This window comes from Typopeltis vanoorti, chromosome 3, assembly GCF_054136105.1.
Source record: "Typopeltis vanoorti isolate ZY-2024b chromosome 3, IOZ_Tvanoo_1.0, whole genome shotgun sequence".
Classification (NCBI taxonomy): domain Eukaryota; kingdom Metazoa; phylum Arthropoda; class Arachnida; order Uropygi; family Thelyphonidae; genus Typopeltis; species Typopeltis vanoorti.
Window position 1 is genome coordinate 32688157 of NC_143551.1, and position 576716 is coordinate 33264872.

The window sequence follows — 576716 nt, forward strand, 5'->3', positions numbered from 1 at the left end:
CCGCTTCACAAACGAGATTGAAATCCTAAACATATACTTTTCCCATTATAGGAAGATGATGTGACCTCGGAATAGCATGCTTACGGACCGAACGAAACAAATCTAAATAGGTGCTTACTGGTTTTGCTAAACTAACTTAAAATAGTGATGATAGCATTAACAAACCATCTTTCATCACCAGAATTTAATAATATTAATATTGAATCCGAACGTATACAAGAAGTTACTATCTCACGAAAGACAGCAATAAAGTCTGAGAGATCGGGTCATCATAATGTGTAGGTGATATGTTCGTAACTAAACCGTCTTGTACGGGAATTGGTCTTTTTTAATTTTAAAGAAAGCCAGTAGAGTACAAACTGTTTCCTGTTAGTAAATAATACTTAACCCCCCCCCCCCCAACTGTGACTACCTCTAGAATTTCAGACTCGCTCAATAATTTCACAAATGTGCGGGGAAAATAAAGATTTCCTGTATTGTATTATATTATATTATATATTATATTATATGCTAATGATTTAATTAGATAACTTAGAGATACAAGAGGATTGAGTATACGTAATTTTTGTTTAGCGCTCTACATTTCCCCTATGACTTCACTTTTTATAAAATAATAGAAATGGTGCCTTGTTAGATTAATGAAATATAAATTTTTTTTCCCTATATATTAAAAATTTGAAAATAGAAAATATGGTTACTTAAATTTGCTTAATTTTTTTATAGAAAATAAGAAGTTTTCTTCTAAAATATTCTACTTCAGACAGCACAACTGTCAATTCTCAGAGCATTCTAGAATACTTAACGCCATGTCGTTAGTTATGCACTGAATTTCTAAAAGATGAAAGGACTTTGTGTGTATATTGAAAGTGCATTGAAAGGTGTACATACAGAGATCAACATTTTTTTCGTGGGGTGGTATTGATATTAAATGTTAAATTGAAACTTTGAATTTAAACCTATTCGTATTGCCACAGCAACTAAGCTATTATAATGTGTTAACTCTATCTCTAGCCATAACAGCCACTAGAGGGCGACATCACATTATACGAAAGCCCAATGTCACTCTCCAGTGCATGACTTGTTCATTTCTCATATTTAATTTGGTTTAACTTTCAATTTTACTTCAACAGTTACATGGAAGTAAAGTGGGGAAAAACAGAAGAACACGATTGCCATTCAGTGTGTTATGGATCAAGCACTCTTCAACTTTGTTATTGTAACAATAACTTTAATTAAAGAAGTATGTTAAAGAACACAAACATTAGTTCTAGAAGCGTACTAGATCAATAATACACTGGCAATTAACTTTTTTCCCCGCAGTCACTCCATCGCGATTTTTATTGTGTTTTGTGAAAGTTGAGAAGAATAAGTTTATGCTTGCACGACTTGTCGTCTGTTTTAATCTCTCTGTACGTGAACTTTCTGCATGTTTTATTTTTCAGTGCGTTGCACAAAATAGCAATTTGTAGCCTAGTTTGGCCCTTGGAAGTATATTCTGACAACCTCAGCAATTTCGCTGACTTCATAAACCACAAGTAAGCTGATGAAGAGTGTTTTGGTATACTTGAGTACTGACTTTCTCAATGAGAAATAAAAAACTGCCAGTTATCCCATTTCGTGATAATGGAATCGAATTTAGCGTCGGATTTCTACACTGCTTTAGTGTCAACTATATATTGTCACGATTTATTGTGGTCTTGTTTGGCACCAACCAAATATCCAACAAAACACGATCTTCCTGATTTAACCAAGTCTATATTTTATTTTTTTTCCCCCGGACCATTGCCACATGTGAGGCTACACTTGAGCATCACTCATCCTGATTGTTCCTTTGGATATTTAATGCACCCATCGAATGCAAGATGCCAGTGTTAAATAACACTCGCTAAGTCAAATATTGGGAGGGACATCACCCCTACCAAACGCGTCCCTCGGGTGGCGGATGAGGGTAGCCCAAGCGGGCAGCTCCGAATAATGAATAAGGAGCAGAAATAATTTCCTGCTTCAAGAACTACAAAATGTAAAGTGTGATGTCCTCGCTATCTGTGAAACCAGAAGAAGCTCTGAATTAACAGCAAAATGGAACAATGGCAACCAAATTTTCCTGGGAGCCTCAGACAACACTACAAGGGCTGGAGGAGTTGGCTTCATCATAAATGAAAAGCTAACTAAAAATATTATTTCTTGTACAATCCATTCTGAACGACTAGGAACACTAATATTAAAAATTAGGGAATCCGTAACAATAAAAATAATAATAGCCTAAGCACCCACCTCAACAGCTGACAAAGAAGAAATAGAAAATTTCTATGAACACCTACGAGAAACATTACAGAAAAAAAAAAACACACACAATAGTGTGTGGAGATTTCAACGCAAAGATTGGTACAGGATTTATTGAAGAAAAATACATTGGACCGTGGGGGAAAGGGGAAAGAAATGAACGAGGTGAACTCCCAGCAGAATTTGTAGAAGCAGAAAGGCTGTACATTATGAATAGTTTCTTTAAAAAGAGAACTGGTGAAAGATGGACTTGGCAATCTCCAAATGGAGAGACAAGAAATGAAATTGATTTCATCCTAACAGATTGCAAAAGAATAATAAAAAATGTCGAAGACAGTGGTCTGAACGAAGCGACATTCGTTCAGACCACTGTCCAATAAGAGCCACCCTCAAAATACATAAAAAAAAATGAAGAACGCATACGAGCAGAGGCCACCCATAAAAAACGCTCAAAACAGATAAACCCAGAAGAACTTAGAAACAAGGTAGAAGAAACCGACTGGAAATTAAAAAATGACATCAACGAAGATTTAACAAACTTTAACAACCAATTAATGAAATGCAAGGAAAGAACCGCGTATGAACTTCCTCCTAAGACCAGGGAACGCCTATCAGCAAGAACAATAGAACTATTGAAGAAAATAAGAATTCTGAAAGATACAGGAAAAGATCGTCTAGAATATAAAATTATTTGTAAACAACTGAGGCAGAATATCAAAGACGACTATAACATATAAAGAACAACAAAATTGGCAGAAGCAGTTAGGCTCCGCAGTAGCCTAAACAAAAGTAGAAAAAGAAATAAATCTAAAGCAACCCCTGCCGTCAGCCTTCATAGACAATCAAGGAAACAGATACACAAACAGAGGTGAAATGGAAAAAATAGTAAAATCGTTTTATGAGAACCTTTACTCATCTAAATAAGTAATCACAGTCCTAGTACCAGACGAAAATTTGGAAAATTTAGAAATACCATCTGTCCTACCTGAAGAAGTGAAAATGGCTATCCACCATATAAAAAATGATCGAGCACCAGGAATTGACGGTATAAAATCTGATGAATTAAAAATGGGTGGAAAAATACTCTTTAAAGCTCTAGCAGAAAGGTTTACCCGATATATACAATTACCCAAAGTACCCACTGAATGGAAAACATCAAAGACCATAATTCCGCATAAAAAAGGTAATAAAGAAGAAATCAGTAACTACAGACCTATCTGTCTATTAGCACACACATATGAAATATTCGCCAGAATCATCCTAAACCGAATATAAACCTCCATCAACGAAAATAGCTGTAAAGAACAGGCCGGTTTCAAAAAAGGCTTTTCAACAATATATCACATTCGAACTATTACTCAGCTAACACAAAGATGCAGAGAATACCAGATTCCACTTTGTCTTCTTTTTATAGATTTTAAAAAGGCATTTGACACTGGTGAGCATAACGTAGTATTCCAAGCTTTAATATAACAAGGCGTAGAAAAAGCATACATTCAACTCATAAAAGATATCTACAAAGAAAGCACAACAAATATCATCCTTTTCAATCACCCGATTAAAATTAACTTAAGTAGAGGAGTATGTCAAGGTGATGTCTTATCACCTAATCTCTTCACGTCTACTCTGGACATCATCATCCGAAAACCTGATATAAAAGGTGGAATAAACATTGATGGTGAAATGTTAAATATTCTATTATTTCCGACGATTTGGTATTAATATCTCACTCACCCAAACTCTTAGAATTAATGCTGAATAACATAAGCCAAAACTGCCAAAAATTGGATTGGAAATACAGCAAGATGGATGAAAAACAAATACTGTAAAGATCATACAATCACTCCAGAATCTCACACCATTGAAAAAAGTTGAAGAATACATCTACCTCGGCCAGTCCATAAAATGATTAATATGATAGATCAAATGAAATAGCAAGGAGAAAAAGAGCTGCTTGGATAGCCTTCAACAAAATAAAATCATCAATTACCAACCAAAACATAGATATAAACATAAGAACCCATCTTTTCAAAAGTCACATCTTACCAACGTTAACTTATGGCAGTGAAACATGGAACGCAACTTTAAAAGAAGAACAAAGCGTAATAACAACTCAACGTGCAATAGAAAGAAGAAGAATATGCAATATAAACAAAATAGACCACGTAAGACAGACAGAAATTAGGAAGAAGTCTGGACTCAAAGATATAACAAAAACAATCTACAACAGCAAAAGAAGATGGGCAGGACATCTCGCCAGAATGAGAGCCAACAGATGGACAGTCAGAGTTACAAAACTGGTATCCGAGAGATACCAAAAGGAAACCTGAAAGACCAGCCTTAAGGTGGGAAGACCCAATGATTAAGAAAATTGGAAGAAAATGGAGAAGAAAGGCCCAAGACAGGAATAGCTGGACTCTTTACGACCTGCAGTCATGGAGAAATCCTGACTGAAATCACAGATCCATCAAGGTCAAGGTAAGTCAAATATTGATATCATAAAAGCGACCGCAATGTTGTCCATTTACAAACTTCTATAATTAGCTCATCTTTAGCTATGCCGATCCCTGATAATGGGAGGGCATGGCACTGGCAGACTTTATATTGTTGATCTCTGTGTACATAGAGATCAACAATGGCTAGAGATAGCGTTTACACATTATAATATCTTAGCTGCTGTGGCAATACGAGTAGGCTTAAATTCAAAGTTTAAATTTAACATTTAATACCCAAGTATTAAATGAATATTTAATTAACAAGTTTAATATATAAGTTTAATATTTATTTAATTTGGTATATTGATTTAATATCCAAATCCAAAATTTAACATTTTTATTCAATAACGTAATGTAAAATCATCACAATATAAAATATATTATGATAACACAACATTTTGTGAATCCCACCCAGGATGATTACGTATTGCTTCACTTTACAACAAACATGGAACTTTATCAAGCCAGTTCTGGTCTCCAGCAAACAGGGTTGTGTTTGTTGGAGGACATCTACCACCTGAACACATTCGTATCCTCACCAAACGAATATCAGTGTCTTGTATCCCAACAACACGGCAGAACTCACGGTAGACTTTTCTTATACAGGACTGTGCTAAGAGATGGCTGGCCACACTTCCGAACGTTCTTAATTATGTTCTTAATTTGATAAGCAAGCCTAGTTGACTTCCATCATGATCAATTGTAGCAATAAAGAAATTAATTTCTCCTACATTATTAATAATGCAAATCAGCAGCGTAATCCAGATCAGATCTTCTAAGATTACTAGACCACTTTAATCCATAATCCTTTCATTCGAGAGTCTTGTTCATGACAAAATCAATTACAAGACTAAATAGAAAAGGTGGGGACAGGACACACCTCTGTTTTACTCCAGTTGTTATTTTAATAAAGCCATTCACTCTGCGCTTTATTAAACTTAACACAATCCTCACACTGTTATCAGTCATAATGCTAATAAATTTCTTAGCCATTCCATACGCTCTTACATTGGTCCATAAATTTTGCCTATCAGCCGAGGAAAAAGCCTTTTTTGAAGTCAAGAAAACACTTTTTGAAATTCTATGCATTTCTTATGATCTGATAATGCAGAGGACATTGTCTGCAACAGACAATAAAGTGATCTCCTTTAATTCTCATGGAATCTCCTTTCTTAGAAATGGGCATTATTATACTTCTAGTGAACTCCCTAGGAACTTTACTCCTTTGATAGAAAATGTTCAGGATTTCATGCTTCTTGAAGCTGTCCCACATCACGATCTTGTAGCCTACCTCTTTTATAACAGCTAAGCAACTCATCCTAGTAAAGTCTAGATAAATGCTAAATTCTAGGCAAATGATACACGCTATTTTCTAATTGGTAGATAAATTCTTTATAAATGCTAATTTCTCACTGTTATAAGAGTCCAAGAATTGCATTTTTGAAGTTTCAATCACAGTATGCTCTTAATAAAATAGTGTTCGGATCCTGTCTCTGCATCTCTGTAAGCCCTAGTGTTTCATACAGAGAACTTGCACATTTATTATGAATTAGAACCTAATCAATCATATTCTTCTGTTTGCAAGTATATATTATTGTTAACATATCTTGAAGACATGTCTATTTATTTTATTTATTTCAAAATGAAAAAATTAGGAAATTATTTAATTTGTACAATACTAAACAAAATTAGTAACTCCCATTAAATAAAGTAACACAGCCAATAAATGATGGATCCATAAACGGAAAGAAGAATCGTATAGAAGGAATGTAGGACAACAGATAGGATGAAGCTGTATACCAAACTTTAAAAGTAGAGGAAGACCAGGAAAATATGGTTTTAAAAACGATTCGCTACAAGCATTTTAAAAACGATTCGCTACAAGCATTTAAGCTTAATGCTCAACAACTATATGGTTTTAAAAACGATTCGCTACAAAATAAAAATAAATTCTAAAATATTAGAATTTAAGCTTAATGCTCAACAAGTAAATGACTTATGACTAACATTAATTTAATATTAATGTCAATTTTTTTATAGTATTAGCGATACTTTCCTTATGAAGTTAATTATACAAATAAAATTATGGTGTATTATTATCTTGCAAAAATATTTATCAAAAAATTTAAAAATTTGAATTAAAGCATTTTTTCTCAAATAATAATCCTAAATTTTCAGAAATATTTCATAGTAATTCTCTTCATAAAGTTGTGATTCACTGACCTATGAGTGCAATTAGCCCAGCATGCTTCCACTCCTTAGTATGGACAATGTAGTCCATAGCCTAAATCGGTTCTGAATTAAATCGGTAAAGGAATGAATAGGTGGGTTCACAATAGATCGACGATATTGCCTTTTTGGAAAGATAAATATGAAAAATACAATAAAACGAATAAATACATAAAATGAAATGCATAGATTTGCATTAAAATATTAGAATTAATATTTTGGTGAATAGTAAGAAAATATGGCAAGACTTTTTATCTGTATTTAAAGCAGAAAATACATGAATAGCACACGAGCTAATAAACTTTATTTGTGCTCGTGTTAACTTTTGTATTATAGTAGCTATTTGCATCCTGTTTGTTCATTTGTTGCTATAGACTTTTTAATATTAAAATAGACAGCTTGTTTTAATATATTTCTTAAAATATATCACATCGTTTCACATTTATGACAGAATCATCTCCCAGGATCGTTTCACATTTATAACAAATGTGAAACGATTCTGAGAAATTGCAGAAAAGTAAAATGTTTCAACAGATGAAAAAGAATTTTCAATGAAAGAAAAAATCGAAGTGTATGCGTAAATCTGTATGGTTGTATGAATACTTAAACAAGTATATAGAAAACTAATAACATTTCATTTTATAATAATATTTAGTTAAATTTAAAAAAATGCTATACAAATAACGACGTAGTAAGTGACAGCTTTTATTTATATAAATATAGATTAGATATAAATTTATATTAGTAAATTTGAATACAGTTACTAACCCAGAGGTCCGTGGATCGAAACCACGCTCTGTTATGGTAGACGTTTTCAAGAATTTCGAAGCGCATTCCAGTTGCTTCTTTAACTCCATCCACCCATCTAATTCTTGGTCTTCTCCTGCTTCCATCAACTTTAGCAAGCATCATCATCTTCTCCAGACTGTTATTTGCTCGCATAATATGTCCGAATTATGACAAGTTTTCTTATTACTTCTACGCTAAGGGATTATTTTATTGACTTCTGTATAAATGCTAATAAATTACAGCTGTGGACATAACGGTTTTATTCAGTTAAATGTGTTAGTAATAAAAATGTACATATCTGCCGGATGTATTCCTTAATGCTTATCATTTTTAAGGAACAGTGCTTATTCTTACTATGCTTCGATTTTCAAATGTTAGTTGCTGTTAATTCCTCTCGAATTATTTTTATCATGAAGAGAAAGTGGAGAAAAACAAACACCTGTCAATGGACTTATGAAATAGGAAAACTCAACCACCCCAATTTGGAACCAACCCAGTTTCTTCCAAAAATTGAGTTTGTGCCAAACAAGACGACACTCCTCTGTGTTGTTTCGGCAAAACGAGTGCAAATGACCCCACCATAAATGGTTTTCTATTTTCCCGAAAAATGAATCGCATTTTTTGCAACCTTAATTCTATCTATTTTTGCATTGCAAAAATCAATTTTTTGGCAACGGAAAAATGACGTATACCAATATCTTTCATTAGATTATTTTTATGCTTTACGAAGACAAACGATAGTGGTGGATAATAGAGCTCATCTAGACTGATTACTATAGTTAAGGATTTGTTCTGTAAAAGACGTCTTCATTGAAGATAGAATAACGAAAAAACAGCGTAATTGATTATTCAGAAACTGGACTTTAAATTAATCTCCACATTTATTCCCCGTTAACTATTCTAGTTTTCTGCCAGAATTAAATAAAGTGAGATATTATTCGCAAATTAAAAATACTGCGCAAAATTATCTTATCCCAACCGTTTTCTTTATAGTATAATAATTTAACAATCTGTTTTTATTTTATTTTATTTATTTATTATTTTTTTGCAATCCAACCTACGCACAAAACGAGTGTTTAGTAATGTCCATAATGAACTGGCTTCACTTTTCTAGTTTCACTGGCCAAAGGAAAGATATTGCGCCTTTCAATTATTTTACTTCTTAATTCAAATGAGATTAGAGAAACATTAAGAAATATAAAGAAAATAACCAAAGAAAATCGCATCTCACTATAACAAAGCAATTTATCGGATGCCTGCTTAAGAATATCAAGGAAAATGAATATGTTAGAACACACGAAAGCCTCTACCACTTATGGGGTTTCTTCCAGCTGTGTTTAATACCAGAATAACCTATGTTCTAACGTCTCTACAGTCTTTCACACTCATCTAGTATTCCTATAATTATATATATGTAGTTCAATTTAAAAAAATGAGATGGTGGAAGATGATAAACTCATCCTTAAGTCTATCATCTCGTCTAACCTACTACAGTTTTTTTTGAATAATATACAATAATCAGCAGTCCGCTTTTTACACCGCCTGTCTGGAGATCCACCGATTTCTATTCCGTCACTATGAGTCAACAGCGGAACTCATGCCAAACACAAACTGCCATTGGATACAAGTCATGGAAAGGCTTTCAAGAAAGTCATTTTATCCGTCTTATTTCCAGGACATTTGATCTGGTCTTATCAATCTGCCATCTTGTGATCTACTTACTTTCAGACTCTCCTTAAGTTGGTCGCGAAATTTCCCTCACGCTCCCTATGTATCAAGCCGGATGAGTTCTCCTTTCTGATTTTCCCCACCCATTCAAGAGTATTGCACGGATTACTGTTTTGTAGGGTTCACTTTTCTCCCTATACATAAATGGCGGAAATGATGTTAGTGAGAAACACGAAATCCAATCACAAAGAGGAATATTTTATTCCTCTTTTTCATTTGATCATACTGATCTCCTTGCATATTCTAGTAGGGTGAGGATCACCATGTTAACTTCAATGCTACCAAAACAAACACCTATTTATTTCTAGCAAGCAAAATCTTCTTTAAATTCTTATTGGCTTTAATAATAACCAGACATCTAAACAAGAGACGGTTTTACTTCATGCGACTATTCAATTTTTACCCATTCATAACAAAAACACACCGCATCGATGGCCTCTTCAGCCTTCAAGAAAATCTCATTCTCTTTCCTCTCAAGATATTATCATTAAATGCTAACATTATATAAATTACAAATCTTTACAACCTTGAATAGCGTTCTTACATCTCTCTCTCTCTCTCTCTCTCTCTCTCTCTCTCACACACACACACACACACACACACACACACACACACACACACCATTTAGGTCAGTGCCACAGAAGTTCTCTTTCCTCGTTATTATGCCTTCTATGCATATCTTCAGGTCTGCTGAATTGTTAACCCCCCCCCCATCCACTATTCCTCCATTTTTCGTTCCGTTAAGCCTGTAAAAATCCAAGCAATTGCTGGTTAGCATATATTTAAAATTCAGTTTTAAATCTAAACGAACTTCTCACCCTCCTCTTCCATTTTATGTAACTGTATCTTCTGGAACAGCCTTTCTCAAGCTGTTTTTCTACAATGTCCACATCCTTCAGCTCTAAGCTAAACATGTCAAGTTCCTTCTTTCATGCATGTAGAACAAACAAATACAAACCATATCATTTTGGAAACTTCCTATCCTGCAGATGGCACTCGTTATATTGTTTTACCAGTATACTGTTGAAATTGGATTGAATTCACACTTCAATTAATTTAATAAATATACAGAGATAAATTCTTTATCAAAATTTTGTTATATTTTTCTATATAACTCTTCTGTATAAATAATACTTTTTTATCATTTCTTTTTATTCTTTTTTATAATTTTTATTGGGTACAAAAAATTAACTGTAGTTTCAGGTGTAATTATTATAGGATTGCTTTGACATAACTTTCTTTGATCTTTAACGCTTATTTATTTATTTACTCAACTGCCATAAGTATCACAAGGTGATAAAAGTATCAATGTTGTTATAATAACAATTTATATAGCATCGTCATCATGTCTGTCAAGGATTTAGGCCTAGAGGGGCCTGTTTCGAAGTCATAGTTGAATCTCTTAAGAGGACGTCCTGGTTTTCTTTTTCCTAATGGTTTGTAATTTAAGGCTTGATTTGGTAATCTTTCTGTTTTCATTCTTTCAATGTGTTTCATATATTTGTGTTAATGTTTTTTTATTACTGATTCCTAGTTTAATTCTTTCATCATTTCTTCATTTCTTTTGTGATCAAACAGAGCATACTTCTCAGTTTTCCTCACAAACTTCATTTCAACTGTTATTAATCTTTGTCTTTTTGTTTTATTGTCCAGATTTCGCTTCCATACATAAAACAAAAAGACAAAGATTAATAACAGTTGAAATGAAGTTTGTGAGGAAAACTGAGAAGTATGCTCAGTTTTCCTCACAAAAGAAATGAAGAAATTATGAAAGAATTAAACTAGGAATCAGTAATAAAAAAACATTAACGTAAATATACGAAACACATTGAAAGAAAGAAAACAGAAAGATTACCAAATCAAGCCTTAAATTACAAACCATTAGGAAAAAGAAAACCAGGACATCCTCTTAAGACGGTAGGGCTAATGTATTGCATACTTTTAGTCTAGTTTGTTTCTGAACTAGGTTTGGTTTAAATATAGATTTAATTACACCTGTTATTTCTTAAATATTTTGCAATTTTTAGGTTTAAATCTTTTTCATTTTCATATGTGATCATACATCCTAGGTAGGTAAATGAATTTGCCCGTTCTAAAATCTTATTGCGACAAAAGGAGATATTTGAAATCTCATATTAATAGCAGTGATAATAGAGAACAGTATAAAATAATACTAAGATTATTAAAAAAAGAAATCACACATGCTAGAAACTTATGGATATTGGATGAATGCAAAAATATAGAAGAGGACTTAAATAAAAATAATTCTAAAAGTGTTTTTCAAATTATCAATAAGTTAACCAAACCTTTTACTACAATTAATAGGACCATAGAAGATGAAAACGGAACTACTATCACAGATAACCAGAAAATAGTTGATAGAGGGACCAAGCTTTTTCAAAAGGAGCCTCAACTGACTGACGATATTTGGACGGAATTTTGCCAGGAGGCTCGGAGGAAGGAGATTACCAGGTATAAATGGTAATCACCGAAAATTGATGATGTCACAATGGAACTGATACGCGAAGGAGGTGACATCATCATAAACATCTTGCTAAATTTATTCCAGGACGTATGGAACACAGAGACTTGGCCTTCTGATTGGCGGACTTCTGTCTTTGTACCTATTCCTAAAAAGGGAAACAGCAATAAATGTAGTAACTATAGAACAATAAGCCTTGTTAGTCATCCAAGTAAAATCCTGTTAAAAATACTATTGTCAAGAATCGAAAAGAAAATAGAAAGCAAACTATCGGATGAACAAGAAAGTTTCCGGAAGTCCAGAAGTACAATTGGCCATATTTTTACAATACACATACTAGGCGAAAAATACATAGAACACAACAAAATAATCTGTCCCAACTTTTTAGATCTTTAAAAATCTTTTGACTTAATATGGCACGAAACATTACGGAAAATTTTAGAACATTATGGTATTGACAACAAAATCATTGGCATAATTAAATCTCTTTATTCTTCATATGATATGAGAATTGAAATTAAAAATTACAGCAGTGAACCGTTCCGGGCAAAACGGGAGTAAGACAGGGATGCATCTTTTCCCCCTCTTCTTTTTAACTGTTTTCTAGAATATGTCATAGATGAAGCTCTTCATGAATATGACAGTGGAATAGCAGTTAGCGGACTAAGAATAAATAACTTACGTTTTGCAGACGATAACGATCTTCTGGCAGAAAGTGAAGAAGAATTACAAGAGATAACCAGCCGCGTTTTCGGAACATTAAAAAAATATGGATTATACATAAACCTATAAAGAACAAAAAGAATGATAACCTCAAAATCAGGCATTGAATTCTTAAAGATACAAATTGGCAATACACAAATTGAGAATGGAAACAAGTTCACTTATCTAGGAAGCACATTGAGTCAAGATGATCTTTCAAAAACCGATATTAAATACCGAATTGCTAAGGCAGCTGTGACCCTACAGAAGTTAAAACCATTGTGGGGAGATAACAGAATAGCAATCACAACCAGACTAAGACTAATTGACAACTTGGTGAATTCTATCCTCTTGTATGGTTGTGAGGCCTGGACTTTTTTGAGGTAAGATGAGAGGAGAATCCTGTCTTTTGAAATGAAAACTTACAGAAGACTTTTGAGAATTCCCTATACCGCTCACGAAACCAATGAAAATGTCCGAAAACTGATTGATTCAATAGACGGGAGAAAAAGGGAAAATATTCTGACAGTCATCAGAAGAAGACAGATGAAGTGGTTCGGACATGTGGAGAGGGCTAATGGCATTCCAAAGCAAGCACTAGAAGGAATCATTCCGGGATCAAGCCCACCTCGATTAAAATGGACTGATAACATCAAAAAAGTGGACAATTTCCTCCGTTTCTCAACTAATATCAAGAACAAGAGACCGAGATGATTGGAGGAGGCCAACAAAGAATATCGTCTACCAGCCATGAGTGATCCAACGGTCCATTTACGACTACGGGAGAAGAAGAAGAAAATCTTGTTATTTATTACTGTTTTAGTTCTTACTGGATCTTGTCCCTTTTAAAGGCCATCGTTTTTGATTCTTCTGTTGATATTATCATTCCATAATCTTTGGCAATATCATTTAAAATAAAATATCTTTCTTTAAGTTATCTTCAGAATTTGTAATTATTATTTGGTCCTCCGCAAAAAGGAAAGTGTTCAAGTTCAGTAGGAGAAAGTTTAATACATTGATGAAAATTTTTATTCCAATTTATTATTATTTCATTTAGGTTAAATATTAAAAAGGGTTGCTGAGAGGGGACATCCCTGTCTGACTCTTTAGTTGATCTCTCTCTCTCGTATATGATAGCACATGATTTAATCTTATTTGTATTTGTTTATTTTCATATATACTTATGATAGCTTTTAGAATATTATTTGGTATTTGTCTTTCTTTTAATATGCTAAATAAAATGCTTCTTTTAACTTTGTCAAATGCTATTTCGAAGTCAATAAATGCAATATGGGTTTCTAAATTGTATTCTCTTCTTTTCTCTATTATTACTTTTAGGCAAAACCTGGGTGTATACATGATCGTTCTTTTCTAAATCCATTCTGTACTTCTAAAATAAAGTTTTCAGAATATTTCATTAGTTTGCTATTTAAGATTCTGCTATATATTTTGTAACAGGAATTTAGTATACTTATACCTTTATAGTTTTTAGGCTCATCTCTATTACCTTTTTTAAAAATATGGATCACAATTGCTTTTTTCCATTATGTTGGGAGGGGTTACTAGTTGAATAGATTTTATTTTAAAATAATAGGAGTCTTTCTTTGAACCCTGTTCTTGCATATTTATATAATTCTGAACCTAATTTGTCTTCTCCAGGTGATTTTCCGTTTCTTGTTTCTTTCAGGCTGATTTCTAATTCCTCTTTAGTTATTTCCTTTTCCTTTTCAATTTGAATGTTTGCCAGTTATCTTTTTAAAAAATATGTATGTATCCACAATTCCGTATAGAAATTTAGAAATTCTTCTAATTTCAATTCGGTGTTTAGATTTATGTTTTCTTTAGTATCTGCACTTAAGTGTTTCAAAATCTTATGTATGTTGGGTCTTCTTTTATATAAATTCTTCTAAATTAGAAACAAATTTGTTCCATGATTCTCTATGTCTTTTTCTAAATTCTCTTTTAGTCATGGCTCTTATTCTTTTATATTCTATTTCATCTTCTAATCTTTTAGTCAGTAAAAGATTCAGTTTTTTTTTCCCTTCTTTTAATGAATTTTTTGGTCTTTCCTAAACTTTCATTTGTGCTGTATTTAGTATTGTTTTTATATTAAGCCATTCTATTTCTATTTTTTCATTATATATAATATATATAACTTTATAATAAATTTAAATCAAGCTATAAAATTATTGTAGTCACATTATATAAGTAATAATTAATAAAATAATTGTATTAAGAATTGTTATACTAAACAGAGCGTGGTTTCGATTTGTTATCTTTGAGATTATGTGGGAAATAACGATTCCACAGCGCCACCTCTGAAATTAACTTCATTACAATAATAATAGAAGTGGAGTTGATCTATGAACAGTTCTATCCCATCCCAATGGCTTTAACAGGCCTTTTAAGGCCCACAACCTTCCAAGCATGCTTGGATTTCCTAGCCGAAATACAAGGATAGAATGGTCACTCCTATGCCTCAAGGTATTCTTGGCTGTATCCCTGTGTGTTCAAGGGGCCGGTTTGCCTGTTTGCGGGATGAAAAACACCAGATAAACTGGCGGAAAAAACCCTGCTATCCACGCCCAAGACCGGCTAACTTGGCTATGACTGAGGAAGATCCTTCAGCTCCTCACGTCTCCGACGGGAATCGAACCTAGGACACTCCTTCCCCAGGCATATGATTGCAAAGCGCAAAGCCACTAGGCTAACCGCGCGGACTCTATGAACAGTTAGTATCACCAATTTCAACATAGATGAAATTGATGAATTTTTCTAGAGCACAAGTAACTGAAACGTTTCACAGTTTGGTTCAGTTTAAAATCGTAGGAATATTCACTCATTCATTAGTATGTCTTAACAAAAAGCACGCAGAAATTTTGTAATCATTCTGTGCGTGCTCTATCGCATGCCAATGATTTCCTTTCTTTGTAAAAGATTCATTGAAACCTGTGAAGGTGAAATGTGTTAGGCCTATAACCCGTAGGTCTGTGTGTCGGAACTATGTTGTGCTAATTCAATTGGTTTTTCAATTTTTTTAAAAAAGGTTTTAAAACTTAAAACCACCAATCAGATATCGATGATGTCATGAATTAGTCGACGCATTCTATATGGGAGATTTCTTTGCAATATCCGTCTGTGGATCGAAGCTACGCTCTGCAGTGTCATTATGATTATTGTATGTTTGTTTCTCTATTACTAGTGCTTTTTATGCTTGGAGTAATAATTCTTTCAGGACTGTTATATTTCGATTAGATCACTAAAATAACATCTATTGTGGGTTCTATATTTACTATGAAAAACAATAAATCTTAGGAAACTCATAAAATCCTTTCAAAAAAATAATAACACTTTTGTTTTCTTACTACATGTAGCGTTTTGAGAAACAGAACGGCATAGTTAAGATGTTCTGGGCCTATAATACAAAGACCCGTGGATCGAAACCATTCTCTGCTAGAGTATCAAGATTTTTGTGTTTTTTTCGCTGTTACTGCAAAGTAAAAGCAGCAAACATCACCGACATGTTTTCATATGAATACTTGTACAGCGTTAGGCAATTTTTCTAAAATTATTTTATTAGAAAAATTGAAAACATATCTAATCTAAATAATCTAAATATCTAATTGTAAGATATTTGCAAACTACCATTGACCATTGACGTTACTGACAGGATGGGTGAAGCACTAGTGCTTTTCATATTCCCCTTTATCTGTAATGAGAGATGCTTGGGAGTGGGAGATTTGTGAGCAATTAAGCTCGCCCTCTGAGGGCAGTAGTGTTAGCTATGATCGGTTGAGAGAAGAATAGCCTTCGGTCTTTTGTGTTTGTAGTAATCAGTCTCATTGTAATTGACAGCTTGCACGATTAGTGGGTTTGAATGTGAACTTGACTTTACGAAGAATTTTTCTGCAAGATCACGAAGAATTTTTCTGCAAGATCACGAAGAAGGGAGGAGATGTATGGAGTGCCGGTTTCTCGGTGAATTTGTGAATTTCTGATGAACCACGGTGCATCCAGGATCATCCTAAGGCATTTGTTTTGGATTCTCTATAATTTTGAAATGTTTGATCTTGAAGTGTGACTCCATGCTGGTGAGGCGTAGGTGATGACTGGACGTATTACCATCCGGTAAAGAAGCAATTTATTATGTAGGTTCAATTTGCTCTTGCGGTTGATCAATGGGTTATTTGCAAAATAGTTCTGAGCAGAAAACTTTATACTTTCATGATATAATATTTTTAATGGTATATTATGTAATTTTAAATACTTGAAGATTAAATTAATAAAATTGAACTAAATTTTATAGTGTAAATTTTCTTAAGAATTACTAAAGATTTTTTTTAAATATTGAAAATTATTTTGAAAGAAAGCTTGTTATTGAGACTTTGATGAGTAGCTTCCCGATTGTAATAATACAATCCCCAATAAAAATGAAACTCACTTCACAGAAAGAATGCGGTAACTGCAATGCTATACTGAGTCCAAAACTGAGGAGAGATAAATATGTTTCCTAAGATTAACACGAAAGCACAAGAATAATTCTGCCCCTTCCCCGTTCTCTACAACTTAATTGCTCTCATAAACAAAACGCAGTGGGAGTTCTACAAATTCTATATACCGCTATGAGAGTCAAGACTAACCTTATGTAACAATCGAAGACTACTCTTCCACGTGATATACGCAAACAGAAAGTATTATTTCTATAGATTCAACAAACAGATGTCAACAATGAATGATTGCCATCGAATGAAAAAAGTAAAGGCGTCTGCAATTGATGCTATTCGAGATATCACTGAAATAATTTTTGGAGCTTTCGCACGAGTTTTATTACATAAAGAGAGATGAAATGATTGGGGAAGAGGAGGGAAAGCTCTTATACAAAATATTATTTTCAGTTATGATCCAATTTCCTTAACTTGTGCAAGAACGGAAGTCGCTGATTTTTAGGAAAACGAAATAAAAAAAAATAATAATTAGAATCGCTGAGATTTAATACCTACTTATAATACACTGTATCTTTTGAAAGAAAGTTTTTGCTACTGTGGTTCAAGTAAAGTGAAAAAACTACAGTTTCTTCCTTGTTTGCTTGGGAAGCAAAGTTGATGTCGTGTTTCTTAAAGAAATCTGCAAAGACTTTCATTCAGTGAAAAGAATGAACGACTTCTTAATTCCTAATCCGGAAGTACTCTTTGCGTTCACTGCTTCGGATTACATTGAATAAAACTCCGCACAGTTTCCATATTCACGTGCGACCAAGGAAGGATTTGGTAACGGCATTCGCAACGAACGCATGCTCAGAAGGATCAATTCACGCTGGCAAAAAAAAAAAAAAAAAAGAACCCAAACGGATTTCTTTTCCTAATCTTGTCTGTAAGAAACTTCGGTAGCTTTCTGTGAAGCAGAACGTATTACTTCCTAACAGATCCAACTTCTTAAATAATCTAAGCTCAAAGAGATTAGAAAGGGAGGGTGGGGGTGTTCGCATTTTTAGAAACAAATGAAACTTATCCTAAGTTAATACTCCCTACAGTATCTGTGCGAAACTCAAAGCAGTCATGATCTGCGTGGAGTTCTTTCAGAGTCTAACAAATGCATTTTTATTTTCGATTTCTTTATACATATCCTTGTTGTCGACGACTACTGATCTCGTAAAACATATATTCCAAAAAAAAAAAAGTGGTATTAAAAAAGTAGAAAGTTGCCGGAAGTATTAAGAAGTGGCTATTTGGATGACGCAATTGTTTATATTTGTTAAAAATATGTCTGCTCGAACAATGAAAAAATCGGTAAGAAGCAATTGAAACAATATCAACAATATTATCGCTTTTAATTTGCGAACAATTCGTTCGCAATTAAAAGCGTTATACTTCTCTCCCACTCATAAAATATTCTTTTCTTTTCTCTCCTTTATTTAAGTAGATAAACCAGGAAATGAATAGCTAATCGAAATCGGAAAGTGCTTCATTGATTCCTTCGCAATGATATTAATGATGGTGACTCCGCAATACAAGGCCTAAGAGTCATTACGTGATTTTGGTTTAGCGAATACTGTGAAAATGTGTAGCAACTTGGTTGCTACACATTTTATTGATAATTTTCGAAACATTTTCTAAGAATTTATCCCGTAATATAACTAAAATGCTAAACTTTATTGAATGTGTATCCTATTATTTTTATGGCTATTTTGCCTGCTTTTAACACAAGAGGAATAATAATAATAATACTATTTTTTTGAATTCACATAAACAAGTTTATGATCATACGGAGTATTTACATGCAGTCAGTCACAAAAGTCAACATACAACCTTTAAAAATATTATGACCGTTGTGGGAAACCTCACATATTTAGTAACCTTATATTTTATGAATACAACAATATTGTAACATAATAAATGACAGAAACAAAATAAATTCACAAGCATATGCAAATAAATTCGAAATTCACCTCACAAAAATCTGCATACAACCCATGTACACGATATATACAATTAGAACATTATTGTTACACTATCTGTCCAGTACAAAGATTCAGTACAATATGTCGAGAACATCCATTCTTGATAAACATATATAATAATACGTTTATTATATTATTATCGTACAGAGTGTGTATATATATACCGTTAAAACTGGATTATTACATTTACTGTTCAGTACGAGATAATCAGAACATTATTTTTTCATAAATATAATTTTTTTTTTTCATTACTGCCCTGTACTTTTTTCCTGTTTGTTCTGGTGATTTCGGTCGATGCTCCGACCAAGTTCATCTGAGTAATATATTAGATGACAGTGGTTTGGATTCGGTATCTACGATCAGCTGGGTATCGATTTAACTCTTTACATGTGTGTGTGTGTAAAGATAAGCCGAAATTTGAAACGTTTTTTGTCTCTTCATTGTTCTGAAACGTCCTACAATGTGTTTGCCTTCATGAGACACATTGTTGTCTCATGTCTCGAGTCATCAGAATTGAAGGAGAACCGGCTTACCAGCCCGGAACTCGGAGGGGGGGCGGCAGGGGAAAGACTCCCCAAGTATATATATATATATATATATATATATATATATATATATATATATATATATATATATATATATATGTGTGTGTGTGTGTGTGTGTGTATGCATATATATATATATATATATATACACAGACAAATATGTAAATATATTTTTCTCCCCAGTTTATCTGGGGTTTTTATGTATATACATATGTATCATATTTGTGTGCATGTACATATATATATATATACACACACACACACACACATTAATTCTACACTTCGATATATATATATATATATATATATATATATATATATACAGGGTGTTCGGGATAAATTTGACAGTTTCGTAAGGAAAAAGAAAATCTTCTTTGTATCTATTAAATTTAATGAATTGACAAAAAAACATTAGAGGCAGAGTTAATTACAATACTATCAACAAGATTTACTCAAAATAACCACCATTAGCATCGATCACAGCTTCAATTCTGCTTCGGAACCTCGAACAAGCTGATGCTACAGTCTCCCTGGGAAGGGCCGCAAAAACTGTTTTAATTTTATCCATTAACTGGGCTTTTGTATCACTGGAAGTGCGATTGGTGTCTTTTTCAACTGCGCCCCATACAAAATAATCCATGGGGTTAAGGTCTGGGGAGTTTGGAGGCCAAACATTTGGACTGGTGAAGTCGTAGAAATTTTCAGACAACCATTTTTGACTTTTCCCAGAGGTGTGGCAAGGGGCCGAATCCTGCTGCCATACATACGGCCTACCATTGGCTACCCTTGTTATCCAGGGCTTGACTACAGTTAGCAACTCCACGAACAAAGCCCGAATTCCAATGCCAGGGTTCTTCAACACCTGTTCCTGCAGATTTGCGAGGAATTCTGCTGTACGAACGCAATCAGATCGTCTGCTAGGGATCTTTCTTCTTGCTACATCCTCGTAGTCACCATTGCAAGTCTCTAGTTCATGCCTGATTGTTTTTACTGTATTCAGGGAGCATTGGGCAGCAGTCGTAATATCCTTATTTTGATGGTGGGCACGAATCATCATGATACAAGTTATTCTCTTCCATGATTCAGGTGGGTTCCAGCTATCCATCCTTTCTGACATCTTGTATATGAATGAAGAAGGGTGCAAACTTTTAAATGAAGAGAAGTGTGTGTTAATACATGTAACTTACGGAAAAATATAATTAATTATAAATATGTCAAATTTATCCCGAACACCCTGTATATATATATATATATATATATATATATATATATATATATATATATATTTATATATATATATAAATTATTATATATATATATATATATATATATATAAATTATTATATAATTTATATATATATATATATATATATATATATATATATATATATATATATATATATATATATATATATATATCCATCTCACTATAACAACGTCAGTAGTACTACTCTTGCATCGAGTAGAACATAAAAATATTCTATTCTACTGTATTGAAATTATGCAATTGTATTGTATCAATCCTTATAGTCCTTATAAGGACTGGCTTAAAGGGGCGAAGCAAGAATGCTTTTCATCTTCCCCGTTATCTGTAGAGATAAGGTGTTATTGAGCTATGAAAGCTCTGATCATGGCAAGAGGGTAACAGCAATAGCCGAGCCTCAGTTAGAACTTCATTGGCTACAGCATTGCCATCCATTACCCTCCAAGGGTATTAATCACCGCATCTCACGGTCAAATTCCGTATTGTATCAATTCTTAAAGTTCTTAAAAGAACTGGGCGATGGACTGAGTCCTTGACTCTTTATCCCGTCATCTGAATGAAGAAAATCTGTGTGGATGGGGTGTTATCGAGCTAAAAAGCTCTAGTCATGGCTGGGTAACGGCAATAGCCGAGCCTCAGTTAAAACTTCACGGGCTACAGCATTGCCATTTGTTACCCTGGAAGTCCTAAAAAGGACTATATGGAAAATATCGTATTGTATCAATGTCCTTATATAGTCCTTATAAGGACTGGCTTAAAGGGGTGAAGCAAGAATGCTTTTCATCTTCCCCGTTATCTGTAGAGGACAGTGTAGGGATAAGGTGCTATTGAGCTATTAAATTAAAGCTCTGATCATGGCAGGAGGGTAACAGCAATAGCCGAGCCTCAGTTAGAACTTCATTGGCTACAGCATTGCCATCCATTACCTTCCAAGGGTATTGGATTGAATGAATCAATCACCGCATCTCACAGTCAATTGATTCAGTGTATCAATGTGATACAATACAATTGGATAAACTATAGTGATATCAACTAATAAAAGGTGTATTATAATAATTAAAATTATATTAAAAGTTTTATAAAAATTTTCTTTATTTTTTATTAATATATAATTAATATTTATATTTTGTATAGAAATGTAAAATTTATATCTTTGTAATTTTACAAGTTCTAAAAAGTTTTCATTTCGCATACAATATATGGTATTACAACAATTCTAGAGAGAGTGACAAGAAAAATAATGTAATAAAAGAGAAAAACAGAAAATGACAATCTAGCGATCATGTAGTTATTCGAATATCCACTTGAACGAGGGGGGGGGGAATACTAGTTAGCATTTATAGAGAATAGTAGCTAAAATTAATAATCGTATATATTTATAATCTAGTGAAACGCTTTGAACAATACAATAAAAGAGTGCTTTGTAGTTTTATCTGAAATTCCAAGCCTTTGCTGTTTATCTAATGGAATGCACATTCATGTCCATTTACTGATAGGAGTCTGTGCTCATATATTGCAGTGCCACTGCTGCATTGGGTAGCACCGGAACATATGGAAGATATTCTCTGTGTTCCATTGTAGATCATATTGTTTTATCTTTTATGAGAGGATGTAGAACACATTCTGTTGTGGATATCTAACAGTGCTCTGAGTATTTTCACCGCTGGAGAAAATTCAGAACGTCTTTTCAAATGGCTTCCGCTGCTTTCCAAAAATACGATGATTTTAAGTCACGTACGGCCGGTCGTAAATAAATAATGACATACTTGGATTCCGTCTGTGTAGCCTACTTTCATCTCGTTTGTAAATATACTTCTTTCCTGTACATCGCAGATTTCTGCTTAACTACTAGTGTTGCTAAGCAACTGCAAGCTCAGACTGGCACTTGGCGCACTGATATTTGCTATACGCGAATATCAGTGCGACTCGATGCGATAATTCTTCAACTCTTCGTTCACTCATCGACATTTAGAATTAACTGGAAACTCTTTATTGCCCTTTAACTAACTTTTAATTCGATTTTAGACCATTTCCGTTTTCAGTACTTCTGGCGCGACCACTTCAAACGCATTCCGGTGGCGGAGCTCGGTGTCTACGGTTGTCCAACCCCAAGTGAAACTACTCACACACTTTACGCATTCCAACACGAGAGAGAATGACAAGAAGTAAAAGAATAAGAAAATTTACTGGCATGCGATATCTTTGCACGAAGGTGGTCTTCTGTCGCATTCATTAAATCAACAGTCACGTTCTTCAAGTCGTCCGCTATTCTCCCTTCTCTTCTTTTACTTGTAGTGACCTAAATACTTGCGGAAGCAGTTCAGAAAATCGATTTGTTTATCACTTTCCGAACTGTTAGTAAAGTAATAAATAAAGTAGTAAAGGAACTTCTCTTTGAACGAGTTCCTCAAGTTAGTTTGCTACTTATATTTATTTATATATATTTATATTTATTTATTGAAAATGAGGAAAGTTTACTTGAAATTCTTTTATTTGAAACGCTAATTAGTGTATTGCTTAAATTTATTCCTATTTAATTATTTATTTAAAAATTAAAATAATCTTATTTAGTATTAAATAGAAAAATATTTATAACGAGTTCCTTAAGTTAGTTTTCTACTTATATTTATATTTACTTCTTGGTTTCGAATCTAGTCAGCAACTAGAAGAAATTGTTCTAAGCCTTTTTTCCACTGGTTCCCTAGTTAGTCGATCTCTGACACGGGCAAGCGGGTTTTTTTCTCCCGGAAACACGGGTTTTTCGTCCCGTAAACTCGGGTTTTTCGTCCCCTAAACTCAAGAAAATCGACCGTAGTACCCACATTATTTCAGACATTAAATACGAGTGTTAGGGACCACGAGATGGCGGCATTTGTTGAGCCATCTTTTTCGCTGCGTGCCGATTAATTAGTGATAGCCTTGGGCCAGCTATATCTGATTGGCTACCAGTGGAGATTGAACTGCCCACTCAATCTCCAAAAGTTAGATAGGGTTAAACGGCATCGCCTACTCTCTCTATATATATATATATATATATATATATATATATAGGGAGTTTTATTCCCTGATATATTATATATATCAGGGAATAAAAATGCGTTAGCTGATTTTTTTTTCATTTAATTTAATTTATTATAAATGATTGTCCTTATAGTACTTATAAGGACTTGCTTAAAGGGGGCGAAGCAAGAATACTTTTCATCTTCTCCGTTATCCGTATAGGACAGTGTAGGGATAACGTGCTATTGAGCTATTATTAAAGCTCTGATCATGGCAATTGCCAAGCCTAAGAACTTCTTTGGCTGCTGCATTGCCATCCATTACCCTCCAAGGGTAACAATCTCGAATCAATCAGTAAATAATTTTAAATGAGGAAAGTTCACTTGAAATTCTTTTATTTAAAACACTAATTGGTGTATTGCTTATATTTATTCTTATTTAATTATTTATTTAAAAATTAAAATATTTATCAGAATAATTTTATTTAGTATTAAACAAAAAAAATTATGATAAATAATAATAATAAAATATATATAAAATATGTTTTTATTGTTTATTTAATAAACTTTCTATATTGTGTATTTGACTGATGACATTTGACTGATGCAATCGAACTGCATTATTTTCCTTTTATACGAACCGATAATAATACATACATACATACATCTCCAAGGCCCACCTTTCCTAATTGGATTGTGGGGGCAACAGCTGCAAGAGGAACTTCCAATGGTCACGATCCTCTGCCACCAAGCTCAGGTGTTCTGGTGGGATTCCCAAACGTGTCCACAAAAGGTTTTGGATATAATCTATCCAGCGAGTCCTTGGCCTTCCACGTGGCCTCTTACCCTCTGGCTTGGCAAAGAGGGCCTGCTGAGGGAGCCTCTCTTGTGGCATTCTGACCAGGTGCCCGTACCAACGTAACTGTGATCTCTCAACACGGAGAAGCAGCGGTTGAGTATTGAGGATTTCCCGAATTGCAGAGCTTCTGATTCTGTCGAGTCTTGTCAGCCCCGCAACCCCTCGACGGAACCTCATTTCAGCCTAATTTCACTGATAATAATTAACATTTAAATATTTTTCCCAATATTGAGATAAAATCTTCCTAAAATAAGGTATAAAAATAATTTGAAATTTGGCAAAATATAAAATAGTACTTTAAACTTTTTATATTAAGCAAAGTTTGTTTATTCTTCGAGAACACCTCTTACGAAATTATATATATATCCTACAATTAAGGTCTTGTGAAATATATAACATAATATAATATAATATTGAAGTGAGGAATCGACCTTGAGATGCAGTGATTAATACCCTTGGAGGATAATGGATGGCAATGCTGTAGCCAATGAAGTTCTAACTGAGGCTTGGCTATTGCTGTTACCCTCTTGCCATGATCAGAGCTTTAATAGCCAATAACACCTTATCCCTACACTGTCCTCTACAGATAACGGGGAATACGAAAAGCATTCTTGCTTCGCCCATCTAGTTAGTACTTTTTTATAAGGTTTTGGAATTTTCTCAAAATTTGGAACGAATTGTCTACTTTTGGATATCGAGTGATTTTTGATGTGATCGGACGTATTATTTTAGGCTGTACCTGACTGAATTTTATTTAAGGTTTTTCGGGAAAATCACATTGCACTGGAGCTAACATAGTTTGAAGCCTACTAGCTCCCCCTCTGCATGAAAAATGCACGAGATCTGATGGTCCTGTAGGCCCCACCCGAAAAGAGAACCAGTGGTGGATTAATGGTACTTTAGGGAAGTAGGTTTACGCTCTGTGGCCAAGTGAGTTCTTGACACTCCTTTTCCCATTTATTAGGGTGCTATAAATTGCTATTACTTCGCGCGTTTTCCAACGCTTGGTATTGCTGGCAGTCTTTTGCTGCTGCGGGATTTTCTTTGCGGGTAGACCACCGGGGACAATGGGATATCTATGCAAACTCAACGACCCACGATCTTAAGTAGGGGCATCTCTCACCTCCGCAGTGAGAGATGCCCTCAAAGCACATAGAAGTCAACTTTGGGAAGAAAGATTGACTTCTATCTCTTCTGACAATCACTCCATTTGGAATCTAACCAGAAAGATCTTAAACAAAAACAAATCTCTTCCTTCCTCTCCAAACGGATCTAGGCTTCATCCACACTGATGCAGATAAAGCCGAAGCAATAGCAAAAAAATTAGATAATACTTCAATCACATCTACAAATCCATAGACATGTCAGAAGTTCATTAAAATCTTTTGTAACATGCTCCAATCAAATTGCACCCACATCACCAGCAGAAATATATGGTATAATCATGAAACTAAAAAACAAAAAGGCTCCTGGACCTGACAGCATCACCAACAAGATGATAACACTACTACCATGTTTAGCTATTGTACATCTGACTGACATTAGAAATTTCATCCTCCGTTTTAAACATTTACCTTACCGCTGGAAGATGGCGGATATAATTCCAATCCATAAAACCGGAAAACACCCGCACCTGCCTCAAAGTTACAGACCAATCAGCCTCATCTCGAATCTGAGTAAAATTGCAGAGAAAGTTATTCTTATCAGGTTTCAATCCTCCGTACACAAGTTAAACATCCTTCCTAATGAGCAGTTTAGGTTCCGTCAATTCCATAGTACCACACATTACATACATAGACCAATCGAATATATCTCCACGGGATTCAGTTGGCATCAATGCATTGGAGATGTTTTCCTTGACATATCCAGTTCATTTGATAAAATTTGGCATTAAGGACTACTACATAAACTGATATCAATTGGAATACTCTTGGAAATGGTTCACTTAATTAATTAATTAATTGAAAACACCTTTTAGACAGGTGTTTTCAAGTTACTATCGGCGGTGCGCTATCAACGCAGAAACGCATCTTGGCTAGAGTCCCTACTAGGATCACTACTGGCACCGATTCTGTATTCCATATACATGTACGATATCCCGCACAATCCATTATCATCTATCAAAGCCCTTTACGCGGATGATACATCGATATTAGCTAGATCTCTACAGCCGCATCTTGCCATCAAGAAACTGCAAGAAAACCTATTACTGATTGAAAGGTGGTTCGCCACATGGAGACTGCAAGTGAATCCCCAGAAGAGCATAGCCACGCTATTCTCCAGAAGACCGATGCTTCCTATTCAACACAAAAATCCCGTGGTAAACAGAGATCAAATACCTCGGTGTACTGCTGGACACAAAGCTGACTTTCAACTGCCATATCAAGACTTTCTGTGTAAAGATATCAAATGCCATTGCCCAGCTTTATCCTCTAATCAACAGGAACAGTAAGCTGAACACCAGAATCAAATTACTTATCTACAAACTGATGGTTCGTCCTAAACTCACTTACGTTTCTCAAGCTTGGAGCCATACCGCTGATACTAATATTCTCAAGTCACAACGTGTGCAAAATAAATGTCTACGAATGATTCTAAACGCACCATGGTTCGTAAGAAACGTGGTGCGTTTAGAAACGTCGGTGGACGCCCTTACCTGGAATATGAGCGGCTCTGCTCGGTGGTAGGGCGAGCCTGTCACTGAGTGGGCCAACACTGATTTGGACGATCTTTCGGCCACTATGGAATGGTCTCTGGATCGTTCTAATTTTTAAACAGGGCTTTACTTAAAAATCGCCGGGATAAAAATAGCCCAATGTAGCCCATGCATGTCGTACGAGGCAACTAAAATGGGTACCCAGGGTGGGTAATGGATGGCAATGCTGTAACCAATGAAGTTTTAACTGAGGCTCGGCTATTTCTGTTGCCTCCCCCTGCCATGATCAGAGCTTATAGCCCTATATTACCCCATCCATAAATTTCTTCTACAGAAAATGGGGAATATGAAAAGCATTCTTGCTTCGTCCATCTAGCAAAAAAAAAAAAAAAAATTATTGTCGTTTGTCTTTTGAGAGAATTCACTCGATTTGGCTTAATTTCATTTCTTTTTTATTTTTGAAAATGAACGATTTATTACGTAATAGATTTAATGCAATGCATTCTACCATACAATAAACAAGTAGTTTGTATTTTTATCCTGACAAATGTAAAGAGCCTGTTTCTACGTTTATCAACAATACTCATATTTCAGATTCAGCTATCAGATTGCAGTTTTCAGGGATTAATAGGAGCTGAATTATTACCTACTTCTTTTGGGGTTTTAATTCAAATTATGCAATCAGGGTTTGCCTATCAAGGGTTGTAAGGCTCAGCTATTTAACGCCATGACGTATACGTTATTGAATTTATCTAATAATTTCAAGAAGTAGGATATTCGTTTCCTTTCAACAGGTGATACTCGCTGATTTTCATAGTAATTTTAGTTTATATATTTTGAGAGAAAAAAAAAAGTAATTGTTTTAGCACATAGTTGAAATGCTAAAAATAGTTACTATGGTTTGAAATATCTACGTGTATATCATGGAAGAACTAAAACTGTTTTGTTTCAAAATACATATCGAACAAATAGAGTAATAGGCATCGTTGTACCTTAGTTTTTACATTTTGAAATAATTTTTTGACCAATAACTATGTTATAAATTTATATTTTTGAACTATCAGTCTTATAATAGAATATTTTTAATTTGACTTTTTCTTTCCCTTTTTCTGCACTAGCTGACTGATCATCATGGCTATGTCATCATATGCAGTACGACTGGGCAGACGAACTAGCGGAAACTACCAGAGTGCAAATAACATCCACAACATGAAATTACTTAGTCAGAACTACACAGCATTTAAACCTCATACAGGAGCAGCTTTGATAATTGCAGGACTTATTCTGGTGGTCATAGGCATCGAAGTACAACAGGAAACAGCCATGTGCGTGGGCTTTGTGTGTGTCGCTACAGGTTCCTTCATTTGCCTTGTTAAATTATGCTCATATCTTTGTTCAACACAAGGGGCCATATCAGACTCCGAGAAGAAAACCCCTACGAAAACAATTTCGTCAAACCACACCACCCTCTCTGACCTCAACGGAGTAGAATTCACGCCTTTAATGGTGCAAGAAACCCAAGTGCCAGAAAGAGATTTGCAAATAAGTAGAAATAGCTATCTCATTAATTCCAGGTGCTGGAGTCTGTATACAATCCCAGAGACTGAAGCACTGACGAATGATTCGGAGAGATACTGAACTTTAAATCATTTAAAGAACTCTCTCAGAACATATGAAATTATGCAAGAAACTACTCAGCTCAAACTTGTGGAGTCATTAAAGTTTGGTCAAACTGGACCTAATTAAATATCAGACAAACACTTAGTGTATTACAATCGATATATGTAAATGTCGTAGTTTCATATCCTTGGAAAAAATACCTTTACTATTTTGAATAATCCTCATATTTTTCAGGCAAATATATCACAGAGTTAATATTTCAAAGATGTTCTACGGATCGGCTTTGATCATTAGTCTTGTACGCAAGCGGAACAAGTTTTTCAATAGAATTAAAGGCCTAAAATTGCTTCGACTTTATACACACTTGTCAAAACATTCTTCTTAAATCATGAAGAATGAAGAACAAATTTCAATTTTATGCAATATTTTATGCAAAGTGCTTCATCGCATATTTACTGCCGAAAAGCACAAGTACAAACAAACAAACAAAAAATGGAGAAAGAAATCCGCACGCTGCAATGGAAATCATGCTCATTTTAGACATCTCGTGAATTGAAAGCATGTTGATTTCAGTAGAAATCTGTCTACGTTTCGACTCGTGATGGTTTCACGTGGAAATCACCAAAAACCTGAAATCGTGTAGGTTTCACGTGGAAATCATAAAGAAATGTGAAAATGATCGTGTCGTTTTCACGTGGAAATCATTAGGAAACCCGAAGTCATGTTGATTTCATGTGAGTCACTAGAAAACATGGAATTGTGTTCATTTCAGGTGGAAATCACGAGGAAACGTGGAATCGTATTGATTTCAAGTGGAAGTCACGAGGAAACCTGGAATCGTGTTGATTTCACTTTGACGTCATTGTTAACTTTGTGATATCATCTACTGCCACGCACAACAATACAGCAAGCGTGTTGTTTGTACCTCTATCCCAACAAAGCAACGAGCATGTTGTTTCTGCATTTATCACAACAATACTGAACGCGTTTCTACTTTTATCACAATGCAATAAGCATATTTCTAATTTTATTGCAACAATGCAAAGAAGCGTGTTGTTTCTACTTTTAACTTAATTATTCCACTGTTTATGAACTGCCTGTTATTATTGTCTTTTTACTACTGGTTTGAGATTAAAGATTTCATTTTAATTAAAATGATTTTTGAGTGCTGTTTTTGAAGATATTTATATTTAACATTTTTTATCTTAAAAATGCATTAATTCTCTATATTCGTTTACTACTTAAAGGGGTTATGACAATAAAGTGAGTAGTTTTTATTTATTTTTATTTTTTGTAGACATTAGGTCGTATAGGTGAAGTACCAATTAATGGGCTATTAATTTCTACATAATTATTAACAAAATTGCAAATTGTGACTATTAGAAGAATTAAAAAAATACACATATTTGTTTTCTTCCAAAGTAGCTATAATTTCTTTGACAGATCTCAACTGACTACTTTACTGTTGGCCTCTCATCTTTCCATATACTACTTCAAATGTCTTAAAAATTTTTAGAACAACCAAGGACGGTTGTTGAAACAATTCGCAATATCATTTTATCTCCAATAATTCACTCGTCATTTTAATATATATGAAAACAATTCGCAATATCATTTTATCTCCAATAATTCACTCGTCATTTTAATATATATGAAAACTAAACAGAAAATAAAAAAACTACTTTTTTTTTTTTTCATTTAATCTGAGCTAACTTTTTCCATCTAAATTGGTCACCATTAAATGGCAACATCTATAAACTCGCAATATTAGAATTGTAGAACAAATTTTATTTGTTTACACTGTACTTTTAGGTTGCAAGTAAAGTCAAAAATGTCTTTGGTATTTTGTATCTTTGGATGAATAAGGCAGGATAAAGGAAAACGTTGTTGACCATTGGCATTCTTCTTAAATTATGAGGATTTCATTTCTGGGAAGCGAAAATTTTAAGGGTTAAACTACGATGGCACAGCTAAATGCGCAATTATAACTATAAGGCCAAGACCCACTTCTAACTGAGAGCCCTGGCATGAAACTAATTATAACTCCCATGGGCTATTATCATCAGATTCCTGATTTCCTTTAAAAAAAACTCCGCCCACTTGGAAACAGTTAATTCCTTTAGAATATATGATGGTTGTCCTTCGTCTTATAACATTGATATAGAAGATACCCCAATTTTAGTAATTTATGCAATCTATTATTCGGCCATCGTGATAAAGTCACGAGAAATAATTTTAAAAATACTAACATCTGATAATCACACATTTGTTTGGCTTACATATTGCTCAAATATTCAGTTAACTAGTAAGGAAAAAAGAAAGAGGAAATGCAGATACTTTTCACTAAAAGAAGTACCGGGAAAATCACTCTTTATGGTTTGATATATTAGTCAGAGGACAGGGCTTGACGTTTCTGGAAAACTTTCCTCAGGGAACGGAGTCACTTTAGTTTTTATGCATGCTCATCATCTCAACAGCATTTAATTTGCACGTATATATAACTCAAGCTGAGTAACAGTAGCCTTGATTTGGTTCCACAAATATACGACACGCTACATACATCCATTGTGAAGAGCGTGATATTAATTACTACTTAATAAACTGAACATTGAACATGAGCACGCCATAAATCTCTTGTATAAGTTAGTCAAGTGTCCCACAGTAGCTCAGTTCAGATTCCGCCCATAAACTCACAATTCTTTCCTGACATTCGAGAGTCTGCATATCAACAATCCATAAATTTCTTTCCATTTAATTTGCAAACAAAATACCAGCAGACGTTTCAAATAGATTAAATTATTTATGACTGTGTACCCAGTGGGGCGTATATAATAAGAGATTTTTATCATGGGCGCTTATATTGTGCATATAAATTGGCTCATTATGAAGAGATGTCTGTGACTGTGTTCAGTGTAATTTAACCTCATTATCTTTGTCTTTCAGAATGAGAAAAGGGGAGGCAGCCATTTTTATCGGATTCCATGCAGCCACAAAATAGGAAAAACATGTGATATGAGTTCATATAGATACTTCCAGATCTTTGCGATAATAATAATAATAATAATAATAATAATAATAATAATAATAATAATAATAATAATAAACCAATGGTGAGTTTTATTAATAATTATAGATTTGAAGTGTGCGGTTTCTACAGATATTAATTTTTTTCGCGAGAGACTTGAAGTACCCTTTATATCTTAGATGAACCAAAGACTATCTTGCAGTTATTTCGGTACTTTAGCAGACCTTTTTCTGTCGATAGAAAATGTATTCCCGGGTATGGATTACGTTTACAAAAATTCTCGTCGTAAGCGAACTCATCCATTTATTTAAGTGCATCCACTGAATCTTTATGGTGTTTGGGGGAGTTATAAATCTATGATAGAGTTCCATCGACGCACATACATGCACTCTTGGGCACGTGTGGAGGCACAGATAAGTTTAACTGGGGAATGATACACGTCATTTGGGAAAGCTATTTTCGGTAAAAGACAGAAATCACTGTCTGAGTTAAAGAAACTTTGCCGATTTTTCCACGACATTTCGCACACTGAAGATCTAGATACCATAGACAAGAGCACGTCTTCCCCCCCCCCCCCACCTTTTTGTAACTGTTCGCCTTATTCGGCCGAAATTCTGCACATTTCTTCCAAACAGCAGTGAATAGAAGAAATGCTTCATTTCGTAAGCCTTTGTTAGCATAATAAAAAAAAGTTAATACAAGAAAAATAGCATGGATTATTTCAGACAAAGGATTTTTAATTTGCAGGAGTAAAATACGATAAAGGATAATGCGATAAAATAAACCAGTTTATGATGAAAAGGTGCAGTAGATTAAATTATATTTACTTGAAAATTAAAAAAAAAAGTATGCTTGGAACTTCGTACAACCAATGCCCGATGTGTATATAAAACCCAATGTATAATGTCTCTATATATAATATAATTTTTTATCTATTATAATTCACTTGAAAATTAAGGAAATTAGTTTACATAGTATTTTAAAAATATGCTAATACACCATTATAAAAAAAAATATATATATATATAACAAATATTTGCTTTCAGCAACACACATCATGTTTATGAAAATTACAGACCAATCAGCCTTCTTTCATGCATAGGTAAGATAGCCGAACGTGCTATTCTCACACGGGTTCAAGAGGCAACAGATATCAACCATATAATTCAAGATGAACAATTCGGCTTTAGGAAATATCACTCCACAACGCTACAAATTTACAGAGTTATCGAACATATAACCCAAGGGTATGAATGGCACCAACACACTGGCGCAGTTTTTCTAGACATCACTCAGGCATTTGATAGAGTATGGCATCATGGACTAATTTTTAAACTACACGAAGTTGGTATTCCATTGCCACTAGTGCTACTTATCAAATCATATCTACACAACAGAAAATTTAAAATAAAACTCAACGGTATCAGATCCATAGAGAGGAGAATCACGGCCGGAGTACCTCAAGGCTCTCTACTATCTCCCCTACTCTTCTCCATATACATGGCAGATCTCCCCAAACTGTCTCCAGCTATCACCGCTCTGTATGCCGACGATACAATCATTATAGCCAGATCCCTCCGTCCACACCTGGCCACAATCAAGCTGCAGAGAGCAGTCAATGAATTGGAGGATTGGTACACCAAGTGGCGTATCGCAATTAATCCAAACAAAAGCTCTGCAGTACTTTTCACCAGACGTAAGGCAGAACCGAATACAAGCATACAAATGTTTGGTAAAATCATCCCTTGGCGCAATTCTACCAAATATCTGGGAATTCATCTTGATAGACGTCTAAACTTCAAGTCACATATGGATAGTGTTACCACTAAGGCAAGTCAGACTATAGCACAGCTATATCCACTTTTGAACAGGAACAGCTTCCTAAGCATAAGCAACAAAATCTTACTTTTCAAATCGGTAATCAGACCGCAACTAACTTATGCCTCTCCAACCTGTGGTCACACGACTAAAAGCAACATCAACAGACTTCAGATAATACAGAATAAATGCCTAAGAATGGCATTTAATGCCCCATGGTTCATCAGAAACATCCAGTTACATCAAGAAGCCAATCTTCCAGATATTAAGACCTACATGACAAGCATTGCAGAGAAATTCTTCACAATCACGGATAATCACCCAAATCAGCTAGTTCGACAGGCAGCGGACTACAAGCCCTCAGATCGTTTCAAACATAAAAAACCGAAATCCTCCATCGCAAGAGAAAGCTGATACAGCCTCAATGCTCACAATGAGCGGGTAAATTACCCACAATAATCTCATCACCCACAATCTAAAATCCAGATGAAGGGATAAAGAGTCAAGGACTCAGTCCATCAACCAATTAAGTTCAAGTTCAAGTTCAACGTCATGTTTATGGGTAGGAATTGGTCGGAATCGACCGTGAGATGCGGTGATTAATACCCTTGGAGGGTAATGGATGGCAATGCTGTAGCCAATGAAGTTCTAACTGAGGCTCGGCTATTGTTAATATGAGTAGGCTCTCTTAAGGTTTTTGCCTTAAGGGAGCAATTTGAGTCTCCGAGGAAAATATTCTCCGGCACGGCCCGCTGAGGGGCTTTGTCGGTGAATGCTTTTCTTCGGAATTTGAGCGGTTCTGCTCGGGTGGCAGTAGTAGGTGGAAGGCCATCATTGAGTGGAGCCACCACTGAGATGGACGGTCTTTAGCCCACGATTGAGTGGTCTAGGGATCGTCCGAATTTTTAGAGACGGCTTTACCTTTTGATAAGGCTCGGCCATTGCTGTTCCCCTCCTGCCATGATCAGAGCTTTATAATTAAATAGCTCAATAACACTTTATCCTTACACTGTCCTCTACAGACAACCAGGAATATGAAAAGCAATCTTGCTTCGTCCCTTTAAGCCAGTCCTTTTAAGGACCTATAAGGTCATGTTTAAGAATGGTGATTCTGCTTTTGGCTTTTGATGAGAACGGACGTGTTATTTTAGACTCAGCCTGATCACATTGCATACAAGGTTTCTCAGTAATGTCACATTGCACTGGCGCTAACACAATTTGATTCCTACTGTTCCCCCCTCTACACGAAACATGCTAGAGGTCAAATGGCCGGCAGGCCCCACCCGCAATGAGGACCAGTGGTGGATTTAAGGTTTTATAGGTAGGTAGGTTTCTAAACTGTGGCCAAGGTACCCACTCAATTCTGACAGCCCTTAATAATGAATAAAAGAAAATTCCATCCCAACTCTCTCATGATCACTGCATGGCAATTTCTGCTTGCAGGAAATCGCCACTTTGACATGGAAAACATCAAAGAACAGACCCAGATACTTAATAAGGAGCAGTCCCTAGAGGTACTGAAACTCATAATAGGATTATAAAACAATACATTCACTCTAATGATCAGGATGGAGAGGAGGAGAATGAGATTTCACAAGATGAACCCATTGCTGCTCCGTCACCAAAATCCCCCTGTCAGAACAACTCTCAGGGAGAGCCCTCTAACAAAAGAAAAAGAACTACAGAGGACCAGATGGATGAAAACATGCTAACATCAGATGTCCCGAGGAATACCGAAAAGGTTCCACCTGTTATACTAAGGGACAAGGACAAATGGACCACTGTCACATCAGCCCTTAGGGAACATAAAATCTCATATTCCTGGGCTAAAAATCAAGATGAAGGAGTCACAATCCAGCCAGCCTCAGTCACTGACTACAGACAGTTGACAAGATTAATGGATAACAAAAGTCTTCCATATCACACTTTTGCTTTACCCAGTGAAAAAAATTTCAAAGTGGTACTTCGCGGGGTAACCGAAGGTGTCACTTGTGAAGAAATCACTGCTGACCTTATGAGTCGGAGCCTAACACCAGTGAAAGTGAGCAGGATGCTCAGGGCAGATAAACGGCCAATGCCACTGGTACTCGTAGAAATGGATAAGGCACAGAAAGAGACATATGAACTGACAACGATCTGTGGCCTCAGAATTTCTACTGAACCACTAAGCGAAAAGTCGTCAGCTGGGCAGTGCCATAGGTGCCAAAGGTTTGGCCATGCCCAAAAACTTTGCAAGGAAAATTACAGGTGTTTAAAATGCGGCGAGGGCCACCAGATCGCATGTGTACAAATCCAAGATCCACACCAGCTATATGCGCCAACTGTGGAGGACCTCACCCCGCCAACTACAAGGGATGCATTACACACCCAAATAACCGAGGGTCAGCAAAAACTACCCTTCCAACACATTTCAGCGATGCTCAAGACAGCCGTGCAAGTCGCACCCCGGTCCAAATTATTTCCAGCTTGACAACTCAGGAAAGGAAACAAATGCGCAAAACTTATGCAGAGGCATCACTAACAAAGGCTGCTCCATCTCATGATCAAATAAGCTCAAATTTAACATCAGTACTAACTGCCTCACTATCTACCATGTTACAAGAATTCAGTATGACAATTCCTTCGCCATCCTCCACGAAAAGATTCCTACAAGGTACCCACTCAATTCTGACAGCCCTCAATAATGAATAAAAGAAAATTCCATCCCAACTCTCTCATGATCACTGCATGGAACGCCAATGGACTGAATAACAAAATCCTAGAACTACAAGAGTTCAATCGTAGACACAATCCTGACATAATACTTGTAAATTAAACTCATCTCAGGCCAGCTAATAACCCCAAATTACGAAACTATATTATGTACAAAACAGATAGACTCACCAGCAGCGGAGGAGGAACAGCCATATACATTAAAACTACCTAAGCCACAATGTTCTGACCAATCCACAAACCAAGACCCTAGAGATAATAGGCATTGAAGTTCATAGCAACAACGTTGGCAGTATCAAATCTATGATGTATATAATTCACCCAGCATTCCATTACTGGTATCTGACTTGGACACCATTCTCGGCTTCACAGACTCCATCATCATGGCTGGTGACTTTAACGCCAAACATACAGCCTGGCATAGCTCCATAATCAACGACAAAGGTCGAACTCTAAACCGTTACTCAACACAACATTCTATTGATGTAACCGGACCCACGGAGCCCACCCATCACAGCTCAGCTGGAAGTTCAGATGTACTTGACATAATCATCCTCAAAAACATCAGATACCAATATCAGCTGGAAACAATAAATGAACTTTCGTCCGATCACAACCCTATTCTGCTTCAACTCGGTACACAAGAACAATTCTCCCCCCCCCACTCTTTCATATCTTGGGACAAACTCTCCAGAATCCTAACTAATCACATTGGCCCAGTCCCTATTCATTCACTAAAGAGGAGATAGAATTGGCTGCAAACAACCTTACCAGTCAAATCAAAAATGCAATAAAGTCAATTATCCAAACTACAGTCTTTCACACAAGAGGTCGGATCCCCGAGGAAATTATGAATTTAGTCAGACTGAAAAACAAAACAAAAGAGGTATCATAACGCAAGAGCCCCTCAAGATAAAACAAATTTGAATAAATTAAACAGACAAGTCCGAGAAGCCCTCCCAAAACATCGAAACCAAGAATGGGAATCTAAGCTAACGAAATTAAACCCAGAAGATAACTCCATTTTGAAGTTCCTGAGAACCTTCCGCACTAAAAGGCAACTTTTACCCCCAATTCAGACCACGAAGGGAATAGCCTATAGTGACAAGGAAAAGGCAGAGGCCGTGGCGGACAGCTTGGAAACTCAATGCAACCCCTCTTATGAAAATTTGAACATCAATCTCATCTACAAGATTCACCGCCGAGTCAGGCTGGCCATAACACAACAAAAAGATGACCGAGAACCTCTCTCACCCACTTCTCCAACAGAAGTTATAAATATCATAACCCACCTGAACAACAATAAAGCTCCAGATTCAGATGAAATTACAAACAAAGTAATCAAACTACTCCCCAGGAAAGTCATTGTACGTCTAGTCAACATAATTAATGCCATCCTGAGACTCACGTATTTCCCCTTAACATGGAAGATAGCAGATGTCACGCCAATCAAAAAGATTGGAAAAAACACCCAACTCCCTGAAAGATATAGACCTATCAATCTTCTGTCTTACCTTGGAAAGATCGCAGAAAAAGTAATCCTTACAAGACTTCAATCACAAACGGATAAACTAGGTATAATACCAAATGAGCAATTTGGATTTAGAAAAAAAACACTCCACCGTTCAGCAGATCCACAGGCTGATCGAATTCATCTCCGAAGGCTTCAACCGGAACCGTCACACAGCTGCAGCCTTTTTAGAAGTTGCAAAGGCTTTTAATAAGGTGTGGCATCAGGGTCTTCTCTACAAGCTCATCACATTCAATATGCCTACTAATCTAGTTAAAATAGTTCACTCATACCTCAGAGACAGATATATGCAAGTCAAAAAAAAAATGAAACTGTGTCAACCAGACGCAAGGTTCTGGCGGGAGTGCCGCAGGGCTCACTCTTGGCTCCCTTGCTGTTTTCTATCTATGTTGCTGATATCCATCAAAACCCAAGCTCAACAATCGCTGCATTATATGCTGATGACACTGCATTATTAGCAAGATCTCTCAGCCCCAAACTAGCTGCCAAGAGACTCCAAAACAGTATTCACACATTAGAGAAATGGTTGATGGACTGGAGAATCCAATCCAATCCACAGAAGAGCTCAGCCATGCTATTCTCTAAAAAAAAGCCTCAAATTAAGGAAGATATACATTTACTAGGTGTTAAAATTCCATGGCAGAATACATTCAAATATCTCGGAGTAATTCTCGATAAAAAACTACAATTCACCAATCATATAGAACACATAAGTTCAAAGACATCCAAAGTAATAGCGCAGCTCTACCCCATGATTAACAGAAAAATTAAATTCGATACTCAGAACAAACTGCTCATATACAAAATGGTAATACGCCCAGTCATCACTTACGCATCTCCTGCATGGAGTCATACCTCGAACACAAATATTCAAAAGCTGGAGAGAATACAAAACAAATGTCTGAGAATGAGTTTGGATGCCACGTGGTTTATCAGAAACTCCCAGATTCACAGGGAAGTCAACATTCCCTACATCACATCTCTCCTTCACGACCTAGCTGAAAAGTTCTTCATCAAGACATTTAATCATCCGAACCCACTGATTAAGCAAGCTTCAGACTACAATGAAGCAGATTTCTGCAAATACAAGAGACCCAAATCAATTCTATGCTCAGCTGAACACAGTTAATCTCACTGCCTTTTCAGGGCGAGCTTAAAGCTCAATAATTCTCCACCCAAAGAACTTTCCTTTTCAGATGGAGGGGAATATGAAAAGTATTTATGCTTCACCCATCAAGTCACTATCGTTCTGCGTTCTGCATCATGTTTAAAAAAAAAAATTACACAAACAAGGAAACGGATACAAATCCTCTACTATATTTAGACGTAGCTGATACAGAACCACCCATTGATGGGTGGTTCTGTATCAGCCGGGGTTCTGTATCTATATATATATTACTGAAATTTCTTAATTCAGAAAAGAATAATAAACGTTCTGGAGAAGATGACTTATCAGCAGAACACATAAAAATCAGATTTACCGTTTTATAAGGTTATGTTGGATATGTTCAATAATATTTTAACTGCAAAAAATATTCCAATGCCCTGTTTATGCGATTAGAAAACCAAGAATTTATTCCGCTGCACTGGATTATTTATTTATTTTTATTTTTTGTATTTAACATGTCCTTGAACATATCCAATATACCCTTATGAAACTGTGACTCGTTACTACTGGAAATTTCCACTAATCCAAATGGGAATTCTTGGGAGTTTTCAGAATAAATTTGGATTCCTTGAAGTTTAATATTCAGAATTGATTTTATTGTTGCTTTTGGTATTGCTGGTTTGCTTTTGAAGTTATCAGAATTAACTTTTGAACCCTTTGCACTTAATATCTAGATTACGATGTTTCCTATGTTCCACGAAGGCAAAAAAAATTGCTACCCAGTTGTAGGACATGGTAGTGGTTTTCAAATTCTAAAGCTTCTCACTGGAATAAAAGTTTATTAGTTTGAAAGGGATCGATGCCAGGGTGACCATCCAGCAAAAAGATTTTGTACCAACTTATGCAGGAAAAAGGTACTATATATGAAAAAAGAGTACTAGATTTTTAGGAAACATTTTGTGTAAAATTATTTAATATGCTATTTACATATATACAGGGGTTACCACTCACAACAAAAGCATTGGAAGTATTTATTCATTCTTTTAACAGATTTTGCTGAATTAATTAACTCTTCAAAAATAGTAAAATCTGATGCTGATGAATGTTTCAATTTTTCTTTTGTCAAAAGGAGTCCATTCATCAAAGGAGTTTGTAGTTGATTTCTTATTCTATTTTTATTTATTGTCACTGCTGAAACTATTCCATCAATTGTTGCTGATGAACGAGGGAGGCACAGTACAGCTTTAACTAATGTTATTAAATTAGGAAACATTTTTTCTCCTACCGTATTTTTCATTTCAAAAACTTTATTCCAAAAAACCATGAATTCTTGACCTTTTTGCAATGCTTCTACAGTCTTCAATAGTTGCCATTCTCTATCGAGGTCTTCATAACTATTTTCTTCAATAACATGAGGAAAATTTACAGCAAGTGGCATTATACTGTCGAAACAGTCTGATTTGCATATTTCAGGATTCAGCATCGCGAAACGTTTTAATACAGGTTCTTTGAAATTTATTCGTTTGAAAAACTTGGCTACAGAACTCAACATAGAAGGACAAACATTTCACATTAGTGTCCTATGTCTCTTTCTGAAGTGTCTTATGTCTCTTTCTGGAAAGAGACATAAGAAGAACTTCACTCTTATCTAAACTCGTTAGAAGGGATTCCACTCTCGCCCCTAGATATACATTTTCTATTTCTAAAAACTGACCATTGTCAGTTGGAATTATCTTTTCAATTGGTGTATTTGTAACATATTGAAATTTCATGAAATATTTCCTGATCATTTTCATTTTTATCTCCTACTGATGAAATTAGAAGATGAAGACGGTATTCAGTGCCTTGGTAATCTAAATTTAGATTTACTACTGTTAGTAGGATGAATGCTAAGAAGGGAAAATATGCCTTAATTAAGGGATTTTGTAGTGCAGTTAAAACTGATTTGACTTGCTCAATTCCATCTTCTATCTTCCATCTGCTTCAAGATAAAGTATGAAACCAAAGCATTCCATTGTTTTACTATTCTTTGCACAAAATCGAGCATTGAGAGCCAACGAGTTTTACCCAACCTCAGCACATTATGTGGTTTTAAGTTTAATAGTTCCTGAATTTGCTTAAATTCTGTTAATCTTTTCGGTATCTTTTGTATGAAATTGTAAATATTTGCACATAGTTCTTCTAATGAATTTGGTAGGTTCTTACATGCTTCATCTGCACATAAATTAAAGCTGTGACATATGCATCTGGCGACATATAAACGATCATTTAATGATTTAAGGCGAGCCTGAATGCCAGAATGTTGTCCCGTCATAACTGAAGCATTATCAGCAGCAAAGCCTAATAAGTTTGCAAGAGACACCTTCAGCTTGTTTAATAATTCTATTGGAGTTTCAAAGAAAGCTGAACTTGTTTCGTCACTAACATCAATGATATTTAAAAACGAATCCTCTACTAATTTTGTGGAATCATCTGAGTAACGAACCACAACTGCTAGAGACTTATTTACTGTAATGTCAGTTGACTCATCAATAATTAAAGAAAAATAAGTATTTTGAAGTTTTTTTTGAGATTTCATTGAGTGAATCTACAGCCAACACAGTTACATTTAGTGCATCTACACTGTATTTTCTTATTTATTTCACTCTCAGGGGCAATTGCTTTCAATAGAGTTGGAAGAGTATCCATAAGCCTCAAAGGCAGATTGAATTCTGCAACATATGCACATAATCTTAATTCTACCTCTTTAATTTGTTTTTCCGACTGGTATTTGGATCTGGATTTAAACAGTGACATTAATACCTGGTGTGCTTCTTTTAGATTCTACATTTTGCTTGTATTTTGGAGTGTTTGCATGACGAATCATTAGGCTTTTGCTACCATTAATGCTTTTATCACAAATTTACACCAAGCAGTTTGTCCTTTTACTTTTACCTGAACTGATCCATGATTAAGAATGGGATCCTCCAACCAGTCTTCCTTGAATATTTGCTTATATGATTTTTTGATCTTTTTAGAAGAACCTTGTAAACCTGAATCTGACTTTGAATCATAACTAGCATCACTTTTTCTCAATTACCTGTGTCAGAAGTGGCTTCTTGTGAGTGGGAAGGGCCGGCATTGAGATCTTCACTTTCAATTGCTCGTTTATGTACTTTCCTAACTGATGCACTGCACTTTTTTCTCTGAGATTTAGAATCAAATTTAAATTGAGAACGTTTTTCTTGTCATTTGTCCATGTTTAAAGGGAAAATCTAAATAATAATATTTTTGATGAAGAACTGAACAACTTTTTTTAATAAATTTAATAAAAACACTGGACTTCAAAACCCACACTACTGAACAGACACCTACGAGTACCTCAAATCAAACTGCGACTGCAAGCAATGAATTGAAATTCGTACAACTTCGATTGTATCTCATTAGTGAAGTTTGAAATTTTTTAAACATCTGACATTTAAATATCCTGACAATTCCATTCATTGAAAACATTCACCGGCACGTTCGTTGCGCACTTCGCCACTCCAGCAGCTGTGAAAATATATGTCCTACTTCTCCTAAGGAAGTACATTCTGTTATCAGGAAACTTAATAACAAAAAGGCCCAGGACCTGATGAGGTTTAGAACAAAGTAATAAAAGCGCCACCTCATAAAGCTGTCATGCATGCAGGCCATCATTAATGCAATGCTAAGGTTCAGCTACTTCCTCACTCGTTGGAAACTGGCAGATATAATCCTCGTTCACAAACCTGGGAAAGCACCTCAGCTCCCTCAAAACTACAGACCCATCACCCTCCTATCATGCCTGGGAAAAATTGTCGGAAAAATAATCCTTAAACGTCTGCAAGAGGCGACAAAAGAAACCAACCTTTTTACTAAAAAGCAATTCAGATTTCGTACAGGTCAAAGCACAATTCAACAGGTCCACAGATTAATAGAATGCATTACAATTGGGTTTAACTGGAAGTAACATACAGGAGCAATCTTTCTTGATGTGGAAAAAAGCTTTTGATAAGGTTTGGCACAAAGGCCTCATTTACAAATAACTGCTAATTTTCCATTATATCTCACCAAGCTCATTGATTCCTACCTATAAAACTGGAAATTCCAAATTAAACTGCGTGGGCTCCGAACCTCCACGAGAATAATCACAGCAGGTAAACCACAAGGCTCCCTGCTATCCCTTTTCAACAAGTATATTGCGGATATCCCAAGCACAGTATCAACCACAATGGTTTTCTATGCGGACGACATGGCAATTATGACTAGATCACTCAGGCCGCACATAGCAACGCAGCAATTGCAAAACGCAGCAACAAACCTTGAAAAATGTTTCAGGAAATGGAGAATAGACATCAGAATTGATGACAAAAGCTCTGCTATACTTTTTACAGGAGAAACATCGCATCACGGGGCAATTTAAATGTTTAATGTTGCTATCCGATGGCAAACCAAAGTCAAATACCTAGGGATACAACTAGGCAGTCACCTCAACTTTAATCCCCCACATTTTATATGCCTGAAATAAAACCAATTTAGCAATTATCCAGCTCTATCCTCTCATCAACCGGAGAAGCCAAGTTAGCACCGAGAACAAGCTGCGCATATAGAAAACAATCATCAGACCCATTTTAACTTATGGATCACCTGCTTGGGATCGCACTTCCTCCAGTAACATAAAAAAATGCACGTTCTACAAAACAAATGACTACGCATGATCTTTGATGTCCCCTGGTTTGTCAGAAATGTTCTCCTCCATCGAGATGCAGCCATACCAAATATCTCTACGTTACTTCATGATATCGCCTCCAAATACAGGCAGCTCTTCATCCAAACCAACTCGTTCAAGAGTTATCGAAGTACATCGAAAACGACAGATAGAAACACAAGCTCCGGAAGGCAACTCTGCTCGTCGGTACATGCGCTCTTACACAACCCTCGATAAACTCTCCTCTACATAATCAACTTCTAATTGATGAAGGGATAAAAATCCACGGGAATGTCATCCATCTTGTCATAACAGTTAACAGTGTGTGTGTGTGTGTGAGAGCTAGGTTTTAAACGTGGAGCAAACGTTTTACATAATGGGATCCAAATTACCCTGTGCATCAATAAAAGGTGGTTAATCATATTAAAATATTTAATTTTCCCACTTGTTTTCGTTGTTGTAATGATCTTATAACGCGCGAGAAGTGTTTGAATAGCGAATATTTTCATTGGTTACTGCCAGTCAGATTGCGTGAGTATGGGATTGGGGGGATGGAAGAGAAGGTTAGCGAACAGTGAGAGAGGAAGGGAAAAAAAAAAGAAAAATCGTGCTTGTGTTGCTGAATGTGATATGTGGGGAGGTGGGAGAAGAGAAAAATATTAAACTCATATGTCTAACTGATGAGTTAGACTGTACTTTTATACTTTTTTAAAGTGCTAGATCTGCTGGTAAACGTACTAGCACACTAAAAATGTATAAAAGTATAGTAATCCCTTGATTAATTTGTCCCCGATTAGCGCGTTTTCGATTAGTGTGTCGTTTTTTTCGATACCCAAATTCGATTAGTGCGCCTATATACATCTTAAAAATAAATGTTACAGATTTTAAAAATTTTCTATCTATACATTTTTATGGCTAACTATTTTAAAAAATCACTCACCAGAATGAAATAATTTACTTACCAATTTGAAACATTTTACAAAGTTATTTTTAATGGCATATTACACTGTTTCCATGTACACTATGTTCCAAATTTACCGCCAAAGTTTTATTTGTCGCCTTCTTTGCATAGCATTTTGCTGATCATATCTGGTGCAATTGTTTACCTTACTTTTTTATTTTAAATTATTTTCCTAACCTTTAATCATGAGTAAAAGAATTAGTGAGCAAAAAATAGAAGTGTGAAAATGATTTGAAAAGTGATCTGATTGGAAGAAAAACTTGAAATAATAAAGAAAATTGAACAAGGCGAGTCCAGAGGAAAGATAGGACAAGAACACAAAAATGGGTGAATCAACTGCTCAATACAAAGAGAAAGGTAAGGCCGCTTCAAATTCATCATGCATGCACTCGAAATCAAAGTATTATAATTGTTGAATTAGAGAGACTTCTTTTTACATGGATCGAAGATTGTAACCAAAAACGGATCCCGCTAAACACTGGACTTATTAAATCAAAAGCATTGTCTCTTTGCAACCTGGAAAGAAAGGGCTATCAATGATGGAAGAGAAGAATTCCACGTTAATGATGGCTGATTTGAACGTTTCCAAAAGAGAAATAGCCTACATAATGTTCTAATCACAGGCGAAGCTACAAGTGCAGATAAGGAGATATCCAGAGATTTTGAAGACAATTGTGTAATAAGGAGCCCCTTGTGATCAACAAATATTTAATGTCGATGAAACCGGTCTTTTTTTGGAAGCGAATGCCTTCGAAGACTTTTCTAGCCAAATCAGAGAAATCTCAGCCTGGTTATAAAGTCGCCAAGTCGAATGAAATTACTGCTAGCAATCTGCGCGCCGTTTGGAAGCGCATTCTTCCACATTGTGCAAATGATTTTAGAGGCTTTTCAAATGAATCTAAGTTAATTAAATCTCATTCTGAGAAGTTGAGTGATTCCGGCCTGCTAAATTTAGATGCACAGCCGGGAAGATCCTGAAGAATAAGAAGAAAATTTAATCACTGCAAGCCCAAAGAGGTTTCACAGAAACAATTTGAAAATAGTTTTCGAACAATCGAAGTTTTTAAACAGCAATTCTTAGAAACTGACCCTGGTGAAGAGAGAACCAGTAAAATTTGCAGAAGAAGCAATAGGGACATATCGTCAGTTGTATGAAAAAAAGAAACAAAATGCCCGCCAAACTACGTTAGCTCAATTCTCTGTTAAGAAGCAGAATAATAAATTTATATTCTGAATATGTTTTATTGTCTTTCAGCTTCATGGTTTTCCTTTAACTAGGCACTGAGACATACCCTAATTCTTTTATAAAAATAATTAAGGGTCAAAAAACAAATCTGAGGAACGAATTATACATTTTCCCATAGGTTATTATACTCGATTAGTGAGTTTTCGATTAATCCGCCTATTATAATGAACGCATTAGGCGCACTAATCGAGGGATTGCGTACTAGATGTGGTCACCCTGGTCGATGCATTGACAATAAGGAGGATTACAGGAAAATGTAAAGTTAACAGAGAGATGTAACGAATTCATTACAACGAAGTGCTGTATTCCTTAAACTTAAAAGGACTGGCTTAAAGGGGCGAAGCAAGATTGCTTTTCATCTTCCCGGTTATCTGTAGAGGACAGTGTAGGGATAAGGTGTTATTGAGCTTTTAATGCTCTGATCATGGCAGGAGGGTAACAGCAATAGCCAAGCCTCAGATAGAACTTCATTGGTTACAGCATTGCCATCCATTACCCTCCAAGGGTATTAATCACCGCATCTCACGGTCGATTCCCCAGTACTGTAGTCCTTATAAGGACTGGCTTAAAGGGGCGAAGCAAGAATGCTTTTCATCTTCCCCGTTATCTGTAGAGGAGTATGTAGGGATAAGGTGTTATTGAGCTATTAACGCTCTGATCATGACAGGAGGGTAACAACAATAGCCGAGTCTCAGTTACAACTTCATTAGCTATAGCATTGCCATCCATTACCCTCCAAAGGTCTAACCAGTACTGTAGTGCCTTTTCTTCAAACCTAATAATAAAATATGATATTAAGTTAAAAAAGGTGTATTAATACTAAATAAATATCTTAAATAAAGTTATATTTAATCTTTTTTAAATCAAATATATCATTACATTTTAAAATATAGTTCATATAAATATATGAACATTGTTGAAAGTTTTATTTAATGTGCACGTGAATTCAAAATATGAAAAACTGTCATCTTAGATACTGAAGAATATATCAACAAAATGTTACAATTACTACAAATAGATAGTTATTCAATTCTTCAAAATGAACCAACTCGTGCACTTTATAATTGTACTAATAATCACCTGAAAACCACTACGAAATTTCCTAGAAACTAAAGATTGTTCTTCGTTCACTTTATCTTCTCATCCCTCGATTATATGGTTGCCTAAAATACAGAAAGACCAGCGTGGAAGGCATTGATTCTCCCACATAAAAGCTTTCAAAACATTTGGCCAAAAATCCTCCTTCCTCGAGAATTCTGAACATTTTGTTTCGTTTGTAAAGACATACATCTTAAAAAAGATGAAATTATGGCAAATTTCGATGTTATTTCCTCTTTACTAATATGTGTACAGAAGAGGCCTTAATTCTTTTAAAAAGATTATTTTTATTATTTAAAGAGAGATTATCAAAAGAAAACGTTATCGCGCCTGACCCATTGCGTAAATTCTGGTTACTTTCTTTTTTAAAAATACCATTACAGCAGCTTGACTATGCACAATCCATTATCTTCTATATTAGAAAATTCATATTTAGTAGCATTTGGGGAAAAACGATCAATTGCTTTTTACTAAAGTCAAGATTATGAAAAAGATATATTGATGAAAAAAAAAATCAGCTAACGCCTTCTCATTCCCGTATACGGGAAGTAGGCGAGGCCGTTTAGCCCTATCTAACTTTTGGAGACTGAGTAGGCAGTTCAATCTCCACTGGTACCCAATCAGAGATAGATGGCCCAAGGCTATCACTAATTAAGCGGTACGCAGTGAAGAGAGACGGCTCAAATGTGCCACCATCTCGTGGTCCCTAACCCTAACAATATATTTAATGTCTGAAATGATGTGGGTTCTACGGTCGATTTTCTTGAGTTTGCGGGACGAAAAACCCGAGTTTCCGGGAGGAAAAACCCGCTAGCCCGTGCCAGAGATCGACTAACTCGGAAATCGGTCGAAAAAAGGCTTAGAAAAATTTCCTCTAGTCGCTGACTAGACTCGAAACCAAGTCTTCCTTCGTGCGGCCAAGCGCCGTGGTATGCAAACGCCACATCCACTGAGCTACACAGGCTCCTTGATGATGTTTTCTTAATTTGCAGCCATGGACCAGATTCCTTAAAGTTCAGGAACCATCTTAGCAATCAATAATGAATTAGGGAGTTAGCTTAACAGTTCTCTCCCATTCCTGGATATTAAACTTATTAGTGTGTCAAAAAAATTGAAGAGTTCAGTTTACAGCAAATGACAAAGAAGAAGAAGTGATCACCAAAGAACTACATTTCCTTCTCATAACCTTACAGAAAATCGGTTATCGTAAACAGGCTATTAATAAGCTACTTTACAATCCAAGTGCTCACCGTATTGAAATATAGTAATAATATGAAAGGTCCTAGATCCCTGCTATATATCAGCTCCCTTTCAACAAAGTTAGCTAAAATTCTCAAAGATTTTAAAATACACACTCCTTTTATTTCTCTATCCGAACTCCTTTTCTTACTTGGTGCACCTAAACTGAAACATGAGAGACTAAAGTATCCCGGAGGTCATCGCCTTTGGTGTAACTGCAGTATGCCCCAGTTTGGTCAGACGCAGAAATCCATTGAGTTGCGTATGGGAGAACATGTGAGCGACATCAATGTCAGCGCACTATCTCATCACGTTGTTCATTCTGCTCACCCTAACGATGACGATTCAATCACTCATACAGTGATCTGGAACAAATCAGAAAACATTTTCAGCTGCTGTGATGAACTGGAGAGAAGAATTGTGGAATCAACAGAAATTGTCCTCAGTTCTGTCGACATTAATACTAACTTGAGGTATAACCTCTCTGATTGCCACTCCTCAGCTGTCCAACTTTGGCGTACGCGAGATCATTCCTGCGTGAACGTGCTCAACACTACCATGACATCCAGATTGCCTTCAAATATCAGCAACTTTAATTTATAGATGTTGTTTCTCTTGTAATGTATTTTTATTTATTTATTTTTTGCATTTCTCTTTTCATGTTATGAACCCGATGAAGTCTTCTAAGAATTCGAAACTAGTTGTTCGCTCAAATAATAAATATTATTTATTTATTATTATTATTTATGATTTGGCTATTAGTCATTAAATTTCCGATGGGATTCTCTTAAAGGATGCACTCCCCAAACCGTACTGAATTAGAAAGCCACCACCTCTATTCCGGTGTTCAGAAGTAAAGCGGTTCACTTGATGGTATACACCTGAATGAACTTGATATTAACGGGTCAGGTAGTTTTCTGACCAGCGGGCGAATAATTCTATTGCTACTTATCCTGACAGGAAATGCCTAGAGAGGTTTGGGTCACAATATAGCAGTTAAGGACATTCTTTAGTACACGTTGATCAGTGAAGACGTTGACTAGGTGAACGTAGTCAATAGACGTTGAAAATCTGAAAAATGCACATATCAGAATATGTGCATTTTTCAGATCTGATGTTTTTTTTGTTTTTTTTTTAAAAAATCAGCTAGCGTCTTTTATTCCAGTATAGGGAGTAACGGTGAGGCAGTTTTAGCCATATCTAACTTTTGGAGACTGAGTGGGCAGTTCAATCTCCACTAGCAGCCAATCACAGATAGCTGGCAAAAGGCTAGCACTAATTTAAGCAGCCCGCAGTGAAAGACGGCTCAACAAGCGCCGCCATCTCGTGATCCCTAACCCTAACACCATACAGGGTGTACACAAATGATTACCCTGATTTCAACTGGCTATAATATTTTAACAATGAAACTAACTGAATAAAGTTTGTTGAGGTAAATTTGGGCACTCATAAAGTTTCCCTACTCGTATCTTTAGTATACTGCTTTTGCCACCAGGAGCGCTGTTGCTGATATTTTTTAAAATTGCTTCAGTACAGAAAAAGCCCAATGTGTTCTGTGGATAGCAGAAACAAAGTCTCCAGTTACAGTGCAGCGAATGTTTAGGGCACAGTATGGAAAGAACCCACCTGATGTCATGCTCATTAAGTCATGGAAGACAAAGTTTTTAGAAACAGGTTCAGTTCATAAGGGTACAAGCAATGGCAGGCCATCGGTTTCCGAACTGTTGAGGCAGTTCAAACTGCCTTCACCCGGTCACCGTAGAAGTCAATCAGAAGAGCTTCACTAGAACTTCAAATGCCAAGGAGTACATTCCACAAAGTGGTACGCAAAGCTTTGCAATTGTTTGCGTACAAAGTCCAAATTGTCTAGGAGATAAAGCCAGATGATCGTCCAAGGCGTGAAGAATTTGCTAACCTCATTTTGAAAAACATCGATGAGGATAATGATTTTTGCAGCTTGTTTGTTTCTCTGATGAGGCAACATTTCACATGAGTGGAGTATTCAACAGACACAATGTAAGGATCTGGGGGATCTGAAAACCCATATGCCATAAGAGAACACATTCGAGCTAGTCCAAAACTCAATGTGTGGTTTGGACTAATGCAAGATCGAGTAATTGGCCCTTTCTTCTTTCTTGAAAAAGAAATTAATGAAAATGTGTACTTAGACATGCTCAATAATTATGCCATTCCCCAGCTACAGGAGATGCAACCAAATGTTATCTTTCAACAGGACGGATCCCCCTCCCCCTCATTGGTCTCGTGATGTTCACAATCGTCTTAATACAGAATTCCAGAATCGCTGGATTGGCAGAGAGATGGTCCAATCCCATGGTTCCCCGAGGTCACCGGACATTAATCCCCTAGACTTTTTTTTTCTTTGGCTGTATGTTAAGGATCTTGTTTATGCATCACCAGTTCCAGATCTTGTGACCTTGCGACAGCGCATCAGAAATGCAGTCGAAGGAGTCACACAACAAATGTTGGACAATGTGTGGCGTATTATTGATTTCCCGCTTAGATATTTTACGTGTTACCGGCAATGCACATGTTGAAGTTGTTCATTGACTTTTTTTTTCTATATGTTATGCATTGAAGTCCAACTTTGTGTTCCATTTCAAGTATCCACTGAAGAGTTATAATATATTATAATCATGGTAAACAACTGTGGACACCCTGTATTTTAATGTTTAAAATAGTGTGGGTTTTATGGTCGATTTTCTTGAGTTTACGGGACGAAAAACCCGCTTGCCCGTGCCAGAGATAGACTAACTCCACGTGAAGAAGTAGAGGGGAAGCCCTCTCCCTCGAACCAGGCCGATTTTTACATTAACTGAGTAACATAATGTTAAATCTAAAGACTTCTATGAATTGTGAAGACAAGAAAGTTGTGCAAAAAAAATAAACAAATAAACTCCTAACTAAATGCAAGCAAAAAGACAATAGCAATGCGAGTAGGTATATAAAAAATACCAAAATCTGCTGATAATACCATATAACGTTTAAGATCTTTGATCACGATAAATAATAAATATTTGCCATAGCCTGGACTAAATGTAACAAGTACGGTTCATAGCAAATTCTGGACCTAATTAAGGTCGTTTTGGTGGAATCTGTAATTTAGTACGAGGAATGTAAAACTACGTGCTACTAAATAATATTACACATACCTATTGATTACGTTGCCAAAAAATAAACAAAATTGTTATTTTTGTTAACAAAATCTCTGACAAAAACGAACCAATACAATTTTCTTAACGTGTTCTGTGACTTTTTATGCATTTTTCTGTAATGTGTAAAAAAAAAATAAAAATTTCAAGGAAACTAAGTATTTTAAACGCAACTTCATAAAAACACTCTAGAGAGGGACCAAATACTTAATAATAATTAGGAAACTTTCAGAGAAACATGTTTTAGAAAAACATGAGTTTGAAGTACTATTACATTATTATTACATGACACCTCCAGGGAATTTAAGACTCATCGAGGGAGGGCAAGTACTCTACAACTCTCTGTCTCCACCACTCAAATCCACCAACTACAACTACTTTCATCATCTACACCAACGCCATCTACCGCCGACCACCACCACTACTATTTTCACAGACAATCACAAACATCTATGCCCAAGGCGGGATTCGAGACCTCAGCCTTTAGCCTGGAGAGAGCGGATACGCTAACCACTCGACCAACCAGGCCGACAAACATACAAACCGTTCAAACATACATACATATTATTCTATTTGTATAAACATACGAAGAGAATAATAAGCATTACTGAGTATTTCACGTACATGATATTACCAAAATCATTTGTCTAAAAAGACAAACGTGTCAGTTTATAATAACTAATGAATCAAAAAACATCCATCTAAATTGCAAGACAATATTTATCTCTTGTTATGAAAAGATGTACCAAAAAATCGAAAAATCACCAATAAATAAATAAATCACCAGTAATGATTGCATACTTCAAAATATCCCATAACTCACCCAAATAGAAGAATTCAGTCGTATATTATACATCGGTGATTAATCTTTTTGGTCTTTTCTGTATTTTGATACTTCACTGAACATGTGATACCAATTAAAAATAACTACCAAAGCATCCAGATAACTCGTCTAAAGAAAAATATTATTCTGCAAAGAGTTGAATGTTTTCCAAGAGATCAGTACTATTGGTAAGTCTATTTACTTATTTTAAAAGATTAAAATAAAAATTAAAAACCATACATGTCAAGGGTATTTTTTCTTGTGATTCTTACGACATCCTCGCACTGCATTCCGTTTACTGCGGCAATTTGTGCAACCACGAGTGATCATTCCCGGATGAGAAAATCTTCTTTCATCAGCCAACTGTTTTGGGACAAAATAAGGAGCATCTATTTCCAGAAGGATCCTTTTAATGGAAAATTTTCTTATCACATTGCCGCCTTCAGTTGCTGATGGAAATGTCACCACTGCAGTAAAACCCATGTAGAGAGAAGGAAACGCCATAATTCTGCTTCCTCCCAAGTTCCAGTGAAACAATGTCGGTCGATGCGATGATTCTTTTGGACGATTGGAGTCTTGGGTGGAAAATACAAAACACATTAACGTGATGAGATCTGTAGGAAATGGAGTGTCGACAACACAATGTAGTATTAAGAGGGGAGTCTTCGAAGAGCGAATTTGTTAAGATTTGTGTGCTGTAGGTTTCGATCCTTAATTTTAATTCAGAATTTATTATGATAAGACAACAAGTATAGCTCAGCACATTTTAACTTCAATTAAAATAAGGTTAATTTGAAAGAAAAACGGTTATAGTGCTATAGAAGTCTACTCTGAAGCCAATATGCATAAATATGTATGGGGAAAAACTTAACGAAAATTTGTATAAATTACATTAATTCATGAGCAACTTGGAACCCAATTTTTTCTGTCCTTCCATTGATAATTTTTATATCTAAAAGTAATTTATTATAATAAAACCGGTGTTTTGAATTATTTAAGAAACAATTTAGACCATGAGAACAAAGTTAAAAATGCGATGTTGTTTTATTTGTTGCCTTTTTATTCTTACCATATAACATTTTTCCTCGTTCATTAATGCAACAAATGTTAAAAATAAATATCAAAAACCCCATTACTTGAACCAACTTCTCTGTGTTGGATAGAGTTCCTACTTTACAACAATCCTAGATATTTTCTACCAAATTTATTTATATCACTAAGCCCTTTGTTTTTCACTATTAGTGAAAGAGATTTATCTAAGTGCATCTTTGGCCGTTTTGTTTCTTCAATAATATTGTTGGAAATGATATTGACGGTCCAATGACCTGTATCCAATTTTCTTTTTTTTTGAATGAGTTTCTCCATTTCTTTCTTGGATCCGTTTGGAAACGCCGGTAATATCTTGACAAGCTATCTTCTTAACTCCTTTCGACAATCCTGTAAAAGATAACTGATGTGTAGCGAATGAGACGTGAAACTGAACTTATTCCAGATATTTTTAGTGCTTAATACTAGTAGCCAATCAGAACGTCTGGTGTAGGAGAAATAATCTGCAACCAATGAGACAGTGGTTTCAAGGCTTACTCATAGAACGGCGACTCATCCTATACTTGGTTCAAGACAGGAATGGACTGTAGACCGATGATTTTAACTTTAGGAATGGAAATTATGTTCGATTGCATGTGTATACTTTCATTTTAATATGATTTTATTTTAGTCTATCGAAATTTTAAAGGTAGTCTATCCCATTTGATTTAAATATAAACTTCTATTCAATGAAAGTATAAACATGTACCTAAATCCCGTTCATGATTCAAAGTAGTTTTTTTTTTAGTATACCGAAGAAAGTAATATAAAATTAAAAAATACACGACACTTTGCGTTTTGCATAACGAAGAACCATTATGAAAGATTTTCAAATGAAAATCTTTCATTTGAAAATCTAACTAAACAGACTAAGAAGTACACTAAATTAATTCTAATTACCTATGTACAGCAAGTTTAAATTTAACTAAATTATCTGCTCCTACAATACTTTCAGGAAGTGTATCTCAATTTTTGACTATAATTTCACTAAAATATTTTTTTAAATCTAACCTATTACAATTCTTAATTAGGTTATGTTCAGTAATACTCGATTACTGGCGAGAGAGAGACAGACGTAGAAATCTCCATTGGAATTTCCACTATGTCCAAAGAAGCCTTCATTATTAAATAATGACGATTTAATATCTCCTAGCTTGCTTGATATAACGAGTGCATAAAGTCCATCACTATGACGCCATGTTAGATTTCATAGTATATGAAGTAGTATTTCCTGTCCTAAAGGTGGAATGCCATTTACACATCTTTCTCTCTCATTCATTTTCTTAGTCCTTCTAACCCAAAGCTTCAATATTTTCCCTAAATCTTATTTTAGCAGTATTATTGCAAACGACTTAAACGCAGCTAAACAAATACAATTTTTTCAAGCACGTTCACGTCCTTCCTTGTTTGCGTAATCAATTTGGTTATCCATATTGGATTGTTTCGATATCATACCACATTCTCCACAAAAAAATAATCACTATCTTTGAGTCGCTTTAGTGAGTACTGGCGTCCATTATATTCTCTGCTTGTGTAGAATGCCGTACATGAGACAAAACCAGTTTCAAAAATAGTTGCGAAATGCATCTGGGAAAAAAAATCGAACAGAATATACAATCCTTAACCCTTTCTGACCTGATTTTTTTTTTCCAAGTGAAAGAAAGTTTTCTTTCTATTTATTTTATCTTTAGGTCTAAAAAAGCAAGAGTATCAAGTATTTTGATGGAAAATACATTTCAGGATAGGAATTCTGACCGACTGATTTCATATGGAATCATTATATTCTGGTAGCAAATATTAAACTTCTGAGCTTATACTCTATAATCCAATATATGCATATTATTCTACTAAGTCATAAAAACCGATATTGGTAAGATTTATACGTATAATACCTGTTATTATATTAAAGAAATGGAACTACGACGTACGATACCAATCGGAATCATTCGCTACGTAATATGGGCTACGAAAGCTAAGACAGTTAGTAATTCCAATTGGAATTACTAGGGAAGAAAGGGTTAATTGGAGTTTCCTATTATTAGACACATTAATGACTAACTTGATGAACTGGAAAAGTAATCAACGTGTTTCCCGAATATGTTTAATAAAAATGGTAGATAATTTAAAATAAGTTTAAAATTGAACTTAAGCTTATTATCCATCTACCATTTTTCTATCTCCCTGAACCGCTCCCTCGCACAAACTGTTACGGCTTTCATAACAAGCCCTTATACACTTAAAGCGTTTATTGAAATGTATAAATTAATTTCCTTAGTTTTATTTTCATGTGAAACTGAGCTCTTATCATTTTTTTCTGTATTGTTATCGTTGGGAGATAATTAATGCACGCTTCTGTTTAATAATAATAATAATACCATATTTCAAGATAAGTTTCTTTGTCATCTGAACCAATGCTGAACAGTATGCACTCCTTGATTCCAATCTATATCACGTCCTTAATCACTCTTCCTGGTTTTATGGAGTGAAAGCCAATCAATTAAGTCTTATACGAGGTCAATATATTTGGCGTATTATTTGGCTTGGCAAACTTTGTCCCACCACTCTTAGCATATACAGATTTCTTTTATCAAGAAATCTCTAATAAATGTTAATTACTATGCCACTTTATTGGTTATTATTAGAAGTGCTGTCGGTAAGCTTGTCCTCAATAACTGAATTTTACACTTTTCACATATGCATACAGTCTCCTTAGATCCCGATACTGGGAAAATAAAATGGATAAATTTATCGGATATGGATAAATATAACCTCCATACAAAAGAAGATTGTGATCGCTATCTTTCAGTGGCCTTGGTACTTGAAGGTTAATTGCATCAAAGTTTCGGTCTGAGTACTAGGGTTCAGTATTTCCTCCTCTTGTCGCATATAAGGCATAATTTGCATAATTTATTAACTACACTTCTAGGATTTGTATAAGGGTAGTAATTGCCGTTTAAAGTTATTTGCACGTCTTACATATTTCTATTGACTCAAAATTCATATTTGGCCAGGTTATAAAATGGCCGTGGTAGCAAGTACTTGAATTAATTTCATTAACTATTATCCCTCGTCAAGTACACTGTTCTCTAGTGTATTAATATACGTTACCAATTCTCCATAATTTCTATCTCGATCACAGAGTATGAGAGCATGCTGTTTACACCTACACCCGACCCACAGTCGCTTAGTTTATCGTTTTCATAAGACAATGATGCGTTTGAACCCCTTCTTAATGAGATTAGCTTAACTGTGTATTTGACCCTGTGTTTCGTGGTGCCGATATGGATTATTATATGTACCTTTCAGGAATGGAATGTTTCTTATCCTTAATTACTGATCGTGGTTACTTGAAGTTATGTCCGAAGGCTATGAGACCAATATAATAGCTGTTAATTGCATGTATTCATCTGTTTTGCGGAAGAATGGTATCAGGGAGGATAAAACATACCAGGGATCCTGGTAAACATAGCTTGGTCTTACTCCACCACTACCACCACTCCTCTTTCAACAAAACATTTCAAGATTATCTCACAGAATACCCCGCGTTGTCCTACAGCCGATGTTCAAACATTGTCATGACGTTTCGTAGCATTTCTTCTGTTATTTTCAGCTGTTCTTTTTTCTTTTTTTAGATTTCACATTTCTTTGATCTTTATACATATGCAAACAGCTTCCCTATATAACATGTTAAATTAAGATTTACACATTAAATATTCATTGTTGCAGAAACACTTCTCTCATTGTCTATCTTTGCAACTTTCTACTTTATCCCTCCGTCACGACATCAACTATACAGACAAACTTTCCTCGGACAGATTGCACTTACCAGAGATTCTTACCACTTACCAGGCAGCTTCGCCACTTGCCAGAGATTCTGGGTTGGTTTGAGAACCAGTGATTGAGCATCTCATCAAAGAATCGTAAGCCATTAATCTTCGGAAGTTCTTTCCGATTAACCTGTGCCTTCTGATATATTGCGTTATTTGGTTGAAAAAGGGAAACCCTAGTTAGCCACTATGCTCAAGTAAAACATTACATTTAGACCGTACTCCAACAGTATCAGTGGACTAAAAACACATCGCAAGAAATCTTTTTCCATACCATCAGAAGCTTACAATGTTGCCACCTCACGTAACGTGATGATCCGTTGATTGATGGTTTTTGCTGACACCTTCTGTACTTGCCAGCCAAATAAGAAATGATACTTTTCCACAAGGACAGAACTTTCCGAGGAGAAATACTAGGTAGTAACTGAACAAATGATTAGTTGAACTTGCCCACCCTACTTATTGGAAGTCTGAAGTGGAAATGCCATGTGTAGCGATCAGAGCAAGTTTTTCTGTTTCTGTCTCTAACTTTCGTCTCCATTCATGTACGAGTGATACCTGCTCAAATAAAACATACCCGATTACCCGAAACCACCTGTATTTCGAGGGTACATCACCGGTATCCCGTTGGCCGACAGGTAGTACACGGGTTTGAACCTGTTAATAAGGCGACTTCCTAGAAATTTGAAACATATTCTCTCCCTGCCAAGTAATCAGTCAGATCTTGCCTAGACAGCGGAATATCGCGTACAGACATCACTTCGAACTTTTGGGAATCCCACAACTTGCAGATACATCATCTACAGTCTACAATATCCAAATTACGTAATTCGTTTCACTCCTCGTAAAGTTCCGTACTTGTGGAAAAGCATCATCTCTATTCGGCTGGAAGTCCAGAAGGTGTCAACAAAAACCATCAATCAACGGATCATTACTTTAATACTTCTAATATATCGACAACCTTACATTGCCATCATCAGGGATCAGATAATAATGATATGTGTAGGCAGGCACTAACACTGAACTAAATTTAGGCCTAGAGTCCTAAATTTCGTTCTCTTAACCCAATTTACCCCACGACAGGGAGAAATGTCGGAAGCATTAATTAAAAGTATTTATTCAGTATGAGTTGTAATTTCACTCAAAAAATAATAGTTAAAGCCGTTACTGAAATAAATCGCAATACACCTATTAACTCTGTCTGTTTACCTCATTACTTGATAACAATTATGTTGTAAACCGATCTTAACAGAATCATGTATCATAAAGGTTACCCTTCTTTTTCATTAGAGTTTATAGACTATCAAATGTCATGATGGGATTAGAAAACGTTCATGACAAAGGTGAGAATCTAGAAGCGAAATAATCGGAAGAGTTCCACTCACATACCATCATGAGCAGGGTCACTATCAGCACGATCAAGCAGCGGTGGCGACATTGTGAATATGAGCTAATTTGTCTGAAAACGTAATTATCACTTGGTTTGGTCCCACATGCTATCCACCGCCGACGTACAGAACTATTTACTGCTAATGAGTAAGGGTCTGGGGACACTGTGTGTCCAGTATGGCCTTTGAAAGGTTTCACTTGAACCATATGTAAGAAAGAGATAGACACAAAGCATACACTTTTCTTGGAACACCGAATACGACAGCATTCACTTCCGACTGCATATATGCAGGACAGCGGTGTTTCACTGAACAATAAAGTAGAAGTAGAGTTTATATTTCACCTGGCTAGGGAAGGGATTTTCTGCCCAGTTCAAAGGGTGTCAAACTGAACCACCACATTTAAGATCACTGGGAAAGAAAACAGTGCACAAACACGACCATCGCTGAAGGCTTAAGGCAGCGATTTCTTAAATAAACAAGGTGGTGGTGGTGATGGCAGTGATAGTATGTCAGAAAGTTCGCCAGAGTCCCGTCTGTGGAAACAAGCCACACCGAGCAAAGACAGAGTAGTAGATATGCATAGATAAACAGTAGATATTAGTAACGAATGTTAGTTCATGTTTGGGTTTTCATGAACGTATGTTGAATACACAGGTTTTCCAGTAGGATACTCAGGTTGCCAAGGAGAAGGAAGGGGGTAAAAAAAAAAAACACCATCTAGTCTTCTCTGGTGATGATGTTAAGCTCTAACTAACTTCCTAGGATATCCAAGAGAGATCGTGGGAAGAATAAGTTACAAAAAGAGAAAAGCGAACAATTGATATGCTTGTATATCATTATCCCGGAACAATTAACATTATTCATTTTATGAATATTGTTAATTCATAAGAAGAGGGCGCTGTATAGGCATACGAACGGGCACATGGTGATATCGCTGCTCATCCCGTTTTTTATAGTTTTAAAGTGGTCCCAACTCCTGTTTCTAATTTGAAAGTGTTCCCAATTAACTCTACTTATCACGCCGAAGACAGTGATATAAAATCCACCGAAATCAGCTAAGACTAAACTAAATTTTGAAGTGTTTAAAAGTGAACATAGAGGACGGCGGTCAACAACGAGCGAAGAACAAAGGACGTCGCCATCTTTACGATCACGGCACAGTTGCTGAAGGGAAGAAAGGTGAGTCATGAAGTGTATCAAATGCCTGGAGGATTTATCGTCCGACGGAAATAATATAACCTGTGCGAAATGTTGTAGGATTCGACACTTAAAATGTGCTGGATTTTCAGAAACAACCTGGCAACGTAAATCCAATGCAACACGCGAAGAATGGATATGCCTACTCTGCAGAAAGAACAAAGAAACGCACCTAAGGCAGCCACTACGACCACTACGACACACTACGACGCAGCCGATTATACCGGAGGCAAAATCAGACGACGAACTGAACAGACAATAAACGCAGATGAGTCCTATAATTTCAACTATATAAATATGTTAACAGAAAACGGTCTAGAGACTATAAAAGCCAGCTCAGTAGATCTTGTGCAAGAACTCTTTTACAAACAGAACGAACAAATAAAAAATCAAACGAATATGAAGACTTGGTCAAACATAATAATTTAGCGGTGATAGAAGTGTTGCAAACGGTAAATGACATTAAAAGCAGCATTAAGGGAACTAAAGGACAGGCAACACAATTTGATGAAAGAGACATCAGTCAAGAAGTTCATTCTCTAAAACTACAATACGAACGTTTAAATCAACAAAAACATAAAGAAGATCTTGTCATAAACGGTCTCTCTGAAACTGCAACTACAGAAAACCTCAGAGACATGGTTTTAAAATTAGGTCATGCAATTGATATCCCTGTACAGCTTAACGACATCCAGACCGTAAATCGGATTCCTAGGAAGAGCAAAAAACAAAGCTTTCCACGACCTGTACCAGTCATAGTTCGTCTTACGAGCAAGTCCACAAGAGACAATCTCATAAAAGCCAGCACACAGAAAAAACCAGTTGCCAACGACTTGAGCGCATTGCAAGACAACACACCAATCTTCTTATCCGAATATTTAACACCTTTCAACCAGAATCTGTTGTACCAAGCAAGAAAAGCAAAAACAGAAAAAAATTGCCACGTTTTGTGGATCAGAGATGCCAAGATATTCTTGAGGAAGTCACAATCTTCAAAAGCGATACAAATTAAAAGCCCAGAAGACTTAGAAAGGCTTCCACTGTGAAAAAAAGCCTCCTAAATAGTTCGAAAAGAAGCCCACAATAAAAAACGAATGTGAAGCATCAAGACAGATGCAATAACAACAGAATATATCGGCAATTTCACTTTGATCGCATCTTTCATTTGACCTCCCAAACATCAGCCTACTGCCAACGCAGCAATCAACAGAGAAAAATAAATAAATAAATAAAAAATAAAAATTATTTATTATATTGAAGTGCTATAGTTACAGCGCTTAAATACATTAAGAGCAAAAATTGTAAAATATATATAATTTATTGTTATCCTATAAATGTTGTTAAAATATATATATTATTATTATTTAATTAATTAATCCTTTGATGTAAAGGTTTCTTAGAATAACAATAACATAATAATAAAATGTATAGGAATTAAAGAGTAAAAAAAATATCATAAAAATTATGTATATTATTTCTGGGAAAACTCCCATGTTACTCCTCTTTATAAACTATTATGATTACAGCTATTTTGCCTGCTTCAGTTTAGGAGTACCCCTGTTTAAATGTCATTGGCTATTTACTCATGGATTCTTAGGGCATTATGAGTGTAGATGTACTAAAGTATATGTAGCCTAAGGAATAGAAAATTGCACATACCTTTTTCTGGGTGTAGTGGCTTTTCCTCAGTCTGCGATGTCGAAAACTGCAGAGTGCGTGTGTGTGTGTGGGGGGGTAGGCAGTTTGGTAGAATAAGTTAGAAAAACCCGGGTTTTTTTCGTAACATATAGAAACATGTACTTTTATATAGGGTGGGGAAAAAGTGAAAGGGTTAAATTTTTTTTTTTAAAATAGGGAGGGGGAAGGGGAAAGGTGGTTGACGGGGTGTGGACCGTTTCGACTATTCGTGGTCGTCATCTGAACACATCGGGAAAGTGGAAGCTATGTCAGGTCGGGTGAGTGCTTCTGCTTTAGAGGTGTTTGTGTTGTCTCCTATTGGTCGGGGTTGTGACCTCAATTTTATGTTGTGAAGCTTCCAAACCTCGGAGATTATGTAGGGCCTGTGGACGTTGATAGAGTTCGCGTCACACTTTATAGCTATTGTTTCCGATATTCTGAGCATTGTTTCATTGTCTTGTCTGTCTATTATGATGGCCTTGTCTATCTGCGGGGTGTGTTTTTGTTCAAGGGCATGAACAGCTATTTCCGTTTTTCCTGTGTTTTGTATACGATTTTTCTTTTTGATGTTGCGTTTTTTAGTGTTTAAATGTTCTGGAATAGGGATGTTACAGTCACGGAAGTGTTCTTGTAGTCTTGCCCATAAAGACCTGATGGTGGAACCTGTGTAGGTGATGTCACAGTCTTTTTGGCAGGGAAATTTATAGACTACATTGTGCTGTTCAAATATTTCTTTTTGTGTGTGAGGTTTGGTGGATTTTAGGAGGTTTGCTAGTTTTTGGCTTGTGGTGAATACCAGCTTGTAGTCAGTATGTTTGAAGATGTATTTATAGGCTTTGTATGTGTTTTGGGTAGTTTGATAATTTTTTGTGTAGGGAAGTTCATTTTGGTACTTGGGTTGTTTTGGCGGTTTTTCGCCGTCTTGTTTGCGTAGTTATCTGATTAACTACGCAAACAAGACGGCGAAAAACCGCCAAAACAACCCAAGTACCAAAATGAACTTCCCTACACAAAAAATTATCAAACTACCCAAAACACATACAAAGCCTATAAATACATCTTCAAACATACTGACTACAAGCTGGTATTCACCACAAGCCAAAAACTAGCAAACCTCCTAAAATCCACCAAACCTCACACACAAAAAGAAATATTTGAACAGCACAATGTAGTCTATAAATTTCCCTGCCAAAAAGACTGTGACATCACCTACACAGGTTCCACCATCAGGTCTTTATGGGCAAGACTACAAGAACACTTCCGTGACTGTAACATCCCTATTCCAGAACATTTAAACACTAAAAAACGCAACATCAAAAAGAAAAATCGTATACAAAACACAGGAAAAACGGAAATAGCTGTTCATGCCCTTGAACAAAAACACACCCCGCAGATAGACAAGGCCATCATAATAGACAGACAAGACAATGAAACAATGCTCAGAATATCGGAAACAATAGCTATAAAGTGTGACGCGAACTCTATCAACGTACACAGGCCCTACATAATCTCCGAGGTTTGGAAGCTTCACAACATAAAATTGAGGTCACAACCCCGACCAATAGGAGACAACACAAACACCTCTAAAGCAGAAGCACTCACCCGACCTGACATAGCTTCCACTTTCCCGATGTGTTCAGATGACGACCACGAATAGTCGAAACGGTCCACACCCCGTCAACCACCTTTCCCCTTCCCCCTCCCTATTTTAAAAAAAAATTAACCCTTTCACTTTTTCCCCACCCTATATAAAAGTACATGTTTCTATATGTTACGAAAAAAACCCGGGTTTTTCTAACTTATTCTACCAAACTGCCTACCCCCCCCCACACACACACTCTGCAGTTTTCGACATCGCAGACTGAGGAAAAGCCACTACACCCAGAAAAAGGTATGTGCAATTTTCTATTCCTTAGGCTACATATACTTTAGTACATCTACAGTCATAATGCCCTAAGAATCCATGAGTAAATAGCCAATGACATTTAAACAGGGGTACTCCTAAACTGAAGCAGGCAATATAGCTGTAATCATAATAATAAATATCATAAAAATACATTAAAAGCACAATTGTAAAATATATATAATTTATTGCTATCGTATAAATACTGTTAAAAATGTAATCTTATTTAATCACAAAATATGAATTACCATCTATAGTAACTATTATTAACACATTATAAAAAAAAGGAAAATTTGTATGAAATTCATTGTTAAAAAAAAAACTAGAATACATATTTACAAAACAGCATGTTTTTAATATGTATGTAATCTTTAGAATTTAAAATTTTGTAATTTCTATAATTTTATAATCTAATTATTATATGTATGCAAAACATAATAAACTGTTTAAAAATTATTATTATTATTATTATTATTATTATTATTATTATTATCCTCAGATAAACTTACATATAAGCTTCGAGGATGAAAGCAGAGAAATTAGTTCTCATCCAAGATGTATCATATGTAACCAAATTCATGCAATGTACGTATCACATGAAAACCAAAGTATGTAATGTATGTATTATATGTAAACCAATGTACGTAATGTAAATATCGCATGTAAACAAATGTAAGCAATGTATCATCATCATCATCATACGTATCAAGGATTTAGGCCTAGTATGGCCTGTTCCGACCTTAGAAGTCATCGTTGAATCGTTTAAGAGGACGTCCTGGTTTTCTTTTTCCTAATGGCTTGTACTTTAATAGGCTTGTTTTGGTAATCTTTCTGTTTTCATTCTTTGAACGTGTTCCATCCATCTATGTTTATATTTTTTAATTTTTTCAATTACTGGTTCTTGGTTTAATTCTTTCATAATATCTTCGTTTCTTTTGTGATCAAATAGGGTATACTTTGCAGTTTTTCTCATAAACTTCATTTCTGCTGTTGTTAATCTTTGTTTGTCTTTTTGTTTTATTGTCCAGATTTCGCTTCCATACATTAAGACCGGGAGGGCTAATGTATTGTATACTTTTAGCCTGGTTTGTTTTTGAACTAGGTTTGGTTTAAATATAGAGTTAATTACTCCTGTTATTTTTAAATATTTTGCAATTTTTATGTTTATATCTTTTTCATTTCATAAGTGATCATACATCCTAGGTAGTTAAATGAATTCACCTGTTCTAAGATCTTGTTATCTAATACTATTTTAGTTCTTGCTGGATCTTGTCCTTTAAAGGCCATAGTTTTTGATTTTTCCGTTGATATTATCATACCATAATCTTTGGATATCTCATTTAGATTTAAAATAGCTTTCTGTAAGTTATCTTCAGAATTTGTAATTATTATTTGGTCGTCTACAAAGAGGAGAGTGTTTAAGTTAACTGTAGGTGAAAGTTTAATTCCTTAATGTAAATTTTTACTCCATTTTATTATTATTTCATTTAAGTAGATATTAAAAAGTGTTGCTGAGAGGGGACATCCCTGTCGGACCCCTTGGTTTATCTCCCTTGTATATGATAGCTCTTGATTTAATCTTATTTGTATTTGATTATTTTCATATATACTTGTGACAGCTTTTAGGATATTATTTGGTATTTGTCTTTCTTTTAATATGTTAAATAATATGTTTCTTTTAACTTTGTCAAATGCTTTTTTCAAAGTCAATAAATGTAATATGTGTTTGTAAATTATATTCTCTTCTTTTCTCTATTATTAATTTTAGGCAGAAGGCTGGGTCTATACATGATCGTCCTTTTCTAAATCCATTCTGTACCTCTAGAATAAAGTTTTCGGAATATTTCATTAGTTTGTTATTTAAGATTCTGCTATATATTTTGTAACATGAATTTAGTATACTGATACCTCTATAGTTTTTAGGGTCATCTCTATTACGTTTCTTAAAGATAGGAATCACAATTGCTTTTTTCCATTCTATTGGGGGGATATCAGTTGAGTAAATTTTATTTAAAAATAAATAGGCAATGTATCATATGTAATCAAATGTATGTAATAACTGTAACAAAAGTTTGCAATATAGAGTGATTATATCCATTGATATTGTACGTATAGAGTGTAAAATTGCAAAGAAACATCTGTAATAAGCATCATTATGAATATTATAATAATATATTGTAAACAGTTATTATTATTATTATTATTATTATTATTATTATTATTATTATTATTATTATTATTATTATTATTTAAACAAACTTTATGTACGAGAAAGTATTTGTTATGCATAATTGTGTTCATATAATGTACGTAATTTATCTGAGAAATAATAAAATATTAAAAAAAAATTAACAGACCTCCATAGAGTTACGAGACTCATCGTGGAAGGTCCACTGTTACAGTTTATCATACTGTGTCTTAAATATATTCACTGTCTCTGCGCTCAACACTCTCTCCCTCTATGTAAAAAACTCCTCCTCCTCACACCCTTGCTGACAACCACTTTATACTGCTTCCAGGGGATGGCCTGTCGTTCTTCCTCTAGATATTCTAGGAAAAATCGCATCCACGTTAATCTGGTAATTACCCTTTACCAACTTATACATCTTGATCTTATCTCCCCTATTCCTTCTATCCACTAGGCTCTGTAATTTGCATTCTCTCAATCTGTCCTCATATTCCACATTAGATTCTCTTGAACATCTCGTCATCCTTTTGAAAACCAGGCGACCAAATCTCTGCACAGTAATCCATATGCAGCCTGATTAAAGTCTTGTACAATGGAATCAAAACATCCTTAATTTTCTAGTGGTCACTGTTCACCACATCATTCCCATAATCTGCTGTGTCGTCCTCACAAAATGTTCAAGAAATTTCAAGTCTCTAATTTCAAATTTTAATTTCAAATTTCTAATTTTAAAGACTTGAAATTTGAAATTTCAAGTCTTTATCTCCTCCAAAATACCCTACCAAGGTAATACTCTGCATCCCATCTTCGCTTCCCAGATGTTAAAACCTTACACTTTGTAGCATTAAACTGCATATCCACAAACTCGCCCACTCAAATAGTTTATTTAGGTCCTCTTGCAAAACTATAATACAAATATACAACTATAGTCAAAGTCCCTTTAGATTTCCAAAATTCGAAATAATTCATTGTTATATCTAGTTTGTTAAATATAAGTTGAATTGTATTAATTTTAAATAAGTCAAATTCATTGGTTTACAACATTTACCTGTTGGCCAGTAAACACATTTCAAGAATTCCGTTCTTCCTATATGTTTTCAATCCAATAAATGAGCAAAATTTACTAATGTCTTCAGCAATTTCTCCAACCAGGCATATATCATCTGCATGTTCTAATATTTCTGTTCTGTTTCTGTTATCTTTTTACAATTTCTGGAATGCATTTTTTTAATGATAAATTAAAAAGGATGGGCGAAAGGACATCTTGCTTCAATCCTATCTTAATATCAAAAGATTAAGATCTAATTCCATTAGATAATACCATGCTTCGGCTTTCAGTGGTGCACATTTTGATTAGACATATTATCTTATGGAGTATTCTTACAAATAAAATGACCTGCAGATCGTATTCCAATTTTTCCAGTACATATCAAGGTTCGAAAATGTGGTCAGCTATCGATCTATTTCTTTGGAATCCTACTTGATATTCACCAATAATTTCTTCAGCATAAGGTAAAATATTCTTTTTAGTATAGTATTAAATAAACGTTTGTTGCTTGCCGACACGAACGATATTCCCTTGTAATTTTCACATTCATTTTTGATTTCCTGTTTGCTATTTCTTCTCTAGTGGATAGTATTTGTCCATTGCTATTGTTGGCTACTGTTGTTTTCATATGTGAGCCTCTCTTTTGGTTTTTAGTTTCATGGAAAATTTTCCTAGGATTATTTATTAAAACGTATTTCTGGATTTCTTTAATCTGTTTACGAAGAATTTTCTTGTTTATTGTCTCATTATTTTGTTGTCTTCCTTCCTTCGTTGTATCTCAGAGCGAAGTTAATATCAGCTGGGTTATTAAGCCGAATGCTTCTTCTTCGTTTTTCATTTTCTTCAATGTCGATTCAATAAAAAACCCAATGGTTCTTCATTGAACAATTTTTACACTGTATTTTACTTTGAATTAGAATTGTGAATTAAAAACGAAATTGAAATTTTCGTTTTTAATTCACACATGGGGCCAAATTAATCTTTCTCCATTAAAGGCCTGCCAAACCCGATCAGACGCCTTAGAAATATCACGAGCATTAGCTATTGACTATGTCATCGACCCTTCCGAGGGTGGTCTGAAAAGTTCACGGTCTAACAATGAAAAAACTGCTTTATAATTTCAAAATTATTTTTATTTTTCAACATAATCTCCCATAAGATTAACACATTTATTCCAGCGATACTCCAGCGCCATTATCCTGTCCCTGTAGTGGTTCTCAGTAAGATCTGCAAAATACCCCTCTACAGCTGCAATCACCTCTTGATTCGAAGAAAAACGCTGACCAGAGAGGAAGAGTTTTAGTTTTGAGAAGAGACAGAAGTCAGAGGGAGCTAAATCTGAGGAATAGGGTGGATGTTCCAACAATTCATGGTGCAGATCCCTTAATTTTCCCATTGCCAAAACACCTTTGTGGGCAGGTGCATTGTCCTGATGAAAGATGATTTTTTTCTTCTGCAAACCGGATCTTTTCTCACGATTTTTTTTCGTCTAGTCTGGTAATAATATTCCCAGGTTATTGTTTTACCCTTTTCAAGATAATTAATAAATAAAATGCCTTTAGCATCCCATGGCGTTTTCATGGCGAATCCAAGTCTCATCCATAGTAATAATTCAATGCACAAAATCAGTTTTATTCTTGTTAAAATGCTCCAAGCACTGTTCAGAGATTTTCATGCGAGTGCGTTTTTGATCTGCTGTGAGCAAGCGTGGCACCCATCTTGCGCAAAGCTTTTTTATTTGCAATTCTTCAATAAAAATATATCCTAAACGTTCGTTTGAATTCATTTCAAGGGATACAGACAACATTTGCTTCATACAGCTATATTAAACAAACCACTTGATAGAATGACTTGCAATTTCACATGGATAATTATGACAGATGTTTTAACTTATAAAAAAAAATCGTGCCGATAGTGTTTCCATCTATGGTCGACGCCGTTTTCGACAGTTAAGAAACTTATTTTAAAGTTTATTTTATATAAAATTATTTTGAAGAGTCCGCGCGGTTAGCCTAGTGGCTATGCGCTCCGCAACCATATGCCTGGGGAAGGAGTGTCCTAGGTTCGATTCCCGTCGGTGACGTGAGGAGTCGAAGGATCTTCCTCAGCCATAGCCAAGTTAGCCAGTCTTGGGCGTGGACAGCAGGATTTTTTCCCCAGTTTATTCTGTGGTTTTTCATCCCGCAAAGCAGGCAAACTGGCCTCGAGAACTCAACACTACAGGCCATAGGGTACACCGGGGTACAAGGCTGACCACCTTATCCTATAAACGGAGTAAGGTCCGATGATCAATGGACCCTCGACACCGCAAGGTAAAAGAGGGTATAAGGAAGAAGATGATGATGATGATTCATATAATAAAATGTATTATTTAAATAAATCAACATACGGGCCATATGCCATGTAAGTATGGTCAATCTTTTATTGGTCGCCAAAAATGCACGTTTGGGCCGCCTGCGGGCTGCCGGTTGCCGATCCCTACCCTGAAGGATCACTGAAACCAACTTTGGAATAACAAAATAATACATCACTTAAACACAGTGGATCAGTCATTGTGGAAAATGATGAGATCACCTCGTTCGAAATGTAACACGCTTCCTCCAATCCAAGGTGAATATAGAGTCGCCTACAGTGATGAGGAAAAAGCAGAAGCATTTGCAGACAGCTTAGAAAAACAATGCAGCCCCAATTATACCAATGTAGAATTAAACTTCATAAGAAAAATCCACACCCAAGTGCGTAAAATAACTCAAAACTCCTCACTCCAATCCAACAACAAATCCGTGTCATCAACAGAAATATATGAGATTATAAGAAAACTAAACAGCAAAAAGGCTCCGGGTCCGGATAGTATAACGAACAAGGCGCTCAAACTACTCCCACGTAAAGGAGTTATGCATCTGGTAGCCATCGCTAATGCCATCCTTCGGCTAAATTATTTCCCAGAGCGATGGAAGCTTGCGGATGTCTTCCTAATTCCAAAACCTTGAAAAAATACACAATTTCCACAGAACTATCCGCCTATCAGCCTTCTGTCATGTGTAGGCAAGATAGCCGAACGCGCTATACTAATACGGATTCAAGAGGCAACAGATAACAACCACGTCATACAAGAAGAACAATTCGGATTCAGAAAACAGCATTCTACAACTCTCCAAATTTACAGAGTTGTTGAATATATCACCCAAGGGTATGAATGGCATCAACATTCTGGCGCAGTCTTCATGTACATAACACAAGCATTTGATAGAATTTGGCATTATGGTCTAATTTTTAAGCTAGTAGGAATCCCATTACCACTAGTTCTATTTATCAAGTGATATCTGAATAACAGAACATTTAAATTAAAACTCAATGGAATCAGATCCACAGAAAGGAGAGTTGTCCCTCAAGGCTCTTTGCTATCTTCACTACTCTTCTCCATAAACATGGCAGATCTCCACAAGTTGTCCCCATCCATCACCGTCATCAATTATCATAGCCAGATCCCTCCGTCCACATCTGGCCACAAACAAGCTGCAAAGAACAGTCAACGAATTAGAGAATTGGTACACCAAATGTTGCATCGCAATCAACCAAGGATTGCGATGCGCCATTCTACCACACCTCTACCAAATATGTTCATCTTGATAAACGCCTAAATTTCAAGAGACACATAAATAGTATCTTCACTAAAACAAGTCAGACAATAGCATAGCTATATCTACTTGTGAATAGGAACAGTTTCCTAAACATAAAGCAACAAAATTCTCCTCTACAAATCTGTGATAAGACCTCAACTAACTTACGCCTCACCAACTTGGGGACACACAATTAAAAGAAGCATGAACAGATTACCGACGATCCAGAACAAATGCCTAAGAATGGTATTTAATGCCCCTTGGCTCATCAAGAACCTCCAATTACACCAAGAAGCTAACCTTCCAGATAGCAAGACCTACATGATACGTATTGCAGAAAAATTCTTCACAATCACAGACCATCACAGACAATCACTCAAATCAGCTAATTCGACAGGCAGCGGACTACAAACCCTCAGATCGTTTCACAAATAAAAAAATCGAAATCCTTCATCGCAAGAGAAAGCTAATACAGCTTACAATGCCCACAATGAGCCGGTAAATTACCCACAATAATCTCATCACCCACAATCTAAAATCCAGATGAAGGGATAAAGAGTCAAAGACTCGGTCCATCTACCAAAGAAGTTCCAAGTTCCAACACATTTCTAGTCTCAACTAGATTGAGTCTGTTGCAACACTAAAGTGTTCTCTAGTTTTGAGTGATTTGGAATTATCACTTGAGTTGAATTTCTATGAATTTTTATAATCTGATGCTAAGGAATGCCATTGGAATTTTCACCAAAACCGAAGGATAAATCCTGTCATATATATTCTGTCTTAGATACAACTAATCCTTAATCCTTTGGCTCCAGTCTTTCTCTACATAGACTTTACCGATCAATCAATACCACATCATCTGCAACAAACGAACACCATGGTATTTCGTCTTGTATATTACTAACCAACTTACTGGGTCTTTGCTGATCCTGATGTAGACCCACTTTCGCATGACTCCCATTGCCTTCCCAATCTCCATGAGTATTTATCACACTTGTTATAACTCTCTCCTATATATATTCAAACCTTTCTGGTTTGAATATATTTGCAGAGAATTCCATTTTAGTCAATACGTAACCTATCACTTTCTATTATTAAAGTTATTAGAACAGGGGAAAAAAAATCATATGCAAACAATTCATCTTCGTGTATTTCCGTCAGCTGCGTTGTAATGTATATTGCCTCAAATGTTCGTCTCCTGAGAATTAAACTGGTTTTCTGAGCTGTCCTTTTTTCTCATCCTTGCCAATAAGCACCAGGAGAGGTTTCTCTTCATATGATATATTTAACTTACGTTTGTGTGCTATTACAGTATCCTGGAGAACCATTTAACGCCCATATCTACCATTAATATTCATAATTATATAGAGATTCTTTTCGACTTCAAGGAATTCCTCTTCTATGTATTTACCAAATTATATTCCTCTTGTATGTATTTATCTTTCCCTTAAATAATTGCAAAAAAAACTAGTCCATATCACCACTTTTAGTAAGCACTTCATAATTTTCATTTAAAATCCTTCATTCAAAAGTTTATTGGGAATATCTTCTTCACTTCCCTTTATCGGTATTTCTTTATTTCTATTCTCAATGCACTTACATTCTCCGCATCCTTACACTTCCCTTCCATTATTTTAAGAATCCTAATGTGTCCGTTCTCCCTCTTCATTGTGTCCAATGTCACATTTTGTTTCAAAAATCTCTCTTTTTTAACTAAACCAACTTGACATCAGACAAACCTTCAAGTTATGAGGCTTTGAAATTATCTCATTAATCCTCGTTATTATTTATTGTTCCTTAACAAATTATTTCTTAAATAATAAGCGATATTTAATAACTTAACTACTTCAAATTAAAAACAAAACTATTTTTATACATTTTATAAACTCTCAGCATTTCATAAAATTAATGATTTCTTAAATTTCATGATTAATAAAATTATAAGATCTATAAAATGTAATTCTTTTTATTGTCATTGTTATTATCAATATAAAATGTAAAATGTATCAATAATAATAATTATTATTATTACTGTGAATATTATTAATAAATAAAGCTTCTATGGAGTCTAAGGACTCATAGTCGAAAGCTACTACATAACGATACATAACGAAAGAAAAGACAGATGGATAGTATGAGCGATAGGAAAAAATGCCTCTGCTCTTTTATATCATCATTCTTGTGCAGCTGATCAATCAAAAGACTCCTTGAAATTAAAGCGCAAAGATGACGATATCCAACAATCTGCCCTAGGGTTGCTCTCCAGTCATCCCTGCAACTGACCTTAAGACCACAGTGATCTAAGATGATGGAACCATTGAAAAAGTCTGTCATAATAAAAATAGATAGAATTTTATCTCTCCCTGGTGAATATTGCATAGTGTAAGCGATGTACACTACCTAGCCAAAAATTTGTAATCTCCTAAAATGCTTCTTTCTGGATGCAAAAATCGTCTGGCTGTACGATAAAATTTCCATAGTACAATATTGTGTATTGTACAGAATTTGTATGTCTACTGCTGGTGTTCAAATCCATTTTTCCAAACGTTCCAAACATAAATGGTATTTTAACTCATTAATTGCAAAAATTAAATTCCTCTTCCCTTTGCAGTGGGCAAGTGAATAATAAATATATAACTTGATAAATATATCAACACGAGAAATGTTGAATCCAAAACGCAAACATATTTGAATTTAATTTCGGTGTATTTTTGGCATATAGATAAACTACTCAGAACCGTCATTTTAATGTTGCTTTCTTCAATATCTTTAATTTTTTTTCCTATGTCTCTGTTTTAATATGAATTAATTTATGATTAAGTATATAATTTGTTTCAATTTTTTTTTTGTATTGCTATTATTTAAAATAAGTACAAACTTGACTCATCGCGCAACCATAGAAATCAAAATAATTAACTTAACAAGACGTATTAATAACAGATCACTTCAAATTAATACCAAGAAAAAAATAAGTGAAATTTTAATTCCAAAAACAACAAAGGTTTCCCATAACAACTAACACCATTTGAAAATTGTGTTGGTTTTGTGCGAAGAATCCAAGATTCTTTCATGAAAGAGAAAAAAGATTAGGTTTCATTTACCCTGTTCATTTTAAGAGAACTTATTGTTCGCCTTCTGTTATTTTTTCAATGATTAACTGTTAGAAAGTGAACAATTGACAGAACAATTAAACGAGCATCAGTTAAATGTAACAAGTAAATCTCACGAAAATCTTAATACAAAGCAGCAATTGAAGAAAGAAATATAAACACGAGAGTTTTCGCTTTTTTTTTACACAGTAAATTGTAAATTGTGCGATTACAGTATTTTTTTAAATTATTTTTCCCTTGTCTGATTGTGTACTTTTCATACTGTTTGGGAAAGCAAATCCATGGGTGACATCGTTCGGTTGCCATGGTAAATCCTATAAGTAGTCAATTTCAGTATCTCTCAATATCGTCTGTTATAATAGTGTTGTTGTCAGGCACTGTATAAGGACTTGGTGGTTTTCCAGAACTCTGAGTGGTTGCTGAAGAGTAATCTGGGGTCCCAGGGTTTGTCGCGGAATGCACTAAGAGAGTGGTAAACTCGCTGGTATCAATAGCAGGGACTGCACTTGTGGTGGGTACCGAGGCACTGCTTGTAGTAATACTTTCTGTCGGCTTTTCAACTTCCGTAGGTGTTTTAGCCAGGAAACTCGAAGCTTGTGAACTGAAAACATTAACCAGGATTAATAATGATCCTATACCTAGAAATCCAAATCCAACGGGCTGAATGGCATTCACATTAGGGGTTGCAAAACCTATCGATACCAGAATGATGCCGGTAGCAATGAGAACCACACCCAGATAACATTTTGGTCTCTGCAATTTACATACGTCGAGAATCTTTTCTTTGACTAAATTGGGTTTTGATACTTTTGTCGAAGCTCCATTCACAGGTGGAGGTTGAGTAGCAGCGACTTTTTTACGCGCAAACGCCCGACCTCGAGCCAATGAAGTTATACTATTACTTGGACCACGGGCGCCAACACTTCGGAAATTCTTATTGGGTTTTCGGCGACCTTGACGTACGGCAAATGCAGCCAGGGCCATGACTTGTAGTAGTTAGCTAGAAAAATAAAAAGAAGAGAGAGAAAGAAAGGGAAAAAATTAGTATCATTGTACGCATTCTGCTGTTTGAGCTTTTTATTTAGTAAAACTGAAAAAAAAGTTGACAGAAAATGTTTAAAAATACTCTAGATAAAATCGAAACCAATATATTCTCCAAGACAAAAATCCTTTTGGGATTCAAAATGTTTTTGACACCATCTGAAGATGACGCTCCTGTATTATGAATTATTGGAACTTTGCCAGTTGTTGAAGTTAGGTAGATTTGCTTTCCATTGTAACCTATCCAACTACCAATCAATAAGAAGTGTGTAGCGAAAGGGACCCGGCAAATCGACTTAAATTCACCAAAGCTGGCTCTGATCCAATCCCATTCAAGGACATTTTTAATCGCAAGCTACCACCACAATTATGTGTGCATAAAATGCTAGCAACTTCACAGAATTTTATTGTTAATCCTTCGCATTACAGTTTCCTTTTCTTGGGAAAAAGGGAATGCATGAAATAGATAGACCGCATAATTATTTAGAACGCTCACAATTACAGATATGACTTCGCCAGACTTCTTTACCCATTCTCATGAATTGAAGGCTTAGTTCGAGAATTGTATGGACTTAACAAAACAGCTAAAAGAGAGAGAGAGACGAAATTGACTAGAATTTCACGCTGCCTAGCAACCAACACAGTAATACAATAGTAATGAAGATCTGCGCAATAGCGCCATCTGCAATACTTTTCACAAAGCGTAAGAAATATTCTTAGAAGTTAATTATACCTTTAGTACAGCTTGTAATGCAAGTTACATATTTTGTTTGGGATATGCAAGGAAGTTTAGGCACACTATACAAAAGGCAATTTACTTGCTAATGAATACTCTGCGTGGTTTTGGTCTTAGATCATTACACGCATATTTATCTAAAAATAACTACCGATAATCGCCAAATGTCTTTTTTGTTTGTTTGTATTGATGTTTGATGATAACAAAGGGTGTCAGTTTTCATATATTTGAATAATTTTGCCATAATTATAGAAACATAATTAATATAAAAATATTAAACACGAGTTCACTCATTATAATAAACTAATGTTTAACTGTTAAAAGTAACGCACAAATAACTCAAACTGTTATAATTAATGCAGATTTTGGATCCCCCATACACAATTGAAGAAATCTCCATTTAATGTATCTAACAGATAAGCTTAGGTGTTGATGGTTATTTATGACTTATTTTTCACGGTATTAACAACACCACAAACACTTTTATCAACAAAGATGTTTTATTAACGCTTATATTTCGCTGATTTTCAACTCAGCATCATCAGAGCACAACACACATGTAAACGCGACAGTGAGTGTGTGAAACAATATAATTGCAAAAGACAAAAGATCTAAAGTCCTATTTTTGGCGCCCTCTAACGAAAAAAAAAAACGCAGTTATCCAGAAGTTTTTCTTAGGATAACCGTCTCCCAAATTTTTGGCAAATTAATGCAACCATATTTGTTAAGGTTGGGAGAATTCTTCAAAGCCATTGCTGACTCAAAAAATAATCTTTCAGATCTATAACGACTCCTAAATAGCACATTCGTTTTCCTCCATCTAATCCTGTGTGAAGGAGTGTCCAAAGCGTGGTCTGCCAGTCCCATAGTAATAGTAGCGAATGTATCTTTCATGTTCTTCCAGACGGATGTTCACTGATCTTCCTGTTTGCCCATAATAGGCCAAGTCACAGTCACACGGAACTTCATACACTCCTGGGTGTGCTAAAGGGTGAAGTTTATCCTTAGGCGAACGGATCAGAGTTGCCAGCTTGACATAAGGTTTGAAAGTGGTGCGAAGGCCATGTTTCAACAATACTTTGGCTATCTTTTCCGATGTACCTCTGATATAGGGAATAGAAATGGTCATGTTGTATTCTTGTGTATTAGGGGAGGGCAGAGTAATGGGCCTATGTAGTATTTTATCTATTTTGTAGGGATTGTAGCCGTTGGCTAAGAACGTATGGCGCAGGTACTGGAGTTCAGTGGTCAGAGCTGTATCGTTAGAACAAATGGCTCTGGCTATGTGTGTAAGTGTTTTTAAAATGCCGTACTGTTGGACTGGATGATGATGTGATTGTTTATGTAGGTATCTTTTACATGTGTTTATGTAGGTATAGTTTACATGTGTGTTGTGCTCTGATGATGCTGAGTTGAAAATCAGCGAAATATAAGCGTTAATAAAACATCTTTGTTGATAAAACTCCATTTAATGTTTCAGTAAGATTGGGGAATAAATTCAAAAACAAATGCATATGAAGAGTTTTACTGGCAACTTACAGGTCGTACAGTTAGTATTATACTGGAATGGTGTACCGTATGCTGTGAATTGCCAAAAATCGAAATGATTTTGAAAAACCAAAATATCTGTGAGTAATATCTTTTCTTCCAACATGAATTTCAAACATCTAAAGGCACTCTGGTCGTCAGCCCAACTCTTACAATGCACAAGAGAAACCCAGTTTAATTTTGAGTGCGAGTTCAGTAATTTTTATTTTATTATAAATTTGCCAAATACATAGGGCATAAAATCCTAATGATGGCTTTTATGCCGTATGTATTTGGCATAAAAATTACGAGGCATTCTGAACAAACAACTGAAAAAAAGCATAAAGTTTAAACCAATGAAACACTTCGATCAAAAAACTATGAAAAAAAATGCAATTAAAAGCAAACGACGTGCGAAACACCTGACACGATGTCTATCAATGGATTATTTTCTATCCATATGTTATCTGTTACTAATTTTCCATTTTTAAACAGAATATTAGGTCTTATCTTATGAAGTGATGTGGAAATTTTAATAATATGGAATTTAAAAACAGTGTAGGTGATGATACTCCGGTGTTATTTTGTAATATCCCTCCAGAATGCCATAACATTATCAAAGGGGGAGCAACGACACTGTTGTCCAATATAAAAAATAATTCAATGACATTGCACAAAAACCTATCCAATGATCTAAATTAGGGAATGTCACGATTGTTGGAAAAAATGTTTGACAGAGAAGGAATGGAACGTATATAGTAAAATTAAAGTTAAAATTTTGACTAATATTCCTGTATAATCTCATAGATTATGTAGAAAGATCAATCAATTTATCTTATTGTTAGTAACTGATTATTTCTCTTATACTGAATATTGACGGCAGTTATAGTAGATCAGATTTAACATGTGGTGATAAAATATCCTCTTTCTCTGTGTGAAAAGCGTTAATAAAATAAAGAAATCAAAGATCTTGAAGAATTCAAAAATTACCAGATGAGAGAGAACATCATGAAATCTTCTGGAGTTATGGAAATTTCAATCTGCATCTGATTAGACGAGTGGCTATCCAGCAGATCAACCACCGTCTGCACTTCCTACAGTCCCCCCAAGAAAGGTAGTTTATTGTTGTCCTTTTCTGTGGTAAAATCGTTAGATGTTATTATTATGAAGTGGCGAAAATGTTTCTAGATTCTGCATATGGAGGTTTCATCAACGTAGTGTTACATATGGTGAATTAAGCGGAGGGTCTAAGGCAAATTCTTCATAGTGTTTCATGAGTAGTAGGGGAGAGAAACATAACCAGAATGCAAGGTAAAAGTGAATAAGGATGCACTATCAGAGGGAAAATAAATCCGAATTAGTTCTGAGTTTTCATTTTAGGAGCAATATTACATAGAAACGGAGATTATCTTTAGTTGATTGATGAATTTCATCACTCCGTGTGAAGCAGCTGACAGGCTTACTGGAGCGGTCAACGCGAATGGGCGATGGACACATTTCAAAGCACCTGGTAAAAAAAGTGCCCTTGTGTAAAGTTTTTAAAATTTGCAATTATCAGCTGATCCATAGGTTGAATCAGAGATGTAGTCTTGGGACGAAGAAAAATCACCTTGATAAAATCTAATTTCTCTTGTAGCTCTACAGAGCCAGCGCTAGGGTCTTTGCCGCCCGCATGCAATGTCTATCTAAGCGCCCCTGTAACGATCCGGGTTTGTGTGGTTCTTTTACGATAATAAAAATTTAAATTATTTGAAATTTCTTAAATAAATTTTGACAGAACAGCCACACGTTGGTTCGCTAAATGTAACGAACCGGGGGTGTTGACTAGGCAGGATAATCGTTAAAAACCCGAATATTCAAAAAATTCTTAAAAGTTAAAGGAAATTTTGATAAAGCTACCTCACTCTAATCGTTGAATATAATGATACAGGGATTATAGCCTTCTCACCGACCCGAATGGCTAACAAAATTAAAATGATTTTTAATTAAAGTTAAAATTTATTTGAACTAAAGTTTTAAAAATTCTTGCATTTTAGTAAAAGTTAGTTATTAAAAAATGTTTAACTTGTGAAATTTTTTTAATAATTTTTATAAGTGGAATTATCTTGAGAAAATAAGAAAATAATTCAGAAATAATTCGAACATTTAATATAAGTATTAAAAAAATAACATCTTTACAGAATAACAGAAAATAAATTAAATTACATAAATATACTTGACATTTTTTAAATTAAAATTTTAGGGTTTTTGATTTCATATTCACAAAATTAGAAATAATGGTGTTAACGTCTAATTCCGCACATTTTCAATAGCTATTAACGCCGAACTAAGAAGCCTTTTTTGTGACATACTTGTTTTTAAGTAGGTTTTAAATTAAAACCTACTTTTAATCAATTTCAACTTGGAAAAGGAACGTACACCGCTCGTATTCTTAAAGCAATTGAAAAATTAGGGAAAGATAAATTATTGGACAAAATAAAATTAAGAATATCGAAAGGTTTTGAATATTTAAATTATCCTTCCGAAAAATATCCCGAAAAGCACATAACTCGTCATATAGTTCTATTGCATTTACGTCTTTATTGTCGCCGTCCTTCAAGAGAATCGCTAAATCGTCATAATTTTTTTGTAAATCTTCGTTATTAATTTGTAGCAATCTATACAAGAAACTGAAATTATCATAATATGTTTTTAGTTGTTCAAAACGTTCTATTAACGAACACATTGCAACGTCTAGAAGTGTAAAAAACACATTCACTGTAAATTTATCTTCTGGCGATTGTGGCGTTTCGTCATGATGCTTGTAGTCGAATTGCCGTGTCTTCTTTCGTCGTTGGACTTCCGTATCAGTTTTAAATTCTTGTTCTCCGTCCACCTCTTCACTCAGTTCTTTTGAACTGAGTGAAGAGGTGGACGGAGTTCTAAAAACGGAGTTCTAAAAACGGAGTGAAGTCCGTTTTTAGAACTTCTTTAAAGTATCTGATCGATACTGTTGTAAGAATATTTTTAAGTTTTCTAAAGCAAGTGTAATGTTCATATTTTTGTCTTGAAGCATTTTACTCACAGGGTTTATTCTGTTAAGTAAATCATGCCCAGTTATAAAAGAGCAAATAAATTTGTAGTCCTTTATTTTAGCACATAATGTTTGTGCTTCATGCTGAGTTTCTTTATTAAAATCTTCATTATTTAAAATTTCACAAAGTGCATCGTACATTTCTCGTAACTGATATCGTAGAGGGCGGATTGCATTAATTTTACTTTCCCATCGCGTATCTGATGGCTGTTTCAATGTAAATTTTTTTACGAACTTTAAAAGGATTGCCCAACGTTTGTAAGAGAATGAAAAGAAATTGTATATTTCTTGAATAATTTCAAAGAAACTAATTGTATCTGCATTCAATTCGGCTGCATCGTTAATGATTAAATTTAGAGTATGAGTAGCACATGGCACGTAAAAAGCTCGAGGATGTTTTGTTCAAAAGCAAATTTTGGAGCCCATATTTTTTCCCTTTCATATTTTCTCCATTATCATACCCTTGACCTCGCATGTCTTCAATGGGAATGTTCCATTTTTCCAGTTGTTCTATTATTGTTGCGCATACACCACGTCCTGTGGAATCTGATATATCTACAAAACCTAAAAAGTTTTAACTGATCTTGACAATTCCATTGTCACAGGAAACAAAGCGAATAATAATGGTCATTTGTTCTGTCTTACTTGCATCAAGTGTGCAGTCTAAAATGGAATAATATTTAGATTTTCGAATTGATAATAAAATTGTATCCCTGATTGCGTTACTCAAAGTTTCCAATATTTCATTTTGACTGTCTTTACTCAAATAGTGTACTCTATTGTTTCGTTGTAGGGCCCTATAGTTTCGTTGAAATTAGTTTATAATTTCAATCAAGCGTTCTAAAACACTCGTCCAATGTTTCTTTTCCATTGAGTCTCTCAATCAATAGTAGTGTTTTGTTTTTTAAATTTTTATCAACTTCCTTCAATTTTAAGAAATTTTTCATGTGAGTTAAACTAGTCTGATGTATATGCAATGTTGTACTTACATTTCTCAAATCGTTATAGCCTTCTACAAGACTACTTGATTCGGTAGGTGCGAAAGGTTTGCAACAAAAGCAGAAAACAGAATTTAGAGTTTCGGAATAAATGAGCCATGTTCTTGGCACGAGGTCACCGTTTTCCATTTTTCAATTATAATACGTGTCGCCAAATTAAAGACCATATGTATCTCTGGGATATATTATATTTTTCTTTTGAACAGGCCCCATTTCAATGAAAACAACTCCTAATTTTTCATCAATATTTCCCAATTCACCTGGATCTTCTAAATTTACAGAGACTAACGTGTTAGTTTCGTGGTCAACTACAACTAAATCTTCTCCTAACTATTTTTCACTTAAATCATGCATCTTGTTATCTTGTTCAATAGTTGCAATAGTACTTTCATGAAAACTGGATGATGTACACGGTTCTTCAACTCTGATTTCTGATGTATCGAGTTGGTTATAATCTGCATCAGAATATTTTAATATTTTTACAAATTTATTAAGAGCCCCAGTTTGTTTCTTAACATCTGCTTCTTTCGCAACATGACGCTTACGATTTTGTGCACCGAATAACTTTTTTTTAAATTTTTGATTCCATTTCTATTTTATACCCACAAGAAATTACTACACAACACGACACAGAGAGGAAATAATAGTCCGCACTGCGCTACTGTCAGTAGCCTACCGAGATGCGTACCATATGACTGGTTAATTAGCAACAAATGTTTTGTACGAAAATTCGTTTCTGCACATAAAAACCGTTCACCATTTCACTTTCGATAGACTGCAGTAGACGCATCATTCTTTAGGCAAGCATTTAGCCTGCTCTCGCTGCAAAATTGCAGCCGGCTGATCAAAGAGGAGGCAATATACAATTTTTTTTAATTTTTATTCGGTGTATCCGGCCAATATTTATTTTAATATTGATCATTCTATGATTTTTTTGTTTTCATAATAAAAATTTTGTTTCTTAAAAATGAACTTATGAACGGTGCAAATAAACAATTTTATTCTATTGATCTACTACCCGGAAAATTTAAATAATATTTTTTGAGAAACGAGTTAAAAGAACAGTCTAAACATAAAATTTGAAAAATCAAATCTCGCTTATAATTAAGTTTATTTTTATTGTGTAGAATTACGAATTATATAGAAGTTATATTGAAATTTCCCATGCAAAATATGAGTCAGCTAGTTAATAAATATTTTCGTTTATATCATATATCAAAATTTGTAGGATCGTTTAAGAAAGAGATGGTTAAAAAAATGGTCCGAAAATGATTTAAAAATGAAAAGGTATAATTGCGCAATATTAAAATAAAAAATACAGTTTTTTAATTCATTTATTAATTTATTTTGTAATTACCAAACATATTTACACATGTTACATATATACGAGTACATTAAAACAAAAAAGTATATGACTAACTCATAAGTCTTAACCATATTTATATTTATATATATTTTACCAATAATTACAAAAAAAAAAAAAAAAACTTCCGCCAAATCGTATGCCTGCTAAGCGTGCAAAACTTTTTATGTTTCTGTCGCCCACTTGGCTATCGCCCAGTTGACCATCGCCCATTGTGACTCTCCCAGGTTGACGGTCGCCCAGTTGTTGAGTACTGTTTATTTTTTTATTTTTTTTTATATTTTTTTTTCATAATTCCAATACACAAAAGATTGTAAACCTATAGTGCCTTACTTCCACAGGTGGTTAAGGGTACTTTTTATTTTTATACGTTTATATTTTTATTTATTAAAGTTTTATTTATTTTACATAATCCGGAAATTCTGTTCTGGAGTGGCATGGACCTTTTTCAAGTTACTTTAGGCCTCCAATACGGTGCACGAAAATTAAATCAGAAATTCCTTATTATACCGGTGTCAATTAAACCTTGAAAGGATCTTTTTTGGAAACTGCATAACTACTCTATAATATCCCACTGGCCCTTTGGCTCTATAATTTAGCATCATCCATTGTTATTTATTCCACGTTAATAGCTGGATGTTATAATTTTATATCAATTTTATAAGAAAAACACTTCTAAAAATGTGTTATTGATATTCATACTTTCATACAAAAAAGTATGCTATGCTGTCTCTGGGAGAGTCTGAGGCGCCTTCCCAGAGGAAGTGACAGATGAAAGTTACTTTGTGCCATGTGGTAGCCACTAATCTCTCTTCATCATAAATCTCTTAATCGGCGTCATCTAAATAACAACAATCACAATCTTGATAATGACGTCTGAGCTACTTGAAGAAACTTTTAAACTAGGTGAAGTGATTTTTTGAGATTTTCCAAAGTATGATACAAATTATGTACAAAAGCTTCATTTTTAAAAACCATCAGGGAGATTAGCTAATAAAACTGTCCATCGAAGAATGAATTCAAAATTCAACAGTACAGAAATCACTCTGACTGTTTAGTTTAAAGGCTAAGAGAATTCTTTCTCTTAACCATTAAACCACCTATTTCGAACTGGTTCAAGAAAGAAACGAATCGCTTGAATACAACATCCAACATCACGTCTTCATTGCGGGCTTCATCGTATCAGATATATTGAAACTCGAGAAACGTTCAACTATGCAGGGACGCCTAATGTACGGCCTGTGGGAACTAACATTCCCCAAGAACCACTTTGATTCTATCCTCGAAGAATAAAATGGCAACCTAACATAGAAGATTATTATAAGACTTAAAACAAGCTCCATCGTGTATTAACTTCTGCAAACTTCTTAAAAGTTGGATTTTTTCCCTCGACTTCTTGACTAAAAGTTAATGTAAAAAGCGTAGAAATTCTTATCAAAAATAAAACAGATCTTCATAAATCGATTGCATCTTTAAGAGACTTATTGTACCTAACTTAAACCGTGCCATGGCCCATTCTTTATTTAGACGCATTCGCTAGTGAACGGTATTTATTAGCTTCGCTGTCTGTGAGTCGATCCGGGCATTTGAAACAATCCTGACAATGGATGAAAATGGAATTTGATTAAAGTTCGTATTTAAGACGTGGAGAAAAAATTCTCCAGAGCATTAGTTTATTAAAATCTAAAAATAATAAGTACTGTTTTGCACGAAGACCAAAATATATTTTTCATGATAAATTTACGGAGCAGTTGATCACACAATGGCCTTATCCTCAAGTTATCGCTCTCAAGGGATGTTAATCATGTCCGGTGAATGTAAACTCCTAATAATTTTGTTTATTTAATAGCAGCCATTAAACAACATATCGAATATGCTAGAATCGTTACCGGTTGAAATTATGTTTACATATTAAACTTACAATGGAAAATTAGCGTTGGTACTTTAGCTGAGTTAAATGTAGCGTTCTAGAATATGATTAACTCCTATAAACACAAAGCTCCTTTAAATATTTATATGAAAGTCAATGGGAAGGTATTTCGCGTGATAACTGTTAGTCAAAACCATGGTCCTTAAAACGTAATAGTTTGGCAACACCAAAGTAGTTTAAAAAGGTCTGCCTTTTATAAAAAGGAATCCACGAAGTTCACAATTACTCCAACTATAACGCGGAGGAAGAATCTTCATCGTTTCATCTCTCTGTTAGAGTGCTTCATCAGGTGCAACATATAGAGAGGAAAAGATTCACAGAAGTACAGATACAAATATTACAAATACAGTAACTATCACGATTACTAGAAAATGTTGTCTTTGGATCACTCAACAAACGGCATTGCTGAACTCAAATACAGTTTCTCGGAATGAGCGTAATTTAGGTCGATTACGCCGGTATAAGAGGTGTTCCACTTCGATTGTCATTGGTAATTCACCTTCAGTTGAAAAAAAATCCATTATAAAAATTGTCTGCCCCTTTAAAGGGATTTGAATCCGTCTCTTTCCATCTAAAGGGCATCTTCGATACAACAAATTACGGAAGCTCCACCAAAAGTGGTAAACATCTGACTATACTGAATGAATTAAGGATTGTAATTGAGCTAGTAGCGTGAATGCAGTTTTGTGATTTTGAAATTCCTTACAATTTTTGATAATTTGGTTGTGATGGAGTCATCTACAAGAAAGAAAGAGAGAGAGAGAGAGAGAGAGAGAGAGAGAGAGAGATGCATCCTTTCATCTCATTATTATCAGTTTGGTCGTCGCATGCTTGTGGATGAAATATAGAAATACCGAAATCGTTCTTTTATCTTATCCATCCTTCTTCAGTCTTCAAGCAAGGAATCAGAATCCTTGGGTTAATTCTTCTTATCATATATCAAACGATGGCTCAGTTTCGTAAAATTTTAATGATCCCTAGCTTTTGCGAACAATAATGGTGGTTTTTGACCACATGTTAATATCAACTAATATTTACATTTGCCCACGTAAATTTGATGTAAGTTAATTTTCGGTATGTAGTACTTTTGAGGCTGTCCAAAGACCAAGACACCATAACGTCTGGATAACAATTGTTTTCAAATGTGCTCTAAATTTGATTTTTGCAGATTGATTGAGCAGATAATTCGGATGCAAAACTTCTGGTAGTATTTAGATCAAAATTCCATGTTATAAAGCATCATCACCAATATGTCTTTTGCTGCCTGCGCGCGCGCGCGCGTGTGTGTGTGTGTGTTCAGTCCTTGGGACATTGTGATTAACCCTCATTAATCAACACCCTAACACTTTCTGAACACACATACTCATGAGCCAAAACACGTTCACCTACTCAGTAGCATGCTGGACCTTATTTGACTGAGATAACCTTTGCACCGTCTTGTCATTGACTCCACTTAGACCACGGAATGTCCTGAGTTTTCTGGACCTACAAGACATAATAACGTGCCGAAATTCAGCGACCAAGCACTCCACTGAAGTCGGCAGGTGGGTCTGTGTTCCACATGATCCCACGAATGTTCGATGGGATTGAAATCAGAAGAATAAAACAGCAAGGAAACACACGGAATGTTTGGCTATGTTCTTCGAACCGTGAGAGTCTTGGGACACAAGGAGTTGGCTTGTTGGAAGAGTTCAGATCCACCGAGCCATAATGTCATCATGCATATGATCCAAAACAATACGTAGGTAAGAATTAGTGGTCAAGGTGTGTCCAGTGGGTTGACAGGACCAATGATGTCCACAAGGACAATTCTCATACCAGGATACTGCAACCATCGGCTTGTTTCCGCTGTCTGATTTGTCGGAAACAGGTTGGGTGGTCATCATATTTAGGCTCATGAGCAGTGGTTAAATTCTGCCAGGGCTCTCCGGGGTCCGCCCAGAAGATTTTTGTTCACTGGACCCAGAACATTTTTCTGTTTTGTGACTTTTCTCCCTTTACGGTAATTAAGCTTAACGACAGACAGCAATGGGAGGTTATTAAGACGTGCATATGATTGGTGAGGTATTAACAAAAGATCGCACGCCCGAAAGATAAAAGCATAGCCGACAATTGAGTTGAAATGCTAACTCTCTTCAACCGAATTCCATATGTGAAACTTCAACCGAATTCCATTTGTTGAAACCATAAAAACATTCACTGTATATATATTTCTTAGTTTTAACACGTTTGGTTGAATTTTATTGCTGCTTTAGGGCAGGCGAGCTCACAGACATCTAATTAACAACAATAGTTTTTAGTTAGATATTGTGTTTGTCAGTGCAGCACAGTATTTTGCTTGAGTCTATACAGCATAGTTTCTGTATGAGGGGACATATGATTCATTAATTAGTGTCGTTTTTATCCCAGTTGTTTCTGATTGCCTTATTTGTTCAGAAATATATTATACAGAGTGGTGGTACTTTATTCACTGACATAATATAAGTACTCGTTTTTCTTGCCTCTGCAGTATAGTGGCTCTTGGGGTGAGCGTGTTGTTTACCGTGGGATCAAGTTACTATCTCCCCGACGTGAACGTGTTTAAGCTTTTTTCATGTGCGAAGTTTACGCGAAACTTTTTAATTTCTTTTTTCGAAAAGTAAAATCAGGGGTGCGAGTTATATGCGAGGGCGAGTTATATTCGAGTAAATACGGTATTTCAACTATGGATAAGTACATTGGTACCATCTTTAAACGGAAAAATAGTTCGGATGACAGTGATAATACAAAAACAGTTTGTGTGTAGTTTCTGAAGAGAAAGAGGTCTGTAACGAATCCACAGAAACGCAGAATTCCCATCAATTGCAATGCGATAATATTAATACGCTGAACGAAAGGAAAGATTTGCTGACTTGCTGGAACCTCCACCAGTGGATCACATTCAAAGATAAATACAATTGATTATTTTGTAGGAACATTTTTCTGTTTTGCGACTTTTCTTCCTCCACGATAATTATGCCTACATTATTTGTGTTATTATTTCACAGTTGTTTACAGTTTTGAATGTGTATATAAACTCAATATCAACAATCTCCTGATTACGAATGCGTGATGAAAGGAACGGGAGGTTTGGAGCTTCCCTGGATAGCATTCAAAGGTAAAATAACTTCATTCTTTTCTGTTATACTAAAATTATAATCTGCATACATTGTGAGTCGGTATAGTTAGCGCTCGCGTAAATTTGGTGATTTTTATCTGTTTTATTGTTTTTTGTTTCCTTAGAAAATTGATATTTTATAGTGCACATACCGGTCATTGAATTAAAAGCCTTTGTTTATTATCATGTTGAACTCCTTTAGTCCGAATTACAACAAATATGGGATTTGGCATAGATTCCATAAGGTAATGGATTGCATCTACGTATACAACATATCAGGAGTTCACCAGACAGGGCTTTTAACTGGTTCAGATTTGACAGAAAAGAATTTTGCTCCCGGATCTGTTTTCATAACATCCATTGTGGTGGCTAGGGAAGAAGGTGAAAAATCGCTATCATGCTTGCTGAACCACTGCTAAACAATTAGTGCGCGATGGACAGTAAGCATGGTTGTCCATGAAAGACCTGTCACCTGCTGGATAAAAAGTCAACATTGCAGGATGGACTTGATTGGTAACAATGTTCAGATATTCCTTGGATGACACCTGACCTTCAAGCAATATTATGAACCCAGTTTCGTGCCAACAGATCATTCCCACACCATGACACCACCTCCCAGAACCTTGAGTTGTGATTACAAGGCAAGCTGAGTTCATTGCTTCATGGGGTTTCCGCCAAACTCTCTGCCTACCGTCGGTACAGATCAAGGTGTACCGTGACTCGTTGGATCACATGACTTTTTTACAGTCTTCCAGTCACAGTGTTCGTCTACAGTAACGACATTACTGTAGATGAACTTTTCGGTTCTTCACAGAAATCAGTGATTTTCGTATAGGTATGCGACTGCCAATACCGATCCTCTTCAATTCCCTGGTCATAGTTCAGAGAGATATAGGTCGGGAAGCCTTCATTAAATACTTCGGTCAGTTGCTGTAACTCAGGAAGTTCTGTTTGTCCGTGCAAGGCATCTCAGATGATACCGATCTCGTTCATTCCTGACAGAGTGTCTTAGGACACGTAACTGTGACAGAGTGTCACAGTTGCACCTCTTAGACAAGCAATATGGGTTATTTTTACACTGATTAGACACCCAGGATATCTTATCTTTTGAGAAACTAGTCAGCTGTAAGTGTTTCCAAAATCGTAGCTCCAGCCAGACAGACCGTTATCGAATTCCGAATGATGCTTTGTTTTTCTCATTGATGACAGTGGGAAAAACAAAGTAAAAACTTATATTTGCTTCGAACAAGTGGTGATGCAAGTGACCAAGTATTTTGCATATACGCTGCATAAATTTACATACATCTGCATAATGGTTTCCAATTTGGTGGCGAGTTTGTGCATATTAGCGTAGATTTTTCTGTTTTTATAGTATTTAGTGTTCTAAACGTATTTTTATTTGGCTATTGCAATACTAAATGCAGTTTAAAATGACACCAAAAAGCACAAGGAACGAAACGCAAACAAAAAGAGAGCGATGTCAAAAAAAAAGAAGGCTTGCCTTCTCTTTGTTTGTCGCTAAAGAAGATGTTGAACATGATTTAACCTCCAAAATCGTGAAGTTAAAGCAGATTATTAGACAAATGAGGCGGAAATGATTTACAAAAAGTCGAGCGGCGCTTACAGGAATGTAAGAAGGATAAGAAAATTAAGAATCAATATGAAAAACAACAAAGCACGAAATCAGATAATTTAGTGCTCAAACAAAATCAGGTAAGTAACATTGATTGTAAAAAGAAGAATATTATTTGGCTTGGCGACTCTATCATAAAACATGCCATTGATGACTGGAGCAAAAATTGAAAACATAACGCAGTCAATTAAAAAACAGAAAAGGAAAGAAAAAGTGATCGTAATTCTAGCAGGTAGAAACGACTTACCTAGCGATAAATTGTATGTGAGAGAATACAAAAGGATAGTTGGAAGAAATGAGAGTGAAGTGTTTGAAAGTGAAAATTTTAAGTATATTACCACAATATGATTGAAATGAATTAAGAAGAGAGGGCGATGATGGTAAATGATTCGATGCGTATGCTGTATAGAGGAATGGATGCGAGTTTTGGATGTGTGAGTGAGTTTGAGGGAAGATAGATTTAGATTTGTTTGAAATTAGATTTAGATTTAGATTGAAGATAGATTTGTATAAAAGGGATTTGTATACAATTTGTATAAATTGTATAATTGGCATATGCCTACATTTGAATGAGTTTGGTATCAAGAGTCTTGAAAAATTATGAGAACTAACACAGAGTATCAAGGCAACCGAATTATAATGGGAGGAATGGTGAGAATCTGTGTGTAAGAACGATATATTACGAACTGTTGCGAGACAACTTCCTCAAGCAACATGTTAGAGGAAGTCGAGATTAAAAAGTGATAGATTTGATTATAGTGTCAAGGGAGGTTTCAGTTAGGTGTTCCCCCGATTGGTGACAGTGATCATACGGTATTCACTTGGGAAGAGGCTATATTTATCAATGTTCATTCAGAAAAGGTTACATGATGAATTACAAAGCAGGAACTTACGCCCAACTGAGGAGTATACTAACTCAGCGCAATAGAATTGGTTGCTGGATGGGAAGAATATAAACTGTACATGAGAAGCATTTAAAATATACGTAAATGATGCAACATTGGAAGGTGTCCCTGGAGATCAAAGAATAACTGGAGTAGGAGAAAAATGGTCGTGTCATCTTATTAAGCAAAGGATTGGTAAGAAAAGAATGATGTGGGAGGAATACCGTATGCATACGGATGATGTTAGTTATGGAAGTTATAAGGGACAAGCAAGAAGAGTCTCAGCTGTTGTACGGAAAGCAAAGTCTGAGACAACCCCAAAGAATATTCTCGTTATAAAGAAAATAAAAGAAAGAATGAATATAAATGAATAAATCTACTGACTACAGATGTGAGGGTAACAGATGTAGACGAGATTGTTCATGTAATGAGTGCCCACTTTGTTAAAAGCTATCAACCTGGTGTATGAATCATTCCGCTCACTGCTACCTCTTCGCTGGATGAAGAATCTCATGTGTTGTAGCAAGAAGAGCTACTAGAGCTGTTTATAAAACTGAATAAGAATTCGATAATGGGGGCTGATGAAATATCAGCATGGATGCTAAGAGTGTTCAACTGAACTAGCTGTTCCTTTGACCATGTTAGATAAAATTTGAGTCTCAGAATGAATGCTACTATCCTTCCAGAATGTATGGTAATACATTCTGGAAGGATAGTTTTGGAAAAGTTGATTAGGGATTTTGGAAAAGTTGATTAGGGATCGCATTCAGAAAGGGATTAACAGAGAATCTCTGTTTTGCTATGAACTGCGTGGCTTGGACAAGGGAAGGTCATGTTTGAGCAACTTTTTCACATTCTATAATAATGTTACCATTGAACTATAGAAGGAGAATGGATACACCATAATACTTTTGGATTTTGCTAAGGCTTTTAATATTAGCCATCGCACACTAATATTAAAATATTAGTGTGCGGTGGCTGACTGACAGATATCAAAAAGTGGTATATGAGTAATATGGGTCTGCAAGATTTAAGGAACTGACAGATGATACACTGCTGTTTGCTGATGACACAAGAATAGGCAGGGTAATCAAGAATGCGGCTGATATGCAGTACTTGCAGAATTATTTAAAAGGCTATAATTGTGGGCATGAGAAAATGACTAAGAAATGTCATATAAATTGGTGGAATTTTGCTAGAATAAACTGATCGGGGTAGGGATCTTCGAGTTTTATTAGACAGGAAGTTGAAGTGCAGAGGACATAAAGCAAAGATTGCAAATACAACTCAAAAGATAATTGCAATGCTGAAAAGAACTTTGACATGCAAAGATGAGGATGTCATTTTGCCTCTTTACAAGGCCTTGATACGACCTCACTTGGAGTACTGCGAGCAGGTCTGGTCTTCTGGATTCGGCTGTGATTCTGATACAGTGGAAAGAGTGCAAAGGAGAGTATTAAAATGATATCAGAATTGTTAAATACTGATTATGAAGACAGATTGAGAATTTGTTGACTGTAGACATTAGCGAACAGGAGAAAGAGGGGTGATGTAATTGAGACTTACAAACTTCTGAAAGGGTCATACAGAATTTCATTAATTATTTTTTTCATTTTATGAAGGGTGGGAAAAAGACAAGAGGGCATCCCTGGAAGTTGAGAATGAATGCCGTCAAGAAGGGAATGACATTTAGATTTTTCTCTCATAGATTGTTGCGTGATTGGAATTGATTGCCATTGGAAGTGGTGAGTGCAAGACGTGTGAATGAATTCGGACAAGTATGACAGTTGGGGCGGCCAATATATGGCCTCCCTCGATGAGTGCCTGACTCCCTGGAAGTAGTTGGACCTTTTTCTCTGAGGCTTGTATTAAATTTATTAAATCTACTTCAATGCATTTAATAGATCCAATGTATACAATTTTGTAAAGAAAAAATTGACAAAGAAATACGGAAATTCAAACTTGTTTTTACTTTACTATACTATGTTTTTTCTGCTTGATGCATTTAGAAATGCCAATTTCTAATACCACTTGAGAACTTAGAGCGTGCAATTGTTAGTTAGATATTGGATATAAAGACACTCTACGTCTTTCATCAGACTTCAGAAATGTGAGATAATTACAGAATGCTTTACACATATTAATGATATAAAGAAATACAACACAAATAATAAAGACTTAAGTAATATTTTTATTTCCAGTTTTTTTTATATATAAAATAATATGCAAATTTAAATAACGTTTAAAGTTTAAAATTTATTTTAATTTTTTTAAGAATAAAAGTTTATTTTTCATATTTTTATAGAAACACCAAAAATTTTGTATTTAATGAATTATATAAGTAATCAGAATGAAAAAAAGACGTCCAATCCAATACCTTGGAGAGCAATGGATGGCAATGCTGTAGCCAATGAAGTTCTAACTGAGGCTCGGCTATTGCTGTTACCCTCCTGCCATGATCAGAGCTTTAATAGCTCAATAACACCTTATCCCTACACTGTCCTCTACAGATAACGAGGAAGATAAAAAGCATTCTTGCTTCGCCCCTTTAAGCCAGTCCTTATTATAAGGACTATAAGGAAGTGATGTAGAATTGGAATGGATCAGATGCGGTGATTGATTCATTCAATCCAATACCCTTGGAGAGTAATGGATGGCAATGCTGTAGCCAATGAAGTTCTAACTGAGGCTCGGCTATTGCTGTTACCTTCCTGCCATGATCAGAGCTTTAATAGCTCAATAACACCTTATCCCTACACTGTCCTCTACAGATAACGGGGAAGATGAAAAGCGTTCTTGCTTCGCCCCTTTAAGCCAGTCCTTATAAGGATATAAGGAAGTGATGTGGAGGAGTAATATCATTGGAGGGCAATGCTGTAGCCAATGAAGTTCTAACTGAGGCTCGGCTATTGCTGTTACCTTCCTGCCATGATCAGAGCTTTAATAGCTCAATAACACCTTATCTCCACACTGTCCTCTACAGATAACGAGGAAGATAAAAAGCATTCTTGCCTTGCCCCTTTAAGCCAGTCCTTATCCTTATAAGGAAGTGATGTGATTAAATGAAAATCATATTCATGTATAATGTCTCAATCGTGATTCATAGTCGATTGTTTATTTTGTGAGAATTTCTTACGGTGTAAATTTTTTAAGAGGAAAAATCACTGGCTCTAATTATAGTGGTTGTTGTCTAGAATGGCGTCTAAAGTAACTAATGTTCTAGACGCAAATTTATGCCCATTTAAGTGTGTGTAATCAATTCGACTACTGTATAGTATTCCATAAAAAGTAGACTGTATGATGGCATTTGTATATCCACTATATTATATTAGTGCCAACTATTACACTGTATATAGATGAATTTCTTAGTCTGTCTTTACAAAACTTCCCTATTTATTGGAGGCTTGAAGTCGTTATAGCAGGATTACCGAATCATCTAATAATATAGGCTGGTGGCCCTTTATGTGTGTGCGCGCGCACTTATTAAGTATAAGCTTAATTAACCGCCTTCTCCTGTAATTTTAGTACATTTGCAGTGTAAAATTAAATTTACGAAATAATATTCTATTTACATGAGGAAATATAATCGTGCATGCTTCAGTAAAGTTAAAATTTTGAGAACTTTTACTAGAATGCACTTCAAAAGAGAAATGCAGTTTACCTTTTGCTAGAAGAATGTCAGGTGGTGTTGTTGGATTCCGACCTTAGCAACGGTACTTAAATGGTGTCACGACGACTGCCGGACACTCAGCTCTCCCGATTACGCTTGAGGAGGCCTCACAGTCGCCCAAGTTGCTCGGACGGAGTGGAAGGTCGACGAACTCTGTGGTCATCTCAGATGGCTGACGAGTCCCAACTTTCCAGTTTTACACCCTCCCGACATTCTGTTCCCTGTTGAACCACCGTAGCAACATCGCCAAGCTTCAAACACGGCAACGTGGTCATCATCCCGAGTTTCGCTCGCTTTATGGCACCGCCGATGACAACGCGAGCCCAGATTGTTGCCATTAGCGGTAACCTTGGCTTTCAGCGCTGAACTCCCGGCAAAACCCCCTTTAGTTGCCAGGCACTAACATGATCGGTGACGTCACGTGTGTATATGTGTGTGAGTAAAACAGAGAGAGAAAGAAAGCGAGAGATGTCACGGAAGGGCACGCCCCCACTGGAATAATCGAACAAAATGAAGCGACGAATTTCTTGGCGGAGCATTGATCGTAACGGCAGCGGAAAGGCACAACAACACACTGTAATAGACTAAGCATTAGGGTGAGGTTCAAGGCACGCAGGTACCGCCAACTTCTGCACGTTCTACGCTTCAAAAATAGTCAGACTTCCTCTGAGCAACAATAAACCCACACTTTCATTGTGGTTGTATTTCTTTCTTTATTTTTCCTTCTGGTGGTCTTTTTTTTTTCCTTTAATTTATCCTTTTTCTTTAATTAGTAGGCATATTGTTCACTGAAAATAATTCACTTCTATTCCATCCCATCCAGGATATGTTGAGAAGCGTTGTTAATATAGATTTTTACACTCATTAGGAACTTTCTTTGGAATACGTCTTAATCGATATTCGCCATGGAATTCACTCCGCAAAATCACAGACGTTTTCTGTTAGAGGATCATTCAAATAAGGATCAGCAAACTTCATCTGACTGCTTCGATGAATCTTGCAACTGAATGGATTTCACATCAGACGACTGAGCGCGCCACCAAAATAGAAAATCATTCTCATATGCCTAACAGAGAAATTACATATCTTAATGAATGTAGTGATTATTGGCTTGCCTTGGCGGAGTGGTTAGGTGGGAGATTTTTTAATCGCTCAGGTGTGAGACCACGTCCCTGCTTATTGGAGGCCTGAAGTGGCTTGAAAGTGTTCCATGTTTGGTCTATAGAGCAGCGTTTCCTGATTATGTAAAAATACATTTTGAAAAATACAATATATATATATATATATATATATATTGGGGAAAAAATCCTTAGAGAACACCAAGTAGTTTCAAGGAATCATGCCTCATTCCATTGACCTGCCAGCACATTGTTCCTAGTACCTATGCTTCTTATCCTCGTGTTACTTTCTCTACCTTCCATGTTTCAAATATAGCTAGATTCATCAGAAAGGATTTTTGTTTGATAATTTCTGCATATCCTGGTCCTTACACGAAGAGCATCTGGATTCAGTGAAAACAGGAGATTTTTTCCTCAATGTTCAAAATCATTTCGGGTTACACTTTGTTTCTGGCTTAAGATGGTGACCAGTAGCGCCATCTGCTGTTATCGCTCCAACCAACAAGAGCATAATACAGTTCGATACGTTGTTGTTATGCTAGTATTGTATTGAGACGTTATTTCACAGTGCGAGAAATATCCGTTCGATATTGTTTGTGTCCATTTTTCTAATAGCCTCTGACATCAACATATGTTTGTAAAAGCATTTCATTGGCTAGTCATTTTACGAGTATTTAATCCAGGCAACAGTATAATTCCACTCAACTGTCGAGTGTATTGTCAAATTTGGAAGTTTGTCAAAATATGAAATGCTGAAAACTGATAATCCTGCTATTCTGCAGAGTCATCTCCATTTACTAGAAAAATAAGAAATCAAGACTTGTAATGCACTGCTGAGCTGGCCAGGTTCTAGTGTGAGTTATAGCTAAAGCAAAAAAAGAAAAAAAAAAGATGCCTGATGGATTATGAATTTTAATTCCAGGGCACGGGAAAAACAATCATCAATCTCTTAGACACAGAAGCAGACAGATGACCTTGCGGAAACAGAATACGTATTGACCCACTCTTGATAAATCTTTCACACCATTGTTCATGATCAACCAGTAATGTTTACCCAATACTTATTTTTCTAGCATCAGTATTTAAACTATGCTCAGATCAGTTAAAGCGAGTTATATCCATTTATTACTATTAACTGTTATTCTTAGTTTGCGCTACAATTTATTATAAATTGTAATAACCATTCGGCTCATGAAACAAGCTATAACATCCAGTGTTTGGGTGGGGGAGGGGAGAGGGTCATATATGGTGTTCACTAAGTATGTGTGATATAAAGTACTAATCATTGCTACTTATAAATAGGTAATTAGGGAGACAAAGAGCAATATCTGTGCTATTTGTATTTGAAATAAATGAGATCTTGTACTGATTTGTGTTTTCAATATGTTATTTTCAAACTAAAGAAACTTCCTTAATATAAAAGTATGAAAAATTAAATAAGTATGAAATTTTGGTTATTTTCATAAAAGTGTTTAATTTGTTTTTAGAAAAAAATAGTTTTTATTTAAAACACTAGTCCGGAGCGGAAGGACGATTAGATCCTTGGAGGGTAATGGATGGCAATGCTGTAGCCAATGAAGTTCTAACTGAGGCTCGGCTATTGCTCTTATCCTACTGCCATGATCAGAGCTTTAATTTAATAGCTCAATAACACCTCATCCCTACACTGTCCTCTACAGATAACGGGGAAGATGAAAAGCATTCTTGCTTCGCCCCTTTAAGCCAGTCCTTATAAGGACTATAAGAAGTTTTAGGCTGACGGTCATGTGAAAAATTGATCGTGAATATAGTCCTTTTTAGGACTTCCAGGGTAACGAATGGCAATGCTGTGGCCAATGAAGTTTTAACTGAGGCTCGGCTATCGCCGTTACCCAGCCATGACTAGAACATTTAGCTCAATTACATCCCATCCACACAGATTTTCTTCATTCCGATGACGGGATAAAGAGTCAAGGACTCTTTATCCCGTCATCTGAATGAAGTCCATCTCCCAGTTCTTTTAAGAACTATATAAGAAGTTTTAGGGAAGAGAATCGACCGTGAGATGCAGTGATTAATACCCTTGGAGGGTGATGGATGGCAATGCTGTAGCCAATGAAGTTTTAACTGAGGCTCGGCTATTGCTGTTACCCTCCTGCCATGATCAGAGCTTTATTTTTTTATTTATAAGAAGTTTTTCATTCCAGTGGTCGGATCCCTGAGGAAATTATGGACCTGATCAGGCTGAAAAACAGAGCCAGAAAGAGGTACCATAACACAAAAGCCGCACAAGATAAAACAACTCTGAATAATTTAAATAGACAAGTCCGGGAAGCTCTACAAAAACATGGAAATCAAGATTGGGAAACCGAACTGAACAATCTGAATCCAGAGGATAACTCCCGCTGGAAATTTTAGAGAACCGTCCGCAATAAAAGGCAACTCATACCCCTAATTCAGACCAAGAAAGGAGCAGCTCACACTGACCAAGAAAAAGCAGAAGCTTTGGTTGACAATTTGGAAACTGAGTGTAACCCCTCTTAAGAGAATTTAAACATCAGTCTAATCTACAAGATTCACCGCAGAGTCAGGCAGGTTATAACAGAACAAAAAGAGAAGGCAGAACTCATCACACCCACTTCTCCAGCAGAAGTTATAAATATCATAACCCACTCGAGTAACAATAAGGTTTCAGGTTCAGACGGAATCACAAACAGAACAATCAAATTACTCCTCAGAAAAGCTATTGTTCACCTGGTCAATATTATCAATGCAATAATCAGATTCAAATATTTTCCCTTAGCATGGAAAACGGCTGACATCACATCAATCAAAAAGATATTGAAAAAACCTTCAACTAACTCCCCGAAAGCTACAGACCTATTAGCCTACTGCCTAGCCTAGGTAAGATTGCAGAAAAAGTCATCCTTACAAGGCTTCAATCAGCAACAGATAAACTAGGTATTAGCCCTAATGAGCAGTTCGGATTCAAAAAAAAAAAAAAAAAAAAACCATAGCACCACACATCGGATACACCGACTGGTTGAGTTTATCATCACAGGTTTCAACTGGAACCTCCACACTGCTGCGGTCTTTATAGACGCTGCGAAAGCTTTTGACAAGGTGTGGCACCAGGGTCTTCTCTACAAACTCATCACATTTTACATGCCAACTAATCTAATAAAAATGATAGATAATTACTTTAAAGACAGATTCATGCAAATAAAAATAAATGAAACCGTATCAACCAGACGCAAGATCCTTGCAGGTGTGCCGCAGGGTTCTCTTCTGACTCACCTGCTTTTTTCTATCTACATAGCTGATATTCCACAAAATCCAAGTTCAACAATCTCAGCATTATATGCGGATGATACTGCTTTATTATCTAGATCTCTCAGTGCCAAACTAGCTACCAAAAGACTCCAAAACAGTATTCACACCTTGGAGAAATGGTTGATGGACTGGAGAATCCAAACAAACCCACTGAAGAGTTCAGCCATCCTGTTCACCAAAAAGAGGTTTCAGATCAAGGAAGACATACACCTGCTATGTGTCAAGATCCCATGGCAGAATGAAGTCAAATACCTCGGTGTCATACTGGACAAAAAACTCCAATTCACCAATCATATAAAACACATAAGCTCAAAGACATCCAAAGCAATCCCCCAGCTCTACTCCATGATCAACAGAAGAAGTAAACTTTATATCTGGAACAAACTACTCATATACAAGATGGTGATACGCGCAGTCATCACTTACGCATCTACTACATGGAACCACACCTCGAACACAAATATTCAAAAACTTCAGAGAATGCAGAACAAATGTCTGAGAATGATTCTGGACGCCCCATGGTTCATAAGAAACTCCCAGATTCACAGAGAAGTCAACATTCCCTACATCATATCCCTCCTTTATGATCTAGCAGCAACGTTCTTCACCAAGACAAACAATCATCCAAACCCGCTGATCAAGCAAGCTTCAGACTACAAAGAAACAGAATTCTACAAATACAAAAGACCCAAGTCAATTCTATGCTCAGCTGAACACAACTAATCTCACTGCCCTTCCTGGGCGAGCTTAACGCTCAATAACTCTTCACTCAAAGAACTCACCCCCCCCCTCAGACAAAGGGGAATATCAAAAGCATTTATGCTTCACCCATCAAGTCAGCAACGTTCTACGTATAAGAAGTTTTTTGAATTTATTAATCCATCTTTTCTTTTTATATCTTTTTATATAAATACGATTTTTTAGTCATTTAATTACATTATTTTGGCTTGATAAATACAACTTTTGTGGTCATTTAATGACGTTATTCCTTCTGGAATTGATTCCCGGAAAAATCAACAATTATTCAATAACCAGTTCCTGGTATTGGCTTAACCAACTACGTAAACTGCAGCCACTCTTAACCCATTATTGCAGTTATCTCTATTTTGTGCTGAGGTGTGTCTCGAGTGACTTGGTTACTATTCCATCAGCGCAAGATCGATACGGTTCTGTTCAGCTATAAACCTGCACACGTTTCTTTACTTTTGACCAGTCTCTTCATACGAAGCTGCGTCTACTGATTCAGAATATCAATAAGAGCACATCATTCTTTTGCCTATGATCGTTTTTGTCCATCCATTGTTTCTAAATATCTCAAAAATGTTTTTAAAATAGCGAGCCATAAAAATAAAATTTATTCATCAATCTTATACAAAGCTGGTCGTAGAAAATGGATTTAAAGTTTTTTTTTTACTTGTGCTTGTCACTAATCATTCATATTTTGCACAATCCACCCAAAAAATGTATCAAAATATTAATACGGAAATTTGTTCTTGCAAAAATAGCGTACTTCGAGGTTAAAAGGAAGCAAACACATTCTAACGCAAAAGTAACAAAACATGTCAAAGAATTTTGAATTCAGTTTTTACAAAGTAATCAACTAGAAAAGAATACTGTAATTTAAAGTCCTTAAAAGGACTGACTAGATGGGAGAAGCAAGAATGCTTTTCATATTCCCCCGTTATCTGAAGAGGTCAGTGTAAGGATAGTGTATTAGTGAGCTATATATAAAGCTCTGATCATGGCAGGAGGGTAACAGCAATAGCCGAGCTTCAATTAGAACTTCATTGGCAACAGCATTGCCATCCATTACCCACCCTGGATACCTATTTTAGTCGCCTCGTACGACATGCATGAGCAACATCGGGACTATTCTTATCCCGGTCACCATACGGGAATTACCGAACACTGTAATTGACAATTATGTCTTTAGGGGTGAAGCAAGATGCTTTTCATATTCCACGATATCTGTTGTGGTTACAGTGAAGGTAAAATTTATGAGCAGTTTGCTCGCCCTGAATGGGCATGGAGATTATGCATCACTAAAGGAGGCTAATATAGCTTTTGGTCTTCTATATTTGAATATGTCCGTTGGATTGTATGCTGCAACTTGCTGAACCAAATCGTTGGGGTGTGTGAACGTCTTTAGAAAAAACCTGGTTGCTAAGGATTGTAGAAAAGAGAAAATATAGGGAATATTTGTGTCTCTGTGGAGTTGATTGTTTCTAACATACCACGGGGCGTTCAGAATCATTCTCAAGCACTTATTCTGCACTCGCTGTATTTTGATAATGTTAGCATTAGAGGTGTGGCTCCAGGCCGGAGAGGCATAGGTGATTATAGAACGAATCGTCATCTGGTATAGCTGCAATTTGATTCTGTTGCTGAGCTTGCTATTTCTATTAATTAGCGGATAGATCTGAGCTATGACTTTAGGTGCCTTTGTGCACGCAGACTTATTGTGCTGATTGAAAGATAGCTTTTTGTCGAGAATTACACTCAGGTAATTTGTTTCTGTCTGCCAGGGAATTTTAGTATTGAATAGTAACACATCTCCTACAGGAGACATTGGCCTTTTTAAGAAAAGAACGGCTGAGCTTTTCTGGGGGTTGACTTCCAATCTCCACTTGGAGAACCAACCCTCCAGCTTTAGAATGTTTTCTTGAAGCTTTCTGGTAATGAAATGGGGTCTGAGAGATCTGGTTAGTATTACCGTATCGTCCGCATACAGGTCAAAAATGGAAGTCATCGGATTGTGCGGGATGTCTGACATGTATATAGAGAACAGCAATGGAGCCAGTAGAGATCCCTGCGGCACTCCAGCAAAGATGTGGCGCTGGGAGGATGTAGAACCGTTGATTTTTACTTGCATTGATCTATTCTGAAGATATGAATGGATTAAGTGAACCATTTTTAGTGAGGTACCGACTGAGATAAGATTGTGCAGGAGTCCAAAATGCCAGATTTTGTCAAATGCTTTGGATAAGTCTAGGAAAACAGCGCCTGTGCACTGGTGCCAGTTGTAGCTGGTGGTGATGTATTCGACAATTCTGTGGATTTGCTGAGTAGTACTATGGTGTCGCCTGAAACCAAACTATTCTTTAGGGAGGATGTTTAGGTCATTTACTGAGGTTTGGAGTCGTGAGAGGATGACCTTCTCTGCAACCGTACCCAGATTTGAGATAAGACTGATTGGACGATAATTTTGCGGTAGGTGTGGGTCTTTGCCTGGCTTATGTATAGGAATTTCGTCAGCCAGTTTCCAGGTGGAAGGAAAATAGTGAAATCTTAAAATTGCATTTATTATACTGATCAGGTGCACTACTGCTTTTTGGGGCAGAAGTTTAATTACCCGATTAGTAATGCTGTCGGGCTCAGGAGCTTTTTTGTTCTTTAATTTTTTAATAATGTCATATATCTCCGCAGGTGACACTGTAATTTTTGAGAAAGAGAGATTAACAATGTATTCAGATTTCAGAAATAATCTGGTGTCTAAATAATTTTAATAATAAAACATTTGCTTTAGGATATTAAGTTATAATTAGTGAAAATAATAAGATTATATATCACTTTATAGATTTATATATAAGAATTAGTCAAATCTCTTTCACAAAAATACCAATTATTTCTGTAAGGTAACAATACTGCAGATATATTATTATTATTATTATTATTATTATTATTATTATTATTATTATTATTATTATTATTATTATTATTATTATTATTATTATTATTATTATTATTATTATTATTATTATTATTATTATTATTATTATTATTATTATTATTATTATTATTATTATTATTACGGGCAACTGCAAGGAGTCCTTAGACTCATCGAGAGAGGCCCTGAACATCATGTCAAGAACAACTATTCGACATTCACACAGTATCTACCACCCACAACGAACTCAGGCCGTTTATTCCACTCATTCACCAATCTCCAAGCAAAAAACGTTCTAACACCCTTGTTAACTACACTCGTGAGCAGTTTCTTCAACATATGAAATATTTGCAATATATACTGGCCATACTGTACCTCCTGAGGTCACAATAAACCAACAATAACAACAAAAAGAGTTTATGTGAGCTATTGTCCTATCTCGCACAATAATTCTCCCTGAAAAAAGTAATGTAAAACGGAATTTAGCATACGTTTTGATTATTTTTTTGTATTTATATTTGTTTTACAACCAGTTTAGTTTTATGTTTGTTATTTTTCCAGTAGCTGTTCAAAATACCGTATTGCTCATCCATCATTGTACACTCATCCCAACAAAATCTAATTCACTGGAACACGCTCAAAGATTTCAACGGCAGTCTTTTACTCACAGAAATGAAGTCCAGAAAATTATCCTCCAGGAACCGCTGTTGACCGTAAAAAAACAGGGCTTCGGTTTGTTTATCAGGCTTAGGAACAACCAAATGTTTACGTGCTATCGTGCTAAAATATATGGGTTCACTATTGTGAGCACACACCATATTCTGTAGATGTTCGAGGTACAACATCCAGAGAGTATCCAAACAAATCTAACAGTCTTTGCTTGTACATCAACTACGCCACGACCCTATTCCATCAAACTTAGGCTTATGCATACTAACTTAGCAAATACTGTATCTGCATGTAGGGTGTCCTTAAGTGGAAATTATGCAAAATAGAAGATGGTTTACATAGACCTTTGTGGATTTTGAACTGTTCATCTGTCATCACTGTCGGTTTGGAAAATGCAATAAAGAACTTTGATTTTTTTTTAAACAGTTCCGTGTGCTCTCACACTCAGCGATGCGTTTTAGTTGCACAAACGTGGGTTCGCATCCCGTTCAAAGCACTCTTATTTAAAATTAGTTTGAATACTGTCTTGTATACTACTACGTTGGTTAATTTCTCTCTTATTCTATACAATGTATTCAACTGCATATTTAATTTCTATGTTTCGTTGTCTATTGTTATATTTAATTGCCATCTTCATTAAATTTATGCCTAAAGGCTGAAATATTTTACTTGTTCTATAGGTTCTCCTGTCATGATGCAGTTGATATTTTCTATATCCTTGACTCACACAATTCTTCACTTCTTCCTTAGGAGAACCTTCTGTGATATCACAAGCACAAATAAGTTTCATTGTCCATTTCTCCATTTCGAAGTTCGGTCACATAACTCTATTTGAAACTGCCTTCCAATCACCACGTTTATCTTCCTACTAGTGCTAAATGATATTAATTTTCGCTTAATTTTTCACTATTTTCGGAATATAACATCTAATATTAATTAATTAGCATGAATCTGAAATAGTTTACTCTTCTTCTCAATAACACCAATTACATTTACCTGGAATTTCTTGAGCTTTTCTACCAACTAGACCTCTTTTTCATTGATACTTCTTATTGATCGTGCATGCCTTCAATTCGCCAACGTTGAGGTCCATTAGATTTCTTAGACATTGACCTTTTTAATATCTGCCCCGAAGAAAACAGCGGATACCTTGTTTAACTGGGCTGTATTGCAGTCGGTGTGATATATCATTGTGTTTGGTTCTAGGTTAATCCAATACAGAATAAAAATTGGTCCGCCAAGTCCCAAATTTCAGCCAATCCTGGTTTGTTCAATATACAGCGGATACCTACCAACCAACGAAGCGCACCACGCCAAGGGGAGATTGGACATTCGGTCAGAAGCCCCTCATTAGATCTCCACTTTTCTTAAAGGCTAAATGAATGTCTTCTCAAAAATATCTAGCGCTGACCTTTCGATGACCCCTTTTTTGTTTTGTTCACTTAAAACTCGCCCACTTTCTTTGAAGAACAAAAAGGGCCTGGTTGGATTTCTATTGCCCATATTTAATGGATTTGTTTGCATATTTTTGCACTTAAAAGGTTTACTCATATACCAACTTTATTATTATTATTATTATTATTATTATTATTATTATTATTATTATTATTATTATTATTATTATTATTATTATTATTCACACAATTGATACACAGTCAAAACAACATATCATCTATACAACAATTTGACTGGTGATAAAGAGCAATTCAGATTCTGCCTAAGAATCTAAGAACAGACCGTCAGGTAGCGTCATAAAATGTGGACTGTTCCAAGTAATGCTGTTTTTTATAGGTCATATGGGGGAATCACTTCGTTGATGTTTGATTCGTGTAAATAGTTGGATAGCTTCTTTGAAATTGCGCCAAGTGCACCGATAACTATTAGGATGACTTTGGTGTGTTTAAGCCACCGGGCCAACTTCGATTGCCAGACTCGATATTCAGCAATTTTTTTTAGGTCTTTGTTGTTAATGTTGTTATCAATGGATACTGCGATATGAATAATCCAAACTTGTCAATGTTCCATAATTGTGATGTCAGGTCTATTGTGTTCCAAATGATGATCAGTTTGCATTCTAAAGTCCCAGAGAATTTTTGCTGTTTCGTTTTCCAGTACTGTCTCTATTTTATGCTACCACCAGTTATCAGAATTAGGAAAGTCACATTTTTAGCATAACATGGCAATGAATTATTTTGGCCACTTGATCATTGCGGTATTTATAGTCAGTATGAGCTATCTTACTACAGACACTGATTAGATGGTCTACATTCGCGTCTTTCTGATCGCATAATCTTCATTTGCTATTATTATTGATGTTCAAAATTTTTGCTTTGATTGCATTAGTTTGTAACGCCTGTTCTTGAGCTGCTAGAATAAATCCTTCTGTTTCTTTTTTAATATATTCATATTGTAGCCATTTCCACGTCTTTTTCACGTCAGTTTTTTCCTCAGTGTCTAGAAGAAATTGACCATGCAAGGGTTTATTTTTTCCAGCGCACATATCGGTTATTTTGCTGTTCCTTTTTGTGATCGGATTTGTTTCCTATTGCTTTTAGAAGGCCCTCTTGTGTAATTGCTTGAAGCATTGGCTCAGAGCTATTGTCGATGTAACTTTATTATTATTATTATTATTATTATTATTATTATTATTACGAGAGGGCGCTGTGTAGGCATACGAACGGTTGCATGGTCGAATCGCTCGTCCCGTTTTTATAGTTTTAATGTGGTTCTAACTCCTGTTTTTAATTTAAAAGTGTCATAAAGAAACTCTACTTGTCACGCTGAAGACAGTGACATATAATTCAACGAAATCGGCCAAGTGGAATCCAAAATCTGAGTGTGCTAAAAAAATTGAAGCGTACACCGCGATTGCTAACGAGTACAGAACAAAGGACGTCGCCATCTTTGCAGCTGTCCAGAGGAATAAAGAAGAGTCATGAAGTGCAACAAGTGTCAGAAGGAATTGCCGTCCGACGGATGTTACATAACCTGCAGGAAATGCCATAGGAATCTTCACTTTACATGTTCCGGACTTTCTGAAACACCCCCCCACCCCCCCCCCCCCCCACCCCCCCCCCCCCCCACCCCCCCCCCCCCCCACCCCCCCCCCCCCCCACCCCCCCCCCCCCCCACCCCCCCCCCCCCCCACCCCCCCCCCCCCCCACCCCCCCCCCCCCCCACCCCCCCCCCCCCCCACCCCCCCCCCCCCCCACCCCCCCCCCCCCCCACCCCCCCCCCCCCCCACCCCCCCCCCCCCCCACCCCCCCCCCCCCCCACCCCCCCCCCCCCCCACCCCCCCCCCCCCCCACCCCCCCCCCCCCCCACCCCCCCCCCCCCCCACCCCCCCCCCCCCCCACCCCCCCCCCCCCCCACCCCCCCCCCCCCCCACCCCCCCCCCCCCCCACCCCCCCCCCCCCCCACCCCCCCCCCCCCCCACCCCCCCCCCCCCCCACCCCCCCCCCCCCCCACCCCCCCCCCCCCCCACCCCCCCCCCCCCCCACCCCCCCCCCCCCCCACCCCCCCCCCCCCCCACCCCCCCCCCCCAACCCTACAAATTAAATAGATTAATGTCGCTACAGTACAAAATGACAAAACTGATCTTTTGGGAACAAAGAGAAAATCACGACCTTATAAACATTGCAATGGCAGAACACAAAATACAGACAGCAAAACATTTATGTCACTATGCAGCCTTGCTAAAACATTATTTCGATGCCAACTACAGGACAGTTAGAAATACATACCGTGTAACAAGACCTCAGACTACTAATTATATCACATATAAATACAATAATCACTACGGAAAGGCCACGCGAAATTTCTACATCCCAGACATGATAAACAAATTACCTTTTGAATACAGAAACCTTACAAACTACAATAGCCTGAAAAGAGCTCTAAGGACATACTACGAACAAGAAACACGCACCCAAAATACCATACAAACTTAATGAAACACAATATATTCGCTCAGGCTTCCAGTTCAGCGACGCATCAGTACATTCCAATTTATTGTGTGTGGGGGTGAGCGCGCACGCGCGTGTGTGTGTGTGTGTGCGTGCGTGTGCGTGTGAGTGCGCGCGCGCGAATTTTTCAATCATAAATTCCGTAGCATCCTAACACAGCAAAAAAAAAAAATAAACGCACAATACATAATAACCAACTGGTGTCATCCTCAGATAAGCTTACATTTAAGCTTCGAGGATGAAAGGAAAAAAAAATTAGTTCTCATCCAAGATGTATCATATGTAACGAAATGCATGAAATGTACGTATCACAAGAAAACCAATATATGTACTATATGTAAACCAATGTACGTAATGTAAAGATCACATGTAAACAAATGTAAGTAATGTATCATATGTAAACAAATGAATGTAATGTATATAATAATTATAACAAATGTATGTAATGTATATAATAACTGTAACAAATGTATGCAATGTAAAAAAAAATTATTTTAAAAGTAAATCATGAGTTTACTTTTAAAAGTTTTACACCGTATGTTTGTGAAAATAAGGACACATAATATTCAGATTGCATATGTGTAATACTGTTGTATAATCACACCTTTTCAAACTTGAAAAAAAAAATAGTAAACCACAACATGTAATATTATACAACTTATGTAACTCTGAGCAATATAATTGTAAATTATTATTATGATTGTTATATAAAAAAAAAACTGTTATCATCATTACTATTTAAATCTCATTATATGTAGCACAAAGTGCAGAACCTTGTAAAATAATATACTTAATAGATGATCATTGTACATATGTAAATATTTGAAAGAACAATAAAAATATATATATATATATCATTATTATTATTATTATTATTATTATTATTATTATTATTATTATTATTATAGTTCTTATACATGTTTCAGCTCGTTCTGAATGAACTTCAGTTGTTCAAAACTATTCTTTAAGATACATCTAAACCGGATTTGAATGCCCGGAAGTTGGTATCATATCCAAATACGGTACTCGTGCTTGTGTTATCTTACTAAATATAAAGCGTATATTACTAAACTTTAGTTTATTGTAGATTGAGTATTCATTTCTCAATCTATATATCATTTTCATGTTCTTTTATAATAAATATATTTAGATTTAGATTTTTATAACCACATTTCAATATTCAAATTGATATATATTATATATTATATTAGTCAAATTTCTTTGCTTTGCTTGCGCTGCAATTTTTAAAAGTTCCAAATTGTAAATGATGAGATTTTTAAGAATCTATAGTCCTTATAGTCCTTATAAGGACTGGCTTAAAGGGGCGAAGCAAGAACGCTTTTCATCTTCCCCGTTATCTGTAGAGGACAGGGATAAGGTGTTATTGAACTATTAAAGCTCTGATAATGCATGAGGGTAACAGCAATAGCCAAGCCTCAGTTAGAACTTCATTGCCATTCATTACCCTCCAAGGGTATTAATCACCGCATCTCACAGTCGATTCAAGAATCGACTGTGAGATTATTATTATTATTATTATTATTATTATTATTATTATTATTATTATTATTATTATTATTATTATTATTATTATTATAGTTCTTATACATGTTTCAGCTCGTTCTGAATGAACTTCAGTTGTTCAAAACTATTCTTTAAGATACATCTAAACCGGATTTGAATGCCCGGAAGTTGGTATCATATCCAAATACGGTACTCGTGCTTGTGTTATCTTACTAAATATAAAGCGTATATTACTAAACTTTAGTTTATTGTAGATTGAGTATTCATTTCTCAATCTATATATCATTTTCATGTTCTTTTATAATAAATATATTTAGATTTAGATTTTTATAACCACATTTCAATATTCAAATTGATATATATTATATATTATATTAGTCAAATTTCCTTGCTTTGCTTGCGCTGCAATTTTTAAAAGTTCCAAATTGTAAATGATGAGATTTTTAAGAATCTATAGTCCTTATAGTCCTTATAAGGACTGGCTTAAAGGGGCGAAGCAAGAACGCTTTTCATCTTCCCCGTTATCTGTAGAGGACAGGGATAAGGTGTTATTGAACTATTAAAGCTCTGATAATGCATGAGGGTAACAGCAATAGCCAAGCCTCAGTTAGAACTTCATTGCCATTCATTACCCTCCAAGGGTATTAATCACCGCATCTCACAGTCGATTCAAGAATCTATAGTCCTTATAAGGACTGGCTTAAAGGGGTGAAGCAAGAATGCTTTTCATATTCCCCGTTATCTGTAGCGGACAGTGTAGGGATAAGGTTATAGGGCTTTAATTATTAAAGCTCTGATCATGGCAGGAGGGTAACAGCAATAGCCGAGCCTCAGTTAGAGCTTCATTAGCTACAGTATTGCTATCCATTACCCTCCAAGGGTATTGGATTGAATGAATCAATCATCGCATCTCACGGTCGATTGATTCATATTTGACATATTTGTGCATATAAAAATAATCATACTAATATAAAAATGGTTGCTAGTTAAACTTTAAAATTATTCAGAAAAGTTAAAAATTATTTAATATTTTAAAGTAATATAATTAGGTATAAAACTCTATTTTATATTACATAGGAAATATCTAATTATTCCAAAAATACTATTTAAATATTTTCTTTTAATGTGCGAGAAATAATATTTCTCGGCAACACGAGGCTTAGAAATATTCAGTCGTATTGCAATAATGAATAAAAAATGAATACAATAACACAGTGATTTTCAACCTTTTTTTATAATATGACACACCTAGACTAAGTATTAAAATTCTGCGATACACGAAAAATATATTCTTTTAATTTTTTTGACGATCAGGCATAATTTTGATTGATTTACACACACAAGATATTAATAATAGTAATTACTTATCCTTTTTGCTCCAAAAAATGTAAACTATATTTTTGACATTTTGAGTAAGAAAAACAATACTCAAAATTATTTTAAAATTTTTTTATTGATTTCTGCAAATGAATATATAATATCCATGTTACAGGAATACTATTAAATAAAATTAACTGAATGAAAAAAATAAATAAATAAAAGAACTCTTACCAGTCACCTTAAAAATAAAAGAATTAAATGAAGTTATGTGTGAACACACCTATCAAAAGATTAAAGCTAATTAACACACGATTTTAAACCGATTCACCAACAGTAAGTTTCGTAAAATATAAATAAGGGAGCTTCAGGTGAGGATGGAAGACTAATAAATAAATGCGAAAATTACGATATTATTTCTTTCAATTAATTTGTTTTCACAAATCTCGCGGCACACCGGTTGAAAATCGCTGCATAACAGAACAAAAAAAAATCTGTTTATTCATTTATTTTTTAAGTAAAAAAGTAAAATAAACGATTGGGTTAGTTAATAATTATTTTTCTACGGAAGTCAACTTTTCTATAAAATTAAGCATAATTGTTGATACTAAAAACTTCAAATGTGACGTCACCTGACACATGATTATTATTTCCTAATATTCCGTACTGTGACAGAAAATAAAAGATAATTCTTGGAGATCAGAATTATTTTGTTCGGTTTTAATTACAATTACAATGTATAATAAGTTACGTATCTTACCACTCGAAAAACTTTAGTAAGAGATTAGAATTTATATATTAACTGCTTTTTCTATTTTCCCCCTTCTGTTCTAGCTTTTAGTCGATTATTTTTATTCGCCATGCTTTTTTTTTCCCGCTCGTCTTCTCATTTCTGATGGGAACAAGACTGCTAATCGTAGGAATCCGGTGTCGTGATAGTCTTTAATAATAAACATCACGAACTTAGCCATCTCTTATTAATGAAGCCCTTGAGCAAGAAAACGAAAACAGGATCACGATTCCGAAGAAACTATCCTTAGCTGTTAACTACATTACGTGATATGCTGATGAAATGTTTTTATCCTTAGACTATCATAAATAGCAGAAACACACGCAGTGTAAAAATAAATAAAATAAAATATAAATAAAATAAATAAAACATCGCATTTCCCGGTAATGTAAAAATAAAGAAAAGGACAAAAAGTTCACTCATTCACATTTAACAATAATAATAATAATAATAATAATAATAATAATAATAATAATAATAATAATAATAATAATAATAATAATTCGAGAAAGCGAATACAGTTTAACACCTCCTTTGCGATCCTTGGAGTTTTCCAACATTAAAACTACAGAAAGAAGCAACCATTGCTGTTTAGTTTGAATTAAAAAAAAAAAAAATCGCCTTCATTCGTTCTTGTAATCTACACGTCGGTTGTTCGTGAGAAGACAGGCATATTTCTGAGGTCAAGTGTGAAATGTTGATTCACATGTCCTTCGGTAGTGTTGTACATCAGATATCAATGTCGTATGGCTAAGGGTAACCTTAATGACATCAACATCGTATTTCACAAAATCTTCACACCTAATGTTGGATTCTTCAGTCACGGGGAGCGTCTGCCACTCCTATCCTTATTATTCTAATGTTACGCAGAATTGGTTCTCGTCCATTTCCTCACCGTTTAATTTTAGAACAATAAAATAGCTGCATTAAGAACCCCTGCTGATTCTTAAAGGTGATTAAAAAGAGGAAGGAATATTGCATAAAATTCCAACGATTCAAAATTGCATGAAGAATGATCAGTTTCAAGTAGGCATATACACAGGCACACTGTAATGAAATAAGTAATGTCTTTTTGTCGTAGGGAATTACGCAGAAGTGATTAAGGCTATGAAAGTAATGAATTACATCTGTCAATTGCGTATCTTCTTCTGTTTTGCTGGATAAAAAAAAAAGAAAAAACCATTCCACCAAGTATGAGACTGGCTAACTCACTTCCAACCGAAAAGCTATTGTAAAGGTTCGTCGCTTCCTAGTTCGAATTCAAGCCTTTCAAATCAAAGAACAAATCGATACCAATTGATCTACAGAAGCTCCTAATAAGTATTAGTGGACAATTTCAAAAAAGACTCAGTAGAAGAGGGTTCACACTCCTTTGGGTTCTACACGACTCAATTAGTTCATGTGCCATTGTTTAACGTATCAGTTCACCAAGCACTGGACGTTCCATTCCGTCCAAAGGAATTTTTGAAACAGGATGGACAACACTAAAGCGTGTCGGAAGCCTATGCAGACTAAGTTATTTTCTTTGTTCATTTTACCATTCTATTTTCCTGGCATAAGGTGGACATAAACATTTTTCCATACTACTGTACGTCCAACACCAAAATTCAGGGAGATGGGATGATTCCCACGGGTATAAGGCATTTTCTAAGCACGTGACACACCCACACTTTCTCATCTGATCAGAAAAAAGGCTGTGGAGTGACTCCACATCAAAGGATTTCAAATGATCTACGGATCATTCGCAATGTTTTCGCAAATGGCCCGTAGAGACAGGTGGATATTTGAAATGTTTGTATCTCGTTACATAGAGCCCAACGACTAACCTGAACACCTAGACTTTTTTTGAACTACCGGTCGATTGTTTCCATATCAGACTTAAAACACCCTTTAGTATCTCTCCTGTTAGCTTCCTGTGCGTTTTTGCTGCTGAGAACCCCCTCTCCCCCTCACATTTCCATCTACTGATGATGCCTGCAGTCGATTTTGGGTAAATCAACGTTACAAACGCTCGGCCACTAATATGATATCATGTGATAAAACCTTTTATGGCCATACGTTCTCACCTTCCAACAACATACTGTTGACTCCAGTGATATCTGTTTACTGTATTATTAGCTACCATGTGCTGGCAGGAATATACATATCAGTATGCTTATTTAATTCGAATGTAATAATTATTTCAAAAATAGTACATTTAATGATAATTAACCATGTTTGCTTTATTTGGTATGCAACTAGTTTCCTTTCATTAGACTTTGCCCAGAGATTTAATATGTTATGAAGATCCTAAATTTTGCATTTGTTCATTCACGTTTTAGTCCCAGTTCGTTGGACTGTTCCAATTTATCTATTTTTTTTTTTTTTGTGAATATGTTTTGGACTTATCAGAAGCCATTTATCTTAACCACACGTTGCACTTGTTAGACTCCCACTGTTGCTACGCAACACGTTTATATTTGGCTTACACTGCTGCCACCTGCATACCGCGCGCAGTTCTCAGATAGTCTGTGTTCATGACAATTTATAATGGTGTTGTCACCACCGTAACCTTTTAACCCTTGGCATAAATGAATAATCTTTATTGAGAACAGTACTTGTCCACTTAGAAATACCAAATAGCAACATTTTGGTGTTCTTGTTTACAACAACATGGTGGTCTGATATAATTTAGAGATTCACAATACGATGTATTTTTGACCAGTCCCCCAGCAAAACAAAATAAGATAAATGAAGCATGGTGGAGTGCATACGCGATTTAGGCCACAAAATTATCTTGCTGTGTTTTCGTTTATAAATTACGAGACCGCACTCTTTTCATTTGCAATACATAATTTATTTTTCATCAGTCTCATGAATTTCTATTAGCGAACAGAAGCACGCACAAGTGTACACTGCAAGCTATGCTTCGTGTGTACAGCAGCCAAACAGAACACAACGCACCTTTCTGCTAAACCCGCCCCTAATCTATAAAACCACTACTGCAATATGTGGCCAACACCACAAACATACATTCCAAGGGCTGCAAATTACAGTAGTGGGCAGTGCAGTTAAGTAGATTACATTGAAAACAGACTGGGAGCACCATTACGATTGAAATCATCGTCTATTCTTTTGTTGGGGTGTGGGGGGGAGCATTACATCTAACAAACGCTTCGACATAAATTGATAGAATTATCTCATTTATTTATATCAGCATTCCTCCGTCAACCAATAACCTTCTGATACCTCCAAAATTATCGTATCAACAGCAGAAAAGTCCCCATGATTTCGCTCTGAAAAATTATGGCTTAGCTGCCGACTCTACAAGAAATTATATATTTTATTATCATCTATATTTTAAGACTAAATTCTTCTACGCTATACCGCTTGTATGGACAAAAATCATCGGATTTGCAACAGAGCCAAGGTTGTAATATCACGGCAAATTAACACCTTATGTACATCATGCAATGGCAGTGTCATATGTCCTGAGTGCTCACCTTTTTTAATACTGAAATTGCTAATGTACAAAGATTAATACACAAGTATGAAAGGAAAGCACGATAATCGTCATGAATATGCTATTATCGCAAAGATAAGAGTATATCAAGTACAGTAGCGAACAAATTAATCCGAACACTCATATTTCAAAGGAAAAATTTAAGTTAGCTAGAAAATAAGTACCAAAATTAAACTCCAACTTTGCCTAATAATTTATATGTGCTCGTCTGTTCCAAAAAAAGTTCATTAGGTTGCTGAGGCATGCACTCTATCAACGAAGAACACATTTTTCTTATTTCTGCATCTCAAAAGCGTACTTTTATAATAGATTTTTAAGTTATACTTGAATTTAATTTTTCAAGTTTCTTTTTCACAATGATCCACAAATTTTCTATTGGGTTAATATCGAAAGAGTTGTCTGACCACTGGAGCAATTGTGATTTTGGAGGAACTCACATTTTTTGTAGTGTGGCATGGCGCCAGATCCTGTTGGAAAATGAGTTCTTTGCCTTTCTGGATCAGCGGGGCCACCCTTTTCTCCAATATTTTATATATTGGAGAAAAGGATGGCCCCACACAAAAAGCTATTATGCAATGCATAATGCATAACATTATACACGCCTGAAAGGGGATGTGCTTTGAATTATGGGATACATACTAATGCAAGTGATATGAAGCCATCAGCATCTACATAGAAGTAGCTCAGACGTGAATATATTTCACACGCAAAACTATGTTTTACTTAATTGAGAAAATAATTAAAACGAAACAAGTATAAAATTTCTTGGTATCTTTAAAGTATAATAAAACCATTGCAGAAAACTTTCTATATCTTTCTATTATCCAGAAATATCTATTAAGAAATTTTAGAACTTTTATTTATTTGTATACGAGAAATATATATATATAATACTCTTGTATGTATGCATTTCGACCTTGTATGTATGCATTAATATGTGTACGTATTAGTTTTAACGAGGATGCTATTAGTTTAGTTGGTAATCTAACTTCTTCAGATGTCAAAGACAGAAACATTACATATTTACAACAACAGATCTACTAAAAACTGTAGTACAGTTTAAACTGGAGTCCGCACTAGAGTTCCAGCTGTATGCTTACGCGTGCGTGTGAAATCGTGAGAATGCCAGCACTGGATAGCAGAGCTATGCGAATCTGGCCAGCTGTAGCTAAGGCTGCAATTCATGTGGGTTGAATCAAGGGTAATTTCTTTTGACTCAAGAATACGTCTTTCAAGTTCATCATAACATTTGTGAATATTAGAAGTTTGAGACCAGTCTGTTTATTGTTGGCGACCTTCATCAGCGTTTACAGAAAACAAGAAGTGTCTGGCGAGAGCGATGGCTCGGATTCTGTAATAGGAATTGTCTCGTTTGTGCTCTTCAACACGGAGATTTATCAGTCTGTCCATTGTAAGGTTTCCACAATTAAAAATAATCTTGCATACTCCTGAAAACTGAAGTTGGTGATGTTTTTCTTTCGGTTGACTAAGGGTAGAACGGAGTTTAGGTAAATTAGAGAAACATATTTTGATTTTGAACTTTTTTAAAATTTTAGCCAGTTTGGGGGAGAGGGAACTAATGAAAGGCAAGGAGATGTAAGCTCCGGGGGTAGTAGAATCTTCATTACTTGGTTGATGATTGCGAGAAAGAAGTTTCTCAATACTTTTTGAATTAAAACCATTATTAAGAAAGGTTCCTATGAAGAAATTAAGTTCATTTTTAAGCTTTAGACCGTCTGATATTAAGGATCTGGCCCAATGTGCAAGACGGAAATAATGTCAAATTGCTGTGGAGGGTAGTGGCGAGAGGATGCATGAAGGTATCTGTCTGAATGTGTTGGCTTCCTAAAGATTGAAATTTTAATATCATCAGAGCACCTTTTAAGTTTTATGTCTTAAAAAGGAAGACAATTGTTAGCTTCTAGCTCATAGGTGAATTTTTGATCTTGTGATGAAAGTTATTTAGATGATCCAAAAAAACGTTGAGTTTATGTAGGCCGTGATTCCATATAAGAAAAACATCATCGATATAACGGAGACAGATTTTAGGTTTTAGTGTGGCCGAGCAAATCGCTTTTTCTTCCAAGTCTTCGAGATATATATTAGCTAGCACCGGGGAAAGCGGACTATCAATAGCTAGTCCGGAGTTCTGTTTAAAGATCTTGTCCTCGAATCTAAAGTAGAGATTTGCTATGCCAAACTAAAGCCTAAAATCTGTCTCCGTTATATCGATGATGTTTTTCTTATATGGGAAACGGCCTAGATAACCTCAAAGGTTTTTTGGATCATTTCAATAACTTTCATCACAAGATCAAATTCACCTATGAGCAAGAAGCTAACAATTGTCTTCCTTTATTAGACATAAAACTATCAAGTTGCTCTGATAATATTAAAATTTCAATCTTTAGGAAGCCAACACATTCAGACAGATACCTTCATGCATCCTCTCACCACTACCCTCCACAGCAGTTTGGCATTATTTCCGCCCTTGCACATCGGGCCAGATCTAATATCAGACAGTCTAAAGCTTAAAAATGAACTTAATTTCTTCATAGGAACCTTTCTTAATAATAGTTTTAATTCAAAAAGCAATGAGAAACTTCTTTCTCACCGTCGTCAACCAAGTAATGAAGATTCTACTACCACCGGAGCTTACATCTCCTTGCCTTTCATTAGTTCCCTCTCCCCGAAACTGGCTAAAATTAAAAAAAAAATTAAACATCAAAATATGTTTCTCTACTTTATCTAAACTCCGTTCTATCCTTAGTCAACCTAAAGAAAAACATCACCATCTTCAGTTCCCAGGAGTTTACAAGATTATTTGTAATTGTGGAAACCGTACTATGGACAGACTGATAAATCTTTCGTTCTCCGTGTTGAAGAGCACAAACGAGACATTTCCTATAACTGAATCCGAGCCATCGCTCTCGGCAGACACTTCTTGTTCTCTGTAAACTCTGACGAAGGTCGCCAACAATAAACAGACTGGTCTCAAACTTCTAATATTCACAAATGTTATGATGAACTTGAAAGACGTATTCTAGAGTCAAAAGAAATTACCCTTGATTCAACCCACATGAATAGCAGCCTTAGCTACAGCTTGCCAGATTCGCATAGCTCTGCTAGCCAGCGCTGGTGTTCTCGCAATTTCCCACGTACGCATAAACATACAGCTGGAACTGTAGTGCGGACTCCAGTTTAAACTCTACTACAGTTTCTAGTAGATCTGTTGTTGTTATTATGTAATGTTTCTGTGGGATTATTTTGTATATTTCTTCGTTCTTTGACACCTGTAGAAGTTGAATTACCAACGAAACTAGTCATGTCCTCATTAAACTTTATTATTTATTATCTCGGTGTTAAGTCATTTAAATTGAATTAATAAGCATGTTGTTAAACCCAGTAAATCTGCATACGAATCATACTCCTTATGACGAGGAGTCGCAACATCTCATCAAAGATTATCAAAGAACTCTCAGAAACTTTGGACTTTTCATCAACAGACTGGTCTTCTTAAAAAGATATAAGTGCTATTCAATCATACCTCGTTTTCATGATTTCAAAGAATCCATCAAAACAGCTCTGGCACATAGAATTTACCACAAGGCTAAACTAGAACTTCTTTTTTTTTTTACACCAAGAAGACTTCACTAGAAAACCACTTAGAGACTTCTTTAGACAATTTGTCATGGAACAACGAAAGAAACAGTGCACTTTTGCCTTCAAGATCCCAAAACGCAAACAAATTTAAACTTATCAAAAAGTTCGATTATTTTAGACATACACAAGATCGTTCCTCATCTACTTATGCTTCATCCTTTTCTAAAAAAAAAGTAGTTATAAACAAATCTTCACATATCCTCTCATCGGCGAAGAAAGTGTTGTTGCAAAAGGACTCAATTTCGTAATCGTTCCTGCTTCCATTCCTAAAGAACTTTTTCTCACTAAGATATTAAAAGATGCTTCCCTACTTCCAACCAAAGACGCAAACCTACTACGAATAGAAGCTATTTTCACAATAAATAATGCAAAATCACCTTCTGACAACATTTCACGTAGTGAAAGACTAGCCGTTAAAAAAACTAAGGAAGAATAAAGATATTATCATCCTTCCAGCTGACAAAGGAAATGCCACTGTCATCTTCAATAAAACGGACTATCGCAATAAAATTCTTGAATTACTAGAGACAGATACTTACTCTGAGCTTGATAGTGACCCCACAAGAGAGTTTCATAACAGAACTAACAATCTTCTAATATCAACTTCAGAATTACCAAGGAACTTCTGCCTTTCGTTCAGATCTGTTCATCCTTTAACCCCACGGTTATACGGCCTTCCAAGATTCACAAAATCCATACTCCCTTAAGAAAAATAGTTGAAGGCATCGACTCACCGACTTACAACTTACCTTAAAACAGACAAATCTTATTCTTACATAAAGAATTCAGTTGACTTTGTCTCTAAGATCAATGACCTCAAACTGAACAAATAAGATTTGATAGTAAGCTTCAACGTAGTGTCGCTTTTCAGAAATGTTCCAAACCCAGGAGGTTCTCACTTTTCTCAAGAGCAAATTATCAAACAAGTTTTTCGCCTTACTTACCCAATGTGTCACCTCTGGCTACTTTAGATTCGAGGACAAGATATTTAAATAAAACTCCGGACTAGCTATGTGTAGTCCTCTTTCCCCGGTGCTAGCTAATATATATCTCGAAGACTTGGAAGATAAAGCGATTTCCTCGGCCGCACTAAAACCTAAAATCTGTCTCCGTTATATCGATGATGTTTTTCTTATATGGAAACACGGCCTATATAACCTCAAAGTTTTTTTGGATCATCTAAATAACTTTCATCACAAGATCAAATTCACCTATGAGCTAGAAGCTAACAATTGTCTTCCTTTTTAAGACATAAAACTTACAAGGTTCTCTGATAATATTAAAATTTCAATCTTTAGGAATCCAATACATTCAGACAGATACCTTCATGCATCCTCTCGCCACTACCCTGCACAGCAATTTGGCATTATTTCCGCCCTTGCACATCGGGCCAGATCCTTAATATCAGACGGTCTAAAGCTTAAAAATGAACTTAATTTTTCATAAGGACCTTTCTTAATAATAGTTTTAATTCAGAAAGTATTCAGAAACGTCTTTCTCACCGTCGTCAACCAACTAATGAAGATTCTACTACCCCCGGAGCTTACATCTCCTTGCCTTTCATTAGTTCTCTCTCCCCCAAACTGGCTAAAATTAAAAAAAAAATTAAACATCAAAATATGTTTCTCTACTTTATCTAAACTCCGTTCTATCCTTAGTCAACCTAAAGAAAAACATCACCATCTTCAGTTCCCAGGAGTTTACAAGATTATTTGTGATTGTGGAAAACCTTACTACGGACAGACTGATAAATCTTTCGCTCTCCTTGTTGAAGAGCACAAAAGAGATACATCCTATAACAGAATCCGAGCCAGCGCTCTCGCCAGCCACCTCTTGTTCTTTATAAACTCTGATGAAGGCCGCCAACATCAAATAGACTGATCTCAAACTTCTAATATTCACAAATGTTATGATGAACTTGAAAGACGTATTCTTGAGTCAAAAGAAATAACCCTTGATTCAACCCACATGAATAGCAACCTTAGCTACAGGGTGCCAGATTCATAGCTCTGCTATCCAGTGCTGGCGTTCTCGCGATTTCACACGCACGCATAAACATACAGCTGGTACAGGTGTGCGGATTTTAGTTTAGTTGTATGCCGGACACTAATGACCAGATCAAGATCAAGATAAGATAAAGAATCGTTACGTGATTCGTTGTTTAGATGATGACATGAATGAAGCGATGTTAGTGTCATGGATGTGTGTTGTTATGAGTTGTAGATAAGTAAATGGTTTGCATATGGCATTATGGGTGATGGATAGTGATAAGATAGAGTTTGGAATGTTTGGAATTTTGCTTAGGCCACTTCTCTCAGGGACATCATGTGGTGTGTTTTGTTCACGTAAAGCATTGTGGGTTATTTTAGAGATAAGGAATGGTGACGTTATGTGTTTGGAAATTTCTGAGGAACATATGTGTCTGTGATATCATATGGTGATTTTGTTTGCCTGGCATTGTGCGCGATGTTTAGAGATAGATATCTCGGAATTTTCCAAGGGTGATACACATTGTCATTGTAGTCATGTTTTGTGTTTTGGTTGTCTATAGATGGCTGTACTAATTTTTCAATATAATTTGGGGTATTTCTTTCCTGTTAAATCCTTTGGGATTCTTAAAGTAGAGTCAAGATGGCGTCAGCGTTTCGACCTTTTCTGAATAATTATAAAATATTATTGGTGTCCCCATCAAACACACTTTTTTTCTCATATTCCTAACTCAATGTATGTACCTTATGGTTATTCTTATGAAAAAAACTATTTAGAATTAGAATTGCGATTACCCAAACATACGTGTATTGGTTATTGAAATTACAAATATCACTTGCTATGTTTAAGTTAAACAAAAAATATTAACTTACTTTCTTTCCAGAATGGGACATCTTAGAACTAGCGAGGTTTTCTGATAACAATAGATATACCAACTTGTTGATTTTTAACCATAATCATTCACAGTGCAAAACACAAACATAAGGTCTGAAAATGCAGTTGACTCTTTTTTCCTTATTGTTACTGCATGTTTTTCGTTAATTTCTTTCTCACTTAGTCTCTTACTATGTTTTCCCAAATCAGTTAACTACATTTTCTAGACAGAATAAGAGAGCAATAAATAAATAAATAAATATGTGATTTTTTTTCCACACACTGTTCATTTTTTCATTAGTCTTTCTTAAGGATTACTCATTAATGTCCAGTCCTCGTTTTCAGTCCTCTTTCAGTCTATGGGAACTTTAATTAGTCATTTTGTAAATAACTAATCAAATGTTTTCCCACGGGTTCTGTCCAAAATGACATCATAGAGTTTAATTCTAAGCACAGTTTTGTTGAGGGTATGTGTTACTTCCTGTTTTTGGAATAATGTGTGACATTCTCTGATTGGTTTGAAAGTGTTCATTAGCGTTTTCTTCTATTTCAAATGAATATTAGCTCTGTAATATATTTTGTTAATTTCTATGTTACCTTCGATTTCACTGTAATATTATTAACAAATTGTGTTTACTGAATCAAACATACAGAAATTAAATAAAGTAAAAAAGGCAGTATTTTTTTTCTTATTCTTCTGATTTAACATTTGTTCATAGTATGATTTGCCACTGGTGCTTATGTGTAATTCACATGATTTTTCTCCATGTGACATTTCAAAACAAGTTGAACTATGGTTTTACATAGTTCAACTATGTAAAACTCATTTCCGTTAGTCCCAATTGACTGTTGTCCTTGTCACACCTGATATTTATTTCACAGTAGGGATATTTATATTTATATATATATTTTTTAACACAATTATTATATTAGGCATACTTTCCAACACAAATAAATAATTATTTATTCTTATATCAAAGGAATATTAACTCAGAAAGAAAGAAAGAAAGAAAGAAAAATAAAATATTTACTATCAAATCAATATTTCTGATCACAGCAAACAAGAAATTCATCAGCTTTTCAAAGTTTTGAAATTCATACTTGTATTGATTTCATCATTTGGTATTATTTAAAAGAAGAACTGGTCTGGCTATAAAGTTCGTTAGTGTTTTTGATTTTTCTCTTCCTATGGCGAGCAATATTTGATATTTGCATGTTGATTCACTTGTTATCTGTGTACTGCAATAACGTTTTTTTCTACAGCAAACTTTTTAAGAGTTTTAGTAACGTTATGGGCTAAAAAATATGCTGTCTCTCTGTAAAAAAATCAAATTCTAACAGTCATTGTTAGAATTTGGTACGATTGTTTTTTTCTAGTCTGGTGAAACTATCTACAGATATAGTAACAAAATTGTCACTTTTCAGTTCATTTGTACTTTACTCACAAATTACAATTCTGTTATTTGCTTTGGTCTCTGTTTTTAATTCCCCCAACACTAGAATATATGGGTAGTAAAATTGTGAAATAAAATTTGAATCTCACTCAGGTCACTTGATTTTAACTTTTATCATGTACAGTTGTGTGAAAAGAAAAGAAAAATGTACCTTCTCTTTATTTTTGAAATCAGCATAAACCTTTTCTGCCTATTTCTTCTTCTTTTTACCTTGCTATGAACATTCATTTATCCTGTCTTCTCACTCCCGAAAATGTTCGTGTGATTAGCCTAGTGGCTTTGCGCTTTGCAACCATATGCCTGGGGAAGGAGTGTCCTAAGTTCAATTCCCATCAATGATGTGCGGAGCTTAGGATCTTCCTCAGCCATAGCCAAGTTAGCCAGTCTTGGGCATGGACAGCAGGGTTTTTGCCCAGTTTATCTGGGGTTTTTCATCCCGCAAGTAGGCACACCAGTCTGAGGACACACAGAATGCATTCAGGAATATCTGACCCAGCCATCCGGTTCCTGAGCTCAGATAAAATTTTGGGGGACTAGATGGTACTGTGAACTCCTGTAAAAAGGGGGAACACAGTATCATTACACGGAATTTATTTATTTTACTTCCCAAAATTTGTATTTGGGGAGTGAGAAGTTTAAGTAACGTGATGGGTTAAAATATCAGCTGTCTCTCTGTAAAATAACCAAATTCTAACAGTCGTGCGGTTAGAATTTAGTACCAGTGTTTTCTTCTAGTCTGGTGCAATAAATAAATAAATAAATTGTATGTGAATTCACTGTGACTTAAAAAAAAAAAAAATATATATATATATATATATATATATATAGTTTTATGAAAAAATTGAATGACTAGAACCGAGATTTAAGTAAAAAGGTTTTAATATAAACACACTACTACTTTCGGCCTGTAACAGCCTTCTTCAGGTGACATTATAAAAAAAACGCTAAACATTGAGGGTTAAAAGACTATGAGCAACATAGACAGTCTTTTAACCCTCGATGTTTAGTATTTTTTCTTTTATAATGTCACCTGAAGAAGGCTGTTACAGGCCAAAACTAGTAGTGTGTTTATATTAAAACCTTTTTACTTAAATCTCGGTTCTAGTCATTCAAATTTTTCATAAAACTATGTATGTTAACCGAGTCAAACACATCAATGACACACCCAGTTGTTCCTTTAAGTTTACACATTTTATTTGACTGAAATATTATTTACAATGTTATCTTTTTTATTTAATCTAACATTCAGAAATTAAATAAGTGAAAAGTGTATTCTATTTTTTGTTCCTTACTATTACTGTAACATTAGCAGTCATAGGGTATGATTTCCCACACTTGTGCAAATGTTTTTTCATTTCTGTTCTTGGGAAATTGTTACTGTATTAAAATTAAGAATGTTTACAAATAATTCAAACAATGCCAATAGGTAGCATTAGAGAAGTTTCTAAAATAATTAATTACAGTATATCAGTTTTCTCCACTTTTTTTACAATAATTAAACAGTATTACTTTATACAAGTTATGGATTTATACATCAACTTGTAATCAGAATAACTGAGTAAAGAAAGTTTGACTATGGAAAAAACAACAACAACACACATATTTGTTCATTTAAGTTACAAATGCATATTTTATCTTGCGGAAATATTAAATCACCAAATGCTTCCAGTCGCACTTTGATTCCAAAGTGATGAACAAATAAACTAGCATGTTGAAACTATAACACCTACAGTTAAACTATAACACCTACAGATATAGTAAAAAACTATCACTATTTAATTCATTTGTACTTTATTCATTTCTGTTCTGGGGAACTTGTTACAGTTGTAAAATTAAGAGTCACATTTTTATTTTTCCAATACATATATTTCTGAGCATTATTAAAAGCACAGAAAGTTTCATTGTTTTTCCAAAAACATTTAAAAGTACACGTATGTTTTCACATTTTGGGCATCCAATTTCATTTAAATCAAGAACAGGCCTCCCTATTAACTGCATTAAGGTTTTTGATTTTTCTCTTCCTTTGGCGAGTAATATTTGATATTTACATGTTGATTCTATCATCCAATTTCTTAGTTTGTCCAGAGATAGTGAACTAATTTCCCACTTCAGCTGACGGTTATATTTTATTAACCAAGAATTCTTCTGTTTTTTGACTCTTTCAGGTAATTCAGTCCAACTACAAGGTGATTTTGTCAATGAATATCTTACAATACCATCAGAAATAAAATTTTCTTTAGGAAATAAATTTGAAGTCTTATTCAAAAGAAATTGTACATCAGTTATACTAATGATAACCACAAATTCGTATTTTTCACCTACAGTGGATTTTTCATATTCGTTTTCCTTCATTCTTCTTCTTACATTACTTCATTTGACACCACAAATAAATATTTATTATTATTATTATTATTATTATTATTATTATTATTATTATTATTATTATTATTAGCTCTGATCTTATATTTTATGTTAATTTTCTGTTACAAAATTCTAAACAATTAGAAATTTACACAAAGAAAATTTCAAAGACTTTTGTGGCTCAACCATTATTTTTACTTTACAGGACACAAAACACCACAACACAATACAGCAGCTGCAGTGGATGAACGATTACCTTAAGTTCAAAGTCACTGGACTCGTTTGTTTTTCCTTATAGTACTGTTTACCCTACCTTACCCTACCCTATCCTGACTGTTCCTTCAAAAATGAAACTTTCACACACACATGACTCACAGACATGTTTTTGCATGTTGGTAGATGTGCTGTTTTTGTGAGTTTATCTTACATTGTGTGGGGAAAGCCAAAATTTGTTTGTGTTATCTGCTGAGTGCAAACCTTTTTTTTGATACCAAAAAAGTGTTGTTTTTTTAAAAAAAAGTTTAAATGTGACAAACTTTTTTAAGAGTTTAAGTCATGTTTTTGGGTTAAATTATCTGCTGACTCTCTGTAAAAATCATCAAATTCTGACAGGGCAGATTTTCGAGTATGTGAATGAAATGTTTTCAGATAACTCAAGCAATGTCAAATAGGTAGGATTAGACAATTTTCTAAAATAATTAATTATAGGATATCAGTTTTCCTCACTTGTTTTTCCCCACATTCCTGGCATTAATTTCACAGTAGTGATTTTTTTACAATAAATAAACAGAATTGCATTAAGGTATAAAGTTATTGATTTAAATATCAAATTCGAACCTGAATAAATGAGTAAAAATTTCATGTGGAAAACACAACAACAACAACACACATCTTTGTTCGTTTGAGTTTTATTTTGCTGAAATATTATTATTTATAAAGAAAAAAATCGAAACTTGTAATTACCTAAAAATATTTCACAATATTTAGTTTACACTCTTAACATTTTCTAAAGATTTCAATAAAGAAATGTTTGTTACTCACTGTTTCTTGGTTACATTACATCAAAATAGTTCGTCATGCAAAAGAGTTTTAAGACCAGATACCATAGTAAGTACAGCTTCATACATTTGATATTGCATCAGTCTGGAAATGACACCATGCCTTGTTAAGGTTTCTGTGTATTCTTTTGTCACTAGATATACAAAATCAATTTTGTATATCTAGTGACTGGAAAATTTGTAAAATGTTCGTAAATTTTCCAAAATAAAGAATCTTTATCAAATTGAATAAAATCTTGAAGGTCTAATTTCACCATTGATGAGTTTAGATGATTAGCGATAATTTACCCATGATACGAATCGCTGGTAATTCAGTTTCCAAAAATAATAAATGATTATCAATGTCATACATTTTTGGTGAAAATCTCTCAGCTTCTTCACAACTAATAGAGAAAACTTTACATCCACCAGCTCTTGAATCATCGAGCATTAATTTCCCATCTTGGCATTTCAGAATATAACACTCACCAAGGTCCATTTCGTAGTCAACTCTTTTTTGCAAGTAGCTGAGAATATCAGACCACTTGCTGCAAAATTTTTCCCAAGTGGTCCTGGATAAAGACATTACAATGCACATATCTCCTAAAATAATAACAGGTTTCCATTCTTTTAGAGCTATGTAAAGAGTTTTGTCTCATGCTGTTTTCCTGAAAATTTCAGACTTTTGTGGCTCACCCATTATTTTACTTTACTGGACACAAAAGACCACAACATAATATGATAGCTGCATAGGATGAACGATATCTGTAACTGAAAAGGCACTCAAATCGAATGTTTTTCCTTATAGTACTGTTTACCTGACTGTTCCTTTAAAAAATGAAAATTTCACGCAGATGATGTTTTCATATGTTGATGTAAGTTTATCTTACTTTGTGACATCATGGGGAAAACTTCATCTCTATGGCTCGAATTCATCCAAGTGAAGATGAGCAAGCTCACCATTTGCGGATATCTTTTAGTGATGTCATCTTAAACTGATAACCATCCCCATTCATCTACTTAACACAACTTTTATTTGTTATCTCCATTTATCTGCCCGCAATGATTATTCTCAGCCCACAATAACATTTATCTTTATCCCCATTAATCTGCCCATTAAAAACTATGACTACACTCTGGTTTGACATGCAACATCTAGGTTAGTTTAGGTTAGTTTAAGTTAGGTTAGTTTATAATGATTTCTGATTCCTGATTTCATTGAGTGCAAAAGAAGAACTTTCCTTACTTTTTTCATTATAAACTAACCTAACCTAATCTAATCTAAGCTGCTATAATATCTATTGAGAAGGAAAACCTATATACAAAACTTATAAACATGTTTTTATTACAATTACCAGACTCCTCTAGGAATTATTCACTTTAACCAGTTAAAGTGATTAATTCTCTTAATTATTCACTTTAGCTGGTAATTATTAATAATAATAATTACCAGTTAAAGTGAATTTATCACTTTAACCATATTTATCACTTTAACCGTAACATATATATATATTTTTCCTGCATGTGGCTCCCAACGATCTGCTCTTGTGCAGAAGTGGTCCCTTTCCTGGAGATATCAGAGGCTCTGCTTGGGGTAGGTTTTTGCCTGTCTCTGAGCGGAGCTACTGCTGAGATTATGGCCCTGTCTCGTGGTGGGGAGATCCTGCCACTGGGTAAAGCCAAAGCTGAGAAGTTCTTCTTGGTGATGGGGTGAGCCTGTCACTGAATAGAATAACTATGAATTGGAAGGTCACTCGTAGGGAGTGGTCTGGGGGATCCCATAATTTTTAGAGAGGTCTTTACTTAAACACACCTTCACTTCTGGGTCTGGCTCCCACTGACAAGACTTCAATAAAGGTTGAAACTGGTTAGAAGCTTGGGTGATGAATGGCAATGCTGTAGCCCATGAAGATTTAACTGAGGCTCAGCTGTTATTATCACCTAGGTCCTGGGTGTAGGGGGGTAATGAATGGCAATGCTGTAGCCTGTGAAGTTAACTGAGGCACCGCTGTTGCTCTTACCCCTCAGATGAGATATGAGCAAATGAGCGGCTCTGCTTGGTGGTGGGGTGAGCCTGCACGTGTAGAGCCAACCGGTTCTCAGTGTTCTCAGTGACAGGGTGAGTCTGTTACTGAGGAGAACAATGCTGACTTTTGGAGTTTGACCTGTACTTGAACATTCAATAAAGGTCAAAACCGGTCAGTAGTTTGACTTCGGTGGAGTGGAGGTTTTGCCTCAGGGAGCTTTTGAGCATTGAAGAATTTGGATCCGTTGGGGTGGCCTGTATTAACACTTCCTTGGCTAATGCTTTTACCTTCAATATGAGCGGTTCTGCTTGCTGGTAGGGGAGCCTGTCACTGAGCAGGGCCATCGCTAAGTTAAATGGCCGCTTACTGTTGGGTGATCTGAGTGATCCCACAAGTTTTTGGAGAGGTAACCCCGCAGTTAAACACTGGTCTGCATAGTGTCTCTTCCCATTATGCATTGCATTATACACAAATGAAAGGGGGATGTGCTTTGTATTATGGGATATGAGGAGTAAGCCCCGATTACTTTCCTTAGTATTTTCTCCTAATCCAAAGCACATCCCCTTGCGGAGACGTATGATGCTATGCATTAAAGGCAAGGGCCACTACCCAGACCGGTTTCGACATTTATTCCGGCCTCATCAGTGGGAGCAAGACCTAAAAATGCCAAGGTTGAAGTAATGCTGCGCTTATAAATTTTACCTAAACAAGTTGCCACAAGGTGCTTTGCCCTTATTAAATAAAAATCTCAGGATGAGAGTAAGATGAAGAAAGTTTTTTACCTTGGGGATATATTACGTTAAAGATACCAAGCAGTTTTATAAGCTAGGTTTTTAATCCTTTTTTCCCATGTAAGCAAACAGACAAGTAAGTCAAGCTTGCGCCTGAACTTAGTTCAAGCATTTTTTAGGTCTGGCTCCCACCGATGAGACCTCAATAAAGGACGAAATCGGTTTGGGTAGTGGCCTTTGCCTTTAATGCATAGCATCATACATCTCCACAAGGGGATGTGCTTTACATTAGGGGAAAATACTAAGGAAAGTGATCGGAGCTTACTCCACCTTTACCACGAGTTGCCTCAGACTTGCACTACGTACGGGGTCACCCAGACTTGCACCACTTGCAGGCGCAAACTTGACTTGTTCGTCTGTTTACTTACTTGGGAAAAAAGGATTAAAACCTAGCTTATAAAATTGCTTGGTATCTTTAACATAATATATACCCAAGGTAAAAAAACTTTCTACATGTATATATATATATATATAATCGTAACGTTTCGATTGAAAAATTGTCATCTACGTCCTACTCCAGCCAATAGCACGGAAGTAGTCTTTGAGTATGCATAAGTTGATCATCGTTACAGTAAAAATAGTACTTTTCTTTTTTCTATTAAATTCTTTGAAAAATAATAAAATAAGCAATTGTTGTTATTTACTTTCAAGCAGAGAATTGTTACTTTATTCAAGTAATAATAATAATAGATGAGCTAATTACTTGAATAATGACACTATTTTAAATATAATTGCATTCAAGAACATTTGCGATGGATTCGGAATTCAGTGAATCAATCGACCGTGAGATGCGGTGATTGATTCATTCAATCCAATACCCTTGGAGGGTAACGGATGGCAATGCTGTAGCCAATGAAGTTCTAACTGAGGCTCGGCTATTGCTGTTACCCTCCTGCCATGATCAGAGCTTTAATAGCTCAATAACACCTTATCCCTACACTGTTCTCTACAGATAACGGGGAATGTGAAAAGCATTCTTGCTTCGCCCCTTTAAGCCAGTCCTTATAAGGACTAAAGAACATTTGCTGCGATCTCGTCATGCATTTACCTCAGCTAATTTCATTCAAATCTAGTGAAAAAGCAGTGCGTCATCATCATCAGCAGGAAAAAATCGGTGACGTAACTTTTGCCAGAATGGAAATGTTCACATACAGAATAAAATATCTCTCTCAAAAGACTAAGAAGAGGAGGACGGATATAATGGATAAGGTTTACTTATACGTCGGGTGAAATGCAGAAAGATATGCTATCTCCACTTTTTATTCCCTACTCAATTTCCAAAGGACACGGTTATAACAGGCAAAAAATTGCAAACATTTGAATAAACGATCTATGGCATGTATTAATAATAGATTGAATATCATTTGCATGTTGATCTCATACAGGAGAGGTCTACAGACTTATAAGCACATCAGTGCCGTTTGTGGGCTGCAGATGAGGACTGAAAACTTTATTGATGTTTTTTTTTAACAGCTGCAGGTCGTAGTGTTTGGGAATACTTCATGAGGAAGGTTTTTCCAGAAGACAGAGTTGGACAGAATAAAAGAGGAAGAGAGAGACGAAGGTTCGGTATATTTGCACAGTAAAGGGATGCTAATTAGATTCTGCTCTTGTAAGAGCAGGTGGAACTGAAAGTGAAGGAATGGTCGCTGCCAATTCACTAGTGTTGTGACCATGGAAGTACTTGTTGAACATTCAAAGTACTGAAAACACCGCGCTTGAGAGATAGGGGTGAACGGAATCAGTAAGAGGCGGGGGCGGAGTCATCTGTGAACCTAATTGCTCTCCTCTTTGTCAAGGATTTTAAGGGAAATTTTAGTGCGCCATCCCAAACATGTGAGCAGTATTCTAAACATGGACGGATTTGAGATTTATATCTACAATAGTTGAGAGGTGGTTGAGTGTGAAATAGGCTCTTGAAAACGAAAGAGATTGCGAAGTTTCTTGGATGCTGAGAAGGCTATTGATGTGCTGTGTTTATGCCAGGAGAGACTAGAGTTAAACTTTAGTATTAGTACAAGAAAAGAGATCTGATCTTGTCTGGTGATTTATGTATTACTAAGAGTTAGGGTAGGTGAGCCGGGATCCCTTTTGCGCGAGAAAAGACCAGACTGTGTTTTGGTGGCATTGAACATAACAAGGTTGTTCCCCCCCATCGAAGAATATTATGTAAATCAATTATTTCAATTAAAAGGATATTAAATCCCACATTGTTTCAAAACCGAATAAGAAACTCAGAGCTCGGAATCAGAGTTTGATGCCGAATATAGTAAACTATAAAAGTATCGGCAACTACTAGCGTAAGCTAAAGCACGTAGTCCAAAGAACGTAGTACAAACTAGGGCAACTAGTAGCAAAGGTGGGCAAAGCACTGATCGCTGTTCTTAGTATTTCCCATAATGTAAAACACATCTCCTAGAAGATGTATGATGTTATACATTATGGTGGGAGGTAATTACCCAGACCGGTTTTGGCCTTTATTCAGGTCTCATCAGTGAGTAGCTAGTCCAAATTAATACTAAGGGTATAGCAAAAAGAACTTATATACTTTGCTATACGAGTTGTCAAAAAGGTGCACCCATTAAGTTACTTAAATATAAAGAGCCAATAAGCATCGCCGAAATGAAGCCTATTGGCTCTTTATATTTAATGTAAATCAATGTTTCAGGCACTAGTTACAGATGATCTTGTAGCCTGTGATATCAGAGTACTGTATGGTTGTTAAATGAGAAGGATGAGTGGAAAGTCTGTCGTTTTGAAAGGGACCAATGTACCATATATTGGTTCCTTCCAATCTTCTGAAACACGTATTGCAGAAGTGCAAATTTCCCAGTTACACAGGTGCGGTAAAGGTTATTCAACTAAAGAAAAAGATGAAATTATCAACGGTCATTGGTCAGGCGGAACATTGATAGAGTGCGTTTGCACATCGGGATGGTAGCTGCACCAATGGAAAATGTAAACAACCATCCAGACAGTAAGCGTACACTGAACTGATAAACGCGATGCAAAGAAATGGATAAGAGCTCTTTGGGCAATTGGAAAACCATATTTATTAAAAAGGAAAAGCACTCTCTCACCTAACAATTCAAGTTGCGAGGTGGCGGAGTGATCATGACTATGGCGTGCATTACGAGAAACATGTAAGACTCGTCTTTATCGTATCGAATGGCAGGAACAGACCCCCTCCCATTTCCAATTACATCTTGTTCCCGTCGAAATTGCATGTGGACAGAACAGTAATGGAACCGTAGATGGTGTTATTGTCGTCTCCCGCCGTGTGACTGTTGTACGAGGGGTGGCTATTAAATAACGAGAGTGGTTGGTTGCAAAAACGTGTTTGGTTATTACAATTGTACAATTTAATTGTTATCCCCTTCAACATACTCCCCTCTTCTATCTATCCACCGTTGCATACGAAGTTTCCATTGTTGGAAGCAGTGCTGCGAGTCATCAGGTGTTATCTCCTTCAGTTAGCCTGCCGTTTTCTCCTTTACCTCATCCACTGACTGAAAATGGGTGCCCTCCAATGCGGATTTCAACTTTGAAAAAAGATAAAAGTCTCATGGAGCAAAGTCTGGCGAGTAAGGTGGATGGTCCAACACTGGGATCTTCTTATCAGCCAGATACTGCTTTACAAACAGTGCACTGTGGGCTGGAGCGTTACCTGATGGAGAATCCAAGCGTTGATCTTCCACAGATTGGTTCATTATATATTTGTTATTTAGAATCTACGAGTGTGGAAGGGAATCAAATGCTTTCTTGTAGTCTATCCATGCCATGTTTAAGTTAGTTATTCGTCTTTTTGAGTTTCTGAAAATCATTTTATTAATAAGGATCTGGTCTTTTGTTCCTCTAGATTTTTGAAAATTGCCTTTTTGTTCAATCGGATAAATCTGATTATCTGATAAGTAGTGTTATATGGAATTTGCTTTGCTTGCAGTGAATAGTTAAGCATAGTTGGTAGGCATGTTATTGGACAATAGTTACTTGTGTCTGCACCCTTATACTTATCTTTTATGAAGAGAAACGTGCACCCAGATATCATCCAGTCTTCTACTGAGTCTGACTTCAACAAATAATTAAATAGTTCTGCCATTCGATCAGGTAGACTGGTTAGATGTTTTAATCAAAATCCATATAGTTCGTCTTTGCCAAGTGCACTGCAGTTTTTTAATATTCTAGCTTGAGCACTGACCATTTCTTTAGTGATAAAGACATTTTGCATTTGTTTTTGTTTCATTTCCTCTATTTCCTTAATCCATGAGGCATCTTTATTGTGTTCAGTAGGATTATCCCAATTGACTTCCAAAATTTGAGTGTTTCTTCTTTTCTTGGTGAATGGTGGTTTACATTTATATTTCTCTGGATAGACAGAAAGAACTGACGTTGGTTCTGTTGAAATTGCATATTTTGTACATATTGGTTTATTCTTGCATCATATCTTTTAATTTTCTGTGCAGTCGCTGTTATTCTTTGTTTTAACTCTTCGGTAAATTCAGCAATTGTTTTGTTGGCCAAATTTTATGTGTTAATCAGTTTGTTTTTGATGTTATTATTTTTCAGCCGTCCTTCTTTAAAACTCTTTAAGTTGCTCAGATCAGCTCGAAGTTTGTTGACTTTTCGTTCTAACCAGATTTTCCATGGTGCAGATTGTTTCATCCTCGGCTTTTGCTCTTTCGGTTTGCAACTAAGCTTCACTGAAATGATATCGACGGTGCTGTATAGGAGCTGATTTGTTTCCTTTATACTGTTGGTTGTGATGGTTTCAATTACAGCATTTGCGTCTAAGAGGAGATGTTTTAGCTTAGATTTTTGTAAAGCTTTTAATGGTCTTATAGGGTCATTTATGCAGTTCATATGTTCCAATATCCCTGACTTCATTTAACACTGCATTTCCGTCAAAACATTCTGAGGTATGTCGTCAGCTTGATGCCTACTGAATTGAATTCCAAAGTTTGATATAGCTATTTCCTGATGATTTGCTGTTAGTGGAGTTGTTGGTTTATTACGTAACTCTTGCAGCTCAAGTTCAGTAAATATTTTATTACGGAAAATGAAATTCTTTTGGTTCATAAGTCTTTGTTCTGTTATTGCAGATTCTGGGAATTTTTGTTTCCAAATTAAATGCATACGCTTTCTGAAACCTCGCTTTTCTGGTGTTGATTCGTAAAAACATTTCATGTCTTCTCTGTTTTCTTCTACAGTCCATTTTTTACGTTTAGTTTCTTCCAGTCGCTTTTCAGCTTCCTGCCCTGATTGCCCAGCAAGGAGAGCTGGGTCCTGTAGCCCACTTGTCGCCTGATGCTCAGGGTCCCCAACATCTTACGCAGTCCTTGATGACCCGGGCGTCGACTGATCCAGTATGGATCTCTTCTTCCTTTTCACCATTAAGATGGGGAATGGAACACTGTTAGGGTCTCAACTGAGGAGGCTCCTCAGTTGAGACCTGTCTGATAGGGTGGCCCTGCTGGCAGCTATGCTACTGCCAGAATAGCTCTCAACATCACTGAAGCACGCATTCCCCACCGCCACGACAAGGCCGTGTTCCTTCGAAGGGTGGTAGCAGAGCGTGGTTATTATTATTATTATTATTATTATTATTATTATTATTATTATTATTATTATTATTATTATATTACGTGACACCTCCAAGGGGAAGATACTGAACACACTATCTTAATCTACACACATCAGTACAGTGTCTGTAACCACTGTACAATTTTTGTCTATAAATTGCGTGTGTTCTTCTGACCGATTTATCTCTACACTAGAGGGGAAAAATTCAATTGAATTTTTGCGAGAAAAACTCTCTACCTTTGTGTGAGATCGGCTAACTCACCTTCGGTTGAAAAAGTTATAATGATGTAGAGCTTGTGACCTTATGCCGTGCATTTGACGGGCGCAAAGATTTGTATGATGCTGACGGACTGCACTTACATCAATTTAGCGTTAGGTATCCACAGAGAATTTTGTTCAACGAATGTGCAAAAGCACGAAGTCAGGAAAACTTAAACAATTAAGATGGAAGCGGGTGAGTGTGTATGTGCAGGCATCCATGAGGAAAGTGAATGCAAGAATGACCAAAAATGCCGAATGTAGAATCGCATGCTACAATATCGATTCAGGATATAAAACTGGTTGGGACCTAAGGGGGCGCTATCATTTCTATGCAATAATTTCAGAAATATTAGGAACAAGAGATTGGGATTTTTGGTATTGGTTAATGCAACCTTGCCAAAGGTTATAAACATTAATGTAATCTGGATAACAGTAGATGGTGCAGGTACACGAATTGAATTCGAAATGTTTAGTTTTTCAGGGAAGATAGCGAAGATAGGATGAGGAGAGATCTGCTGATGATCGCAGATGAGTTGCAGCCGAAAAGAGTAGGACAAAGGCGACAGAATGGCAGTTCTTTGGGTACAATGTTGTGTGAGATTGAGGCCGATAGGATAAAATAGCCAGTTGATTCGTGGGACAGGAGGCCAGTGGGGTGGATTAATAGGGATGATTTTATTAAAGACATGCATCAGCAAATTACCACAATGAGTGCAGGTCGAGTAATTATTGCAGGGGACCTCAACTATGGAGACATTAGATTAGAAGGAGGAAAGATTACATGATAGGAAGGAAATTGAATTTATACACCTCCTAAGGATAATTACTTGAAACGGCATGTAATGGAAGAGAGAATTCAGCCATGGGTAGATAACAATATGATACTCTGCGAGAGGCATCATGGCTCTGTAAAGGATAGATCATGCCTTAGTAATTTACTCATTTTTCATAATAGAGCGACTGCTGATTTAGATAAAGGGAATGGCTAAAAGATGATAAAGCTGAATTTTGTAAATGAGTTTGAAACAAACACATGGAATTGTATTATGCAAATTAGAACAAATGGGGATGAATATGAATCAAGTGATGTAGATACGAGAGTGAATAATGTATAGATATCAGACAGTAATAGATGGAGGGGCCAATCCACTAAACTCATCTTTTTATTTCCTCATGTGATAAATATGCAAGACGTTTTCCTATTTATTTATCACTATGACTAGTGGTACGTCGCAATGTACTGGTTTTGGACCACTATTGTTTCATTTGTACATAAATGATATAGAAAATAATTTGAAGGGAGATGTTCAGTTGTTTGTTGATATGATGCAAATCTGGGTAAGGTAATAATTAATCAAGGGGATGTGGAGAGTTTGCAGGATGATTTATAGATTGTCAGTATGGGTAAAAAGATACTGACGTCAGTTTAATGTGCAGAAATGTAAAGTTATGCATTTTTGGATAAATAGATTCCAAGCTATGTTATCATACTGATGGATTTGTACTCCAGGAAATTAATTAAACTAGGATTTGGAGATTGTAGTAGATGCAAAGTTGAAGTTTAGAGGGCATGTTGCTAAGGTTGCCAAAGAAGCTCATGAGATTATTTTGTTATTAAATAAGACACTAATAAACAGAGGTAATGAAGTTGAAAATCCTCTTTATAAGCCCTTAATAGATTCTCTAGATTACTCTTGGGATGAGCAGTTATTGAAGAGGATCCAGTGGCGAGTGACTAAGATGATGAGTGGTATGTGGAATGCTCCATATGAGAACAGACTGAGAGTTTGTAGAAGTTGCAGAAAACTAGGGATGTGATAGAAATATTTAAGTTGCTTAAAGGCTTTTTATAGAATTGATGCAGGGGAAATATTTCGGCACGTGACTAGAAGAGGTCATCCCTGCGCGCGGAATAGATTCGAAGAGAGGTACGATATATATTGTGTGAGTAGTTTGGGCTTCCCACGATGAGCATTCGGACTGAACACACTGAGATTCCCGTACAACAAAAACAACAACAAAAACAATAATAACAATCCAATTTCATTCAGTCAATGCTCCAATTATTTATTTACCTTTATATATTCAGTGATAAAAGGACAAACCACGTATCCCTTTCATTTATCAGATTCCAATTTAAAACATAACATTGTAAAGTGTGACTGTGTGCCATGTCTCTTGCAATTTCTGTTGTCAATTTTTTTTTTCAGATTTCAAAGAACTGCGCATGTACATCAAGATGTGACTCAAACTGGAAGGAAAATGCTACAGAAATCTTCGAGAGATTACTTCATAGGCAAAAATAAATAACACCTTTTTAATATACTTTGTAGTCGCCTATGTTAACAAGGTAAATTTTTTTACATAGTCACAAACGCACCTGCTGCTAGCAGCATATATAAAATAACCTAATTATGTTTGAAAAATCTGTCTGTAAAGAAAACGAAAGCATTCAAAGTCAATAAATTAGAGTACTTGACGAATAGCACGAGCATTGTGCTGATTTATATATCGCCTGATGAGCTTTGATATTGCGCATGAAATAGAACAGATAATCAGGTAAGAGAACACCCAATCTGAAAGAAAAGTATCAACACTGATTATCGGGATTGAATTTCGATAATTGTCCAGAAAGCTCTCGCTAATAAATCATAATCATTGTCTGAAACCTAACTCAAAAACTAAACTAATCTTTTTATTTCCTCATGCGTGTGATAAAAGTGCAAGACGTTTCCCTATTTCTTTATCACTAATGCTACCAAACAGTCTTCATATCTCTTATACAATTTATTCCCTACATCATTCAGATGAACAAATATTCTCAAGCGTATAAACAACGTAACTGTTAGTTTTATTAAATACAGGGTGGCCATAAAATAACTTTCCCTCTTTGGAGGAATCTCTAGCTGAAACCAATAAACGGAATGAGACCAAATTTTATATTGAGACTTTTGAAAGCATGGGGAGATGATTTCCGCGAAAAAAAGATTTAGTACCAAAAGTCGCAGATAGGGGAAATTTGGGGGCTGGCGGAGCCAAAAACAAGCGGATAATTACATTAACGGCAGATAAAATGGAATAGTAACATTTCGACGGTGTAAGCGACAGCAGCGTCACTCATTCCAGCTGGATATGTGGCGCGTTACAATGATAATAATAATAATAATAATTAAACTAAAACAACAACTTGCGAGAGACATAGAAATTAATGTAGTGATTGAACACACAGGAAATAATTTTACTCATCAGAATCAGGGTCCCCTGGACCACATACACGATTTTCAATGTGCCGACCTTTCTTGTATACAATTAATTGGATCCGGTGTGCGACATGCTCTACAGCTGAGCGTAAGGAGTCGGGTTGGATGTTCATAACAGCCCATTTCATGTTCTCTTTCAAGACATGCAAGTTGGGATCGCCACCAACATACACATCTTAACAAGTAAAGCACGCTGAGGCAAGGTAGGACGCATATTGACCACAATTCGTCAGTCATTCGAATAATTGCCTGAACGTTTCCAATCCCTTTTTAAGTGGAATTGGTGGCGCTGCTCTCACGTACGCACAGTAAAATTTGCATAATCCTTTTTACTGCAAATATTTGACTGCATTGGGCTCCGCCAGCGCCAAAATTTCCCCTATCGGCGACTTTTGGTACTAAATGTTTTTTGTTTCGCGGAATTAATCTCCCCATGTATAATTAAAATAATTGACTGATAAGCAGAATTGTGATAGTTCAAAGCTATTTAGCAGATCTGTTTAAAATTAAAGCTAAGCCATGAGAACCATGGTCTGCAGTGCTGCTCCTGAAAACCTGAAAGAAAGAGGGAAGGGAGTGGGTGAAGTCCATACCCAAATGGGAGCTCCCTCGAGACTAACCTGCCTTGTGTTGGCCTTCTCTGCCCAGAATTTCGTACACCCTATCCCCCCCCCCCCCAGGGACATTACGTTACCCATTGGATTACTTGTTGGATCTGAAGTCACTAAAGGTAAACAAACGGAAGCATCAGACAAGTTTGAATTCTGTCATTTCTTAGCCTGCAATGATGGGCACTAATACTTTATGAATGAACGTTTCCCAGAATAGACTGTTCTAAAGACAGAATTTTCATGATAGAGCACGGCTATACTAATACGAAACATCCATCTTATTAGAGGGCAATAATAAAAGAAGTGATTAATAACTGTTGTTAATAAATGTGAACAGATGTTTTAAGCTGTCCACATAGGAAACAAGTTGGAGTATAGGTCTGAAATTTACTGTATTTTATCCATTTCACTGGAAAGTTCCCGTGTGCTGCTCTTCAGGATAGGTTTTACCTAGAAGGATAAACAGAAATGTTTGTAGAAGCTACTTGAAAAAAATTCTATATTCATATTCAAGTTCGCTGGTAGGTGATTATGAAACTGGAAGATTTTGAATATATCTGTTTGGATTTCAGAGGTAAAGGATTATTCCTTTGGTGATGTTTGTCTAATGAGATGATGTTTAGTCCGATATTATTGGGGGATCACTTCTGCAGGGGCTTCGTTGTGGTCACTTATATCGAAGCAAAATAGAGAATATCCTAGGAAATACTTGAGCAGACGGTTGCTAAGATGAGTGGAGATATCTGAGCACTGGTAAGTCAAATCCGCTTTGTGACAGAGGGAGATGTTGAAGCTGCATCTCTTGCTCGCAACGATTCTAAAAGAACAAAGAAATGTAGTAAGGGTTTGTACAGATCAGCTTCTGTATTTTCCCTGATATATCTGTGAGACGGATGACGTGGACTACTGCAGGAAACAACACTTTTGATGATAGCGGCTGTTGCTGAAAAGGAGAGAAGACCGATATCCTATTCTCGTAATGTGATTTTGCTCTTGTGATCAAGTCTTCTGTTGGAGCTTCCAGGAATGGAACTCCTAGAATATTTATAGGATCTCTCCTTGGAATTAAGCCAAATGGTAAGTTGGCAGTTATCCCACTGTAGGATGATCAATAACTTGGTTTTATTATCGCTGGCCTCAAGTCTGATACGTTTTCCGAATTGATGGAGTATGTTAAAGAACGTGCTGATAGAACTATTATCCTTGAAGGTGCAGATTAAATCATTCGGATAGGCTATAATTTTTCACTGTTAGGGAGGGGGGAGGTGATAGTGTTCTCCCATTTCAGAAACGGTTCTAATACCAAAACGAAAAGTAGTGGACTCGAAGGAAAAACTTGATGTACTTCTTTGCAAAGGGGGGGGGGGGGATAGGATCTGATTTGTAACGTTTACTATCAAATTGGGTTTGGCTTCTGCATAAATTCCTGAGATTGCCGAGCATAAACTCTCGCCAAATCCTGCGAGATATAAAATGTAAAAAAAAAAATTCATGTCAAATTCAGTGGAAACGCTTTTTCTAAATCTATGCTGAGCACTGTTTTTTCTTGGAAAACTGTATAATATCGCGTAGCAGGAAGAAGTCCCATCTCCGACCTGGGATACCAAACGGCTGCTGTGTGCTGGTAAGATACTTGAGAGATTGACCTTTATTCTGTTACTAATTATTCTTGTGAACAACTTGTACAGTAGTATAGGTTATTGAGTGCAGTGGGGCGCCAGTTGCCTATGATTCTGTCATCTCTCTTTATGGAGAGGAATATTATGTAACTATGGATGAATCCGCTGGTATGTCGTTAATCTGGAGAAATTTATTAAAGAGCCTGATTAGTATGAGTAAAACAGTGTTCCATGTTCCTCTATAAAATTCTATTCCCAGACCATCTGTCTTTGAAACTTTTCCTGGTCTGCACTGCTTAGCCCCTATTTTGATTTCATCCGATCTTATAAGTCTGTTGTGGGTCACCTGAACATCAGGCGGCAAACTTGGTATATGTAACATGACTTGGAGCGACGACTGCTTGCTTATCCGAGACGGCTTCTTTGTAGTGGTCAGTAAAAGCCTGCAGAATTCCTTGAGTGTTGCTTACAGTGTTCCCGTGCAGCATGATTTCCTTGATGGTGTTCTTCTCTGTAGCGATCGCTTTTTTTCTTTGTAAAAGCCTGTGGAAGGAGCATCTGCTCCCCTGAATACCATCCTTACTTTAAGGTTTTCTTCTTCTTCTGTAGATCTATGTTGGTAAGTACGCTTTGTAGAACCAATTTCTGACGTCTTTCTCCTTCTCAAGACTTGAATTTACTTTGTCTTGATTTGGAACTATGCTGTCCAGTCCCATTTAGCCGGTGACAATTCCTGATATATTTCTTGATTTTTTGTCTTGAAGGAGCATAAAATGGTCGGGGATGAGTCATCAAGGTCCAGAACACGTATCGATGTTGTTAACTAGGTTAGCTTTAAGAGCACAATTTTGGGACCCGAAATTTCCCGTTGGTAGGAGATGCCCAGATGGCTTATGTTGATTACCTGATGTTCTAGATGCGCGGATACATAGAAATGGACGATCCGAGTTGTAAACGCAGTTTATTTTGTCTGCATGCTTGTCCTCCACGCAGTTCCAGTCACAGCTGGTAAGATTTGGTTCGTTCCGCAGCAGTAATTTCTTAGAGTGGTGAATAGGGTGGTCCGTTCGCCCGAACATATATGCTCCCTATTGGGAGCATATATGTTCGGAGCATATTATGAAACATATATGCTCTCTATTGGGAGCATATATGTTCAGAAATCTAATTTTGTGTCCATCTAAACCCCAATCATCGGCTGACATTCTTCCATTAATATCTCCCGGATTATTGTTCATTGAAGAATGAACAATAATCCGGGTCATATGAATATTCTAACGCCACGGCTCCTGCAACCTCCCCCCATCAAAGTCCCAGCATGATTACGGATAGTGGCTTGAAAAGCTTTGAAAATCATTATGATTTGAAAAGCGACTTTCTCTGTTAAACGAGTCCATGAATATTATATAACAACAGGTGCTTCCTTATTTCTTCTTGCTTGCTTTCCCAAGAAAAGCCTCTTGTGCTTAGCGAGGCAATGGAAAAGGGCGCACTCATAACTGTTCTGTAAAAGTGATTCCGATGTTCGCAAGGGTTTCCATTGCCTTTAGCATAATACACTGTTCCATAACACATAGCAAGAGGAGGACGTTAGCATATGATGTTATCCAGACCAATCCATCCCATCCAAACCTTGTTAGGACTGGCTGGTTGCCCTGCATGCTAAATTTTAGCTTTGGCTGGCCAAGTCTATTCACTTCTACTTGCCACCTCTTTTTCTGGATCTCTGTCGCTCAGTTGCTTACTCCAAACTTAGCCGTAGGAAACTTTGCTGGTAATGGATTGTCTGCACCAGCTGTTCTTCTTGTAATTCCCGTATTTTAGAAAGATCGTTAATGGTGAAAATATTAAAATTACCTATTTATCATGTACTGACCGTTTCTTCGTATTTTTCTTTGGTTTCTTGCCTTATTTTTTGTTGTGGTCGGATATTGAATTCCCGGATGCAGCTAAACTTCCAGGAAAATCCTGGAAGTTTAGCTGCATCCGGGAATTCAACATTATTCTCAGTAATAAGGAAGGGCTTACTTAAAATGGAAACCTTCTAATAGCTCATTTATATTTATAAATTATTAACAAAAATGGAGAAAAATAATAAACTATAATTCTGTACTAACAGTTAAATCGAAATCGTCAGCACTAGCAAGTTTTGATTACATTTAAACAATATGTTAGTAAATGCAAACAGAAAGAAGAAAGCAATTATCTATATGGTTGTGCACGCCTTGATACCGATCATCTACACTTTTTTCTAAATTTGAATATAAAATATGAATGTATCTATAATATTCTCAATTTCAGTAATTTGTTTATCTTAATTTATTTTGATATCTAAGTTAAAATATCAAGTGCACTATACACCTTTAAGTTATTTGTACAATCCATGAAGCTGTCATATGTTTTTTTTTAACCCTAAGGGATATGTCTAAGAGTAGAATCAATTCAACAACCTTGGAGGGTAATGGATGGCAAAGATGTAGCCAATGAAGTTCTAACTGAGGCTCGGCTATTGCTGTTACCCTCCTGCCATGATCAGAGCTTTAATAGCTTCATAATTAACCCTAAGGATGAGAGGCGATGAGTAATACCTTTGGAGGGTAATGGATGACAATGCTGTAGCTAATGAAGTTCTAACTGAGGCTCGGCTATTGCTGTTACCCTCCTGCCATGATCAGAGCTTTAATAGCTCAATAACACCTTATTCTTACACTGCCCTCTACAGATAACGGGGAAGATGAAAAGCATTCTTGCTTCGTCCCTTTAAGCCAGTCCTTATAAGGACTATTAACCCTAACATCAGTCAGATCTTGTTGGATAAGCTTTTTAAGAGCATGTAGCCCTTGAGTTTTTTTTTTTTTTCATTTATACAATACCTCTCACAAGAAAGCCATTTATTTTATTCATTTATAAAGCAAAATATAAAAATTTTACATGATACGTTGCTGGAATACAATATCAAAATCTTCACATCGAAAACCATTGCTATAACTAACAGAAATTATCCATTGAAATCATCAGGTGTGGTGATTCAGTTATTTACTAAATTCATTAGGCACAACAAAGCACGTCATTATATCAAACAGACACTGAATGCTGTGATCAGTTTAAAAAAAAAAAGGTAGGGTGGAGAGTTAACAAAATAATTTCCATTTAAACTCGTATATTTTTTCCTATACTCTGTTTACACCTATTCAATGAAATTAGCGACATCTGCAAAGTAATCAAGTTTTCAACAGTCAACAAGGCCAAAGATTTCACATATTGTGTGTGTGTGTGTGTGTGTGTGTGTGTGTGTGTGTGTGTGTGTGTGTGTGTGTGTGTGTGTGTGTGTGTCAAGACATAGACAAGCACGACATACCAAATAAAAGTAGCAATAGTAGACTGGAAGACTAACTTGTTCACAAAGCTATCCAAAGATCAATATAGTTTTGCACGCATTTGCAAGCACACTATGGTTACAATGAGGGCTCTCCTATTCTTTATTTGTTTCCAAGGACGACTACATTTTAGTACACTATTGGTTTATAAAGTAAACACAGAAATTGACATTTCCATAAAACTGCAGTACATCTTCAGATTCCTTGGCCTGAATAGTATTATTTTTCTCCCCAAAAGTGTGACAGATCAAATGTCTAAATATATTGTAATTTGTTTCTTCTCTAAATGCTGCTAAAAAATTAAAACTAGTAATGTATATTATATTATATTATATTATATTATATTATATTATATTATATTATATTATATTATATTATATTATATTATATTATATTATATTAACGTTTATAAATAAATAAATAAATCCACTAAAGCTTTTTATTCCCCAACAGAGTATGGAGAACTTTAGTCTTAACAAACTTTTGGAAATCGGTGGGCAGCTAGAGAGGCATCGAAGTTCTTGTTTGTTTCTTAATTTTATTTTTATATATGCCTATAAAATATAGTTATATTCATAATATCCTCCATTTTAATATCTTATCTATGCCAAAATGAAGACTTTTGGCTCTATACTTTATAGAACTAAAAGTCTTATATTATATTTATACATAATATTAATTAATTTCTCCTAAGGATTAGGGTTACAAAAACCAGTGAAGACAGATCGTAGGCTTAAATGCCTGTTAAGTACCGCTAATTGTTATTATTATCATTTTATAGAGTATTATAATTATAATACTCTATAAATTATAAATTATATAATTATAATTGATAATTATATATAAACCAATAGTGAATTTCATTATAATTTTCAGAAAAATAATAGTTAATGATAAGAGTTAAGTAAGATTGACTATGATATATAAGTAATAACATATTATGATAATGCAAGATGTTATTGTTATAAGATTATGCATATTGTGGCATTAAAATCCCACCATTATTGGGATTTTAATGTGGGATTAACGTTTGATGTAAAGTTTTGAAAATTAGCATTTCAGTATTAGTGTTAGGATTATTGTAAAAATAAATTGTTGGTGCGTTTAGGAACCGCGTTAATGGAGAGGTTGTGTATATTATTTATGCATTTGTTAAAAAGGGGGTAGGAGATGGTATGGCACATTGGGCGATTCGTTTCTGTTTGTACACCTTTCTTAGTTTAAAAAAGTTTTAAAGAGAATCCAAGACGAGTAGTTTTCCTATGGAAACTACGAACTATAGAATTATTGAAATATACGAATAATATTCGAGAAAAATCGAAAGGTTCAAAAACAAGAACGAAATCTTGAAGACATCATGGTGGCAAACTCCGAAGAACACATTGATGAATTCACCAAGTGAAGCATGTGTTGAATTTGTTTACAAGAATAGAAACATCCGAACTTCACGGTGAACTCAACGAGTTAAGGTGGCAGTGCCAGAAAAGATAAATCATATTGTACGTTCTTGACAAATAAGTCACCGCCTACCCTGACAGAATATAGAGAAAATGTAAGTCTAAAATATGTGTAAAAGTATCTAAAAATCATTGGAGGACATTGGTAAAAAGTATAGGTGATTAAAGCATTACAAATGCTTTAATCACCTATGCTTAAAAATGCTTTAAAGAGTTTTAAAAATTAAAACCTTAAAAGCGTATAAAAGAAATAAAAATAAAAAGGTGACATGAAAACTGAAAACAATAATAGATGTTTGGAGTGATCACATTGAAAGACTGTTAAATGAAGCAGTTACAGCACTGGAGTAGAAAATATTCAAAATATATAGTCAGAAATGAATACTTGAGGTAGAAAAAGCCATCAGGAACCTGAAATATGGAAAGACAGGATATCCATCTATAACAAAAGTAGAATATCATTTAATGTAAGAATTACAAAAGACTTTATAATTGTCAAGGTAAGTTTTATGCAAACATATTTGACAAAAAGCTAAACAAATTGAATAAAATTCGGAAAAAAACAAGCTACGGAGATAGGCCTTAGGACAAAATTTTACTTGAAGGCAGACAGGAAATCATAAGAATGTATTCGGCATCTGTTTTAGTTTTATAGTTCTCGAAAAGATATATGGAAAGGTGTTAAGGGAGACATACAATTTATGTCGTCAATGAACATTATACAGTGCAATATATAGCCTGTATTTAAGTAAGTCGGCAGTTAAAATTGAACAGGACACAGGAAGATAGTTAATGTAAATTCCTGCACAATTTTTATGGAGATGATAAATTAAATGTAGAAATAGAATAAACAAAAGTGAAATGGTGTAGAGAACCCTAAATATATTTAAATAGAATGAGCAGTATATCAGACAGTGTTCAAACCAGTTTTGAACTCTGAAATATGGAAAGACTTTGATCCAACGATCGAAGTCTAAATATCATAACTAGGGTACTGTATTACGTATAAAGCTGACATTTTTATGATTCAAAATGGTGAGAGAGCTAAGAAGAAGACCAAGAGCTAGTCTTAGAAGAAGACCAAGAGCTAGGTGAATAGGTGCAGTATAAGTGCTTTGGTAGACCGAAGTATAAGATTTGACAATGTTGGAGCACCCGTGTAGAAACCTGATTGAATGACATTAAAAAAAGTTTTTTTCTGATTTATCCCATCTAAGAATACATAGGTTTCACAACATTAAGCTTAATTATAAATGATTGCATAATGTCATTATCAGTAAATACGGTGCATCCTGTGCTTATTCTCCAAAAATATTTGTATTTAAACTGACACTTTCAAAATTGCATTTTAAAGTTTATGAAAAGAAATACACACATTAATAGTACTTCCCATTTTTGGACAGTCCAAAATTCATGGAAAACATCTAGACAAATAACTTCACGTTTATAAATTAGATCATTAGCCATGGATAATGATCTTTTTGTAGTTCTGAAAATCGATCTAGCAGTATACGTACATGAATTACGTACGTGATTGGAAGCTTAACCATTTGATATTAAAATATATTACAATAATATAGATGGTCTATGTATAAATTAATATTTTAATTAGAATTATTTTACTATAATTATATATTTCAGTATAAACATTAATTATTATTTTAATTTATTTATTTTTTTAGAAAGAAATATCAAACTTTTTTTTAAGCAAACGTTTAATTCATTCAATTAAGACAAATCGAATTATTCGGTGGGCTGACCGAGTTTTCTCTTTTCCAAATATCTACTGATTTAGGTGCAAGCACTGATGTATTAAAAGTCCCGTATTTCCATGAAAATCCATCCCTTTTATAGTTTCCGATGAAAATATTCAATTTAGTTCACAATGGTTAAAGCCATTGTGTTTCATTTTTCAAGGTTTTGAACAAAACTATCCCACCAATCGTTCCAATTTTATTAATTAAAAGTTTCATAGTTAATTCTACGACATCTACAAGAACATTGAGTATGGGAAGACGACTGAAGAATGACGTCATGAAATAATAAACCAAAATAAGGTGTGACACCTTTTGGCAACTCGTATATGAAAATATGACTTCTGCATCACTTCAACTTTAGTATTACTTCCCGTGTGGTTGTCGGGATAAGAATAGCACCAATGTAGCTAATGCATGTCGTACGAGGCGACTAAAATTGGTACCCAGGGAGGGTAATGGATGGCAATGCTGTAGTCAATGAAGTTTTAACTGAGGCTCAGCTATTGCTGTTACCCTCTTGCCATGATCAGAGCTTTAATAGCTCAATAACACCTTATCCCTACACTGTCCTCTACAGATAACGGGGAATATGTAAAGCAATCTTGCTTCGCTCCTTTAAGCCAGTCCTTATAAGGACTTAGTACCTCTGGGTCTGGCTCCCACTGATGAAACCTCAATAAAGGTTGAAACCGGTTTGGGTAGTGACCCTTCCCAGAATGCATAGCATTATACGTGTTGGCAAGGAGATGTGCTTTGCATTATGGGATACTAAGGAAAGTGATGTGAAGTCATTCTACCTTTGCCACGAGTTGCCCCAGTCCTGAAAATACTTCAGCACAAACTTTGTTTGCTTACACTTGGATAAAAGATTAAACCAAGTATATAATTTCTTGGCATCTTTAATTTATAGTGTAACCAAGTGAAAAAAACTTTCAAGAACTTGGTATAACTTTCATTCATTTCCTTAATTACTTCGTTCGTAAGTGAAAATAAATGACCAGAACCTCTAGTGTAAGAAAAAAGTGTTGTGTTTGTGCATGTCGTCACAAGATTTTAATATATTGAATGAATTGATTTTTAAATGTATAATTAGTGTATACATTTATATAAAATAGAACAGAGCCCGTCCACAACACAAGAAAGATATTTTAATTGCAAAATAAGATGTTTTTACTGAAATTATCAAATAATCAAAAAAAAAAAAAACTGATCAAATAATATATAAGATCCTCCTTCTCCTTATACGTGTATTTGGCCTAGTGGCCTGTTACGTTCGTATTAGGCATGGCCTATTAAGATTTGAAACCGCGGCCGGCTCGAAGATAAGGTGGTTAGCCTTATGTCCCTGGGTGTGTCCTTTTGTCTGTAGATGCATGTGTACATGGGGCCGGTTTGCCTGTTCTGGGGGACAAAAAACGCGAGTTTACCGTATAAAAAAAAAAACTATCTCCGTATGAGAGCGGCTAACTCATGTTTAGTCGAAAGCGACTAGATACGAGTTCCTCACGTCTTAGTGAACCAAGATCTTTCAGACCAAAGGGCTTTGTGTATACCGACTGATCTATAACGTTCATTAAATATATCAATATTATTTTTTTTTTTTTCTTAGCTCATCCGTGAATTTCATGATTGTAGATATATTATAAGTATTTTACAAGTAAATGTTTGCTGTTGTATTTTAAAAAATATTAAATTGTGTTATTGCTAGCGGATTTTTATTCCTGACTTTAACTGACTAAGTGCGTCTCTTAAATCTTACGCTTTTTTTCTTATTTATTATTATAAAATAAAATAATTTTATGTTTATTTGAATTTTTTCAAAGTTTTTATCAGCGTATAAAAATGTGTAAGAAATTATATTCATTATTTAAAACGTTTTTATGATATAATTCAAATAATATTTGAAACATGTGAAAGCAATAATCCCTTAGCTACTACTATCAGCCTGCTTTTTTGTTTATCTTTTTTATTTTTTGGTTCAGTTGCTAGATTTATCGACTTTGTCCTTTGAATAAATAACAATCTCACAAGTATGTTAATTGTAGGATATGCAGATTCACTTACTATTTACATTTACAGAAATACATTTTAATCTTTATCTTTTTCTTTCGTTGTGATAAAACTCAATACCTCCTTTCAATCATTTGGTTATTTGCTATTGTAATAGCTAATCGATATTAATGATACTAATTTCTTACGCATATGATGAGATCATTTTTATTGATTAAAGGATTTCTAAAAAAAAATACAGTGATAGAATTGATTATTTAGACATTTATATAAATATAAACTTTTATTTTTACACGCAAAATATATATATGACTTCTTCCATACATATAAACTAGTCTATGAATTTCTGTACACCGTCCCAGAATTATTTCTAGCACAAGATCATAACTAACCTAAGGAATGCCATCAATTAATTTATGAACACATTTCAGTTTGTCCTGAACTTTCGAAAGTAAAATCTGTTATTGCTATCATCAAATTAAGATAAATATGAATTAATTATCACTTAATTATTCCTGAATCCTTGTCGACATGAACAATATACTTTTACGTTGGATCGACTTGTATACATACTTGCATATTTGATGTGTAATTGCATAATTATAATAATTAAAACATAATTATGTAATTAACTCATTAAATATATGTGTGAATTAAATGTATATATTGTAATTGTTACAATGCAATTAATTATATCGAATAAATAACAAATCTTATTAATGGGAAGGCGACATCTGGTGAGTTTTCATAAAAAGAATATTCTGAAATTTTAATTTTTTTTTAGTCAAATCTTTTTCTCATCTTTTTTAGTTTTTTCTTCTTCTTCATGGTTTAGGACAATATAAGGATTGGATGAGTTCTGTTCGCTAACTTTATCCGCTTGAGCGGCTTCAGTTTCTTGCTGAGATCCAGTTGTAGCTGTGTGTACTTCAAGAGTAGTACTTTCTTTTGTATTTTTAGAATCGGATCGATGAGTAGAATTTTTTTTCCTGATACTTACCTTAATTTTCTTTTTTGTAGATATCATTGCTGCGGTCTTGCCACGAGAAAAGAGGAAATAAACAAGTCCCATAACAGATCCTATGGCGACTACGAGAAAGCCACATGCATAAACAGAAGCGTCTTTTACTACTAATCCAACTAGCACAAGAATCAAGCCAATGGTGATAAAGAGAGTCCCTATAGTAAGTTTGTGTTCGGGCCATTTGTTAGATAAAGTTGGAGGGACAGCTGGCGGAGATAAGGATAAAGTGCTCGGAGTGGGACTCTGATCAGCCTTTTGAATTTGACCGGGTTTCTTCTTATCCCTTTGTATTCGTATTGACACTGCACCTATAGCCATGATAACTAATTGAAAAAAAAAAGAAGAAGATTTATTTGAGAAAAAAATTATTATGGTTGAAAATTCAATATTATTTCTGAATCTTTTCTTAAATTAAATTTGCACATTTTTAAATCTTATTTTTTCTTATTATAACATGAAGTTATTTAACAAGAAGTTTTCTTTTTTCTCACTAAAACTGGGTATATTTCCTTCCTTATAATTCTACAAGTAGCAAAGATGGTAATACAAAAGACTGTACAGAAAGTGTTGAAGTGGCATCACCTTTTTTTATAAAAAAAATTAGTTTTAATGATAGGTTGAAACGGGGGCAGTTGCACGTATTTTGAAGAGCTGCATATCAGTTTAAGTATGTTTAAAGGTTCACTTTAAAAAATTGTAAAATTGTGTATGTTTGAAAATAGAACTGATAAATATATCAGCTAATTAAAAAGGAAGCATCTGTGTGTGTGTGTGTGTGTGTGTGTGTGTGTGTGTGTGTGTGTGTGTGTGTGTGTGTGTGTGTGTGTGTGTGTGTGTGTGTGTGTGTGTGTGTGTGTGTGTGTGTGTGTGTGTGTGTGTGTGTGTGTGTGTGTGTGTGTGTGTGTGTGTGTGTTAAATTAAGGATGAAAGATAAAAATCACCATGACTTTGAATCACGAAGAAAAGAATAGAATAAAAAACATACAAATGTGGATAATATAAAATATAAAAACAAACTCTGAGTCTGGTTATCCTATACAAGTGCCACTGTCAGTAGTATATGCAAATGAGCCATGGCATAAAAGCAGGAGGTTTGGAATGGTCTTTCATTTCTTGTCTGAAGTGAGAACATCTCGTGATAGTAAAATTCTTAGATATGGCAGCAAGACATAATTTAATCGATGTCAAGTGGCCAGCCATCGTAAGACTGCAGGCTAGCCAAAGTCAGGTGGAAGTAGCTAGATGGCTTCATGCGAATAGTGCCGTGGTTAACAGACTGTGGAACCAATTCCAACAGATAAACAGCATCCCAAAAATCTAGAAAATTGGTGACTCATATCTCCGATGTGCTATCCTGAACCAGCTAAGCTCTCGTCCTGAGTCGCTACAGGAACATAGGTATCCTCTTCCGCTGTGAATAGAAGGTTTCACGAAGTTGGTAAGTATGCTAAACCACCATTAGTCTTTTTGTCCAAATTCCCTCCCACTACGATAGGAGAGAATGTTTGAAATATGTCAGTCTTGACGTCAAATGTACCCAAGACCAATGGGGGCGGTACAGTTTACAGACGAGTCCCAATCTGCTCTATAAAGAATACCAGGCTTGCTCTGATTAGGCGAAAACCAGGGATATTTTCATCCCTATGATATCCGGGAAAGCACCATAAAGTGGAGGCAGTGTGATGGTTGAGGATGCATCTCGTTGGGTGGATGCACCAACCTGTTTGTGTTTCCTAGCGTAACCACGAATGCTGCAACTTATAGAGACGATGTCCTGAATCCCTATGTTAGTCCATATGAGGGTAGGACAGGGGAGATATTTATCCTACAAGACACTAATTCTCGTCTTCGTCGAGAGAAGCTAGTGAACCAATATCTTCAAGAAGAAACTATCGTACATAGGGATTGACCATCCAGGTCTCCTTATCTTAATCCTATTGGATATGTTTGGGATGCTCTAGGTAGACATGTTCTGCTCTCAATTTCCCCTCCCCCCCCTTTCCAAACTTGAGAGACTAAGGAACAATGCTTGTGTTACCAATTGAGCTCCTGGACACAATTATAAACATCATGAAACATCGTCGAGAGCGCTGTATTGATGAGAGGGGGTGACCATACTCCTTACTGAAGCACTTTTACAATCTCATTTTGACCTCTTGTTGTCTTCATGTACCCATTTGTTACTAAATTAAACTATTCAGTGACACCTTTTGCGGTGTTTCTTTCACATTTCATATCATACTGCTTTTCACCGAATTGCATAAAAATTCATCATACAGTTTTTGAGTTATCGTGATTTATCTCTTTTTGTTCCTTAATTTATGGAAACTAGTGTGTGTGTGTGTGTGTGTGTGATATCTGATTCTCATTCATGAAAGGCTGTAAAGTTATAGCACAATAGTACCGTGAGTGGCTAAGGATTATTATTTTTAATTATATATATTGCATTGTTATTATTTTTACATAATTCGAAAACCCTACTCCAGAGTCCAAACGTAGAACTTTTCAAGCCACTTTTAGACCTCCAATACTTTGGATATTTTACATTCAAAATATAAAAATAATGTATTAACACATTCTGATTAAAGTATAGAATTATTAGAACATATTTAAGATATTTAATTATTCAAAGAAAATATTATAGTTTACAAAATTTTATATACAGCTTTTAAATATTTACCAAATCTAAATATCTCTTTACATTTTTTATTTGCGAAGTGAGTGGGAAAAAACAAAGAAACAGATAAAACAAAGAAAAAAAGAAAGATGGAGAATATACTTTGAAGGGCGTTTGAATGAAGAAAATGCAAGGACTCACAGAGAAGATGGGGAGCCTTATGAGGGGATAGTGCAGAACATTAGTAGAATGGAAGTGAAGGAAGTCATGAAGAGGATGAAGAATGGAAAATTGGTGGGCCCTAACAGGGTCCCAGTGGAAGAATGGAAGGCACTGGGAGAAGAGTGAATTGACCCACTGTGGGACCTGTTCATAAAACGTTTGTTAACAGGAAAATATACCCAAGGAATGGAGGGAAAGTACTCTTGTCCCCATCTACAAGAGTAAAGGGGATACACAAGACTGTAAGAATTACAGAGGAATAAAGCTGATGTCCCACACAATGAAAATCCTAGAGAGGGTTCTTGATGGAACATTGAGGAAGGAGATGGTGATTGCAAAGGAGCAATTTGGCTTCATGCCTGGTCGATTGACGACAGATGCTATCTCTGGGTTACGACAGATGATGGGAAAGTTTTGAGAGAAGCAACGGGAGCTACATATGGTATTTATTGATCTGGAGAAAGCGCATGATAGAGTGCCAAGGCAAAACATCTGGAGGTGTCTGAGAGAGAAGAAGGTACCGGAGAAATATGTAAGGCCGGTGCAGGAGATGTACAGAAATGTGAAGACAAGAGTTTAGACCTGCTTGGAAGATACAGAAGGTTTTCCAGCGACAGTTGGCTTGCATCAAGGATTAGCATTAAGTCTGTTCCCGTTTAATATTTTGATGGAGGTGGTGACGGAGGAGGTGAGAGAAGACGCACCTTTGACTATGTTGTATGCAGATGACATCTTTCTGTGTGAAGAATGAAGAGAAGAAGTGGCAGCTAAACTGGAAAGTTGGAGGAAAGTACTGGAAGAGAGAGGTATGAGACTGAGCAGAAGTAAGACAGAGTATATGTGTTGCAAAGTGGATGGCAGTCAGGAGAGAGATCTGCAGCTGGAAGGACATGTCATCAGGAAGGTCAGTGACTTTAGATAATTAGGTTCAACAGTGAAAGAGGATGGCGAGGTTGAGAAGGAAGTGGGATGCAGGATACAAGCAGGATGGAGGAACTGGAGGGAGATGGTTGGAGTGCTATGCGATAAGACGATGCCGATCAATCTAAACGGCAAAATCTATAGGACAGTAGTGAGACCAGCTATGACGTATGCTATGAAAATTGTGGTCCTGAGTAACATCAGCAGGATGGAGGTAGCAGAGATGAGAGTGCTTATGTGGATGTGCGGTGTGACTAGAAAGGATTGTCTGAGACTATGTAAGAGGAACGGTGAAAGTTACGAACTTAGGAGTGAAGATACAGGAGGCAAGTTTGAGATAGTTTAGTCATGTGATGAGGAGGGAAGAAGAGTATGTGGGAAGAAGGATCATACAGATGGAGATGCAGGGGAGGAGAAAATGCGGGTGTCCAAAAACAGATGGAGAGAGAGAGAGAGAGAGAGATGGTGGAGGAGGACTTGAGGATAAAGAACTTGGATATGGCTACAGTCCAAAACAGGAGGTTGTGGAGGAGACTCACTACTAACCGTGACATTACTTAAGTGGGAAAAGCTGAAGAAGAAGTGGGGAAACACAAGAATCAAGTCAATAAAATTTAGTAATTGGTTTATAAGATCTTAAGAAGTGAATTATTAACTAAATTTAAAATGTACTGATGAAAAACGACAAGTATATTTTGCAACTACTAATTCACAAAAAAGATCAACAAGATCATCAAAAAGATGCAGTTCACTATAGCATTCTTTTATATATATACTTATCGTTATTATCATAGGAAATGAAGTTTATTTACTGTCCTTTACAGCATATAATTTGTAAGTTTAACGCTTAAGCTGAAATTGTCCCGTTTCAATAATGATTTGGGAGGAATCACGCATTTTAGTAGTCCAAGTCGCAAAAACCAAACTTCATTAAACTTTATCTAGACAATGCGAAGATCTATGCGTATCGAATGACAAGTGTGTGTGTGTGTGTGTGTGTGTGTGCGCGCGTGCGCGTGCGTGCGGGAAAGGTGAAGGTATCTCAAGAACCTAAAATTGGTTTGTCAATTTATTTATCTATTTATTTAGTTGTTCTGATAATTCTGCATTCTTCAAGCTTATTATGTCAGTTCGGGAATGTCAGCTTAGCAGAAAAGACAGATACACATTTGCAACAACTATAATAATAATAATAATAAAATCTTCTAGCCTACTGAACCTCGAAGGTTCTCTGCTGCAAGTACCAAATTCTTAAGTTGGTACTTGCTCCAGAAAAGAGTAAGGAGCTCTTCAAGCATAGTCCATGATACTCATCTCAGTTAAATCTTTTTGGATATCATCCTCCCAACACTTCCGTGGTCTTCCTCTACGTCGCTTTCCATTAAGCATAATCTTGAACGCTTGTTTAGTGATTCTCTCCTCATCCATTCTTTCCACATGTCCACTTTCAGTCTGCAAGATCATTTCATCAATTAGTAGTGGAAATCTATAGAGTTCGTATAGTTGTTGATTGGGTCTGCTTCTTCTCCATTCACCGGTTGTGTTATCTCTTACAAGTCCAAAGACTTTACTAACGATTCTATTCCAAATATGATTCATCGCGTTTGCGTCTTGGCCCACTATGCTCCAGGTTTCTGCTCAATGTACAACAATAGGGCTAATAATGTTTTGTATATTTCTACTTGTAACTTTTTTAAATTAAGACTCCATCCATGAGAGAGTGATCAACCAATAGCACGCTAGTACTCTGGATGCACAAGAAGGAACTTGTTCATATATAACTTGAAGACCTGCAGATTGTATTCATTGGGAAACATAAAGTAGGAGACTATTCCAGAGGGCAACAGTGGAAGATGGAAGGAAGAGGAGAAGAAATTTGTTCTGTTAATTTTGAGTTTATCTATGAAGCAGTGTTGATTAGCTGCTGCTTTATGCATTTGAGTGGACTGGACAGAAAGTGGGGATTATTGATGCCACTTCTGATGACAGTGACTGTATAAATATTTGTAGAAGATTAAGGCAGTCGAAACTCAGAAAGGAGTTATTAATCAATGACCACCTCTTTTGTACAGACTGTAATATCTTTAGGAAGCTTTTAGGGGCACCCCAGATGTGAGAATAATATTCAATAGTCGGGCAGGTTTGTGATTTGCATAAAGTTAGAAGCTGTTTGGAGAAAAGTAATACCTTGAGCAAAAAATAGAACCTATTTTCTTTGTGTATGCAGAGAGGAATATCTATAATATGATTTAGGCCAAGAGAGTTTGATGCTAGTGCTATCCCAAGAAGATAAATCTTATCGTCATTAGAGATTTGATTATTGACGAAAATAAGACTAGAAGAGAAGGATTCTTTTTGTGTACAATAAAGTATAGCAGTGCTTTACTATCATTGAAATTGATAACATAGTGATTAAGGTTCTGGTGGTTGTGGTGATTTGTGCATTGCTTATTGTGGGGATTGTACAATCTGGTTTGTCAAATGTAAAGGAGTATAAAGTGCTATCGTTAGCAAAACTATATATTCGTTTGGCGGCCTGTTGGAGTAAATCATTTATATATAGGATAAATAGGATGGGGGTGAGAGAACAGGACTCCAGGAGGTGAGTTTTTTTCTTCTTCTTGTGGGTGATGATGCAATAGAATTATTTGGTTGTAATAGTTGTTTAGAGCAGCTTCAGAAGAAATTACAGCCAACTGGTTTGTCTAGAGACTAGAAAGGATGGCTGCTACTTGGACAGCATTGATATGTTGATATTTCGTACAGGCTTTCTTTGGTATAAGTGGTATAAGAAGCTGGAGTTTGGGACTGAAGCGAGTTGTGGTATGCTCGACTCTTCTTTTGTTCAGCCTTGGCACAGTTGAGGGAGGCCTATGGTTTAAATAGGGGACGGGAATTTAGGACGGAAAAGGAAAGAAATGTTTCCATGCCGATAATAATGATATCGGTGATACATTCAGTGTATAAGTTTGGGTCTGATGGCCAGAAACATTTAACCAAGGAAATGAGACATAGAAGTTGCGAAGATCACCTAGTTGGCTTTCTTGTTATACCATACAACACATGAATGTGAGTGGTCGTGTACGTGTTGTTCCATGGGTGAAAGGAACGGCATTAGATTGTGATCTTCATGATGTACCTAAATGGGTCACTAGTAAGTAAGAGGTCCAGGGTGTATGGAGAGTGGTTCAGGTTGTCTAGTATTCTGTTAGGCACGTGAACAATTTATGTAAGATCGATGCTGGTGGTAAATGGCTAAGCCTTTCTACCTGCTTAATTGATGAAGCTGGAAAAGGAGAACCAACTGAACACTGAGGTCTCTAAGGAAGATGACCTCGTTGGTGGGAAAGTTGAATTGGAAAAAAATCGGCATTTAACGAGAAAAGTTTGGATTGTTGGAATGGTTGGTGGTATTACACTAACAGGTATAATAGCTGGTACGAATAGTATGGCTTCCCTCGATGGGTTCCTGATTCCCTGAGGTATCTCTTAATAATAATATTAATGCAAGTAAAAGAAAGAATGAATATAAAACAATAACTGTGCAGAATTCAGAGAGTGTGAGGATGACAGATGCAAAAGAGGTTGTGCACCTAATGACTGCCAACCCACTTTGCTAAAAGCTATCAACCTGGTGTATGCAACATTGAGCTCACTGTTCGTAGCGCCATATCTTTGCTGGAGTGCCGCAGGGATCTCTGCTGGCTCCATTGCTGTTTTCTGTATACATGTCAGACATCCTACACAATCCGATGACTTCCATGTTTGCTCTGTATGCGGACGATACGGCAATACTAACCAGATCTCTCAGACCCCACTTCGTTACCAGAAAGCTTCAAGAAAACCTTCTAAAGCTGAACGGTTGGTTCTCCAAGTGGAGATTGGAAGTCAACCCCCTGAAAAGCTCAGCGGTTCTTTTCTCAAAAAGGCCAATGTCTCCTGCAGGAGATGTGTTACTATCCAATACTAAAATTCCCTGGCAGAGAGAAGCAAATTACCTGGGTGTGATTCTCGACAAAAAGCTATCTTTCAATCAGCACACTAAGTCTGCATGCGCAAAAGCATTTAAAGCCATAGCTCAGATCTATCTGCTAATTAATAGAAATAGCAAGCTCAGCAACATAATCAAATTGCAACTATACCAGATGACGATTCGTCCTATAATCACCTATGCCTCTCCAGCCTGGAGTCACACCTCTAGCACTAACATTATCAAAATACAGCGAATGCAGAACAAGTGCTTGAGAATGATTCTGAACGCCCCGTGGTATGTTAGAAACAATCAACTTCATAGAGACACAAATATTCCCTATATTTTATCTTTTCTACAATCCGTAGCATTCAAGTTTTTCCTAAAGACGTCCACACATCCCAACGATTTGGTTCAGCAGGCTGCAGCATACAATCCAACGGACATATTCAAATATAGAAGACCAAAAGCTATATTAACCTCCTATATCGATGCATAATCTCCATGCCCATTCAGGGCGAGCAAACTGCTCGTAAAGTTTACCCTCACTGTAACCACAACAGATAGCGGGGAATATGAAAAGCATTTTGCTTCACCCTTAAAGAATAAATGTCAATTGAGCTCACTGCAACCTTTTCTTAAGAAACTCAGGTGTATGAAGAGGGGGTATTAGAGCTGTTGCACAAAATGAATAAGAATTCAGCAAAAGAGATCAATGAGATATCAGGATGGGTGCAAAAACAGTGTTCAGCTGAACTGGTATTCCTTTAACCAGGCTAATATAATGTCATTCTCAGAACAGGAAAGATTCCACAGGAGTGGAAAGAATGTCTGCTAATCCCATTGCAAACGGTGGTGCAAAGACCGATCCAACTATCGACCAATTAGTATCTCCGGAGTGGTGGTGAAAATTTTGGAAATGTGGGTGAGGGCTCACATTCAGAAATGGACTGACAGTGAATCTACTTTGCAATGAACAGCATGGGTTTACTAAGGGAAGGTCATGTTTTAGCAACTTGCTCACATTTTATAACAATGTTCCCATTGAACTAGACAAGGGGGAATGAATACACCATGATACTTTTGGATTTTGCTAAGGATTTTGAACCATGGAAGACTGTTGCATAATTTGGAAAATGTGGGTTTGGATTATAATATTAGCGTGGTTAAGCAGATGGCTCACAGATGTCAAAAATGTGGTATACGATGTTAGTATGCAAGAGTAACTAGTGGTGTACCACAAGGATCAGTGCTTGGTCCACTGTTATTCAATCCGTACATTAATAACATTGGGAAGGATCTGATAGGCGGCATACAGCTATTTGCTGATGATGCAAAGATAGGTAGGGTAATCAGGAATGCTGCTGATATGCAGTACTTGCAGAATGATTTGAATAGGCTGGAATTGGGAGCATGGAAACATGGATGTCAGTTGTGTCAATAAATGTGAAGTCATGCACTTTGGGGTGATTAGATATCCAATGTCGTATTATATTGGTGGGATTATGCCAGAAGAAACTGATCAGGCTAGAGTTCTTGGAGTGTTAGTAGATAGGTAGTTGAAGTTCAGCGGCCATGGAGCAAATATTACACATACAACTGAAAAAATTGCACTCTAATGAACTTTGATATGTAAAGATAAGGATATCATTTTGTCTCTTTACAAGGCCTTGATAATATCTCATTTGGACTGTTGTGCGCATGTTGAGGTCTGGTCTTCTGGTTTTCGTTGTGATTCTGATACAGTGAAGAGAGTGCAAAGGAGAGTGTTAAAAATGATATCTGGATTGTGGAATACTGATTATGAAGACATATTGAGAATTTGTAGACTGCAGACATTAGCAAACAGGAGAAAGAGGGTTGATATGCATAAAGAGGATTGACCGCATCCTTGGAAGCTGAGAATAATACCGCTAACGAGGTGAGGGCTAGTTTTTTCACTCATAGAGTGTTATGTGATTGGAATGAATTTGAATTGGTATCGGATGTTGTGCGTGCAAGCAGTGTAAATGAATTCAAGAATAAGTATGATAGCTGGTGTGCGTGTGTGTGTAGTATGCGGCCTCACTCGAGAGTCTCTGACTCCCTGGAGGTGTCTGTTAATAGTAATAATTCGAAGAGTGGTATAAACAACAATGATTTGACAGAATGAATAGAGAAAGAGATTGTGCAGTCAAAAAAAGTCAAAAATTGAGGTTGCATACTCTTTGGCATGGTATATTAAAGTGAATTTATGCAGAATATGTAAATGAAAAAAACAAAAAATAAATAAAATGAGAGGAGTTAGTTTCTGTTAGGAAACGTAGGCGAGGTTTTGCAGACAGGAGATTGAAATGAACATTATTGACATTAGAAGTAAGACCACCTGTATTTGTGTAGTATATTTGAAAGGTTCTGTGAAGCTTTTAATGTTGACCGCATAAGTCAACATCAAAACAATGGTTGATCTTTGCATTAGTATTTCTTCTATATATATATATATTTATATTTATTGTTATTTTCTTTTTATATGTCCACGCTTCGTCTTCACTTTGATGTTTGTTTTTTTCCAGTTGTTGTAGTCCCCTTATTCTTCAGCACGTAGATCGTATCTGGTCGGCTAGTACACGTCAGAGGAGAGCAGTATCTTCTGATTTATGGACCGCAGTTATGAAAACAGAAACATGCTCGTGAGTGTATCACAGGTCAATTTTTACCAAATGGTGGAATTTCATTCGGTCTATCTGTGCGTAGTTGTCGGTTCGAAGCTGTGACCATTGACATTTTTAATAAGGTCAAAGTTACTGTTCGACGAGCTTGCAATTCCGCCATTTAGCGTCGCAGAATGGGAATTCAGGTCGATGGCGTTTTCGGGAGTAACAGATTATTATTGCGACTGATCGTAAATTGCCTCTCACTTGCATTTTTATTGTGTCGATTCTACGGAGAAAATTTCGTCAAGGTGTAATAAATAGCTGTCGATGCGCTTTCCGAAGTTTAGAAACCGTTTGCCGGAGAAGAAACGCAGAGGGCAGAAAAATGGCTGACCGACGACAGTCCAAAGTTTGAGGCGCCTGTTCGTCGATCATGTTACAACTAGTATGCAACATAAATCGCACCCAAGGCTCATTTTCATTTCCGATATTCAACTTACAGCTACGGCACTTCAGAGCTTTCAGTAATTTGTCTACTTTAGCGAGAGAGGCGCTCTGTCGTCGCTCAGCCTGTGTTGCTGCTGCCATCTTTGCTTCCCTGCTATCGGCATACGTATAGGTTGAGCGCGGGCGCTTGCTATAGCCGAAAATGAATGAAAATCTTGTCTTTGAAACGCTCAGAGTACTTACGGTTCGCCTAGAGTTCTTCCGTCTCTTGATATCTATTACTGTACTGTCATTTGGGACGGTAGTTTGGGAAAAAAAATCACTTTTAAAAGCGACGAAATAACACGGCACAGTTTGCAAGCAACACAGTCCTAAGCGCCACTACAGGAATACGCGCCACCTATAGGAATAATTGCATGCTCGAGAGATCTTGGGAAGTGATTAATTTCAAACATCTGGGAACATTACTCGATACTTGAGTAATTAATGTTCCAAAATATTTGATGTTTAATTGTAAAACATCTAGTTATCAATAGTAAACTGCTCAGTTTCCCTTTATGTTTTTTTTTTACATACTTTTAAAATTTTAAATCTAAAACTCAATTAAACAGGATGGTCGCAAGGATTCTCCTTAATTCAATCTTGTCTTGACAGCAAATTTAGATACAGTTTCATTTGTCAACAACACGCGTCGCTTGTCAGTGGTGCAATTTTGATTCAGTTCATCTTGCGATGCATCGAAGTTCATTTAATACTCCCCAAAGGCCTTCCTGTGAATGCTCGCATGCGTTTTTTCTGAAATCGATAAATAAAATATGGACAGAATGATTATATTTCCACTGTTTAAATATTTGTGTTGTTGTGAAATCAGGTCAACTGAATCGATTTCTTCGTAGCATGGTTTCTGGTCTATTATAAAATAAATAATTTATAAAAAAATTATTAGCTTATCCAAGCTACAAATGTATTATAGGATTAACTAAAAATCATTCGTAGATTGGAACTTCATTAATTTCTTCAACATTATAGTAAGATTTTTGTTTCTTATTTATATGTATTATTAGTGATTGTTCTCATTCTGAATGTATATATTTTCCCATACTAAATTTGCCAGTTTATGTATTTCTGTAGTTAATTCACTACCACCATATTTGATGAGTTCGGCTACTGTTCCACTGGTAGCTGGTGCTTTGCTGTCTGTACTTTATTTCTTCTTCTTTGGTTAGTGAAAGTTTAAATATTTCTAGGTGGCAAGTATGATCAATTTTCTCTTCAAAGTCTCAGCAGGTTCATCGCAATTTAGGAAGTGCTTATACTATCCTTCCCCCGCCTGTTTGCTCTTTCATATCTATTGCTACTGAGATTCTCATGTGGGCCATTTTTTTTTTCAAATGTCATACAAAAATTTTGTTTGTTTTTTAACCTAAATTGCTTCTGATTTTTTCTAAGCTCTTCGTGTAGATTTTTTTTTGTTATTGTATGATTATTTTATTCCTTGCGTTCTATTTGTATTTCTGAGCAGCATAAATAAAACATGGGTTATTAAACCAGTTAGTTCTATATATTTTTCTTTATCTCTAACATTTGAGAACCTCCTTAGCTCAATCAGTATAGACGAAACCCTTTGGTCGGAAAGACCTGAATTGGATTCCCATCCATCACGTGAGGAACCTTTATCTGATCTCTTTCGACGAAAGAGATCAGATATAAAGGGGTTTTTGTCCCTCAGAACAGGCAAACCGGCCTCATGAACACACTGGTCCCAAACCGGATGAAATAGGGAGGGGTTGAGAAAAGCAATGGTGAACCACCCTGTAAAAATCTCACCAGAAACTTTGAGGCAAGAACACTTGCCTCAAAGTTTCCGGTACCTTAATATGGTTGCAGATGTTTTCTATATCTGCATTTTCTTTCAGCTACTCATTTTTCAATTTTTGTTTTAATTCAGACTATTTTTTTTGATCCTCTATTTTATCTAGTTTATTAATGCTTTTAACTCAATTGATTCCCATGTGCTAAAGATGCTATTGTTTATTTTGTTGCCATAAGAATAGAATCGATGATCGCAATCACACTCAGCTCCAGTGCAAATCCTACATCTTTTATTGATTACTATATATGGTCTATTTGGTTACATGCATATCAGGAAATTTCCTGGTTTGTTTGTACCTATTCATCCTCATAAACAGTGCTGCTTATTATTAAATTTCTAAATGGAGCCGAAATGAATCAAGCTTTCTACATTAAAGTTTGTTTATTCATGAAAGATTTGGTTTTAATATATTTTTTAAAATATTTCTTCCTTTCCAATATTTGCATTGCATTGAGTGACTCTTTATGTAATTATTCCCCTCTGACCTGTCAATTTTGGAAGCCAGCCCTGCTGCAACAATGCCATTGAGGTATAGCTTGCAGGGTCAGAGGAATATTCGAGTGTTTCCCCACCACTACGTGAAGGTGGAGATATCGGTGAATTTTTATACATTCAGGTGTGCGCTTGAGTGTATTGAATTCAAATACCTGATTTCAGAATTTATATCAGAATTTTTATAAAGATAGATTAAAAGCTTTATGTGCGAGCAAAGCTGGACATCCTTAAAGAATCGAACTTGAATAATATTCATATGTGAACTGTAGATCCAAATGTACAGACAACCTTCGAGAAAATAAAATTTAAAAAAAAATCAATGCATCACCAATGCGAGGAAATGAATTGCAAGAGTAGAAAAATCGGAATTTCATGAGACTCAAAAAAGTTAAAGAGGTAGTTCCAGAAAAAGATTAATCATACTTCAAGCTCCTGGCAACAGGTAACCACCTACCCTGACAAAATACGGAGAAAATCTACGAAAGCTAAACTATGTGTAAAAGTAAAGTTGATGGGAAGACATTGCTAAAAAAATAATATTAAAAAAAATTATCTTATAGAAGGTGACAAAGTGTTCTGATGGCTCTCGAAAAATCATATAAAAGATCACTGTAAAAGAAATGAGATTAAAAATATAACAATTTTTAATAAAATCAAGATTTAAATAGACGGAAAGATAGCACTAAGTTGGAGGTGGGAAAAAAAAATTCTTACGACGTTTCTATGGTATGCTAGTCTATTTTTCTTTTCCACGAAGCGAATAAATAAATTTATAATAAAAACAGAAATGACTTTATCTTCCCCATGGTTATATATAAAAAGACTAAGCAATTTAATTTATGTTATAAAATCCTATTTTATTTAGATAATAAAATATACAATACTGTATATATGAATAAGATAAAATATAAAGATATTTTATTAAATTGACTAGATAAGATAATAGTTTCCATTAATATAATTATCAATAAAAAATATGAGTAGTGCGTATTTTTATTTTAGTTCTGAAAACTTCTGTTTTCATAACTAAAATAAAAATATTTCCTAAAATTATTTTAATATTAAAGATATGGTCATTATTAAAACATTAAAATAATTAATAGTAATCTTATAATTCATTAAAATTATAATTACTTAAGTTTTCAATATAATATTGCTTAGAGTTTAAAATACACCTGAATCATTTTTTTATAAGTTGTTTTGAATAGCTGATAAAGGTTGAAATTAGTGTGTTTTGTAGACTAACAAGGCCTGCGTTGTCGGTATGATTCCTTCTGAGTCTGTTAATGTGAATGTATAAATAATAATGACAACATAATTAAAATTCAAATACTGTAAATCAGTGCCTTTATTAAAATATACAATTTCATTCTTAAACAGCAGAGAAAAAATGATATATATACATAAAGATATTTCGCTTGTAAATTTACTTATGAAATGTGAAATACTAATTAAGAAATGCTAAAAACTGTACCTGAAGTTCACAAACCTGTTGAATTCGTGCGTGCTATATAGAATATGTCTCAGCTGTAAGACATTTATGGCTAAGTTAGTGGAAAGAAACAAAAATTAAACTATTGCTATTTATTTTACAAAGTGCAAATAAGACAGATTTCTCTGGTTCAGATATACTCAGGAAAAAAGATTCAAAAACCCACAAAACATTAGAAATACATTAACTGCTGCTGTAGAAAATGATTGAGTGTATTCTGCACGTGTGGGCATGGTTTCAGCGCTTGTGAGTTGTCTCGTTTTTGCATAGTCAAAGTGTAGCTGTATAATAGTGTAATAATGGTGGGATAGTGTAATAGCTGTGTATATTAAGACACCATTTTATTTATTTATTTTTTTCTTAAACATTATTATTAAAATTTTCTGATTGTAATATATATATATATATATATATATATATATATATATATATGTGTGTGTTACGTATCTGATTGTAATGTTTACACGTAATTAGTTTATATATGTTTATATTTTTTTGTAGCTAAATGCATTATTCACTGATGTAAAACTGGTCAGGAACTTATTGAAATTGATTGGTAAAAGACAAACATTGCGTGCCATAATATCCCCCTTCCCTAGCTTTGGCAGCTTAAATATCGATATTGTGCCCGACTTCGCTAAATAGTCAATCCCAGTCGCTAAAAATACAAAGTGTGCTTTTATTAAATATTTCAAATGCAAAAATATGGAAGTGATATGTGAAACACGTAAAAAGTATAGAAAATTTCGAATGCGATAGCGATATTTTTGTCGTTAAAATCGTAGTGGAATGCGTGATTATAAGATTCGTGCATTGCGTAAGGTAAATGATTATATTATTGAACAAGATAAATCCGTTTTAGGGTGATTATCACCACCCATAGATGCAAAGCGATTTAAAAGTAGAGTATCATGTAATCTGACATGAGTTGAAGATGCTATTAGTAAATACCAAAGGCCTTTAGAAAAAGGTTTAGACAAATTACTTCACATTTATAAAATTGATTACATATTCGATAAGCTAACCGAAAAAGTTAGACCATTTTTACATCAATAAAGATAAAATCAATACCACATTACACATCCTTATAGTCCTTATAAGGACTGGCTTAAAGGGGCGAAGCAAGAATGCTTTTCATCTTCCCCGTTATCTGTAGCGGGCAGTGTAGGGATAAGGTGTTATTGAGCTATTAAACCTCTGATCATGGCAGGAGGGTAACAGCAATATCCGAGCCTCAGTTGGAACTTCATTAGCTACAGCATTGCCATCCATTACCCTCCAAAGGTATTGGATTGAATGAATCAATCCAAAATTCTACTCCACCTTCACATTACACATATTCAGCGTAACTAATTGATAATAGAATATATATCAATACCACATATGGTGTATGAATAAATTTAGATTTTAATAAGAAAATTTAGATTAAAATTATTATATAAGAAAACAAAATCAGTTTGTTTTTCATTTGATTTAGAAATATATATGTTAAATCTTCATTTTAACGATTATCGCCTTAAAACCGTAAAAAAAAAGATGAATTGTGCCTTCCATTGATAACTTTTTTGATGCAGCAATGTTTTCACATTGATTTGATGCATCAGAAAAGTTATAAATGGAAGGAATAATTCATCGATTTTTTTTATCTTGATAAGAAAAATATTCCCAGAATAGTAAAAAAAAAAGTATACTATATAATACTAGTGTTATTTACTAAATGAACTCAGGCAAGGTTTTGAATAAAACGGTCGGTCGAGTTTTTATAATTTTAAAATTAAAAGCTGTAGTTAAAGCTACGACAATTACAAAACATTGAGTAGGAAGCATTGAAACTGAAGAAAATGGAAAATTAAATATTCATAACCACACGAACACGTCGAATAGCGGATTTCTTATGTCACTTGTAAAGGATAAATCGGACATCAATGGGGAAAAAAATGTCCTATCTCTAATGAAGTGATACCGTTTTTATTTTTTATATTAATTTTCTTAGCGCGGTGCATGACGAGGTGTCTTTGAACGACGACTAATTCTGATGACGGCACTACCATTAGACATCTGTATGAGTCATGTTAAAGTAAGCGAAATCATCTCAGAACCCAATATGGGAACACAGTTCCTGAAGAATTACCAACATATGGTATGCGGGTTTTCCAGATCCTTCTATAATCATGAAGGTTTTGCTGAGTTGTAAATAAGATTAGGCTTTGTGATACTGACAACGATGTCTTTGTACTATTCTAAGGATTGTAATCTTATATTGTCTCTCTTACTAGAGACTTTCAGGAAGAATTTGATAAGAATAATTCAATCATGAAATTAGCTGTTCAAAACAAACGTGGTGAAATGTGCGGTTTGTTCATATGAGATGGGAAAAAAGAATAATGAACATTATAATTATAACATAATAATTCTGAAATCTATATGCGATGGGAAAAAAGAATAAGGAACATTATAATTATAATAATTCTGAGATGTATTTGGTTTCGAGTATTGCGGCGAGAAACATTTGTTTGCAACAAATGCATTAATAACCATTGATAATACCATCAACAAGTAAGCCTTTTGACTGACAATTGTCTTTAGGGGTGAAGCAAGATGCTTTTCATATTCCCCGCTATCTGTTGTGGTTGCAGTGAAGGTAAAATTTATGAGCAGAATGCTCGCCCTGATTGGGCATGGAGATTATGCATCACTAAAGGAGGCCAATATAGCTTTTGGTCTTCTATATTTGAATATGTCTGTTGGGTCGTATGCTGTAGCTTGTTGAACCAAATCGTTGGGATGTGTGGACGTCAAGTGGTACTGAAATAAACTAATGTTTATTTCAGTACCACTTGTTTTTCTAGCTCAGATTAGTTGAAGTTTTCAGTAATTTGTCGTTGTATAGAAAATATTATCAATATTAATTGTGAGACATGCGGATCTTTTTGTACTTATAGTAACAAAAGTGCATTTTTAATATTTGTTCTTTATTGATTATAAAATTCGACACTTTTCCTCCCGACGATTTTGTTTATTGCTATTGTCTCTTTGATAGAAGATGAATGCATTTGATCGACATTAATGATATAGAGCTGTTCATTTGATATAACGATGAGAGCATTTATATTGATCTTCTAAAACATTGCTCCAACGATAGCATTGATTCTTTAGACATATATATACACTTTATTACTTCACGTAAGTATATATGGCTTGTTTTTCTCTTCATACATAACACTGCTTCTGAAAACCACCAGGGGATTATTTAGCAAAAGGTCATTAAATCTATTTTAAAAAAAATCTCATTTAATGTTTTGATCAACCTTCTATGCATAACCGCATGACATGTAACTGTATAATAAAAGAAATTATGTAATTAACCTATATAATTAAATGCTTATTAATTACATTGACAAAGTAACGTAACTTAGTAAGGGAAGGTGACATCTGGCGGGTTTTCAGAGAAAGTAAATTCTATTTTATTTTTTTAATCAAAACTTTTTCTCATCGTCTTTAGTTTCTTCTCCTTCAGGATTTGGGACAGTATAAGGACTAGATGATTTTGGATCGCTCACTTTATTCTCTTGAACAGTTTCAGTTTCCTGCTGAGATCCAATTGTAGCTGCGTGTACTAAAAGAGTAGTAAATTCTGTTTCTTTGGTATTTTTAGGATCGGATCGCTGAGCAGAATCCTGATTCTTGATATCCACTTGCGTCTTCTTCTTTGCAGATGTTGTTGAAGTCCATGTATGAGAAAAGAAGACATAAACAAGTCCCATAACAGATCCAATAACCACCAGGAGAAATCCAGATGAATAAACAGATGGGTCTTTTACACCCAGCCCAATAAACACAAGAATTAAGCCGGCAATTATAAACACTATCGCTATGGTAAGTTTGTGTCCCGGACATCTCTCAGGTTTCCCACTATCATTGTCTACTGGCGAAGTGTGAGAAACAGCTGGCCGAGATAATGATAAAATGCTCGGATTAGGACTCCTCTGCTGGGTGACTTTGCGAAGACGATTGGGTTTCTTTCTGTCTCTTTGTCTTCGTACTGACAACGCAGCCAAAGCCATGAAAACTAAGTTGAAATGGAAAGAAAAAAAGAAATTTATATCCCTCGATTTTTAAAAAAAAAAATGGTTTCTATGAAAATCAATAATATTTTGGAAAATTTTCTTTATATTAAATTATACAATTTTATATCTTATATCTACTTAGTTTTTTTTTTAATACAAACTAACTTTTTCAATAGAAGTGAGCATTTTCCTTCAGTAAGTTCAACCACAAAGACAATGACTGGTGATAGAGATATATATCAGGCTTCTATAGCAATTTAATAAGTGAACTAAGCGAATGCTTATTTAAAATAAAATAAAATAAAGTTTTGTCTGTTTGATAACATTACTGATAAATTATATTATCTTGACTTCAAAAGCTGCAATAATGCTAATATAGTAAACGAATTAGTGTTGTAATATATTTTAATATTACAATAATGGTAAAGTAACATCTTGTATTATTCTGCATCATTTTTTACTTCTTTAATTTTCATTTATTTATTTTAAATAAATTTTCATTTGCTGATTCTACTTTTAGTCCGCGCCGTTAGCCTAGTGGCCGTGCGCTTCGCACCCAAATGCCTGGGGAAGGAGTGTCCTAGGTTCGATTCCCGTCGACGACGTGAGGAGCTTAAGAATCTTCTTTAGCCAAGTTAGCCTGTCTTGGGCGTGAACAGCTGGGTTTTATTCCCCAGTTTATATGGGGTGGTTTTCATCCTGCAAGCAAGTAAATCGGCCCCGTGAACACACACACACGGATACAGTCATGAATATCGTCCTCAGGGGATGCAGCAAATGAGTGGCGGTCCAGCTGCATTAATACGCCAGTAACCCCTCATTAGGAGGGGACTCAACCCGTCCTAGAAGGATAGGATTCTACTTTTACTCATATCAACAATAAAAAAAAAAAAAAGGTTGTGATTGAACCGTAAAGGGATCAATAGTGTCTTTCTCGATTAAGGGAAAGACACTATTGATCCCCTTACGATAAATTAGCAATAAAAAGACTGACTGTGAAAATATGCAGGAATATTGAAAATCTTCCTAAATGGAGAATTCATCGAACAAATAAAATATTTCCGTTATTGAGGCACAATTTTAGGGACGATGGCAAATTTAATACGGAGCTAGAAAACAAAATTAGCAAAACGATTCTGGTCAACTGAATAAATTTATATGGAATAAGAGAGAAATTAACCAAAATACTAAACTGGCTTTATACAAGGCGGTGTTGAAACCATTTAAGTTATGGATCTGAGAGCTGAATTATAAATAAAACATTAAGATATGAGAATTGTGAGAAAGATTAGAGAGTGAACAAATGGCATCATTAGCAGTATTATATTAAAATGACATTAGGAAAGACCATGATGCTGTCAGCATTTAGGAGTGTGTGAGCAGAGTTAATCTCAGGTGGGATGGTCATTTAAACAGAATGAAAGAGGAAAGGTTTGCAAAACAAGTTTTTGATACTGCAAAAAGTGTGTTGGAAGACGAAATATAATATTTGGCAATATTCGAGCCTTTAGAGATAACAGATCAGTTTGGACAAAAAACTGTCGATGGAAAGTTATTATGTAAACTTTTAATATACTTAATACACTATCATATCATGAATTTGATTATGAAAGATTTTAGTAAAAAAGGTATTACGCATGTTTTTTTATTGCAGAAACTTAGGTTTTATCATATGCAAAATATAAAATGATGCATTAAACCATTCTTATTAAGAAATTTTAAAAAATATGTTAAATAATTTATTACTTTCAAAATGAATATTAATGTCCTGGAAAATGTTTTCCATGTAGGCAAAATAAACTATAAGTATTGCTATCAAAATAATATTACTTGACATATTTTATTATATGATTTAAATATTTTTAATGTGTGTTTAATATTAAATCACGACGTTAGTTAAGAGAATCAAAGATCGAAATGATATAACTTGGTAGGCAATTTAATAAAAAAACATTGTGAATCAAGTCTTGCATTCATTAAGCAGAAGATTGAAGGATATGATGCACACTTGTGGGGAAAAAAATAACAAACGGACTTTTATAAATATGTTTGAGATGAATGATTAATTTAAATAAAAAGTAGAATTTGCAACTACAAATTATTGTATATACATGCATAAAAAGTGCATTAACTATACGGACAGAATAACAAGATTAAAAACAAAGTACATTCCGTAAGAGCATTCTCATGTATATAGTTCTAATATAGTCGCTTCAAGATTATCGTAGCGAATGAATCAAGATCAGTTATATATTTATTTACTGACATTTATAGCATATAATTTTTGGCACTGAATTCAAATTAAACTGACATTGAGAGGATTAGCATTTTAGTACAGATCTCAAACAGTTTCATAAAATGCGATCTAGACAAAGAGATGTTATGTGTAGATGGAAGAATAGATGTGTTTGGAAGAGGTTATGTGTAAATGGATGTGGGGGAGAGAAGGCGAATGTAAAAGGTGACACACATTTCGTTAAATACCTATACTTGATGCGAGTTTATTTTGATAAGTTCTACATTTTTCCTGTTTATGTTAGTCATTGGGAGAATAGCAAAAATTGCTTGAACTCAGAAGAAAGGATTTCTTGCAATATGAAAAAAAAAAAAAAATCAACACACACACAGGTTTCTATTTTTTCATAAATAGAACGGGACAGTAACTTAACGAGTGAAAACTTAAATGAATCTTATCTTTTTCGTGAAATACAAAAGGAAACTATTCCAGATGCTGCACAATATTTCAGTTAGTTTAGATAAGCATTTTTTCGACTTAATTTTATGAGTTCTTTGTAACTTTATTTTTACCTAGTACAGAAACTCTCCTGTAGAGATCAAGCACGGAACTCTTTCAAGCCTCCAGTAAGCAGGGGATTGGTCTCACATCCCCTGCTTACTGGAGGCTTGAAAGAGTTCCGTGGGCACAATAATTAATTGTTACAAAGTAAGTTGCAGATGACATCTTCCTACTCGTTATTTTCTAAATATTTCAGACTGACTCTTCTTAAGATTTTAATACTTTTACTTTTGGTTTTTGAGAACGGTGCAAGGACGACGAAATCTTATTTTAACAGTAACAATATCAGATTGTTTAGATTTAAATGGGCTCTGCTAAAAGAAGTACGCTAATTTGATTTACTCACATTGCATTTATTAATAATACATTCGTTAATAAGTAATTATGTCAATTATATTTAAATTTTAATCATTTCAATATCCCACGTTTAGCTCAGCTAACTGTCCACAGAGTACCAGTGAAGATCAAATAAATAAAAGATAGTTACGTTTCCGGCTGGTACGGACGCATGTGTGGGTGTTTGTATCATGCATAATGCATGTTAATACAATGGACTACGATGCAAGTGCATTATTCAATATCATTGTGTAATTTCTTTCACTTTTATTCTTATTTCGAAACGCTCTATTTCATTAATAAAATCTAAACAATTTATAAGAAGAAAATTAAACGAAACAAAGTGAAATATATTAAATTTTAAATATAATAAACTCTCATTATACCGACTCGGAACTATTAATATTAGAACAGTCAATTAAAGAACAATTAATATTAATATGTGGAAATAAAATAAATGGTCAACATGGTATTTAGGCTGTGACTATTGCTCCTCTTATAATGGAAGAAAACAATCCAAAAACAAAAAAAAAAGAAAAGAAAACGATACAAAAATCGATTTTTCGTATGCATTTCACATAATCGTACTTAAAAAGTAGTATTAATTCAGATACGTTTAAATATAAAATGATAGAATTATGAAAATAAAATATAGGTGGAATTTTTCGAAATAAAAACGGATTCAGAAATTAATATCAGACATGGTTATAAGGGGGTAAAAAAAAAAAAACAGGATAATCATGATGTAAGTACTTGCAGGATTTCTGCCCTGAACGAACTGTTCTTTACTGACACCTCATTCAAACAAATATATGGTTCATGTGGCGTTGAGTTTGGTTAAAAGTCAGTTTAAAAAGCTGAAGCTAAGCCAGCGTTATGAGGCTGATTTTGCTGGATGATGTTTTTCCAGTAGGAAAAAGGCTAAATAGTTTCGCATATTCATGGCTAAATAGTTTCGCATATTTCGTTTATTTACTAAAAAAAACTTGGTTTGAATCTCCCCCCCCCCGCCGAGAGACTATAAAATTCCATAAAAATACTATAAAATTCAACGTAATTAATATTATTAAATTTAATATTAATTACTAACATCTGACAAAGGACACTAGAATACATGATATACATATTATTGAACATTATCAGTAATAATTTCTAAAATATTGTAATATTTTGAAATAAAAATAATCTTAAAAATAAATTAAATTTTAAATAAAATTAGGTTATATAAAAATAAAATGATTATTTCAAAAAAATTGAGATATTTTTATAAACCTAAATTGGAATGACTTTTGTAAGTGATACTTGTTGGAGTGATACCGTTCTGAAGGTCTCGCCATTTTATGCTAGTGCTTTTATCCTAGGAATTCAGAGTTTTGCGAGGGTACCGACCAAACTACAACTGCACGGTAAGCGTTTATTTATCTTTCTTTCACTCAGCTTCTGACACTTCGCATTGATAGACATGGAAAAACAAATAGATGAGACGATATCTGAGGAAGTATATCGTGAATCCATCAGACTAGGCGAGCTGCTTAACAACAAATGGCCGGGAAAGGTGAAACTTTGTGATACGTTTCCCCCCGCAAGCATCACAGGCGATGACGCCGCTAAAATGGAGGAACAGTTGGACTCGACAATCTCTACTTCCTAAGATTTTGAAGAGGTCCGCGCACTCAAGAAGCGCAAAACAACCGTACAACCACCCAAAGATAAAGAAATGGAACAAGATGGTCCAGTTTCGGACTCCACTGCTTCTCCCAAAGAAAAGGTGCCTCCGATCATACTAAGAGAAAAACAACGATGGTCAGCTTTAAAATCTACCATGTCCAGTTTACAAATTGATTACACAAAGGCCAAAAGTGTGGATGAGAGTATCAAGATACAACCCGCCACGATGACAGATTATAGAAAATTAAACATCAGAATCAAATTGATTTTATACCAGCTGACGATTCGTCCCATAGTCATTTATGCTTCTCCAGCCTGGAGCCACACCTCCAATACTAACATTCTCAAACTGCAACGTGTGCAAAACAAGTGCTTGCAAATGATTCCAAACGCCCCATGGTTCTTCAGAAACAATAAACTTCATCGAGATACAAATATTCCTTATATCTTCTCTTTCCTACAATCTTTAGCAACAAAATTTTTCTTAAAAACGTCCATACACCCCAACGATCTAGTTTAGTAAGCTGTAGCCTACGATGCATCGGATATATTCAAATATAAAAGATCAAAACCCATTTCGACTTCCTGTAGCGATGCATAACCTCCATGCCCATCCAGGACGAGCACTCTGCTCATAAAATTCTACCCTCACTCTAACCGTAACAGATAGGAATATGAAAAGCATCTTGCTTCACCCCTAAAGCCATTAATGTCAATTGTCAAGTCAATATATATTTATTCATTCATGTGTATTTACGTTTATGAGGTCACAGAGCTGAGGGCAACGAATGGCAATGCTGTGGTCAATGAAGTTTTAACTGAGGCTCGGCTACTATTGCCGTTATCCCGCCATGACCAGAGAAAAAGCCATTCTTGTTTTATCCATTTAGCCAAAAAAAGTATGAATATGCTGTGTTTCGTTTCATCTACGTTTCATCAATCCAGGCCATTCCCAGTCACTTGAGGACAGGATTACTTAGGACAAGTTTCCAAACTTTGTTTCTCTTGGCTTTTCAATTTTATAACATTTTACTATATTTTGTTTACCCTGCTTGACATTCTTTTATTTTCCTGCTTTATTACATGCTTAATTTTAAAATGTCGACTTAATTCGGTTTTCTTTACACGTCTATTTAAGGATTTTAGTATATTTTTCCCCGTTTAGGAGTTTTTCTGTAAATGAGAAAAGAGACGATCGTTTTAGAAGCACCCGGGAAAGGGTCAGCAGTTACAATTGGACAACTGAAGCTGCTCTCCTCTTTTGCCCACTATCTCCACCCCTCCCCCATCCCTTCTGGCTCTCTGCTGAATGCCTGCATTTCTTTTATACTCTAAATACCATCGATGAATCACAAACATCCCACTTAAAGGCATGGATGTTTGTGATAGTCTTTCACCTTCATACATTCAACCAGACATATGTATACACTTTCCCAAAATGGATATATATATATATAACATACTAAAATGATTTTAAAATACTTACCTAGATGATCTTAAGTACGGATAAATACAAGTATAAATGGAGAATTAGCGAGTGCTTTCAGTACATTGATTTTGTTATAGTACACACATACCCTTATGAAATCGGACTTGCAACAGTTGGATTTGCAGGAACTCTTAAACCTCTTACCAGTGTATGAAAACTACCCACAAAGTATATTTCGACCGCAACGTACTAACGCCTTCTCTAACAGTGGCAACGTTGAAACTTCTCGCAACCCACCCTGCAGACAAATCCTCGCACGTAACCATCGATTACATACAACACAATGCTAACAAGCACATCCACCGGAACTTCTTTCATCTACAAAATTATAAATCAGAAAAATCTGTGCAAGATCATTTCAGGTATTCTACTGGGCGGTTAGTTTTCAACCGAAACTCCTCCTATCGGTATGCAAGCATTTTTTTTTTTTCAAAGAAACTCTATTACTGGCTTTCTCCTAGCATATGTTGTGACGTCACATACGTGAGGGGGTATTCGTATAATGAGAATGTGCCAAACGTGTCACTGAAGAAAAGCAACTAGCGCTCCATGTAGACTTCTCAGAATATGATTAAAATTATTATCATAGAGACGAAGCACTGTTTGTGTATGCTGGGAGCGTAAGGCTACGCTTCGCTTAACACTCTGCGATATTTCTGTGAAACTTAGTAACGAGGGTTTTCTACCGTGTTGAAATTTATTAACCGCTACTTGTATTCCTTGGAATTGATTGAGTTAAAAGGATGATATTAATAGTAGGAAGCAACAACAGAGTTTAAATATTTCTTGCTGGACACACACACAGTGTGCAGACAAAAGTCATGATATTACTTGGCTTGTGACCTCTGTTCATTTGTCGATCCTCCCATGCATGCTTTCTGCAAAGCTTTGATATATGTCTATTGGAATTTTAAAGGAATTCTTTCGGATCAGCGCTCTGTATAGTCTAATCCATCTTAAAAAGCTTATTGTCCCAAAACTTTGGAAATAAAGTTCGCTTTATCCGCAGAACATGTTGTCGTGCTCTTAGCAAAAAGGTCTCCACATATGGAACCCGGTACGTCGGGAGAACAAAGTTGTTTAGGATGCTTGGTCTTGACATAAATGGTTCTGAGCACAAGAAAACAGCCTGCAATAACACTGTCGAACTTTTCTTTAGGAACAATATGGTATTCTTCACATTTACACGTGACAGTCCGTTCACACTACATTAGCTCAATTCCTCTGTCCAAGTTTTCGTAGTTTTGACTCCCCCCCCCCCCAAGCTTGATGGAGCTCTTCATATACGACCAATCGACTACTTGCCTTCTAGCGAGTAATCTAGTGCATATCAGTAATGTCACAGTCCATCTTTAAAACTGATATCAAGACTTAGAAACGTTTAAATAAAACGTATTATAAAACGTAATAATGAGTCTCGGCATCTTTAAATGGTGTATACATAATATACTATTTGACATATCGAATATAAACTTCAGTTCAGGTTTTTCATCCAGCAGAACACATGCAATTAATATATATAATACACACTCATAGCCTCACTTGCTTCTGTCTTAAATCCCAAACAAAATAACGGATGAGGTGATACCCGCTGTACAGATGTGCCAATAATTACACTGACATACGAGTACTTCTTCGATTCTAGAACATGACATAACTGTCGATTGAAGAAACAATCAAATCTGAAATAAGTAACTGCTGTTCCCTGTTTTTCACGCTTTGACAGAAGTGAAATGATAAGTTACAACCGTCACTTCGATGACGTCCAAAGGCTTTACCTTTTCATATTGATGCATGTAACTTTGTCCACAGCATTAATGTCTCATACGAGTGTCCCAGGCTGAATTTGAACGACACAACTTAATGTATATCCGGTCATGAATTCTAGGAATCGAAATGCAAGCAATGAATCCAAATGTAGCATTGCCTAAGTGAAACGCTGTTCAGTCACTCATGCGCAGTAATCAACAGCTGTTCATTCAAGGAAAGTAACGAAAGCATGAATATAGGCTGGATATCAAATAAGAATGCAAATAATTTGAAAGAAAACTCACCAGGTGCGTAGTAACATAGTAATATCATAGTAATTAAACCTAGTGCTTTTTATGGGTAAAGCATTTAAAAAAAATCCTGTTGTGAAAGGAGTTTTATAAAGATATGCTTGCTACAGTAAAACTTAACATTCCTACTTCATGTTACCATGGTAACGTGCTGAAAGCTATCTTAGTGTGCTAACTACGAAATGATGTTGGAAATGCAAAGAAAATTTTATGCTTGTTTTAAAATAGTTTTAATAAAAACTACAATCAGTTGTTTTATGTAAATTAACATATAACTTTGTTCTTCTTTTACTCAACAGCTTAATGACCCATTTAGCGTCTTAGACATTTCAATATAATATCTATCAATATTTCTCTGGGTCTTCCCACAGTTCTTTTCTTGTTCGATTTTATTTGTAAGCAACGTTCAATCAATTGGTCATCCGCTCTCTAGACATAGCAAACCCATTCATTTCTCTCACGTCTTATAAATGATAGAATGGTAGGCCTTTTAACAGGTTTCGCAATTCTTCACCATGTCTTCGTTCATACAGTCCAGTATTTTGATAGTAAGAAGGCCCAAAAATCTTTCTCGATACACTTCTTTCAAATGTAATAAGTTTTTCCATTATCTCCCTTTGTTAATAATAATCTGGATTTTAGACGCCTCAAAATTGCGACGTATTCAAAACCAGAGGAGAGAATTATTGCAGTATTGTTAGTTTGCCTCCTAGCTATTTAAAATCTTATACTTACTCAAAAATATAATTATCAACGGGTAAATACGATCTGTCATATTTTCATATTCCACCTTTTTGTCATAAACTATAACAGGACTAATTATACATATATTTAGTTCTTTTATAATTTATGACGATTCCTTAGACATACTTGACTTAATAATATTACATGTAATGTGTGTAGCATCCGAAAAACACGCAGTTTCAATGGTCTCGTAGCCTTAGCTGCTTTTTTCGTAATCTTAAATAATAACAAATGCAACATTCTGACGAGTGTTTCAAAGGATAACGATGTCATCAGCATGGTTTATGCTGATAACAAAGGCAATATGATGTTTATCCACTTCAGCTCCCTTTTTCATTTAGATTTCAACTAACTTTTTTTCCGAATGATAAGTTGAACTTAGATATTCCACTGCACCTGAAGAACTTCTTTGAGTTACTTGTATTATTTTCAATTTCTTCAATTAATATTTAGTCTGTCAGCCTTTTCTGTGGATGTAGTAGTAGTCTAGTGGTTTAAATTTCTACAGCTCATGTAGTTCTCATTATCTACTGATAATTTCTGTAGCATTTTTACCTTGCCTCATTACTTTGGTTTCCAAGTCATTTATTGTGTGTTTAGCAAAATGCCAAAATGAGAAATCATTTATTTGAATCAATTTATTCGTCCTTCAGAATATAACATCTCCTCCCTGGGAAGACCGAGAGGGCATATTAAGTCTCAATAAACCAGTGTGGTTTCACACCGGGGATAAAAATCATAATATTTTAAAGACTTTTACAAATGTTGGAAGTTTATAATAAATTTAGTTTAATCCTTTATCCAAGTGCGCCTGAAGTGTCTTCAGGAATGGGGCAACTCGCGGTAAAGGTGGACTAAGCTCTCATCACTTGTCTTAGTATCTCCCATAATGCAAAGCACATCTCCTTGCGGAGATGTATAATGCTATGCATTAAGGGAAGGGCCACTACCCAGACCAGTTTCGACCTTTATTTGAGGTCTCGTCAGTGGGAGCCGGACCCAGAGGTGGTAATACTAAAGTGGAAGTAATGGGGAAGTCATATTTATCTATAAGAGTTGACAAAAGGTGTCTCACCTTATTGTTCAAATATCCATGCCACAAAGGGATTTCAACTAAGCCTTTGGTTAGAGGACGGAAACTTTGTCATTTCGGTGATCTGCAATAAACAGAAAATACCACTAGTCCCTCCCAATCATTAGTGTTATTATACGAGAATCATGTGTGCCCCTCTTATTGTTATCATTGTCTATGGTTTTTTTTTTTTGGCCATTTTAACCATGCAACTAAATCCGTATTTATTTCTATGTAACTGAATAAATAATTCTTTTCGCTGAATTAAATTAAGGATATTGTGAAAGAAATGAACATGAAATTCATCATCGTATCTCTTGTTCATCTTCTGGGGATGGTGTATGTCTAAAGTTTCGGTCAAGGACTGTTCTGTATTTCAGAAGATCCCTTCGCCAAACAGGTTATACCAGGCGATTGATCTCTGAATTGCTTTGATCTCTGAATCATTTTTATCTATTGACTGATAGAAACAATGGGTTAGTCTGTTTCTCAAATAGTAATCTGAATTTAAACGAAAACTATCATTTAATAATCTAATATTAGGTTACTTTAAAAAAAAATAGGTGTAGTTGGTATATTCAAAATATTTAAAAAAAACGAAAAAAAATTATTTTTATTTAAATTATATGATATATTTTAATATATAATTTTATGTGTGTATAATATATATATATATATATATATATATATATATATATATATATTGACAAACAACAAAATACATAAAAAGTCTTTATTTTTTATATTAAAATACTAATTCAGTTAATTGTAGCTGGGAGAAAATATACATCTAGATTTCTGTTCGTAAATTCAGTAACAAATGCCAAAATTGAATGATAAAAGATAGGAAACCGCAAGCATTTGAGATATTTGAAAAAGATAAGGAGATAAAAATAGTGACAACTGTTTAAAATTAGAAGAATCGCAAATATCATCATTGGAATCCTGATGCAAGTAATATAACTCGCTATTTTTTCTCTTATCCAATGAAATGTTATTATTTTATCGCATAAATTCATAGTATAATTACAAAATTTATATTATAAGTATAAAGGCTTAAATATTATCAGAAGCATATAATCTAGTAATTTCTCCTTTTCTTTTTTAAGCAAACAGAGCATTTTGTCAATTTTTTTACTGTTAAAGTAAATGAATTTAATAAAAATAAATATATATGAAGTATAGGAAATAAAATGTCAAAAATTAAAAATTTTAAATAAAATACATAAATTTATATAAAAATATATAGATCATAAAAAGAATTTGGATTTTTTTTTTCATTTCAAAATAATTATAAATAAAACATAAAATGTTTACAAATTATTGTTACAAAAAATTTCATAGAAAAATTACATAAAAATTATTAATATAAAATGTTTTATCCTACTGAACAATTGCCTAATTTTTTCAATTAATTAAGTAATTCAATTTAATAAAATAAAATATATAACTATGTTAAAATATATGAAATAAATGCATAATATATAAAAATGAAATATATATAAAATAAAACACCATAAAAATAAAGTATATAAAACAAAATAAAATAAAAATTATTTTTAAAAAATTGTGAATTAAATATAATATATATGTAGATCATAAAATCATAGCTTTGTTTACGAAAATTTGTCAGTGAAATAAAATATTCACATAAAATTAAAACAAAACGTATTGTTAACAAGTCAATTATTTACATCCTTATATATTAGGAATATTTTATCCTTATCACTCAGCCAAGTAGTGTGTTGCATAAAGTTTTAGACGCATGTGCCTGACTAGTATTTAAATTGTATACAAATCTTGCATTATTCGGGTATTAATTATGTAAGGCTTTATTATAAGTTTATTATGTTTTGATGCGAATCCAACAGCCATTCTCTTTCTCGAAGCAATTTAAATACTCGAACACAAATGGTGATGCTCAGGAGTTGTATTATAAGGCAGAGTATGAGCAAGAAAGCTTCTCTTTTTCCTTTTCATGATTGTACGGAATCCATTTGACCATTTTACTTATATTAACAGGATATCTGAATTCTTGATAACAAGAGTGATGTTTCCACTATATACATATATTTAGGGTGAAGATATTTAATAAATCTATATTTATTGAATTTATATTACAATTATGAAATAAATATGATGCTGTATAGGTCTTAGAGATAATGATTGTAGTTCCATAATGCTAATCTGCCGTAACAGTTCAATTCTGTACTAGAGGAACGTTTTTATTCTTTTCCTGAACTAGGCGATCTGGAAATTGGATTTGGAGCACATTATAATGGCAGATTCCTCCAGTACACCCCCCCCCCCAAGGTCTTCAAAATTATTGATAGCCAGGAAGTGAACTATTGATAACGACCGAGCCAGTCTTTGGGAAATAAAAGGCGTTAGATCATTTAGTTGTTCATTATTTAATTTTATATAATAAATAAATACAATATACAATATTAATAAATATATTACATATTAATGAATTACCAATTTACGTCATAATAGTAAGATCATATTTCAAAATGTTTAAATAGATTTTCACTTATCGCACGATAAAAATTAAAAATATTCTCAATAATTTTGAAAAGTACGTGACCTGTGAAATTGCTATCTGTAAGCCACATGCAAAACCATTTTCTCTATCCTAAATCAAAAATACTTTAAATGGATGTTATATAAAGAAACTAAAACATGACTATCTGTTTTTATATATATACTATCTACCAATTATTGTCCGGACACCGGTTATTTGAAGTTATGGAACATTCCAGGTTTGTTAATAAAATAGAAACCGTGTACAGACAATGGGAAGCAGTTTTCATTGTAGCAGTTGAATACAGTTGGTATGGCAACACAGCGTGAACTCAGTGACTTTGAGAGAGAGAGGTGTCATTGTGCGCTGTCACACTGGTAGCATGTCCATACGTGCCATTGCCACTCAACTGGAGCATCCAAAATCAATGGTTGGCGATGTGATCAACAAATAGAGACGTTTCTGGCATCACTAGTACAGGAAAACACCCAGGGCAGCCGCTGAAAATGACTGTTAAAACCGGTGGCAACACAAAAACCAGCTATAATCGGCACAGGCCATCCTGGATGAGTTTCAGAGCGCCAGTAACACCATGGTGAGTACCACTAATACCACATGAAAAGAACTCCATTTACTGGGTTTCCAAGGAAGAGCGGCACACAAGCTGAACATCACAACGAACAAGGCTGCTCATCTGGCTTGGTGCAGTGTGTGTGTGTGTGTGTGTGTGTGTGTGTGTGTGTGTGTGTGTGTGTGTGTGTGTGTGTGTGTGAACCAAACAACTGACCAGTGGAAAACTTCACTCTGGATGAATCAAGGTTCACCTGTTTCCAGTCTTATGGCAAGGTGTTACAGCGTATGATTCACAGGCAATGTATTCATTGCTTTAGCATATACTTTTAAATTAACATATACTTTTAACATAACGAAAAAAGCACTGGCTTCTCACAATCCTCCTTAATATTCAAAAATCGCTATAGCGATTTTTGAATGCGTGCGTGTGTGTGTGTGTGTGTGTGTGTGTGTATATATATATATTTTTTTTTTCACGTTTCACAATGGAATCTTGGTGGAAAAAATACAGCTATCCCTTGCTTAACGCGGGATTTGATTAACGCGGCGAAATTAATTTCGCTAATCCCTTGATATACGCGGTAAGAGTTTTGATTAACGCGCCTTTAACCCTGCGGAGCTCGCAGCTGATCTGACAGATACATGCAAAATGTTTAATATAAATATTCTTGCACAATTCAGTGTGTAGCTTGGAGGTCATAAGCAGCTTTGCATTCATATGTTACGAGTGATATTCCGAACTGTTTTTTGCTGTCAGTTTGGTTTAACACATGTTATATAAAAGTTTGTGATATTTGACAGTAAATTGTATCTGAGAGATACCGCAACCTCCGATGTCAGTATAGTATGGTTTAGTTTTTTTTTATTATTATTATTATTCTTGGTTCAATAATTTCTAGATTGTAACCGAAAATAAATAAACCATCATGTATTACTGAAATAAAGAGCCAAAGGCTTATTTATCATACATATCCTCTAGGACAGTGCTTCCCAAACTTATGGATGTAAAGGCCCCCTTGGAAAAATTAAAATATTTCACCGCCCCCATCGAAAAAAAAATCGTAATACAGATATATATTAGTGTAATATTTATTGTATTTATATTCAATATAAAACATACACAGCGAATATTGCAAAACTCAAATTTTACATTGAGATGGCACACACTTAGTCTTAAAACATTTCAAATTTGTTTTCATTATTTCACGGCCCACAGTTTGGGAAGCGCTGCTCTAGGAGATGTGCTTTACATTATGGAAAATACTAAGGAAAGTGATCTGGAGTTTTATCGCTTGTTTGCCGCGGTCTGAAGAATCATTTTGCTTGTTATCGTAGAATTTATGCCGATAAGAAAAAAACTAAAACTGTTCAAACGACTCTTGAAAACTTCTTTCGATAAAAAAATTGCAGTAAATAATGTAGCTACAAGTATTTATTAAACATTTACTTTGTATTTACTCTTTTAGGAAAGATAAAAAGTACTACATAAAACGAATTATTAATACAGTAATCGATCATGGACGAATTGTAATTTTTACCATTGATTATTACATTTGATCAACGCGATTTTGATATATGCGCGGTAAAATCGAGGGATACCTGTACCTATTATATTTTACCTTTTTTTCACGTTTCATAATGGAATATTGGTGGAAAAATTACCTATTAAATCCTTATGAAGACTTCATAAGGATTTAATAGGTAATTTAATAAGACACCCTTCGAGCAGAAATTACTAAGTATAAACTGTCCTTATAGTCCTTATAAGGACTGGCTTAAAGGGGCGAAGCAAGAATGCTTTTCATATTCCCCGTTATCTGTAGAGGACAGTGTGGGGATAAGGTGTTATTGAGCTATTAATTAAAGCTCTGATCATGGCAGGAGGGTAACGGCAATAGCCGAGCCTCAGTTAGAACTTCATTGGCTACAGCATTGCCATCCATTACCCTCCAAGGGTATTGGATTGAAAATCAATCACCGACTATGTAAGTAAAGGTGACATCTCAAAAATACGGACGATCTCTAGGCCACTCCATAGTGAGCGAAAGACCGTCCTAATCTCAGCGTTGGTTGCACTCAGTGACGGGCTCCCCGACCACTGAGCAGAACCGCTCAAATTCCGAGGAAAATAATTCACCGACAAAGCCCCTCAGCGGGCCGTGCCGGAGAACACAATCCCCGGAGACTCAAAGTGCTCCCTTAAGGCAAAAACCTTAAGAGAGCGAACTCAAAAACTCGTCGCCCAAGGGGGTAACAGCAACAGCCGAACCTCAGTTAAACTTCATTGGTACAGCTTTGCATTGCCATCCATCAACCCCAAGGGCATTAATGAACCAATCGACCGCATCTCACGGTCGATTGATTCACAATAATTTTATATCCATTGACGAATTCGAATTGATATCAATATATATAATATTAATGCATTTGAATAGTCAAAATAAGAAGAAATAAATAGAATAATATTATTTCATCCCTCATATCACGTGTTTTGCTTGCCAGAGGCGTAAAGTGACAAAAAAAAAAAAAAAAAAAAGACGAAAATGTCTAGAGCAGACGTCTTTATTTATCTAGACAATCCCTATCACAGTAATATTTGTACTATTTTCCATTTACTGTCCTTATCCTTATAAGGACTGGCTTAAAGGGGCGAAGCAAGAATGCTTTTCATCTTCCCCGTTATCTGTAGAGGACAGTGTAGGTATAAGGTGTTATTGAGCTATTAAAGCTCTGATCATGGCCGGAGGGTAACAGCAATAACCGAGCCTCAGTTAGAACTTCATTAGCTAAGCATTGCCATCCATTACCCTCCAAGGGTATTGGATTGAATGAATCAATCGACTATGTAAGTAAAGGTTCAATCTCAAAAATATCGGACGATCTCTAGGCCACTCATTCGTGGGCGAAAGACCGTCCAAATCTCAGCGTTGGTTCTACTCAGTGAAACTCGATTACCGAGCAGAACCGCTCAAATTCCGAGGAAAATAATTCACCGACAAAGCCTCTCAGCGGGCCGTGCCGGAGAACACCTTCCCCGGAGACTCAAAGTGCTCCCTTAAGGCAAAAACCTTAAGAGAGCGAACTCAAAAACTCATCGCCCAAGTGGGTAACAGCAACAGCCGAACCTCAGTTAAACTTCATTGGTACAGCTTTGCGTTGCTATCCATCACCCCCAAGGGCATTAATGAATCAATCACCGCATCTCACGGTCGATTGATTCCCTTTCCATTTACTGCAAAACACTGGCCGATACTAATAAAATAACTATCATATCTTATGAATGGTGTTTTATTAGTTTTTAATACTTTTTCGATTATTTAATTAAGAAACACTTTAATTCATATTTTTGAATTAATTATAATTATTTTTCTATTTTAGATATATTTATTTTAGTATAACTTATTTTTTAAAAAAAATAAAATATATATATATATAAATTTGCTACTAGAGAGAGAGAGTAGACGTTTTCACAATTTGGTCATATTACCATAGCTACCTTCCTGATGCATGCAGGGTTCGAGCATTTTGAATCAAATTAAAATATATCGACATTTAAGTAATAGAAGATTTTTCTCTTCGAAAAAAAACGAAAATTCGTTATTATTTCCTAAATTTTATTTCCAATTATGTGACTTTATTTGTCTGAATTGAGAAGTTGTGTTACTTTCCCCCTCGCTTTGCAAACGCTGTCTGTTATTTTAATAAACAAGCAAACGGTGAAGTAATCTGCTATACACTGTTTTTATATATGTATAAGAAAAACTGAAAAGAATGCAGGTGTTAATATTACTGGAACAGGTCACAATCAATAAATTTGATTTCGTTTTTTTTTTTTTTTTTGTATTGTTCGTTGATCAAATTCGTTGCATTTCCAATCACACTGCAGTGATTGTGATCTAATTTTATATTTGTGTCTTGAATTTTGTTTGCTATTTTATTTTATATTGCAGCGATTGTAATCTGTTTAGTTGATAATTTACACAGAATAGATACGTTGTAGTAAGTGTATATAGACGGACCGATAATGAGATGCTTTGTTTCGATGTGTTGGATCTGTTGGTTTTTAATATCATTAATAATATTAATAAATAAATAACTTTCAACCGGCCTTCTCTTTTAGTCGTTAGCAGCAGTTCATGGCTACCTATGATTTGCAGACTTACGATGACGAGAGTATTGAAAACAACTACTGCCATCTCGTGTTCCTGACCTGACTGAAATTATCATGAGACAGTGTGAATTTTGTATTTCTAAGTTGGTAAGTTAAGAACAGAAAAATCCCTATTTTCATTTGTCAAAAATCGACTTAGTAGAGAACCAGCTGGGATGGGGAAAGTCTTTAAAAAATTTCCTCCAATTCGCATCTAAAATCAAACCAATAAAACTAATTTCTTTCTTCTGACTATTTAGCGTTATGGTACCACAAGTTACATAGCACTGTAATAATAATAATAGTAATAATAATAATAATAAACTATGATAACAGAATTTTTACTGCATACTATACTGTACTGTGTTTACTTGGAAGTTGGCAAAACACCATCCAACATAAAAAAACACTCTTTTTTCTTTATAATTTTAAATCCCCCCCCCCAAAAAAAGAACATTGGTTTAAAAAGGACTTTGTTTCAGTGACAATATTGGGATTTATGCCCATTTAATACGTAATTCCAAATTAGGTAATCTTTGTTCATTAATATACAGTTCTGTTCTGTTTCATATTCTCCGTAGAAGGAGGAGAAGGAGTAAAACTAAGTTGTCTGCCTTCCCCCTCCCCCAAAAAATGTACCTATAAAGTTTATTCATTCCAGACACTGTTCCTAAATCCAAATCTGTTCTTAGCAAACTCACTATGGTCTTAAGAAAGAAACTAACTCAAATGAACACTTAATTCTAGGAGTTTGTAAAAAGTAGAAAAGGCGCCACCTGGTGAATTATAGGCAAAAGAATATTTTTGAAGCACTTGGGCATAATTCAAAATTTTTCACTAATCTCATTGTCTTCTTTATTTTCTTCGCTCTCAGCAATAGGGACCATCTGGGGACTTGGAGATTTAACATCGCTCACTTTTTCTTCTTCGATGGCTTCTTGTACTTGCGGGGGTTCAGTCGTAGCGGAATGTACTAAAAGGGTAGTGAGTTCGGTCTCTTTGTTATTTTGAAGATCGGTTCTTTGAGCTGATTCCTGATTCTTGATGTCCACTTGACTCTTTTTCATACACGCGATCCAACCGTTAGAAATGAAGACGTGTGCAATTCCCAAAAGGGATCCGATAACAACAAAGACAAAACCACAATAAAGTACTTCCTTTCCCACTCCTAATCCGGTAAACACGAGAATTAGTCCTACTATGACACAGAATATCGCTATGCTAATTTTGTATCCTGGGCATCGTTCAAATTTAGGCTTTACACTGTGAGCTGGCGATGTCCGAGGAGCAGCAGGGCGAGATAGAGATAAAACATTCGGATTGTAAGTCCTCTGTTGAGTTACTATACGAAGACGATTTTGTTGCCTCCTTTCTCTTTGTCGACGTACCGAGATTGCAGACAAAGCCATCAGAACTAAGTAGTAAAAAAAAAAAAAAAAAATCAGAGACTGAATTGATAAATTGATAAGACTATTTGGTATTTACTATAGTTTTTGGAGGTTTAATTTATGTTTATTTATATTATCTATATTTATGTATATTATTTATATTTGCTTTTGTGTATATTATTTATATTTATATTTATAAATTTTATTCTTAGCGAAATGAATGATTCGCAAAATTTAAAGTAAAATTTAAATATTCCTCTCTCTCATTCTTTCTTTCTCTCAAATAATAGTAATAATAATAATAATAATACATTTTTCATTCTACATTCTAAAAGAGCATGCGTTTAGCTTCTATCCTTTCTTTTAGGCTTGCACGGTGACCCCAGTACATTTTTGAAAATTATGGAGACAACTACCGTGTTTGAGTAAAACTTTAGTTTAATATAACTAAACTCTACATTCGACGTTTCGACTTTTATATCAAGGTCATCTTCTGGAGCATATGCACTATATACAGAGAACAAGCTACACTGCAATCTATCTGGTTTGTTAAAGTTACTGACCAACTGTTACAACAATTGTTGGCCTGACCTCTAGTGAAAAAATAAATAAATAAATAAATGAAATAGAATATACATCAACGCTAGAGTCCTATTATTAATATTATCCGTTGGTGTAGAAATACATTGGGCACAGCAACAAGTCTATGTATATATATATATATATGTATATATATATATATATATATATACACACCACCTTTACAATGAGTTTCCCTGGTGTTGTACCATCTTTAGACTTGAACTATGTTTCAGGCGCAAACTTACTAGAGATTGTTAGGAGTTAAATAACCAAGCATATAAAATTACTTGGTAACCCTAATATACAGTATCCCCAAGTTAAAAAATTAATTACATATATATATATATATATATATATATATATAAATTTCCTTTCGTACCAGGTTTTGGTATGGTGTAAAGAGTGGGTGCTTTTCCAGTCGATTTGGTGTAAGGTATTGAGCGCATGATCTGAGAGGCCTGCTTCACCAAAATGATTATATTTAATGTGTCTTATGTGTTCATTCTTACGTATAGGGATTGTACGTACTGTTTCACCAATGTACGGTAAGTTACAGGTGCAGTGGATGCAATAGACTCCAGAATGTGCCAAGGGGAGGAGAGGATCCTTAGAGGAGTTGAATATGGTTTTAAGTTTAGTAGGTGGCTTAAAGGTGGTATTGAGGTTATAATGGTGTAGGATCTAAAATATCAACAGAATCCCACATCATTATAACCTCACTGCCACCTTTAAGCCAACTACTAAACTTAAAACCATATTCAACTCCTCTAAGGATCCTCTCCTCCCCTTGGCACATCGTGGAGTCTATTGCAACCAGTTGGAGTTGGTATGTACATTCCATACCAACTGGTTGGAATGTACATGTATAATCATATTGTGTGTATATATATATATATATATATATATATATATATACATACAGGGTGTTCGGGATAAATTTGACAGTTTCGTAAGGAAAAAGAAAATCTTCTTTGTATCTATTAAATTTAATGAATTGACAAAAAAACATTACAGGCAGAGTTAATTACAATACTATCAACAAGATTTACTCAAAATAGCCACCATTAGCATCGATCACAGCTTCAATTCTGCTTCGGAACCTCGAACAAGCTGATGCTACAGTCTCCCTGGGAAGGGCCGCAAAAACTGTTTTAATTTTATCCATTAACTGGGCTTTTGTATTACTGGAAGTGCGATTGGTGTCTTTTTCAACTGCGCCCCATACAAAATAATCCATGGGGTTAAGGTCTGGGGAGTTTGGAGGCCAAACATTTGGACTGGTGAAGTCGTAGAAATTTTCAGACAACCATTTTTGACTTTTCTCAGAGGTGTGGCAAGGGGCCGAATCCTGCTGCCATACATACGGCCTACCATTGGCTACCCTTGTTATCCAGGGCTTGACTACAGTTAGCAACTCCACGAACAAAGCCCGAATTCCAATGCCAGGGTTCTTCAACACCTGTTCCTGCAGATTTGCGAGGAATTCTGCTGTACGAACGCAATCAGATCGTCTGCTAGGGATCTTTCTTCTTGCTACATCCTCGTAGTCACCATTGCAAGTCTCTAGTTCATGCCTGATTGTTTTTACTGTATTCAGGGAGCATTGGGCAGCAGTCGTAATATCCTTATTTTGATGGCGGGCACGAATCATCATGATACAATTATTCTCTTCCATGATTCAGGTGGGTTCCAGCTATCCATCCTTTCTGACATCTTGTATATGAATGAAGAAGGGTCCAAACTTTTAAATGAAGAGAAGTGTGTGTTAATACATGTAACTTACGGAAAAATATAATTAATTATAAATATGCCAAATTTATCCCGAACACCCTGTATATATACATATATATACAGGGTGTTCGGGATAAATTTGTTCGGGATAAATATACATATATATATATACCTGTGTATATATATATATATATATATATATAGTTTTATGAAGAATTAAATGACTAGAACCGAGATTTAAGTAAAAAGGTTTTAATATAAACACACTACTAGTTTCGGCCTGTAACAGCCTTCTTCAGGTGACATTATAAAAGAAAAAAACACTCGAGGTCAGGCCAACAATTGTTGTAACGGTTGGTCAGTAACTTTAACAAACCAGATAGATTGTAGTATAGCTTGTCCTCTGTATATAGTGCATATGCTCCAGAAGATGACCTTGATATAAAGGTCGAAATGTCGAATGTAGAGTTTAGTTATATTAAACTAAAGTTTTACTCAAACACGGTAGTTGTCTCCATAATTTTCAAAAATGTACGTTTAGCTTCTATGTTTTATAGCAGTCCTTCCTCGGATTTTTTAGTGTGTTGGAGCTATATCCAATATCAGGCCCACTTAAAATAAATCAATAATCGCAAATACAACTTAAAAAAAACAGAAAGAATAAATACAAATGAGTTTGCTTGTTATTTTCATTCCCCTGGCATTCGTATTTCAAAGATCGATTACGTAGTGCTGTGAGCATCGACTGGAGCGCTCTCTACCGGTGCCTTAAAGGGCGTCACGGGAATCGTCTGCCGTTTAAATTCATCTCAGTTGCTTTTATTATAGGACAGATGAATTATTCATAGTTATAATACTGTTACTTTCATTCAGTTCAGTCCTTTAAAAATAATTTTTGTTGATTTATATTATTTTTTTTCTTTTATATGGGTTTGCATTGATATAACTTTCACAGCATTTACTTTTATATTATGTTGTATTCAACTATTCGCTCATTTTACGCCAAATTCCATATATAGATGTCAGATGAATTATATCGCCCGAAAGAGATGAATTATATCACTCAGAAAGAAAGCAACAGCAGGACAATGCCATCGCTGCCAGAGATATGGGCATGCACAGAAACTGTGCAGAGCGGAGTACAAATGTGTGAAGTGTGGGGACAGTCACCCTACTCACACATGCTCCAAACCACGCACAATTCCAACCACATGTGCAAACTACGGCGGCCCACACCCAGCCAACTATAGAAGCTGCACTCTCCACCAGATAACCTGGCAAGAAACAGAAAAGTAGGCACTCCACCAGCTCAAAAACGTGCAACACCCTTGAAGAAGGAATCTATCAGCGAACATCACACAGCACATATGCTGCAGCTGTCACCTCAAAGGCTAAATCAGCAGAACTTATGCCCAACAGTCAGAACACAGCTGCTATCCTAGCTGCCACCCTAGGGGAGATGCTAACGGCTTTCAGCAAGACCAACCCCAATCAGAGTGACACAAACAAGTTCTTAAAAAACACTCAAGTCATCTTCACAATGATAAGCAATGAATAATACACCTGGATCGAGCAACTTCATACAGATCGCATTTTGGAATGCCAACGGCATAAACAACAAACTCCTGGAACTGCAAGAATTTACAGCAAGACATAGAATAGACATCCTCTTAATCAACGAGACGCACCTTCGGCCCTGCGACAACCCCAAACTAAGGAACCACGCACTACTTAGGAATGACAAACTCAATGTCAGAGGAGGTGGAACGGCTATCTTTGTCAAAAAATACATAAGATACAACGAGATCAAGAAGACAATGACTACACATCTGGAAGAAACTGGAATTGAGATACACGCCAATAATGCAGGTAACCTAAAGCTATATTCAGTCTACAACCCTCCAGGCAAACCACTACTAGCCTCGGATCTCACCCAGCTCCTCGACACAAACGAAGCAACAATTGTGGCGGGAGATCTAAACGCAAAACATCCTGCATGGAACAGTAGGAACTCCAACAACAACGGGAAGAGCCTACACACGTTCGCTATGACAAGAAACATCATCATTGCAGGTCCCGCCGAACCAACACACTACGGACCGCTGGGAAGACGTGATGTGCTGGATATAGCCATTTTTAGGAACACCTCGCACCAATTCCAGTTGCAGGTAGTCAATGATCTTAGCTCCGACCACAATCCGGTACTACTAAGCCTAAGCGGGGAAACAGAATTTATCCCCAGGCAGTCCTCCACAAATTTCAAAAAGCTGAACGCCACTCTCCGCAACCTCACAGGACCCGTTCCAACCATCTCCTCACCTAAAGAAATAGATACAGCGATCAGAAAACTGGAAAGCACAACCAAGCTGGCCTAGCAGCAGCTTCTACCGTTACCACTCCAGCTCAAGCCAACCTGCTCCCAGAAGAGATTCTAAAGCTCATCCGCAGCAAAAACAGGATCAGACGCCGTTACCATACAACACTATCCCCCCAGGATAGACAAGAACTAAACAGGGCAACAAACCTAGTCCGATATGCGATCAAAGATCACAAGAACCAGCTGTGGGAGAAGAAGCTAAGCTCCTTAAACACCAAAGACAACTTATTGTGGAAAATGACTAAAGCCCTTTGCAGCGACCGCCCCAACATTCAGTCAATCCAGGGAGAAAGGGGCATGGCCTACCGAGACGACGAGAAAGTAGAAACCTTCGCGGACGCCCTGGAACTGCAATTCAGCCCAAACTATGCGCATGCGGACTTGCACTTGATTGAAAAAATACACAGGCATGTCTGCTGTGCACTCCATCAAACCAGCAGCCAAGAAAACACAAGCTACGCTACACCAAATGAAGTACACCAAATCATCAAGAGCCTCAACAACAGAAAGGCCCCAGTTCCTGACGAGATTTCAAACCAAACCATAAAAGCACTCCCCCATAAAACAGTTATGCATCTAGTGGCGATCATCAACGCGATGCTAAGACTCAACTACTTCCCCACTCGCTGGAAACAGGCAGATCTAATCCTCATCCACAAACCCGGAAAAGCACCTCAATTCCTCCAAAACTACAGACCTACCAGCCTCCTATCAAATCTGGGAAAAATCGCGGAAAAAATAATTCTGAACTGCCTACAAAACGAAACGGACAAGATCGACCTAATTCCAAAAGAACAATTCGGATTTCGCAAAGGCCACTGCACAACCCAACATGTCCACAGACTTATAGAATTCATAACTACTGGATACACCTGGAAACAATACACAGGTGCAATCCTCCTGGATGTAGCGAAAGCCTTTGACAAAGTATGGCACAAAGGCCTCATCCACAAACTAATAGCTGCAAAGTACCATTAAACCTCGCCCAAATCATAGAATCCAATCTGAAAGACCGAAAATTTCAAGTTAAGCTACATGGCCTCAGATCCTCCATGAGACGCATCACAGCAGGTGTCGCGAAAGGCTCTCTCCTATCGCCGCTACTCTTCAACATTTTCATCTCAGACATACCAAACACAGCATCAACCACCATGGCAATACTGACCAGATCACTCAGGCTACACTTAGCCACACAACGACCACAAGACGCAGCAACAAATCTTGAAGAATGATTTCAGAAATGGAGGATAGATGTCAACGCCGACAAGAGCAGGACCATACTCTTTACAAGAAGGAAGCAACCTACCAAGGAGCAGTCACGATGTTCAACAATGATATCCCATGGTAAAAAGAAGTAAAACACCTGGAAATCAAACTGGATAACAGACTCAGCTTCAATCCCCATATCTCACATGCCTGCAACAAAGCCAACTCAGCAATATCTCAACTCTACCCTCTACTCAACCGAAGAAGTAAAGTCAGTACAGAAAACAAACTAACAATATACAAAACAATCATCAGACCCATACTAACATACGGATCGCCGGCATGGAGCCACACCTCCCCCAGCAACATCAAAAGACTACAGGTACTACAAAATAAATGTCTCCGAATGATCTTCGACGCCCCGTGGTTTGTTAGGAATGCTCTCCTCCACCAAGACGGAAACATGCCAGACATACCTTCGTATATCAACCAGACTGCTGCCAAGTACTTCGCCTAGGCATCACTCCATCCCAACCAACTCATTCATGATGCATCAAATTATGATGAAAACGACAGATGGAGACACAAACGCCCGAAGGCAGCTCTGATCAATCCTTCAAGCGATTCTACACACCCCTAATTTGGGCGAGCCACGCGCTCAAAATTTTCTCATTATCAATAATCACAATCTAGCGATGAAGGGATAAAAATCCAAGGGATTGACGTCCATCTCGCCATTTAAATTAACAGTTAACATATCGTCCGAAGAGAGAACACCGTGCTGCTTATTGTAGGGGCTTGAAAAAGTTCCGTGTTTGGTCTTTATTGCAGGCTTTCGGGCCATGTAGAAATAAATAAAAATACAAGAAATATATAAAGGTGAATTTAAGAAACTCTTTAGCTCACTGACGGTATTATAGGCTTACAAACTTGATACTTGTTACGAGTTATTCTGTAGTTAGCAAGAAGAGTTTTCACCGTGCAGTGGCACACATGTTTCACTTCTCTTGTGTTATATGAACTTCTTTCAGTGGAAGCCGATCTATAGGAATTTTACTCCGGTTTTTCATTCTGCATACAGATAAATCGGCCAAATAACACACGCAATTGACAGGCAAAATATTGTTACCGAAAAGTAACAATATTTTGACGGTATACAGTGCCCCTCGCGATGGGTACTTGAGCTCCATGGAGTTGTCTTATATAATAATAATTATTATTATTAGAAAACTATAGTTTCTTGATTGTGATATTTAATATTAAGATTATTAAATATTAGAAAACTATATATTATTGATTGTGATATTTAATATTAAGATTATTAAATTTTAATAATATTATTATTTAATATTTATTATTAAAATTATTAAATTTTAATAATATTATTATATTATATTATACGCTAAATAATTTATAATTTAAATACTTTTGAAACAATGGTACCGACCTATCGTTGGCAATTTATATCTACAACAAATTTGACAATTGACAATTGGCATTTATGTCTTTAGGGGTGAAGCAAGATGCTTTTCATATTCCCCGCTATCTGTTGTGCTTACAGTGAAGGTAAAATTTATGAGCAGATTGCTCGCCCTGAATGGGCATGGAGATTATGCATCACTAAAGGAGACTAATATATCTTTTGGTCTTCTATATTTGAATATGTCCATTGGATCGTATGCTGCAGCTTGCTGAACCAAATCGTTGGGATGTGTGGACGTCTTTAGGAAAAACCTGGTTGCTAAGGATTGTAGAAAAGAGAAAATATAGGGAATATTTGTGTCTCTGTGGAGTTGATTGTTTCTAAACATACCACGGGGCGTTCAGAATCATTCTCAAGCACTTATTCTGCACTCGCTGTATTTTGATAATGTTAGCATTAGAGGTGTGGCTCCAGGCCGGAGAGGCATAGGTGATTATAGGACGAATCGTCATCTGGTATAGTTGCAATTTGATTCTGTTGCTGAGCTTGCTATTTCTATTAATTTGCGGATAGATCTGAGCTATGGCTTTAGATGCCTTTGTGCACGCAGATTTGATGTGTTGGTTGAAAGATAACTTTTTGTCGAGAATTACACCCAGGTAATTTGTTTCTGTCTGCTAGGGAATTTTAGTATTGAATAGTAACACATCTCCTGCAGGAGACATTGGCCTTTTTGAGAAAAGAACGGCTGAGCTTTTCTGGGGGTTGACTTCCAATCTCCACTTGGAGAACCAACCCTCCAGCTTTAGAAGGTTTCCTTGAAGCTTTCTGGTAATGAAATGGGGTCTGAGAGATCTGGTTAGTATTACCGTATCGTCCGCATACAGGTCAAAAATGGAAGTCATCGGATTGTGCGGGATGTCTGACATGTATATAGAGAACAGCAATGGAGCCAGTAGAGATCCCTGCGGCACTCCAGCAAAGATGTGGCGCGGGGAGGATGTAGAACCGTTGATTTTTACTTGCATTGATCTATTCTGAAGATATGAATGGATTAAGTGAACCATTTTTAGTGGTATCGGCTGAGATAAGTTTGTGCAGGAGTCCAAAATGCCAGATTTTGTCAAATGCTTTGGATAAGTCTAGGAAAACAGCGCCTGTGCACTGGTGCCAGTTGTAGCTGGTGGTGATGTATTCCACAATTCTGTGGATTTGCTGGGTAGTACTATGGTGTTGCCTGAAACCAAACTGTTCTTTAGGGAGGATGTTTAGGTCATTTACTGAGGTTTGGAGTCGTGAGAGGATGACCTTCTCTGCAACCTTACCCAGATTTGAGATAAGACTGATTGGACGATAATTTTGCGGTAGGTGTGGGTCTTTGCCTGGCTTATGTATAGGAATTATGTTAGCCAGTTTCCAGGTGGAAGGAAAATAGTGAAATCTTAAAATTGCATTTATTATACTGGTCAGGTGCATTACTGCTTTTCGGGGAAGAAGTTTAATCACCTGATTAGTAATGCCGTCTGGCCCAGGAGCTTTTTTGTTCTTTAATTTTTTAATAATGTCATATAACTCAGCAGGTGATGTTGGTGCAATATGGTCAGTGCTGGAGATAAGAAGTTTGAGTGAGTGTCTGACCTAGCTGTGAATCTTATATATGTGGTCAAAGTCAGTTTCCATACGAAGGCCTGCATTGCTCCTCTAAGTTGTGTGCTACAACTTCTGCTTTGTCTACATCTGTGTGAGCAAGGTCCTGGTCAGAGAATATTTGGGGGAAGGGATCTGTCTTTGTTTTTGATATTTTTCAGTAGTGATCAGTAGGAGAAATGGAGGATAACTTTTCATCCCATACTTGGTCTCTATGGGCTCTGAGTGCATCTCTTACTGCCCCATTTAATCTGTTTGGGATGAAAAGTTATCCTCCATTTCTCCTACTGATCACTCCATCTGGAGACTACTGAAATATCAAAAACAAAGACAGATCCCTTCTCATCATGAACTTGATCAGAGACAAAAACAGAGCTAGGAAATGATACCGTAACACGTGTGCACCACAATATAAAATGTCTTCAGGCAAACGATCTGGGTTGCGGGCAGATTTGTAGGAGGAAGCTACCTTTACAGCAGAATTAATTTGTTGTGTGAGATTTGTAACTGTAGTTTCTACTTCTTCTATTGTGCGTATGTGAGGAACAGGTCCAATATAATCCTTCACTGCTGCTGACAGTCTTTACCATGCAATGTAGGAGTGAGAAGGAGGACATAGGTATTCTTGATTTCCCAGCTGTAGTAGAATTGGATTGTGATCGGATGATAGTTCATCCATAGATATGATGCTGAATTGAAGTTTAATATCCTGAAGGATAGCTATATCCAGGATGTCAGCAGTGCCGAACGTACTGAGATGAGTTGGTTCAGTGGGGCCTGCCATAACAGCGTTGCTTGATCCTAAGTAATTGTAAAGGATGCAACCATTCTTGTTTGTGGTGGTACAATTCCATGCAGGATGCTTGAAATTCAGATCCCCGGCAATAATGGTGGGCTCTCTGGTGCATAAGATGGCATTTAGATCAGAGTGAAGTAGAGATTTTTGGGGAGGGTTGTAAGCTGAGTAGATTTTCAGTTTGCCAGTGGAGCTGGTGACTACCTCCACTCCTGTGATCTCAAGGTTAGTGGTTGAAGGAATGCTCACAGAGTGGTGCTTAATGTAGTTTTTTATAAAGATGGCAGTGCCGCCGCCTCTGTAGAGTAGTCTGTCATTTCTGTATAGGTGATAGCCCCTTATTGTAGGATTGTCTGAGGGTTTTAAATGAGTTTCACTGATTAAAATAACATCTGGTTGATACCTAGATGTGAAGTGTCGGAGTTCCAGAATTTTGTTTTTAAGGCCATTTGCGTTCCACGCAACTATCTGAAGAGATGCTGGAATGAGTTTGTTACTATTCATTTATGAGAGCTGTGAGGATGATCTGTGTTTCACGAAGAAATCTTTTAGTGGAGGTTTCAGTAGGGTTTAATAGGCTGAAATTTTGTAGCATGTTTGCTAGTGAGACCGTAATAACAGCTGTTAGGTTTTTAGGTGCTGTTGGTTGATTTTGTTCTGGATTTGGTCTAGTTGTACGGGTCACATCAGCATAGCTTCTTGTTTGCTTTCGGGTGTCTCTATTATTGGAGGTCTCCGACTATGGCCGCTGAGTCTTCGGTTTTGATGTCTGGGCCTCTGGTGTTCTTGTGCTGAAGGAGGAGGGCTGATTGATTGTCTCCATCCGTCTGTTATTTGGGTGCTGAGTACATCCTTTGTAGTTTGCAGGATGAGGGCCACTGCAGTTGGCACATTTGGCCGAGGTAGTCCTCGGCTTTGTGCAGGTATTGGTTGGGTGGCTGTCTCCACATTTTAAACATCTATATTCCGCTCTGCATAGATTCTGGGCATGGCCAAACTTCTGGCACCTGTGGTACTGCCCAGAAGATGATCTTTTACGGAGTGGTTCCGGTGTGACGATGAGACCACAGACTGGACCAATGGCATGGGAGTCTTGTCAGCTTTGTACATTCTGCTCACTTTGACTGGGGGCAGATCCTGAGAATTTAGGTCAGCAGCTATTTCTGCTGTGTCAATGTCTTCACAGACACCACGAAGGATTACTTTTTTTTTTCGGAGCTGAGCGCAAAGGTATGATACTGGATGCCTCTGTCGTCCAGTTCTTTGGACAACCTTCTATAGTCTGTCGCTGGCTGGATCTTTATGCCTTCATCCATGTTTTTGGCCTTAATGAAGCCAATATGCAAATTGGACATTGTCGATCTTAAAGCTGCCCACTTATGCTTTTCTCTAAGGATGATCGGAGGCACCTTTTCTTTGGGAGAAATAGCGGCGTCCGAACCCTGATCCATTTCACTATTGTCATTGTGCGATTCATCTGTTGTTTTTCGCTTTTTGCGTGCGCGCACTTCTACAAAGTCTGAAGAGTAGAAGGCACCGATTCTAAATGATCTTCAGCGGCTACGTCTGAGGCACATTCGGGGGGAAGCGTGTCATACAATTTCACTTTTCCCGGCCAATTATCACTCAGCAGCTTTCCCAGTCTGAGGAATTCCTTATATACTTCCTCGAATTTGGTTTCATTCACAAGTTTAGCCATTTCAAGACACAGATGGAGAAAGAGTAGAGATTTCTCAAGTGTCCCGAGCAGGTAAAGATAATCCTCTGGACTTTTGAGGGTCCACTAGCAAATCCCGTAGACACTCTTAGGTGTCTACCAGCAATAAAATGTCACTATAAGAAACGAACAAAGGCGATACTAGCGGCTGTAGGCCTAGCGAATCGCCCTTGTAATTACAAATGACTTACCTGGATAAAGCACTATGGAAAATAAAGTGACTGTTTATGGTAGCAAGCAATTAACTACTATTACTAATGAATAAGCATAAATATAAATCGCTAAAAACATATCAAACCAATTCATAATTCATCATCAATAATACACGACACTAAACACTAACACACGATCCGCCATTCTGTTATATGGTCCAACAAATATATATGGTCCAACAAATTTCTTCAATATCTTGCAATTCTTAGTTTCAATAGCTTTAAATTTAAAATTGGTGTATATCTTATACTAAGGAATACTGCTAAATAGCTTAAAATAAATAAATAAATAAATAAAATATTTTATGTTGAAAAATAATAAGTAATAATTTTAATAATTTAGTACTTTATTATATCGCTGTAATTGTCACTACTATGAAAAGTCATATGCAAGAGTCTACAGGAAGTGACAATAAGTCATTTTCTAACTTTGAATTAATTCCTGTCAAATATCAGTTATATCAAAGTAGTAGGATTCTCATTGAGTACTGGCATATGAACTAATGTAAAAATAAAATAAAATAAAATAATGAATGCATTTAAAATCACATTTATAAAATAATTTTTCTCTAAAACAATAGAAAATATATTTAAAAACCATTTTATTTTATGTATGAAGATATTTAAATTAAAATATTCTAAATAAATATGGTAACGGCTGGGCAGGCCTTCCAGGTATGGGAGAAAGCCAAAACCTTTGGAGGGTAATGGATAGCAATATTGTAGCCAATGAAGTTCTAACTGAGGCTCGCCTATTGCTGTTACCCTCCTGCCATGATCAGAGCTTTAATTTAATAGCTCAATAACACCTATTCCTACACTGTCCTCTACAGATAACGGGGAAGATGAAAAGCATTCTTGCTTCGCTTTAAGCCAGTCCTTATAAGGATAAGGATGGTAACGGCTGTCAGTGGGTACTTAGTTTAACTTAGATTCTGAGTGTAAACATTTCCTTTGTATTCTTTCCCTGTACACACACACACACACACACACACAACCATCTTATGTTGCTCTGATGACAAAATAACAGATTGAACTAACATGTTTAATTTCATTTATTATTATGAGTTAAGGATACTTATGCTAAAAAATATAGAATTGTTTTGTGGTAATGTGTCTACTGATTCCTTGCATTTAAAACAAAAATTAGAAAAGAAATTTTATCCTTACACTGTCCAGATAACGGGAATATGAAAAGCATTCTTGCTTCCCTTTAAGCCAGTCCTTTTAAGGACTTTAGCTACTTACAGTATTCTGAAATATGTTTCGTCCTTAGTTAGCTACACTTCGTTTTCGGAAGAATAAACATTTTGATACATTTGAAAGCATTGTATTTCTTTCATATGTTGAATGTATTTTTATATTTTGGGTTTATATTTATATTTATTTATATTTTGGGTTTATATTTATTTATATATTATATTTTATATTTATATTTTGGGTTTATATTTATATTTATATATTTCGTATGTTTAAATATTTTGCGTTTACGTTTATATTTATATATTTCGTATGTTTAAATACAAACGTTTTGGGTGTTCTAACATTTACGCTTATGAAAATTAGTTTAGCTTATGTGAAAAAGTGCATGATGATGCAGCCGCTGATATACAGCATAACGATTTACATTTTTTGTATTCATTCGAGTAGATTTTGTATAATATCAGACATTATGTGATCATTCTGAAGATGTGTGAGAGTAAATAATATAGTAATCGTGGGAATTAAAGCTGCAGTATACTTTATAAGTTTCTGAATTAAGAGAATATATCGACAAAAAGCATTTAGTATATGATTTGACATTTCTCCAATTGTTCTGAAGATTTGTGCTCCAGAATACACTTGTGTTTTATTTCGCCTTTCTCTGCTCTCTTTGATGGTTTTCTTTAAGGTTTTATAGGAATAAAAACCGAGCATGGGATAGAAAACCCTGCCACCACCGTCCGAGACTAGCTAACTTCCCCTCAGTTGAAACCCCCTTAAAAGGTTTCTTGTATCCTAGGTGGAAGTCGAATTCAGATCTTTCCACCTAAAAGACAATGTGCTTGGTTAGTGAATTAGAAAAATCCAATTAATGTAAGTTCACAAAAAATTATTCCTAAACTTCGTTAAAAAAAATTAAGTGTTGTGATCTGAATAATGAGAAGTAGCAATTTTTGTTTGTTCTCTTAGAAATCATGTTTTTTAAGTGAAAACAATTTGCAGCTGGCTGTTTTGTAGTCTTGATGTTATAGACGTGTGGGGAAAATATTTATTGTAAAGACGTATATTGTTTTAAATATATCTGAAACGGATTAACATAGAAGAAGCATTTTTGAATGTTTGATGCCTCGAATAAACAGAGTTCTCACTGACAAAACTATTTTGCCATAAATACTTATGATATTTCAATTTTTTTGTAATCTTATGTATATATATATATATATATATATATATATATATATATATATATATATATATATATATTCAAGATACCAAGTAATTTTATATAAACTTGGTTTTTAATCCTATTTCCCAAGTAAGTCAAGTTTGCCCCTGCACGTTGTGCAAGTCTGAGGCAACTCCTGGTAAAGGTGGATTAAAATCTGATCACTTTCCTTAGTATTTTTCCCTTAATATAAAGCACATCCCCTTGTGAAGATGTATGATGCTATGCATTAAAGGCAATGATCACTGCCCATGCTGGTTTCGACCTTTATTGAGGTCTCGTCAGTGGGAGCCAGACCCGAAAATGCTAAGGTTGAAGTAATGCAGAGCTTACCTCAATAAAGGTCGAAACCGGTATGGGTAGTGACCATTGCCTTTAATGCATAGCATCATATATCTCCACAAGGGGATGTGCTTTACATTAAGGGAAAAATACTAAGGAAAATGATCAGAGTTTAATCCGCCTTTACCACGAGTTGCCTCAGACTTGCATTACGTGCAGGCGCAAACTTGACTTATTTGTCTGTTTGCTTACTTGTGAAATAGGATTAAAAACCAAGTTTATATAAAATTATTTGATATCTTGAATACATAATATTCCCAAGTTAAAAACCTTTCGACATATATATATATATCCTCCTGAATTTCTACGTTTCTCAAGTTGATTTTAGTAAATGCCTCTTTTCAATCATTTCAAACACCCAGCACGAGAATTTCACCCCTCCGACTTTTTTTCAGGGAAGAGATCAAAGAATCTTGTCCTGATCCTGATGGCATTTCTCTAATTGTTCTGAAGATTTGTGCTCCAGAATTCACTTGTGTTTTATTTCGCCTTTCTCTGCTCTCTTATTCCACTGGTATCTATTACAAAGCCTGGAAAATCATCCCACATGCAACCCATTCCTAATAAGGGCGAAAAATCCTTATCAAACTTCCGCCTAATTTCTCTCACTTCACTTCTCTCTAAAGTAATATAAAGAACCATACAAAGAACCTACGTCAACACTACATTAAAAGCTCCCAACTAATGAACCATCGCCAACATGAATTCGGCCACTGTCGATCAAACAGGGAATCTGTTTACTAATAGTATCCATCTCTGAACAGAGATGGATACTATTAGTAATTATTAATGATTACTAATGAGAGGTTGGTTGGTCAAAAATGGAACGAGGGGGAGAAATTTGTTCTAAGTTTGGAGTTGAACTGCGAAACGTGTACATTATCCATCCACCTCTTCACAGTTCAACTCCAAACTTAGAACAAATTTCTCCCCCTCGTTCCATTTTTGACCAACCAACCTCTCATGTATGGGATTAACATATAATATTCTGCAATTAAGATTAATTAAAAATATTAATTCTTGTGATCTACTAACATAAAATAATTTTGAATTTGCATCCTATCCATAACTGGTCAGTTCTATATAAGAATCACGTTATGTCTTTTTTTTTTAATTAAAATAAAAAATATGTATGAATAAATAACTCTTGTGTCAACTGTCCATAGTGAATATTCTACAAGCAGGGAAAAAATTAATTTCCTTAAGCACTACCTTGGTGTCTTTGGAATAAGGTAGAAGTCCGGAAAGGGACTGTTAGATTAGACTTAGCCAAAAAATTAGCGGCAACACTCAAGGAGTTGGTAGGTCATTCCCCTTCCTATATCAAAAACACACAACACTTCATAAACATCATCAAAGACATTACATTAGAGAAAGATGATTTATTAGTCAGTTTTGACGTCTCTGCCCTCTTTGCGAATGTCCCAATCAATGACACAATCCTTCTCCTACAGATATCACGGCGCTTTTTGCGCATGTATTACGGTCGGATTATTTTGTATGGCAAAACGCCTTCTACTTACAAAAAGAAGGCACAGCCATGGGCTCGCCATTATCCCCCCCCCCCCATTGCTAACTTTTACATGGAACATTTTGAGCAACTTGCCCTAGATTCCTCCCCTCTAAAACCCAAAGTCTGGCTTAGATACGTTAACGATGTTTTCGCGATCTGGTCCCATGGCCGCCAGACATTAGACACATTCCTTATCCACCTAAACAAACAACACAAACGCATACAGTTCACAATTGAAATTGAAAAACGCAACACACTTCCGTTTCTAGATACACTTGTCACACGTCTTCCCTCGGGCAACCTTTCCTTCACTGTTTACAGAAAACAGACACATACGGGACAATATATACACATAAACTCCTACCACCACCCAACACAAAAACTAGGTGTCATCAACACGCTAAAAAACAGAGCTCAGACGATTTGTTCCAGTGAACAGGCACTGAAAGACGAATTTAAAATTATCAGTAATAACTTACAAAAAAAACGGATACAGCCAAAACACTATAAACAAAATTCTCTACAAAACCACAATAAAAAACAAAGACAAACCAGACTACAGTAAAACTATAACCATTCCCTACATTAAAGGAATATCAGACAAAATAAACAGAGTACTACAAAAGTACAACCTCAAAGCCACCTTTAAACCTCCTGCAAAATTAAAAAGCTTACTCAACTCATCCAAAGACTCACTCCCTCCACTAGCTCACCCTGGGGTATACCGTATTTATTGTACTTACAACATACGATATATAGGAGAAACAGGACGCACTATTCCTATTAGACAAAAAGAACATAAACGACACATTAAATATAATAATTATGGTGAAGCTGGCCTTTCTGATCATGCCCTGAATACCTTACACAGAATTGACTGGATAACCACCAGCTGTCTACATCACACTAGAACATGGTATGAACGGAAATTCAAGGAAACCTGTGAGATTATCAGCAACTACCCCAATCTGAACAACAATGATGGTTTAAAAATCCCAAACATATGGAAGGTATATATTCGACCTTCCTCACCAAGAACAACTATAAACAAAACTGTAAAAAATCCAGTATTGTAAATCAAAAATAAGAATTGTAATAATAAAAATAGGACACCAATTGTTTCTGAAAGAAAACCATCTAAAAGAATGTTTATTCCTGTCATTGTAAAAACAGAATTTAGCTTGATGTAAAAATTTATTTTTTATTTTATTTTATTTTATTTTATTTATTTTATTTTTTTCCCCACCAGAGGTCACGCCAGTAGAATAACATGTGATCAAATCATTCTTTCTCTAGCTTACAGTTAATGATGTAACTCAGCTTGTCCTGTATATTTATGTACGCTCCAGATGATGATCTTGATGTGAAGATCGAAACGTCGGAATTAATTAAAAAAAGTTTTTTTAACACGGTTGTAAATTCCATAAAATTTTTAAAATGAATGCTGATCACCGTGTAATCCTAAAAGAAAAGACTGTTAGATGTTATCCTATAGAATTCTACTGTTATCTTTTCTATTTAAACTATATATTGGGTTGTTTAAGGGCCTCCGATCTTAAAGCATTGCAGGACCGATAATCATAATGAGATGAATGAAATAATGTGTACTGAAGTTGACTGTTAGTAGCGAAACATCTAATAATAGAAGGACGCAGCACTTAAATTTAAACTTATTTCGAAAATTAATCCACTTTATTTTTACTGAAATAATTGGTTATTAAAAGGTTAAATGGATTCAGGTCTGATCTTGTTTCAAATATCAACATGGGCTGACTAAGTGATTTTGTTATAGTATCGGAGATGCTAATATTCCTAATAGAAACAACGAATGGACAACACCCACATTATATTAATAGAAAGGTCACTCAACAGATGCTGTCGGACGGCTCATATTATTATTATTTTATTTATTTTATTTTATTTTTTGAGTCTAAGATGTTTTAGGTGTCTCCGTCAAATAGATAAACAATTTTTTTCCCCTTAGAATTTGTAGAACTTTGTAAAGTTTGGTTTCAAAAGACCTTACCTCAAGGCACCTACATTATTCCCAAGTATACTTGTGAAAATGCGATCTCTATTGATTCAAGAATCAAGTATTTATCAACAGGTTTCGATAGGAGTGCAATTCAATGAATTTTAAATGGACGATGGGAAACTGTAAACATTCTGCTGATAATCCAATACGTGGTGAAAAGTCACAAATATTGGATATGTGTGTACTTTGACATTTAGCACGATTTTTCTAACTTTTTTTTCCATTTTTTTCTATATATATTTTTCCCTACCGTTCTTAGTGATATAACTAACAGTTGTTAGATATATCAGCAGCTACTGTGTATTTATATATTGTTAGCGAACAAAAACATTAGCTACATGTCTGGTATGCGCACACAGAAGTGTTCAGCCAGCTAATCCAACTAATTGGTAAACAAACAATAAATAAAGATACTGGAAAAAGTAAATATAGTGCAACAGCCACAATCGTTGTCCATTTTTTAAAGATTCTGTTGCAAAAATTCAGAAATACTCGCATCTGAGTCAGTCAACAACTAGTTGGGATTTTCTGCAATAGAACTGGGAATAGTTTGAATAGTTTATTAATAACTCGTTTAGATAAATGAAAGAGAATAATTGCAGTCATAAATTATTTCTTGTGTTCGTGATAAAATTACTGCGAAACTATTGCTATAAAATAAATAAATAAATCATGTATGGCTTTTCTTGCCTCGAGAGGAAGCAACAAATACTTTTTAATCCTATTTCTGCAGAATGTTAGACTCCCCAACTTACGTTTTCATAAATCTGGCTTTGTTTGGAGACGTTTGGAGGCTATTCTTGTAATATCTTCTTTTTAAAACTCTTATACTATTTGTAAACGTAAGACTGATATCCGTATATGCTTTGTTTATCATCTAGTCACATTCTAACCGACTAATGCTGCCTTCCTCTGTCGAAAAGTTTTTATTTTTTTTAATCTTGATAGGATTTGAATGCAATTTTTCCATCTCAGAAGTGCATACATTCTACCAAATATACTGACGACTCAGAAACATATTTATCAGTAACCTAACATCTAATGTTTTAATTTTAAAAAAATACTAAATACAATCCAAAATATAAATAAACAATACTTATATCCTTAGTAATAGAATGTAATATGATATCGGACTAAAATCCAAAGGTTTTTGCCATTGTACTTACCTAAATGGTATCGAAATAGAAGTAAAAGAGATGTTTAGAATTGGAACGTGTGTCTGGTTTCCCACACAGCGCACAAACACTAAGGTTCGATCGATTGTTTGTTCCAGGCCGTAGCAACAGTTGGGTATTACGGACTGTTAAAGCCTCTCGACAACGTTCACAAACTATTTTATAAATCCGCACCACCTCAAGAAGGAAGTAGGGTAATTAATGCATCAAAAAGATGTTTATTTTGACAGTCACAAAATAGGAAGATTTGATGGACTATCTGTAATAAAAACCTACACGAAGACCATCGATTAAATGCCACAGGATTGTAAGCAAATGCAGTTCACTGACGTCTGTATGCACACAAATATAAAAACGCGAAAAATGTTTCAAGGATCACATCAAAGGGACTCATCTGGGCGGTGTGTTTTCCGCTGAAAACATGCCATCTGAGATGCATGGTTTTAAAAAACCTTTTCTACTGGCTTTCTCGTTGCGTGCAATTTGACGTCATACATGAGAGAGAGGTATTCATGTAATGAGAACGCGCCGTCCATGTCACGAAAGGAACGCTACGAAACGCTCCTAGTGTGCTTCTCAGAACAGGATTACAATCATTATCACATAGAGGGAAGATGGATTTTTTTCGTGGTTTTTTTTTCAATAGTTTGTTTACATTGTAAACTTTTGTTTTGAAGTAAATGTACATTAATCGTAATAACTTGCATATTATTTCTCTCTCTCTCTCTCTCTCTCTCTTTGTAAGCTACTAAAGTGAGAATGATTGAGGTTGAGTGACAAGCACCAAAATAAATTTTGATCTTGCATTGCTATTTCAAAACTTTAGACTATATAGATAACAACTGTACCATTGGACTTACCCAGCGACAGGCTAGTAATCTGTCTTGGAGAAAATTTGAATGACTTTCAATCAACAGTTATAAACAGGATGAATTAAACAAAACAATACTAGAGAACAAAACTATATAGGTTTTGAATTATATTCTGATCATTATTTGGCAATGACAAAAATGCCATTTAAACCCATATAGCTAAAAATAACATACAAAATGGAAAATGCTTCTCAATAAAATTCCAAATTTATTCTTTACAAAATTCACACAGTAATATCAAAATTGCATATGATGAAACAGAAATCACAAAAGAATCAATCCACATTTAGTAAAAGTAGACAAATCTGAAAGAAATTCTGATAAAAACACCAAAAACGGAAGTCTGGGGATAAATAGCAATTTGAATACAAAAAAGAACTGCGTAACTGGGACAGAGATATAGAAATATAATAAAAATAAAAACAAGAACAACAACAACAAAAAGTTATTAATGGAAATTAGCTAAATTCTAAGATAATAAAAACACATATAGAGTGCAGTAATATTCTATTAAAATAATTAATTTTTTCTAATATTTTTTAAATAGCAGAATCTATATTGGAAAATTTTCATACACCATTTAATATATAATATAGTTAAAATATAATAATAGTGCTGTAATGCATTACAGCACTTTAATTATATTAAACATAATTATATTTAAACATAATTAATTTTTTTAAATTTAATACTTAATAAAATAATAATTTAATAAAAATTAAAACCGTTTAAACATAATTATATATATTATTATTATATATAATTATATAATGCTGTAATGCATTATAATTATATAATTATAATGCATTATAATTATATAATGCATTATATATAATTATAATGCATTACAGCATTATATAATTATAATGCATTATAATTATATAATGCATTATATAATTATAATGCATTACAGCATTATATAATTATATATAATAATAATATATATAATTATGTTTAAACGGTTTTAATTTTTATTAAATTATTATTTTATTAAGTATTAAATTAAAAAAATTTAATTATGTTTAAATATAATTATGTTTAAACGGTTTTAATTTTTATTAAATTATTATTTTATTAAGTATTAAATTTAAAATTTTTAATTATGTTTAAACAGTTTTAATTTTTATTAAATTATTATTATATTAAGTATTAAATTGAAAAATGTAATTATGTTTAAATGGTTTAATATTTATTAAATTATTATTTTATTAAATATTAAATTTTAAAAAAAATATTTTTAAACGGTTTTGTTCATAAAAAAGTAAGAAAAAACAGGGAAAGAAAGAATAATTTTTTAATGAACTGGAAAACGATATGTCAAAGCCACGAAAAAAAAAAACTATCGAATAGTAAAATTACGTGAATAAAGAGATAGAATCAGACTATATAATATCCTATCTAAACCGACTTTATTATAAGGAAATGCAACAGAAAAAAGAGATTAAAGATGGAGAGAAAGAAAATGAAAAACGAACTCATATGCGGAAATGAAGTGAAATTATTTAAAATAGCTGGCTATACCACCTGCACCAAAAACAAGTGAAATTCTACAATCTCTGAATATAAAAGCAATAAATTATTACATTAATAAATATAAACAAAAGTTGATGCAACATTTAAATCTAATGGGAAATAGCAGACTACCAAAAACTATTGTATAGATATAAAATAAATGGAATTGGAAGACCTAGAAAGAGATGGCGTGAGGCCAGAACACGCTACTTGTCTTAAAACCTCGATAGAAGATTTCAAAAAATAGAGATTTGCTGCTACAAAGTTTGCCTGAGCTTTCCATCTTACCTCACTGTTATTTTTAAATATATAAAAAAATAAAATTTAAATATATTTATAGAAATATCCTACATAAATAATTTAATTTTCCCTGGCTTAAAATCGCAAAATTTATATTTAAAAGTGGTTATACACCGTTTATAATATAATATAGCTAAAATACCGTATAATAAAACTATATTATATGGAGAATGGGAATCAATCGACCGTGAGATGCGGTGATTGATTCATTCAATCCAATACCCTTGGAGGGTAATGGATGGATATGCTGTAGCTAATGAAGTTCTAAATGAGGCTCGGATATTGCTTTTACCCTCCTGCCATGATCAGTGCCTTAATAGCTCAATAACACCTTATCCCTACACTGTCCTCTACAGATAACGGGGAATATGAAAAGCATTCTTGCTTCGCCCCTTTAAGCCAGTCCTTATAAGGACTATATTATATGGAACTGTTGCTGTCGGTTGAGGGTAACCGATGGCAATACTGTAGCAATGAGGTCTCAACTGAGGCTCGGCTATTGCAGTTACCCAGCCATGACCAGAGCCTATAGCCAAATAACATCCCATCCGCACATTTTCTTCAATCAGATGAAAGGATAAAGGGTCAAGGACTCTGTCCATCTCCCAAAAAAAAAAAAAAACTGTTGCTATCGAAATGCAAATTAAATTGAGTTTTCTGAGCAGAGTTCATTTGAGGGAGATTTCAGATGTTAAGATGACCACTGAGGTAGTTCGGGGACTCCGTGCTCTAGATGTTTATTGTGTTCTACCTTAACTGTTGCTGAATTTTCATTTCAAACTGAGTTGATTGTTTGATTTGATGATCCAGTTCGCTTCTTTGCTACTGCTTATACCACTACTGGAATAACCTTTGAAATTCAGTTTTGGATTTGATATGGGTGGACTTTCCTTCATTTGGCTGCATTGTCAACATCATCAGGTTTTAGTGAGTATGGAACAGTTCGTATTAGTAGGACACTGCGTTTCTAAAATTATTTCCGTGTAATATATTTTTTAAATTTAAACTACATTTTTCATTATGACTCATGTACTTTGTTTGTATTCTTAATTTATACGAAAGCTAATACGCACACGTTGTTACTAATGCTTGCATATCAGTAAATGCGATGTGCAGAAAAGTAGCCCCTTTATTTTTTCAGCAAAGTTGACGATTTTAGAGTTACTTAAAAGGACGTAATCTACGTGTAGAAATGATAACAGAAGAAGAAGAAAATCAGTGCAGAGGATGAGTGCCCTATTACTTCCTTTTTTATTTATTATTTTTTTTTGTTTGTTTTAATCAGTTGAATATATGCCAACGTACGAAAAGGTCAAGTGACTTCGAATCGCCAGTTCTTTCACATGTTCAGTATTTCTCTGTAGTATGTATCGGGACAATAGCAAATATTAAATTTCTTGAGAATGTGTCAAATTATGTTCATTGATATACAGTATATAATAATAATAATAATAATAATAATAATAATAATAATAATTATTATTATTATTATTATTATTATTATTATTATTATTATTATTATTATATACTGTATATCAATGAACATACTACACGCGCCAGCTATCATACTTATTCAAGAATAAGTATGATAGCTGGCGCGTGTAGTATGTGGCTTCCCTCGTTGATCCCTAACCCCTGTAAGTCTCTCATAATAATAATAATAATAATAATAATAATAATAATAATAATAATAATTATTATTATTATTATTATTATTATTATTATTATTATTATTATTATTATTATTATTATTATGAGAGACTTACAGGGGTTAGGGATCAACGAGGGAAGCCACATAATAATAATAATAATTATTATTATTATTATTATTATTATTATTATTATGAGAGACTTACAGGGGTTAGGGATCAACGAGGGAAGCCACATACTACACGCGCCAGCTATCATACTTATTCTTGAATTCATTCACACTACTTGCACTCACAACATCCAATGGCAATCCATTCCAATCACGCACCACAGTGTGAGAGAAAAATCTAGATCTCACTCCGTTCTAGACGGCATTCATTCTCAACTTCCAAGGATGCCCTCTCGTCCTTTCCCCACCGTCCATAAATTGAAAAATTCCATCAATTGAAATCCTGTATGACACTTTTAGAAGTTCGTAAGTCTGAATCATATCATCCTTCTTTCTCCTGTTTGCTAGTGTATGCAGTCTACAAATTCTCAATTTGTCTTCATAATCAGTATTCCACAATCCTGATATCATTTTTACACTCTCCTTTGTACTCTCTCCGTTGTGATTCTGATATATCACAACGGAAACTAGGAGACCAGACCTGCGCACAATAGTGCAAGTGAGGGCTTATCAAAGCCTTGTAAAGAGGCAAAATAACATCCTTATCTTTACCTGTGAATGTTCGTTTCAGCATTGCAATTATTTATTGAATTGTATTTGCAATCTTTGCCACATGGACCCTAAACTTCAACTTCCTATCTATTAACACTCCAAGATCCATCCCTACCCTCATCAGTTTCTTCTAGCATAATCCTACAAATACAGTACGACATCTAATCATGCTAAAGTGAATGACTTTACATTTACTGACATTGAACTGACACCCATTTTTCCCATGCACATAATTTCAGCCTATTTAAATCATTCTGCAAGCACTGCATATCAGCATCATTCCTGATTACCCTACCTATCTTTCCATCATCGGCAAATAGCTGTATGTCGCCCGTAAAATCCTTTCCAATATCATTCTTGTAAAGATTGAATAACAGTGGATCAAAAACTGATTCTTGTCGTACGCCACTGGTTATTTTTTTATTTTTTTATTAATCTTTGTACTAGTTATGGGCAGTACTACCCTTACATTACGTCCAAACATCTCGTGCAGACTTGATATAGGCCTAAGCCTTTACAAGTGTTTTACCCATTGCCTGTTCTAGTTATCATTGTAGTCATTCTCTGGTGGCAACGCCGTGCCACCAGTGTGCCCTGTAGGGCCCTCAAGGAAAGAACTTTTATATCCTTCTGCGTAAGTCCAAGCTGTTTTAAGTCCTTATAGCTATCTGCTCCATACGCCATGTAAAGAGCTGGTGGCGCTGGTAAACCTCGGAGTTGACCCATGCTCCTCCCGTATCTTACTAACTAGATCTTGGTTATTCTTATAACAGTTTACTTTATTATTATGGCTATAGGCTAGTGGGCACTCTGTTCCCACCACCTGGGCATCAACTATCCAAAAGTCACCATCTCTTTTAATCACTAAGTCTAGCTTACGCAAACCCGCGGAGGTCCTATAATGTGGTTCCACTGCGGTCTCCCAACCTTTGTTCTTTCTTAAAGCGGTTGTTCAGAATGGAGACCACGGCGTCATCCCTACGCACGCGGACCCCATGGGTGCGGAAGCAACACTGGGTTATATGAGACAATGCCTCACTGTAGTGGCAGCCAGCCCTACAATTTGAGTTGTCATTACTCCATCGAGCAGTGCTGGCTCGAGTGGGCAGGGCATTGATTCTCGTCCTGATAAAGTCAATATACTCGAACCCAGGGAGGAATCTGGTGCCATCTCTTACCCAATCATGCTGGGGAGGCACCAGGTATGACTCTTTTAAAGGAGCACCATCTACAGAACAGTGCAACAGAGATTCCCATCTCTTGTGTTCTGCGGGTGCTGACTCAATTAAGGTACCTTGATAATGGGGACCAGCCTTTAGCCCGCCTAAAGTCTTTTTGTATTAATGGGTTATAAAAAGCCTCTCTGCAGATAGGGGAAGAAGATTGTTCTAACTTCGCGATTCTGGACAGCCGCAGGCGTGGGATCATCCATCTAAGTGATGGAACCCCGAGCCCGCCGTCCTTCTCCCTCGCGTAGAAATATACAGTAGGAGTGTCAGGCGGCAGTCGGTGCCATGATCTCACGGCTGAACGGATAGTCCTATCCATTCGGGACATTACCGAGATATATGCCCTACCAAGCACCAACTTTTGGTAAAAGCGAGGTAGGAGATTGTGGGAAAGGAGAAACAGTCTTTGCTGGGGCTTGAGAGGAGCTTTCCTCAAAGAAGCGATCCCAGATTCTAGGATAGAAGGGACAGAAGGCCTTCCCTTTGATACCGAGAATATGATACCGAGGGTTCTCCACTCTTCCACAATGGTCAAAGCATGCAATGGCCTTCCGTGCAGGGAAACTCTATAGTCACGACCTTAAGGTTCTTGTAACGACAATGGGGGGGGGAGAGCTAAAGTGCAGGACTTCTGTACATTAATAGGAAGGCCTCGAACAGAGGAAAAAGACAACTTCTCGCTCAAGGAGTTCCTGTAAGCCTACCTTAGTAGAGGCTACGAGAATAAGATCGTCCGCAAAGGCCATAGCATTAAAGGAAGAAGCACCTAGGGAGTAGCCTATATGGCTAGGAAGAGAGTAAGAAACTCATCTATGACGCAGTTAAAGAAAAGGGGAGATAGAGGATCACCCTGGCGAACACCTTGTAGTGATAGTGATGGAGCTACCCAAGTATAGGTCCATAACATAGGAAAGAAAGGGTTCTGGACATCCAGCAATAGACAGCACTCGAAGGCGAGCAGGAAGGGAGACACTATCAGAGGTCTTTAGAAGGTCCAGCGACGCCATATATAGATGCTTAAGGCGATGTCGGGAATCAGAGAGAAGAGAAGAAAGAAGATATATATTCTCGGCACAGCTGGCCGAAGGGACAACAGCTCTCTGTCTATAATCATGCTGAAGTCGTTTAACTAAGATTTTATGATAGAGTCTGAGTATCACTGGGGAGATGGTAATAGGGCTAAAGTCTGATGCACAGCTTGAAGTTTCTTTCTTCACAATGAAGATAGTTCTTGAAACGCCTTGGTATGGTGGTATTGCTTTACTGTAAAGGAGAATGTCTAATAAGTCTTGAAGAATCTTCAACGGCACCTTTCGAAGCCTAGACGCAGGAAAGCCATCAGGTCCGGAGGTGGAGAAATTGATTGGAAGAGCTGCTTTGATCTCCTGGATGGAGACAGGCTGGTATATTTGAAGGGCAGAAATGAACATCAATATCGTGGGTTGGTCATCATCATCAGGGAAGTGTGGAGGTGGAGCAGAAAAGACTGTACTCCAGAATTTAACAAAATCATCATGTAATTCTGCTAGAAGTGGAGAGGAAACATCGTCAAGGATGGTCTTGGCACATTGCCCTCTATTCTTTATATAGAGGGCCGACAAAGGCCCTCTTCCTCTGCTTCCTATTTGACAAAATCATTGTAGAATGAGACGTAGGCGGATGTTGACGAGGCATCAAGTGTTCGGAGAATTCAGCATGGAGGTAGTCATGTAACTGATCTGTGATATCCATTCCCAGAAGGTGAGTCTGGATGAGAGATTTAAGAATTTGATGGTTATATTCCGGAAGAGGAGGATCATCTAGAGACGATGTCAGTCTGAGAATCAAGGATGGTAGCTGGAAGATGGAGAGGCAGGGACAGGAGATACAGAGATATTACCTATCTCTACCTGTGGCGGACGGGCTGCCAATTCTTGAACTAACTAAAGCTTTGTAACTGGCTTTCCGTCTAAGATACTTGATGGCATCCAAAGATCTTAATGGGAACACAGTAAATAAAGCCTCATTGATGTTCTTTATCCCTCGAGCCTTAAATATTGCAGATTCACCTTCCCTGTATACCACTTTTTGATATCTGTCAGTCAGCCCTCCTCTTTATCCAGGCTAATATTTTATAATCCAATCCGATATTTTCCAATTTATGCAACAGTTTTCCATGCTGTATTCTGCTAAAAGCCTTAGCAAAATCCAACCGTATCATGGTATATCCATTATCCTGAATATTGTTTTTACTATGAATTCTATTATTATTAATATTAATAATAATATTATTATTATAAATAATATGTTTATTATATTTCATTATTGTTTTATTATTGCTATTACGTCACACCCCCAAGGACTCATCGAGGCAGGATATTCTGCTCTACTCTGCACAACTCATCCTCTCCACTACTTACTTAATCCTCTAATTACACACAGTGCCATCTCCTGGCCACCACCAATAATATTTTTTGTCTGTAAATTGCGTGTGTTCTCGTGGTTGATTTTTCTCTATGCTGGATAAAAAATTCGAGTTTCCGAGAGAAAAAAAATCTGCTACTTCCGTATGAGATCGGCTAACTCACCTTCAATTCTTCTTGCTTGATATATTTTTATTTAATCAAAATATGTGTGAAACAAAAAATCCCATCTATATTGCCATTTGCTATTTATATCTTGAATCTGATTTCGTATTTGTCCTAAGCAACTATTTTAAAACGTCTTCATTAAACGTAAGATGACTTTTGGAAAATACTCTTTGTTTTTTAGAGATATTCTCGGATAATTTAATCCTGAATCCATTCCCAGTATGCTAAAGTATGCTTGCATGAGATTTACTATCGGTTTACAGCCTTTTGCTACATACAGCGCCCTCTATTATCAACAGATCTTGTCTGCTACTTGTTTTCCAAATTGGATTTTTTTTGTCATGACTATATTAAAAGCGGTCATAATTTTCGTAAATAAAATTGTATGCATTTCTTGCAAAGATTTTGCTACAAAAAATGCATTAACGACATAATCTCTTAATGTAAGTTTCCTTTTTTTTTATTGAAGTATTCTATTTTACACGTGGTGTTGATTAATAACGATTCCTTTTTAAGTGGTGTATAAAGACAACAGTGACATCCTTAATGAAATTCATAGAAAGAATTATCTTTGTTCAAGTATTCAGATCAGTCATTGACAGTAAAGGAAAATATTCGATAAAATAATTAGTACATTTAACACAAAATCAAAATGTTAAGTTAAAAATGGAAAAAAACCTGCATTTGATATAAAATTACTAGAAGAAAAAAAAAGAAAAGAAACTATAGTGCTATATTTAGAATAGCTTACTGTATTTCCCTAAGGAGCTCGATAGCGTGTAAACTCTAAACTCACGGAATACACCATACTTGGAATAGCATGTAATTTTAATTTAATGTTATTAGACCGAGGCATTTGAAAGTCGTTTTGTGCTTGAAGGAAAAATGGTTGACTTATTGCTTTTTTGGACAAAATATGGTTGTTTGTTTCCGCGTGGGTAACATAGCATACTAATAAACAGTTCAGGTGGGAAAAAATCACTTTCTTCTACTTTGCCATACCGATTTCATTGGTACGGTAAAGTACAAATATTTAAAATCCTCAAAATAGCGAAAGTTTAACAATACTTTAAAAAAAGTAAATGTTTTTTTTAGTTTCCCTTTATCTTTTAATCTTCCTCTCTCTCTCTCTCTCTCTCTCTCTCTCTCTCTCTCTCTCTCTCTCTCGCTCTCTCATCATTGGCCTTTTGAGCATAAAAGTGGCGCTGACATTCAGCAGTGAGAGAGAGAGGAAGATGAAAAGATAGAGTGAAATAGTGATAGAGGAGAGAAAGAGGCCTCAGTTGACCAGTTGTGGCTGTTGACCCACTGGTCAACTGGGTACTTCTAAAACGGTGGTTGACTTTTCACTCATTAAGGGAAAAGTCCCAAAAAGGGAAAAAATACACTAAAACCCTAACAAGACTAAACAAATAAAAAGAATATTCAAAATATCTAAAAACACCAGTAACAAGTGAACAAATTGGAAACACCTGTCCCGGGAGATCTCGCCCTAAAACCTATGTAAAAGATGTATTATTATTATTATTATTATTATTATTATTATTATTATTATTATCTAAACGTTATATATAGGCATACAAACGGTTGCATGGTTGTATCGCTGGTCCAGTTTTTATACTTTAATGTGGTTCAAACTCTTGTTGTTAATTTAAAAGTGTCACAAAGTAACTCTTCTTGTCACGTTGAAGACAGTGATATATCATCATCATTATCATATGTATCAAGGATTTAGGCCTAGCATGGCCTGTTCCGGTCTTAGAAGTCATCGTTGAATCGTTTAAGAGGACGTCCTGGTTTTCTTTTTCCTAATGGCTTGTACTTTAAGGCTTGTTTTGGTAATCTTTCTGTTTTCATTCTTTGAACGTGTTCCATCCATCTATGTTTATATTTTTTAATTTTTTTCTATTACTGGTTCTTGGTTTAATTCTTTCATATCTTCGTTTCTTTTGTGATCAAATAGGGTATACTTTGCAGTTTTTCTCCTAAACTTCATTTCTGCTGTTATTAATCTTTGTTTGTCTTTTTGTTTTATTGTCCAGATTTCGCTTCCATACATTAAGACCGGTAATCATCGTAATTTGATTTTCTGTGGATTTTCTGGTTTGTTTTTGAACTAGTGATATATAATTTATCGAAATCGGCCAAGTGAAACCCAAATTTTGAGTGTGCTGAAAATTGAGCAGAGTTCACCGTGGTCACTAATGAGCATAGAACAAAGGACGTCGCTATCTTTACAGTTGTCCAAGGGAAGAAAGGTGAGCCACGAAGTGCAACAAATGCCTGAAGGAATTATCGTCCGACGGAAGTCATATGACCTGCAGGAAATGGCTTAGGAATTTTCACTTTACATGTTCCGGAATCTCAGAAACAACATGCAACGCAAATCCAATGCCAAGCGAGATGAATGGTAATGCTTATACTGCAGAGAGGACAAAGAAACGCCGCCACCCACGACGCAACTGATTACGCCGGAGGCAGAAGCGGACGATGAACTGAACAGACAAAAAAATACCGGTGAGTCTTATAATTTGCGTTTCGTAAATGTATTACTAGAAAAAAGTTTAGAAAATATAAAAGCCAGCTTGGTAGATCTTGTCCAAGAACTATTTGAAAAACAGAATAAAGAAATAACAAAAAAATTAGCGAATATGAAGAGTTTGTTAAATTTAATAATTCAAAAGTCGAAGAAGTCTTACAAACGGTAAAAGACATTAAAACCAGCATTAACGCATTAACTGACAGGCAGCACAAATTGATAAAAGACACATCGGAACTCCGTGAAGAATTTAATTCCCTGAAACAACAATACGAAGTTTTAAACCAACAACAACATAAAGAAGACCTTGTCATAAACGGTTGTCCAGAAACCGAATCCACAGAAAATCTCAGAGACGTAGTTTTAAAGTGTGTGTGTGTGTGTGTGTGTGTGTGTGTGTGTGTGTGTGTGTGTGTGTGTGTGTGTGTGTGTGTGAGTGCGAATTTCTCAATCATAGATTTCGTAGCTACCAAACACAGCAAAAAAAAACAATAAATAATAACCAACTGGTGTCATCCTCAGATAAGCTTACATATAAGCTTCGAGGATGAAAACAGAGAAAGTAGTTCTCATCCAAGATGTATCATATGTAACTAAGTTCATGTAATGTACGTATCACATGTAAACCAAAGTATGTATTATATGTAAACAAATGTCAGTAATGTATCATATGTAATCAAATGTATGTGATGTATGTAATAACTGTAACAAAAGTGTGGAATATGGAGTGATTATATCCAATGATATTGTATATATAGAGTGTAAAATTGCAAAGAAACATCTTTAATAATCATCATTATGAATATTATAATAATGTGTTGTAAACAGTTATTATTATTATTATTATTTTAAAAAAAACTTTATGTACGAGAAAGTATTTGTTATGCATAATTGTCTTCATATAATGTATGTAATTTATCTGAGAAATAATAAAATGTTTTAAAAAAAAAAATCTGAGACGACCATCAGGGAGTCAAGGACTCAACAATGACTTCCTCATCCTTAGATGTCAAGGTTTGCTTCAACATCGCTATTATCCTCTGAGATATATTTGCAACTTTTGCTATGTGACCTTTGAACTTCAAATTCCTATCCAGCAATACGCCAAGATCCCTTGCCTTCTCCGTTTCTTGTAGCATAACCCCGCTAATTTAATATGCCACTGGAAATCTCATCACACCAAAGTGCATAACTTTACATTTACTAACATTAGACTTAACCATTTTCGTTTGCCCAAATTTCCAGCCTATTCAAATCATTTTCTGAGTGCTGAATATTAGTAGCATCCCTGATTGCCCTCTCTCTCTTTGCCTAATCCGCAAACAATTGCACATCTGATGTTAGATCCTGCCTGATATCATTAATGTATAGAATGGCCCAAGGAATGAACCCTGAGGTACACCACTGGTTACCTTAAATCTAGCAGATTTACATCCGCTGTATACTACTTTTTGATAGCTGTCTCTCAAGCATTCCCTGATGCGACTCAAGAGTTTATATTCCAATCCCATATTCTCCAGTTTATGCAACGGCCTTCCGTGTGGTATCCTATCAAATGCCTTAGAAAAATCTAACATTATCATAGTGTATCCATTCCCTTTATCCAACTCAGCCGAAGCATTGGATAAATATGAGCACATTGCTAAAACATGCTCTTCCTTTAGTAAACCCATGCTGCTCCTTGTAGAGTATGACTTGTTTCTTTACATATTTCTGTATGCAAGTTCTTACCAACTTCTCTAAAATCTTCACTACCACACCAGAAATACTAATAGATCGGTAGTTAGACACATCAGTGTTTGCACCACCCTTATGCAATGGAACTATCATACATTCCTTCCATTCCTGTGGTATCATTCCTGAGCTGAGACTCAAGTTATACAAACATGTGAAAGGCCTAGCCAATTCAGCTGAACATTCCTTTAGCAATCGGGCTGATATTCCATCCTACATTGATATGTTGACAAATTTTGACAAATTCTTATCCAGGTTATGCAGTAGCTCTTCAACCTCATTTTCGTGCCTCTAACTCTTCATCCAATGTCGCAGTAACACCGTGCACCATGTTACATACACTTGGTTGATATATCTTAGCAAATTGAGTACTCATTAACTGAGCAATCTCATTAGCTTCTGACACTCGAGTGCCATCTGCATTCAATAAAGTTATTCTTTCACCTTCATTCTTTCTTTTGCTCACGTCATAACGATAAAATTCTTTTGGATTGCCTTTAGCTTGCATGGCCAATTTCATTTCTTACTCCGATTTAACGTTCCGCACAATGCTCGTTAATTTGTTAATTTTCTGGCCTGAGAGTTATATATTCCATAATCTTCTCACTCGTATTCTCACGATGTTCTTTCCACATCATCTTCTACTTGTGGATCTCTTGCTTAATAAGGTTGCACATCCATTTCACTCCTAACCTATTTATTCTTCGAACACTAACGATACATTCAGATACCGCTTCATTTAAGTACGTTTTTCAAAGATTCCCATACATTGCTGACATTTTCCCATTCAGTAACTGATACCATGGGTCCAAAGATAGTATTCTCCTAAGTTGATCATAATTTCCAACTTTGTTGTTCAACATGTAACTTGTTTTAATCGGAACATCAATAGAATTAGATACTTCCTAAGAAAGTATATTATGATCACTGTTCACCAATTGGTGGTAAAATAGCCATATTCTTAACAGAGATTCCTTCTGACGCTATGAGCAAATCCAACACTCTTTGACCTCGAGTTCCTTCTTTCACATGCTGCTTGATAAAGTTGTCTCGCAACAATTCAATAAAGTCCTTTCTTATCATGAGATTTCTCTTCTACCCAATCATTGTTTGGAAAATTTAAATTACCCATAATGATCACTCGTTTGGTACCCATAAGGCTAAATTGGCGATGCATTTTTCATCCCCTGAAACTAACAACCATATCTTTATCACGTTTACATACCATAGCTGGACTTTCACACACATTTTTCCTATTCCTCCCTTGATAAAAAAGCTTCCCTGACTATCTGCATTAAGTCTCATACCAAGAAGTAATTTCTCCAAGCTCCTGATGCCTAACGAATTCAAGTGCAGGCCATCCTTCTTATACAAGTATTTTCTGCCATCAAACCTCCATACATCTATCGCATCCATTTCTTCTACACAGCCTGCACATGAAATCATTTGTCCCTCCTTAACTCGGTACTATCATATTTGGGTAGCAAACCTACACTTTTTTTTTTGCTTTCTCACATTTCTTTCTCGCTTCTTCCAACTGACCTTTCATATCTTCTCTCATACTATATACCATCTCTTTTCTTTTCTTTTATACCTTTCAGTTATGTTTGTCATATCTATAATTTTACTGATTGCCATATCCTTTAATTTTAAGGTATTTGTTTCTGAATCCACATAACCTCTGAACCATTTAAAAATGTATATAATTCTTATATTAAATATTATTGATGCAAAACTGCATTGTAATAAAAATCTGGATTTATTTAAATATATAATAATTTTTAATTTTTTTCTTGCACTATATTATATGCAACATTGTGTATTCCTATTTATGGCAAGCCGGTCTGGTTGGCCGAGTGATCAGTGTATCCTCTCTCCGCCAAGTGGCTGTGGGTTTCGAATCGTGCTTACTGCATGGAATGAATGTTTGTGATTGTGTTTCACCTTCATACATTCATCCAGACAAATACGTACACACTCTCCTAAGATGGAGTCGGTCACCATGGGAGAAGAAAACCCAACCCTCCCTCAATGGGTGAGGCCTTCCACCCAGCAGTGGGGAAGTTACTATTTTCTTTCATTCCTTTAGGGCAATGGCATAGAATGAGCGCTAAGAAAGCTGTTAGAATGGCTAAATGATAAGTTACGAGAACAGTATTCTTCATTTTTATATTTGTTTTTAACGAACTGTTGACATTGGTATGGGATTTTATGTGTGACTCTTTCGGATTTAGTTAGGAAAGTTGTCACTAGGGCAGCGCTATATATGGCCTATATCTTCACATGCTAATCATTGAGATAGAGGCGTGGTTGATGGTTAATCTATAGTTGGGCAGTATTTCTTGCTGTTATACCTACCTCCATAAATGTACAACTCTTCCCTCGTGGCAAAAATGATAACTAAATAGGAATTGTAGTAAAGTGGGTATCCACAAATCATCATACGTGAGATTCGTATTTGCATGGTTTTTATTTTGAGCTGCACTAAAAAATAATAATAATAAAAAGCAAATTTGCTTAACAACGAGTTTTCGAGTTACTCGAATATTTTTTTTTTTATTAATTCAAAACGATGAAATTTGATAACAACACGTTTGTATCTGGGAGTAAATTACTGAAACTGCAAGATGGCGTCCTAGAATAGATATCAAATGGAATGTGAACGAAATGTATTTTTGCTTCAGTTCACTTTTTTTTCCCTATGTATAATGTATTAGTTAGATTTGTTTTTGTTTACACTCACTGACAGTAAAAGAATAAATCTTTTTCGTCCCACATATTTTCCAAATAGCAAAACCTACCAGCATGCATCACCATACTGAAAAACAGATGTAAAAAAAAAAAATATTTTATTGCCATGAGGATCACTCACGATTACCTACAGACGGACATGTTTTGGGATGTCAAAACATTTCAACAAGTTTCATTATTAAAAGCAAATTTCTATCGAATCCCCACGATCTTATTAGCTACTGAATTGTATAGCTACTGCACTTCGATGCATCCACCCAAAGGGAAGTATGGTGTTAGTGAATCTGTTTCAAATAAAAACAAAACTAAATTGTTGCAGATTTTAATACAAACCTTCTATTATGACCATGCTGAAAGTGGGGGGATTGGTTGGTTGTTCTTCAGACGATTTAGCTATTTTAATTACAGTTTTTGTTATAACTTTCAGCTTTTTTAATTGATATAATTATGATAATTGTGTTTGAGCGTCAATTATTTTGATTCTTTGACGAGGCTTGCAAAAAATTATTCTTAAATTTTCAACAATAGTTTTTATTTATTTTTTTTATTAATGAGTTATTTACAGTCGTGTTTATTTTAACATGAATAGCTTTTTGGGGAAAAAAAAAAAAGACAGGAACATTTTTTTGCATATTGTTTATTGAGGCTCGTGAAATCTTCTTACTGAGATGTCGCCCCCTTAATTTCTGTCTCTGTTGATATATTTCTAAAAATTTCAATAGACTATATATCTAACCCCCTTACTAGTTAAAGGAGCTAATATAAATAAAGTGTTTGGATTTGAGAGGATTACGTTCCGGAAATGTTAGCATTATCCAACGAAACGAGGCTATTCGAAACTTCGTTCCCTCAGCAACAACGTTATGAATGATTCCTCAAGATCTTCAAGTGATCTATCAATGATGGGCTTCTGCTGACATAATATTAACATACCAAATGCGGTAGTTAAATAAGTATCCAATGTACTGAAGGAGTTTCATTTTCATCCCAAGAGTTCTTTTTCACCTGAATAAATGCTTGGCCTTAAAGCTCCAAATCAGGGCACGATATGGGGGGATGTGAATAAACTAAATATTTGGCTTGTTTTTCTATATTTTCTTTTCAATTTGTAATGTCCATCAACATCACTTTTTATTAGTTACAAAAATTAGTAGAAAATTAGGAATAAGAAATAGTTTTTTGTTTTTGTTTTTGTTTAGAGGTGTTGTGTATGTGTGTGTGTGTTTAATCAATAGTAGAAGAATAGCGAAACACGGAATGAATGACGAAATCAGATAGAATATGGAAATCACGTGATGTGATGTAGGACTATAAATACAACATTGTTGTAGCAGCAAGTATTGTCTTAAGCATTGGAAGTTTTTGAGTCCTACCGAAAAAGTGTTTAGAAAACAACAACCTTATTTCTCTTACGCTTTTTTTTTTTTAATAATCAAGTTTATACATAAGATATACCTTTATATACATAAAATATCCAGTAGATGGCGCTCGGGCGAGTATAGTTATTCTGGATGGCAAAGATGAGTTCTTGACATTGACATTTAGTCTTGAAGGAAGAGCCATCGGAAGCAACAGGTTGGCAAGAAGGATAAAGAGATCTGGGCACTAATGGGTACCAAACGCTTTATCGTGCAGGAATGGATTGCCTGTTTCTCCAACATTCAGTCACACACACACACACACACACACACGAAAAAAAAAAATGAATAAATAAGCAGAGACGATCTTCTTTTATTGTTTATTGTAAACAACGCCCGTAAGGCACATAACTTTTACACAGATATCATTTACTGAAATTTACATAAAAAATTGCTATATTAATGTTAAAGTACTCCTTCTTTACTGATTTATAATAATTACAATTGAGAAAATATACAATCGATAACATCGAAGCTTTTGTAAAATAAAAATCACAATTTACTAGTCCATTGATGAACATGGTGAAGAATTCATTTGATATATTGTTTTGTTTAATTGCAGTTTAAACAAGATTAAAAATGTTTCGCATTTTGAAAAAGAATTGCGCAAGAAATTTAAAGTTAAATGTAAACTAATCCGCGAGATATCCTAATTATGAGATCAGTAATTAACACAGTGAATGAATTTTTAGTAAAAAATAATGCATTTATTAAATTAGTTGATAAGGTCATTAATGCTAATGGCTTCGTAATGAAGTGATCTGGAAACGGCATTTTCCGCACAGAGTGCACACTTCTTGCTGAATATAATGAGCTTAGAAACATATAGTTAACATTTTAAGCTTGTGGATTGTTCCTATTATAGTGAATCTTTATTGTAAAAAAGGCTTTATATAAAATTTCATATAAGATAAAAATGTATGTAAATTTTATTGTTTGAATTTAGAATTTTAATTAATTTTTTATTTAAATTTGAATAAAAATATCGAGTTAAAAATAAAACCCCATAAAATTAATATTATACTGTAAATTTTATAAATAGGGTTGCGGAAAAAAAAAAAAAAAAAAAAAAAAAAAAACATATTTCGGGAGCGACTTGGAGGAGATGAAAAGTCCTTATTAGGATTTCCAGGGTAACAAATGGCAATGCTGTAGTCAATGAAGTTTTAACTGAGGCTCGGCTATCGCCGTTACCCAGCCATGACTAGAGCTTATAGTTCAATAACACCACATCCACACAGATTTCCTTCATTCAGATGACGAGATAAAGAGTCAAGGACTCAGTCCATCTGCCAGTTCTTATAAGAACGTTATATTTGGATTGGGGAATGTAGACCCTGGGAGGGTATGGGAGGGTATTTTTAGATTGGGGAATGTAGACCCTGGGAGAAGATGGATGGAAATACAGTAGACAATGAAGTTTAACTGAGATTCGGATGTTGCTGTTACCTCCTTGCGCGCTGAGATTCGAGAGTTTTGAGTTCGCTCTCTTAAGGTTTTTGCCTTAAGGGAGCAATTTGAGTCTCCGGGGAAAGTGTTCTCCGGCACGGCCCGCTGAGGGGCTTTGTCAGTGAATGCTTTTTTTTCGGATTTTGAGCGATTCTGCTCGGTGGTGGAGTGTGGGTGGAAGGCCATCACTGAGTGGAGCCAACGCTGAGATGGACGGTCTTTCGTCCACGATTGAGTGGCCTAGGGATCGTCGGAATTTTTAGAGACGGCTTTACCTTTAAATATGGCAATACAGTAGCCAATGAAGTTCTAATTGAGACTCGGCTGTTGCTGTTACCCTGGGACGCTGAGTTTCGAGAGTTTGAATTTCGCTCCCTTAAGGGTTTTGCCTTGAGGGAGAAAATTTGAGTCTCCGGGGTGGGTGTTCTCCGGCACGGCCCGGTGAGGGGCTTTGTCGGTGGATGCGTTTCCGTGGAATATGGAACATGAGCGGTTCTGCTCGGTGGTGGCGGAGCCTGTCACTGAGTGGAACCAACGCTGAGTTTGACGGTCTTTCGGCCACTATGAAGTGGTCTAGGGATCGTCCGAATTTTTAGAGTTGCCTTTACTTAAACATCGGCAATGCTGTAGTTAATGAAGTTCTTACTGAGGCTCGGCTATTGCTGTTACCTTCCTGCCATGATCAGAGCTTTATATAGCTCAATAACACCTTATCCTTACACTGTCCTCTACAAATAACGGGGAAGATGAAAATCATTCTTGCTTCGCCCCTTTAAGCTAGTCCTTATAAGGACTACGTTATTTATAACCGTTGTTAGTGATTTCTATAATAAATCTTCGTTATTTATAATACGTGGATTGATAAAGAAACAACAAAAATAATTATTTTTTAGAAATAATTAGGATTCTTCCTTTGGTTAGAGTAGCAGCAGCTATTAATCAGGTCTATTATTTGTATATTTGATCTAATCTAAACTTCGTAAAAGAAAAAATTGCATGATTTTAGTTTTCTTCTTCTTCATATCTTTTTCTAATCGACAAAGTTTGTGGACGTGTTGGTCGGGGATTCTTGTCCACTTTCTTTTCAGGCGACTTAATTTTTTGTGGAGACTTAGCTTCAGTTTCATGTACAATCACGCTGTTCAAGTGCATTTCGCTATCGATTTTAGCAATCGGTACCTGACGGGAGTCATGTGTCTCGTCTTCTCCAACGGAGGTCGACGATTTCGACCAGCCGTGAGAAATGAAGACATGACTGAAGAGTATGATACAGCCGAAGATCAGTAGCGGAAATCCGCAGCCGTAAGTGGCTTCTTTCTTTACCGCTACTCCGCTAAACACGAGGATTAGACCCCCTATTATAAATACAATCCCCACACGCTTACTGCATTCCTTAGGACGTTTTTCCTTTTCCTTTGACTTCACTGTTCTTGATGTATTCATCGAAGTTTGGGATGAGGGAGATGCCGTCACAGCTCCGCTTCTTAACTGACCCATTTGGCGAAGTCTCTCGTTCTTCCTTTCTCGTGCTCGGCGCAATAAATATGCTGCTACGGCCATTTAGAACTATCAAAAAACAAATCAGATTTTTAAATTAAAGTAACATAAGAAATATATTTAATTACAAATTCATAAAAGTAGATCACTCTTAACTAATCTGCAGTTAAGTTATATTGTTTAGTTCGGCATGCATCTATTTGGGATAAAAAAACAACAAAGAAAACAGGAAATATAAAATGAAAATTTTAAAAAATGCTGAAAGAGTTGAGCATCAGAAATATGATCTTCTTTTTTGTGGAAAGAAAATACTTCTATGAGGGACAACAGTGGAATAAAGAAAGGATATTCTTCGCCATGATAAAATAATGTGTGTCATTATTGGTTTGATTTCTCTGTTGTCATCAAATACTTTCGTAAACATTACACACTTCCTGTCTGATAAAAAGCTTATCACTAGTAAATAATCATTAGACTTTTCTATTGTTAGTAATTTTTCTTGCTTGTGATTTGTTTCAAATCGCCTACACTGTTAATCATTTTGAAAATAAGACTTCACTGTATTTTTTTAAAAATAATTTGCAATAATTAATGAAAGTGTTTACCTTTTGGTACGTTGCCAAGGCCACTGAGGATAACTTCTTTCCATCAATGTCGTCGCTTCTCTCGTATTCCAGATGATTCTATCGCAACATCACCCAAAAAACACAGCTGAGATCCTGACATCTTTCTTTTCTTCCATTTTTGGGACAGATGGCCAAGGAGTATTGACCTTATTAAGAATAGCTCATTGCATGTTCCTCCTTTAATTGTTTGCCAGAAAGACACCCGAGGAACCATAAATACTGAAAAGTCTTGAAGTATTATCTTGGTCACCTACATGGCCAGATCTACGAATGGTGCATGACGTGCATTTGCACGGGCTGACATGTTTTTTGGGGCTTCAAAATTAGCATTAACTATACGAAAAATAAGGAGGAAGGGGCGGCTCTGGTCACCTATACAATCTATCACTCTTTCAGTCTATCATGTAGCAAGGAAAAATGCGTTTCAACCTATTCTAAAGAATAGAGATAAAAATAAATCATCAAGCTGTTGTTCCAATTATCTCACTTCACTTAAAACAATGGACAATGTTATCAATAATCAACTCCTTCACCTGAAGGAGTTCACTATTGATAACATTGTCCTTCACCTGAAGGCTCATCAATGACCATCAACAAGAATTTCATCGCTCCTTATATCCTGACTGACCTTCATCCACCTTTGAACACATCATGCAAAAGTGTGGAGAAACTCATCTTGTCATTTTTCCTATTTTCAGGGAATTTTTTTCGGATATATCAACAAGAACTACCAAATTATCATCGTATTTTGCTACCACTCTTTGTAATTAGATTTTTAATTCCCTCTCGGGTTGTTCACTACATCTCCTAGTAGATAGTTTTCTTTCTTCTGATATTTCTCCATCTGCCAGAGTTCCCCTCATGGCTCTTTATATTTGCCCGCGCTCATTCTCATATTCATAAATGACTTTACTGATCTTCTCACTAATCTGAATCCAATCCGTAGTTTTTCCGAGAACAATCCAAAGTAGTAATTGCAAATATCGCACCACTGGGTGCGATATTTGCAATTACTACTTTGGATATTTTTATTTGGATTGTCCTTGTATTTCCGGTCAAGAGAAAAATTCCATGTAATTATTGAGTGTTGCTAACAGTGCACATTGTATTATAGTAATATTGTATTATAGTAATAAAGGAATGATCATAGATAATCTCAACCAAGGTGCGCTTCGCAATAGCATTCTTGTATAGTCGGCATAATTTATTATCATATCAACTGAACAATTCATTTTAGCATATATACTGTGGATATAATTTTTGCATAAATTTGCCATTAAAACAGTCTATCGAAATGACAGTCTTTATTAGTAATTGCAATTATTTAATTTTATTAAAGCTACCAAACACACATCGGAATCATTGTCATTATTTTCAAATTACTTTGTGGGAATAAAATTTAAAAAAAAAGGGGGGGGGGAAGAATCAAAGAATATAAAATTTCCACTCTAACAAGCCTTAAACCCAGGACCGGCTATTAAAAAAAATTATACAATTACGGAGCGTACCAAAAGGGATAAATACACGTCCTTTGTAATGATCGGTTTTAATTATTTATATATTCGTTGTGTTTGAGAGAGCTTCGAATAAGAATCTGCCGTCGAAGACAAATTCTTATTCAAAGAACTCTGTCCAATGATAGTTAGTACTCTTATGAAAATGTTACATTTCTAGCCCTAAAATGCATTTTCGGTTTATGTACCCAAGATATATAGTATTGTTTTGCTTCATTTCCCCCCCTTAAAATGTTCATATTGAAACCAAACTAGAAATTTCTAGAAATTATAACTGAAATCAAACCGGTAAAGGTTTATTTAATTTTCCTTCAGCCAGTTAGAAAAGCCGGTTCAGTGTTTGTCAATTACATCAATATAATGGTGTAACTGGAAAAAAAAAGGGAAAAAAAAAGACGAAAATATTTTGTTTTATCCGTAATTCCATATTTTTAAATTTCTTCCAGCTAAAGTGGAGTTATTGCAATAAGTGTATATAATTTCGACACAAATTCTCTCTACAATTTTAATAAAAATATATCCAGATATAGCCCCGAAATAAATGGTGAATAGATAATTACATATTTAGACATAAGCACTTTAATGCGCATGTCTTTAATACTAAGCTCACAGTGGCGAAAAAGTAATTTTTAGTGCAAATTAGTTCTTTACAGCGAAGTCACTTAGGAATGCTTCTTTTTCCTGGCTTTCCTGATATCCAAGTGACTATATCTTTAAGTGTTAAAAAAACGTCACTCCCATGCTTCACGTAATTTTAATGTAATCATTTGTTCCTTTTTACATAAAATAACAACTACAATCCATATATGCAATTCATCGAAACAATTGCTTTTATTAAACTAGTTTATTCAATAATTGATAGTAGATAAAAATATACAAAAACTGTAAATGATCAGCTAGAAAAGACTAAATTGCATACATTTGCTATCAAATTACGAATAAGGCTACACGCTACATTCAAATTTTAAAACTGTTTTCCTTTCTTCGTGTGAAACCCGACCATTATATCAGAAACCATTAAGCAATTATATCAGAAAATAAATGCGATTTCACATTGGCGCCCTCTGCATAATCGGATTGTTGTTAAAAGATATTGTCAAAATATAAAAACTGAAATTTCCAAAAAGCATACAAATATTTTGAAATGTCGAAAAGATTTCAATGTAAAGTGAAAATATTTATGTAATGCGTGAAATATATTTTTGAAAGCAGAAAAGATTTTCATATTTTAAGATAAATGGGAAAAGATATATATATATTCTCTTCATTAAAACGATAAAAAATAATGATCAAAATCACAATGATATTACTCCTAATCAGTAATAAGAAAAGTACAAGAAAAAGCTGTTATTCAGTTTTTTACCACACAACACTACGGTTATTTTGTTTTTTCAGATTTAGCTCGTTCCATTGCGACCTAAATCGTAAGCAATGATACTGGGAAACTGACACATTCGATGGAGCATTCAACACATGCATCAGGATGAGTTTGACCTCTTCATTAAAATGGGGTGTTCATATTTCGAAATTTATACATCGGATTCAGTAGTACCGATCTGAAAATATCACATTTTATGGCAAAGGTTGTTCGGATGACAATGATTACATCGCAATAATGTATTCTATGATTAAGAATAATACTAATAAAAAAAAACTGTTACTACTTTTCGTTGTCCCTTGTATAAATATATATATATATAAAAGATTACCTTTTGCTTTGTTTATTTTAATTATAACAGGATTCGAACCATATAGGAGGACTGATCAAGAATATCCAAGCAGAATTTTTGATAGGGAAATAAAATCTGGACTGACCTGCAGCCGCTGTGCTGTATTCAGCTATACATCTGCTGCATCTTGAAATATAACAAATAGTCTTTTAGAAATGGTTTACCTACCATAGTAGCGACTCATACCACTCGAATTCGAAAGTCTACGAATTCTTAGTCGAGGCCAAATCCATAGATGGAGAACCATGTATTTGTCCATTTGGAGAACCATTTGTGGCGTCGTTCCGACCAACCCCATCTCAAAGGTTGAACGGTTTTATTCATTACATGGTCTTAAGAAAGATTCTGTTGCATCGAAGCCCTTTACATCGAATTTAAATTTAATTTTTTTAATTCAAATTCTTTTCATAAAAATTTTCATTTTTCTTTTGTTCATTGAAATTTTTAATGAACAAAACTTGTTTCAAATTTTTACTCAAAGTTTTCATTCACATTTTTTAAATTTAATTCACATTTTTCATTCGCGTTTTCACTTTACGTTCTCTATTGAACATATCACTTTCACAATGGGATGGAGTCGAAAAATATACTTACACAATATATTTTAAATCTCTTCGTTTCACTTGGCCAAATTGCAATTTCTATCCCCAGATGAGCGATTTAGAGAAATATGTGCAAATATCCTAAATAATGGCAATTTCGATCCTGTTAGTACACCCCACATAAAAAAGTACATCCTGGATATTTTTGATCAGATTTTGTATTTTTAACTATGCAAACAAAAATGCTATTGAATGAATTACGATCCCCTTTTGGTAGAATAAAAATACACGATTAGTCTTTTAAGATATTCTGTTCCTTTTTCAGGCTTGCTAACACTCAATAGGATTCTCCCTAACCCTAGGCCCATCTATATTTCTAATTTGCTACAAGTTTTCAGCCTTCCCAAAGTAGGATTATCATAAAAAACTTAAAATATACTGACACGTAATTTCATTAAGCATTTACGAAATTTGCGCCATCTGTCGAGTAAAGTGCAAAAATCATTTTCCAGACATAAATCCTGTTATAATTATTTTTTTCAAAACTTTTCCTCAGCTTTTCTCATATTTTGTTCTTCGTCGTCTGTTTCAAAAATCGGCAAAATATTGGGGGAAGGAGTTCTCGAACTTTTACATCTTTCCTTGTCGGGTGAGGCCAGATCACTTTTTCTGGAAGATCCAACTGAAGTCGGGTATACAAGAAGGCTGTTCAACTCCGCGTCATCGATTTTGAAAGCCGGTATTTGAGAAGAGTCATGAATCTTCTCCATCCCAATGCTCCTCAGAGATTTCCACCAGCCATGAGAAAGAAAGATATGAATCATCAGTAAGATGGATCCAAGGATCACCAGAGGAAATCCGCATCCATAAGTAGCTTCCTTCTTTACGGCCGCACCACAGTACACGAGAATTAATCCTCCAACTATTAATATCACTACTAGACGCTCCCTACATGATGCATAGCCTTCCTTCCTTGATTGTGTTTTAGCCGCCACGGATATCTCGGAGAGGGATAATCGAGGTGCGGATGATACGCTTGGAGTTCGACTTCTACTTTGTCTCCTTTCTTCTCGTTTCTCCCTCGCTAGACGAACTGCATATGCTGGCATAGCCATCGTGATCTAACGAGAAAGAAATCCGAGAATTAAATTCAAATAACTTAAAACAGTGGTTTATTTGATGATTGGTAAACATAGCTGATTTTAACCAAAATTCCACTCTAAGGCCTATTAAGAAGTTCATACACTTATTTTTTTCCCTTTGTAGTAACCGTTGAGATAATAATAATAATGTTGTTTCACCATTTCTTCCTTCACTCAATATTTACCAAGACGGAAGAATAAATCACATAATCTTTAGTTACAAGATTGTGTAACTTTTCCTTAAGATTGTGTTTGAAGCCATCTGCATCTCTTCAACTTTTTTCAAGATTAAAGTACAACGAGTGGGATCTTAAATTTTGTATCCAAAATGTAAGCCATAGCAATTTTCTATTAGTTTTAGCCAAGCAGACGAATTTATTATTTATGTCTATAAACAACTGGTTACGTGTTTTTTAACTAACAGAACCGAGGTGTGAATTCTGTATCAATCGATATATATTGTTCTTAAAAACCATAATTTAAGAGGTCTTAAAATACGATTTTTGAGAACAATCTACCACTATATGAGATTATGAGATGAAAGCAAGATTTCAACAACTAATAGGAAAAAGTTACTTAAATTTAATAAAATGATAATAATAAATAAAATAAAGCGAAAAGAAAAACAAATGACAGCCGTTTAGCCTTTTCTCATTACTTTTGGATGATATGATGCATGATAATATTAATTAATATTGTTAAAACGTTATTTTCTTGACCACGAAAACTATGGAAATTACTTCTATTGGGATTTATTGATGAAGTATTTGTTAGAACAACTATGTTATACCAACTAGTTTCACCAACTGAGGCTGTTGGCATCTTCAGGGTACATAACTGATATAAGGCACTTAAAGCTAAATCTGTTACAGACTATAAATCAACCGATTCCAATTATATATATCAAAACATAACGCGTACAACACATTCATAGCGCGTGTATGATCTCACTTGTTGTTATTTAGGAACGTTTTAAAATCCTATGATCACATCTATAGCCTAAATGATAAGTTATCTTGGTTTTTAAGTCATTAAATCTATGTTTTAAAATGTATCACAACAACTGAGTAAAAGCCTATGATCACACACACACACACACACACACACACATATATACCTTGAGTATAATAAATGTTAAAAATACCAGGTTTAAAATTGCTTGGTATTTTTAACATATATATTTATATATATGTATAAATAAATATATATATTTATATTTATATATAAATCTATATATATTTATATTTATATTTTATATTTTATATTTTTATATATTTTATATTTATATTTTATATATATATATATATATATAAAGTTTCAGGCGCAAAGTTAATTGTTTGCATACTTGGGATTGGGAGTTAAATAACCAAGCTTATAAAATTACTTGGTAACCCTAATATATATTATTATTATTCCTGATACCTCCAAGGAGTCCGAAGACTCATCACGGGAGGACATCTTCAACTGTCTCTACACCTTACCTCTACTACGAATCAACGCCATCTATCGCCCACCTCCAACACCACCACAACTAGTAATTTTTGTCTGTAAATTGCGTGTGTTCTGAAGGGCCGATTTGTATGTATGCGGGATGAAAAACCCGAGTTTCCGGGAGAAAAAACCCTACTACCTCCGTATGAAATCGGCTAACTCACCATCGATTGAAATCGACCAGATATCGAACTTAGGCCTATTCCAATCGAAGGGGGGAATGTACCGTCGTTCTTCCAATTGCGCTACGGAGGCATATATACAGTTTAATTTTCCAGTTGTTATTGATTTCAATTTAATAAAATTTATAGATTTTAATTTTGCATATGCTATTTTATATATTATATTTATTATATGTATGTTATGTTACCCCCTGAGGTGAGTGTAAGCTGTTCAACTTGCATCTGTTAATTAGTTGGTTAGTTTGAAACACAGATGAAGCAATTCATACTATCTTCACACGATTTATGAAATAAAAAATTAATTTCTTTTTAACATAACTTATAACCAATTAGAATTATTTATAAAAACTATATAACTTGAAATATTTTTAAAAATTTACTTTATAAAATTTAAAATGTATAAATACATCTTAAACTTTTTTTATATAATTTTTATTGAATTATGTTAGTGTGGGGGAAAATAATGGTAATGGTGAATTATGAGAGGTCGACGTGCATTGCGGTGATCAATACCCTTGGAGGGTAATGGATGACAATACTGTAGCCAATAAAGGTCTAACTGAGGCTCGGCTATTGCTGTTACCCTCTTGCCATGATCAGAGCTTTAATAGCTCAGTAACACCTTATCCCTACACTGTCCACTACAGATAACGGGTAAGATGAAAAGCATTCTTGCTTCGCCCCTTTAAGCCAGTCCTTATAAGGATAATAATGTTAGTGTACTCTTTGTGGTAACACTGAATGTAACTAAGGCTATGTCTTTAGAACATTTAGTATATTTAATAATAAATATCTATTTTATAAAATATAAAATATATTTTATAATATACAAAAATATTTATTTAATAATAAATGTCTATTTTATAAAATATTTATTTAATAATAAATATCTATTTTATAATAAAATACTACGTATATTTATTTAATAATAAATATCTATTTTATAAAATACTACGTATAAGTCAGTGCTTCCCAAACTTCTGGATGTCAAGCCCCCCTTTGGAAAAATTAAAATATTTCACGGCTAACCTTCGAAAAAAATCGTAATATATAGACATATATTATTATAACATTTATTGTATTTATATTCAATACAAAACATACACAGCGAATATTGCAAAAAATGAAATGCAAATATTACATTTTTAGCATCTTACATACACATTTGCGATGGCACAATATCTTAGATTTTCATATAGATAGATATATTGTTATTGTACATTTGCAGTACAAGCACATGAAATGTAAAACGATTAGTAATATAGAAAGAAAGAATTAACAACATAAAAGAAGTTTAAAGTATTATTAATGTGATGGATTTGTTTCAATCTGGCTACACCAATATCAGGTGAGTGAAATATTTGAAACTGCAATTCTTAGATTTCTGCTTTGAAATGAAACTTATATGAATAAGCATTTAATTACTAATATTCATTAAGCGCCGAAATACGCAGGAAGCAAAAATTTGTGAACCCGCACCAATATGTGATTTTGTTCCATTAAATATAAAAATAAAAATAAAGAAATAATAAAAATTAAATATATTTCTTTTAAGATAAAAAAAATCTACTTAGTCTTAAAAGATTTTTAATTTGTTTTCATTATTTCATGGCTCCCTCAACAAAACCTACGGCCCACAGTTAGGGAAACGCTGGTATAATATATAATATATATAGATGTTATATATATATAGATGTTATATATATATATATATATATATATATATAGACACACAAACACACACTATTTTTTCTCTGAGATAAAAATCTAGCTCTCATACCCTTCTTGGCGGCCTTCATTCTCAGCTTCGAAAGACCCTCTCGTCCCTTCCCAACCCTCTATAAATTGAAAAATTGCATCAGTTGAAATACTGTATGACCCTTTCAGAAGTTCGTAAGTTTCAATCATATCACCCCTCTTTCTCCTGTTTGCTAGTGTCTGCAGTCTACAATTATCAATCTGTGTTCATAATCAGTATTCCACAATCCTGATATCATTTTAACACTCTACTTTGTACTCTCTCCAATATATCAGAATCACAACGGAAACCAGGAGGCTAGACCTGCGCACAATAGTCCAAGTGAGGTCTTATCAAGGCCTTGTAAAGAGGCAAAATAACATCCTTATCTTTACATGTGAACATTTGTTTTAGCATTGCAATTATCTTTTGTGTTTGCAATCTTTGCCACATGGCCCCTAAATTTCAACTTCCTATCTATTAAAACTCCAAGATCCCTAGCCTCATCAGTTTCTTCTAGCGTCCACTAATATAATACGACATTGGATATGTAATCACGCAGAAGTGAATGACTTTACATTTACTGACATTGAACTGACACCCATTTTCAAATACCCACAATTGCAGCTTATTCAAATAATTCTGCAAAGATTTCATATCAGCAGCATTCATGATTACCCTACTTATCTTTGCATCATCAGCAAATAACTGTATGTCACTTGTCAAATCCTTCCCAATATCATTAATGTACGGATTGAATAACAGTGGACACTGATCCCTGTGGTACACCACTTGTTACCTTGAACCTTGCAGACTCAAATCCCCCGCACACCACTTTTTGATATCTGTTAGTTAGCCATCGTCTTATCCATGCTAATATTGTATAATCCAAACCCATTTTCTACAATTCATGCAGCAGTGTGTCATACAATCCATGCTGTATTCTGTCAAAAGCCTTAGCAAAATCCAAAAGTATCACAGCATATCCATCCCCTCGTCTAGTTCAATGGCAACATTGTGATAGAATGTGAGCAATTTGCTAAAACATGACCTTCCCTTAGTAAACTCATGTTGTTCATTGCAAAGTAGAGTTTCACTGTCAATCCATTTCTGAATGCGGGCCCTAATCAATTTTTCCAAAATCTTCCTAACGGGCCCTAACCAATTCTCCTGAGATACTAATTGGTCGATAGTTTGACACATCGGTCTTTGCACCACCCCTCTGCAATGGAATTACCATACATTCCTTCCATTCCTGCGGAATAATCCCTGTTCTGAGACTCATATTAAACATCTTGGTCAAAGGAATGGCCAGTTCAGCTGAACACTCTTTTAGCGCACCTACTGATATTCCATCAGTCCCTATTGCTGAATTCTTATTCAGTTTGTGCAATAGCTCTAATACCTCGGCCTCATCACCTGCGTTACTTCATCTAGTGAAGCGGTAACAGTGAGCTGAATGTTGTGTTCACCCGGTTGATAGCTTTTAACGAAATGAGCACTCATTAAATGAACAACCTGTTCTGCATCTGTAACCGTTATTCCATCTGGATTTAGAAGAGTTATTCTTTCATATTCTTTCTTTCTTTAATTTGCAGCATATCGATAGAACTCCTGTGGGTTTTCTTTAGCAAGCAGAGCCAGTTTCCTTTCATAATCAGACTTTGCTTTCCGAACAACAGTTGTGACTATTCTAGCTTGCAGCTTATAACGTTCATAACGGACGTCATCCTTATGCACACGGTATTCCTTACACATCGTCCTTTTCTTACGATTCTCTTGCTTAATAAGATTACACATCCATCGTACTCTATTTATTCTTTGAACTCTCGGGACACATTCTGATATCACATCATTTAAGTATTGTTTAAATGCTTCCCATGCATTGTCGATATTCCTTCATTCCCAAAAGCCAGTAGACGAATCTCCTTCAATCCTTTTCAACTTTTCAAGATACATGGCAGCCAATCCCCAGCCATTACTGATATTGACCATAAACTACCAATGAATTGAGGCTTTTCAGGAGAGAATGGAATGGAAGACAACTACCTACCGCCATCTGGTGGTCCAAAACTCGAACATTCTTATGATTATGTGCAATAACGTGAATTTTACAGTCGATTGGTCGGTTTTTTTTGAGATGCGGAGTTAAAAACCTGAGTTTGCTGAAAGAAAACTCTACTTGTCAGTCTATAAGATCACTAAGACAACTAACTTGGTAAACCGGCCAAAGAAAATACTAGAAAAATTTCCTCATTGAATTTATTTATTTATTAGTTACTTAAAATATTTTATATTATTTTATTTTTGCATTTTAATTTTATTGTACTATATATAATACTGATATTTATATATAGTTTGTTTATGTCAAAGCTGTATTACTTCATATTGGCTTTGAGATTATTCTTGGATCGCTTATTTGGCCCTCTTTTAGTTCAGAGAAGAAAAAATGTTTATAAGATGAATATCGGGCTTATGATGACAACCAATGTAGCTGAATTAAATACGCAATGCCTTACTATTTGACAAGCACTTGTGTTCTCTTCATGTTTACATTTTAGTTCGAGATCTACAAAAGAATGCTTTGATTGGCTTTTCTTTGTATCGGAGTCTTGAGATTAAGCATTCTTGGAAGTGCAAAGAGTATGGAAAGACAGTCGTGCATTAAAACTGGTTTTAGTATTAGTTTTTTTACTATTATTATTAGTCTTCTGAATGGCCATCGGATTATTCTCAAGATTCATTAATTAGGTGATGCAAGAAAGCAAAATAGAATTTGAAATCAAACTAGAATTTCTGGAGATCTTCCTGGTATACAGAAACAAATAGTTTTGTTAAATCAATAAAGATCAAGAAAAGTGGACTGGTCTGTTCATAACATTTTGGTTGGTATTCAACTGCAAATGCTACCGAACGTCACCGTAGGGTGTTACGAAAGATAATATATAAAAATCGCCATTCTCGTCCGACACGTGGAATGCGCAGTACAGGGCATCGATTGGAACACCAATCTTCACAAAACATTAAGAACTGAGGCTCACAACGAGTTTCCATGGTAGAACTGCAATGTGCAAGCCCGACATGATGGTTCTGGTAATGTCAGAACCATCAGTAATGCTTCAGTGGTGCAAAGAACGTGTACAGCGGGACGTGGAAGCTTGGAAAGCTGTATTATGGAGCGACAAATCAAGCTACATCCACTACCGAGAAAGTGTACAGGTGGGTGTGGGTATGGCAGAAGCATGCAATTTTCACCGACACCCGTCTGTGGAAACTGCATGCTTCTTTCCAGAGTGCGTAACCCCCAACTATGAGGGTGGAGGTGGAGATGTGATGGTATGGTCCTGTTTCTTCTGGTTTAACCTCGGACCTCTGTTTGTAGTGCCATGAACTTCTCGGCATTTGAATGCCGAGAAGTATCAGAGCATTCTGGACAATGCAATGCTTCTAGCTTTGTGGTGTTTCTACGAAACTTACGGAACTAACCATTGTCTTTTTCAGCAAGATAATTCACCTTGTCATAAGGCTGCTGCTCTAACTGTGTGGTTTGTGGACACAAACGTCACCACATTTGACTGACTTCCATAGAGCCATAATCTCAATTCTACTGAACATCTGTGGGATGAACTGGAGCTTCGGGTGAGGTCAAGGGACATCCTCCCCATAACTATCCAGGACCTCATTACACGCCTACAGGAAAAATGGTCCAAATTCTCATTGATCACTATTGTACGCCTGTGGAAATTGTTTGCCCCTTAGGATTGTTGCAGTAATCGCAGAGAAAGGATGTCGTAAATCTTATTAAGGTAGGTGCCATGACTTTGTTTCTCACAGTATGGTGTCCGTTGACTTCTTTCCAAGCAGTGTATCCCTGACTGGCTACTGTTTCTGTTTACTGGCTACCATTAACCAATTCGCCATTCACCAATCTCCACCGTTCAACATCTGTTGAAGATACATATCAGGAAATGATGATGATAATGGTATAAATTATTTAGTTATATTTACTTTTTAACGCAATCCATAACTTTAAATACTTATTCGACAAAGGGTTTAATAATTTTATGACAGCTTCAAAGAAAAAAAAAAAAAAAACACTCAAAATTTTAAACAAATTTGCAGAAGGGAATGAATATTTCCGAATACGAAGGAGATGCGAGATGGTAAAGTTAAGAACCACTTCTCATAATTCCATCGAAATTAGGAAACCAACTTGAATGACACTGTAAAGTTGTATGCTTGCTTCATTACTTCCTTCAGTATTGACTATATTTCGCTCTGATAACAGCTTATTATTTAAAATGAACCCTCATATCAAGAAGTAATAAGCGGCTTCAAGTTATTTTGAGATCATTTTGAGATTGACATATTTTGAAAAAAAAAAAAAATAAATAAATAAAATAAATAAATAAATAAATAAATAAATAAATAAAAAAAATATATATATATATATTAATTAAATGATTTAGGATGTTGTTATAGAAATAAATTCGTATTGCCCATATATCAGTCTACGAACTTTTTGATAGGCATTCATTCTATGTTTCATTAGGTAAGAAACTTAGAATTTAAGCAAAATGTGTACTTTCATTAGTTTTCATTTTTTAATTATTTTCATTATTAATCATTTTGATTTTTAATTTTTTTCTTTCATATTTTTCATAATGATTCATTTACCCTGTTCATAATTTTCACTCCAATCGGTTATCGAAATAAAAAATATCAAAATATTTTTTAAATCATAAAAATAAAATAAAAAAACAAAATGATGGATGACTTTATAATTTTTTTAAAAATAAAAAAATTATAAAATCTTTAAAAAATGGAAACACATTTTTATCAAATTAAAAATTGAAATTTAGGAATAATAATAAAAATTACAAAGATTTTGAAATCACTTTATGATCAAAATAAAAAAATCACAGTACTTGGAAAATTTTTCATTTTTTATTTTAGTGGATTTCGAAAAATATCTTAAGAATGTGTGTACCTTCGTTTTGTATATTCGTACTGGTAACAAATCCTAGCATTGAATAAAATATATTCTTTCTTGACTTATTTTCTTCAATTTTGGTATTTGAAATCATCAATAAAATTGAACAGTCATCGGACTAAAATTTTGCTTCAATCAGATCTGTTAATTTTAGTGGCAAATTTAGGCAAAATGATTCGATGCGATACGCATTTATGTTACAAATGACAGTAAATAAACTACACAGAGTATACTGCTTGGAAAGAAGTCAACGGGTACCGTAGTGCGTAGAACAAACAGCTATGGCGCCCACCTTAATATGATGTAGGACCTCCTTTCGCTACAATGATTAAAGCAATCCAACGGGCCATACTCTTTACAAACTTACAACAGCGACAAATGGGAATTTTGGACCATTCTACCTGTAATCATTTAATGATGTCTTGGGCTGCTGTAAGGCGAACATCCCTTGACCTCGCCTGACGCTCAAGTTCATCCCACAGATGTTTAACAGGATTGAGATCAGGGCTCTGTGGAGGTCAGTCAAGTGTGGCGATTTTATGTCCACAAACCACGCAGTTACAGCAGAAGCCTAATGACATGGTACATTGTCTTTCTAAAATAGACAATGGTCAGTTCTGCGAAAACGCTATAAAGTAGGAAACATTGCATTGTTTAGAATGTTCAGATACTTCTGGGAGTTAAATGTTCGTGGAACCACAAAGAGCGGTCCCAGGCCATCCAGGAAAAACTGGACCATTCCATTACACCGCCACCTCCGAATTTCATAATTGGAGTTATGTACTCTGGTAAGAGACATTCACTGGGCATCCACCACACTCACAACTGTCGATCTACTCGGTAGAGTGTATAGCGTGATTAGTCGCTCCATAACAGAGCTTTCCAAGTGTCTACGTCCTACTGTACAACACGCTCATTGCACCACTGAAGATGACGCTTCATTTTGGTTCGGGTAATGTGGGACTTGCATGTAGCGGGCCTACCATGGAAACCCAAATGGCGAACTTCGGTTGTGAACTTTTTTTTTTTTGCAGATTCATGTTCCAATTGAACCGAAACTGCGCATTCAACATGCTGGCCGACGAATGGCAGTTTTTATATATCATTGTTTCGTATCATCCTACGGTCACGTTTGATGATTGGGGTCGGTCGTTCGCTCCGAGTAGCACTTGCAGTCAACTCTCTGCGCTTCCTGAAAGAGGGAAAGGCAGAAACCACACGAACTCCTGCATTGATCGATAAACTAGAAGAATGGAAGCCATCCAATATGACATGGTTAACGACCACAGAAGAAGTTGGTTACCCAGTTACAGAGGTGAGCAGGTAGACCAAAGGATATCAATTTGCTCCAGATCTTTTTAATCGAAAGCTCTGGAAATGTCAAGAGCTAAAGAATATATTTCTCCCGATGTTTCTGGTGTAGGTGATGTAAGATTAGAAATCACTCATGGAACTTGATTTATGTAATCCATACTGGTCGCTGATCAACTTGTAGGCCTCTTGATAGTGGAGACGACTCTTTATGAGTTTCTCCATTATCTTTATCTCATTTTAAGAATAGGTTGGACATATGCTTGCTTCCGCGCATTAAAATAAGTATATTCTGAGTATAAAAGACTATAGAAACAATGACATAACGTTTAAGTACAATTCCAGAGATGAAAACAGAACTGAAAGGCTTTTCTGGTGTTCAAGTTATTTAATATTCTTCTGATGTTTTTTTTTTACCAAAATAATACATTTGACATATGATGTGCTCTGTTTCTGATATGATATAAGGAGAACGACTTTGATTACTCTTGCAGAGATTGGAGGATAAGAATAATGATGCCAGGTAGTAAGATTCATATTTAGATAATGTTATGGTGGTGATGGTCAATTGAATGAAAGCGGTAGGTAGAAGAGGAGGTAAGCAGAAGTTGCCTCCGATGGCACAACTTTCATTGTGCATTAGGACACGAGGCGACATAGCTGGTATTAGCCCTCACAAAGTCGGATTTCGATTTGCTGATGGTCATTTATTTCTTGTTTCAGCAGATGCCGAGTAGAAAGCTGGAATTCTGGGATGACGAATTTTTTTCTATGAAATTGGTCAGGAATTTTGGATGGAATGGGGAAATAAAGAAAGAAAGACCTTTATTCATGAGGATATTTTCTGTAATTCGCTCAAAGGCATGTTCATTGGATAAGAAGAGTGGAAGCATAGTCTTACCATGGACAGAAAGAGTAGAAATTCCGGAGGTCATTCCACTGTTACCTTGCAGTTTCAAAGGACACCATATTAGGAGTGATTGGAGGAAGAGCGTCCTGTGAAATTTGCAAAAGGTTATGCTCTTTGAGTTACCGAGAAGAGAAGTGACATCTGTAAAAGTGATTTTCCCTTAGGAGTTCTGGTTTGTTTTGTTTTAATTTTTGTTAAAGTTCGTTTTTCTACTTCTAAATTACGACGTTTTACATAAAATCATAAAATACTATAAACATTCAAAATAGCAACAGAACTTGTGCTTGATTATTAACATCACATTTTAAATCATTTTAACTCGACTACTGCCTTAAAATTCACCTTCGGAGTACAAATTATGATCTTGTCCTTATAAGGACTGGCTTAAAGCGGCGAAGCAAGAATGCTTTTCATCTTCCCCGTTATCTGTAGAGGACAGTATAGGGATAAGGTGTTATTGAGCTATTAAAGCTCTAATCATGGCAGGATGGTAACAGCAATAGCCGAACCTCAGTTAGAACTTCATTGGCTACAGCATTGCCATCCATTATCCTCCAAGGGTATTAATCACCGCATCTTACGGTCGATTGAATTTATTTATGATCTTTAGTTCTTAAAAGAGCTGGGCGATGGACTGAGTCCTTGACTCTTTATCCCGTCATCTGAATGAAGAAAATCTGTGTGGATGGGATGTTATTGAGCTAATAGCTCTAGTCATGGCTGGGTAACGGCAATAGCCGAGCCTCAGTTAAAGCTTCATTGTCTACAGCATTGCCATTTGTTACCCTGGAAGTCCTAAAATGGACTTTTTTCTTCGCCAACACCTTTATGATCTTGTGAAGAGCAAATTGTACCTGTATGAGATAGTTTTAAGATTATAAAAGGTGTATTATGAACAATTTTTCTTGCAATTCACTAGGTTAATATGAAGTCAATAATTTCTGAAAATATCTATTTATCATTTCTTTTTATATACTATACAAAATAAATTTTTCTGAAAGTAATATTATATTTAATTTACTTTTATATTAATATTCATAAGCTTAAATTATAATGATTCAACTGTTTACAGCCTTCAAGTGTGAAGAAGTTTCAGAATAAGAAATATATTTTTCTTATTCTGAAATATATTTTGCTCTTTTCTGTCACATTCATCAGTTTTCCAAGTTGCGTTTATTTGGCTTTCTTTTCAAGACATAGAAGGCCTTCGGTTCCCGATATCTTTGCTAATTTGGTGGCCTTTTTTAAAATATTGAAAACTACTTGAAAACAGTTGCCCTCGCTGGAATGATGTATTTATACTACAACATTTCTTAACATTTCTCGGAGGACATCTCGTGTTTTAACAAAAAATGTACATATCTACACAGTGTTGAAAATCTAGAATGGCGATGTTGCAACAACACAAGAAATTGGACAAGCGAGCTGGGTGGGAGAATAAAATAAAATAATCAAACTAATAATCACTGAAATAAAAAAAAAATTATTGAACCCGTTTGAATGGCCTTCGTATCAAAAAGGAAAAAAAAAGTAATAGACCCAAATGAAAAAAAAAAAAAAAAAGCAAATAATTTTATTAAAATAAAGAGCCAAAAGGCTTCAGTTCGGCGATGTAAAATTCCATAAGCGAAGTTGATATTAGATCCAACATTATTTCAGAGCCCAAATTCCTTAGTACTGAACGAGAGTTTTTGTTCTCTTAAGGTTTCTGCCTGGTCTCTGAAGAGAACCAACTAGCTCGAAACAGCTGTCAGGCCAGTGAAGCCTTATCAAAATATACAGAATGCAGAAAATATACAGACGCTTGGGCAGCGCCTATGTCTTTGAAGTAGTCCAAACTAAGGCAACTCGTGAATGCCCAGAAATGTATTACCGCAAGCTCTCTGCTCAACACACGAAACTTTCATAGTTTCTATATTCTACTTTGAACTAATATTGGATCTAATATCCACTTTGCTTATGTATATACTTTCATCTGTTCCTTGTGAAACAACATGGACATGCAGATGATTTCATATAACGTGTTGATGGTTGATGAAGGCCACTTTAAGAGTACGTGAAAATGTATTAATAGATACGAGTGACAAATATACCCCGATTAAGCGTAAAATATTCATTACATAGATGAATTTTGAAACATGTCAGTTATCGGTGAATATATTTAAGGCACGGTTAATAAAGTGCGTGTGTAATAGTGTAACCTCCCACGATGAGCCACTTGACTTGACGTGAATCTGGTAATAATAATTTTCATAATGACAATTCTACTTTAACCAAAAATGTTTTATTTGAAACCTTTACTAATAATAGTCAAGTCTATTCGTAGTATATTATCGCTAGATTAATGGATGAATATATTTTTTTCGGAATGAATAGTTTCAGTAGGATTTCTTCCCAAAGTGCGATACACATTCTTCCAATCTTTTTTTTTTTTTTTAAATCATTCAGTCGGTATAGACGAAGCCATTTGGTCGGAAAGACCTGGATTCGATTCCTGCCTATGACGTGAGGAAAACCTTCGTCTGGTCTCTTTCGACTAAAGGTGAGTTAGCCGGTCTCATATGAAAGTTGAGGGTTGTTTCCTCCCGGAAACTCGAGTTTTTCGTCCCTCAGAACAGGCAAACCGGCCACGTTAACACACACTTACAGAAAAGAATACTCCCCCCATAACGTCAGGCTCGGCGACAAGTCGGTTGGGATCGCGCGCGTAAGGTTGCATCATGTAAGAAGGTCGACCCCAAATAGATGGGGTAAGGCACAAGAGGAAGCAGAAGAAGAAAAAGATGTTATATTAGATTATATTATCATATAATAGCAATAATAATAAACCTGAAACTGTGTGATATTCAGAATCACAAGTTCATCAATTCCTTGGATACATCCCTGTTATTGTTAATCAGGAAAATATCTTATTCCTAAAGGACTAGATCTTCTTGTTCTTTAGGGATGGGATAGCTAATACCAATATTCCGGTTTTCTTGTCTACTTATCGTTATCATCGTAATGTGTTTTACGATGGTAACCCCCTTTCTATTCTATTTTATTTTGATTTGATTTTATAATAATATTACATAATGACAATGTGATTGGGTTCAAAATTATTTTGCATAAACTATTTTATATAAAATAATACAAGATAAAATAATAATAACTTAAATATATGTTATGACATATAGTAATATAAAAACGATATATAACCAAGTTCATTATAACCATCATCATAAAGTTCCTGATATGTACTCTTTGGGGATGAATACAGGATACTATGAGGGTAGTGTGTGATTACGTTTGTCTTAGTCCTATTAGCAGTTTTCCGCCAAATTAGTCTGTTTGGAGTTATCTGACATTGAAGTCTGTCAGGAGTTAATTATTGTCAGATATAATTCAGTTTCCTAAAAAAACTTCTATTTACAACAACAGTGAATCTAGATCTTGGTCTTCCTGTGATATTTTCGCTACCATCTTCGAAAGAAGTACATGTTTTGCTAATCTTTTCTCTCCCTGTTTAAGTGACCATATCATCTTACCATCTTATATTATTACCCACATATTCCAGAATGCTATATTTCCTCTTTGTAATATGATTCCACCACTGATGCCATCTGTCCACTCTCCTAATTTTTCTCAAATCATTCATTCTCTAGTCTATGATCAAGCATCTTTGATCTGAGAGATGGATTATTTCTAATCCAACTCTCTGATCCATAAGTGAAATATTTAAATTTATTCAGCTGGCAAAAACCCCATCATACTAGCTTTGCTTAGTCTGTGGTGTATTTCCATATTTCATTTGCCATCGTCACTAAAAATTGTTCCTAAATAGTTCAAATGGTTCACTTCTTCTAAAGGTTGTCTTGTGAAAATGAAGCTGATTTTCAATGTTCCTGCTAATTGATTGTCCTTGTTTTTGTCGTTTAATGCTGATTTTAAAGCTAAATTTGTCATCACAGTTATTTTATTTTGTTAAAGACTCCTGAATAATTGTACCGGATGTATTTTAAAAGTATAATGTCATACGCTGGCTGTAAAGAGGAGTTGAATATTTCCTATTTTGATATCAAGTACAGTATAATGCTACACTCAGATGCCGAATAACAGTGAAGGTAGTCTGCACCCATGACAGTATACTGTACTGTCCGACCACAGATGCGAGACCCCCTAGACACTTCTGCGCATGGCAGAAGAAGGCGAATCCATTCCGATATTAGGGTAATCAATGCATTTCGTGGGATGGATGTTTATTATTACACTTCGGAAAATTAGCTTTTCTTTTATGAAAATTCTAGATTTTTAAGTAGTAACTATTTTGTTTGTACAACAGTTGGAAAATTTTATGCGTTTATAATATTGAAATATTATAATAGCATAAAGTACGTGATTTCGCGTGTTGGTGAAGAATTCGTACATCGCCTTATTTCTTTCTCCCGTTCAACATGAATTGACTCTTCTTGGCACGGTGCCAGCCAAGGTTCTCGCATGTGTGGTCGGACAGCATGAGTTTACAAATCACGTCATTCCACCTCCTGTTGGAAAACATTACTAGACACTATATTGTAAAGAAAAAAGCTCTTCAAAATATTACATCTATACCATACAACTGTAGTGTTTTGAACAGCTTTTCTCTATATAATATAATATATATAATAATACTATAATAAGTTTTAATATTTGAGAGTACCATCTGAATTTAATTCCTAAATATTTATTTAAATTCAGAAAAAAAGTGGTTTCAATTTAAAATATAATATCTATCTCATCTCACTTTAAACATAATATTTATTTAACATAGAAATATTTCAGTTCATAGGACATTTAATTTCCTAATTTCGATTTATCCTTATAGTCCTTATAAGGACTGGCTTAAAGGGGCGAAGGGTATATATATATATATATATATATATATATATATATATATATTTGCGCCTGCACGTAATGCAAGTCTAGCTGACCCTGTAGGTAGTGCAAGACCAAGATAACTCAGTAAAAGTAGAATAAGCTCTGATCACTAATCTTAATATTTACTCCTAATGCAAAGCACATCTCTTGGAGGAGATGTATGATGCTTTGTATTAAAAGCAAGGGGCCAACACCCAGACCGGTGTCGACCTTTATTGAGGTCTCATCAGTGGGAGCCAGGCTAGAAATATCAAGATTTTAGTAATACAGAGCTTATATTCTACTTTTACCATGAGTTATCTTGGTCTTGCACTACCTGCAGGGTCAGCTAGACTTGCATTACGTGCAGACGCAAACTTGACTTATTTGTCTGTTTGCTTACTTGGGAAATGGAGTAAAACCAGGTTTAAAATAGCTTGGTATCTTTAACATTTATTATACCCAAGGTAAAATACTTTCTACATTTATATCTCCTCCAGAGATATTTATTTTATAAGGTGAAAACACCTTATGGAAACTTGTTCTGGTAAAATACTTATAAGCTCTGTATTACTAAAATCTTGATATTTGATCCGATGATTATCCACAGCAGTGATTAAGTTTTGTTTTTAATGATTAGTTCAGAGTCCCTTTCAACATTAAAATTAAAATAGTGATTGTTTGATGTTCTCCTATAGCGTCAACAGCGTGCTCGATCATCAGAACAGGTAAGACTTTTATTTTCATCTTCAAAAACATTTTTCAGGCCCTCTCCTGTTCCCCGCCCTGTGCAGCACTCGGTGGTTGAAGGGACAAGGCAGGTCCTTCCCCCACTTCAAGTCTAGATTTAATTATGGATTTACCATATGAGGATCTCTCTTTCAAAGAACTTCTAGCTATCTTTCGGCAAATTGATAACATTTTACACACAAAATGGCCAAGAAAGGTAGAAGTTCATCAGATTATGGAGGTCGAGACAGAAGACCCTCAAACCTCCGAACTTTCTCCTCTGTTTTAACAAAAAATGTACATATCTACACAGTGTTGAAAATATAGAATGGCGATGTTGCATCAACACAAGAAATTGGACAACCGAGCTGGTTGGGAGAATAAAATAAAATAATTAAACTAATAATCACTGAAATAAAAAAAAATTATTGAACCCGTTTGAATGGCCTTCGTATCAAAAAGAAAAAAAAAGTAATAGACCCTTACCATGACAGCGTCAATTCCTCCGCTACAACAACTGACATAGATTCTAATGATTATCAGGAAGTCAGCAGAAAGAAGTGAAATAAAGAGTCTCTTGCTGCAGAACCTGAATTTGCACCTCAAATGGACACATCAGCACAACCTAGTGCAAGAACAGAGACAAATATACTGACACAGCCCAAAGAGAGGATCCCACCAGTAGTCATGTGATCCAAGGAAAAATGGTCGTTGCTTGCAGAGACGATGAAGAAAAATAACATCAAGTTCTCATCAGCCAAAAACACAGATGATGGAGTCCGCATACAGCCTGAAGTAACAACGGACTACCGCCAGCTCACCAGACTTATGGACGATCATAAATTTCCATACCATACTTACCAACTTAAAAGTAAAAAGAACCTCAAGGTAGTGATCAGAGGTTTGGTAGAAAACATAACATCAGAAGAAATAGCTACTGACCTTAGATCACAAGGCTTGGAGCCGATCAAGATTTCTCGAATGTATCGAGCAGACAAGCGCCCCATGCCTCTGGTCTTAGCAGAGATCAGTAAAGATCAGAGAGAAATTTATGATCTTAGAATAGTCTGCAACTTGGTCATCAAGACCGAGCCACTGAGAAGAAAGGCATCGGCTGGTCAATGCCATCGCTGCCAAAAATTTGGGCATGCGCAAATGTTATGCAGAGCAGACTACAAGTGTGTGAAGTGCGGTGGCAACCATCCCTCGCACACTTGCGTCAAGCCAAAGACCACACCTGCTAAATGCGCGAACTGCAGTGGCCCACACCCTGCTAATTACAAGGGTTGTTCTCTCCACCCATCCAACCTTCAAAAGCCTAGACAGGAGTTAATCCAGCCCACTCAGAAAAATATTGAGATCTGTGCCTGAAATCAAAGCGCGAAAAGTTACACCAGATAAACCTTATGCTTCCGTGGTTTCCTCGAGTAGCAGTCAAAATTCTTCAGCAATTCTCGCTGCCTCACTAGGGGAGATGCTTATGGCCTTCAGCAAAACAAATCCAAGCCAGGCTGACACCAACAAATTCCTTAGGAATACTCAAGTCATCTTCTCCATGATTAATGACTAATCCGGCTTCAACATCAAATTCTATGCGGATAATATTCTGGAATGCAAACGGTTTCAACAGCAAAATTTTGGAATTACAGGAACTTACAGATCATTTGCAAATTGATATTCTCCTCATTAATGAGACTCACCCACGTCCCTGCGATAATACCAAACTCAGAAACTACTCGTTACTTAGAAATGACAGACTTAATGCCAGAGGCGGAGGCACTGCCATCTTTGTCAGAAGAAACATTCGCTATAATAAGATTAAGAAGATTAATACATCTAACCTCGAGGAGACAGGCATAGAAATTCATACCAACAATGCAGGCAGCTTAAGGATTTATTCTGTATACAACCCCCCTGGCAAACCTCTACTCCCCTCTGATCTCTCTCAGCTACTAGACACAAATGAAGCAATAATTGTAGCAGGAGATCTTAATTCTAAGAATCCTTTATGGAACAGAAAGAGTTTTAACAACAACGGAATGATCCTCTACAACTTTGCCTTGAATAGAAATATTGTTATTGCAGGCCCGATTGAGCCAACACATTACGGAGCGATCGGCAGACCTGATGTTTTGGATATTGCTATTTTTAACAATATTTCTCATCAATTCCGACTTCAAGTGGTTGACGAGCTAAGCTCAGATCACAATCTAGTACTCTCGAGTTTAGGGGAGAAGCCTGAGCTCATTCCCAGCCAATCCCACACTAACTTTGCAAACTTCAAGGCTAAAATGAACACTATCATAGACTCAGTACCTACTATCTCCACCCGTGAAGAAATTGACGCGGCAATCAACAATCTTGAATGTAAAATACACGCTGGCTTATCCGCAGCTTGCTCTATTTCCACTCCAGCAAGTTAACTTACTTCCTGCAGAAATCCTTGCTCTGATCAGGAACAAAAATAGGCTCAGACGCCGCTATCACAACACGCTATCTCCGCAAGACCGTCCAGAACTAAATAGAGCGTCCAACCTAGTTTGTTACGCTTTAAAAGATCACAGAAACCAGCAATGGGAAAGAAAACGCTGTTCTCTCAAAACTGAAGATAATTCTCTGTCGAAGTTGACTAAAGCTCTCCATACGGATCGCTCTAACATCCAGCCCATTCACGTAGAAAGAGGTCTTGTTTACAGAGATAACGAAAAAGCAGAAGCTTTCGTTGAGGCTCTCCAACTTCAGTGCCGTCCTAATTATGCACAAGCGGATCTAGTCTTCATAGAAAAAATACATCGTCGGGTACGCTCTGTGCTTCGGCAACCTTGTAGCTGTGAAAATATCTGTCCCACCTCACCTAAAGCGGTCTATTCAATCATTAAGAAGCTTAAAAACAAAAAATCCCCTGGTCCAGACGAAATTACCAACAAAACAATTAAAGCCCTCCACACAAAGCTGTCATGCATTTAGTAGCCATTATTAATGCAATTCTGATAATTAATTATTTCCCCTAAAGATAGAAACAAGCTGATATATTCCTTATTCTCAAGCCTGGTAAAGCACCTCAGATGCCACAGAGCTATAGACCTATCAGTCTTCTATCATGCCTAGGAAAAATCGCAGAAAGAGTCATTCTCAACCGACTTAATGAGGAGGTGAATAAAAATAACATAATTCCGAAAGAACAATTTGATTTCCGTACCGGACATAGCACTACACAGCAAATTCACAGACTGATTGAGTTCATCACTACAGGCTTTAACTGGAAACAGCACACAGGAGCTATCTTTCTAGATGTTGCAAAAGCTTTCGATAAGGTGTGGCACAAAGGTCTCATCTATAAATTAATTGCAGCCAACATCCCTCTTTATCTTACCAAAATTATTAACTCCTTTCTACAGGACCGTAAAATTCAGGTCAAGTTGCGTGGAATTAGATCCTCACTGAAAAAAATCACTGCTGGTGTCCCTCAAGGCTCGCTGCTCTCACCACTGCTTTTTAACATCTTTGTTTCTGATGTTCCCAGCACATCACTAACCACTATAGCTAGTTATGCAGATGATATGGCAATTCTTAGCAGATCTCTCAGGCCTAATATAGCTACTCAGCGCTTACAAACTGCAGCAACAAATTTAGAGGACTGGTTCAGAAAATGGAGAATATCTGTAAATGCCGATAAAAGCACTGCCATTCTCTTCACAAGAAGACAAGCATCTCACTTTGGAGAAGTTAAACTTTTTAACACAGCCATCCTGGAGATCTAGCACTAAATATCTAGGCATTCAACTTGATAACCATTTAAACTTTAACTCCCACATAGTTTATGCATGCAAAAAAGCAAACTCTGCAATTGTACAACTTTATTCTCTCCTCAATAGAAGAAGTCAAGTCAGCACTGAAAACAAACTACGGATCTATAAAACAATTATCAGACCATCGTTAACTTACGGATCGTCAGCCTGGGGTCACACTTCCCCCACTAACATCAAAAAGCTACAAGTTATTCAAAACAAGTGCCTCCGTATGATCTTCAACGCTCCGTGGTTTGTCAGAAATGATCTCTTACATCGCGATGCCGATATTCCAGATATTCCCACTTTCCTCCATAACAGTGCTGCTGCTTATTTTGCCAAAGCAGCTGTTCATCCAAATCAACTCATTCAAGAGTCATCTAATTATGACGAATACGATAGGTGGAAACATAAGCGCAAGAAAGCTGCTTTCCTTATCGATTCTGGTGCCTCCGTACAACCCTAAATAGGGTGAGCCAGGTGCTCACTAACCTTTAATACAAGACTATTTCATACCGATTAAGGGATCGAAGTCCATGGGACTGTTATCCATCAAGCCATATCAGGTTATCAAATCTTGATATTTCTAGCCTGGCTCCCACTGATGGGGGCTGACTTTGAGAGGCTCTGCTTGGTGATAGTTTTTGCCTGTCTCTGAGTAGGGCCACTGCTGAGATTATGGCTTTGGCTGGTGGTGGGGTGAGCCTGCTACTGGGTAGAGCCAACGCTCAGAAGTTCTTCTCGGTGATGGGGTGAGCCTGGCACTGAGTGGAACAACGCTGAGTTGGACGGTCTTTCGGCCACTATGGAGTGGTCTAGGGATCGTCCTAATTTTTAGAGAGAGGTCTTTACTTAAATACACCTCAATAAAGGTCGAAACCGGTCTGGGTAGTGGCCCATTGCCTTTAATATAAAGCATCATACATCTCCTCCAGGAGATGTGCTTTGCATTAGGAGTAAATATTAAGATTAGTGATCAGAGCTTATTCTACTTTTACCATGGGTTATCTTGGTCTTGCACTACCTGCAAGGTCAGCTAGACTTGCATTACGTGCAGGCGCAAACTTGACTTATTTGTCTGTTTGCTTACTTGGGAAATGGAGTAAAACTAGGTTTAAAATAGCTTGGTATCTTTAACATTTGTTATACCCAAGGTAAAATACTTTCTATATATATATATATATATATATATATATATATATAATTTCGATTTAGTTATTGAAATATTATTTAAATTAATTAATTTAAAAATAATATTGGTGTCAATTTAATAACATACTAATTTATATATATATATATATGTGTGTGTGTATATATATATATCCCTAATTTCGATTTTAGTTATTGAAATATTATTTAAATTAATTAATTTAAAAATAATATTGGTGTCAATTTAATAACATACTGCTTTAATTTTTAAACTTACTCTAAACAACTTAAAAATTGTTAAATTCCTAATTATTTAATTTTTGAATTTTAAATATTTAATAGTGATCACAAGAGCCTGTGTAGCACAGTGGATGTGGCGTTTGCACACCATCGCGCTAGGCCGCACGAAGGAAGTCTTGGTTTCGAGTCTAGTCGGCGACTAGAGGAAATTTTTCTAAGCCTTTTTTCGACCGGTTCCCGAGTTAGTCGATCTCTGGCACGGGCAAGCAGGTTTTTCCTCCCGGAAACTCGGGTTTTTCGTCCTGTAAACTCAAGAAAATCGACCGTAGAACCCACATTATTTCAGACATTAAATATATTGTGTTAGGGTTAGGGGCCACGAGATGGCGGCACATTTGAGCCGTCTCTCTTCACTGCGTACCGCTTAATTAGTGATAGCTTTGGGCCATCTGTCTCTGATTGGTACCAGTGGAGATTGAACTGCCCACTCAGTCTCCAAAGTTAGATAGGGCTAAAATGGCCTCGCCTACTCCCGTATATACGGGAATAAAAAGGCGTTAGCTGATTTTTTTTTTTTTTAATAGTGATCACATTTCTTTTTTTTTTTTTATCAACTAATTCACAACTTATTTAATATATTAATTTATTATTAGTTTCATATGAATTCAGTTTATATTTTAGTTAATAGTAAATTAATTTATAATTAATAAATAACTATTATTGTTGATTATTGTTTATTATAATTAATATTTAATTAATCATTACTTTTAAATTATTTTAATTGTTTAACATTATTATTAATTTTTACTTAATAATTAACTAATAATTAACACCTTTCGATTTTTAATATAAATTTGACTTATTAATTTAAAATTTATTAATATGGTAACCTAATTATTCAATTAGGTTACCATATTAAATATTATTCATTTCTAGATATTCGTTTTAATTTTCAGAAAATTTTAAGTTGTTAATTTCCAATTATTTAACGAATCGTACGGCAAAATATTCAATTTTTCTTTATTCACCCAACTGCTTATTATTATTATTAAAAAGTGACAAGGTTATGTTTCTATATTTGATTAATAACACAAAACAGTGCATAATTCCATTTAATAGAAACCTGTCTTTATTAAAATTGTTAGTTTAGTTAGTGACAGCAACGAAAAATATACATATAGAAAGTCTGTTCATAAATTTGATAAAAATGTGAATATCGAACTAGACAATGCAAAAAAGGGCATTTCAGATCAAAATGTGCCACAACAATTCTTGTTCTATACAATAGAAAATTGAAGAGTGAATATATATATCGAATAAAAGTCCTTTTGAAGAAAATATTTTCTTTTCATATTTATTTGCTGTTCAAGGTTCAGCAACTGTTTATAGCGTAATAATAGCCTTTAATCTGGTGAAGTATAATGAAATTAAAATACTGAATATTTAAATTTATGAATTAAATTAAAACACATTTTGAGATATTTAAACATGCTGTTTTCATTAAAGGATGTACAATTCAAAACATCTGAGTCTATATTTTCAAATATAATATGTCGTTTTTTTTCTTTATTAAGGGTATTTTGGATGAAGCTCGGATTTGGAAGCAATTTTTAAAAATGAGTCAGTAAAAGATAGAGACATTGATTGATTGATTGAAATATCTTTTTTTAAAAAAAGCCATATGGTTGACCGAGTGGTTCTTGTACCTACTGTTCAATAGGTTGTGGATTCGAATATAGGCTCAGGTGTTTGTCATTTGGCTTTAGATAGAAGATGAAGTTCATCTGGTGTGAGACGAAAGTCTGGCTGATTGGGGACCTGAAGTGGCTTGGGAAAAGTTCTGTGTTTAGTATCTAAGATGGGTTTCTGGATTAAATATTTTTTAAATGTAAAAAAATAATAATAATAAAATAAAATTGAAACTGATAAGGAAATCCTCCTCCCATTCATGACACTAATATACTACGTTTACATATTTAATGGGAAGTAGCATAAAAGGAATAATAAATACAGCGCCAACGAAGGATTCAAAATGCACACATAAATTTGAAAATGCAAACTTCAGCCCTTTGAGGATCATGCAACAAAATCCATGCAACCTAATTTAATCCCTTTATAAAGAATTAACAAAACAATAAAGGATTGTTTTGTTAATTCTTTTGAAACGTGCAATTAGGAATGACGTTTCCAAAATTCGATCTATTTGAAATTGTTACGCATAATTCGGTAAGAGTCTTCATAGCTCAATGGATTTTGACGATACCCTTCGAATCCGGTCTAGGACGTAAAGAGTCTTTATTACAAACTTTTCATCTGATAGTAGGTTAGCCAATTTCACTCGAAGTGGGTTTTTTCCTCCTGGAAACTCGGGTTTTTCTTTCCCCGAAATAGGAGATCACAGGAATAAGGATTAACTCACCTATTCCACTAGCTTGTGGTTTTGAAAGCTTGAATGATACGATGCGCATCTGTATGCGAATATAAAACAGATAATTCGGTAAAATATGTACACTGTGTGGTGTATTAGTGTCAAAAGTTACAAAATACTTATTGAAACTTTAAATGGCTCATGCTGTTTATTCGTTGTGTATTTAACAGCACAATTATTCTTTTTATATAAAATCAGCAGCTTTTTCAGGTTGCTTATCCGTAGATGTAACCACAGAATTCTGAAATGCCTAGTTGCTACGCCTTCACTCTCCAGTCGACAAGCCGTGATTTAGAATCTCGTTTTGAATGTCCTCAGATTGGAGATGATTGGTTATCTTTTAGTGTGAGAACATCACCCTGCTTATTGGAGACCTCAAATGGCTTGAAAAAGTGTCTAGCCTAAAAAAAATTGAGGAAAAGAGAAACCTGAAGGTTGCTTTTCTATGGGTGTTGTTGCATTAGAATCATGCAATAGACCAGAAGGCATAACCCATTTGGACAAGATTCAAATTTCCTATCTTCAGTCGTTTTAAAATTAGTCGATAGTTTTCTAGCAGATCTGCCGAGCTTTGGTATAAGCAGTTAAGTAAGATAGAGATTTGAATGAAAGCCACTTACAACATCCTCGATTATTCTTCTCTCGTGCAATCTTAGCACAACTTTTTTGAGAACCGGGAATTAGATTTAGGGTGAATAGGGAATAAAATTTTCCATACGAAAACAGTTATTTCACCGATACGTTCAGCACATAGGTATGGGTCGAAAGGTCAGAAAAGTACAACCAAAAAAATAAGGTAGACAATAATTACCGAAATCACGTTATTTGACATATTTATAATGTCTGCGTAGGTGAGAGTGGCTGTTTATGTGTTACTCCATAGGGGAAGTTAACACTAGATTGCAGTCTCCATTGCCTACAGGGCAGGCATATTCATAGTGCATTTAGATAGATTACTAGTAAGGACGAGATCTAGGTTTTGGAAAGTGGTTAGGATTATCTGCTATACTGGTAGGCATATGGAAAAATTTTGTAAGATAACTTGTGATTTAAAAAAAATATCTCAGGCCCTCGACCTATTTATCTGTGCAGTTGAAGAAGGAAGCCAGCTTGTGGTATGAAACATTGAAATCTATAAGGAAGATAACTTGGAAAAAAAATTGAACTAAAGAAGATTGATCTTTAAAGGATGGAAATCAAATCTATAACGACAGCCAATGAATTTGATAAAATGGGATGGGGACACTTTCAGCCGAAAGAGATCATAAGCAGGAGATTTTAAGTTGGCATGATATATTATACTCTATGGCGAGTGTGCGCAGATGGGGCACTTTTGAGTCGATAGGCATCGAATAATCATATGAATCTGGGAAAGTTATGATAAATGCACAGAAAGGTTGAAATCTTAGATTCTATCAGGAAAAGTAGGTGGGATGTTGTATAATCGATGTCGCATGCAGTGTTTGATGAGCACGGTAGTTTTCATTATGAAGGTTTTTTTCCCTAGCTAATTGACATAGTGGATAACCTTATTCCCGCTGAGCAAAGACAAGATCTAGCTCATACACGATTCATAGAGGAACCTCCTCCTGTACCAGCATGACCAAATATCTTCGGCCTCTGTCATGTCATGAACTGACGATACAATGAGGATTGCTGTTGTCTTCAGTAGTAGATACGTTATTATTAAAGTTATGATCTGAATTCTCAAAGTTCTAACCTACAGTAACAATATTAATGTGCTAAATGCTAACAGCCTATCGTGAGTGTCATTCACATGAAAAATTAACTAATTATGCAAAGGAGTAGGCTAATAATGGTAGAGTCGACTGGTTCACCTGTTAAGCCTCTGATCACCCTAGTATCATCTACCATTAAAGGAGAGAATTTCTCAGGTATCGGATCAGGAGTGCACTTCAGGTATAAATAAAATAAAAAGTGAGATACTAACTGTAACATTTTCATTGAATAACTGATGTTTGGAACAAGAAAATTCCCGATTATCCTTATAAGGACTGGCTTAAAGGGGGGAAAGCAAGAATGCTTTTCATCTTTCCCGTTATCTGTAGAGGACAGTGTAGGGATAAGGTGTTATTGAGCTATTAAAGCTCTGATCATGGCAGGAGGGTAACAGCAATAGCCGAGCCTCAGTTAGAACTTCACTGGCTACAGCATTGCCATCCATTACCCTCCAAGGTTATTAATCATCACATCTCACGGTCAATTCTCACGTCATTTCCTCACCAATTCTCGATTCATTAAACTGAGAATTTAAATAATATGTATATACAAAAATTGAAAGAGTGTATTTTATTAAATTTTAATTAAACTTTGAAATTCTGTTAATAATTAAAAATTTTATATTAGAATCTCTATTACATTACACTTACACAATATTTATATTCTTTATTTTTCTCTTAAGGAAAAATATAGTGTAAGAAAAATATTTGATCAGATATTTATAACAATGTTTTGAAAGAATCACTTCCATTATAAAAAAAGAGGAAACTTAAATCGAAGTCTCTAAAAATGCAAAATTGTAAGAGTGCAGGAGAAAAATGTAATTTTTTATTTAATACAAACTCTGAGAATCTTTTTTTCAAAATTTAACAATATATAGTTGAAACTATAAATTATCTTCCTGGATTATCTTTTCATTTCAGTGCTCTGTTAACAATGATTTTTCATAAAAATTATTGATTTTTAAGTGAATAATATAATAATAAAATTTCTACTGGTTTTCACTGGATGTTACATTTTCAGGTTTTGGTGTTATTTTGCTAGAGAGTCAGAGTTTGGCACTTGCAAGTTGTTACATTAGAACATATGTTCGCTATTTTCTTAAAGTACTTCAATTTGCAGATTTGGAAGAATTTTCGAAGCCATTGATAAGGTTAACAATTACTGACTAAATGTCATTATGTGTAAAAGAAGAAAGGCGCCATCTGGTGAGTTATATATCAAAAAAGCATTATTATTTTGATATGTTGTTATGTAATAGTTTTTCAAAACTTTTCTATTTCCTTTTTATCTTCATTCTCTTCACAAATAGGAACGATAACAAGGTCAGGTGTTTGGGGACTCTCCGCTCTTTCTTCTTCCGTTGAGTTAGTTTTGGGTTGAATTCCATCTGCTGTTGTATTCATTAAAAGGTGGTTTAACTCGGCATCAGTAACGCCAGATTCCTTAAACGAAGCCCGTATTTTCTCTTTCTTTTCTATTTGAGAATTCTTCATGGATTTCTTCTTCGAATAAGCCATGCAGAAATGAATGAGTACTAGAATGGATCCAATAAACATTAAGAGAAACCCACAACCATAAGCGACCTCTTCGGCCAATGCCACACCAGCAATCACTATAATTGCACCTCCGGCTAAACAAATAATTCCGATGCGAAGTTTATATCCAGATAAAAGTTTAGTTTCCGGTTGAATACTGGATGTCATAGAGATTTGAGAAAAAGTAGAAGATGGACGACGCGACATTGGAGATAGAGCCGGAGAAGTTGTACGATGCATCACTGGAGAATAGGAGCTGCCACTATTTTGCACAGGGGCGGATGTTCGACGAGTTGTTGATGCTGTACTCGGAGTGGGACTTGGTTGCAAGGATAGTTTCCTCATTCTCTTCTGTTTTCTTCTTTCTCTTGCGTGCCGAATTTCAACTGCTGCCAAAGCCATCAGAACTAGCAAGAAACAAATCGGAGATTTATGTTTAAGCATGTTTTAGAAAGAGATTTCATTAACAAATTCATAAAAAATGTATTTTATTGAAGCCTTAACAAACATTTGGAGACTGATTTTTAAAAATAAAATGTAAATTAGTCCTGGTCCAGATGGAGAGAAAGAGAGAGATAGTATCTTCAAAATTGTACAAGAACAAAATTAGAGGCCACCTGATTTCTATCGAATGCAGTGTCTGTTTCTGTTTCTTGGGCATTTTCAGTTGTTATTTCTTTAATCCTTGAGTTTGTTATTAGGAAGAAGTCAAAGTTGAAGCAGGAAGTCTTATCATTGCAGAGGACAATGTTATACACGATCCCTAATCTGAGCTGCATCCGCTTGGTCTACAAACTTTCAAGAGGAACAATTTATTTAAATATTTATAATTTGAGAATAATACCAACGTCTCAGTGTATCATGCAGTCTACAGGACAAGTTTCGTCAGCTTTATCTTCGGATTAGACCGTTAATGAACTAGTTCTATCATCAGGTTTTTTTTCTAAAGGGATCAAACTCTTCAAGATTTACATAACATGTTTGTGAAGTGGGATGGAAAGTTGTCAAATAAAACTCTTTATGAAGAGAAGGAAAGAGTCAGGTGATAGACTGACACATCTTCTTCACAATGAATGCAGAGGATTTCCTTCACAAAATGTACTTTTCCATCATAAGCGGTCTGAGATCCGTCCTATGATACGTACTTAACCAATAGTAAAACCTAAATGCGAAACAGTTCCTCTTCATTTTCACTGCAGTCAGTCTGTATTCTACCACCAGGTGATTATTATCTTTTCTTGTTACCTAATAAAAGCATTTATCATAATAATGGTGAGGTCAGAGAAGTGTTGGTCAACCTTCATCTACGATGACATCTAAATGCTGTTGGACTGATCTATGGAAAAGCAAAGAGGACCATGTTGAAAATAAGACTCCGTTTCGTATATTTTGCTTTCCTTTACTTCCGAATTACTCCTGTATAATATTTATTTGCGTCGGCAATTGGATCTTTCTAATTTAACGAGCGGGTTTATAACTGAGATTATCGCTCTATTATTGCTTCTTGTTAGAATTTTTAATGCAAATATAAAACAGCGCACATGTATAAATTACATTATGGAATTATTTTGCAAAATAAATGAAGACGTTGGTCGTAAATAAAACAAGAAATTTCTGACTCGAAAAGAGACATTTTACGCTGTTCATAACGATTTCGACAAGTTTCAGTGTTTATAAACAAAACAAATAGCAAACAAACTTGTCGACAAGTTTATTTGCTGTAAGAATGGAAAAGTGCCAAACAATGATCTCATAGGAGTGATATCGCTAATGTAATCCAGTGTAAGAGATGGAGTTAGTCTAACGGTTCCTTCGATATATATATATATATATATATATATATATATATATATATATATATATATATATATATATATATATAGTAACACGCCCAGTGATCAATGTATGTCATCATCAATTTTATCGAACTTTAAGTATATCAAGTTAAGTAATTGAATTAACAGTTTATAATTTATTAATTTATAAAATTTCTATACATGAAATAAGCATATCACGAGTTATATCAAATTTACAAAGCAATACGTTTACTCTGACTGACTGCAATTCAATAAAATTTTACTTGCTATTAAGGGTGCATTTTGGAAACATATGTTTCCAGAAGTATTAGGGAATCTGAGATAAACCATAACAGGAATATAGATGGAATTAAAGTAAGAAATACTGATGTAAATGGGATGGGGAATATTTCTTTGCACTCGAAATATCGAGAGGTGCTCAGCAAGTTCAGGTTAGACGATGGTTCGAACATTACAATTTTGAATTTAACATTAAATTCCACAACTGTCATCTTCCTGAAGACCACCGACTGGAGCATCATAAACAAATGTAAGATTGTACCAATATTCATTGTAGATGGGCATAGCATTTTTAGATATAGATGACCAAGAGCATTTATGTATTATCCAAAAGATATTGTACCAGTATTTTCTGTAGAATCATCGAAGAGATGATTCTGCGGAATATATTGTATTGTTCTGCAGAATGTACTGATATTGATTCTGTATAATCATCCAGAAGATTCATATAGTACACATTATCAACGGGATGTCTTGGACAAGGATAGTGTAACAAGTCCGCAATCATAAGTGCTAATACTCTCGGACTCTGATTGAGGACTGCATTGAGCCGGTCGGAATTACTGCCGAAGAAATAAAACAATGAGATCGGTATATCATGTCCATAGTTGCCTGTGTTCTTAGGCCAGTGTGTCTGTTTTTCAGGAAGAAAAAGAAACTGATTTTCTGGAACTCTAGAAAAGTGGAAAAGCATTCTATGCAGCAATGAATCGCATTTATCATTTGTTTCTCAAGATAATAGGGTGTCGACCTAGTGAAATATCGACAAATAAATGTTTTTCTTTTTGCTTTCCCAATGGTGAGAATGAGCATATATTAATACTTTCCACTTAATGAAAAATATAGGAAAGGGGACGTACATTTCCAAAGGATAATGTTCCTTGTCATAAATCTTGAAGAAAGAATTTGAAAAAAAAAAATGCATAATCGACCGACTGCTGATTCGTAGCCTATCTTATGTAGCTGAATATAGGTAAAAGCGCAAATAGATGTTCTATGCTTAAAATAATTTCGAAGAGGGACGCGTCTATTTAGGGGTATTGTAAAAGCAAGAAAAGATAGAGGATATAGTGATATACTGTATTGTAAGTAAGTGTAACTCTGTGCGTCATATAAAGAAATATTTGTAATTCTTTTATTGATATTCTCTTTATGTGCCAATATTGGGGGAATAGCATGTTTTCTGTCAGTATTACAGAGACACCACTTGGCGATCTTGTGCAAGTAATACTGGCAAACAAGTGCAATTATTTTCTCTATATAACTAGCAGTATAGTTTTTATTTCAGAGATTGAGAAAGAGTTAGACGATCCCCTATGGATACAGAAGGTTCCCCACAAAACTTAACAACTGAGAAAAATGATTACAATTAAATAATGTCATCATAACAACTGAAAACTATTCCTAAGTATTAATAATAACATTTGAGATTCTGAATCATTTTCAGAGATTCGAAGTAAACTTTACACCATCAAACACTTTTCATATTGAAGGATAATCACAAATAACCATTTAGTCCATATCAGAAGGTTCATAAGCGTAGCACTTTCAGTTTTAGAAATTAGTAAGAAAACATATTTTAAGTTTTTTTTTAAAAAAGTGAGGCTGGGTTGACTAATATACGACATTAATTTAATCTCGCATTAAATAAATGTAAATATAGCGTGATGTAAATGTAAATGTAAAGTACTTAATTTGAAAATGAAATCCTTTAGGGTTTTCACTTTACTTTTTAATTTAAATGTAATTACTTTGTAAATAAAAAATAGTTGGGACAAATACTTATATATACGTCTGTATAATATAAGTAATAATAGGATGAATTAAAGACTAAATTAATATAAGTACCTGAGATTTTCATTGAAATACTGTAATTGTATATTGAATACGAATAATCAAAACAAAGTATTAGTATTCTAATAACAAGATGACATTAAAATTATATACAATACATTTAAAAGATTTAGGGGTTTTTCATGCCGAGAATTAAAGACGAACGTAAACCGGTATGTATATATTTATTTTTTTTTTTTTTTTTTCAAATTTGGAAAGTTTGCAAATATTTAATCGATGCTTATAAAAACACACCATAAACAAGAACAGTTCAGAATCATTCTCATATGATTCAATCACGTAAAATCCTAAAATTTGATAGATAAAAATGGATTTTTTTTAAACAAAAGTGATTGCAATTAGAAAAGAGAGATACTAGAACCCCATCATCTTAATCATTAGTATATGCGACGACATTATAAATGGAAATCACTATACTTTCAAACATTACTTTTTCTTCATTTTAAAATTATTGCGGGATCAGATTTAATTGGGGTTGACAAACGTACATTTTGATATGGCCGATATAGTTGATTACCAAATATTAGAAATTTTCATTGAAATATAATTTGATTTTTTTTTTCCTTCTAATCTGTGAAACGGAGAACGGCATCTTTTCAAAATCAGTATCAGTGGGAAAATCCTCTTTTAATTGTTATCCAAGCATAAAACTAGCGATTCAATTCCTTATAGTCCTTATAAGGACTGGCTTAAAGGGGCGAAGCAAGAATGCTTTTCATCTTCCCCGTTATCTGTAGAGGACAGTGTAGGGATAAGGTGTTATTGAGCTATTAAAGCTCTGATCATGGCAGGAGGGTAACAGCAATAGCCGAGCCTCAGCTAGAACTTCATTGGCTACAGCATTGCCATTCATTACCCTCCACGGGTATTGGATCGAATGAATCAATCACTGCATCTGACGGTCGATTTCAAGGACTCTTTATCGAGTGTCTTTCTTGTGTATCAATAAATCGAAATGGTGTCTCTGTTGGTACATATAAGAAACTTAAGCTTGATGCAAAATATTTATTAAAGTAAATTATAAAATGGCTAATGGAGATATAGATTTTTATATTTCATATGTTTTTAAATATAAATTAGATTTTGAAAAAAAAATAAATAAATAAAAACTGCCAGCAATTCCCTAGTTGTTTCGTTGTTTGTGCTCATAACAAAAAACGTATCTTCGTCATCCTGTAAATGTATTTTCTCGGCATTGTACACAGACCATGCGGTATTAACAAAGCATTAAGTAATTTTATGCAGATTGATCTTAAAACTTGAGGAATAGTGTCGTGAAACTATGGTCACTATCCACATCATACTCTCAGTATGCTCTTAGTAGACAACTATTACTAGAGCATGTTTTATGATATTTTTCTGACCTCATTCACGACAAAAGCATTCTGCTGGGCATTACTTCCAATATATTAATCGCACATTATCACACATGTCCTATGGAGGCGGTTGTTTTCAGGACAACAATGAAGTTATCCATTATGGTAACGCTGTGAAGTCATAAATTCATGATTATGATACAAAATTATATCTCCTTAAGAGTTTTCGGATGTAGGTGTGGTAGCAATGCGCAACATCCTTGAATATATTTCAACTGAAAAAGTTTAGTCTTCCGATTTGAAGATATCTTTCCACACACACACACACACACACACACACACACACACACACACACACACACACACACACACACACACACACACACACACACACACACACACACACACGCACGCACGCACGCACGCACACACACATTATCTTTTTCTTCTGGTGCTTTTTTTGGGTAAAAAGCTATCCAAACGAATTTTATGTCTTAATTATTACATAGATTATCAAGACATACTTCAAAGAGTCAGTATAAGTAGTGAGATCGTACAGAATGCAAAGCAGGAAAAGGCCCAAAATAATTTGGCCTTTTCCTGATGAAAATATATTCATGTCGTGTTCTTCTTGTGCATGACGTGCTGTATAGTTCAGAAGAAGACAGTTTTAAAATAGCGAAATCATTAACATTATAACTCGAGTATAAAAAAAAAACTAGGAGTAAATATAATTATGTTTCATTTAGACACTATTATTAAAATATTTGAAATTGCTTTGCTAGATAATTAGTTTTGCGAATAAAATTTGCTCACGAACCTTACAGCAATAAAATATATTTTAATTGCAAGCCCAAAATAGGTAATTGTTCAGCACTTCTCCATTGTGTAACTTATTGTTCAATCTACAATTGCTGACAACTCTGTCATGGTGAACGAACTAAGAAAAGTTTAATCCATTAGCGGACATTCAACAGATAATTAATTTAAAATATTTTTCTTTTATCGTAACATCGTCATGTTTTCTAAATGAGCTACATTTAATTCAATAACATATATTACAAATCCCTAAATATATTTCTTGCTAACGAATGTATAAACAAGTAAATTGAATAAATTTCTGATGAAAAACAACATGTAATTAAATAAGGAAATTTTCCCAACTTACCTAAATGAATTCAATAATCTGGAGAAACAAGAAAGTAGAAAAAGTAAAAAATATATATATTTGAGAAAAGTTGACTAACTTTCCTCGTATACGCCTCAAGTGGAAACAGTTTACTCTATCGCGAGCAACAGTTCGTAATTTAAACAGAAGATGTCACTTTCACAAATTATCTGAAAACTCTCATCTCCACTGAAGTCAAAAAAATCATAAAACAGTGGAGGACGGAGGATTAATTTAATGATCCCTCTCGAATACCGATTTTTGGGAACAATCGCGCACAATTCACATGACTCGTCCCACACTTCGCACTTTTGCTCCGAGCAGGAACATAAAAACAAACAGCAACTGATTTACCGGACAGTCACATTGGGGGATTCGTGTGGACACTTGTTTTCCAAATGAAAAACTCCCAGTGGTATGAATGGTTTTCAAAACATTCCAGTGGCGTTCTGTTCGCGTGCATTTTGACGTCACCCGTTCGAGGGGTATTCGGATAATGAGAACGTGCTGAATAGATGATGATAGGAATGCGCTGTGGAGTTGAGGGAAAGAGATTATCACAAGCACACAGAGGATGGAGGTGGAACACGCCTTCGATGTAACAACCGTTAAATCAAACATATTCCTTGGATAGTTTAAGAAATTCGCATTTTTCTCTTCAGTGTTTTAACACTTTCAGTTTTTACTCTCTGTTTCTTTACTTTCTTTGTTATCATTCTTCTCTCTATCTATTTCTCTGATTCATTCTTTTTTCCCTTTCTTTCTTCTGTGTATTGTCTTCATTTTTTTTTACATTCTTTTTCTCTCTGTTTTTCTCCCGTTTATTTCTTCCTTTCCATCTCTCTCTCTCTCTCTCTCTCTCTCTCTCTCTCTCTCTCTCACACACACACACACACACACACACACACACACATACACACACACACACACACAAAACAAACAAACAAACACATATTCGTCTTTATTTTATTTTTTCTTTCTTATTCGTTCATCTTCTTCCTTTCTGTTGCTTCAGCCTCATCTCTCTCTCTCTCTCTCTGTCATTCTTTCTCTCTCTCTCTTTCAAGATCTATTGTTGCGTTTCAGTTCAATATTCCTTTTTTGTTCTATCCATCTTTCCTATCTACTGATTCTTTCTTTATCTTTGTCCATTATTTTTATGACTTTTTCCTTTACTCTCCCGCAATTCATTTCTCTCTCTCTCTGTCTATCTATCTATCTATCTATATATATATATATATATATATATATATATATATATATATATATATATATATATATATATATATATATATATATATATATATATATATATATATATATATAGTGGTTTCTCTCTATACATGTTATTCTGGATAATTATCGCAATATTATTATTACTCCCACGTATTATTAATAAATTATTGTTGTGCAATGACTTCGTAGAAATCTCGTGTGCATTTCCATTGTAACTGCGCATGTCGGTTTTAAAAATGTAGATATTTTGCTAAACATGAAAAACTTTAACACGCTGGAGCCTAAAGCTAGAAATAATGCATATTAGAGATTCCATTATGTATTGGGTGGGAAACATGCAACGGGATAAACACGTACCTGGACGGCGTCACGAGCAACCACACCCATAATCACGTGACTAGAAAACGGAAAGCAACATTATTTCCATGGAACCATGTTAAACATCTCGAAATTGGCAACGTTATATTTGCTTATGAATAAACACCGTCCACTGCAGTATTTCGAGAAAGAGTAAGAGCTCATTTCCCACAGTGCGAGTTATGTGATGCCAATAACCTCTTTTGGCTACTTCGCAAAGAGTGTGCAAAACGAATCCTATTGAAACTTCTCCAAATTAAGATTATTTGAAACAACAATCAATTAACTTATCCTTATAAGGACTGAAAGGGGCGAAGCAAGAATGCTTTTCATCTTCCCCATTATCTGTAGAGGACAGTGTAGGGATAAGGTGTTATTGAGCAATTAAAGCTCTGATCATGGAAGGAGGGTAACAGCAATAGCCGAGCCTCAGTTAGAACTTCATTAGCTACAGCATTGCCATCCATTACCCTCCAAGGGTAATGGATGGCAATGCTGTAGCCAACTCATTTATCAGTATACTAAAATAAAAGATATATGAATAGAACTTTATGGTGTATTAAAATATTTTAACTCTTTTTTTTCTATAATAAAAACTTATTTTTTTAAAAATACATACATCAACTGAAAAATAATACTTTTAGAAACTTGGTATAGAAAATCATTCTTTATTTAAATTATTAATAGCGATTTTATGTAATAAAAGAAATATATAGAATTAAGCAATGGAATATAACTTTCGTATTTCCATGGCAACAGTAAGTTCTGATTACCTGATAAAGAATGCAATGTACTGTATGTTTCATCACTTTTTTACGATATTTTAAACATCTGCATTTGAATCGAATCTATCCAGAAAATATTATTTCGTGGGCAACTAATATTGTCCGCTGCGATTGGGTTTTGCAAAACAGTATTAAGATTTATTAGGAAAATGGATTATTTATTATGTAAGAACAAAGGGAAAAAAAGCAGAGAACAGATAATAAGAGAGAGAATTATTTAAATATATCTGCTGATTAAACATCTCACGGATAGATTGAAAAACAATCATTAGAGACTCTCCTGTCCAAAGGTTTGCATGGGATTTTCTAAAACTAGATGAGTCCATACTACTGAATCATTTATTGGTCGGCATATCAATTTAACTAATATTTTTTAAAGAAATTATCTGATTAATCCTGCTGGAATCATTTGAACGCATTGGCGACGGCAATGCGTTCAAATGCCTTCTAGGATTTCAAATTTTCAAATTTGAAGTCCTAGAAAAATTTCTGAATTTCTGGGATAAGAACAAACTTTTATTGATAATCCATTATAAATAAGAACTTGTAGACTTCGGAATTGGTTTGGACGATGCATTGCTCCTCTACATGGAGACAAATGTGGTCCGATGGATGTGGACTCTTTCATTGTGCAAGCAGAGTTCGAAGAGCATATCTAAGTATTGCGTTTACTTCCCCGGCCACCTTATTTTCCTGATGCGAATCTCATCTCGCATTTGTTGGATCGTGTGGAGGGCAGCATCCGTCGGTGGAAGTCAGTGCCTCACACAGTAACAACCCTCTGGGGAGTTTAGTCGGCAATACCACAAGACACCTTCTGTAGTCTAACGAAGTCAATATCAAGACGGGTGTAAGCGATTATCTTGGCTAAAGGAGGTCCAACGTTACTAGGTAGATGGTCATAATGTTTTTGACTAATCAGTGTACATTATATTGTAGTATAGTAGAAAAGAGAGCATAGTATAAAACGTAATAGAGTATATTTGATGATGAATATGATGATGATGATGATGATGATGATTGATGATGATGATTTATCATGGCATCTCCAAACCCGATCAGTTGCAGAAGCGAAATTAGTCAAAATATTTCGATGCGACAAGTGTAATCTCTGCTCTGGTTGTATGTAAGTTAATGATATTTTTAAAACGTGGATGACGCCTAAAATACGTTTGCATACTCATAATCTTCGACTAATTCAGACGGTTTACAGCAATGAATAAGAGAAACGTTCTCTGAGGAGGCAAATTCCAAAAAATAACTAACACATTTGGAGTAATGACAGAAATACAAAAATCGGCGTATAAATTTAAAGGAGACTACATGGAAAGGGATACAGCGGTCAAGTGTTTGGAGCTATTACATATTTGTCAGCTTCTGTCACATATCTACCTGTACACAGAATTTTACCTACATTCCAGTTCGTTAATTTTAATGCGTTCCAATTTGAAAAAACTTTAAAATTATATGAAAGTTACTAGTTTCTCTCTAAGAGCCTGTGTAGCTCAGTGGATGTGGCGTTTGCATACCACGGCGCTTGACCGCACGAAGGAAGACTTGGTTTCGAGTCTAGTCGGCGACTAGAGGACATTTTTCTAAGCCTTTTTTCGACCGGTTCCTGAGTTAGTCGATCTCTGGCACGAGCAAGCGGGCTTTTCGTCCTGTAAACTCAAGAAAATCGACCGTAGAACCCACATTATTTCAGACATTAAATATATTGTGTTAGGGTTAGGGACCACGAGATGGCGGCACATTTGAGCCGTCTCTCTTCACTGTGTACCACTTAATTAGTGATAGCCTTGGGCCATCTATCTCTGATTGGTACCAGTGGAGACTGAACTGCCCACTCAGTCTCCAAAAGTTAGATAGGGCTAAATGGCCTCGCCTACTCCCCGTATACGGGAATAAAAACGCGTTAGCTGATTTTTTTTTTTTTAGTTTCTCTCTATCATAATTATATACTTATTTATTTATAATGAGTATTTGTTGTTTTTTGTGTCCATTGTTAAAACTGTTCGGAGTGGAACAGTTTAATTTTATAATCAAGAAATTCGCTAGTCCGCGGGGTCAGCCGAGTGGCTGTGTGCTTCGCAACTATATGCCTGGGAAAGGAGTGTCCTGGTTCGATTCCCGTCGCTGACATAAGGAGCTTAGGATTTTTCTCAGACATAGCCAAGTTAGCCAATCTTGGACTGCAGGGTTTTTCTCCCCAGTTTATCAGGGGGTTTTGCATCCTACAAGCAAGCAAACCGACCTTGAGAAATCAACGCTTCTACAGACCTAGGATACACCGGGAGGCAGGGCTGACCACCTTATCCTTGTGTACGGTTACGGTTAAATGAATAGAAAACCCTCGACACCGCAAGGTAAAAGAGGGAAAAAGGAAGAAGAAGAAATTCGTTAATCATATTCAAATCACAGTAATATTCGAAAGCAAATAATATCAACTGTTGAAAATGCGCAAAAATAATTTTGAGGAAGAAAAAAAAACGTATAATGAAATATAATTGCTTGTAAAGAAAAGGAAGGAACTGTTATTTAAAAAAATAAAGAAAATTCCCTTAAAGTACGACATGATTATATAAATCAACAATGTCTAAATTGAAGGCATCGGGCCAAATGGGCCATTAAGATTTTTTTTTTTTTTTTTGGCCGGCCTACATAAAAATCAATGCGTTTCATATAACGTATTTTTTTCTCTTTCTGTCTTTCTTATTGAAATTTATTATGTGCCTTTTTATAGGAATAAAATTTATAATAAATATTTTTCATGATAAAAATGTGTTGTATTTAAAACACTATATTTTTTTAATAATCTTACTCTTAATCATAAATATCTTTCTTCGGCATTTGAAAATCGCTAAATACGTTAATTCCAAAAATAGTAGACACCGATGCATTCGGTTTACATTTTATTGAATCACTAGCAGGACGCAGGACATTAATGGCGCAGAGGGTGAAGCTTGACGCTTTTTATATTCTCTGTTGTCTGTTTCGGGAGCAGTGATGGGAAAGGTTTGTGAGCTATATTAGCTCACTCTGAGTGAGCAGAAGTGGTTACACGTCGTTGAGTGTCGGGATGGCTTTTGTCTTTTGTGTTTCCAGTGGCCATTACCATCATAGTTTCCGGCTTGCTGTATTAGTTAGTTTGGATGCGTAGATGTCTTCATAAAGAATTTTTCTGCTAGAGAGCGTAGTAGTAAAGAGATGTAGGGGATATTTATGTTCTGGTGGATCTGTGCGTTTCTGACGAACCACGGGGCGTCTAGGATCATCCCTAGGCACTTGTTCTGTAGTCTTTGTAGCTTGAGGATGTTTGTCTTGGAGGTGTGGCTCTAGACCGGGGAGGCGTATATAATTGTGGGACGGATCACTGTCTTGTAGAGTAGAATTTTGTTTCTTGTGTTTAGTTTGCTGAGTCTGTTGCTCAAGGTGTACAGCTGGGCGATAACTTTGGTGCATGTACTCTTGATGTGACTGTTGAAACATAATCGTTTCTCGAGGAGTATTCCGAGGTATTTTGTTTCGGTTTTCCAGGGAATTTTTGAGTTGAAGAGGGTGATGTCTCCTTTGGGGGATGCTCATCTTCTTGTGAAGAGTATTGGTGTGCTTTTCCGTAGGTTTCCTTGTAGTAGCCAGTCTGCAAACCATTTTTCTAGATTCTGGATGGTGTCTTGTAGTTTTTTTGTTACGAAATGTGATTGGCGGGATCTGGCTAGTATAGTCGTGTCGTCTGCATAAAGGGCGATTGTGGATGTGACGAGATTTTGAGGGATGTCTGCTATGTAGATGTTGTACAGGATCGGGGCCAACAGTGATCCTTGAGGAACGCCGGCCAGGATTTTTCGTTGAATTGAGATTGCTTCATTTATTTTCACTTGCATCTTCCTGTTTGTGAGATATCACTTAATCAGGTGTATCATGTTTAGTGGAAGGTTTGCGATGATAAGTTTGTAGAGGAGGGCTTGGAGCCAGATCTTATCGAAGGCCTTTGAGATGTCTAGGAAGAGGGCTCCGATGTACTGATTCCAGTTGAATCCTGTGGTGATGTGTTCTACCAGCCTATGGATCTGTTGGGTGGTGCTGTGGTTTTGAAGGAAACCAAATTGTTCTTGTGGAATGATATTTAGTTGGTTGACATGTTCTTGGAGTCTGATGAGGATGATTTTCTCTGCTATTTTTCCTACGTTGGAGAGCAGGCTGATGGGATGGTAATTTTGTGGTAGGTGTGAGTCTTTTCCTGGCTTGTAAATTGAGATGATGTCGGCTGTTTTCCATGACTGGGGGAAGTGCTGCCATTTGAGGATGGACTTTATGATGTTTGTCAGATGTACTATGGCTTTGCGAGGTAGCACCTTGATGACTTTGTTTGTGATGCCGTCGGGTCCTGGGGCTTTTTTGTTCTTGAGGTGGTTGATGATGCCGATTGGATTGTCGTCGGGACGATTAACTGTGAGCCTGACTTTACGATGGATCTTGTGTACGTGGCTGATGTTTAGGTTCTCGTATGTAGGACTGCATTGTTTTTCTAAGTTTCTTGCCATGGCTTCAGCTTTGTCAGTATCTGTGTACACTAGGTGTTGTTCTGCTTGGAGAGGGGGGGGGGGCAGGAGGTATTTGCGCTTGTTCCTGAGGTTGTTTAGGAATTTCAATATGGAATGGTCTGCAATGGGAAAACAAGTGAGTTTATTTTCCCATTGTTGATTCCTGTGGTACTGGAGAGTTTCTCGGACTGATTTGTTTAATCTGTTGAGAACTGTTTTGTCTTGGGGGAGCACGTGGGTTGTGGTATCTTTTCCTTTGTCTGTTTTTTTTTTCTCTTATCAAGTCCATGATTTCTTCCGGGAGACGATTTCGTTTGTGAGTAGTCATGGTTACACTGGCTGCTGTTATGGCTTTCTTGATTTGGTTGGTGAGGTTCTTTATTGCTGTGTCTATTTCTTCCTTGGCTTTTATGTGAGGAACCGGACAGATATGCTCTGGTAGCACTTTCCTAAGTTTCTTCCAGACTATGGAGGATTGGGGGGGAGAGGTGGCTGGTCTTTATTCCCTAAGTAAAGTAGGATTGGGTTGTGATCTGATGATGATTAGTTCAGTGCTTGGAGGCTGTACTGGTATTTGATGTTGTGTAGGACAACGATGTGTACTGTAGGATGTCGGCTGTGCCAGTTGGACTGTAGTGGGTTGGTTCGGTGGGACCTATTACGAAGGCGTTGTTTAGTCCTGTGTAGCTGAAGAGGATGCGGCCATTTTTGTTTGTGGTTCTGCTGTTCCAGGAGGGATGTTTGGAGTTTAAGTCCCCCAGCAACGATGATGGATTAGTTTACGCCAAGGACAGTATCCAAGTCGGAAAATAGCAGGGTCTTTGCAGGGGAGTTGTATACGGCGTAGATTTTAAGTCTTCCTGTTGAGTTTGTGTGGGGTTCGATGCCAGTGAGCTCTAGGTTGGTGGTTGGAGGGTTGGGTAATATGGCTGTTCCGCCACCTCTGTAGTCCAGTCGGTCATTTCTATACAGTGTGTAGCCTCTCAGTTTTGGTTTGTCTGCAGGTCTTAGATGAGTTTCGTTGATTAGGGTGATGTCAGGGTTGTGTCTGTGAGGGAATTCTTGAAGTTTCAGTGTCTTTTATTTTAGGCCATTGGCGTTTTAAGCTATGATCTGTAGTGAGTCTGGGAGTAGTCTAGTTTTGTTCATTAACAAACACTGATAAGATGGTCTGTGTTTCTTGTAGGAATCTTTTTGTGGAATTTGACTTACTGAAGTCTTGAAGCATTTGCCAATGAGGTTGTGATGACAGCTGTCATGTTTGGATGAGGTTGGTCCTGTTGGATACCTTTGGATGGCCGAGCGAATGTCCCGCTTATGTTCTGCTTCGACGGTGGCTTTCCAGACTTTTCGTGTTTTCTATTTGTTGAAACTGGTGTTTTGTTGTCTTTTGTTGGGTGTCAGGCAACTGGGGACCCGTCAGGAGAGGTGATCTGTTTCCTTTTGTTGTCTGTTTTGTTCTTAGGGTAGTGACTGCAGCCTCTGTAGTTTGCCGGATGGGGGACCCCGCAGTTCGCGCATTTGGCTGGTGCTCAAAACCTGCTCCTTGGTTTTGAGCAGATTGCTGTGGGATGGTTTTTGTCCACATTTGAAGCATTTGTATTCTGCTCTGCAGAGTTTCTATGCGTGCCCGTATTTTTGACATCTATGGCACTGGCCCGACGAGTCTCTTTTACTCAAGTTGTTCAGGTGTGATTTTCAGGCAGCAGATCGTTGTTATGTTGCATATATTCTTGTGGGTGTTTTGTTTCTCCACGAGAACCAAGGGCATTGGGCTCTTGTCGGCCAGTAACATTCTGCTGACCTTGACAGGTGGGAGATCGTGGAGGCGTAGGTCTTCGGTTATTTCATCTGTGCAGGTGTTTTCTGTTACTCCCCTGAGCACAACTTTTAGGTTTTTCTCTGACTTAAGCGAGAAAGTATGATATTTAATGCCTAAATCGTCCATAGTTTTTGTGAGGTGTCTGTATCCCCCCCCCCCACTGTGACAGGCTGAATGAATTTTGACTCCGTTGTCCACGTTCTTTGCCCATGAATAGGCTATTTGTTGGTTTTGCATAATGGGCCTGAGGGCCGTCCACCTTTCTTTTCCCCGTAGTACAATTGGCGGGACTTTTTCATTGTTGGGGTGGGAGGGTCAGTGTTGGGGTCGTCTTCTTCTATCCCTTCGTTTGCCTCTGTCTCTACTGTTTCGCTTTTTTCGCGCATGGGTTTTTGTATGGTGTGTTGGTGTGGAGCAGAGATTATCAGGTTCATCTTCCCTTCTTCCTATGGTGATGTGTCGTCCCCTTCTGCAGAGTCCTCCGTCGTTGAATATAGGATTAGGTATCCGGGCAACTCAACCTGAAATTTCTTCAACAGTTTTTTGAGGAGGTCGAGCGCTAGCTTCCTGTCTAAAGACTGGATAAAGTCGTCTGGGCTTAAGCTGTTCATGCTTAGATATATTCAAATATGCTTAGCTGAGATATGTATATAATGGCGTACTCCTTCGCGTAATCCCACTCGGAGTTTTTCTTTGTTGCACTCACTTTTAAATTCATCACTGGAACTCTAATGTCAATATCACCACTCATTAAAATCTCATCTATGATTTGAAGAAAACTATTGTAATTATTCCTTTTTAAACAGTAATGCTACATAACACCTTGTGAGATCCGTCGCTCTTTTCTGTTATCGAATCAATAACCTTATAAGGATTATAATACATTTTATATATAATTATAATATATATATATATATATATATATATTCCTTAAAGGGGTGAAGCAAGAATGCTTTCATCTTCCCCGTTATCTGCAGATGACAGTGTAGGGATAAGGTGTTATTGAGCTATTAAAGCACTGATCATAGCAAGAGTGTAACAGCAATAGCCGAGCCTCAGTTAGCATTGCCATCCATTACCCTCCAAGAGTATTAATCACTGCCTTATAGTCCTTTTAAGGACTGGCTTAAAGAGGCGAAGCAAGAATGCTTTTCACCTTCCCCGTTATCTGTAGAGGACAGTGTAGGGATAAGGTGTTATTGAGCTATTAAAGCACTGATCATAGCAAGAGTGTAACAGCAATAGCCGAGCCTCAGTTAGAACTTCATTGGCTACAGCATTGCCATCCATTACCCTCCAAGAGTATTAATCACTGCCTTATAGTCCTTTTAAGGACTGGCTTAAAGGGGCTAAGCAATAATGCTTTTCATCTTCCCCGTTATCTGTAGAGGACAGTGTAGGGATAAGGTGTTATTGAGCTATTAAAGCACTGATCATAGCAAGAGTGTAACAGCAATAGCAGAGCCTCAGTTAGAACTTCATTGGCTACAGCATTGCCATCCATTACCCTCCAAGAGTATTAATCACTGCCTTATAGTCCTTTTAAGGACTGGCTTAAAGAGGCGAAGCAAGAATGCTTTTCATCTACCCCGTTATCTGTGGAGGACAGTGTAGGGATAAGGTGTTATTGAGCTATTAAACTCTGATCATGGCAGGAGGGTAACAGCAATAGCTGACCCTCAGTTAGAACTTCATTGGCTACAGTATTGCTATCCATTACCCTCCAAGGGTATTAATCAACGTGATGACATTTAAAGGTCATCCATATCTTAATTCATCCATTAATCACTGCCTTATAGTCCTTATAAGGATAAGGACTGGCTTAAAGGGACGAAGCAAGAATGCTTTTCATCTTCCCCGTTATCTGTAGAGGACAGTGTATATATGGATAGATAAGGTGTAATTGAGCTATTAAAGCTTTGATCATGGCAGGAGGGTAACAGCAATAGCTGAACCTCAGTTAGAACTTCATTGGCTTCAGCATTGCCATCCATTACCCTCCAAGGGTATTGGATTGAATGAATCAATCATCGCATCTCACGGTCGACTGATCACTGCTAGTAACACTAGTAACATTACTGGCTTAACGGGTGAAGCAAAAGCTTTTCATATTCCCGGCTATCTTAACAGAGACTGTGAGTGGAAAGAGTTTATGAGCTATATTGCTCGCCCTGATTGGGCTAGGAGATTAATCCTCAGTGAGGGGGTTTAGGATGGCTTTAGGTCTTTTGTGCTTAGAATAGTCCGTTGCATCATAGTCAGCGGCCAGTTTGATCAGTCTGTTAGGATGCACACTTGCCTTTGAAAAGAATTTGGTTGCTATAGTCCGCATGAAGGTGTAAATATAGGGGACCTCCGTGTCGCGGTGCAGTTGGACAGTTCGGATGAACCATGGAGCGCCCAGGATCATTCTAAGACACTTGTTCTGAATGCGTTGTAATTTAATGATATTTGAGTTTGAAGTATGGCTCCAGGCCGGTGAGGCATAAGTGAGTATTGGACGAACCATCAGTTTGTATATGAGAAGTTTGATTCTGGTGCTCAGTTTGCTGTTTCTGTTTATTAGCGGATAGAGCTGGGCTATGGTTTTGGATGTGTTTGCACAGAGAGTCTTGATATGGGAGTTGAAAGTCAGTTTACTGTCCATTACTACACCAAGGTACTTGATCTCTGTTTTCCACTGAATTTTTGTGTTAAAGAGGAGAATATCTTCTTTGGGAAGCACTGATCTTCTAGAGAATAAGACGGCTACGCTCTTCTGAGGATTCACCTGGAGACGCCATTTGGCAAAATATTGCTCTATTTGCAGTAGGTTTTCTTGCAGTTTCTTGATGGCTAGGTGAGGCTTTAATGATCTGGCCAATATCGCTGTGTCATCAGCATAAAGAGCTTTAATTGAAGATAATGGGTTGTGTGGTATATCATGCAGGTATAAGGAGAATAGGATTGGTGCTAGTAAGGACCCTTGTGGAACTCCAGCCAAGATGTGTTTCTGTGAGGACACCACTCCACTTAGTCTCACTTGCATGCGCCTATCGCAGAGGTACGTCTTTAAGAGTTGAATGATTCCGATTGGGATACCGGATGATATAAGCTTGTATAGTAAACCATAATGCCAAACCTTGTCAAATGCACTGGCTAAGTCTAGGAAGACAGCCCCAGTGCATTGGCGCCAGTTAAAACCTGTGATGATATGTTCCACCAATCTGTGTATTTGTTGTGTGGTACTATGCAACTGTCTGAAACCAAACTGCTCCTCAGGCAGGATGTTTAACAGGAGTACAGAATCTTGAAGCCTAGTAAGAATTACCTTTTCAGCAATTTTTCCGAGATTAGAAATGAGACTGATTGGTCTGTAATTCTGTGGCAGAGTGGGATCCTTTCCAGGTTTATGAATTGGAACAACGTATGCCAATTTCCAGTAGGAAGGGAAATACTTGTAGTGAAGTATGGAGTTGATTATGTTTACCAAATGAACAATAGCTTTGCGAGGTAGAAGTTTTATAACTTTGTTGGAGATGCCGTCGGGTCCAGGAGCCTTTTTATTTTTGAATTTCTGAATAATAGCATATATTTCAGCAGGTGAGGTGGGTGTGATTTGAGTAGAATGTGTGGGAGCAGACTTGAGTGAATATCTGACATTACGGTGTATCTTGTAGATATGACTAATGTCAAGGTGACTGTATGCAGGTTTGCATTGATTTTCAAGATGATTCGCTATTGCCTCAGCTTTATCAGCATCGGTGTGGATGAGACCTGAATCTGTTTGCAGAGGGGGAAGAGGTTTATTTTTGTTCTTGATCTTTCGGATAAGATTCCATACAGAGTGGCTGTCAGCGGAGATGGAGGTCAGTTTTTCTTCCCAGAGTTGAGTTCTATGAGCTGCGAGTGCATCTCTCACTGCAGAATTTAACCTATTTAAGATCCGTTTATCTTGTGGCGCCCTAGTGTTATGGTATCTTTTTCTAGCCTTATTTTTTTCCCTAATCAGATTCATAGTATCTTCAGGCAGGTGGTTGGACTTGTGGGTGGTTGCAGGGGTAGTAACTGCTGTACAGGCTGCTGTAATCTGTTCTGTTAGATTTTTGACAGCTATGTCAATTTCCTCTTTTGATTTAATGATGGGAACAGGTCCAATATATTTCGGGAGCATCTTGGAGAGCCTTTCCCAAGGAATAAATGAGTGAGGGGGTGGGGATGATTTTTCAAGATTTCCTAATTTTAACCTTATTGGATTATGATCTGATGATAAATCATTGATTGTTATTAGATTGTATTGGAGTCTGATGTGCTGCAGTATGGCTATGTCCAATACATCGGCCCTACCATAGGTGTTGTGATGGGTGGGATCAGCTGGGCCTATTACGTGAAGGTTGTTGAAATCAGCATAGTTCTGTAGTATCTGTCCATTTTTGTTAGTGGAGTGGCTATTCCAGGTAGAATGCTTGGCATTTAAATCACCTGCCACAATGGTAGGCTCTCCAGTGTCAAATATGGCGTTCAAATCAGAAGGTAGTAGTGCTTTTTGTGGTGGATGGTATGCTGCAAAAATTTTTAATTTGCCTACTGAGCTCGTGAGAATCTCGATGCCAGTGATCTCAAGATTGGAGGTAGTAGGAATGTTTATGGAGTGATGAGAGATAAAATTTTTGATGAAAATTGCCGTGCCTCCACCTCTGTGGGTTGATCTGTCAGTTCTATACGACTGATATCCATAGATTTTGGGATTGTCAGCTGGTCTTAGATGCGTTTCATTTATTAGTAGAACATCTGGCCGATGTCTGTGGGCAAAATTTTGGAGTTCTAGGATCTTATTTCTTAAGCCGTTTGCATTCCAGGCTATTATCTCTAGGGCTTCTGGTTTTAATTTTTTACTGTTCATTAGTGAGCGCTGAAATTATAACTTGAGTATCTTTTAGAAATCTGTTAGTAGAACTTTGTGAAGGATTAGATCTGCTGAAATCTAATAGCATATTTGCCAGGGACGCAGTAATGATAGCTGTCATATTTGGGTGTGATGTTGACTGTTGTAGGGATGTCTGTTTAGGGCGGGTTACATCCGCATATGTCCTGGGCTGCCAGCTTAGAGTCGTTTTTTGAGGGACCTCAGTTTTCAACAGATGGGCTTCTGAGTTTTTATTCTGTACTTTAGGAGACTGTGAAGTAGCCGCAGATGTAGGCGAGCTGATGGAAGGAGAGAATGGTCCCTCTTCAGATTTCCTGTTACGTGGATTGTACAGACATCCTCTGTAGTTGGATGTGTGAGGACCGCCACAATTGGCACATTTAGCAGGGGTAGATTTTGATTTAGAACAGGTGTTGGTTGGGTGACCAACCCCACACTTCAAACATTTAAATTCGGCCCTACACATTTTCTGGGCATGCCCAAACTTTTGACATCTATGGCATTGCCCAGTAGAAGCTCTCTTCCTTAACGGTTCTACCGAGATTTTTAATCCACAGATGGTTGTCAAGTCATATATGTGTTTATAGGTTTGACTGATCTCGATCAGCACTAATGGCATTGGAGTCTTGTCCCTCCTGGTCATCCTGCTGACCTTGATAGGTGGTAAATCACTTGAGTGCAGGTCTGTGGTGATTTCATCGGTGGAGACATCCTCAGGCACGCCTCTAATCACAACCTTGAGATTTTTTTCCGAACCGAGTGAGAAAGTATGGTACTGAATTCCTCTGGAATTTAGTTCTGCTGTTAACCTACGATAGTCTGTGACAGTTTTAGGGTGAATTTTTACACCATCTGTGATATTCTTTGCATTGTTATATGAGATCTTCAGGTTGTTCATTATGCTCTTTAGAGTCATCCATTTGTTCTTCTCACGCAGGATAATCGGGGGGATCTTTTCCCTTGCGGAGGTAGGTGAGTCTGGGGCAGAGCCATCTTCTTCCATGACATCTATAATTGGTGTTTCGGAGGTCACAGTTTTGCGCTTTTTGCTTGCGCGAACCTCCTGGAAATCAGTGTGGTCAGTACGGGAATGATCTTCAGCCGTTGTGGTTTTTTCCGTAGCGTTGTCTTGGAGTAGTTCAAGAAGTTGAACGTCGTCCGTATCAACTTCTTGGATTTCATGAACTACTACCTTACCTGGCCATTTTGTGTGTAGCAGATTTCCAATATGCTTGAAAATAGCCAGGAGCTGTTTGAAGGTGAGTTCCTCGTACGGCAGGTCTGTGGTTGGACCCACGTTTTGTTCTGGATAACAGGACATGCTTTCCATTTCTGTCTACCGTATAGTGAAAACAGGTAGTTTCTAAAATAATAATAATAACTGATGTAATGAAACAATGGCGATGCTGATGGCAGTAGGCCTAGCGTATCGCCGTTGCTTCGGAAAAAAGGTTAACTTACCTACTGAATTAGTTTTTATGAGCCTATACAAGAACCAAACCGGTTGACTATATCAGTAGGACTATTCACTGTCAGTAAAAATATTTGTTGAGTTCATTAAATCACATTTTATATCAAATATCAGAATCGCGAATCAGATGTATGAGCACTAGGCAAGACGCCATCTTCTTTTTTTTCCGCTGATCACTGCATCTCACGGTTCATTTATTTTAATATTCTTTATTCAATTTTCAAAAAGGTGTATAGATTGGATATCCAGTTAATATAAAATTTTAAAGATGCTTTAAATGATAAAGACTTAAACGAAAGTTTTTTTTTTGTTTAAGAATTTATAATAGATATTTTAAATGTTTTATAATATAATGCATCGACTTCCGCATTTTTTTATTTACTGAGACCTTTCAAATAAAGAATTTATGCGAAATATCTCTTCATTGTTTTATTAATTCTTGTTGAAGTCATTGTCTTTAAAAGTTAATTGTCTCCCATATATGAAACTCCAATTTTAGGAAATTATTCCTAAATATTTTAAAGAATTGTCATATATTTAACGATTAGGGTACTTTTCAAATAGTACACTTTCCTGTTTTATAATGTAAATATTCTATTATATAATTAACCAACATTATTAATTCGAGAAGCACACTCACCCAAAATACAAATGCAATTAAACCAATTGTCAAAACATTGCTTCTTTTTGTTACAGTTTACGTAAGTATACGTATTTTTTATAAGTGATTTACAAAGTAATGGGTGGTTTCCTGTTGCCTTCCTTGCTGTACTAAATCCTACGGCTGTATCCTGTTTGCGGGATGTAAAACCCCAAATAAATTAATAGAAAAAATGCCGAAGACCAACTATCTTGGCTATGGCAGTTCTTCCTTAAGCTCTTCACGTCGTGGATGAGAATCGAACCTAGGACACTCCTTTCCCACGCATATGGTCGCGAAGCCACTAGGCTAACTGCGTGGACAAATAAAAGTTATAGGACAGATTAATTTATTTGTATTTACATTACGAATTATATATACGTAATGCATGTTATGCCAGCAAATTATTTTCTATAAAATTAGGAAAACTCCTATTCATAAATGCACTTTAGTAATAAATGCAAATACTATTATCAACTTTCAGTTGCTTTTGATTTAATTAAATTTTCATTTTAGGGCACAGTTTTTTCAAGATGGTTTTGACATCCATCATACATCTGTCTAAGAGAAATATTTATAATTTATAAGCAACCTGATATCTCTTACTGTGTTTCTTGGTTTTATCGCAGTAAAGGGTAATACCATTTTGATGTGTTGAGAAGACAATGATGAGAGGAATGATAATCACGTGTTCGGATAATTTAGTTGTAGTTCTAAGTATGTTAAATCGACATATACTAAACGTTCTTTGACAAAATTTATGAGCGAAACTGATGCATGAGTCAGTGCACTGACGTAGATTTTTTTTCACTTGATAATAAATAAAAAAAAAAAACTAGCCTGATAATCAAGGAAGTACATATCTGACGAATGACGTTTCTCCGATACACACTTAGAATATCACTCCATATTTCGATAACGCACTGCGATATGGCTTTATCACAAAACGTATACGACGACCTACATAGTTCAATAATTTCCGTTTACAGGCATTTTTCCGAAGGTTAGATTACAATGAATGTATTATATTAGATAATATATGAAATGATATATCACCTAATTTTACAAATTAAGTTATATATTAATATTTAATATTTGTTACTTTTTATTTTATCTTTCAGTTATTATTATTTTTTTTTTTTTATTTTGAAAAACCTGATCACTGACTCATGGACAAACTATTTCTGACTGTCAGTGTAATTTTTATGCGATAAGTCGAATCAAGGTCTACTAATGAACAGCAAAGTTTAATGAAATGGAGCTATTCCTATGTCAACCTGCAAGACTAATAAAAATACTGAGAACAAGACAAGCTACCAGTATTAATAACAGAATGCTGGCCATTTCTAGTAATTCGAAACTGGGGCAGCTCCATTTCCACTAAATTAGCTATTCAATAGTAATGTCCAAAAATAGATTCTACCTGAAACTCATACTTCCACTGCCCTTTCTCCTTCTCCCCCCCTCCGATTACTATTTTAAATCTATACGAATTACTTGAAACTACTGCACACCGTCATTAATACGGCTGGATTGTTTGTTCTTTTATTAGCCTTGCGGGTCGGTAACCTTCGGGTATACCCCCCCCTACACACACACACACACGCCAGGTTTTAAAAGTAAGACAATCAAATATAAAATTAAAGGGAAGTCACAGTTCGTTCTAGCTACTATGACGAAGGTTGACCTTGTTTTCACACTATCTTGGATTGTTTCATTGTCTTTATGTAACACCAGATGGTGTAAAAGTGTAATATCGTATATAACTGTGTTAATGACGGGGATGGGCTTTTTCATGGAAATGTTGACGAGGAGAGAACGATTTCGGCTTTGTGTTCGTCCGGTTCTGACCCATCAAATGTGTGCAAAGATGTCTACATGTGTAAGGCATTAGAGAAGAATAGAGATCTGCAATTTGTCTGTTGTGTCATGCAGACTGCAGACAAGAGTATACAAAAGAACAAACTGGTAGATTATTATGCCTGTACACAAATACTAGGAGTATCACAAATAAAGGGATAGAGTTTGTTGCCTTAGTCAGTATGCTGGAACCTCAGATTTTACGTATTAGTGAGACCTGGCTATCTGAAACAAACCTACTAACTGGTATCAAATGTCAGGGGTACAGTATTTTTAGGAAGGATAGAGAGGATATGAGTGGAGGGGGCGTGCTGCTAATGATATCGGATGACTTGAATCCAGTTAGAGTTGAGATCTATGATTGTAGTACTACTACTAACACTATTTCATGTGGCAGTGAGTAAGAAGCCGCCTGATGTGAGGTGTAATCTAACAAGATCAATTACATAGTGGGGTGTTGTTACAGACCTGGTGGATCGATTGCTAGTGATGAAGAAATGCACCACGAAATAGAAAAGATCAGCGCGAAAAGAGTAATCATAATGGGAACTTTAATTATCCAAATATTGGTTGGTTAGCAGTAGAATCTCATGAGAAGAATGAAAATGCATTTATTGAGCTGTTGAGGGACAACTTCCTCGAGCAGCATCGGACAGAAGGAACTCGAGGTCAAAGAGTGTTAGATTTGATTATAGTGTCAGAGGGCGTTTCAATTAAAGACTATTCTGCCTCCATTTGGCGACAGTGATCACGTGGTACTCACTTGGGAAGTGACTACGTTTATGAATGTTCCATTCAGAAAAAGTTACATGTTGAACTACAAAGCAGGAAATTATGACCAACTGAGGAGTATAGTGAGTTCAGTGGAATGGGATCGGTTGCTATGTGGAAAAGATATTGACAGTGCATGAGAAGCATTTAAACAATACTTAAATGATGCGATATCAGAATGAGTCCCGAGAGTTCGAAGACTAAATAGGGGTGGAATCAAATGGATGTGTAATCTTATTAAGGAAGAAGTTCGTAAGAAAATGACGATGTGGAAGGAATACCGTGTGCATAAGGATGATGTCCGTTATGAAAGTTATAAGCAGCGGCCTAGAATAGTCACATCGGGTGTACGAAAAGCAAAGTCTGGGTATGAAAAGAAACTGGCTCTGCGTGCTAAAGACAATCCACAAGAATTCTATCGATACGCTGCAAGTAAAAGAAAGAATATGAAAGCATAACTTCTAAATCCAGATGGCGTGAGGGTTACAGATGCAGAAGAAGTTGTTCGGTTAATGAGTGCCCATTTTGTTGAAAGCTATCAACTTGGTGTATGCAACATTGCGCTCACAGCTACCTCTTGACTAGATAAAGAAATGCAGGTGTATGACTAGAATGAATTAGAGCTGTTGCACAAATTGAATAAGAATTCAGCAATAGGGACTAATGGGATAGCATTGATGGAAAGAATATCGACAGTGCATGGGAAGCATTTAAACAATACTTAAATGAATCAGCACGTGTGCTAAAAGAGTGTTCAGCTGAACTGGCCATTCCTTTGATCAGGCTGTTTAATATGAGTCTCAGAACAGGGAAGATTCCTGCGTGCTAAAAGGATGGTAATTTTATTGCACAAGGGTGGTGCAAAGACCGATGTATCCAGCTATCTGCCAATTAGTATCTGAGGAGTGTTGGTGAAGATTTTAGAAAAATTGGTTAGGGCTTGCATTCAGAAATGGGTTGACAGTGAATCATTACTTTGCAATGAACAACAGGGTTTATTAAGGGAAGGTCATGTTTTAGCAACTTTCCCACATTCTATAACAATGTTACCATTGAAATTGACAAGAGGAATGAATACACCATGATACTTTTGGATTTTGCTAAGGCTTTGACAGAATACAGCAAATGTAAACTGTTGCATAAATTGGAGAAAATCGGTTTGGGGTATTGAATATTAGCATGGATAAGAGGATGGCTGACTCACAGATATCAAATTGTGGTGTACGAAGGATTTGAGTCTGCAAGGTTCAAGGTAACAAGTAGTATTCCACAAGGATTAGTGCTTGGTCCACTGTTATTTATCTGTACATTAATGATATTGGGAAGGATTTGACAAGCGACATAAAGCTATTTGCTGATGATGCAAAGATAGGTAGGACAATCAGGAATGCTGCTGATATGTAGTACTTGGAGAATGATTTGAATAGGCTGGAATTGTGGGCATGGGAAAATGGGTATCAGTTTAATGTGAGTAAATGTAAAGTCATTCACTTCGGAATGATTAGATATCCAATGTCGTATTATATTGGCGGAATTAGGCTAGAAAAAACTGATGGGGTAGAGATGGATTTTGGAGTGTTAATAAATAGGAAGGTGAAGTTTAGGGGCCATGTGGCAAAGATTGCAAATACAACTCAAAAGATAATTGCAATGCTGAAACGAACATTCACAGGTAAAGATAAGGGTGTTATTTTGCCTCTTTACAAGGCCTTGATAAGCCCTCACTTGCACTATTGTGCGCAGGTCGTGTTTCCGTTGTGATTCTTTTATATTGGAGAGAGTACAAATAAGTGTTAAAAATGATATCAGGATTGTGTATGAAGACAGATTGAGAGAATTCGTAGACTGCAGATACTAGCAAACAGGAGAAAGAGGGGTGATATGATTGAGACTTACAAACTTCTGAAAGAGTCGTACAAGATTTCAGTTGACGGAATTTTTCAATTTATGGAGGGGTCGAGAAAGGACAAGAAGGCATCCTTGGAAGATGAGAATGAAGGTCACTAAGAAGGGGATGAGGGGTAGAGTTTTCTCTCAGAGGGTGTTGCGTGATTACAATGGATTGCCTTTGGATGCTGTGAGTACAAGCAGTGTGAATGAATTCAAGAATAAGTATGATAGCTGGTGTGTGTGTGTGTGTGTGTGTGTGTGTGTGTGTGGCCTCCCTCGATGAGTCTTTGACTCCCTGGAGGTCTCTCTTAATAATAATAATTTTTTTTTAAAAAATACATTTGAAAAGTGGGAAATAAGCACAAATATTATCGCAATCATGATGTTATAAGAGTATTTGTAAACTCAAATCAATTACTTCGTTTATTTCAAATCTGAACCGAAAAGTTCTTCCTACGGTGAAGTAATCTTTTGACAGTGAATTTAGATTGTACTGAATAAATATTAAAATACCCGTGGAAATTAATTTCTTTCAAAGTTTTGCCATCGGAATACAGATTGTAATGAATTAATGTTATGATATCTTATCAAAAACAAAGAGTCGCTTGTGGTTGCTCTAGTTGCGGAAGAATGGATGCGACTATGCACTACGTTAAGGGGGCTTTCGTTAAAAAGCTCTTCGCGTCCTAGATGGGACTTCTATTGGTCCATTTTGATAAGATTTCATTGGCCTGATAGCTGTTTCAAACTGGTTGGTTCTCCTCAGAGACCAAGCAGAAACCTTAGAAGAGCAAAAACTCCCGTTCGGTACTAAGGAACTTGAAATGTCAGAGAGATGTATTTTTTCGTAAGCGAACTCTCGGTCAGTGCGTAAAGTAAAGAGCATTTTGGCTCTTTATTTTAGTTTTACAAAATGTTTAGAATAGTTTCTCTATCTGACGAATAGAATCGAACTTTTGCCTTACTTTGGGTGGCCTAGAGCTATGTTGCAAACTCCACTTCCACAGAGTTACAATACAGGCTTCTATTAAAATTTCTTATTTAAGATACTTTAATTAAATTTAATTATGAATGAAACATAAATTTAAATAAACAAAAACGTAATTGATTAAATTTAAAAACATTCTGATCATTGTACAAATGGAAAATAGATGCAGCACTCAGATTTGTATAAGAATGTGCCGGAATTCCACTAAATAAAATCCTGCAGATAAGTAAAGACTCTGTGTTCTTAATAAGGATTAAAAGAAAATGAAATCGTGACAAAATACAGTATTATTATCAAATAGTTATATGATGATATAACAATAATAGTTATATCATCATATAACTATTATTGTTAGTTCAAATAGGCTCCAGTAGAATGACTAGTTATTGTCATTGTATCAAATTAATAACAACATAATTCTTAATATATTTAAAAAAAAAACATGTATTTATTAAAATAGTTTCTATTTACTTATTAATTGCAATTAAAAGTGTATATACAGAAATCACTTCGTAAATTCAATGGAAATGTAAACATTGAAATCAGAAAGAGAGAAAGTAGTCAAAATTCTCTTTTGAAAAATAAAAATAAAAGTAAAAACTGTGTACAAAATATAGCTAAAAGTACTATCTCAGCCAGTACTTTTAGCTACATTTTGTATAGTATAGTATTATACAAAATATAGCTTAAAAGTTTGTATACTATTGTATACTATAGTACTTTTAGCTGTACATATTTTACGTGTGTGTGTGTGTGTGTGTGTGTGTGTGTGTGTGTGTGTGTGTGTGTGTGTGTGTGTGTGTGTGTGTGTGTGTGTGTGTGTGTGTGTGTGTGTGTGAGAGAGAGAGAGAGAGAGAGAGAGAGAGAGAAAGAGAAACGGAGAGAGAGAGAGAGAGAGAGAGAGAGACTCTTAAACTAGAAAATATGCTAAATTTGTAAAAAAATAATTAATTAAATATATTTTAACTATATCAATGAATTTTGTGTTCCTAATTTTCTTGAATACTGTATATGTCTTCAATTTATTTTGACGTTTTCATTTCCAGAGTTTCATTTTATTTGTATGATTTTCGCATTTCCTGCAAAGGTTTCGTCTGCATATATGATAAAGTTGATGTTTTATTTCAAAGAACAACCAACGAATTTGCTTTCTTGAAATCTATTTTGGTGATTTTAAGCAAATAGCAGAATGTATGACATGAGATGTGAAAGAAACATCCATAAAAATTGCAATAAATATTTTAAACCTGTAATAAATGAGTACATGAAGACAACATTCAGAAAATATAGATCAAAATAAGATTGTCAAAGTGCCTGGATAAGGAATGCGGTTCATTCCTCACAGCAATACAGCGCTCACTCTCAAACATGTTCCATACGATTTACAATGGTATCCAGGAGCTCAGTTGGATTAACAACCGTTGCTCTGGCGAAGCTTTCCTAAACCCCCTGAAAGTTTTCGGGAGGACGGTTGAGAGCAGCAACACATCTGCCTAAAGCATCTCAGACACGCTCAATAGGATTAAGGTCAGGAGACCTGGATGGCATTACGTGAATCCATACGTACGATAGTCTTTTCTCGCAGATATTGGTCCACGAACTTCCCTCAATCAGGACGAGCATTTGTTGTTGACATTTGTAGGGTAAATGTTCCCCTATCCCACCAGCAAGTATCCAGGATCTAAAGTCTATAAATCAGAGCTTTCGTGGTTCCGCTATTAAGCACATTCAGGTCAGTGCGTCCACCCAACAAGATTCTCCCTTCCAAACCATCCCACTCACAATGCCTCCACGATCAGTGTCCCTTACACGGATAATTATAGGATGTCCTTAATCCTCTCCAGATCAGAGTAAATATTGCTTTATAGAGCAAATCAGGACTCGTCTGTAAACAATACCATTGGTCTTGGATCCAGCTGAAGTGGAGCCTTGCTCATTTCAAATTTTCTCTCCTGTGTCGTGGGGATATGATATGGCAGACTACCAGTTGCCTATAATATATTGACCATCTTCGTGAATCCTTTTGATCACGTTGGAAGCATATACCAATGTTTCTGTACCCGACGCGAGGACAGATCATAGCTAATGGGGTAGCATTTCCTGTTTCGCGGAGCAAGTAATCGGAGATATCGATCATCTACTTCGGTTCTAAGCCGTGTCCTTTTTTCACTGCATCTCTGGGATGCTGTTTGTAACTGCTGGAAATGGGTGTACAGTCTCTGAACCACAGAATGACTTACAACCATCTGGCTTCATCAGGCTGATTTCGACCAACTTTTAGTCTTACGATATCACCCGAATTGGTCAGCTAAATGTCTTGTAATCATATTTAAGAAATTTTACTTTATCACAAAATGTCTTGTTCTCACTCTAGACGTGAAGTGTAAAGCCATTCTAAAACACCCCTCTTATGCCGTGGCTCATTTACATATACTGCTGACAGCACCACAAGATAACCAGGCTTCGCGATAACCCCCTGTAATCGCGAATTTTTTTCCCCATTAATTCATGGTGAGCAGTGTATTTGATACTTTTTGAATACTCGATACTGTAAAGTGTACGATTTTAGAGCTTATGGTTTAACAGGTTGATTATTCTAGAATGTCGAATTAATTATCGGTTTTTTAAATCATCACTGTGTCATCCCACTTACTGTTAGTATCCTTAACAAGGTAAAGGTGGCGAGAATAGGATCAGAAAGGGATTGAGTGTGCTGTTTGCTCTCATCTTGGAGTGTGCTACTTGTAAGGAAGTTTTTTGTGAATCCTACCACAAAGGCTGTTTACCTATAGTGTACTACTACCATATCTGGGTTATGAGTACGATAATCCAAAAACTTTTTCAAGCTACTTCAGGCCTCCACTAAGTAGGGAAGTGGCGATTTCATCACCTGATGCGATGAAATCCATTTGCTGCTTAAAGACATGCATAAAACATAGATGGCCAAGGACGAATTCGAATCCTCAGCCTGTTCTTCTTAACATTTATTATTATTATTATTATTATTATTATTATTATTATTATTATTATTATTATTATTATTATTATTATTATTATGAATAACATATATTAAGTTAGCTTAGGTGCGATCATATTTATTGAATCAATAGATTTGCAATCTTTTGACATATACCCAACATGCTAAAGACCACATTAACCACTAGCATGAGAAAAGAAATTCAATCAGCAACTACACATTAATAGATGGATGCACGAGTTATCAAATAAATTATGAAGCAAGTTTTATGAATTCATTCTTTAAAAATTGTTGCACGAACAGGCAGATATCACATAGTGTGAAAAGTGCGGTATAGTTTTCAAAAGAGATCAGACTCTCTCCATTAGGATTTCATAGACCTAATCTTAGATTAACAAAAAATATCTCGTCGTGGTTGATTCTTTTGAGACACGTGGTTTAGAGATGCACAAACCAGAAAATAAATTGCACACATCGGTCAATAGAAGTTACCAATAACCTATGACTTCCGACAGAGAATGGGTCGCTTCTTTCCTCTTTAATCTTTATATGTATGTTATTAATTACCCCATCATAGACAAGATCTTCCAACGCGTAGATACACCGCCATAGTGTCCATTCATAACAAACGTAAACATTGCCCAAGGAAACATGCAACACGACATTGATATAGTCATTTGTTGGTTTATCATGAACACCATTCACCTTACTATAATAAGAAAAAATCAATCATACTCAGAAGCTCACTCGCTGAGCCAATTAGCTGACAGTAAGTAAATGGCTATCCGTCAACAACCTTGTTACAAGTAAGGTACGCACATATCAGTAAAACTAGCGCCATCACTCAATTTCAAACAATACCATACAATAGCTTGGAATTTACTTTGATACGGATGTGAGCTGGAATAGCGACATAAATCATCGGCAAAGCAAACTCCGATAATATCGGATAGTGTATACAGACTAAAAGACCACATGTTGTATATGAAACTGCTAATCTACAAAGCACACAATGGAAAAATATCAGAGATATGCTAAAATAGCAACAAATATATTCTATGCAGATTATACACTAAATAGCTTGACATTTATTTAATCAATTTAGTTTCTGCTTTATATATTCCAGATATGTTACACACACACACACACACACACACACACACACACACACACACACACACACACACACACACACACACACACACACACACACACACACACACACACACACACCGCTGAAGAAACATAAGAAAGTATGTTGTGACTTCTAAATGAGATCAGCCACGTAGGTTGATCTCATTTATTATTTAGTATGCCTGCGATGAGTCTCAGCATTGTAACTTACTAATGTTTTAGAGGTGGAGCACAACAAAGATTAGTGGTCTTCCATGACGCACTGAAGTAATTACTACAGCCAGAGGCGGGTTAACAAGTTAATTTCTGGCAATAATGAGAGGCTTTGTTTATATGTGCATGATCCATGACTTTTATTTTTTTTATACTGTGGTTAGCAGTTTTACGACACATTTGCAGATATGCCACCTGACTCAGGCAGTTAGCATGGACTGGCGACTTCCGTACGCCAATCAGTAGTCCAAATTTCTGTAGCTCATGAAAACACCACGTCGAAGTTTCTCGAAGAAAAACTACTTAAAATCGGGAATGAAAATAAATAATTTACTGAGCAAAGTTCATTATTTATAAACCAACGTTTCAACAGCTCAACCAAGCATCATCAATGATACACGGTCCGAGAGGACAGGGAATGAAATAAACCCGGAACAAAGCCCATCACCTGCAATGGAGAGCGACGGTGACGCACCTCATAGCGAATTCTGTTATTAATGTTAACGGTATGATAGAATGGTGCTATAAAATCGATGAGAGGTCATACTATCTTGCACATACGCAAGATAGTGTGATCTTCTAGTTAACCAAGATTTGTAAAATATGTGAGGCTTCCAGGAACAATTTCTTTCTATATATATATATATATATATACACGTTCGTTATTCCAGGTGCAGTGTTAGTCCTGGGAAAAACTGCGCTCTTCGTCAGAGACTAAAGCTTTGAAAACTCCAGGTTTTTGGGTAAACAGGATGGTGGTGGGGGAGGAGCTTATGGTAACACAAGCGGAACCCATCCAACTAACTATAATGAGAGTAATCAAGAAGGGAAGGTTAGATCTTTCTTTTTCGTCTTCAAGGTAAAACTTATTTGGGGATGGCTATTGATTGGGAAATGTAAAGAGAAAGAGCCTGTGAACGATGTGACGAAATGGCAATCACATCGTCTACATGCCTCAGAAAAGTTTTGGAGTTGGGAAAGGGAGGCGAATTAAGTGCCAATATTTCCAAAGACGCAAGGTAAGTTAGCAATAATAGTAAAAGCGGAAATCTCGTTTCTACACATTCCACCTGATATAGGAGACCAGTTGCGCCATCTAAAATACTCAGATGTAAGGCAATGCTTAAAGAATTCGCAAATATCAGGGGAATGATTGTTCGTAAAGAGAACTGTTGTATCTTCTGTTGGAAAAGTATGGAAAAAGGGACTCCTGATCGAAACTAGCCAGGGGATTATTCTCCTCTATTTGAAGGCTCTGTGCGGTAGATTTAAAGTACATGTTTCAATTTTTTGTTAATGTAAGACGATGTCTTGCTGATGTGTTCGGGTGCCAGGTGTTTAGCTAGTTTATAGGTGGGAGAATTTATGGCATCTACGATGGATGCAACGGAGTTCCAGGTTCGCCCACCGGCCCCGTGAACACACACACACACACACACACACACACACACACACACACACACACACACACACACACACACACACACACACACACACACACACACACACACACACACACACAGATCACAGTCATGAATATCGCCCTTAGGGGATGCAGCAGGGAGTGACGAACCGGTTGCATTAATTCGTCGTAAGCCCCCTCATTGGGGGGGGGGCTCAACCCGTCCAAGGACGAATGAGTATAGGATAGGAAATTATTTACAATCCAGTTTCACGTAGTTTTCTCTCCTGAAACTTTGACATGAATAGCGACAATAATTACAGAGAAAAAACTATATCGAAATAAGCATTATATTGCTGGGTAATTTAATTTTTATTAAATGAAATATAAAGTAAATTATTACACACATTGTCAGTTCCATCAAAGTAATAAGCAAGTGGATTCTCCATTATTAGCAAAGCATTTCCTGGATTGTTGTATTGAGAGGTATCCTTGTCAGATTTTTAATGTTGCTCCCACTCACCAAAGGTTATTTGCAAACGTATATATACTACATTTTGTACGGTCAGTAGGCAAAGGAATTTTTTCTATTTTTATCATTTTATATACTTTTTGTATTTTTTATTTATTCTTACATTGTCCAAAAACCATGCACTAGAGACTAAACATGGAACTTTATCGAGCCACTTCAGGCCTCCAATAAGCGGGGAGGTTGTCTCACACCGGGAGATGAAATTCATCTCAGGTGCTGTATTTCAGCTCAACACTGGCATACATGATGGATTAGATCGAGGAATACATGTTCCTTGAGATATTGCTACGATTAAGCATCGTTGTGAACGCATAACGATAACAAAGCAAACAGATATGTTCTTCCTCTTGTGACAAAATCATCACTGCCTTAGCTTTCGCTGGGCAAAAGCAATGATCAACAGAGAAAAGTTTGTCGCATGATACTTGAACTAATATCCTTGAAGAGTACAACTGAAGTGCTACACAAAGGTCACACTCGAATTAAGAACACAGTCTAGCCTAATAGCCGTCACTTTAGGCATAAAGTGACGGCTATTAGAGGTCACACTTTTATATTAACTTTTATATTTATATTTTATATATATTAGTATTCGGATGGCATCTTAGTGTGTGGATGGGAGAAAGGGAACTCGAAAATTTTGGGGAGACCTTCTCCTTTCTTTCTATTAATCTTCATGAGATTTATCTTTAGTTGAAATACACTTTAGATGTTTCTCCGATCCTAGGTAGGGTTAGAATTCGCTTTCTTTCCGACCAAAATGTGCTGACGTTCTTCTCGTTATTATAACAATAATAACTTTTGTTCTCTGAGAGGGCCTCGAATCCATGCCCTTCCATGATCTAATACATCTCAAAAAACTCAAAACTGAGTTGGTTTGAAGGCTTCACCTCTTCATTACTATGCTGATGTCATGATTCCATCCATAAAAAGTTGGCATACATTTAAAATGCGAGTTAACTCAAATTCAATATTCTTTATTTAATCAAATAAAGTACAATATTTCTGGTCGGGAGTCATATAAAAATAATAAAAATACTTTAATACGTTTTATTTCCCAAAGAGATTAAGCGGAACGTTTTAGTTCTAACTTTTGGAAATCGGTAAGCAGTTGGCTTTCATCTTGATAATCACCAGTAGTCGAGTTCATAGTTACCGAGGATTTGGTAGACTTCAAGGACAAGAGTTCCAAAAGTTGGTATCTGGTATTCCAAAATGATAACCAGTGTTATTGTTTGAAATAGTGCACATACCAGACTATAATATTACTATTATCAGAAACAAGATGTGTTCTACGGTCTATTTTTGATTTATGGGACGACAAACCGAAAACCCCAAAGCAGGAGTAAAATTTTTACTTACTTGTTCCACTGATCGAATAAATAATCAGAATAGGATTAAAAGAACTTTTAAAAAACTTCCTGTAGTTAGCAACCACAATTGTAACCTATTACGGGATTTATTTTGGATAATCTAGCTTTAGAGATAGAAACAGTTACCACAAAGATATACTGACAAGTACTGGGGTATTTCAGACTACTCTAGAATAATAGTTTCTATTTCACAGAAAATGTATTTCATTATGAGCGATCAGTTGGTAATTAACAAATATTACTGTTTTATGGAAGTTCCAGTTAATCAAAAATTAATTAATTACTTAAATTGCGTTTCGTCTTATGTTTAAAATTTTGTTTCAAATCCCGAAAACTTCATTTCTATGAAATTTTGTATACATAAAAAACACAAATTTAGTTTAAATATAAGAATTAACTTTACAAATAAAGAAAAACAAATCTCTTTCTTTCATTTGTAGCTTAGGGGAACCGAGAAATTTCATAAAAATTATCACCAACAAAAAGGGATGTGATTCTAAAACTATTCTTTATAATTAGTGTAAAGTTCGTCAAATCCAAATAGGAAGTTGTTTATTTCTCCCGATCAATCACGAACACTCACGAATAACCTTAAAAACTTCATTACCACTTAATTCAGAAATTATAAAACCAGCTTCTGTCTTTATGAAGTCTGATGCACAGCTTGGTCCACTTCAACGGCTACAGAGAACATCGGATTTGAATCTGCGATAAATCCTCCTTTCAGTTCGGACCTCATCCGCTTTCCAGTCCCTCCTAAATTAAAGACACATCTCGAAGGATATCCTGTTTTTAAAATGACCAATAGGTCAAGAAGAGGTGACAAAAATATCAAAAATAAACTGAAGATCAGTTATTGTGATGAATAGCAAACTTGTTACGTAGTGAAGAAAATGTGTTGAAAGAGAGGATTATGTGGAGATGAGGTAGATTTGAGAAATAGCGATGAAAATAAACCAGATACAGAAATAAAATGGCTTTATATTTCCTTAACATATCATCGAGGGGCATAATTACTTAGTAATTATCACCATAGAATGCATTATTAATGCATTACTATTGTGTAATGATTTCGTTGAAAAGCATCCTGTGTATTTGCATTGAAACTAACCACGCATGTCTGCATTAAAAATGTAGGCGTACTAAAAAAAAATTTAACACAAATGAGGAATTGGTAAAACGCTGGAACTTAAAGCTAGAAGCAATGCATAGTAGGATTCCAATTATGTATCGGTTATAAAACATTCATGGCAACATGCTGGTACCTGGCTTTATGAACACCCGCAGTCCATGATTACGTAAACTGGAAATGGAAAGCACAGTTTTTTTTGAATAGAACAATATTCCACGCCTGAAAATGTGTTAACGTCATTTGATTATGAATAAATGCCTTGCATTACAGTTCTTCTTTGAACAAGAAATTACCACTCGTTTCCCACTACACATCTGCATTCATCATCATCATCATCATCATGCAGTGTACATCATACGATACAACTTCATGAAAGGTTTACATCATTACTGACGTATATCGACAATTTTCCTCCAAATCAACTCTGTTATATGTCAAAACTCCAACATTATCAGATCTTATATTTCTATCTTCCAAGGCACTTTTTACCGTATCAATCCATCGGCATCTTGGTCTTCTTCTGGTTTTTTTTTTTCCTGGCAACCTGTATATATATATAGATAGATAGATAGATAGATAGATATATTTTTTTTTTATTGTAAACATAACAATCTTATATACAGGATTAACCGGTTTTTGGTTCTCTGCAGTCAGACAGAGAGGTTACATACTCTTGTTGAGGTATGTTACATCGAAGTCACTTATAAGGCTAATTACATTTTTTTTTTTTAAATAAATTAAAGCCATTAAGAGTTATTTTAACATGATAACATAAGATCTTGTTTTAACATAAGAACATAAATGTGGAAGAACATAGAAGTTACTATTGCACAATATTATCTATTAACATGAGAGTGCCAGCTGATTAACTTTCGCACTGTTAAGCACAACAATCCTTCTTTCTTCCCCCTTTCTTTTTTTTTGGGGGGGGGGTAAAGGTGTCACTTCTATGCTGGAAATTGGATTATAATGCAGTCGCCCTGCTCAGCCAGGAGTTGATTCCGTGGATTCCATTCTTGGTGGAAAAGATCTAAGGTGTTGTTTTGCCTATGGTAGTGATGTTCGTGTAGGATCCGACATCTCACCTTTTGTTGGAAGGCTGCAGTGAGTTGGTCAGTTGCCTCTCTCTGTGAAGTTGCTGTGCTGTCTGGTCTTGTATGTCTGAGGTAGAAGTTGTATATTACCGCTTTTGCGGTGATGAAAAGGTAATTGCAGAATGAATGGTTATTTGGCTCCACATGGACGAGATTGAAATATTCCTCTTCTGTATGAAGATTACCACAGGTAAGAGCTGCCATTTCCCGAGTCAAACTGATTAATTTAGTGTTGACTGGGCATTCCAAGTAGACATGCCGGACCGTTCCTAATTGGTAGCAGAAGAGGCAGTTATCTGAGACGTTTGAGTTAAATTTTCGTAATATAGTAGGAGTAGGTAATATATTATGCCACATTCTCCACTGAATATCTGCGTCAGGTTTGATGGCTCTTGTGCGATATGGTAGATCCCATTGAAATAGTGTTTGATCAGATGATGCAGGATTTTCCATCAAAGTGCTTTGGTTTGACTGTTGTGTTAGGGTGCTGTAGATCTTGTTGGTGTTGCTGGGTGTAAGTTTCTCCCATGAGTTATTGGTTTTTATCAGAAAGATAGGCGCTAAAACTTCTGCGTTTGGAGGAGTAAGCCCCACTTCTGTTATGCTATCAGGCATAGCGGCTTGAAAAGCGGCCTTTACGGTGTCTATCTGCTCAGACTCATTCCCATATTCCAGGTTTTCGAGCGAATTTGGAAAGCGCCAGGTGAGGCTTGGAGAAAGAATGTCACCCAAGATCCTCACGTTTCGCCAGCTCCATGGAGGAAAGAAAAATTCTTTCTGAGTGATCGGGCTTCTTACCATCGTGTTGTGAAAGATGGGTTCCATGAGGATTTCAGGTAGGGATGCTGTCTTCACTGTGTGCTGGAGGTTTAGCTTCTTCCATCGTCGAAGGGCGTCTTTGTAGAAGTTTGTTAAACTTACAGGCACTTGAGCTGTTGTCATTCTTAAGGTGGTGGAGAGAGAGAGACCTCTAGTGGCAGAAGTGAAAATATACTCAGTGGTGCACTTGTGTGATATTTCCTGTTGTAGGGCATTTATGAGAAATCGAGCGCGGAACGTTGTTATCCTGTTGTCAATGGAGACCAACTTTTGTCCTCCATCTTTGAGAGAAGTACATAGCTGGGAGTAGGAAAGCCAGTTTGTTTTATTCCATATGAATCGATATATGGTTGACTTTATTTGTTTGATGAATTGAACTGGTGGCGTAAGGATCTTTAGTGTATGCCAAAGGACACTGGTGGCTATTTGGTTAACGATTATTGTTCTCCCTCTTGTGGAGGCAGAGGCTCGTATTGCTGCCCACTTTCCTAGAACTTGCTTGAAACGCTTGTTTAGTGTTTCCCAGTTCTTATCCACATAAGAGGGTGTGTTTCCTAGGTAAATCCCCAGGTATTTGTTTCCCTCTGTGGACCAGGTACCAGACATTGGGGAATCGGTTCGGTTTTTCCATTTGCCACACCACAGTCCTATGGTTTTATGTGTGTTTAGTTTGGCTCCTGAGGCTGCCTGATATTGTTGGTATGCCACTTGTATGTTATGAAAGTCCTCTTCTTTGCGGGCTATGATTGTAACATCATCAGCATATGCTGTCAGGGTTATGGTTTGGTAGGGAAGTTTAGGGCGGCATGCTTTGAGCAGCATGCTGAGTCTACACAGAAAGGGTTCGATGGCAATTGTGTAAAGAGGACCGGAGAGTGGACAGCCTTGTTTAATACCTCTGCTGTATGGTGCAGTTATGGTAAGCCTGTTGTTTATTTTCATGCAAAACTGTGCCTTGGCATACAACATTTTAATAGAGTGAATGATGCCTGAGCCAAAGCCAAATGCTTTCAAGCAGTTGAAGAGGTAAAGGTGTTCAACGCGGTCGAAAGCTTTTTCTTGGTCTAGTGTTACAAGACCCATTGTTTCACTGTTGTTGTTCGCTATGCTTATGAGATCCCTTATGAGATGTAAGTTTTCGTGGATAGATCTTCCAGGGATGGAATAGCTCTGATGCCTATTTATTATTTCGCTCAGAGCGGGTTTAAGTTTGTTGGCAATGGCTTTGGATATAATTTTGCAGTCGGTGTTTGTGATAGAGATGGGTCTCCAGTTTCCTAGTTTCGTCGCGTCTCCTTTCTTTGGAATGAGTTTGATAACTGATGTTGTCATATTGAGTGGAAAGCCATTGGTATTCGCTTCGACAAATACTCTGTAGAGGATAGGTCCAAGCTGTTCCCAGAAGGACTGATAAAATTCAGTGGTGAGCCCGTCTATGCCAGGAGATTTATCTTTAGGTAAGGAGGTGCAGGCAGTTTTCAGATCGTGTAACGTGATAGGGAGTTCTGTGTTACTCCTTGTTGTTGGTGAGAGTCTTTTCACATCGGAGAGAATTTTATTCGTGGCCTCCATAGATGTTGGGTTGGCTTGGTACAAATTTTTGTAGTACTGCAATGTATATAAGAGGATTTCGTCATTATTTTCTATGATGTTTCCATTATCTGTTTTAATAGCAGATATAGTGGTGCACTCTTGTTGGCGTTTTTCTAGTGAAAAGAAATACTTTGTAGGGGCATCTGCGAAGTTAATATGTTTGCGTCGTGCTCTTATTAGTGCTCCTCTTGCAGAGTGCTCTAGGTGTGAGCGTATGGTGGCTTCTAGGGACTGGTATTCCTCAGATTCTGGATGATGCAATTGCTGTTGTTGTTGCAAATTTTTAAGGGCTGAATGCTTGTTCAAATTTCTTCGGTGACTATATTTTTGGGTGAATACCTTAACTTTGGATTTAAAAAGTGACCACCACTCGGAAATTGATTGTGAAGTAGGTATATCTCTGATGAGAGTTTCGATATAGATTTTAGAGGTTCTGAGATATTCTGTATCCTTTAGTAGGCTGTTGTTAAATATCCAGTATGCTCCTCCTTTGTATCTGGTGTGTCCAGGAAAGCAAATGTTAAGAAGGATGGAATCATGGTCTGATGCATGAGATGGATGGTATGTGACTCTCCTGATGTAGGGTATTGTGTGCATCGATGTGTAGTATCTGTCGAGCCGTGCCTGGTATAAGACACTGGTAGGACCACCTTTGGCTCTCCAGGAGAACATTTTCTCATGTGGGTGCAAGTGTCTGAAGGTGTCAGTCAGCTCGAAGTCATTTATTACATCCTGGAGAAGCTGAACTAGTGAGTGTCGATGTTCTTGGCATTGCTGTCTGTCCATTGCAGGATCCAGAGTGCAGTTGAAATCCCCTGCCAGTATGATGTGGTCATTGACCTTGCTGAGGTGGTTTCGCACAAACTCCAGTACCTGCACTGCAAGCTGGTCATTTTGTGGGATGTATATGTTAATGATATATATTTTCTTTCCTGTCTGAGTTGTAATGAGTGCATATATTGCACACCCAGGAAAGGTATCGATTATTTCTACTTTTAGAGCGCTGTTTTGGTGAATTCCAATGCTGACTCCCGATCCATGAAGTTGTATGGCAGGACAGTGGTGCATGGTATAAGGCCAGTTCTTCCAGTGTTGATATGAAGCTTTGCTATTGCAATGGAAGTTTGTTTCCTGCAGCATAACTATTTCTGGCCGTTGGGCAAGGATATGCTGCAGGACCAGCCTGTTTCGCAGTGGTGTGGCACATCCTCTAGCGTTTAGTGAGAGAAGGTTTATTGAGGTGCTCATTATTTTTATGGTTTAGTTTTATTTGGTGCGGTAATCCTCACTTCCTTTATGGATAGTTACGCTGCCGCTGGGATTCAAGCCCGTTTATCAGGTAGTATATCCTTTTCCTGAGATTGGTGGTTTTTCTCCCTCTTTTTCCTGCCAGAATAGTTCTTAACTCTTCCAGCTGGGTGATAAGACCACTGATGTCAGCGGTGTAGTCATAGGCTGTCAGCAGTTTTTGTGAAGAGCCTCGAACTTTTTTAAGAAAGCTCTGAAGCTGCTCACTTGTGAGTGGGCCTTCAGTGTGAGGAAGACTTGCATTTCCAGTTTCCTCTTCATCATCTGAGGACTCAAGAAGCTCGATCTCTTCATCCCCCTCTACAGGCTGCTGGGAGGGTTCCAGAGTGCTTGGAGGCAAAGGTTCCCTGCTGCAGCTGCGCTGGTTTGTCTTTGGCTTTTTTTCCGTTTTTGTTTCTTGCTCCTCTTCGTTATTTGTATCTTTATCAGAGTTAGTTAGTTGTCTGTGTTCCGTTTCCTTTTCTCTAGGATTGCTTTTAATCGATGTTGGTGGAGGTTCTTTCGAAAGTTGAGTTTCTTTAGTGCTACCACTTGATTTTGTCTCCTCGGTACTGGGCTGAGAGCTGTTTCCTTGAGATCTTTGTTGTTTGTTAGGGATGCTCTGTTTTTTGGGGTTGGCTGCTTGCTGCTTCTGATTCTCTGATTCGCTAGGGTTAGTAGTGTTGTTAACCGGTTTCTCATTTCTGGGTATATACGGGCATAACTTCCTTACATGGCCTTCTTCGTGGCAGTAAAAGCACTGAGCAGCAACAGTAATATAAAAGGTGTAGGGTACTCCATCTATTTCTGTGTTGATTATTTTGGGTATGGAGCCGATTGTATTGTCGCCAAAGTGCATTAGAGCCTGTCTTCTAAAGCTCTTGATGTGAGCGAATTCAGGCCTAGTTGTAGAGGCGCGTAGCGTTCGGATTTTACCTGTCACTGCGCCGTATTTTGATAGTAATCCGCGAAGCATTTGATGGCTTATTTCCGGTGGAACATTTGACACTGTTACTTTTGTGGGAGCAATTGCGATTGGTGAGATATTCACGTGGCATGCTCCGATCTCTATTCCCTTTTCAATTAATGTCTCAGACCAAGATGCGTTGTTAAAGTACATTTGTACGGTTCCGGCAACTCTTGATATGTGAGTTATATTTTTGGGGGGAACATGTTGAGCTACTGCATCTAGATACTTTTCCAGTGGGGTATTTTCGATTGCGAAAATTACAATTCCGTTATCTCGGGAAAAGCGGTTGGCTGGGTGAACGTTTGTACGCGTTGTGGCAGTGGTATTAATTCGCGCTGAAGTATTAGCTACAATGTTAGCATAGGAGACAGAGAGTACTGACCTTTGTCCGTTGTTGTCCGGGGGGCTGAGACTGATGTCTTTTTCTTCTCTGGCGATGTGGCTGGTGTCTTTTCCTTGATCGGAATTCTGCGACCTTTGACCGATTCCTGCTGAGCTCGGGCGTGGACCGGCTGCTGCTGGTGGTGATATGCTGTGGTTTATACTGGCCATTGCTTCGGGCGAATAAGGGGAAACGCAAGCTATCACAAATTCCCGGTACTCGAAGGCATACCGTTGTAACAATAAGCACACGAACAAAGAAGATTTTAAAATTTTAAAATTAATATAACTTTTCCTAGCTTCACAAATTTAGAAAACTAATTTTTTAACGCGATAGATTAGGTGCTTACGATTATGTAGATATAAATCTTGAAGTTGATTGACGCATTCGACCGCACAAAACACAACTTTAGGCAAGAGCGACCTTGGACACGTCTGCACACTTCAGCGACAAGATAGATAGATATAGATTGACACAAATATATATTATTTCCAAAGTCTTCTCAATGGATTTGTTCAGCTGTCGTTACTTACCTCGCGCTTTGTCTTTTTTTACGTTTTCCTCATGCGATTTACTTGCTAAAAACTTTCGATATGCTTTCTTCTTTGCCATGACTCTAAGTCTACCATGCAGTTCTGATTTCCTTATACCTGGCGACAACATCATCATATGCTTCTGTGTTAACTCAATCAGATTTTAATTAACAAAATTGCAGAAAAAAATTAAAAGAAAAGCAGTTTCTTGATTTCGAATTCCTTCATTTTATACAACAATATTGGTATACTTGTTTCTACCTCTAAAATCTGTTCAACTGTGAATTTGTTTTTAAATTCTCCTACACGTATTTCTTTTTAACGTGATATTCATTTTTATCCTGTTCCAAACTAAATGGGGATCACTTCATATTTCAAATTCCCAAGTTTGTCCTCACACGACATTTATTTGTTATAGGCCCGGTGCCTCTCGTGTGTGGAAGGAATATATTTATAAGAAAATACTTTTGTGTTTTGAAACGCTCTAAAATTTCCACAATAATTTTAGACATAGTGAGAGTTTTTTTTATTTCTTGTGTCTTTCTCCATTTAAATTTGTACATATCTTTAAGATGGAACGTAGTGTTAGTGATGACTATCCCGTGTCCTGGACAGAACTCCAAAAGGTACATATCAGCCAAGTGTATGTGTATGTGGTTCATTTCCTACTTTGTAATTAAGTTGCCAACGAATTCTTCTACTTGTTCTTCTTTTGTATCCTCCCCTTGAATCCGTGGTACCACATTCACAAATAGGTCTCACTGTTCTAGTCCCGGTTTTGATGTTTGCCCATATCACTGTAGTTGATATCGCTTGCCATTCAAGAAGATTATCCTCGTGTTTAGTGTTGAATATTGCATATACTTCTTCCTTTCACTTATCATTATTGCCTGAATATAACTTCTTGTAGTTATTATTTAGAAGAATCCCACTATGTTTCCTTCTTTGTTTCAGTAATTCCAATTATGTGGACTTGGTATTACTTTAATTCTTCTACCAGTTCCAATTCTTTATCGTAGATATCTCACATTATGTCGAGTTTAAGTTTGTTCCAGTAGCTGACTTTTCACTGTTCGCCCTAGTTTATTGAGATTCTAAGTTGAGATTCTTAAGCTGACGATTTGGGATATCAGAGCGAACGTATGCAAACATTACCCGTAAGAAACAAAAAAAAAAAAAATCAGCTAACGCCTTTTTATTCCCGTATACGGGGAGTAGGCGAGACCATTTAGCCCTATCTAACTTTTGGAGACTGAGTGGGCAGTTCAATCTCCACTGGTACCAATCAGAGATAGATGGCCCAAGGCTATCACTAATTAAGCGGTGCACAGTGAAGAGAGACGGCTCAAATGTGCCGCCATCTCGTGGTCCCTAACCCTAACACAATATATTTAATGTCTGAAATAATGTGGGTTCTACGGTCGATTTTCTTGACTTTACAGGACGAAAAACCCGAGTTTCCGGGAGGAAAAACCTGCTTGCCAGTGCCAGAGATCTACTAACTCGGGAACCGGTCGAAAAAAGGCTTAAAAAATTTCCTCTCGTCACCAACTAGACTCGAAACCAAGTCTTCCTTCGTGCGGCCAAGCGCGTGGTGTGCAAACGCTACATCCACTGAGCTACACAAGTATCCACCACCCGTAAGAAACAAGCATGATCAAATGTTTACGTTGCGAAAATGAGGTAGATGTTGTTTAGCACCACACTAAAGATAAGAATTTTAAATAAGATGTCGCATTATTTGGAAAATTTTGAGCTTTGAAAATTTTGTGAACCTATTTGTATTGATGAGGTTGTTATGATTGTTTTAAGTTACTTAGTTGAAATTTGATGCGAAAAGGAAATGTAATATATTGTCAACAATTCTTCGCTAAAAAGTACACCTCAAAAACATTCGTCCGATTCCTGAGCAGTTATGAGCATCTCAGTCTCATCATCATCATCACGTACAACTCACACTGTCACTAGGCAGAAAGAGCAATTCGTAAAATACAAAAAAGCCGGGCTACTTCAAAAATCCTGGTTTAAATTGGAAAGACTCTTCCTGGAAGCAGCACATGTTCTACAGAACCGATTAAATGTAGCAAAACGGACGGTATTATTTCTTTTTCTTAGATTTTGGCCAACCGCCCTAGTTACTCATCACCATTAACAACAGACATCACCAAGAAGTCGCCACTGTCGCTCTCCATGCACGTGACTCTTCTTATTTTCCAGATCATTTTGATTTATGTCTTCAATGAGTGTCTTACTATATGGATGTGAGAGTTGGACTAAAGGAAGATGGGAAAAGATTATTAGTCTTCGAGATGAAGTGCTACAGAAAACTTTTGAAGATACCATACACAGTACATGCAACCGATGACGAGGTTAGAAGGAAAATGTGCTCCATGATTAGAACACAAGAAAATACCATCACTAAACGACGTCGGAAACAGCTCCGGTGGTTGGGCCACATATCAAGATCAGATAGCTTACATAAATTAGCAGTAGAGGGTTTGACTTCTGGTAAACGACATCGGGGACGAGAGAGAGAGAGAGAGAGAGAGAGAGAGAGAGAGAGAGAGAGAGAGAGAGAGAGAGTATGTTAGGACTGTCGCCTTTGCAGTGCCCCAGCGGTCAACATAGACTATGGGTGAGAAGAAGAAGAAGTTTGCTGTTTTATTTCTTAGAAAAATTAAAAAATGTCTCATTACAACCTACAGATCTTATGGTTAGCTTTGATATAGAATCTTTATATACCAATGTATCTCTCAAGGAAACTTTAAAATTACTTGCTGACATCTTTGTTCAACACATTATAAAACTATTCGATTTCGTAATACATTCCGGATATTTCGTATGTCAAAATAAATTTTACAGCCAAGTAGAAGGAACGGCCATGGGAAGTCCTCTTTCTCCAGCTTTAGCTAACTTTTATTTAGAACATTCAGAAAAAGTCCTCTTTTCATCTATTTTTCCTCAACCATCTTTTTTGGGTAAGATATATAGATGACATCTTTACTATTTGGCCTCACAGCAAAAACTCTTGACCTTCTTTTTTAAACAGTATTAATTCCTTGCATCATCGTATAAAGCTTACTATGGAAATAGAAGAAGAATGTATATCTGACGAAAGGCAAAGCGACTATTTGGTCCTCCATTAACTATCCCGATGCTTGCATATGTAATGATAGTTTCAAAGCTGTACCCTTTAGATTCTTCTAGACTCTAGAAGAAAATGTTAGGCTCTCCATGGTGATAACTCCCATGACTCATATATACTCGTATAGTATAGCAGGAAATTGAGAAAGTGTGGCCACATCATATTTTCAAAACCAAAGTGGTGTTATTATACCAGAAGATGAAATTCAATTACCACATAGTCCCACAGAGGCTTGGCCTTACTTTATAAAGGCCAAGATGCTTTCATTGGTTATCACCTATATAGTTTCTTCCATTTTGATGGTCTTCTGGCTTTATATATCCACGACCATTAACGTGCATTGACTTAAGGAAAGGATTTGTTAACTGAAGACCGCAGAACTTTAATTAATTTCATACGATACCCAGTATGAGTGAGCTTTAGCCTAACTAGAGTGTTGAGTCCTTATTTCAAAACTGGGATTGGTTGGAATTACAAGACTGTGGATGTTAAAGCATGTTCTCCAAAAAACAACGTTTTAAAGAAGACACCGTTTTTTTTTCAGGGATAACAGCCTTCCGGAAATAAAATTCTGCTATCGCCTTATGACACCGAAAACACACCTTTAGTTGAAATATCATTGTAAGTATTTCATTCTCCTCGACAGCGAATTCGAACTAGGATCTTTCCAACCGAACAGTTGAAGCACATATTGGTTTGTTCCCTGAAAAAAATAAGCTACTGGAGATACGCAGTTTTTTTAACTTAGCATTTTCTAATATGAAAAAGTCGGTTGCCTTTGTGAGCGATCTGTATTTCCTAATGATTTGTATACAAACACCATAGTAAGTAACAAGTATAAAGAGAACTTGATTGCCTCAATTAAATTGTCGCATTGTTCAAGTAGAATGACATGAAGGCCTACTAAAAAGTTTGTACACCGATGTATTTCATTTGATTTTCCAGGCCGGAACAGTGGACAATATAAATGATCCTCCATTTAGGGAATTTTTTTTGTTATATTGACAACTGCTCTGACCACGTAAAAGAATTGGAAGAATGAATTAAAGTTTATGTGAAAGGAAAGTCGATGACGTTTCTTAGGATATTTACGAGTTAATTAAATCACCAAATTGATTATTTAACTGGAGAAGACCACAACTCCTGTACAAATGTAAATATTTTCTTGATGAAATTCCATGATCGTGTAACTAATAAGGCACTTAAATGATTTTTTTTTGCTGAATGTCTAATTGTTCATGGTTCAGTCAGTACTTTCCCAGTTCATCGTGTAAATTCATTCTGGAGTCTGGGACTCTGTATAAACTCCAAGGTTTTGCATCGGGATATATAATGTTTTCGTTCGCGACTACAAATCCTGGGGTTGGGAATCTTGTTGGATCTTCGGCGACCACACTAGTCAATTCGTACCCATCGATGCAAGAAATGCTCTTCCGCTTCATTTCGTCATCCTCTTTGGAGTCTCTCCGAGAGTTGCCTTTGATGTCAATTTTCTTCACGACCGATTTCGAACTGTGAATGATGAAACTCAGTAAAAGATATAAAAAGAAACCAATCCCTATACAAAACACACCAGCACCAGCTATTGGTAGAATAGTATCCGTGTCGACAACTAGTCCGTAGATCATCAAGATGAGTCCCACGAGTGTGAAAATTGTAGCACCTTGACATTGCTGAGCGAGAGATAATTTGAAGCCTTCTTTTTCCTTGTCTTCCTCCTTACCTAGGGTGGTAACACAACGTGTGGCTGATCGTCTTTTGTGAATGAGTTTACGCCAATGAGTCATAGACGTTACTGGATGACGAATGGATCTTCCTTTCTTCCGTTCCCTGCGAACCATCAAAGCAGCCAGAGCCATGATGAAGAACTGGAAAGACAAACAAAATATTCGGAGGTAAATCAGGAAAACACGATGGAAAATTGTATTTTACCAAGAGATTTCTGAAAGTATTGTTCCATTTAAAATATTTGTCAGTGAAATGAAAATCAAAAAATATTTTGAAGTCTTAACATTATTTCTCGAATACTCTTTCTCAACATAATCTCCCTCCTTCCATTTCAATACACTTTCGCAAACACGTAAGAATTTATAAAAGCCAGAGTTTAAACTCCTCAGTTTTTTCCCCAAAAAATATTTTCTTGTCTCTGTTTTGACCTATTCTTCGTTTTCAAAAACGGATACACTTGAGATGTCTTCAGTTTAGGATATAAGTAGGAAGGTTATCGGACGAAGCCAGATTTGTGGGAAGGGTTGCTATCAAGGAAATCAGATTTGAAATTGTGAGGTTTCCTTCCTACAGCTCGAATTTAGCTCTATTGGATTACTGGTTATTTCTTAAATTGAAGACACGCTGTATGGTATTAATTTTTGAGATGAACAGGTCAAAGTAAAGGTGAAAAATGGGTTCCGAAAACAACCTGAAGAGGTTAACTATAAAGGCTTTAAAAAAGTATTACAAGGGGAAGAAATGTATCGAAAAGGAGGGTGATTATGGTGGCAAACATTATTTGAAAATAAACCAGACACGTCAATTTTTTTCCGACTGACATGTCTCCTTTGGGTGGAGAGCTATAACGATGAAAGAATTCTTTTCGGAATGGCCCTCGTACAAATATAGAATTTTGCTTTAAGTTCATAGTTACACATGTTTTAAAAATATGCTATTACGTAATCTCGAACTAACTGCATGTCGAGAATTCAAAAAGAGTTTAATGCAAGAATATTCTTTCTGAAATTGTTGCAAAACAAAATTCAATGGGTTGGTAAAGTATAGAATTACAGACCAAGGAAATAGGAAGTGAAGCCTAAGTTGTCTGTAAAATGTGTGTGTTCTTTTGTTTAGTTTGCTGGTTTTCTCAGGATGAAAAATCCAAGTTTCCAAAAGGGGAAAAAAATCACTTCTATGTGAGATCAACTAATTCTCTTTCATTCAGTGAAAAGTTAGTCTTAAACGAGACTCGAATCCAGATCTTTTAACCATTAAGGTTAGAAAGACGAAGCAAGAAAGTGTCAGAGAGATATAGAATGATATGATACGGTAATTATATAATTAGCCAAAGTACATAAAGACCACTTTAATATAAATAAATATACGTATATATTTACTTATAAATATATAATAGATAAAATGTGTAAAAGTTTATTGGGCGCGTTGGTATATCGAATTTTCACTGAAAATTATCAATTACACTCAGTGATTGAAAGGCATTAAGAGTGTAAACATATAATATATCAAACTTTGGATAAATGATGTTACACAACAAGTCGCGCGTGTAAGAAAAAAAATTTAAACATTACAAAATGTTGTTATGTTGTTTATAAGCATAAATGCTCTATAAGTGGTAAGCGGAAATAATATCGGACAATTCAAAGATATTAGAACGACAATACCCTTGTAAGAAATCTGGTTGTGATAAGACTTGGTTATAAGAAAACTTGATCTTGATGAAGCCTCAAGTTCGCTACCAAATTGTATATTTGTGGAATGAATTGGAGAAACATTTGGGAAATCGATCACAGAAGTTGTCTTCCAGTGACAGGATTAAAAATATTATCTGTATTATTAATAGCTCGTTGCAATATTTCCATACAGATATGTCCCAAATGGATGGCAAGCATGTCATAAACATGCCATAAATCGGAAAGAAATGGATTGCTCCATTTTGAAACATGTATATCTTCATCGCTTTGAATTTTACTTTTTTTGTTGTGGTGGTGGTGGTGGCCTGGTCTGAGTAGTTCGTTAGAAACAGCGCCTCAGCCGATCTCCAGCCAACGAGTGTGTGGGTTCGAATTCCACTGTGTCATGGATGTTTCTGAAATTTCTTTGGTGTCTGATGATATTCATGACTCGGTATGAGATCCCACCAACGAAAGGTTGTATACGTAACCTCTCCGTACCTCAGTCGGTTTTCGAAGAAGCTGTTTGGTTGGAAAGACATGGGTTCGAATCATGTCTAGGATAAACCTTTAGACTTTTCATCTGAAGGTGAGTTAGCCGGTCTCATTCAAAGGTGGAAGGGTTTCCCCACCAGAAAATTGGTATTTTCATCCCACAGAAAGACAAACCAGCTAAAATAAAAGCAATATACAGCTATGTGACATTGCGAGAATAAGGATTACCCACCCGATTACATTGGATTAGGTGTCTAACGCCCGCATGGTACAGCGTAGGTCTACACAGAAGCGTAAAACAGAAAGGAAGGATCTATTTATATCATTTATGTATATAATTTTATCTCTATATTTTATCTATAGTAATATTCACCTGCCATCTTTGTCATATTTTCGACACTCCTGAGCGCCAGTGTAAAATTCATCCCCTTTTCATTAGACGAACCCTTATTCATCGTAGCAATATTTTTTCGAGAGATTGTAGTTCCACTTCCACTATGCAATAAACGTTTGTGGATCTTTTTCCTTTTCCTTTTTAATAAGATTAAAATGAGGTTTTCAATAGTGAATAGATTAAGTTTTGTTTCTCTTCATGTATTGTTTTTTATTCCTCCTTCCATATACAGAGTGGAAGGAGGAATACAACTATTTTTTCAAGCATAACTAAATAGTATCTCACATGAACAGTAAATGACTTTAAGTAAAGGAAAATTTGCAATTTCTAAAGTAACAAGTACATGAATCAAAGCACGATTTGACTTCTTCGAAAGACAAATTGGACTGAATTCGAAGGGTTATTATCAAACCTGCAATAGAAAGGAACCAAGAATTTAATGTGTCCAACGAAGGCTCTGAGGAGACTTCAACAAATATTTTCAAGGGACAAAAACAGTTTTTGTTATTGATAACAAATATTGATATTTCTTGATCCTCTTATATATCAACCCCCTTCAATTTTGATCTTCATCCTCAAACTTCTTGAATAAGCATTCTTGATCTACTTGAATAAGCAGTGAATGACACTGATTTAGTATTTTAGTTCTGAATCCCAGATTAAGGAGTGTGAAATATCAACACAAACGTGTAATAGAGATGGAAGCCTCCTGTTCGAATCCATATCATTCAAAATGTTCAAAACTTTCCTCTCTTGAAACTTTCCATTTTATTTTTTATTCTTAACTTATAAAAACCTAAATATTCAAATACGGTCAATTCTTTCTTATACAAATGATTTGAATTAGAAAGACCATCAAGCTGTGGGTATGATTTTAACTGTTCAACTTTCTCTGTGGTACTCTCCTTTGTGAACTTAAAAATAAGATGGAAATATTTATGTGGTAAAAGTGTAGATAAATGTTAAATATGATTTGGTAAGTTGATCAATGAGGATGGATATAGAAATACGTTTTTAGATGTAACGAAAACCACCAAGTTCTTATTATGACTCTCAGAGTCTTGCTTTCTGAGCATATGCTGAATAAAAGAAACGGAATAACTCCTTGAATCTTTGACGGAGATTTAAAATTGGTCCTCCACAGAAGAGATGTGCACTGGTCGATCAGGGATGAACTTTTAATCAAGAAGGATCATTTGAAAGATATTATCAGATGAATATCTTTGGTTCCTTCATTTGATGAATATCAGATAAAGTTAATAAATTTAGTTTACTCCTTTATCCAAGTGTGAGCAAACAAAGTGGCCCTTCCCTTAATGCATAGCATTGTACATATCCGCAAGGAGATTTGTTTTGCATTATGGGAGATACTGAGATAGGAGTGATGTTGGCTTGCTCCACCTTTACAACGAGTTTCCCGGTGTTGTACTACCTTGCCCTAGTCCTGAAGATACTTTCAGTCGCAAACTTTGTTTGCTCACACTTGGATAAAGGATTAAACTAAATTTATTATTGTCTAACCAAGTGAAAAATAAACTTTCAACATCAGATGAAGTTGTTTGACGAATCCCAAAATTCCATCCGAATTTGTAAAGTAGTTGGTGGCAGGCTTAAAAAAGTATTACATTTTGCATTCAGATTTAAATAGAACTCAAAATATTTTTGCAAATAGTATGAGTATTCTGTTTAATAACTATATACGTTAATAAAAAAGCTGTTTAAATAAATTACGAAGATAATGCAATTTTACGTTAACTATAATATTTATTGAAATTTTTTTTCTCACTTGGTTAGACTATAATAAATTTAGTTTAATCCTGGCTCCCACTAACGAGACCTCAATAAAGGTCGAAACCGGTCTGGGTAGTGGCCCTTCCATTAATGCATAGCAGTATACATATCCGCAAGGAGATGTGCTTTGCATTATGGGAGATACTAAGATAAGGAGTGATGAGAGTTAGGTCCACCAGTTGCCTCAGTCCTGAAGATACTTCAGGCGCAAACTTCATTTGCTTACACTTGGATAAAGGATTAAACTAAATTTATTATAATACTTATTATCCACAAACGGTGACTGAGACGTAAACCATCCACAAACTTCACCTCCATTTTCAGTCCTCCCATTATTTATTTACTTGCATTTATCGAAAATAACAGAACATGCACAATTAATATTACGTGACTGATGAGAATATTTGCATTTGAATCCAAACAGCAAGTGACCGGCTCGGATACCAGTCCTAAAATCTCAATCAAAATCAAGATACTCCATTTCACAATTTTTGGGTTACAATATTTGATGCACATTCCTTTATACGAATATCATTTTATGTTGTTTGTTTATTTTGAATATTAATATCAATCAAACCCACAAATGATTACAAAACCTACAGTAAAACAGTGCGATGTGAAAGCAAAGGGCTGTAGTACTGAGGATTGATATATAAAAAGAGGAGCCTGTTGATGTTTTTCTTAATTGCTGGAGGTTGTAGTCCTTCAGAAAGGCTTTTCCAAAGAGCAAATATGAAATGAAAAAGTGGAAGGAGAGTGAAAATTTGGTTCAGTAGTGTTGAAACTGGACTTTTATACTTGAAGTTGGTTTGTTACGGATTTATATGGCGATATCAGTTATATAATTAAAACGAATTGTCATAAGCGGAGGTTACCAAGTGTCTGGCAACTCAAGAAGCTACGGATTCTACCTCTTTGCACTATGAAATGCTAAAGGTATAAATCAACTCAAGAAACAAAATCGTATCTTGTTTGGAAGTCTGGATTTTATGCAAGTTAAGGAAAAGTTAAATGAAATCTTTTTTGTAAGAAATAACACAGGACTGTGATTTAGTAATACGATAGATAATTTCCTTACTGGTCATGATCCCACTGAATAATGGCAGTGAGATCATTGCGTAAATTATTGGTTATAGATTATCTTAAATGCAGAACGTTTCAGCACACTACGCTGTCAAATGAAGACAAGAAACTGAGTGGATGATATCAGCAAAAGTCAAAATAGGTTTGAGGTTCGTTCGTGAGAGAAGATCATTTATGTATAGAAAAAAAATAGTGATGTGGAAATATAGAACGCTATGGGGGGGGATTACTTTAACATTAGTGAGAAATCTAAAAATCGGAAGCTGTCCGCCAATGTCATGCCGTCAACAACCAGAGAGGAAATTGACGATGTAATTGCTTGGGTAGAAGGCAGGCTATAAGATGTAAAGTAGGCCTCTATGCACTGCATCAAGTCCCTGGAAATGTCAAGGTGACCTCATTAGTTTCTCCAAACATTTCTTGGCTTGTGTCCAAAGGTAGGTAAAAGTGGCTACGGTGCTGTTGCAGAGTGAGACTAGAGAAATCCTGGTCGCTGATTAATTGGTAGGGTTCCAAGTGGCCAAGAAATTGACTGTTAATGACCATTGCTATTATTTTTGAGTCGGTTTATTTACAGACCATCGATATCGTGTGAACTATAGTTTAATGGATGACGTTTATCTCCTTTCTTTGGGACAAGTTGAAAATAGGATTGCTTTCATGCTGTAGGATCAATGGCAGATGGATGAAAGTTATAAAAACTATGTAAGACGGGTATTTCATTCTGCATCACAAGAGGATAAGGGAAGGAAAGTATCACGATTTTGAGTACTTACCTACTAAGAATTTTTCTGTCTTTCTGGGGGAATACCAGAAGGTTATAATGTACTATTCTTGGTAGAGCAATGTGAAAGCAAATAAATATACAACCAACAAATTGTAACGGAAAATTTCGGTCATAGCAGATCTGGAATTTTTGAAATAACGAATGTATATTATCGTTTGCGAAAGGATTAATGCAGACTGTACTTTCAATAGTTCAGATGCAGAGTAGTCATTGAAGCCTCCAATTCTGTTGTTTATTGGATTTTTGTTTCAAGTTTTGCCATCTTTTTGGGGTTTGGGTTGAATTTTTGTTAGTTTTTTACAGCCATTCAAGAGGCTGTAAGTTTATGGTATATTACCACCACGAGCGGAATAAGGATTTTTTTTTCCTTTCTTTCTTTTTTTTTTCTTGAATGATAAAAATCGCACATTTTTACCATCTGATAGTCTTTGTTCTTCTATACGAACATGAATATCTCCTCTATTTCTCTCTCTCTCTCGCTCGCTCGCTCTCTTCCTGTCTTGGATCTTGTTGCTAGAAAAGTCGGTTGAACTTCTGGTTCTTCTAGAGCAGTATGTGCTCAATCTGGTTCATCTTAAATCCATTGGCCTTTTCTAATTCCGCCGATTCTTTCCTCTTTCGTTTTTGAACGCCAAAAAAATAATATGCTGATACGATCAGCAATGTGTTAATACACCCATGATTACAATCTACCTTTAGCGTTCTTCAAGTTCGATGCCAGTTAACACTTTATTTCTAATTATAAATAGTCATGGTTCATTTATTTCAGAGGTTTTTTTTTAGTTGATTTATTTCTCATATCCATGAACAAGTAAGTTTGTTTCCTAATAACATTGAATAATAGCCTTATTCTTCATAATATAGTCCATTTTTATCGCTGTGGCTGTGCGGTTATTCCACAATTCCATGTCCTCACATCCCAGAGAATCAATAAAATCAACAATAATTTATTTTTGTAATTTTGTTTTAAGATAAGAACCAGGTTTACTATCCTCATCACATATACTGATTATTTACAAATATAGAAAAGAAGTATTATTATCACAATTTTGTTTACTACAAATATTCAGTGAATGAACAATTTTTGTTAGTTTTTTTTTATATATGAATTATTCTTTATTTTAATTTGCTATTATTCAGTAATTATCTGTAATTTCTACAGGATATCAATTTCATCCTCACAATCCTTCCCTCCCTATTTTGCTACTGTAACCTAATGAAATTTTTTTTTCAGGTAATTGTTTTATCCAAGCAACCCTGAATTTGCTTCGTAAATTACCATAAATTTAAAGTATCGAATCATATCACTAGACTCGCAACATTTTCATGCTTCCTCCCTTACAAAACAAACTAGTCTGAAGTTGTTTCATTAAAGACAGCTGGTCATAAGTCATTCCAATCTGATCTACCACAGCAATTTCAGAAGTAGAAAAAGTCTTCATCATCTCTTTATATGTTTTTATGTGATGCCCTACTCAAGAGGCTGTAAGTATATTATATAAGTATAATATATGTGTACTTTACGAGTGGAGTGCGGATTTATTTTTTCATTGAGTCATAAAAATCGCACATTTTTTACCACCTGGTGTTGATGAACAATAGACTGATGCAATTTTTACTAATATCCAGTGCAATGTCGCTACGTGTCGGAAAAATGATGAAAAAACAACACTTTAAGGATTCATCTTTGTAGATTGAAAAGTGTTCATAGCGCTACAATACCTGTTCATAAAACATTAGCAAATATACTTTAGATTTAGTCTCGTTCACAAATGTAGTTTTAATTGAAATATCTCATTCTACTATGATATACAGATTCGAGAACGTTCTTACTTTAATAATGTTAAACTCATTGATTTACGGCTTTGGGACATTTGTCAGCGCAGTTAACAAGAAAAAGGCAGTATATGCGGTGCATAGCCAGATATTTTAAACTCCTTTGACATCGAAATGTTTCAGAGAAAATGGTACAAACAGATGATCACCTCACCTTTAACAGTTAAATTACTTCATTGTTTTGACATTGGTCTTATCACGATGAAGAATACAGAGACTGCCTATAAGGGAACGGATGCTTTATGCCACACCTCCAGTGTATAACCCACAGGAAGTAAAAATATCCAAATGATATGCATTTCTCCGATGTTAATGAGATAAAACTTCTACCACGGTTTTAAACAATATTGTAAATTTCTTGAAGCCTACACTCACATTTCATACGGGGATTTTCCTCCTGGAAATTCAAATCTCGCCCCTAAAAGCACAAGTCGAAATTCGTCTTCCTTGGCGAGATGTCGGAAGAAGTTGTTGCTTCTTGTGAGGTACCAACCTATAAGTTATGTACATAACAATTGACGACCAATCGGCTTATGTTTTTCTTATGTCAAACAATCTGTTATTTTGTTTTATTTTATGCTTCAGCGACAGCAAAATGCTGCGTGGGGATGTTTGGAGCTTGCTGTAATAAAGGAGATAAGTGACGGTGAAGAATTCCAAATATTTTGTCAATTGTTTGCCAGAATTTTGCCTAAGTGAGCAAAACGACGATTTAATTAGAGTGTGTTTTATTCAGAAAAAAAAATTAATTAAAATCAATAAATAATGTAAGACGAGATTTCCGTTTGAAAGATTTCTCTTCATATATTCATGCTAAGACATTCTTCGGGAGTTGCATTCATAAAGACAACTTGTGGGTGGGAATTCTTTCCCGTAATAAAACTGTTTATTAACAAATCTGTTGCTTGTAGAAAGTTTTTTTACCGGTATATATTATATTAAAGATATCAAGCAATTTTATAAGCTAGGTTTTAATCCTTTTTCCCAAGTAAGTCAAGTTTGCGCATGAACATAGTGCAAGTCTGAGGCAACTCGTGGTAAAGGTGGAGTGAGCTCCGATCACTTTCCTTAGTATTTTCCCCTAATGCACAGCACATCCCCTTGCGGAGATGTATGATGCTATGCATTAAAGGCAAGGGCCACTATCCAGACCGGTTTCGACTTTTATTGAGGTCTTGTCAGTGGGAGCCAGACCTAAAAATGCCAACGTTGAAGAATAAGGTTAAAGCACCTTGTGTCAACTTGTTTAGGTAAAATTTATAAGCTCTGCATTATTTCAACGTTGGCATTTTTAGGTACATACACCTCCGCAAGGGGATGTGCTTTGCATTAGCCGAAAATACTAAGGAAAGTGATCGAAGCTTACACCACCTTTACCACGAGTTGCCTGAGACTTGCACTGCGTGCAGGCGTAAATTTGACTTACTTCTCTATTTGCTTACTTGGGGAAAAAAGGATTAAAAACCTATCTTATAAAATTGCTTGGTATCTTTAATAAATCTGTTGTTTTTTAACTAATTAATTAAAATAACTTGAATTAAATAGTTAAAATTCTCTCTCTCTCTCTCTCTCTTCTCTCTCTCTCTTCCTAGTTTTTCCCCATTCGATTTCCTGTAAAGTGTTGATATTAAAGGCTTCATATGAAAGAATGGATCCCTCACATGTGAGAAGCTGGTTTACCTTCTTGAAAAAACAGCTGCAATCATTACTGTATTATCCAGAAGTAAACTAAAACGTTGTACGATTTTGGATGAGTCAAAGAAGAAGATTAATGTTGGTAGAACGTAGAAAATTTTTTTAACAGATTCGCAATAAATGATGCCGTTTTATAACTAGTTATATTTTCAATGCTTTCACATATAAGCACTGATAAAGCTAAATAGAAAAATTACTTTGACCAGTAGTTTAGTATCCTTGTTACAAGTTACATGTCTGTAATGAACGATTTGCATTTGACATTTTTCTTCATAAGAGGTTTTTATTTATTTAATAAATCAAATTACGAGGAGAAATGTACTAAAATCGCAGTACTGTGAAGATATTCTTTCGTTATTTTTTTTAAATTTTCCAGAACTAGATCAATGAAATAAAGTAGTATTCTCAAGTAGGCTTTAAAAACATTATAACTTTAAAAATATTTACACAGTAATTGCTTTAAAAGGTTATACATGCAACATTGACAAATCATAAAAATAAACTGAACATTTTTTATTTTCAATGGATTTGTTGTGAGAGGCTCCCTCAGCAGGCCCTCTTTGCCAAGCCAGAGGGTGGAAGGCCAAGGACTCGCTGGATAGATTATATTCAAAACCTTGGGTGGACACGTTTGGGAATCCCACCAGAACACCTGAGCTTGGTGGCAGAGGATCGTGACCATTGGAAGTTCCTCTTGCAGCTGTTGCCCCCACAACCCAATTAGGAAAGGTGGGCCTTGAAGATGTATGTATGTATATATTGTTGTGTGATGCCAAGAAAGGATTTAGACTTATAGTACATTAGTACCGTGAGTTAGTTAAGGACTTTTTTTTTTATTTCGATTGCTTTTCTATAGATTTATTTCATTTAATTTTTTACATAATCCGGAAACTCTGCTATCAGGAACCAAACCTGGAACTTTTTCAAACTGCTTCAGGTCTCTATTAAACAGGATTCTGGTGTCATATCTAAAGACTCACTAACGTCCATGCTCAAGGGGGAAATTCGAATTCGCATCCTGTTGGTAGAGCGAACACTAGCCACTCCGCTAACCAGATCGGCAATCAGAATTACAGTATTTTGTCAGAGTTCGTAAGAGAAAAAAGAACTTTCTCTTGTTTTAGATTAAGCCAAGCTAAATACATGATTGTAATTGAAAGACTGACTAATTTTGTTATTCTTTCATTCACTCACTTATTCTTCAGACATGACTGAGCTTTAAAAATTGTTTATTGATTAGCTTGAACAACAGACGTTCTTCTGATACCATGAAAGTTGTAATTCCATTGTGCAGATGTGCAAGGATAAACAGGATAAGAAAGATACTGCCTCGGGTCTACCCTGATACTCAGCTATTCATTAAAGAAAGGATTAAATAAAGAAAAAAATAATGTTTTAAAAAAGTAGGTTTCTGAGGTACAAAGTTATGGAAAGAAGTATCAGTCTGAGAAGAAATAAAATATTTTGTTTTAATTAGCCTAAGTTTATAGATTTGTAGCAAATTTAATACCACGGTTGACTGAAGGTTAGGTGGCGTTGGTGTAGTTGTGGTTCATTGTAGTTGGTGAGTTGTGGGTGGTGGAGATAGAGAGTTGTAGAGTAGGTGCCCTCCCTCGATGAGTCTTTGGACTCCCTGGAGGTGTCAAATAATAATAATTATAAAATTTCAACTTCCTTGTTTTAGTTGTAATAAAAGGTGTGAAGTGTCTTTCCGATCTACAAATGCAGGATTCGATCCCAGTTTAATGGTCAGAAAGTGGAGACATTATGTACCCTCTCTTTTATGGTTACAAAATGTAGTCTTTATAATTTGAATTTAATTGGGGAAATATAACTAAGCACGTTAAGAAAAAGAAAGTTGACAATATCTTCTTTGTTGATCGCAAACTAATACTTTTGCCAACCAGAGTTTAAAGCTTAAATATACGTGCTAGCAAATAAAACTTATGTTTTTATTATAGAAAGTTCTCTTGTTAATTTCCTATTTAAAATTACAGGATATTCCTCATTAAGAATTCAGAAAATAATAATAACAAAAACAAAAACTTCTGAAATACAACCAATAATTATTGAGAATATTAATATCAGAACTGCTTATTTTGGGTATGTGAAAAACCATGTTAGAATTTTAAGTTATTATTCTAGTTAGGAGATATATCTGTGGTATTTGAATAAATTCGAGTACTTTAAACGGGGTGTAGTTATTACTAAAAATTAGCTATAATATTCACAGGACCTTATTGGTACTATGTAGTACTAAACAATCTAGATCTGTTCACTCAGTAGCGCAAGACTACAAAACAGTTTAATTTTTTTTTTGCCAACTTACTGTATTAAATGTACAATAAACCTGTTTTACATTTAATACCATAGATTGGCGAACAATAGATATCCAATTTCCCTACGGAACGTTTCTTAGATCGTATCCAAATATTTATAGGATCTTCATTAGCCTACTTTTAATATCCAAATATTAATAGTACCTTCATTAGCCTACCTTTAATATTATGTGACTACATTACCGCTGACAATGTTTATGATTCAACAATGTCTATCATACTACCCGCGGAGCACTTTCCATAAACTCACATATGTGAAAATGATAAAAATAAATAAATACATTTTAACTAGTCCTTAAAAGGGCAAAGCAAGAATGCTTTTCATATTCCCCGTTAATCTGTAGAGGACAGTGTAGGGATAAGGTGTTATTGAGCTATATAAAGCTCTGATCATGGCAGGAGGATAACAGCAATAGCCGAGCCTCAGTTAGAACTTCATTGGCTACAGCACTGCCATCCATTACCCCTTCCCGGGTACCCATTTTAGTCGCCTCGTACGACATGCATGAGCTACATTGAAACTATTCTTATCCCGGCCACTACACGGGAAAAACATTTTAACTAATTTCAAACTTGGTCAAACATATTCAGTATAAAAAAGTTTTAATTTGGTTTACTTGCTTGTTACTTGCTTATTAAAAATTTCATTAAAAAAAATTAAAATAATTTCAGTACAATTTAATATTGAGTATTTTATTTTTAATTAATTCCATTTCTATATTAATTTTTCAAAATTAACATAGAAACTGGATCCTAATAGACATAAAACAAGTTGTGCCCCAACTTACTCTTTCTTGACCATGTTTACAAAAAGATAACCAATATAGGAAAGAGATTATTGGTATAATTATCAGCCATTTGGGTTCGTTAAAATTCATCGCGCAAATCGTGAAGCTGGTTTATCGTGTTAAGTGCGTGTGTTTACAAGCGGCTTTGTTTATCTTACAAAAAGAAAAACCTCCACCAACTCCGATTAAAGACAATATAAAATAATTCGATTAATTACTGAGTGATTTACGCCGTTTCACCAACCACCTTCGTAAGTGCTGATTATAGTATAAAAGATTCTCCCTCGGATGAGTTCGATTCAATGCTTAGCTAGCTAATAAAGAGATTAAAAAGAATAAGAATTCCTATGGGTAATAAAATACATTCGCCTGTCATTAAGCTTTTACATTATTCAAGTGTGGAAAATTAATGAAAAACGTCATACCTCACTGCAAAAGGCGACACCAGTTTAATTCCTAGAAAGACACTTCCACGTCAGTCCCTTGAAGGAGAATAATAACCGTTCTTCGTTATCCAAAAACATCTTCGGCTCGCCGGAAATGTACTACTCCTGTTAATTAAGAAATTCCTAAGATTTGTGAGCATCAAATGATAAAGTTAGAAGGCACATTATTTATAAGTTGCAATACGATGAATTCGCCTAGTAAACGAAGCCCTACAATCCCATCGATCAGTGTTACCTCGCCCCTAGCAACAAACTCACGTATCTAGGGAGAGAGGATATACATAATTTGCTATGGAAACATACATTTCATGAATAAAAACGTAGGGGAAACAATGGATAAACTCAAACCACTAATTGCATAAATATATTAGCTGTAAATTAATAGCGAAACTGCAGCAAAATAAGTCCCCATGGGCTCAAGGCACATGTGTGAGTTTACAAGCACCTTCTAGTAGCAAGTAGAGCTTAAATGATTTCGGCTTCCTCCAGCGTTTTATACGTGGGGTGCATCTCCGGAGTAACGTAATAGGGGATAGCCTTAAATGGATTGAAAAACTGCGAGTTATGATCACAGGTGTACTAAGCCACCACAAGTTTAACAGCCTATATAACAGTGGAGTGGTCACGTGATGGTGTGACGTGATTTCTTTTGATTGTTACAATAATGATCTCATACATGCACGGAAACAGGCAAAGTAATGAGATCCGGAAGGTTGTATAAAGTATAATTATCGATGTCCTTGAAGGTAATGTAAAAGTTGTAGTAATCGAAATAAAAAACAATTCGCTTTGAAATCTGGATATAGTTCAGCTTTCTTTTTTTATAGCGACTGATGAATCCAAACACGATTCTTGGAAAGGCTATATTTATTTCTACGCAACACGATTTCTTTTCACAAATTTATCAGGTTTCTTATCTCACTATCTGTTCTTCGTCGTTCTTTTTAGTTTTTTGAAGGCACATCTCATAACAAGACAAGCACATCATTAATAATATTCAAGCACGGACGATGATAAAGTTATGTGCAAAGTTTAAGGCTGGATTGAGACTCAGAATGTATAGATAACCAATAGTTAAATGGAAAAAACATTTCGATGAGTATATTATAAAAAATAACTAAAAAAAACTAAAAAGGAATAAAATGTAAAGTAACTGATTAACGAATTATCACAAATTATCGCATTTATATCAGGAGTTTGAACAACCTCCCTCTGTTACAAAGGGAAACAACTTATCGCTTTCTTTTTTTCATTTCGCATTTTAAAAAAAAATAATAATTTTTTTAATATTTTAAATGTGTTCGAGTATCCTCGTTTCTAGTTTGGAAAATTCAAAACTTTTCTTTAAAAATGCATTGGACTTTTTGTTGACCAGCATCATTTTAGATATGCCTCTTCTACTCAAAATCACAATTCCAGAATCTCCCTTATTTATAACATTATTTTTTTATGTTGATCCCATAAAAGAGAGGTTAGTAGATCAACTGATAGTATATTAGAGCCGTAAATGAGCAGAGAGTTGAGGGGGGAAAAAAGGAAAATTGTTCCAGAGGATATCATGAGGGTCTAGGTTTAAATAGCTGTTCGTAGGTAAAGTTAGCTCCTTTAGCGACTTCCAATACCGATTCTCTTCAAATTCCCCTGCGTATAGTTCGGTGAGATATGGGTAGGGAACAGTTTTCGTTAAATGCTTCGATCAATTGCTGCATACACAGGGAGTTCTGTTTGTCCGTACAAGCCTTCTCGCGCAACGCCGATCTCGTTCCTGGCAGACTGGTCTTAGGATCACAGCTACGCCTCTTAGACAAGAAATGTGGGTTGTTTTTCCACTGATTAAACACCCGGGATATCTCCCCTTTTGAGAAACCAGTGAGCTATGCTGCTTTCAAAATCGTGTCTCCAGTGAGACAGGCACCCACATTAAGCCTCGAACGCTGAAAGATTCTTTGTTTTTCCCTGTGTTTTTTCTATTGACGATTACTGACCAGTAGTATTCTTAAAGAGTTGCCTAGAGCACATGACCAAGTATTTAGAATACCCAGAATACATCTGATTCTGAGCACATAATGCTCAGAATTAGATATATTCTGAGCATTATGCGTTTAGCAAGAGAACCAAAGCCTGTTATCTTGTAATTGAGTGTATTTTCTCAACCTCTTTATCAATATTACCATTCTGTTTTAATTTTTAATTTTTTTTTCATTTTATTTCTTGTAATGATCTGGTAAATTCTTGTGAAAAGCACTGGTAGTCTTTGTCCTTCTATACGAAAACATTTCATTTCTTTCTCTCTCTCTCTCTCTCTCTCTCTCTCTTTAATCTTGTTGCTAGAAGTCAGTTGAGCTTCTAGTTTTTCTAGAGCAGTATATCCTCCACCTGGTTCTTCTTAAATCCTTTGGCCCATCCCAATTGTGCCGATGCTTTCTGGTTTCTTTTTGAACGCCAAAAAATAATGTGCTGATACGCTCAATAACATGTTCATACACCCATGATTACAATCTGCATTTAGCGTTCTTCAAGTTCGATGCCAGTTAACATTTTATTTCTACATTTTATCATCTGCATTTATATTTTAATTTGCACTTTGTTAGTAGCAAGGAATGCTGAATGGATTCATTTTATTTTTTCATATTGCTATTTTTTTCAAATCTATAATAATAATCATAATTATTATTATTATTAGTAGTAGTAGTAGTATTCTTGTTGTTTAAATTTTAATTCTTAAATGAATTTAAGTTTCACTACACAGGAACGACTTCTGCGAAATTTATAAGTAAAAATCTCATTATAGCAGTCTGTCGACCTGTGCATAACTTAGATTTTATCATCTACATGTTGAATGCGAACAAAAGGCATTATAATCTTTCAAAAGCAATATGACTAGGTAATAACGAAGCTGATTAAATTTTGCGCAAATAAATTTAATTATTCCAAACTCCTGCTGAAAAAAAAAATTCAGCTGTCGTCCAAAAAACAATCAAAAAACAAAATGTTTGAATAGTAGAAGTCGTCAAATCAATCGTTGTAATATAGCGCAACATCTATCGCACTGGAAAATTAATAACTTTTAATCCTATTCAACGCCCTGAGGACTGATTACGCATAAAAAAAGTTTATATTTCATTTTCAGCATTTTTTCTTGTTTTTTTTTTTATTCAATCATCTGGAACTATAAGTCAGGCAGACGACATTTCGAGAAAAGCTACAAAGGCTAGCTTGTTGCCTAGCAACTTTCACAACAATAAACCACGCTTTGGCAAAAGTAATATGGAGAATGGGCAGAGCGAGGTACAATCAACGTATAAAAACTATTCCATCTCCGTTACCAATTTTTTTTTTTTTTTCGATATTCGACCGGATCTATTTGCTCGTAATGCCGTATAGCTTGTTTTATCTTCTTCAGTTGTACTCGTGTATGGAATTTTTATACTTTATTTTACGAGTGATAGATAAATTCTAATGCAATTTCTTAGAAACTTCTTTATAACATCCACTCAAAGAAAGTTACAGAAAGTAAATTTATCAATAAATAACTCAGAAATAGATTACTGAGTGCCCAGCCATCATTGCGCATGTCGTGTGGACAGTTTTTTGCACAGTATAATTATTTATATAATTTAACAATGATAGTTCTTTATTAATTATTTGTTTTTTTATTCTTTATTAAATAAAAAAATTTTTTTTTTTCTTTGTGAAGGACAATCTATTTCTGTCACGTTTCTTTCCGAACCTTAACCTTTGCGTGACGTCATTCATGAAGTTATTAGGAAACTTTTTTCTGCAAATTTAGGTAGGTGTAATAGAACATTTTGGAAGCAAAATAGATGCCCACATATATCTGACATCACAAGGGTGCGCTGACGTCAAAGTCCACCTCTTTCCAGCACGCAAGACTGTTTTCTATGGGAAAATCCAGTGAATACGTTTGCCATATTTAAATTCAATTCTACCGCACTCAAACCAAGCCTTTCATTTGATAGAAGAATCATACTATGTTGAAAGACAACTAAAAAACATCAGCACATTATAGGCTTAATTACTAGTAGGAATCGCCGTTAGAGAAATGGGTTTTGATACCTTTATAGAGTTCCTGCTCAGGCCAATATTGGAGATTGACTCTTATCAAAATTTTTAATTAGAAATGAAGTGAACTGCGGCAAATATTCAGGGAAGATTCACTATGTGGAGGAACTATGTCGGATATATTGCGAGTATTATTTTGGTCAGTGTACTTGGTTAATTTATGGAGGAGTATAGCTTTTATTGAAGTTTCTGGACGTATACAAGAGAATTAACAGGAGTTTGTTGCATTTGGCTGAATCAGGCTCTATTAGAGTACATGACAAAATAAAATAAAATAAAATAAAAAATAAGTGGTTTAAGAAGATGGAATATTTATAAATTCATTTTCTCAGTTATGAATTAAAATTTAATGTAGAATGGCCTTTGGCAATGAGTTATACAATGTAAATTTAAGTTACTTTGACACTTTAACGGACTGTATTTTTTTTCTTTCAAAAATGTTTCTAAAACTATCTTAATGATTGCTTTTTTCATAGAAAAGTAAACAAGACTTTTTTTATGTATTACAGTAATCGGTTGGGCTAGTTAATTAATTAATTATCGTATGATGATACAGCGTCCGTGAGTTCCCTTTACCGGAATGTATGGCACCATCTCAGTCTCCCCCCCCCCCCTTATGTTTTTCCGGTCTCCTGAACAGGCATAGCTGATGAATCAGGTCTATGGCTTAGGTCGGTATTCCTGACTGTAAACCGTGTGTGTGTTCAGGGGACCGGTTTGCCTACTTGCGGGATGAAAAACTCCAGATAAACTGACGCAAAACAACCTTGCTATCCACGCCCAAGACCGGCTAACATGGCTATGGCTGAGGAAGATCATTAAGCTCCTCACGTCGTCGATACGAATCGAACCTTGGGCACTCCTTCCCCAGGCATGTGGTTGTAAGAGCAAAGCCACTCAGATAACCTCGCGGATGGTTGGGTTATATGCTATTGCATATGCTATGCAATACGCTATAGTCGTGAAATTGTAGTATTACTAGGATTTTAATACAATAAATGATTGAAAAATATATATATAGGGGGGAAAACCTCACATACGAGGGTGGTCTGAAAAGTTATCGGCCTCGACCATAGATGGCAACACGATCGGCAAGATTTTTTTCTACGTTGGTACATCTGTCATAAGCATCCATGTGAAATTGCAAGTCATTCTATCAAGTAGTTTGTTTTATACAGCTGTCTAAAGCAAATGTGTTGTCTGTTTCCCTTGAAATGGATAAAATTGGGTATTGTGCGGTTATAAAATTCTTTGTAAAAGAAGGTTAAACGCCAAAAGAAATTCATTCAAAGTTCATAAAGTTATGGGCACTCTTTTCCTTCGTTTTCGACTATTAAGAAATGGGCTACTGAGTTTAAACGTTGCTGAATTAGCCTTGAAGATGATCCACGTGAAGGACGTCCAAAAAGTGTAACAATGCCAGAAATCATTGATCAAGTGCACGATATGGTATTGGATGACCGGCGAGTCAAAGTGCGTGAAATTGCTGAGACTATAGGCATTTCATAAGAACGTGTAGGATATATTTTGCATGAAGAATTGCAAATGAAAAAGCTTTGCGCAAGATGGGTGCTGCGCTTGCTCACAGCAGATCAAAAATGCACTCCCATGAAAATCTCTTGAACACTGCTTGGAGCGTTTTTAACAAGAATAAAACGGATTTTGTGCGTTGAGTTTTTACTATGGATGAGACTTAGATTCACCATTACACACCAGAATCCAAGTAGTAGTCAAAATAGTGGACAGAAGCTGGTTGTTCAGCGCCAAAGAAGACAAAGTCGGTTCCATCAGCAGGGAAGGTCATAGCATCGGTGTTTTGGGATGCTAAAGGCATTTTGTTTATTAATTATCTTGAAAAGGGTAAAACAATAACCGGGGAATATTATTCTTATCTTTTAACCAGACTACATGAAAAAATTCGTGAGAAAAGACCCGGTTTGCAGAAGAAAAAAAATCATCTTTCATCAAGACATTCCACCATTTTGGCAGTGGGAAAATTAAGGGATCTGCACTATGAATTGTTGACACATTCCCCAGCTCCATCTGACTTCTATCTCTTCCCAAAACTAAAACTCTTTATCGCTGGTCAGCGATTTTCTTCGAATCAAGAGGTGATTGCAGCTGTAGAGGGGTATTTTACTGAGAACCACTGTCTGCGTTATTAGCCTAGTGGCTTTGCGCTTCGCAACCATATGCTTGAGGAAGGAGTGTCTTGGGTTCGATTCCCGTCGCCGACGTGAGGAGCTTAAGGATCTGCCATAGCCAAGTTAGCCTGTCTTGGGCGTGGACAGCAGGGTTTTTTCCCCCAGTTTATCTGGGGTTTTTTATCCCGTAAGCAGGCAAACTATCCCCGTGAACACATACGGATCTACAGTCATAAATACTTAACGCCCCATGAAGAGGATCAATTCGCCCCATATGAATAAATACATAAAACTGAGAACCACTACAGGGATGGAACAATGGTGATGGAGCTTCACTGGAATAAAAGTAATTAGTCTTAAGGGAGTTTGTGTTGAAATATAAAAATAATTTTGAATTTATAAATTTTTATTCCCAAAATAGAAAAAATTCGTACATGTTTAGCAAAAACGTAGACAATTTTTTTTTTTTTTTTTTTTTTTTTTTTTTTTTTTTTTTTTTTTGGTAAGCGAGGAGATTTTTAAAACACGAGCAGTTGTCTGTTTCACTGCCGCACCATAAACGTTCTTCATAATTTGCTTGCTGCAGCAGTCCACCTTTCGGGCGGTCATGCACGCTACGCGTGACGAAGTCACAGCACGAGAGTAATATATTGTTGAGCCGCAGGTATTTAAAACTACAGGTAGCAAAGCAACATTTACAAGTGTACAACAGAACACTACCTTTGCCAAACGATGAGGAAGCGAGAAAGTTAAACTCGTAGTCTTTCATTTGCAAGTTTCGTTTCCATGGTGACATCAGATCGATATCGAGCGAACTAAAAATTTTAGTTATCTACAAATTTCAGACATGTTAACGGCCCGTGAAAGGCAGTGGAAGAAGTGAACCGTGAGTGGTTCCCGTAAAAGGAGCTATCCCGATGGACGTTTTTGATAATTAACAACACGGCCATTGTCACCCTCTTCCTGCAACCTATGTAAATCAGTAGGGGAAAGTACAAGAGGAGAATGAGTAACCTCGCAAGACTTTCAGATTTATTAAAGATCTCGAAAACACACGAATAGTTGCATATCATGTCACTATGGCAACCGACACGTGATACTGATGACGAAAGCTACAACAGGTGGTAGAAAATATTGTTGAATAACTGCTGCGGTTACCTGAACAAAACAGAATTTATATACAGTAAGAGATATCGATGTGTTTAGGGCGGTCATGCGCAAGTGGATGTAGTAAACTACATTATGATGTTATAATATATATATATATATATATAGGTTATTGCTTCCTCTCTTTTAATAGGGGAAAAATAAAATAAAAATAAATACATTTTTTTTTAAAATATCATTAAACAAAATAAATGTGTTAATAAATGACATGTCTCGTGTAAATATTGGCTAAAAATAAATAAATATTTGGTCGGCATCATGAACTGTTTAAAAAAATGATTGGCTCTTGATATAACTGAGCAGCTTCTGTGTACGTACAGGTGTTAAAAATATTTTTAAAAAAATATCATTTTTTTTTCAAACCAGAAAAAAATTAATTCTTACTTTTATCTTATAATTTTATGCCTTTGCTGTATTGATTACTGTTCCTGAAAACAACGACTAAAACTCCTTTCATTAGCGTAATATTTGCTAAATTAAACCCAAATAATTACAGAATATTTCTGTTGTCTCAGCTTTAATCCCAACAGTAATTAATCACTTTTCGTAGAGCAAAAACGACCATGTTGAACTTGACAGCAACTATTTAAAAGATCGTTCGGCTTCATTTTGTAAACTACACGAAACACACACTGCTGTCAAGAGTAACAAAGAGTTATGGCAACACCACAGAGAGTGCTATTGAGCAGTAATCACAAACAATAAGGAAAAATCTCTGTTTTGGAGATAATCAGACATCGTTTGGAAACTGCATTATTTTACATTCATGGCTGTCTGATTCAGAATTCTGTAAGTTAGGATATTAAGACTGACTTTCTAATTTTCTCTTTTGCCGGTGATTGATTGCTCATATAATATTATGCAAAAATAAATAAATAAATAAATAAAAATAAAACAAACAATAAAAAGGAATTTTACGAAGCATTGATTAAAGTTACTGAGAATATTGAATTTAATATCAAGCAAATGTTTAAAAAACAAGTTCGTGGTGATAGAAAAGCACATTATTAGCAATAATAATTTTATTAAATTATTACAGTGATATTTAAGTAATAAATGTAAAGCCTCTGCATGACACATGGGCATTCAACAAGTGTGTGAATATTTGTAACCTGTCAGAAATATTAAGATATTAAGAGTTAGGTTTCAATATTACTTTATTGTATAATTCAGATTTTCACTCATACACTCACAGTTTTTATCGTTACTGAAAACGGAAATCGTCAGCATAAAAACATTACATCACGTCCTGTTGTTTAAAAGAAAATTTATTTTTCATTATGTGATTCAACTAAATTCAAACGACTCTAGAAAAGTTACAAAAAATACCAAATAAGAAATAATATAAAATAAAAAGATGTTAAAAAGAATTTCTAAGGCGAAAAAATAAAATAAAATAAAATAAATAAATAAATAAAAAAAAAAAATATATATATATATATATATAATGAACACTTGTTGAAGCAGTAATGAGAATGAAATGCAAAAGGAAATCAACCATACCTATGCATTTCAGTTCCGATTTCTGACAAAAGGTGGAGCCTCTTTAAGCGATGAAAGTTCTCTTCTAAATGAAATTCTAACATTAACGATAATTTATTGATTGCGTTCATTTCTCATGGAACGTTAGCATACGACAAGCGTATGCAGTTCTTTCCCAAATGACTAGCAGCGCCCTCTCGTATATTCAGTACGTTAGCGTAGTGCCACTTAAACTAAGTTATCTTCTGCTTGCCACCAGTCCGTTCCCATCGGAAGAGAACGCATGTTTATTCACACCTGCTGGGCCTTCAAAGCCGTGAATGTTTGCTCGGAGCTCAATCGATTTTTAGATACAGCCCGCTGTGTGATAAGGAATTTTTGAAAGAAAGTATTCCATTACTTTCTCTGATATTTAGGAAGTTGTAGTTGCTATCAACAAGTAAAACTTCGCGTTTATTTCCAATGATCACCAGATAATAACTGCTTGGTAATTCCTTAATAAACCTCCTGGAAAAGTAATTTATATTCGTTGTCCTAGAATTTGTCCAAAAGCAACATGCTGTAGTCGCAAAGTTTCTTTACATTCCTTTAGCAACCTCAGTTAAAGTGGATAAATAGGAACATGGAACAGGCTTTGGAAATTGATCAAAAATATATCTGATATATAAACACATTAAATATTTCTCTTTTTTTTTGTATTTAATAAAGTCACATTTCTACTGGAATTGTGCCTCTTTATTAAAATACAGGCACATCACACTCCAACAGTTTTCTTCTTTTTTTTAAATCTGTTTCTGGTATTTAAGTTTTCATTGAGGATAACTGTCTTTTATTACGATTTTTTAAATATATTTTAGTATTCGGACTGCCGCTGCTTTTTTTTACATATCGTCAACGCCAATGTTTGGAAACAAAACCAAATTAATATATTAAATCCTTCATCACACGAATACTCAACTGCATCGCCAAGAACACAAAAGATGATTGGCGATTTAGCAGGAGGTAGCCGTCGAAATGTCAGCCTAGAAATTATCAATATATTCTTGCCTTATTATAAATGAATGTTTTGTCTACCTAGGAAATAAAATCCATTTGCCAGTCTTGTTTAAGACAGACTTTATGCTTATAACTTATCCATGTTGTCAAGACAACAATAGATTTTGTTGGCGTATACAGGTGGCAGAGTATATATTATAACATATTCTGTCAAGACGATATCGCAGCATACTATACACGCCAAGGTTTCAGTTTACTAATAAAGATAAACAAAAAAATAGTTTTCACAAATACAGAAGTACTGTGTATATTAATCACAACATAAAATATAATAAATGTCGAATGAAATGCATGTAAATGAATTTATGTTCAATAAAACTGTAACAGTATCAAAGTGGCAATTATGTACACAAAGCGGCCATCGAATTAGAAACCTTTATTCAATACCGTGTTAGACTTCCGTTAGCGACTGCCAATACCGATTCTCTTCACAATGCGCATAGTTCGGTGAGATATGGGTCGGAACAGTCTTCATTAAATGCTTCAGTCAACTGATGCACGTAGAAAGTTCTGTTTGTCCGTACAAGACTTCTAACACGACGCGATCTCGTTCCTGACAGACTGTCTTAGGATCACAGTTACGCTGCTTAACTTAAACAAGTCATGCGGATTATTTTCACACTGATTAAACACGAAGTACAGTCTCATGTGGGGAAGAAGAAGTGTTTGGGTATGAGAAAAGTTGTAGAATTGTTAGTAATATAGAGGAAGGGACTGAGGAAGGTATTGAAGAGTCACATCGGAGAAGTGATGCTGGTAGGACTTGTAGAACCAGAAATGATTTCTTATGTTCGTTTAAGAATGCCAGAAGTATTCGAAATAAAGGGAACGAAAGTTAGGGTACTAGATATGGTTAGATGAGGATGACATCTGACATGAATAGAGATGAATGGATATGACATTTTTCTGAAAACGGGGGAAGAGGCGTATTTTGATAACAGCAGATGAGTTGTGCTCATCTAAGGTGGATTTGAAAGGTGCATATAATGGCCCCAGTTTTCAGATGATATGGTGTGAGTAGTAGTGTAGGCACTAGTGACCAGATCAAGATCAAGATAAGATAAGGAATCATGACATGATTGGTTGTTCATTTGATGATGTCATTGTGTGTAATGTCATGAGTTTGTAATGGTAGGAATTTCCCTGGGGGAATATGTGTCGGTGAGGTCAGTTTTTGTGTTTTGGTTCGCGTATGGAATTATTGGTGATGGTAGAGATAAGGATTCATGTTGTGATTGGTGGGGCACTTCTGACCAGATCGAGATTAAGATAAGATAAGGAATCGTGTCGTGGGTGTGTGTGTTGTTATCAGATGTAGATAAGTGATGTCATTTGTTATTTGTAAATAAGTGACGTCATTTGTTAGTTGTAAATAAGTGACGTTATTGTATTGAGTGGAAAAAGGAGATATATTACTGGATAAGGAATCGTGTCGTGATTGGTGGGACACTCTTGACTAGATCAAGATCGAGATAAGATAAGGAATCATGATGTGAATGTTTGTTGTTATCAGATGAAGATAAGTGACGTCATTTGTTAGTTGTAAATAAGTGACGTTATTGTTTTGAATGGAAAATATTAATGGATAAGAACTTGTGACGTGATTGGTGGGACACTTTTAACCAGATCAAGATCAAGATAAGATAAGGAATCGTGATGTGTATGTGTGTTATTATAGAGGTTGGAATGTTTGGAATTTCGCTGGGGTCCCCCTTCTGTCAGGGACATCATGTGGTGTGTTTGGTTCGCTTAAAGCATTGTGGGTTTTATTTAGAGATAAGAATCGTGACGTTATGTGTTAGGAAATTTCTGGGGACATATGTCTCTCTGTGATATCACATGGTGTTTTCGTTTGGCTATGGAATTGTGGATGATATTTTTGGGATAAGATATCTTGGAATTTTCCTCAGGGTGACACACATCCATCATGTTTTGACTTTGGTTGTCTATAGATGGGTGTACTAATTTTCCAATACATTTTGGGGTATTTTTTTCCTGTTAAAGAGTGGGAATTCTTAGAGTAGAGTAGAGTCGTGATGGCGGCTGTGATTAGGTTTTTCTGAATAATTTAATTATATGCTGGTGTCCTTCAAACACACGCGTTTTTTTTTCCATAGCTCATCCAGATTTTCTTCTATATTCATATTATAATTCAAATTCATATTTTATTCGTAATTCACCCGAATATTTTGATTTGTCTAAAATTAAGATCTTTAAGTTCAATAAATACACAAATCGTGTGAATTCGCGGTGATTTCAAAAATGATCTTACTTAAACATATATAACACATCAACGACACTGTTTGTTCTTTTAAGTTTACATATTTATTTCACAGATATCATTTACAATTCAATATGCAGAAATAGGAATTTACAGATATCACCAATGCATATGGTGCTTTTCTTGTTGGAACATTTCTTTGATGAGGCATTTGTGATTGCCTGATTTTGATACTGCTTCCCAGATAAGTATGGCAATTTCCACGTACACTAATATTAGCAGCAGTGCTATAAAAGCAAGTATCTGCCACTTTTGCGATGGTTCTTGATTTTCACCTGCAAAGAAAAAAAAATTATTGTTAGTAATAGAAAAGTTAGCAGATTACTATAATCCTAATACACTAGTTAGTTTTGGAAGTATCAAAACTTTACAGAAACATATAAATTTGCCACATGAAACCGTGAAAAGTCGGTTAGCAACACAGCCTACTTATGTGAGACGTAAACACATTAGAAGAAAGTTTAAACGCAATCAAATCAAAGTCCCGACACTTTTACACACTTTTCAATATGATTTGGCAGATATGTCATCCGATGCAAAAGAGAAATGGGGGTGTGTGTTTATTTCTTGTATGCATTGATTGTTTCTTCCGATTTGAGTGGGTTCGAACACTGAACAAGAAATCGGCAAACGCTGTTGTTAATGCTTTCGAGTCTATTTTTAAAGAGGAAGTGCCATGTTACATAAACACTGATCAAGGAAAAGAGTTTTGCAACAAGAAAGTTCTTGCATTGTTTAAAAACCATGATATTCATTTCTACACGACCAGGAGCGAAATGAAAACACCCATTGCAGAAAGATTTATCAGAACATTGAAACAAAGATCTACAAATGGATGACGCATATTAAAAGTAAAAGTTATACGAAAGTTTTGCCGATCCTTGTACATACTTATAATCTCACACCACACCGCACTATCGGTATGGCTCCTTCGGAAGTTAACCTTTACAACGAGGATCATGTTTGGAAACATTTGTACGGAACCCAAGAGGAGGCTAGCAAACTAAAATTTCAAGTAGGCAATAGTGTGGTTTTAAGTGATGATACCCACAAATTTAGAAAAGGGTATTGGGGTAACTGGAGACGAAAATTGTTCACTATTGCTCGGGTTATTAATAGAAACCCTGTAGTATATAGAGTTCGCAGTCGAGAAGAAGAGATAGTGGAGGAAACTTTCTACGAAGCTCAACTGCAAAAGGCTAATATACCCAATGAACTTCCGGAAGACGTGTATCTAATTGAACAAGTACTTAAGCTGCGCAAACAGAATGGAAAGCTTCAGTATTTTGTTAAGTGGCTCGTTATCCCTCATCGTATAATTCTTGGGTTCGTAGCGAAGATGCTTTCCTTAACCCTTCCCAGTAACGCCAGTGAAAATGTTTCCTACAAACACGCAAACGAAATTTCAAGTAGAATTACCACGAGGTCAGTCTTTAAAGGTAAATGGGAAGTTGCTCTTGCCGAAATTAATCTTCCGGGAGATTTTAATAACATCGATTCTGGTTACGATGAGTTTCATATGATACGGGCAGTTGGAGGAGGAGTCAATACTATCGACAACAACAACATCACAGGAAATAAAGTTTTCGAAAAGTCTAAAGAAAGATTTTACAACGTTTACAAGGTTCCCCATAGGAGTTACAATTCACCCTCTGAACTTCTTCAAGCAGTGTTTGATGTGAGTTCTGTGATTACTGGAAAAAAGAACCCAAGGAACACCATTTCTCTGACAGGCCCAAAAGATTACAACCTGTTGTTTCCCAAGGAGGCCTCGTGTTTGGGCCTTCTACTGGGTTTTAATCAGATTGGTGTTAAACTGAAAGGTACAATCATAGGGAAATATCCAGTTGATATAAAGGGAGGTGTAGCCGCATATTTTGTTTATTCTGATTTAATCCAAGAACAGATAGTTGGTGATACATTTGCACCATTGTTAAAAGTTGTTCAGTGCAGCACCAAGTGTTCCTTCATTTTTGCTCACCCTGATTATTATCCGTTACGAAAACAAACATTTCAGTCAATTAGCATTGAAATTCTTTCTGACAGCGGCGATTGTTTCACTTTCGTGGCGGCAAGACAATAGTTAAATTACACTTCCGACAAGTGAAGGATGATTGATTATCTCAGATATTACACAATGCAGGCAGGTAGGGTTCAAATATTTACGGGGGCCCCCAATACAGCGTGGATACGGATTAGGTAGCATTTTTAGAAGTGCCTTCTCCTTTCTAAGTCCACGTTTAAAACCTGCAGCTCAATTTGTCTGTCCTCAAGCCTTAAAAGCCGGTCAGCACATGATAAGAGATGTATTGGATGGGGTACCTGTACGTCGAGCCTTTATAAACAGGCCATCAGAAGCTGGGAAAACCAATGCAGAAAAGGCTCAGAGTCGATTACTTCAGAGAGTTCAAGGAAGCAAGAAGAAAAAACGAATACTAAAAAGCGCAAGCTAGATGACATCTTTTCCTGAGGATATAATGTCACAGTTAGATCTTTTTTCCCACCCTCGTGTCAACTTGTGTGTGGAAAGAAGTTCTTATGTCACCTACCAACCAATATCCAGTACTGACAGTGGAGGTCCTGTGGAGTTTTGCATACCAGGTACATCTGAAGAATACTTGGATTTGAGAAAATCATACCTACGCGTTCGTGTGCGCATCACAGACAATGATAGTAAACCTATCGAATATTCTTCAGTTGGTGTTGTGAATAATTTTTTCCATTCCCTGTTCAGTCGAATTAACTTTTTTCTCCAAGATAAACTAGTGAATGTGGCATCAGACACATATCCTTATAGGGCTTATATTGAAAACCTACTAAATTATGACAGAGATGCTAAAAACAATGAACTGACAAATGAGCTATTTGTTAAAGATGATGTGGCTAATGTTAGTGATATGTTTACCAAACATGAATGTGGGATGCGTAAACGACAAGTTCGAATTAACCAATCGAAAAGTGTCGAGATGCTTGGGCGAATACACGCTGACATCCTGCATCAAGACCGGTACTTGATCAACAACGTTTCTCTTTCTGTTCGTATGGTTTGCACTTCTCCCGAAATTTGTTTACTGACTGCAAATTCTGATTCTAAGGCTAAAGTGCAAATTGAAGAGGCCACACTTTTTGTCCCTAAAGTCAAAATAAATCCAAAGATTCAACTGGCTCACCTGTCTGTGGTAAACAAGTAAAACATGGCATATCCCATCAATCGTGTGCAAGTGTCTTATTTATCGATTCCCAAGGGTATGTTAGATGCCACACGAGACAATCTGTATCTAAGTGAAATACCATGTAGATTAATTATTGGACTGGTCGCTAGTGATGGATTTAATGGCTCTTTCAACAGAAATCCATTAATTTTCATCATTTCAATCTGAATTTTCTTGTGGTGACCGCTGACGGTATTCAGTATCCCTCGCAACCTTTGACTCCGAACTTCAAAGAAAGGCATTACAGCAGATGTTATATGTCACCGTTCACATTGCCAGGCAAATGGAACAGAGACTGTGGTAATGACATTTCTTATGAGGAATACGTAAAGGAAAACGTTCTCTATGGATTTGACTTATCGCCAAATCAAAATGCCGTTGCATCCCCCCCGTCAGCCTGTTAAGAAATGTTCGACTCGAAGTTAAATTTGCTCAACCTCTTCCTGAAAACATCACAATGGTTCTTTATGCAGAATTTGAGTGTACGTTATCCGTAACAAAGGATCGTTCTCTGTTACTGGACTATGAACACCGAACAATTAGTATGCATACTAGAATTAGAACCCACCACAAGAAAAGTCCGTTTAGGAGTTTATGCTCGTAATGAATTGCTACAACATCCGATCAGACAACAACAGTCGATGTTCGTCATGAACACAGATCCGACCTGGTTGCCAGGACAACATTGGCAAGCTATCTTTATTAAAGACAAACACGGTGATTTTTTCGATAGCTTCGGTCGTCCACCCGAAAACGATGTTGTTAACTTTCTGAATATCATCGCTAATGTATGGCATTATAATAGTGTACCTGTACAAGCTAAGAAATCTGTCGCGCGTGGTTTGCAATGTGTATATTTTTTTAATATTGAGATGTCGTGGTCTTTCTATGCGAAATATTATTTGCAAATTTTATTATAAGGATTTGTAGCTAAATAATATTGTAGTAACTTATGATGTTACAGATCATTTACTGAAAATAAAAAATAATTTAAAAAAAATTTTTTTTTTCACTTACCATTTTTTCCACACCAGTTTCTTATTCCGACGCAGCTTTCGGGGAGATAAAAAGACGAATTTGGTACTTGTTTAAGTTAAGGGATATTACATCCCATATCGTTTCTCAGCCGAATAAGATACTCAAAGAGTTTCATGCCGAATATAGTAGAAACTATATAAAGTTTGGCGATTCCAAGCTTAAGCAAATACTTGGTCTACATACTCACTGATGAGACCTCAATAAAGGTTGAAACCGGTCTGGGTAGTGACCTTCTCTCATAATGTGAACAGTAATACAGCTCCTAGGAGCTAAGTTCACATTATGGATAAATATCAAGAATAGTGATCGGAACTTGCTCCACCTTAGACATGAGTTGCCTCAGCTTGCACTACCTTAAGGGTCAGTTGCCGCAGTATCCAGGTATTTGCTTACGCTTGGAATCGCCGAACTTTATATAGTTTCTACTATATTCGGCATGAAACTCTTTGAGTTTCTTATTTGGCTGAGAAACTATATGGGATGTAATATCTCTTAACTTAAACAAGTCATAAGTCGCCGAATTGAAGCCTTTGGCTCTTCATATATCTACGAATTTGGTACTCCTTCTTCGAGCTCTCTTGCGGGCAGGGAGTGGAGTGGAAGCATTTTCCTCATTGGGACTGGCTGACGTTGATGGGTTGACGGGATTAGTTCTGGGTATTTGGTTTGTTCAGTGAAGGTTCTGGATGTAGCAAGCTATGTTCCTGTTGCTCTCCTTCTGTGTGAGCCAATTGGTTTTTCAAACCTAAGTACTTTTGCAGAATATTTAAATATGCTTTTACTTTTTCATCTGCATGTTTATTTCTTATTTTTAAAATGGCACTCATTTCATCATCGAGTGTGTACAATTCACGCTCCTCTGGTGATTGGAGTAGCGTAAGTTTTTTAAACGTATTCATTTTCTAATAAGTGAACTCAATAAAGGAACAATGATACTGCCTAATAATGGGAACAGTGCTCCCCGTGCTGTAAAACCAGTTTTCTTCTAGTAATGAAAGGAAGCGATTTGTTACTGAGTGCTCTTATAATTTTTTTTTTCTTCGTAGGCGTGACTTCTGGTTATCTTTTAATGGAATATTTCCACATAAAACATTTTTGCAGATTTCATAGAGTGTGGTGATTTGGCTGGAAGTGCAGTGTTTTCAAGCATCATTTGCTTGGTTGGGAGAGGAATGAGATAAGTATTGATGAGATATTCATAGCGTTTGAGTCTATCAGCCATTCAGGGATTAACACTGTGTTGGATTCTTCTCCTCCTGGCAAAATCCGTGACCTTAAGCGTAAAATATCAGATGTTTCCTGTCTAAAGTCTAAAACTAAATATGAGTGGCGTTCCCGTGTTGCATCTTTATAAATCTGAACTAACACGTTCGTTTGTCCTGGAAATACTTGGGAAGCTAAATGAGAAAACTGTAAAGAGTCTCGGGGATTTTTAAAAGCAATAACATAATGGCTATTGAGAGAAATTGTCCTAAAATGTGTTCCTTTACATAATAAATTTTGTGTCAGTAGAATGACACTGAGGTTACGGTGATGTTAACCTTTTATGTAAACAGCTATTTCCGTGCTGTCCTTAGCCTGGTGAACCATATCATCGATTATGAGGAAATTTCTCACATTAGAATCAAATTCGGGTAACTTCAAACCATTCACGAATTCTATGTTGGTGAATTTTTTAAATTTATCCTGATTTTCACTGTAACAGTAAACGATTCGCTCCGGTGGTGGTTTGATTAGTTGATTACAATGTTCTATGAGAGACAACACGAATGTTGTTTTTCCTGACTGAGTAGCTCCCGAAATAATACATGTAAATGGATGTATGAACATATCGAAAATGATAACATAATTACACTGTGATTATTTTTATATAATCAGAGATCATGTAAAACAAATAGATACTTGTTTTTAATATCAAAAAAATCTCCAAATCAATTTTTTTTTTATCACAGTCACAATGTAATCATGCCAAGACGAATTTTTTCTTTTTAAATTCTAAGAAAGAAAAAACAAAGCTATTGTGGAATAATAGTAACAATAACAGGGACGTGAAAACTATACAAGAGAAGGGCGACACTACAAATTATTGTGTTGGGAAAACAATCATGGATTTTTACCTACCAGGTAGAATGTTGTTTAGTTTTCTGTCCCATAAATGGCATATTTTGCTTATGGGGTATGTGAGTGTAAGTAATTATCCTTTAAAATACCCATAGGAAAAGTACATGTGTCTGTTGACACTATGCGCTTCGGAAAAGTGTATCCAAATCTTTTTGTTACAGAGGTCATTTTGAGTTGACAGCTCCATTTGTCTCTATGGACAGAAAATCGTACATGAATTTGGATGTTTTGTGGCTCACCCCTTACTGCTGCTATCATAGATTCCAGATTAATATCAGTGGCTGCGCGAGAATTTAAAGTAATGCCTTTGCATTTGGTCACAATCTTACCCCCCCCTCCCCGCGTTCTGTAGGAATAAGATTTGGGGCCCATGGTAACAAACTCAACTATAAAGTCACCGTCGAGTTCATCGACTAGCTCCGTAAGGTAGTGACCAATGGACGGTGAGTAATCGCCCGGTTTTTCACTGAAAATGACAGAATCGGTATCTGCGTATAAAAGCCGTCTTTGCAAAGGTTCCATGACCTCATATAACTTTATTCTACCGTAGGCAGCTACAAATGAGGAGATGACAGCATTCCCTTTCCTATTTTCAGGCTCAGTGCCTTCAATAGGAGAGCAGGCAACTATCATTTGCTCTTCTGAAACTAACCTGGCATCTTTGGATAACTTTACTGTTATCCAAACAGTAAAGAGGAAATCACCTGGATCTGAGTTCTTAACATTCTCATATCAAGCCTTCCCCATAGGGAATTCAAACAAAGCTTAGCAAGTGAACGTTTACCAGGATTTTACTAATGTGTTCACTATTTAACATAACACCTTCCCTTAGCAAAAACGTGTCCAGATAAGACTGTCTATTTGACCTTCAGGCCATCCAGATGCTTCCTGTTTCAGATTCAGAAAGGTATCAATGTAGTGAGCAAAAAAGTTTTCTTCGCCTTCAAATGTTTGAGAAAAATGCCACACCTCGTAAAATTCTAAACCTTTATAACCGCGAGCATGTGATAAATCTAATTCTGTAGTGCACCAATAACCTGTAAAAGAACGGTCCATATGAGAGCATAATGGGGCCATTTCGGAAGCACACTTTCCACACAGGGGAAGATTAATTTTTCGTTAACTGTGATTGGCAAAACCGGTAAAAAGAGATCGGTAGGTGCTTCCACTTTTGCATGGCAAATAGCAAAGTATACCCCCAGGAGAATAGTCGAAATTATCGAGAATAACTTCGGGATGCCCCATAGGAAATACCTGGTATTTCATTACCCATGGATAAAGGCTATTGAAGTCCAAATAGCGAATAACTTCCCCTTCTGACTGAATTTTGTAGCAGTTGGTTCTGCCACCATGCAGAGCACTATGAGGTAAAATGGGATCTGGAATATTAAGAGCAGCAATAAAGTTTTTCAAGGCTGTGTTTTCAGAAATTGCTGTATTAAATTGGCATTCCCAAATTGAGATTACTTTGAATCCTTTGCTACGAAAATAGTTTTCGCGATCCTTCGTTTACTCAAAAAGGGAAATCATGTCTGTATTTTTGTATGGTTGGAATGTACTTGGTCTGTAGCATTTTTGACACCAATGGTAGAAGAAACTGTCATATTCATATAATAAGCTTCCACATTTCCCATCAACAAAATAAGGTCCAATGTGGACTTCTCCTGCCACAGAATGTGCATGTTGTATGGTTATGTTGTTCTGTTGTTCTTGCCATTTGAGCCAAGCCAAAGCCTTTTGATTTTGCATGTTTGCCCCTATGTAACCCTGAGCAGGAACTAATGCTAAAGTGTTAGGTTTCAAAAAGTTTTGGAGAAATACTCTCAAACATACTCCTGCAATTGTAATGTCATGGAGAAAAGGATCAATCTGGGTGAGCTGTATGAAGAGAGTGCAAAAAGTGTTGCAACTGTCATGCTAAACACGCACGTCATCTTTTGTATAAGCTAAAAGTTCCACTTTCAGGCAATATTCACTGTCTAGTCGATTTTCGTACCAAGTCTCGACCCTATATGAGTTGTTTTGTTCATAAATTCCGGCTGAAAATAAGATTTTTCGAGGATGACTCCATGATAATCCAGAGAATCGGATGTGCGAAACTTATGAGGAAAGGAACCCTTATGAACTTCTGGGAGATTGAACATGGCTGGTAGTTTCCTAAGTAGTTTCATTAATTTCATGGCTGGTAGTTTCACTAATGTAGGAAAAACTATCAAGAAATATGATGTTTAAAGGGTCATAATAGATAGCAAGTATCTTTGATCCATCAAACACTATACGGGGTTTGAAATTTTTTGAAAAAAGATATTCCAAAAGAAAATACCCATCAAAACCACAAATATTGTGTGCAATCACACGAATATTTTCATATTTTGGTTTGACAGTCCGAAGAATCTTACCATCTCGATCCCTTTTCATGATAATCTTGACAGAAAACAGCTCATCTAGGAATTGACCCACACAGTTTTCACCCGAGAACTCACGTTCGTGACTACCAAAATTGGCTATACATACTATTGGAACATGAGGATGATTTTTAGCAATAGTTTCTATGTCAAAAAAAATCATAGAAACTTGCTTATTTGAGACCTCTGATTTTTGCACAAAACACATCTGTTTTGGATGACCTAATTTGCAGTGACAGCAGAAATTTTCAGGTGGACAGACGTGGCTTTTATCTGTAGAGAGAGTAGCCAAACACTGTCTGCAATGATGGAGTTTTGAACAAATATTATTTTGTATGTGCAAATTCAAGCAATCGTTGCCATACAAAAATCTATTGCATGACTCACACAAAAGAAGGTTCTGCACACTATGAATGGTGTTTGTGCAACAACGGATGCATACATTTAGACATCTATGCATTTGTAATCTGCTAGACTCTGGGAATGTTCAAAAGCAACTGGGGCTATTCCCAAACAAAGCTGGCACACAATGCACAAAATCATAATGAGACATGTTGTATAAAAGACAGATTTGTTTACTTGCATTTGGCCCCTGAAACACCACAGAAAAATCAGCATCTGCCAAAAAAATTACGACTTGGTATTCTGTAGTCAAATGCTTTTGAAAGAGACCTGCTTCTGGAATATAACAAGAAATGAGCAGAACCCCTGCAATTTTGTGGAGAGTTAAAGCCCTCTTTGTTTGTAACTTTTTACGATCTAAACACACTTGTCTGTATGTTGCAGCATCATCAGTGTGTGAAGAAACACCCAGAACAAGTGCTTGGGCCATGCAAAGATTGTCTTTGTTGTTAATTTCCACAACAGCTCTTTTGATTTTCATAAATTCATCCAGGCTAAGCAGCGTTCTTCTTTTTACATTGGTTCTTCCACCACCATTGTTACAGATGTTAATCCGTATGACATCGATAACAAGATCATTTGCCAAAGAAACTCACATTTCGATTGGGCGACAGCATAAAAAGCATCAACTATCCTTTGGATAGTTAGTTCAGAAAGCAACATGAAGTGCAAGTTAATATTGCATTCTAAACTGGATGCACTAATGCCCAACTGAATGTGAGAAAAGTTCCTGAACTCGATAAATGCTGAATGATCTCATTAAGCATATCTCAAAACATTTAAAAAACTCTGTGGTGAGAAGAGTTCAAAATCACGTAAGCGAATTTGATACTCCAATTGACGAGTTTGATATTTGATAGAATTACGTGATTTACCCGCCGAAACAATATAAAAATCACTGCAGAGTGAGGGTTCAAGAGTAGAAGTAGAGACTTTAGTTTCACATCCAGAAACTGAATGTAAATTATATAAATTTTGGGGGGGGATCGCAACTTCTTGCAGCCAAATCATCAATTGTTACATGAGGATTACCATGTCCTGTGCTTTGTTCATTTTCTCCCGTTAAATCAACCTCTACAAAAATGGGGTGATGATTAAAAATATTCCTATTGCCATCGACAAAACGAATAACGGATGATCGCTATTAAAAAAAATTCTTTCCAGATTTCAGAAATATCATTTAGAAATAAAAAATCATAATCATCATAAAGTGATTTTGCAATTTCGACACTACATCATGATGTTTTTACTAACACTATTTTACTAAACATTAATCCTCAATATCTTTCCCCAGTCACTAACAAGCAAAAAAAATAATAAAATAAAAATAACAATAAAATGACTAATGCGGTTTTCACTTAACACAATAACAGTTTGAAATATTTTCATGAACATGTTTTTAATTTCCATCGCAATACCACATTTCTTTTTAATATACATATTAAAAAGAAGTTTATATATATATATATATATATTATATATATTATTATATATAATATATATATAATATATATAATAATATATAAAATATATACATATTATATATATTATATATATTATTATATATAATATATATTATATATATTAAAATATATATTAAAAATATATAATATATATATATATATATATATATTAAAAAAATAACTTATATTTTGTCCAGAAAAACTCATTTTGGAACTACAAAATTCTGACTGCATGTAGATTTTCCAAATACTATACTTGAAAACAAAGGGACTGTATGTACAATTACACCCTATTTATAAAATATCAGAACCAATGGAAAACAATAACGACAACATGTGACAATAAATAACTTAGTTCTCAATGATCACACAAGGTCAAATTGCAAACCTTTGCTGCCCAACCCACAATGCTTTAAGCAAATCAAACACACCACATGGTGTCCCTGACAGAAGGGGGACCCCAGCGAAATTCCAAACATTCCAAACTCTATAATAACACACATACATGTCAAGATTCCTTATCTTATCTTGATCTTGATCTGTTTAAAAGTGTCCCACCAATCACATCACAATTCCTTATCCACTAATATTTTCCATTCAAAATAATAACGTCATTTATTTACAACTAACAAATGACGTCACTTATCTTCATCTGATAACAACAAACATTCACATCATGATTCCTTATCTTATCTTGATCTTGATCTGGTCAAAAGTGTACCATCAATCATGACACGATTCCTTATCCACTAATATATCTCCCTTTTCCACTCAATACAATAACGTCACTTATTTATAACTAACAAATGACATCACTTATCTACATATGATAACAACACACACCCACGACACGATTCCTTATCTTATCTTAATCTCGATCTGGTCAGAAATGCCCCATCCAATCACAACACGAATCCTTATCTCTACTATCACCCATAATTCCATACGTGAACCAAAACACAAGAACTGACCTCACTGACACATATGCCCCCGGGGAAATTCCTAACATTACAAACTCATGACGTCACACACAAAGACGTCATCAAATGAACAACCAATCACGTCACGATTCCTTATCTTATCTTGATCTTGATCTGGTCACAAGTGCCTACACTACTACTGGTGTGTGTGTGGTGTAGATGAACGGAATGAAATACTATATGATAATATGAAACAGGATGAAACGATGTAACAGGATATAACAAGATGAAATACTATATGAAATACTAATTGCTATAGGCCTGGAAATATGCAGAGTAATGAGAAGGAAATGTATGGGCAATTAGCCTGGCTAGCAAGAAACGAGCGATCATTATGGGCGACTTTAATTATGGTAATATAGACTGGAATTAAGATACTGCATCTGGGGGTAAAGAAAATGAATTTCTGAAGTTTTTGAGACACAGTTACCTCAGGTAGTAAGTAACAGAGAGCACAGGGGATCAAGGGTATTGGATTTGATAATATCACTAGATGTTGCTATTGCAAATGAGGTGTCAAATTTATATGAGGTGATCGATTGCAGGGTAACTAGTCATTTGAGGATGTCTGTTGGAAAGGGATATATGTGGAATTATAAGACTGGTAACTATGAAAAGCTCAAGAAACAGCTTGCATCAATTAATTAGAAAGAGGAACTGGTTAATAGGATATCAATGCTGCTCAAGCAGCATAGGATATCAATGCTGCTTGAGCCCTACTCAAGAACTATTTCGTAGAGGCAATGTATTCCAAAGGTTAAGAGGATAAATAGAACAGGTGTGAAATGGATGAATCAAGATATAAGGTATGCAATGTGGGAGAAGGTATTATGGAGGAAGCACAAGATGAGCGGTCATAACAACCAATTGCATGAGAAGTACAAAGAGAAGGCGAGGAAGGTGACTCGCTTGATAAGGGTAACAAAAGTGCAGTATGAGCAGAAGTTTGCTAATGCGAATGAAAAAAAATCCTAGGGAATTTTTCGATATGTAGCCAGTAGAAGAAAGAATGATTATGATGGCATTGATTCGGCCTTAAAATTGAAGGAATGATAACTGCGGAGGATATAGTTGATGTATTTAATGAGCAGTTTATAAAGGTATTTCATTCTTTTGAATGAAATATCATGCACAACTTGAATGCAGTGGGAAAGGAAGAGGAACTGTTAGTAAGTGAGCAGGAGATAAATGAGGAATTGAATAAACTTGGCTGTAGGACTTGATGAATTAGATGACCATAAAATAAAAAATAAATCAGGTTTCCTCATGGCTCTACACATAAATCTAACTTCTGCAACACTAGTGCCTTTGAGATAGTTTTTCAAAACAGCTTTCTATGAGTTACCTGGCAATTTGCAACTCTTTATTTATGTGCATATAACCGCGCACAGAATTACAGTTGTTCCGCTTTGCTCAGCAAAATTTATTTCCTGCGACTTCTTCTTCGTCAGCTTAAAACGCACCTTGAAGGCGAGAGAGATTTCAAAACGTCTCGGATAAACAATCGAACAAATCACGGTAGCTCAGATTCGTTTTGAGCAGAGGCGTTGGAACACTTCGGCACTGGGAGAAGTTGCCAGTGTCTTTAGGGCGACATCATCATTGTCGATAACTAGCAATATACCCTACTCACTACAATAGCCGCTTAGCTACGAATTTTTGAATGGCACTAAAAAACTTACCCACACAGCTGGTAGTAACAGACCGACGAAACATTAATTTTGCTTTTATTAATATTAGCTTAATATTATTCAGTAAATATCTGCATTTAATTTATAAAGGGTCCACTCATAAAGACAACTGCAAGTTAGCTCTTCTCACTCGGAAATGAATCAATACTATCTTTGGTGGGAAATTGTGGAGAAATTTGTTTTAATGATATATATCGTATAAGATACATCGTATAACAACTTGAGAATAATGAATAGGTTTTTTAACTTAAAAATGCTCATAAATTCACCAGAGCAGCTAAAGATCAAACATCGCTCATCGACTACTTGATAGCCAATAATAAATTAACAAAAGAAATTATCTAAGAGTTTGTGGAGGTTACAGTAATGATTAAGATCATTTAGTAATCGGAAATATAACAATACCACCAAATTGGATAAAGAAATGAAAATGAAATGCTAATGAACATCAATTTAAAATAAATCTATTACTACAAACTGGAAAAAAGAATACATGTCAGGAAAACCTAAATAAAACTTAAAAGAAACAGAAACAGAATGGAAAGAAGAGATAGAAAAAGAATGGAAGAAATCGGACAGTAATTATACATAAAGCAGCTGAAAAACGTCTAGGAAAAGAGAAAACAAGGACTTCAAATATGAACTGATGAAATTAAGAATATAATTGAGAAAAAAAAAACTGTATGCATTTAAATAGCTTATTCAAGAAAACTGGAAGACGAAATAGAATATAAGAGACAAAGAGCAGTAGCAAAAATAGATACACAAAAAAAGTTGGGATTATTATAGTAGTAAATTGGAAAAAGAAATTATAAACCATAGCTCAAAATCTAGAAAGCAATAAAGTTCTATTTACATACATATTAATAGATGAATTTACATACATGAATTTTACCTTCTGCTGGCGATTTACATTTTTATTAAAGGAAATGAAAATGGAAATCGCCAGCAGAAGGTAAAATTCCAATAGCACATACCTGAATGAACAAAATAATTAACACTGGAATATCCAATGACGGGAACCATGCAACTGTCATTCCCATCTTTAAAAAAAGGAATTAAGAATAATTGTGACAACAAAGGAATAAGTTTATTAAGAGCGGGTTATGAGAGATATGTCAAAATACTGAAGAGCATAATGAATCCTATTCTAGAGAAAGTAGAAATGTAGAATAGGATGGTTTTAGAGAAGGAAGATCCTGCACAGATCCAACATATATTTACCCTCAAACTATTCACTGAAAAAACAAGAGAATTCAACTTAGAAACGCGGCGAGCATTCATAGATTATGAAAAAAAAATTGATAAGTTAGACAGATATAAACTCTTAGAAATGCTTAAAAAAAACTTATACATTTATTAGACACACTGAAAGAACCAAACACTAATAAAGAAATCAAGAGAATACGGAATCAAATGAAAAGAGCATCTAGACGAATGGCATATGATATAATACATATAATACGTAGGAAGAGGATGAACTGCAAACCAAAGACCGGAAGAAACAGACTTGGCTGAAAGAACGAAACAGGCCACCTGGACTAGATTTGTAAATGGAGGAAGAAGAAGAATGTTTAACCGCTCTATTTAACAACAGTTAGCTTTATGAAACGTTTCAGTCGCAACAATCCTTGCATTTGGCTAAATATAAAAGTTAAGGTAAGAACTGTTTTCTTTTCCATCCTGTTTTGTCGTCTTGTTACGAATGTCCTAGCAAGTTTTCAGGAAAATTTGTTCCATGGTTTCGTCGCAAACACTAGGTCTACTTAACTCATCGTTTTGCAAGCACATAGTCTTCGTGAGTTTTCCATAAAATACTCAAAATCCTCCATCGAAATATTCCGAATTTTTTGTAATTTGAAAAATGTTCTCATGAAACTATTGATAAGAGCTAAAAATATTCTGGACTACTGTAGGTTTTTCTATAGTATGAAAAACAGAAAATTATTTGCTAAGTATAACTCCGTGCCTTTTGTGTAATTATAAAACCATCAATTATTCATATAATTACAGCCTAAGGCAGGAGTGTGCAACCTGCACGACGAATGTGGTCAGCTATATTTTATTATGATCCTTGAAAAATTAGTTCAAAAACATCTATAACTAATCAAGGCCCTTAGCTAAGAATTGTATGTAATTATATAATGTAATCATACGAATTTATTACTTTTATTTTGGTGTAATTTTAAAGCATCATAGATGATAATATAAGTTCTTCCAGACATCCTGTAGACATGTATTTTAGAATATTATAATAATAAACAATTATTATCGACAGTTTGACATATTTTAATAACTTTAATAAATTTATTATTAAATAATAAATTTGTAATATTTATTATAGCAATATTGTATTTGATATGAAAAATTTTCTCTTTCTGTCATGGCTACACTAACAAACTGTTTATTATTATTATTATTATTATTATTATTATTATTATTATTATTATTATTATTATTATTATTATTATTATTATTATTATTATTATTATTATTATTATTATTATTATTATTATTATTATTATTCCTGACACCTCTAAGGAGTCCGATATAAGATGCTCTGGTGTGTGATACGCACATTATATGGTACAGTTCGCATTAACGTTTGGTGGGATAAGTCTCAAAGAGATAGCAAAGTGTACTCTCATTTGCCTGGCCTAATTTGCCGATCAGTCTTATTTTATATCATTTAAAAAGCTATCTATTCATAAAATTTAATAGAAAAAAGGAGGTGGGGATCATGTGCAGACTAGGGCAGCGGTATATATTTGGGATATGTGTTTTTAGTATAATTGCTGAATGCAACTAAATTTAAATCCTCTGCAGACGAAATGAAAATAATAATAAAAAAGGCCCAAAGTTACAGTCACAATGGACTATACGTCCTGAAATCCAGCTAACGTCACTAAACTTTAGCTCAATTTAAGTGTCTTCTTTTGATAGGGTACATGAAATGAAAATGTTAAAGTAAAAGTTACGAAGTATATCTGCATTGTACGTTAATTAACGAGCTATTATTTTCTTGCTAGCACATTTCCTTTGAGTCCAATAATGTTACTAATGCCCGAATGAAGTTGCAATTTGCTTCAGGAACTACTTCAGGAAATTATAATTACCTTCAACTACTAGCGTGATAATGGAAGCAACGAAGTGATTACGAAAATACTTGTGCAGAAGTGAACTATTTAACGGCGAAATACTTCCATAGGATTGTACGTACTACAATACATTAGTCATTTACAAAAATTAATAAAAGTTGTTACAATGAAGAATTACTTTGACAAACGACTTAATAAGTAAGAAGTGTCAGATAAACAACATTTCTATGTAGTTCCTCCATATGAAGATATTTAAATCATAGCAAAGAGTGAAAACAGTAATTAATACTGCGACATTTTCGTTGTATTTTACATCGTCTGTTTATTGATTATGAAATACCTCAGGAAGTAGAAAGAGAATTAGTTTACTTAAGCAGGAGCTGTTTACAGGAATACCACCTAGTCTTTATTATTTTCTCCTAAAATTACATAACATTGCAGTTAATGTAGTTCTCGTCCAGAGTATTATTTGCTTTCATAAACAGTGCATTTATCTTTATCAGAATAGTTTTATATAGATTCACCGAGTACGATTTTTACGATTACTATTTCTTTCCTTAATTTTATGCAGTCAATTTAGATTACTGCAATTTGGTGATTTTTAAATAATTCCTACAAAGCTTGTAGAATGTAGCTTTTTTTTTTAATCACTCTAATGATTCTCTGATTACCAACGTAATGTGTTTTCTAAAATGAGAGATATAGGAGGCGCTTAATTTCAGATAATCATGTATTGGTAATATATGCCATTAAACAATATTAAAAATTAATGCATTTATTGATTATACACATTTTTTTTTTAAAAAAAAGCTAATTATAAAGAATGTTTTCTTGATTTATGGTCAGCAAAAATTTAGAAAATTCAAATTTCTTGATTTATCACAAAGCACGGAACCAATTGAACCGTCTTAAGTCCTTCCCTGACCATATCGCAAGTGCTAACATCCAATTTAAGTTTTGACGCTTGACACACCTTATTTATCCTATATACTCAGAGGGCAGGATATTATTATTATTATTATTATTATTATTATTATTATTATTATTATTATTATTATTATTATTATGCTAACGAGTACAGAACAAAGGCCGTCGCCATCTTTGCAGCTGTCCAGCGGAAGAAAGGAGAGTCATGAAGTGCAAAAAGTGTCAGAAGGAATTGCCGTCCGACGGATGTTACATAACCTGCAGGAAATGCCATAGGAATCTTCACTTTACATGTTCCGGACTTTCTGAAACAACCTGGCAACGCAAATCCAATGCCAAACGAGAAGAATCGAAGTGCCTAAACTGTAGAGAGAACAAAGAAACGCCACCACCTACGACGCCACTGATTACGCCGGAGGCAGAATCGGAGACGATGAACTGAACAGACAACAAAACACCGGTGAGTGTTATAATTTGAGTTCCGTTAATTTATTACTAGAAAAAGGTTTAGAAAATATAAAAGCCAGCTTGGTAGATCTTGTCCAAGAACTATTTGATAAACAGAATAAAGAAATAACAAAAAAAATTAGCGAATATGAAGAGTTTGTTAAATTTAATAATTCAAAAGTCGAAGAAGTCTTACAAACGGTAAAAGACATTAAAACCAGCATTAACGCATTAACTGAGAGGCAGCTGTCTTTCAAATTGATAAAAGACACATCGGAACTCCGTCAAGAATTTAATTCCCTCAAACAACAATACGAAGTTTTAAACCAACAACAACATAAAGAAGACCTTGTCATAAACGGTCTTCCAGAAACCGAATCCACAGAAAATCTCAGAGACGTAGTTCTAAAGTTAGGCCATGCAATTGACATTCCCTTACAGCATAATGATATTCAGACCATAAATCGGTTTCCCAGGAAGAACAGAAAACAAGGTTCGCCACGACCAGCACCAGTCATAGCTCGTCTGACAAGCAAGGCTACAAGAGACAATCTCATAAAAGCCAGCAGACTGAAAAAACCAGTAGTAAGGATTTAAATGCATCGCAAGACAATACGCCAATCTTTCTATCTGAATATTTAACACCTTTCAATCAGAATCTTTTGTACCAAGCAAGAAAGAAAAAAACAGAAAAAAGTATCAATTTTTATGGATCAAAGACGGCAAAATATTCTTGAGAAAGTCACAGACTTCAAAGTCTATACAAATAAAAAGCTCGGAAGATATAGACAGGTTGTCAGAGTGAAACAAAAAACTCTAACTTAGTTCAATAAGAAGATCTCAACACAACAAAAATGAATGTGAACCATCAGATAGATGTAATTACACCAGAATACATCAGTAATTGTACTTTCGAATCGCTTGATGCATGGAAACAACACACGAGAGGTCTCTCAATCTTGCATATTAACATCAGAAGCATCCGAAAACATTTATTATTACAGGCTTATCTGAGGAATTACACTGATATTATTGATATAATAATTCTTACAGAAGTATCCATAACTAATGACGAAGCGACTGCTTTCCAAATTCCAGGCTTCCAACAACATAGATCATGCCGCCAAACAAGAAGAGGGGGTGGAATACTAATATTTATGAAACAAAAATTAATAGCAAAAGAAATGGCCTATCAGTTTGATCATGCTGAAACCCTCTGCCTCGAAATCATTAATACCACGAATACACAGCATCCCATAATACTAAATGCTATTTACAGTCTGCCAAACCTAAACATGGTAAAATTCTTACACGAACTCAATTGCTGGCTTTCAAGCCAAGAAATATGCTCACCAAACACCTAATGATAATTGACGACATAAACATAAATATTGCAAATGAAAACCAGAACAACACTGTACAACATCTAGACACACTATCCATGTATAATCTAATACCAACAATAACATCATGTACTAGAGAAGAAATATTCGGAAATATTATCACTGCCTCCTGTCTAGACCATATAAACGTCCGAGCATCACCAAATAGTTACACTGCATCAGTCATAAAGTGCAAAGTAGCAGACCATTACTTCACCGCTCTAAACCTGCACACCAAGACAATACCCATGCAATGTCCCACAGAAGAAAAACGACAGCAAACAATAATAGACGAAGAAATAGTCAACCACGAAATAAGAAAAACAGACTGGGAACACCTGGCATCAGATTCAGCAGATATCTTATACAACAACATTAAACTCACACTGGAGGAAATATATAAGAAAGCTACAAAGAAAGTCCGAATTCGATTAAAAAACAACACAAAATCCTTGGATAACACAAAACTTAATCCTAGAAATACACAGAAAGGACGCTTTATGGAAAGAATTAAAGCGATATAAAAATAACACAACCTTAAAAACTGAATATAAGATAACAAGGAATCGCCTTACAACACAAATTAGAAATGCAAAAAGAAGCTACTACAGAGACAAATTAACCTCCGCACAAAACAACATGAAACAAACCTGGCATCTGATTAATGAAATGCTAGATTCTGTTCCCAACACCACTGCCTCCGAAACCATAAAACACAGCTTCATGAAAGACGCAAAACCTGTCCAACAACTAGCAAATGACTTTAACCAATACTTTGCAGACTCCATCCAAGAACTTCACAGAAATATTCCCCCAATCACAAAACGAGACCCTTCACTTGGACCGCGATCAAAACAGACATTATGGTTCCCAGCCATAAAAGAAGCAGAACTTCTCTCAGCAATACATCAAATCAAACCAAACAAAGGCGCAGGAATAGATGGTATCAGACCTAAAGATATAAAGCAACATGCAACTAGTTTAAGTCCTATCCTACTGAAACTAATAAATAAAATATTTTAAACAGGACAGATACCAAGTATGCTAAAGACCGCCATAATTACACCCATATACAAACAAGGAAAAAGAAATTTAATCAGCAATTACAGACCCATAGCAACATTACCAATTATCAGTCAAATTATGGAGCGGATCATACTGAAGAAACTCACAGCATACACTGAGATTTTTAATATTATCCCCAAAACACAATATGGTTTTCAGAAAAATAAGGGAATAACATCTCTCTCTTGGAAGACTTTACAGACGTAATTAAACCGCCTTAGACAAAAACAAAATAGCCATGGTAGTCTTTATAGATCTAACCAAAGCATTCGATACACTTACACGACATACCTTGTTAGAAAAGCTGAGGCACCTTGGAATAGACGAGCCTCTTCACATGTGGTTTACAAACTACCTCCAAAATAGAAAGCATATCACACGTATCGGATCAGACCGAAGCAGAGAGCTACCAGTAACCTGTGGAGTGCCACAGGGAGCTGTGCTCTCCCCAACTCTATTCAATATTTACACTCACGATATTAATCAGTTACCAATCAAAGGTAAGATATTCCAGTGCGCAGACGATACAGCAATAATATCCATCCATAATAACGCAAGCATAGCCCAAACAAATATGCAACATGATATAAATCTGATCATAGACTGGCTCACGAAAAACTCCATACACCTAAACTCAGAAAAGACAAAATTAATGATATTCAGAAATCCACTGACTCGACCAGTTGATAACAAATATATAACTATCCAACATCCACTTTCCAACACAAAAAACACACAGAACAGCAAAACCACTACAATCACTCAGGTTGAAACAATATGATACCTTGGAATTTACCTCGATATGAACATGATATGAACTGGAATAGCCATATAAAACGTCTACACAACAAACTCCGAACAATAACTGGCAAACTCTACAGATTAAAAGACATAGTTCCCATACGCCTAAAAACACTAATATACAAAGCACTATGCCAAAATATACTAAGATACGTTATAACAACGTATGCTTTCTGTGCACCCTACAAATTAAATAGATTAATGTCGCTACAGTACAAAATGATAAAACTGATCTTTTGGGAACAAAGAGAAAATCACGACCTTATAAACATTGCAATGGCAGAACACAAAATACTGACAGCAAAACATTTATGTCACTATACAGCCTTGCTAAAACATTATTTCGATGCCAACTACAGGACAGTTAGAAATACATACCGTATAACAAGACCTCAGACTACTAATTATATCACATATAAATACAATAATCACTACGGAAAGGCCACGCGAAACTTCTACATCCCAGACATGATAAACAAATTACCTTTTGAATACAGAAACCTTACAAACTACAATAGCCTGAAAAGAGCTCTAAGGACATACTACGAACAATAAACACGCACCCAAAATACCATACAAACTCAATGAAACACAATATATTCGCTCAGGACTTCCAGTTTCAGTGATGCATCAATACATTCCAAGTTATTGTGTGTGTGTGTGTGTGTGTGTGTGTGTGTGTGTGTGTGTGTGTGTGTGTGTGTGTGTGTGTGTGTGTGTGTGTGTGTGTGTGTGTGTGTGTGTGTGTGTGTGTGTGTGTGTGTGTGTGTGTGTGTGTGTGTGTGTGTGTGTGTGTGTGTGTGTGTGTGTGTGTGTGTGTGTGTGTGTGTGTGTGTGTGTGTGTGTGTGTGTGTGTGTGTGTGTGTGTGTGTGTGTGTGTGTGTGTGTGTGTGTGTGTGTGTGTGTGTGTGTGTGTGTGTGTGTGTGTGTGTGTGTGTGTGTGTGTGTGTGTGTGTGTGTGTGTGTGTGTGTGTGTGTGTGTGTGTGTGTGTGTGTGTGTGTGTGTGTGTGTGTGTGTGTGTGCGTGCGCGCGCGTGCGTGTGTGTGTGTGCGTGCGTGCGTGTGTGTGTGTGTGTGTGTGTGTGTGTGCGCGCGCGTGCGTGCGTGTGCGAATTTGTCAATCATGGATTTCGTAGCTTGCCAACACAGCAAAAAAAAACAATAAATAATTACCAACTGGTGTCATCCTCAGATAAGCTTATATAGAAGCTTCGAGGATGAAAACAGAGAAATTAGTTCTCATCCAAGATGTATCATATGTAACGAAATGCATGTAAGGTACGTATCACAAGTAAACCAATGTATGTAATATACGTAAACAAATGTAAATAATGTATCATATGTAATCAAATGTATGTAATGTAAGTAATAACTGTAACAAAAGTATGCAATATAGAGTGATTATATTCATTGATATTGTATATATAGAGTGTAAAATTGCAAAGAAACATCTGTAATAATGCTCATTATGAATATTACAATAATATACGTTGTAAACAGTTATTGTTATTATTAAAAAATAATCAGCTAACCTCTATGTTGTTCCTGTATAGGGAGTAGGCAGGCCGTTTACCCTATCTAAATTTTGTTTTAAAAAAACTTTATGTACGAGAAAGTATTTGTTATGCATAATTGTGTTCATATAATGCATGTAATTTATCTGAGAAATAATAATAATAATAAAAAGAAATAATAATTATTATTATTTGTATGCAGATTGACTCGGTTTATGAACATGTTCACTAATTTTAATTAAATTTAAGTTTCGTTGGTAAGCCAACTTCGTCAGGTGTCAAAGTACAAAGATATATACAAAAAAGACCGACAGAAACATGACACACTAACAACAACAGAGCTATCAAAAAAATTGCAGTTAAATTCAAATTGGAGTCCGCGCTTCAGTTCTAGCTACATTTATACGCATGTGTGGGATCACGTGAGAACGCTAGCACTGAACAGTAGAGCTATGCGAATCTGGCAAATTGTAGCTAAGGTTGGTATTCATGTGGGTAGAATCAGGGGTATTTCTTTTGACTCCAGGATACGTCTTTCAAGTTCATCGTTATACATTTGTGAATATTAAAAGCTTGATTCCAGTCTGTTTGGTGTTGGCGGCCTTCGTCAGAGTTTACAGAGAACAAGACGTGGCTTGCGAGAGCACTTGCTCTGATTCTATTATAAGAGATGTCTATTTTGTGCTCTTCAAACCAACAAGCAGCGTCTTCTTCAATGGTGCAATAGCGAAGAATTACACCACACTCTCTATCGAGCAGATGGACGAGTGTTGGAATGGCGGAAGCCTAATGAACGTTTCTTAGCAGAGTTCGTAACCCTAAATTGTCCTATTTCTTAAGACCTCTGTTTGTGGTGCCACGAACACTGAACTCCGAGAGGTATCTGAACATTCTGGACAATGCAAAGCTTTGTACTTTGCGACGTTTCTACGGATCTGACCATTGTCTCTTTCTTCCTAACAGTGCACTGTGTCATAAAGCTGTTGCTATAACTGCGTGGTTTGTGAACATGAACGTCACCACTATTGGCTGGCCTCTAAAGAGTCCTGATCTCAACCCTATTGAACATCTGTGGAATGAAATGGACATTCTTTGACCTCGAGTGTGGTCAAGGGATGTCAACCCCACAACAGTCCAAGACCTCATTACATGGCTACAGGAATAATAGTCCAAAAGTCCCATTGATTTTTGTCATGCACTTGTGGAAACTGTGCCCATAGATTGCTGTAGTCATTGCAGTGAAAATGCAGAGGTTCTGCATCCTATTAAGGTGGGCACCCTGACTGTTCCTCACACAATGGTGTTCATTGACTTCTTTCCAAGCAGCGTACAATAAATCCTAGTTATGATTAGAAATGTCACCTCTAATAAATAGTATACCTTTGGAATGCACTTAATTTCAGTGATAATGAGAGACGGACAAGGGATCTCTATCACTTTTAAAATTGAATCAGTTTCTGTCCATAAAGTTATGACTAAAAGAATGCTACTTACTTTCCTTAAAAAGACATTACATAATAATAATAATAATAATAATAATAATAATAATAATAATAATAATAATAATAATAATAATAATAATAATCCCATGGAACATGATTTTGTCGAAGCGGGGAAGATCTGAGGTTCTTCAATTATGTTAGCTAAGCTTGTGTCGCATAACTACTAGAATGTCACCCAAGCGAGAGAGAGATTTCAACTCAGAAGCCATGCAAAAAGTCTTTCACGTAGCCCAATGTTAATGATGAAAAGCAAAAGTCCATACTGGATTAGTAAGTGCCTGGGTTATCAATGACTATATGTCAGTTATCAGTGCTCCAGTGCATCAGCAACAAGTGGACTACGGAACCTAAATCTCGTTTTTGGTAAACCAGAGCTAGAAACTTAGAACGGAGCAGAAGAAACCAAACGGGAAAATTAAATCGACTGTATGGAATGTGGAAGAAAACAAGAAAGTTATGATATATTTTTAAGAATCGACACCAGAAAAAGTTTTAAAAATACAAGCACATGGCTTTGAAACAATTATTCCCAAAGTCTTCAATAACAGAAAGACTTAGGAACCAAAATAATTTTATTGAACTCGCTTTTCAAGTATGCAATCAATGCACCAGTAGCAACAAATCATCAGATATATCGAAATTCAAAGAAATTATAATGATCATCTAGTTGACAGCATACCTCAGACTATGTTGACAGAAATGCAGTGTGGACTGAAATCGGCAATATAGATACATATGAATGCAACAAATCAGCGACATAAATTAAGCACCTCTATAGTGCACTTAGAAGAACAATGAAATATTGCACCATTCTATTAAAAATGATCTAAGTTCGATTCTCGTCGTGACGAGAATCGAATTTAAATTCGAATAAATTAAATCCTCACGACGAAGATCGAATTCAGTGAATCGATGTTTCAGTTGAAGGTGAGTGAGCTGGTCTCATATGGAGGTAGTAGGAGGATTTTTTCTCCCGGAAACTTGAGTTTTTTATATCACACAGGCAAATCGGCCACAAGAACACACACACAATTTAGAGACAGTAAATTGTGCAAAACGGTGGGTGGGATAGCGTTGTGTGATGGTATTAATAATAGAGTAAAAGTGACTTCCACGATGATTCCTTGGACTCTTAGGAGGTTGTCACATAATAATTATTATTATTATTCCTGATACCTCCAAGGAGTCCGAAGACTCAATAATAATAATAATAATAATAATAATAATAATAATAATAATAATAATAATAATAATAATAATAATAATAATAATAATAATAATAATAATAAATGCCGTTCATAAATGAAGGCTAAAACAATTCCAGTAATAGAAACATCGTAACTGAAATTTAAACTGAAACTGAATGGTGGTACATTGCGCCCTTCGATTGAAATAGGCCTAAGTTCGATTTTCGTCGCGACGAGAGGAATCTTTATCTGGACGATTTCAATTGAAGGTGAGTTAGCCGATCTCATTCGGAGGTAGCAGGGTTTTTCCTCCCGGAAACTCGGGTTTTTCATTCCGCATACGGAAAAATCGGCGCTTCAGAACACACGCAATTTACAGACAAAAAATACTAGTTGTGGTTGTAGTGAAGGTTGTAGTGTGGTTGTAGTGCAGTAGATGGCGTTGATGGAGATGATTCGCAATAGAGGTTCGGTGTAGTGGTTGAGACAGTTGTAGGTGTCCTCCCGCGATGAGTCTTCGCACTCCTTGGAGGTATCAGGAATAATAATAATAATAATAATAAATTTCGAAGAAAAAAAAATCAGCTCTTGTATAGCATAGTCTGTAGTTAGTCGGTGGGCAATAATTTACATTTGTTGCACAGGCCAAACTAAAAATTAAGTAATATCCGGACATACATTTCTCTCCATGAAATAAAAGGACAAGGATGCAAAAGAAGTTATCGTGCAATAACATGCTGCCTGCGAACTGTGTTTGAGGTGTTTACTACAACATTAGTACACATAATAGTTTACATACCATAGTAGTTTACTACAACCATGCCTTATATAATCAAATCAAATTTATTTCAACTAACAAAAGGATAGTTTTTATAAAAAGACTGAAGGGAAAGAAGAAAAAAAAAGCCACTCCATGTTTATAAAATGATTGTTCAAAAACGAAAGACAAAACTTAAACATGACGTGAATAGGATGAAGAAAAGTATTTCTTCCCACATCCTTGGATCCTAAAATCATTAGTGATAATCAGAATTATCAAAACGTAGGTTAGAGACATTCGGAATTAGCAAAAAATGCTAGTTTCTGGCACCTGCTTAAAACATGGAAACAACTTTTGTCAATGATTAATTATTTTGAGATGTCAGCATTAGACGTGAAGTTGTCCTGGTGATTCCTTGTCACTATTATTCTCCAACTTATTATTACGTGGCATCTCAAAGGAGTCTCTTTGTACTCCTTTGAGGTGTCAGGTAAAACACATGAGACTCATCGCTGGAGGGCACTCCACTACACACACACCTCACCGTCTCCACTACTACTTAATTCTCATATTACAGACAACTATCATCAATGCCATCTACCCCGTCACCAGTGCTAACAGTATTTTTGTCTATACATTGCGTGTGTTCTGAAGGCAGAGTTGCTTGTATGCGGGATGAAAAACCCGAGCTGGGAGGAAAAAACCTGCCACTTCTGTATGAAATCAGCTAACTCACCTTCAGTTGCACTACAATGATTTTCGGTTATTCGCTTGAATATTATTTTGGAGAAAAAGACAACTTGGATGTGAATTTTCTAAAAATAATATAAAAACTTCACATCTGCTGTATATGAATGACTTTGAATCATGTGCAAAATTGGCACAACAAATAGATTCATTATTGGACATGATTGGTGTTTTCAGATCAGAACATTAAAATGGAATTTGGTTCTGATAAATATACAATTTTATCTCTTAACCGAGGAAAAATTAATAGCACTAGTAATTTTAGTTTTGAGAAGGAGAAATGCTTAAAAGCAACAATTCCACAAGCGAATACAAAACGTCCCTAGCAATATTACAAATGATATTCTCCACTTGAAATCTAAAACGTAAGCAGCAACTGAATATATCAAAAGAGACAAGAATATTCTGAGAAGGAAACTTAATAGGTTGAAAACATTTCGAGCAATGAATTCTTGGGCTATACCAGTTAACGATTGCACAACTAGGAGAATAGGTTGGACAAAAGAAGATCTGCACAAAGTGAACAGTAAAAATCGAAAATTAATGACTAGGCATCATGTAATTACACCAAGAAGTGATATTGACTAGCTGTATCTTCCAAAAAGAATAGGTGGACAAGATCTGCTGCAAATGAGACAAACTATTGAAAAGAAGAAATTTATTTTTAAAAATATATCGTGGTACTGAAAAAATACTCCAAGTCGTTTCACAAACTCTTTTTAAGGTAATAAGAAAAAAAATCGATTACAAGAAAGATCAGTAAAATAATCGATTTCAGAACCATAAACATAAACCCATACATGGCAAAAGATTGAATAAAAAATGACAAAACCAAGACAGTGCAATGGCTACAGTATGGATATATGTTGAAAGAAACTAAGGATTTTATTCCAGCTATTCAAGAACAAATGTTGCACACTATTGCAGTTATAGCAAAAATTGAGAATATCAATAATAATAGTTAATACAATGAATCGTGCGAGAAAATATGCGACGAGAAAGCTGAAACAGTAAGATTAAACAGTGCAGCATAATTACTCAAACAAATTAGAAATCCTGCTTTGATCCTAATAATTCATTGGCATTTATGGGGGAAGGAGAGACAAAAAAAAGGAAAATCGGCTTTACTACCTAATACTCGTAGTAGCATAAATTCGAAACAGTATTGGAAAGTAAAATTTCAACAATTCTCTGAGATTTTAGAATACAAATGATCGGCCTTTGAGCAACAATAAAGGTTGGCCTGGGTAGCCGAGTAGTTAGCGTAGCAGCTGTCCAGCCAAGAGGCTGCGGGTTCGAATCCCGCCAAGGGCATGGATGTTTGTGATTTTGTCCTATTAACTGTTTACTTTGCACTTGGTTAGACTATAATAAGTTTAGTTTAATCCTTTATCCAAGTGTAAGCAAACAAAGTTTGGGTCTGAAAATATCTTCAGGACTGAGGTAAGGTGGTGCAACACCAAGTGCAAAATATCTTCCAACATCTTTCTCAAATCCAGAGTAATTCAATAATAAGGTAGTATACCTGTTGGTAACTTGTATAGGTAAATATGACCTCTCCTATTGCTTCTGACTTAGTATCTCCATGTTTGGGTCTGCCTCCCACTGATGAGAACTCAATAAAGGTCGAAACCGGTTGTAAGCTTGGGTGATGAATGGCAGTGCTGTATCCCGTGAAGTTTTAACTGAGGCGCGGCTGTTGTTGTGACCCAGGGCCTGCCTGGTGGGGGTAATGAATGGCAATACTGTAGCCTGTGAAGTTAACTGAGGCACGGCTATTGCTATTACTCTTCCAGATGAGCAAATGAGCGTTTCTGAGTTTCTGACTTTCTGATCCTGCAGGTCGCTCATTATTTGGTGATCAGAGGGGTTTTACATGTTTTTGGATTGGTATCCCAGCACTTAAACAAAGGGAAATTGGTCTGAGTAGTGGCTCTTCCCTTAATGCATAGCAGTATACATGTCCGTAAGGAGCTGTGCGTTGCATTATGGGACATACTGAGACAAGAAGTGATGAGAGCGCTTGGTCCACCTTTGCTCGGAGTTGCCTGGTGTTGTACCACCTTTCTTCAGTCCTGAAGATATTTTCAGGTGCAAATTTTGTTTGTTTACACTTAGATAAAGGATTAAACTAAATTTATTGAATGTTTATCTTATGTGCTTCTGTTACCTGTGTCCTGGCGCAGTACGACCTTTGATGTCTTTGCGCCATAAAAAATAAGATAAAAAAAACACAATAGACTTGATATTATGCCTATTGAACATCGAAGAGTTTTGATTATTAACATATTACTAAATAGCTACAACAATATCAGCAGGAAAGAACTTGAAAATAAATCAAAATTGGTTTACTGTGGTTTAAAAAGATCACACTCCTCCCAGTTATTATTGGAAGTATATTTCGCACTTTTGACAACATGGAGCACATCAGGCAAACGGACTCCTTCATCAGAAACTCGCAACACTTCGTAGAAAAACTAGGAGAATTTTCTACTTTACCAACTGACATTCCAGTTAGTCTAGATATTGTATCTTTGTTCACAAATATTCCTGTAGATGAAGTTATGGCACTTGTAAATGGCTGGTTCCCTGCTGACATCTCCCCTATTTGGTGATTGTCTCAACTCAAGTTGTTTCCCATGGAGTAGGAAAATTTACAACTATCTGACCTTGCAATGGGAAGCACTCTAGCTACTCCATGACTTTTTCATGGAACAGTTTGAAAAAGATTTCCTGCTATCTACAAATCCATAACCATCTCTTTGGTGGTAGAGATATGTAGACAAACATTTATAATCTGGAAAGACAGTGCGGCTGAGTTACACGATTTTCTTACATATATTAACTCCTTCCACCATAAAATTAAATTCACTTTAGAACATGAAGATGAAGGAAAATTACCTAGATGTTTTAATTTCGAAAAATGCAGGAGACCTCTCGTTTAGATTATACAAAGGAAAATTACCTTTCCTAGATGTTTTAATTTTGAAAATAGCAGAAGGAGGTCTCTCTCTTAGATTATACCGTAAGCCACTCATATAAGCCCACCGACCAGGTTGGCCAAGTGGTTAGCGTATCCGTTCTCCGACCAAAAGTCTGTGGGTTCAAATCCCGCCGTGAACATGGATGTTTATGATTGTCTGTGAAAATACTAGTGGGAGTAAGTAGTAGATGGCGTTTGTGTAAATGATGCAGTTCGCTGTGGTTGGTGGATTGAGTAGTGAAGACAGAGAGTTGTTGAGTGGGTGCCCTTCTCGATGAGTCTTTGGACTCCTTGGAGATGTCATGTAATAATAATAATATAGGTCGTTACCTATATTTCTCTTCACTGCAAAAATTAAGTTATTATGCATAAGCTGAAAAAAGGGCGAGCTCTATTACAGGAGATGAAGAAACACTAAAAGAAGAATTACATTTTCTTCTCCAACTATTGGTGAGCTGTGAATATTCCAAGAAAATGGTACAAAGCATATTATTCTTTACTCTCTACTTCTGCTCCACAACAGATCCCTGACATTCGCTACAGAGCCTCTGGTTACACCCCTTATATTGACAATCTTTCTCCCAAAATCGCCAGTCTCCTGAAATATCGTGATATGAAAATATGAGAGTGGTTTGCAAACCCATTGTGACTATACGAGCTCGGTTACATTCACCCAAGGACAACAGCCCTTTCAATAAACATTCTTTGCTTACAAAGGACAAACATCTTGAAGTTTGGAAATTAGACAAAAAGAGCATATCGGATGCGTTAATAACAACAGAGAAAACAGCTCAGGCCTAGCTTTCGACTTTTTTCACACTCACCATAATATTAAATGGGACAGGGGATCCATGCCTCACATAGAAGACAACTTCAGTGCCCACAGCATCAAAAAGGCTGCCACTCACAAGGCACACTGAACAGAAACCCAGGAACGATATTATGATATTTGGAAGTCACCTGGGGCGAATTCTCCATATTTGCTATGCTTGCTGCGCAAGCTCATTAATTGAGAAAGAAGTAATATTTATTTGTTAATAAATGCATGCTTGTATAAGCATTCCATTTAGGCTTTTATTTTTGTAGACAGAAGACGTCTTAAGCTTGCGCGTCAATAATTGAGCTTTGCGTTATGTATCGAAGGCCGATGCTTGCTCATCTAGTCAAATCTACGTTGGCTTGCTCGGTTGTGGGAGCTTCCAGGTCCTCGCTGCAGCACTGTGATTTCGTGCGGGCGCATAGTCATTTCGGCTCCCGTCACGTCGTCTTAAACACAGGCCATACGCAGTCAAAGTAGCTCTAGCCAGTGCGCTTCAGCCAACCTTTATAAGTGTGCATGTTGCTTGGGAAAATTAAGTTACAACCAACTTTTTATGATGATGTTATTGACCAGTTCATAAAGAAGAACCGTAGGGTAGAATTTGTATTCAAGTAGCTAAATTAAAAAAGATAGAATATCATTTGTAAAATAAATGTTGTATTTGCATGATTAAATGTACATAAATTTCTAAATATATATAGAAATTATATAGGTTTAAATGGTCAGTAATTCATTATTCCTCTAATCAGACTTCAATCACACCTCTCACTCCCTGAATGATAACAAGAGCAAATGTGAATTTCAAGACCAGCATTCGCCCCTGGAAGTTACTTATTAGATCATTCCACACGTCAGACTTTAATTTTCTCCCAACTATCACGCATGACAACTGAACGAGGACTGACCTGTGAAGCTTCCAAGCTCCACGTCTCTTTTTTTTTTTTTTTTGTGTAATGGTTCCTACATGTTCGATTTTAGTTATGTAATGGTTCATGTTTACCGTACTTATAGTACTTATTTATTTATTTATGCTCTTCCTAAACCAGAAGAAGCCACTGGCATACGTGACGAAACTAGTCGGTTTCATTCTTTCTTTCTTTTTTAATCGTTCCCTCTTTTACCTTTACGGTGTTGAGGGTTTCTATTCCTTATAACCACAACCGTTATACGAAGATAAGGTGGTTGGCTCTATGTCTCCCAGTGATCCTAAGTCTGTAGAGGCGTTGTGTTCTCAAGGCCTGTTTTCCTGATTGCAGGAGGAAAAACCACAGATAGACTGAGGAGAAAAACCCTGCAGTCCACGCTCAAGACCGGATAACTTGACTATGTCTGAGAAAGATCCTAAGTTCCTCACGTATCGAACCCAGGACACTCCTTTCTCGGACATATGGTTGCGAAGCGCATAGTCACTCGGCTAACCGCGCGGATAACTAGTCGGTTTAACTATCTATATTACGATCTTTTAAACCCAGTATTAATTATCATTAGTCATAATCTTTATTGCTCGAAAAATCTACATATTCATCATAAACATCAAGGTATTAAACACTTGCAAAATATGTTATTACATTATTTATCCACTGACAGACGATTCTTAGATTGAGTAGAATCCGAATTGAACTATATCTCCAGTTGTTTTGAGTGTGCTTCGAATGTGTGAATATCTTCTTCTGTTGCATCAGTCTTATGACTAGTAGCTCAGCAGCATTTCCTTGCATTCTTCTCTTCTGTTTGCTTTTCTCTTTATTTAATAGCGTTTTTAGTCCAGTGCTTCGTTTTATTTGATCAAAGTATATTTTCCTTGGTCTTCCGCTTTCTCTTTTTCTTTTGATTTTATTTTCTATTATTCTTCTAGTCTCAATAATAATAATAATAATAATAATAATAATAATAATAATAATAATAATAATAATAATAATAATAATAATAATGCGTATCAATGATTTAGGCTAGCATGGCCTGTTCCGGCCTTAGAAGACATCGTTGAATCGTTTAAGAGGACGTCCTGGTTAATAGCATATAAAGAAATAGAATTAGACCAATTAATAATATGAATAAATAAATAATAATGGTTATTGTACGTCCCTGAACATTCTCATCAATGTACATTATTGTAGGTCTGCAGCGGATATATTATTGGTTCAAATGCCTAAAGTTATTTTTCTGTTATGTTTTTTCTTTATTTCTATCTTTTCTTTTCTTTTCTTTTCTTTTCTTTTTTTTTCCAGCTAATTCCAGAGTCAGTCGATCTTTGGTGGTTGTAAGTAGACTTTCTTGTGACTAAAATAATTTAGCTTTGAATCCAGTAATTCAGCAAAATTATCCAGAGAACTTATACAAATAGCACGTTGTTTTCTCTCCTGGGAACTCGGATTTTTCATCATGCATACAGGCAAATCGACCTTCAGAACAATTTATAGACAAAAATTATTGTTGGTAGTGGTGATGGGCGGAAGATGGCGTTGATGGTAGTTGTGCATGGTGGGAAAATAAGTATAAAAACCGAGTAGTAAGGGAGACGGTTAGATGTGTGTAGGGAAGTGGAGTAGATTGCCCTTCCCCCCTGCGATAAGTCCTTGGAAGTGTCATGTAATAAGAATAATAATAGTAATAAAAATATGCTAGTTAGGATTAGGAACATCGCCTTCCATCTAGAATGCAACAGAAATAAGAGAATGGAAAGCAAATACCAGTTGCTTGCCAATTAAAAAAACTAGAACTAAAACATGATTTCTACTCCCCTTGGGGAATGAAACTGGATCACCGAATTTATTTGTATTTCAATTTTCCACACACTTAAGCTCCTTCGCAACATGCTGTTTACTGACTGACTAAGCTTTTGTCTTGTATGTATCTGAATAAGTTGGTAACTGAAATTAACTGGTCAATTCTACACCCATTAGAAATGAAGAATGATGAAGTCCATGCTTCCAGAATTCTCGCAGACTTACTTTATGAAAAATTTCAGAATAGCATAATTCCATGCAGATTAGTCAAACATATTATTATTATTATATTGATTCTTATATTGATGAGGCATTGGACACCTCCAGGGAGTCCAATGACTCATCGAAGGAGGGCACCAGCTCTACAACTCCGTCTCCAACATTCAATCACCAGCTGATCGCAACTACACTAACGCCATCTACCGCCGACCACCACTGGTATTTCCACAGACAATCACAAACATCCATGCCCATTAAATGTATTAATACATTTAATGGGCATGATGTTTGTGATTAATACATTGAATACATTTAATTTGAAAACTGAAATAAATATTATCCTTTTGACGTACTCAGTATGACTTCAGTGGCATTGAGAGTAAACGAGAATTTAAAAAAAAAAATAAGGAAAAAAAAAAAGAGTTCATTTAATTTAATATATTTAATACATTTTAACTTGAAGACTGAAATAAACATTATCCTTCGTGATGCACTCAGTATGACTTTAATTGCATTGAGAGTAAACGAAAATTTGAAAAAAATAAGGGAAAAAAATAATTAAATTAATTTTATTCCGTAAGAGGACGAGTTGAAAGCAGACGACTACGTAAATGCAAATAATTTTGTTTAATTCTACTGGTTTTCCCCACTGTAATCATTAATATTTAACTTGTCCAGTTATCTGGTATCGTGTAGTCATTTTTATTTTATTTTATTTATTTTTTAGTGTAGACGTGGTAGTATATTGCTGAAAAGCGAGGCTTTGAAATATAGCGACTAAATAAGTAATAACCGTCGGAACAGATTTGAAGTGAAGTTGAATGCTAACTTTGTTTACGCGTGTGAACTCGATATTGCTTTGGATTCGCTGCCTTTGGAAAGCATTGCTATATCGGTTACTACAGTCTTAAACCGTTCAATATTCGTTTATAATGATTTGGGAGGACACATGCTTCGGTTGCTTATCATGCGATTGCTGTCGGAAGAAACCGCCGGTGCAAAACTGGTAAATCAGTTTACTCTTGTTATATCCAAAGTTTTGAGTCGGTGGAGACTAGGGTGTGCCTGAGTGCCAACGTTTCCTTCAGTTTGTTACTAGTACATTCAGATAACTTCAGCCTTTCTCAGTCGGTCTATTTCTTTTTCGTGACATCGGTTCTTAATTCTGTAGTGGTCTTTACTCAATTTTTAAAAAAAACATTTCAATTCCATTCCCGTTTTTTTTAAACCTTTGACAGCAAACATGAAATATATTCACAGCTGGTGGGCTGTATTGATCCCTATGAAAACAATGCAGGGCGTTTTCATTTTTATTGATTTATTTCGAATCTGGATTTTCAAGAGTTTCCCCAAGCGAACAGTTGCCTTCGACATGTATATTTGATTGAAGTAGTTCCAGAACAAATGAACTGATTTTCAGTCTTTGAAAAGAAGACTGTCATGTAATTTATTTATTTATTCTTTTTTATGCAATTGTGTGATAATAACTACCACTTTAATGTCGCGAACACCTTCACTGATACGTTTCAGGCACATTTTTAACATTAATATAAGACCATGTATAAATCCTCTTATTAATCTCTAATGCTCTTAGTCATCCTCTACACCAGGGGTTCTCAATCTTTTCCAGTGGCATACCACTATATTTAATTCAATATATTAGATGTACCAGTAAGGCAGTGGCTCACATGGTACCATAGGTTGAGAATCCCTGCTCTACACCATTCAGAATTTCATATAAATATAAAATTACTTCTGACTTCTTTTCTATTTTCTAAAAGGAGTATGTAATAGTCTTTTAGCTCTTTTTTTGAAATTTGTGTAAAAGGTCTCTATGTATATAAATCCTTGGAATACCATCGACCTCTAGAAAATGGATTTGAATTTCACTGTGACATGGATGTTTGAAAGTCTTTAGGTAGATGATTTTCATTATCCAATGTAGGACTGCCAACATATTTATCAGAGTCCTGAAGTGTCTTGAAAAAGCACTTACTTTCTTCCTGAGAGCAGTATTACTTCAACCTTGGTCCACCTACTAAGGTGGACACAAGTTCAGAACATTTCACAGAGGTCAGGTGATATTAAAACAAGCAACAAAAATATTTTTGCACATCATAGTGCAAAAATATTTTTGCACTTCGCCTAGCAACATTAAAAGTAATTGTTTCAGTTCCTTTAATTTGTTTATACTACTGGCCTATTTAAATCTTCTGAAGATAACTTTGGATTCTCAATGGTCATTTGTGATATTTTAAAAATAGGTTGAACATCAAGAGCCATGCTTTGTAGCATATTCTGTTACTTTCCTTTTCTATTGCTAATCTATCCTTGATCTATCTCCTCTCAACTTAAACATAACTCCTCAAGCACCTCTTTTGTTATGATGGCTGGCATGATGTACAATTGTTGCAACCTTGCTAACTGAGGATGAATTAGCAGTCACATATAGAGGTGGCACTTTTTCCTCTAAGATTCAGGAATTTGTGTTTTCTGCTATGTTTTTCTTCCCACAAAATGAACAGATTGGGCAACATAATGTAGAAAATGCAAACACCTCCATAGTGCAATTGGAAGAACGATGGTACATTGCACCCTTCAATTGGAAAAGGCCTAAGTTTGATTCACGTCATGACGAGAAGAATTTTTGTATGAGTTTTTTTCAATTGAAAGTAAGTTAACTGATCTCACAGAGAGGTAGCAGGGTTTTTTCTCCCGGAAACTCGGGTTTTTCATCCTGCATATAGACAAATCGGAATTGAAAACACACAATTTACAGACAAAAAATACTAATGGTGGGGAGCAGATAGCATTGGTGTAGATGATGGCAGTGGCAGTTCGCTGTGTTTAATGGATTAAGTGGTAGAGATGGAGAGTTGTAGAGTAGGTGGTGCCCTCCCTTGATGAGTCTTTGGACTCCTTGGAGGTGTCACGTAATAGTTGGAAGATATTTCACTGGGCTCATAACCCTGATTTATCTGACAGTAATTCTAAATACCAATTAGTCAACTTCCTATATAGCAGTTTGTCAAATTCCCACTCTGAAGGCCAAAAATATCATTCTCTCATCAGGTATGTTGATCATCCTGTTATGAATGAGTCTGTTAACAGCATGCCCTGTTAACAAACTCATTCTGACCTTCATCTTAGAGAACTTTTGTGCCAGTTTTGTGCTCTGCTCCAAACCAGCTAATGGAATCTTGTGAACTAATGGAAACTAATACCTACCGAATCTTCTATTTCAGTAACTCCACTCCCTAAACTATTAATGTAAAAATAGGCAGGGTGCTTAAGGGTCAAAGCTGTATAACTGAGAGGAGACCTCCACATAGCCTTTAAAGGAATGCAGAGAACTGACCAGGGCTTCTGACCTAATGTCCAATCCTCACCTTCTCGTGGTGCACCCTGTTGGGTATCTACTTGGATACTGAACGAACGAGGATGTGCTGGCAATTTGGGATTTAGCCGACCAAATTGCATTCTTATTGGTTAAACCAAAATAAAAAATGATGGTACAACATGACAAAATTTCATGCCAGATGGGGCATCGCCCGGTTAAACAAGGCCCCCGTTGTTTTTGCCAGGGAACCAGGGCGAACAGCGAAAAGTCAGCTACTGGAACAAATCTTAAAACAAACCCCAACTCAACATCACCAGAGTTAAAGATTGGTACTATCAACGTAAGAAGCCTGAATGGCAAAGAAATGGAGCTAGCTGAAGAATTAGAAAAGTACCAGGTCAACATAATAGGGGTGACTGAAACAAAAAAAGACAAAAACTGGTGAGATCTTTCTGAGCAATAAATACAAAATTTTATATTCAGGCAATGACAATCAAGGAAAAGAACGAATAGCCATAGTATTCAACACAAAATACGAGGCTAATCTTTTTGAATGGCAGTCAGTCTCGAGTAGAGTAATATGAGCAAATATGAGAATGGGGAACTGGACAATGAGACTTATTTGTGCCTATGGTTTCTACTGAGGTAGAAGTCGAGAAATTTGTTGAGGCTTTAGAAAAAGCAACTGACATAATGAAAAAGGAAGAGTTGGTCCTTGTTGGGGATCTAAATAGCAGAGTAGGAAATGATTGAGACATACCAAAATATTTTGGGAAAATTTGGAGAAAAGAGCAAAGCTAATAATAATGGCAAATATCTGTTGGATTTCTGCTCAGGACATGGACTGTTTATTACTAACACAATATTCCAACATAAAAATGTCCACAAATTCACATGGAGAGAAGAGGCAAGGAATAAGAAAAGTCTCATTGACTATGTTACTGTTGCTAGTGATGTTTTCTCAGTGATGCAGGACACCAGAGTGTACAGAGGATTTAAAATTGGAAGTGGTCACCATTTCGTCTTGAGCAGGATAAAATTGAATTTCATATTGAAAAGAATAACATGTAAGAAAGTGTTAAAGCGAATGAAAGTTGAGCAGCTCTCATATGTGAACTGTAGACTAAAATACACAAAGATCATTGAAGAAAAAATGAAAGAGTTTGAGAACAGGAATCAAACCTTGGAGATTCAGTGGCAAACTCTGAAGAAACCATTGATTGATCCAGCCAGAGAGGCATGTGGTGAGGTTATCTGCAAGGATAAAAAAATCAGAACTCCCTAGTGGACAAGGAAGTTGAAGAGGCAGTGAAGGAAAAGAAGAAAGCATATCAAAAGTTCCTGTCAAATAAGTCTGCTTGTGCTTTTAGAGAATATAGAGACAAATGCAAGAATGCTAAACACTGTGTAAAACTAGCTAAACAAAAGGCATGGGAGGACTTTCGCAAGAACATAGAAAATAAATATCAAGAAGGTGGCAAAATATTCTGGAGGTTGTTGAAGAAGCTTAGGAATGGAGGAAAGAGTGCTGTAAAAGGAGTTAGAGATGATGAAGGTGACATGAAAACGGTAGAAAAAGATATCCTTGAAGTATGGAGTAATTACTTTGAAAAACTGCTCAATGAAACAAGTAGTGATGACAGCACAGTGGTAAAAAACACTGACCAGGCATGCAGTCAGGAATACGTATCCATACTTGAAGTAGAAAAGCCATCAAAGGCTTGAAATGTGGAAAGGCAGCAGGAATAGATGATATTTGACCAGAAATGCTGAAGTATGGTGGTATAAGAGTCTTACAGTGGCTGCAATGCATAGTTCAGAAAGCTTGGACAGAGGAGCGAATTCCCGATGATTGGAGTAGAGCTCTCATTGTACCCATATAGAAAAAGGGAAATAAAACTGAATGTGAGAATTACAGAGCTATTTCTCTACTGAGTGTTCCTGTCAAGATCTATGCGAGTATTCTTGAGAAAGAGTTGAGAAGAATGTTGAAAGGTTGAGAAGAATGTTGAAGGTTGAGAAGAACTGTGGAAGAAAAGCTTGGTGAAGAACAAGCTGGATTCAGGCCAAATAGAGGCTGTCAGGATCAGATCTTCACTTTACGACAAATAGTCGAGAAAGCATGGAAATATAACAAAGATCTGTATTTAAGTTTTGTCGATTTGGAAAAGGCATATGAGAAGGTGCCAAGAGAGAAGCTATTCAATACGCTGCAGTTATATGGTGTCAATGGGGCATTATATCAAGCAATACTTAGCCTTTATTTGAGTTGTAAGTCAGCAGTTAGAATTGAAGGACGTACAGGAAGATGGTTTAATGTTAAATCTGGTGTGAGACAAGGATGTACATTATCCCCTCTGTTATTCATTATCTATATGGATCACATTTTATGATGGAAAGTGGTATTAAACATGATATCAAAATTGGAGATGTTAATGTCAGCTCTTTGCTTTATGCAGACTATGTTATACTTCTAAATAAATCTGGTACAAGTCTGCAAGATTCTCTGACTAAATTGAATAGCTGTTGTAATAGATATGGTATGAAGGTCAGCAATAAAGACAATGAAAATGGCAGAATCATTGAAAATGTCAACTGTGTTGTGAATGGAGAACCTGTGGAACAAGTAAAACATTTCAGCTACTTAGGCACAATTTTTACTGAAACTGGTAAATTAAATATAGAAATAGACAACAGAATCAGCAAAGCTGGTATGGTGGGAAGTCAATTGAATAAATTCATATGGAATAAGAGAGAAATTAGTCTGAACACTAAATTAGCTGTATACAAGACAGTGTTCAAACCAGTTTTAACTTATAGATCTGAGAGCTGGGTCAGAAGTAAAACCCTTGACCAAAGACTAGAGACCGCAGATATGAGAGTCCTGGAAAGATTATAGGCATGAACAGATGGCATCAATGGCAATATCATATTAAAAACGAGGATATTAGGAAAGAACTTGATGTTGTCAGCATCCAGGAATGCGTTAGCAGAGCTAATCTCAGGTGGTATGGTCACTTAAACAGAATGGGCGAAGAAAGATTAGCAAAACAAATGTTCTCTACCAGGTTGGCAGGAAAGCGACCCAGAGGGAGACCAAGATATAGGTGGATTGATACGGTACAAAGTGCCTTAGATGATAGAAATATAAGATCTGATTATGTTGGAGTCTTGACAAGTAACAGACTGATTTGGAGGAAAATTGTAGATAGGAAGTTAGTAATGATGTAATTTTTTTCATGTAGTACTATCATATCCTGTACATCCCTTGACAGTACATGGCAGGAATTTGATGATGATAAAAATAGGCCCATAATAGCAGTGGCATAGCAGGGTGGTGGTGGGGTGCAATAGGGGTGGTCTGCCCTGGGCGGCACTTTGAACCTTTTTGAACTTTTGCAGTTTATTCTAAAATACCGAGAACTCATTTCCAAATATTGTAATAATACTACGTATTTTCCTCGCAATTGCTGTAAGTGTTGCTAATTGTGAGAGGAGTTTTTCTAAATAAAATTTGATTAAGAATTACCCTCGTTACTATGAAATAAACTTACCAATGTCATCAATTTTGCTAACAGAAAAGCAAGAAAAATAGCATTTTAGAATGTAGAAATTAAAGTTTTACTTCAAAAATAAACATGGTGTTTTAATTTATTTCCCAATACACCATTTTTACTTTTTTGTTGTATTTTTGGTGTGTATTGAGAGGGGCGGCAAACCTCATGGACCGCCCTGGGCAGCAACAGCTCTAGCTACATCACTGCATAATAGGAAACCCCATTTTAGCACTCCTTTTATACATTGGTACTATTTGCTTTCTATTACAGTCATTTTTTATGACCTCCCATCCACAAAAGTTGTTAAACTTGTATGTTGGCTAAGGAATCTTTTTTCTATTTTTTTTTTTTTCTTTTGTATATAATATGAAAATGCTGCTGTAGGGACCATACATGAACTTTTTAAGGAGTGGTATGATAGATTTTGTGTTTCCAAGGAGGGACCTCCCACGATGAGTCTTGATAGACTTTGTGTTTCCTAGGAAGGAAACACAAAGGAAAAACCTCTCTGATGTGTCATTTGACTCCATGGAGGCCTGAATAATAATAATTTTTGCAAGCCTCCAATATGTGTGATGTGCCCCATGGACAAGTAGATCATGTGCACAGAACTCCTTTAGCTTATACATAAAACAGAAGAAATGTATCATCTATCCTCACAGCTTTATTAAAATATATAGCCCAATCAACAGTTCACACAGTTTCAGTTGATTTAATTCTAGTCCCTCTGGTATCTCTTTCTTTGCTCGCACCAATATCCTAACAAACAGTTCAATATATATATATATATAGTGTGTGTTTTGATTTGAAGGTTTACTAGTGCTAAGAGAGAGAAAGAGTGGTAATTTTGAACACAGTGGAGGAAATGAAGGCATTCATTCCAGCATGGATAATTTCTGCAAGAAGCTCACAATAAGGATCTGGAGAATGGAAACAGTGGTGTGACATTGGGAAGGAGGAGTAAAAGTCTCAGATATCTTTCTTTTTGGTATTGTAGTACTAAAGGATTTGAGGCTGTGATGGCAGAGGGGAGAGCATTCCATTTGTGGCTCTCCAACCAACAGGTTGCAGGTTGAAATCCTACTTCAGTCATGGATGTTTGTGATTGCCTTACTTTGTGTGCTGCTATAACCTTTGATATGGCACAATATGACCTTTGCTGTCCTTGTGCTATTAAAGAAACCATAATTCACCATAAAATCAGTTCCGTTAGCAACACGACTTGGATAAGATTATGATCTGAATTCTCAAGAGGGTGCTTATATCAAAAGTGTACTGGAAGGAGAAGTGGTGAGAACTGATTAACCAAAGATCCAAAATGTTGGGGTTAGTGGAGAGAATTGCCAGTAATTCTGGTTTGGAGGTGAATAATTTGCTTTAAGTCACTGCATGTGGCAAATAACTCTGCTTTTCTTTTATCTGGATTAGTGGAATTGCATAAAAGGAGCCAGTTGGAGTTGAAGCATTAAAAACCAGGGAAGATGATTTTCTCTATTAGTTGAATTGCAGGAAATCGTCGTGGATTTGTAACAATCAATTTCTCTAACACAAATATTGATTTCTCTTCATAAGAGAAATCAATATTTGAAATCAAAGGAGAAATTCCTTTCCACTTCTTCCTCATCCCCAAGAAAGAGGGGACCAGATCTGTGCAGATTAATGTCCATATGCGGCTGTATGGAAGCTTTATAAACAGATGTAAGAAGTTCCTTATCTGCTTGTCAGTATGTTATTTCAATAACCAGATAATCCTGTTGATTATTTTAACCATTTTTGAAATGTGCTCTCTGAACTTCAACTCTCTCTCTCTCCTTAATCTGATGCTTTCTACATAGCTGTTAATCTGTTCATCTCAGTTTGCATTACCTTACACTTTGTACATTAAACTGATAACCGTTCTTCTTTGCCCATACTGTTGGTCTGTTGAAATCATCCTGAAAGATCTCTACATCACTTTAACTATTGCTCTACCCAGTTTTGCATCATCAGCAAACAGGTGAATATTTCCCCCTCAGGTAATTTCCTGTATTGTTAATGTACAGTTGAAATAGCAGCAGCCTAAGTACACAGCCCTGTGGTGCACTTGGCTAGTCACCCTCTGTCCCTTTTTTTTTTTTTTTTTTTTCCTTTATTGTAACTCCTACTCATGAAAGGTTACAAACCTTTAGTACATTAGTACCATTGGTGGGCTAAGGATTTTTTAAAAATGTATTTCTTCCTAGTTTGGAAACTGCTCTGGAGATCAAACATAGAACTTTTTCAGAATCCACTTCAAGCCTCCAATAAGTGGGATGGTGATCTCATACTTGGTGATGAAATTCATCTTCACTTAAAGACAATCACAAATATCCGTACTCATATGGATATTTGTGATCTGAGAGGAATAGTTCATTTGTTTGCGGATGATGCGAAGTTGGGTAGGGCAATAGTGAATGCAGATGACGTCAAAATTTTGCAGGATGATTTGGATAGATTGGAGGTCTGGGCTAAGGAGAATGGATGTCAATTTAATGTGGCAAAATGTAAGGTTATGCATTTTGGGGTGAAAAGATTGGCGGCAGTTTACTGCATTGGTGGAACCGTGCTCCAGGAAATTGATGAGGCACGAGATTTAGGAGTGTTGGTGGATAAGGAATTGAAATTTAGGGGACACATTGCAAAAGTGGCCAAATCAGCTCATCAAATCACTTGGTTGCTGAAGAATACATTGACAAGCAGAGACAAGCAGGTTATTGTTCCTCTGTATCGAGCCTTGATAAGACCCCATCTCGACTACTGTGCTCAGATTTGGTCACCTAGGTTTCTTCTTGATGGGGAGGAGGTGGAGAGGATCCAGAGGCGAGTGACCAAGATGATAGCAGGTCTGTGGAATGAACCGTATGAGAACAGGTTGAGGATTTGTGGGTTGCAAAAATTGGTTGATAGGCGGAGGAGGGGAGATATGATTGAGACATTCAAATTACTGAAGGGTTTCTATAAAATTAATTCAGAAGATATTTTTGAGAACAGGGCTGGTTGTGGAAGGACTGGGGGACATCCATGGAAACTGGGCAAAAGTGTGGTTAGTAAAGGTGTTAGAGCTGGGTTCTTTACTTTTAGAGTAGTGAATGAGTGGAATGTGCTCCCTGAGTCTGTGGTGGATGCTGTGACAGTGAATGAGTTTAAGGCGAGGTATGATAGACATATCCACTCTCCAACTAACAGGCTACAAGGATTCAACCTTGTAGCCTGTTAGTTGGAGAGTGGATATGCTAACCACTCAGAAAATAAGGCCAATGAGTCTTACCTTCTCCACTCTTCCATAAACTTCTCGCTGATATCTATCCATTAACCACTCTCTCATCCATATCATCAGCTTTGTATTTGTCCCTATTTGTTTCACTTTATATAATAGATTTCCTTGTCAAATTTTATTTGACAAGCAAATGTAGTCAAATGCAAAGGAATTTGACTGGATGCATACCATTATCCTTTTAATCAACAATTATATTGACAGATAAAAGGAATGGCTACAATAACTGAGCGGTTACTTAGTAATTGTAGATATTTGATCCATCATTTTATACAAAAAAAGTGAGCAAATTGCTGCATTGTTCCCTTCCCTTCACAAATTATGCTATTCATACAGTATCATAATCTTGTCCATCCATTTCTGAATTTTGCCATTAACTAACTTCTCCAATAAATTGGCCACCACCCCAGAGATGCTGATCCATCCATAATTTTCCACATGTCTCGGAGCCTCCTTTATGCAATGGAAGTATTTTTCTCTCCTTCCATTTCCTTGTCAACTTGCTAAAGTTGAAACTTAAATTAAATCTTCTGGTCAGAGTAAGTGCCAGTTTCCTACTTTATTTTAACACATGAGCTGATATTCCATCTATATATTCCTATAGCTCTGTTTGTTAATTTATTTTTATTTGAATTTATCTGTATTTGTATCATTTGCATTCTGTGGTAATTCTTGTTGAAGTTTCTAGAACAAAAACTATATGGAAATAAATGAAAATAAATACTTTACTAAACTGAATTGATTATTCACACACTAACATTTTGCCTGCTGAAGTTTCATTTTCTGCACTTTAAAAATACATGTTTAGCAGTGATTGTGAATGACCTTGAAAACAATGACATTCACTTGCACGGAGAAGACAGTGGTGATTTTCATGATGATCTTTAATGATTACTGCTAATGGGAAGATAGTGGCATGCACCAAAATTTGTGAATGATCACAGATGTGTAGGAATAGTCTGTGCTTTAATTTGGGATTTGTGTAATAGGGCATTATTCTACCTTTTGTTTTAGAAACTTCACCATGAATCACTGCAACTGCTTCGGAAATTGGAACATGGAAATATAAGATTTGTAATATCTTAAGCACATCTAGATCATCAGCCTCTATTTCCACATCATCTACTGTTACACCTGTTACTGCAACATCACAACTCCACTTAAATGATAAACACGTGTAAAGTGATTATTTATTAATTCAACCATTTTTTTCTGCTTCTGTGACTTTCCTACCATGACATTCACCAAATTATTCTACTCATAGTGATTTGGGATTTCTTTATGCTCACTTGACTAATTTATTTATATTTATTTTATTTTTTTATTTTTTGTACTTGTATCATTCCCACACACAAGAAGTCCCATGACCTATGATATGACAGTGCATTGTGTGAAAAAGTGGTTGGAAGAAGAAAGGAATTTAGTGATGCATTTCTTTACAAGCCGAGAGAGAGAGTTGTAATCATTAGGGAAACCAGTATGGGAAAGACTGTTCCAAAGATTTGATTTGATATTTTTATGGCACAAAGAGATCAGAGGTCATACTATGCTAGGACACAGGTTACAGCAGTACATATGGCAAATAGTTAGCAGGACAATTGCAAACATCTATCCCCCTGGCAAGATTCAAACCCACAGCCTCTTGGTTGCAGAGCAGATGCACTAACAACATGACCAACCAGGCCAACCTTTTCTAAAGATCAAAGGTATATGGAATGTAGGAGAGGATAAGTTTGAATCTGAACTATATGGGTGTTGACTGGCAGCTGCTTGTGTTTATACATGATTGGAAGAAAGTGGAGGAATGGTAGTGCCCTGGTGGAGCAGCATCCATAGAAATACTTATAGAAAAGAATGTCTCATGGTGTATCTGTGGAAAAGCAACTGTAGGGAGTTAGAGAGAAAGGCCATCTATTAAGTAAATCTCTCTCTCTCTCTCTCTCCCCTGAATACAATCAAACATTCTGAGGATAGTTTTAGGTACCACTACAAATGTAGGAATTTTAGGTACCACTCCAAATGCAGTATTCTAAGTGGATTTGAGATTTATAAAGTGTTGGGAATTGAGCAGATGAGATGTGTTGTTTTGAATACAAGGGATATCAAGCTTTTCGGAGATTGAAGAGGATATGGACATGATGTGATTGTGTCAGGACATGATAGATGTGAAAGTTAAGAAGGAAAAAACTGATCTTGGCTTGATTGGTGAACAGAATATTGTCAAAAGTGAGGGAGAGAGTGAAGGATGGGCTTACTTTTGGGGAAGGAAACAAGATTGCATTTTGGTGGAATTAAAATCCATCAAAATTAGCAAGGAGATTGACGTTTAAAACATTGGATATAGATCTTGAAGCCTGAATCACATGAGCAGTACAAGATTTTGTAAATGAAGAATGGAGAGTACTGTCATCTAGTCCTATGGATAGGACTGGATGTCAGCAAAAGATCTACAGGAGATCTTTAGTTGTAGAGGAGGAGAAGGAGCATGATAGCATAGAGCCTTGAGATACTCAGGGCTGATTAGAAAATCTGCTAAAAGAAAACCATCTGCTGACATGCAGTGAAAGACTAGAGAGGAAGCTGGTGATCCACTCACAAAAGGCAGTGGGCATACATTGATTGAGGAGAGGACACACGGGAGGAAGGAACTGGATTTTATGCGGTTATTAAGGGATAACTATCTGCGACAGCATGTAATGGAAAATACTAGGGGTCAGAGAGTGCTTGACCTAGTAATTACATCTGAGGATTTGGCTGTAACAAATATGACCACATTGCCATCAATCGGTGAGAGTGATCATAGGGTCTTAACTTGGGAGGTGGCTAAAGGTGCAGAATTTTCAATTAAGACAGGGTACATGTGGAATTATCGGGCTGGAAAGTATGACAAGCTTAGGAGTTTGATTGGTTCAGTGCCATGGCATGTACAACTGCAAGGACTAGAAGTTGATAGTGCATGGGAGGTAGTTAAGAAGTGCTTGCATGAAGCAATGGCTGACTGTATACCTAGAGTCCGATAATAAATCAAGTAGGGGTTAAATGGATGAATAACACCATTAAGCTTGAGTTGCAAAAAAAGAAACAACTATGGAGGGAATTTAAGGAGAAGGGTGACCGGCAGGCACATGAACGGTATAAAGCGCAGGCCAGAAGGGTGACGAGTGTGGTAAGAAAAGCAAAAAAGGATTACGAAAGAACATTGGCCATGCAGGCTAAAGAGAATCCTAAACAGTTTTTTAGATATGTAGCAAGTAAAAGGAAAAATGTACATGGCAGATTGATTTTAAAGAATGCCGATGGTAGGGAGGTAACTGAATCAGTTGAGATAGTTGAGTTACTGAGTGAGCACTTTGCAAAAGTATATCATCCAGGTGGTGACATTGCAGAAACGAATAAACCAGTAGATTATACGGGAACTGTGGTTAATGAAGTGGAGGTGAGTAGTCTATTGCATAACCTCAATGTCAATACATCTGTGGGATTGGATGGTATACCAGCTCGTGTTTTACGAGAAGCAGCTAAAGAATTGTCAGTACCCTTGACCATTTTGTTTAATTTGAGTCTCGGGTCTGGGTTAGTCCCGAGCGGGTGGAAGGAGGGGAAAATAGTTCCACTGCATAAAGGTGGTTCCAAGACTGCTGTTGTGTTGTAAATTACCGACCGATTAGCATATCAGGAATCATTGTCAAGGTCTTAGAGAAATTAGTCAAGAAAAGAATACAGGATTGGATAGATGAAAATGGGATATTGTATGGGGGACAACATGGTTTTGTGAAGGGTAGGTCATGCCTCAGTAACTTGCTCACGTATTATAACACAGTGACGGCTGAACTGGATAAGGGTAATGGGTTTACGGTAATTCTACTGGCCCTTGCCAAGGCCTTTGACAGGATTCCACATGGAATTCTGATCAGTAAATTGCAGCATATGGGAATGGACATAGGGTTGGTGAGATGGATAGGAGGGTGGTTGACAGAGAGATATCAGAGAGTGGTTTACTCGGGAGTAGAGTCCACAAGACGGCCTGTGACTAGTGGTGTGCCACAAGGATCTGTTCTTGGACCACTGCTGTTTAATTTGTTCATAAATGATATAGGAAATGATCTGAGAGGAACAGTTCATTTGTTTGCGGATGATGCGAAGTTGGGTAGGGCAATAGTGAATGCAGATGACGTCAAAATTTTGCAGGATGATTTGGATAGATTGGAGGTCTGGGCTAAGGAGAATGGATGTCAGTTTAATGTGGCAAAATGTAAGGTTATGCATTTTGGGGTGAAAAGATTGGCGGCAGTTTACTGCATTGGTGGAACCGTGCTCCAGGAAATTGATGAGGCACGAGATTTAGGAGTGTTGGTAGATAAGGAATTGAAATTTAGGGGACACATTGCAAAAGTGACCAAAACAGCTCATCAAATCACTTGGTTGCTGAAGAATACGTTGACAAGCAGAGACAAGCAGGTTATTGTTCCTCTGTATCGAGCCTTGATAAGACCCCATCTAGACTACTGTGCTCAGATTTGGTCACCTAGGTTTCTTCTTGATGGGGAGGAGGTGGAGAGGATCCAGCGGCGAGTGACCAAGATGATAGCAGGTCTGTGGAATGAACCATATGAGAACAGGTTGAGGATTTGTGGGTTGCAAAAATTGGTTGATAGGCGGAGAAGGGGAGGTATGATTGAGACATTCAAATTACTGAAGGGTTTCTATAAAATTAATTCAGAAGATATTTTTGAGAACAGGGCTGGTTGTGGGAGGACTAGGGGACATCCATGGAAACTGGGCAAAAGTGTCGTTAGTAAAGGTGTTAGAGCTGGGTTCTTTACTTTTAGAGTAGTGAATGAGTGGAATGCGCTCCCTGAGTCTGTGGTGGATGCTGTGACAGTGAATGAGTTTAAGGCGAGGTATGATAGATACTGTATGAATGTCAAATAGTTGTGATGAATATGATTTGGGGCCTCCCTCGATGAGTCTAATGACTCCCTGGAGTTGCCCGTAATAATAGTAATACCATAAGATGGTAGCTTCATAAGAAGGCCATGATGCCAGGCTCAATCAAATACCTTGGAAATATCAAGAGTGACCACTTCAGTTTATACAAATTTTTCCATGGCTTGTGTTTAAAGGTAGATAAGATTAGCTAGATATGCTGAATTGCAAGAATGGCAGAATCAATATACTGGTGATCACTACTTAATTAGTGAGTCTTCACGTAGTAGAGCAGTTGGCTGCCGGTAACTTTTTTCATTATTTTTGAGATTGTTGAAGTTAGTGTGATGGTTTGATGACTTACTTTTATCTCCCTTTTTGGAAATAGGCTGGATAAAAACTTGTTTTCAAGTTGTTGGATAGATGTCAGATGAGCATGACAGCTTATAAATGATGCGAGATAGGTATTATTTCTGAAGTACTAGTATTAGTACAACTGGAGAAATACCATCAGGACTAAGAGAGTCGTTAGTGTCAAGGCTATTAAGTATATTTTTATGATTTCCTTTTGGCAACAGATTAGGAGGCATGCATGCTGTAGAAGGTTCATGTAGTAGTAGGAGATTTGTCTTGATTGTCAAAATGAGTTGAAGAAAGACTGTCAAGAAGTCTTGAAATGTGAGAGAGGTGGAAAAAATGGAACAGCAGAATTTGCATTCCACAGTCTTGGCAAGGGACAAGAAGGCTTGACTGCCATTTCTGTGGGAGTCAAGCTCAACATTTTGCCCTTACAAAGTCTGCTTTATATATATATATATATATATATATATTACAGACTGTAGTGTTAGCTGAATAAGAGGTTGAGGTTTTTGAGGTATATTGGTTGGAGAACAAGGGCTTGGATAATGCTCAATAGTTATGAGTAGAGTGGGGAATACAGCACTTATAATAAATAATAATACAGCATTGAGAATAATTTTGATTATTAGAGCAAATACTGGGATCAAAAGAGCCAAAGCAGTAATCAGACCATGGAAATTAGGCATAGAAATATCAAAGGTTTTCTCATTTGGTACTGTGGAGCATGAGCTACATAGGATATGAACTAATATCAGTAGAGTATTTTGTGGGAGAGCTGGTTAAGAAAAGGTCCAGGTGTTGGGAGAATAAGGATTATGGAGAATTCTGGTAGATTTAGTGAACATTTTGCATTATATCATTGCTGATAGCAGAAACCTCAGCTTCTCTTCTAGCTTGATCTATGAAGTTGGAGAAGGAAAGTTAGTCTGAATTATGGATGTTGAAATGTCCAAGGAAAATTATCTCACTGTTAAGGTAAGACTGTATATAATTGACTTTCAGAGATAAATAGTCAGATAGGTCAGGAAAGTCATCATAGTTAGACTTGGAGAGTCAGCAAATGAAAGCAACAACAAAGAGGCAAAAAAATCTTGAGCCAAAGCAGATTGTTTAAAGAAGATGCCAAGTCTGGTAACTTTTGGAATGGAATATCACACCAGAGAAATGCAGAAGTACATATATTGCATGATTAACATGGAAAGTTTATCTGAGATGTTGTTGCAGAGGATGCTATTTGAGTTTCGGTGATGAATAACATATTAAGTTTTTTTGTCTATAAGCAGTTCGATGTCTGTAAGTGGTGGTGCATATCACATCTTAAAATTGAGTCCTCAGATGTATTAAATCATTTTTACATGGAATTTTTTAATTTTTTTTTGATACATTTTTTTAAATTTCTTGAGACTTTTGATTGTTTTGTAGGAGATTTTTCTTTAACTATGGTGATTTTATAGAGCAAGAACATGTAGCATGGTGTAACCCATAGTCACAACTCCCACATAGAAAAACTCACTAATGATTGCCTTTCTAAACCATGCTTGTCACCTTCTCACTTGTGCTTTGTACTGCTCATGAATTTGCTGATCACCTTTCTTTTTAAATTTCCTAGAACGTTTTTTGCATGAGCATGTATGGCTTCTGCTTAATAATTGTATTCATCCATATAATTTCCATCTGATTTATCCTCCTGACTAGGTATGCAGTATGATAGTACTTTTATTTCACACATTGCACTACAGTTTTGCAACCTCTAGTGTGTGGGATATATTTAAAAAAAAAAAAAAAAAAATCAGACTCCTCTTAGTTATTTCCCATGCACTAGTAAGATCCTACTCCTGCAGCTTCAAATGCCATGGAACTGCTTCAGACACTCTAATAAGTTTGTCTAATAAATTAGAGTTCTGTAATTCCACATACATCCCTTCTACATTGAAAGATCCATATGTTTAGCCCTCTCTGTTGTGATGCCTCCACTCTCTGATGGAGTCTTCTCACTAGATACAGCAATTTCAAATTTTTTTCTGCCCATGTGTCCTTTTTTCTTTCAATACACAAATAATATTCTGTCCAACAACACTATATGCATTAACTGTCTGTCAAATAATATACAAATATGCTTGGAGAAAAAATGAACAAGTTTGAAAACAAGAACCAAATCTTGAGAGTTAATTTGCAAAATCTGAAGAAAGCATTGACTGAATCAGTCAGATCTCTAAATCATGGAGACTCATTGGTAAAATCTGAAGAAAATGGATGACAAGACATCAAAGTTCTTGGCAAATAAATCACCAAGTACCCTGAAAGAATACAGAGAAAAATGTAAGAATGCTAAGCTCTTTGTGAACATAGCTAAGCAAAAGTCAATGGAAGATGTGGAAGATTAATATAAAAAATATCACAGATAAAGATAGCAAAATGTTCTGGAAACTTACAAAGCAATTTTCTGAAAGCTTGCAGAGGAATTTTCTTCTTTTTATTATTATTTTCCTGACCTCCATGGAGTCACAAGACTCATCATGGGAGGTCAACACAAAGCCTATCATACCACTCCTTAAACTCATCCACATCGTGCATGTTTACCACCTTCTCAGGCAATTCCATGCTCCTACCATTCTCCATGCAAAAAAACTTGTTATTGTTTTACTCACCGCCGCCTTTTGCATCTTCTAGTGATGATTCCTTGTTCCTTTCCCTCGTTCTACCATATAAAAATGTTCTCAGTGTTAATTCAATAATAACCCTTCAATAGCTTAAATGTCTCAATAATATTCCCCCCCCCCCTTTGTCCTCTGTCCAACGAACTCTGCAGTCTGCATGCCTTCACTCTATCCTAATAATCAATGTTCTGCATTCCTAATATCATTCTTGTCATCCGTCTCCGCACCTCTCCAAGGTTACTTCATCTCTTTCAAATCCTGATGACCAGACCTGAGCACAGAAATCCAAATGTGGTTGGATCAGAGCTTTATACAATGGGACTAGCACACTTTTATCTCTCATGTCCAATGTTTTCTTCAGCACTGTTGCAATTCTCTGAGATGTCTTCACAACCTTTGCAATATATCCCTAGAACTTAAAATCTATATCCACAATCACCCCAAGATACCTTGCTTCCTCCACTTTTTCCAGTAGAATTCCACCATCGGTATGAAGCAGTTACTAAGGGATAGCTATGCGAGACAGCATGTAATGGAATATATACTAGGGGTTCAAGAGTGCTCGGTCTAGTAATTCATCTGAGAATTTGACTATAACATCTGTAGTCAAATTCATGTTGCCACCAATCAGTGAGAGTGATCATAAGGTGGCTAAATGTATAGAATTTTCAGTTAAGACAGTATGTGTGGAATTTCCAGGCTGGTAAGTATGACAAACTTAGTAGATTACTTGGATCAGTGCCATGGCATGTAAAACTGCAAGGGTTGTTGATTGTGCATGGGAAGTGGTAAAGGAGTATTTGAGGGAGGTAATGGCTGACTACGTACCTACAGTCAGGAGAGTAAATCAAGTGGAAGTTAACAGAGGAGAGGGATACACAGTAATATACTTAGATTTTGCAAAGGCTTTTGATAGATTACCGCATAATAAGTTGATAGACAAACTAGATGGGGTTGGATATTAGATGAATGCATTGGATTGGAGTTGTGTAAGGGTGGGGCAGTATTCAGGAAATTCACTAGTGGTGTGCCTCAGGGGTCTGTTTTAGGGCCGTTACTGTTTAACTTGTATATTAGCCTAGTGGCTGTGCGCTTCGCAACCATATGCCTGGGGAAGGAGTGTCCCAGGTTCGATTCCCGTCGTAGAGGATCTTCCTCAGGCATAGCCAAGTTAGCCGGTCTTGGGAGCGGACAGTAGGGTTTTTTCCGCCAGTTTATCTGGCGTTTTTCATCCCGCAAGCAGGCAAACCGGCCCTTGAACACACGCCTCTACAATCAAAAAATATATCCCCCCCCCCCGTGGCAGACCAGGCGACAGGTCAGTTGGGAGTAGTACTAACAAAGAAGTCGCATCTAAGTAACACGCAGACCCTGCAGAGGAGGCGGGAATAACGCATAGGGAAAGAAGAAGACTGTTTAACTTGTATATTAATGATATCGGCAAAGATTTGGATGGAGATACTCAGTTGTTTGCAGATGATGCAAAGCTGAGATGAACCATAAAGAGTAGAGAAGATGTTGTGGCCTTATAAGAAGACATGAATAAATTGAGTGATTGGGCACAAGAATGGGGATGCGAGTTCAATATTGCAAAATATAAGGTTTTAAAATTTGGGAAACAAAGATGGGATGCAGAATTTATGCTTGGTGAGGATATACTGTTGGAAGTGGAGGAAATGAGAGATCTTGCGGTGATAGTGGATAAGGATCTGAAATTTAGGGGACACATTGCCAAAATTGCGAAGACGATATAAGGACTTCTGGGAATGATGCAGAGGACACTAACTTGTAGAAGTAAAACGATTCTTGTTCCATTGTATAAAGCTTTGATTAGGCCACACATGGACTACTGGTCAGATTTGGGTCACCTGGTTTTCAGAAGGATGAAGAGATGTTGGAAAGGGGTCTGGAAGTGACTGAGTAAGGTAGTTTCTGACCTTTGGAATGCTGAATATGAGGAAAGATTGAGAAGATGCAGTTTACAGAGTCTGGTAGATAGGAGGAAGAGGGGAGATATGATAGAGACCTACAAGTTAGTAGTGGGTTGTTATAGGATCAATGTTGGAGAGGTTCTACATAAAACAGAGGGAGATCAGGGGAGAACCAGAGGTCATCCCTGGAAACTGTATAAAGAGGGAGTGAGAAGCAGGTTTGTTGCATGCAGAGTTGCGAATGATTGGAATGCCTTTCCTGAGAGTGTGGTGTCTGCATAGAATTTGGGTGTGTTTAAAACACAGTATGATGAGGCTGTGTGTATGATAAAAGGACCTCCTAGATGAGTCTTTGACTCCATGGAGTCTTTGGCAATAATAATAATAATAATAAAGGGATGAATAACACCATTAAGCTTGAGCTGCAAAAAAAGAAACATTTGTGGAGGGAATTTAAGGAGAAAGGTGACCTGCAGTACAAGGCACAGGCCAGAAGGGTAACTAGTGTGGTAAGAAATGAAAAAGCAGATTATGAAAGGAAGTTAGCAATGCAGGCTAAAGAAAATCGCAAACAGTTCTTTTGAAATGCTGCAAGTAAAAGAAAAAATGTATATGGCAGAATGATTTTAAGGAATGCTGATGGTAGGGAGGTAATTGAATCAGTCAAAATAGTAGAATTACTAAGTGAACACCTTGCAAGAGTATATCATCCAGATGGGAATTACAGGAATGAGGGAACTGATGACTTATACAGGAATAAAGCAGAGATGAATAGTATATTACAGAACCTTAATGTGAATACGTTTGTGTGATTGAATGGTATATCAGCTCAAGTCTTACATGAAGTGGCAAAGGGATTGCCAGTGCCCTTGACCATATTGTTTAATGTAAGTCTCAGCTCTGGGTTAGTCCCAAGGGGGTTGAAAGAGGGGAAAAATAGTTCCATTGCATAAAGGAGGCTCCAAGACTGCTGTTGCAAATTATGGACCAATCAGCATATCAGGAGTCATTGTCAAGGTATTGGAGAAATTGATCAATAGCAAAATACAGGAATGGATAGATGGAAATGGAATACTGTATGAGGACAGCATGGTTTTGTGAATGGTAGATCATGCCTCAGTAACTTGCTCATGTTTTATAATACAGTGATGACTGAATTGGATAAGGGTAATGGGTTTACAGTGATACTGCTGGACTTTGCTAAAGCCTTTGACAGGATACCACATGGAATTCTAATCAGTAAACTGCAGCACATGGGGATGGATAGGAGGGTGGTTGATGAAGAGATATCAGATATCAGAGAGTAGTTTTTTTTCAGGAGTAGAGTCCAAAAGAAGACCTGTGACTTGTGTGCTGCAGGGTTCTCTTCTTGTGCCACTGCCATTTAATTTGTTCATTAATAATATAGGAAATGATCTGAGAGGAACTGATCATTTATTTGCCGATGATGCAAAGTTGGGCAGAGCAATAGCAAATATACATAGTGTCAAAATTTTGCAGGATGATTTGGATAGATTGGCAGACTGGGCTAAGGAGAATGGATGTCAGTTTAATGTGGGAAAGTGTTAGGTTATCCATTTCGGGGTGAAAAGATTATCAACAGTGTACCACATTGGTGGAACTGTACTCCAGGAAATTCATGAAGCCAGAGATTTGGGAGCATTAGATATGGAGTTGAAGTTTAAGGGGCACATAGCAAAAGTGGCTAAATCAGCTCATCAGATTACTTGGTTACTGAAGAATACTTTGCTGAGAACAGACAAACAGGCTATTGTTCCTCTTTATCGAGCCTTGAAGACTCCATCTTGACTACTGTGTGCAGATCTGGATGCCAGTGATTCTTGGTGATAGGGAGGAGGTAGAGAGGATCCAGATGCGAGTGACCAAGATGGTAGTTGGTCTATGAAATGAACCTTAGGAGAACAGGTTGAAGATTTATGGGTTACAGAAATTGGTTGATAAGTGGAAAAGGGGTGATATGATTGAGACATTCAAATTACTTAGGGATTTTTACAAGATTAATTCAGAGGAAATGTTTCAGAACAGGGGTGGTGGTGGAAGAACTAGAGGCCATCCATGGAAACTTGACAAGAGTGTAGTTAGCAGGGGTGTTAGAACTAGGTTTATTACTTGAATAGTGGTGAATGAGTGGAATAAGCTGCCAGAGTCTGTTTTAGATGCCATTACTGTGAGTGAGTTCAAGGCAAGGTATGATAGATACTGCGCGAATACTGAGTAGTTCTTGACATGATGTTTAGGGCCTCCCTCAATGAGTCTAAGGACTCCTTGGAGTTGCCCATAATAACATGGGCAATTCCAAGGAGTATGATAATAATTATAATATCTCACCTAAAAAAATTAAGGTATGATAGGCATTATGTTGTCTTATGACTCCATCAAACCCTAAAATAAAACTAATGTTGTTTATTTCAGTTTTGAATATGCATCATCAAGTCTAGCCAAAGCAACTTTTCATCGGCAGGTAATATTTTTATGACACTTATTATTAATGCTGCTTTAGATAAAATAGTATAGATTGGTTTTATTGACTTATTAAAAGCTTTCAACACTTAGACAAAAACATTATTGGACAACTTAACACGTTAACACGTTCGCTACACAAGCCAGCTACGAATATACTCGTATGACGCTTACCGCCGGCAACGAGATTACTGTACTGACCTTGAAGAAGTGAAAATGCTTGGCTTGTGGAGCTAGCTTCAAAACTGTGTATTCTCATAGATAGTATATGCTCTGCACAAGCCAACTACAAGTATACTCGTATGATGCTTACCGCCGGCAACGAGATTACCGTACTGACCTTGAAGAAGTGAAATTGCTTGGCATACAGGAACAGACTATGCCAAAGTAGCGTGGCAGCGAACATGTTAAAATAGGTGAGTCTTTACTTTCACTGTTTAAAACAGCAGAACAAAATGTACATCACATCTATAGTGTCAGTTCAGATCAAACAAGTATTACTAATCTGTGGATTTCCATTACTGATAAATCTTTCTTGTTCTTCTTCTTATTTTTTTTAAGTTAGTCATGCATATGAGTATATTGTAATATTTACTTTTGTACATTAGAGGTTGGTAACATGTATCACATTTATCACCTCTAATGTGCAAATGTTCCAATATGAATATGATAATGCAGGTTTAATGATACATATGCAGCTTACACGAAAATAGCAATCATGTTATGATAATAACATGAAAATAACTTACTGAAAACACCAAAAATTTAGCACCTTACATACATACATAAATAAAGACACTAATTCATAAGATATTATGTGAAACCTCTTTAAAGTACCTTATAACAATACGTATTCTGTGCAGACCATAAACTGAAGAGATTGCAGTTAGTGCAATATAAAATCATGAAATATTGATTTTATGGAAACAAATGCTTTATGTAGATAGTTTGATCTGATCAATATAAGTGCACAAGCAACAATAATGGATTTTTTCTCTTTCGAAAGATATGAGTAATGTGATATAGGACCTATGATAAAAAATAAAATAAAACTAAACAGAACTCAAGGGGAGTTGAGTTATTATTTGCTGTTAATCAAAATAACACTCACTCTGTAATGGAAAGAAGCCAGTCAGCATGATACTTTGGATGGTGTTAAATTCTAGTCTGTGATCCTCTCAGGGTTAGAGCAGACAACATGTATTCTGATGATTTGATGATGCTGAGTTTTTGAGAAGGATGGTGGACTGAATCTTGTTGTAGGTAGGTTTATGATGAACTGAAGTTGTTAATACACTAAATGTCCATGAAGGGTAATTTTCTGTTTTTATTTTATTTTATTTTATTATTTTTTTTATATTGAAGTTGTAACATGGGTGTGGACTTTTGAACTTGGTTTGGAAGGCAAGTAGAGATGCTTCAGATTCAAACCAAATAGCAAAAATATCATTCACATAGCATACCAAAAGGAAGGTGGCAGTTGTATTGGGGAGAATAACATAAGCACTCATTATATGAACAATCACATCTGCTTTTAACACATGAATATACCAGCTTCTAACACTAGAATACATCTGCATTCAGTGAAGCTATTTTCCCCCATTCATTCTTTATTTTACTTGCAGCCTAATTATAAAATTGTTTTAGGTTGCTCTGATTTAGCTTTCTATATGATACTTTCCATGTTCACTGGCTTGCATTTTATATATTTCATAATTCTTCTCACTCTTATACTCATGATATTCTTTCCACATCATCTTCTTATGGATTATTTGCTTAATAAGGTTGTACATCTATTTCACTCGCTACCCTACTTGTTCTTTGGACTCTTAGGACAGATTCAGATGCTGGCACATTTAAACATCTTTTCAGAGCTTCCCATGCAATCCTGACATCCTTTCTGTTCAATAACTGATATCATGGAACTCAAAATTATATTTTCCTGAATTTTGTATAATTTCCAGCTTTGTAGTTCAGCATGTTTCCTTCAAATTGGAACATTCGTATTGTTAGTTATTTCACCAGACAGTATGTGTGATCACTCTCATTAACTAATTGCAAAAATCAGTTGCATTCTTAACTGAGACCCCCCTTCTGATGGTATGATCAAATCTAACACTCTTTGACCTCAGATTCCTTCTTTTACATGCTGCTTGAGAAAGCTGTCTTGCAACAGTCCAATAAATTCTCGTTCATTTGTATCGTGAGATTCTCTTTTACTCACTCAATGTTTGGGTAATTTGTCACCCATTACTCTTAGTACCCATCAAGGTAATTTGGTGATGCATTTCATCATTCCTGCAAATAAATCACAACTGTAGCAGCACCCAACCATATATTTCATCCTGTTTACTTTGTACCACACCAGATTGCCTCAAACTCACTGCTATGTGGGAGATTAATTGTTATTGCTTTCATGAATTTCTACCCTAACTGGACACAGATCATCTGATATCATTAGTAGTGATACCCCCAGTACCCCTCCCCTCCTCTCTTTTCCTATCTCTTCTGTCTTTTCTAAAAACACTGCACCCCTTTATGCTGTATTCCAGTCACCACATTAGACTTTGAGAGCCAGATATTACTAATGCCAATAATCTTGGAAGTTTTTTTTTCACTTAGTTAGACTGTAATAAATTTAGTTTAATCCTTTATCCAAGTGTAAGCAAACAAAGTTTGTGCCTGAAGTATCTTCAGGACTTAGGCAACTCGTGGTAAAGGAGGAACCAAGATCTCATCACTCCTTGTCTCAGTATCTCCCATATCCCACAATGCAAAGCATATCTCCTTGCAGACATGTATAATGCTATGCATTAAGAGAAGGGCCACTACCCAGACCAGTTTCGACTTTTATTGAATGTTCAAGTACAGGTCAAACTCCAAAAAACTCAATGTTGTTCCCCTCAGTAACAGGCTCACCCTGCCTCTGAGAAGAACTCTCAGAACCGGTTGGCTCTGTACCATGACAGGCTCACCCCACCACCGAGCAGAGCTGCTCATATGTGATCTGAGAGGTATCAGCAACAGCCGTGCCTCAGTTAACTTCACAGGCTACAGCATTGCCATTCATTATCCCTACACCCCCATCCAGGACCTGGATGACAGCAACAGTTGAGCCCCCAGTTAAAACTTCATGGGCTACAGCATTGCCATTCATCACCCAAGCTTTCAACCGGTTTCGACCTTTATTGAGGTCTTGTCAGTGAGAACCAGACCCAGAAGTGGTGATACTAAGGCAGAAGCAATGTAGAAGTCATATTTACTTATACGAGTTACCAAAAAGTGTACCACCTTATTATTAAATTACTTTGGATTTAGAGAAAGATGTTGGAAGTTTTTTTCCCCCACTTGGTTAGACTATAATAAATTTAGTTTAATTCTTTATCCAAGTGTAAGCAAACAAAGTTTGCACTTAAAGTATCTTGAGGACTGAGGCAACCATGAGGCAATATGTCCACAAGGAGGTGTGCTTTGTATTATGGGATATGGGAGATACTGAGACAAGGAGTGATGAAAGCTTGGTCCAATTTTTTGACGAGTTGCCTCAGTCCTGAAGATACTTCAGGTGCAAACTTTGTTTGCTTACACTTGGATAAAGGATTAAACTAAATTTATTATAGTCTAACCAAGTCGGGGGGGGGGAGAAATCTTCCAACATCTTTCTCTAAATTCAGAGTAATTTGATAATAAGGTGGTACACCTTTTGGCAACTCATTTAGGTAAACATGACTTCTCCATTGCTTCTGCCTTAGTATTACGACTTCTGGGTCTGGCTCCCACTGGCGAGACCTCAATAATGGTCGAAACCAGTCTGGGTAGTGGCCCTTCCCTTAATCCATAGCATTATACATGTCTGCAAGGAGATGTGCTCTGCATTATGGGATATGGGAGATACTGAGACAAGGAGTGCTGAGAACCTGGTCCACCTTTACCATGAGTTGCCTCAGTCCTGAATCAGTGCAAACTTTGTTTGCTTACACTTGGATAAAGGATTAAACTAAATTTATTATTGTCTAACCAAGTGGAGGGAAAAAACTTCCAACATCTTTCTCTAAATCCAGAGTAATTTAATAATAAGGTGGTACACCTTTTGGCAACTCGTATAGGTAAATATAACCTCTCCATTGCTTCTGCCTTAGTATCACCACTTCTGGGTCTGGCTCGCACTGACGAGACTTCAATAAAGGTCGAAACCGGTCTGGTTAGAGGCCCTACCCTTAATCCTTAGCATTATACATGTCCGCAAGGAGATGTGTTTTGCATTATGGGAGATACTGAGACAAGGAGTGATGAGAGCTTGGTCCATCTTTACCACGAGTTGCCTCAGTCCTGAAGATACTTCAAGCAAAACTTTGTTTACTTACATTTGGATAAAGGATTAAGCCAATAATTTTGATCAAAATGTATTCACCAAGACAATGAATTCTACCACCCCTCTGTTCCTGATGCTCCTTGTATTTTTGTATAGATATAAGTTACTTACTGACTTTTTCACATATATATCTACAATTCTGGTAGTAGGGATTGCACATTGGTTATGCATAATGATAATAGTTAAGAAGTTATAATGCACACTATATATTAATTAGAATAACTTTTAATTAATATTTCCAATATTTCAGTAAAATCAAATTGCCATCATCAGGGAACAGTGAACAAATTGATATGTTCACACAGGCATTACATAAGTATGACTGAAGCAGAACGACAAAGGCAAGGCTAAAGTCCTAAATAGTATCCTGTAGCGGGCTGGAATGGGTATTCTAAACCTGCTCGACTGAAATTCTAAGGATAAGTGCTTCCCTGATTTGAGGTAGTTTCATATAACCAAATTTTTTCAGATTTGACTGATGCAGATTCTAAAAAAAATCTTTCATATTTAAATATTAAATATGAAAGACATCTTGGACAACTGCCACAACATAATTCTTTTGTGGTAGGTGTCCAAGTTGTGGTCAGCAAGCCCTGGGTGGCAGTGGTGGCAGAATCTGATATAGTCTTTGTATTCAACAATTCTGATGTTGGCTGTCCTTATTTCATCAGGACAATTTACAACTGCACAGTACCTGGCAGGTCTAGGGACTGTGGCTGGTCTTTGGAAGAACAGATAAGAGAGATCAATTTTTATATGATCTATAAAGATATACCCATGTAGAAGTTACAAGGCTGTATCTTTACAGCTATATAAACATTATAAAAATTTTTAGACCAGCCACAGTCCCTAGATTTGCCATGTGTCGACCAAGTACCATGCAGTTGTAAACTGTTCTACTATGGTCCAACAGGCAAGACAGCCAACATCAGTATTGCCAAATAGGAAGACTGCATCTGGTTCCATCAGTATCACGGTATCACCCCCTCAGGGCATGCTAACCACTCCTTGTACTCACGACAACATAAGATGTTAAAAGGCCACTTTACTTTGTAGGGGCAAATTTAAATATGAAAGACTTTTCCTAGAATCTGCCACAGCCTTAAGGAACCAGTCAAATCTGAATAAATCAATCTGAACAAATTTGGTCATATGAAACTACCTGAAATCTGGAAAGCACTCAGAACACCATCCCAACAGCCAAGAACACCCAGCCCACTATTGGGCACTATTTAGGATTCTGACATGCTTTTGTTATTCTGTTTCAGTCATAACTTATGTAGTGCCTTGCAAGTACATCTCACTTTGTTCATTGTTCCCTCATAGTGGCAATTTGACTTTGCCAAAATATTGGAAATATGAATTAAAAATTATTCTAATTAACATATAGTGTGCATTGTAGCTTAGATTCCTCATGCAATATCATTACTTACATCTTCTTTATGTTCTTATGGTTCTACAGCCCAAATCAAGCCTGGAAGATGTTAAAAGGTGGATTTGTTGCCTCCAATCCTATCTTCCAAAACTTTACTTCTCCAGTTTGGACATTGTAGCTTAATGTTTCTATATTTACTAATGGTATCTATCCATATTGTTCTAGGTTTTTCTTTTCATCTTTTACCATAGTTCTACTATTGAATGTCTTTAAAAGAATACTGTCATTTTCCGTGCAAAGCACAGGTACTGCCCACTGCAACATTTTGAAATTTATTAAACTGGATATTGTGGATTCTTTATAAAGTTGATATAACTCATGGTTGTGTCTGATTCTCCAGAGACCATTATCATTCACTGATACAAATATTTTTCTAAGGGTTTTCTTTTCAAAAGCTGAAATCAAATTCTTCACTCTTGCTTAAATATCAAAGTTTCACATTCATAGGTAACTACTAGACAAATTATCAATTTATAAATTTTTACGTTAATCTTCCAAGGAATATCTTTTGAACTGAGTACACATAAGAGAGAATAGAAAGCCTGATTACCTCTCTTTATTCAATTCTATACTTTCACCATCTCATTTGATTGGCTAGTGATCATTACTTTTAAATATTTAAATTGTTACAATTTTTCGATTTCGAGGTTCCCAATTTTTACACTTGTATTAGTTAAATTATTCTGCCTGGTATTGATCATTATTTTGGTTTTATGTTGATTACTTGCAAATTGTAAAGGTTCCAGTATTTTTAGGAAGGATAGGAGAGGAATGGTTGTGCTGCTAATGATATCGGAAGACTTGAATCCAGTTAGTGTTGAGACCTATGATTGTAGAACTAGTAACAGTATTTCATGTGGAAGTGAGTTTGAAGCCATGTGGTGTGAGGTGGAATCTCACAAGATCAAATACATAGTGGGGTGTTGTTACAAACCTGGTGGATCAGTTGCTAGTGATGAAGAAATGCATTACCAAATAGATAAGATAATTGCAAAGAGAGTAATCATAATGGGAGACTTTAATTATCGAATTATTGAATGGGTAGCAGTAAAATCTCATGAGAAGAATGAAAATGCATTTATTGAGCTGTTGCGGGACAACCTCCCTAAGCAGCATTGTGACAGAAGGAACTCAAGGTCAAAGAGCGTTAGATTTGATTATAGCATCAGAGGGCATTCCAGTCAAAGATGTAACCATTCTGCCTCTGGTTGGTGACAGTGATCATGTGGTATTCACTTGGGAAGTGACTAAGTTTATGAATGTTCCATTCAGAAAAGGTTACGTGCTAAGGTTACAAAGCAGGAAATTATGACACTGCTGTGCCCAACAGAATGGTATTGGTTGCTGGATGGGAAGAATATTGACAGTGCATGGCGGACATTTAAAAAAATACTTAAATAATGCAATATCAGGATGTGTCCTGAGAGTTTGAAGAATAAATAAGGCAGGAGTCAAATGGATGTGTAATCTTATTAAGCAAGAGATTTGAAATCCATCATTCCACATAATCCATCCTTATGCAGAAAGGATGATATCTATTATGAAAATTATAAGCAGCAGGCTAGAAGAGTCAACTTAAAAAGAAAGTGTAAAAAGAAACTGTCTCTGCAAGCTAACGACAACCCACAAGAATTCTATTGATATGCTGCAAATAAAAGAAAGAATGAACATGAAAGAATAACACCTTCTGAATGAAGATGATGATGATGCAGAAGAGGTTGTTCAACTAATAAGTGCCCATTTTGCTATCACACTGGTGTATGCAACATTGAGGTCACTGCTACCTCTTCACTGAATGAAGAAACCAGGTGTATGAAGAGGAGGTACTGGATATTCCTTTGACCAGGCTATATGATTATAGTCTCAGAACAGGAAACATTCCACAGGAATGGAAAGCATGTATAGTAATCTCATTGCACAAGAGTGGTATACAAAAACCGATGTATCCAACTATTGACCAATCAGTATCTCAGAAGCGGGTGAAGATTTTAGAAAAGTTGGTTAATGCTTACATTCAGAAATGGTTTGACAGTGAATCTCTACTTTGCAATGAACAGCATAGGTTTACTAAGGGAAGGTCATGTTTTAGCAACTTGCTCATATTATATAATATTACCATTGAACTAGACAAGGGGAATGGATGCACCATGATACTTTTGGATTTTGCTAAGGCTTTTGATAGAATAAAGCATGGAAGACAGTTGGTAGAAGTTCAAGGGTCATATAGCAAAAATTGTAAATACAATGCACAGAATAATTGGAATGCTGAAACAAACCTTGACATGTAAAGATAAGGAAATCTAAAGAACGATAAGGAAATAAGGAAAAGATAAGGAATTCATTTTGCCTCCTTGCAAGACCTTGATAGGATCTCACTTGGACTGTTGTGTGCAGATCTGGTCTCTTGGTTTCCATTGTGATTTTGATACAATGGAGAGAATGCAAAGGAAAGTGCTAAAAATAATATCAGGATGGTGGAATACTGATAATGAAGAAGAAGATTTAAGAATTTATATGCTGGCAGAGAAGAGAAAGAGGGGTGATATGATTGAAACTTTCAAACTTCCAAAAGGGTCATACAGGATTATTGATTATTACTTGACACCTCCAGGGAGTTCAAAGACTCATCAAGGGAGGGCACCTACTCTACAAGTCTGTCTCCACCACTCAATCCACCAACTACAACAAACCGCCACTACACCAATGCCATCTACTGCCCACCACCACTACTACTTTCACAGAAATCACAAACATCCATGCCTACTGCGGGATTAGAACTCACAACCTTTTGGCTGGAGAGCGGATACATTAACCACTCGGCCAACCAGGCCGGCCCCTTCGTTTTATGGGGGATGGGGAAAGGACATGAGGGCATCCTAGAAAGCTGAGAGGCGATTCTGCTAAGAATGGGGTGAGGGCTAGATTTTCCTCTTGTAGAGCAGTGCATGATTGGAATAGATTGCCATTGGATGTTGTGTGCACAAGTAGTGTGAATTAATTCAAGAATAAGTATGATAGTTGGTGAGTGTAGTATGTAGCCTCTCTCAACGAGTCTCTGACTCCCTGGAACAAATAATATATTCCAAAAGTAAGTTAAAATTTTGTATCTGAAGCCAGACCATCTCCTCATTTTAATCCTTGAGTTATTGGAAAGGGATCTGTTAAATCATTTTGTATTTTAACCTGTACTTCCAAATTTTCCATTATTAATCTTGAAAGTCTCTTTAGATTCCAAAATGTATCATAATCACAAGTAATTTTTCTCTGTTAATATTGAATGCCTATTAGAAATCAACAAAAATCTGATGAATTTTATATTAAATTTTCAAAAGTTCTCTAATAATTATTTAATTATATGTATCTGAGAGGTCATCCCTGTAAACTGTATAAAGAGGGTGTGAGCAGGGGAGTGAGAAGCAGGTTTTTTTGCCTGAGTGTGTGGTGTCTGCAGGGATTTTAAGTGTGCTTAAGGCATGGTATGATGAGCTGTGTGTATGAGAAAAGGACCTTCTAGGTGAGTCTTTGACTCCATGGGGGTTTTGGGGTAATAATAATAATAATAATTACTTTTCCTGAAACCTCCTTGGTAGACAGCAATTTTCTTCATGAATTGGCTTAATCTGTTCATCAAAATAGAGGTAAATATTTTGTATGCATACTATACGTAGGAGAGAAATACCTCTATAATTTCTACAGACCATTTTATCATTCTTCTTGTGTATCAGGTAGATCAGACTCTTTCTTCACTCATTTAGCATTTTCTCTTTCTTCCATGTAGTTAAAATTAGTTTTTTTTCTTCTAGTTCCTTTCTTCCTGATTTCAGAATTACTGAAATCAGGAAGAAAGGAACTAGATTTGCATGGATTTTGTCTATTCTTGGAGATTTTTATTCCTGAGCAAATACATTATATCATTAAGATCCTACCTTGATGGTAGTTTTATAGAATCATCCTCTTCAACAGTAGTTGGTATATAATTTTGAATTGCAGAACTAATATTTTTATTCAGAAATTTATGGAAACATTCTTTCCATTTGTTTTTACTCTTTCTTTGTTTGCTAATGTTTCATTGTCCTCTACATATAAACTTGCCCTCGCTTATGTCCTCCTGTAATTTGCTTAATTGTATTATAAGTTGTCTTACATTACTTACATCTACAATAATAAAAAAATGGGAAGTGAATAATTTCATTCCAATTAGAATCCCGTTAAAAGAATGTCAATAGATTTCTTCTTTCTCAACCCTCATCTACATCTCTCTCTCTCTCTCTCTCACACACACACACACACACACACACACACACACACACACACACACACACACACACACACACACACACAGCACTGATGTGCTATAGTTCTACCTCTCTTGTGTGTGGGATAAATAAATATATATACAGGCAGTCCTCGGGTTACAAACAAGATACGTTCCTGAGAACGTCTTTAAGTCAGATTTGTATGTAACTCGGATCCTTGATGAACAGTGCGTATGTAGTAATAATAATAACAATACTATAATGGCTCATGTGGCAATAATAATACAATATAATACTGTAATAATAATAATAATACCCCTGTACTGTAATAATAAGTTACAGAAACTATTGTGATCTTGCTTATGGAAGGGGCATTTCTGAGGCAAGAATGTAGGCTAACATTTGTCAGAAGATGAGAAGGGACCTGGTGCTGAAGAATCAGGATTTCATTCTGTTTCTGGAGGAGGGGAGCTCTGAAGGATTTCATTCTGTTTCTGAAGTCGGTTTCTTGAAAAAGGTATCTAGGGTTGTTTGCACAGCCTTTTAAGTTTTTTTTCATCATAAATGAAAAAAAAAAGTAAAAGCCTTTATGATGAAAAGCAGCTGATGTTCTCACTAACTGCATGGTAAACCTTTGTAAACTGCTGAATTTTAGGATCTTGCTCCTCAAACTTAGTAATGAGACGGAACTCTGTACGTTGGGTCATCCATAACCCGGGGACCATCTGTATATAAAATCATTTTTGTTGTTTAGTTTGAGTAGCAGCAGTTGTTTAGGTCAGGAAAACAGAAAACCATTTCATAAAAACAATAATTATACCATGGAAAAGAAGAGTAGAAGTCATTCCGTTTGGTGCCATTGGAATGTCAAGGGACACAAGGCAGAACAGCTGGGTGAAAGGTGTTCCATGGTAATGAAAAATTGCATGTGATTATGATATGCATAACCAAGAAGAGAACAGAACAAACATCTCTAATGTAGTTGAAAGGAGAGCTAGTTAGAAAAAGTTAACTTTTTTTGACAGGAAAATGAACTGTGGATTTTGATCTACAAGCAAGATGACCTCACTGTTTGGATATCTGGACCTCAGTAAATCAAGCTTAGCAGATAGTTAATCAAAAGGTTCAGAGCAGTTATCTGAATTTGGAGAGCAAATGAATGCATCAAAGGGCAGCAAGGATATTTTGAATGAGAGGAGATTAAACAAATTTGGATTCTTGGTTTGTCATTCTTTAACACAGGATCTTAAACATGCCAAATCCAGTTCCATGAAAATTCATCGAAAAACAGTTCATCTAAAGACAGTTTATTGAATATAATTCATCGAAAAGGTAATTCGCTGAATAAACAATTTAATGTACGACAAGTTAATGAATGGCAATTCAACAAATGAACAAATCACTGAACGACAATTCGTCGAAAATGCAATTCATCAAACATTTTTCGGTGAATTGTTTTTAGCGATGAATTCTTTCATTATTAATCGAAAAGTCATTTTTATTTCAAACCATTGTTTAAAACAATACCTAACATTACTCAAGATATAGACAACACATGGAAGTAGTCATTGAAATGTAATAATTATTTTATTGCATTTTAGAACATTTTATGTAAGTGTACGTGCTGCATCATTGTGCAGATAGTGATTTATCTGTAGAGAACAAATTTCATTCTACCAAATTTTGTCAAAATAACACTAGTCAGACTGAAATTAAAACTTTAATAGATATTATTAAAACTTATTTTTAGAGGGACCTGTGGCATAGTATAATTATTAAAAACAACACGTAAGTCCACAGTAATAACTTTAATTAATAAATAAGTTAGATTTTTCATATTAAAACTAATAGTACATCTTCAGTGTTACAAACAGATAGGAATAGAATACAAGTAATACAATAATAGAATACAACCGAATGTTCGTTGCTTGTATTCTATTCCTATCTGTTTGTAATACTGAAGATGTACTATTAGTTTTAGTATGAAATATCTACCTTATTTGTTAATTAAAGTTATTACTGTGGACTTACGTGTTGTTTTTAATAATTATCTTAACTGTAAAATTTCATTAAATTTCATCCAACGAGTGTGGAATTGCTAATATCGTTTTGAGACTTTACAAAAATGTTGTGATAAAAGTGATCCATTTGGAACTAAACTGGACCATGCAGACAGCTTCTTCCACCAACAACTGCTGTGAATTCTGCAAAGTCAGAGAGTTATTGTAATCGTAACACATTGTTTCTTTGTAGCCTCAAATATAGCTGAACTGGAACGGCTTGACAATTTTTTGTCAAATACTGAATCCAAGTAAAATTGATCCCATAATAATTGTTCTACTGATGTTGCATATTACTACTAGTAATAATAATAATGGAACCTCCATAGTTCAGTTGGTATAAATGAAGCATTTTAGTTAGAAGGACCTGGGTTGGAATCCCATGTTCGACACGCATAATTTTTATCAGTCCTATTCAACTGAAGGTAAGTTAGCAGGCAGGCCTATTATGGAGATGGCTGGGCTCTTCCTTCAGGAAACAGGGAAATCAATCCCACGAACACATATATATACAGACATGAAACAGCTATCAGACAGGAAAGACAATAAGAATCCATATTGTTCTATAATTATTCCTAGTAAAGTAGCATTGCTATCCCACTAATCATTAGGTTGAGGAGGATGAGGTAGAAGAGCATTAATCATTATTATTACTACTACTAATAATAATAATGCATATACTTCTTCTTCAACCTTTTGTTTCTGTCCACTGCTGGACAAAGATCTCCCCTATGGTTTAACAGGCCACTCGGTTTTCTGCTTCTCCAATCCATCTCACTCCTGCAACTTGTTCCAGTTCATTCCTTCATCTTCTTCTTGGTCTTTCTCTTCTTGCTTCATCCATTGGTTTCCACTCTGTTGTTTTTCTAATTCATCTTCTGTCATTGCATCTGGCAATATGGCCAGCCCATCTCCACTTAGCCTGTTTAGTGTATTTTACAATATCCTTGACACCTGTTTGAGATCTTATCCAAGTATTTGTCTTCCTATCTCTTAATGTTATTTTTTGCATACTTCTCTCCATTTGATTTTGTGATGTTCTTAGCTTTTTGTTTAGGGCTTCTGTTAAAGTCCATGTTTCTCCTCTATATGTTAGGACAGGAAGTATGCATTGGATGAAAGCTTTCCTTTTTAGACTCATAGAGATGTCACTTTTGAATATGTCTTTCATTTTCCCATAAGCCATCCATCCAAGGTGAATTCTTCGTTCAGTCTCTTTTCTTTGGCAGTCCTCAAAAGATATCAGTTGGCTCAAATATACATATGAGGTAACATGTTCTATTTCATGGTTTTCAACTTTGACAGTTCTTTGGTTTATGTATTTATTCATCATTATTTTTTTTTCTCTATTTATTTTTAATCCAATTACTCTGGAGGTAATTGGATTAAAAATAGCAGATCTTCAAGATTATCTGCTATTAGGACAACATCATCAGCAAATTTCAGATGATGCAGCCTTTCTCCATTCATGTTTGAATGGAGAAAGGCTGCATAACATAAGAAATTTTGTTATGTTTATTCCCTGAGTTTCAAGAGCTTTTAGTATTGCAGATGTTTTAACTGAATCAAATGCTTTTTCATAATCTATATAGGACAGACATAAGGGTTTGTTGTATTCATTTGATTTTTTCAATGTTGTCTTAATGTGTGAATATGGTCCAAAGTATTGTAATTCTTCCTAAATGCAGCTTGTTCACAGGATTGCATTCCCTCAAGTTTAGATTTTATTCTGTTATTTATAATTTTTGTGAAGAGGTTATATATGGTGGGTTTTTAAATCAATTTTGAAAATGGTATATTTCATGACATGACAACGTGAGAAAACAACACGCATGCACATTATTAAGAGCATAATATAGGTGCATTGAGTGAGATCGCGTTGTTGAATGGTACGATAGAAAGGGCAAAATAGCAGCTAGAGTGCATGAACAAAAGTCGACTGAATGAACCAACCAGTAATAAAAGGTATGACAGGAAAAATAGGCATATGAATGTGAACATGAACAAAATGAAGGATAGAGTGCTGTATGGAGACTCGTTAGTACGAGGTGTGTTAGTAGAGGATTCGACAAAATCGTACCAACCTGGTGCGACCATAAAGGATGTAACTGAGTCTATTAGAGAGCAAAAGGAAAGGGTGAAAGAAATGATTGTTGTGGCAGGTACGAATGATTTGAAAGGAGATAAAATGGAAATGATAGAAGACCTGAATGAATTGTTTGAGGTAGCAAAAGAAAAGAGTGAGAGAGTTAGAATGATTAGTCTTTTGCCACGGTATGACAGTGAAATGTTTAAAAGGAGGGCCATAATTGCGAATGACTTTATGCGTGGGTTATGTATGACGAGTGGTGTGGAATTTGTGGACGTGTGGAGTGAGTTTGATGGGCGAAAGGATCTATATAAGATGGATGGCCTGCATTTGAATGGTTATGGTGTAAGAAGACTTGAGAGAGAGTGTTGCTGAATGTAGTGGATGTGCAAATTCAGGGAAACTAGAAACTAGATTTGTTAAGGGGGGGGGGGAGTAGATATACGGTCCTTGGGGAGGCAGTTGAATGTAAGAATGAATATAATATGCTAGAGCAAATAAGGACAACAAACCAGAGTGGGATAGTTAATATAAGGCATCAAGGTAGGGTTGGGGCTAATGGGGGGCTTAAATTCATGTACACTAATACTAGGAGTATTAGGAACAAGAAGGAAGAGTTTTGGCCATGGTTGGCACTTCCAGACCACAGGTTATTGGTATTAGTGAAACATGGCTGACTGTAGATGATATAGCTAGTGGGATTGAATGTGATGGGTATAGTGTGTTCAGGAATGACAGAGAGAATAAAATAGGGGGAGGAGTATTGTTGATGATAGCTGATGAGCTACAGCCAAGGAGAATAGAAGCTGAATTGCAGGATAGAGAAAAGAGCACATTTGAGGCGATTTGGTGTGAGATTGTGGCTAGCAGAACTAAATATACAATTGGGTGCTGCTATAGACCAGGTGATGGAAAAGATGGTGGTGACAGTATGCACAAGCAAATAGAAGAAATGAATGGAAGGAGGGCGATTATTATGGGAGATTTCAACTATGGTCACATTGATTGGAGCGAGGAGAGGACACACGGGAGGAAGGAATTGGATTTTATGTGGTTATTAAGGGATAACTATCTGCGACAGCATGTAATGGAAAATACTAGGGGTCAGAGAGTGCTTGACCTAGTAATTACATCTGAGGATTTGGCTGTAACAAATATGACCACATTGCCACCAATCGGTGAGAGTGATCATAGGGTCTTGACTTGGGAGGTGGCTAAAGGTGTAGAATTTTCAATTAAGACAGGGTACATGTGGAATTATCGGGCGGGAAAGTATGACAAGCTTAGGAGTTTGATTGGCTCAGTGCCATGGCATGTACAACTGCAAGGACTAGAAGTTGATAGCGCATGGGAGGTAGTTAGGAAGTGCTTGCATGAAGCAATGGCTGACTGTATACCTAGAGTCCGAATAATAAATCAAGTAGGGGTTAAATGGATGAATAACACCATTAAGCTTGAGCTGCAAAAAAAGAAACAACTATGGAGGGAATTTAAGGAGAAAGGTGACCGGCAGGCACATGAACGGTATAAAGCGCAGGCCAGAAGGGTGACGAGTGTGGTAAGAAAAGCAAAAAAGGATTACGAAAGAACATTGGCCATGCAGGCTAAAGAGAATCCTAAACAGTTTTTTAGATATGTAACAAGTAAAAGGAAAAATGTACATGGCAGAATGATTTTAAAGAATGCCGATGGTAGGGAGGTAACTGAATGAGTTGAGATAGCTGAGTTACTGAGTGAGCACTTTGCAAGAATATATCATCCAGGTGGTGACATTGCAGAAACGAATAAACCAGTAGATTATATGGGAATTGTGGTGAATGAAGTGGAGGTGAGTAGTCTATTGCATAACCTCAATGTCAATACATCTGTGGGATTGAATGGTATACCAGCTCGTGTAGTACGAGAAGCAGCTAAAGAATTGTCAGTACCCTTGACCATTTTGTTTAATTTGAGTCTCGGGTCCGGGTTAGTCCCGAGCAGGTGGAAGGAGGGGAAAATAGTTCCACTGCATAAAGGTGGTTCCAAGACTGCTGTTGTGTTGTAAATTACCGACCGATTAGCATATCAGGAATCATTGTCAAGGTCTTAGAGAAATTAGTCAAGAAAAGAATACAGGATTGGATAGATGAAAATGGGATATTGTATGGGGGACAACATGGTTTTGTGAAGGGTAGATCATGCCTCAGTAACTTGCTCACGTGTAACACAGTGACGGCTGAACTGGATAGGGGTAATGGGTTTACAGTGATACTACTGGACCTTGCCAAGGCCTTTGACAGGATACCACATGGAACCCTAATCAGTAAACTGGAGCAGATGGGGATAGATATAGGGTTGGTAAGATGGATAGGAGGGTGGTTGAAGGAGAGATACCAGAGAGTGGTTTATTCAGGAGTGGAGTTAAAAAGACGTCTTGTGACTAGTGGAGTGCCGCAGGGCTCTTTTCTTGGACCACTGCTTTTCAATTTGTTCATCAATGATATTGGAAAGGATTTGAGAGGAAGTGTTCACTTGTTTGCTGATGATGCAAAGTTGGGTAGAGCAATTGTGAGTGCACAGGATGTCAAAATTTTACAGGATGATTTGGATAGTTTGGAGGACTGGGCTAGGAAAAATGGATGTCAGTTTAATGTGGCAAAGTGTAAGGTTATGCACTTTGGGGTGAAAAGAACAGCAGCAGTATATCGCATTGGTGGAACCGTACTCCAGGAGATTGATGAGGCCAGGGATTTGGGAGTGCTGGTGGATAGGGAGTTGAAGTTTAGGGGGCACATTGCAAAAGTGACTAAAACAGCTCACCAAATCACTTGGCTTATGAAAAATACTTTAACATGCAGAGACAAACAAATTGCTGTTCCTCTGTATTGAGCTTTGATAAGACCCCATCTGGACTTCTGTGCCCAGTTATGGGCACCAGGGTTTCTTCGTGATGGGGAGGAAGTGGAGAGGGTCCAGAGACGAGTGACCAAGATGATAGCAGGACTGTGGAATGAACCTTATGAGAATAGGTTGAGGATTTGTGGGTTGCAGAAATTGGACGATAGGCGAAGGAGGGGTGATATGATTGAGACATTCAATTTACTGAAGGGTTTTTATAAGATTGATCCAGAAGATATTTTTGAAAATATGACTGGTGGTGGGAGGACTAGGGGCCATGCATGGAAGCTGGGCAAGAGCGTGGTTGACAAGGGTGTTAGAGCTAGGTTTTTTACTTGGAGAGTGGTGAATGAGTGAAATAAGCTTCCAGAGTCTGTTGTGGGTGCTACGACTGTGAATGAGTTCAAGGCAAGATATGATAGATACTGTGTGAATGTTGAATAGTTGTTCCAGACATGATGTTAGGGCCTCCCTCGATGAGTCTGTCGACTCCTTGGAGTTTCCCAGAACAATAATAATAATAATAAATAGCAAATTTTCATTGACATGGCTTAATAGAAATTAAATTGGCAAGTACATACCTGGAATTGTATTCTGTTAGGGAAGATATGTTTTAAAAAGACAATATTTTTGTCAAACAAGCCCCACTTATGAAATTAAGTTTATGATTGATTAGGAAAAACTGTCACTTTCCTTACTCATGTGTAGGTAATGTAGAATTTGCCATACATGTTTCTTTATATTGTTAAAGGAAACTTTTAACTAGAAAAGTGCTTGATAAATTGATCTTTCCATCTTTTTTTTTTTTCTTGCAATAATTCTATAAATTACTATGTCATTTGGCTGTTAACAAATTGAAAAATATTTGTCCATATACATATTTTGTTTTGCAGGAACTGAACCCTGATTTAAAGACATATAAATTCCTATTTCCAAATGTTACTGATGCCTTAAATTGTAAAATGCATATTGCACAGGTAACTGTTATTAATATTTTTGTATTTACATTTAAACCATTGTTTTGAAATGAAGTTCTGATTAACTTTATACAAGAATAATAATATCTAACGAGAAAGATAATCTTTCCTTAATCTAATCAGGCTGTTCACTGATTATGTGGAAAACTATTTGCAGGTATCTAAGATCTGTTCACTTTATCATTGACCAACCTGAGTATCATTCGTTTACTGTTGGAGTTACAGGTTATTGATCATAAATCCTCGGTAGCAATCAGAAACTAATGTTCACTTCTTAATGCATTATAATAGATTCTCTCTCTCTCATGGTTTGTTTGTCTGTTTTGCTTCTGACTTCTTTTTCCACATCTCTATACTGGAAAAAAACTGAATTTCAAAATGTGTCTTTTGAAATACAGATGCATCACAGAGCAAATAGTTACTTGATGAGAAGTTCATCATTATGGTTAACTCTTACTATAGCAAACTCTTAAGAAGCACAGGAATAATTTTCTGTAGTTATTTGCTTTCAGAAAGCATTGTGCCTATGGGGATTTTGGGACACTTTTCTGTATCTTGTTATAGTAAATGAGATTGTTATAATGGTGTTTACTATACTGGAGTCAAGTGATATCACGTTTGTGTAAGGGTAGAATGGTGGAGATTGGCTAGTAGTTAGTGAGCAGGAAGTATAGAAGTATACTATGAATTAAGTAAACTTCATCTTAGTAGGACTTGGTATATATTAGCAGATGTTTTAAGAGAATTTCCAAGGAGTTAATGGTGCCATTGACATGCTTGTTTAATCTTGTTATTGGAAAGGTTCCAAAAGAGAAGAAGGAAGATAGGTGTTTCACTGCGCAGAGAGAGAGATGAGAAGACTGAGGATTATAGTCCATTCTCTGTTCTTGGAGTTGTGGTTAAAGTATTAAAGAAGAATCCAGAACTAGATTCATAACATTAGAATTCTTTATGAAGAACATAATGGACTTGTTAAGGAGAGGCCACGTTTTAGTAATTTACTAGCATATTACAACAGGGTTACATTATGTATTAGAGATGACAAGGCAGATACATATAGTAATATATCTAGATTTTTGAAAAGTCCTTGATTGCCATTAAGGATATAAAACCCTTATCAGTCCAATTGATCTTATCAGTTGGACTGATAAGCCTTTTATAATCAAAATTATTGAGGTATATAGTAGATTGACTCTCCGATAAGTATCAGTAAATTGTGTATACGGAGGGTATCCCAGAAGAGGTAAATATTACAGGTATTATACTGCAGAAACATTTATTATTTATGCGAGAGCTTACTGCTATAAGAGTATTGATATTTTATGTAAGGTATAGGGATATATAATTAACAAAGTTTTAAAGAGCTCTGAGAAGCGAAACTGATGGTGTTGCTCTCCAGAAGGAGTTGAGTAGGTTGCGTTGGCAGATGAGTGGGGATCAAAGTTCTTCAGTGATGTCAAAAATGCAAGGTTTGAAATTTGGAAACCAAGAATGTGATGCTACATATTTGATTGGTGGACATATATCAGAAGAAATCAGGGATTATTATGATCCTGAAATGTTGAGCTACACTACAAGAATTATGATGACAGCACATTGGATTGTGATATTGACATTTAAAAATAGGATATAGTTCCACTTCACAAGCCCTTTATCTATCTACTGTGCTCAGATTTGGTTACTCACCTTGTTTTTAAAGAGCTAACGAATTTTTACTAGGGATTCAGAAGAGTGATTAATATAGTGCCAAATTTCTGGAAAGTTGAGTATCAGGCCAGATGGTTGATTGAATGCCACTTATATACCCTGGCAGATAGGGATGATTTGAGACAAGGAAGTTAATGAGGGATTTATACTTAGAGTAATGCAAAGGAGATATATTCATAGAGTACTACAAGAAACCGTGCTGGATTACCAAACAGGCAGAGTAGATACTGACCTATGGGCCCCCATGCTCTTTAGGAGCCCGCGACAATGGATCAAAATAATATTGATTTTATCTTGAAAGAAAATTACAATCAAGCTTTCTTAAATTGTTTCCAAAAGACAGAAGAAATGAATCAACTCAAAGAAATTAAAACTTTACATAAATGTTATCCCACTAGAGTGCGCACACGAGAAACCTCCAGAAATAAAGCTTTCTGTGAGTTAGTGTGTCATGAGTTTCTGCTGACTCCAGATCCTAGTAGAATATTCACGAGTAGAAGCTTCGAGAACACCCAGTATATACCCAACATCTGTGTAAGTTAGTTAGCTTTTCTACCATATAGAAATTAGACAGTGCAAAAGGTAGACTTCCAAGATATCCTGAAAGATTTCACCACAAAAAAATTGAAGAAAGTGAATGTTTAAAGTTTTGTTTGTTTATTAAAATTAAACATTCCTTACTTTTTGTTTAATAATATTGTGTAATAATATTTAATAATTATTGTTTAATAACATTAACATTAATAATTGTTAATGTTTGTTTAGTGTAATAAAATTGGTTTATTAAAATTGTTGGTTGGTAAAATTAAAAACATATTAGGAGATAATTTGCATGGAGGGCTGTGAGATTTTGACTGCCTAGGAGCCTCCATAGGGTTTAATCCAGCACTGACAAGAGGTGATCCATGAAAGCTGTATTAAGAGGATCTTTGTGCGAGAGCAGAGTTTATGATTAGTGTGGGAGGGGATGACAATAAATGAGTTAAGAGTAAATTTTAATGAGCACTGTTTGATAGTGAAAGACTACTTTGAAGAGTCTTTTACATCATGAAGTACTGATGAATTAAATACCGTATTTTCTGGTGTATAAGACGCACCCAAGAAATTTAATGCAATTTTCTGGAAAAAACCTAAACTTTAAAGTATGATTTAAAAAAAAAAATGGATAAAATAATAGGTAATTTTTAATAGTAAACTGACCTTTCAGAAACCTGCAAAACCCATGTCACTGTCTGACTCTTCTCTATCATCATTAATCTCTTATAATATAGAAATAATTTTCTCTTCATATTCTTTTGGCATTTTTTGACTGATTTTTGTTTTTGTATGTATACAGAGTGCACTGCGTTTCATGAAACGGTAACACCTTTAAATTCTTCAATGTTACGCTCACAGGCTACTTTAACTGCATGTGTATGAATCAATTTTGTTGAAATGGCAATGCCATTTTGCTGATTTTCTTGCACCCATTTCAAAACTTCGGTCTCTAGTTCTGGCCACTTTGCAATTTTTCCACGTTCCGCATGCTTTTCTTTACGCAAATTGTACAAAATCTCCTTCTGACCACACCAAGTTCTTAGCCAATGATGTGCTAGAAGTCACGTGAAGGTCACGCATCAATTTGATTGCACCATTAACCACCTACAAAGATCTTGGAACATAAAAGGGAGTGCATATGACTTTGAAAAGAGGAAACAACCTTTACCTTCATTATATAAGATGTACCCCATTTTTAAGATGAATTTTTAAGATAAAAAAAAGTGCGTCTTATACACCGGAAAATACGGTAATACTAATTTAAACTTCCTGAAAAGTTTCAGGTGCAATTTAAAAATTTCTTGTGAATAAATGAGATAATGTATTCATACTATTAAAATGATGACGTACAGTATGCCATCAAAATTATTATTTTATCTAAATTTGCACATTCTCTTTTATGGCAGGAAATGAGTATAACAAAAATTAGTTTAGGAGCAGCATTTACCAAACATTGCATAGCTAGGAACCAATTGAATTTTTTTAGCCCATTGCATACTTGTGTGTATTTGATTTTCTAAATTAAATGAGTAGATTAGTAATATTAGTATTAAAAAAAAAAAAAAACAACTGATAATTTTAATAATATTTATTACTTAAGCAGTAGACCCAGACTAATGAATGTATTGTCTTCATTTATGTGCATGTTATAAAACTTGAATACAATGAATAAACAGTAGGTATACATTTCTATTGTTTAATTTTATTTTTTATTGGTTATGGCTTAATTTTCTCTGTTGACAGCTTACATGCCATATTTGAATTTGCATACATTATTATTATTATGAATCTCTTTCTAGAATCATGAGACTCTTCATAGAGGTCCGGTCCACCTTAGAAAACACTCCTTGAATTTATTCGCTGTCTGAACTCTTACCACCCTCTCAGGTATTACATTTCATACTCCTGTCACTGTCTATACAAAAACTTTTTTTATCTTCTTCCTTACAAGTTTCAGGGATGGCCTCTTTTTCATATTCATTCCCCTCAATTTGTACTATATGAAAAATCTTTCAGCAGCTTAAATATCTCAGTCATATTGTCCCATTGTTTTTCTCTTCCTGCCAGACTCTGCATATCACATGCTCTCATTCTTTCCTCTTCACTAATGTTCTCTAATCCCAGTATTATTTTTGTTATCTGGCTTTGCACCCACCCTCTACAGTTACATCATCTTCAAATCCTACTGAGAGAAATAACCATAGAAATTCAGATGTTGCAGATCAAAGATTTATATGATTATGCTACCACCTCTCTTATCTTTGCTGACCAGCTTATAAACTTCAAATGTTTATCTGCCATCACCCCCAAATCCCTTGTTTCTTGCAGTGCTTCCATTATAGCTTCACCAAGAGATTATGTGGGCTCCCATTAGTAGCTCCCAAATTTCAAAATTACATTATCTGTATTATACTGATATTCCATTTGTTTTCCTACTGTTCAGCTTATTCAAAATCTTCTGAATAGCTATGACATCAGCAGTATTACTGATAAACCAGTCATGCTTTGCATCTGAAAACAATTGAATATCTGCCTGTAATCTATTAACAGTTCACTGACATAAAGGCAGAACAATAATGGTTCCCAGTACTGAACTACGTGAAACATCACTTGTGATATTCTTGTTCCACGATACTAATCCCCTGTAGGCACCATTCTGATATCTATCAGAAAGCCAGTTTTCAATCCAGACCACCAGCCCAACATCTAAACCCATATACTACAATTTAAATATCAACTAATGTGGCATTCTGTTAAACGCATTTGCAAAATCCAGAAAAATAACAGTATGTGCCTTTCCCTCATCCACTTCTGTTGTTACTTTATTAAAAAGAAGTCAGATTACTGTAACATGAATTCCCCTTAACATATTCATGCTGGCCTTCATAAATAGTTACTCTCATCTTTCCAATATAAGCTCTTACTAATATTTCCAAAATCTTAATATCTACAGAAGCCATTCTATAGTTTGATATTTCCATTCTACCAACACTCTCATTCAGTTGCATCATCTTATTTCCCTTTCACTCCTTAGGACCTTGCCCCATTGCAAGACTCATTAAATGGCCAAGTTAAAATTATAGCTTTTTTCCTTAGCACCCCTTAATCTTTCAGCACATCTCCCTATCCATATAGAAATAAAACTGGTTTCACCAGAATGAAACACCCTAATAAAGTGATCATTAAATGGCTCTTATACATCATTGGTCACTCAACCACTATCTCCATCCAGCAGGTCCATTTGTTCACATCATTTCTCCCACTATTGGCCACATGACATAAAATCTCCTTGGGATACTCCTTGGATCACAATGCTAGTCTCCTCTTTATTCTAATTTTTCTTTCCTTACTATGCTAATCACCATCCTAGTTTGAGCCATATATTCCTCATGCAATTGTTTTCCATTTTTCTCTTTATATATCTTCTATAATCTCTTTACATCTGCAGTTTCTGTTTGATTTTCCTATCCATCCATTTTACTCTAAATCACTGTATCTTACTTGCAGTATGGAATTTTGCTATTGCCGCTAACAAACATGCTCCCATACTTGACTAGCTCCCATGGACTACTGACCTATCTTTCAAACTTTTCCATCCAATTCCACGTAAATTCCTTCCTCCTTGATACTTCTTATGCCTCTTCATCCTCCAAGTGAGGTCCACATAGCAATTTTCAGCTGGAGACGAGTATGACAACTCAGTAACAATCAGATCCTCTAATGCTATGACCAAATATAAAACTCGGTCTTCGTGTTTCCTCCATGACATGTTGCCTAGGACATTCATCGCTCAAGAACTTCAGGAATTCATTTGCCTTATTACAATGATCTTCAGTGGCATCATGCAATTTGAATAGAACATGAACAATAGATTATTTAAAACAGTATGAACCATGTAATGTTATGCATCTTCTTTAGTTCCATTGCCGGATATAGACCTCCCCCTTTAGTTCTGTCTGTCTTTAGCCAATATCATCCCTTCATCTTGTTCTCTGATGACCTTTCCTTCTCTTGGTATCCACTCAGTGCTTAATTTTGTCCACCTTTCATCTGCCAATCTATTAATATAGCCAGCCCATCTCCATTTACATACTTTACAACACTTCACAATATCTTCTACTCCAGCCATCTCGCTCTCTCTCTCTGATTATAGTGTTTCTTTTTCTATCCCTTTTTGTTATGTGGAGCATTCTTCTCTCCAAGACACTTGGGACACATGCAACCTGTCTTCTTATTTTTCAATCATTGTCCATGTCTCATTTCTGTAGATAAACATTGGAATAATGGATGTATTAAAGAGCTTTCTTTTTAGGCATAAAGGTAAATCTCCTAACAGATTATAGAAGTAAAGTGGATATTAGATACAGCATTATTTCACAGCTGAATGCAGAAACTTTGAAAGTTTCATAAGAAATCTCCTAACAGATATTCTTTATACAGCCAAAATGCTTTGTTTCCTTATGATTCTTCTACTTATTATGTTGTTTTTCCTTAAAACTAACTAACTGACCAAGGTAAATATAGTCTTCCTCAATTTCAATATGACTATCTGTAATTTTAGCTCGATATGATCAGAATATGTCATCAGTTTGGTTTTTAGTTAGATTAATCTTTAAACCTTTTTTCCTGCTTTCTCTGTCAGGGTCATTTAGCATTTTCTGAGCTTCATTATTTTTTATAGGTTTTATTTCTGGGAAAATTCCCATGCTACTCCTCTAAGTAAATATTAATTTTATGGCTATTTAGCCTATTTTTGTTTAGGAGTGTCCCTTTTTGTAATGTCATTGGCTTTTTACTCAGTTCTAGAACTGAGTTAAAAGTTACTGAAATTTTACATAGATAAATATATGAAGAATATAAGAGGGAAAATTTGGACATACTTTTGTAAGATGTTGCTGCTGTCCTATTATTCAGTGGCATCCTGGCATGTGGCAACATACATTCATCTGCTCTTTGATGGGAGTATGATTGAGAGGAGGGGATTTTGGAAAAGGTGGGGATAGAGCAATGTGAGAGAATTGTTGGTGAGGCAAGGGGTATGTGATATTCATTTACTTTTTTGTATTACTTGGTTAATAGTGTGGATATGATCTATTGTAGAGAATCTTGTTCTGAACCCTGCTTGTTCTATGGCTGTGCATCATCCAAAAACGTTGTGATCCTATTCAGTATAATGGATATAAACATATTGTACAACTGCGGTAACAAAATGATTGGCCTATAGTTATTGATATTATCTCTGCAGCCCTTTTTAGGTAATAAGATAATCAAGGATTTGTGCCACTGCACTGCTTTTTTTTTTTTTTTTTTTTCTGTAGTTAAAATATCATTGAACATAATAAATTTAGTTTAATCCTTTATCCAAGTGTAAACAAACAAAGTTTGCACCTGAAGAATCTTTAGGACAGGCAAATCGTGGTAAAGGTGAACCAAGCTCTCATCGCTCCTTGTCTTAGTATCTCCCATAATGCAAAGCACATCTTATTGTGGACATGTATAATGCTATGCATTAAGGCAGTGTTTTTTGGATCATATTTTTAATTTGAATTTCTTCAATGAACATAAATTTTATGTTACACTTTGTATATTATAAAACATAAATTGAACTGAACTCGGGAAAATAAAATCAAAGTTAATGCGTTCCTTGAGCTTGATGTCTGCTGCAAAGAGTTTTTATTTGAGGTACTAATTTAGTCATTTTCAATCTCAAAACCCCATGGTTTGTGATATCCAGATGATTTCTTTTTTTCAGTAGCAAGTCATTTACAGCACTAAAGCCACATTCAACTAAATATGACGATGGGAAGGGCAACAGTATTTTTTTTTTGCAAAACTAGTTGAATTTCGGTATTTCGTTTCTGTCTCGTCAGAAAGTCATGCCATTGTTCCTTTTATGTTAAATAAATTTCTAATAGACTCATGATTTTGCTTTTCTGAGAGTTCTTCTTGATACTGTATTTATGTTAATTGCTGTACTGGTGATATCAGCTTTTTTTCTCAGAAAGTTAGGGCTGCAACATTGACAATTTATCACGACAATGGTGAGTTTTTTGAGTATATCGATGATGAAGTGACGAATGCAACGTCATTTTCTAATTAGCCCCAAAATATTCAAATTGCCCCCCTGTGGGGTGTACGCCCCACATTTGGAAACATTGCATTAAGGGAAGGGCCACTACTCAGACCGGTTTCGACCTTTATTGAGGTCTCGTCAGTGAGAGACAGACCCAGAAGTGGTGATACTAAGATGGAAGCGGAGAAGTCATATTTACCTATAGGGATACCTATTTACCTATAAGTAAATGTGACTTCTCCATTGCTTCCACCTTAGTATCATCACTGGGTCTGGCTCCCACTGATGAGACCTCGATAAAGGTCAAAATCGGTCTGGGTAGTGGCCCTTCCCTTAATGCATAGCATTATACATCCACAAGGAGATGTGCTTTGCATTATGGGAGATACTAAGACAAGGAGTGATGAGAACTTGGTCCACCTTTACCACGAGTTGCTTCAGTTCTGAAGATACTTCAGGCACAAACTTAGTTTGCTTACACTTGGATAAAGGATTAAACTAAATTTATTATAGTCTTACCAAGTGGGGGAAAAAAAACTTTCAACATCATTGAACATATTCAATATGAACCTAATTAACTGTGAATCTCCTTATTTTGTTTGTTCTGCTAATATGCCATCTTCTCCAGGACTTTTATTATTATTCTTTACTGACTAAGGGAGGGGGCTTTCCATAATCCTTTCATCATGATGGATGGCTCTGTATCAAGTTCATCTAAATATAGTAGATGATTTGTATCTGTTTACTTGCTTGTGTATAGATCTCTATAAACTCTACATATTTTCATTATTTCTTCTCTATATATTGTACTGTTTCTTGCTTATTTTTTTAAATTTTGGAATATATTTTTTTCCTTCTATGTAACCCTTGTTTGGTAATTTTTCATAGATTTTTTTTTTGTTTTCTATTATTATTATTAAGAGAGACCTGAAGGTCTCTCTTAATAATCCTGATATTTTTAGCACTCTCCTTTCACTCTCTCCAATATATAAGAAACACAACGGAAACCAAGAGACCAGACCTGTGTACAATAGTCCAAGTGAAGTCTTATCAAGACCTTTGCAAAGAGGCAAAATGATATCTTATCTTAACGTGTGAACATTCGTTTCAGCAAATTATCTTTTGAGTTGTATTTCCAGTCTTTCCGACGTGGCCCATGAACTTCAACTTGCTATCTACTAACACTCCAAGATCCCTGACCTCATCAGTTTCTTCAAGCATAATCCCACCAATATAATATGACATTGGATATCTAATTACGCCGAAGTGAATGACTTTACATTTACTGACATTGAACTGACATCCATTTTCCATGCCCACAATTCCACTATTCAATTCCTTCTGCAAGTACTGCATATCACAGCATTGCATCATCAACAAATAGCTGTATGTTGCTTGTCAAATCCTTCCCAATATCATTAATGTACAAATTGAATAACTGTGGACCAAGCACTGATCTTTCTGATATACCACTGGCTACCTTAAATCTTGCAGACTCACATCCCCCATATACCACTTTTTTCATATCTGTCAGTCAGCCATCCTCTTATCCATGCTAATATTCTATAATCCAGACCCATATTCTCCAATTTATGCAACAGTCTACTATGCTGTATTCTGTCAAGCCTTAGCAAAATCCAAAAGTATCATGGTGTATCCATTCTCCTTGTCTAGCTCAATGGTAACATTGTTATAGAATGTGAGCAAGTTGCTAAAACATGACCTTCCCTTAGTAAACCTATGTTTCTCATTGCAAAGTAGATTCACTGTCAGTCCATTTCTGAATGCGAGCCCTAACCAATTTTTCTAAAATCTTCACCACCACTCCTGAGATACAAATTGGTCAATAATTGGATACATCAGTCTTTGCACCACCCTTGTGCAATGGAATTACCATACATTCTTTCCATTCCTGCGGAATCTTCCCTGTTCTGAGACTCATATTAAACATCCTGGTCAAAGGAATAGCCAGTTCAGCTGAACATTCTTTTAGCACATGTGCTCATATCCCATCAGTCCCTATTGCTGAATTCTTATTCAGTTTCTGAAACTTTGTGCTGTGATACCTCGACCTCATACACCTGAGTTTCTTCATCCAGTGAAGAGATAGCAGTGAGCTCAATGTCGCGTATACTAGGTTGATAGCCTTTAACAAAATGGGCACTCATTAGTTGAACAACCTCTTCTGCATCTGTAACCTCATGCCATCTGCATTTTGAAGAGTTATTTTTCATATTCATTATTTTTTTTACTTGCAGCATATCGATAGAATTCTCATGAGTTGTCTTTAGCACATAGAGCCAGTTTCTTTTCATACTCAAACTTTGCTTTCTGCACAACAGTTGTGACTATTCTAGCCTACTGCTTATAATTTTCATAACGGACATCATCCTTATGAACATGGTATTCCTTCCACATTGTCCTTTTCTTACGAATCTCTTACTTAATAAGATTACACATCCATTTGACTCTTGCCTTATTTATTCTTCAAATTCCCAGGACACACTCTGATATCACATCATTTAAGTACTGTTTAAATGCTTCCCATACACTGCCGATATTCTTCCTCCCCATCAACCGATTCCATGCCACTGAATTCAGTATACTCCTCAGCTGGTCATAATTTCCTGCTTTGTAGTTCAGCATGTAACCATTTTCTAAATGGAACATTCAACATTCATAAACTTAATCACTTCCCAAAGTGAGTACCGCATGATCACTGTCATCAACTGGAGGCAGAATAGTTACGTCGTTAACTGAAATGCCTTCTCACACTGTAATCAAATCTAACACTTTTTGACCTTGAATTCCTTCTGTCACATGCTGCTTGAGGAAGTTGTCCTGCAACAGCTCAAGAAATACACTTTCATTCTTCTCGTTTCTCTTCGACCTTGCATTTGGCTACATTTTGTGGATGATATCTTTGAATTTGGTTTCACTCTGAAACAGTACTTTGATTTCTGGATAAAATTAACTAATTATATATTTGCATCAAGTTCACTATTGAGTGTAAATCTAACAACAGCCTCCTCTTTTTGGATACTTTAATGCATCGTAACTCTGTTGGTAATGAATTTTCTGTTTACAGGAAGCCATCCATTACAGGTAGATATATCCATATATCTACACATTATCCTTCACAAAAAAAAAAAAGTAAGTAGTATCAAAATAATCAGCCAAAGCAGGTGATACAGGACTCTCTATCTGCTTAGATAATTTATTATGCTAAGTAAAATAACTGGCATTGATGGTAAACTTGAAAAAATTGACAATAATATCATCAGTGAAATCAACTTGTAAAAACTGTTGAGTTCCTTGAAGTGGTATATTTGTCGTCATCATCAAATTCCTGATATATACCCTCTAGGGCTGTACAGGATATGATAGTACTACATGAAAAATTACATCATTACTAACTTCCTATCTAAAATTTTCTAGTTTGTTACCTGTCAAGACTTTAACATTATCAGATCTTATATTTTTATCTTCTAAGGCACTTTTTACTATATCAATCCACTGGTCTTTCTCTGGGTCTTTTTCCTGCCAACTTGGCAGAGAACACTTGTTTTGCTAATCTTTCCTCTCCCATTCTATTTAAGTGACCATACCACCTAAGATTAGCTCTGCTAACACATTCTCGGATGCTGACGATGTCAAGTTCTTTCCTAATATTCTCATTTTTAATATTTGTAAACATTGAAACTACATCAAAGGAAACCATCATTTCATACTTTTGAAGATGAAGATCTTTAATTTTTTCTTTGAAGTCAAAACTCTTTTTGATATAAGAGATTTTTTTTTTTCCAGTAAAATTTGTCGATATCTTGAAAGATATTTTGCCAAAAAATAAGCAGGAGATAATTAATTACCTAATTGGTAATTACCTATTTCTTTTTCTGCACCTGCCATAAAGTCTATCAGGCAAATGATGAGGTTACTGCAAAATCTGGACCTTTTGACAGTACACTTAATTCATTATTGGTAAAATGATGGTTAGTTAAATTTATTACCCATTTTTCTTGGACAGAGCTGGGTTGCTGCTGAATTAAACCAATGGCTTCTTTGTTCTAATGATTTAAACTTGCATATCATCTTCTGTTTATAGTTTAAGTGAAGCATGTCTGGCTGAGGAACGAGAAATTCTGTTGATTAAATCTAAAGTTCAGGGTTAAGATTATTTGGAGTAAAGTTTCAAGTTCAGAAATTTTATTGTTATTAGAAAAGAAAAGTTTCTTAACATAATGTATACCACCTTCAACCAGCATGAAAATTGTCATCTTTCTTTCCACCTATCAAAGATACATTATCACTCTGTCTATGCCTGGTGTTTATCAAATGCCCTCTTATTGCCATCTTTGCTACTTTCAACAGGACTGGCCATTCTACTACTATTAGAATCGAAGAACATCATGATTATATAGATTTTTGGAATCTGAAGATCTTGCTTCTCATGCCATTGACACTAGACATAGAGTTCATTGGAACCTTAACAAGATGCTACACTATAGTAGATTCAAATTTGATTGTCTATTTTTTGAATTGTGAAGCCCTCGGTCACCTAGGTGTGTCTTAAGTTTTGGGAAGTGGTCACTATTAATTGTTTATAATTTTAAAAAAATTAATTAAATATCTATATCCATGTCTCTGAACTCTATTAGTTTTTCTCCTGTTGTACGACTTATTCTTGTATTCAGAACCTAAATGTTGTTACTAGTTCTTCTGCCTTCTCCCTAAAACAGCACTCCCAGAATAGGCTGCATGATCACTTCCCCCATTAGGAGGCTTAGTTGCTACCATGGTTATGAATAGATCTTCTGATACTGTTTTCAGATCCAACACTCGAACCTCTGGTCCCCCTCCCCTCCATCAAATACTATTTCAAGTAATTGTATAAATTAATTAGTAACTGTATAAATTTCATTTCACTTGTCATGTGCCCTTTCCTCCTTCCGATCTATATCCCCATAGTTGAAGTCTCATATAATAATTGCTTGGCTTGCAGTCATTGTACCAATTTGCTGATGCATGGCATCCACATTTTCGTTTGGACTATAAGGTCTATGGCAGCAACCAACAGTATATTTTGTTCTGTACACCTCTATCATTACAACAGATAATCTCAAATCACCTATCTCCTTCATATCTAAAATTCTCCTTTATTATTTTTTTTTTTGTCGAAATTATTCAGCTATTTTTAGTATTACTCTTCTTCCTATCCTATTCCCTCTGTTCTCTCTGAAAATACGCTGCCCATGATATTCTATCCCTGTAACTATATCATTTTCTGTCAACCAGGTATCACTGATGCTGATTTTTTAACGTTAGTATTATTTCCAAGTCTCCATGGAGTTTGAAGACTCATCACAGGAGGTCGAACACTCACAGATAACAATAACTGCCATACCTTGCTTTGAATATGTTCCATGTGGAGCGCTCACTACTTACTCCAGCAGTGAATTTAAATTCTTCACCACCTGCCAAATAAAAAAATCTTTTTTTCATCTCTTTACTCACATGATCTTTCTATAGTTTCCAGGGGTGATCTTTTGTTTTTGCATCACCCTCTATCTTATTCAGTAATTCCTTTGTATCTTTTTGATAGGCTTCTCTCACCAACTTATGTCTCAATCATATCACCCCTCTCCTCTTTCTATCTGCCAAGTCTGAAGACCACATTCTCTCACTCTGTCCTCATACTCAATATTCCAGAGTCCTGAGACAGTCTAAATTATTTGTCTCTGTATTCTCTCCAGTGTGTCCTTATCACCAATAGGTGATCAGATCTGTGCATAGATATCCATATGAGTCGAATGAGTGCCTTATATGGAACCCTCGCCTCTTTATCCATATGATTAGTATTCTTTGCATTGTAACATCTATTTTCTGAATAGCCCTTGCATCTTTAGTAATGTATCTCCTGAACTTCAGTTCTCTATACCAAGAACTCCAGATCCTTTGCTGCCTCTGCCTTCTGAATCAAAGTTCCTCCAACACCACAAACCTCATTCCATCTTCTATGGGCAGAATGCATAACTTAATGCTTAGCAGCATTAAAATGACATCTCCAGAGCACCTTCAGCACTAATCACAAACCTATTCAAATCCTCATGTAACAACAGCAACACATTAAAACTTCTTGACATTGCTATTCCTAATTTAGCATCCTAAGCAAACAACTGAATATCGTCTTTCACACCATGAACTATCATTGATATATAAGTTGAACAACAGTGGACCCAGAACAGAACCCTGTGGCATCCCTCTTGTGACCCCTCCTTTTTTTGGGATACTTCCATACACAATTCACTGACTTCTATTAGTCAACCAGGCTTGTAACAGCTACCAGATGCATTAGCAAAATCCAAATAAATCATACTGTAAGCATATCTTCTGTCCAGTACACTGGTGATCTTATTATAAAATGTAACCAGGTTGCTAATGCATGACCTTTCCCTTAACAAACACATGCTGCTGTCTTGAAAGATTTCTATTCTCATCAATTCAGGTTTGTATTCTTTCTCTAATCAGTTTCATTAACATCTTCACCACTGCACTTGATATACATTCTTACACACTAGCCTATAGTTAGACACTACCGACTTGGATTTTCCTTTATGCAGTGGTGCTGTTTTTACCTTCTTTTCACTTTTCTAGGATTGTTTCTGCTGCCAGATTTCTCTTGAACAACTGCCAGCTCTTTCAGACATTTCCATAATATATAAATGGTGATATCCCATCCAATCCCACAGCCTTATTAACATCAAGGTTACTTAATACTCTAAACACTTTCCATTCTTGAACTGAAGTCTTCTTTTTTCCTTCCTATTGCTTTGAACACTACTCTTAGCCCCCCCCCACACACACACACATGAAATACATTAACAAAATACTCATTAAACATTTCTACCAAATCCTCAGCAGATTTGGCTCATGTTCCTTCAGCAACTAAAGTCAGTCTTCCATGTTTCCCCTTTCTTCTACTAGAAACACAATTATAGAATTCTCTAGGGTTTTACTTTGCTGCTTCAGCCAGTTTCCTTTCATGTGTAAATTTCTTTTTCCTTATTGCATTTGTCACCTTCCCAGATTATACCTTATACTTCTCATGCTGTTGAGGGGCACCTTGCTCTTTATATCTCCTCTTTAACATCCTTTTTCTCAGAAGCTCCTACATAATTTCATGATTCACCCACTTGACTCCTGTTTTATATATCCTCCAAACCTAGAAATACAATCCGAAATAGTCATAAGTAATTAATTCTGGACCAAGTCCCAGGAATTCTTGATTTCTTTCCCCTTCAACTGAACATGCCCTGGCACATCAATAATTAATCTCTTTCCTTAATTTATCATAGTCCCCTACTCTGTTTGTCAAAGTTGAGCTGACCAATGCCAAAAACAAAACTCCTTTTCTTTATTTCTGACACTTCCAGTATTTGCATGCATGTATTTCAGCATCCTTTTGGACCACAGTTGCTCACACTTAATGTTATTACCAACCAGTTCAGATTTGAAACTGTATTCATTTCTGTATATCCATTCATTTGTTTGTCCCTGGCATGGCTAGAATTCTTAACCATAATACCCCCCCCCCACAGTACTTCTAGAATTTGCATTCCCAACCTCTCACTAAACAACACTTTCTCAAAACATCTAAAACCACTCAATTGCAGTCTATCAGTCATAACTTTCATCCATCAAATTCACTCCAGACATCTATAAACTGCTCACCATTCCTCCTGCATAGTCTTCTCATTAGTTATCATGCTCCTCCTCAATTTTGTCCTATCATACCTCCCACAATGAGTCGCTGACTTAATGGTGGTCAGATGATAATAATACTGAAGCAGCAGACTCACAATCTTTGCTTTCTTACTCTTCATTTTCCCTTCTTCAGCAGAATTTTCATATCCTCCCTCGTTGTATGTTTCTTACCTTTCAAATTACTCGTGCCTACCAAAATAATCAACTCTTTCACTTCTCCCTTTGCAAACTAACATCATTAACAACTTTGATCTTTGCACCTGGGAAATGTGCTTTTGTCACATTCTCATTAAGTATACCTCTCATCATGGAATTTCCACACAATAACCTTCCTTACTCCCAGTTCTTGCTCTTTTATACTTTTTCCATTCACTTTTTTCTTTCATTCTTCCTTCTGCTGCACAGTACTTCAGATGTCTCACTAGTCACTTGAGTTCACATTTTGTCCTGTGAGGGACTCTGTGTAAGTGTGCTATTTCTCTCCAATATCACTTCACCATCCACATTACTTTCAGCTACTTCTTTCATACCCTCATTGATATTTTGTCGCCTATTGCTCGTCCCTTCCACTATGCATGACATGTATACATGACACAATGCAAAGGAATAACTGAGGAGACATTATATTATTACTTAATTATATTAATTATATATTAATGGTATACTAGTAGCAGATGCAAAAGAAATTTTTCAACTAATGAGTGCCCATTTCATAAGCGCTATCATCCTATCAACATGAAGCTCAGTACTATCTCTACATTGGATGATAAAACTCAAGTATATGAAGAGGAGGATGTATGAGAGCTGTTGCATAAACTAAATAAGAATTCAGCAAGAAGGACTGATGAGATATCAGCATGGATGCTAAAAGAGTGTTTTCGACCAAATATTAAAAAAAGTAAAATAAAAGTGTTTCATTCAGACAATTTTTGGTAAAAATTGTCTCCATGAAACACTTTTCATTGAGAATAATTTTCAATTATCTCCATGAAATCAAGACTCATCGCAAGATCCACACTAACCATTATTCATACCAGAGCTCCAGAAATCCACTCACTCACTCACTCACTCACTTGCCATGGGTGAGTAGTCAGAAACAAGTGGCAAATGAATTTTCAGCCTTGTTCTGAATGCCCAAAATATATTTACTTATTTTCTTCGCATAATTAACATACTTTTTTTTTCTTTCATTTTAAAACATCTCATTCACTTTCAAGTTATTTGATCATGGAAGGCCTAAAATGAATGTAATAAAGAAGTTTTATTTTCAACTAGAAGATGGCCATCATTATCAGTTTCCTAATATGTACCCCCAAGAGGTGTTCAGGTTACTATGACGGCACTATATGATTAAGTTTACATATAATTTTGATGATAGTTTATAGTATGTATTATTAATACTGTAAACTATCAACAATTTTCCTCAAAATCAATCTATTACTTGTGAGCACTCCAATATTATCACATCTAACATTTTGTGCTACTAAGGCACTTCTAACCGAATCAATCTTCCTCTGGGTCTTTTTCCTGTCATCTTGGCATCAAACACCTTTCTTTATGCATTCTATTTAAGTGGCCATACCACCTTAAATTAGCTCTGACACATTCTTGAATGCTATTAATGTCAAGTTCCTTTCTAATATCTTTATTTTTAATATGATTCTGAAATTGATGCCATCGGTTCACTCCCCTGATTTTTCTGAAAACCCTCATATCTGTGGTCTCTAGTCTTTGATCAAGTTCTTTATTTCTAACCTAACTCTCTGATCCATAGTTTAAAACTGGTTTAAACACTGTCTTGTATACGAGTTTGGTGTGTTGGCTTATTTTTCTCTTAATCCATATAAATTTATTTATCTGGCTCCCCACTATACCAGCTTTGCTAATTCTGTTGTCTATTTCCAGATTTAACCTGTCATCTTCTCTAAAACTGTGCCTAAATAGCTGAAATATTTTACTTGTTCTATAAGATCTCCATTCAGAATGGAGCTGAAGTTTCCTTTCTATTTCCATTGTATGAAAATAGAAAGGAGAAAATAGTCTCCTTTCTATTTTCATAGTTTTGATCTTTTTATTGCTGATTTTCATGCCAAATTTGTTACAGCTGTTATTCAATTTAGTTAGTGAATCCCGGAGACTTACACTAGATAGGTTTAGGAGTACATCATCAACTGCATAAAGCAAAAGAGCAGCTAAGTTTGACATCTCCAATTCTAATATCAGGCTTGATGCCTCTTTCTTCATAATGTGAACCATATAGATGATAAATAAGAGTGGAGATTATTATTATTATCGCCATAAGATCCCATGGAGTCAAAGACTCATTTAGGAGTCATTTTTGTTTCATATCTTATGTAATAAAGAAAATATGCATCCTTGTCTTACCCCCTGATTTTACAACAAACCATCTTCCTGTATTTCCTTCAACTCTGACTGCTGACTGACAACTTAAATATAGACTATGTATTGTTCTGTATAATCACCTCATATAATTGTAGAGTTTTGAAAGCTTTTCTCTAGGCACCTTGTTTGTATGCCTTTCCCAGATTTACAAAACTTTAGTATAGATCCTTGTCATATTCCCACGATTTCTCAATTATTTATCTTAAAGTGAAAATCAGACCCTGACAACCTCCTATTTGGCCTGAACCCTGATTGTTCTTCAAGTTTCTCTTTCACAAACTTTCTCAACCTCTTTTATGCTTGCATAAATCTTACCTGGAACGCTTAGTAGAGATTTCTGAAATTTCAGAAATTCCTCTGTAATTCTCACGTTCAGTTTTATTCCCTTTTTATAGTTGGTACTATGAGAGCTGTATTCCAATCACTGGGAATTCACCCTTCTGACCAGACCTTCTGAATTATGCTCTGTAGTTACTGCAAAACTTCATACTTGAGCATTACTGGTCGAATATAATCTACTCCAGCTGCCTTTCCACATTTCGCATTTTGGACAGCTTTTTCTACCCCAAGTTTTGATATTATTATTATTACCCAAGACCCCATGGAGTCATCAAAGACTCATGGAGGCCCTTTTATCAAACACACAGCTCATCATACTGTGCTTTAAACACACAAAAATTCTCTGCAGACACCACACTCTTAGGAACGGCATTCGAATCATTCACAACTCTGCATGAAAAAAAAAAAACTGCTTCTCACTTCTCACACCCTCCTTATACAGCCTCCAGGGATGACCTCTGGTTCTCCCCTGATCTCCCACTATTTTCTATAGAACCTCTCCAGCATTTATCTTATAACAATTCCTTAATAATTTGTAGGTCTCTATCATGTCTCCCCCTCCTCCTCCTTTCCATCAGACTTTGCAAGTTGCATCTTCTCAATCTTTCCTCATACTCGACATTCCAGAGGTCACCTGGTTTTCAGAAGGATGAAGAGATGTTGGAGAACTGACTAAGGACCCTCTCCAACATCTCCTTCTGAAAACCACGTGACTAAATGTGGGCACAATAGTCCATGTGTGGCCTAATCAAAGCCTTATACAGTGGAACAAGACTCCCCTTACTTCTACAAGTCGGTGTCCTCTGCATCATTCCCAGAAGCCTTTCTGTTGGCTTCATAATTTTGGCTATGTGTCCCCTAAATTTCAGATCATCCTTATCCACTATCACCCCCCCAGACTCTTATTTCCTCCACCTCTGACAATATATCCTCACAAAGCATAAATTTTGCATCCCATTTTTGTTTTCCAAATTTTAAAATTCACATCCCCATTCCCGTACCCAATCACTCAATTTATTCGAGTCTTCTTGTAAGGCCACAACATCTTCTCAACTCTTCGTGGTTCATCAAAAACTTTGCATCATCTGCAAACAATTGAATATCTCCATCCAAATCTTCACCAATATCATTAATATACAAGTTAAACAGTAATGGACCTAAAACAGACCCATGAGGTACACCGCTAGTAACTTTCCTTTTCCTGGATATCGCTCACCCATACACAACTTGTTGATACCTATCAGATAGCCAGTCTCCAGTCCCATTCACCAATCTAAAATCCAACCCCATCCACTCCAGTTTGACTATCAACTTATCATGCAGTAATCTATTAAAAGCCTTTGCGAAATCTAAGTATATTACTGTGTATCCTTCTCCTCTGTCCATGGAAGCAGCACCTTATTGTAATAAGTATGTACAATAGATTAAAACATGACCTACCTTTAGCAAATCCATGCTGTCCATCAAAGATGATACCATTGTTGTCAACCCAATTTTGGATCCTAGTTCTCACAAGCTTCTCCAACAACTTAACTACAACACCTGACACACAGATAGGCCTATAGTTTGAAGCTTGAGTTCGATCACCTCCTTTATGAAGTGGCAATCTTGCCCTCCTTCCACTCCTTAGGAACTTGACTGAGTGCAAAATCTGTATTAAGAAAATATGTCAAGGCCGGCATCAACTCTCTGGCACATTCCTTCAGAATATGTGGTGATATATTATCAAGCCCCACAGCCTTATTTACATCTGGTTTGCTCAACTCCCCATACACCTCTTGCTCACTTACGATGTGGTTTGGAAGGTGGCAAATCCCGAGTTCAATTTGGATCATTAATTCCTCGGCCAGTAATTTCCTAGGAGCAATGGCGAAGTTGTGACCACATGACAGAGTGTTGAGGATTCACCACCTTCCAAACCATATCGCCAACGATATCAGATTGGATGTAGCCTGTGTTCTCACAAAAGCAAAACCACCAAAAACCAACATATCCATTAGTGAATACAAGTCTCTACAGGAATTGAAGAAAAACAAAGAAATAGTTATCACCAAAGTGGATAAGGGAAACGCCACTGTGGTACTCAATCATCATGACTACACAGGTAAGCTTAAGGCTTTACTATTAGATCGAGCTACTTACTACCCCATTGAATACAATCCCACCAACTCACAAATTAGAAAACTCCATAGGCTCCTTAAGAAGGTCACTTCTTGGCCTGTGGAGATTACTAACAGACTAAAACCATATAACTCCCCCCCCCATATAAATGGGCTCCCAAAAATACATAAAGAAAATGTGCCATTACGTCCCACAGTGGATGGCATTGATTCCTCCACTTACAAACTAGCTAAATATTTAGCCAAAGTGCTCTCACACTATACTGGCAACACACCATCACACACAAAAAAACTCAGCCCACTTCAAAGCCAGTATAGAAAACCTTACACTCCAACATAATGACATAATGATCGGATTTGACATCTCTTCCTTATTCACAAATGTCCCCCTCAAAGAAACTTCAGAGCTAATCCAAGCTAAATTTCCTCCCGATATCTCAGCCCTATTTCATTTCACAATGAACTCAGGCTATTTCTTTTGGCAGGAAAAATTCTACAAACAGATAGAGGGGACAGCCATGGGCTCACCACTTTCCCCACCCTTGGCCAACTTCTTTATGGAGACTTTTGAAGAGAAAGCCTTAAACTCTGCCCCACATAAAACCTACCATATGGCTTCGCTACGTTGATGATGTGTTCGCTATTTGGCCACATGGCCCGGATACACTCCTCTCCTTCTTAACACCCTTAAACAACCAACACCCTAGAATCAAGTTAACCCTGGAAAAAGAGAAAAACAATAGCCTTCCCTTCCTAGACATACTTGTCACCTGCCGACCTGATGGAAGCTTGGTTTTCTCAGTTTATAGAAAACCCACCCATACAAGCAGATACATTCACCAACAATCCCATCCCCCTCCTCACAACAATATGGAGTTATTAAGACACTATTCAACAGAGCAAAACTAATCTGTTCAAAACCAAGCCCTAACCACTGAACTAAATCACATCCTTAACACTTTCTCAGCGAATGGCTACCCCCCCCCCAAAAAAAATACTAAAACCAGTTATCTGCAACCCATCTCCCCCCCCCCCCTTCACAAAATAGATTATTCTAAATCCATCACCATTCACTACATCCGAGGCACCTTGGAAAAATCAAAATCCTAAAAAAAACATGACTTGACCTGACCTCTTGTTACAGACCATATAGAAAATTGGTATCCCTTATCTGCTCCACTAAAGACCAACCACTTCCCCTAGCCCTACCTGGTGTATACCAGGTCCCTTGCAGCTGTAAATTGTGCTACTTGGGCCAAACAGGCAGGACAGCAAATATCAGAATCTCAGAACACAAGAACTACATCCGATTTCACCAGTACAGCCACTCTGGGCTTGCAGACCATGCTCTGGATACTCACCACAGAATAAGGTGGAAGAAAGCCACAGTAATACACTGCAGCCAGTTCAAATATGAAAGACTATTCATGGAATCAACCTCAGCCATTAGGAGCATGCCAAACCTCAACAAATTTGGATGTATGAGACTGCCCCAAATTTGGGAAACATATAACAGAACTTCAGCCCACTGGCCAAGAACACCTAATATAGCCTGCCAGGGGGCACCATCAGGACTTTAGGAAAACAGCAGCTTCCTCACTTTGTTTCTCATTTGCTGTTATGTAGTACTTGCGTGCATGTGTCTTTATCTTAAGTTCCCATGAAGATGGCAACGTGACATTGCTGAAATATCGGAACGTATATATTAAAGTTGATTTAATTTATATTTCTAGTGTACGCTGTCAATTCCTTAAGTATGTAGTTATCTTAAAAATACCTGTAAATAACAAATTACACAATAACCACAGTAATTATTATTATTAAGATCTGACCTCCGTGGAGTTGTCGACTCATCATGGGAGGTACACACTATTGCATGCACTACTCATCTTACCATGCTTTAAATGTGTGTACATTCACAACACACTCAGGCAGTGCATTCCACTCACCAACCACACTCCATGCAAGGAACTCTGGCTTTGCAATTTACATTCTTTCAGTCTGTCCTCATACTCCCTCCAAAGACCATTGACCACCTTTGAGAATCTTCTCTGGACCTTTTGCAACTTATCCTCATCACAATGAAAACCCAATGACCAAATCTGTGCACAATAATCCATATAAGGCCTTATGAAGGCCTTATACAATGGCATCATAACTTCTCTATTTCTGCATGTTAGGGTCCTCTGCATCGATGTGACTTCACAACTTATGCAATATTTTTGATTTTTTCGAGAAAATATGTGGAATTTTTGATGAATGATCTGAATTTTCCAATATGAGCAGTTCATAAACGCAAAAGAAATTTAACAATTTTATAGGTGGGAGAGTCGATATCAATACTATTCATGATAAGTTTTACTAGATAATCTTCTTTATGAATTTTTGGGAGACCATATACTAATTTCTTGATAGCTTATAACTATCCTGTAAAAAGCAGTGTGTTTTCCTCTCATAGTTGGCCTTATATATTACCACTACATCTTTTCCTTTATCTGCTTTTGAAATAGATATGTATTTATTTTCTCTTAATGAATATAGTACATGGATTTCAGTACTAGATAAATTACATGGAGGTAATTTGCTTTTAAAGAATAAAGCAGCAAATTCAAATTCATAGTTTATTAGCATCTTCACTTGAGAGTCCTGAAAGACTGCATTCAATGTTATGCAAAAAAAATCAAGATACGTAATGGATTTAGGTACTGAAGCAAAATCATGGTCTTTAACCAAAACGCTAGACTTATCATCAGGCAACAAGCATCCAGAGATATTCACAATCCATTTATTAGTAGGAGTGTTGTTGGAAGTAAATTTTTACTTATGGTGAATGATTCATATTTTTGCATCAGTCTGTAGGAATGTCTTCCATAAGAATAGGCTGAAGACTGTTTAGAAACACGTAGAATGATATCTACATGTAATTCATCATCCAGTGTAGCTGAAATCCTTCTTTCAAGATATAAAATAGACTGAATATTAGATGCTCAATCTTTTTCAGCTGCTCAAAGTTGATTCTGTATCAAGGTAAAACTTGCTTGAATATAAATTGCATGAGCTCCAGTCTCTCTAAATCTAGTAAATATAAGAATAACTTTCGTATCGTGACATTTTTTGAGAAAGGCAATCTGAGTACATAGCTTACCTTGCAAAACTGATAATTTTCCTAACTTGTCTATTAGATTAGCGAATTCTTCTCTGTGAAGGGTAATAAATTTAATCTATAAAGTACCTGTGGCATAACTATAAATGACAAATTACATGATAACCACGGTAATTAATTTTAATGAAAGTACAGATATTTCGTACTAAAAATAACAGTACATCATCATCAGTGTAGAAACGAGCAAATCAAAGAACAGGGATGCAAGATAAATACAACAATTGGTTTACCAATTAAAAATGGTTGTCATGAGCTAGAAATTAATATATTAATAAATAATATTAAAACTACTTTTGATGTTTACGTAAAATGAGAATCTCTCAAACTGTTATTATTATCATCGTCACAGAATCATCGTGGGGTGGTACACACTATTGCAAACAATGTTCATCCAACCGTGTCTTAAACTGATTCAATGTGTCTACATTCATTCACAACACACTCAGGCAATGCATTCCACTTACCAACCACAAAACAAAAAACCTTCTTCTCGCTCCTCTGCTCACACCGTCCTTATACAGCTTCCATTGATGGTCTCTTGTTCTATCCATGTCTCTCATTCTATGAAAATCTCTTCTATATCAACCTGATAACAACCCCTGACTAGCATCTCAGTTGTATCCCCCCCCCCATTTACAAGGCTCAGCAACTTACGTTCTCTCAATCTGTCCTCATACTCCACTTTCCGAAGATCACTGACCACCTTTGTGAATCTTTTCCAGATCCTTTCCAACATATCCATGTCACCATGAAAACTTGGGGAACAAATCTGTGTACAATGATCCATATGAGGCCTGATGAAGGCCTTATGCAATGACATCATAACCTCTCTATTTCTGCATGTTAGGGTACTCCACATCATTGCCAATATCTGACAGCCAGTCACTGATCCACCTCAGAAGTGTGTGTTATCCAATCCTATTTGTTTCAGTTAAACAGTTTGTCATGTGGCAGTCTATCAAAAGCTTTTGCAAAATCCAAATACACCACTGTATATGCATCTCCCCTGTTCAAGGTATTTTCACCTTTTTTATAGTACATAAGTAAGTTAGAAAAACATGATCTCCCTTTAACCAACCCATGCTGATAACCACAGAGAATACTGCTATCAAACCATTTTGTATCCTACTTATAACCAATCTCTCTCCAGTACCTTCACCACAACTCCAGATATATAGATTAGCCTATAATTTGAAGCTACAGCCTTATCACCACTTTTATGCAGTGGAACAATTTTACTCTCCTTCCACTCCCTTGAAACATGTGCTATTGTAAGACTTATTAAACAGGAATGCCAATTCCCTGGAACATTCCCTTAAGAAGTGTGGTGTTATATATCATCAAATCCTATCACCTTATTGACTTCAAGGTTATTTATTTCTTCAAATATCTCATATTTGCTCACAATTAAGCCATTCTCTCCTATATCTACTACACTTAAATTCCTTATGAAATAAGGAATTTAAGTGTAGTAGGTGGAATTCCTTAAATTCCACCCTGATCAGGATGAAACACTCCTATAAATTTTTTCTTTTAAGGTTACACGGTGATCAGCATTCATATTTATGAATTTAGGGACACAAAACACGTGTTGAAATCATTATTTTACTAATTATTAATAAAATAACACTTGACGTTTCTACCATTCTATTGAGGTCATCATCAGAAGGATGCATGTGTATAGAGAACCAAGTTACATGCTCTTGCATTCTATACTGGTAAATTAAATCTACACTGTTAATTAATAATTTCTTAGTCTGACCTCTAGCGAAAATAAAATAAAAATTGAAAAAATAAATAAATAAAAAACATATATAAAATAAAAATTTAAAAAAAAATTAAATAAATAAATAATAAATAATAATAAAGATTTTTAGTTTCCAGATTTTTGGTTTCAGTGTCACTGAGGAAGTAGCCTTTTCCTCAAAATCTTCCAGAAAAATCTCCGTTTGCTAGCACTGGAGACAATGGGCTACCCATTGCCAAACTGCTGTTCTGTTTGTAAATCTTGGCTTCAAATAAGAAGTATCCTGAATCCACACAATGCACAAGTAAGGCAGAAATCTTTTTAGATAACTTATTTTTTAAAAGACTAAGGACTTCCTGGGTTGGAACATTGGTGAATAGTAAGACTATGTCGAAGCTTACCATTCTGTCTGCTTCGTTAAGTTGGATGTTCTTTATCTTCGAGACAAAATCAGCCGAATTTTTGATATATGAAAAGGAGTTTCCTGTGAGATGTTTTAAGGAGGAAGCAAGATATTTTGAGAGATTGTATGTAGGGGAGTCAATGCCTTCAACTATTGGTCTAAGAGGGGTGTTTTCTTTGTGGATCTTCAGAACGTCATATAAATGGGGAATAAGTGGATGAAGAGAGAAGAGCGATAGACAGATATTCTGAGGTGGATTTGAGGAGATTATTTGTCTGGTTATGTAGTTCTCTCATGGGGTCTCTTTGAAGTTCAGATAAGTATTAAAATCTAATAATTCACAGATCTTCAGGTGATAATTGGATCTAATCAAAAGATGACAGTCGTGTTCATTTTGTCAGCTGGCTAAATGATGATATCCTTATTATTCCACAGTTGATGAATAGTTTTTCTCTCCGAACGAGAGATGTTGTCAGTGGGAGGTCTACTGTTGTTGATTGCAAATATAGCTTCTATCTTAAGAAGGTTTGCATCCTGTGTTGGTAGATTGGAGGCAGATTTTTCTATTTTCGTAAGAAAAAAAATCTTTAGGAATTGATCTAGGTGAAGGGATGAAATTTCCTTGGAGTATACATTTATTTCTGCCGTTGTAAGAATATGTGAAGATTTATTAATGACAACATTGTTAAGACTGTGTGAAGCCATGTTAGAGGATAAATGGTCTTGCATACATTTGAGGGAATCAAATTTCCTAATCAGTTTATTCTAGCAGCAAAAAGTGCACTAATAGATTGTCTCATTCCAAGGTATATTGTCTAATGAAGACTCTAGGCTGTTTTCTAACATACTTTTTTTTGAAAACAAAGAAGCTAAACTATGTTTGGTTTCCATAATCCTTTCTGCTAAAAGTTGTTTTAGTTTGGCCTTACGATAAATAATATGCACTCGTTTTGTATGGATGGACTCTTTAAATTGTAAGAACTTAGGGATGGTTGAATGGAACTTACATCTTTTTAAGAACACGTCTGTTTATGAAAAGTCCAATATTTTTAAGGATCTTCTGGTACTCTTTTATGAGCTGTTGGATATCCTCGTCAGAAGGAGTATGGTTATTTAGAGAGTAATTAACTCGGTTAAATGACATGTTATTAATTATTAACTGACTTAAACACCGAGAAAAAAATAAAAGAGATTTAATAAGGTTTCACTACTAGTTTCATCGGAAATGTCGACTTCATCAGGTGAATACAGTACCATGGAGAAAACATCTTAAAAATATATTGTACTTTAGACAAATTGTACTTTTTCCTAATTTGGGAGCACGGTTCAGAAAACTTACCCTTTCTGGATCATTTAAACAATTTTCATCAAAATATAAATTTCACATCTGAACCAGAAGTTAATGGTGTTTTAGCTTTTCTAGATATAAAACTTATTAGAACAATGGATGGTCTCAAGATTTCTGTCTTTAGAAAGCCAACACACACAGATTGATACCTACATGCTTCATCTCACCACTACCCCCACAGAAAGTAGGAATTATTTCCACACTAGCTCATCGGGTGAGATCCTTGTTGTCAGAAGAAGAGGAACTTCAACAAGAACTTAGTTACCTCAAAAGGACTTTCTTAAATAATGGTTGCTCTCCCAAAAATATCTATAATCGTCTTAATGTGTGTAATCAACATAGTAATGAAGATAACTCGAGCTCTGCAGCCTACATCTCCTTACTGTATATAAGTTCTCTTTCTCCTAAACTAGCGAAAATCCTGAAGAAATTTAATGTTAAAACGTATTTCTCCACCTTTCCAAAACTCCAATCTTACCTCAGTCAACCTAAAGAAAAACACAACCTTCTTCAGTTCCCATGAGTATACAAAATAGTTTGCAGTTGCGGCAAACCATATTATGGCCAAACAGAAAAGTCCATCTCTCTCCGACTAGAAAAACACCAACGTGACATTTCTTATAACAGAGTCCATGCTAGTGCCCTATTCAGCCACGTTTTATTCTTGGCCAATACCAATGTCGAAGGACAACATCATCAAATAGATTGGAACTCAACTTCAAACATCCATAAATGCTGCGATGAATTAGAAAGACGTATCTTGGAATCCAAAGAAATATCTCTCGACCCTGCCCATCTAAACAGCAATCTCAGATACAGCCTGCCTGATTCACATAGCACTGTAATCCAGTTTTGGCTCACTCGTGACATCATTCACATGCACAGTGCTTCATGCCAGAACTAATGCTCGGACTCAATTTCAAACACAACTGCCATTTGTTCTAAACTCTGTTTTGTCTAAAGTACAATATATTTTTAAGATGTTATTTTCTCCATGGTACTGTATTCACATGATGAAGTTGGCATTTCCAATGAAACTAGTAGTGAAACCTTATTAAATCTCTTTTTTTTTTTTTCTCGGTGTTTTAGTCAGTTAATAATTTATATCATGTCATTTAACCGAGTCAGCTACTCTTTAAATAAATATATATATATATATATTTATGAATTTCTCAATGCAGTATGCTGGAAAAGAAAGGAGTGATATCATTGGGACATCTAAGCAGCTAAGAGGTATTTACTGAATTGATACAAGAATGATTTTTCATATGGTAGATTTTATTGGACTGAAAAAGGACAAGAGGTCCTTTGAAAGTTGCAAAAGGAAATAGTGAGAAGTAGATTTCTTGCATGGAAGATGGTAGATGTATAGAATGGATTGGCTGAAAGGATGGTGAGAGTGAAAAAAAGTTAACATGTTTAAGGAATGGTGCGATAGACTTTGTTGTCTAGGGTAAACTCCCGAGATAGGGTTTGTTGTTCCATGTAGGTTCAGAATAATAATGATTATTATTATTATTATAATAAGATAATAATAATAAGATAAGCGTAATTGAGAAGAAATATTGAATACAAAATATCCTCTTTTTTTTTTTTCTGTCTTTCAGATAAAAAGCATCTACATATTTTTAGTTTATGTTCTAATCCATTTTGCGGATATACCTTCAGAAAAGGTTTTTATAAATGGAGAAGAAATATTAAAATTTGTATCTTGTTTATGTCGCGGGATCAGTTCCGAAGAGAAGAAGCAGCTTGAAGTTGAAGCAGATAAAGCAAAAGTAAGATTTTTATGCTATCTCCTTTATCAGTACCTAATTCTAGTATAAGTATCTTGAATTATTTTTATTTATTTATTTATATTATTATTGTTATTATTTATTTATTTAATTTATTTTTTTTGAAGTTCAAGAATTTTTGCTTATAATAACTATACAGTGATTATTGATAAACTGAAACATGCTGGTAATACCTTATACAATATTGCATTTCATCATCTAACCAAATAAGCACAGTTAGTATATTATGGAGCCAGTTAAATAAATTTATGTGGATTAAATTAAATTTGATTCCCATAGTCTAATTACCCAAACACAAGATCTTCCTTGAATACTTAAGCATTTATAATTAAACTAGCTTCCTTTTGTAATTTCCTTCAAGATCAAGATGAAAAGGAAGTCAAATTATTTGTTTCTAGTAATGATAAAACAACAATTGTTTTAGTTTGCAAGGGGACCTAAATAGACTGTCTGAATGGGGGAGTGTATGTGCTGATGTAAGGTTAATGTTACACAGTGTAAGGTTTTAAAATTTAGGAAGTGAAGGTGGGATACAGAGTATAGGATTGGTGGGGATATTTTAGACTAGGTGGAGAAGATGAAAGATTTGGAGGTTATGGTGGATAGAGACTTGAAATTTTGTGGACATTTGCTAAAATTGCGAGAACACCATTGCAGATTATGGGAATGATGCAGAGAAAACTGACATGCAGAAGTAAGGATGCTTTAATTCCATTGTGCAAGACTTTGATCAGGCTTCCTGTAGATTACTGTGTACAGATTTAGTCACCAGGTTTTCAAAAAGATGACGAAATGTTCAAGAGAGTTCAGAGACGACTGAGTAAGTTGTGTTTTGGTCTCTGGAATGTGGAATATGAGGATAGATTGAGAGAATGCAAATTTATAGAACCTAGTGGATAGAAGGAAGAGGGGGAGACATGATTGAGATGTATAAGTTGGTAAGGGGTAATTACCCAGATTAGTGTAGATGAGATTTTTTATAGAATATCTGGAGACAGGTTAGAAAGAGAGGCCATCCCTGGAAGCTGTATAAGGTGGGTGTGAGCAAGGGGGGGGGGGTGAAGAGTAAATTTTTTGCATGAAAAGTGGTAGGTGATTGGAATGCATTGTCTGAGAGTGTGGTGAGTGCAAGCACATTGAATGCATTTAAGTTGAGGTACAGAATTGAGCTATGTATGTGAGAGTGAGACCTCCCACAGAGTCTCTTCACTCCATCATTGTGGTGGTCTGTTGATAATAATAAATTCAGCTAGCTACATTTATCCACTCTTCTAAGGAACAACTTCATTCACTTGCACATTCTGGAGTGTATGCAGTTCCCTTTACCTGCAGCTTGCCCTACTTTGGATACACTGGTAGATTTGTTAACAAATTTTTTTGTTAACGTAAATTTGTTGCCTTGAAGAATGCAAGAACTACATTTGTGATCACTACATTTCTGATCATCTACATTTGTGACTTTCACAAATAGAGGAGGACTAGAAGACTATGTTCTGACTGTTCCTTTACACAGAATTAAATGGAAAAAGATGGCTGTGCTACATAGAAATTGCTACAAGTCTATTTATAGAATCATCATCACTTGTGAAGCATTCCTCCCTTCTCCATCCTCAACAAGTATGGCTGTATTAATTTGTCAATCTTGGAGATTTGGCAAATTAATCTGGGCGATTCTTCTAAGACCACATTAGCACAAACTTCTGTGAACTTAACGTCACCGTTATCTGGTATTCAGAGGGGCATACTTTGTTGGGATATTAGTTCCTTTTCAGTTACAATTTGAATTGTTTTTATTGCATTCTAATTGAGTGCTATGTGTCATCCAGTTGTAATTTGTTCTCTGATGATGCCTGTTAGAAAACTAGCAAAATATTTGCAAGTTCAGTAAAATAGTTATTGTGTTTTTATTCTAGTTTTTATAGCGTGAAGCACTTTTATAAATAATCACCAGTACCTTAGCCTTTTTTATATAGATTCTTTGTTCACCTTCTTTCTGCCTCTCTCACATATATCCTGATGTTGCTATTGTAACATTCTTCTTTTTCTTTTCAGCCATTTTCTGTCCACTACTGGACGAAGGCCTCCTCCAGTTCTTTCCACCTTTCTCTGTTCTTGGCAATGGTTGACCAATTTATCCCAACAAATTTTGACAATTCATCACTCCACCTTCTTTTAGGACTCTTTGGCCTCATTTCCCTTCTTTTGGAATCCAGTTCATTAGTATAGTGGTCCATCACTCATCTTCTCTCCTGGATAGATGTCCATCCTATTTCCATTTTAGTCGCTTATGGTGAAGAATGATGTGAGTCTGGCTTCTTATACAGGTGTTTCGCTTCTTATCTTTTAATGTGATGCTTAGCATCAACCTCTCCATTTTTCTTTGAGTTGTTGTTAGTTTATTTGTCAGTGTTTTTGTTAGCGACCAAGGTTTCACAACCATATGTGATGACCGGAAGTATACACTGGTCAAATGTCTTCCTTTTTAAACAGAGTGGGACATCATTGTTTTGAAAAATGCTTTTAAATTTTCTGAATGCACCCCAGGCAAGTTGAACTCTCCTATTTATTTCCTTTTGGAGTCCACAGTTTAGATCAATGAGATGACCTAAGTATGTATATGAAGAGATTCTTTCCAAGAAATTGTTTTCTGTTATTATGTTTTTTGGTGTGCAAAATGATTAAACATGATTTTAGTTTTTTCTCTGTTTATTTTTAGACCGACTTTTCTGTTTTCATGATATAGGTCTTCTATCATTATATTATTAAGGTCTTCTGGAGTGTTTGCAAAAATTATGATATCATCTGCATATCTGAGGTGTGTTAAGTTTCTGTTATTAATTTTTATACCAAGGTTTGTTCAGTTTATATTATTAAATATTTTTGAAGGATGGCTGTAAAGATTTTGGATGATAGAGAGTCTTCTTGTTGGACACTTTTTTCAATTGATATTTTATTGCTACTTGTGTGAAGTTGGATTGTTGCTTTTGCAGTGTGGTATATTTCCTGTAAAAGGTCCATATATTCTCCAGGAACTCCCTGATTCTGGAGTGCTTTGATTATTGCATTAATTTTGATAGAATCGAATGCTTTTTCATAATCAATAAAAGCTAAAGAGAGGCAATTGGTTTTCTTCTGCTTTTTCTATTATTTGTTTTACTGCATGAATATGATCACTTGTGTTAAAGCCTTTACAGAATCCTGCTTGTTCTACTGGTTGATTTGAATCTAGAAGAAGGGTTAGCCTGTTTGTTATTACTTTTGTGAGAATTTTGTACAGATTGGAGAGAATACTAATTGGTCTATTACTTCTTCTTTGTCCCCTTTTTTAAATAACAGTATCAGAATAGCATTTTTCCAGTTTCTGGTATCTTCCCCTCTTCTAGGCATAGATTTAGTAAGTTGTGACATGGTGAATGATATTATTTTCTCTCCATTTAATTAATTCTGTGTGAATTAATTCTTCACAGGATATTTTTCATTTGTTTTAATGCTTGTTTATTTCATATGAAGTGAATGGGGGATGAATTCTATATGCGATGGAGAAGAGTTATTTATATTTGATTTATCTATTGAAGGATCACTATAGAGTTCTTTATAAAATTCTTTTAGCCTGCTTAGGATTTGTTCTTGATTCCTTATTATAGTTCCATTCTTGTCTTTTATTGCAGTTATTTGACTTTTGCCAACTGATAAATGTTTTCTTAGTATTTTTATTGTTTTTTAATTGTTTCTTTTATTTTTTAGTGTTATAAGATCTTATTTCATTTATTATCTTTTTCCTTATTGTTTTGCATAGTTCTGCATATTTTAGAAATTAAAGTTTTTGTCTTGTTTCATATTTCGTCTCTTTTTTAGTAGTTGTAAACTTTCCTCTGAAAGTTTATGGTCTTTTTGTTGTTTTTTTGCTTTTGAATTCATTGGCTGCTGAGATTATTACTTCTGTTAGGTTTCTGCTTATTTTATTTATGTTTTCTTCAGATATATTTATTAAGTCTAGTTTTTGATTGAGTTTTTCTTCGTAATCCTTCTTTTTGTTTTCAATAAGTTTTAAGTCAAAGTTTCTTGATTTTTTTGTTTTTTACCCATTTTATTCTTTTCAATTTGGGATTTATTTTAATTTTGGCTCTCACCAGTCGGTGGTCACTTCCTGTTTTTATTTGATTTAGTACGTGAACTATTTCTTTATTGTTACACAGTATGTAATCTATTTCATTTTTTATTTCTCCATTTGAACTTCTCCATGTCCATTTTCTTTCGAAGGCTCTTAAAAAATGTATTCATAATGTAAAGTTTGTTACTGATAGAGAATTCTGTAAGAGCCATTCCTGAGTTGCTGCTTGTAATATATATGTATGGTCCTATTGTGTCTATTTGGTGAATGGGATGACCTATTTTGGCATTAAAATCGCCAATTACTATAGTAAAGTTTTGGAAAACTGTTTTTTTTTTTGTCTAGAGTGTGCTGCAGTGAGTCATAAAATGTTTCTATCTCTTCGTCAGTGTAGGATGAGATGGGAGCATATATTTGGATGATCCTGATTTTAAGTTTGGAGTTTATTTTAAGTGTGATGTCTATTATTCTTTCATCTATATAATTAAATTCTTCTATAAGGTGTGCAGTTGTTTTCTTAATTTGAAATACAACTCTGTATTGTCCTTTAATTTTCTCATAATAGTGTAAGTAGTCTCCATTTTTTTAGTTCTATTAAATGTTCATCTTGCCTGCAAACTTCACTTAAACCTATGATGTCCCATTTAATGTTTTAGTTCTTGCTGTAAGATGGTAAGGTCTTTAAATTATAATCAATAAACATAAGAGTATTGATTACTCTTATGTTTATGAATTCTTTGGGCTATTCCAGTATTGCTTATTATATGGGAAAGCTTCCCCACTGCATAATGTCTGATCTTCATAAATGGTTTCGATCAGAATAGTCATATAGTTGGGGGAATTTAGTCACATACAGTGTTTGCCCATCCTGACCATGGCTTTACAGCTATTCTTTCTTCTTCTTGGCATTTTAGTGAAGTGGTTGTGGCCTAATCTCCCATGCTGGCCACATAACATCGTGGGAGATGCATTTTATAGCTTTCTGCCAGCTTTTTGCTCAGTATCAACTTTGCTATGACTCATTACAACACCATGTTTCCCGGGGGGGGGGGGGATCCACGTGAATGCATGATACCAAGACTTCCTGGGTATGGCCCTCCAGACTTTGCCACCAAAATATTGGCACTGCCATCTATATCAGTTCCATCAGGGTTTTTGACCATGTTGTAGGTTGTAGCCCACCACGGAAATCCATTCCAGGCTTAACTGTGCTCAACATGCTACAAGCATGCCTGATGCTAGTCAGCCAAGATTCTGGTAGGAGAACACGGCTAATCCTCCCCCCCATTGTAACATTACCTAAAGATAAATATTGACATTAATCATTTCCACTAACTACCGTATAGATGACCAAGGCAAATTTCCTTCCACTATACTATGAACTGCTCACAGTATATCTCCGATCTTTCCACTCTTGGTACTTACTCGAGTCTCTTGGTCCAAATGGCATCCCTCTATCTGTGCTAACTTGCTCTAGAATTAGCACCCATCCCCTTTATTGTCTATATAAACAGTCCTATGACATCTACTCAACAGCATAGAGGCAAGCCTTTATCCAGTCTGTCCATTAAAAAGGAGATAAGTCAGCCAAAATATGCTGGAATTTCTACAACCTTACTAACAATAATTTATTATGCGACACCTGCAAGAACTCATTACAGGTGGTCGCTCTGCTCAACCTACAATCCCCGCTATTTAATCCTTCATATACACACAATGGCACCAAGTATAACCAATTATAATAATATAATATAATAAATATAATATATAATAATAATTATTATAACCAATATTGACCACTATTAGTATTTTTGTTTGTAAATTGTGTAAATTTTCTGGCTGATTTGCTTATATGCATGATGAAAAACACGAGTTTCTGGGTGAGTGGAAAAAAACCTTTTCTCTTTGCAGGAGATTGGCTTACTCACCTTCAATTGGCAAAGTCAGTATAAAGATCCCTCTCATCATGATAAGAATTGAACTCGGGTGTTTTTCAGCTGAAGAGTGCGTCCCATTCTTCCATTTGCCTTACAAAAGCATTTATTGGACCTCATTGTTGTGTTCTTTCTTCATTGATGAGCAGAATTCTATAGAAAAAAGAATATAATGAATAATTTGAAAAGTCATTGAAGTGTATATTTTGGGATTTTGGCTGTTTAAATTGACTAAAAATGTATCTGATGTGTTTGGACCATGGGGCCAAACAGCAAACACATCATTAGATAACCGAATGTAACAAAACTACACTCAAACTATGGTCGAGTTTGAATGTAGCTGTGCTAGCAATGTGTGCACATGTACACATTCCCATCCAAGCAACAGAATCGTCAACTATGATACGAATCCTGTATCGCCTATATAATCTTTCATATTCAACTGGCATTGACCCAACAGCATGGAAGGAAGCCCACATCAGCCTGTACCGAAAACATGAGTCATCTTACTATCGTCCCATTGCTCTCCCCTCAGTACTTTCAAAAGTAATGGAGAAGGTTATCAACAACCAGCTACTTATCATGTTGGAGGCTTAATGGATTTTTTACAACACTCAAAAAGAATTAAAATAGAATTTAATACTTCCTATATTTCGTACTAGTCACTAGGACATCTACGGGGATTGCAAAAACAATTTTGTAATCCCCGTAAATGTAACATGCACACACAAATCTTACAATACTAAGCCCAACCATCTAGGTGACACTAAAGTCCTATCTAGGTGGAGCGCCCTCTAAGGGCGGTAGTAGGTAGCCTGGAATGTAAGGTGGAACGTCTGGTGATGAGTGTTTCCCAAATCTTCGGAAGCTTAATGCAACTGTATTTATTAAGATTTGGTTGGTTTCTGAGAGCTGCTGCTGCTGCTTCTAAGAAAAGTCTCTCTTTCTTGAATTTGCTGTGGTGGAGCATGGTGGTTTTCTTCCATGATACTCTGTGGGTGGTGTCAAAAACATGGTCAGCCAAGCCTGAATGGCCATAGTTATGTTTACATATGTAAGACTTGTGTTCTTCCTCCAGGTAGATGGAGGCAGCGAGAGAGGAGGGAGTTGATCTTTCGTAGAACGGATAAGGATAGCAAGTTTGCGGCAGGGCTTATATGCTGTGTGTAGGCTGTACTATTTTAGTATCTTGGCTATTTTTTCAGATGTGCCACGGATGTAGGGTATGGTGATGGCATTTTTAAAATCTTGTTGACGAGAAGGACGGGGAATGGGGGAGGAACTGATTATTTTTTTGATACCGTGTTCACTGTAGCCATTGGAGAGGAAAGTGTTGTGTATGTGGTTAAGCTCAGTAGTAAGGGCAGTTCCACTGGAACAAAAATTGTGGGCTCTCTTAGTAAGAGTTTTGATGATGCCATATTGTTGTGAGGGGTGGTGGTGGGAGAGTTTGTGAATGTACCTGCCTGTGTGTGTGGGTTTTCTGTATACAGTGAAGGCAAGTGTATCATTAGGCAGGCGTGTGACTAAGGTGTCTAGGAAGGGTAAACAGTTGTTCTTTTCCTTTTCCATAGTAAACTGGATTCTTGGATGTAGGCTATTAAGATGACTGAGGAAGGAGTCTAACGTGTCTGCCCATGAGGCCAAATAGAGAACACATCATCTACATATCTTAGCCAGATAGAGGGTTTGAGTGGGGCTGAGTCTATGGCTCGTTTTTCGAAATCCTCCATATAGAAATTGGCAAGGGGGGGTGAGAGGGGGGGAACCCATGGAGGTTCCCTCTATCTGCTTGTAGATTTTGTTCTTCCAAGAGAAATACCCAGAGTTAATGGCAAAGGAAAAGAGATCTAAGATGTCAGAGGGAAAAACGTTTTCTAAGAGAGATAAGGTGTCAGTTAAGGGAATATTGGTAAACAAAGAAGAGATATCAAAGCCTACCAATATGTCTGCATTATTCAAGGTTAAATTTTCTGTGAGGGCTTTAAAGTGGGTCGAATTTTTTATATAGGAAGTGGACCCTTCCGGTTAGGGGGGGTCAGAGAGTTGGCCAGCTGTTTAGACAGTCTGTAGCAAGGTGCATTGGTGGCATCTACTATAGATCTGAGTGGGGAATTGGGTTTGTGGATTTTTGGTAAACCGTATATTCGGGGGGGACGGGAGCGGAAAGGTTTAAGTTTTTTCATGATGTCAGGGGGCCAGGAGGTTACTTTTTTAAGTAAGATTTTTAATTTCTTAACTTGTGTTTTTGTGGGATTGTGTTCTAGCGGGATGTAGGTAGCGCGATCGCGGAGGATAATGTTCATTTTACGATTGTATTCACTGGTATTAAGAACGACTGTGGCATTACCCTTATCTGCTCTTGTGATGACGATACTTTTTTCTTTGCGTAGTTTCAGGAGAGCCATACGTTGGGCATACGATAAGTTGCTTTTTGGAGGTGAAGCATGAGCGAGGATGTTGGCTACATCAAGTCTGATGTTGTTGGCTATCTCCGACGGTAAGCGACCGATCTCCTGTTCGATGTTAACCATAACATTGAGCACCAGCACTTCCTTCGGAGCGACAGCAAAATTACGGCCGAGGCAAAGGGCACTAACGGCATCGTCGTTGAGCCTTTTGCAAGAGAGGTTTACCACTGTCTGGAGCGGTTGAATTTGTGGTTGTGGTTTATTTTTAACCAGGTTGCTATATTTCTTGACGTGTTTATTTTTTATTTTTTGAAATTCTCTCTGTGCAGAGGTTTCCGAAATGCTAGAGAGAATCAACCAAAGTTCTGGGTTAAGAACGGTGGAGAGCTCTGAATGTAAGGAGCCAATGGTGGCATTCGTCACTGAGAGGGTGGCACGAGTAGAGGCGATTTGCTCGCGTAGTAATGCCAGGCTTGCACGGTTATATATACAGAGTGCTTTTTTGGAATGGAAATTGATCTTCATTTTAATGCAGTTCGGTATCACTCTTGTATCCCGACATCTTTTTAAAAAGGCCAGCTTATTTAGTTGCCTAGATAGTCGTAGTTTTGACTTACCGTATTGCTTGGATTTGTGTGCTAAATCTTCTCCATGAATGATTAGAATTCATGTGTAGAGGCTTAAGTGTTGTGAGGACACAAAAAATGCCATCACCATACCCTACATCCGTGGCACATCTGAAAAAATAGCCAAGATACTAAAAAAGTACAACCTACACACAGCATATAAGCCATACCGCAAACTTGCTATCCTTATCCGTTCTACGAAAGATCAACTCCCTCCTCTCTTGCTGCCTGGAGTTTACAAAGTACCCTGTTCCTGTAAGCTGGCGTACTTTGGACAGACAGGCAGATCAGCATCCATCCGCCTGGAGGAAGAACACAAGTCTTACATATGTAAACATAACTATGGCCATTCAGGCTTGGCTGACCATATTTTGGACACCACCCACAGAGTATCATGGAAGAAAACCACCATGCTCCACCACAGCAAATTCAAGAAAGAGAGACTTTTCTTAGAAGCAGCAGCAGCAGCTCTCAGAAACCAACCAAATCTTAATAAATACAGTTGCATTAAGCTTCCGAAGATTTGGGAAACACTCATCACCAGACGTTCCACCTTACATTCCAGGCCACCTACTACTGCCCTTAGAGGGCGCTCCACCTAGATAGGACTTTAGTGTCACCCACATGGTTAACTTAGTATTGTAAGATTTGTGTGTGCATGTTACATTAATTGTTTTTGTAATCCCCGATGTCCTAGTGACTAGTACGAAATATAGGAAGTATTAAATTCTATTTTAATTCTTTTTTGAGTGTTGTAAAAAATCCATTATGTCTCCAACATGATGTCCTCACAGCACTTAAGCCTCCACACACGAACCAGCTACTTACTAGCAGTTAATTTCATTTGTTATAATCCTGTATATGTAATTATACTTTTTATTTTCTTGATCAGTTATGCTTTGATTCAGAAGTTTTTGAATGATTTTAAAAAATATTCTGATGTCTTGTATCTTAAATCATGCTGATAATTCCTTCTTGTTATTTATTTCTCCATTTAGCCACCAGCAGTTCAGCTTGCTGTGCAGATCAGAAATGTAATACTTGTTAAAGCCGATTCTGGTGAGTTTAGTAAATGATATAGAAATCAGTAGATCATGAAAGAGAATATGATTTGGGAAGGTATATGGAATACATTGAACCTTCATGTTTATCAAAAACACCTTTGATGCTATAGTCTAATAATTATTATTAATGAATGTCACTAAATTTATCCTGTACCAGAATTTTAGAATTATTTTTATTTTTCAATGTAATCTCCCTTAAGACTAATGCATTTATTCCAGCGATGCTCCAGTGCCATTATCCCTTCCCTGTAGTGGTTCTCAGTAAGATCTACAAAATACTCCTCTATAGTTGCAATCACCTCTTGATTTGAAGAAAAATGCTGACCAGTGAGGAAGAGTTTTAGTTTTGCAAAGAGATAGAAGTTAGTGGTAAACAAATCTGGCGAATGTTTCAACAGTTCATAGTGCAGATCCCTTAATTTTCCCACTGCCAAAACACCTTTGTGAGCAGGTGGATTGTCCTGATGAAAAATGATTTTTTTTCTTCTGCAAATTGGGTCTTTTCTCACAAATTTTTTCGTGTAGTCTGGTTAAAAGATTAGAATAATATTCCCCAGTTATTTTTTTACCCTTTTCAAGATAATTAATAAACAAAATGCCTTTAGCATCCCAAAAACACTGATGCCATGACCTTTCCTGCTGATGGAACTGAACAATCAGCTTCTGTCCACTGTTTTGACTGTTGTTTTGATTCTGGTGTGCAATGGTGAATCCAAGTTTCATCTATAGTAATAAATCGATGCACAAAATCTGTTTTATTCTTGTTAAAACACTCCAAGCACTGTTCAGAGATTTTCATGTGAGTGCGTTTTTGATCTGCTGTGAGCAAGCGCAGAACCCATCTTGCGCAAAGCTTTTTTGTTTGGTTTGCAATTCTTTGCAAAATATATCCTACACGTTCTTTTGAAATGCCTATAGTCTCAGCAATTTCATGCACTTTGACTCACTGGTCATCCAATACCATATCTTGCACTTGATCAATGATTTATGGTGGTGTTACACTTTTTGGACATCCTTCACGTGGATCATCTTCAAGGCTGGTATTTCCATGTTTAAACTCGGAAGCCCATTTCTTAATTGTTAAAAATGAAGGAGAAGAGTGCCCATAAACTTTTATGAACTTCGAATGAATTTCTTTTGGCGTTAAACCTTCTTTTACAAAGAATTTTATAACTGCATGATACTCAATTTTATCCATTTCAAGTGATACAGACAACACTTTTGCTTCAGAGAGCTGTATAAAACAAACTACTTGATAGAATGACTTGCAATTTCACATGGATGCTTATGACAGGTGTACCAACTTAGAAAAAGAGATCTCTTGCCGATAGTGTTGCCATCTATGGTCGAGGCCGAGAACCTTTCCAACCACTCTCATACAATCGAATAGTTTATATCATGAGACTTAGTTGTTAAAGAAATTATCAGTATGCAGATCAACACAGCCTGTGCAGCTTCCATATTTTTATAATGAATTTTTATTGTCTTCTCCAGTAAGTTTTCTTTAGAAAGTAGTTCTAAATGTTAAGTTGGTTTGCCAAATAGGTAACATCTCCACTTTAATAACTTTTAGGTCATGAGTTCAAATCTTACTCCAAGGAGGAAAATAGAACATCCAGAGGTAAACCCAATCCTGTGGTTACAGTGTGAGACTAAATAGCTCATCTCTGTAAGATATACTCTCTAACTAACCAAAACTGGGTTAAAATTTAGCATACTGGATGTTTATTAAAATGTTGAAGTAGCATATGATTTTAGTCACTTTCTATGAAATCACAGTCTGCTTATTAGAAAGCTGAAGTGACTTAAAAATTACCATACTTTGTCTTTAGAGCAGGGGCTTTCAGATTATTGGTTATAGGGAAATACTTCTTAGGGAAATACTTGCAAAAGGCTGTTTCAGAGGACCAAGATGGACAGAATAAGAGTTCTCTAGATCAGATTTTCACTTTATGAGAAATAGTTGAGAAATAATGGGAACATGACAAGGATCTGAATTTAAGTTTTGTAGATCTGAAAATGGCACATGACAAGGTGTCAAGAGAAAATCTTTTCAAAATGGTATAATTGTATGGGATAAATGGAATATTATACATTATAAGATTTATGCAAGTATACTTGAGAAACTGCTAATAAAAATTTGGAAGGGAAGTTTGGAGAAGAACAGGCCAGATTCAGAACAAACAGATTGCCAAGATCAGATTTTTATTTTAAGATAAATGGTAGAGAATTCATTGGAATATAACAAGGATCTGTATTTAGGATTTGCAGATCCAGAAAAGTTATGATAAGTTGCTAATGCTACAGTTATATGGTGCAAATGGTACATTATATCATGCAATACTTCATCTATATTTGAAATGTAAGTCAATGGTTAGAATTGAAGGAGGTACAGGGAAATGGTTTGATGTTAAATCAGGTGAGAGAGAAGGGTGTACATTATATCCATTGCTGTGAAGGAAAGTGGTGTTTAATGATATGTTAGCAGACCTAACTCAGATGGTATGGTCACTTAAAAGAATGTGAGAGAGTAAAGGTTAGGAAAACTAGCATTCTTTGCAAGGATGCCAAAGAACTCGATATCAAAATCGATGATGTTAACCTCAGCTCTTTACCTTATGCAGATGCTGTTATACTTCTAAATAAATACATTACAAATCTGCAGGATTTCTTGACTAAATTAAATAACTACAGTAATAAATTTGGTGTGAAAATCAGTAATAAAAAGATAGACAATGAAACATTGGAAGTTTATTTTAAACTTGGTTAGACTATAATAAATTTAGTTTAATCCTTTACCCAAGTATAAGCAAACAAAGTTTGCTCCTGAAGTATCTTCAAGACTGAGGCAACTCATGGTGAAGGTCGACCAAGCTCTCATCACTCCTTGTCTCAGTATCTCCCATAATGCAAAACACATCTCCTTGCGGACATGTATAATGCTATGCATTAAGGGAAGGGCCACTACCCAGACCGGTTTCGACCTTTATTGAGGTCTCGTCAGTTGGAGCCAGACCCAGAAATGGTGATACTAAAGCAGAAGCAATGGAGAGGTCATATTTACTTATACGAGTTGCCAAAAGGTGTACTACCTTATTATTAATTTACTCTGGATTTAGAGAAAGATGTTGGAAGTTTATTTTCCACTTGGTTAGACTGGGTAGTGGCCCTTCCTTTAATGCAAAACATTATACATCTCCACAAGGAGATGTGTTTTGCATTATGGGATATACTGAGACAAAGGATTAAACTAAAGTTATTATATAATAATAAATTTATTATAGTCTAGTCTTTTTTTTGCTTACACTTGGGTAAAGGATTAAACTAAATTTATTAAAGACATTGAAACCATCAACTTCATCCTGAAAGGAGAGCCTTTACAAGTATAACATTTCGTAAATTAAAGATACCAAGAAATTATATTCTTGGTTTAATCCTTTATCCAAGTGTAAGCAAACAAAGTTTGCACCTGAAATATCTTCAGGACTGGGCAACTCTTATATAGAAGCTAATGACTTCATATCACTTGCCTTAGTATCCCATAATGCAAAGCACATATGCTTTCAGACATGTATAATGCTATGCATTATGAGAAGGATCACTACCCAGACCTGTTTTGACCTTTATTGAGGACTTATCCCCGTGTGGGGACACCTGTAACCCCCATCGCGCACGTCCCCTGGTTGCGGATTGGGGAATGCTCATCATAGTTTACTATGAAGGGTAGGAGGGAAATAAAATACCTCCCACGGACCAACAGAATAGCACTTCCCTCATAGGCTGGTCTGGGGGCCTTGAAGGTGGCAGCCCCACCACCAGACTCGGGTGCTGAAGGCTAATCCCCTGCACACCTTAAAATTTCACTCATTAAAAGAAATAACAAAGAGATTGCCAAATTTCCTAAATGGTTAACGACAAAGCGAGGAAAAAGGTACATGAGATACGAACATGGAACGTTAAAAGTCTACATGAAAAAGAAAACAAATTAATAGATGAATTTAAAAAATCAAGATTGGATCTGCTAGCCATCACAGAAACAAAAAAGAAAGGTCAAGGTTGCCAGAAAATGAAAGATGGGTATAAACTTTTCTATTCAAGATTAAACCCAAGAGAATGGGGAAAACAAGGGGTAGCTTGCATAATTAAACCAGATCTCAAAGAATATATTACTAAATGGCAACTAATAAATGAAAGGTTGTTGACAATCACTATAGATTTTAAATCAGACAACCAAGTATTCACTGTAATTGTTGCATATGGCCCAAACGATAATGCTAATAAAGAAATTAAAGATGAATTCTTCAAACTCTTACAAAAAACAATTGAAGAAGTTCAAGGGCATATCATACTACTAGGAGACCTTAATGGCCGGGTAGGGAATCAAGTAGATGAGGAAATGAAACAAGTGTTGGATCACGAGGAGAAATAACCCGGAATAATAATGGAGAAAGAATAATAAATCTTTGCCTTACAAATAAGTTAGTAATAATGAATACTATGTTCAAGCATAAAGAAATCCATAAGTTTACCAGGGAAGAGCCCAGTAGAAACGAAAAATATATAATCGACTATGCCATCATAAGCAGATCATACTGGAAGTATACAAAAAATGCAAGAGTCTATAGAGGTCCTGAAATAAGCAATGACCACTACTTATTAGTATTGGAAACAATCCATAAAATAAAAGTTGAAAAATGTAGAAAAAGTAGCAAGGAAATATATGTTAAGATAAAGAACTACAAACTAACGAAAGAAGAAACAACCATTGATTATAAAAGTAAAATAGAAGAGAAGATGAAAGAAGTAGAAAAAGAGATATATGAAGACCAAGATGTAGAAAACCTATGGTACAGGTTCAAAACACTGTTTCTAGAAACAACAAAGAAATTTGTGGTGTATCATTAAATAATAAACAGAAGAAACATAAAACACCTTGGTGGACTGAAGAACTAAAAGAAGAAATTAAAAAGAAAAAGCAATTATGGAAGAGATGTATAACATCAAAGCTGCAGGTTGATAGAGAACTATACAACAACCAAAGAAATAAAGTTAGAACCTTAGTGAAAGAAGAGAAAAGAAAATGCTGGGAAGACTTCGGACATACTTTAGAAAACAAAATTTTAAAGGAAACCAAAAACTCTTCTATAATGTTTTAAGAAGAATGAGGTCAGAGAAAGAATCCCCCATAAAATTTATCAAAAATAGGATGGAAAGTTACTCACAAATTCCAAAGACATCATGGAAAGATGGAAAGTACTTTCACGAATTATTGGAAGATGCAGGACATGGAAAAAATAGAACCCACAAGCAAAATAGAAGATCAGAGTGAAGAAATTCATGCAAATGAACTGTTAGCAGCAATAAATAAAATAAAACTGGGCAAAACAGCAGGCCATGACCAAATAACACCAGAAATGGTAAAGAATTTAGGAACGAAAGCAATAAAATTTCTTTTACACCTATTCAATGTTGTATGGAAAAAGAAAATTATTCCCAAAGACATGGAAGTGGCTATAATAATCCCCATATTTAAGAAAGGAGACAACTGTAAATGTGGAAACCATTGAGGAATTTCGCTTTTAAGCGTTCCAGGAAAATTATATGTCCATATTTTAGAAGCGAGGCTTAGGAATCAAATAGAGGATACACTGGATGAAATGCAATATAACTTTCGAAAAAATAGAAGCACGCAGGATCTTATTTTCAGTCTTAGACAAATATCAGAGAAAACATTGTAATATGGAAAAGAACTACAGTCATGTTTTATAGATTTTGAGAAGGCCTTTAACCGAGTTCCCAGACCCTTAATATGGCAAACATTAAAGAAAAACAAGACACAAGATAACTTAATAACAGCCATACAAAGCCTCTACAAAAGTAACAGAAATTATGTAAGAACCTGCAATAATAGATCAAGAGAATTTGAAACAAATGTAGGAGTGAGGCAAGGCTGTATCCTCAGCCCTCTTCTCTACATCATAGTAATGGATGAAATTTTAAAAGCATGCCAAACAAAAACAAAAAAGTTCTACCTAGAATACAGGAAACTGAAAGAAACCAGGATTTCACACATGGCTTTTGCAGATGATGTAGTGATTTTAGCAAATACAGCTGAAGATCTGCAGTACAATATCAACATTTGGTATGAAGAAGCAAAGAAAAGGAATATGACCATAAATATAAATAAAACTAAAACAATGATCATATCTAGAAACCAACAAAAACACATAATAAAAATAGAGAATCATCAACTGGAACAAGTCCACTCCTTTAAATACTTCGGATCATATATACAAGAAGATTGTAGACTAGACACAGAAATTAACAACAGGATAAGAGGGGGAACAAAGCTATTCTATGCAATGAAAGGCCCACTCCTAGATAAGAAAGAAATCACCCAGAATACCAATCTGGCAGTGTATTGTTTGGTGTTTCTACCAACATTAACATACAGTTGTGAGTCTTGGTGTTTAACAACAGGAAACGCAAATAAACTACAAACAATTGAAATGAAATATCTCAGGAAAGTGGCACAAAAAAACAAGACTAGACCGAATAAGAAATCAAACCATAAGAGACAGTCTTCAAGTAGCACCTCTGAATCAATTCATAAACACAAGCCCAAATAAGATGGTTTGGAAATCTTAATCGAATGGAAGAAGGAAGAATAGCAAAAACTGTATACGAAAATCAGAAAATTGGAAAATGAAACATAGACAGGCCCAGGAAAGGTTGGCAAAAGGAAATTAAAGAAAAATTGGAAAAGAAGGGAATTAACTGGAAAGAAGAAAAACAACAAACCTTGGACAGGACGGCATGGAAATCTCTTTGGAAAAATCTCGACGCTTAAAAGCGCAAGAGATCATAGAGAAGAAGAGGACTTATCAGTGGAAGCCAGACCCTGAAGTGATACCAAGGTTGAAATTATGGGATAACTTTGCATTATGGGATACTAAGCCAAGCAATATGAAGTCATTAGCCTCTATATACAAGTTGCCTAGTCCTGAAGATACTTCAGGCACAAACTTTGTTTCCTTACACTTGGATAAAGGATTAAACCAAGAATATAATGTAACTTGTTGGAAGTTTTTTCCCATTTGGTTAGACTATAATAAATTTAGTTTAATCCTTTATCCAAGTGTAAGCACACAATATTTGTGCCTGAAGTATCTTCAGGACTTGAGGCAACTCGTGGTAAAGGGGGACCAAGCTCTTATCACTTCTTGTCTTAATATCTCCCATAATGCAAAGCACATCTCCTTGCAGACATGTATAATGCCATGCATTAAGGGAAGGGCCACTACCCAGACCAGTTTCTACCTTCATTGAGATCTCATCAGTGGGATCCAAACCTGGAAGTGGTAATAATAAGGATGGAGAAGTCATATTTACCTATATCAGTTGCGAAAAGGTGTACCACCTTATTATTAAATTACTCTGGATTTAGAGAAAGATGTTGGAAGTTTTTCCCTTCTTGGTTAGACTATAATAAATTTAGTTTAATCCTTTATCCAAGTGTAAGCAAACAAAGTTTGCATCTGAGTATTTTCAGGACTGAGGCAATTTGTGTTAAAGTTGGACGAAGCTCTCTTCACTCCTTGTCTTAATATCTCCCATAATTGCATTATGGGAGGTATTAAGACAAGGAGTGGTCAGGGCTTGGTCCACCTTTACCATGATTTGTCTCAGTCCTGAAGATACTTCAGGTGCAATCTTTGTTTGCTTACACTTGGATAAAGGATTAAACTAAATTTATAATAGTCTAAACAAGTGGGAAACAACTTCCGACATCTTTCTCTAAATCCAGAGTAATTTAATAATAAGGTGGTACACCTTTTCACAACTCATATAGGTAAATATGATGACTTCTCCATTGATTCTGCCTTAGTATTACCACTTCTGAGCCTGGCTCCCACTGACAAGACCTCAATAAAGGTCGAAACCGGTCTGGGTAGCAGCCCTTCGCTTACTGCATAGCATTATACGTATCCGCAAGGAGATGTGCTTTGCCTTATGGGCGATATTAAGACAAGGAGTGATGAACGCTTGGTCTACCTTTACCACGAGTTGCCTCAGTCCTGAAGACACTTCAGGCGTAAACTTTGTTTGCTTACACTTGGATAAAGGATTAAACTAAATTTATTATAATATAACTTCTTGGTATCTTTAATTTCTAGTATAATCAAGTGAAAAAACTTTCAATATCTATATAATCCAGAGTATTTTATTAATAAGATGTGCCTTTTGGCTACTTCTATCTGGAAATATGATTTCTGCATTACTTCAACTTCAGGAAGATGTTGAAAGTTTATTTTTCACTTGGTTAGAGTATAATAAATTTAGTTTAATCCTTTATCCAAGTGTGAGCAGACAAAATTTGCGCCTGAAAATATCTTCAGGACTGGGGTAAGGTGGTACAACACCAGGGCACTCCTTGCAAAGGTGGAGCAAGATACCAACACTCCTATCTCAGTATCTCCCATAATGCAAAACACATCTCTTTGCGGATATGTCTAATGTTATGCATTAAGGGAAGGGCCACAACCCAGACTAGTTTCGACCTTTACTGAGGTCTCTTCAGTGGGAGCCAGGCCCAAGTGGACATACCAGGCAGAAGCATTAGCAGGTCATCTCTACCTATAGGAGTTGCCAAATGGTGTGCCACCCTTTTTTTAATAAATTACTCTGGATTTAGAGAAAGATGTTGAAAGTTTATTTTTCACTTGGTTAGAGTATAATAAATTTAGTTTAATCCTTTATCCAAGTGTGAGCAAACAAAGTTTGCACCTGAAAGTATCTTCAGGACTGGGATAAGGTGGTACAACACCAGGGCACTCCTTGCAAAGGTGGAGCAAGCTCCATATGTATACTCTTGGTATACTCTAACCAAGTGAAAAATAAACTTTCAACATCTTTCTCTAAATCCAGAGTAATTTATTAAAAAAAGGGTGGCACACCATTTGGCAACTCCTATAGGTAGAGATGACCTGCTAATGCTTCTGCCTGGTAACTCCACTTGTGCCTGGCTCCCACTGAAGAGACCTCAATAAATTTCGAAACTAGTCTGGGTTGTGGCCCTTCCCTTAATGCATAACATTAGACATATCCGCAAGGAGATGTGTTTTGCATTATGGGAGATACTGAGATAGGACTGTTGGTAGCTTGCTCCACCTTTGCAAGGAGTTCCCTGGTGTTGTGCCACCTTACCCCAGTCCTGAAGATACTTTCAGGCGCAAACTTTGTTTGCTCACACTTGGATAAAGGATTAAACAAAATTTATTATATTCAACTTCAGGGTCTGACTCCAACTGATGAGACCTTAATAAAGGTCGAAACCGGTCTGGATAGTGACCCTTCCCATAATGCATAGCATTATATATGTCTGAAAGGATATGTGCTTTGTATTATGGGATAGAATAAACTCTTGAATAAACTTGGATAAAGGATTAAACCAAGAATATAATTTCTTGGTATCATTATTTTATGGTATAACCAAGAGAAGAAGCTTTCAACAAATATGACAGTTCAATAATTATACATAGTTCTTAGTGAAGATGCTTCTTCTTATTATTATTATTCAAGTCTCCATGGAGTCAAGAGACTCGTCGTGGGAGGTCCTTCCTAGGACACACAAAACTCATTGACTGTTCTTGCTCTCACCACTCTATCAGGCAACTCATTCTATGGTTCAACCACCCTCCACACATAGAAACCACTCCTCACCCTATTGCTCACTTTCTTTCATAACTTCCAGTGATGGGATGCCTCCCCCCCATCATCGCCCCTTCCCGTTGTCCACCAAGCAAAATAACTCCCCAGTTTCAACCCTGTAACTACCTCTCAACAGTTTAAAAGTCTCGATCATATCGCCTCTCCTTCTATCCACCAAACTCTGCAGTCCACATTCCCTGAGTCAATCCTCATAACTCATATTGTACAGTCCTGAAACCATCTTTGTTATCTACCTCTGTACCCTTTCCACAGACAATTTATTCCCTTCAAATCCTGGGAACCAAATCTCTGAGAACAATAGTCTTAAGTGTGGTCTGATCAGGGACTTATGCAACGGAATGATAATTCTTTTATCTCTGGAGGTCAGCGTTCTTCTCAGTATTGCAGCAATCCTATGAGTTACCCTCACCATCTTTGCAATATGCTTCCCGAATTTCAGTTTTCTATCAATCATTACCCCCCAGATCTCTTGTCTCCCCTACCTCCTCCAGTACAGCTCCTCCAATCGAGTACACATCTTCCCTTCAATGGATCCCAAACCTCAAGACTACATTTTGCGGCATTGAACCAATAACCCCATTTATTTTCCCATCTGTCTAGTTTATTCAAATCCTCTTGCAGGGCTGCCACATCTGCACTATTACTGATAACCCTTCTCAACTTCACATCATTCACAAACAACTGAATATCCCCTGCAATCCATTGATTATGTCATTGAAATAAGGGTTAAACAATACAGGTCCCAGTACTGAGCCCTGTGGGACCCCACTTATAACCTTCTGCTTCCTTGATATTGCCCCATCATACACAATGCTCTGATATATATATATATCAGTCAGCCAATCCTGAATACATTGACTAACCCGACATCCAGACCCATGTGCTGCAACTTTGAGTATCAGTTTATCGTGTGGCACCCTGTCAAATGCCTTTGCAAAATCCAAAAAAATGGCAGTATATGCCTTTGCCACATCAACTGCTCTTGTCACTTGATTATAAAAACGATCGTATTACTAAAGCAAGTGTGCCCCTTAACAAATCCATGTTGACTCTCACAGATAACATTATCCTCATCTGTACAATGCTTTATATGATCCCTCACTAATTTCTCCAAAAACTTTACAACTACTGATGAAACCCAAACTGGCTTATAGTTAGACACATCCAGTCTGCTACCACCTTTATGCAATGGCACTATCTTACCTTCCTTCCATTCCCTGGGTACCTCTCCTTCAGCCAGACTTTTATTGAAAAGCCAGGTCAACGGAGCTGTCAGTTCTTTAGCACATTCTCTCAAAACCTGTGGTGAAATACCATTCAGTCCAACAGCTTTATTGGTATCCAGAGTACTCAGTATTTGGAACACACTCTCCTCTTGCACCTCTAAACTCTGATCCTGTCCTATCCCTCTAGTATTAAAACCTCCTCCAGGAATTCACATCTTCTTGCAGGGCTGCCGCATCTGCACTATTACTAATAGCTCTTCCCAGTTTCATGTCATATGCAAAAAACTGAATATCCCCTTGCAATCCATTGACAATCTCATTGATATAAAGGTTAAACAATATAGGTCTCAGTATTGAGCCCTGTGGGTCCGCACTTGTTACCTTCTGCATCCTTGATATTCTGCCTCCTAATACCTATCAAACAGTCAATCCTGAATCCAGTTAACTAACCCAACTTCAAACCCCATGTGCTGCAACTTAAATATCAGCTTATCATGTGGCACCCTGTCAAATGCCTTTGCAAAATCCAAAAAAATGGCAGTGTATGCCTTTCCCTCATCAATTACTCTTGTCACTTGATTATAAAAGGCAATCATATTACTAAAGCAAGAGCACCCCTTAACAAATCCTTGACTCTCACAGATAACATCACCCTCATCTACCCAATGTTGTATATGATCTCTCACTAATTTCTCCAAGATCTTAACAACTACTGATGAAACACATGCTGGCCTATAATTACACTTCCAGTCTGCTACCGCCCATTTGCAATGGCACTATCTTAGCTTCCTTCCATTCCTTGGGTACCTTTCCTGTAGTCAGACTTTCATTGAAAAGCCAGATCAGTGGCGCTGTCGGTTCTTTAGCATATTTTCTCAAAACTAGTGGTGAAATATCATCCAGTCCCACAGCTTTACTGACATCCAGAGAACTTGACATTATCATTTAGGAATGTGTTAGTATAGTTAATCTCAAGTGGATTACTTAAACAGAATCTGAAAGGAAAGGTTAGCAAAAATAAGTGTTCTTTGCTAGGATGGCAAGAAAAAGACTTAGAGGAAGACCAAGATGTAGGTGGATTGATACAGTAAAAAAAGTGTGCTTTAGACGACAGAAATATAAGATATAATAATATTGGAGTCATTTCAGATAAGATTAATTTGGAGGAAAAGTGTTGATAGGAAGAGCACTCCTAGTCATAATTCTATCTCCTAGCAAAACACCACTTTTGCTAACTTTTCCTCTCCCGTTCTGTTCAAGTGACCACACCACCTCAGATTACTTCGGCTCACACATTATTGAATGCCAACAATGTCACACTTTTTTTTTACACATATCTGCAAGGAGATGTGCTTTGCATTATGGGAGATACTGAGATAGGAGTGATAAGAGCTTTCTCCACCTTTGCAAAGAGTTGCCAGGTGTTGTACCACCTTACCCCTGCCCTGAAGATACTTTCAGGCACAAACTTTGTTTGCTCACACTTTGATAAAGGATTAAAATAAACTTATTATAGTCTAACCAAGTGAAAAATAAACTCTCAATGTCACACTTGTTACTAAAACCACCATCATCAAATTCCTGACATGTTAACTCAGGGGGTGTACAAGATGTTTTGATGGTACGATATGAAAAACATTACATCATTACTAACCATCAAAACATCTTGTACACCCCCTGAGTTAACATGTCAGGAATTTGATGATGGTGGTTTTAGTAACAAGTGTAACATTGTTAGCATTAAATAATGTGTGAGACGAAGTAATCTGAAGTGGTGTGGTCACTTGAAAAGAATAGGAGAGGAAAAGTTAGCAAAACTGGTGTTTTGCTAGGAGATAGAAATATGACATACTGAAGTGCTGGTAAGTTATTGACAAACTTGAAGTACAGTTGTTGACAATGATCCAGAAACACTCCACTAGATTCCAAAGAGGAAACTTCTTGAAGAATTTCCCTGTTTGGCCTCTAGTGAAGAATTACTAATTAAAAAAAAAAACTAAAAAGTATTAAAAAGCATGGAGTTATAAAAAATGTTCATTTGTTAGTTTGCTTGCTGATTTGCAAAATGAGGGAGAGCAATAGTTAATTAAATTGATGTAGAGATCTTATAGGGTGATCTAAAGTATTATTATTATCCAAGACTCCATGTAGTCAAAGACATATCTGGGAAGTGCATTTATCATACACACTATATTAAATTATATATACTCAAATTTGTTTACACTTTTTAGATTTTTAATCATTTAATATGACTTTCCTCCTGCTTATGTATGTTTTATTGTTATTTAACAAAATTATGATTCTATTGGCTAAATATGTGTTCACTATACCAACAAATAGTTATTAAACACAGAATTATCAGACTACTATAGTTAGAAGCTCACAGTGGGGCTCATCAAGTACAACTGGAGGACAATTAACAAAATTTTAGACATATCTCCTAATATTCCTTTCAGCAAGTAGGACTTCAGAAATGCAATCATCTTACATTATATCTAGAATGTAAGAGATAAAATTGCAACGATGCTACATAATTATGACATTAAATTACGATTCCTATGCCCCTGTACAAGATTTTTTTAGTTTTTTGGCATCCTCTAAAGCCCTTACATCTTCCCATAAAAAATTAAAAAAAAATGGAGTATATAAAATTATATACCCCCAGGTTTTTTTTATATTTTCTAGTTTTTTAACCAGTTAATATAAGACCTTTTCTCCTAATTATGTAAGTCTTATGAAACTAGTTGTTTTTATAACCGTCTCTATCCCATAGTAGATCTACTGACCTAACCAAAAAAAAGTTAGCCAAACACTTAACAAAATCGTTAATCCCCTACTTACTGGTCATCCTTCATCTTATATAAAAAAATTCCATTCATTTTGAATCTTTAATCTAAAATTTAGTTTAGTTTTAAATAACAATGATATAATGGTAAGCTTTGATGTCACCTTGCTTTTTTTTTTTTACTAATATTCCTGTTTCTGACACTAAATTTACTAAAAGCTGTCCCCTCCCCCCCCCCCCCGATATTGTTGATTTCTTTAATTTTACAATTCATGCTGACTACTTCACTTGGATAGATACCCTTTATAAACAAATTGTGAGAGTACAGCTATGGCTCTCCCCTCTAGCCAACTATTATATAGAGCATTTTGAAAAATATGCTCTATATAATAGAGCATATTATATAGACATTCTACACCCTCTGTCCAAAAAGAAACTGAACTTTTGATAGAAAATAAAACACAGGCCAATTATAATTATTCGAGTCATTTATTTCAATCAATATACTCTCCCTCAGCTTCGATGCAGCGTTTGGCACGGTCAATTAATTCAAAATTGGATCGAAAAGAGAAAGAAGTCACAGGGTGCTAAATCAGGTGAATACGGCGAGTGATCCACACACAAACTTGGTTTTTACTCAAAAACTGTCTCACAATGTTCGAATGCTGAGATGGTGCATTATCATGCAAAAGTGACCATCTGCCTGCATCACGATATTCATGCCGTATGCGACGAATTCTTGCTACCAATCACTTCACAACTTCAAAATAAAACTCACCATTGACCCTTTGGCCAGGCGGAACGAATTCTTTGTGGATAATGCCCTTGGAATCGTAGAAACAAATCAGCATTATCTTTACTTTTAACTTCTCCAAGTGACTTTTTTTCGGATGTACCTCTTCTGGTGGTCTCCACTCGGCACTCTGGCACTTTGTTTCGGGATCATACTCAAAACACCACGTTTCATCACCAGTAACAATCGTTTCAAGAAAGTTTGAGTCCTTACGAGCGATTTTAATGAGGTCCTTTGCAGTGTTCAATTCGATACATTTTTTGGTCGTTGGTCAACTTGTGGGGAACAAATTGCAAATTCAATTTACGAAGGCCCAAACTCTCAGTCAAAATGTTGTGCACAGTTGATTTTGAAATCCCCAATTCATCTTCAATCAATCTCATGGACAATTTCAGGATTTCTTTGATGAAATCATGCACTTTTTGGATGTTAACTTCACTCAGTCCAGTTTTTGGACAGCCCAGCTTTTCATCATCCTCAAGCATCTCACGACCACTTTGAAATATCACTTAAACCACTCGTAAACTTGAGTACTGGATAAGCATTCATCACCATATGCCTTTTGAAGCATTTGATGCATTTTGGTAAAACGTTTACCGAGTTTAACATAAAAGTCAATCTCAGCTCTGTTTGAAGCTCATTTTCCAACTGTTCGTCAAAACACACTGTCACTCTTGGCACTATAACTCGGCTTCTAATGAAAGAATGTCATAAACAGTTGACACAACACTAATGAAGGTTGCTGCTTTCGACAACAAAAAGATACAACAGATGGCACCACTAGTATCTTCTATTTTCGAAAAGTTTGGTTTCTTTTTGGATAGAGGGTGTATTTGGAAGATACATTGATGATTTCTCTATTTGGCCACATGGCTCAGATACATTAGACTTCTTCCTCTCAACAGAGAGCACCCCAGAATCCAGTTAACTTTAGAAAAAGAAAATAATAATAGCCTGCCTTTTCTAGATACTCTATTCACATGTCATACCAATAGCACCCTTTCTTTCTCAGTTTATAGCAAATCCACCTACACGGATAGATACATACACAGATTTTCCCATCAACTTTCCCCTCCTAGCAATATGGTGTTATCAAAACTTGTCACTAGAGCTTCCAGTCTCTGTTCTACCCAGGCTGAACTTACAGCTGGACTCTCCTTTATTTGCCCTGAACCTTCTTGTCCAATGGTTACAATGCCAGAAAAATTGGCAAATTTAATTGTTCCTCACATTCCTCTCAACATGTAGACTAGAGATTAATTATATAGTTGGTTTTATCCTTTCTCTAAGTGTAAGCAAACAAAGTTTGCACCTGAAGTACTTTCAGGACTGGGCCAACTCGTGGTAAAGGTGGTATAAGTTCTCATCACTTGCCTTAGTATCTCCCATAATGCAAAGCACATCTCCTTGTGGACATGTATAATGCTATGCATTAAGGGCACTACCCAGACCAGTTTTGACCTTTATTGAGGTTTCATCAGTGGGAGCCAGACCCAGAGGTGGTGATACTAAGCTTGAAGTAATTGAGAAGTCATATTTACTTATACAAGTTGCCAAAGGGTATCACACCCTATTATTAAAATTCTCTGGATTAGAGATAGGTTTATGGAAGTTTTTTTCACTTGGCTATGCTACTAATTATATAGTGGGTTTTATCCTTTATCTATTTGTAAGCAAACAAAGTTTGTGCCTGAAGTATTTTCAGGACTGGGATAAGTCGTGGTAAAGGTGGAGTTAATATAAGTTCCATAAAAATATAAATGCAGACTAGAGTATTGCTATAATTGTTTCTTATATCTGGGACACCGTAGAAAAAATAGTCAAAATCCTAAAAATGTGCAATCTCTGCATTGCATTCAAACCTCATCTGAAGCTGGCTTTCCTAATCCATTCTCCCAAGTGCCCCTACTTCCTCTTGCTGTTCCAGGTGTGTACAAAGTTATTTGTTCTTGCAATTTATCATATCATATTATGGTCCAATTGCCTACAAGAACATAAGAAATACATCTGCTGCCATAAGTAAGTTCAGTCAGGCCTAATTGACCAGCATTTGGATACCTTGCACAGAATGAAATTGAAGGAAACTACTATTCTTCACCACAAAAATACAAACTTGGAAGACTTTTTTTTTAAGAATCACAGCAGATTTAAAAAAAAAAACCCAACCAAATTCTTAATAAATATGGTTTTGTTAAACTTACCAAGATTTAGGAAACTAATTCTTAGGCTTTCCACTCAGTAGCTAGCCAACAGCACCTGTAGAGGATGCCCCTAATAGGACTTTAGGCTTTGTCTAATTTTTCCATTTATTCTTTTGTACAATTTTTTCATTGTTTTTCTGATGATGTATCAATGACTGAGACGAAATATAGGATCAGAAATTTGTGTTTAATTCTTTATACATTCTGTATTTATTCCATTAAGCCTTATTATAAGTCACCATGTCTTAATAAAAAAAAGTATTCTGTATCAAAAAAAAAAAAAAAACACGTTTAATAATATATGTTTATAACATGTCTCCTCTACTCTATCTATCAAATAGCTTTGTAACCTACAGACCTTGAGTCTGTTCTCATTGGGAGCATTCCTTATAATTTGTCACAATCTTATTCACTTGTCTCTTAATCTTCTCCACATTCCTAGTGAAACAAGGTGACCAGATCTGTGTGTAGTTAAACCTAATTAATGCCTTATAAAGAAGAATAACAACTCCTCACTATTCTTGTTTATAATTGTGTTCTTCAATATCTAAATATCTATATAATTCAATGAGCTGTTTTTTTTTTTTTTATAACTCTGTAATATGTTCTCTAAACTATACCGCCCTGTTCACAATGATGCCCAGATCCCTGGCTTTCCATGAAGTCAGACTCATCAAGGGAGGTCACACTGTTGCACACAATTGTCATCGAACCGCGCCATAAACTGATTCAGTGTGTCTATACCCACAACACACTCGGGCAATGCATTCCACTCACTAACCACCCTCCATGCAAAGAACCTACTCCTCTGTTCACACCCTCCTTATACAGTTTCCAGTGTGGCAGTCTATCAAAAGTCTTTACAAAATCTAAGTACACCACTGTATAAGCATCTCCCCTGTCCAAGGTATTTATCACTTTGTTATAGTACATAAGTAAGTTAGTGAAATATGATCTCTCCTTAACAAACCCATGCTGATAACCATAGAGAATACTGCTGTTATTAGGCCCTGGCAGGTGGCATGTTCGAAGTATGCAATATACACAGGCACCTCAGAAGAAAAAGCACCTAAAAGAGTTTAAATTAACAACGAATGGTACACAATGGTACATATTATTATGAATGTACGTCATCTTCCATTCGGGGCCCCTACAGATCTTCCCGGAAATGAACAAATAAATTCTGAAATTGTATCCTGGACCTGATTATATCACTGTAATTTTTGATTAAAATTTACAAAAATATACCTAAAATAGTTCTTCTTTATTTTTTGATGTATCATAAATCAACTTATGATTAATTTTTGAGTTCCGTCTAAGGGCCGTATCCTAATTTTAATCGGATCGGATGCATGTGGTCCTCCCCTAAAAGTTGGCTTACTACTGATAACTCATTCTTCTCGACATTCGAGCCTGTTATATTAGCAGGCTGTTAGGGCGGCATCAGCGACACAAAATAATCAGCGAACTCTCGAGTTCAATGCGAAACGTTCTTGTAAAATTCTCTTATCTATTTTCGTTGAATCTTCAAAATTAATTTATTTATTAATGCAAAATTAATGTAAAGAATATTTGACTATTTTATATTATTTCGAAAATTTATATAACTTGAAAAAATTTGTATAAGCAGGACTAATCTGCAGGTAACATTATACTGTAAACCGGTTTTCATTTGTTTTTCATTTCCTGTTCATTTTATTCACACTTTATTCAAAAAAAAACTTTTTTGGAAATTATCATTAATCGCCAATAGTTCTACTTCTCACCAATCTCTCAAGGAATTGAGAGAATCCCTTCATCACAACTCCAGATGTACAGCCTTATCACCACCTTTATGCAGTGGAACAATTTTACCCTCCTTCCACTCCCTTGGAACTTGTGCAGTTGTAAGACTTATTAAATAGGCATAGCAATGCTACTACCAATTCCCTGGAACATTCCCTTGAGATGCATGGTGATGTCATCAAATCCTATCACCTTATTGACATTATCAAATTCCTGCCATGTACCATCAAGGGGTGTACAGGATTTGATGGTACTACATGAAAAATTTACATCATTACTAACTTCCTATCTACAATTTTTCTCCAAATCAGTCTGTTACTTGTCAAGACTCAAACATTATCGGCTCTTATATTTCTATTGTCAGGCACTTTGTACCGTATCAACCCATCTATATCTTGGTCTTCCTCTGGGTTATTTTCCTGCCAACCTGGCAGAGAACACTTGTTTTGCTAATCTTTCCTCGCCCATTCTATTTAAGTGACCATACCACCTGAGATTAGCTCTGCTAACGCATTCTTGGATGCTGACAATGTCAAGTTCTTTCCTAATATCCTCATTTTTAATATGATATTGCCATTGATGCCATCTGTTCACGCCTATAATCTTTCTCAGGACTCTCATATCTGTGGTCTCTAGTCTTTGGTCAAGTGTTTTACTTCTGACCCAGCTCTCAGATCCATAAGTAGTTAAAACTGGTTTGAACAGTGTCTTGTATACAGCTAATTTAGTGTTCTGACTAATTTCTCTCTTATTCCATATGAATTTATTCATTGACTTCCTACCATACCAGCTTTGTTGATTCTGTTGTCTATTTCCATATTTAATTTACCAACTTCACTAAAAATCATGCCTAAGTAGGCTGAAATGTTTTACTTGTTCCACAGGTTTCCAGTTCACAACAGTTGACATTTTCAGCGATTCTGCCTATTTTTATTGTCTCTGTCTTTTTACTGCTGACCTTCATACCATATCTATTACAACAGTTATTCGATTTAGTCAGGGAATCTTGCAGACTTGTAGCAGATTTATTTAGAAGTATAACATCATCTGCATAAAGCAAAGAGCTGACATTAACATTTCCAATTTTGATATCATGTTTAATACTACTTTCCTTCATAATGTAATCCATATAGATAATGAATAACAGATGTGATAATGTACATCATTGTCTCACAAAAGATTTAACATTAAACCACCTTCCTGTACTTCCTTCAATTCTAACTGCTGACTTACAACTCAAATAAAAACTAAGTATTGCTTCATATAATGCCCCATTGCTTGATATAATGCCCCCAGATCAGCAAAACTTAAATATAGATCTTTGTTATATTCCCATGTTTTCTCAACTATTTGTCATAAAGTGAATATCTGATCCTGACACCCTCTATTTGGCCTGAATCCAGCTTGTTCTTCACCGAGTTTTTCTCCCACAATTCTTCTCAACCGTTTCTCAAGTATACTTGCATAAATCTTCCCATGTTCACTCACAATTAAGCCATCCTCTCCTATGTCCTCTACCCTTAAGTCCCTCATGATTCCACCCTGATCAGGATGAAATACCCCTATAAATTAATCACTGAATACATCAAGAATGTCTTCTACAGCAGTTACCTTTGTCTCTCAATCTGTCCTCCTACTCCACATGCCAAAGACCACTGGCTACCTTTGTGAATCTTCTCTGGACTACCCATTCCATCATACCCTTGTCACCATGAAAATCCGGTGACCAAATCTGAGCACAATGATCCATATGAGCCTGATCATCTTACTTTATCTTACCATGTTCATTCTTCCTTCTTCTTGCCACATATCTAAAAAAAACTCTAGGGTTTTTCATTGTCTGATTTGTCAGTTTCTGCTCATACTCTACTTTTGTTTTCTTTACTAATTCACTCTCCTGGATTGTTCTTTATACTCTTCATGTGACTGATTATTACCATTCCTCCGAAGTACTTTCTTTTTCCAGATTTCATGTTTAACTTCCACATTCATCCATTTTACACCTACCTTATTCAACCTTTTGGCATTCGGAATACAGTCATACATTGATGCTGTTATATATTTCTTTGTCAGTTCCCATGCACCATTTATTTCCTTACCACTCAACTCCTCGTTCCACGTTATAGCTCAAAGCTGTCTCCTAAGCTTGTCGTAAGCTTCTCTTAAGCTTATCAATTTCTCGTGGTCCAGTTCCATCATATAGTATGCAGCTTGTATTCTCCTCTTCCCAAAGCGCATTACTTTACACTTTGCCACATTAAACTGATAGCTGTTATCCCATGCTGCCATCCTATTTAATCCTGCAGGATCTCTGTATGAACTTCATTACGAAATCACTCTTCCCAGTTTTGCATCATTTGGCAAACAACTGGATATGTTCCCTTAAATTATTTCCTTTAATACTGATGTAAAATTTAAATAGCAGTAGTCAAAGTACAGGACACCGTAGTAGGTCACCTGTCAAATGATATCAAATTCTTTGCAGAATGGAAATAAATTTCATCATAGCCATTATATTAGTTTATTTGTAATGGCTTCATAAAAATATGTGGGTTTATCATAATTGGTCTTTACTTTAATGAAATCATTAAAGTAACAGTCACTTTGTCTAACAATGACTAACTGATATATAATTTTACATTTTATGTGGTGAATTATAATAACCCTTACAAATTTTCCAATCAGAAAATAAAAATAATACTGAACTGAAGATGATCAAAATTAAATTGATTAACTCTAATAACCCTCTGCTTTCTACTAAAACAGACATATTATCTCTACTTCCACCCTTATCAATTGCTAAAAGATTTATCCTTTTCCTGTATTATAACATTTAGATAAATCTTGCCTTGAACGTAGTATATCATCTTCTAATTGACCACTATTCACATATATCCCTACGAAATACATATTAAATTCATCTGCAGCTAGATTATTCTGAATTATTTGATTTGAGCTAGTTATCTTTTGTTTATTTTATTTCTGTTATCCTTACCTGTTTTTATATATCTTTGTACATAAATGATGTAGGAAATAACCTGAAAAGAAATATTCAGTTGTTTGCCGAAATTAAGTAGAGTAATAGTTAATCAAGGTGATGTGGAAAGCTTGCAGGATGATTTAAATAGGCTGTATGTATGGGCAAATGATAATAAGTATCAGTTTAATATGGAGAAATGTAAAGTTATGCATTACCACAGTGGTTCTCAAACTGTGGGGTGCAACCCCCCCTGCGGGGGGGGATAGCTTGAAAGGGGGATGCGGCATACTTTCCTACAGATAAAAATTAAAACTGCAATAAATCAGTTTTAAAAATAACAAAGAAAAACTTTTGATGATACAGGTTTTAATTATCATGAATTTCAAAATAACTAATAATTACTTTCTTCACTCGCACTTAAAAAACGCGTGTGCCAGAGGCAGTGTTGATGGTTCGACAGCGGCCACATCCTCTTCCAGGCAGCACTATGCACGTGCAGCTGAAAGCAGCGACGTAATGACATCTTATTGGTGCTTGTTTCAGTGCAATTGTGCTGATTTGTTTACCTCTTAAAGTTGACTTGATTACGAACAATTGATCATGAAGCATTTCCTGAATAGTGATAGAAATGAAGATACCTGTGATCCTTCAACTAGTGATGGGAAAGAAGCTACTCGGAGTGTGAAAACAAGAGGGTATGATGAGAACTATTTATCATTAGACTTTACGGAAACTAATCAATGATGAAGAACGTCTGCAATGTGTAATCTGTTTAAGTATTTTAGCTGCAGATAGTATGAAACCTAACAAATTAAAGAGACATTTTAAAACCAAACATCCTGATTTTACAAATAAACCAAAAGATTTTTTTGTTGGAAAGCTTAGTGGCAGGGGGGGGACTGACTATGTTTTCTCTTGTCAGGTGGGGTTCAGAGGTAAAAATTTTGAGAACCACTGATGTACCACATTGATGGAACTGTACTCCAGGAAATAGATGAAGCTAGTGATTTAGGGGTGATGGTAGATAGAGAGTTACAGTTTAGAGGACATATTGCTTAGGTTGCTAAGGTAGCTCATAAGATTATTTATCTGTTGAAGAACACATTAACAAGTAGAGATAACGAAGTTGTCATTGCTCTTTATAAGGCCTTGAGACCTCCACATCTAGATTACTGTGCTGAGGTCTGGTCTTATGTGTTTCTTGGAGATGAGGAATTAGTGCAGAAAATTCAGAGGCGAATGACCAAGATGGTAAATGGTCTGTGGAGTGTTCCATATGAGGATAGATTGAGGGTGTGTGAATTGCAAAAGTAGTTTGATAGAAACGTTTAAGTTACTTAAAAGGTTTTATAGGATTATTGGTAGGAAAATGTTTCAGCATGTGGCTAGAGGGGCCACAGCAAGAGGTCATCTCTGGAAGTTGAATAAAGGTGTGGTCAATAGGAGTGTGAGGACTAGACATTTTGCTTGGAGAGTTGTGAATGAGTGGAATGGGTTGCCAAAGTTAGTTGTGAGTGATTTGTCTGTTAATGGTTCAAGGATAGGTATGATAGATTGTGTGGATAGTTTGTGTCTCATGCAATTGAGTCTTTGGAGCTGCCCATACAATAATGATATTCCAATCTGATATTCTCCAGTTTATGCAACAGCTTTTCATGTGGTTTTCTATCAAATACCTTAGCAAAGTTTAACAGTATCGTACTGGATCCATGATACATTATGATACTGTTGGATTTTGCTATTATAAGCAAAGTAATTTCATTGAATGTTGCATTAAAATGAATATTTATATGTGCTATACTTATAAGTCATATCACTAAATTGTATGTTGATTTCAGAATATTATAATGCCTCCTGTAAAGTCTGGGTATCAGAGAAGAAAAAAGTATCATATATGTCACGAACATCATCTACTCTAAAGTGGTATCATATGTTTATTCTGTAAGTTCTTTTTTTTTTCTCATAATTATAATTATTAAGAGTTATTATGGCACTTTTCTGTTCCTTGAGACATCTAATCAGAATGTCCTTCATTGATTCAGTAATCATTAAATATTACTGAAAGTTTACAGAATTTACAACTCATGAAAAGCTTACCAAGGTAATAAAACAAGCAGTAAGAAGATATCTCATGTTTCATCTTTTGTACTAATGCCATCAAGGATAAGATTGATAACACTGAATGGAATAGCGTGCATGCACAAACACACACACACACTGTACCTGTAATAAGTTTATGGTGTGCTATTCACTCTTTGTCAGATTTATTCCTGATGATGTCATCAGTACAAATGATGAACCACAGGTTATTTATCCTAGTAAACTTTCACTATTATCATCATCCTCTTAAAACCCCATGGAGTCAGACTCATCTAGTAGGACCCTTGTCATACACACAGCTCATCATACTGCAACGTAAACACATTTAAATTCTCTGCAGATACCACACTCTTAGGCAAGGCATTCCAATCATTCACAACTATGCAATCAAAAAAACCTGCTTCTCGCCCCCTTGTTCACACCCTCCTTATACAATCTCCAGTGATAACCTCTTGTTCTCCCGACATTTTATGAAAAATCCCTTCAACATCGATCCTATAACAACCCCTTACAAACTTGTACATCTCTATCCTATTGCTTGTCTTCCTCCTATCCAGACTTCATGAATTCTCTCCATTCAATCTTTCCTCATATTCAACATTCCAGAGATCAGGAACTACCTTAGTCAATCTCCTGTGGACCATTTCCAACATCTCTTCATCATTTTTAAAAACAGATGAATAGACTAATCAAGGCCTTACTTACACTATTGAACAAGAATTTTCTTATTTCTACAAGTCAGTGTTCTCTGCATCATTCCCAAAATTCATTGTGTGGTCCTCACAGTTTTGGCAATGTGTCCTCTAAATTTTAGATCCTTATCCATGATCACCCCAAGATCTCTTATTTTCTACATCCCATCTTTGTTTTCCAAATTTTAAAACCTTATGTTTTGCAACATTGAACTGGTATCCCCATTCCCATGCCCGTTCACTCAGCCTATTCAAGTCTTGTAAGGCCAAAACATCTGCTCCACTCCTCATAGTTCATCCCAACTTTGCATCATCTGCAAACAACTGAATATCCCTATCTAAATCTTACTCAATATCACTAACATACAGGTTAAACAGCAATGGTTCTAAAACAGATCCCTGAGATATATTATTAGTGACTTTCCTCTTTAGTGATATTACTCCCTTATACACAACTTGCTGATACCGGCTGTCTAATATTCAACCCCATCTGCTCTAGTTTGACTATCAACTTATCATGCAGTAATCTATCAAAAGCCTTTTTAAAATTTAAGTATATTACTTTGTATCCATCTCCTTTGTCCAATGAAGCAGTTACCTTATTGTAATAAGTAGATTAATAAAACACGACCTCACTTTAGTAAATCCACGCTGTCCATCAAAGATAATACCATTGTTGTGAAACCAATTCTGGATCCTAGTTCTCATCAGCTTCTGCAATAAATTAACCACAACAACTGACAACAGATAGGTCTATAATATGATGCTTGAGTTCTGTCATCTCCCTTATGAAGCAGCACAATCTTGCCTTCCTTCCACTCCTTTGGATTTGGCATAGTTCAAGTTCCAAAGGAGTGAATAGAGCTCCCATATGTTAAGGCAGATGCCAACTCCCTGGCACATTCCTTCAAAATGCATGGTGATATATTATCAAGTCCCACAACCTTACTAACATCAAGTTTTCTCAATTCCCCATATACCTCTTGCTCACTTACAGTCAGTCTCTCATCCTCATCATCAATTGTTCTCAAACTTTCCATGATGTCACATTCACAAGAATGAAACACTTTTATGAACTGCTCATTACATATCTCAACTATATACTCTGCAGCAGTTGTTCTTATACCATTTTCTCCAATCAGTGTCATGCTTTCATAATCATTCTTATTTTTTTTGGTGGCTACATATCGATAGAATTCCCTAGGATATATATATATATATATATATATATTTTTTTTTTTTTGTCTTCATTAGCTAACTGCTGCTCATACTTCACTTTTGCTACCCTTACCAAATAAGTCACCCTACTTGCCTCTTTTCTTTGTAATCCTCATGATATCGATTATTACCACTCTTTTGTTGTCTCCATATGCATTTTTCCTCTATTGCATGCTTAATCTTTTCATTTATCCATTTCACACCTACCTTATTTAACCTTCTAACCTCTGGAATACATTTAGATCTACTAGATAGTTCTTGAATATTCCCCAAGCAGCATTGATCTCCTTTCTGTCCACCTCCTCATTCCATGCTACACCTGCAAGTTGTCTCCTAAGCTTCTCTTAATCACCAGCCTTGTAATTCCACATATACCCATACCTTCTCCTCACAGAGGTCCTCACACCTGACAACCACCCAGGTAATCACTCGCCAACTGGAGGGTGATTTCACACCTCATTTATGATAACATCCTCTAATAAGATGACCAAATCCAAAAACCCCCAGTCCTCATGTGCCCTCTGTTACATACTGCTTGAGGTAGTTGTCCCTCAAAAACTTGAAAAACTCATTTTCTTTACTTCCAGTTGCTATCTCATCATTCCAGTCTATATTACCATAATTAAAATCACCCATAATGATCACCCTTTACTTATTTCCTTGACTAATTTTATTATACATTTTATGGCCACTACTAACCACATTATCAGGTTTATAAGAACATCCAACTAAGTATTTCATTCTATTCACTTCTATCTCACTCTATCTTTGCCTCAATTCATCACTGTCATACCGGGGCAACACACTAACTACTTTTCCTATCGCTCTGTTATCTTTTATCCTTCTCAACAACTTCTCTTTTTACTCTTTCTGTCTTCATGAAACACATCTTATTCTTCAATCTATATTCCCGTCAGGATGTCATCCTCATCCAACCATGTCTCACTTATTCCAACAATTTTTGGATTTATTTATTTATTCTTATGGCAAAAGGAATACAAAGCAGGTCAATGTCCAGTCCAGAAAGCCAATCCAGGGCCTCGTCCATCACCTGGTAGATGTCCTGGAGGCTACCACAATGAAATTGTTGCCTTAGGCAGTCATTCACAATTTTTGGATGAACAGACTCAATCAATGCAACCATCATTTGCTTTGTTTCTTACACTTCTAGCATTTGTATACAAACATAACAGCTCACTCCTTAATCTATAACAAGTTTCACTGATACCACTTATTAGATGCGACTTCTCCATACTTAACTCGAGTCATTTCTTTTTCTCCTTATTCATCTTAGAACTTTCTTCAAATCTGTTTTCCCTTTATCTCAGGTTATCTCCCTTTCCCTTTTTGTCTACACATGCATTCACATCCTCTTGGAGCATCAACCTTCCTCAAAATGCATTCCCCTGTCCACCTTGAGCCTCCCTGTTTGTCTTGCACACCTGTTGTCTCATTCTCTATACTCATGCCACCCATTTCTTCATTCGTAACATTCAATCTCTTCTTCTTCACTCTCCTGCTCTTTCACATTGCTTCTTACTTGATCAGATTTATTCTCTGCACTCATTTCTGTACCTTCCAGCAGCAGTCTCTCCAAATGACTCACACCAAAACCATTCAAATGCAGTCCATCACTCTTATACAGTTCAATTCATCCTTCAAACTCATTTCACATATTAATAGACTGCACTATTTTTTCCTCATATACCTCTGCTGACATATCATTCACAATCTTCACTCCTATCTGACTATATTTCCTATCACACTATTATCTTTTATCCTTCTCTACAACCTCCCGATATCCAGTCTTACATGTTCCTTGTTCTCAGTCATTTGTTCCTATTACCATGCCAACTCTTTTGCTCATTTAATCCTCATATCCAACTCCTCAATCACTGTACTCATTTTATCTACAGGAAAACAAACTTTGTGCATCTTCTTATTTATTATGCCTCTAATAATCAAATCCCCATACAATGCTACTCACGGGGTCTTTTGTTACCTCTTTCATACCGACATCATTAGTTTCATCATATTCACTCTTCCATACATATCTTGAATTCTCTTCATTTCACTCCACATCCATTTTATCTCTTGCATCATCTTAACCCACTCAACTTTCAACTCTTGCATCATTTTTTTCACTCATTCACTCTCTCAGTTTTATTGCCAGCCATGCATGCTTGTTAACCGTCAGTGCTGCTCACCATCTTGCCATTAATTGCACTCTGTTTATCAACTTCTGCTACATTTGTATTACTTTCATCATGCTTGCCATTGATTGTTCATCAGATCACTCATTTGCTTTTTCAAAACTTTCTTACCAATTTTTTGCTGCTCTTTTACTCTGTACATCTTTGATGTCAGACGTGTATCATCTTTCTTGTGGCATTCTTACTACTAACACTTTGTTACATACGTTACTGCTCAAATACTCATTCATATCACTTGTTAAAATCAGTGAAAAGCTATTCTGTGTATTGTAAGAATTGGTAAGAATGTTAGATTGAAACAAAGTGAGTAGATGAATAAGACCTACATAATATTACAGTTTGAATAGAACATTAACATTATATATGGCATTTAGTAGGATTATATTGATTCATGATGCATGTCCTGAAAACACTGCCTTAGTACTATAAATACATAAATTGAGAGGCAAATTGATGAGAAGCATTTTATTTTGGAGCTGAAAAATGTCATATTTAAGAATAATTAATATTAGATTTATCTATAGAAGATTCATGTTTTATGAGTGATTTCTTATTTGTTTTTAAGAGTTTTTGCTCATGTGATGTTTAGGAAAAAATCTGTTTCCTTATAGTGTATTATATAGTTCAATATAACACCAATGCGTGGCATAATAATGGCAGGTGAATTTAATATGAGAGATTTCATTTGCTGCAGTGTATGTGAGATGTATTCATTATGAAGAGTGAAAGATTTGTAGAAGGAAAGTGAGAGGTGTATGCAGTTGTATAGGAAATTTGAAAGTTCGGTGCCAGAAGTGCAGGGAAAGTAAGAAACATAGTAATAGTCAGAAACAAAAGGCATGAAAATGTGTACTGGTTTGATTGTAAATTGAGGGAGGCTGAATAGAATTTGAGTCATAGCATGAAAGTGATAGCATGGAATAGCATATAATACTTGTAATAAGCTTATGTGCTATTCCATTGTCATACTATGCTTGATGATGCTATTAGTAAAAATGATGAACCACAGGAACAGTGAGTTGTATGGGAGAGATAGAGTACTATATCAGGGATCCCATACCCACTCTCACAGAACAAAATTTGAGCTTAACAATTACAGAAATGTCCATAGTAGGGCTTGAAAACAAAAAGGAAAGGAATATTTAAAGGGAAGGGAGTTTTTATGGCAGTTCTGCAACATGAGAAGCACTTAACAAGAATATAACAAAATCATATGACTGAGATCCTAATTATAGATATTAGTGATGCTCTCATCCTGACAGCCACACTAAAATGAAAGTGCTGATTGCTTTGGCCGATGCTAATAAATTTTAAAGGTGAAAAGTAGTGTGATAGATAATATGAAACTTTATTGTAAGAACCAAGTTGAGAAGGAGAACCCAGTTGTAAATTCAGTGTGTGCTGTATATGTAATGTGTAGTTGGGCAGGGTGTCTCTGGATTTCCCTTCAAAAATGCAGAGTATTTTATACTTATTGTATTGGCATTGTGCTTTCAACATCTGTAACTCTTGTTTCTATATCCCCCCCGCCCTTACACCCACCCACCCACCCACCCATACACACACACACACACACACACACACACACACACACACAAGGCTCCAAATCTTGTAGCACAAAGTGCTATTGTATTGACAGAAGTGACAAAGCGCCTTATTGATAGTTTTTTTTATGATGATAGTACATCCGCATTCCTCTCATTTGTCAATCCTTGTAACAGTTACATTGCAGGATTTTAGATTCATTTTTCTATAGCCTGTGCCTTATGACATTTTCAATGGGATCAGGACAGTCTTGTGAATTTCATTGTACCAAAACATCATGTGTGTCTTAACAATAAAGATCTTATTTTCATCTTCTGTTGGTAATACCACATCTTAAGCAAAATCAGATTTTTCTTCTTTAGCTAATGTACACATGTAGGTTTTCCTAGTACAATACATCACACCCATAACCTCCCAAAATCTTGCCCTTAAGAAACTATAGACATGTAAACACAAGATTATTTTAATATTTGCCAAATATTTCAGTCGGAAAGATAACAGACTATCTTCAGTGGCTACATAGGAACAGTTTTTAACAAGGTGGAATACCAACAATTGATCATTCAAAAGTAGAATGAGCCATGTGATGCTACATTGCCAAGCATTAAAGAGGGGGGGGGGGGGTAGAGGAAAAATTTCATCAGAGTGATGATTAAATTATAGGTATTAATTCACAATTTCATATAATAATCTTAATTTATAAATAGCATTAGACTAATGTAGGAATTAAAAGTTTCGATTTAAAAAAAAAATTAATGTGTTATCCTGATTAAACTTTCCCATATTTTTGATAAGGATATACAGTCATTTCGATTTAAGTTAGGGCGTTGAAGACACATGTGTCTAGATGGCTAGTCTTGGAGCAGAGGATGTTGTGGCTTGTGTCTATTCCCACGCTGAGCCAATCCAGACTTATCGGATTTGTTGTGCTGAATGTATGATTGATGTTCTTGAATTTGAATTCTTTTTTCTATAGAGCGTCCTGTTTGTCCAAAGTAGGACAGATTGCAGTTACAAGGAACTTGATACACACCAGGCAGAGACATAGTTGAGCATTTATCTTTAGAAGAGGGGCAGGGGCGCGCCGACCATATGTGCAATGTGTGCAATGCACACAGGCACCAGGATAGGAAAGCCGCCAAAGAGGAGGAAATACTTAAAAAAAAAAACATTTTTTTAAAGTAATTTTTTTATTTGGGGGGGGGGGGGATAGGGGCACCAACTAAAGTTTTGCACACAGGTGCTGGACATTACTGGTGCACCCCCGAAGAGGGGAAATAGGTGGATATTTTATTAATAGGTATATAAGTGACTGTTAAATCATATTTCTTCAGAATTCTTGAAATTGGTTCTGAAATCCCGGAAATATATGGAATTGGAACACGGTGTATTGAATCTTTGTTGTTCTGGATTGGATTGCAGGAATCGAACAGATGTTGTGTACTTTTTTCGGAGAAGCCATTTAATTTCATGCGATGTTTGATAGTTGAAATTTCTTTCTGTAATTCATGAGGAGTTGAACAATTAGTTCTAGCTCATCAGATTAAACATTTTATGATTCCTGTTTTTTGATAAGGATGATGAGCAGATTGTTTGAGAATATGACATCCAGTGAAAGTGGGTTTTCTGTAAACTGTTGTTGTTAGAATACCTGAAGGTGAACAGATGAGGAGGACATCTAAAAAGGATGACTTGTTGTCTTTTTCAATCTCCATGGTGAACTTAATACGAGGATGTAAGGAATTGATTCTGGCTAAAAAGGAAGGTAAGGAATCTCTGTTATGAGGATACACTGAAAAGATGTTACCTATATATCTCACCCAAAAGGATGGTTGAGGGGGGATATAGATGAAAATAGGACGTCTTCTAGATTTTCTAAATAAAAGTTGGCTAGAGTAGGTGAAAGTGGACTTCCCATGGCTGTTCTTTCTACTTGGTTGTAGAATTTGTTTTGACACAAGAAATATCTAGAGTGCATCATGAAATGAAATAATTTTATAATGTCTTGTGGGAATATGTCAGCAAGTAATTGTAAAGTCTCTTTGAGAAGTACATTAGTATATAGACATACTACATCAACGCTCACCATAAGATCAGTAGGTTGTAATGAGATATTTTTTTAATTTATTTAGGAAATCCAAAGAGTTTTTTTCAAAAAAGATTGTAAAGTCCTTTGAGAGGTACATTAGTATATAGAGATTCTACATTGAAGCTCACCATAAGATCAGTAGGTTGTAATGAGATATTTTTTAATTTATTTAGGAAATCCAAAGAAATCCAGGATTTCAGAACCAATTTCAAGAATTCTGAAGAAATATGATTTAACAGCCACTTATATACCTATTAACAAAATATCCACCTATTTCCCCTCTTCTAACGATAAACAATGTCTCTGCCTGGTGTGTATCAAGTTCCTTGTAATTGCAATCTGTCCTACTTTGGACAAACAGTACGCTCTATAGAATAAAGAATTCAAGAACATCGATCATACATTCAGCACAACAAATCCGATAAGTCTGGATTAGCTCAGCACGGGATAGAGACAAGCCTCAACGTCCTCTGCTCCAAGACTTGCCTTCTACACAGATGTCGCTATAAATTTGGACACCTATTCAAAGAGAGTGCTGAGGCCTTACTTCAATGCCCTAACTTAAATCAAAATGACTATATATCCTTATCAAAAATATGGGAAAGTTTAATCAGGATAACACATTAATTTTTTTTTAATTGAGACTTTTTATTCCTACATTAGTGTAATTATAAATTAAGATTATTATATGAAATTGTGAATTAATACTTATAATTTAATCATCACTGATGAAATTTTTCCTCTTTCTCTTTTATTTTTTCTTTCCTTCTCTTTATTGCTCAGAAATGTAACATCACGTGTCTCGTTCTACTTTTGACTAATCAATTGTTGGTATTCCACCTTGTTAAAAACTATTCCTATGTAGCCACTGAAATAGTCTGTTAGTCTGAAATATTTGGCAAATATTAAAATAATCTTGTGTTTACGTGTCTATAATTCTGCTCAAAACACCACTTCTCATCTGTATGGCTACTAACACTATACAAATCGATCCAACATTATAATACTGTTTTCACATTTAGTGTGGTGTTGCAGAAATCCTCTAAAAATGCTTGATACTCTCAAAAAAAAAAAAGCTATTTCTGTTTATATATGATCCTTTCACAGGCTCTCTCCAATCCTTTCTTAGTCTAGTTCTGCTTTATGACTTTTCTGTAAGTATTTTCACAGGTATTTTACTATTCTGTTGAAGCGGCTTCTGCCCTCTTTAGCCACACCTTACCCACTTTCCTTCTAGTCTGTAAAAACAGCCAATTGTTGGTTAGCATCCATCTATTCACTGTCTAGTTTCAAACCTCCAAAACTAACTTCTCACTTCTTCTTTCAGGAATAGTTTTTTCCTTAAATTGTTTCCACAAGGACTACAATCTTCAGCTGTTCAAGAAACACACAACAGTTCTTTCTCTTCATAAACACTTGTCTTCATATAACCTGGATCTCTAGGTTTTTTTAACTTTATGTGGAGTTAAATGTATAATTTGTGCACACATATATATCTTAGCCTATGTAGATGACTTCTGTCTTGTAATTCTGATGTGAAACTCATATCAGAAAAATCTGAATTTTTATTGAATTGCTATAGATGGATGACATATAAACATAAAAAAAAAAGTGTTTGCAAGGAATGCATAAATTCAACAGAAATTTTTGAACATTATTGTACATGAAACACATTAACAGCTCGAGAAGAGCTAGAATATTGGAAAACTAGAGCATGTAATTAAGTACATTATTAATTTTGATTTTGCAAGTATTATTAGCACATGGCTTCCACGAAGTCAGAAGACTCATGGAATACTTAAGAATACTGGTAAAAAAAAAAAAAAAAAAAATCAACTAACGCCTTTTATTCCCTAATAGGGAGTAGGTGAGGCCTTTATACCCTATCTAGCTTTTAGAGACTGAGTGGGCAGTTCAATCTCCACCGGTAGCCAATCAGAGATAGCTGGCCCATGTCTATCACTAATTATAGCAGCCACCAATACACACATCAAAGCATACCTTAAACTCATTTGTTGTCTCCACACTCTCAAGCAATGCATTCCACTCACAAACCAATCTACATGCAGAAAACCTACTCTTCATTCCCCCTGCACCAATCCTCCTCATACAGTTTTTGAGTTCTACACCTGTCTCCCTCCATTGTATGAAAAAAAAAAAATTCTCCCCATTAACCTGGTAACAACCCCCACCAACTTATGCCTTAATCATATCCCACTTCTCCTCCTATTAGCCACTGAATTAGCATTAATGTGTTTACACATCAAGAATTGTATGAGAAGGGTCCATTGAAGTTGACATCACATTTGGATGTTATTGAAATAAGATGGATATGAAGCTTATATTGCTGATGTATTTTATCCAGGTTGCCATTTGTAAGGTTAAGAAAACTCTTCAAATGGCACTCCTGAAATATGTTCTCATACTTCACATTCTACAGATGTGAAAGGAAACCACTTTGGTCTTTTCTCAACCCTTTCCAATATGAAAACCAAGTGATCAGATCCACCTGTAGTGGGCTACTACATCTGCTTCACTTTTCATTGTTCTTCCCAACTTGTCATCATCTGCAAACACTGCATATCATCAGTTAAAATTCACCCCAGTATCATTAATATAGAAGCGGAAAACCATAGTGGCCCCAAAACAGACCCCACAGCACACTAGTGAGTTTTGGGATACTGCACTCCATACACAACTTGCTCAGATCTATCTGACAGCCAATCACCTATACAACTCAATCTAGAACATAATCTGATCTGTTCCAATTTCATCAATTACCAGCTTGCTGTTATAAATCAAATAACAGAAAAATAAATTAACAAACCAATAGTTATATGTTTGATTGACTTAGAGAAGGCTTTCAACAGAATCAGATTACGGTATATTCTGAAATTACTAACATCAAGAAAGATGCCACTGCAAATCATCGAAATGATGAAAGATATATCCACAATAAATGAATGGTTAATAAGATATCAGAACACAAATACACAGAAAATCCCTATCAGGAAAGGAATCAGACAAGATGTTTAATTTCATGTTTATTTAACATATCTTCTCTGTTTCTCTACAAGAAAAGAAATTGGTTGGGCTACTAATTCATTTATGCTTACTTTTGTTTCTTTTGTTAGATATATTTTTTGTTATATGGGTATCCCTTGATTAACATGATTAATTAATTCCTCAATGTTACTGCGTATATCAAAATCGTGTCAATCAAATATAATAATCAGTGGTAAAAATTGCAGTTCGTTCATGATCGATTACTGTATTAATAATTTGCTTTATATGGTACTCTTTTAGGAAAGATAAAAAATGAATGCAAAGTAAATGTTTAATAAATGCTTGTACCTACATTAGTTAGTGCAATTTTTTAGAAAAAAAAAAAAAAAAGTTATCAAGAGCTATTTGAACAGTTTTCGAATAGTTTTTCTTCTTATAAGCATATATTCTATGATAACAAGCAAAATGATACTCTAGACCTCGGCAAACAAGCATTCTTCGATTAACATCTGGATCCATATCCATTACTTACTGCTTAGGCGATTCTAAACTGCAAAATATTCCATCCAGTTCTTTGATTGTTATCTCTTTTGGAACCTCATCTTCACATTCCATTTGTTCGTTGTCACTGAAATCTTTTGAATTTGAATCCAATAATTCTTTAATATCTTCTGCATCAATACCATCAAAATCAAGGTCTTCACCTATTGCAATGATTTTTTCAACCATGTTGTTCACAGGATTTCGAAAATCACCTAAGTTATTAGTGCATTCTGGCAAAAGGTTTTTCCAAACAGCTCTCATGCAGCTAGAAGACACTTGCTCCCACAAGTCATGAATGTTTTCAATTGCGTGTTTAATGTCAAAATTTTTACAAAATTCTTGGAGTGGAATTGCATTTTCTCCCGTTGTTGTTTCTACTGACTTTGAGAATGTCTTTTTAAGAAAATAGGCTTTGAAAGTTGCAATGATGTCCATGGGTTGTAGCAATGATGTCGCATTTGGTGGAAAAAATAAAACTTTCACATTCTCGCACTGATTAAGTAGGAACGAATGATTTAACCTCCCAACCGGCCAGTGTGGATGAAATATTTAACACTCCCTAGCTTTTTTCATGGATCAAAACTTTGTCGGCATTCTACCTTTTATCATGCCATTACCTTCCTCCGCTGTTAATCTCGTTACGGCTATTCCATAGCCATTAGTGGATTAACTGTTACTGAGTGACCTTTGTGTCCCCCTCCCCCTGTCTTTAGGTCTATTGTGTTGTTTAGAATTTCATTTACTGTCCTAAGTTATTTGACCTATCTTGCCTCTAAAATGATTTATTGTATCTCTTCCGAAAAATTGAAACGAATTTCACATATGTGAAAAAAATCAATCCTGAAATGAAAACTGATCAGCTTTTGCAATGAATCTATTTAGTGATAGTAAATTTGGTGTATTTTATTCTACAAATCAGTGCACCGGAAGTGTTGCACTGATTATTCTTTCACTTTACATATAATAATTGAATAATTTTTTTTCGAATTTTCGAATTTTCAAATGTTTGCTTTGAAAATATTATGTCAAATATTTATATTTTTAAATAATATTTATTGAAATAAATATGTCCTTTTTCTTTCGTTTCTAGCGAAATAGCATTATATGGATCATCACATTTCAGATTTAGATACGATTTTTTGTTATTCATAAAGACAAAATAAAAAAAAAAATGTTAAAATGCTAAATTGCATTACTCGGTTTCCGATTGTGTGTCTTTTTGGTATCAAAAATTTATATCCAATGATATTTTAGCAGTGATTCTTCGCCTTCGTCATTTATTTATTTATTTGTATTATGCATATTACAATAATATCTAGTGCATAACCTCGTAGATATGTTGAAAATATAATGTGAAAAATATCATATACGGAATGATTCAACATTTTGCTCATTTTGAAGATTTTCTAATGCCCCCCCCCCCTCCTTATTCTCTCCTGGAACTCAATTGCATAACTACTCTAAATTTCTATACAGGTTTGAAAGCTTTTCTAGACAGCATTTAAAATCAATTACTTCATTTTACCATTTTGACAATAGATATACGGCAATCAGATTGTATCGTGAAGCTTCTAAATCTGTTCTATTTATTTGCAATCTAAAACCAGCTGTTCTACTGCCCGCTGAAATTCTGTGAAATTTTAGAAATAATATGGTATATTTTCAACATGCAAAATTGTTTATATGCATACCACACAAAAGAAAGTAAGTTCAGTAGTATTATTTGTGTTTGTTTTTCTTTAAAAAAATCTAAATATTACTTCTTCTGTTGCTGGAAGCTATTTCTGAAATAATCTACGTCTTGTAAATACTTGGTAATATCCTCTTAGCTGGAGGAAAAGTTGAAGGCTTATTACTCTCAGTGCTATTGAGAAGAAAGGGGAGAACACTAAAGTGCCTCAAGCTGTAGTGCAGAATATGTCAAGAATGTCTTGTTTCCTTTTCAATTGTTGATTACCTATATCCTAACAGAAATACTGATATTTCGTTTACGTGCTTATACATTATTTATGCCAAAATAATTGCTTAATTTATAATGATCAGTTTCACTTATATTATCAAAAATTAGAAATTAAATCATACAATTATCTTGAAAAAGAGGATTTGAATTATTTTCAAAGAAAAGGTGCATATGCGTTTCATAATCTTCTTTTTTTGGGGGGGGGGGGTATAGACCTAATCAATCTGCAGATATTTCAGATAATTTATTTCATAAATCGTTCGCAAGACAGCTGTTACAAACGTAAATCACTTGGGGAACATACCCATTCATTTTAGTGTAAAATAGTAGCAAAGGTTCAGTTACTTTAGATATGTAATCTAGAAGAAAATGTTATGTCTGCTGAGATTAGAATCTTACGTGAAATTTTTTCTGACATGATTTCTCTATTCGTTATAATGTAACTAATTTCCAGATTTTTTTCTCTCCTGCAGACTTTATGTTATATGCAGCGATTTCTTCTTTGTACTACAAGAAAAAAAATCAGATAACAGGAGAAAAATATGTAGTATTTTCTTTTCCACTGACTGAATTTACAATGTTTTTTCTTTGTGTTTTGAAGAGAAAGTGCAAATGACTTTTTCTTACTATTTTTGCCATTATAACATCTCATATAATTATAAGAGTGATATTTTACCGTTTTTCTCCACACGAGAAACAGAAATAAGGTAGTAATAATATTGTTGATTCTGTCAAACTTCATTGTAGCAGAAATTTTTATTACAAAACTTTGTAATATATATATATATATATATATATATCTCCGAAACAAGAAATTTGGAACCCATATCACATCAATGTCGAGTGTTGGCAAGGTGAAAATGTTCCCGTTATTATTTATATATTTCATTTATTAACTAGAAGGGCAATGCCCAACCCCCCGTATTCCGGTATGGTAGGCCAGTTCTCCTTCAATTGTGATAACTCGAGACGGAGTTCCACCCCTGAATTCTGATGACTCGAATTTTGAAGACTCGACACTCAGGCTAGCCCCTGAGTTTCAAAATGTTTCGATAAACATGACATAAAAAGGCTTATCATTTTTTATATATATACAGGGTGTTCGGGATAAATTTGACAGTTTCGTAAGGAAAAAGAAAATCTTCTTTGTATCTATTAAATTTAATGAATTGACAAAAAACATTACAGGCAGAGTTAATTACAATACTATCAACAAGATTTACTCAAAATAACCACCATTAGCATCGATCACAGCTTCAATCCTGCTTCGGAACCTCGAACAAGCTGATGCTACAGTCTCCCTGGGAAGGGCCGCAAAAACTGTTTTAATTTTATCCATTAACTGGGCTTTTGTATTACTGGAAGTGCGATTGGTGTCTTTTTCAACTGCGCCCCATACAAAATAATCCATGGGGTTAAGGTCTGGGGAGTTTGGAGGCCAAACATTTGGACTGGTGAAGTCGTAGAAATTTTCAGACAACCATTTTTGACTTTTCCCAGAGGTGTGGCAAGGGGCCGAATCCTGCTGCCATACATACGGCCTACCATTGGCTACCCTTGTTATCCAGGGCTTGACTACAGTGTTTAGCAACTCCACGTAGCCATCTGAAGTCAACCTGAGGCCCTCTTGGAAAAAATGCGGAGGCATCACATTGCCTTCAGAGGATACACATCCGAAAACCATCACAGTTTGGGGAAATTTAGTCTGCATTACACGAGGAATGTCCTTTGTACTGTATGCAAGCCATCTGTTATTCTGCGTGTTGTGTTTTTGATCCTGGCAAAAGTTTTTCTCATCGGAAAAGAACCAGATTGTTTGTGGTTCCGCAGGATGTTTCACTTTGCTTAGAAGTTTCTTCGCGTTTATCAAACGTTTTTCACGGGCCTTTTCTGTAAGCAGCTGACCTTTGCGGCGCTTGTATGAGTAGTAGCGGAGGTCTTCATTGAGTGCAAGCTTCATAGTAGAGGCTGCAACATTCATTTCACGTGACAAAGCCCGAATTCCAATGCCAGGGATCTTCAACACCTGTTCCTGCAGATTTGCGAGGAATTCTGCTGTACGAACGCAATCAGATCGTCTGCTAGGGATCTTTCTTCTTGCTACATCCTCGTAGTCACCATTGCAAGTCTCTAGTTCATGCCTGATTGTTTTTACTGTATTCAGGGAGCATTGGGCAGCAGTCGAAATATCCTTATTTTGATGGCCGGCACGAATCATCATGATACAAGTTATTCTCTTCCATGATTCAGGTGGGTTCCAGCTATCCATCCTTTCTGACATCTTGTATATGAATGAAGAAGGGTCCAACCTTTTAAATGAAGAGAAGTGTGTGTTAATACATGTAACTTACGGAAAAATATAATTAATTATAAATATGTCAAATTTATCCCGAACACCCTGTATATATATATATATATATATGTGTGTGTGTGTGTGTGTGGAAAGTATTTTACCTTGGGTATAAGAAATGTTAAAGATACCAAGCTATTTTAAACCTGGTTTTACTCCATTTCCCAAGTAAGCAAACAGACAAATAAGTCAAGTTTGCGCCTGCACGTAACGCAAGTCTAGCTGACCTTGCAGGTGGTGCAAGACCAAGATAACTCATGGTAAAAGTAGAATAAGCTCTGATCACTAATCTTAATATTTACCCCTAATGCAAAGCACCTCTCCTGGAGGAGATGTATGATGCTTTATATTAAAGGCAATGGGCCCATTACCCAGACCGGTTTCGACCTTTATTGAGGTGTATTTAAGTAAAGACCTCTCTCTAAAAATTAGGACAATCCCTGGACCACTCCATAGTAGCCGAAAGACCATCCAACTCAGCGTTGTTCCACTTAGTGCCAGGCTCACCCCGTCACCGAGAAGAACTTCTGAGCGTTGGCTCTACCCAGTAGCAGGCTCACCCCACCACCAGCCAAAGCCATAATCTCAGCGGTGGCCCTACTCAGAGACAGGCAAAAACTATCACCAAGCAGCACCTGTCAAAGCCATCCCCCATCAGTGGGAGCCAGGCTGGAAATATCAAGATTTTAGTAATACAGAGCTTATAAGTATTTTACCAGAACAAGTTTCCACAAGGTGTTTTAACCTTATAAAATAAAAATCTCTGGAGGAGATATAAATGTAGAAAGTATTTTACCTTGGGTATAATGAATGTTAAAGATACCAAGCTATTTTAAACCTGGTTTTACTCCATTTCCCAAGTAAGCAAACAGACAAATAAGTCAAGTTTGCGCCTGCACATAATGCAGGTCTAGCTGACCTTGCAGGTAGTGCAAGACCAAGATAACTCATGGTAAAAGTAGAATAAGCTCTGATCACTAATCTTAATATTTATCCCTAATGCAAAGCACGTCTCCTGGAGGAGATGTATGATGCTTTATATTAAAGGCAATGGGCCCATTACCCAGACCGGTTTCGACCTTTATTGAGGTGTATTTAAGTAAAGACCTCTCTCTAAAAATTAGGACGATCCCTAGACCACTCCATAGTAGCCGAAAGACCGTCCAACTCAGCGTTGTTCCACTTAGTGCCAGGCTCACTCCGTCACCGAGAAGAACTTCTGAGCGTTGGCTCTACCCAGTAGCAGGCTCACCCCACCACCAGCCAAAGCCATAATCTCAGCGGTGGCCCTACTCAGAGACAGGCAAAAACTATCACCAAGCAGCGCCTGTCAAAGCCATCCCCCATCAGTGGGAGCCAGGCTAGAAATATCAAGATTTATAGTCCTTATAAGGACTGGCTTAAAGGGGCGAAGCAAGAATGCTTTTCATATTCCCCGTTATCTGTAGAGGACAGTGTAGGGATAAGGTGTTATTGAGCTAATAAAGCTCTGATCATGGCAGGAGGGTAACAGCAATAGCCGAGCCTCAGTTAGAACTTCATTGGCTACAGCATTGCCATCCATTACCCTCCAAGAGTATTGGATTGAATGAATCAATCACTGCATCTCACGGTCGATTGACGAAAATATTCTTTCCATATCAAGATTTTAGTAATACAGAGCTTATAAGTATTTTACCAGAACAAGTTTCCACAAGGTGTTTTAACCTTATAAAATAAAAATCTCTGGAGGAGATATAAATGTAGAAAGTATTTTACCTTGGGTATAATGAATGTTAAAGATACCAAGCTATTTTAAACCTGGTTTTACTCCATTTCCCAAGTAAGCAAACAGACAAATAAGTCAAGTTTGCGTCTGCACGTAATGCAAGTCTAGCTGATCCTGCAGGTAGTGCAAGACCAAGATAACTCATGGTAAAAGTAGAATATATAGTAAAGTAGAATATAAGCTCTGTATTACTAAAATCGCGATATTTCTAGCCTGGCTCCCACTGATGAGACCTCAATAAAGGTCGAAACCGGTCTGGGTAGTGGCCCCTTGCCTTTAATACAAAGCAGCATCATACATCTCCTCCAGGAGATGTGCTTTGCATTAGGGGTAAATATTAAGATTAGTGATCAGAGCTTATTCTACTTTTACCATGAGTTATCTTGGTCTTGCACTACCTGCAGGGTCAGCTAGACTTGCATTACGTGCAGGCGCAAACTTGACTTATTTGTCAAGTTTGCGCCTGCACGTAATGCAGGCGCAAATATATATATATATATATATATATATATATAAATACCCTTGGAGGGTAATGGATGGCAATGCTGTAGCCAATGAAGTTCTAACTGAGGCTCGGCTATTGCTGTTACCCTCCTGCCATGATCAGAGCTTTAATAGCTCAATAACACCTTACCCCTACACTGTCCGCTACAGATAACGGGGAAGATGAAAAGCATTCTTGCTTCGCCCTTTTAAGCCAGTCCTTATAAGGACTATAAGGATAAATCGAAATTAGAAAATTAAATGTCCTATGAACTGAAATATTTCTATGTTAAATAAATATTATGTTTAAAGTGAGATGAGATAGATATTATATTTTAAATTGAAACCACTTTTTTTCTGAATTTAAATAAATATTTAGGAATTAAATTCAGATGGTACTCTCAAATATTAAAACTTATTATGGTATTATTATATATATTATGTTATATAGAGAAAAGCTGTTCAAAACACTGCAGTTGTATGGTATAGATGTAATATTTTGAAGAGCTTTTTTCTTTACAATATAGTGTCTAGTAAAGTTTTCCAATAGGAGGTGGAATGACGTGATTTGTAAACTCATGCTGTCCGACTCATGCGAGAACCTTGGCTGGCACCGTGTCAAGAAGAGTCAATTCATGTTGAACGGGAGAAAGAAATAAGGCGATGTACGAATTCTTCACCAACACGCGAAATCACGTACTTTATGCTATTATAATATTTCAATATTATAAACGCATAAAATTTTCCAACTGTTGTACAAACAAAATAGTTACTACTTAAAAATCTAGAATTTTCATAAAAGAAAAGCTAATTTTCCGAAGTGTAATAATAAACATCCATCCCACGAAATGCATTGATTACCCTAATATCGGAACTGTTTTGATGGTCTTGAAAACAAACATTTTTTATTTCATACTGTTCAGAATTTAAAATTCTTGAACAGCGTGGAACACCTTGAAGCAAAGCTAAACACACAAAGCAGTTTTACACTCAGGGCACCAGATTTTTGTTTCCTTTCTGATATTTTTTTTATTACATACATAATATTTGCGTGCAGGTTTTTTTTTTATTAGCCATTGGTGGTAGATTTTCAGGATAATGGTTGGAGTTAGCAGCGTTCAACCTCAGATATCTGGCAGGATTTCCTGTTTTTCTGCTTGCTGAAGAAGGTGCATGTGCATGCAGCAATGCATTCGCAATTTCTATTCTGTATTCTAGATATGTTATGGTAGACAAACATTTTTTCTTGTACAGGAGGAAACTGTTCCAAATAACAAAATCCAATACATGCCCAAACACTTTTTTGTAATATTTTTATGCTGTTTCCTCATTACAGAATAGAATGATAGCTGCTGATCGCACCTGTTGACTCCACCCATAGTGTCGTTGTATGCACACACAGCAATGGGTTTTTCTTTCTTTAAACCATGCTTCTCCACGGATTCCGTTGATGGATTGTGCAGGGAAGACAGCAAAAAAACATCTTTTTTGTCTTTCCAACGTAGTGCAAAGACTTTCCCTCGCTGATAAGTTCGGATTTCCCCCTTCGATAGCTTTTGTGAAGCCAGATCTGGAGGCATATCTCACCTTTTTGCATTTACAGTACCATAACTATCTGTACGATGCTGTAAAAGCAAATCAGCGAGTTCAGGACACATATAGTAATTATCCATTATAATGCAGTAACCTTTCCCCAGTAAAGGGTCTAGTAACTGCATTACTGCACACATCGACAAGGGGAGATCCGAATATTTATCATGCTCGATTACAGTTTGCTTTCCCGTATAAGGTTTGAAATCCCAAAGATATTCACTCTCCGATTCACAAAGCATAAAAAATTTTACTCCATACTTCGCTTTCTTTTTGGGAATATACTGCTTACATTTCAGTCTACCTTTGAATGGCATAAGGCTTTCATCGATACTCAAGTCTCTCTCTCAGGAATGTAGAGTGATCTACATTTCTGATGGATTTTCATCAGAAAATCATAAATTTTGTTGAGGACTGGGCAAGAATGTGTTGCCTGATCGTATTCCTCATTATTCTGAAAATGCAAATACTTCATGATGAGACTGAATTGTTTTTCAGTCATAACATCGCGAAACATTGGCGTGCTCAGAATCCAGTCTGTAGACCAATACATTTCGAAACTTCGGGTTTTCCACTTTCTTTATTCTGATATTGCATTTGAAGGATGACAGTGATTTTAAATATTAATTTCACCTATATCCGAATATCACATAATTTCCTGATTTATAATAATCAGGAAATATGTATATTGTCTGATTTATAATTTGCTAATTTATAATAATCGCCACATAGTTTCAGTATCGAAAAATTAAATTTTGTGGAACAATTACTAGAGAAAAATAACGAATTAAATAAAAACTGTACCTATGTTTCATAACAGTTTTCGGGTGTGTGATAGTAATGCAACGGGAGGGGGGGGGGTTAAACTATCAGAGGCGAAATAAAATTCAATTCTATTGTAAAAATATGGAAATGAAATTTCACATTTGATATACATATTTTGAATGATAAAAATAAGCAAATGTATCGCTTACTTTAAAAATTGGAGAATAAAATATCTGAATTATGCAGAAAATATAAATTTAAATCATCACTGTTAATTTCATTTTGTAATGACCAATTATACAGGAAACCAAGAAAGTGAAAGTACAGATTACTATACAACATGAAGAAAAAATTTAGTAATATGATTAAAGAATTTCATGTTATTCTCTATAAAGTAAAGTTGCTCAAGCTTGTTTTAAAGGAAATCTGTTAAGTATTATTCGATTTCGATGGTTTTGTACAAAAATAAAATTAATATAATCTGGAACGTCGGCAGCCGGTTTTCTTTTCTTTTTTTAAAAGAATTAATTCTTTTTTAAATTCGAATAATTATCGTGAATTAATTTCTTCGAGAACAAAGAAAAAATCTTTTGTCTAGTAAGTGATTAGAAAAAAATTAGCGCAAAAAAATAAATAATTAAATTGGTTCTCCAAGGTAAGGCAATATTTAAGTGAAGAAATTATGCAAGACCTTTATTTTGTCCAGAAATTAAAATTGTATTGTACAATAAAAAGAGAAAACAAAAATATAAATAATTTCTCTATTTTTAGTCTATCATATATAACTAAAATCCAGTTCACCAGCATGGAACAAGAAAGTCCGTTTCTTGTTATAGGCAACTGAGAGGCAGCTACGAATGGGAGATAATCTGATTAACCGTTCTCTTCAGCATGAGGTTTTATCACACCTTCTAATGGACATGACAGTCAAATTGCACTTCTTATCCAGGTTCTTTAAACAGGTGGGCTGAAACATATCCAGATTTAGTTGGATGTCTATAGACGTCCTAGCCGGTAGGGAGGTTAACTGGCCATAAGTTCAATATGAGAGTGTTGGATCCTACTTCGTCTTAATCTATACCTTGGATCCGACATGATTACTATTACGATGTTCTTAACTAATTGATAAGTTGTAAGTTGATTTCTAATTCAAATATAAAGAAAATTTATATTTAAAGACTGCGCCACTTTATATCTGAATTAGTTCAAGAATTGAAGATCAACCAACTCTCAACTACCGTTCCTTTATATGTTGTTATTATGTATACTAGCTGAGAATATTTAACTTACTTAATTTACCCGCTTTGGTTCGAATGTTTTATGAATGGTGCAGTAAAAGAGATTCAGGCAAAATACAACTTTAGATAAACAAAAACAAACATTTAATTTAGAATCACAAACTTTACACTTAAATTCAAATCAGTAATTAAGATATCACAAACATTTTTAACTCCTCATATAAATTCAATCCTTCAGCTCATACAATGGTAAATCTGTTATCTCTATAATACAGTCTTCTTACAGTTCCTTAAGTTCCAAATACAACAAAATTTGTAGTAATACCTCTTCACAAACGAACACTTTTAAATTTACACTTTAGCTAACTTCCTCAATAGTTACTGTTAGTATAAGGAAATTCTAGGATGAAACTCTCACACTTTTCTGCAAAGGAATATTAATGGTTGGAATAATCTTACCGATAATTTTCTTTCTTCATAAACTTACACACAAACATTTTTATATATCTGTAAACACTTTGAGCATATACGGCACTCATTAAAATAAATCTTCTAGGCAATAACTGAATTAACCATCGGTCGCAATACACATAAACAAACTTTGCTGCATAAAGTACTACTGATCACTCATGAAATAAGGCAACACGCAATAATTCCTTAACTTGAGGTTTTATATGCACAGTTGTTCACTCTTCCGGCATTCAATTAATTCTTTAGACACTACAATTCTAAACACAGCTAAAGGTAAACTTCAATTTTACAGCCTCTACTACTCTAGTTACTCGATGCTTTATTTCAAGATTCTGTGTGTCCTTGACAGGTCGGCCCTGAAATTGAATCTCAACTCAAATATCACTAGTCTATTTAGTAGTCACTTGGCTGTCTTCCATAACTATAATTGTTATTCTACAATTTATTAGCTAACCGCCTCTCGACTAGTAGACTTTATTAGCTGCTTGAGTGACTTGCCGACTCGCTATTATCGCACTGTGATTCCCGAATGCTCAGATTCTAACCTAATGCCAATCCTCTCCTTTTTCTCTCTCTTAATTCCTTAATAATTTCAGCGTTCATCGCTTATATATCCGTTTTCCCCGCCTAAATTATTCTCGTGATTTCTTTCTAAAACTCTTTTCAATAAACCTTCTCCTCACGTGGTGTTCCAAAACGTGCTTGCTCACTTACATACGTCTCCATGACAACCAAACAAAATATAACAAAATTGAGATATTGCATAACGCTAAACTTCTACAAATAGGAATAAATAAAGAATATTTATATTTCAATTAATGCACAGTTAAATTATCAAATACAAGTTCTTATATTAATGTAGCAATAAATAAAATAAACTTAATAATATTTAAATACAGTCTTATCACTATTAATACATATATCCTTGATTAAATAATTAAATATCAAATAAACTTAAAGGTAGTTATATGAATATTAAATTATAAACAAGTGATTTACATTAAATAATTACAAGTTTAGCTTATGTGATGGAAGATCATGTTGGATTCTGAAACAAATAATAATTACTCCAATCTCTATATAATCAGAATCCAACAAGAGAGGACATGAAAAGGTTGTTAGAAGAGGTAAGAGTGAGAAAGTGAAAGTTGCCAGTATTTTACCTCACTATGATAAAAATGAATTAAGAAGAAGGGCTATGATTGTAAACAATTCGATGCATATGCTATGTAGAAGGAAAGGATGTGTGGAGTGAGTTTGAGGGAAGATTGGATTTGTATAAGAGGGATGGCCTACACCTGAATGCTTTTGGTATCAGGAGTCTAGAAAAACTAATAACTGGTATGAGACCTAAGAGTCAGGGAAACTAAATTATAAAGGGAGGAATGGTGTGAATGTGAGTGTAAGAGCGAAAATGTTATATAACTGTTGCTAATGACAGGAATGGACTTTGTCATGGAAATGTTGACGAGGCAAAAACAATTTCGGGTTTGTGTTCATCCGGTTTGGACCCATCGTATGTGTGCAAAGATGTCTACATGTGTAAGCCATTTGAGAATAATAGAGATCTGCAAGCTGTCCAACTGTGTCAGGAAGACTGCAGACAAGACAATACAAAAGAACAAACAGGTAGATTATTATGTCTGTACATGAATGCTAGGCATATCAGAGGGATAGAGTTTGTTGCCTTAGTCAATATGTTGCGACCTCAGATTGGGTATTAGTGAGACCTGGCTATCAGAATCAGACCTACTAACTGGTATCGAGTGTCATGGGTACAGTATTTTTAGGAAGGATAGATAGGAGAGGAGGGGGGTGTGCTGCTAATGATGTCGGATGAATTAAATCCAGTTAGAGTTGAGATCTATGATTGTAGTAATAATACTAACAATATTTTATGTGAGGTGTTATTACAGGCCTGGTGGATCGGTTGCTAGTGATGAAGAAATGCATTACCAGATAGAAAAGATGAGCCTGAAAAGAGTAATCATAATGGGAGACTTTAATTATCCAGATATTGATTGAGTAGAAGTAGAATCTCATGAGAAGAATGAAAATGATATTGAGCTGTTGTGGGACAACTTCTTCAAGCAGCATGTGACAGAAGGAACTCAAAGTCAAAGAGTGTTAGATTTGATTATAATGTCAGAGGGCATTTCAGTTAAAGACGTAACTATTCTGCCTCCATTTGATGACAGAGATCATGTGGTACTCACTTGGGAAGTGACTAAGTTTATGACTGTTCCATTCAGAAAAAGTTACATGCTGAACTACAAAGCAGGAAATTATGACCAACTGAGGAGTATACCAAGTTCAGTGGAATGGGATCAGTTGCTTAATGGAAAGAATATTGGCAGCATGGGAAGCATTTAAACAATACATAAATGATGTGATATCAGAATGGGTTTTGAGAGTTCGAAGAATAAATAGAGTAGGAGTCAAAAGGATGTCTAATCTTATTAAGCAAGAGATTTGTAAGAAAAGGACAATGTGGAAGTGGAAGGAATACAATTTGCATAGGGATGATGTGTGTTATGAATGTTATAAACAGAAGGCTAGAACAACCGTTGTACAGAAAGCAAAGTCTGAGTATGAAGAGAAACTGGCTCCGCAAGAATTTTATCGATATGCTGCAAGTAAAAGAAAGAATGAATATGAAAGAATAACTGTTCTAAATACAGATGGCATGAGGGTTACAGATGCAGAAGAGGTTGTTCAGTTAATGAGTGCCCATTTCATTAAAAGCTATCAAACTGTTGAATGCAACATTGAGCTCACTGTTACCTCTTCACTAGATGAAGAAATGCAGATGTGTGTGAAGCTAATTGACTTCTTATTCAATTCAAGCTGTTGCACGAATTGAATAAGAATTCAGCAATATGGAATGATGGAATATCAGCACGTGTGCTAAAAGAGTGTTCAGCTGAACTGGCCATTCCTGAGACTGATATTAAACATCCAGGATGTTTAATATGAGTCTCAGAACAAAGAAGATTCCACAGAAATGGAAGGAATGTATGATAATTCCATTGTACAAGGATGGTGCAAAGACCAATGTATCCAACTATTGACCAATTAGTATCTCAGGAGTGGATGTGAAGATTTTGGAAAAATTGGTTAGGGCCAACATTCAGAAATGGATTGACATTGAATCTACTTTGCAATGAGAAAGATGGATTTACTGAAGGAAGATCATGCTTTAGCAACTTGCTCATATTCTATAACAATGTTACCATTGAACTAGACAAGGGGAATGAATACACCATGATACTTTTGGATTTTGCTAAGGCTTGACAGAATACATCATAGTAGACTGGTGCATAAATTGGAGAAAATGGGTTTAGGTTATACAATATTAGAATGGATAAGAGGATGGCTGACTGACAGATATCAAAAAGTTGTATATGAGGGTTCTGAGCCTGCAAGGCATTCCTGACCGGTCTGAGATGCTTCACAAGTGTGGCAGTGAGCACCCTCCTTGTGGCATTTCCTGAACACCCTTTGGTGACTAACTGGCTCACTATACTATTCCTCCCTTCCATGGCTAGCACCTCTGGTAAGTTTTTTGTTCTATGTTCTAGCTGCTATACTGTGATGTGTGTGGAGAAGTTGAGACTGAGCAGATATATGTGGTAAGTGAAGATAAAGATGGGCAGGTGTGATGGAGAAATCCCAACCAACAAGTAGCTTGGATGGTACTGGTTATAGACCTAAAAATTAATTACTGTGGTTGATTACAAATGACAGAAGTATCAGAAATAAGGAAGATGAAATTATTATTATGTGACTCCTCCAAGGAGTCCAATGGTTCATAGATAAAAGGCACCTATTTACAACTCTCCTTCCCCACCACTCAATCCACCAATTATTTCAACTACCATCATCATCATCTACCTCACCGCCATCTACTGCCCACCACCACTAGTATTTTCATAGACAATCACAAACATCCATGCTAACAATGGAATTCAAACCTGCAGCTTTTTTATATACTAACCACTCAGTCATTAAATTTGATTAACACTTTATTGGTACTTGGTTTACCATTGAGATAAAGAGTATCAGAAATAAAGGGGATAAAATGGTTTCAGTGATTGAATTTATTTGTGCCAAAATCATTGGAATGAGTAAAACATGGTTGAATGAAAATGAACTTCTAACAGGAATGGAAATGGAAGGATATATTTTTTTGCGAAGATAGAAACGACAAGAAGGGAGTGGGAGTACTGCTAATGATAGCAGGGGAATTATGTCCACATACAGTAGACAAGAGAGAAATAGTGGCAGTGGTTACAAGGCAGTGTGGTGTAACATGGAGGTTGATAGGAAGGCATTTGTTGGATGTTGCTTTATGCCTTGGAATGTGGAGGGTGATAATGATGAAATGTATAAACAACTTGAATTAGTGAACAAAGGAAGAGTAATTATTATTGGTGATTTTAATTATGATGGTATAGATTGGAATGAAGAGATAGCATTTGGAATAAGGAAAATGAATTTCTTGAGTGATAACTATCTCAGGCAATCACTTGAAGGAGGGCACATGAGGATCGAGAGTTCTCTATCTGATCATTTCATCAGAGTATGTAATTGTGAGAGGGGTTTCATACTTTCCTCCAGTTGGAAAAAATGATCATGAATTGATCACCTGGGTTGTGGCTAGCCATATGCATACTTTTGTCAGGAAAGGATATATGTGGAATTATAAGGCTAGTGATTATGATGTGCTTAGGAGACAGCTTGGAGCTATAACATGGAAAAAGGAGTTGAGCGGTATGGAAATAAATGCTGCTTGGGAACCGACAAAGAAATATATAACAGCATCAATGTATGAATGTATTCTGAAAACTAAAAGGCTGATTGAAGTAAGTGTAAAATGGATGAATGTGAAGCTTAAGCATGAAATCTGGAAAAAAGAAGGTACTTTGGAGGCAGTACAAGATGAATAATGGAAATAATCACTTACATAAAGAACAAGCCAGCATAGTGAGTCATGTTGGTAAAGAAAAAAGTGCAGTATGAGTAGAAATTGGCAAATTAGGTGAAGAAAAACCCTACAGTTTTTATATACATTAGTTCCACCATAATGGAAACATATTCCATTATGGTGGAACTAATGGAATATGCTGCAGAAGGCAATGTTGAGGTATTCAGTGATCAATTTATAAAGATGTTTCATCCTGAACAGGGTGGAATCATGAAGAACTTAAGCATAGATGACATAATATAGAATGGCTTAATTGTGAGTGTGTTGTGAGCAGGAGGTATTTGAAGAAATAACATTGATGTCAATAAGGCAATATGATTTGATGACATATCACCATGCATCTTAAGGGAATGTTCCAGGGAATCGGCATGCCGCCTGTTTAATAAAACTCTTGCAACAGCACAGGTTCCAGGGGAGTGGAAGGAGGATAAAATTGTTCCACTGCATAAAGGTTGTGATAAGGCTATAGCTCCAATTATAGCCAATTAGTACATCTGGAGTTGTGGTGAAGGTACCGAAGAGATTGGTGAGAAGGAGGATACAGAAATTGATTAATAACAGCAGTATTCTCTGTGGTTATCATTATGGGCTTGTTAAAGGGAGATCATGTTTCACTAACTTACTTTTATACTGTAAGAAGGTGACTAATACCTTGAATAAGGGATATGCATATACAGTGATGCACTTGGATTTTACAAAAGCTTTTGATCGACTGCCACATGACAAACTGTTATATAAATTGAAGCACATGGGATTGGATAACAGACTTCTGATTTGGATCAGTAACTGGCTGTCAGATAGCTATCAGAAAATTGTATATAGGGGTGCATATCCCGAAAGAGTACAGTTGCTAGTGGTGTGCTGCAGATGTCAGTTTTGGGACCATTGTTGTTCAGTTTGTATGTTAATGATATTGGAATGGGTTTAACTAGTGATATGAAGTTGTTTGCAGATGATACAAAACTGGGGAAAGCAATGCACAGTTAAGTGGATGTTATGGCCATAAAAGAGGACTTGAATAGATTGCTTGAATGGACAAGTAAGTGGGAAACTTTAATGGAAGTAGAGGAGATGAGAGCTCTAGGAGTGATGGTGGACAGTGACCTGAAATTCAAGGGCTACATTGCGCAAGTTGTGGAGATGTCACATTGGATAATAGCAATGATGCAGAGAACCCTGACATGCAGAAATATAGTTTATGATGCCATTGTATAAGGACTTGATCAGGCCTCATATGGGGTATTTGTGCACAGATTTGGTCACCTGGATTTTATGGTGACGAGGATATGTTTGAAAGGGTTCAGAGAAGATTCAGAAGCTCTCACTGGTCTATGGAATGTGGAATAAGGACAGATTGCAGGAATTTAAGTTGCAAAGTCTCATGAATAAAAGGAATGGGGGAATAGGATATGATTGAGACATATAAGCTAGTCAGGGATTGTTATCAGGTTGACATGGAAGAGATTTTTCATAGAATGGGTGAGGGGGGAGGGTGTATAACCCAACCCAGTATCATTAATGTACAAATTGAACAACAGTGGCCCCAATGCAGACCCTTGTGATGACATGCCACTAGTGACTTTCCTCTTTTGAACTGCACACACCTGTCTCCATATACGTCGTTCTGATGAATTTTTAATGGAACTTGTGCCATTATAACATTTGTTATACACTCATATTCACAAGAATATTGTAATTTTATTACTGCAAATATTTCAACCAGGAACTAAATAAGTAACTTTCTTTGTTGTAGCTTCACCTTGTGATTATGCTGATTCACCAATGATGAGCAAATATTTCAACCAGAAACTAAGTGGTCATCATTACATCACAATATATTCTTGTGAATATATTGTGATGTAACACAATTTATTCAATGATGCATTGAATAAATTGTGGGATATTATGCATAAAAGTTGTTTATGTATGATAAACAACTTTCTGATACCTATCTGGCAGCCAGTCCCAGCTCCAACTAGCTCCTCTCTTATCCAATTCCATCTGTTTCATTTTATTTAATAGCTTGTCATAAGGCAGTCTATCAAAAGCATTTGCAAAATCTAAGTATAACACTGCATATGAATCTCCCCTATTCAAGGTGTTTTTCACCTTGTACAATAAGTAAGTTTGTGTAACATGATTTCCCCTTAACATACCAATGCTAACAACCACAGAAAATACTGCTGTTGTCAACTAATTTCTGTGTTCTAGTTATCACCAATCCCTCCAGTATCTTAACCACAATTCTGGATATACAGATTGGCCTATAATTTGTGGCCACAACCTTGCTTGCCATGCTAAGAAATTATATTTATGTTTAATCTTTTATCCAAGTGTGAGAAAACAAAGTTTGCACAAAAGATTACACTTCATTTACTTTGTAACTAAGTGAAAAAACTTTCTAGAGAGGGCGCTTGTGAGGCAACATTAGCGGTGGTGTGTAAGTGCTCCAGATTCAGATAAGTTTTTCCTGAAATAATTAAATGTATACGAGTGATTGATTATTTGAGTAAGAGCTACTATAAATGTTGTGCGCTACTAGTATTATTAGTGTGTGGGATATTTTGCTTAAACTTGATTACAAATATTGTGGTTTTTGGCCTTTAGAGTAGTAACTGGCAGAGGAAAGATGGCAGTGGCTTTGTCAGTGAATGATTTTAACTTAGACTTCTGTCATTTCGTGAAGGGCGAGGTGTGCTATATGTATTCTTTTGATTACATAGATGGTTTGTGGATGTTTGAGGCTGATGGACGGAGGATGTGTGCGAAATGTAAGCTGAATAAGGAATTGATGAGTGCTAATATGAATTTGATGACCGAAAGTGTTAGTAACGAGAGTATCGTGGGAAGAATGAGTGCTCATTCGAAAGAGAAGCATGGAGTGAAAAAAAGGCGAAAAATTGATAAGAAAGAATTGAAAAAGAAAATGAGTGATTTGAAAACAGTGATGGATGGTAAAAAGAAGGAAAGTGAGGCGAATGTGGCAGAAGGAAACAAAATTGAGAGAATGAAAGAAACCGAAAATAGCTTGATGAAAGGATCGAAAGTGGGAAAAATGGAAAGAATGAATGAAAGCGAAAGTTGGATGCATGGACCAAAAGTACAGAAACTCAAAAGGATGAATGAGAGTGAAAGTGTGAAGCAGGAGTCAAGAGTTTGAAAATTAGAAAGATGGAATGATAGACAGAATGTGATGCAAGATTCGAAAGATGAATTGGGTTGGATGAGGCAAGAGATGAAATGGATGCGGAGTGAAATTAAGAAAATTCGGGTGAAAACGATTAAAACAAATCAAGTAGGTACGAAAGAGTTAACGAAAGATGAGCGAGTGGCTTTGTATGGTGACTCCATTATTAAAGGGTGCTGGATGAGAGGATGCACAAGGTATGTTTTTCAGGCAGTAAAATGAGTAGAGTGATTGAGGCATTGGATATGAGGAGGGAGCAAGCCAAGGAGCTGATGATTTTAATAGGTACGAATGACTTGACAGAGGACAAAGAGCGCGTCAGAATGGATATCAGGAGGCTACTTAGACGGATAAAAGAGAATAGTGTGACAGGAAGAGTAGTAAGTGTGTTGTCCAGGTATAACTGTGGTGAGATGAGGAGGAGAGCAAGGATTATGAATGGTATGTGTTGGCTGAAACGTGTGAGGAGGGGGGGGTACAATTTCCTAATGTGTGGAATGAGTTTGAAGGACGAAGTAAACTGTATGGGAGCAATGGATTGCATTTGAGTAGTTATCATGTGAGTCATTTGGAGAGACTGTTGCTGAAAGGTAGAGAAGTCAGTATAGAGAATGGATCAGATCAACTGAGAAGTGATGTGGAAGAACAGGAGAGATTGAGGAGGTGGTTATGAATGAGGAAGTAAGTGGCATGAGTATGGAAAATGAGAGAATGGGTGTGCAAAATGATCAGGGAAACAGGGAGGCTAAGGGTGGACAGGGGTACACAGCGTGAGAAAGGTGGATGCTCCAAGAGAATATGAGAGCATGTGTAGACAGGAAAGGAATGGGATGACCTGGGATCAAGAGGAAGCAGTTGGAATTGAAGAGAGTTCTAAAATGAATAAGCAGAAAGGGAAATGGCCCCAGTCGAGCATGGAGAGATCGCATTGAATGAGTGTTATCTGTGGAACTAGCTGAAGATCCAGGAATGGGCTGTTGTGTTTATATACGAATGCTAGAAGTGTAAGAAACAAGGCAGATGAAATGGTTGCATTAATTGAGTCCGTTCACCCAAACATTGACGGAATAAGTGAGACATGGTTAGATGAGGATGACATCCTGGCAGGAATAGAGATGGAAGGATATGATGTGTTTCGTGAGGATAGAAGGGGTAAAAAGGGGAGGGGGAGAGTCCTATTGATGATAGAGAAAGAGTTATGTCCATACAAAGTAGAGATGCAAGAGGGAAATAGTGCCAGTGGTTTTGAGGCAGTATGGTGTTGAGATAAAGGTTGAATGGAATGAAATATTTGGTTGGATGTTGTTATAGACCAGAAAATGTGGATGGTAGTGACTATGAAATGTATAATCAAATTAGTCAAGCAAATAAGAAAAGAGTGATCATTATGTGCAATTTTAATTATGGCAATGACTGGAATGATGAGATAGCAACTGGAAGTAAAGAAAATGAGTTTCTTTGAGTTTTTGAGGGATAACTACCTCAGACAGTATGTAACAGAGGCACATGATGATTGAGGGTCTTGGATTTGGTCATCTCATCAGAGGATGCAATTATAAATGAAGTGTCAAATCACCCACTAATTGGTGAGAGTGATCATGAAGTGATTACCTGGGTGGTTGCCAGCAGTGTGAGGACCTCTGTGAAAATAGGGTATATGTGGAACTACAAGGGGGGGGTTGGGGATTATGAAGAGCTCAGGAGATAGCTTGCAGGTGTAGCATGGAATGAGGAGTTAGCTAGAAAAGAGATCAATGCAACTTGGGAGATTTTCAAAAACTATCTAATAGATGTAATGTCTAAATGTATTCCAAGGGTGAGAAGGTTAAATAAGGTAGGTGTGAAATGGATGAATAAAGATATTAAGCATGTGATACAGAGATAAAGGGCATTATGGAGGCCCATAGTGGAAATAACCAATTCCATGAGGATGACAAAGACCATTCAAGGAGGGTGACTTGGTTGGTGAGGGGTAGCTAAAGAGAGGTATGAACAGCAGCTAGCTATTGAAGCCAATAAGAATCCTAAGGAGTTCTTTCGATATGTTGCCAGCAAAAGAAAGAATGATTATGGAAGGATGACACTGATAGGAGAAAATGGTATAAAGCCAGCTGTTGCAGAATGTGTGATAGAGATACTTAATGAGCAGTTCATAAATGTCTTTCAATCTTGTGAATGTGACTTCATGGAGAGATTGAGAGCAGTTGATGATGGGGAGGAAAGACTGACTGTAAGTGAGTAAGAGGTGTATGGGGAGTTGAGCAAACTAGTTGTAAATAAGGCTATGCGACTTGATAATATATTACCACGTATTCTGAAGGAATGTGCCAGAGAGTTGATGCCGGCCTTGACATATTTTTTTAATACGAGTCTTGCACTCGGTCAAGTTCCTAAGAGTGGAAGGAGGACAAGATTGTGCCACTACATAAAGGAGATGATAGAGCTCAAGTTCTATAGGCCCATCTGTGTGTCAGGTGTTAGCTTGTGAGAACTAAGATCCAGAATTGGGTTGACATAAATGGTATTATCTTTGATGGACAGCATGGATTTTCTAAAGGGAGGTCATGTTTTAGTAATCTACTTACTTATTACAATAAGGTAACCGCTTCCATGGACAGAGGAGAAGGGTACTCAGTAATATACTTAGATTTTGCAAAGGGTTTTGATAAATTACCATATGATAAGTTGATAGTCAAACTGAAGTGGATGGGGTTGGATATTAGATTGGTGCATTGGATTGGAGACTGGCTATCTGAAAGGTATCAACAAATTGTGTATGGGGGAGCGATATCCAGGAAAAGTAAAGTCACTAGTGGAGTGCCTCAGGGATCTGTTTTAGGGCCATTACTATTTAACTTGTATATTAATGATATTGGCGAAGATTTGGATGGAGATATTCAGTTGTTTGCAGATGATGCAAAGTTGGGATGAACCATGAAGAGTAGTAAAGATGTTTTGGCCTTACAAGAAGACTTGAATAAATTGAGTGATTAGGCATGGGAATGGGGCTGTGAGTTAAATGTTGCAAAATGTTAGGTTTTAAAATTTAGAAAACAAAAATGGGATGCAGAATTAATGCTTGGTGAGGATATATTGTCGGATGCAAAAGAAATAAGAGATCTGGGGATGATGGTTGATAAGGATCTGAAATTTAGGGGACACATAGCCAAAATTGTGAAGACAACACAAAGGCTTCTGGGAATGATGCAGAGGACACTGACTTGTAGAAGTAGGAGATTCTTGTTCCATTGTATAAATTAAGGCTTTGATTAGACCACACATTGACTATTGTGTCCAGATTTGGTCACCTGATTTTAAGACAGATGAAGAGATGTTGGAGAGTGTCCAGAGGCGACTGACTAAGGTAGTTACTGACCTCTGGAATGTCAAGTATGAGGAAAGATTGATAAGTTGCAATTTGCAGAGTCTGGTGGACATGAGGAGGATGGTAGATATGATGGAGACCTACAAGTTATTAAGGGATTGTTATAGGATCAATGCTGGAGAGGTTCTACAGAAAATAGTTGGAGATCAGAGAAGAACCAGAGATCATCCCTGGAAGCTGTATAAGGAGGGTGTGAGTAGCGGAATGAGAAGCTGGTTTTTTCATGCAGAGTTGTGAATGATTGGAATACCTGTCCTGAGAGTGTGGTGTCTGCAGAGAATTTGAGTGTGTTTAAAGCACGGTATGATGAGCTGCGTGTTTGATAGATTATTACCCAAGACTCCTAGATTATTACCCTAGACTCCATGGAGTCAAAGACTCCATGGGGTCTTGGGTAATAATAATAATAAAGGGTGAACAGTAACAGTCCTGGTACTGAACACTATGGAACCCAATTTGTAACCTTCCTTGTCCCTGATACTACTCCTGTGTACACAATACTCTGATATCTGTCAGAAAGCCAATTTTCAGTACATTGCCCTAGCTCTGTATCTAAACCCATATGTTGCAACTTAAATATGAACTTTTTTTGTGGTACCGTGTCAAATACAAATGCACAGTCCAGAAAAATGACAACGTATGCCTTTCCTTCATCTGCTGGTTTTGTTACTTGATTATAAAAGGAAACTAGATTATTAAAATAATGCAGTGTGTAGAGTGGAATTATCGCTCCTGAAAGATAAGCCTTTCTTATTTTATTTGAGAATATCAGGTTAACTTACTGTAATTTTTGTTTTAAACAGGTGTGGGATTGACTGAACTGCTTAGTTTGTAAGTAAATGTTGCATTTTCTGTTTAAAAATGATATTTTTGGCATGGCACCAATGCATGGTTGAATAATGGCGGCAAAGACCATGTTGTCAGGCAATTTGAATTTGCAGGATTTTATTCAGTGCAGTATATGTGAAATATATTTGTCGCGAAAATTAAAGGATATGTGAAAGGGAATTGAAAGTGGATAGAGACTGTGTATTAAGTGTAGTATCAAAAGTGAAATGAATATCTGTTAGATGATGAGAATGCAGCAAATATTAGCAGAGTGGAATATACTGATGGTAGGATGGAAATTTATGTTATTTATATTGAATGTATGGCCACGGAAATAGAGGAAAAGTAAATGGACATTAATAAAGAAATTGCATGCTTGAATTGTTTTGCAGTTTGTCCTTCATAGGACAAAGTGCAAAATTGAAAAATTGCAGACACTACAAGAGATTAGTGGGGCTGAAAAGAAAAAGAAGCAGACGGTCCGAAGGAATAATAAACATGACTGAACAAACAAGAAAAACAAGTTAAGGAGAAAATTATGTATGGAAACTCAGTGATCAGGGGAGTATTTAATGAAAGTGTGATAAAATTGTTTTCCTGGTGAAAAAATTTGTGATATTACCCACACCATCCAGATGCAAAAAGATAAGTGGAAAGAAATTATTGTTTTGGTTGGTACAAATGATTTGAGAGGTGAAAAGTACTCTATGAGGAGGATGTAAAGTAGGCTCTTTAATTTAGGTGTCAGTTCTGGTAGAGTTCCACAGGAGTGAAAAGAGGAGAAAATAATTCCCTTGCATAAAGTAGGTTCTAACACTGCAATAGCAAATTATAGACCAATCAGTATCTTAGACATGGTGGTAAAAGTACTTGAAAAATTGGTCAAAAAGAGAATTCAAGAATGGGTAGATAAAATTATGATACTGTATGGGGACCAACATGACTTTGTGAAGAGTTGATCATGCCTTAGTTAATTTACTAACTTTTATAATAGAGTAACAGCCGAGTTGGATAAAGGAAATGACTATATGATGATTTTGCTGGATTTTGCAAAGGCATTTGACAGATTACCACATAGAACTTTGTTATGCAATGAACCAATGGGGATGAGCATGTATACGAGGGGCAGAATTAGAATTAAGATGAAAACAGGTGATTAGTGGTGTGTTGCAAGGTTTAGTGCTGGTACCATTGCTGTTTAATTTGTACATAACTAATGGGAAATAACCTGAAAAGAACTATTGTTTGCTGATGATGCGAAATTAGGTAGAATAATTAGTTAATCAAGGTGAGCTTGATTAACTAATTACTAATCAATTAACTAATGTGGAAAGCCTGCAGGACGATTTATAAATAGACTGTCAGTATGGGCAAAACTCACATCCATTATCATGGATGTCAGTTTAATGTGGAAAAATTTAAAGTTATGCATTTAGGGAAAAATAGATTACAAGCTGTTTATCACATTGATGGCATTGTACTCCAGGAAATAGATGAGGCTGGAGATTTAGGGAGTGGTGGTATACAGAGTTAAAGTTTAGGGGACATATTCTGGAGGTTACTTATCTATTGAAGAACACACTAACATGTAGAGATAATGGAAGCTGTTATTTCTTTTTATAAGACCTTGATATGCCCAGATCTGGATTGCTGTGCTGGTGTCTAGTCCCTTGAGTTTCTTGGGGGATGAGTAAGCAGTGGAGAGAATTCAGAGGCTTGTGACCAAAATGGTGAGTGGCGTTGCTTAAAGGGTTTTATAGGATTGATGCAGGGGAAATGTTTCAGCACTTGGCTAGAGAGACCAGAACAAGGGGTCATCCCTGGAAGTTGAATGAAGATGTGGTTAGTAGAAGTGTCTGACTAGATTTATTGCTTGGAGAGTTGTGAATGAGTGGAATAGGTTGCCAGAGTCAGTTGTGAATGCTTTGTCTGTTAATATGTTCAAGGAGAGGTATGATAGAATGTGTGGCTAGTTTGTGTCTCACGCAATGAGTCTTTGAATCCATGGAGCTGCCCGTATAATAATAAAAGAAGAGCATCCTTGATAAATAATATTATCCCATCTTTCCAATTCTGTATATGAGCTCATAGCAATTTTCCGAAATCTTAACAACCATTGGAGAAATACAAACTTTTCTATAATTTTATACTTCTATTCTGCCACTACCCTTATGCACTGGTACTATCTTCCTCTCCTTCCACTTAGAAACTTATCCTGGTGCCACAGCCAGGTCAGTATCATGATCAGTTCCTGGCACACTCCTATAGCCAAATCTTATCTAATTCAGTTGCCTTACATCTGAATGATCAGCATTCGGAATACATCCTTTTCATTCACTTATAATTCTTCAAATCCCTCCCTATCCTTCCAGGAATAAAACTTGCTCCATGATGAAGGATGACAAAAACAAAAAATCCTAATAATCACTAAGCTGCTCTACTATATCTATGTTGTTCACCTGGCTACTGTCTCCATCCAGCAAGGTTATACATTAACAGTCATTTCTCCTCCTAGCCACACAGCAAAAGAACTCAAGTTTCTCCTTTTTTATTCTAGTTTCTTTTCTTTTTTCTTAATTCACTAATTTTCTTTCTAGTGTGAGTCACCTGACTCAAGCTAGGAAGGCAATAATATTGTGGAATAATAATCAAACGAGGAATGAGTAATGATCAAATCAGATAAGAAATAATTGAATGAGGAATATACACATCTCATTCAATTATTCTCCACCTCATCTTGATGTAAAAACTTTGAAGATGTATCCATCCATAGCAGTTACTTATTGTTTACTTGTACAGTGAATGATGTTATGCAGTTTTATGGAAGTATGCCAAACCTAGGTTGTGGAACAATGGAAATCAGTCCTGTGGAGATAAAAATTATTCTGCAAGCTCTTTTCTAGTCTGATGGATGGATACATTTGGTTATTTATCAAGGATGCTTGGAAAATGTTTTTTTATCCAAAATGTCCAAATGATGTTTTCAGCAGAAGTATCATGATGTGAAGTTGCTTTATGTAATATAGATTAGGTTCACTGGTCATAATACATGGAATCTTGACTATAAGATTCACATTGATGGTTTCTTGATAGTTATGCTTATCCTAGAATATTCCACTTTTATGACACTGACTTTTATAACTTCAACATGATAATGCACAAACCAGTGAATGTAAACAGGTGATTTGAAGAGAATAACTTCAGAGCTGTTGCTGTGGCCACATAGAATCCTGATGCAAACACAATAGAATGCCTATGGTTGAGTTGGAAATTTGGTTGTTCTTTCCTTATCCATTAGTGAAACTTGCTTCATTGCTTTAAAGGAGAAGCGCAGCCTAATACAGTCCATCAGTCAAGCCCTCCAATGCAATGAAGCAAGTTTTTTGTATATGTATTACTGGCAAAGGTGAGATTGTGTTTTTTAATTCTTATCAAGACATGGTCTGTTTACATCTGTATTTGTTCCATTAATTTTTGTTAGGATAGCATGTGTGCTTCTAAAAAAACTTAAAAACTTCTGTAAAGGAGATTTTTGCAAGAGTGAAACTGAGGGAAGGGTTAAAATTCGCTGCTAGAGTTGCAAGTTACTTCCAAGTATGACAGCAGATTGTTTTTTGTTATATAGTTTACAAGGGAGTGAGCCATTTTACCTTGTGAGTAATTAATGAGTGGAATGCATTGCTTGAGAAGTGATAAGAATTTAAATCATTAATTGATTTTAAGGCATGACATTAACACTGTATAAGGTTTAGTGATACTGGAGATAGACATAGACAGCATGCCATGCAGTAACATGAGGTCTTTTGTCAATATACTAATATTATGATTCAACATTTTGAAAAATATTATAATGATTATCCTTTAATCATGTTTTTCAGGGAATCAACAAATATAAGTTCTGATCGTTTCCACCTAGAGATATGGTAGGTACTTTTTTATTTCTATAAGCACAATTATATTTGAAAAAGTATTTGAATATATATAGATATGTGTATGTAGCCAGATTAAATGTGGCAGATTCTGCTTATTTTCCCCTCCCCCAAATTGTAATCTTGTACACAGTTGCTTTATGCATATAGTTAGAGGATTAGTTAATGAGACAGTCCATGAGGTCTGCTATCCAGGAAGGAGAATGAGTAGGATATTTTCAAGCATTGGACATGAGGAAGAAACGAACAAGAGAGTTACAGTGGTGAATGCGAGGACAAATAATCCAAGTGGATATAAGGAGCATGTGAGGGTGAATGTCAGGAGGTGTTTTGTAAGAGGGAAAGATAAAGTGTAGTGGGAAAGGTTGTCAGTGTTCCCAACGTATGACAATGATGAGTTGCGATGGAGAGCCAAAATCATGATTGGTATGCTAGCAGAGCTGTGTGAGGAGAAAGAAGTACAGTTTGTGGATGTATAGCATGTTTCAGGGAAGAACGAAATTATACAGGTGTGATGGATTGCATTTGTGAATGGCTTTGGAGAAAGTGTTGGTGGATAGAATCGCAGTGCATGTCAAAGTACAGTGTTGTGATGCATGCAAGAGATCAGAAGTGATAGATGAAGTGAGAAATCAGGAGATTGTTATTGAAGAGACAGAAGTGCTTGGTAGTTAAAACAGTAGTAGTGTGAAAGATGAAGAGAGAATGGAAATGCAAGAGGAACAAGGAACTTGGGGGGGGGGGGAGCCCAAGTGGACAGGAAGAGTGGAGGTTTGAAAGTAGTAATGAATGTGTGTATGAAGATAGTCTATTATAATATAGGTGGAGATGTTGAGACAGAGCAGATATATGTGGTAAGTGGTGATAAAGGCGATTGTGCAGGTGTGGTGCAGAAATCACAACCAACAAGTGGCTTGGATAGGACTGGTTATAGACCTAAAAATTAATTAATGAGCTGAATTTTGTTTACAAATGCCACAGGTATCAGAAATAAAGGAGATGAAATGGTTTCAATGATTTCAATCATTGAAACCATTTCATCTCCTTTATTTCTGTATTTTTTGCTACGATAGAAATGACAAGAACAGAGGGGAAGTGCTGCTGATGATAGCAGAGTAATTATTTCCACATCAGGTCGACACAAAACAGGGAAATAGTGGCAATGGTTATAAGGCAGTGTGGTGTAACGTGGAAGTTGACAGAAAGACGTGTTTAGTTGGATGTTGATGTAGGCCTGGAAATGTGGAAGGTGATGATGAAGAAATGTATAATCAACTTGGATTAGTGAACAAAGGAAGGGTAGTCATTATTATTATGGAATGAACAGATAGTATTTGGGAATAAGGAAAATGAATTTGTCGAGTTCTTGAGGGATAACTATCTTAGTCACACGTAAAGGAGGGTACACAAGGATTGAAAGTTTTTAGATCTGATCCTTTCATCAGTGGATGTAATTGTGAGTGGGGGTTTCACATTTCTCTGCAGTTGGTGACAGTGATCATGAAGTGATCACCTGGGTTGTGACTAGCCATATGCAGACTTTTGTGAGGGAAGGATATACATGTGGAATTATAAGGCTGGTGATTATGACAAGCATAGGAGACAGATTGGAGCTATAGCATGGAATGAGCACTTCAGTGATAAGGAAATAAATGCTGCATGGGAACTTACAAAGAAATACTTAACAGCATCAATGTGTGAATGTATTCCAAAGGCCATAGGCTGAATAAGATAGGTGTAAAAATTGATGAATGAGGAGCATAAGAATGAAATGAGGAAGTAGAAGTAAGGAAAACAAAAGTGCAGTATGAGCAGAAATGGGCAAATCAGGCGAATAAAAACCCTAGAATTTTTTAGTTATGTGGCAGGTAGAAAGAAGAATGATCATAGTAAGATGATGTTAATGGATGAAAATAGTAGAATGGTAACTGCTGTAGAGGACATTTTGGAACTATTCAGTGATCAACTTATAAGGATGTTTCATTCTGATCAGGGTGGAATCATGAGGAACTTAATGTAGATGACGTAGGAGAAGATGGCTTAATTGTGAGTGAACAGGAGTTATTTGAGGAAATAAATAACATTGATGTCAATAAGGTGATAGGGTTTGATGATATATCACCACGTATCTTAAGGGAATGTGTTCCTTGGATTTGGCAGTAGCATTGTCATGTCTGTTTCAGAAGGCTTACAACAACACTGGTTCCAAATGCATGGAAGGAGGGTAAAATTGTTCCACTGCATAAAGGTAGTGATAAGGCTGTAGCTCCAAATTATAGCCAATCAATACATCTGGAGTTGTAGGGAAGGTACTGGATTGTTTGGTGAGAATTAAGAATTATTTACATATTAGCACAAGAAAAGTATATTTAATATATTGCCAGATATTTCAGTTTGAAAATAACTATCATCGGTCGCTAGACAGAAAACAGTTTTTTGCAAGGTAGAATACAAACAATTGATCATTCAGAATTAGAACGAGCTGGATGATGTTATATTGCATGATGCTATATCATCACGCGGCTTGTTCTAATTGTTTGTATTCTGCTTTATAAAAAAAACTTTTTGCTGTCTGGCCACTGATGATAGTTTGTTATTTTCAAACTAAAATATACGGCAATATATTAAATATACTTTTCTTGTGCTAACGTGTAAATAATTCTTAATTTTATTTCACATGTTTCTCTCAAAAAATAGATTGGTGAGAAGTAGGATACAGAAATGAGTTGATAGCAGCAGAATTCTCTGTGGTTATCATTATGGGTTTGTTAAAGGGAGATCATTTTTTACTAACTTACTTATGTACTATAATAAGTGACAAATACCTTGGACAGGGGGGAGATGCTTATCTCCCCCTGTCCAAGGAACAGCGATGCAGAGTCAAGCAGATGTTATGGCCTTACAAGAAGACTCGAATAGCTTGCATGAATGGGCAGGTAAGTGTCCTGTCAGTTCTGTGTTGCAAAGTGTAATGGTTTTGTAAAATACATGTACATGGATTTTACAAAGTCTTTTGATAGACTGCTGCATGAAAACTGTTATATAAATTGTCAGAAGACAGTTTATATAACAGTTTGAAACAGAAAAGATTGGATAACAGACTTCTTGGTTAAATCAGTGACTGAATGTCAAACAGGTATCAGAAAGTTGTATATGGGGGTGCAGTATCCCAAAAGAGGAAGGTCATTAGTGGTGTACTGCAGAGTCAGTTTTGGTACCATTGTTGTTCAATTTAGAATAGATTTAACGAGTGATATGAATCTGTTTGCAGATGATGCAAAACTGGGAACAGCAATGCAGAGTCAAGCAGATCTTATGGCCTTACAAGAGGACTTGAATAGCTTGCATGAATGGACAGGTAAGTGTCCTGTCAGTTCTGTGTTGCAAAGTGTAATGGTTTGAGATTTGGTAAGCAATGATAGGATGCAAAGTACACACACGGTGGGGAAACTTTAAAGTAGAGGAGATGAGAGATCTAGGAGTGATGGCAGATATCATCATCATGAAATTCCTGCCATGTAACCTCAAAGGGTATACAGGATATGATAGTACTACATGAAAAATGTACATCATTACTAACTTCCTATTTCTTTCTTTTAGTGTTGCACAGTGATCAGCATTCATTTTAGAAATTATGGACTTTACAACCTTGTTATAAATAACTCTCTTAATTTCCTGACGTTTCGATCTTCATATTAAGATCATGATCTGGAGTATATACAAATATACAAGGACAAGCTGAGTTACATTACACACAGTAAGCTAAAGAAACAATGATTTTGATCACCGGTTATTCATACTGGCATGACCTCTAGTGAGAAAAAAAAAATTACAAATTAATTAATTATTTAGAAACTACACCAAAGCTAAATTCTATTTAAAATAACATGAGAAAACATTCTTTCTTATAGATAGTCTTCTTTCAGTAACAATGATGTCTTATTTTTAACATTACAATTGTTATTTTGGATTTAGGATTCTGGATTATCTAGAGTCCTGTTTATGGTCAACACTTAGAGAGAATGGTTCCGTAGGTAGAAGATGTGCCTTCCATATGCTTAGTATTTTTTGACCATCATTATTGTTCAGATTGGGATGGTCTATAAGAATCTTACAGGCTTCTTTAAATTTGCGTTCGTACCATGTTTTGGTGTGATGTAAACAACTGGTGCTTTTCCAGTCAATTCTATGTAAAGTGTTCAGTGCATGATCAGAAAGGCCAGCTTCACCATAGTTATTATATTTAATGTGTTGTTTATGTTCTTTTTGTCTGATAGGAATTGTGCGTCCTGTTTCCCCTATATATCCCTATAAATCCCAAGCATATGGAAGGCACATGTTCTACCTACGGAACTTTTCTAAGAGTTAACTATAAACTATAAATCATAAATCTAAAATAACAATTGTAATGTTAAAAATAGGACATCATTTTTACTGAAAGAAGACTACTCTACCTTGAAGGTACCTAACTATTAAACAACCACCAGTATGGATTCCATCGATGCCGATCAACAATTGACCTTCTCTCATATATCACCCATCTCTGGGCATATGGCATGGAAAAATTTTGCGAATCCCAAGTAGTTGCACTTGATATCTCTAAAGCCTTTGACTGGGTCTGGCACGAAGACTTACTAAGCAAACTTCCATAATTTGGACTGTCTCAGGACTTCTGCAGATGGATTTCCAGGTTTCTATCTGGACATACACTACGTGTGATGGTAGATGGCTCCCTATCCTCCCACCATCCAACTAATGCTGGGATCCCACAAGGTTCAGTTCTCTCACCGACCCTTTTCCTTCTGTACATCAGTGACCTACTTCAGTTGACCTCCAACCCAATACACAGTTTTGCAGATGACAGCACATTGCACGTTTCCCTTTCATTTAATAAACCTTACTCTACACAACTCACTTCAACCCACAGAACATCAACCACAACTTCCTTTAATTCGGACCTCCAAGACATCCTCCAATGGGGCTCAGATAACCTCGTCAACTTCAATGCTAGTAAAACCCAGTCCTGCCTTATTTCCCACAAGAAAGAACCATTTTCTTCGAGTATTATTTTTGATAACACTCAAATTCCCAGACAAGATGAAATCCCTCTTCTCGGAATTACCATGACATCAGGCCTCTCCTTGCATAAATACATCACTACCATTGCATCCTCAGCTTTAAAAAACTAGGCTTTCTCTTTCGCTCAAGACGTTACTTCACTTCTAAACAGCTGTTAACCTTATACAAATCGCAAATCCGCCCAGCTATTGAATATTGTTCTCACATTTGGAGTGGGGACTCCTAAAAGCTCCCTCAAAATGCTTGGCTCAATACAGAGGAGAGCAATTAGTGGGGGGAGTGAGTTGGAGAGTACCAACTCACTCCCCCCACTTTAATATAAACGTTTAATCTCTGCAATTTGTATATTCTATAAATATTTTCATGGAAAATGCTCATCTGAAACAACATGAATAATTCCCTCTCTGTAATAAACCCATTAGAACACATACAGCCACCGTCCATCATTCTTTCACAGTACACCTTGAAACCCACAGAACAAGTTTCTTTTCTTCCTTCATCCTTCCCACTGCCAAACTGTGGAACAGTCTCCCACCTCATGTATTTCCCAACGAATGCAATATAAAGCCTTTTAAATTGAATGTCAACAAGTTTCTCCTTTCCCATCCCATTACCCATATAAAGTACTATAGGTTGACCAGCCAACCTTTCATATATGGGTCCAACATTAAAAAAAAAAAGGTATACTATAGGTGCAATAAATACGACTCCAGGGTGGACCAGCAGAGGGAGTGGGTCTTTGAATGAGTTGAGTAAGCTTTTTAATTTTGCAGGAGGTTTAAAGGTGGCTTTGAGGTTGGATTTTTGAGTATTCTGGTTATTTTATTTGATGTACCTTTAATGTAAGGAATGGTTATAGATTTATTGTAGTCTGATTTATCTTTGTTTTTTATCGAGGTCTTGTAGAAAATTTTGCTAACAGTGTTTTGGCTGTAACCATTTTTTACAAAAGCATTCCTGATAACTTTAAATTCGTCTTTCAGTCATGTTCACTGGAGCGGATCTTCAAAGCCCTGTTTTTAGATTATTAATGACACCTAGTTTTTGTATTGGGTGGTGGTAGGCATTTATGTGTATATATTGGCCAGTATGTGTTGGTTTCCGGTAAACAGTGAAGGAAAGGTTGCCAGAAGGAAGACGTGTGACAAGTGTATCTAGAAAACAGAAGTATGTTCTATTTTTCAATTGTGAACTGTATGCATTTGTGTTGTTTGTTTAGGTGACTAAAGAAAGTGTGTAGTGTCTGGCGGCCATGGGACCAGATCGCGAAAACATTGTTAGTGTTATCTAAGCCAGACTTTGGGTTTTAAAGGAGAGGAATCTAGAGCATGTTGCTCATAGATTCCTCTCCTTTGGATAGCATTTGGCTGTGTCCTTTTTTTGTAGGTAGAAAGCGTTTTGCCATACAAAATAACCAGAACGTAAACATGTGCAAAGACCACCGTGATATCTGGAGGGAATTTGTTCTGTAAAAGAAGGATTGTGTCATTGATTGGGGCATTCATAAAGAGGGCAGAGACGTCAAAGCTGACTAATAAATCATCTTTTTCCAGTGTAATGTCTTTGATTATGTTTATGAAGTGTTGTGTGTTTCTGATATAGGAGGGGAAATGGTGATAATTCAGGCTATCTATAACTTTGACTATGATGTGTTTTGTTAGTGTATATTTGGGAGACTGTAAATTCTCGGGGAATGAGCATAGTGCGGAAGTAGTTTTTTGACTGTATCTTCAGGCCATATAGTAATTGATTTAAGTAGTTTCTCTCAAATCTTTTTGATTCTATTGGTTGGATCGAAGTTATCATGTTGGTAAGTACTATTGACCGAGACGAGCAGATTCATTTTTTCTAAATAAGTGGTTTGGATTAGAATAATGGTGGCACTTCCTTTATCGGCTCTAGTTACTATGATGTTTGGATTTGATTTTAAAGATTTCACTGCCGTTAATTCGTGTTTCATTAAGTTGCTTGTTAATGCTTTCTTATGATTTATATTTAAAATGTTGGTGGTTTCTAAATGTATTTTGTCTGCTGTGTTATTTGGGATGAATCTTAAGCCTCTTTCAATGTTACAAATAAAATCCAGTTTGTTCATCGATCTGGGTGCTACGGCAAAATTTATCAACCATCGCAATCTGAACAATAATGATGGTCTAAAAATCCCAAGCATATGAAATCACATATTCTACCCACGGAACCTTTCTCTCTAAGAGTTAACCATAAACAGGACTGTAGATAATCCAGAATCCTAAATCTAAAATAACAGTTGTAATGTTAAAAATAGGACATCATTGTTACTGAAAGAAGACTATTCTCTTCTTCTTCTTCTTCTTTGAGGAAGATCCACTCACTTTAATCTTTCCTGTAAGGCAGTGGGTCTTAACCTTTTTTAGTGATCGGCACCCCCTTGAATCTAAAAATAAGTTCTCGCACCCCCTTAAAAAATGTGTTTCTATTTCTTTATTTAGGGAATTACATCTATTGCGAGATAATTTATTTATTGAAAAATAAACACATACATTTACTTATACATACAAAACAATGTCTCAGTTTTTAATGGCTATGTTGTTGTAGTTTATTCATAATAATACATTTGAAGCGAGGCTCCTTTTTTTGAAAGAGCCACGCGTAAGTCATCACTTGCATTTAAGTGATTTCTGGCTTTTGTTTTTATGCGCAAAAGTGATGAAAATCCCATTTCACACAGGTAGGTGGTGGCAAATGGTAATAGTGTCTGCAATGCTGCTTTTGCCAGCTGTGGTAAGGTTCTAACTCTGTACACCAGAATTGTTCTAGTCCAGTTTTTCAAATTCGATTTGAATATGTGCATTGGCTCGTATTTCAATAAGATCATCTTTTATTAAATAGCTGTCATCCATTGAATCTAGATCAAAATTTAGAAACTTCTCTTGCACCCCTGGAAATGCTTTCTTGCACTCCCAGGGGTGAACACACCCCAGGTTAAGAACCACTGCTATAAGGCTTTATCAGCCAACTCTTCTTATTTTATGACCTTTATACTATTAGAGTACTCATGGGCCATGGGATCTTTCCATTTCGGGCCTTACAACTATGTCTCCTCTAGAAACCTTTATAATTCTACTATAATCTACTCTTTCCCTTCAATATACCCTATTCCTTCTGTGGGTTTAAATTTGGAATAAGCTGGTTTAGAAGCCTTAAGGTAGCAGCTCTACCACTGAACTGTCGATCGTCAGGCTAGTCACGTGACATGGAGCACATAATTCTACTTTTATGCTCATAGAAAAAGGTAATTGGAATGAATCTATGGAAAACAACCCTGGATGGAAAAGGTAAAATGAAAATGGAAACAACAAAATATAATACATATATTAAACTGGAATGTAAGAGGAATAGCATATAAAGAAATAGAATTAGACCACATATTAAACAAAAGAAATTTTAAAATAGCAGTAATCACTGAAACAAAAAAGAAATTAAAAGTAGCCATGAGTACCAAAAATTTTAATGTGATATATAGTGGAGTTGGCAAAGACCAAAGAGCACAAGCAAGAGTCATGATTTGGATTCATAACTCCCTTTCAAAACAGTTAAAACATTATCAATTATGGAATGAAAGAATAATGGAAGCTAGAATAAAAATAGATAGAGGTTATTTAACAATAATTGGTTTATATGCCCCAGAAGAAGAAAGAGAACAGGATAATATTGAATTTTATAATCAGCTACAAAACATATATAATAAAATAAATCAAAATGATTATGTAATTTTATCAGGAGACTTAAATGCAAGAATTGGAAACATGAAAATTAATAATAACAGAAATATATGGAGAACATACTCAAACGGGAATGGTAAAAAATTGATTGACTTTGTAGTTTATAATAACCCAAAAATAATGAATTCCTTCTATAAACATAAAGACATACATAAATATACTTGGGCAGCAAGAGGATGGAAATCAATATTAGATTATTTTATCTTAAATGAAAAGACATCAAAGTTTTCGTTAGATGTTAGAGTCCACAGAGGATATGAAATAAGCAGTGACCACTTCCTCGTTAATATAAAATTAAGATTGCCACCTGAATGGCTACAAGTAACAAGAACAGAAAGAAAATTTTATTATTATTATTATTATTATTCAGGCCTCCAAGGAGTCAAAACACTCATCGAGGGAGGTCCTTCCTAAGACATAGTCTGTCAAGACTCACTGAGGGGAGGTCCCCCCCCCCTGAGAAACACAAAGTCTATCATACCACTCTTTAAACTCACTGACCGTTCTCGCTCCCACCACTCCATCAGGCAATGCACTCCACGGCTCAACCACCCTCCACACAAAGAAACCACCCCTTACCCTCTTGCTCACAGTTTCCTTTCGCAACCCCCAGGGATGGCCCCCCGTCATCACTCCCTCCCGCTGATCAAGCAAGCGAAAGAACTCCCCAGTGTCAACCCCGCAACCACCTCTCAACAGTCCAAAAGTCTCAATCACATCACCCCTCCCTCCTCTATCCACCAAACCCCGCAGTCCACATTCTTTCAGCCGATCCTCATAACTATCCTTGTACAGTCCCGAAACCATCCTTGTCATCCATCTTTGTATCCTTTCCACAGTCAATTTATCCCCTTCAAATCCCGGGGACCAAATCCGAGAACAACAGTCCAAGTGCGGTCTGACCAGAGACTTACACAACGGAATGACAACCCTCCCATCTCTGCAGGTCAGTGTCCTTCTCATAATAGCAGCAATCCTCTGTGCCACCCTCACCACCCCTGCAACATGTCCCCTAAACCTCAGGTTTCTATCAATCATCAACCCCAGATCTCTTGTCTCCCCTACTTCCTCCAGTATAACTCCTCCCATAGAGTATGCAGCATCCCATCGATGTTTCCCAAACCTCAAGACCTTACATTTTGCTGCAGTAAACTGACACCCCCATTCATTTGCCCATCTATCTAGCTTATTTAAATCCTCTTGCAGGGCTACCACATCTGCACTATTACTAATAATCCTTCCCAGCTTCGCATCATCTGCAAACAACTGAATATCCCCCTGCAATCCACTGGCTATGTCATTGATATAAAGGTTAAACAATATAGGTCCTAGTACTGAGCCCTGTGGGACCCCACTTGTAACCCTCTGCCTCCTGGAAACTGCTCCACCATACACAACTCTCTGATACCTATCAGACAGCCAATCCTGAATCCAGTTGACCAATCTGACATCCAGACCCATGTGCTGCAACTAAAATATCAGCTTATCATGTGGCACCCTGTCAAATGCCTTCGCCAAATCTAAGAAAATTGCAGTATATGCCTTTCCCTCATCTAATGTTCTTGTAACTTTATTATAAAAGGCTAGCATATTGCTAAAACAAGAGCGTCCTTTCACAAATCCATGTTGATTCTCACAGATAACATTACCCTCATCTGCCCAATGCTGTACACGGTCCCTCACTACTTTCTCCAAGATCTTAACAACTACTGATGACACACAGACTGGCCTATAATTAGACACTTCCAGTCTGTTACCACCCTTATGCAATGGCACTATCTTACCTTCCTTCCATTCCCTGGGTACCTTTGCCAAAGCCAGACTTTCATTGAAAAGCCATGTTAAAGGTACTGTCAATTCCCTAGCACATTCTCTCAAAACTCGTGGCGAAATACCATCCAGTCCCACAGCTTTACTGACATCCAGAGTACTCAGTATCTGAAACACACTCTCCTCCTGTACCTCCAGACCTCGTACCAGTCCTATCCCTCTAGCATTAAAACTGACTCCTCTAGGATGAAATACTCCAATAAAGTGTTCATTGAACAATTCCACTATGTCCTCTGCATCAGTCACTCTATTCCCATTTTTATCCCACAATATCATTCTTCCACAGTCATTTCTCCTCCTACTGGCCACATAGCTAAAAAATTCCCTATGATTTTCTTTGCATCTTAGGGCCAATCTCCTCTCATATTCCAGTTTCGCTTTCCTTACCACACTAGTCACTCTTCTGGCCTGTGTCTTATATTCCTCATGCATCTCTTCACCTATCTCCTTATATCTCTTCCATAGCCTCTTTTTCGCATGCAATTCCTGTTTAATATTGTTTGTCATCCACTTTACTCCAAATTGCGTCCTCTTCTTCACTCGTGGTATACAACTTACCATTGCTGATAACAAATATTCTTTCACAATTTCCCACGCACTGGTGATATCCCGGCCTTCCAATTCCTCCCTCCATGAAACTTCCCGAAGTTGACGTCTAAGACTATTATAATCACCTGCCTTATAATTCCACATAAGTTCCCGTCTCTTTGATACTCCTGCATATCTATTCATTTTCCAAGTCAACACCATATGGTCACTCTCTTCAACTGGTGGGAGAGACGTCAACTCAGTTATTATCAACTCTTCTGATGCTATAACCAAATCCAAAATTTTTGAACCTCTTGTTCCCTCTGTTACATGTTGCCTAAGACATTTGTCCCTCAAGAATTCTAGAAATTCCATTCCCCTATTGCTACATGCATCTTCCTCTCTCCAATTTATACTACTGAAGTTAAAATCTCCCATAACAATCATTCTTCTTGCACTTGCCAAACTTAGCTGTCTAAACATCTCCTGGTCCCCATCCTCTGTGCTCCTGGGTCTGTAGCAACACCCCACTAAATATCCTGTCTTGCCTACCTCATACCATACGCTCTCAAAATCATTTGTCTCACTTCCTTCCAAATTCTCCACTCTTAGAGGACATAGGTCATCACTTATCATAAGCAGTACCCCACCACCACGCTTTCCCCTCCTATCCTGACGAAAAATGCTATACCCAGCGACTTCTATTACTGTTATTATATCTCCTTCTGTCAACCACGTCTCAGTGATCGCAATAATTTTTGGCCAGGCTGATGCTATCTGCGCCACCAATTCCTCTCCCTTATTCCGGATACTCCTGGCATTAGTATACAGCATATAAATGCCATTGTTTCTATACCTAGCATTATCCCTTCTGGACTCCACTGGGCTCAGTGCTACCTGACATTGTCTCCCTTCTCCCAAGAATCCATTCCCACAAGAGGCCACCCCTGCTATCATCCTCCCTGGGACAAACTGACTCGTTCAGAACAGCAATCTCTCCAGATGCCTACGTCCTTCCTCATTCAAATGTAAACGGTCTCTCGCATACAACTCCTCTCTTTCCTCAAACGCACTCCAAGCATCCACATATACCAGTCCTCTCTTGTCACACATTCTCGCTATTATGCCATTCAATATCACAGCTCTTCTGCTCAGCTCATCATTATCATACCTAGGCAACACGCACACTATTTTTCCTCTCTCTGTCTTCTTCTGTACAGTCTCAAGCAAAAATCTCATATCTCTCGCTGCCCGACTTACATTACCACTCAAGTCATTCGTTCCTACCATCACAATCATCTCATTCACCCTTTCACCTCTCTTAATTGCCATAGCCACCGTTTCTATTGTTCCTCCTGGCAAACACTCCTCACGCATCCTATCTTGAACACCACGGATCATTGAGTCACCATACATTATACCTCTTACCATTCCCTCGCTCCTATTGTTTCCATTCTCTCCTCTTCTTTCATTCCCATACCTCTCTCTTCTACTGTTTCCATTCTCTCCTCTTCTAGCACTCCCATACATCTCTCTCATTCCCTCTCTCCTACTGTTTCCATTTTCTCCACTTCTAGCACTTCCATATCCCTCTCTCATTCTGTCTCTCCTATTACTGTTTCCATCCGCTCGTCTTCTTGCATTCCCATACCTCTCTCTCATTCCATCTCTCCTACCGTTTCCATTCTCTCCTCTTCTAGCACTTCCATATCTCTCTCTCATTCCGTCTCTCCTACTGTTTCCATCCTCTCGTCTGCTAGCATTCCCATACCTCTCTCTCATTCCCTCTCTTCTACTGTTTCCATTCTCTCCTCTTCTAGCACCCCCATACCTCTCACTCATACTCCCTAAATTCTCTCTCTCTCCTACTCTGATTCGCCTTGCATTTATCTCTTCCATTCTCCTAATCTTATCTTTCATACTTCTGCTATCATTCACAAGACATTCCACCTCCTTTTTCAACTCATCTATCTCCCTCTGCAGGTCAGTCACTCTTAATCTAAATTCACTCTCCCAAACAAAACCATCTCCTAAACTTCCACAGTCACTCACACCTTCCACACTATCAACTATTATTTTCTCATTCTCTCCTATCATACTACTTGTCTTCCTACATTCATTCCCCGTTCCTGGAGCAACAAAGTCGCATATCGATATATCTAATGTACTTATTTCCTCCAACTGCCTGCATTTTGCGCACATACGCTCTCCACTCTCTTTAACAAGCCACATATGTAATTCCCGAGACGCATACATGCCGCAAGTACTGCATGCCACAAAGTCCCTTATGATATTGCTAATAATTGAGTTTGTTTAAAAAACTAGACTATTAAATGACACAAATATACAATGGCTATATGAACAAAGAATTAACCAATATCTAGATGAAATAGAATGGCTTAATATAAAAACGATACTAAATACAGCAGCAAATGAAAGCTTAGGAAAGACCAAAAAATTCAATAAAAGGAAAAAACTGAAGATATGGCATGATACAATCACAGAAATAATCAAAATGAAGAAAAAAAAGACTATCATAAATGATTATGCAGTAAAAGATTAGAAGATGAAATAGAATATAAAAGAATAAGAGCCATAGCTAAAAGAGGTCAGAAAAAGACATAGAGAATCATGGAACAAATTTCTTTCTAATTTAGAACATGATTGATATAAAATAAGACCTAATATAAATAAGATTTTGAAACACTTAAATGCAGATACTAAAGAAAACATAAAATTAAACACCGAATTGAAGTTAGAAGAATTTCTAAATTTCTACCACAGAATTGTGGACAGATAAATATTTTAAAAAAGACAGTGCAAACATTTAATGAAAATGAAAAGGAAATAACTAAAGAAGAAGTAGAAATCAGCATGAAAAAAACAAGAAACGGAAAATCTCCATGAGAAGATAAGCTAGGTTCAGAACTATACAAATATACAGGAACAAGATTCAAAGAAAGACTCCTATTATTTTTAAATAAAATCTATTCAACTGGTAACTCCCCCCCCCCCCCCCCCAATAGAATGGAAAAAAGCAATTGTGATTCCTATCTTTAAAAAAGGCAGTAGAGATGACCCTAAAACCTATGGAGTTATAAGTATACTAAATTTCTGTAATAAAATATATAGCAGAATTTTAAATAGCAAACTAATGAAATATTCTGAAAACTTTATTTTAGAAGTACAGAATGGATTTAAAAAAGGACGATCATGTATAGACCTGGCCTTTTGCCTAAAATTAATAATAGAGAAAAGAAGAGAATACAATTTAGAAACACATATTGCATTTATTTACTTTGAAAAAGCATTTGACAAAGTTAAAACAAGCATTTTATTTAACATACTGGGGCTACGGCATTCCCCCCCCCCCCCCCCCCGAGTTCCTCCTTGAATTCTTTTGAAGACTCAAAAGGGGGTTCTCCCTGGCACCTAGGGTAGCCCCTGAGTGTCAAGTCTTCAAAAGGGGACTCAGTCCCCCCTTCCCTCCCAGAGTTTCAGACTGGTAGGCCAGTTCTCCTTGAATTCTGATGACTCGACTTTTGAAGACTCGACACTCAGGGTAGTCCCTGAGTTTCAAAAAACATGACATACAGACATGACTGTGACATAATAACTGACATAAAAAGACTTATCATTTTATATATATAGGGTAGATTAAAAGAAAGACAAATACAGAATAATATTCTAAAAGCTATCATAAGTATATATGAAAATAATCAAATACAAATAAGATTAAATCATGAGCTATCATATACGAGAGAGATAAACCAAGGGGTCCGACAGGATGTCCCCTCTCAGCAACTCTTTTTAATATTTATCTAAATGAAATAATAAAATGGAATAAAAATTTCCATCAAGGTATTAAACTTTCTCCTACTGTGAACTTAGACACTCTCCTTTTTGCCGACAACCAAATAATAATTGGAAATTCTGAAGATAACTTACAGAAAGCTATTTTAGATCTAAATGAGATAGCCAAAGATTATGATATGATGATATCAACAGAAAAATCAAAGACTATGGCCTTTAAAGGACAAGATCCAGTAAGAACTAAAATAGTAGTAGACAACAAGATCTTAGAACAGGTGAATTCATTTAACTACTTTGGATGTATGATCACATGTGAAAACGAAAAGGATATAAACCTAAAAATTGCAAAATGTTTAAAAATAACAGGTATAATTAACTCTATATTTAAACCAAACTTAGATCAGAAACAAACCAGACTAAAAGTATACAATACTTTAGCCCTACTAGTCTTATTGTATGGAAGTGAAATCTGGACAATAAAACAAAAAGACAAACAAAGATTAATAACAGCAGAAATGAAGTTTATGAGAAAAACTACAAAGTATACTCTATTTGATCACAAAAGAAATGAAGAAATTATGAAAGAATTAAACCATGACACAGTAATGAAAAATATTAAAACATATAAACATAAATGGATGTAACACTTCAAAGAATGAAAATAGAAAGATTACCAAAACAAGCCTTAAAGTACAAGCCATTAGGAAAAAGAAAACCAGGACATCCTCTTAAATACTTGGTTGGATGTTCTTATAGACCAGATAATGTGGATGTGGTGTTAATGAAATGTATAATCAAATTAGCCAAGCAAATAAGAAAAGGATCATCATTATGGGCGATTTTAATTATGATAATATAGACTGCAATGATGAGATAGCAACTGGAAGTAAAGAAAATTAGTTTCTTGAGTTTTTCAGGGATAACTACCTCAGATAGTATGTAACAGAGGGTACACGAGGATTGAGAGTCTTGGATTTGGTCATCTCATCAGAGGATATAATTATAAATGGGGTGTCAAATCATCCACTAATTGGTGAGAGTGACCATTAGGTGATTACCTGGGTGGTTGCCAGCAGTGTAAGCACCTCTGCGAGAAAACAATATATGTGGAACTACTGGGGGGGGGGGGGGATTATGAAGACCTCAGGAGACACCTTGCTGGTGTAACATGGAATGAGGAGTTAGCTGGAAAAGAGATCAATGCAGCTTGGAGGATTTTCAAAAACTAACTAGTGGATGCAATGTAAATGTATTCCAAGGGTGAAAAGGTTAAATAAGGTAGGTGTGAGATGATGGATGAATGAAGATATTAAGCATGCAATACAGAGAAAAATGGCATTATGGAAGCAGCATAAGAGAAGTGGAAATAACCAGTTATATGAGGACTACAAATACCAGGCAAGGTACATGATTTTGTTGGTCAAGGTAGCTAAAGAGAAGTATGAACAGCAGTTAGCTAATGAAGCCAAAAAGAATCCTAAGGAGTTCTTGCGATATGTAGCCAGCTGTTGCAGAATGTGTGGTGGAGATACATAATGAGCAGTTCATAAATGTTTTTCAATCTTGTGAATGTTACTTCATGAAGAGATTGAGAGCAGCAGATGATGTGGAGGAGAGACTGCCTGTAAGTGAACAAGAGGTGTTATGGGAAGTTGAGTAAACTAGATGTTAATGAGGCTGTGGGACTTGATAATATATCACCACATATTCTGAAGGAATGTGCCAGGGGGTTGACACCTGTCTTGACATATTTTTTTAATACAAGTCTTGCACTCGGTCAAGTCCCTAAGGAGTGGAAGGAGGGCAAGATTGTGCCACTTCATAAAGGAGGTGATCGAACTCAAGCTAAAGGGAGGTCATGTTTACTAACTTATTGCAATAAAGTGACTGCTTCCTTGGACAAAGGAAAAGGATACGCAGTAATATACTTGGATTTTGCAAAACCTTTTGATAGAGTACCTCATGATAAGTTGACAGGCAAACTAGAGCAGATGGGGTTGGATATTAGATTAGATTAGTGCATTGGATTGGAGACTGGGTATCAACAAGTTCTGTATGGGCGAGCAATATCCAAGAAAAGGAAAGTCACTAGTGGAGTGCCTCAGTGGTATGTTTTAGGGCCATTACTGTTTATCTTGTATATTAATGATATTGGCAAAGATTTGGATGGTTGGGATGATGCAGAGTTGGGGTGAACCATGAAGAGTAGTGAAGATGTTATGGCCTTACAAGAAGACTTGAATAAATTGAGTGGTTGGGCACGGAAATGGAGATGTGAGTTCAATGTTGCAAAATGGGTTCTAAAATTTGGAAAACAAAGATGGGATGCAGAATTTATGCTTGGTGAGGATATATTGTTTGAGGTAGAGGAAATAAGAGATCTGGGGGTGATAGTGGATAAGGATCTAAAATTTAGGGGACACATCGGCAAAATTGTGAAGACAACACAAAGGCTTCTGGGAATGATGCAGAGGACACTGACATGTAGATGTATGGAGATTCTTGTTCCGTTGTATAAGGCTTTGATTAGGCCACACATGGACTATTGTGCCCAGACTTGGTCACCTAATTTTCAGAAGGATGAAGAGATGTTGGAAAGGGTCCAAAGGCGACTAAGGTAGTTTCTGACCTCTGGAATGTCGAGTATGAGGAAAGATTGAGAAGATGTAATTTGCAGAGTCTAGTGGACAGATATGATAGAGAACTACAAGTTGGTAAGGGGTTGTTATAGGATCAATGCTGGAGACGTTCTACAGAACGTCTTCAGCATTGAGACGTTCTACAGAAAATAGTGGGAGATCGGGAAAGAACCAGAGGTCATCCCTGGAAACTGTATAAAGAGTGTGTGAGTAGGGGAGTGATAGGAAGTTTTTTTGTGCAGAGTTGTAAACAATTAGAATGCCTTGCCTGAGAGTGTGGTGTCTGCAAGGAGTTTGAGGGTGTTTAAGACACAGTATGATGAGCTGTGTGTGTGATAAAAGGACCTCCCTGATGAGTGTTTGACTGCATGAGCTCTTGGGGTTATAATAATAATAAAAGATTGAACGATGACTTCTAAGACCAGAAAACAGGCCACGCTATGGATGATGATGATGTAATTTTTTTTCTCACTAGATGGCATGCCAGTAGCGTAACCGGTGATCAAATCATTGTTACTTTAGCTTACTGTGTGTAATGTAACTCGGCTTGTTCTTGTATATTTATATATACTCCAGATTAACCACCTATCCAACCATGCCTTAAACAAAGATGAATTCTCACTACTCTGCAAAGGTCTAAATTTTTCACTAGCATCCAGATCGATGAACAAACTAGATTTTATTTGTAACATTGAAAGAGGCTTAAGATTGATCCCAAATAACATAGCAGACAAAATACGTTTGGGAACCGACAACATTTTAAATATAAATCATAAGAAAACAGTAACAAGCAACTTAACAAAACATGAATTAACGGCAGCGAAATCATTAAAATCAAATCCAAACATTGTAGTAACTAGAGCCGATAAAGGAAGTGCCACCATTATTGTAAACCAAACCACTTATTTAGAAAAAATGAATCTGCTAGTCTCGGTCAATAGTACTTACCAACATGATAACTTCGATCCAACCAATAGAATCAAAAATATTTCAGAGAAACTACTTAAATCATTACTACATGGCCTGAAGATACAGTCAAAAAACTGCTTCCGCACTATTCTCATTCCCCGAGAATTTACAGTCTACCAAATATTCACTAACAAAACACACCACTCTGGCCGATAGTCAAAGATCTAGATAACCCAGATTATCACCTAGCCAAGAAATTAGCGGCAACATTCAAGACGTTGGTAGGTCATTTCCCCTCCTATATCAGAAACACACAACACTTCATAAACATAATCAAAGACATTACATTAGAAAAAGATGATTTATTAGTCAGCTTTGACGTCTCTGCCCTCTTTATGAATGCCCGAATCAATGACACGATCCTTCTTTTACAGAACAAATTCCCTCCAGATATCACGGTGGTCTTTGTGCATGTATTACGTTTTGGTTATTTTGTATGGCAAAACGCTTTCTTCCTACAAAAAGAAGGCGCATCCATGGGCTCGCCATTATCATCCGCCCATTACTAACTTTTATATGGAACTTTTTGAGCAACATGCTCTAGATTTCTCTTCTTTAAAACCCAGAGTCTGGCTTAGATACATTGACGATGTTTTCGCGACCTGGTCCCATGGCCGCCAGACACTAGACACTTTACTTAACCACCTAAACAAACAACACAAACACATACAGTTTACAATTGAGATTGTAAAACAAAACACTCTTCTCTTTCTAGATACGCTTGTCACACATCTTCCTTCTGGCAGTCTTTCCTTCACTGTTTACTGGAAACCGACACATACTGGCCAATATATACACATAAACTCCTACCAACACAAAAACTAGATGTCATTAATACTCTAAAAAAACAGGGCTTTGCAGATCTGCTCCAATGAACATGCACTGAAAGATGAATTTAAAGTTACCAGCAATACTTTTTAAAAAAATGGTTACAGCCAAATCACTATTAACAAAATTCTCTACAAGACCTCAATAAAAAACAAAGATAAACCAGACTGCAATAAAACTATAACCATTCCTTACATTAAAGGGACATCAGATAAAATAAACAGAATACTACAAACTATAATAGATTTAGTTTAATCCTTTATCCCAGTGAGAGCAAACAAAGTTTGCGCCTGAAAATATCTTCAGGACTAAATATAGTGTTGTACTATCTTATCCAGTAAGTAGTGCAACACCAAGGCAACTCGTGGCAAAGGTGGAGCAAGCTACCAGGCACTTCTAACCCAGTATCTCCCATAATGCAAAACACATTTCCTATGTGGATATGTATACTGTTATGCATTAAAGGGATTGGCCATCTACCCAGACTAGTTTCGACCTTTATTGAGGTCTCTTCAGTGGGAGCCAGGCCCAGAGCTGGAGATACCAGGCAGAAGCAGTAGCAAGTCATCTGTGCCTATGGGAGTTGCCAAAAGGTTTATCACCTTTTCAGAATACTACAAAAATACAACCTCAAAGCCACCTTTAAACCTCCTGCAAAATTAAAAAGCTTACTCAACTCATCCAAAGACCCGCTCCTTCTGCTGGCCCACCCTGGAGTATACCATATTTATTGCACTTATAATATATATAGAGGAAACAGGATGCACAATACCTATCAGACAAAAGGAACATAAACAACACATTAAATATAATAACTGTATTGAAGCTGACCTTTCTGATCATGCCTTGAACCCTTTACATAGAATTGACTGGAAAAGCACCACTTGTTTACATCACACCAAAACATGGTATGAACGCAAATTTAAAGAAGCCTGTGAGATTATTATCGACCACCCCAATCTGAACAATAATGATGGTCAAAAAATACTAAGCATATGGAAGGCACATCTTCTACCCACGGAACCTTTCTAAGTGTTGACCATAAACAGGACTCTAGATAATCCAGAATCCTAAATCCAAAATAACAATTATAATGTTAAAAATAGGACATCATGGTTACTGAAAGATATAAGAAAGAATGTTTTTCTCATGTTATCTTAAATAGAATTTAGCTTTGATGTAGTTTCTAAATAATTAATTAATTTGTAATTTTTTTTTTCTCACTAGAGGTCATGCCAGTAAGCATAACCAGTGATCAAAATCATTGTTTCTTTAGCTTACTGTGTGTAATGTAACTCAGCTTGTCCTTGTATATACTCCAGATCATGATCTTAATATGAAGATCAAAACATCGGAAATTAAAAGAGTTTTTGTAAAGTCCATAATTTCTAAAATGAGGACTAACTTCCTATCTACAATTTTCCTCCAAATCAGTCTGTCACGTGTCAAGACTTCAATTTTATCAGATCTTATATTTCTCTCTTTTAAGGCACTTTATACCGTATCAGTCCTCCTATATCGTGGTCTTCCTCAGGGTCGTTTTCTTGCCAACCTGGCAGAGAACACTTGTTTTGCTAATCTTTCCTTGCCCATTTTGTTTAAGTGACCATACCACCTGAGATGAGCACTGCTAACGCATTCCTGGATGCTGACAATGTCAAGTTCTTTCCTAATATCCTCGTTTTTAATATGATATTGCCATTGATTCCCCCCCCCCCCCATCTTTCTCAGGACTCTCATATTGCAGTCTCTGGTCTTTGGTCAAGTGTTTTACTTCTGACTCAGCTCTCAGATCCATGAGTTAAAATTGGTTTAACTCATGGACCCCCCCCCCCCTCATCTTTCTCAGGACTCTCATATTGTAGTCTCTGGTCTTTGGTCAAGTGTTTTACTTCTGACTCAGCTCTCAGATCCATGAGTTAAAATTGGTTTGAACACTATCTTGTATACTGTTAATTTAGTGTTTTGACTAATTTCTCTCTTATTCCATATAAATTTATTCAGTTCACTTCCTACCATACCAGCTTTTTTGACTCTTTGTTGTGGTATATGGGGGATCTAAGTCTGCAAGGTTTAAGATAATAAGTGGTGTACAACAAGGATCAGTGCTTGGTCCACTGTTATTCAATCTGTACATTAATGATATTGGGAAGGATTTGACAAGTGACATACAGTTATTTGATGATGATGATGATGCAGAGATAGGTAGGGTAATCAGGAATGCTACTGATATCAGTCTGTGCAAATTAATTTCAATAGGCTGGAATTGTGGGCATGGGAAATGGGTGTCAGACCATTGTCAGTAAATGTCAAGTCATTCACTTTGGCATGGTTAGATATCCAATGTCGTATTACACTGGTGGGATTCGGCTAGAAGAAACTCATGAGGCTAGGGATCTTGGAGTGTTAGTAGATAGGAAGTTGAAGTTTAGAGGCCATGTGGCAAAGATTGCAAATACAACTCAAAAGATAATTTCAATGTTGAAACGAACGTTCACATGTAAAGATAAGGATGTTATTTTGCCTCTTTACAAGTCCTTGATAAGACCTCACTTGGACTATTGTGCACAGATCTGGTTTCCATCGTGATTCTGATATATTGGAGAGAGTACAAAGGAGATTGCCATGTACTCTCTCCAATATTAAAAATGATATCAGGATTGTGGAATACTGATTATGAAGACAGATTGAGAATTTGTAGACTGCAGACACTAGCAAACAAGAAAGAAGGAGTGATATGATTGAGACTTACAAATTTCTGAAAGGGTCATGCAGGATTTCAGTTGATGGAATTTTTCAGTTTATGAAGGGTAGTGAAAGGACAAAAAGGCATCCTTGGAAGCTGAGAATGAATGCTGCAAAGAAGGGTGTGAGGAGTAGATTTTTCTCTCAGAGGGTGGTGCGCAATTGGTATGAACTGCCATCAGATGTTCTGAGTGCAAGCAGTATGAATGAATTCACGAATAAGTATGATAACTGGTGTGTGTGTGTGTGTAGTATGTGTCCTCCCTCGATGAGTCTCTGACTCCCTGGAGGTCTCTCTTAATAATAATAATATTTCTATGTTTAATTTGTATCTTGACTAAAAATCATGCCTAAGTAGCTGAAATATTTTACTTGTTCTATAGGTTCTCTATTCACAATGCAGTTGATATTTTCAATACTTCTGCCTATTTTCATTGTCTTTGTATTGTTATTGCTGACCTTCATACTATGTCTATTACAGCAGTTATTCAATTTAGTCAGGTACTAGTAGCAGATTTATTAGAAGTATAACATCATCTGCATAATGCAAATAACTGACATTAACATCTCCAATTTTGATATCAGGTTGAATAATACCACTTTCTTTCATAATGTGATCCATATAGATAATGAATAAGAGAGAGGATACTGTTCATCCTTATGTGACACCAGATTTAACATTAAACCTTCTTCCTGAACTTCCTTCAATTCTAACTGCTGACGTACAACTCAAATAGAGATGAAGTATTGCTTGATATAATGCCCCATTGACACCATATAACTGTAGCGTATTGAATAGCTTCTCACTTGGTACCTTTTCATATGCCTTTTCCAGATCTATACAACTTAAATGCAGATCTTTGTTATATTCCCATTATTTCTCAACTATTTATTGTAAAGTGAAGATCTGAACCTGACAGCCTCTATTTGGCCTGAATCCAGTTTATTCTTCACCAAGCTTTTCTTCCACAATCCTTCTCAACAGTTTCTCAAGTATACTTCCATAAATCTTACCAGGAACACTCACTAGAGAAATACTTCTGTAATTCTCGCATTCAGTTTTATTTCCATTTTTATATATGTGTACTATGAGAGACGTGTACTACTCCAGTCGCCTGGAATTCGTCCCTCTGTCCAGTTTTATACCTCCATACTTAAGCATTTCTGGTCGAATATCATTAACTCCTGCTGCCTTTCCACATTTCAGGCCTTTGATGGCTTTTTCTACTTCAAGTATGGATATGTATTCTTGACTGCATATCTGTAGAGTGTTTTTTACTACTGTACTATCACTACTTGTTTCCTTTAGCAACTTTTCAAAGTAATTACTCCATACTTCAAGGATATCTTTTTCTCCAGTTTTCATGTCATCTTTATCATCTATTATTTCTTTTACAGCTCTTTCCTTCATTTCTGAGCTGCTTCAACAATCTCCAGAATATCTTGCCACCTTCTTGATATTTATTTTCTATGTTCTTTCCAGTCTTCCTATGACTTTTGTTTAGCTAGTTTTACACAGTGTTTAGCTTTCATACATTGGTCTCTGTATTCTCTCAGAGCACAAGCTGACTTATTTATCAGGAACTTTTGATATGCTTTCCTCTTTCCACTTCACTGCCTCTTTAACTTCCTGTGTCCACCATGGAGTTCTGATTTTTCTATCCTTGCAGACAACCTCACCACATGCCTCTCTGGCTGAATCAATCAGGGTTTTCTTCAAGGTTTGCCACCGAATCTCCAAGGTTTGGTTCCTGTTCTCAAACTCTTTCATTTTTTCTTAAATAACGTTTGCATATTTTAGTCTAGAGTTTACATCTGATAGCTGCTCAACTTTTGTTCACTTTAAAATTTTCTTACATGTTCTTGTTTCCTGTATAGAAATTCAATTTGATCCTGCTGAAGATTAAATAGTGATCACTTCCAATTTCAAATTCTCTGTACACTCTAGTGTTATGCACTAGTGAGAAAACATCGATATCAACAATAACATAGTCACTGAGATGTTGGAAGTTTTTTTACCACTTGGTTAGACTATAAAATATATATTTAGTTTAATCCTTTATCCAAGTGTAAACAAACAAAGTTTGCACCTGAGGTATCTTCAGAACTGGGGCAACTCGTGGCAAAGGTGGACTAAGTTCTCATCACTTTCCTTAGTATCCCATAATGCAAAGCATATCTCCTTTCAGACATGTATAATGCTATGCATTATGGGAAGGTCACTACCCAGACCGGTTTCGACGTTTATTGAGGCCTCTTCAGTTGAAGCCAGACCCAGAGGTGATACCAAGGTTGAAGCAATGCAGAAGTCATATTACCATATGTCAGTTGCCAAAAGGTGTCACACCTTATTATTAAATTACTCTGGATTAGAGAAAGATGTTGGAAGTTTGTTCCCACTATTATTATTAGCTTTGCTCTTTTCTCCAAATTTTCCCAAAATATTATAGTATGTCTGACAATCATTTCCTACTCTCCTATTTAGATCCCTCAACAAGTACCAACTTTTCCTTTTTAATTGTGTCAGTTGCTTTCTCTAAAGCCTCAAAAAATTCCTCAACTCTACCTGTAGAACCTTCTGTAGGACCATAGGCACAAATAAGCCTCATTGTTCAGTTCCGTGTTCTGATGTTTGTCCACATCACTCTTATTGAGACTTCCTGCCATTCAAGAAGATTAGCCTCATATTTAGTGTTGAATACTATGGCTACTCCTTCTTTTCCTTGATTATCATTGTATGAATATAACATTTTGTATTTATTGCTCAGAAAGATCTCACCAGTTTTTGTCTTTTTTGTTTCATTCACCTCTATTATGTCAATTTGATGCTTGCCTAATCCTTCAGCTAGCTCCATTTCTTTGCCATTCAGGCTTCTTATGTTGATAGTTTCGATCTTGTACTCTGACGTTGAGTTGTGCTGTGTTGTAAGATTTGTTCCAATAGCCCACTTTTTGCTGTTTGCCCTGGTTCCCTGGTGAAAACGACAGGCATTGTTTAACAGGGCGACACCCCCAGCTGGCATGAAATTCTGTCATGTTGTTCCATCATTTTATATTTTGGTTTAAGCCAATAAGAATACAACTTGGTTGGCTAAATCTCAAATTGTCAGCCCATCCTCGTTCGTTCAGTATCCAGGTAGATACCTAACAGGGTGCACAACGAGAAGAGGATTGGACATTAGGTCAGAGGCCCTGGTTGGTTCTCTGCATTTCTTAAAGGCTATGTGTAGGTCTCCTCTCAGTTATACAGCTTTGACGCTTAAGCACCCCGTGATGGTGGACAAGGACCTGAAATTCAGGTGCTACATTTCACAAGTTCTGAGAAGGTCACATTGGATAATGGCAATGATGTGGGGGGGGGGAAACCCCTGACATAACAGAAATGAGGTTATGATGCCATTGTATAAGACCTTGATCAGGCCTCATGGATTATTGTGCACAGATTTGGTCATCAGGTTATTACTATTATTATTATTACGTCTCATCTAGGGAGTCCAAGGACTTGTCATGTGAGGGCACTACTCTACTTCCCTAAATACATCCCACCCTCTCCATTGCTGTGTAATTCTCTGATTACAACTCTACTACCATCAATGCCATCTCCAACAACAACTGTATTTTTTGACTGTAAATTACATGTGTTCTTTAGGCCGATTTGCATGTACATGGGATGAAAAACCTGAGTTTCCAGGAGAAAAAAACCCCTACCTCCTCCATATGAGATTGGCTTATTCACCTTCAATTGAATAAGCCCATATCATGTTGACAAGGATATATTGGAAAGGGTCCAGAGAAGATTAACAAAGGTGGTCAGTGGTCTTTGGAATGTGGAATATGAGGACAGATTGACAGAATGTAAGTTGCAAAGCCTCGTGATTAGGGAGGAAGAGAGGTGGGGGGGATTGAAACATATAAGCTTGTCAGGGATTGTTATCAAGTTCAAATGAAGAGATTTTTCATAGAATTGCCAGGGGGGGGGGGAGAACAAGAGGCCATCACTGGAAACTATAAGGAGGGTGTGAGCAGAGGAGTGAAGAGAAGGTTCTTTGCATGGAAAGTGGCTGGTGAGTAGAATGCATTACCTGAGTCTGTTTTAATGTAGACACATTGAATCAGTTTAAAGCACAGTTGGATGAGCATTGTGTGAAATAGTGTGTATCTCCCACGATGAGTCTCTAACTCCATTGAGTCGGATGATATTAATATTTTTTTTTTCTTTGAAACAGAATAAATAATTCAAAAGTATGTCTCTCATCCAGGTAAATTATATCACTCACACAGATACACCCCCCCCACACACACAGTTTCTTGACTTCTGAACATCCTGTTTGTTTGAAGTACAAAAATGACACTCACTGGGATTTGGTAAATGCCACATAGATAATTGTGAGAGTTTATCCTTGAGGTGTGGACACTAAACAGAAACGTATATGTTCAGATTGCCTAATAAAATTAGTTTAATTAATACAATTGAAAGTAATATTAATTAATGTAAGAGGCAATTGTCACATGGTTTATATCTCCATAAACACAAGAATAAAAGCAATGTTTATTGATAAATTTACTTAGATAGAAAATAATCATCTGTCAATAAGAGATTACAAATTAAGCAACTTTATAACAAGATGGAATACAATGACAGTTGGCTAACTTTTCATGACAAGTGCTATGCATTAGAAGGATGACATCTAACTAATTAAACCTAAGTAACAGTAATAAGAAATGATGTATTTAAAAAATCTAGTTATGGGTCAAAATTTCCCAAAGTTTAAGCAAGGAGTTGTTATACTGATTTCAATTATGACAATCAATAGGGCCTTAGAATTTTCTGGTATAATAAAAAAAAATCATATTTAAAAGATTTTTATGAATCAGGTTTGTGTACTTCCAGAAGATCCTGTGTTTTGCATGGATTTCCATGCGGAACACAGATGGGAGTGACTATAATGGTTATAGTATTGGTGTTTACTAAGTTTCTTCCCTATTTAAAGTCATGTTTGTGCAAACTTTTGTAATTTGCACAAAAACAGCATTTAGTAAATTCTGCACAGATAAAGGCATGAGTTTATCCTTGGTGGTAAATAGGAAATTGGGCATTTTATTAATAAGGAAAAAAAAAAAAGCTATTTTATCTGGTTTCTTGTGATAGGTTCAGGGATTTCAGAAACCTGAGGATTGGAACTCTTTCACTAGTATTGTACCAAAGGGTAGGACTCTAAGAAAATGTGATATAAAGTGATTTTTTTGGGAAAATTTAACTGTATAACAAATTTAAAACTATTAAATTTTTGTTGTAGTAATAAAGCAGACATTGTGACCCTCTAACTCTAAAGTTTCAATAACTCCCATATTTTGGCACTGATCATTGGCAGAAACATCTTTCATATTCTCTTCATCCTCCAATACACTACTTGTATGCACAAATTGGCATTCACCTATTTCCAAAGCACTATCTTCACTGCTGCTAAATTCTGAGATCAAAATACTTATATATCTTAGTGGTTCCCACCATCTGCATTTTATGCATCTATATACACATTCCTTTTCTTTACCTGCCACATTTTTAAACCAGATGTGGGATTTAAATGAGAATTTTTTTTAATGGCCTATCCTTGCCTTAAGTTTGACAGATACTGACCCATAGAATTTAATTACTATCTACATGATAGTAAATATATACATAAACATAAATACAAAAGAATCAACACAACATTTATCAATAATGTGATTAAAATATTTCAGAGAGAAAATAATCATGTCATTAGTGATATCAGGAAAATTTAAACAAGGCAAAACAATAAGTACCACACACACACACACACACAGAGAGAGAGAGGAGAGTGATATCTGACCAGTGGTACACACAGGATTTAATCTGGGGGGGGGGGGAGTTGAACAGATAAAAATATTTTTAATGCACTGAATTTGCATTAAAAATATTTTTATCCGTTCAACTAAATTTCGTTAAATTTCATTCATTCAATAAAATTCATTAGGTGATTATAAAAATTTATTTAAAGAATAAAATCCAGTTTTCTTTTTTTTTTACAAAACTCTTGAATTATTTCAGTCATGATTACATTAATCTCTCTGTGTATATACAGCAAAGCCAGTCCGTTCAATCGTGATTGTGTCATGGTAGATCTTAAATAGGTTTTTAAAACGCGTAAGTTACAAAATGACCTTTCACTGATGCATGTTGTTACCGCAAATATTTTTAATAAGTTATAGATGTTAGGATATATCATTTTTTCACACTTTGAAACTGCAGCAACAGCATTTTTGCATGGAGCTATTGCAAACGGTTTTTCAAATTTCTTATACCACAACTTGAATTCGGTGTTCAAAATTGCTGGATTTGTATAAGGCAAATCACTGGCATAAAATTCACACAGCTGACAAAAATCTTCCATTGCACTTGCTGTTGGATCATCTTTTCCTTTTGGTAGAAGAGGAAAAAGAAGTCAAAATGTTGCAGTGCCGAGTGAAACGTTCCTGAAGTTGAGTCAATATTTGGTCAATAAATGGAATGAAAATAGTTCTGAAATGCACTTCTACAGAATCAGCTGGAATATTTGATCTTAATGTTTGTTTTGATGTAGTCCTTGACTTTTTAATGTCAATAATAAAATTACTGGCTTTTATACAGGCTTCGTCGTAAATATCTTTAAATGAAGAATCTGGTGTTTCACGAATGGTATTTAATTGAGCCACAACATCAACAAAATTTAGGGCAATTAAGAGGTCACAGTCAGATTTTTGCATTATTTTAGACAATGGTAAGGTGTACGCAAATATTTTTTGCAAGCTAAATAAAGATATTATAAAACTAAATTCACACAATGAATTGTTCAAAAATTTTTCTCGGTCACAGATACAGCATTTCCAATTGCCAAATTCAGTGAACATATAAAACTTGTGGATATATAGCTGATATGTGAGATTGGACACCATTAAACTTTCCGCTCGTTGATGCAGCACTGTCGTAACCTTACCCATGTAAATATGACAAATCGATGCCATAATTATTTAAGCTTTCTAATATTTTGTCAGATAAGTTTTTTCCTGTAGTGCTTGTTACAGGAACAAATTCTAAAAATTGTTCACTAACTTTGTTGTCATTTTCTTCGTCTATATACTTGGCACACAAGGAAAGATGTTGAGTGGTAGAAATGTCACAAGTTTCATCAGCAAGAATTGAAAACACATTTTGCTGAATTAATTTTTTCGACCAAACAATTCAAAATGATTTCATTACATGCATTTATAATTTGAATTTGTATGTTCTTGCTAAATTCCAGCTAATGTAGGTAGCTTTTTTGGCAAAATGTTTAAAATGTTCAGCCAAGTTTTCATTGCCCGCATCAATTCTCGTTCTTAACAAAGCTCGAAAATTGCCTTCATTGGCAATTCGCTCCTTCAAATGAAAATTCTCCATAATCACGATGTCCTCTCAAGGTATATTTTGCCGACCACATAAAATTACTGTTTTTATAATCAGTTCTAATCATTTCCGATTAACTGCAGCTTGTGATGCACTATCTACATCAATTTGTTGATTGATTGGAATACATTTTCCATCTCGAATATTGTTTAGTAGAATTTAGAATATTTAGAATATCCCTCCCCCCCCGGTGTGTCACTGTATCTGACTAACTAAAACCTAAATAAATATTAAGGATATTATAAAGTATTTAAAAGTAATAATTGTAATATTTATTTAAGTTTTAGTTAGTCTGATATCATCCTTCTGTGTGTGTGTGGCTGGCTGGCTGTCTGTGTGTGTGTAGGGAGGGTAAACTAGCCATCTTTGATATATAACCAACAGTGGGCTGCTAAATGGGAACTTGTCAAGAACATTCAGTTGATTGTTGAATTAGAACAGAATATCTCTATCACAGATCAATCTCTACCAGGATTCAAGTTCTCAACAAAGGATATGCCTTTGCTCATTATTCCCAAAATGTATTCTTTACTTTGATTCTTGACATTTATGCATAATGTTGAATGCATTCTCTTCTGTCTTCCAGGTCATAATGTCAGCGAATTGCATTTTGAAATAGCATTTGTGTAAGACTTAAGTTCTTTTACCAGATCTTTCATGTCTACATTTGCTTATACATAATACCCACTTCACCACTTCGTAAAGCAGATAAAGGAAAATCAACTAGCCATGGATAGACTCATTATAACATCACTCGTTTTTTAAGAATAAATCCATCTGTCAAATGATTAATTAGAATTCCACTAATTGTCAAACTGTTGAATACTCTGTTAGATGAAGTTCTTAGCTGTAATAGTGATAAAGAAACTGTGCACATTTTTTGGAAGGATCCATTTGTTCTATGACTGATCCAAGATCCATGAAAGGTTTGTTCATCAAAGCCTGTTGTGAACTACAATGATGTCCCAATGTTATTGTGTTGCTAAATTTCTTTCTAGTTTTATTTATTTTTTTTTTTAATGTTCATTCCAACCACATTAGGTTGTGAACCTGTGGTATATTGGTATTAGTTAGATTAGTTTACAGTATCAGGAAAGGAAAGGGTTCAGTGATCCACAGACTAAAACACAGAATTTTTTTAAGCTACTTCAGGGCTCCATGAAGCAAATCTAGGTCTTTATCCAAAAATTCAGCACACTTCTTGATAAGGATCAAGGATCTTTCTTTGAAGCTTCTTAATTTAATGCTTGTTTTCGACATTATCCCTTTACTTCCTGACATTGCTTGACCAGAACCCTTTAATTTTTATTCTAGGGATTTCCTCATGTCTGAACAATTTTTGACTCTATGGTTCACTCAGGTTATTCTTTTCAGTGGAAGAATAAAATCTACATCCAGAATAAAGGCACTACACTATGGAAGAATTTTGTTTTCCTCCACTCTTCCCCAGTTAACTACCATCATTGAACATCTGGAAGACACCTTATTCTCTTCTATATATCCTTATCTCTCTATTCATATTCATTATAATGAAGAATTTATGGAGACACAACAGACATGTCAGATACTTTCTTAATGAATCTAACAGATAAGCTTAGGTGTTGATGGTTATTCATGACTTATTTTTCACGGTATTAACAACACCACAAACACTTTTATCAACAAAGATGTTTTTTTAACGCTTATATTTCGCTGATTTTCAACTCGGCATCATCAGAGCACAACACACATGTAAACGCGACAATGAGCGAGTGAAACAATATAATTGCAAAAGACAAAAGATCTAAAGTCCTATTTTTTGGCGCCCTCTAACGAGAAAAAAAAAAAAAGCAGTTATCCAGGAGTTTTTCTTAGGATAACCGTCTCCCAAATTTTTGGCAAATTAATGCAACCATATTTGTTACGGTTGGGAGAATTCTTCAAAGCCATTGCTGACTCAAAAAATAATCTTTCAGATCTATAACGACTCCTAAATAGCACACTCATTTTCCTCCATCTAATCCTGTGTGAAGGAGTGTCCAAAGCGTGGTCTGCCAGTTCCGACTTGCCATAGTAACAGTAGCGAACGTATCATTCATGTTCTTCCAGTCGGATGTTCACTGATCTTCCTGTTTGCCCATAATAGGCCAAGTCACAGTCACATGGAACTTCATAACCTCCTGGGTGTGCTAAAGGTTGAAGTTTATCCTTAGGCGAGCGGATCAGAGTTGCCAGCTTGACATAAGGTTTGAAGGTGGCGCGAAGGCCATGTTTCAACAATACTTTGGCTATCTTTTCCGATGTACCTCTGATATAGGGAACAGAAATGGTCATGTTGTATTCTTGTGTATTAGGAGCGGGCAGAGTAATGGGCCTATGTAGTATTTTATCTATTTTGTAGGGATTGTAGCCATTGGCTAAGAACGTATGGCACAGGTACTGGAGTTCAGTGGTCAGAGCTGTATCGTTAGAACAAATGGCTCTGGCTCTGTAAGTGTTTTTAAAATGCCGTACTGTTAGACTGGATGATGATGTGATTGTTTATGTAGGTATCTTCCTGTGTGTGTAGGCTTTCTGTAAATAGAAAAAGATAGTGATCCATCCGAAAGGTAGGTGACTAATATGTCAAGAAATGGTAAACCGTTGATTCTTTTTCTACTGTGAAGTGAATTTTGGAGTGTTGCCTGTTTAGGTAGGTGACAAAAGCATCCAAAGTGTCTTGTCCATGGGGCCAGATGGCAAACACATCATCTACATAGCGTAACCCCACTTGTGGCTTGTATGTAGCTGTGGTAAGTACTTTGTTTTCAAAGTGTTCCATGGAAAAATTTGCTAACGGGAGAGAGAGGGGGGGGGGGACCCATAGCAGTACCATTAATCTGTTTGTAGAATTTCCCCCCCCCCCATATAAAGTAACCTGCATTCATGGTAAATTGAAATAATTCAAAAATATCTTGGGGGGAAATTTAGACTTGATTAAATCAAGAGTGTCTATAAGTGGTACATTGGTAAATAAGGAGGTGACATCGAAACTAACCATTATGTCTGAATCTTTTAAGATTAGATTTTTACCCAGTGTTTTAAAATGGATTGAATTTTTTACAGAAGTAGAGGAGTTGCCAGTAAGGAGGCAAGCTACTTAGCTAAATGCCAGACCAGTTTATATGTGGGGCTATCTATGCTATCAACTATAGGGTGTAGGGGAATATTAGTTTTGTGGATTTTTGGTAATCCACAAATACGGGGTGTTTTAACATCTCGTATTTATGCTTGCCTCCCCCCTTACTGGCAACTCCTCTACTTTTGTAAAAAATTCAGTCCATTTCAAAACACTGGTTAAAAATCTAATCTTAAAAGATTCAGACAATCGTTAGTTTCGATGTCACCTCCTTATTTACCAATGTACCACTTATGGACACTCTTGATTTAATCAAGTCTAAATTTCCCCCAGATATTTTTGAATTATTTCAATTTACCATGAATGCAGGTTACTTTACATGGGGGGGGGGAATTCTACAAACAGATTAATGGCACTGCTATGTGTCCCCCCCCCCTCTCTCCCCCGCTAGCAAATTTTTACATGGAACACTTTGAAAACAAAGTACTTACCACAGCTACATACAAGCCGCAAGTGTGGTTACGCTATGTAGATGATGTGTTTGCCATCTGGCCCCATGGACAAGACACTTTGGATGCTTTTGTCACCTACCTAAACAGCCAACACCCCAAAATTCACTTCACTGTAGAAAAAGAATCAAATAACGGTTTACCATTTCTTGACACATTAGTCACCTACCTTTCAGATGGATCGCTATCTTTTTCTATTTACAGAAAGCCTACACACACACACACACACACACAGAAAGATACCTACATAAACAATCACATCATTATCCAGTCCAACAGTTCGGCATTTTAAAAACACTTACACACACAGAGCCAGAGCCATTTGTTCTAACGATAGAGCTCTGACCACTGAACTCCAGTACCTGTGCCATACGTTCGTAGCCAATGGCTACAATTCCTACAAAATAGATAAAATACTACATAGGCCCATTACTCTGCCCACCCCTAATACACAAGAATACAACATGACCATTTCTATTCCCTATATTAGAGGTACATCAGAAAAGATAGCCAAAGTATTGTTGAAACATGGCCTTTGCGCCACCTTCAAACCTCATGTCAAGCTGGCAACTCTGATCCACTCGCCTAAGGATAAACTTCACCCTTTAGCACACCCAGGAGTGTATGAAGTTCCATGTGACTGTGACTTGGCCTATTATGGGCAAACAGGAAGATAAGTGAACATCCGCCTGGAAGAACATGAAAGATACGTTCGCTACTGTTACTATGGCAAGTCGGAACTGGCAGACCACGCTTTGGACACTCCTTCACACAGGATTAGATGGAGGAAAACGAATGTGCTATTTAGGAGTCGTTATAGATCTGAAAGATTATTTTTTGAGTCAGCAATGGCTTTGAAGAATTCTCCCAACCATAACAAATATGGTTGCATTAATTTGTTTGTTTGCATTAATTTAGGAGTGTCCAAAAAATTTGGGAGACAGTTATCCTAAAAAAAACTCCTGGATAACTGCTTTTTTTTTTTTTCTCGTTAGAGGGTGCCAAAAAATAGGACTTTAGATCTTTTGTCTTTTGCAATTATATTGTTTCACTCACTCACTGTCACGTTTACATGTGTGTTGTGCTCTGATGATGCTGAGTTGAAAATCAGCGAAATATAAGCGTTAAAAAAACATCTTTGTTGATAAAAGTGTTTGTGGTGTTGTTAATACCGTGAAAAATAAGTCATGTACTTTCTTAATGATAAGTGAAGTAATTAACATTCGACGTTACGACCTCTGTATTGAGATCATCATCAGGAAAATATACATATGTACAAGCTGAATGACACTACAGTATACAAAAGTAAGATGAATTTAAATGTTGGTTAATCAATTACCCTAGTCTGACCTCTGTTGAAAAAAAAACTGCATTAAACAATTTCTGATGTCTTCTCGTATTAAAATTTTCTTCTGTTTTGAGTTGTTCTGGATGCTATACAGGTTGAAGATGGGTCTTCCAAATTCTTGAAATAATTAATCTATCATTCTTGTTCAGATTTGGTTGATGTTTCAGCATTTCACATGCTTCTTTAAAAACCAGGTTTTGGTGTAATGTAGGGATTGGGTGCCTTTCAGTCAATTCTGTGACATGTTTGGGGTGTATGGTCTGACAGGTCTGTTTTACCATAGTGGAGGTATTTAATGTGCATCTGTGTTCATCTTTTCTAATTGAGATGTTGCATCCTGTTTTCCCCTATGACTAAACAAATACACATAATAACCACAGTAATAAGTTTTAATAATTAAATATTTCATCCTAATATTGTAGGACATTGTCAGTACAGTTAATTCAAACAATACTAGGAATGACATACAATTAGGGCGCATGATTACAATGGAATCCCAATATGCGGGCAGTAGCGTGTTATAGAATTAAATTAAAATATATCTGGAGAGAAAAAAAAGATTATAAGATAACATATTAAAAAAAAAATTTTTTACACAATTTTATATAAACGTTCATGTTTATATGAAGATCCACGTAGAAGTTTGGTCTTTTTCCAATGGATCCTATGGTTTGAGTTTTCAACTCAGTGTTATGCAAGGCCAGATTTCTGCAGTTTGATAAGATGGATATGGTCTCGATATTCCAAAATGCATTTATGAACAGATCTACCTGTCTGTCCATAGTAAGACAATTTACAGGAGCATGGAACCTCGTACACGACAGGTAGCATCAGAGGTGTTTGATTTTGTCTTTAGGAGAAGGTAACAAGTTATAGATCTAGTTGATTGGTTTGTGGGTAGTAGCAAGTTTGTATTCATAATTTTTGAAAGACATTTGGAGATGCCTTTGACATAAGGTATGGGAATCCTACGGTCTTCTTCTTGTCTAGGTTCATGTGTGGAGAAGTGACTGATGATTTTTTGAGTTGTTTTAAGATTATATCTATTTAGTATAGCTGTATTTTTGATTATTTCCAATTCTTGGTTTAGATATTATTTACAGGAGCAGGATCTGTGTGCTCTGGCTACTGATGATTTAATGATGCCAAATTTTTTAGATGGATTATGAGCAGAAGAATTGTGAATGCAGCGATCTGAAAATGTCAGCTTGTGATAGAAGTGGAGGTGGAACCATCTTATTTTCTTTGGATCTGTAAATCCAGAAAGGAGATACCCTGTGAAAATTCTTTTTCTAGTGTGAATTTGATGCGAGGATGAAGAAGGTTTATTTTATCTAGAAACAGGTGTAGTTCTTGTTCTGAATGACTCCAGACAGCAAAGACGTCATCAACATATTGTAGCCAAATTTTTGGTTTGGGTTTAAACGTGAAACTTTTTCTTCAAGGTGTTCTAGAAACAGGTTTGCTAGGTTTGGTGATAAGGGAGACCCCATTGCTGTTTCTTCCTCTTGCTTGTAAATTTTCTCTTTCCAAGTGAAGTAACCATTTTGTAGACCCCTGGGTGGGCAAGGTATGGAAGAGGATCTTTGGAAGAGCCAAGTAAATTTCTTAATTTTGCCATGAATTTGAGGGTTGTCTTAGTATTGTATTTAAGTAGCGTTCTGTTTATTTTTTCCAAAATTAACTAATGTATGGTATGGCATTCTTGTAATCTTTTTTTGTTTTTAATGGCATTTTTACGAATGATCTTGTGAACTGTTTTTTTATTGTAGCCATTTTTTACAAACATTTGGTTAATAATTTCAAATTCTTGGTTCAGAGCTTCTTCATTGGAGTAAATTGTTAGGAAGATGTGTAACAAGTGTATGAAAAAGGAAGAGAGTTGTTGTTTTTTGATCTCAATGGTGAATTGGATACATTTGTGTTGTTTGTTCAGGTGTTTATACAAAATTAAAAACATAACACTCAGCAAAGATGATTTATTAGTCAGTTTGATGTTTCTGCCTTTTTCACAAATGTCCCAATCAGTGACACAATTCTTCTCCTGCAGAACAAATTTCCACCCGACATTACTGCCCCTCTTTGTCCACGTACTACATTCTGGTTACTTTGTGCCGCAAAATAAATTTTACCTACAAAAAGAAGGAATGACCATGGGCTCACCACTATCCCTCCCTCCCAATTGTTAACTTTTATATGGAAGCTTTTGAGCAAAGTGCTCAAATTGATTCCTTTACTCTAAAACCTACAGTGTGACTTAGATACTTTGACAATGTTTTCGTTATCTGGCCACACAGTAGACAAACCTTAAACACATTCCTTAGCCACCTGAACAAACAACACGAACACATATAATTTGCTACTGAAATTGAAAAATCAGAACTCGCTCCCATTCCTGGATACACTGGTCACATGTCTTCCCTCAGGCAGTCTATCCTTCATGGTTTACTGCAAATCGACATATTATTATTATTATTTATTTATTTTTCAGCCTATTTTTCTACCCACTACAGGGTGAAAGCCTCTCCCATTGTGGGAGATTTTGGGTTTACTGCTCCCATGGTGACCCAGTCCATATTGGGAGAGGACATAACAAACATCCATGCCTACATGGGATTCAAACCCACAGCCTGTTGGCTGGGAAGCGGATATGCTAACCACTCGGCCAGCCAGGCATACTGGTCAATATATACATGCTAACTCATATCACCACCCTTCGCAAAAATTTGGAGTCGTTAACACCCTTAAAAACAGCTATAACAATTTGCTCTAATCAACAAGCTCTTAAACAATAATTAAAGATCATTTATAAATAATGGCTATAAAAAAATACTATTAATAAAGTTCTTCATAAAACTTCATCAAAAAAGAATACAGATTACAGTAAAACCATAGCCCTCCCATACATTAAAGGATTATCAGAAAAAATCAATAGAATCCTACATCATTATAATCTTAATGCCACTTTTAAACCACCTATAAAATTAAAATGGCAAATACCTGTTGGATTTCTGCTCAGGACATGGACTGGTTATTACTAACACCATGTTCCAACATAAAAATATGCACAAATTCACATGGAGAGAAGAAGCAAGGAATAAGAAAAGTCTCATTGACTATGTTATTGTTGATAGTGATGTTTTCTCCCTGGTGCAGGACACCAGAGTGTACAGAGGATTTGAAATTGGAAGTAATCACTATTTAGTCTTGAGCAGGATAAAATTGAATTTCATATTGAAAAGAATAATATGTAATAAAGTTTTAAAGTGAATAAAAGTTGAGCATTTCTCAGCTGGAACCATAGACTAAAATACACAAATATTATTGAAGAAAAAATGAAAGAGTTTGAAAATAGCAACCAAACCTTGGAGATTCAGTGGCAAGCCTTGAAGAAAACACTGATTGATTCAGCCAGAGAGGCATGTGGTGAGGTTGTCTGCATGGATAGAAAAATCAGAACTCCATGATGGACACAGGAAGTTAAAGAGGCAGTGAAGGGGAAAGAAGAAAGCATATCAAAAGTTCCTGAGAAATAATTCAGCTTGTGCTCTTTGAGAATACAGAGACAAATGTAAGAAAGCTAAACACTGTGTAAAACTAGCTAAACAAAAGGCATGGGAGGACTTTGGCAAAAACATAGAAAATAAATATCAAGAAGGTGGTAAGATATTTTTGAGGTTGTTGAAGAAGCTTAGAAATGGAGGAAAGAGTGCTCTAAAAGGAGTTAGAGATGATAAAAGTGACATGAAAACGGAGGGGAAAAAGATATCCTTGAAGTATGGAGTAATTACTTTGAAAATTTGCTAAATGAAACAAGCAGTGATAGCACAGGTAAAAAAAAAAACACTCAACAGGCATATAGTCAGGAATACATATCCATACTTGAAGTAGAAAAAGGCATCAAAGGCTTGAAATGTGGAAAGGCAGCAGGAGTAGATGATATTCGACCAGAAATGCTGAAGTGTGGTGGTATAAGTCTTACAGTGGCTGCACTGCATAGTTCAGAAAGCCTGGACAGAGGGGAAAATTCCCAATGATTGGAGTAGAACTCTAATAGTACCCATATATAAAAAGGGTAATAAAACTGAATGTGAGAATTACAGAGGTATTTCCCTACTGAGTGTTCCTGGCAAGATCTATGCAAGTATACTTGAGAAATGGTTGAGAAGAATTGTGGAAGTCAAGCTTGTTGAAGAACAATCTGGATTCAGGCCAAACAGAGGCTGTCAGGATCAGATTTTCACTTTAACACAGATAGTTGAGAAAGGATGGGAATATAACAAAGATCTATATTTAAGTTTTGTTAATCTGGAAAAGTCATATGACAAGGTGCCAAGAGAGAAGCTATTCAATACCCTACGGTTATATGGTTTCAATGGGGGATTATATCAAGCAATACTTAGTTTTATTTGAGTGGAAAGTCAGCAGTTAGAATTGAAGGAAGTACAGGAAGGTGGTTTAATATTAAATCTGGTGTGAGACAAGGATATACATTATCTATATGGATCACATTATGAAGGAAAGTGGTATTAAACATGATATCAAATTGGAGATGTTAATGTCAGCTCTTTGCTTTATGCAGATGATGTTATACTTCTAAATATATCCGCTACGAGTCTGCAAGATTCCCTGACTAAATTGAATAACTATTGTAATAGGTATGGTATGAAGGTCAGCATTAAAAAGACAAAGACAATGAAAATAGCTAGAATTGTTGAAAATGTCAACTGTATTGTGAATGGGGAACCTGTGGAACAAGTAAAACATTTCAGCTACTTAGGCATGATTTTTACTGAATATGGTAAATTAAATATGGAAATAGACAACAGAGTCAACAAAGCTGGTATGGTAGGCAGTCAATTGAATAAATGCATATGGAATAAGAGAGAAATTAGTCAGAACACTAATTTCTCTCTTATTCAACACTGTATGTTTGAACACTGTATACAACACGGTGTTCAAACCAGTTTTAACTTATGGATCTGAGAGCTGGGTCAGAAGTAAAACACTTGACCAAAGACTAGAGACTGCAGAGATATGAGAGTCCTGAGAAAGATTAGAGGTGTGAACAGATGGCATCAATGGCAATATCATATTAAAAACAAGGATATTAGGAAAGAACTTGACATTGTCAGCATCCAGGAATGCGTTAGCAGAGCTGATCTCAGGTGGTATAGTCACTTGAACAGAATGGGTGAGGAAAGATTAGCAAAACAAGTGTTCTCTGCCAGGTTGGCAGGAAAACAACCCAGAGGAAGACCAAGATATAGGTGGATCGATACGGTACGAAGTGCCTTAGATGATAGAAATATAAGATCTGATAATGTCGGAGTCTTGACAAGTAACAGACTGATTTGGAGAAAAATTGTAGATAGGAAGTTAGTAATGATGTCAATTTTTCATGTAGTACTATCATATCCTGTACACCCCTTGAGGGTACATGTTAGGAATTTGATGATGATGATACAATTAAAAAACACATTCAACTCCTCTAGGAATCTTCTGCTCCTATTGGTACTTCCAGGAGCAGTTCATTGCATCTACTGCATGTGTAACTTACCTTATATTGGTGAAACTGGATGGATGTACAATCTCTATACATAAAGAAAAAAAAAAAGACACATTAAATATAACAATTTTGGTGAAGCAGGACTCTCAGATCACTCTCAAAAACCCCACGCCAAATTGATTGGAAAAGTACCTGCTCTTTACATTATACAAAAACCTGGTATGAATGAAAATTTAAAGAAGCCTCTGAAATTCTGATTAACCACCCTAATCATCTCAACAATGATGGTGGCATAAAAATTCCAGGAATTTGGATGGCACATATTCAGCCTACTTAGTTTCCAGTATACTTTAGGACTATAAGCAATTTTCAGCTTTTATTGGAAACTATTCCATACCAATTGGTTGGAATTTTTATGTATACTTACATAGTTTATATATATATATAAACATGTTGCTCTCTATCCCAATTTAATTTTGTAACCTAATAGATTATAATAATAATAATAATAATAGGATTCTAGCTTTGATGTAGTAAAGTTTTTTTTTTTCCACCAGAGCTCAGGCCAATAATTGTTGTAACAGTTGGTCAGTAACTTTAGCAAACCATGTAGATTGTAGTGCAGCTTGTTTCTTTGTGTATATATGTGTATGCTCCAGATGATGACCTTAATATGAAGGTCGAAATGTCGAGTGTTCATTTTGGTTTATATTAAACTAAAAGTTTTGCTCTAACATGGTAGTTGTCTCCATAATTTTTCATAATGTTGTAGTGGTGTGTTGTGTATTTTTGGCAGGCCATAAATTCCTGGAGTGCTGGCATAGTGCAGTATCAGTTTTTTGGCTGTTTCCTCTGGCCATGTAATTATTCTCTTCTGTATATCCTTATCTCTCTATTCTAATATTTTCATGATTTCACCACATCAAGAAAATGTCTCAATCACTCTTATTAACAACCTATACACAAATTAACAACCTTCATGTCAAGTTCACTATGAAAGAGAAGAATGTAAATAGTTAGTGTTTGCTTACTATACTTATCCATGCAGTCTTGTACACCTTCTTCAGTTCTACTTACTATAAACTTACCTTTACTGGTAGTTATGTTGTATGACATGATTATTATTATTGTTGCATGGAAACATCCATGAAGTCTGAAGGCTCAATGTGAATGACTCACACTTTCCACCTGATATTTCTCATTCACCACTCTAACAAAAAATCTAGTCCTCACATCCTTGCTAACCATACTCAGTTTCCATTCTGTTTCTATTTCAGTTCTGTCCACTCTAGCCAAGGGCTGAAACATTTTCTCCACACGAATCATGTAACTCTTTTAGTAACTTAAATGTTTCTATCACATTCTCTCTTTCTGCCTACCAACCAAATGATGCAACCTACAAACTCTCAATCTGTCATCATACAGAGCATTCTATAGCACACTCATAGTCTTAGTCACTAGCCTCTGGCTCTCTACCATTTTCTTATCCCCAAGAAACACAGGTTTCCAACCTGGTCCAACTTATCCAGATGTGGCCATATTTGTCCTTCTAAAGAATAATAACTTTCTTATCTCTGCCTGCTAGTGTATTCTACAGTAACCAAGTAATCATTTGAGCTACTCTGCACGCGTTTTGCAATATGTCCTCTGACCTTCAGTTCCCTATCCCCAAACATTCCCATATCCCTAGCTTCATCCGTTTCTTGAAGAACAGTTACATCAATATAGTACATAGCTTGTAATCTTTTGATCTAAAAATCCCCTTCCCTTTTACAGATTAAACTGCTCTATATTGTTTGCTCATACTGTCAGCCTATTTAAATCATCCTGCAAGCTCCCCACATCACCTAATTATTAAGATTTCTAATTTTGCATCATCAGCAAACAAATGAATATTTCTCTTTAAATCATATCCTGCTATCCATTATTGTTTGCCCATATTGTAAGCCTATTTAAATCATTTTTCAAGCAAGCTCCCTACATCAGCTTGATTAACTATTAAGCTACCCAATTTTGCATCATCTGCCAACAACCAAATATTTCCCTTCAAATCACTTCCTGTATTGTTTATATACAATTTTTAAATGATAGTTGTCAAAGCACAGAGCCTTGTGGTTCACAACTAATCGCCTTCTTTCACCTGAATTCTGCTTCTCCATATACTAATTTTTGGTATCTAACCATCAGCCACCCTTGTATCCATATCACAATTCATATTCATCTTCATTTGCTCTAATTTGCATAACAGAGTTCCTGCAAATGCCTTTCAAAAATACTGCAGTCATTCTCTTCATCCAACTCATCCATCCTCAGTTATAGAAAGTTGGCAACTTAACTTACTAAGGCATGAACTACCCATATTATATTTTAATCCACCCATTCTTAAATTGTCTTTGATTAACTTTTTCACTACCCTTGCCATCACTCCCAAGATACCAATTAGTTCTATAATTTGCTAACATATTCTTAATGCAGTAGAATTAGTTTGTCATCCATTTACTCTTAGGATTTTACCAGAGCTGAGACTTAAGCTAAACAGTATCATCAGAGGCAATGCTAGTTCTTTTGCACATTCTTGTAATATATAAGCTTATGTCCCATCTGACCTGGCAGTTATATTTTCATTGAGATTCTTCAATATTCTGTGTACTTCCATTTTGTCAATCTCACTTCGTACATCAGCTCGTGTCACATTTATAAATGCACCTGGATGTTGACCCTTGTAAAAGCAGATAAATTATCTGCTTTTACAAGGGTCAAATTTATCTGCTTCATCACTTGCTACTTTGCAGCACTCATAGTTATTCTTCCATAAATTAGAGCAAATTTAGCCACATAGTGAAAGAACTCTTTGGAATTTCTTTTGGCCTGTTCAGCTAATTTCTTCTCATAATATAATTTTAAGCCTTCTTTATCATGTTGTTCACCTTTCTTGTGTGAGTCTTCCATTTCCTGTGTGTTTGATGATTACCTTTCTTCTTAATATCCTGTCTACGAAATTTTTATTTTTTTTTATTTTTTGTACATCCTGCTTAATGATAATACTCATTATTCTAACTTCTGCATAATTTATTCTCCTAATCCTTGGATATATATTCTGATATTGCTTCCTTCAGGTACCCCTTGACCATCTTCTGTTAACATCCTTCCTTTTCGGATTCGTATGACATGGCATTCCTTCAAGCTATTGCCTAAGCTTGTCATAATCACTTGCACTGTAATTCCACATATAAAATTCTCCCTTGTCAAGATTGCATGATCACTCTCCTCAGTTGCAAGTATACTGTGGCTTGCTCTCTCTCTCTCTGTTATGGACAAGTATTCTGATCCTGTAATGAGACTCAGCACTTTCAAACCCCAAGCCTCCTATCACATGTCGTTTCAAGTAATTATCTCTTAGTAGGTGAATAATTTCCATTAGATTTGAACTGTTTCATCTTCCCTCCCACTCTGTATCCGCATTGTTGAAGTCCCCCCATAATTGCAAGTATAGCCTCGTGTGGATAGTGGCTTGATAAATGAGGGGGGGGGGTACACTATATTACACAGGTAAGTGGAGTATGACAGAAGTAGTCATGGCTATAACAATACTGGCAATACACTGATTTTTCTGTATACAAATGCTAGGTGCATTAAGAATAAAGGGAATGAGTTTCTGCCATTGATTGACTCAGTCTCTCCAAAGGTCATTGGTATCAATGAAACTTGATTAACTAAGGAGGAGGATGTTTTAACAGAGATCGAAATTGAAGGGTATAGCATATTTCAGCAGGATAGGGAAGGTAAATGTGGTAGTGGAGTATCACTCATTGATAAGAGATGAATTGTGTGCTCTCAGGGTAAAGAATCTCAGTGGAATAACACGAATGGCTTTGAGAGTATATGGTGTGAGATAGATATTTAGTGGGATGCTGCTAGAGACTAGGAAATATAGATGTGATGAGCACAAAATGTTTAGATAAATTAATTTATCAAGCACAAAATCAGTGATCATTATAAGAGACTTCAACTATAGCAGTATAAACTGGGCAGAGGAGATAGCATGCAGTAATAAGAGAAATGAATTTTTGGATTTCTTGAGGGACCACTGTCTTAGGCAGAATGTGGTGAAGGGAACATGAGTATCGAGAGTTCTGGATTTAGGCATAGCATCAGAGGATCTGATGGTGACTGAGATGGCATACTTGCTTTCCTCCCCCATTGATAAGAATGCCCGCGTAGTCCTGGTTTGAAAGATGAATACCCATGGGGAGGTATCAAAACAGAAGAAAGTTATGTGGAATTATAAGGCAGATGAGTATCATAGACTTAGAAACCAGCTTACAGCAATACAATGAATGAAAGAATTTACAGGAAGAGGGGAGGATCATTAGTGCATGGGAGATGCTTAAGAAAAAAAAATTGTTGACAGCAATCACAGACTGTATACCTGAGTTGAAGAAGATAAAGCAATTTGGGATCAAATGGATGACAAAAGGAATAAAAGGTGAACTGCAGTAGAAAAAGAGGATTAGGGAAGGCATAGGCATATAAAGAGAGGGGTGGAGAACAGTTGCATGAGGAATATAAGACTCAGGCTAATAAAGTGACTAGTATTGTAAGGAGAGAAGAATTAGAATGTGAGAGGAGAGTGGCACTGGAATCCAAGAAGAATCCCAAGGATTTTTTTTGCTAGGTGGCTATTAGGAGAATAAATGATAGTGAATGGATTATATTGCTAGGTGAAGATAGGAATTGTGTGACCAAAGCAGATAACATAGCTGAGCTATTTAATGATCACTTCATTAGAGTGTTCCATCCTGTTACTGCAGGCTTTATTCCTAGAATGATAATGAGTGGTGAAGTGCTAGAAGAGAATGAAGAAGATGTATTCCAAATACATTTACACCCTGAGTTACATAAGTAATGTGTTCTGTAAGCCTTTACGTAAGTCGAATTTGTAAATTACATACATACAATAAAATATTCAGTGGCTACCATACCACTGTCTTGCATTAATTTTTTTGCCATTAATCAGATATTTTTCATTTTTGGGGTGATTAAAAAAATTCAATTATAAAAAAATGTATAATTGAATTTTTCTGGACTTGAATTGAATCTGGGTGACCGAGGACATTGTCCAGGAAGAGAAGCACTTTAAACGGGATTCCTTTCTCTTCACAATATTCCTTCACCTGGTGAATGAAGTGGTTATTGAACCAGTCTCCGAACAGTGCATGTGTAACCCAAGCCTTGGTGTTGAATTTTCAGATTACAGGCTGCATACTCGTATCAATGTTCTTAAAGGAGCACGGTCTCTGGGAATGGTACACTGTAAGTGGTTTAAGTTTCAAGTCCACTGAAATGTTGCTGCCAATCATAACAGTGATCCAATCTTTTGCGATTGGATCACTGTTATGATTGGCATAACAGTGATCCAATGCCTTGAATCCAGGCATAGATTTTTCCTCTTTTGCAATAAATGTCCGTGTTGGCATCCTCTTCCAAAACAGAACTGTTTCATTGACATTAAATATTTGCTCAGGCAAATATTCCCCCTCCTCAATTATTTCTTCCAGAAGTTTGAGAAATCGACTTGCCACGTCTGTATCTGCACTTGCTGCCTCACCCTTGATTTTGATGCTGTGCAGATTTGTATTTCTTGAATCGTTCGAACTATCCAGCACTAACTTTAAATGTACTCTCTCCGATTCAGCAAGACAATTTCTCCATCTCTGATATCAGGCCCAGCCTCTTCTTGGTAATAATTGTGCCCTTCAATGCTATTGCACCTTTCGTGCTTTCAACAATGCGAACTTTATCCTTCACTATTGTATTCACTGTCGAAATAGGTCGATATATTTCTCGAACTGTTGTTGATAGAATTTTCCCACCTTCAAACATATGAATTATTTTCAGCTTTTCTTCTAAAGTAATTGCAAAAGTTTGTTTTTTAGATTTATTACAAGCGCATTCGGTTTTGCGTTTGCATTCCATTTTAAGGGTAAAAAAAAAACCTCAGTCACTTGTTATCACTAGCAGTGATAACAAGTGACTGAGCTAACTGCACGAGGCATCTACTACTGCACTGCAATAAGGCTGTCAAAGACAAACCTGCGCAAAGCCGCAAACGTGTTCATACACGCTAATACATTTATTATGTAACTGCGAATTTGCGTAGGTCGTACGTTACGTAATTCGGGGTGTAACTGTACTGAGAACACTAGATGTCAATAAGGCAGGTGAACTGGATGAAATTTCACCATGTTTTAAGGGAATGCATTATGGAATTGACTGTGCTGTTAATTTGGCTGTTTAATGAAAGTCTTGTAATAAATTTAGTTTAATCCTTTATCCAAGTGTAAGCAAACAAAGTTTGCCCCTGAAGTATCTTCAGGACTGAGGCAACTCGTGGTAAAGGTGGACCAAGCTCTCATCACTACTTGTCTTAGTATCTCGCATAATGCAAAGCACATCTCCTTACAGACATGTATAATTACCATGAGTTGCCTCAGTCCTGAATATACTTCTGGTGCAAACTTTGTGTGCTTATACTTGGATAAGGATTAAACTAAATGTATTATAGTCTAACCAAGTGGGAAAAAACTTCCAAAAGTCTTGTAATGGGGCTGATTTCTAGAGAGCACAAGGAGGGTACCATTGCAGGAGGGTGGTGGTAGAAGGAAAGTATCAAACTATTTGCCTGTTTGTATTTTTTCTGTAGTAGTTAAGATTTTGGAAAAATTTGTGAGAACTCCTATACAGAATTGGGCAGATGAGGATAATATTATTTATGCAGGCCAGCATGGATTTGCTAAACCAGATTACTAAAACATTGCTCTTGTTTTAGTAATCTGGTTACCTTTTTAGAATAGAGTAACGAGCAATGTTGAAGGTAAGTCCATACACTATCATTTTTGAGCTTTTCCTGCACTCTTGAGCTTCTCAACATGTCACATTGATGAGGATGAAATATCCTGATAGATTGTTCACTGAATACCCTGCCTGTGTCCTCTACAGTCTGCTATTTCTGTCCCTTAATATTATCCTACCATAATCATTCTTTCTTTCTTTCTTTTATTTTTATATATTGAAAGAACTCTCTAGAATTTTTTTTTTTTTAATTTTATTTTAGTTTGGCCTGATTAGCTAATTGCTTTTGATATTGCGCTTTTGCTGTCCTTACTAAATGATTACCATTATTCATCTTATCTTTTTGTTTTAAATTTTCATTAAATATTTCATTTCATTATGAATGCCTCATTAAATATTGCTTAATGTGAGTTTCATTCTTCATTGTAATTATCTTCACTGCAGCTATCAGAAGATGAATAATGACAAGTATACAATAATGAAAAGCGAATTGCCTCTTTCAGTAAGCCAATTTTTTAATTTATTTTGTATGTTTATCATTAATTTATAAATTATTGCTTCAGAATAACTTTTTTTTTTATACTGGGTATTAGTATATATATAATGCTATATGATTCAAATTTATTTAATTTTTATTTTATATTATTAGTTATTTATATAAAATAACTTATATAAAATAAATTTGTGAAATAAAATAACTTAAGTTATGACAACATTGCATATGCATTTTTCAATAAAATATATGATATAATTTTGTAAATGTTATAATAAATCAGTCACACATCTGTGCCTTCTCAGTAACTTCTTAAGGATGTTTGTTTTCGAGAACAACACTTCTGCAGTGCTGTCTGTAGCAGACATCAATATCTTTGGTTAGAAAAGACCAGCTGCAGATCCCATCTGAAATGCACAAAAACAGTAAGAACTTTTTCAACAGAAGAAGGAGATTTATCTGGGCCCAGAGGTGGAAGGTTTTTCTTCTCAGACATTTGAGAATTCTTTCTGCAAAACAGACAACCTGGAGAATACATGCATGTTACTATTATTTCAGGACACATCCAAGGAGTCCAAAGACTCATTGAGGGAGGGCACCTACTCTACAACTGTCTGCCTCCACCACTTCCATCTCCATCATCCACCAATGGCATTTACTGCCCACCACTAGTATTTTTTTTTTTTTGTCTGTAAATTGCATGTGTCCTGAAGGTTGATTTGTCTGTATGCGGAATGAAAAACCAGAGTTTCCAGAGAAGAAACCCTATTACCTCCATATAAGATTGGCTAACTCACCAGCAATTGAATAAAAACCATATAAAGATTCCTCCCATCACAATGAGAATCAAACTTAGCCCTTTTCCAATCAAAGAGTGCAATATACTGTTGTTCTTCCAATTGCTCTACATAGCCACTGACATATTGACAAAAAGAAAATTTCAGAGAGATGATTAAACACTCTGTAAAGATAAATTTAGGTTTATAAGAAGATGAGTGCCTTAATCAAATAATTGAAAAAGACATCAATAACCAACTCCTCCACTATTTAGAAGCACCCATGTATTAATCAGCTTCCACCAGTACAGATTCTGCCATTCAAGATCCACAGCTGACCTTGTAGTTTGCCATCACCCACCACTGAACATGTACCATGGAAAGGTTTTTATAGAAACTTGTGCTGTCGCCCTTGACATTTCCAAAGCTTTTGACTATGTGTGGCATCGAGGCCTTCTAAACAAATTGCCATCCTTCAGTCTCCCTACCACCCTCTGTAATTGGATAGCTAGCTTTCTTTCTGGTCATTCTCTGTGAGTTATGGTAGGTAGCTCCCTCTCTTTAAGTGCACCACCACTACTGAAGTGCCTCAAGACTCTGCCCTATCTCATACTCTCTTTCTCCTGTACATTAATATACTCACAATAACCACTAATCCCATCCACAGCATTTCAGACAATAGTACTCTCCACTCATTTGACAAAGCATGCAGTACTCTGACTTCTCAGGCTATAAGATCGTCTACGACTAGTCCCTTAAACATTGATCTACATACTATTCTCCAATGGAACAAGGACAATCTTTTATGTTCAATGCCAAAACACAGTCTTTCCTTTTCTCATACAAAAGAGATCCTGACTCACTTATCCTTACCCTCAGTAATACACAGATTACCACACAAGATCAGATATCTTTGCTTAAACTAATGTTTATCTCCAGTCTTAACCAGCATAATACATCACATCAATAGCCTCCTCAGTATCCGAGAAACTTGGCATTCTCTTTCATTTAAGAGCCTATATTATATCCAACCAACTCTTCACTATATACAAATCCCTAATCTGTCCATGTTTAGAATACTGGTCACATGTTTGGGGTGGTACACCTAAAACTTTCCTTAAATCCTTGATGACATCGAGGCATGCAATTAGGCTCATAGATATCCCTCTCTTACACACTCTTCAACCTCTATCTCACAGATGCAATGTTTCAGCACAGCATCTATTCTATAGATATTTCCATGGTCACTACTTCTGTGAATCGGTAACCATCATTCTTCCACTTTCTGTTGCACCTGTAAATAAAACTTCAGATGCTGTTAAATTGTGAATGAATACAATTCACTAAGGAATGTTTCATTCATAATTTGACAAGTTAAAACTCTTGAAAAGGATATGCTTGTATTTTAGTATAAGTTGTATATAGCCTGACAAATATTGGATACCGTAATTAGTGTAAAACTTGTGAATATTCCCGTGTAAAATATCTACTAAATTGTATGTTAGACAATGAATTTGTTATATACATATTTTCGGTTAGAATTGATATAAAAAAATTACTGCATAAATTGCATATAACCAACTGAGATTATAAGGTCAAAGTATGCAGGCAAGACACCAGATTAGTAAGTTGCCTCAAGCGGTCACGTGTGCATACGGCACGTGGTGACCTAAGTTTTCAGGGAGGATGCTACGAAAAGGAAGGCAATACCCACGTGTACAAAGGAATAATGTGTCGGGTGAAAATTTAGGGTTACAAGGAGTCCCAGTAGGGGTTGATATAAAAGGGCTGGAAACCCCCCCCCCCTAGAAAAAATAATTTTTTTTTTCATCTGGAGTCTATTCTCTCTCAGCAGCAGAAGACGGAGGTGTCGAGTTGTGATTAGAGGGATAGCAGATTACAAACCCTATGATGAACGAATAGTGGATTATCAAAGCAACGAGCAACTTCCAGAAAAGATAGTGGCCAGGTAGCATTCCTTATGGATGCCGAACCACTTTGCACTAAGAATATTCTAGGCATAGATGATTGGTATGCAGACTTCATGAGGACCAACCTAAGCTGACAAGAATTTTAGCCTTAACATAGAGGAAAGAAAATTTTTGGAAGGAAAGGAATCCAAGAATCAAAAGGACAAGCTTGAGGAATCCTCGAGTTCGGTATAGTAAACCTTTAATCAAGTAATGTGAGAGAGGAAGGTAATTGTAACTTAAGAATCTTAGACCTTCATAAAGTATTGAGACTCTATCTAAAATTAAGACAGAACTGTGATATTTTAATCATAGTCGGTGAGCAGTATGTGCTATATATTATAATTGTACTTGTGTTGATTTCTAGCTATGTTTAAGAGCTGTAGAGATGTCTAATCCATACAGCTTGATTAACACCTAAAAGTCATTATTGGTTTTATAATCTAAGGAAGCGAGCTTTGAATCTTTGAACATAATGTTTTTGTAGTATTTATTACTGTGTGATGTATATTGATTAATTTTACTTTGTAATCTAGTAGTACAGTGATAATTGAAAGTTCTTTATTCTGTATGATGATCATTATGTTAAATAAACCTTTTGTTCTTATTAATTTGGTTGCCTGTGTCTAAGAATCCGATGCACCACTCATAAATTATTCGGATCTAAGCGGGAGATAATTGTTAATTAAGACCATGACTGCAAACATGGTTGATTATAGAAGGTGTTGATAATTGTTAACTTAGTATAGAAATAGCTTAGATTAGCCACGTGCATATCTGAAAGTTCACTTCTTGACTTAGAAGTTTTTCCAGTCTAAGGGTTCTGGGTGGCACAGCGGAACAAATAAATTTTCCCAGAACCTTAAGAGAAGTTAACTTCAGAAGCTTTGTTACTAAGGAGTTGGCTTAACCTTGAGACAATCTCTTTGTAGATCAGACTCGCGCACGTGATAATCTGAGGGGCTGAAGTTTTTAATAGTAAGACAAAGACAGTCACATTATAGGTGCTGCTGAGCTAGGACAAATTATTCAAGAGATAGTTAAGTAAAGGAGTTAAACCACATTAAGTAAATATTACCTATTAAATACTATTACCAGACGAACACATTATAACAAATGGCGCAGCCGACAGGATGTGAATTGTACTATTAAATTGAAATCTTAGACAGTTCACAGTGAGTAGGTTTCAGATTCTGACGGGGCATTTACAGAGCAAATTTTAAATTTTGATTAATTCGAATCCGTCTTTAATGTAGGTTTTGATCTCCTGAAGTCATTCAAGTACCATCAGTGCATGATGAAAGAGGAGTCAGAAGCAGAAATTTGCAGAAACATAATGTGAGGAAGGGAACCCACTCTTCGAAACGTGATGGACAGGGAATAGGATTGGAGATTTCGAATCTCTCTAAAACAAGTGTAAAAGGGGAGACCTAGTTAAAATTGCCAATGAGTCACCCGAAAAGGAGAGCTCAAATAAGCAAGAGGAGTACAGAATGCAAACTGTGTCGGTGGCAGAGGTAGAGAGAAGGTTGCCCTTGTCTCTGGTGGAAGGGTTTATTGAGGAAATCCCTTGCAACTTCTTGTTTGACACTGGGGCTCATGTATCAGTGATTCCAATGCCATTAATCAAGGAATTCCGGACTATGACCCCTAGCAATTGCACCGAATTGTGCAACCCTGTAAAGATCATGGGAATTGCAAAGGTTGAGCTTCTCTCAGTTTTGAAGGTCAAAGCAAAAAATCTCCATACCATGCTTCCCAGTAAACATCGCGCATGAAATGCTGGTCCTCCCCGAGCATGCAGACACTAGTAATCAAGTCATACTAGGCCTTGATTTTCTGGAGAGGCATAGATTTATGTGTGACTTCGCTAGTAAGACACTATCTCTATGTGGAAAGAAGTTCAGGCCAGAATTCAGAATAAGGCATGCTGGTGAGGTGAGTAAGGCTATGGAGATCGAATTGTAGGATCATAATGATGACTTGAGTATGTGGAAGGATAAGTTAGTACAAGGTGCCATTAAGTTATCAAGCTCAGAGCAGGAAAGGATTCAAATCAAAGAATTTTTCAAGTTAGTGTTCCATCACTACCCGAGAGTATTCACAGAGGAGATCAGCTCTCTTTCCTGTACCAACAAGGTACAGCATACTGTTCAAATTACATCCGATGTACCAGTATATGTCAAACAGTATCAAACACCCCTCAAACATATGGACAAACTCCAAAAGTTATTAATAGAGTATGAGAAGGTGGGCATTATTGAACGATCTAATTCTAGGTGGAACAGTCCATTCATCTTAGTAGAGAAACCAAATGGTGGGGTAAGGTTTGTTCTGGACTTGAGAGAGGTAAACGAAGTCACCCAACCTATTGATTTTCCAGTGTGCAAGATTGAGGACTTATTGACCGGCCTGGAAGGAGCTAAATATTTCTCATAATTAGACCTGAACTCTGGCTACTTCCAAATTCCTCTGAGGGAGGAAGACAGGAAGTACTTTGCCTTCACTACGAGATGGCAAAAGTATCAACTGTGTCGACTTCCCCAAGGGGCCAGGAACTCAGCCATGAGTTTCCAGTGTCTAATGAACTCTATCCTGTCTGACATGTTAGGAAGAGGAGTTATATGCTTCCAGGACGGTCTACTCATCGTGCATTAAGGAGCACAGTAGATTACTGATGGGAGTTATGGAAAGACTAAACAGGGCCCAACTTTCCCTAAAGTGCTCGAAGTATCAGTTTTTCCTCAGGGAGGTGGAATATATAGGGCACATTGTGAATGAAGCTGGAATAACACCCACAAAAACCAATGTGACTGCTATATTAAAGGCAAGGATCCCTACTACTGTAAAACAGGTCTGGAGGTATTTGGGCATGATTAGCTTCTATAGGAAGTTCATTCCCAAATGCTCCAAATTAATGGAGCCCATAGTTAGGCTAACAAAAAAGGGGTAAAGTTCGTGTGTGTGTGTGGGGGGGGGGGGGGAACAACAGCAAGTGCATCAATTTCTAAATTTGGCTTTGACCAGATCTCCGGTGCTGACCTATCCTAGGCTTGGTCAAACTTTTTTTCTCTCAGCTGATGCCTCCAACAATATGATTGCCTCGGTTGTAGAGCAGAGGGAGGGAGGGGGAAGGCTTTAAGCTCATCACATTCGTCAGTAGGAAGCTTTTGTCATCTGAGAGAAACTACTCCATAATTGAGAAGGAAGTGCTCGCCATCGTTTATGCCCTTAGAAAGTTCAGGTATATGCTGTTAGGGCAACAGATAATCCTGCGTTCTGACCACAAGCTTCTGTCATTTATCTCTTCCATGAAGGATAAGAATCAGTGGATTATCCGGTGGGCCTTAGAGATGCAGGAATTCAACCTAGAGGTAAACTACATTCCTGGCTCAGCCAACATAGTTGCAGATTATCTGTCAAGATCCCTAGACTCTGGACCTGACAAGAGCTTTAGCTAAGATGGAGAAGTAATCAACTCCATACTTAAGGCAGAAGAGTTAGACAAGATAAAGAGCACACCTTTCAAATACCAAGTCTGGGACAAACCTCGTATAATAGAAGAGCAGAAAAGGGATCCAATGTGGGGAGGGGGGGTATACAAGAGTCTTAAAAGGAGAGAAGTTCCTGGACAGGCAATCCTTCCATCACACTCTAAATTTTGTTCTTTGTTCTTTGTACATAGACTAGGATGGTCTTTTGCTATCAAGGCAGGCCGTCACAGGGAGGTGGAAGGATAAGAGCCTAGTTCCAGAAATCATGATTCCCTGGGTGCTCCACACATTTCATGATTTTGATCTAGTGGATCACCAGGGAATACACAGAACATGGAATAGAGTGCGGGACAGATCTATATGGAAAGAGATGGGGGGGGGATGTTGAGTCATATGTGTCCTCCTGCCACTTAGCCAACAAAAGTCCAGCATTATAGGTAAGGCCCCACTCCAGTCATTCCCAATCCCCACGCTCCCTTTTCTGGCAGTAGCCATGGATATTGTGGTCCCGCTCTCTGTCACCAAGAAAGGCAGTGGGTATATATTAATAATTATAGACATGTTCTCCCGAAATCCAGAGGCTGTGGCAATTAAGGATCACACTGCAAGAACTGTAGCAGATAAGTTTTTCAAGCTCATTATCTCCAAGTATGGAACACCCCAAACCCTCCTCTCAGATCAAGGCTCTAACTTCACAGCTGAAGTCATGCTACAGCTGGTGCAAGTTGTTCAGAATAAAAAAGTTGTTCACCACCCCTTTTCACCCCCAGGGGAATGGGATGTGTGAGAGGATTAACAGGACACAGAAACTTACCCTTTCCAAATTAGCAGATTGCCAGGTGTCAAACTGGGATAACTACTTATCGCACACCTTATTTGCATGCAGGGCCACTCTGCATACTGCCATTAGGGAAGCCCCTGCTGTTGTCCTTTATGGCTTCGAGCCTCTTTTACTCCAATGATTTCAAGAACTCCCGGGTAAGCTCTAGACTATCTAATCATGGATAATAATATAGCATATGAGATGGTAGTCAAATCTAGTGAAATTTGCTCACAACAGGGGAGAACTTATGCTAACAAGTTGAGAAAATATAAGGATCTAAAACCAGGTAATCTTGTCTTGCTAGAACAAAACTCTGTTAACAAGAAAGGAGGAAAGTTTGGAAAAAGTGCAGCTAGGCCTTATGAGACCAAGAAAAATTATCTCCCGTGAACTATAGAATAAAGGAGAAGACTAAACAGGGAAAAACTTTAATAGTGCACTCGAACAGATTGAAATTATACAAAACCAGATAAGACAGGTTAGTGTGTCAATGGGATTCATTGGAAAGTGTGTGGGGAAGAAAGAGGAACACTCTTGCAGGGAACACTTATCCAAGTCCAAGAAATAAGGATAGCACGAAGTAGAACAACATGTAGGAAAAGGAGAGAGAGATAGTCATCAGGGAGGAGAGAGGAGAATCTTATTTCAGATGTTCATTGCACCAGATACAATTGGCATAGAGACTACACTGGAACAGGACACCTGAATGAACAAACATTAATCAAAATGAGAGGAAAGAAACATTTGATTAACAATGGGATTGGAGAGTCAGGACAAGCTAGGTACAATTTAAGACCAAGACACACAGAGGCCGGGTGAACCCACCCAAGGAAATAAATCGTAGTCAGAGCAAAAAAAAAAAAAAAAAAAAACCTAATTAATACATTAATACATGTTACTTTTATAATCAGAGGAGTTCACAGCATGATGTGAGAGAAAAAACAGAAAGAAGGAATTCTGAAAACATAGTCATGGTTGATGGCAATTTGAAAGACAGATTTATTCAAGATGTAGACTCCCCTCTGGAATTGAAAGGAGGAACACAAAAAAAAAAAAAAAATTTTCTAGAAAAAGTTTTAAAAAGGTAGGGAAACCTTTGTTAAATTGTGAATGAATACATTTCAGTAAGGAATATTTGATTCATAATATGACAAGTTAAAACCCTTGAAAATGTTAAATTGTGAATGAAACTATGTTGTGTAAAATATTTTTTTTTTCATTCACATTTAACATTGCTTATTATGTATTAATCATGATTTGTATAAAAATTAATTATTATTCCTTAATTTAGGATTACTATTTAAATATTTATTCTAAACTTAACCTACTATTAATTTATTAAGCAATAATATGTGCAGAATTTATAATAACTAAAATATATATATATGATGTAACGAAAAGTGTTATTATAATTAATTTTATACGTAATGAAAAAGCTGATTAAGTAGCTTAAATATTCTGTTTATTCTTATTTGTGAAAATTTAACGTTATGTAATCACTCATGTAGTAGTAGAGTATTATGTTACATTAGCGAAATGTTTGCGTTCATTTGTTGTCATGGAGACGCATGAAATAAACAAGCACGAGTCGAATAGAGCGTGACCTTCGGACTGAAAGGAGAGGAAAAGATATAGAAGAATTTTAATTAGAGAGAAGAGAGGAAGTTTTTGCGGAGCGGGAAGGAAGGTAGAATACAAGCAAAAGAAGTGGAAAAAAATTATAAGTTCTCTAGGGTAGAAATTCATGAGAATAGTGCTTAGAAGTGAGCCAAAACATAGTGAATCATATACTTAGCTGCAAGTGAAGTCAGCTGTGTTGTAGAGGAAAATTAAAGTCGTAATCGGATAAATAAAGAACTGGACATTCAATGGGAAATTCTGATTAGTTCCAGTTAGTCTAGGATTACGTCTTAATTCTCTGTTGCCCTGAGAAGAATTATAATGAATTTAACTAGTTGGAGAAAAGTAAACAAGGAAGGATATCAGTACCTTATTGCTGTTGTTTAGATTAGTGAAGCGCGATTAACAAGAGTTCAGTTAAAGCATTGGAGAATTTTATTTAATGTGTTCCGCTAGCGTAAATAAGTTGATTCATAAGTGTGCTCACAATAAATTGATGTATTGAAGATTGTATCTGGTAAGAGTAGTCATACATGTTTGTTTATTCTAACATTAACTATAACGTATATTCGAAGTTCAAAGTCCGAAATAAGATTGCTTGGAATATTGTCTACCTTGATTAGTGCCTGCTGTGAATTTAAACATTAAGTACAACTGATAGATATGTAGAGACTGATCAAATGAGAAGTTTTGTTTTATTAACTTGAGTTAAAAAAGCTTGTGATTTTGAAGCTGTGAATTGTATGTTAAAGTTTAGAACATTGAATTGGAATGAGTGACTTAGCAAGATGTATTAAGTTATTTGTATTGTTTCATTTAAAAGTAGAATTCTTGTATTTGTTATATATCATATATTAAATGTTTTATTTTGTTAATCTAAATATTGTGTTTGCCTGAATTCCCTTTTATTGCACCGTTCATAAAAAATTCGAATCTCGCGGGTGCCCCAAGTAGAATGGTAAATAATTCGGCCTAAATGAGGAGACTGTTAACTTAATTAAGAATTGATCCTACTGTTTTATATAGACTAATCTAAAAATAGGGTGGCGCAGTATAATTATAAATTTCCCTACTTTTGGATCGGTGATCAATTTGCAATTAGTTATTATATTGATAAGAGTGACTTGAACCAAGATGGCGGATTTAGAACATAACATGAAAATAGAACGCCACGACAAAAAGGATATGCTTGTATTTTAGTATAAGTTGTATATAGCCTGACAAATATTGGATACCGTAATTAGTGTAAAACTTGTGGATATTCCTGTGTAAAATACCTGCTAAATTGTATGTTAGACAATGAATTTGTTATATACATATTTTCTGTTAGAATCGATATAAAAGAATTACTGCATAAATTGCATATAACCAACTGAGATTATAAGGTCAAAGTATGCAGGTAAGACAGCGGATTAGTAAGTTGCCTCAAGCGATCACATGTGCATACAGCATGTAGTGACCTAAGTTTTTGGGGAAGACGCTACGAAAACGCAAGACCCACGAGTGGTGCAAAGGAATAACCTATCAAGTGAAAATTTAGGATTACAAGGAGTCCGGGTAGGGGTTGATATGAAAGGGCTGGACCCCCCCCCCCCCCAAAAAAAAAAAAAGTTTTTTTTCTGGAGTCTGTTCTCTCTCGGTGGCAGAAGTCAGAGGTGTCGAGTCATGATTAGAGGGATAGTGGATTCCAAGCCCTACGATGAACGAACAGTGGATTTTCGAAGCAATGGGCAACTCCCGGAAAAGATAGTGGCCAGGTAGTGTGCCTTATTGATACAGAATCGCCTCATGCTAAGAATATTCTAGGCATAGATGATCGGTATGCAGACTTCATGATGACCAACCTAAGCTGACAGGAATTTTAGCCTTAACATAGAGGAAAGAAAATTTTTGGAAGGAAAGGAATCCAAGAATCGAAAGGACAAGCATGAGGAATCCTCAAGTTCGGTATGGTAAACTTGATTAAAATCAAGTAATGTGAGAGAGGAAGGTAATTGTAACGTAAGCATCTTAGACCTTCATAAAGTTTTGAGACTCTATCTAAAATTAAGACAGAACTGTGATATTTTAATCGTAGTCAGTGAGCAATATGTGCTATGTATTATAATTGTACTTGTGTTGATTTCTAGCTGTGTTTAAGAGCTGTAGAGATGTCTAATCCAGACAGCTTGATTAACACCTAAAAGTCATTATTGGTTTTATAATCTAAGGAAGCGAGCTTTGAATCTTTGAACATAATGTTTTTGTAGTATTTATTACTGTGTGATGTATATTGATTAATTTTACTTTGTAATCTAGTAGTACAGTGATAATTGAAAGTTCTTTATTCTGTATGATGATCATTATGTTAAATAAACCTTTTGTTCTTATTAATTTGGTTGCCTGTGTCTAAGAATCCGATGCACCACTCATAAATTATTCGGATCTAAGCGGGAGATAATTGTTAATTAAGACCATGACTGCAAACATAGTTGATTATAGAAGGTGTTGATAATTGTTAACTTAGTATAGAAATAGCTTAGATTAGCCACGTGCATATCTGAAAGTTCACTTCTTGACTTAGAAGTTTTTCCAGTCTAAGGGTTCTGGGTGGCACAGCGGAACAAATAAATTTTCCCAGAACCTTAAGAGAAGTTAACTTCAGAAGCTTTGTTACTAAGGAGTTGGCTTAACCTTGAGACAATCTCTTTGTAGATCATACTCGCGCACGTGATAATCTGAGGGGCTGAAGTTTTTAATAGTAAGACAAAGACAGACACATTATAGGTGCTGCTGAGCTAGGACAAATTATTCAAGAGATAGTTAAGTAAAGGAGTTAATCCATATTATGTAAATATTACCTATTAACTTACTACTGTGACACATTTATAATAATGCCAAGCATCCCCTTTACTGTTCGACTGCAAACACACTGAACCTGATTCTATTCATCATCTTTTATTCCATCCACCTCTGGAATAGCCTTCCTCAAGAAGTATGCTGTTCCCAAACAACTAGAAACTGAAACACTCAAAAAAAAAAAAGAAAACAAAATCTATAAACTTATATCTCAGTCCTTATCTGCATCCCACACACGGCACTGAAGTGCATAGGCACAATCTCTCATGTATGCGATCAGTATAAAATAAAAAAAGTTCTAACATTCCAGCAAGCCTGATAAATAATAGTAAGATAGGTTATTGCATTAGTATTGTGTTTATTTATTTATTGTTCCCACTTTTTTTTTTTATCCTTGAAAACATATGTGCTAGGTTTATATTGTATATTAATATACAGCATAGACCCTGGCACATTTGTTTCTTGGGCTCATAAAAGGATAATTTAAAGGTAATTCAAGAGATAACTGGTAGAGGACAGACCCCCCACCCCCACTTCCCCACACACATACACATTTAGCTTGTAAGGAATGCTTAGAATTGACTGGAACTTCTGACCCAATGTTCAATCCTCAGCTGAAGTACATCATGTTAGTAGGTATCTGCACAGCTACTGAGTAAATAATTATTATTATTATTACCACGGGCTACTCCAGGAGTCCTTAGACTCATCGAGGGAGGCCCTAAACATCATGTTCACACAGCTGTTCAACATTCTCACAGTATCTATCATACCTTGCCTTGAACTCGCTCACTGTCATAGCACCCACAACAGACTCTGGTAGCTTATTCCACTCATTTACCACTCTAAAAGTAAAGAACCCAGCTCTAACACCCCTGCTAACCACGCTCTTGCCCAGCTTCCATGGGTGTCCCCTAGTTCTCCCACCACCAGTCCTGATCTCAAAAATATCATCTGAATTAATCCTATAGAATCCTTTTAGCAATTTGAATGTCTCAATCATATCTCCCCTTTTTCGCCTATCAACCAGTTTCTGCAACCCACAAATCTTCAACCTGTTCTCATATGGTGCATTCCATAGACCTGCTATCATCTTAGTCACTCGCCTCTGGATCCTCTCAACCTCCTCCCCATCAAGAAGGAACCGAGGTGACCAAATCTGGGTACAGTAGTCGAGATGAGGTCTTATCAGGGCTCGGTACAGAGGTACAATAACTTGTTTTTCTCTGCTCATCAAGGTATTTTTCAACAACCAAGTGAGTTGATGAGCTGATTTAGCTACTTTCGCAATGTGCCCCCTAAACTTCATCTCCCTATCCACCAATACTCTCAAGTCCTTGGCCTCATCAATCTCTTGGAGTACAGTTCCACCAATGTGGTATACTGCTGCTAATCTTTTCACTCCGAAATGCATAACCTTACATTTTGTCACATTAAATTGACATCCATTCTCCTTAGTCCAGAACTCCAATCTATCTAAGTCATCTTGCAAGACTTTGACATCATCTGCATTCACTATCGCCCTACCCAACTTTGCATCATCAGCGAACAAATGAACTGTCCCACTTAGACCATTCCCTATATCGTTAATGAACAGATTAAACAGCAGTGGTCCAAGAACAGAACCCTGTGGCACACCACTAGTCACAGGCCGTTTTTTGGACTCTACTCCTGAATAAACTACTCTTTGATATCTCTCCATCAACCACCCAGCTATCCATCTCACCAAATAAGGATTGGTTGACAAGATGGAGGAACTGAACCAAACAAATTATATCCTGTATTGAATTAAATCACACACACAAAATATGGAACAACATTATTATTATTATCCGAGACCTCTAGGGAGTCAAGAACTCAGTGGGAGCTATACATCACCCAAATCAGCAGTCATACCTTCCCTTAAACTCAGTCACACTAGATGTACTCACTAGTACTAACCTCTAAAAGGCAAACTATTCCACTCACCCACTGCTCTGTGAGAAAAATCTATAGCTTCTCCCTATCTTAACCACAAATAAACTTAAGTTCCATGAATGCCTCCATATTCTCTCCCCACCTTTTATATAACAAAAAATTTCATCAGACTATGTCCTGTAACACCCATTTAGAAGTTCATAGACCTCTATCATATCACCCTTCTTTCTCCTGTTATACCCATACTTGCAATTCTTACCTCATAATCTGAATTCCGATATAATCTTTGTAACTTTCCTTTGCATCCTTTCCACAGCTTCTTTATACCCTTGGAACCCAGGAGACCAAATCTGCACACAGTGGTCCGGGTGAAGCCTTATCAAGACCTAAACAGGCAAAATGACTTCCTCATCGTTACTTGTCAAGATTTGCTTGAACATTGCAGTTATACTCCAAGTTGTATTTGCAACTCTTGCTATGTGACCTTTAAACTTCATCATTTTCTTGTAGCATAACCCTACTAATATAATTCAACACTCTTCCATGTGGTATCCTATCAAATGCCTTAACAAAATCCAACAGTATTATAGTTTATATCCATTCCCGTTATCCAACTTGGCTGTAACATTGTTATAAAATGAGCAAATTGCTCAAACATGACTGACTTTTAGTAAACCTATGCTGTTCCCTGCAGAGTATAGCTTGTCTGTCTACCCATTTCTGTATGCAAATTCTTATCAACTTCTCTAAAATCTTCACGACCACACCAGGGATCTGATAAGTTGGTAGTTAGCCACATTGGTTTTTGCACCACCCTTGTACAACATACTGTCATCCATTCCTGTGGTGTTTTTCCTGTGTCGAGACTCAAGTCATACAACTTGTCAAAGGCTTAGCCAATTCTTCTGAACATGCCTTTAGCATACATGCTGATATGCTCTCTGTTCCTATTGCTGAATTCTTATCTAGGTTCTGCAACAGCTTTTCACCCTTATTCTTCTGCACCTCTAATTGTTCATCCAATGTAGCTGTGCAACATTTTACATACACCTGATTGAAACATGTTAGCCAAGTGAGCACTCATTAATTGAACAATGTCATTAACTTCTGACACTAGAATACAATCTTCATCAGTAAAATTATTCTTCCACATTCATTCTTTCTTTTACTTGCAGCATAACAATGAAATTCTTTTGGATTACCTTTAGCCTATTTCTTTGCATACTCTGATTTAGTTTTCTACACAATACTTGTTACTTTCCTGATATTTTCATAATTATGGCTCATTCCATTGTAACTCTAGCCTTTCACCTCCCCTCCCCTCCCACTGAACTAAGTAGTCCTGATTAGCTTATTAAGCATGAATGTTTAAGAAATGTGATAATAGGATAATTCTGATAGCCAATGATTATGCAATATTACATTTAACTCACTATAATAAATTCATTCAATATAAGAAATCAATGAAAAGCCTCACCCAAAGTCCTATAGGAATCATTAATTCTATTCTAAAATAAATTCAGTACAGAATTCCATTATCTGGCTCTTTCTTTCATCCCAGTAGTATGCTATAGTGGGAGGCAGTGGTAATACAGTATCTGAAACAGGAAATCAGTCATTTATTTCATGTCAATCCTGGAGAATTTGCATAGCGTACAGTGTGTTGAAGTAATATGGCAAAAGTGATGGCTCGCGACCCAAGAGAGAAAAAGAAAGATGAGGTGATGAAACAGCTGGAAGAGCTCAAATAGGAATTTGCAAATCTTAGGGTTGCTAAGGTAACAAGAGGAGCAGCTTCTAAATTATCAAAAATTCATGTTGTGAGGAAGTGCTGACAGTAATCTACCAGAATCAGAAAGGGAACCTCGGAAAGTTGTATAAGAAAAAGAAATATAAACTAAAAAGACCTTCATCCTAAGAAGACTCGGGCAATGAGAAGAGCATTTACTAAAATAAAGAACCAAACAGCTTCAGTTCAGCAATACAAAAATTATAAAAATCAAGTGGATATTGTTCACGCTGTTAGTAGAGTGGCTATGCGCCTCGCAACCATATGCCTGGGAAAGGAGTGACCTGGGTTTGATTCCCGTCATCGACATGAGGAGCTTAAGGATCAGACATAGCCAATTTAGCCGGTATTGAGCGTGGACTGCAGGGTTTTTCTCCCCAGTTTTTCTTGGGGTTTTCCTCCCACAAGCAGGCAAACCGGCCATGTGAACATGCACAGCTACAGACATAGGACACCGGGAGGCATAGGACTAGCCACCTTATCCTCAGGATGGGTATGGCTTAGAAGGGCTAAAGATAGCTCCGATTAAACAAACACAAGTAATAACCACAGTAATAAGTTTTAATAAGTAAATATTTCATCCTAATATCGTAGGACATTGTCAGTAGAGTTAATTCAAACAATACTAGGAATAACATACAGTTAGGACACATGATTACAATGGAATCCCAATATGCGTGCAGTGGCGTGTTATAGAATTAAATTAAAATATATCTGGAGGGAAAAAAAAAAGATTACATTAAAATAAGATAACATATATATAAAAAAATATTTTACACAATTTAGCATGACAATTTCCCATACTTTAGGAACAGCAAGAATGTCATTACAGTTTAGATTTGGTCTGTAAAGTAGGGCTTCAGCACTTTCTTTATATAAACGTTCATGTTTACTTAAAGATCTATTTAGAAGTTTGGTCTTTTCCGAATGGATCCTATGGTTTGGGTTTTCAACTCCGTGTTGTGCGAGGCCAGATTTCTGCGGTTTGATAAGATGGATATGGTTTTTTGATGTTCTAAAATGCGTTTATGAACAGATCTACCTGTCTGCCATAGTAAGACAATTTACAGGAAGATGGAACCTAGAACACCAGGTAGCATCAGAGGTGGGAGTATGTCTTTAGGAAAAGGTAACAAGTTATAGATCTGATTAAATGGTTTGTATGTAGTAGCAAGTTTGTATTTCTTCATCGTTTTTGAAAGACTTTCGGAGATGCCTTTGACATAAAGTATGGGAATCCTATGGGTTTGTTCTTGTCTAGGTTGATGTGTGGGGAAGTGACTGATAATTTTTTTGAGTTGTTTTAAGATTGCAACCATTTAGTATGGCTGTATTTGTGATTATTTCCAATTTTTGGTTTAGAGATTCTTCAGAGGAGTAGAATCTATGTGCTCTGGTTACTAATGATTTAATGATGCCAAATTTTTGAGATGGATGATGAGCAGAAGAATTGGGAATGTAGTGACCTGAAAATGTTGGCTTGCGATAGACAGAAGCGGAGATGGAACCATCTTCTTTTCATTGGCTGTGTAAATCCAGAAAGGAGATGAGATACCCTGTGGAGACTCTTTTTCTAGCATAAATTTGATACGAGGATGAAGAAGGTTTATTTTATCTAGAAACAGGTATAGTTCTTGTTCGGAATGACCCCAGACAGCAAAGACATCATCTACATATCATAGCCAAATTTTTTATTTGGTTTTAAACGTGAAAATTTTTTTTTCGAGGTATTCTAGAAATAGGTTTGCTAAGTTTGGTGATATGGGATATCCCATTGCTGTTCCTTTCTCTTGATTGTAAATTTTCTCTTTCCAAGTGAAGTAACCGGACGTAATAGCAAATTTGAATAATTCAACAATATCAGGTGGAAATTTTTGAGTTAACAATATCAGATTTCATAAATTCATCTGGTTGCTAATGATTTCATTAAGAAATCATTAGTAACCAGAGCACACAGATGCTGCTCCTCTGAAGAATCTCTAAACCAGAATTGGAAATAATCAAAAATACAGCCATACTAAATGGTTTCAATCTTAAAACAACTCAAAAAATCATCAGTCACTTCTCCACACATCAATCTAGACAAGAACAAGCCCACTGGATTCCCATACCTTATGTCAAAGGCATCTCCAAATGTCTTTCAAATGTGATGAAGAAATACAAACTTGCTACTACCTACAAACCATTCAACCAGATCTATAATTTGTTACCTTCTCATAAAGACAAACTCTCACCCCTGATTCTACCTGGCATGTACGCGGTTTCATGCTCCTCTGTAAATTGTCTTACTATGGACAGACAGGTAGATCTGTTTATAAACACATTTCTGAACATCAAGACCATATCCGTCTTATCAAACTACAGAAATCTGGCCTCGCACAACACGGAATTGAAAACCCAAACCATAGGATCCATTCAGAAAAGACCAAACTTCTACATAGATCTTTATGTAAACATGAATGTTTATATAAAGAAAGTGCTGAAGCCCTTCTTCACAGACCGAATCTAAACCGTAATGACATTCTTGCCGTTCCTAAAGTATGGGAAATTGTCACACAAAATTGTGTAAAATATTTTTTATATATATATGTTATCTTATTTTAATGTAATCTGTTGTTTTTTTTTTCCCTCCAGATATATTTTAATTTAATTCTATAACACGCTGCTGCAAGCATATTTGGATTCCATTGTAATCATGCACCCTAACTGTATGTTATTCAATAGTATTGTTTGAATTAACTGTACTGACGATGTCCTAAGATCACAGGCATGATAGTGGGCAGCCACGATCGACAAGCACACATGCCATTGCCTCTGCTATAGGAGTATCTCGATCCAGTGTATTGCACGTTTTGCACTTTGAGTCCTTACATCCATTTCATCTGCAACGGGTCCAGTTACTGATGGCCGAAGAGTATCTGCAACGTGGAATTTGTGCAGTAGCTTCTGCAGAAAAGTGCCACAGACACGGATTTTCCAACTTGTGTTTTGTTCACGGATGAAGCTTCATTTACCCACGAAGGGATCTTCAATCACCACAATGCTCATGTGTGGGCCCATGAGAATCCACACGCTGTGTGATCACATGCTGCATAATAATGCTTCGCTATTAATGTATGGGCAGGTATCATCGCTGACTCTTTAGTCGGCCCATACCTGTTACCACCCCGACTGGACTCCCAGAAGTATCGAACCTTTCTGGAAGAAATTCTGCCGGATTTACTGAACAATGTTCCAATGACTTTTCATCGGCAAATGTGGTTCCATCACAATGGGGCTCCAGCCAATTTTGCCATTTCTGTGCATCAGTATTTGGACAGGTCCTTTGGGGCTCGAGGGATTGGGCGTGGTGAACCCATCGCATGGCCCCCCACTCTCACCTGATTTATCGAACATTGATTTCTTTCTGTGGAGGACCCTTAAAGCCATGGTGTATGAAACGCTTGTTGTCTCTGACATTGACCTTGTGACAAGAATCACAATCACTGCTGCTAATATTCGAGAAACTTCAGGTATTTTCGGAAATGTACGGCAATCAATGTGTCGTCGGTGTCAGGCATGCATCACTGCTAATGGTCGTAACTTTGAGCACCTGATGTGAAACCATATTATGTATCCAACCACTATTGAACTGTTCAGTTACACCTAATAAAGTTTTTACACTACTTACTGCCTTGTGTTATTTTCTTTATCTTTGTGTCCCTGTTAGTACCTTCCGGTGGCATTTCCGGTCATGCTTTCCTATGTGAATATGATTGATGTTGATGTTCTCTACCTCCCCTCAAAGTTTATATGTGGAATTTTGAACCACCCTGTAAATACTTTTTAAAACTGATAGAAGGCCATTTATACAGATGTACATAAACCACAGTGGACTGCAGGGTTTTTCTCCCCAGTTTTACAGGCCAAGTCATAAACGTGGCTTTTGAAATGAGCATTCTGGAGTCGCATTATATCACAGAAATACAAAGTCCCTGTACAACTAAAATAATCTTCTACACATTCATTTAATACACACAAAGATTTGGCATATAATACATAAAATGTGTGTCTGATTCTGCTAAGAATGTTGATTGAACATAGTAACTGCAGCTGAAGGTCTAAAAGACTCAGTATCAGACATCTGTTGAGATAGGGATAACTTAAAGAATCCATTCATGGATTCTTAAAATTATTCATTTATTCTTTAATATATCAAAGATATCTGAGAACAGCTAAAAGTTCCATTCTTAAGTCTTCTATTTTGGTTTTAAAAAAATCTATGAAAAGAGCCAACAGATGTTTCTAATAAAAGAACAAACTGTCATGTTTGCCCAAATGTAATGCATCCTTGGATACTCAGCACTATTAAATCAACAACTAGACTTGCAAGTGGAATCTCTTCAAAAATAAGATCTCATAGCTTCTCAATATGCTCTCTTGTAATTTTGCTGTCTTGTTTTATAATATGTTCCTGATAATCTTTGGCAGATAAACTACAATTTACATGGAAGGATGAAGGCTTTAAATGATGTACAGGAAAACTAAATGGTGGCTCTATTTGATCTGCACTAAAATCTGTTTCTCCACTTTCCAGTGAGGTATTCATATCAAAATTTTTGATGAATGCACTAATCTGTTGCATAACCTGAGATACCTTTTGTTTCTTCATAAATGATATCTACTTCCTGTCTGATTTCACTTCTACTCCTACCTGAGCCTTCATCACTTGCAGGGAAATCAAAATCAGGTAATGCTTGCTGAATTCAGGTACCGATTAACGCTCAGGATGCATTCCTAGAAGACAAAGCGCCATTTAAGACATGACCCCATTTAACGAAACGACGTTAAATAGGGTCATTTTAACACGTAGTAAATAAGGATAGGGGAATATGCGACCAAGAATAAACAAGTCTTACTTTCAGTTATTTTTATATTAACTTTCCTTTCATGGCTTTTGGTGTTTTGTAATGATACATAACAATGGTTTTAATTTCAAATCACCATTGGCATTACCACCCAGAAGGATGTTTAAACAGTCTTTTGCAGCTTCGAAACCTGGTGCTGGCTTTTGTTCGTGCGCTATAAATGTATGCTTTGGCATTCTCTACCAAAAAAGTCCCATTTCAACATTAAAAACTACTTCGGGAGGATAATTTACTCTTTCAGTTATGATTCTGAAAGTTGATGGAAGGGCTGAAGCAGCTTCAGTATCAGAAATCGCCTCTTCTCCGGTGATTTGAACGTTGTAGAGGTTGCTTCTTTTTTTTAACTCTATCCAACCAACCTCTGCTAGCTGCAAAAGTTTTTGCTTGTATCCTCTATTTGTTTTTGAACATGATTAAAAATACTTCTGGTGTTTTCCATAATTATTGCCTGACTTAATGGCATGTTGTGTTTGGTTTCATCATCAATCCAAATGGAAATACATCTCACTATTTCCTCTAAAACATTGCTTCTGGATCGGGTTGCCTTTGTTGCAGAAGACATTGTGGTTACGGTTGCTGAACACATAATTTTGTCCTTGTTTTTTAAATTCATTCATATAGCAGGACACATATTTTCTTTACATTTGTAGACAAATTTAAAGTGGCTCCAATGTCAACTTGACATTTACCCTTTTCTAATCACCTCAGCACCTGCATTTTAATGTCAAGCGAAGTGCTTTTTCATATCAATTTTGTTTTATTTTAGCCTTTTGCTGATTGGTTCAGGTTTGGGAATAATCGTATTACAGTATATATGAATCAAGGGAAATACAGCGATAAATTGAATCAGCTTAAATTTAGTGCTTTTTAGGCTTCGAGTAGAATGCATTATATCGAATCATGGAATATTTAGCATTTTTTTAGGGGTTTGGACTACATTATACATTGGTTGATTGTAGAGCCTCTGCTACTAATGGCTCACACAAAAAGGTAAGCAAGATTGAGCTTGGTTAGTAGTCGAAATGGGATAAATCGTTCATTGCTGTTGGCACACTCTATCGATGAGTCTTTGGACTCCCTGGAGGTGTCACATATTAATTAATTAATAGTGAATCAGCGTTAAACAGGGTCTTACTGTACATTTATTTCTGATGCCTTTTTTGATATATGCAAGTCTTGGATCTCTTTCATGTGCCAAAAATTCTCTTTCTTTTGCACTTCTTGCAACTACTTTACAACTGCACAAATCCTAAAGATAGTGTTCCAAAAAGATTTTCCTATCTTCGATACCCTTTTTGTCCAATGGAGATATAGGTTGATGTAAACCATTTTCTTGGCACTTTTATTCCTTTAAGATGTTTCCTCAAATTTGGGTTGTCTTCGAGTCTTTCTTGAAGAGTCACAAACTCATTGAATCTTCTTTTAACATGCACAGTACATCTTACAATTTGAAGAGCACTTTGTGAATCAGTGTCATTATACAAACCATCATACTTTATGGAAAAGAGGGTAGATATATTTCCACTATGTTCAACTTGCTGCTGAGTACCAGAAAATATCAATACAGTGGAACTTCAGTTGTCGAATGACTCTCATCTTGAACAAATTGATTCCCGAACATATTTTCTGAACAGAATCTCAGTTCTCAAACAAGCAAACTGGCAACCACATGCTCCATGGACTGAGATGTACGGCGGGAGAGCATCAGTTACACCACAGACTCCGCTCGGCACAAACACCTACTCGAATTTGCATTGCCTTTTCTTGATTTTCTTTGTGTTTTGTTGTTTTTTTTATAAATTATTATTAATTAAGCCACCGTGGGGCCTGAAGAAGGATAGTGATAGCAGCAAAGCAA